This window comes from Homo sapiens, chromosome 22 (genome assembly GCF_000001405.40).
Source record: "Homo sapiens chromosome 22, GRCh38.p14 Primary Assembly".
Classification (NCBI taxonomy): domain Eukaryota; kingdom Metazoa; phylum Chordata; class Mammalia; order Primates; family Hominidae; genus Homo; species Homo sapiens.
Genome location: NC_000022.11, coordinates 24,800,065 through 25,275,117, shown reverse-complemented (window position 1 = coordinate 25,275,117; position 475,053 = coordinate 24,800,065). Strand labels below are relative to the sequence as shown.

The window sequence follows — 475,053 nt, the reverse complement described above, 5'->3', positions numbered from 1 at the left end:
CCTACATGGAATGCCCTACATGCTTATCCATTCCGACATCTTCACCTAATCAACTTTTACTCATTCTATGGCACCCAGTGGGTTTCAATCACCTCTCCTGTGAATCTATTTCATCTCCCCAACTCCAAACACAACTAAGCCTTCCCTTCTGCAGGCTTCTGTTACACTGTTGTCAGGCTTTATTTTAGTATTTATCTTCTACAACAGAGATAGGTTTGTATACCCACTTCTTACTAAGAATTGTACACCAATAAATTCATCTATATGAAATGGACAAATTCCTGGAAACACACAAACTACCAAACTGACTCAAAAAGAAATAGAAAATCTGAATAGGCTTATAACAAGGTAAGAGATTAAAGCATAATAAAAAAGCTCTCAAAAAGGAAATCACAGGACTAGATGACTGGTAAATTCTACCAAATATTTAAAGAAGAATTAACACCAATCCTTTGCAAATTCTTATTTAAAAAAAATAGAAGAGGAAGGAATACTTTACTCTGATACAAATGTCAGACAAAGTATTACTCTGATACAAATGTCAGATAAAGACATCACAAGAAAAGAAAACTACATACCCACTTCTTACTACAGGATGTGAGTGCCTGTGTCTCACTCAGCTTTGGGCTCTGAGCACCCAGCACAATTCCTGGCACACAGTGAGAAACCATAGAGCCTTCTTTATTCCTGAATAATTTAATGGCTAACCATGGGTGATGTTTGAACTGAAGGAGGTTGTCTGACTTGAAAGGATTTGAATCCCAAGATAGTTTTAGATGGTTATAGAAAGATGTGTTATTCTTAACATCACTCAGAAAGTAAGTCTATCACATTCAATCAGCTTTGTGATTTCTCTCTTCCAAATTCCCCAAGGGAGGGAGTTGGAGCTGGGTAAAGTTCAAGTTTCACTTAATGAGGTAATGATTTGTCCTCTTTCTTGTGGGAGTGGCTGCAAAGATGAGAGGATCGCACAAGAGCCCAAGAGCATTCCTTGTGTATTTCTAGAACACAGTAGATAATCATATGGAACTATTACTCAGCAGCTGAACTACTCTCTGGGAAGATCCTTGGGTTGGGATTGGGAACAGGCTAGAGGGACAGAGGCCCTCCTTTTTTTTTTTTTTTTTAATCGTTGCTATTGTTTTATTTTTTTTTGGGTGTTGCAACACGCAGAACATTAATGGAGGATGAGAGTGCAGTTACTAAGGAGACGTTAGAAGCTTCAAGGAAAAAAGGAAAAGGAAAAGGAAAGGCAAAAGAGGTGTCATCACAGAAGTCCTATGGGGATGGGCGATGAGGAATCTCATTAAGTTTTGCTTTTTCATGTGTCATGTAAATTCTCTCCCCAGTGTTTCCATAACACTTTGAGTAAAACACCCATTTCTCATTAACATAGTGTGTAGTTAGACTTTGTTTTTAAAGATTGATCCCAAGTACTGAGTCCATTTTAAGGTGCTCTCACAATGAGAGCAGATCTCCCCATTAGAACCCACTGTATTTAAACGGCAAGCCAATGTTTGATGTACCAACTGGAATGCTTTTAGTTGAAAGAAACAGAACCCCAGCTTAAAATAATGTGAACAGTGAAAGGAATTTATTGATTTATGTAAATAAAAATGGGTAAACACTAGTTTCAGGAATGGCTTGATCAGGGTGCTAACTCCATTGCTCTGCAGTTCTCTTGATTTTGCCTTCCTGAACATGATGGTTTACTTTTCAGACTCACTTTTATCATGGTGACAAAATGTCTGGAACAGTTCCATACACCACATCTTCCTGAAGAAAAGTGTCTTTACCTCGACTATCAGACAAAATCCTAGGTTTCACTCTAACTGAGCAAACCAGTCACATGCCCATCTCTGAATCAATCGCCATGGCCGAGGGAAGTGCCGTGCTCTGATTGGCTTAGGATGAGATTTGTGCCCATCTCTGAAACAGTCCTATGCAAGAGTAGGATTTTCTGATTGGTTTCGTCAATTGGAGGGGTGTTTACCTCTGGAACTGTGAATGGAGTCACTGTCCCCTAAATTATTATACATGACTGCCATGCATTGGGAGTAGAGTCGGTACTCTCAAAATCACATGTCCCCATGCCTTTGCAGAGCAGATGAATGGATGCCGCTAAAAAAGCCATCAATGTCTTTCTGAATGGGAATTTTCCTTTGGGATGTAAAAACTGCCTTTCATTCTGGCCTTTGATTCTCCAACACAAAATTAAACCACTCTGCTACTTCTCCAGTGTGCATGAATGTGTCCACACTTTTCTTTGCTTGATGTATTTTATCAGTTGCTCCAAACATTAGCAAAAAGCTGTTCATGGACTTAAACATTATTTAGAAACAAGCAACCTTGGTGTTGAACAAGCCTTTGACAATATACAGTTGTCTACCTTGAATCTTTCGCTCCTTTCATTAGGCTGAACAGCACAATGGTTAGGAATTGGGACTGCGGAATTGGACTGCCTGATTCCAGAATCTGGTTCTGCCACACACTGGCTGTGGACCTTGAATAATTTACTTAACCTTTCTGGGGCTTGGCTTTTTTATCTGCAAAATGGGGATAATGTGGGCACAAACCTCATAGAGCTGCTATGAGAACCAAATGCTATGATGAATATACAATGTTGGCTCAGTGCCTGGTAAATAGTGAATGCTCCAGAAATATGACGATGACGATGATGATGATGATGATGACGACGATGACAAGTAATTGGCCTTAGCTCTTGCTTTGTCCTTACCAGCTAAATAGAGTCTGACACCACAAATGTAACATTTTCTATAGCTCCAATAACAAAATCTAAGCATTACAGATTCTACACATTTGCTTCTTGATAAGAATTTATAGATTCACAGCTTCGCGCGGTGGCTAAGCCTGTAATCCCAGCACTTTGGGAGGCTGAGGCGGGCGCATCACGAGGTCAGGAGATCGAGACCATCCTGGCTAACATGATGAAATCCCGTCTCTACTAAAAAATACAAAAAAATTAGCCGGGCGTGGTGGTGGGCGCCTGTAGTCCCAGCAACTCGGTAGGCTGAGGCAGGAGAATGGCGTGAACCCAGGAGGCGGAGCTTGCAGTGAGCCAAGATCGCGCCACTGCACTCCAGCCTGGGCGACAGAGCGAGACTCCGTCTCAAAAAAAAAAAAAGGAATTTATAGATTCATAATTACCTAAGTCGAAAGCAGACTAAAATCTGAAGTTGGTGTTCAAATAACACTGCTATTGGAAAAATAAATTTAAAAAAGGGAAACTGGGGTAAATAGCTGAATAGTTAATTGTAGTACTTAAGTTATTAAAATATAAATAACGAATTACTAATAACAATGATTAACAGTTTTGATATTTAGATATGAAAGAGTTCCTTCCAGAAGAGTTGTATCAGTCCTGTTTCACAAACAGGCAGCATCATCTGTAGCAGGGTACAGAAAGCAGTCACCAAGCACCAAGACACTAGAGTCATTTATATGATCAAGAAAGGGCTTTGGCCGAGCGGGGTGACTCATGCCTGTAATCCCAGCACTTTGGGAGACCGAGGTGGGCGGATCACAAGGTTGGGAGTTCAAGACCAGCCTGACCAACATGGTGAAACCCGACTCTACTAAAAATACAAAAATTAGCCGGGTGTGGTGGTGGGCACCTGTAATCCCAGCTACTCAGGAGGCTGAAGCAGGAGATTCTCTTGAACCTGGGAGGTGGAGGTTGCAGGGAGCGGAGATCATGCAACTGCACTCCAGCCTGGGCAAGAGAACAAGACTCCATTAAAAAAAAGAGAGGGAGGGGCTTCAGTTTTTAGGGAAGCAATGCCCTTTTCTCCCTATCCTTTCAAACAGAAATTCAATTTTAAAAATCCTGACACACTGGGGTTTTATTCCCCCTTTCTCTACTCACCAAAGTAGTAGCTCATTAAATCCACATTCCAAAGCCTGCTGTAGTCAGAAGGCCCTTTCTGCATCCAGCTCAGCCTTTGTTATATCACATGGCTTCATGTGTCATAGTTTTTATAATTAAAAACAACTGATTTAAGAACATACATGAGTTTTGGAAAATCTCCAGAGGATGCAGAGGTAAGGAGCAGTGGTTCTCAAGCTTTGGGAGCTGCTAGAATCTTCTGGGCAGGCAAGTGGAGGAAAGAAGGACTGGTTCAAAATGCAGATTCCTGGTCCCAGCCCCAGAGACCCTAACTTGAAATGTCCAGGGTGGGGCCTGAGAGTCTGTACTTTTGTGCCAGCTTCTTGGACAACACTGAAGCAGATGTGGTGTGGATCATTCAAGAACCCTATCTGGAAGTTCAGAGGATCAGACCCTTCCACCTGAAGACAAACCCAACAGCCACTCAGTGTATTTATTTTATGGGGGTATATCACAGGGCATGTATTATGGACCGAATGTTTCTGTCTCCCTAAAATTCATGTTAAAGCTGTAACCCCCAGTGTGACGTTTTTGGAAATGGGAACATTTGGGAAGTAATTAGGTTTAGATGAAGTCATGGGGGCCAGGTTCCCATGATGGGATCCGTGTTCTTCTAAGAAGATGAAGAGACCAGGGCAATGTGCACTCTCTCTCTCACTCTCTCTCTTTCTCTCTCTCTCTCTCTTCCTATCCCCCTCTCTCTCTCAGTCTCTCTCTCTCTGCCATAGGACATGGTAAGAAGGTGGACACCTGCAAGACAGGAAAAGAGCCCTCACTGGGGAACTGAGTCTGCTGGCACCTTGACCTTGGACTTCCCAGCCTCCAGATCTGTGAGAAATAAGTTTCTGTTATTTGAGCCTCCCAGTCTATGGTATTTTGTGATGGCAGCCCGAGCTGACTAAGACAGTGTGTGAGCATGTGAGTGTGGGGGTGTGATAGAAGATGAACCAAAGCCAGCTAAAACCTGTCACAGGCTGAGACAACCCATCAGCCAAAACTCCAGGTTCAGGCTACGTAACATTGTCAGAGATCATCAAGTGCTGGTTTTAAGTAAAATATTTTCTCTAAAACTCATGACTTTAAAAACTCATGAATATGTTACTGTGTTGGAATTGTTTACATGCTTTGCATTTTATAAAGGAAGGCTTCACTCAATCAATATAGTCAGGCTCTGACTCTGGTAATAAAGGTTGTAATTTCTCATGTGTTTGAAGCCTCCCCTATGAACTGTATTAAATTAATCAGGAAAAAAGGGAGGAGGAGAAATGAAAATGAAACAAGCTTGTAGCACATTCAGCACTAATCATTAAGTCAACCCGCTCTCTGACCTCCTTCCTCATATTTGTGTGGTACCTATTGTCCTACAATCACGTAGACTCTGTTACAAGATTATAGCTCCCCTTAACTGCTCTATAGATAACAAACTGAACACTACAAAACAGTAAGTTTTCCTTTTGAGACAGTCCTTCAAGTCCTGCATACTAATAAGACTATAACACTAGCCAATCTGAAGGACCCAATGAGAATCTGACTGCCGAAGAATGCAGTTTTCACATCCTGATGATTTCATCTCCCTTTCCCTGATCAATCAACAGCCCCAATTCTCTAGTCCCTCACCCTCCATGATCCCCGTAAAAAACCCAGCCCAGGGCTGGGCACGGTGGCTCATGCCTGTAATCCCAGCACTTCGGGAGGCTGAGGCAGGCAGATCACCTGAGGTCAGGGGTTCAAGACCAGCCTGGTCAATATGGTGAAACCCCGTCTGTACTAAATATATATATATATATATATACATATATATATATACATATATATGTAACTAGCTGAGCGTGGTGGTGAATGCCAGCTACTCGGGAGGCTGAGGCAGGAGAATTGCTTGAACCCAGGAGACAGAGGTTGCCGTGAGCCGACACAGTGCCACTGCACTCCAGCCTTGGTGACAGAGTGAGACTCTGTCTCAAAAAACAAAACAAAACAAAACAAAAACAAAAACAAAACCCAGCCCAGAACTCCTTGGGGAGATAGATTTGAGGGTCTCCTCCCATCTCCTCACTCAGTGCCCTATGATCATGGATCTCTTTCTCTGTTGCAAACCTTGCTGTCTCAGTGTAATTGGTCTGTTACTGCACAGTGGACAAACAAACCTCTTGGTCCTATAACATGATTGTCCTTCTAGGGATAATCAGCAGAACTGTATTTGCCTGAAAGTGTTCTTAGCTGTAGATGCTGGAGGCATCTGAGTTTTAATTATAATATGTACCTAGACGTGGGTAGGTACAGGCACATGCATTACATACATTGTATCTGACACTTCTTGGGCACTGCTGTGGACTTCTGGCCTCTGCTATATTTGGGACCCTTGGCTACTAGTTCTATTCCGTTGCCATGGGGGTGATCAACTGTGCATGGGCTCTGACCACCTCTACACAGGGAAAGCTCTGCAGCCCTTGCTCACTGTCATGTTGATGCTGAGACTTAAGAGCAGCAGAACTGACTCAGCAACCATTCATAAGCAACTTGGGTTTTTAATGATTGCCCTTTGCAGCAAACCTTTGACAAATCTAGACTGGAAGTTGATGCATCTGTTCCTTCCCCTTCCTGCTCCCAGTTGAATGATCTTTAAACACAGTAATTCATGTAGCCCCACCAAAGATGGTCCCATAAGAGGGGCAACCAGTAGCTCTTGATACCAAGAGACGACCAGACAGGATCGCATGCTTGCGTTGTCTCTCCTTTCTTTCCCTGTCTCATTCCTCTTTTCCTTCACTCGTATTTCCCTGGGACTGCACCCCCACTTGTAAAAGAGCAACACATAAGGTTTTGCCTCATGTTCTGCTTTCTCGGAAATGCAGGCTAATGCACATGGACATATAGACTCCACAGGGGCAGAGACTTTTGTCCATTTTGTTCACTGTTGCATCTTCAGCATTTACTGGCACATAGTAGGAGCTTAATAAATATTTGCTAAATGAAAAGTAAATATGCCAGGCTCTGTGCTAAGCATTCTTCATGGATCATGTCATTTCATTTTCACAACAACCCTGTGACATAGGTACTATTATTATCTGTATTTTACAGGTGAGGAAAGAGTATCAGAGAGGTCAAGCAACTTGCTCAAGGTCACTCAGCAAGAAAGTGGTAAAGCTGGGATAGGAACACAGGAGATCTGAGCCACGTTCAAAACGGAAGTGGTACATTCATGCCACTAATCAGTTATTCAAACTGGTAACACTTAATCAAACTGTTACCTTCTAATTTTAGAGCTCTCCCACCTTCCTTTTTCCTTTTTAATTGTAAAAAAACACATAATGTAAAATGCACCACCTCAACCATTTTTAAGTGTACAATTCAGTGGCATTCGTTTACTCGTGTTATTGTATAACCATAACCACCATCCATCTCCAGAAGTCTTCGTCTTGCAAAACTGAAACTCTGTACCAAGTAAACAATAAGTCCCATCTCCCCTTTCTCTGTAGCCCTTGGCAACTACCATTCTATTTCCTGTCTATGAATTTGCCTATTCTGGGCACTTCATTGAAATAGAATCACACAGTATTTGTCTTTTTGTGACTGGCTGATTTCATTTAGCATAATATCTTCAAGGTTCATCCATGTTGTAGCATGTGTCATAATTTCCTTCCGTTTTAAGGCTGAAAAGTATTCCACTGTATGGATAGATGACATTTTGTTTATCCATGCATTGCTGGATGGACCCTTGCGTTGTTTCCCCATTTAGCTATTGTGAATAATGCTGCTCTCAATATGGGTGTATGAATACCTCTTTGAGACCCTGCTTTCAATTTTTGGGGGTTTATATGCAGAAGTGAATTCCACTTTCTTTTCTATACCACTCACTGCATAATGGTCAAAGAGTCTTGTGCCTCTGATTCTCCACCCTCCTCCTCCCCCAAGCTTCATCACTCCTAGCCAAGGACCTTTAATTATTCTCTGTGGTGTGGTGGGAAAGAAACAAGGGAAATGACAGGAAGGCACCAGGGATGCAGATCTAGTAGGGATGGATGAAATATTAAGGGGCCAGAAGTGAAGACTAACGGAAACGGGATGGGAAGGTGAGGATTGGAGAGCAGGATCCTTCCACCCCAGTGAAACCACCACAAGGACCTTCTTAGGGCCCGTCATGGTCTGTGAATATTCAAGGACTCCAGTGGCAGCAGGTCACTGCCTCCCAGGAGGTCTTACCACCTCTCTGGGCCTCAGTTTTCATGAGCGTAAAACTTGTGGATTGGATGAGTTTAGGGACCTGAACCAGTAATTTTAAACTCTTATGATACGTCACAACCTGTGCTAAGCACGTTTCATGTATTATCTCATTTAATTCTCTCAGTGCTCCCATGAGGTAAGGGTGGTCCCCATTTTACAGATGAGGAAACAGAAGTACAGGGTGAATGAATAACTTGCCTGATGTTTTGATGCCAGGAAATGCTAGAATTTGTATCACAGAGTTTGCATCTAAGCTCTCTGGACATAATCACTAACCTGTGCTGCCAACTGGCCACAGGCCAGCCTTGGGGATCCCTGAGCCAGGCAGTTCCAGTCCTTTGGCTACCTGTTGTCATCCCTCTTCCTGCAGCCCTACTATTGAAGACTATTAGGATTCCCAGAAACGGGAGCATGGTGAGACGGGGAGGGAGAGATGCTACTGACAGCATTGCTCTCTCCCTACTCCTGCTTAAATATGGGAACAAGGAGAAATTATTAACTTAGCCAAATCATACAGAGTAGGGTGAAACTAGGCTCAAAAAATGAAATGAAGTTACATATAAATGAATGAACAAATAAAAAGATATGCAAGGCCAGGCGTGGTGGCTCACACCTGTAATCCTAGCATTTTGGGAGGCCAAGGTGGGTGGATCATGCAGTCAGGATATAGAGACCATCCTGGCCAACATGGTGAAACCCCGTCTCTACTAAAAATACAAAAATTAGCTGGGCGTGGTGGCATGTGCCTGTAGTCCCAGCTACTCTGGAGGCTGAGACAGGAGAATCGCTTGAACCAGAGAGGCAGAAGTTGCAGTAAGCCGAGATCATGCCACTGCACTCCTGCCTGGCGACAGTGCGAGACTCCGTCTCAAAAAAAAAAAAAAAAAATTATGCAGAAAGAGAGGTAACCAGCCTGTGAAACCATATTCTGCTTTATTGACTTTTAGATTCAAATTTCAGTTGAATTTGCCAAAGATACAAACCCGATGTGTCTGAATTTAGCAATTTTGGAACTTGTAAAAATAGAAATTTGTCCTTGCATTTACCTACATAAGTTTTTAAACTTTCCAGGACCCTTCCAGACTTCTATAGTGGAAAGCACGAGAAGGTCTGATTTCTGGTTTTAGCTGTGTGACCTTGTGCCAGTCACTTACCCTCTCTGGGCCTCAGTTTCCCTGTGTATCAAATAGTGATTGGCCTGGATAGCCATTAAAGTCCATTCAAGCCACGGCCTGATTTCATGTTCTGGTGCCCATTTGAGCCTCATGACTTATGACTAATGTAGGCAAACCAGGCACAAGTCTTTGTAAATGACAAGAAGAGGAAATAGAGGCCAAGGGAGGTGAAGTTATAGTTAACAGTCACTGGCAAGGCTGGGAAAGGGACTCCAGCCAGAGTTCTGGGCCATTACTTGTAGACCTCATAGTCATGTGAATAAGATAGAAGATAAAACCATTAATGTTTTCCTGAGCCTAAGCAAGATACTAGCTCATTCCCAGGACTCAGCCCAGAGCCTGGCATAGAGTAGGTGCTCAATAAATACTTGCAGATCAATAAAGGAATAGACGTGAAAGCATAAACACATTGAAACCAAAACATTTTTAGCTGCTTTTTAAAGGTAATTTAAAATAACCTTTTTGATTTAGAATAGTCTTAGATTTACTGAAAAATTGCAAAGGTAGTGCAGAGTGCTCCAACAAACCACACACCCAGTTTCCCCTGTTGTTAACATCTTACATTCAGATGATACACTATTCACAATTAATGAACTAATATTCATGCATCATTATTGCTATGGTTTGGATGTCCTCTCCAAAACTAATGTTGAAATTTCATTGCCATTGTGATGGTATTAAGAGGTGGGACCATTAAGAGGTGATTTAATCATGAGGGCTTTGTCTTCATGAATGGATTAATGCTGTCATGGGGGAGGTAGGTTAGCTATTGCAGGAGTGGGCTCCTGATAAAAGGATGAGTTCAGCCTGATTTCCTTTTTCTCACATGCTCCCTTACTCTTCCACCTTTCGCCATGGAATGACACAACATAAAGGTCCTTGCCAGATACTGGTGCCATGCTCTTGGACTTTCCAGCCTGCAGAACCATAAGCCAAATAAATTTCTTTTCTTTATAAATTACCCAGTCTGTGGTATTGTGTTATAGCAACACAAAATGGACTAAGGCAGTTATTAACCACAGCCTGTACTTTATTCAGATTTCTCTAGTTGTTACCTAATGTTCTTTTTCTGTCCCATGGTTTCATTCAGGATACCATATTACACTCATTACTTGGGCAATTGTTAAACTTCCCCTAAGCCCCATATTGCCCCTCTTGTTCACTATTGCCCTACTTCAATCCAGCTTCCACGTTGGAGCCAGCAAGATATTTAAAATATAAGAACCTGATCATTTACCCCACCCTTTGCTTCAAGAAGTCCCCCATGACTTTGAAGAAAGAGTTGCAATTTGTTAAATGAGTACTCAAGGCATTTTATAGCCTTTAAGGACCTGAATCTTCCACTCTGTCTTTACTGTGTTGTAAGATGCTGTCAATTGCAAGTTGTGACAAACCCACTTCGAATGGCCTTAAACAATAAAGAGTATTGGCTTATGTGATAGTTAATTGTATGTGTCAGTTTTACTGGGCTAAGGGATACACAGATAGCTGGTAAAACATTATTTCTGGTGTGTCTGTGAGGATGTTGCTGGAAGAGATCAGCATTTGAATCAGTCGACTGAGTAAAGAAGATCCACCTTCAATTATGCAGGTGGACACCATCCAATCCATTGAGGGCCTGAATAGACCAAAAAGGCAGAGAAAGGGAGAATTTTCTCTCTGGTTGAGCTGGGACATCTGTCTTCTTCTGCCCTTGAACATCAGTGATTCTGGCTCTCAAGCCTTTGTACTCAAAGTGGGACTTACACCATTGGCACCCCTTGTTTTGGTGCCTTCAATTTCGGATAGGAAATACACCACCAGCTTTCCTGGGCCTCCAGCTTGCAGACAGCAGAGCATGGGACATCTCAGTCTCCACAGTCACATGAGCCAATCGCTCATAATAAATCTCTTTCTATATATCTCTCTATAGAGAAATATATGTATTTCTGCTTGTTTCTGTTTCTTTGGAGAACCCTGAGTAATACAGCTTATATAAATGAAAAGTCAAACAGGGATGTGTGCTTCAGGCATAGTTTAATCCAGAGGTTTACTCTATCAGCAGGGCTCAGCTCCCTTTCCCTTCTCCTCCAGTCTGCCTTTCTATGTCCATTGATTTTGTCGTTCCTAGAACAGCTTCTTACCTGGCAGCAATATAGCCCCAGAGTTCCATGACTCATATCCACACTCCAACACCTAGAAGAAAAAAGAACAAGCTTTTTAAACAGTAAAGAGCTCTGAGATTCACTCTGACTGGACTAGCTGAGATCTCATGCCTATGATTGGCCATACCAGTTGGTTCAGGGATTATCACAAGTATTACCAGCATAGCCTTTATTGCGTTGAACTACAATTCTGGTTTTCTCATTGATGTCTCCAATAGATGGTGTTATGTTATTCTCCTTTATATCCCCACTGCCTAGGACATAGTCATACTCAAGAAATGTGAATTGGATTTTCAAAGCACAGGGTTAGTTTTCCTCTTCTCTTGTCAAACTCCTGTGCTAGCTTAATCTGGGCCTCAGCAGTCTGTGGGCATAAAAGCTGCCCCATTAATAGTTGTAAATGCATAAATAAATACCAACTTGACTGCCTCTTTTCTCCATAGGACCTCGGCTCTTATAATTCCTCCACAGCCGGGTATTCAAACCCATCTCAGGGGCTCTCTCAGACAGGTTTACAAACACGATTAGTATGTTCCCTGTGGAACAAGCGGGTACCACTGTCCTTACCAAGTACCACGTCTTTGCTGGGTGCTGCAGTGTATATCTTTGGGTGTCCATGGAGATCATGGGAGAGTTGCAGGGAGGGGGGTCATACACCTTCTCCCTCCTTCTTGTTGTTGATGGGTCCTGCAGCAGTGGGCTCAGGCTCCAGTGTGTTGCAGAGGTCTGCGTGGAGCCCATTGTCTGTTCTTTGCTGCCCTCACTCCTCTGGGGCCCCAGACATAAGCCCATGTACTGGGCCTAAGTAAGAGACCAGAGATGGTCATCTCACTCCACTCAGAATCTCTTCTGCTCTCTGGCCCTGAGATGTGGGCTTAGAGCCAAGCCTGTTCTGCTAGATTTCTATTCCTCTGTCCTTTGCACTCGGAGATTCCTGGCTGCACACAGAGACTGCCTCACTGACAATCAGACCTTCCTGGAAGTATCTGGACCTCTGTAGTGGCCACAGCTTAGGCCTAGCAAGGATGCCTCAGGGTGTCTAGTACCTTCCAGGTGCAGCAGAGAACGCTGGCCACGGTGCCTTGATTTTTCTGGGCCTTCTGTTGAAATGGAGCAATATTTCCCAACCTCTCGGAGTTCTCTAGGGGGTTAAATGGGACAAAGGACTTGAAAATCCACAGACGATACCTCTTATTTTTCAGGCTGATTTAGGCCCAGCACACTAGACACCCACAGTGCTTATAAATACCTCCCTGGGTATTATCAAACACTTCTAATTACCAAACACACCTGCTTTTCCCAGAAGACATAGGCTCCTAAAAACAAGGGCTATATATGTATGATTTGTATTTGTATATTTAGTCCCCAAACTAAGTTTAGTACAGTACAGACAAAATCAATCAACCAAGCAAGCAAGCAAAGCTGAGATTTATTGTACACATACTATGCACCAGATTTTACATCAAGTACTTTTTTTTTTTTTTTTGAGATGGAGTTTCACTCTTGTTCCCTAGGCTGGAGTGCAGTGGTGCAATCTCAGCTCACTGCAACATCCACCTCCTGGGTTCAAGCAATTCTCCTGCCTCAGCCTCCTGAGTAGCTGGGATTACAGGGGCCTGCCACCATGCCCAGCCAATTTTTTGTATTTTTAGTAGAGATAGGGTTTCACCATGTTGGCCAAGCTGGTCTCAAACTCCTGACCTCAGGTGATTCACCCACCTGGGCCTCCCAAAGTGCTGGGATTACAGGCATGAGCCACCATGCCAGGCCTACATCAAGTACTTTCTATTCACCATGTCATTGAACCTTTACAGCAGTCTCACAAAGTAAGGACTAACTTTCTTTCTATATAAGCAAACAGAGGCCTGGTGGGTGGTGTAGGGCAGCAATTTATCCAAGGTCACTCAGCAAGTAGGTAGCAGAGCTGGGATTTGAATCTGGGTCTCTCTGACTATTAAGCATACATTTATATCCCATGTAAACATGTTTCCTAAAGACTATCTTTCTTCGAATCCATAGGTTGTGGATTCAAAAATAGACCATCTATCATTGAATCCACAACCTGTGAACACAGTTCTTCTCAGTACGTAGAACATGCCAAATGAATGCTTGATGGATTAAATGAAGCAATATAAAGGAATGAGATAGCTAGCTAGCAAGATAAAGATAGAGACAGATAGATACATAGAGACAGATAGATGGGTAGAAAGATGATAGATATAGATAGATAGGACGGATAGGTAGGTAGGTAGGTAGGTAGGTAGATAGATAGATAGATAGATAGATAGATAGATAGATAGATCGATCGATCTACTGATATGCTAGGTGAGAAAGCAAAGGATTCTTTACGGATGGTCTTTCTTCTAAGACCTAGCATCTGATCTTCAAAGCGTCTCCCATAACATCATCTGAATGCCCCTGGAACAGAAAGGTCATGTAGGATCAACATCAAGGTGAGGCCTCCACGGTTTGTTTGCCAACAACACCGGATGTAGCTTTTCCATCTTTCCCAGGACAGTTTGTATTACAGAACAAGGGAAGCTTATCCAACCTCGGGGTCTACAGCCTGAAGGACATTAGAAAGTAGAAGCTTCATTCCATGATGACAAGTAATCCGGGCGGGGAGGGGTATGCACAAGGCTAGAAAATGAGACAATCTCGGCCAGGCGCGGTGGCTCACCCTTGTAATCCCAGCACTTTGGGAGGCCGAGGCGGGTGGATCACGAGTTCAGGAGATCGAGACCATGCTGGATAACATGGTGAAATCCCATCTCTATTAAAAATACAAAAAATTAGCCAGGCGTGGCGGCGGGCACCTGTAGTCCCAGCCTCCCAGCCACTCGGGAGGCTGAGGCGGGAGAATGGCGTGAACCCGGGAGGCAGAGCTTGCCATGAGCCGAGATCGCGCCACTGCACTCCAGCCTGGGTGACAGAGCGAGACTCCGTCTCAAAAAAAAAAAGAAAAGAAAAAAAAGAAAATGAGACAATCTGATTGTCAACATTGCACAGGCATGTAGGAGTTCTTCCATGTGACCCATTTCTATGTACTGTTGACCTCAGAACAACACAGGTTTGAAATGTGCAGGTCCACGTATGGGTGGATTTTCTTCTGTCTCTGCCACCCTGAGACAGCAAGACCAGCCCCTCCTAATCTTCCTCTCCCTCAGCCTACTCAGCGTGAAGACAATGAGGATGAAGACCTTTATGATGATCCACTTCCACTTAATAAGTAGTAAATCTATTTTATTTTCCTTATGATTTCCTTAACGTTTTCTTTTCTCTAGCTTACATTATCATAAGAATATAATATAAAATATGAATAGCATCCAAAATATATGCTAATTGACTGTCTATGTTATTGGTAAGGCTTCTGGTCAACAGCAGGCTATCAGTCATTAAGATTTTGGCGAGTCAGGCCGGGCGTAGTGGCTCATGCCTGCAATCTTAGCACTTTGAGAGGCTGAGGCTGGAAGATTGCCTGAGCCCAGGAGTTCGAGACCAGCCTGGTTAACAAATCAAGACCCCCCATCTCTACAAAAGATACAAAAATTAGCCAGGCACAGAGGCATGTGCCTGTAGTCCCAGCTAATCAGGAGGCTGAGGGAGGAGAATTGCTTGAGCGCAGGAGATTGAGGCTGCAGTGAGCTATAATCACTCTGTTGCACTCCAGCCTGGGCAATAGAGCAAGACTCTGTCTCTAAAAAATACAGATAAAATAAATAATTTTTAAAAAAAGATTTTGGGGATTAAAAATGTATACCTAGATTTTCAAATGCATAGAGTCAACTTAGATTTTCAACCCGTGTATTGGTCAAGGATCAATTGTATAATCGAAAGCAAGGCTGACCTATTAGATCCTGGCTAGAAGGATTTAATTTCAGCAATCGCCCAAAATTCTCTCTATGTGGCCATTTTGCCAGGAAGGACAGCACCCTGGCAAGTTCCAAGAGCATCAAAATGTGAAAAGTGATCTGGACTGGGAGTGAGGAGGCACACAACATAGTCCCAGCTCTGCCACTAATCGGCTGTGTGACTCTGAACCCAGGGACTCAGTTTCACCCCCATCTACTTATTATCCCAACTCCAAATGCTATGACATCATGTCAATAGCTTGAAATTGGCCATGATGGTAGTATTTACACCACAGAAATTGGCCAATGCTAAATCAGAGCCTTTTTTTTTGAAAGTCAGTTATTCAACATTTGCTAGCACACCACTGGAAGGGGCCAAAATTTATTGAACACCTAGTAAATGTCAGGTACCTAAGGTATACCATCTCTTCTTTTTTCTTTTCTTTTCTTTCTTTCTTTCTTTATTTTGAGATGGAGTTTCACACTGTTGCCTGGGCTGGAGTGCAATGGCATGATCTCGGCTCATTGCAACCTCTGCTTCCCAGGTTCAAGCGATTCTCCTTCCTCAGCCTCCCAAGTAGCTGAGATTACAGGCACCCACCACCACGCCCAGCTAATTTTTTGTAATTTTAGTAGAGGCGGGGTTTCATTATGATGGCCAGGCTGGTCTCGAACTCCTGACCTCGTGATTCGCCAGCCTCGGCCTCCCAAAGTGCTAGGATTACAGGCATGAGCCACCGTGCCCGGCCAGCAATGTACACCATTTCTTCTAACCCTCAAAACCTCATGACAAATTCTGTGAGGCTCAAAGAGATTCACTAATGTGCCCATTGTCACCCAGCAACTAGGAGATGAGGCTGATATCAAACACAGGACTTAACCCAAAACCCATGATATCTTTCCATCTCCATACTTGCCTCTCTGAATTTGGAAAGGCAAATATGACAAGAAGTCACAAATATAGCTGGGTCAAACCCTTGAAAGGTACCCTGAGGCTAGAGGGGTATCAGCAATAGAAGTGCCAGTTCTTGTTTCTCTATCGAACAAAAATTCTCTGATATTCTCAATTGTTCTTAAGATTTTCCAGTTCATGCTGTCAATGCAGAATTGACCCAGAATCTACTTTTTCCATTCCACTCCCCCGGTGGCTTTTGTATTACATGAAATTCGAGTGGAGCCTTTGGCAAATGTCAATTTAAAAGGCTTACTTTGGGTATTGAAGGTCAATATCATTGTAAATTTACCACCTGTGACCTTGTGATGAATTTAAGGCACCTGGAACTGTTTGTTTTCCTGTAACCATTTGTCTTTTTAATTTCTTTGCCTGTTTTACTTCTGTGAGATTGCTTCAGCTCAATTCCCCCTCCCCTTTCTAAACCAAAGTATAAAAGAAAATCTAGCCCCTTCTTCGGGGCCGAGAGAATTTTCAGCGCTAGCCGTCTCTTGGTCACCGGCTAATAAAGGACTCCTGAATTAGTCTCAAAGTGTGGCGTTTCTCTATAACTTGCTTGGTTACAACAGTTGTATGGATGGAGGATAGATAGATTGGTAGACGAGAGGATGTATGTATGTATATATATGTATATGGATGGGTGGATGGATGGATGGATAATATCAGGGAGTCAGAATGAAAAGCTGGATGTAAGGATATATCAGGACTCAAGGACAATGGCCAGAAATACAGGAAACCAAGACAAAAAAAAGAGAATATTTTGCAATATCTACAGACAGCAATTCAGAGACTCCAATGAGCTGAGCTCATCCCAGCACCATAGGTGAGGATTTAGCATATAACCTTGATGACAGGTGATGAGTATGTGATCTAAAGTTTGCATATATGGGCTATGAAATGAAATCAGGATGTGTTAGGCAGATCATTTGGTTGCCAGTTTCCAGCAGTGAGATGATGGCAGGAGGGGACAGAGCCACAGAAAATCTGGCTTTCTCTTCCCAGATGCCTCACCCCACCCCTTGGCCTTCACTTTTTGAGCCCAGTTCAGAGTCTCTTTCTTAGAGAAGTCTTCCCTGATCACCACCTCTCCTACCCAAGCCAGCCCCTGTTCTCTTATCCTCTTTCACACCTTTGTCACTGCCTTCATCTCAAGAGTAAACAATGCATTTTGACATCAACTGCTTTCCATATTACCCCTTGCCACAAAGCCAGATCCATGAGCTCAGGGGTCCTGACTGCCGGCCCTCCTGCTGCATCCCTGGTGCTTAGAACAGTGTCTGTAATCCAACAGACATTCAGTATACACAGTTGCAAATACCTGAATAAATATTCAGACAAATCAATGTGGTTTAGAATGGGGAGAAGATAATTGGGAGTCTACGTGAGTTTTGATGTTTTTTTTTCCATATGACTTCTCAAAAAAATGCCCGTCCTGTCCCACAAAGCTAAGAAGACACTCTGTGAGCATCCCATCCACCCACTTGTTTGCAGGCAGTGGTTCTTTGATTTTACTGTACATATGAAACTCCCAAAGAGCCTGACCACACTGGTACCCGGCCCCAACCAGAGCATCTGACCTCACGAGCTGGGTGCAGAGCTGGCATTGGGATTGTTCAGAGCTCCCCAGGTGATCCTAATGTGCAGCCAGGGCTGAGATCCCTGTGTTTGAAACACAATCTCTACTCCTCCTCTAGTTGCTCAATTCCCATTTTAGAGAAGCCGGGGGGATGGGTGTCTAATGTGACTTATTCATGTCTTTGGGTACTAAAATCATGGAATGAAGGTTGCAAAATGGGCAGTTATATGGCCTTTTGGGTCTGGATGACTGATAGGGCTTCAGGATTTTTCTGGGGACAAATATTCTCCTTTAATAATAATAATAAATAAATAAACTCTAGGCCAGACGCGGTGGCTCACACCTGTAATTCCAGCACTTTGGGAGGCCAAGGCACGTGGATCACTTGAGGTCATGAGTTCAAGACCAAACTGGCCAACTTGGTGAAACCTCGTTTCTACTAAAAATACAAAAAATTAGCCAGGCGTGGTGGTGGCGGGCACCTGTAATCCCAGCTACTCGGGAGGCTGAGGCAGAATTGCTTGAACCGGGAGGTGGAGGTTGTAGTGAGCTGAGGTCACGCCATCACACTCCAGCCTGAGAGAGAGAGTGAGACTCCATCAAAAAAAAAAAAAAAAAAAAATCTAGGCCCAAATGTAGTGGCCGATGCCTGTAATTGCAGCACTTTGAGAGGCAGAGGCAGGAAGATTGTTTGAGTCCAGGAGTTCAAGACCAGCCTGGGCAACTTAGTGACACTCTGTCTCTACCAAAAATTTAAAAATCAGCTGGGCATCATGGCATGCACCTGTAGTCCTAGCTACGTGGGAGGCAGAGGCAAGAGCATTGCTTGAGCCCAGGAGTTCAAGACCAGCCTGGGCAACATACTGAGACTCTGTCTCTGCCAAAAGTTTAAAAATTAGCTGGGTGTGGTGGTACACACCTGTAGTCCTAGCTACTTGGGAGGCTGAGTCAGGAGCATTGCTTGAGCCCAGGAGTTTGAGGTGGCAGTGAGTTATGATCATGCCATTATACTCCAGCCTGGGCAACAGAGCAAGACCCTGTCTCTAAAAAAAAAATCAACCTCACTTCAAGCCCACCTATAAAAAGACACTGATGAGGCCACTCTATGAACAACTATAATCATGCTACATCCATTTGCACATGAAATTGCTGAAATCTATCCAGCATCTTTTATCACAGGTGGCAGAGTGGGATAAGGGGCAGCTAGAGAAATGTAGTGGCCACTGTGTCCTTGGACTGCCAGAGTCAAGCCAGGGTGGAGCCAAGTGGCTGGTGGTCAAGGATCATTTCATTTCTTCCCCAGGGTCTAGAATCTTTTCTCCCCCAGGGTCTCTCATGGACTAATTCATAACTGCACCTTAGTGTCTGACAGTAACAACCTGAGGACATTTGCAAACAAAATATCAGGAAACACCATCCACTTAGAGATCAGAATTTCATCCCCATTGCAATGCCCAGGAACGTGTTTGGGGAGAAGGGGTGCAGTTTGAGTGTTTTTTTAAAACTATGATTTTGATTTTAGGACAATTATATATTCCTGGGGCTCAGTGAGAAGTAACATCTCCAAGGCTATTTACTGAACCACAGTTGAGTAAAATTTCCCACTGGGAAGGAAGAGGGAGGAAATGAACTTTTGTTTATGGCCGGTTAAACACAAGCAGATGCTAAGCGATTGACACTATTCCCACTGAATCCTCACACCCACTCCATGGCAGAGCTACTAATTGCCCCATTTGCAGACTGATGAAGAAACTGAGGCTCAAAAAGGCTAAATTATTTGCCCATCTTCCTCATTACTATGCTGTACTCAGCACTGTTTGCAAACAGGGAGAACAATAGCTACCTATCATGGGCTGTACAGTCAGACAGACTTGGGGTCAAGCTGCAGTACAGTGGTGTGATCATAGCTCAATATACCCTTGAACTCCTGGGCTCAAGCGATCCTCCTACCCCAGCTGGGGTTGATCTTGACTTTGCTCCTTGCCTGGTACAACCTTGGACAAGTGTTTTCTCAGAACTTCTTTCCCATGTCTGCAATACCAGATAATAATACCTATATAGCAAAGAGTTGTTTGAAGTGTTCAGGGAGATCATATCTGCAAAGTGCCTAGCAGTGTCCCTGGCACAGGTGGGTGCACAACAGATACTAAGAATGAATGTGACCCAGACCTTGAACACATAAGAGATGATCAATAAATTTAAATCCTCAAAACACACACTCTTCTGGTTACAATATGGGGAAAGCCATGACCTGGACGAGATGGAATTTTTGCTCTAAAAGAGCTCACAGCCTTGACTGTGAAAGAAGAAAGCCCATGGAAACAGAAAGCAAACAGTAATTGTATAATTGTAATATAATAATCTATAATAATATAATAATCTATAATTGTATGATTCAGGATGTGCCCAGTTGAAAAAGAAATACCAACTCTAATTAGCTTTTTAAAATGCACTTACTGACCTGTAAAATGAAAGAGTTTATTTAATTTTAATTTCACACTGTTAGCCTAACAGGCTTAGGCCAACGTAGTGGTTTAGAGCTTGGGATAGATACATCACCAGGTCTGTTTTAATCGGGGGTGTCAACACTACTAGGCCTAACATCTTTCTGTAACAATCTATCAGGTCATGAATTCTGAAATGAAATTCACAGATAATATAATCTACCTACCCTACAGTTTAATAGAAAACCAATATAGTGCCCTCTCTGTGATACAAAGAAGAAAGAAAATAGATTTATAATAAAAATATATTTTTGATATATAAATATTCACACCCAACTCCACTAGAAGATGTAACGAAGTTATCAAAAGCTTGCACTTTTAACAGACATGATGCAATATTTAGCTGAATATTGTCAACAGTTTTACTTTATATTTAACAAATTACAATAATGGCCACATAGGTATTTTCATACATGTATGCATATCCCTCAGAAAGTTCCTAATTAGCATTTCCTGGTAGAATGCCCCTTGGATTTTCATACCCAAACATCATGAAACAAATGTATCTCTCAATGTATGTTGATGTTAACATAGGAGAAATTATATTTGCATCTCCAAAATTCAGTGCAACATTGTAAACAAAATGCTGTATGGAATAAGTTTGATGCTACACTCTAAACACAATTGGTGGAACATCAGGATCCCAGTTTGAAAAGTCCACCCAATGTCAACAAAAGGTACATGAATCTCCTACGTTACTGCTGCAAAGACAAGCCATGTCAATATCAACAAAACTACCATTTATTTTCTTTTCTATCACCTTTACTGAAATATAATTTACATGCAATAACCTGCATCCATTTAAAGTATGCAAATCAGGCCAGGTGCGGTGGCCCATGCCTGTATCCCAGCATTTTGAGAAGCTGAGGTGGGCGGATTGCTTGAGCTCAAGAGTTTGAGACCAGCCTGGGCAACATGGTGAGACGCTTTCTCTACAAAAAATACAAAACTTAGCCTTGAGTGGTGGCGCATGCCTGTGCTCCCAGCTACTCCAGAGGCTGAGGTGGGAGGATGGCTTGAGCCTGGAAGGCTGAGGTTGTGGTGACCCAAGATTGCACCACTGCACACCAGCCTGGGTAACAGAGCGAGACTCTGTCTCAAAAAATAAAAATAAAAATATACAAAGTATGCAATTCAATGAGTTGTTTGTTTTTGTTGTTGTTGTTGTTTTAAGATGGAGTCTTGCTCTGTCTCCCAGGCTGGAGTGCAGTGGTGTGATCTTGGCTCACTGCAAGCTCCGCCTCCCAGGTTCATGCCATTCTCCTGCCTCAAGCCTCCCAAGCAGCTGGGACTACAGGCGCCCACCACCACGTCCGGCTAATTTTTTGTATTTTTAGTAGAGACGGGGTTTCACGGTGTTAGCCAGGATGGTCTCGATCTCCTGACCTCATGATCCGCTTGCCTTGGCCTCCCAAAGTGCTGGGATTACAGGCGTGAGCCACAGCGCCCGGCCATCTCTAGTGCCACTTCTTACTCCAGCCACAGAATCGATCAGAGTATACCTCTTGCCTCCCACCCTGGGGCTTTTCTGATACTGCCGCTTGCAACATGCAGAGTTCCGCCTCCAGTATTCCTAATAGAATTAAAGTTGGAGGAATCAGTAAAAATTCATGGCTTTTAATATATAGAAATAGATATATGTATGTGTGTATGTATGTATTATCTAGCTCTGTCTGCTAAGAGGTCCTAGAAGCAATTATATCAAAGTAGTTATGAGTACACTTAGCACCTGGATCTTGATTTCTTTTTTTTTTTTTTTTTTTTGAGACGGAGTCTTGCTGTCTCCCAGGCTGGAGTGCAGTGGCGCGATCTCGGCTCACTGCAAGCTCCGCCTCCTGGGTTGTCGCCATTCTCCTGCCTCAGCCTCCCAAGTAGCTGGGACTACAGGTGCCCGCCTCCGCGCCCAGCTAATTTTTTGTATTTTTAATGGAGACGGGGTTTCACCGTGTTAGCCAGGATGGTCTCGATCTCCTGACCTCGTGATCTGCCCACCTCTGCCTCCCAAAGTGCTGGGATTACAGGCGTGAGCCACCGCGCTCGGCCTGATCTTGATTTCTTAATATTCCTTTCCAACAAAAGGAACCAATTACATGATATTATATATAGAAAATCCTAAATAATAAAAAACTATTAGAGCTAATAAATGAAATAAGCAAAGATGCAAGATACTAGATCAACACATAAAAATTAGTTGCATTTCAACATATTAGAAATGAACAATTGAAAAGGAAACTTTAGAAGTTCCATTTACAATAATATCAAAAAGAATAAAATACTTAGGCATAAATTTAACCAAGAAGGTGCAGGATTTATACATTGAAAACCACGAACTACTACTGAAAAAAAATTTAAGAAAATCTAAATAAATGAAAAAACATGGCTGGGCATGGTGGCTCACACCTGTAATCCCAGCACTTTGGGAGGCTGAGGAAGGTGGATCACCTGAGGTCAGGAGTTTGAGACCAGCCTGGCCAACTTGGTGAAACCCCATCTCTACTAAAAATATAAAAATTAGCTGGGTGTGGCGGTAGGAGCCTGTAATCCCAGCAATTCAGGAGGCTGAGGCAGGAGAATTGCTTGAACCTGGGAGTCGGAGGTTGCAGTGAGCTGAGATCACGCCACTGCACTCCAGCCTGGGCGATGAGTGAAACTCCTTCTCATATTAAAAAAAAAAAAAAAGGAAAGAAAAGAAAAGACATTTAATGTTCATGGATTCAAACACATAATATTGTGAAGATGGCTATATTCCCCCAGATAAAGCTACAGATTCAACAACATTTTTGAAGAAATGGAAAAGCATATGCTAAAATGCATATGAAATTGCAAAGGACCCAAAAATTTAAAAAGCTCATGCTTCCTGATTTCAAAACTTACCAGAAAGGTACAATAATAAAAAAATAAAATAAAATAACTGTGGTATTGATACAAAGACATACAGATAAGTGGAATAGACTTGAGAGTCTAGAAATCAAATTATGCATCTATAGTCAAGATCATTCAATGGAGAAAGAAGTTTCCTCAGCAAATGGTACTGGGAGAACTGGATATCTACATGCAAAAGAATGAAACTGAGGCCTGGTGCGGTAGCTCATGCCTGTAATTTCAACACTTTGGGAGGCCATCGTGGGTAGATCACTTGAGCTCAGGAATTCTGGACCCAACTGGGTAACGTGGTGAAACACTGTCTCTACTAAAAATAGAAAAATTAGCCAGACATCGTGGCTTGCACCTGTAGTCCCAACTACTTGGGAAGCTGAGGTGGGAGGATCACTTGAGCCCAAGAGGTGGAAGGTGCAGTGAGCCAAGATCCCACCACTACACCCCAGCTTTGGCAACAGAGCAAGACCCTGTCTCAAAAAAAAAAAAAAAAAAAGAAAAAGAAAAAGAAAAAGAAATTGGACTCTTACCAATACATACACAAAAATTACATGATATACAAAAATTAACTGAAAATGAATCAAAGAGCTGAATATAAGAACTAAAACTCTAAAACTTTTAGAGGAAAACATAGGCATAAATCTTTATGACCCTGGATTTGGCAATGATATTTTTTAGATGTGACACCAAAAACACAAGCAACAGAAGAAAAAAGTAGATTAATTAGACTTCACCAAATGTTTTGTAGATGGTGCATAAAAGCTCATTATCAACAGAGTGAAAACACAACCTACAGAATGAGAGGAAATATTTGCAAATCATATATATCTGATAAAATTATAGTATCAGAATATATAAAGAGCTGTAAGTACTCAACAACAAAAAGACATAACCCAATTAAAAAGTGGGCATATGAATACAATTGAATATACATTTCTCCATAGAAGACATAAAAATGGCCAACATCAAATGAAGAGATGTTTAATGTCATTAGTCAATAAGAAAATGTGGGCGGGGCGCAGTGGCTCACGCCTGTAATCCCAACACTCTGGGAGGCCGAGGCAGGTGGATCACGAAGTCAGGAGATCGAGACCATCCTGGCTAACACGGTGAAACCCCGTCTCTACTAAAAAATACAAAAAATTAGCCAGGCATGGTGGCGGGTGCCTGTAGTCCCAGCAACTCGGGAGGCTGAGGCAGGAGAATGGCGTGAACCCAGGAGGCAGAGCTTGCAGTGAGCTGAGATTGTGCCACTGCACTCCAGCCTGGGCGACAGAGCGTAACTCTGTCTCAAAAAAAAAAAGAAAGAAAGAAAAAGAAAATGTGAATCAAAACTACAAATTGCTGCCACTTCACACTCACTAGGTTGGAAAGAAAGAGCAAGAGAAAGGGAAAGAAGGAAGGAGAAGGGAAGGGAGGGAGGAAAGAAAGGGGTGATTTGGCAAGGACATGGAGAAGCTGGGAATGTAAAATAATGCAGTCACTTTGGAAAACAGTTTGGTGAGTCTTCAAAAAATTAAACAGATGACCTAGCAAGCCTATTCTAGAACTATGCCTCAAAGAACTGAAAACAGGCATCCAAACAAATATTTAATACTTGTACATAAGTGTTCATAGACCATTATTTACAATAGCCCAGAATTGGAGACAAATGGCCATCAAGGAATGAATAAACAAAATGTGGCACATCCACATAATGGGATTTTATTCAGCCATAAAGAGGAATAAAGTATTGATACATGTTACAACATGGATGAACTTCAAAAACATTACACTAAGTGAAAGAAGCCAAACACAAAAGATCACATATTGTATAATTCCACTTATATGAAACATCCAGAGCAGGTCAATCCACAGAGAAAGAAAGCCAACCAGTGGTTTCCAGATGCTGGGGAGAGGGAGAAATGAGGTGTTGACTGCTTATTGCACACAAGGTTTCCTTCTGGGGTGATGAAAATGTCTTGGAACTAGATAGAAGTGGTATTTGCACAACATCGTGAATGTACAAAACATCACAGAATTGTACGCTTTAAAATGGCTGAGATTAATTTTTTTTGATGCAGATTTTGCTTCAATATTTTTTTAAAAAAGAACATATATATATATTTGGGACAGAGTTTTGCTCTTTCACCCAGGCCAGAGTGGGTGAAATATATACAGTGGGTGAAATATATATAGAGTAGGTGAAATATATAGAGTGGGACCTATATATATATATATATATATATATATATATTTGGGACAGAGTTTCGCTCTTTCACCCAGGCTAGAGTGCAGTGGTGTGATCTCAGCTCACTGCAACCTCCATCTTCCGGTTTCAAGCGACTCTCCTACCTCAGCCTCCCAGGTAGCTGGTACTACAGGTGCCCGCCACCAAGCCTGGCTGATTTTTGTATTTTTAGTAGAGACAGGGTTTTACCGTGTTGGCCAGGCTGGTCTTGAACTCCTGACCTCGTGATCTGCCTGCCTTGGCCTCCCAAAGTGCTGGGATTACAGACGTGAGCCACCGTGCCCGGCCCCAGTACTTCTTGATTCAAAACTTGGCCTGCGGCCCAACACGGTGGCTCAAACCTGTAGGCCCAGCACTTTGGGAGGCCAAGGTGGGCAGTCAGGAGTTCCAGATCAGTCTAGCCAACATGGAAAACCCATCTCTACTAAAAATACAAAAATTAGCCAGGCGTGGTGACACACGCCTGTGGTCCCAGCTACTTGGGAGGCTGAGGCATGAGCATCACTTGAACCTGGGAGGCGGAGGTTGCAGTGAGCCAAGATGCCTAGATCCTGCCACTGCACTCCAGCTTGGGCAATAGAGCGAGACTCCATCTCAAAAACAAAGAAGAAAAGAAAAACAAAACTTGGTCTGGGAAGGAGAAAGATGAGCCAGAAAGTAAAAGAGTGCTCAGAAAATGACAGTGGCATGCAAAGGACACAGGATGCATCCTGAGGGAGGACTATTCCTCAGTTAAAGGCTTATTTATTTTCAATGAGATTATAATTTTGCTTTTAAGCTACATTAGCAAAATTCATTTTTCAAAAACACCCACTGTGAATGTCAAAGTGTATTATTAAGCATTTTATATCTAATTGTAAACTTTTTTTTTCAAAAGTCTTGCTTTACATTTGTTCAACTGAACACAACTTTTGGATAATTGGATAAAATTGGGTAATTTTAAACATTACTTTCTATACTTGAAACATTTATTTAAAAAGAAAAAAAAAAGGACACAGGAACCAGCTTGAAGGGGTTCCCACTAGCCAGATCTGGGACAATTTGAACATCAAAATTAATAGTGTTCGTCAGGGCTGGCTTTGTGGGCCTGCAACCAATAGAGTCACACAGGACTTGGCGCTCAGAATTTTAATAATGTACAGTCCCTGCCTTAAAACCCTTTATCATTTTACCTTTGAATTTGTGGTTTCTAGGTGAAGTCTGATGGCACAATGGAGCATGCTGAGAGCCTGGAGCCTCTGATGACACATGGATCTGAGGCCTGTTGATGCCCACTCCCTACCCCCGGTCCCGTGGTCCCTGCCTGGCTTTGCATTCCCTTCCTTGCTTCAGAGCAGTGACTGGGTCACCTTGGCTGGGGGAGGCCCACGTTTTGTCATCACCTTCCACCCTGGCAGAAGCCTAGGCATGGATAGGTGCAGGAGGGTTCAGGGCTGGGCCCATATGCCAGGGCACTGTCAACCTAAAAATAAGCCATCAAAAAAAAAATCTCATAACTATTTTATCTGTGAGTAAGTAAAAAGGATAATAACCTGGGATGCACAGTTATAGCAAGCCACAGATGCATCCAAAGAGGGGAGGGTAAAGGGAAGCCTTTATCGGTAAAAGTGAGAAGTTCATGTAAGCTGCTTAGAAACAGTTTATTGGTACCAGAGGCTCAAAGCCAGAGTTAGTAGTAGATCACTGGTACAGAAGCCATTATCAGGCAAGTCTTCTTTTGAGATCATCTTATCTGAATTTCTGCAGTCCTAAAAAATGTCTAGTATGAAATCGTGGCTCCGCGCAGTGGCTCACGCCTGTAATCCCAGCACTTTGGGAGGCCAAGGCGGGCGGACACGAGGTCAGGAGATCGAGACCATCCTGGCTAACACCGTGAAACCCCGTCTCTACTAAAAATACAAAAAATCAGCCAGGCGTGCTGGTGTGGCTACTCAGGAGGCTGAGGCAGGAGAATGGCGTGAACCCAGAAGGCAGAGCTTGAAGTGAGCCAAGATCGTGCCACCGCACTCCAGCCTGGGCGACCAAGCAAGACTCCGTCTCAAAAAAACAAAAAAAAGAAATCGTTTCACAGAAATATGTGCATGTGTGTGAAACATGCAAGCCGTGCAAAGCATAAGATGCATGAAGGAGATGAGAGAATTTCTTGTGGGTTATTGCCTGGAAACAGCTTTTAGCTTTAGACATGCAAGGATGAGCTCCTCTCCTTTGTGCTCTCCTGGCTCCAATTTGTCTGGGTCTGAGTAGAGTGGACTTTATCCTGTATCTGCAACTTTCATAGCACCATGGGGTGATCAAGAAGGCAGTTTCCCTCCACTAATCTGACAGTAGCACAGCACATTCTGCAGGCCATTCAGCTAGGGCCTCTTACCAGTGCCATCCAACAATCCAGAACAAACCAGCATGGAGGGTACAGTTCCCTGGGCATTGTCCCTTTGCATCAAATGGAAAATCCAGTTTATGAGAAGAGGAAATTAGCTTCCTTGTCCCCACCCCGGGCCCTGCATTTTCATTTGTGCTGGGCCCCACAAATTATGCAGCTAGCCCTGATAGTAGTAATGGATTGTAACACACAAAATAGGAATACTGCGGGTAGTAAATACACCCCAAATTCCCCCCACTTTCTCCTCCCTGAACTAACAAAAGGAAGCAAGGAGGTTAGGATTCACCTGTATCTGTGTGTGCATGCGTGTATGCGAGTGTATGGGTGCTCACACATGGGTACACAGAAAAAAGAAATCTAAAAAAATTTCTCTCCTATTTGTGACCCCATATCTTTTTTTTTTTTTTTTTTTTGAGACAGGATCTTGCTGTGTCACCCAGGCTGGAGTGCAGAGGTGCAATCTCGGCTCACTGCAACCTCCACCTCCCAGGTTCAAGAGGTTCTTGTGCCTCAGCCTCCCGTGTAGCTGGGACTACAGGTGCACACCACCATGCCCAGCTAATTTTTGTATTTTTTGTAGAGCCAGGGTTTTACCACATTGGCCTGGCTGGTCTCGAAGTCTTGGCCTCAAGAGTTCTACGTTTCTAACAGAGTTCCATTTCTAATAGAGTTGCTACATATAATACATGTCAAATATTTATCTAATACATATGCACATACTACATGCATATGCATTTGTACGGGTGTGTTTTAGGCACCCAGGTCTCACTGCTTGCCAGATAACAAAGCCCTTCCCTGTGGACCTCTACTTCCCCATCTATAAAATGGGAGACTTCATCCCCTTCATCCCTAACCGTTTATCTGAGTCTGTCTCATGTAGAAGGTGGAGGCAAACACCTACTTTGCATGATTTGTCCTAAATTTTCACCTCCCTGTCTGCAATCCTGCTGGAAATCCCATTAGTGACCCCATCCACTATCCTCTTTGGAAATGTCCTTATCCCTAGTATGAATATCCCTAATTCCCTACAGTTTTCAACCTGGGGTGATTTTGCTCCCAGGCGATACTTGCCAATGTTTGGGCACATTTTTGGTCATCACGTGTTGGGGGTTGCTACTGGCCAACTGGCTGGTAGAGGCCAGGGGTGCATTTAATATCCTGCAGTGCACAGGGCAGCCCCCACCACACATCAAGAGGAGTGAAGTTGATTGCGAGGCCGAGGAGGGCAGATCGCTTGAGCTCAGGAATTCAAGATGAGCCTGGCCAACATGGAGAAACACCATCTCTACAAAAAATAAAAAAGTTAGCAAGGCGTGGTGGTCCATCTGTGGTCTCAGAGACTCAGGAGGTTGAGGCAGGAGGATCACCTGAGCCCAGGGAGGTTGAGGCTGCAGTGAACCCTGATGGTGCCACTGTACCCCAGCCTAGGTGATGTGAGACCCTGTCTCAAAAAAAAAAATGGTGAAGTTGAGAATGAGTAGCCCTGCCTAGAATGAAAGCATTTATTGGATACTTTTCTTTACACTCTCTAGACTGAGATGCTTGGAGCGTTCTGGTGGTACCCAAAGTAGGAGGAAGCATTACAAGTTTAAAAATGGAGAAATTATGTTTTTATGCAGCAGCTGGGCACCAGGCTATGGATTCATCACTTTGTAGGCCACATCTCCTGCCAAGCAAGCCACATGCACCCTGTTTCCAGATGAGAATGTTGAGACAAGGTTGGTTAAAACACGCAGTTCTGAAGAGTTATTGTAACAGATTCTGGAGTCTGTGCTCTGGAAGGGAGGAATGGGGGTGGTCACTAACTCGAGGAGAGGGAAGCATTTGTGCCTGAACAATGAGAGTTGTTTTCAGATGAAGAAATCGGCACATGTTGAGAGAACAAGACAAGCTTTTTATCCGAGTGCTTGATTTTCATTACAATGACAGGTGTCTCCATGGCTTCGTGCTTGGAAGTGACTAATTCTAAGGAGTCTTTCCTGTTGGTCAAGTCCTAGTCTCTGGGTTTGACTACTCATTCATTCGTTTGATCTTTCATTCATTCAATAAATACCTATCAAGCCTCAACTATATACTGTGCTCTGTGGATATATTGAATGCAAAATCAGGCCTGGCCCTTGCCCTCATAGAGCCTAGGAAAAGAGATGGAAATGAAATCAAAGAACTAAACAAATACATATAGAGCAACATGTGTGATTAGGGCTTCCAAAGAGAGGTGAGCAAAGCAGAAAATTGCACATCAGAGGACTGGCCTGGCCATGGAAGCCACGGAGGATGCTGGGCTGAGATCTGAAGACTGCATAAGAGGGATACTTACGTCAGGTGTAGTAGGCTCACACCTGTAATCCTAGCACTTTAGGAGGCTGAGGCAGGCAGATTGCTTGATCTGTCAGGAGTTTGAGACCAGCCTAGCCAACATTGTGAAACCCTGCCTCTACTAAAAAATACAAAAATTAGCTGGGCATGGTGGTGTGCACCTATAATCCCAGCTACTCAGGAGGCTGAGGCAGGATAACTGATTGAGCCCAGGAGGCGGAGGTTGCAGTGAGCCAAGATCATGCCACTGCACTCCAGCCTGGATGACAGAGCGAGATTCTGTCTCTAATAATAATAATAATAATAATAATAATAATAATAATAGGGATAATTAGGCAAACTGGGGGAAAATATGTTTCAGGAAGAGAAAACAGCATGTGCCAGAGTCCTGTGGCTGGAGGACTCATCAAGGGTACACAGGACAGAAAAAAAAGTTTATATACATGGTAGGAAGCTAAAGAGACAAAGCAAGGGCTGGTCCACACAGGTCTTGTGAGTTAGTAATTAGGATTTGTATCCAGAGGGTGAAGGGGAGCCATGGCAGGTTTAAGCAGGAGGGTCTCATGATCAGATTTGCATTTTGTGATCCCTCTGACTTCTGCGTGGGATTTTTAGGGGGACAGAGGGGGTGCAGACAGACCTGTGAGAAGTGCTGCTGGGGTTGTGTGAACAAGAGAGGATGCGGGCCTGGATCAGGGGATTGGTGAGAAGTGTGTGAATTTAACAGAAATTCATTAGCTTAGATGGGTGATGGAAGTTCAGGAGAGCTGCATGAAGAACTCATACACCCTTCTTTTGGGATCTCCTTCAGGGCTGCCCTGCCAAGGCTCCCAGATGCCTGTGACTATCACCAATCAACTCCCCTGCTCGAGACGGGGAGCAAAGATTTGGTTTTAGGAAGCCACTATTGTGGTGGACTGTGGCTCCCACCTGGGCCTGGCTTCCAGCCCGGATTCCCTGCAGAGCCTGTCCAGGGCAGCCACAGGACGCCTGGACTCTCAGCCCTGCACACTCAGGGGGCTTCAAAGGCCACAGCAAAGGGGAGGCCCAGAAAGAACTATTTCAGGCTTAGTTTTTTCTTTTTCTTTTTTTTGTTTGAAACGGAGTCTCACTCTGTTGCCCAGGCTGGAGTGCAGTGGCGCAATCTCCGCTCATTGCAAGCTCCGCCTCCCGGGTTCACACCATTCTCCAGCCTCAGCCTCCTGAGTAGCTGGGACTACAGGTGCCCGCCACCACACCTGGCTAATTTTTTGTGTTTTTAGTAGAGACGGGGTTTCACGGTGTTAGCCAGGATGGTCTCGATCTCCTGACCCGGTGATCCACCCGCCTTGGCCTCCCAAAGTGCTGGGATTACAGGCATGAGCCACCGCGCCAGGCCAGGCTTCCTATTTTTAAAGCCGGGGTCAGGGTGCCCTGCCCACCACCAACATTTCCAGTACTGGAAGCTTCAAAAACTTCACCTCCCGCCAGCCCAGCACCAGAGACAGGCTCTGTGCACAGGGCTGTGCAGTGACCATGGGCAGCCAGGAGAGAGGCCTCCAGCATGGTTGGAGGAGGTTTTGGAATGCTGTGGTGCAAGGAAAGCCAGAGAGACTGACCACCCTGTGTGGGATAGAGCCCTGGGTTCAAACCCAGCTTTTTCATTTTCCACCAGCATGGCCTTGAGCAAATCATCTCCCCCTTCTGAGCCTCAGGGGCTCCCCTAGAAAATGGGAATAAGCCACAGGTGGTCATAGGTGGAAGCGTGAGGACATCAGCCAGCAATCACTTAATAAATGCCTCCTGTGAGCCTGTCATGGTACGCGGTGGTGGTAATGCAATTGTGAACAAGATGTGCTTCACTGAGCTTTCATTCTAACAGGGAAACCAACATTAAAGAAAAATTGAAGGCTGGGGGCCGTGGCTCATACCCATAATCCCAGTGCTTTGGGAGACCAAGACGGGAAGATTGCTTGAGCTGAGCCCAGGAGTTTGAGACCAGCCTGGGCAACATAGCAAGACCCCACCTCTATAAAAAATAAAAATAAAAAATTATCCGGGCATGATGGTGCACACCTGTAGTCCCAGCTACATGGGAGGCTGAGCCAGGAGGATCACCTGAGCTCAGGAGATCAGGGCTCAGTGAGCTGTGATGGCACCACTGCTCTCCAACCTGGGCAAGAGTGAGACCCTATCTCTAAAAAGAAGAATATAGTTTGCCTCCTGAATATATAATAATGATGAATATAAAGTATGCCTGGAAGAAAAGGAGGATTTGGCCAATATGTGGACCAATCTTTTGGACAGAAACTGCTATCTCGGGAAATGGCAGCGTGAGCCACCTGGTTGATGTTTCCTAATTCCTGGATTAATGGAGAGAAAGAAAATTTATGCCCAATCCACTCAATGTTGCCTTCTTTAGTGAAAAAATAATAATAACTTTATGAAGAAACAGCATTAACTATAAACTGGTCTTGGAAAATGAACATATCACCCACCTATTTTCATGAAAGAAAGATGCAGAAAGGCGAACAATTTAAAGAAATACAAAACCCAAAGGCAATGGTAGCCAGATGCAATGGCTCACACCTATAATCCCAGCACTTTGGGAGGCTGAGGCAGGAGGATCACTTGAGGCCAGGAGTTCAAGATCAGCCTGGACAACATAGCAAGACCCTATCTCGGCAAAGCAATGGTTCTCAAACTTGGGTTTACAGTTGGGACACCCCTCCCTCCCAAATTGTGATTCAGTAGATCTAGGGTAGGACTGAGAACTTGCATTTCTTTTTATTTATTGAGACCCGTTCTCACTCTTTTGCCCAGGCTGGAGTACCATGGTGTAATCATAGCTCACTGCAGCCTTGAACTCCTAGGCTCAAGTGATCCTCCCACCTCAGCCTCCTGAGTAGCTAGGACTACAGTTGTGCACCACCACGCCCAGCTAATTTTTTTTTATTTTTTATAGAGATGGGGTCTTACCATGTTGTCCAGGCTGGTCTCGAATTCCCGGCCTCAAGCGATCCTCCCACCTCAGTTTCCCAAAGTGTTGGGATTATAGGCCTCAGCCACGGCTCCTGATCAGAACTTGCATTTCTAACAAGACCCCAGGTGATGCCAGTGATGCTGGTTTGTGGCTCACACACTGAGAACCGCGGCTTCAGGGCAGCTGGGAATGCCTTTGGGGATTCACTAATATGAGCCCTGCTTCACTGAGTCTCTTTCCTCACAAGGGGAGCCAGGAAGCCCTCGACAGCCTCTTAGGGGCAGAAGGGTCTGTTTTTCAGCTTCGTGCTGGGAGGAACTTGGGGCAGCCTCTGAGCTCCTTCCCATCCACATCCCCAGCCAGCTGCTTCATCACTTGGGAGGTGATGGTCAACCTGCCCAGCACCTCAGTCTCACCTTGATAGAAACCAATTCCATTGCTGTAGCAGAAGATGGGTGGAGTGGAAATCCATATTCCAGGGGATTCTGAGGCAGGCATCCCATCCTGAGCACGCATGGTTCTCCCCACTGGATGAGATCTTATCTGAGAGAGAGAACGTGCTCCTCTCCATCTGTGTTTTTTTTAAACCCTCCCCACCACTCCGCTCACCTGGGTTGACTCTGCTTTGAAGACTCACTCCTGGTGGTTTTCTTATTTCAGCCCAGGGTGCACCAAAAAAGCAAGAAAAGTTTTGTTCCTCCCATGTCAAGGTCCTGAGACTCACTCCACACACAGAATGATCCTGTTTTCCAGAAAAACTTGAAACACCCCAGAGGCCAGCGATGGCCAAGGAAGTGCAGAAAATCCCTCTCCTAGGGCAGGTGACTGTGTTTTCAGCTTCTCCCGAGAGCAGTGACTGCATCTCCACTTCTACTTTCCAAGGCCTCCTCACAGATGGGGCATTTTTTAGAGTCAGTGCCAGTCAGGAGTGAGAGGGACCGAACACAGCACCCTTCGAGGACTCATGATGATGAAAAGAGAAACTTCCTGGAAATTAAAAAAACAAACAAACAAACAAACAGAAAAGCACAAAGCAAACAGTAACAATTGCCTAAATGGCCCAGACCACAAACTCACCATTTTTAATAATCTGGCATGTTTTCCAGTCTTTTTTCTATGTGCATACTTTGAAAAAATTATGTAACTCATATATCAAAATCATTAGCGTTTTGTTTAGAAAATTGGATAGCAGCTATGTTAAATCTTTCTGAAAAAACAAACAAACATTATGTTTATTTGTGTCTATTGCCAGATAAGCTAAAGGAAATGTCAGCAAACCATGGCTTGCAGGACAAATCTGGCCGAATACTTCATTTTATACAACCCACAAGCTAAAAATAGTTTTTACGTTTTTCAACGGTTGGGGAAAAAATCACAGGAAGAAACTCGCGTGTTCTCACTCATATGTGGGAGTTTAAAAAGTGGATCTCACGGAGATAGAGAGTAGACTGGTGATTACAAGAGGCTGGGAAGGGAAGGTGGGGAGGGAAGGATGAAAGAGAAGTTGGATAATGGTACAGAAATACAGTTAGGTAGAAGAAATAAGTTCTTGTATTCAGGCCGGGCACTGTGGCTCATGCCTGTAATCTCAGCACTTTGGGAGGCAGGGGCAGGTGGATCGCTTGAGCTCAGGAGTTTGAGACCAGCCTGGGCAACATGGTGAAACCCTGTCTCTACAAAAAATACAAAAATTAGCCAGGCGTGGTGGCACGTGCCTGTAATCCCAGCTACTCAGGAGGCTGAGGTGGGAGGCTTGCTTGGGCCCAGGAGGTGGAGGTTGCAGTGAGCCAAGATTACGCTACTGCACTCCAGCCTGGACGACGCAGCGAGACCCTGCCTCAAAAAAAAAAAAAAAAAAAAAAAGTTCTTGTATTCAATAGTACAGCAGGGAAATTATAGTTAACAATAACATCTTATAGATTTCAAAATACCCAGAAGAGGAAAATTGTGTTGGGTAATGTCCCCAACACAAAGAAAAGATAAAAGATAAATGTTTGAGGGGATGGGTATCCTGATTACCCTGACTTGATCATTATATATTGTATACGTGTATCAAAATATCACATCTACCCCAAAATATCAATATATTTTAAAATGTAAAAAGTAATAAAAAATCTGTGTAATACATGACAATGAAATTCAAATTTCAGCGTTCATGAAGTTTTACAGAGGTACAGCCACACCCATTCATTTACCTACTGCTGCTTCTACGTGATGCCAGCAGGGTTGAGTAGTTGCCAGAGACCATATTGCCCCCCAAAATGTGAAATATTTACTACCCAGTTCTTTACAGAAAAAGTTTGCCAACACCTACTCAAAGTCTGGTCGGTGGTAATTGTTTGTTACCAATCTGCGATGAGATAAACACAGAAATTGAGAGTAAGACTTTAGAAACTTTTGGCTGGGCATGGTGGACTCACCCCTGTAATCCCAGCATTTTGGGAGGCTGAGGCAGGAAGATCTCTTGAGGCCAGGGGTTCAAGCCCAGCCTGGGCAACATAGTGAGACACCCCCATCTCTTAAAAAAAATAAGACTTTGAATAATTTGACAGTCTGTTTTGTTAATTAAAAAATTTAAAATTGGGGATGATTGCTGTATTTTCATTTTGCATTTCTGATAATTGATTTTTGTTGTATTCTACTAACTTTTCAGTCCATAAGGTATCAAAAAAGGTGAAACACAAAAACTGATCCCTCACTACAGATAATGTGCATTTTAAAAACATTCTTCTAAAAACCAAATATTGTTCTGTAACTTGCCTGGTTTTCTTTTGAGATGGAGTCTCACTCTGTCACCCAGACTGGAGTGCAGTGGCACAATCTCAGCTGGCTGCAAGCTCCACCTTCTGGGTTCACACCATTCTCCTGCCTCAGCCTCCCGAGTAGCTGGGACTACAGGTGCCCACCACCACGCACGGCTAATTTTTTGTATTTTTAGTAGAGACGGGGTTTCACCGTGTTAGGCAGGAAGGTATCGATCTCCTGACCTCGTGATCCGCCCGCCTCAGCCTCCCAAAATGCTGGGATTACAGGCATGAGCCACCGCGCCTGGCCTTTTTTTTTTTTCTTTTTTTACCTCCGGGAATGTTTCTGAGTTATGCCCGTGTTGAATATGTAAGGTCTTGTGTATCCGTTTTCTCTGTTGCATGATGATATTATTGCATGCTGATTATTTACTCATTCCCCTTCTCATGGACATGTAGGTTATTTCTAGTTTTTTGCTAGCGCAGACAATGCTGTTCTGAGCATCCTGAACCTATCTCCTGGTACAGATGTGGGAGAGATTTTCCAGGGTAAACACCCAGTGAAGAAATAGCTGGGTCTCCAGATTTCTGCATCTTCAATATTACTAGAATCTGTCAAATTCTAATTTTTGCAAAGTGATGGCACCAATTTACATCACTGCAGAAGCGCTTCAGAGTTTTTGTTCCCCAATCCTTGCAAACATTTAGTATTGGCTGATGTCTGAGTTTGGGTTTAAAATTATTAGCTTTGAGCAAGCTTCAGACCTTTGTAAGCATTGAGGGGGAGGCGAGAGGTTTTACCTTTTCCCCCTCCCTCCCGCTGTATCTCCAATTTCCTCCAGTTTCACCTGCCTGCCCACCCCCCGCCCCGCCCCCGCCACCCCCTCTGAGCTGACCTGGCCTGGGGCTGCGCCTGGACCTGATTTTCATAAAACCTCCCTCCCAGTTCTCATGCACACCCCACGGCTCAGCATCTTGGGTTCTCTCAGCTCCACTAACCAGGGGCTGCCCTAGGAGGGAGCAGGACTCCCTGGCAACAGGTGACAAGGTAGGCTTGACAGGCAGGCTCCTTTGCTTTGTGTCTCTGGTACATGGAGCAGTGGCAGCGTGGAAGAGATTCCCCAATCACTATTCAATGAATGAATGAAGAGCGAAAAGGCAACTAGGCTGTCATTTATTGAGCAACTACTTCGTGTCAGCTCGGTGACCAGGTGTCTGAGAATTACCAATGGAATAAAAACCCCCGTATGGCCCTTGGTCAGATGAGGAAAGAGAGTCTCAGAGAGGTAAGGTCATTTGCCTGCCGTCACAGGGTCAATGAGTAGGAGATCTGGGACTTGACTCCAGTCCTGCCTGACTCCAGGGGCCTCTGGCTCCACTGCCTGACTTGGGGCTGTTTTCACTGCCTCTCTTAGGGCTGCCCTGTGGCTTCCTACCTGTTTCTGCCAGACTCCAGCCCACTTCCCAGGGACTAGTCTGGCTGCTGAGTCCGGCTCTCCAACACCAAGAACTAGTTGCCCTGAAACCCAAGGCTCATACAGATGGTCAGGAGGGCCCTCCGCAGGCTGCTTAGAGACAGCGTCTGTCCACCTTCATAAGCCCACCTGCTCCAGCTGCCCGTCCCTCCACCACATCAGGCTAGGGGATGAGGTTGGGGCCTGGCTGAGTGGCTGCATCTGGGATTGAGCTGACCCTGGGGACATGACAGTGAGGAGGAGAGGAAGGAGAGAAGGTGGAGGTTGGAGAAAAGTGGGGCTGCAGAGCAGGAGAAACCATAGGACCAGGAGGAAGAGCAGGGAAAGGGCAAAGAAGAAGAGGGAAGCAGAGGAAGGGCGGCAGGAGGAAGATGGGAGTGCTCAAGAAGTTTATAGGAGCCATTGGTTTGGACTGAGCTCCTGCCCTAGGCCCCACAGACCAAACCAAAATGGAGTTGCTCGTGCTTACGTGCCACACCAGCAAGCCCAAACCAAGGTGTTTGCCCTGCCTTCCAGTTTCAGCCGATAGGAGAACGAAGTTCCCTAGGATTTAACCTTTACAACGAAAGTAACTTTGAAAGGACCATTCTGCTTTATTGTTCTCTGTGTCTTCTTCCTTCTGCCCATTGCCATCTGTAAAGAAATCTCTTCTGTTCAACTCATCTGGACACACATTCTACTTTACAGAATGAGGTGTTGCCCAATTCTAGAATGGCAAATAGAAGTCATTTAAGGGCTGGGCGCGGTGGCTCACGCCTGTAATCCCAGCACTTTGGGAGGCCGAGTCGGGTGGATCATCTGAGGTCAGGAGTTCAAAACCAGCCTGACCAATATGGTGAAACCCCCTTTCTACTAAAAATACAAAAATAAAAATAGCCGGGGGTGGTGGCATGTACCTGTAGTCCCAGCTACTCCGAAGGCTGAGACAGGAGAATTGCTTAAACCCGGGAGGTGGAGGTTGCAGTGAGCTGAGATCGTGCCACCGCACTCCAGCCTGGGTGACTGAGCGAGATTCCATCTCAAAAACAAAAACAAAAAGAAACAAACAAACAAAAGTCAATTAAGGCCTTTAAACTAAATTTGTTGTAATTTTGTGACAGGAATGAATGAGTTGGTGAATGAACATGTGGAAGGGGTTTCCATCCAGGCCATCTGGCAAACTCCTACTCCTCTTACAAAACCCAAGCCTCCTCCTCCCGGGAGCCTTCCCTGCTCCCACCCCGACCCCCACAGCCACCTCTGAGCACTTCTCACACTGCGCTCCTTTACCCAGGGCCTTGCTGTGTGCCTGGCTCTGCCCTAAACTTCACAAGCGTCATGTCCTGGACTCTTCACTGCAATCCTCTGAGCGGCACTATTATTGCTCCCATTTTAGAGGAAACTGAAGCACGGAGCGGTTGCTCTGTCACCTACCTGAGTGGCGGGCTTTGCTCCGCGGCTTCCAGTGACATCGTGAGTGAGAAAGCGCTTCGGAATCTTGGAATAACCTTCCTAAGGCAAAGAATGGTTGGTGGATTTGATTTTTTTTTCTCCCCCTCCCAACAAGTTTTGGAAAGCAAGGCTGCAGAAAGACACGGGATTCTAGAGGCCTGCCCAGGCACTGTCAGCGGCCCAGGGGCAAGACTGTCTGAGCTCCAGGCCCTCTGAGCCTCAGTTTCCCTACTGAGGGAGGCGAGGCGCGGAGGCCCCGCCCAGCGTGGGCTGCCCGCCTGTGACTGACGGCGCTTGCCTCCAATCAGGGCCTGCGCAGCTCGGGCCGCCCGGCCAGGAGCCCCGAGGATGACGTTTTGCTGACACCTGGTGGCTGCAGGGGAAGTGTCGCCTTGAGGACGGGAAGAAAGGGCCAGCGAGGACGGACAGGGCACTCTCTAGGAAAGTCACCAGGAAGGCTGGAAATCCGAGGTCAAGGCTTTGGCAGGGTCGGGTCCCTCTGGGGGCTGCGAGTGATAATCTTCTCCGTGTTTCTCTCCTAGCCTCTGGTGGGTGGCCGGCAATCTGCGGCACTCTTTGCCTTGCAGAAACATCACCCCATCATCTTCACATGACATTCTCCCTGTGTGCGTGGCTGTCTCCAAGTTTCCCATTTTCATAGACACCAGTCACATTCCATTAGGGGCCCACACTACTCCAGTGTGATCTACTCTTAAAATAACTAATTACATTTGGCCGGGCATGGTAGCTCACACCTGCAGTCACAGCACTTTGGGAGGTGGAGACGGGAGGATTGCTTGAGGCCAAGAGTTCGAGACCAGCCTGGGCAACACAGTAAGACACCCCCCCACCCCCCAAATCTCTACATAAAATAAAAAATAAAAAAGTTAGCAGGTGTGGTCACACACGCCTGCGGTCTCAGCTTCTCCAGAGGTTGAGGCAACAGGATCACTTGAAAGCCCAGGAGTTGGAGGCTGCAGTGAGATATGATTGTGCCACCACACTCCAGCCTGGACAACGGAGTGAGACCCTATCGCATAAAAAAAACTGCACTTGCAATGACCCAGTTTCCAAATAAGGTCACATTCTCTAAGGTATTGAGGATTAGGATTTCAGCATATGAATTTGGGGGGTTCTCATTCAACCCATAATAATCACCATTGCTCTACTCTCCAACTATTACAATCCCCCCAGAGTGAGAGCTTCTAGGGGCAGGGAATCTGTTTTACTTTGTATCCCTACTCTGCCCAGTTCCAGGAGTGAAATAGGCACTCAATAGATATTGATTGAAGAATCAATGAAGAAATGGATGAGAGTAACATTTATTTAGCACTTACTAATTTCCACCTTTATGATAATCATTTTAACCACTTTAACAGGGTTTTCCATGTGCCACCCCCCCCCCCATCTCTGCATTCCAGCCACCACCGTGCCTTTGTGGAGTTTCTCAGAGCTACCAGGCTCCTCCCACCACAGGGCCTTTGCACGTGCCACTGTCATCAGGACACTCTTCTTTGGCCTCTTTACCCTTGCAACTTCTACTCCTCCTTGAGATCTCAGCTCGAGTCTTTTCCTCAAGGAAGTAGCTTAGACTTGTGCAGATTCTGTTTTTTAACTTTTATTTTAGGTTCGGGGATACATGTGCAGGTTTGTTATAAACTAGTGCCATGGGGGTTTGCTGTAGATTATTTCATCACTCAGGTACTAAGCCAAGTATCCAAATAGGCACTCAATGGGTATTGATTGAAGAATGAATGAAGAAATAGATGATAGTAACATTTATTGAGCACTTACTGGTTTTTTTTAACATTATTTATTTATGTATTTATTCATTTATTTTTGAGATGGAGTCTCACTCTGTCGCCCAGGCTGGAGTGCAGCGGCTCGATCTCGACTCACTGCAACCTCTGCCTCCTGGGTTCAAGCAATTCTTCTGCCTCGGCCGCCCGAGTAGCTGGGATTACAGGTGCCCGCCACCACACCCGGCTAATTTTTTGTATTTTTAGTAGAGATGAGGTTTCACCGTGTTAGCCAGGATGGCCTCGATCTCCTGACCTCATGATCTGCCCACCTCCGCCTCTCAAAGTGCTGGGGTTACAGGCATGAGCCACCTTGCCCTGCCTTTTTTTTTTTTTAATATTTTAAGTTCTGGGATACATGTGCAGAGCGTGCAGGTTTGTTACACAGGTATACATGTGCCATGGTGGTTTGCTGCACTCATCAACTCGTCATCTAGGTTTTAAGCCCTGCATGCATTTGGTATTTGTCCTAATGCTCTCTCTCCCCTTGTCCCCCACCCCATGACAGGCCTCTGTGTGTGATGTTCCCCTCCCTATGTCCATGTGTTCTCATTGTTCAACTCCTACTTATGAGTGAGAACATGTGGTGTTTGGTTTTCTGCTTCTGTGTTAGTTTGCTGAGAATGATGGTTTCCAGCTGCATCCATGTCCCTGCAAAGGACATGTACTCATTCTTTTTTATGGCTGCATAGTATTCCATGGTGTATATGGAGCACTTATTGGTTTCTACCTTTATGATAATCATTTTAATCACTTTAGCTCATTCAACAAGGTTTTCCACTTTTCCAAATGTGAGGGGATGCTTCTAAGTGGAGTCCTGAAAGGTCAAGAATACCTAAAACATTCCTGAAGAATCATATTATAGGGCAGTGGTCCCCAAATGTTTTGGCACCAGGGATCGATTTTGTGGAAGACAGTTTTTCATGGGCTGTGGGCAGGGGACACATTAGATTCTCATTGGAGCATGCAACCTAGATCCTTTCCATGTGCAGTTCACAATAGGGTTTGCACCCCTATGAGAATCTAATGCTGCCGCTGGTCTGACGGGAGGCGGAGCTCAGGCTGTAATCCCCACCTCCTGCTGTGCAGCCCCCATTCCAGGCCACCGGAGGCCCGGGGGTGGAGGGCCTATAAAATCACCCCACCTGTGGGGAAGGGGATAGATCAGCAAGGTGACACTGCACCACAGTGCAGGAAATGGACCCCTTCATGAATGATTTTAGGACACTGGACGTCCAAAGTGGAAAAAAAAGAAAAAGAAACTGAATCTCTACCATACACTACATACAAGAATCAGCTCCAGAGGGATTAAGAACGCAAATGTGAAGAGCAAAAGTTTTAAAAGTTTAGGGGAAGAAAATATATTGGAGAATTTCTTTGTAACCAGGGATTAGAAAGAATTTCTTCAAGGTTGGCCAGGGGCAGTGGCTCATGCCTGTAATCCCAGCACTTTGGGAGGCTGAAGCAGGCGGATCACAATTTCAGGGGTTCAAGACCAGCCTGGCCAACGTGGTGAAACTGCGTCTCTACTAAAAATACAAAAATTAGCCAGGCATGGTGGTGCATGCCTGTAATCCCAGCTACTAAGGAGGCTGAGGCAGGAAAACTGCTTCAACCCAGGAGGCAGAGGTTGCAGTGAGCCAAGATTATACCACTGCACTCCAGCCTGGGCAACAGAGCAAGACTCTGTCTTGGGGGGAAAAAAAAAAAAGAAAGAAAGAATTTCTTCAAGGAGATTTGAAAGGCATAAACCCTAAAGGAAAATATTGCTGTTTGACCACATTAAAATTTAAAATGTCATCAAGAGATACCAAAAACAAAGTGACAAGAGGCTGTACCCAGGAAGCGGATATTTGCACTACAAATTAACCAACAAAAGCTGAGTCTAAAGACAGAAGGCCTGCAGCATCTTGTTTCAGCCCCATCGCAACCGCGTTAGGAAGGTACTATTTCTCTCCCATCTTCCTGAGTAGAAACATCAAAGCTCTGAAGGCAAAAGGACTTGCCTGAGCCTCTATCCCTGGCCAGTGCCCCAGAACAGCAGTGTAAACCCAGCCTTCATTCCCAGATCATTGCATCACCTTGAGCCTGGCTACAGCCAAGATCCTCACAGCTCAATAGTCTCTTCCTCATTGAAGTAGCTTAGAGGTTGCGTAGATTCTTCAATTACTAACAGTTGCCCTCAGCCATATGATGAATGAATGATCACACTCACAAACATGGCATTCTGACCTCTCCGGGCTGGAGTGGGGGTTTCAGGGTTCTTGGCTTCTCTTGCAGATCCAAAAAGACCCCCAGACTCAAGGGGACAATGTGATAATGTGAGATTGACGGGCAGTGGATATGTTTTTAAGGGCTGGGGCACCCATCACATGCCCCTGAGAGTGACTGTGCTCAGCAACCAGCATGTAACAGGGAGCTCAGGAGCTCAACCAAGCCAGCCACTCAGAGGCAAGGGAATTGCAAGTCAGGTGAAGAAACAAAGGCTCAGAGAGGTTGGGCACTGTGTCCAAGGTCACACAGCTAAGCAGCTGCAGAACCGTAAGACTCAGTAAGGGTTCTGTTGCCCTACTCCTAGCACAGGTACTTGCTGATTCTCATTTCTCTCTCGCTGTCACTCTCTCTCTCTCTCTCTCTCTCTCACACACACACACACACACACACACACACCAGCTGCCAGGGGAGATCAAAGACCCACAGCAGACAAGTTGCAAGTCACACTTTATTCACTCTCTGGGAGGTCTGGAGGGTTCCTGGGCAGCAGACCTGGGTCCTGGGAAGGAGGCATGGTGGGGAGGGCACTAGTTGGAGGGGTGGAAGGCACCACGTTGGTGCCACTGCATGTCGCGGATACGGCGCACGGACTGCACCTGGGGGTGAGGGGCCCCAAAGTCGCTGCTGTCCTTGTAGTCTCCCTTCTCCAGCAGGTACTGCAGCCCACGGTAGCCGGGGTACTGGTAGCCAACCCACCTGCAGGGCCAGAGGTGATGGGAGGGTGAACGAGGGGGACAGGAAGAGAAGCAGACAGAGAGAGAGGCGAGGGGAGAGAGATAGAGCATCCATAAGCCACTAGGAAGGGTGAAGCCTCCCAACCATTGCCACTTCCCAAGGGTAAGCAGGACACCCTTTCCACCCCACCCTTCCAGCACTGAGCCTCTGCTTTCTTCCTTCTCTTGATGGGGAGCTCACTGCCTCCTGAAGCAAATTTTGACTGAAGGCCTGTACTGTACTGTACTGTACTGTACTGTACTGGGGTCAGAGCAAGGGGGTGATATCTTAAGCTCACTGAAGCTTAGAATAAGCCAGGCCTTTGAACCGTCTCCCTCCAGTCCTATCCCACCTCCAAGCCCAGCTACAAGGTCAAAGAAGAGTTGGGGGAGGTTCCAGGGGCCTTCTGATGAAAGAGTTTCCAGGGGCTACTTAATGAAAGTGCTGGTCTTCTCTCCAGAAAATGTCACACAGGCCTGGCCTGCAAGGACCTGCCTGGCCAGTTTCTGTGGACACCTCCAGCTCTACTTCGCATTCTTATGCTCCCACATCTCTGCATTCCAGCCACCATGGCCTTTGTAGAGTTTCTCAGACCTACCAGGCTCCCCCACACACACCACAGGGCCTTTGCACATGCTGCTCTCGTTGTCTGGGATGCTCTTCCTTGGCCTCTTTACCCCTGCAATTCCTACTGTTCCTTGAGATCTCAGCTCAAGAATCTTTTCTCCAAGGAAGTAGCTTAGATTCATGTGAATTCTTAAAGTATTTACAGTTGCCCCTTCTAGACTGTTGGCTACACAGGGCAGAAGCCAGATCTCTTTAATCTCCTTCACCCTGGGCACCTAACACAATGCCTGGCATATGGCAGCACTGACAGATTGAATGAATGAATGAATGAATGAGGGAATGAAGGGGAATAGGAGCACAGAACTTTGCACACTATTTTAGGAGTTTCACAAACCCCAAGAAGCCAGTATGTTTGGCTAAATTGGTTCTGTTGTGGGGAAAGAGCCTTAATTAGCAGCACTTGCTGATTTCTATGCTGTAAATGCACCCTGTGGCTGGTTTCAAGCTACCAATGATTAGTCAACCAGTTCACACAGATTCTGAAAATTTAAGAGTCCGTTCCAGGCCAGGCACAGTGGCTCACGCCTGTAATCCCTGCACTTTGGGAGGCCGAGGCAGGCAGGTCATGAGGTCAGGAGTTTAAAACTAACCTGGCCAACACAGTGAAACCCTGTCTCTACTAAAAATGCAAAAAATCAGCTGAGCTTGGTGGTGGGCGCCTGTAATCCCAGCTACTTGGGAGGATAAGGCAGGAGAATCGCTTGAACCTGGGAGGCGGAGGTTGCAGTGAGCCAAGATCATTCCACTGCACTCCAGCCAGGGCGAAAGTGCGCGCCTCCGTCTCAATTAAAAAAAAAAAAAAAAGTTCTTACAAGCTGGTATAAGCTGTTTCCAGCACACCGCTGCCCAAAGCTCATCTGTGGACCCCCATGGAATCCAAATTTATTACCATGAGAAATCCCTCACTGCTGATGGCCAGGGTCGATGTGCCCAGGAACTTTGATTCAGTGGAAAATGACACCTCCTGTTCCCAAACTTAGGGACACACGCGGTCAAAGGCAGCATGGGCTGGTCCTCCTGCTTCTCATAGCTTTCAGACTACTCAACTCATTCCTTCCCTCCTGCCTCAACCTAATCCTCCCTCTGCCTCAACTTGCCCCTCTGACATACATGTCTTGCTCACTGGGGCTGAGGTTAAGGCCAAGGTTTCTCCACTCCAAAGGCATACCATTTCCCCAAAGGCAGCTCTAGAAAGAAATTCAGCGGCTGTAAGCCACCTATGGGCAGAGAATTCCCATTTACTTTCCAGTGGGAAGCCAGAGGTCAGCAGAGCACACTGATGTGTGCAAGATCACCAGCGTGTACAGGGCAGAGCAGGACTTAGGACCCCAGAGTCTCAGTTCCTGGGGCAGGGTGAGCCAGGGCTGGCAACGCACTTACGTGCCACTCTGCACCCGCACAGATGACACCTTCTCCTGGTAGCCATGGGCGTGGAAGCTGGGTACATCGTCATCTATGATTTCCATCTTCTTCCCGGTGAAGTTGGGGTTTTCATAGAGGATGATCTTGTGCTCTTGGCTGTCCTATTGGCAGAGGATGGGGGGAAGTGAGTATGGGTGAGGGGGCCCAGGGTTGGCCTTCCCACCCCATGCTCATGCCCCAGAGTTGGGATCAGCATGTCCCACACATCACTCTCTTCCCAGTGCACCCACTACGTGTCTATGACCACTGCTGTTGGATCACAGCCGTTTGTTAAGTTTCTACTGGGCCATTTTCATGTAACAGACACTCTGCAACACTTTGGGGAATGTTTGATTCTGAAATGTCATTTTTTCCTCCTCAAGTTTCTCTTTTATAAATGGTGGCTACGATATACCTACCCACCCACATGTGAACACCCACACATGCACACACACACACATGCACACCCACACATGTGTGCACACGCACACATGCACACACGCACACCACACTTGCACACACGCACGCACACACGTGCACACCCACACTTGCACACACACGCACACCCACACATGCGTGCACACACACATGGACACACGCACACACTTGCGCGCACACACGTGCACACCCACACATGTACACACACACGCACAGGCTAACTGTGCCTCTAATAGGCACCTGAGATATTTTGATTTTTCTTCATTTCTACATCTCTTCCCATCCTCCTGTCCCTATGACATTTTCCTTAGTTATCTCATCTCATCCTTTACACATAAAACCCTTATCCCTCAGACATAAAATCCTCTTATGCCATTTAGCAGATGAGGAAAGCGCGGCACAGAGAGGTCAAATGACGTGCTCAAGGCCACACAGCTGGGAGCAGCACAGCCAACTTGGGAACCCAGGTCTGTGGGGTGCCAAGTCCCGTGTTCCCCAACCTTCCAGTAGGTCCTGGGAGGAGCTAGACTGGGCTTGGAGGGTTTGAGAGTATAACTGAGCAGTGATGGGCCCTGTCCCCTTCCTGAGAGTTGACACTCTCACACACTAGTAAGAATCAGGATCTCAGAAGCACTGAAAACTCACACTGGCACGAGTCTTGAAGAAGAGCTAAACCACCTTCTCCTCCAGCCCCAAACTCATAATTTCTTGTAGTATTTCTGATGGCTATTGGTTATTGAGCAATGACGGGAGTTGCCCAACCCTTGGGCGCGGGGGGCGGGCACCAACCACCTAAAATAGAATGTGAATAGTGCCCTCTGGAGCATTTCATAGTCTTGTGATTGGAGCCTTCTGGAGTTGCAGTGTGACAACCCTCAAGCTAATAAGCACATTGGAACCTCAGGACAGTAGATACCAATATGCCCATTTTACAGATGAAGAAACTGAGGCTCAGGGAAGTAAAATGACTTTTGCAAGGTCACCCAGTGAGGAGGTTCCTCACCAATCAGAAGGGGCACAGTGCTAGAGGGGCGGGCCCCTTCCTGGTCCCCAGACCTCCAGCTCCAAGGTGGCAGAGAGAGAAAGTAGGATGATGGGCAGAGAGAGGGAGTAGGGTGATGGCAGGGGGCTCACCACTTTGATGGGCCTCAGGGAGCTGAGGGAGTCCGTCCTTCGGCTGCTGGTCCATGAGTCCCAGCGGGGGTACTCACCCTTCTCAAACACAAACTGCTCGCCCTTGCAGTTGGCCTGTTCATAGCCCACCCAGCTGCCATGGAGACAGAGAGAAAGGGGGCAGGTCAGTTCCACTCCAAGCTTCCTATGGCAGAATCCTGGCTACTGATGTTGACCCCTAGGGTTCACTCTTGCCCAGCCCGGCAAGATGTAATAGCCCCACCCAAACCTTAGCACAGCAAATCCAAGTGCAAAATCCCCTCAGTTATCTAGAACTCAGTGCTATGCTGCCTTTACCCACCTGGAACACAGTTAAGAAATAAGAAGGCAGTCTAAATAACGGCCCAGCAACAAATACCAATATATAGACGCCATGCACTAAAGCCAATAGTATGCTGGTAAGTTAATAGCCAACTCTCAAAAAACAAAACGAAAATTAACACTCTTGATTTGTAGCGTTTGCCAATTTCCATGGTGTAAATGCTCCCACTGTGGCAGATTTCAAGCTATCAATATGACACGGCTGCAAGTGAAGTTAGGAAGAGAGATGCACAGTCAGCCTTCACCACTGAGAACTGACTCCAGAACATCGCTGTGCCCAAAGCCCCTCTCTTTGGATCTGTTTCTTCTCTTGTTCCTGTTGTTAGACTCTGCCCAAACTCTGTTTTTGTAGATCCACATTAGAAGAAAAATAGTACATTAAAGAGGAAGGGATGGCTTTCAGGTCGGGCATGGCTAATAGAGGAAAGCAGAAAATAGAAGGAAGAAGGCACAAATCTCAAAATGATTAGCATTCTGGGACCAACCAGTGCAGAGGCGAACATTTCAGCAATGTGCAATAATGGCTGTTCAGAGGAATGATCTAAGTCATTAACAAAAGAGGAGGTCGTGTTTATTGTCCTCTTTTGGAAGAGTAGTCTTGATCCAGCAATTCTACTTTAGGCAATTGGTCCTTAAAAAACAGTTGTCAAGGGGCTGGGCGCTGTGGCTCACGCCTGTAATCCCAGCACTTTGGGAGGCCGAGGTGAGCGGATCACCTGAGGTCAGTAGCTCGAGATCATCCTGGCCAACATGGTGAAACTCCGTCTCTACTAAAAACACAAAAAGTTAGGCAGCACAGTGGTGCATGCTTGTAATCCCAGCTACTCAGTAGTCTGAGGGAGGAGAATTGCCTGAACCCGGGAGGCGGAGGTTGCAGTGACTTGAGATCGCACCATTGAACTCCAGCCTGGGTGACAAGAGCTACAACTCTGTCTCAACAAAACAAAACAAACAAACAAACAAAAACAGTTGTCAAGGGGTCACAGATATCTGAATAAGTCTGTTCACTGTGGCATTGTTTATAATATCCAGTAACTGAAAAACTTAAACATCCTACAATCAGGACCTGGATATGGCATATTCAATCATGGACTGTTACAAAGCCATGGTAAGTAATGACATAGGATGTGGGTTCTCAAATGTAATTGGCGTAACTATCACCAGGTAAGCTTGTTAAATGCAGATTCCAGGCTCCAGAGCTCAGTTTGATTTAGTGGGGCTTAAGTGGGGCCCAAGAACCTCCATTTTAAAGCATCTCCCTTCTGTGAATCTGATGCTAATTTTCCTCAAACTACTTTGAAAAACACCAACATAAAATGCTATTTAATGACATGGAGAGAGTCCATGCTACCTTGTAAAGTTTCCAAAGTGAGTAATAAAACATTATGTTTAGTATGATCCAAGTTTGATTTGATTATACACACACACACACACACACACACACACACACACACACAGAGAAATCCAAATTCATACCAAAATCTTAATAATGGTTACTTCTGAGTAGTGAATACAAGTCATACGGTTTTTTGCCTTAAACCATATCTTCTTAGTTTTAAAATAAACGATAATTAATAAAAATACTAAATGTTATATTTTTTAAAAAAGAAAGAAGAAGAGTGTAAAATCTCTTTGGGAAATTTTTTTTCATCAAAATGTTTGAAAAGGCAGCTGAAAGTCAGATGTGGTGCTTAAACGGTCAAATCTCAGCTATCCAGAAAGGGATTCTCTTGGACACAACAGATTCCCTGAGCATGTCAGATGACCAAGGCTTGGCAGGGCCACTGCTTTAGCTGTGTTCTGCACATCTTCAGGTTCTGACCTATGTAGGACCATGGAACTCTGCAAAATTCCCTGAGAACCTTGAGGTGTGGTATAGGTCACCTTAGGATTTCCAGCCATATCTGACTTACTGGCCACCAGCGGACATTCCTACATCCTGAGGCTTTTACAGAGAAGGAGTGACGAGAGAAACTGTGGTTTTGTGTCCCAGACTCTGCAGGCTCACATAGGACTATGCTCAGCTACATCACATAAGGTGAGCCAACCATTCAGCTCCCCTTCTCTCTTGGATAGAGACCTGGCCCCCAAGTGTGCCAAAAAATCTGTAAAGACCCAGCATTGTCAGGATTCGGGAAGGGAGGAGTGGATGCAGGGCTGGAACATCCAGCCTTAAACCTCCCAGGAGTGAGGACACTCCTGGAGCCAGAGATTGGCAGTTCTAAAAGCTTCATCAGTCACTATGTCCATCTTCCTGCCTTGAGGAAGTGGCTGACCTCTGTATCAGGCTTTCCACATGACCCTCTCCCTTCATCCCCAGAGTACATGGTTAGCCTCATCCTACAGAGGAGGAAACTGAGGCTCAGAGGGGGAAGGTCCTGGTCCAACACCACACAACCCAGAAGGGGTGGAACCTGGATTTGAACCCAGCTCTATCTGACTGCAAAGCATGAATTATCTCCATAGGCTGCCAGACCCCAAAACTTGGTTCCCAGATTTGCAGACAGGAGCAAGGGTAGATTCCCCCACTCCACAACTTGATCACCTCACCCAAAGTCCCTGACCAGGAGAGGCCACCCAGGTACTTACGGTCCAGCCTGCACTAGGACAGAACCTGCCTTCTCCACGCCAGTTTCCTTCAGGTTGGGGCAGGGCCCATTGAGCTCATGCGAGTGGCCTTGAAAGTTTTCCTGCTCAAAGATGATGATCTGCAAGAGGAAGCGAGACTCAGACCCTCATCACGATGAAGAGGAGTGAGAACTGGGTGGTAGACGTGGGGAGGGAGCTCAGAGAACCCAAAGGATGCTGAAGGGTTCACCTCCAGAGTGACAAATCAAACATAAAATCAAACAGCCCTGGCTCTGGCTATAAGCAGCCGTGGGACCTTGAGCCTGCATTTCTCCTCTCTGAGCGTCAGTCTCCCCGTCTGTAAAATGGGAAATAAAGACAGAACCTAGGCCAGGTGTGGTGGGCTCACCCCTGTAATCTCAGCATTTTGGGAGGCTGAGGTGGGAGGATTGCTTGAGCCCAGGAGTTCCAGACCAGCCTGGGCAAGATGGGAAGACCCCACTTCTAATTTTTTTAAAAAGAAAAAGAAACAAAGAGAGAAACTGCCTTGTGATATTGTTTGTTAGAAGGATTCAGGGGAGCATAATGGTTAGCACACAGTATTTGCTCTGCTTGTGGGAGAACTAATTATGACATAATTAAGACATAATTATGTTAATTAAGAAATATGGTACAGATTCCAGTAAGTGGCAGAGCTGAAACTGGAGCCCAGGCTTGTCTGATGCAGCTGAAATGGAAGCAGCATGTTGCAAATTCTAACACTCAAACCTAATGTTCTCATCAGCCCAAGGGAGGGGGCTCATGGGATCCCCATCAGGGAAACTGAAGCTCTGCAAAGTGAAGGGACCCACCCAACATCCCACATCCAAGCATTAACCATGATGCTAGCTGCCACCTTTCATGGTTCCAGTGAGGTTTTTTGTTTTTTTTTTTTGAGACGGAGTCTCACTCTGTCGCCCAGGCTGGAGTGCAGTGGCGCGATCTCGGCTCACTGCAAGCTCCGCCTCCTGGGTTCACGCCATTCTCCTGCCTCAGCCTCCTGAGTAGCTGGGACTACAGGCGCCTGCCACCACGCCCAGCTAATTTTTTTTGTATTTTTTTAGTAGAGATGGGGTTTCACCAAGTTAGCCAGGATGGTCTCGATCTCCTGACCTCGTGATCTGCCTGCCTCGGCCTCCCAAAGTGTTGAGATTACAGGCGTGAGCCACCGCGCCCGGCCTCCAGTGAGAATTTTGGAGGCAGAGGTTTTCCAGCCACACTTCCCCAGCAAACTGCCCCTGGATGAAAAGATGGGCTCAGGTCAGCACACTCTCAGTCGGGGCAGCTACAGAATCGACACGGTCAGCACAGGCTGGGTAAACATAGCCCTCTCTCCCAGGCCTGGGATTAGCCACACAAAGAAAGGGAAAGGCACAGGGCTTAGAGGCAAATTCCACGGGCTCAATCCAGCCTTTACAGTCAGTGACCCAGCCCTTTACGGTCACTGACTCGGCCAGAGATAGGGTCAGGAGACAAGGGCTCCAATGTGTCCTCTGTTACATCCAGTTGCACAAACCTAAAAAGCAATTCAATACTCTGGGCCTCAGGTCCCTCATCTGTCAAATGGGGACTCAAGAATGTGGAAGTTCGGGGCTAGAGTTTATTATTACCCTGGCCTGGGAGACCAGGGCTTGTGGGTGGTTAGCACATAGTATTTGCGCTGCTTGTGGGAGACATAATTATGTTAATTAAAAGACATGCTACAGATCCCACGTGAATAAGTGGAAGAGCTGAAATTGAAGCCCAGACTTGTCTGATGCAGATGAAATTGAAGCAGCACTTTGCAGACTCTAACCTGTGCACACAACACTGGGATCTTGATCAAATGCAGTTTCTGAGGTAGCAGGCCTGGGGTGCCCACCTGAATAGGGGTAGGCAGGTGAGGAAGAGCAGTTTCTCCATGCATTTGAAAGCCCAGAAGCTCAGAGGACCCAGGAGCTCAATAGCGTTGTTATTAATCAATAGAGTAGAGGGCAAAATTTTACAAATTATCCAATCCTTTAAGCCTGCACTGTCCCACACAGCAGCCATTAGTAACATATGGCTACTGAGCACATGTAATTAGTCCATATTATTACTTATACTGTGCTATAAGCGTAACATACACATCATATTTTGAAAATTCAGAATGGAAAAAATAATGTAAAATATCTGCCTAATAATTCTTATATTGATTATACATTAACATGCTCATCTTTTGGATATATTGGGTTTCATAAAATGTAATATGAAAATTAATTTCACCTATTTCTTTTTACTTTTTATGATGTGGCTACTAGAACATTTTGCATTACCTATGTGGCTCACATTATAGGTCTAGTGGACAGAGCTTCTTGCTTTTTTCCAAACTCACCCAGTTCATTCCCACCTCGGAGTCTTTGCGCCTGCTGTTCCTTTTGTCTGGATGCTCTCATCAACCCTGACCCCCATTTTTCATTTTTCTGTGGAGATGGGATCTCACTATGTTGCCCAGGCTGGGCTCAAACTTTTGGGTTCAAACAGTCCTCCCACCTCGGCCTGGCAAAGGCACCCCCAATTTTCATATAGCCGCTTCCTCACTTGACCCAGGTGTCTGCTCAAAGTCAGCTCCTCAGAGAGACCCTCCTGGACCACCTGAGCTAACACAACCACTGTGACTCTCAGGAGCCCCTTCCCCTAGTTTACAATTGTTTGTAGCACTTCTCACTACTGGAAATCATATATTCATTTATTTATTGTCTGTCCTTCTTCTGGAAAGTAAGCCCTAAAAGGGACAGATTGGGGTGAGCAGGTGAGGGGCTGTATCTGCTCAGGCTTCCCTGGCCCAGGAGGCACTGAGTCAGACAAAGGGGCCATTCCTGAAGGAACCTGTGCCCGGGGCTACCAAAGCAGGGAGGCACAGGAGGGCAGTCAGGTGGCCGTGCCTAGATAGAGGTTTGAGGGCAGACTGGGTGTGACAAGCCTCTGACGTTGGGATAAGATCCTGCCGCCCTTGGGTGGACAGGTGGATGAGAAATCAAAGGCGGCATTATTTGCTGGTGTTAGGTGGATGCGCACCCCAGGCCGGGTGTTAGGCTGAGCCTGGTTTCTTTGGCTCTCACAACTTCCCTGTGCAATAAATCTGACTCCTCCTTTTATAGAGATGGAACTGAGGCTCAGAGGGATCAAATAATTGGCCCGGATCACACAGCAGGTGCAGAGCCAGGACTCACACCCACCTTCCATCTACTAATCCCATCTCTGACTGAGAATGAGGGTCTGCTCCAGTTTCAGGGAGCCCTGTAGACAATAGGGTGTGGCAAAACAGGTAAGGGAGAGAGAAACTGAAGTCTCCAAAGCCAGAGGCTGGTACTGGGAATCCCAGCATGCCAGCTATGGGCTGGGGAGGGACTTTCAGTATCAGCTCCAACTGTGTGGGTAGAGGAGACTGAGTCCCAGAGAGGGGCAGGGGTCGAGAGGGGGTACCCATGAAGAAAGATGCCAAGCCCATTTTACAGAAGGGCAACTAAGTCTGGGGGAGGAGCATTGCATGCCCCCTCCTCTGAGAGGTACCCACCTTGGGGTTGAGGGACTGTGGCTTGCCCGCCTGGGTCTGGTGATCTGAGGCCATGGTGGACTGTCCTGTGCAGGAATGACCTGGAAGACATGGGAAGCAGCAGTGAGGACCTGGAGGGGCCACTGGCTTTTTCACTCTGTGGGGCCTTGAGACCACTCCCCTCTGGCCCCAAACATTCTCTTTTTCTCCTGGTTTCAGACTGTCCCAGAGCTGTGGGGTCCGTAAGCAGCTACTTCAACTTCTGTCCTTAGCTTCATTTATTTCTATCCAGGCCAGCTGCAGGAGGAGGGAAAAACGAGGTCTACTCAAAGAAAGAGAGCAGTAATAAACTAGAGCTTAAATGAGGTCCAAAGTGGGTTCCCAACACTCAACCCCAGACAATGGATACCACACAGAATATAGAATGGTCAATCCCAGAACTTCTGCCTTTATGCAGTAATTTCTTAAATAAAATTGTGTGGAACAAACAAAACCTATGCATTGGCTGTATTTGGTGGTGTGGTGGTGCCCAGTTTAGGAACTCACAAAGTTCCCTGTTCCCCTGCTCCTTCTCCCACCCTCTCCCTGGGACTCCTCTCCCCATCCTGGTACCTAGATTTCTCTTCTCTGCCACTGGTTTTACTCCCCCATTAGTGAAATCATCTGATACAGAACCCACATTACAAGAAAGAGAAGAAATGGGTGCGACGGTAGAAATCCAGGCACTGTGGCAGGCAGCAGGGTAGACCTGCCTTAGCTAGTGAGAACATCAGAAAAGCCTGGAAAATTGTCAGCCTCTTCCCCCTTCCTGCAGAAGGGGTGGTCAAACCAGGCTGTGTTTCCCCAGGGGTAAGAGAGGAAGCCTGGCCTCCCTCTTCAGAGATAACGCCAGCTTCCAGAAGCCCCTTCCACATGAAAGGCCAATACTGGATGTTTCCCAGGAGGAAGAAATGCAGTTAAGCACCTTGGCAGCCAAATCTACTGCTCTCCCGCAAGAAACCAGCCCTCTGGGCTTGTCAGAGTGCCTGAGGTCCTGCCATATCACTTCCCAGTCCTGAGTGTTCACAGACTGAAGAAGCTCAGTTGGTCCAGTTCAGGAGCAGTCTCTGCTGCCTGCCAGAATTGAGACTCTGGGCAGGTCTCATCCTCTCCCTATGCCTCAACTTCCTGTTCTATAAAATGGGGACAGTAATGATGTCTAATAATACCTGTGAACAGGTTGTGAGGATTCAATTATGTAATGTATAAAACCGGAAGCACTTGGCCGTGGTCCCAGAACACACTCAGCATGCAGCAAATGGCAGCAATTGTGGCATTATTAGAGTCATTTCTACCATGCTTTAGTGGCATTGAAATCACCTGTTGCTGGGACCTGTCACATACCTGTGGCTGCATCCTATCCCCTAGCACTCCCAGAGGCTAGGCACAGAGTGGGTGCCCCCTAATTGCAGATGTGGAGGAAAACTGACTCACCCACCTAGAAACAATGCTGAACTGTCACTGGTTTGATTCTTGCAAAACCCTCAGTTACATTCTCCTCCTCAGCGACTGGCGAAACAAGGATGCTGATAGTCTGTTTAATATTAATAATAAAGAACATTGCCCCAATGCCCACTGTGTGCCAGGCACTGTGCTGGATGATCCCCTAACTTCTCTTGAATCCTTACAATAAAGAAGGCTTTTTAACCCCCTTCCCAGTTACCAGAAAAGAAAACTGAGGCTAACAGCATTGAAGTCTCTGCCCAAAGTCACTTGTCAGAATCTGGGTGCTCCCATGCTTGCGGACAGGGGTGAGGATGAGAGAAAGAAGGGAAGACAAGCAAGAGAGGCAATCTTACCAGTGACACCAGCCCCTGCGAGTGCCGTGAAGCTCGGCCAGCGGGAGGTGGCATTTATACCTTCCCCAGAAGTGCCGGTGCCAAGATGAGTGACCGCTGTGCTCCTGCGAAAAGCAGGGTGAGAATGCTGGATTAAGCTCTCACCAAAGCTCGGGTCAGCAAATGCCCACAGACATTGTGTCTCTGCACAATAATGTCATTAGCTTTCAGATTCGGCCGCGCCAGGGCGGTCAGGCGGCTGGGCAAGGAGATGCCCGCTTTGCATGCATCAGCCGTCCGGCTGCCAGGGCCAGGGGTACGCTGGGTTCACTGGTACGGTCAGTCAGGCCGTGAGGCATGGCAGACAGAGGAACATCTCAGTGGGCCTGGGGAAGAACAAGTAAAGAAGGGTGGTTTGGCAGAGTCTGGGCTTCATTCATCTACCCATTTATTCATTCAACAAATATTTGTTGGGCATCCACTTGGTGACAATCTCTGTTCCAGGGGAGTGTCAGGAAGAGGACCTACGCCAGCCCAGGCCATTCAGAAAAGCTCCTGGGAGGTAGCGCATCCCTCAGGGATGGAGAAGAGGAAGCCTGGGAACAGGGTGGGGGGACAGTTCCAAGCAGAAAGGGTCCATATACAAGGAACCAGCATGGTGTATTTCAAGAAGACCTGAAAACAGGTTAACAAAGCTAAAGCATGACATGTGACAAATAGGGCCTGTGCCAGGTGGCCAAGGTGGGCAGGGCCTGATGTTGCAGGGCCAGGGAGGCCAATTATGGAGAGTGCATTTTATTCTCAAGGCCCCTGGCTGTTTCTCTTTCTTTTCTTTCTTTCTTTCTTTCTCTTTCTTTCTTTCTTTCTTTCTTTCTTTCTTTCTTTCTTTCTTTCTTTCTTTCTTTCTTCTCTCTCTCTCTCTCTCTCTCTCTCTCTCTCTCTCTCTCTCTCCCCTCTCTCTCTCTCTCTCTCTCTCTCTCCCCCTCTCTCTCTCTCTTTCTTTCTTTCTCTTTCTTTCTTTTGAGATGGAATCTCACTCTGTCACCCAGGCTGGAGTGCAGTGGTGTGATCTCGGCTCACTGCAACCTCTGCCTCCCAGGTTCAAGCGATTCTCCTGCCTCAGCCTCACCAGTAGCTGGGACTACAGGTGTGCGCCACCAGGTCCAGCTAAATTCTTTTTTTTGCTGTATCTTGTTAGAGACAGGGTTTTGACATGTTGCCCAGGGTGGTCTCAAACTCCTGAGCTCAGGCAATCCATCCACCTTGGCCTCCTAAAGTGCTGGGATTCCAGGCATGAGCCACTGCACCCGGCCTGTTTCTTAACCACTGTCCTAGAGTGAGTTGCTCTTAGATCCCTACCACTGGCCCCATCGCTGCCACATGGGTGCCCAGCCTTTACTCACATTTCTTTTCTATTTTTTTTTTTTTTGAGATGGAGTCTCGCTCTGTCGCCCAGGCTGGAGTGCAGTGGCACGATCTCAGCTCACTGCAAGCTCTGCCTCCCGTGTTCACACCATTCTCCTCCTTCAGCCTCCCTAGTAGCTGGGACTACAGGCGCCCGCCAACACGCCCGGCTAATTTTTTGTATTTTTAGTAGAGACGGTGTTTCACTGTGTTAGCCAGGATGGTCTCGATCTCCTGACCTCATTATCCGCCCGTCTCGGCCTCCCAAAGTGCTGGGATTACAGGCGTGAGCCACCGCGCCCGGCCTTTACTCATGTTTCTTTAGTGCACACACCTTCCTTGCAGCCCAGGCTGTGTCTTGATCCAATCTGAGGCTTGGAGACTGGGTCAAGTATACCTGCTTTCCCCTGTCTCTCATTTTCTTAATGCACATATGCATGCACACGCATGCACACACACTACACACACATGCCCCAGCCCCCTAGCTGGGCTTTTCCTTTTGCAGCACTCATCACTACCCAACATTCTGTTACTCATTTATTTTCTGTCTTTCCAATGAGAAGATAAGCACCACAAAAGCAAAGAAGTTGTCCCCCTGGTTTACCATGGTATCTCCAGAGCCCAGTGCCTGACGCATAGTAGGTACTTGTTTTAAAATCCCAGGGCTGGCCGGGCACAGCGGCTCACGCCTGTAATCCCAGCACTTTGGGAAGCCAAGCCAGGCGGATCACCTGAGGTTGGGAGCTCGAGACCTGCCTGAGCAACATGGAGAAACCCCGTCTCTACTAAAAATACAAAATTAGCCGGGCATGGTGGCACATGCCTGTAATCCCAGCTACTCGGGAGGCTGAGGCAGGAGAATCACTTGAACCCACGAGGCAGAGGATGCAGTGAGCCAAGATCATGGCATTGCACTCCAACCTAGGCAACAAGAGCAAAACTCTGTCTCAAAGAAAATAAATAAATAAATAACATAAAATAAATCCCAGGGCTGCTGTAATAAAGTGTCACAAACTAAGTGGCTTAAAAACAACAGAAATTGGGAATGTAAAATGGTGTTGCCACTACGGAAAACAGTGTGGCTGTCTCAAAAAAAAAAAAAAAATCCAACATAGAATTACCATATGAGCCAGCCATTCCACTTCTGTGCACGTGCCCCAAAGAATTGAAAGCAGGGAATTGAAGAGATATTTACACACCCATGTTCATAGCAGCATTATTCACAATAGCCGAAAGATGGAAACCACCCAAATGTCCATCAACGGATGAATGGATAAACACTATGTGGTCTATCCATACAATGGAATATTATTCAGCCTTAAAAAGAAAGGAAATTCTGACTCCAACATGATGAGGTTTGAAAATGTTATGCAAAGTGAAATAAACCAGACACAAAAGGACAAATATTGTATGATTCCACTTACATAAGTTACCTAGGGTAGGCAAATTCATGGAGACTGGAAGTAGAATAGAGGTTACTGGGGGCTGGGAGGAGCGGGGAATGGGGAGTTATTGTTTAATGGGTACAGAGTTTCTGTTTGGGATGATGGAAAAGCTGGGGATGGATAGTGGTGATGGTCCCATAACAATGCCACTGAACTGTACTCTTAAAAATGGTTAAAATGGTTAATTTTATGCTATGCAGTATTTTACCACAAAAATGTCCCCCAAAAAACCCCAGAAGTTTATTGTTGTGTAATTCTGGAGGCTGGAAGCCTGACATCAAGCTGTCAGCAGGGCCATGCCTGCTCCAGGGGTTCTAGGTGAGGGTCCTTCCTTGTCTCTCCCAGCCCTTTGTGTTTGCCGGTAATTGTTCATGTTCCTTGGATGGGAGGTGCATCACTTTAATCACGTGACTGTCTTCTCCCTGTATCTTCACATCATCTTCCCTTAGTGCATGGCTGATTCTATGTCTAAATTTCTGTGCCTATAAGGATACCAGTCATGTTGGCTTAGGTGACTTCACTAGGCAACTTCACCCTGATGACTTTGTTTCAAATTGGTTCCTTCTGTAAAGACCCTATTTCCAAATAGAAGGTCACATTCTGAGGTACTGGGGGTTAGGACTTTGGAATATCTTTTATGGACACAGGTCAGCCCATAATAGACCTCAGTTAATATTTGTTGAGTAAATGAATGGATTCAAGACCTGGCTGTGTCCTTATAAATAAGAAAGAATTCCTAACATTTCGATTGTATCAGAGCTTGACATGAGTCAGGCACTGTCCATACTCATCTTTTTTTAATCCTCCCAACAAACTCAAGATGTAAGTATTGTATTTATTGATCATTCCATTTTATAAAAGAGAAAATTGAGGCTCAGAGAGACTAAGCCACTTGCCCAAATTTGCACAGCTAGTGAGTAGTAGGACTAGGCTTTATGGATTAAGCCCTGAAACTGTCTGGTTCCATTAATTCAATCCTCACAACTATCTTTGAAGTAGGTATTATTAATGTCCCCTAATACAGATAAGGAAGCTAAGGCTCATAGAGCTTAAGTAACTTGTTCGAGGTCACACAGCCAGGAAGTGGTAGGACCAGTGCTTGAACTTACATCAGTCTGACTTCAAGATAAACGTTCTTAACTTTTAAACTATAAAGCTTCCTACTGAGCTCTGGGAATTTAGTGAAGTTTTTCTTCTCCAGGCCTCAATTTCCCCATAAGAAATGAGGTCCTTGGTGCCAAGACCAGCTCGGTCAGGGAGACCCTAACCAGTGGCGCTAGAGGAATTAAAGACACACACACAGAAATATGGAGATGTGGAATGGGAAATCAGGGGTCTCATAGCCTTCAGAGCTGAGAGCCTCGAACAGAGATTTACCCATGTATTTATTAACAGCAAGCCAGTGATAAGCATTGTTTCTATAGATTATAGATTAACTAAAAGTATTCCTTATGGGAAACAAAGGGATGGGCTGAAATAAAGGGATGGGTCTGGCTAGTTATCTGCAGCAGGAGCATATCCTTAAGGCACAGATTGCTCATGTTATTGTTTGTGGTTTAAGAACGCCTTTAAGTGATTTTCCACCATGGGCGGGCCAGGTGTTCCTTGCCCTCATTCTGGTAAACCCACAAACTTCCAGCGTGGGTATCATGGCCATCACAAACATGTCACAGTGCTGCAGAGATTTTGCTTATGGCCAGTTTTGGGGCCAGTTTATGGCCAGATTTTGGGGGCCTGTTCCCAACACTTGGTCCCTGCACCATGTATTAGGTTGGTGCAAAAGTAATCATGGGTTTTGGCGTTACTTTTGATGGGAAAAACCACATTTACTTTTGCACCAACCTATTATTCTCATTGAGGAAGCAGTCAGGGTTTTCACTGGCTGATAGGAGTGGTAAAACATGCTAGGGAGATGTTTATTATTCCTATTTTTACAGATAAGCAAAGTGAGGCTCAGAGAGGAGACTTTCTTGCCCAAAGGCTCACAGCCACGAAGTGGTAGAGCTGGGATTTGAACTCAGAGATCAGGATTTGTAGACTCCAAAACCTTCAGCCTAGCCTACTTCTCTTCTCTTACCTCAGTTTCCCACACTTGCGAAGAATTAAATATTTTGGCCCATGGACATTATAGTATTTGTAATTATACCCTTTGTAAATGAGCCAATCATGTGAAGCCCTCAGTAGCGGCTCTTACAAATATTATAGAAAGCGCTCAGTAACTATAGCTTTTATGCTATTCATTATTATTACATCTGTGTGGATGGCAATGTTTTAAAAGACTTTTTATTTCTTTTCACTCCCACACTCAAAGTAGGTGCCAAGACAGAGACCGTCAGCAACCTGCCTGTTTCTTTCTACTAATTCATTATTCATTTCTACTTCAAGCAAATGTGTCAACTATGAACTCAGTGGGGAGCAATACAGATAGGGTCCCCACCTTGGTGCAACTTACAGCCCATAGGTTCCTATGATCTCAAAATGTTTTGCCTTTTTAAAAATTTGAGATAGGGTCTTGCTCTGCTGCCCAGGCTGGAGCATGGTGGTGCTATCACAGCTCAATGCAGGCTCCAACTGCTGGGCTCAAGTGATCCTCCTGTCTCAGCCTCCTGAGTAGCTCAGACTACAGGTTTTCACATCTGTGCACAGCTAATTAAAAAAATTTTTTAGGGATAGGGTCTTACTGTGTTGTCCAGGTAGGTCGCGAACTCCAAGCCTCAAGCAATTTTTCTGCCTTGGCCTTCCAAAGTACTTGAGTTTCAGTCATGGGCCACTGCACCTGGCCCAAAAGCAAAGGCTTTTGATGTGACCTGGGTAGTTTGCTCATCTAGCCAATGAGCTAGGTCGTGGAGAGCTGAGCCATGGCTCAGTCATCTTCGTGCCCCCAGTGCCTACATAGGATCTAGCACATAGTAGGTGCTCAGAAAATACGTATTGACAGACTGAATTAATTAATGATAAAGAGCAGGGGTGTCTTCATTTGGGCTCTACCAGAAGCAGACGCTAAGACAACAAGTTCAGGTGCATATAATTTATTTGGAAAGTGATCCCAGAGGGCATCAGGAAGTAGGGAGTGGGGAAGCGAGCCAGAGAAAGGAAGGCAGGCAATTCAGGGTATATTAGTGAGCGGGTTATCACTGGGTCTTCTTAAAATTAGGGGGTGTCATGTGACTCATTCTGGTCAGTGGATTCTGAACAAACATGACTGGTGTAATTTCCAGGTGAAATCATCTTATTACAGGAGCCACACTTTCTAGTGCTCTCTTCTCTTCTGCTGTCCTGAGATGGCAACATTGCAAAATGGCAGAGCCCACACCAGCCTGGGTCCCTGAGTGACTCTGTAGAGAAAAGCCCCCCGCTGACCAGCACTAGACATCTTTCATGAGTGAGAAATAAGTTTCGTTGTTTTCAACCACCAAGAATTGGGGGCTGTTTGTTACTGCAGCATAGCCTGACAGATACATAGAGAGAAAGGACTCAAACCTTCCTCTCCACTTCATCTTCTTGCTCCCACGAGGAGAATAGGTCTTGGTGTTCCCCTTGGACAAACAATATTTAACTTTTAGATACAAAAGAGTCAGAGCTGGAAGGAGGCTCTGAGATCATCAAAAGGTGTTCTCATAGCTATCAGAAACAACACTCCCTTCTTACGACAATTTTTTGTAACAGCCCTTTTACTCTCTTGAAATAAAATTGATAATGTAACCCATCTACGTGCATGCTTTCAAAATAAATTAATAATAAAATGTCCTAACTCTAACTGTATTATAAAAGGATAATAAGGATAGAATGTATAAAAATATGTATTTTGGTATGTAAAAGCTTCAAACAGATGATGTAAGAAAGCAGTTAGGCAATTATTCCTATTTACAATGCATACACTTAGACAGGAAGCTAATATTAAACTTAATATGCGTTAGACATTTTCATTCACTCATGTAGCATTGCCATGGGTGACATTAACTTCCAAAATGGTAAAGAATGCTTGGTAAAGTTCTCACCTGAGCACTGGGAGCTGGGGAATTGATACCCCAGCTCCTGTTAGTCATTGGATGAAGGTTGCTCCTAGTAGGTATTCATTCCGCCAAGATTATAGCTGCCTCCCACCTCTCCAGGCACAGGAGAGAGTTTCCAGGCACATAGGCATGTGGATGCTGGCTGGTGGAAGTGGCCCTCACACAGCAACATTGTAACGTCTACAGAGTAGGAAAAGCACAGCCAGCATCTTTTACAATCCAGACAGCAGATCAAAGATGTCCGACGGAAAGGCAAGGGAAAGAGGAAGCTAGCAACAGGAAATGGCCAGAAGGTCCTCCCAAGAGAGCCAAGACTTGGGGATGCATTTGCTGAGGCCCCCTAATGGTGGATTCCTGGGGGCAGTGACCACAGAGCCAGCTCTCCAGCTCCCAGGAGCTCTCAGGCTCCAGTTTCTCTCTCCATGATGCCTGTTCACTGTCTGGGTCCTGGCCCCCTGCCCCTGCCATGAACCTCTTTGTAGGGCTTTCACTTGGACTCTCTGAGTGTGGCCATGTAGCCTAGTTTTCTAATTTCCCTGTTTCTACAGATGTCTTTAGAATAAACCCCCATTATTGAGGAACTGCAAAGTCTCTCTGCTCCATACAACTACGGAGCATGTCTTCAGCATCCTGTGTCTGGAACGGAGCTCTGGAAGCCTGTCTGTTGCCCTCCTTCTTGTCAAAAAATGATCAAGAGAAGAGGATGATGAACACTCATATTGCACGTCCTTGGTTTTACTCATTGTTCTAAGCCCTTTCTGCAAAGTAAACTCCGGTTACTACCGGCAACAACCTTATGAGATAGGTAGCATTATTATCTCCATGTTACAGATGAGGCAACAGAAGCACAGAGAGGTTAAGTGACTTGCCCAAAGGCAAACAGTGAGTGGTAGAGCTAGGAGAGGAAACCAGGTGGTGTAAATCAAGAGCCTAACTCAGCCACTCTGCCTCCTATCACTTGACTCTACTGCCTGCAATCACTGAGCAATACTGCCTCTCAATTAAGCTGGTAAAATGATCTCTTGGCGCTAAACCTCATTCGCTTATAACTGAGGGATATTCTTGCTTCACTGTCACTCTCAGGTTCTGCCCCATAGAAGACAAAATTTGAGGGCTGGGCGCAGTGGCTCATGCCTGTAATCCTAGCAATTTGGGAGGCTGAGGTGGGTGGATCATGAGATCAGGAGTTCCAGACCAACTTGGCCAACATAGTGAAACCCCATCTCTACTAAAAAATTAGCAGGGTGTGGTGGAGCACACCTGTAGTCCCATCTACTCAGGAGGCTGAGGCAGGAGAATCGCTTGAACCATGGAGGCAGAGGTTGCAGTGAGCCGAGATTGCACCACTGTGCTCCAGCCTGGGTGACAGAGCAAGACTCCATCTCAAAAAAAAAAAAATATTTGAGTCTAGGTTGGGGCTAAGAGCAGCCTTTTGGAGTTAGGCCTGCGGTCAAATCCCAGTTCTGCCCCTCGCTGGCTGTGTGACCTCAGCAGTTGGCTTCCCCGCTCTGAGCCTCTTGGAGCTGAGGACTGAACAAGACAATGTATGGGAGTACTTGCAAATAACAAGAGCTTCCTGGCACAAATGGTTATTATGGGTGTGAGGCTTCAGAAAGAGTCACTTGGACATCAGTGACTGCCTGGGGCTGCCATGAATCTGGCAGTGCAGCTGAACCCCACCTCTGGAATCAACCCAACTCCAGATCCTGGGGCTGCGTTTGGCCTGGGAGTGGGCATGGTGAGTGGGCACACTGACTCACACTTGAGCCAGCCTCCCTGTAATCCTTCCTGTTACCCAGGAGCCAGTCAAGGGGCCTGTTGGTGTTAACTGAGATCAGGCATGGACAGCTTGTGGCCTGGTGCCTAGACTATAGTACATGCTCAATAAATGAAGTCACTGCCCACACCAGCAGTGGCATTAGGTTGGCCGAGCACAGCATCAACAGCTGATGAATATAGAGAAACGGGCTTTGGAGACAGACCTGAATATGAGTCCTGGTCCCATCACTTAAGAGCTGTGGCACTTGGGGCAATTTGCTTCAGCTCTCTGGGCCTCAGTTTCTCTCCCTGCATATGAGGATCACTATTGCCTGTCTGTAGAGTCGAGATGAAACTCTAGAGCACTCAATAATGTGCTTGGGGTTTAGCCGCAGCTCTACAGTGGCAGCTATTATTACCGTTGTTTCTGCTGCAACTGCTTATGTTATTTTCATCTATATCTCCCTGGTGACTTACGGTCCTTGATGGATACATCAGAGTGTATGGCACTCAGGAATGGATTCAGGTCTCAGTTCTACCACTTCTTATCTGTGTGGCTCTAGGAAGGTGATGTTGCCTCCCTGAGCCTGTTTCTTCATCTGTTAAATAGAATTAATAACCACACCTACCTCCCAATGACATTCTTAGGGTTCAGTGAGATGATGTAAGCACTGATTTATAAAGCATGACAGGCCGGGCGCGGTGGCTCACGCCTGTAATCCCAGCACTTTGGGAGGCTGAGATGGGTGGATCACGAGGTCAGCAGTTGAGACCAGCCTGGCCAACATGGTAAAACCCTGTCTCTACTAAAAATACAAAGATTATCCTGGTGTGGTGGCACATGCCTGTAATTCCAGCTACTCAGGAGACTGAGGCAGGAGAATTGCTTTAACCTGGGAGGCGGAGGTTGCCATGAGCCGAGATCGAGCCATTGCACTCCAGCCTGGGTGACAGAGTGAGACTCTGCTTCAAAAAAAAAAAAAGCACAACAGACTGGATGGCATCTCGTTCATGCCTATAATCCCAACACTTTGGGAGACTGAGGCGGGAAGATCACTTGAGGCCAGGAGTTTGAGACAAGCCTGGGCAATACAGCAAGACCCTCATCTCTACAAAAAGTACATTTTAAAAATTAGCTGGGCATGGTGGTGTGCGCCTGCAATCCCAGTGCTTTGGGAGGCTGAGGCAAGAGGATTGCTTGAGACCAGGAGTTCGAGGCTGCAGTGAGCTATGATCACGCCACTGCACTCCAGCCTGGACGACAAAGCAAGACCCCATCTCAAAAGATAAAAAGAATAAAGCATGACAAGGCCTCTCCTTGTGAAAGGGAGGAAGGGGTGGGTCCAGCGGGGAGAAAGGGGTGAGCAATAGGGGTGCTGTATCTCCGCACTGGGGATGTCAAGCCCCTGCCTTCCATCTGTCTCATGGCTGGGCCACCCCTGCCCCCTCTGATCCTGATGCCCAGCCCAGGTCTCCCATACACTCGGAAAAGTCAAGGTGATTTCTCACCTCATTTGTAAAATATGCAGGTTAAATTAATTGAAAATTACTGTATCCTTTTCAACCCCTTCCTGAGGCCCCCATAGGCCTCCCACACACCAGCTACATCACCCAATGGGAGGCTGCAGGTGGCTGAGACAGGCTCTGGGCACAAAAGGGGAACAAAGTCAGGGAAATGATGCAGAGTTGGCTCATGGAGGTGGGACGGGTGAGGGGTGGTGCCGGGGCCTGCCTGCAGGAAGTCCGTTGTCAGCTGGCTATCAGAGAGGAGGCCCCTCCTCTTCCCACCTGGGGGCAGAAGAGACTCAATTATGGCCGAGCATGGTGGCTCATGCCTGTAATCCCAGCAACTTTGTGGGGCCGAAGTGGGTGGGCCACCTGAGGTCAGGAGTTCGAGACCAGCCTGACCAATATGGTGAAACCCCATCTCTTCTAAAAACACAAAAATTAGCCGGGCGTGGTGCTGCGCACCTGTAGTCCTAGCTACTTGGGACGCCGAAGCAGGAGAATTGCTTGAGCCCAGGAGGTGGAGGTTGCAGTGAGCCGAGATTGCGCCACTGCCTGGGCAACAGAGCGAGACTCTGTCTCTAAATAAACAAACAAACAAAGGCCTCATTTATGCCTGGCACTGCCCCAGTGTCTCTGTTCAGCTCTTCAGCAACTCCCACTGCCCAGATGAAGCCACGGGGGCCCAGAGCAGTGGTCAGTGGGGGGAGGTGGGATGGGCACTCAGTACCCCAGGCGAGGCTGCAGAAGGCCTCTGGGCAAGGGGACAGAGATACTGAGGCATGAGAGAGAGAGGCTCAGGTGGACCGCACAAACACAGCTCACGAGACTCTCTGCAGTAGCCTCCCAACTGGTCTCTCTGCATCCCTCCTTGGCCACTAAGTGTATGATTTGCACCCTAGCCAGAGTGATCCTATTAAACCCCACTGCAGACCACGGCTCACTTTGCTCAAATGCTCCATGGCTCCCACCTCCCTCAGAGAACAAGCAAAGTCCACTAGGTTCTGCAAAGCCCTAAATGACCTGACCCTGTTCCCTCTGAACCCTATCCCCAGTCTTTTACTCCATTCCAGACCTGCTGGGCCCCTGGCTGTTTCCCATTAGGCCAGCATACTCCTGCCTAGGGCCTTTGCACCTGTTATTTCTCTGCCTGGAATGTTCTGGTGGTTCACTGAGGACTCGGCTCCTTTGCACAGAGTTTCCTGGCCACCACCCCCATCACTTCCATATTTTTATCCAGCTTTATTGTTCTTGGTATTTACCGCCTCCCAACATTATAGCCCTCATCGACCTGTTTATTTACTTTCTGTCTCTCCCACAGAAGGTGAGAACCTGGAGGGCAGGACATTGTGCCCTGTCCTTAGGCCTTGAACAGGGCATGGCATTTGCTGAATACACTGAACAGGGCATGGCATTTGCTGAATACATTAATGACAACAGAGACTGACCCACAGAGAGGTGGAAGGGGAAATAATGGATAGATGAATGGAAGGAAGGAGGGAAGAAAGGAAGGAAGGAAGGAAGATCAGATGGACACATTGATGGACAAGTAGATTGAAAGAAAAATTGATGGATAAGTGGATAAAAGGATAGATAGAAAGATGCGTGAGTGGAAGGAAAAATGGATGAATTAATGGAAAGAACAAATATAGGAAGATGGAAGGAAGAATGAATGGATGGATGGGTAAGTGGGTGGATGAATGGATGGATGGATGGATGCATGGATGGATGAATGGGTGGTAGGTAGTTGGATGGATGAATGAATGGGTAGATGGGTGGGTGGGTGGATGGATGGATGGGTGAGTAGATGAATGGATGGGCACATGGGTGGGTGAATGGGTGGATGAATGGGTGGGTGGATGGATGGATGGATGGGTGAGTAGACGAATGGATGGGCACATGAGTGGGTGAATGGGTGGATGAATGGGTGGGTGGGTGGGTGGAAGGATGATGGATGGATGGGTGAGTGGATGGGCAGACTGACAGACATTCAGATGGAAACATGCAGCAGCAGACAAACACAAGATCAGGGCAGTAGGGGCACATGGCTCTGCCTGAAAGGATTAGAGCCTAGGATATGGGCAAATTTCCCAGCCCCTTCCTGGGAGTCTCAGAACACTCAAGCCCCAGCCTCCTTCAGCACGCCTCTCCCACAGGTCCCGCCCCAGGCCTGGCTCCCTCAGGAAGTGATGCCGAGGAACGTGGCGGGTGGGGGACCAACCCCAGGCTTTATTGAGCAGATTCCAGGGAAGGGTGGACAGGTCGGCCCTCGCCCCAACCCTGGAGCCTCCTCTTCTTGCCCTTGCAGCCCCCCAGGGTGGGTCTGGGTCCTTGAAGTCTGGGTGCCTTTCAGCTGCTGGGGAAGCGGCCCCGCTTGTGCCACTTCTGGTCACGGATGCGGCGCACAGACTGCAGCTGCGGCTGGCTGGCGTCCCACTCATTCCAGTGGCGGTACTCGCCCCGCTCAAACACGTACTGGCGCCCACGGTAGCCGGGGAACTCATAGCCAACCCACCTGCCGGGAGACCAAGGTTGAGATGTGGACGGTCTGCTTCCAGTCACCCTGCCTCCAGCCAGCATCTGACCATGCACTCTGCCTGCCTACATTCCTCTTTAGCTCCCCAGAGCCCTTGGGATGAATCCAAACTCTTTACCCTGCTCACAGGACCCTTAACAAAGCATCTCTAGCCTTATCTCTCAACATCCCATTCACACTCAACACCGTGGCCTCTCTTATTCTACTTTCCCGGAACCTGCTGTGTTGGGGGGCCTTTGTATGCATGATTCCTTCTGCCTGGAACACTCTTGCTCACCTCATCCCTCTCCTTCCCCCTTTTTTCCACTTGCATCCATTACAGCTCAATTTAGATGTCTCCAGACTCCTGCAGGCTGAATCGAGTACCTCACTGGGACTCCCAGAGCCCCTTGTGCATCCCAGTCCCAATCCTGATCACAATACGTTGTGAATACCTGTTACTTTGTCTGTCTCTCCATCAAACTATGTAATTTTTCTTTTTTTAGATGGAGTTTCGCTCTTGTTGCTCAGGCTGGAGTGCAGTGGCGTGATCTCGGCTCACTACAACCTCCACCTCCCAGGTTCAAGTGATTCTCCTGCCTCAGCCTCTTGAGTAGCTGGGATTACAGGCATGCGCCACCATGCCCGGCTAATTTTGTATTTTTAGTAGAGACGGGGTTTCTCCGTGGTGGTCAGGCTGGTCATGAACTCCTGACCTCAGGTGATCCGCCCACTTCGGCCTCCCAAAGTGCTGGGATTACAGGCGTGAGCCCCAGACTACGCAAATTTTTTGAGGGCCAGAGGATGTGCCATTCTTGTTGTTCTCTGTATCAGCACACCAGCATATAGTAGATGTTCAGTAAAAAATTGTTGAATAAATTATTATCAGGGATAGGTGGCACCTCTCAAGGCCCAACCCCAGATTACAAGCCCACAAGTGAGATGTAACCACCTACAAAAAGCAGGTGATCCTAAGACTGCATCAACGGTGATATTAAGCCTAGAAAGAGGGAGGTGATAAGCCTGCTCTCCTCTGTACAACTTGTGTCACATCTCAATAACTGCATACATCCTGGGCCCCTTGTTAAGAAGAACAAGAGTTGTGAGGGGGAAGAACATTTCAAGAATCAGTTCAAGGGTGTGGGGATGTTTAAAAAAGCAGGAAGGACTCAGATGGGAACAGGTGGAGAGAACAGATTTTACTTGTTTTAAGTCAAGGCTGCCTAGAAATCTCAACAGTACAGGAGTGCAGGGAACATGAATCATGCAAGAAACTATAGGCACCGATGGCCGGGCGCCGTGGCTCACACCTGTAATCCCAGCACTTTGGGAGGCCGAGGCGGGCAGATCATGAGGTCAGGAGATTGAGACCATCCTGGCTAACACGGTGAAACCCCGTCTCTACTAAAAATACAAAAACTTAGCCGGGCGTGGTCGTGGGCGCCTGTAGTCCCAGCTACTCGGGAGGCTGAGGCAGGAGAATGGCATGAACCCGGGAGGCGGAGCTTGCAGTGAGCTGAGATCGCGCCACTGCACTCCAGCCTGGGCGACAGAGCAAGACTCCGTCTCAAAAATAAATAAATAAATAAATAAAATAATAAGAAACTATGGGCACTGATTCTGTTTGGAGCCAGAGGCATGGCTGACCAGAAGATGGGGCAAGGGTGAGGGTTGGGTCCCTTACGTCCCGTTGATGGCACGGACACTCGCCACACGGTCCTGGAAGCCATGAGCCCACAGGCTGGGCACGTCATCATCCACTATCTCCATCTTGCGGCCACTGAAAGCTGGGTTCTCAAACAGATGCAGCTTGTGATGTGGACTATCCTGAGGGCAATATCGTGGGGTGAGCGGCTGCTCCCATATCCAGAACAGAGGTCAAGGAGGCTCCAGATGCCGGAAAGAATCAACAGGTCACCACAAAATAACACCCACCCCCAAACCTGCTGCAGGAGGGAAGGGCCTCAGGAGATGCCTCCACCCCCAAATTCACTGTAGGAGGGACGGGGAGATTCCTCCAAAGCTGGTTGATTTAGGAACCTAGAGCCGTAGATTATAAAACTGAAAAGGAATTTCCAGATCTTGTTCAATCCCATCATTTAAATGATAGAGAAACTGAGGCCAGGAGAGGGTGGACAGAGATCAAAAGTATCAACATATGAGCTTTCCCTCTTTCCTAACCAGATGCCGGTTTAATCTTCCCAGTTTCCCCTCTTCCACTGCCCTCTAAGGAGGACTCAGTTATGTGACAAAGAGAAAGGGCTGGAGCAGCTGCGGGGTGTGAGTGAAGCAGGGGAGGGAGAAGGGTGGTGTTTAAAGTGTCACTGTGGGCCGGGCGTGGTGGCTCAGGCCTGTAATCCCAGTACTTTGGGAGGCCGAGGCAGGCAGATCACTTGAGGCCAGAAGTTCAAGACCAGCTTTGCCAACATGGCAAAACGCCACCTCTACTAAAAATACAAAAATTAGCCCAGCGTGGTGGCATGTGCCTTCAGTCCCAGCTACTCAGGAGGCTGAGGCAGGAGAATCACTTGAACCCAGGAGGCAGAGGTTGCAGTGAGCAGAGATCATGCCACTGCACTCCAGCCTGGGTGACAGAGCGAGACTGCAACTCAAAATGAAATAAAAATACATAAATAAAAATGTTTAAAAAGAGAGAGAGAGAAAGACTGCACTCCAGCATGGGTGACAGAGCAGGAGTCTGTCTCGAAAAATAAATAAATAAACAAATAAATAAAAAGTGTCACTGTGGACTGTGTCCCTTTCAGGTGCTAGAAAAACACAAGTGGAGAACTTAAAGTATTTTGGCTACTTTCTGAAGTTATTTCCTGGACTGCATTTCTTTGATAACAATACTGATTTGAGACTGGGCCATGTGGCTCATCGTTTTAGTACGGTTACAAAGAAAAGTCCCAGTGCTATGCTGGTTTAATTCAAGATGTGAGTCCTGGTGTCTCAATCCCCAACCGAATGTCCCTTCAATATCCCACTTCTTGTCCCACACAATTGTTCAAATCAGAAACATGAGGGCCCTTCCCAGGCCAGGTCCATATGGGCCAAACCCTCAGCCCAGCTTGTGCAATGAGCTGCCTGACCAGCTCTCAGTGCACCCTGCTTCCAGGAACACCCAGAAGTGAGCAGGAACCACACTCACAATATTCAGAGGCCGGAGGGACAGAAGGCTGTCACTATCACGGCTGTTGGACCAGGCATCCCAGCGAGGATAATCCCCCTTCTCCAGAACAAACTGCTCCCCGCGGAAGGCCCTGGACTCAAATGCCAGCCACCTGAGGGAGGAAGAGGCTTGGCTGGGTCACCTTTGCTGCAGCTGAGGAAGGATTCAAGTTTAGTGAGAGAAGTGTCCAAGAGCTGCTGACCTTGAACCTTGTACCCTCCCTCCAACCCTACTGCTAATTCCTGGACCTGTAATTAAAGGAGCTGCTAGGACATACCGGGAACTGTCTGAGACTCTGGGCCAGAAAACCATCCTAGGGTATGTTATTGAGAATCTAGCCTCTGTGCAAGGTACCCAGAAAAGTCTTTAGCACAATGCCCGGTACACAGTAAGTATTCCATAGGTGACAGTGACTTCTTCCTCTTCCTTTTCCTCTTCTTTGTATTGTATTGTTATTAATATGTATTTATTTGCATCATTCCATTCATTTTCATAAAAACTCTCTCTGAAGTACGTACCATTGTTATCCCCATTCAACAGATGAGAAAACAGAGGCCTGGTGTGTGAAGCAACTTGCCGAAGATCACCCAGATGGTTAGTGCCAGAGCCTGGACTTGCAATCCAAAGGCGGGAATTCAGGGCCCAGCTGGGAGACCTGCCTGCCTTGTGGACATGGATGGGACACTTACCAACTTTGGCCTCAGTTTCCCCATCTATAAAGTGGGAATAAGAATGATACCTCTGTCACAGGGTCATGACGATTCAATGACATAATGCATGTTAAATTTTAGGTGTTACAATTATTATTAAAATTATAAATATTAAATCCCATGTTCCAGTCACTGAGTTAGGTGCTAGGTTGACCTTGCTGTTCTTCCAACCTCAGGTATCCTGGGATTTTCTGCAGACATCTAGGATTCTAGAGAATTCTTCAACTCTCATTTTACAGATGCGGAAAACGAGGCCAGAGAAGGCAGGGGAGCTGTCAAAAGCCCCACAACAGATCTAGAGCTCAGACTGGGGCCTCCACACTCCCAGAAGGCTCAGGGCTGTGGCGAGGGACTGGGGGTCTAGGTACTCACGGCCCGGACTCCACTTGGATGGAGCCCACCTTCTCCAGCAGGCTGTCGGTCAGGCTGGGGCACTCGGCCGAGAGCTCGCAGCGTTTGCCTTGGAAGTTCTCTAGTTCGTACAAGATCACCTAGAAGAGCAGAGTCCTAAACATCCCACCTCTGCTAGGCTCCCAGCTCCAGCCTCTGCCCCTCCTTTGGGCATTAGAGGGAGGTACCCTCTGCTTTCTGCATCTCTCCAGCCTGGAGCTGGCACTGAGGTGGGCCTGCACTGCCCTCTAATGGTCATGGAGGGAAACGCCTTCAGGAACTTCAATGAGACCAATTAAACTAGTGATTGCAACTCTGATGTCCAGCAGGAGCCAGGTGGGGAGTCCAGCGGACTGAAATAACCCGAGAGGTCGGTGGGGAAATGAAGCTGCTTCTGGCGATGAGGGAATGAGGTCCCAGTTCCAATTTTTTCAAGAGAGGTCAGAAATCTGTATTTTCCTTAATAGGAAATTTCCCCCTTAAAAAAATGAAAACACCTGTTTGCAGTCTCGGGGAAGACCTCTGCCTGCCCCAAGCCTAGGAAGAGAAGGGCTGCAAAGGCAGACCAAGGTTTTGCCTCTCTCACCCACCTGGAAACACAAACTGACTTTGTAGAAGATCCCCAGGGAACATCTGTTCTAGTCATTTTACAGAAGGGATCAAAGAAGCTCAGAAAGGGTAAGATACTTGCCTCGGGCTGCACAGCAAGTTAAGAGGAGGCACTGGGATTCGACCCATCCTTAGACTCTGTCTGGAATAGTTTCCCAAAAAGACCCCGGAGATGGTTTGGAAAGGGCAGAGCCAACACATTCAAACCTTCTCTCAGATTTCTAGTGTGCCTCCCTCTGCTAGCTGGCTTCACTCATGTCTTTCAGCCTTTACACCAACTCTGGGCACAATATCTGGGCACCATCCTCATTTCAAACATGGGGCTGTTGAGGCCCAGAGAGCCTCCAAACCCTGTGCCCTTTTCCCCAGAGTGGGCAAGACACCAGGCTGAGGTCAGACAGGAGAGTCAGAGCTCAGAGCCGTTTCCAGAAACCCCCGGGCCTCTCTGATCCATTGGTGCAGGCAGGATGTGGGTGACCATTTCTGTTTTGCAGACGAGGGAAGATGCAGCAAAGTCATGAAGCAAGTTTCTAACGGGAGGGTGGCAGTGAGAGGACCCACCCGGAGCGTTTTGTCCTGGCCTGGGTGGTTGGAAGGATGGCTCTTCCTTCCTGCAGAGGTGCTGCTTGGCTGGGAAGATGACCCTGAGGCCCAGGAGTAGCCTGGGCCCTCTGACCCCCTCCCTGCCCAGTACCTTGTAGCTGCCCCCAAGGTCTCCATGGCTCTTGCCAGCTGCAGCCTGTTCGGGTGCTCCGTGCTGTTCCGCCATCTCCCCAGGAACACCTCTGGCTTCAAACCAAAAGAAAATGGTTCACTGGATCCACCCGGGAGAAGCCAGGTGTTGATGTGACTGGAGTCCAGGATGAGCTACAGAGCCTTGCTGCCCATGGGGCGTGGCTGTAACTTATGATCGACATTCAGTCATTCAGCAAACATCCATTGAGCACCTGCCATGGGCCACGTGGACTGAGACAGTGGGATCAGGAGCCCCATTGTACAGAGGGGAACTCTGAGGCTCAGCAAAGTGAGGCCACTTCCTCAAGCACACAGTGAGGAAGTGGCCTGGGTCGGGCCTGGCTCCAAAGCCCGTGCCCTTTTCCCCTGATCCAGATGCTCCCCGAAACCCAGGTTTCTCAGAGCTCTCTGCAGATGTCCCACCCCCAGAACCTGGCTAAAGGGTGGGCTTCAGGGAGTTTCCTCTACAGGGGTCTCTCCCACCTCCGTACTCCAGGAACTCTTTTGTTCACTGGTTACTTTATTCAACAAATATTCCATGAGCACCTACACAGTGCCAGGCTCTGGGCTGGGTGACCAGGAGGGACAGGAGACCCCATATGTCGGGAGGTGGACAGACAGACCTCTAGAGAAAAGGCTTGTAAGACCAGGTCGTTGGACACCTGCTCCAGGTCAGTTTCCCTGCGTTCGGTTACTCATTCCTTAAGCATTTATTGAACACGACTGTGTACCAGCCACTTCAAGACCCAGACACCGACAGTTCTTCATTGCTACAGGGACAGTGACACGCAATACAGGCCCCTGCCGCAGTCACATGGAAGGATTCTCATCATTGTTGCACCCATGGACACACACAGGACTGTTCTGTTTGTCAGCACACACACATAGGTGCACACACTCGCAAAAGTTTCTATGGTCACTATCAGTTATATTTCACCCATGGGCTCACAGGACAGCTTCTTTCTCTCTCTCTCTCTCTCTCCTCACACACACACATCCCTGCCCATTTCAGACATCCACAGTGGTAAACAAGGCACCTACATCTACACCCCACATCCAACTGTTACCCACCCACGGCTCCCAGCACGGCCACCCCAGCATGCACAGCTGCACAGCCCACATACTCTGGATGTGGGCCTAACCATGCACAGCCTGCGGGCTGTCGGTTCTGTCTCTCCTAGCCTCAGCAGGAAACAGGGCTTGGTCCAGCTCACAGGGGACTCTCGGGGGACTTGGCAGGTACCATGTGTGCCCACTCCCCTCCCTCAGAGGAGCTGTTTTGGAAGGTCCCCTGCCCTAAGCACATGTCCAGGGGCTTGGACCCTGGCCACTGCAGACAAGGGTCCCTCGTTCCACCCCCAGCTGGGCTGTCAGGGTCCTCTCACTGGGACCTGACCCTTAAGGGAGGCGCTGTTTTTCTTTGCAGGCGGTCAGCCATGCGCGTCCCACAGAAACTACAAAAGGTCCGGGCCTGCCAGGGTGGCTTTTGCCTCCCCACCCCCAACCCATCCCAGAATGAACCTGTTGCTGTAGCCTCGGGAAGAACAGAGGAGCCACGGCCGTCTGCAGACTCGCCTGTCTTCGCAAGGGGCATGCTATTTATGAGCACTTTCTGACAGCCCAGCACATCCCAGCCTGCTGAGGCAGCACCCTGTCCACCCAATTCCATCCAGGCCACTTCACTCCAATAGCGGGTCCACGGAGGCCCCCAGTGCCTGTCTCCTCAGCCACCGTCTCTGATGACTTCCTGGGGACAGATGAACCTCACTGGCTTTGTGGGAAGCCCAGCAGCGCCAGGCAAGGGGCACGGTGTGCAGCTCTCCCGTGTCTCCCCACAACCACCAACTCCCTTTCTTTGGTTTCTTGGGGTCACCATTTCCTATTGAGTCACACGCAACCTTTGGAAAAATTCTAGTTCTTAAAGTGAGGGACCCCAGACACTCTCCAGTTTCCATGTGCCATGTGGCCTAAGTTTTAAGTCAGATCACGCTAACCATACTCTCCAACTTGGGCGCAAATCCACCCAACCGTTTCCATAGGATGCCGTCACAGAACTCACAGACTGACTTTCTTCATGTAGAAGACACGCACGAATAATAGCTACCATTTCTTGAACACCTACTACACGCAAGGCATTGTGCCAGCTTCACAAGCATTGTATGGAATTCTCATCCAGCCATCCTTAGGGGAGGAATTCTGATTCCACTTTATACATGGAGAAACTGAGTTCAGAGAGGTGAACCCATTTACTCAGAATCACACAGCAGAGAGAAGGGGCTGGCCTGCTCCAGGACCTGGGATCTTAGCCTCAATAGAAATAAAAGTGACCATCACAGTCAACTTATTTATGACCAAAGAAAAAAGGTAGATCCAGGTATTTTTATTTTATTTTTTAGAGATAGGTTGTTGCTACATTGCCCAGGCTGGACTCAAACTCCTGGGCTCAAGCAATCCTTTCTCCTCAGTGTCCTGAATAACCGGAACTACAGGCACGTGCCACTGCACCCAGCTTCCAGGAATTTTTTAAGTGTCTAACAAAGTATAATTTTGCCTGTAATCAATATCTAATAAGTGATTATTTTATGAATAAAATTATATTGGAGCAAAGGAGTGAGTTAACAAGGTTTTCTTTTGTTGTTGTTGGTATTTGTTTTTGGCTAAAATCCTCAAGTCAGCATAAAACCCAGTTACAGGCCGGGCGCGGTGGCTCACGCCTGTAATCCCAACACTCTGGGAGGCCGAGGCAGGCGGATCACGAAGTCAGGAGCTCGAGACCATCCTGGCTAACACGGTGAAACCCTGTCTCTACTAAAAACACAAAAAATTAGCCAGGTGTGGTGGCGGGTGCCTGTAGTCCCAGCTACATGGGAGGCTGAGGCAGGAGAATGGTGTGAACCCAGGAGGCAGAGCTTGCAGTGAGCTGAGATCGCACCACTGCACTCCAGCCTGGGCAACAGAGCAAGACTCCGTCTCAAAAAACAAACAAACAAACAAAAACACAGTTACCCTGTACCCCCTAGAGGGAGATGGTGGTGAGATGCTGTGGATGACAGCTGGACTCTGAGTCAGGCAGATGTGTGTGACCTTGGACGAGTTCCTGAAGGTCTCAGAGCTACTGTCTCCTCACCATAAATGGAGAACCTTCTCTCCACTTGGGCCATTTTGGGAGGTCATGCAAGCAAAGCACTGCGCACAGTATCTGTTATTTTTGACTTTTATTCCCAGCATCCTGCCTACTCTGGACAGTTCAAGCCAAGGGGCTACTTCCTGCTGAAGGTCACAGAAAGCAGTCGGTTTGGACCCCCTGAGTTGGGATGTAGTTGCCACCAGCTGGGACAGAAGGAGGAAGGCAGAGGTGGGGATGGCGTGGCTCCCCCTCCCATCACATCTTTGAGGACCTTGCAGACCTACTGCACGCTCAGCACTTTGATGTACCACATCTCCCCAATCTAGACTTTTCAACCTTGACACTACTGCCATTTGGGGTCGGGTCATTCTTTGTGGTGGGGTCGGGGTGGGAGCTGTCCTGTGCACTGCAGGATGCTGAGCAGCATCCCTGGCCTCTACTCACTTCCTGGAGCATCTTCTCTCCTTCTTGTGATAACCAATAATGCCTCCTTTCATTACCAGACATGCTCTGGAGGGCACAATCCACCCAGCTGAGAACCACCACCTTAAACTGTTACCTGCAAAAATGTCCTGATCACCACTCCCATTGTATAGCTAAGGAGAACCAATGTTTAAAAGAAATCCCACAGCCAGAGGGTGGCAGGAGGAGGACTCAACCCCTTGTCAGTCTGAATGGAAATCCTGCCTTGTTTCCATGGCCTCCCATTCTGCATGGACACCCTCTCCCAGGACCCCAGCTCTGCCCTCTCGCTGGCTGGCCCACAGCTCAGCACAGGACAGACTGACTCAGCCAGCCCCAGTCAGGGCCTGCATGCATGGGAGACTCTATTCATTCACACATGGACGCACCGACTTCTCCAATGCAACTTGCACCAAAGCTTTATTTGCTATTTTCATAGTCTGAATGCAACATCTTTGTACATGCAAAGGTCATCTTGTTTTATTGCAGTCGACCAGATTTCCAACTGCTCTTCTGTGCATATGAAACTTCTTTACAGTTACAAAATATAAAAGCACTTGTAGACGTCCAATACTCTGTGAGGTCTGGTAAGCCCCATTTGTTTTTACATTAAAAATATAAGTTTTTCTAGATGACTTCTCAGTCACACGGTTAGAGATTCTTTCTGGGACTGGATAAAGTGCCTCTCGTCTGCCTTCCGTTCAGAACTCCTAGAGCTTGTGAATTCCTAAGGCAATTGCAAGAACACCGCAGGCAGGAAGCTTAACTTTCCTACACAAAGAACTCGAGCTCCTTTTCTATCGTGACTCAAAGATCTGAGGAAGGACCCAGAAGAAAGGTTAGGAAAATATATACTATACTTGTGTGTGTGTGTGTCTCTGTGTGTGTGTGTATATATATATATTTCCACGCCCTGCCCCATCTTACAAAGCATTTGGAGGATCACGATCATCTGGGAAGTGCATGACTTTAGGATATTGGTATGATTTAGGAAACAGCACAGTACAAAATTATCTTCCATAACACAATATATTACTTTTGTGACCCCCCCTATTTACAGGATCTATAAGGCTATGTGGAATGAGATTATTAAAAAGCTCAAATTCAGCTGGGCATGGTGGCTCAGGCCTGTAATCCCAGCACTTTGGGAGGCTGAGGCAGTAGAATCACTTGAGACCAAGTTTAAGACCAGCTTGGGCAATATAGTGAGATCCTGTTTCTACAAAACAGATTTAAAAGATCAGCTGGGCGTGGTGATGTGCGCCTGTCATCTAGGCTACTCTGGAGGTGGAGATGAGAGGATTGCTTGAGCCCAGGAGTTGGAGGCTGGAGTGAGCTATGATTGTGCCACTGCATTCCAGCCTGGCCAACAGAGCAAGACCGTGTCTCAAGAAAAGAAAAAAAAAAAAGTTCAAATTCTTTAGAAAACAGCATAATTTGTAGCCCGTGTGATGCCAATAGGAATTGTCAAGGAAGTGCCCGTCCAAGTCATGGAAGATGATGTTATGGCACAGGTGTGAGAGCAACCACTGAAGGAGATTCTGGGAAGGCCAAAGGGGAGGGCGGGCTGAGGGGTGTCCATTTTAAGGGTTAACTTGCCGGAAACCTCAGGCCGACTTTCCAGAGCAGAGGGCCTAGCTTTCTGCCCTTCCCCCTGCAGGAGCCAATTTAGTCAAAAGAAAGCAAACTCTGGATTGGGGGGTGCAAAAGGAGACGCAGGCTGGCAAAGACCTGGCACACTCATGCCTACCAGCTTTTTACGTGGCTCTAAACTTCCTGAGCCCACCCAGAATTCCAACTGGGTGAGTCCTAGCAGCCTCTTAGCACACAGCAAGAGTCCCCCACTCGCTAATGGGACCGAGCCCAAAGCAGATCCCCTTTAGATGTGGAGTGGGTCCTATCCCTCCAGCCCCTCGGAATCATGATGCCATGGAACTTCGGCTTTTGTGTTTTAACACACGGTGAGGGGGAAGGCACATTCAGAGACCACAGAATGTCTCCCCATCACTTACTCTGGTTTAAATATCTACACTGGGGAGGAGGGATTTTTACAGTTTGCAATTACGACTAGTTCCAGGAGCCATCTGGGGGCATTATAAAGAAAAATTTTAAAGCATAGATCAACAAAGCAGCTATCAGCACCAGGTTGGAGCAGCTAAGGTCTCTTTTAGGAAAATCATGCTAAGGGTCTTTCTAAATCCTTTGCCCAGCCTGTAAAGTTTAAAACCACAGGCTCATGCCTATTTCTCTTTTGGCTTCTTGGTGATACCCTTAGTTGGCCTCCCTTCCAGGGAGGCACAAAGGCAAACACAATTGTCTGAAACCACATGATTTGGCGCGTCCCCCTGGAAAACACCGCCATCTGATTGTCCTTTCCCTGAATCCTGAGGCTATCAGGTCAGGTTCACTCAAAATCCCAACATCCTAAAGACCACGAGGTTTCTCTTTCACCAGAGTTTCTCCGGTGGCATGGAGTAATCCTCCACAACACTGATTTCTGAGGCCTTGTCATGGATTTTCAAAGGCCAAAAGCCTCTGTTTGATTAGGCAAAGGACCATGAAGAAGGGTATCTACTGAAGAGGAAAAAGATACAGGCTTCTCAAAAGATCAGCTGTTAAAATGCTGATGTGCAAAGGGGTGGTGGAGGTGAGGAGGAAGAGAAATGAGGGGGAGAGAGATTGTACATATAGAGGATTTTCCATTCTGCATGAAACTCTCATTGAGGACAGCCAAAGCCCCAGGGGAGGAGGGTTAGATTGAGGAGCGGATGACTCCATTACACACAGATGATTAAGGCATATTAAGTGAGTTTAAAAAGAAGACAGATTTCCAAAGGGGTCTCCAGGCAAAGTCTAGAAACTAGCATACAACGCCTCCTTGCTTAGCCTCAAAGAGAGCTCACTCCATTTAGAATGGGGATAAGTAAATCACCCATTTGCCCAGCTATCTGCAAAGGCTCCCAATCATCAGTTACTTCTAACTTCATTGCACTGATCATAAGCAGGTCTCAGAGGTCATGGCAGAGCCCACGTGAAAGAGGGTCGCTCTTGACCCACTGTGATTGTCTTCCCTGTGGTGCTGGAGGAGACAAGGTTATAGAAAAATAAAAGGAGGTGAGGAAGATCTTCAGGGCTTGCCCTAGTCACTTTCAAGGAGGGTGAACTTTGTATATCCTAATTAACATAGAATTAATTGATTATTTTTCCAATTAAGGTATGAGAGATTAGGGAAAAAAAATCTCCAGGTCAATCTCATTTTCAAGTGTGTTTCATTCCTGTCTGATATCCTTGAGCTGAGACATGACTAATTAAGAATTGAGAGTTTTGCATGAGGACCATCAATATATGTAAGAGCAGGTCCTTTCCTACTGCTTGAGATGGTACCAAGGGGTCCTTTCCACCTGAAGGAAAGAGAGACAGCAGCCCAGATAAGAAGTCAGGATCAAAAGACTAGGAATGTGTTTCAGGCCAGGTGCAGTGGCTCATGTCTGTAATCCGAGCACTTTGGGAGGCTGAGGAGGGACAATTGCTTGAGCCCAGAAGTTCGAGACCAGCCTGGGCAACATGGTAAGACCCTTGTCTCTACAAAAATATTTAAAAATTAGCTGGTCATGGTAGCATACACCTGTAGTCCCAGCTACTTGGGAGGCTGAGGTGGGAGAATCACTTGAGCCCAGGTGTTAGTGAGCTATGATCGTGCCACTCCACTCCAGCTTGAGCAACAGAGTAAGACCTTGTCTCAGAAAAACAAAACAAAACAAAACACTAGCAGGGTATTTTTAAAGGGGATCCTATTGACGTTGAAAGCCATAAGATCAAAATTATTATAAAACATAAACTGGATCTTTAAAAAAGAATTCGACTGAAGCAGTTGCAGGCATGAATCCCCAAATGGCCACGGAGAACTGATGACTAATTCAGGGAATGAAGAGAAAACAAACTATCATCAGCAGGGCCAAACTCCCAAACCCAGATGCATGAGGCTCCCAGGTGTAAAAGGCTGGGTGGGTGACATGATCTGGCAATTGCTCATCAGTAACCAAAGCTCATCGAACAGGACACAAGGTGGGCTCCGGCCTCACAGCCCTGCAGTTGCTGTCCCTGGTGCTGAACAGCAACTGCCTCACCAGGGCCCAGGTGTTTATCCTAACCTAAAGAAACAGAGGATTTCTATCCATGCCCATCCACCCACTAAGACAGAGAAGAGGGGTAAAGGAAGATGAGGGAGGAAGCTGAGACAGAGAGACAAATGAACTCCTGAGAGGTAGCCAGGGAGAAGGAAAGCATGTTTTGACAGCATTTGCAAATAATGGATTCATCAAGAAAGATGAAGGAAAATGAGGTGAGCAAAAGCAAAAAGTACCCTTCATTCATGCATCTGTTCTGAGGCCAGTTTGGAACAACTCCTCCATGCCAGCAGCCCACGTCATGTTCAAAGAAGACTCTGGAGAAAAAGATTACTAGGGCAGGTCTGATGATTCATAAGCAAAGGCACCACCACTTGGGCTGCAGTTTATGAACCCTTAAGGCCAAGGGGCAAAGGTCACCCTACCGAAACCAGAGCTCAAATGAAAAGAAGCCATGGAAATAAATACAAGAGTGACAATTATAACTTCTAAACAGCTTGGATAGGGATAAGATAACCTGAGGTGACTGGATACTTCAGAACAAATTATTCGCACATCTTTCCTCCTGTCCTTTAACGTAAACACATATATACCTATCAAGTTTCAAAGAAAATTAGCTGAATTATTGCTTTATCGCCTTCTAAAGCAAACAAAAATGACATACAATAACATAGGCCAACGATGCACACAGCCCCACTAGAAAGAGAAATACACATAATCAGGGAGAGTATGTTTAAAAATTGGAACTGCTGATTCCTCAAGGGGAAGAAGGAACTCACCAAAAAAAAAGAATAGAAAACCTCAACCCAGCGGTAATACCCTGCACCGAGACTACAGCAGAAAATGAACAGTTTGATCTTCCTTGGAAATGTCCTTCCAAAAAAAGACCTGCCCCGGGGTCGGGTGAGGAGGTGCTTTCACAAATGCAGGTGTTTTTCAGAACCTGGGGAGACAATTCCAGCCTCACACTGATGTTCTTGGAGCTGATGAAGGTGTCTAAAATAGGTAGAAATGCAAATTTTTACATAAAAAGCAAAACCACCCACATGGACGTTTCTGGGCAGCCTGGCTCCTTTCCCAGCCTGAAGTGCTGTCTGGGGAGATGAGCGAGTGCTCCTGGAGGTTGGGTCTTCCCGTCTGGATCCAGGGAGAGCCTGGCGAGGACAGGGGCACTGGATAGCGTTCTCAATCCAATGGGAAGGGCCCAGGCACGTAAGCGTTGTGCAGGAAGAAACGGCAGCAGCTCGGCCTCGTCTGCGGGTTCTGATGGTTAAGGCTTCTGTTACGTAGATGTGGCAGTGTTCCCTGCCTGGAGAGGAAGGGACAGTACTGGTGTCAGCAGTGGGAACATTTGGCTCCATTGCTCTCTACCCTCAGTCCTTAAAATCTCACCTGATATTCTCCAATGAAGTCACCCCTAGAAGCCTAAGGTCACAAAAGAGATTTTTTGTGTTGGGTGGAAAGGGGAGGTGAGGAGGGTGGCAGGCATGGAATACAGTGAAACCAACATGAAATTTAGGGTCAGGTCAGGGTTCCAGTCTCAATTCTGAGCCTCAGTTTCCTCAAAGGGGTTGCTGGAGGCTTAAATGAGATATTACATGTACTGCACCAAACACAAAATAAACACAGGTCCCGATCCCTTATCCAAATCCCTTGAGCATAGTTTTATTTGGGAATTTATAATTTTTAGTATTTATTATACATACACACATGCATCATACATAATCATGTAATATATACACATATGTATATATATACATATGTAACACCACCATAATCAAGCAGATAATATTCCTGCAGTGTATTATGAACATTCATATAAAGTGGGGAAAATAGAGTCAAAGTAGAATTATATTCACTCAGGTCAGGTTTTACCACTGACTTAGGAAAAAGCTTTGTTTTGCAGGGCTTTCTGGAATTTGGCTTTGTGGATAAGGGATGGTGAGTCTCTTGTGCTCATCACATCAACGCTGACTTTGATGGTGCACGTACCATGAGCTCCTATACTGAGGAGAAACAGGCAGCACTCAGTCAAGCACCACAGGTGCATTCTCAGTGAGCCCTGAGGACAACTCGGTGGTGTGGACACTGCTAACCCATTTTACAGATGAGGAAACTTAAGTTCATGATGTTCAGTCATTTGCAACTTACACCAGGGCCTATCTAATCGTAATTTTTAATGTATATTTTTTCAAATTCATTTTTAACTACATAGGTTGTATATGAAACACTCCCCCTATAAAAACTGTAACCATTTCTGGCCGGGCACAGTGGCTCACGCCTATAATCCCAGCACTTTGGGAGCCAGAGGTGAATGGATCACCTGAGGTCAGGAGTTCGAGACCAGCCTGTCCAACATGGTGAAACTCCATCTCTACAAAAAATATAAAAATCAGCTGGGCATGGTGGCAGGCACCTGTAATTCCAGCTACTTAGGAGGCTGAGGCAGGAGAATCGTTTGAACCCGGGAGGCAGAGGCCGCAATGAGCCAAGATCCGAGATTGCATCATTGCACTCCAGCCTTGGTGACAAGGGCGAAACTCTGTCTCAAAAAAAAAAAAAAAAAAAAGTAACCATTTCTAATTAAGCTAACCTCTGATGTCCCCGCCCTTTTGTTTTATCAGAGGGGACTGTGATGCAGCTAGAAGGGTCAGCCAAGTGCATGAGACCAGAGCCCCAGTCACCTGCCTCCTGGCCTGGTACCTTTCACCCACTCCAGGCAGCCCAGCTTTGTTTTCTCCCTAAATGGAAACAGACATAACCATCCTCTTTACAGGAACTCAGAACACCCCCCACCCCTCATTCTTCCCCTTACACAGCCTCTTTCCTTGGGTACAACAGCCCCAGTCTCTGAAGCGTGGCCCCCCTGAGTTCCCCATTCCTGTGACTGCAGGGCTCTTCCCAGGTTCCCCAACAGAGCCCCTTCATACCTGGTCAAACTTGGTTCTCATAAAGACTTTGCCTCTTCTTGGATTTCAATTCCTTTAGCCACTGGGGAGAGGGTTCATCCGACCTGAAACCACAAAGCCAGTAAGAGACTAGTTGAAACCAGACTGTGGGCTCCTTGCGGGCAGGACTGAGTGGTATCCGACTGTCTATCCCTGGGCCCAGGCGGGGTTGGGGCAAGCACTCAGAGGTGGTAAAGATGCCCATATTAACGGGACTGATAAGCAAGAAGTAGAAATTAACCACAGTGTCCAACAATGGGGAATATTAAATAAATCAGGGGTCCCCAACCCCCTGGGCCACAGACCGATACTGGTCCATGGCCTGTTAGGAACAAGGCCACACAGCAGGTGGTGAGTGGTGGGCGAGTGAGCGAAGCTTCATCTGTATTCACAGCTGCTCCATCACTCACATTCCACCTGATCTCTGCGTCCTGTCAGAGCAGCGGCAGCATTAGATTCTCATAGGAGTGTGAACCCTATTGTGAACTGTGCATGCAAGGGATCTAGGTTGCGAGCTTCTCATGAGAATCTAATGCCTGATGATCTGTCACTGTCTCCCGTCACCCCCAGATGGAACCATCTAGTTGCAGAAAAACAAGCTCAGGGTTCTCACTGAGTCTACTGTGAGTTGTAGAATTATTTCATTCTAATTACAATGTAATAATAATAGAAATAAAGTACACAATGAATGTAATGTGTTTGAATCATCACAAAACCACCCCCCTATACCCCTGGTCTGTGGAAAAATTGTCTTTCACAAAACTGGTCCATGGTGCCAAAAAGGTTGGGGACCGCTGAAATAAATCACGATATATCTGTTCTATGAGATAAACTGCAGTTATAAAAATTTATCTTGGTTGGACACAGTGGCTCATGCCTGTAACTCCAACACTTAGGGAGGCAGAGGCAGGAGGATAGCTTGAGCCCAGGAGTTTGAGACCAGCCTACGCAACACAGTGAGACCCCATTCTCCACAAAAAGCAAACAAACAAACAAAAAATTCGTCCTATATAAAATTATTTCCATCCATCCATTTGTCATGCAAATAGCTATTCATCCTTCCATCTCTCTATCCAGGTAAGTGTCTGTGATGGTTAGTTTTATGCATCAACTTAAACCTAATGTGTACCCAGATATTTGGTCAGACACTATTCTAGATGTTTATGCAAAGATATTTTTTCTTAGATGAGGTTAACATTTAAATCAGTAGGCGCTGAGTAGCACAGACTACCCTCCGTGATATAAAAGGGCCTCATCTACTCAGTTGAAGGCCTGAATAGAAAAAGACTGGCCTCGCCAGGCACGGTGGCTCACGCCCGTAATCCCTGCACTTTGGGAGGCCGAGCTGGGCGGATCACGAGGTCAGGAGATCAAGACCATCCCGGCTAACACGGTGAAACCCTGTCTCTATTAAAAATAAAAAAAAATTAGCCGGGTGTGGTGGTGGGTGCCTGTAGTCCCAGCTACTCAGGAGGCTGAGGCAGGAGAATGGTGTGGAGGCAGGAGAATGGTGTGAACCCAGGAGGCGGAGGTTGCAGTGAGTGGAGATGGCTCTGCTGCACTCCAGCCTGGGCGACAGAGCAAGAATCCGTCTCAAAACAAAAAAACAAAAAAACAAAACAAAAAAAAAAAAAAAAAAAGAAAAAGACTGGCCTCCCAGGAAGAAGAGGGAAGCCTTTTGGACTTCGACACTTCCTCACATCCCCAGCCTGCTGGTCTACTCTGCAGATTTGGGACTTGCCTGCCTCCACAATCACATGAGCCAATTCCTTAAAATCAATCTCTATACATACATACGTGTGTCTACATGTGCATACATATCTATATACGTACATGTATATACAGCTGACCCTTGAACAACACAGTTTGAACTGTGTGGGTCCACTTGGATTTTCTTCTGCCTCTGCCGCCCCTGAGGCAGCAAGACCAATCCCTCCTCTTCCACCTCCCCCTCAGCCTACTCAATGGGAAAACAATAAGGATGAAGGATGAAGACCTTTATGATGATCCACTTCCACTTAATGAACAGGAAATATATTTTCTCTTCCTTATGATTTTCTTAATAACATCTTTCCTCTAGCTTACTTTATTGTAAGAATATATAAAATATAACATACAAAATATACGTATGTGGTTATGAGTGAGGCTTCTGGTCAACACTAGGCTATTAGTAGTTAAATTTTAGAAAGTCAAAAGCTACATGCAGATTTTTGACTAAGTAGGAAGTCAGTACCCCTAATCTCTGCCTTGTTCAGGGATCAACTGTATTATTTACACACACACACACACACACACACACACACACACACACACACACACCCGATTGGCTCTGTTTCTCTGGAGAACTCTGAACAATACAATGCCCATAAGACATACAGCATACAGAGCTGCCTTTTGTTTATCAAAGGTCAACAATAATTGTTTTGGGGAGGTGAGATTTGTTTAAACTGTTTGTTTGTTTGTTTTGAGACGGAGTCTCTCTCTGTCGCCCAGGCTGCAGTGCAGTGGCGCCATCTCGGCTTACTGCAAGCTCTGCCTCCTGGGTTCACGCCATTCTCCTGCCTCAGCCTCCCGAGTAGCTGGGACTACAGGCGCCCGCCACCACATCCGGCTAATTTTTTTGTATTTTTAGTAGAGATGGGGTTTCACTGCGTTAGCCAGGATGGTCTTGATCTCCTGATCTTGTGATCCGCCCACCTCAGCCTCCCAAAGTGCTGGGAGTACAGGTGTGAGCCACCATGCCCAGCCTGTTCAAACGTTTTTAAATGGAAGAACACATACAGAAAGGTACTCAAATCAAAATGTGCACAGCTCAATGAATTTTCTCAAAGTGAATACATCTGAGTAGCCACCATCTACATGGTACTACTTTTGACTTTTATTTTTTAACCTTCTTCTTAGCAGTTTTCTGTGTTCTCAGAATTTCTTATAATGAGAACACAACATTTTAATAAAAAACAATAAAGTCAGGCCAGGCACGGTAGCTCATGCCTGTAATCCTAGCACTTTGGGAGGCAGAGGATCATCCAGGAATTCGAGACCGGCCTGGGCAACATGGCGAAATCTTGTCTCTACAAAAAAATACAAAAATTTGCCAGTCATGGTGGCACACAACTATGGTTCCAGCCACTCATGGAGGCTGAGGTGGGAGGATTCACCTGAGACTGGGGAGGTCGAGGCTATAATCATGCCATTGCATTCCAGCCTGGGTGACAGAGTGAGACCCTGTCTCAAAAACAACAAAAAACAATAAAGTCACCATTGTTTAAAACTTTATTCAAGAAAAAAAAAATCACGTTTATGAAGATTGTTAAATGGGCACGGGAAAACATTCATATGGAACATGGAGCAGGGGAATCAAACTACGCAAACGTCGTGATCTCAGCTACATTACAAAGAAAAAGAAAATGGAAGGAGAGATGCCCAGATATCAACAGTCATGGTCTTTGCACAGTAGGATCGTGGATGATTTTCTTTTCCCCTTTGTATTCTTTTTGTATTTTCTACAGTCACTGCTTTTATAATCAAACACACATGCACACAGGACGTGACTGATTCTGTTCTCAGAGAAAGCTCCTGAGACCCGTGGCCCTGGAGGGGTCGGAAAAGATGCTGGCCTGTTGGTGGTACAGTGGGGGTCTGCACCTGAGGGGGTGAGAGATTAGGTGACTCTGGAGTCTAGGGGCAGGCCTTCAACTGCTATGCCTGCCAGCCTAGGAATGAGGAAGAAGAGGGCCCCCTGGGCAGATGGGGGTCTAGGGTACTCCAGACTTCAGCCAAGCTTTGCCTAATAGTGGTGACACAAGCCCAGGCCTCCAGAGGTGCCTCTGAGGCCCTAGTCTGGGGGTTTCTCCAGCCACAGAGAAATGCTGGAGCCCTCCACTGACTCTGGAGCCAGAATTCTGGCATTACCAGAGCAGGGAGGCACTGTCTCAACTATGGCCCTGTCTTTCTCTAATGTCTCACCTTCTGGTTCCCACAGCCCACTCTGCGCTATGTATTTTACACTGCCTGAGGCTCCCAGGTACATCTGGCCTCCAGGCCTTTGCATGTGCAGTGGCTTTAGCCTGGGATCCCCTCTCACTGCCCGTGGTCCAGCTAAGACCCAATTGTCCACCATGATTCAGTTCAAGTATCTCCTTCTCTTGGAAGCTTCTTTTTTTTAATTAGAGAGGCAGGGACTTACTGCATTGCCCAGACTGGAGTGCGGTGGCACGATCATGGCCTCCATCTCCTGGGCTCAAGGGATCCTCCCACTTCCACCTCTGGAGTAGCTGGGACCACAGGCATGTACCACCACAGCCAGCTAATTTTTTTTCTTTATTTCTTTTTTTATTTTTCGTGACAAGGTCTCATTCTTTAGTCCAGGCTGGAGTGCAATGGTGCAATCATAGCTCACTGCACTCCAACCCCTGGCCTCAAGTGATCCTCTCACCTCTGCCTTCCAAAGTCCTGGGACTATAGACGTGAGCCACTGCACCCAGCTGGAAGTCTTTTCTGCCGCCCATCCTCAAGTGTGCATTATGAGCCCTTCACCTGCCTCCCTCCATCACAGGGGTCAGAGAAAGGGCCAGAGAGTAAAATATTCCTGATTCTGTGGGCTGTGGGACATCTGTGCTACTTCTTAACTCTGCAGTGGTAGCACTAAAGCAGTTATGGACAATACATAAATGAATGCATGTGGCTGTGTTCCAATAAAGCTTACTTACAAAAACTGATGTGGGCTGGATTTAGCCTGTGGGCCATAGCTTACCCACTCTTGCTCTGATCCAACCAGCACTTACTATCATTACAACTCTAGCATCAGGAACAATCCCTAACTTTCATGGATTAACAGTGCTCATGATAAGATTTCCACTCTGCTTCACTGAGTACTTCTACATCCCAGGGCTCAGGCACAGGGCTTTAGACACACTCTTGTTTCATCCTCATGACCACCTCGGAAGGTTAGGAGGTTAGAAAACCCACTTTACAGTTGAGGAAACTGAGGTTCAGGAGGTCAAGTACCTTTTCCCACATCATGCAGCTCTTAAGCAGCAATGGTGGAATTAAACCCTGGCTGTGTGACCTTAGATCCCCTGTTCTTAACCTCCACCTCCAGCTGCTGAAACACCCCTCTGAGAGCCTGAGAGCCTCTTGGGGGGCAGAAGCTGCTTTGTGCTCGTCTCTACACAGAACAGCCCAGGATCGGGATAGCTGTTCCACGAAGGGAGTGAAACCGATCTCATTCAACCTGGCCGTGCCCTTTGATCCACCTTCCCAGGTCCTCCAGATCTCTGATAATAAAGATACTTCCCCAAAGGGGAAGAGGAGGGAGAATGCCTCAGTTTCCCCATCGGTCTGGAGAGGGCTAAACTAGATCAGTAGTTCTCCAGCAATGGTGCCCTGGCGTTCCATGTAGCAGGTGGCAGTGGGCGGGGAAGAGGAGAGGCCAGCTGGCCTGATTCCTGGCCTCCTTCCCCGGCCTCTGTTGTACTTTTTAGGTATCTGAGTATTGAGAATTCTCATGAACAAAGCTTCTGCTGCTAGAGAAAATTAAAAAGTTGTAACTCTCTTCTATTCAGCTCTAAAACCTATGCGAGCACCTCTCTAGAAGTATAGCCTGAGTTTGGAAGGAGAGGGACCCCCATTCCCCAAGACCCCTCACCTCTCATCCTTGTCCATGCTGGAAGGCAGCACGCGACTGCCCAGCACCCCAGGCTGGAAGGGGGACTTGGGGCTCTTGGGTTGGGGTGCCCAGCTGGGGGTCTCGCCAGGACTGTCCACCTCTGGCCTCTTGTGCAGCTGAGCCTGGGGAGAAAAGAGAGCTGAGTCTATAAGCTGCCCTTTGTCTGGGGAAGGGCCCCCTCCCATGCAAATGTCAGGTACAATGAGCCTTCTGCAAACACTCGGGGCCCCCTGAATCGGAATAAACCCAGACAGGAAACATGGGGGCTGAGAAAAGTCAGATGTCAGTCTGGCATTCCAAGCAGCCACCCTCGACCCCCAAGATCGAATCACCACCCAAACCCCACATAATCACATTCTCTTTTGCTGAAAAGCCACCATTTGTAGTGTGCTCAGCACACGGCATGCCACCCTGAGAACTCTACATGGAGAGAGCAGCTCCCTCCATCCAACAGCTGCAGCTTAGCTCCGTTCAGTTCCTTACTCCTGGAGCCATGTAAATAAAATGAAGTTTTCGACAGTCTATTAGAGTCCCATAAGAAAACCGGAGGGCAAATATCCACCCATTTTTGGAGGGCATGTTGGGAATGGAATACAATGGTGTGCATAAAGTTCCCTTGCGGGACCTGAGGTGTGAGTGGTGGCAAGTGGCTTCTCTCTCCCAGGCCGTGTTGGGTCAGCCCCCAGCAACAGCAGTCATTACCATTGTCCACTGATAGCTTCTGTGCACTGATCACCCATCACTTTTGCTCTACCAGGCTCAAGAAATATGACAAATGTGAGTTCGTTCCATGTGTGTATGATTCTTTTAGGGCAGATCCTGGCTTTCCCCATTTTACAGGGCGAGAGAGCCCAAAGCTCAAAGGTCTAGCCCGAAGTCACACAGCTTTTATGAACTGGGATTCACACCGGGTCTGCCCGCAGCCCAACTCCAGGGTTCTTTCCAGGACAAGCCCTGCAACCTCCCCTGGTTGTTAATAATCGCCTAGCACTGCTGTGGTAGAGATTGAAGTTTAAGCTAACACTGATGAATGAATGGCCAGAGCCCCGTTTTCACAGAGCACAGTGGACTGGAGCTGTGTTCTGGAATCCCAAGATCTGCCTCAGCAGTTACTCGGTGCATCCACATGGGAGCCCCAGGGCCTCCATCTCACCTACACCCAGGGCCTGTGGCTGTCTGCCTCCTGCGTTAGGCTACCTTATAAGATCATTTGCTTTGTGGCAAGAAAGAAAATGAGGGAAGGAAGGAAGGAAGGATGGGAGGGAGGGAGGGAGGAAGGCCAGATGCGGTGGCTCACGCCTGTAATCCCAGCACTTTGGGAGGCCGAGGCAGGCGGATCAGGAGGTCAGGAGATTGAGACCATCCTTACTAACATGGTGAAACCCCGTTTCTACTAAAAATACAAAAAATTAGCCAGGCATGGTGGCCGGCGCCTGTAGTCCCAGCTACTCGGGAGGCTGAGGCAGGAGAATCGCTTGAACCCGGGAGGCGGAGCTTGCAGTGGATCACACCACTGCACTCTAGCCTGGGTGACAGAGAGACTGTCTCAAAAAACAAAAAAAGAAGAAGGAAGGAAGGAAGGAGAGAACAAGGAAGGAAGGAAGGAAGGAGAAAGAGAAAGGAAGGAAGGAAGAGAGGGAGGGAGGGAGGGAGGGAGGGAGGGAGGGAGGGAAAGAAAGTCAGAAAACCTCTAACCTAGTTCTAGTGACTGAAAGATGTTCACACTGTAAGGGCCTGTAAAATCAATTACAGACACAAGCACGCATCCACTACTGACTGATTTTCTATTCGTGGAAGAAATGACAGAAAAGCAAAACTTCCGTCTACTAAAGGAGCAACAGAGTCACGGCGCTCCCACATGGGGATTGTGTGGCCTGCATGGCATACACAGAGTTGAGAAATTCCACCAACAATTCAGGCTTGTCTGCCTTCATTTCTTCTTCAATAAAAGGGGAACGAAGAGCTACCTTTTGCAAGGTTGCTGGAGCATAAAGTGAGTTTGCAAGCACATGATGTCTGAAACAGGGGGGCAAAAGGGCCTCTTTCCTCACCCAAATTAAGTGCCATTTGGTTCCAGGACTATGAGAGACACTTGTGAGAGCTGGACGTGGGGAGGAGGGAGGCAGCTCAGCCTTTCCCTCAGCATTGCATAATACAGTTGGCATTCTGGTGCAATTTGGGAGACTGGGACTTGGTTCCAGCACTGGCTTCCTGTGTCATCTGGTACTGAAATGATCATTTTCTGTGCCTGCCTTCCACAGCAGACCGGATTCCTCAAGGGCTTCAGGAGCCTGGGTTTGTTCACTCCTGCTTCCCTGATGTTCAGCACTGGTGAGCGTCACCAGTTGGATTCTCAGCCCACTTTACAGATAAGCAAACCAAGGCTTAGCTATGACACCAGAGCAGCAGGTTTGGGGGCGGAGGAGAGTCAGAAAGTGGAGATTAAGCAACACAGGGCCACTGGTGAAAGCCAAGTAAGTTGGTAGTATTGTTAATGGTAGAAGCCAATTTCCTAATTTTGCCAATGTGCTATGGTCATGTGAAATACTATCATGTGGGTGAAGCTGAGTGAAGGGTATGGAGAAACTCCCTGAGTTATTTTTGCAACTCCGTTTGAAACTTAAACTATTTCAAAAATGGAAGGAATGAAGGAAGGAGAAGGAAGGAAAAAAAGAAGGATAAAAAAGGATGGACAAAAAAGGAAGGAAGGAAGAAAAGAGAAAGGGAGGGAGGAAAGAAAGAAGAGAAAGGGAGGGAGGAAAGAAAGAAGAGAAAAGGAAGGAGAAAGGGAGGGAGGAAAGAGAAAGAGGTAGGAAGGGAGGGAGGAAGAAGGGACAAAAGGAAGGAGGAAGACAGGGAGGGAGGAAGAAAGGAAGGAAGGACGGAAGGAAGGAATATGTTTGTTTTTTGTTTTTTTTTTGAGATGGAGTCCCGCTCTGTCGCCCAGGCTGGAGTGCCGTGGCGCAATCTCGGCTTACTGCAAGCTCCGCCTCCCAGGTTCAAGCCATTCTCCTGCCTCAGCCTCCCAGGTAGCTGGGACTACAGGCGCCCGCCACCACGCCCGGCTAATTTTTTTCTATTTTTTAGTAGAGACGGGGTTTCACCATGTTATCCAGGATGGTCTCGATCTCCTGATCTCGTGATCCGCCCAACTCGGCCTCCCAAAGTGCTGGGATTACAGGCGTGAGCCACTGCACCCAGCCGGAATCTATTCTTTACACTGCTAAGGTTGAGGATCATGCCCACCAGGTGACTCTTGGTGAGAGGTCTGGTACCTTTAGCACTGCCGGATCCATGCCTGGAAACGCAGGCATCCTCTGAGGATGGCTGACAGGGGTCCTCTCAGCTTTGGATGCCGTCTCCTCCTCATCCGACTCCTCCTTCCTGGGTGATTTCTCCTCTGTTGCAAAGAAAAGGGCACTGAATTCATCAGCAGCTGCCATGTATTGAGGTCCTACATGCCAGATAATTTGCACACAGTATCTCATGCAATGCTCACATCAGACCTGCACAGAAGACGCTATGGCCCATTTTACAGATGAGGACCACCAAGGTGCCTGCTTTCATGCTCTCTCTTCTCACAACTCTGCTTCTTGCCAGAAGATACTGACAACAGGCAGAGTAGGTTTTCTTTTGCGGGAGGACAGAGGCAAACCCATCTCCTGGGCCCTTGGCTCATTCCAAGTCAGGGAATAGAAGGAAATCTTTGGCAGAGGCAGGAAAGTAGATAGGAATGCTTTCAGCCAACAATGCACCGAGGTTATGCTCTCAGAGGAGAATGTGGAGAGCTTCATGTGTCTTGTGGAAAGGCGGCCCAAAGGTGGACCAGGAAGCCATTTTCCTTGACCCCAACTCCCCTATCCAGGACTTAACCCCAGACCCGTGCTTGAGGCTGAGCTGATCACTCAAGCTTTTGGGTGATGGGCTGCCTATCCCACTCTTCCAGGAGTGATATGGGAGGAGTTTCTACTTCTCTGAGACCAGGATGCTGGCATGGGCACAGTGAGGATTGGAGGAGGGGGCGGGGATGAAAGAGGCAAGACCTGGTGCTCTGGAGCCCTTGGGCTACCCGAGGAACTGAGGTACGCTAAGAAAACACAGACCCAGCCTTCCCCATCCAGCCCCTGGCCGGCTCCTCCAGGCTGATGGGAGCCAGAGGTGCTGCTGCCACGTTCCAGCTGGGGGTATTTGTGTGCTTTTGTCCCTATTATGGTCTTCATTTGCTCCAGGTGGCTTAATAGAACTTGGCTCAGAAAACCAAGAAAGTGCAGAGAGGTCTCACCTGAGGCACTTAAACATTTCCTTTAATAACAGAAATGGGATAGGAGTGGGAGAGAGAACTCTCCAAGCATTTCTTTAAGGTATCTGGTCAGAAGCAATGCCCCTCACTCAGCTCAGAGCCTGGTCTGACATCCTAATGTTTGCTATGGGCAAATCCCAAATGAACAAAGGCACCTACAAGATGTTTTTGAGGACTAAAAAGGCTGTGTCTACATAGAGTGGGCAGGTCAGCTGCTCTAGTTTCCATTGCAAGAAGAAATTTTTTCTTCTTTTTTTTTTTTGAGACAGAGTCTAGCTTTGTTGCTAGGCTGGAGTGCAGTGGCACGATCTCGGCTCCCTGCAACCTCCGCCTCCTGGGTTCAATCGATTCTCCTGCCTCAGCCTCCTAAGTAGCTGGGATTACAGGCACGTGCCATCATGCCCAGCTATTTTTGTATTTTTAGTAGAGACGGGGTTTCACCATGTTGGCCAGAATGGTCTCAATCTTCTGACCTCGTGATCCACCCACCTCGGCCTCCCAAAGTGTTGGGATTACAGGCGTGAGCCACCACGCCCTGCCTGTTTCTTCTTAAAAGTCTTTCATGGCTCTCCATCTACAGACGAAATCTAACTCCTTAGCAAAGCATCAGGGATCTCCATGATCTGGCCCCTGCCTACCTTTCCAGCATATCCTGCTATTCCCAGCTTGAGCAACACGTAACTGTTTAGGGATGCTCCTGCCACACACACAGTTCCTCGGGTAGCCCAAGGGCTCCAGAGCACCAGGTCTTGCCTCTTTCAGAATGTTCTTTCCACATCTCTGTCCCTTTGATCTTGTTGATACTTCTGCCTGGAATAACTTTCCCTAACTCATTATTATCCATTCTTCAAGATTCAGCTCAGGTTTTGATACGGTAAGCAGCCAAAATAGTCCTTAGAGGAAAATGTATAGCCTTAAATGATGCATTAGAAAACAGAAAAGATTGATAATATATGGACTGATCTTTCAACTCAGGAATACAGAAAAAAGACCAGCGAGCAAACCTAAAGAGAATACAGGGGTGGATTTAATCAAAATAAAAGCAGAAATAGTAAAACCTTATTAAGCTATGTCTCTGTCTCTTGTAACTCAAAGAGCCTCAATTAATATACTAACCTTCAAAACACTGTTTTACCTAGTTTCTGATAAGTTCTGCATAACAAGAAATCAGTTTCCACTTTTGGGAGTGCCACCCTGGAGGCCAACGCATTGGGCAGGGGAAGCGGCTCCGTTCCCTTCCCAACGCAGGAGGCGCAGGTGCTGAAGCAGCTGGTGGAGCCGCGCGAGCACGAGCGGGAGGTGCTGCACAAGGCGCTGGAGGAGAATAACAACTTCAGCCGCCAGGCGGAGGAGAAGCTCAACTACAAATGGAGCTCAGCAAGGAGATCCGCGAGGCGCACCTGGCCGCACTGCGCGAGCGGCTGCGCGAGGAGCTGCACGCGGCCGAGGTGCGCAGGAACAAGGAGCAGCGAGAGGAGATGTCGGGCTAAGGGCCCGGGACGGGCGGCGCCCATCCTGCGAGAGAACACGTTCGGGTTTTGGTTTTGTTTCGTTCACCTCTGTCTAGATGCAACTTTTGTTCCTCCTCCCCCACCCCCGCCCCCAGCTTCATGCTTCTCTTCCGCACTCAGCCGCCCTGCCCTGTCCTCGTGGTGAGTCGCTGACCACGGCTTCCCCTGCAGGAGCCGCCGGGCGTGAGACGCGGTCCCTCGGTGCAGACACCAGGCCGGGCGCGGCTGGGTCCCCCGGGGGCCCTGTGAGAGAGGTGGCGGTGACCGTGGTAAACCCAGGGCGGTGGCGTGGGATCGCGGGTCCTTACGCTGGGCTGTCTGGTCAGCACGTGCAGGTCAGGGCAGGTCCTCTGAGCCGGCGCCCCTGGCCAGCAGGCGAGGCTACAGTACCTGCTGTCTTTCCAGGAGGAAGGGGCTCCCCATGAGGGAGGGGCAACGGGGGAGGCGGGTGATGGTGTCTGGGAGCCTGCGTGTGCAGCCGGAGCTTGTTGAACTGGCAGGGGGTGGGTGGGGGCTGCAGCTTTCCTTAATGTGGTTGCACAGGGGTCCTCTGAGACCACCCGGCCTGAGGTGGACACCCTGGGCCTTCCTGGAAGCCTGCAGTTGGGGACCTGCCCTGAGTCTGCTGGGGAGTGGGCATTCTCTGCCAGGGACCCATGAGCAGGCTGCATGGTCTAGAGGTTGTGGGCAGCATGGACAGTCCCCCACTCAGAAGTGCAAGAGTTCCAAAGAGCCTCTGGCCCAGGCGCCTCCGTGGGACAGCCCCGCCGCCCCTCCCCACCAGGGCTTTGCAGATGTCCTTGAAAGACCCACCCTAGAGCCCTTTGGAGTGCTGGCCCCTCCTGTGTCCTCTGCCCTGGTGGAAGTGGCAGCCACAAGTCCTCCTCAGGGAGCCCCAAGGGGGATTTTGTGGGACCGCTGCCCACAGATCCAGGTGTTGGAAGGGCAGTGGGTAAGGTTCCCAAGCCAGCCCCCACACCCTTCCCACTTGGCACCCAGAGGGGGCTGTGGGTCGAGGCCTGACTCTAGGCCTCTCCTGCCCACACCCTCTGGGCTGAGTTCCTTCTTTCCCTTGAATGCCCAGTGCTGGCCTTGGAGGATGGTCAGCTGGAGGACGGCGGTGGGGGAGGCTGTCTTTGTACCACTGCAGCATCCCCCACTTCTCCACAGAAGCCCCATCCCAAAGCTGCTGCCCGACCCCTTGCTGTAAAATGTGAAGGGGGTGGCTGAGTTCTCTTAGGACCCAGAGCCAGGGCCCTCAGCTTCCATCCTGCGGGAGGCCTTGGCCGGGCACTGCCAGCGTCTTCCAGAGCCACACCAGGGACCACGGGAGGATCCTGACCCCTGCAGGGCTCAGGGGTCAGCACGGACCCACTGCCCCATCTCCCTCTCCCCACCAAGACAGCCCCAGAAGGAGCAGCCAGCTGGGATGGGAACCCAAGGCTGCCCACATGTGGCTTTTGTGGGACTCAGAAAGGGAAGCAGAACCGAGGGCTGGGATATTACTCATGGTGGCAGCTCTCATAGTGCAAGCCTACTGTAATATGCACCCATCTCATCCATGTAGTAAAGTGAACTTAAAAATTAAATGAACAATTAAATAAACACCTGTGTGTTTAAGACATGAAAAAAAAAATCAGTTTCCTATGTAATTGTGTTCTAATGATCTACAGCCTTCCAAGTCAGGAATTTTTTCATAGGGCTTAGTCTAAATCCTTCCTGCTGTTCAATGTGCTATCTGAGGAGGAGAGAAGTCATGGCATACCCGTTGAGTCTTTGAACATCCACGTGTTGTCAGTCTCATCCTCCAAAGGTGATCTGCTCTCGGACTCACTAAATCGGCTGCGCCGGAGGGAGTGGGAGATGGGGGCCCGGCGGCGGCTTCTCTTGCTGAGCTGCACCCGGGTCTTGAGGGCACTTGAGTCGAGGACTGAGGTTTGCTTTGGGAGCAGCAGGGAGGAAGAGGAAAAAAATCAAGGGAACCATCAATGGAGGGTACCACAACACAGTTGGCGGTACACAGCTTCGTTGACAGATGAGAGGCTATTTAGGTGGTACCTAGGCCAGGGCTTCCACATTTTAATAGTAACCTAACACCCAAAGCCTAAATTTCCCCATAAAACATACCCCATAGGCTGATGACAAAAGTCAGGTGGAACAATGAACCTTGAGTGCCCTAGTACAGTGCCTGGCTTCCTGGCACCCAGTAGGCACATAATACAAATGCCTTTTCCCTCCCAGTGACATCCACCACACAAGCATGTAATCTACAGCAATGATCAGTACACAGCAGGAGCTCAATTAATGTTTGTTTGTTGAATGAATAATGGATTCAACATCTAACTAAATCCTTCTGTCAACTGTATTCACACAGAGTCCCCGGGTTGAGACGTTCTCCGTGGAATTCCTCCATTACTCACATAATCTAGGGTGCAGGTGGGAAGGGAGGGGGCAGCTTACTAAACATCAGGAGTCCATTTTCAGGCATCCCTGAAGACTCACACTCGGAGCTGCGACAGGTGGGGGGTTGGTGAGGGCCCCCCCAGTGAAAGGGTGGGGAGCACAGACCATCTGGGTGGGCCCCAGTAAGGAGATGGGAAGTGCCTGGCTCAGAATTCTCCCGGGAGACAGCAGTGAAGTGCTCAGAGCTGGGGTTCAAACCCTGCTGGGTTCGAATCCTGGTTATGTGACCTTGGGCAATGAGCTTCACTTCTCTGAGCTTGGGTGTCCCTATTTATAAAAAGGAGATAAACAGAGTGCCTCCTTCCTACAGTGGCTGAGAGAACTCCCTGTGCTCAGGTGTGGAAAGCCCTTGTTTCAGACAGAGCCTGACCACGGCTCACAGCCAAGAGCTCTTTCCGGCAAGCTCACGTTCTTACATGAAATGTTGGTTTCTTCCGCCTAGGTCCACTTTGGAGAAATTCCATCACCCAAGGCCTTCTAAGTCAGTGATGACAGGCTAATTTCAATGAATCATTTCCCAACAATGGTAAGTAACAAAAGTCCCAATGGGGTGGTGGAAGGAGCTGATCATAGCTACTTCCCAAACCAGCCACAGTGGTATCTTGTGAGGAGACTTGCACGGGACCAGTGAAAGAGGGGGAAAGACGGAAATCAGAAAGTGCCTGCTGCACCTAGAGGCAGGCTTGCTTCTCCGGCCACTTAACAGAGCCAGGTTTTCAGACTCCAAGAGAGCAGGACAGAATCACACTGACAGAGGGGCTGGCTTGGAGGGGAAGATGGTGCCACCCTTGCATCCTCAGCCTGGTACAGAGACTGGATTCCTTAGTGCTCCGCCTCCGCCTCCCCATTTGGCCTCCAAACCGTCCCCACAGGAGACCTAAATCATGGTTGGCACCATACATAAACCTCAGTATCCCCACAGGAGACCCAAATCGTGGTGGGCATCACACATAAACCGCAGTATAATTTCAGTAAGCGTTAGACCTATGCTTCGGGACACCAGCATTTAGAGTCACTCCATGGCCACTCTGATTTGCTAATTTGCAAAAAGCGCAGGCAGTTTTGCCTCTGGGGTTATTAACATGTGCCTGGGCCAGTGGTCAACACTCACTGATTGTTGTTTATAATGGACATCAAGAAGGAACCACTTAGCGTTCTAGCAGGAAAGTTCATGATGCAGTGACATGATGCTGGCATGTAAGGCACACAGCAAGATCTCAATACATGTCTGTTGAGTGAATAACTGAATATATCACCTAACTAAATCCTGATGACACCCAGGGAGGTGGGCATGGCCATGGTTATATAATGGGGTTCCCCAATCAAGACTCAACTTGTGTCTTTCTTTGTCTCCGCCCTGATCTAGAGGTGCCAGCGAGAGACCTTGGCCATATACTGAAGGAGAATCCTCTTTGAAGCCCTAAAGGAAGCCCTTTTTCTAAAGCAGCGGTGTTCCTCCTCTGGGGAAATGTGGGTAGCCATGCCCAAGTGTGTAGGTGGGAGGCTTTACTGCCAGGAGAGAGGGTCCCTTTCACATTTTGCAGATGTTCCATCCCCCAGAAAGTGGGCAGGTAGCCCTATTGTTACGCGAGGAGAATAATGACATCACCCCTGGGTTTCAAGGGTTGAAAAGGAAGACCTGCCTGACCCCTGGAGGTGGGGCTCCCAGGGGAAAGGAGGATAAGTTCTGGTCTGGAAGATGCTAGAGCAGGAGACCGTTTGACCTGCTATGCTGGGGCAGCTGACATCCTGGCTGTGCTTGGGACCTGAAAGAGCTGAGTGCTAGGGACTGTCCCCTGGGACCTCCATGAAAGGTGCCCATGCCTGAGGGGACTTTCTGTCCTGGAAGAGCCACTACAGAGACAGTCGGATCCCCTGATACCAGGGACACTGTTGTACCAAGCAAGACCTTAGTGAGAACGTTCAGCAGAATCATTCTGAGCAAACTCCAGCCTCTTCATGCTTGCAACTATAAACCTCAGGGTGACTTCCCAGGGGTAAGTGGTCAGACTCCCTGCTTACCTAGCAGGTAAGGGCTTAGATCAGTTTTAATTTGAATGCATGCAATTGTATTTGAGGCTGTGGAGCTGATGATGCTGGTTACAAGTGGATAAGGAAGCTGAGGCTCAGAGAGGTGAAGACATTTGCCCCAAGACACACAGCAGGTGTATGGCAGGTCCAAGATACATGCATAAGTGAGTCCCATTTCAAAGACAGTGCCCTCCGTACCCACTCCAAGGGTCCCTGGCACACAGATCCTACACCTGAAGTGGCAATTCACAGAGAGAGGCTGGAATTTCCATTTAAGAAGAAATGCTCCTGGCCACTGACTTACATCAATGAAGGAGAAGTCATCTACTCTCTTTTCAGGGCAGGCGTCCGGTGGAGGCGGCCCCTCCATCCCATCGGTGGATTCCAGGTCAGTGCTGGAGTGGTCCACGCTGGTGCTCCGCTGGTCCCTGGAGCAGTCATACTGGTCCCCTGCCGAGGTGGGCTCCGTTTGGGAGGACAGAGAAGACAAACGGCTGCTGGGGGGCTGTTTCCTTGTCGATGTGGCACTGCTATCTGGGGACTCAGTGGCCAAGCTGCCAAAAAAGGGAATGAAGGGAGACATGGTTATGGAGAACGTTTCAGAGAACGGGATTTCAAGTGAAGGATGCTGCAGGCAGCATAGCTTGGGTTATGTTTTATAAGCCAAGTAACAACAGACAGAACATCCCAGCAGAAGACCCTCTTTGGAAACAGCACAAGATGTGCCAGCGAGGTGCTGTCTAAGGCACTGCCTGGAACACCTGGCCAGGTGCAGAATGGGAGGAGTCAGTCCTGTGCCACTCAAGATCCTTTGGCCCTGCGCTGTCCTGGACGGAAGCTGCTTATCACAGGTGGTTGTTGGGTCCTTGCAATGGAGCAAGTGACAGAGCTGAGATATGCCGTGAGCATCTTACACACTGGATTTCCTATACCTTACACACTGGATTTCCAATACTTTGAATAGAAAAAAAGAATGTAAACTGCCTCGCTAATAACTTTTCATGTTAATTACATGTGGAAATGATAGTATTTTGGATCCCTTGGTTCTGATAAAATACATCCCTAAATTGAATTTCACTTGTTTCTTTTTATTCTTTTGGTGTAGCTACCAGGACATTTTAAATTACATATATGTCTTGCATTTGCAGCTTACATTATAATTCTTTTTTATTTATAATCGATACATAGTAATTACACGTTTCCGGGGTACAGAGTGGTGTTTCAATACATGTATATATTGCATAAGGATCAAATCATCATGTTGTATTTCTGCTGGGCAGTGCTGATGTAGATCAAATTGTTATCAGCAGTTACCTATGGAAGAGCAGGTGGTGGGACCTGCATTATTTCATTCACTTATTCATTCAGTCATTTAATAAAAATCTACTGAGCACTTACTATGTGCCAAGCATTGTGCTAAAAAATGTGTCATTCAGTCCTCTCCAATAATCCTATGAGGATTAGCCTATAACTGCCACAATCCTACAAGTTAGGGTTGGTGACATGGTTTGGATTTGTGTCCCCAACTAAATCTCATGTCGAATTGGAGGAAGGGCCTGGTGGGGGGAAGTGATTGGATAATGGGGGCAGATGTCCTCCTTGCTGTTCTCATGATAGTGAGTGAGCTCTCACAAGATCTGATGGTTTAAAAGTGTGTGGCACCTTCCCGTTCTCTCTCTCCTGCTGCCAGGTAGGACGTGCCTTGCTTCCCCTTCACCTTCCGCCATGATTGTAAGTTTCCTGAGGCTTCCCCAGCCCTGCAGAACTGTGAGTCAATTAAACCTCTTTCCTTTACAAATTACCCAGTCTCAGGTAGTTCTGTATAGCAGTGTGAAAACAGACTAATATAATTGGCCTCATGAACTTAAGTATTCTTATTCACCTTGTTAAAGGTGAGGAAACTGAGGCATAGAGATGTAAATTAGCTTGTCCCCAGCAACAGGACTGGGATTGAGCCCAGGCAGTCTGACTCCAGCGTCCATGTCCTTGGCTCTCTCCTACTTCTGAAATCTCTTCCTATGATAATATAATCAGGTATCACTTGGGTCATTGGAATAATGTAAGATAGAAAATTTACAGATAATTCAAGTCATTAAAAACCTCCTGCCCTGCCTCCATCCACATATTAAAAAGAACACCTAAGCCAATAGCCTAGCAAAGCCTCCAGGTCATGGGAAACCCTCGCCTTGAGAAAGGACAGGTGGGCACACCTGACAAGTGGGCCTACTCTCAAGACCACCAGTCTGCTCCCTTGAGCAGAACTTTCCACAGGTGTGCTGGCATTTCATCGTGCTTTCTGTCAGCTCTGGGGTGATTTTATTACTTGTCATATGGAGGATGTTAGGGTTGTAAGGTGGATTGAGGCAAATCCACACGGGATGAAGGTAACAGCACTGAGAGACAGCAGGTGGCACCACTGTCCAAGGCTGGGTGTGCCATGCTCCTGGGGTGGCCCGAGGAGGGGAAGTTGCATTGTCTCTGCAGGACAGCAGGGAGCACCCCCTCAGGGGTGCACCTAAGTCCACACTCCAGGTCCCACAGGTCCTGAGTCAGAACTGGGGAATGGAGACCCCGAGAGAGGAACGGGCTCCTAGGGTCACACAGTGACATGTGCAAAACCAAGACCTGGGTTTCCAGACTCTCAGTCCAGTGCTCTTGCAGGGGTATTCTAGATAAATTTAAGTAAGCTCATAACTAAACACATATTTCATGGGTCAGTGGGAAAAACAGCTTTCTCGGGCACTGTAAAAAACCTTTGCTTTCCTTTTACTTTTTCTTATCCATTTTCAATTCTATCACCCTCCTGCCAACTTTAATATTGGTGACTTTATCATTTTTATCACTGTGGTAAAATACAATTTGCCATTGGTCACATGCAGGACAGTCACAGTGTTGTGGAGCCATCATCACTGTCATCCTAGAAATTTCCATCACCCCAAAAGGAAACCAGATACCCACGAAGCAGCCACTCCCCATTCCCTCTCCACCCCAGCGCCTCATCTGTTTTCTGTCTCTATGGTATTTGCCTATCTTGGATATTTCATATATCATTATTATTATTATTATTTTTTTTTAGACAAGGTGTCTCTCTCTGTCGCCCAGGCTGGATTGAGTGCATTGGCGCAATCTTGGCTTACTGCAGCCTCCACCTCCCGGGTTCAAGTGATTCTTGTGCTTCAGCCTCCTGAGCAGTTGGCATCACAGGTGCCCACCACCACACCCAGCTAATTTTTTTTGCGTTTTTAGTAGAGATGGGGTTTCGCCATGTTGGCCAGGCTGGTCTCAAACTCCAGGCCTCAAGTGATCTGCCCGCCTGGGCTTCCCAAAGTGCTGGGATTACAGGTGTGAGCCACTGTGGCTGACCCATAATCTTTTTTTGTTTGTTTTTTTGAGACGGAGTCTTGCTCTGTCCCCCAGGCTGGAGTGCAGTGGCACAATCCCGGCTCACTGCAACCTCCGCCTCCCAGGTTCAAGTGATTGATTCTCCTGCCTCAGCCTCCCAAGTAGCTGGGATTACAGGGGTACGCTGCCACACCCAGCTAATTTTTTGTATTTTAGTAGAGACGGGGTTCCACCATGTTTCCCAGTCTGGTCTCGAACTCCTGAGCTCAGGCAATCCGCCCGCCTCAGCCTCCCAAAGTGCTGGGATTACAGACGTGAGCCACCGCACCCGGCCCATAATCTTTATTATTATTTTTTTGTACTTCCTAATTTCCTTTTTAAAAGAAGAATGGGTTCCTTTTATAATTACAGACTGGAGGTTTTAGCAATATAGAAATCAGGAGGTGGGTGGGCTGCAGCAACTCCAGCCCAGCTGCCCCCTTTGCAGCCAGAATCCCGTCGCACGCGTCCTACCTCTCCCCACTCTGGCACTGCTCTGTCCACGTCCCATACTGGCTGCCGGCTTCGTGCACGAGGGTGTCAGTGTCCTTGGGTTCAGTGGGCTGCCGGGAGAAACACTGCTTCAGCTGGTCCTGCAAAGACAAGCCAGATGTGAGATTTCTACCAGGAAATGTACTCAGAACCCCCGTCCCGGCTGACACACAAATCAGATCGCATGGCCCCCAGCTCAAACCCATCCCAGCAACCCGCTGCCTTCCTAAGTGGGGCCAGACATCTTGGCTGGGCACTAGCGTGACCAATCGTCCTGGTTTACCAAGATATCACAGGATACAGGACTTTCAGTGCTAAAAGTGGGCCAACTGGGATGAAGTGGTCACCCTACCTGGCATGTGGAGCCCTGCAGGGCATCGCCTGGCCCCCACCTCAATGGCCCTCTCTCCTCCTCACAGTACAGCCTGGGCACACTTCTCTCATCTTCAGTGTTACTCAGACTCATGGATCTGGCTGGGGGAAGCTCCATGCACCCGCTTGCCCAGGTTCCTACCACCACCGTGTTTCCCAACCGCATCACCAGACAGAACATCCATGGAGCACCGAACTTGGGACAGGCATTGGGCTGAGCTCTTGACATGAGATCACCTGGTTGAACTACAGTCCCTCGACAATCCCATGGGGTGGATCTTATTACGATCCCCATTTTACAGATGATAAAATTGAGGCTTAAAAACATGAAATTACGGCCGGGCATGGTGGCTCACTCTTGTAATCCCAGTACTTTGGGAGGCCGAGGTGGGCGGATCACGAGGTCAGGAGATCGAGACCATCCTGGCTAACATGGTGAAACCTCATCTCTACTAAAAATATAAAAAATTAGCTGGGTGTGGTGGCAGGCGCCTATAGTTCCAGCTACTTGGGAGGCTGAGGCAGGAGAACGGCGTGAACTCGGGAGGCGGAGCTTGCAATGAGCCAAGATTGCACCACTCCAGCCTGGGCGACAGAGAGACACTCCATCTCAAACAAAAAACATGAAATTACACGCCCCAAATCAAATAGCCAGTAAACAGCCAGCGAAGTGGAATTCAACCCCCAGGTCCAAACCACTGCGCTTCAGGCAACATCAATCCCTTGGGCTGTTGCAACCCGGTCTGTTGCTGGTCTCGGCCCTCGGCCTGGGCACTCAGAGAGGGCACGCAGGGAGCAAGGGTGCTGATTAGCACAGAACTGACCACAGGGCCAAGCCTGGCACACGGTGGAAAGGCCATAAATCCCCATTAAATGACTGAACTGCTGTCTTCCCTCATTTGTCTGCTTCGCAAATTAAAAGCCCATTCCCTGTGATGTGGCCACTGAAGTGGCTGCCACTTAGGCTTGTGCTTTGTTGAGTGGGGAGAAGCTGGTGCCCTCAAGACAAAACCAAAAGTCCAATCCTTGGATGGGCCGTTGGCACACTGATGACTCAGACGGCCTTGGCTGCCTGAGCTTTGAAGCTTTGAATGACGCTCTCAGTCACCTTTTTTTTTTTTTTTTTTTTTGAGACAAGGTCTTACTCTGTCACCTAGGCTGGAGTACAGTGGTGCAATCACAGCTCACTCCAGCCTTGGCCTCTGGGGCTCAAGTAATCCTCCTGCCTGAGACTCCCAAGTAGCTGGGAGTATAGGTATACACTACCACACCCAGCTATTTAAAAAAATTTTTTTGTAGAGATGGGGTCTCGTCATGTTGCCCAGGCTGGTCTTAATCTCCTGGGCTCAAGAAATCCTCCTGCCTCAGCCTCTCAAAGCATTGCAATTACATTGCATGGTGAGGCACCACGCCCAGCCCCAGTCACTGTCTTTTGATGAGGAATTTGGAGATGGGGGTTAGGGCATAAGACTGGCCCAGAAAGACAAACGGGGCTCATCTTTACTCCTTACGTTCTGTTCCATTTGAGATCAGGAGGCACATTCTGCTGGAATATGCTTCATATCATCTCCTGCTCAAAAACCTTCCGGGGTTCCCTATTGTCCTCACGTAGAAATCCAAGGCCCCTTGAAAGTGAGCCCCCACATTTCCTGTCTGATCCCATCCCCTACCCTTGCTCCAAACAAACTCTCTATCCCACACTCTTTGGCTTACTACATACCATACCCACACAAGCCTCACACACTCCTGGCCTCTGCAGCCTTGTTTGTATCATTCCACCTCCCTATCCATCCTTCTTAAACAAAGCTATTGCAACCCATGGTGATATCTCCTCCCTAAACTTTTTTTTTTTTCCCTAGATGGAGTCCCACCCTGTCTCCCAGGCTGGAGTGCAGTGGTGCAATCTTGGCTCACCGCAACCTCCGCCTCCCAGGTTCAAGTGATTTTCTTGCCTCAGCCTCCTTAGTAGCTGGGATTACAGGCACACACCACCATGCCTGGCTAATTTGTTTGTATTTTTAGTGGAGACAGGGTTTCACCACATTGCCCAGGCTGGTCACGAACTCCTGGCCTCAGGTGATCCGCCCACCTCGGCCTCCCGCAGTGCTGGGATTCCAGGCGTGAGCCACCACTGTATACCCTGGATGACTTATCAATTGTACCAGGCAGAACGTGACACATAATTTATATTACACAACAGATATTTACTGAGCTCCTACTACATGCTAGGCACCGGGGAACTGGGCGTGGGAGGTCACGGCACAGACGCAGGCTCTAGGATTCTGCAACTCATCAGATGTGCCCTTTAAGACTGGGATGCTCCAATGTTTCTGTTCCCCTCTTGGAGCCTGCCTGGCACGCAGTAGGTGCTTAGTTAACGGAGGTGGGCTGATTGTTCCTCAGCAGTTTATCTTCTTCCCAGGCAGGGGAGCCAGCCTCTTCTCAGGTTCTCTGGAACCACACTGAGCCGAGACAGCACTTGTGGTCCATGTGGTCCTGCAGAATGAGTGGGCACCTGGGGAAAAGCCTGCTGTGTGGCCTCAGGGCTCTGGCTTCCCTCTCTGAATTGCAGAGAAGTTACAAGAATTCAGTGAGAAAATAATGGTCACCCCCAGGGCACAGGCGCAAACTTGACAGCTCCTAGAACAGGGCCCAGCACTCAGGAAACATCCCATAAATGGTCACCTCCTTTCCATTCTCTTTCTCTTGCCTTTTAGAGATACTCATGTACCCCATGATGTTCGTGGGAATACTGTGAATGAGGTGTATACAAGGACGGGAATTCAGAATAAATCCCTCAGTCACCCCTGCTAAATGGCTACACTCATAGACCCAAATAAGAGCTGCTGTCCACTCTTAATTCTACTGTCTGTAGAAGCTTTTCTGTCTCTAGTTACAACATAACACCTTACTCACTGTAAAACATTTAGGAGTAACGGAAAATCACAAAGAATACATTTTAAAAGAACTTATCACCCAAAGACAGTATTCTCTCATAGTCCTGCCCGGAATTTTCTCAGGATCAATTCACCTACATCACCATTTTACTGGCTGAAGAATATTTCACTTTTCGGATGCAGCATCTTCCAATTAACCAGTCCCCAAGTGCTGGGACTTTTGGTTGCTGAGGATTTTCTTCACCACTATAATCAATAATATGACGAACACCCCTGAGGCTAAATCAACACATCTCTGCAATTATTCCCGTAAGAGAAATTACTAGGTATAGAGTCACCAGGTCAAAGGGCTTTGGGATCCAGATGAGCAAGCCAGCTTTGGAAGAGGCTGCCTAACTTCCAAGCCTACGGGCAGCACATAGGGATAGCTGTTAGCACGCTGTAGGGATGCACTCAGGCCCTGCTGGGGAGTGTTATGTTTTTGCCTTGCAAGGCAAGGTCACCTGATATACTCAGAGGCACAGCACCATCGACAGAATTCTCCCTGGGACGCAGGGCTAGAAGTGGTCATCTGAGCCCGCTCCCAGCTCCTTACTGTTTTCAAAGATGTGATGGAACTGGCCATTCCCTAACTTAATGCCCTTCAGAGGTCAGATTCAGAGGCCAGATGCTGGGGACTTAGGGGTTGTTTCTGGTGGAGGACAAGACATCGTTGTCCCAAGCAGCTTGTTGTCCCGAGGCTGCAAGGTGGATGCTGGGCTTGTGCCTGTGTATGCTAAGCTCAGCGGGAGGCAGAGGAGTGACAGCTTATAGCGAGGGTGGGGACGCAGGGCAGGGCTTGCTGTCTCTGCTCTGCCCAGCTGTGTGGCCTGGCTAAGTGACCCCACCCATCCAAGCCTCAGTTTTCACACTGGAAAAACAAGGACTGTTTTGAGGTATCAACAGATAATCTTCAGAAAGTGTTAAGCTCACTGCCTGGCACATAAATGGGTACCCAGGAGATGGGAACCGTCATGATGACAGCAATTTTCAGGCCCTCTTTGGAGTCAGGCAGGGGAATGGAGCCTTGGCAAAAGGTTCTTAAAATCCCTGAGAGAGGGGGATCCCCCTCAGGGCTGAGTGATGGAAGAAGGAATTTGCAGGGGCCCCCTAGAAACCAAAAGGTCAAGTCCATTGCTGAGGGTGAAACCAGGGCAGGCGGCAGGGGGGCAGTTTCCAGACCTCTTGCGGATGGCCCTGGGGATAAATGGTGTCCAACCAAAACATGGTGGCTTCCCTTTATACAACCATCTGTGTGCCCTCCCCCACAGAGGTTTGGGATTCAGGTTCAGGGATCTGAACTCTCCAAGAGTCAGGGATGGATGGGTTTTCTCCCTCCACCGCCTAATGCCAGACTGAGGGTCCTGAGGCCAGCGCTGCTCCCTCCTCTCTCTCCTTCACTGCCATACTGCATCGATCCTCAGTCCTTCAAAGTCTCTTTCTCGAACAACATTCCTTCCAGCTATGACCAGCTATCTGTTCACCCACGGCGGCAGCTTCCGAGGGACCTCCCCTGGCATCCTTCGCCCTGTATGTGCTTCTCATTCTACTTTCCAAAACTGAATAGGTCCCTGCTCAAAGCCCTTCCACAGCCCCCCACGTCCCTCCGGGTAAGGGCTGGGGTTAGGGAAAGGGTTACGGCCTGCGGGACCTGCATGGGTGCGGGGCCTGGTGGGCTCAGCAGCTCCTTCAGTGTTGCTTCCCTCCTCCCATACCCCTCCTCTCACCCCCCAGTCCCTCCCACTGGCTCCTCCAGCCCCATTTCCCTCCCCTCACATTCCTCCCTCTCACCTCCAGGCCTGGTGGAGCAGCCACCACCTCCAAGTTACCATTCAGATTTCAACTTTGATGGCCAGGAAGCCTTCCCAGAACTTTCCCACCGTCCTACCCTGAGGGCTGGCTCAGGAGGCCCCAGGCTCCCATTGTCCCCTAGACCTCAGGTCTCTACATCTGTGCCATCTGATACAGTAGCCACTAGCCACTTATGACTATTTGAATTTAATTTAAATTGACATTAACTAATACTAAGAATTCAGTTCCCCTGTGGCACTAGCCATATTTCAAGAGCTCCACAGCCACCCACCATGCTGAACAGCATGGAGAATACATTTCTATCACTGTAGAAAGCTGTAGTGTACAGCACTGCTGTAGAACTTTCCACAGTATAATAATTATCATTTACCAGTTTCTCAGCAGTCTTCCCTGAACAAACACTGCTTCCAGAGCCAGAACACCTGGACTTGAATCCAGAGACCACCACATAGTAGCTATGTGACCTTGGACGAGCTACTTCTCTGTGTCTCAATGTTCAATCAAAGCAGGTTATGGTGAATATAACTGCATTCTCTGCTCTTTAACACAGACTGTCAAATTTGGAGTCATGCAGGGGCTAGGGTTACCTAAGGGAATTCATCTTGTAAATGCAGTTTAAGAAAGCAAGCTGTTAATCAGCACTTTCTCTAGTTAGTATCCTGGTAACCTTGTGCATTACAAGTTATTCATGCCTCATCATTCTACCAGAACTTGGCGGGACTTCAAATCAACACTTGAGCTTAGCCCCAGAGCTACGAGGCCTCAAAATCAACCACAGACACACACACACACACACACACACACACACACACACACACACACGCCTGCAACTCTCTCTCTTTTTTTTTTTTTCCCGAGACAGTCTCACTCTGTTGCCCAGGCTGGAGTGTAATAGGACAATCTCGGCTCACTGCAAGCTCCACCTCCTGGATTCAAGTGATTCTCCTGCCTCAGCCTCCCGAATAGCTGGGACTACAGGTGCGTGCCACCAGGCCCAGCTAATTTTTGTATTTTTAGTAGAGAGGGGGTTTCACCATGTTGCCCAGGCTGGTCTTGAACTCCTGACCTCATGATCCGCCTGCCTTGGCCTCCCAAAGTGCTGGGATTACAGGCATGAGCCACCATACCGGGCCCCTGCAACTCACTTTCTACAAGTCAGGTTGTTTTATTAGCTTTAAGGCAGGATATTCTTCCAACTCTTTTGCTTCACAGGCTGCTGTAAAAAACACCTTAGTGACTGCAGGCAGGTGGATAATATACAAGATACTCTGAAAATACACATGATGAATTAAAAGGCAGGCAGAGAGCTCTGCCTGAATTGGTCTCCATTTATCCAAGTCTCCAATCTCTACCTTGGTTTGGTCGTATGTCAAATGAGGTTGACTGAATACTGTAATGTACACCTGGACGGACCCCCTGAGTCCATTCAGTCGGCCCTTCCTTTTCAGATGAGAAAATGGAAGCCCAGAAGCAGGAACAGCTATGGGGCTCTTAGTTCTCCTGGTGAGTGGGAAGCGGAGCTGGGGAGACTGGAACCCAGGCTCTGGGCTCCTTTCCCAGTGCTCCTTCCTGCCACCAACATTCTACCTGCCCCACCTTTTCTATGATGCATCAGGAGGCTCTCAGAAAGAGATGTAGGTTACAATGCTCTGAAAAACCTCAAGACTTGGCAGGTTTAAAAACCACTTGCCTGGACTGGCTTGCCAAGCCCCAAAGCCACTGGAAGGTGAGAACTCTGGGCCCTTGTCTTGCAGGCAAAGACAAGTGCCTCAGTGGACAGCTTTGGGGAGACAGGGTAACATGTACCCCCTAAAGGCTATATTAAAACAACCCATAATATATGTCCCCAAATTTAAAATCTGCATAGCCTTAATTCAGTAACTTTTGCTCCAGAAATTTATCTCAAGGAAACCATCAGAGATACCTGCCAAGATCTATGAACATGGACACCGCCCTGCAGGATTAGTTATTATTGCAAAATACGAGAGACAACCTAAATGTTCAATAAGGCAGGAGACGGTGAAATACAATATCCATGCAATGGATAAATACAGCCAAGGAATGGCCGGGCGTGGTGGCTCATGCCTGTAATCCCAGCACTTTGGGAGGCCGAGGTGGGCATCACAAGGTCAAGAGATCGAGACCATCCCAGCCAACATTGTGAAACCCCATCTCTACTAAAAATATAAAAATTAGCTGGGCGTGGTGGCGTGCACCTGTAGTCCCAGCTACTTTGGAGGCTGAGGTAAGAGAATCACTTGAACCCGGGTAGCGGAGGTTGCAATGAGCAGAGATCGCACCACTGCACTCCAGCCTGGGTGACAGTGTGAGACTCCATCTCAAAAAAAAAAAAAAAAAAAATACAGCCAAGGAAAATAATGTCCAGAAGTAATATTTACTGTCACAGAAAGATGTCTGCCATAAACTAGAAAATGTAAAAAAAAAAAAAAAAAAAAAAAAAAAAAAAAATTTGAGGCAATGTCTCACTCTATCACCCAGGCTGGAGTGCAGTGACACTGTCAACGGCTCACTGCAGCCTCGACTCCTCAGGCTTAAGTGATCCTCCCATCTTAGCCTCCTGAGTAGCTGGGACTACAGGCATGTGCCACCATGCCTGGCTAATTTTTGTATTTTTTGTAGAGACAAGGTTTCACCGTGTTGCCCAGGCTGGTCTTGAATTCCTGGGCTCAAGCGATCTACCTGCCTCTGCCTCCCAAAGTGCTGGGATTATAGGCCTGAGCCACCATGCCAGGCCAAAAAAAATTTTTTTAAGGTAACAAAACAATGTGTGTTGTGACACCAGTTTTGTGAAAACAAACACATAAATGGGAGTATATGTACACATCATAAGTTAAGTACCAATCAGAAACAGGCTCTTAGTCAATCTACACCAGAGTTTAGCAAACTTTTTCTATAAAGGGCTAGATAGTAAATATTTTGGGCTTTGTGGGTCATGATGGTCTCTGTTCCAGTTACTCAATTCTGCTGTTGTTAATGCAAAGGCAGCACAAGACTCATAGCTAAATGAGTGTGCATGGCTGTGTCCCAATAAAACTTTATTTACAAAAGAAGTAGCCGGCTAGATTTTGCTTTCAGGCAGTAGTTTGCTGATCTCTGATCTATAGAGGCTCTTTCATTCATCACAGTACCCCAGCACTTAGAACAACACCTCACCTCTAGTAGTTGTGGAATAAACATTTGTTGGAGAAATATGTTTCTGAGAATAATATTTTTGCAGTGAGTAACCATGAGTTTCTTAAATAGAAAAGGTGACATAGTTACACAGGGGATGGGAAAAAGAGAAAATATTACACCTGCATGTATTTTGGGGTGTTTGACACATCCGCCTAAGAAAGAACCCTGAGTCAGGGCAGTGCTCGGTGGCACACAGCTGACAGAGCAGTTCTGAGAGATTCCAGAAGTGTGTCCCAATCCCCTCTGCAATTCTATACCCCCAGCTGTGCAGGGAGCACTGTGGTCATGGGGCCCAGGCCAGCGTGGGGGACACACGCTCTGTCCCAGTGCCCCTGTGGGCCCAGGCAGCTTCTCATCCTGTGTCCAGGCCAGACCAGTACCATGGCCAAGCAATAAGAGTAACAATAATGGCAGGGGCTGACACTCCTGAGCGCTGACAATGTGCCAATCATTATGCCATGGAAAGCTCCCAAGAAGCCTATAAAGTAGGAACCATGAGGAACCCATTTCACAGAGGAGGAGACTGAGGCCCAGGGAGTCGATCTGGCATGCCCAAGGTCACATGGTTTGGAAGGGGTGGAGCTGGGATTTGAACCTGAGTTTGCCTGGCACCCAAAGACATCCAAAGACAGCACATTCTCCTGGCTCTGGCTTGACACTGAGAGCTTTCCTGGGTCCTCAATAACCATTTTATAGAGGGGAAAACTAAGGACCAAGCAGTGGGAGGCATGCCCAGCCAGGCCTGAAACCCAGTGTCCTGACTCCCTGGCCAGTGCTCTGGTCACCACAGGCCATCCCGAAGTGCATCCACAGGTGTGGTCTCAGTTGGGCCCAGGAAAAGGAGAAGGGGAGGGGCTGGAGACCAAGGATTGGCCAAGTCCCCCAGTCTGTCCCACATCCACCCTGCACGCCCAGCTGTCAGGACCGTCTTTTCAGAAGGTCCAGCAAGGCCTCGGCACACGTGCTCCCATCCCTCCAGCAGCTCCCTTCCAGCACTCTGAAGATAAAGCCGGGGTCCTCACTGGGCCCTGTGGGTCCCACTTGACCGGCACTCACTCCTGGTGCCCTTATCTCACCCTCTTTCCTCATCTGTTCTGATTTGGCCACGCGATCCTCACACACACAAGGCACCATCGTGCCACAGGCCCCTGTCTGAGCTGTTGGCTCTGCCTAGGATGCTGCCTCCACGGGCCCAGGCCCACTCATCCTTCAGATGGCACACTGATGTCAGCTCCTCTTAGGGGCTTTCCTGATCCCCAGTGGTCTACGTGGGCATCCTCCCCATCAGAGCCCTGGCCTCAGTTGGTGGTACTGAAACTATTTGTATGACTCGTTGAATGTGTGTCCCTCCCAGCACATGCAGTCTCCAAGGGGGTCGCTGTTTTTTGTCACAATTCTCAGTGCTTAGTTACAGTACCTGGCACATAGTAAGTGCTCAGTAAATAGGAAGGAGGGAAGGAGGGAAGAAAGAAGGAGAAGGAAAGTTAGGAAGGGAGAAACAGAAGAAAGGGATGGGAGAAGAAGGGAGAGGTGAGGAGGGAAGGGAAGGGGAAGGAAGGGGGTCAGACTAGAAGGAACTAGATGGGATATGAGGCTGGGCAGACCCCTCAGGACCCTCTCTCAAAGCTGCCAGCAAAAACCTGCACAACATCCCCTCCCATGGACTTGGGTCCCAGCTGAGAGAGAAGTCAGGATGTATGATGGGCTTCCGGGCAGACCACTGTGTCACCTCTGGTTACAGCACAAGCCAAGTCTTGCCCCATCCCCAGCTCTATGTCAGGGGAGGAATGGCACTTCTTAGGGAAAGTTGTGGGACAGCAGCCACTGACTCCCCCTCAGTGGGCTCCAAGGACAACAATGTAGGTGTGGCCTGGCTGGGCCAGGTGTGGCCAGGTGTAGTCAGGTGTGGCTGGATGTGGTGGCTGAGGCAGGGGGATGGTCCAGGGTCTGGGCTGATCTCCTGGCTGCAGGCTACTCAGGACATGCTGTGGACACTACTCAGTGGGGCAGGAAGGCCTTGCGGTCATCTCTGGGGTTGGTGCAAGCCTGGTGTGGAGGAGGGAGAGCAGAAGAGGAGAGGGAGACAGAGACAGGCAGTCAGAGGCAGATAGAGAAGCAGCAAGGACAGAGATGGGAGCAAGACCGAACCGAAAGAGCAAGCCCAAGACTGAGAAGCACGGAGACGGGCGCAGAGAGACACAGGGCAAGAGTAACAGGGAGGTGGAGGGGTGCCCAAGCCTCTGAATGAGGGGGCTGGATGGGCCCACCTGGGCTGCGGCTCTGTGGCTCCACCCACAGGGGCACACCCGTGTGCACCTGTGTGCATGTGGCTGAGCTGTACCTCCTGACCCGTTGTCATGAGCACAGGTGCCATCCTCAGCTCCGGCTCCACTCCCTAGATGACCTCAAGCAAGGCCCTGCCCTTCTCTGTGCCTCAGTTTACTCTGTTGGTGATCAATGGTCTGGGACTGGAGGTCTCAGCAGCTCTCTGCAGCTTGATGGCTAACCTCTGACTGCTGGCTAATGTCCAGTGTTTACAAAACGTTCTGCGTGAACTGTCAGTGTAAAGGGTTTGGCTCATTCCCCTTTAAATGAGCATGTATTCAGATTGTTCACAGTGTTGGCGGTGCACCCACCTAATTAATGATGAAATAATGGGGTTCACTCCTTGGGGCTTCAATAAAACCAGTTTTTATAAACATTCCACAGATATGCTAACAGCCCTTACTGATTAGCAATCTAAACCACAAACTTTTAGATTGCAGATATAAAATTAACCTATCCTGATGCTCTGATGTATTGCAGGTGGGACAGGTTAGCAGTTCTGAGCTAGGGCTCTATGACCGAGCAGACCAGAGCAAATCCAGCTCTACCACTTGCTAGCTACAACAACTCAACCTTTCTAGCCTCAACTTCCCTATCTGTAAAATGGGAAGCTTGGAGGTGTTGGCAGGATTCTGTCAATGTCTGGGGAGAACTAGCACATGCCTGGCATGTGGTCGGTGCCAAACAGATGCCAGTCCACATGATGATGTTGGTGTCCACTGTTCAGTTCCCAAACACATCGTTTTAACAAACATCATGACAAGGTGCTAACAGGTTCTGATGAGGCCTGACAGTTCTGTCTTTCAGCTAAGAACCAGAGTGGCTACCTAAATCAGATCCCCCAGTATCTCCCTGGACCTGACGTCCAGGGAGACTAGGACTCCCTCCAAGGGCACCCCGGGGAAGGTCCTACATCGCATAATGATCCGCAGCCCCAGCTCTGCAGGGCAGATGAGTCATCCACCGTGGTGTGCAGGCTGCAAAATGATGCCTGTGGTAGAGACATGCTGTCTCCATGGGACAAGCGTTACCCAAAGTGACAGGAACACAAGTTTGCAGCTGGTCTGCAGGAGGCGTATTTGGTTTCCCGGCTGGGAGTGCCTGACAAAGCTCTGAGTGGGGGCTTCCTTGGAGGCTATAAACACAAACAACAGCTGGGCTGGGAGGCCCAGGCTCCTGTCGGCCTCAGAGGCAGGGTTCCCCTAGACCCAAGAAGCCCAGTGGGCACCCTAGAGCCTGCGCTGTGGGTGTCAGAGGTAGGCAGGGAGGCAATAAGAATAGTAACAGCCACAAACACCTAAGAAGCGCCAACTGCATGCCTGGCACCATGTCAAATTCCTTATGTAGACCATCAAGTTTAATTCCCATAATAGATACTGTTAATATCCCCATTTCACAGATAAGTGAGCTGAAGTTCTGACACATTAAATAGTAACAATAGCAGACACTTGGATGGTGCTTACTGCATGCTGGGCCGTGACATTTAGTCCTCCCAACAATCCGAGAAATCAGGTACTGTTACTATCCCCACTTTCTGCATGAGAAGACCGAGGCACAGAGAGGAAGGAGCTCCATTCAAACCCAGGTGGCTGGGCTTCAAGTTAGTGGCCTGCGATTCCCCACTCTACCAACGCCCACTGCAGTTTTACCCAGGAAGTACTCCTTGGTCCAGTGTGTCGGCTGCTGGCAGTATGGCCCGGGGTCTGTTTGGAATGTGTCCCTAAAATGCGGCCCAGGCATCCACTCCCCCAGGAAGCCTCTCCTGGCTGGCCCCATCCCCAGGTGGGTTCTTAGGACCCCCATAGAACCCCCTGTGCTCACCCCATCATAGAAATTATTGGGCTGGGCTGTGATTATCGTTTGACTGTGTTCTCTAAACTGTAAGCTCCCTGAGGTCAGGAACTGGGGTCTGTTCGCCCTCAAATGCCAGTGACAAGTTCAGAGACAGCCACAGTGGACAGGAAGCAAGTGAAGATGGATGGATGGATGGAGTGAATGAACCCATAAATGACTCCCTGTCCCCTCTCTAATGTCAGAATGACACTGCTATTTACCCAGACCCTCTTGATATATCACAGGACCATCTGCTTTTATATATGTCCTTAAAATTTAATTCTTGTTGCTTTTTAAAACAAATTGTTTTTTATAAAACACTATGTGGGCTGGGCATGGTGGCTCACGCCTGTAATCCCAGGACTTTGGGAGGCCGAGGCAGGCGGATCACAAGGTCAGGAGATCAAGACCATCCTGCCTGACACAGTGAAACCCCATCTCTAGTAAAAATACAAAAAATTAGCCGGGCGTGGTGGTGGGTACCTGTAGTCCCAGCTACTCGGGAGGCTGAGGCAGGAGAAAGGCATGAACCTGGGAGGTGGAGGTTGCAGTAAGCTGAGATCGTGCCACTGCACTCCAGCCTGGGCAACAGAGGGAGACTCCATCTGAATAAAAAAAAAAATAAAAAGAACAGGAAAAAAAAAAAACTATGTGCAGTGTGCTGACAGTGAAACTGGGGTGGCCTGTGTGATACATTTAGGTGCAAAATAGGAGAGACTGATCCTGAGGGAGAAGAAAAATGCCCAAAATAATCAGGGGAGAGGGGAGGGGCACAGAACATTCTAGAAGTACTGTGGCACTCTTGCATGGAGATAGACAAATTTGATGTTCTTTTTAACTCAGAATTTCTGTTAATATAAGCTCTACAGTTCTAAGGTTACGATGAGTCAAGGGAAAAGAGAATCTGGAGTTTTAAAAAATGTATTTAACCTAAAGTATAGAACAATTATAATGTAGAACTCTATTTAATTGTTAGAAAGAATAGTTAAAAAGAATGAGGCAGACATAAGTTTACTGACATGGAACGACCTCCAAGATTCACTGTCTAGTGAGTAAAGCAAGGTGCAAAGTAACAGGTGGCAGACCCTGCCATTCGTGAGGGGGAAAAAAGTAAAGACCAAAACGCACAGAATACCTAAGGACACAAGAAAACTGCAATCATACTTGTCTCTAGGAGAGGAATTGCGTGACTAGAGGACGAGGAGAGATGACTTTTTTTTATTCTACCTCTTTTTGTATTTTGTAACATTTGTGGCTAGTGATATAAAAAGTACATTTTGAAAATGTATAATTATATGTAAGTATATAATTCTTTTACGTTTCCCAGCATCTCCTTTTAATGGAATCTGCTCCCACTGATCCCAACTTGGCTCCTCTTGGAGGGATTCTTAAAACAGACTAAGCCCAATTTGACTTCTTTTTTTGAAACATCACATGTCAAAACATCTCTCTCACAGTTTATTTCAGGCTAGGGCTCAACTTGTCAGGTGACAGAACTGCAGCCTTGCAGCGTACGTGTAAACCTGTTGAGGAGGCAGGGCGCTGGGTGTGTCTCCCTATTGACTGAGGACCCCAAATCCTCCAGCCCAAGGCCTGGTCTCTCTCTCCCTGCCAGAACACTGCCACCAACTCAGCTGTGTTCTATGGGAATGATGACATTCCAATGTCACAAAGTGGCTTGACCATCCCTGCTACTGGAAGTCCATCCAGCAGACAGATGCACGCACACACAGATCCACACATACATGTATATACACACAAATGTATATACACAAAACACATACACATAGATGCAGACATACATGAGTATATACACAAACACATATACACAAAACACATACACAAACACATGCAGATGCACACATATATGTATATATACACACATGCAAAGACACAAAAACACATACGGATGTACACATACACATATATACACACAAATACATATAAACACAACACATGCACACACACACAAATGCACACAAACATGTACACAAAACACAAACACATATGCACACATATACACACAAACACATATACACATGAAAATATAAACACACACAAATGCATACACACAAATACACACATATATGCACACAATTACATATACATAAAAAGCACATACAGGCCAGGCACGGTGGCTCATGCCTGTAATCCCAGCACTTTGGGAAGCCGAGGAGGGCGGATCACGAGGTCAGGAGATCAAGACTATCCTGGCTAACACGGTGAAACCCCATCTCTACTAAAAAAATACAAAAATATTAGCCAGGCATGGTGGCGGGTGCCTGTAGTCCCAGCTACTCGGGAGGCTGAGGCAGGAGAATGGCATGAACCTAGGAGGTGAGAGCTTGCAGTGAGCCGAGATCACGCCACTGCACTCCAGCCTGGGTGCCACAGCAAGACTCCATCTCAAAAAAAAAAAAAAAAAAAAAAAAAAAGCACATACACACATACATGCACAAAAAAGATACACACAAATACACACATACATATATATGTGTGTATTTATATATATTTATATAAATATATATACACAAAAAAACTATATACATACACATACACAAATACAAGTACAGGTGCATACATACAAATACACACATATACAGGCAAATGCATAGACACAGAAAAAATATACATAAACACACATATATACAAATACACACAAGCACAGGTACATAAATACAAATACACACATAGGTATATACACATGCAAATGCACATACACAAAAATATACACATAACCACATGTATAAACACACAGATATGCATACACACATACACAATACTTACATATGCACACACAAATGCATATACACAAAAAACACTTTCACACAAACACAAATATACACAAGCACATACACATGCACAAATGTACACACACAAACATCTACACCAATGCACACACATACACAAAAAATAGACAACACAAAAACACATATAAATACATGCACCCAATACACACACACACACAGCTGCATACACACAAATATACACAAATGCATACCTACAAAAACCCCCCCACACACACATACACAAATACATAGAAACAGACACAAATACACATACACACAAAACATATATAATACACACACAAATGCACACACAAATGAATGGTCCCAGCAGCACTGTTTTTGGTAACAGCAAACACACAACCCAACTGCCCTTCCACAAGAGCACCTGATACCTAAACTATAGCTTATCAGTGCAAGGGAATTAACATGGTGTCTCCATTCAAAACAATGACTGCCTCTTCAGAAGGTAGAAATTGAAGGGCTGATGTGGAAAGATGCTAAAATTATTATGAATAGGTTTAAAAAGAGCAAGGGGCAGAAAATGCCATCTCAAATTGAGGTCCGCTGATTAATCAAAGTTTCCTATCCCAAGTATCCAAGGTCCCCTGGGCCTCAGACAGAGTGGGGGAGAGGGCGCAGAAGGCCTGAGTGGCAGGTGACAGAGGGCTCTGAGGAGGGTGTGACAAGACAGGTGGGGATATCAGGGAAGGCAAAGCAGCCAGAAGGAACAGCCTGGGGAAGTTAAGCATCGTATCTATTAAGAGCCTACTATTTTGTGTGCCTGGACAGCCCCCTCTCATCTGCCCTGCAGAGCAGCCTTGCATGGCTGGCCTGGCAGAGCTGGGGCCTATAGGAAGCTCAGCATGAATGGAGTCTCTCTTCCTCTGGAGTTGGGGACCTCGCAGTGGGGCTGAGGGGGTGCCTGGAACCTCAGGCTGTCAACCAGCAAGGAGAGTCCTTTGTTGATGAACACCCCACCCCAGGGAAAGGGGGAAAACCAGTCGGGCTGACATTCCATTGCCTGAGACAGAGCCAAGGGCTCTGTTTCCTTCTGGTGCTCAGCCCAGCCTGTGGCTTTGTTCAAAGACTCTGCCCAGGCCTAGAGTGCTGTCTGTTCTAACTCACAGCTAGCTCCACCCACCCCATTTCCCAATCCACCCCATGGTAAGCCAGAGGCCCTGGAAAACACCCAAGTGGATGGTATATCTTTGGCCAACCCTTAACAATGCCCAAGTCAGGACAGAACGAGCTCCTGCAGTGGTTCCTGTCTGTCCTGAGGAGGAATGAGCAAGTGATTATCTGCGCATCATATGGGTGTTAGGTCCTAAGTTGATCAGAGCAATCTGGTGAGCTCTCTGGAAGCCACAACTGTGAGCCCTGAGACACAGACAGGGACTAGGGCCGTTGAAGGCAGCTTATCAGCTGGCTGCAAAGCTGGTGCATGTGGAGAACCCAGAGGCCAGTTCAGGCAGACACAGTGCCTGGATCAAAGCCCCCAAATAAAACAACAAACCCACTGCATAGGCAGGCTTTCGGGCACGTAGGGAAACCCTGGACATCCTTGGAGCCGGACCTTACTTGGCTGACTGAGAAGTCACACCTAGACTGTCCTCCTCCCTGATACCTCTCTGTACCTCCCAAGAATGCCTGAAGCAGCGAAGAAAAGAAGTAGTCTCTTGGCCCTGAGGTGCTAGGATGTCAGCTGCAGACCTTGAAGGTCACAGGATTCATGGAAGAGACACCAGGTTAGCAGGCGCCTTGGGGTGAGGCAGACCCGGGCTCCAATCCTGGCTCCCCAGCACTTAGAAGCTTGTGCAGCCTTGGGCAGGGACTGCACTTCTCTGATTCGTCAAGGCTCCCAAAGGCCTCTGGGATGCTGCAGCCAGGATGCTCTGTGGCAGAAGGGCCCATTTCTCAATGTAGGGCAACATCCGAGTGCCCAGGACTCTAGGCGTTTGGGTTCTTCCTGGGCGAGCACACACTGTGGGGCAGGTGCCCAGCAATGCATTTGACTATGCCAGCCCCCAAAGGGGCCTCTCACCAACACCGTGAGGCGGGTTCTACTGTCACAGCTCCACCAGCCCCAATCTCAAACCCAGGGGCCAGGTATGTTTCCAACTCAGGACTTTTCAGGTTTTAGAAAGGCAATGCATGGGTATATTGCATATTGTGAGATTCCCCCAGTGAGGTCTAGGATGGGGTTTCCCAACCATGGCACTACGGACATGTGGTGGGGGCCGTCCTGTGCAATGTGGGATCCCTGGACTCCAGCCACCAATGTCAGTAGCACCCCATTCCATCACAACAACCAAAAATGTCTCCAGACAAGGCCAAATGTTCTGGGGGCAAAGTCACACCAGGTTGAGAACTACTGGTCTAGTTGGTGCAGTCTCAACAGGAGTGGTATTATCCCCAAGCGGGGAAAATTGTTTCTTGGGGGATGTGTGGGAAAAATATCTTTCAATGTATAATGCACAGATATGCATATGGTACATATACAGATATACAATTTATCTGTGGCAGTACAGATATACTATTGATATACTATACTATGTGGTAGTACAGTTACTGGGAAGGCAACTAGGGAAAAAATGTTTAGAAAGGCCCCTTAGGGGATGATAAATGAAAACAAGGTTCATGAACATGTGAGTAGGACAACACTCCACAAGCAAACATGTTAATATTTCATGACACATAGGAAGAGCCTTACCATGTGGCATTAAAAAAAAATCAGGAATAAAAATACAAAAATTAGGCGAGGCATGGTGGCTCACACCTATAATCCCAGCACTTTGGGAGGCCGAGGCGAGTGGATCACCTGAGGTCAGGAGTTCGAGACCAGCCTGGCCAACATGGTGAAACCCCCCATCTCCACTAAAAATACAAACATTGGCTGGGCGTGGTGGCATGCACCTGTAATCCCAGCTACTCAGGAGGCTGAGGCAGGAGAATCGCTTGAACTCAGGAGGTAGAGGTTGCAGTTAGCCAAGATCGCGCCACTGCATTCCAGCCTGGGTGACAGACCAACTCACCCAGGTGCATTGGTACAGGGGCAAGTTTTGCTCAAATGAGAGCTTTTTGAATTTCAGAAGGGTGGATTGGGGACTGCAAACCTGGTGTGGCATTTATACAGGAGAAAACTGAAGCTCAGAGAAATTAGGCAACTAGTCAGTGTATGTTCCTCTGTACATGCATGTGTCTGTGTGCCTGCATGCATTGTGTTTGTGTGTACACATGTGCTCACAGCAAGGTTTAGCTGACATGGGAGTGATTTAATCACCTCACACACACATGTAAATGGCCATGAAAATGGACTTTTAAACCCACTCAGCAATGTGCAGCACAGCCTTAAAACTGCATATGGGCTTGGCCTGGGTCCCAGTCACTCTACTGCTAAAAGTTGTTCTGATTATGCAGGTGTGTGAGAATGAATACTCAGTAATGTTCACTGCAGCATTATTTATAAGACAGAAAAACTGGAAGCAATCTAAGTATCCAAAAATCATTCAGGGCCTGACGAAATAAAGTGGGCGTAACCTGAAAAATAGAATATAGCGCAGCTACTGAAAATGAGGCTGCTGGTCTATATTCACTGACACAGGAAGTCAGTCAAAGCAGGGAAAATGAACGGACACTAGCTACAAAAGAATCCATGTCATTGGGAGGCTTAGGCGGGCGGATCACTTAAGGCCAGGAGTTCAGGAGCGGCCTGGCCAACATAACAAAACCCAGTCTCTAATAAAAATACAAAAACTAGCCGGGCGTGGTGGCTCACACCTGTAGTCCCAGCTTCTCGGGAGGCTGAAGCACCAGAACTGCTTGAACCTGAAAGGCAGAGGCTGTAGTGAGTCAAGATAGCACCACCACACTCCTGCCCGGGCAACAGAGCAAGACCTGTCTCAAAAAGAAAAAAAGAGTTGGCCATGTGCGGTGGCTCACACCTGTAATCCCAGCACTTTGGGAGGCCGGGGAGGCCAAGGCGGGAAGATCCCTTGAAACCAGGAGTTGGAGAGTAGCCTGGCCAACATGGTGAAACCTATTTCTACTAAAAATACAAAAATTAGCCAGGTGTGGTGGACTACACCTGTAGTCCCAGCTACTGGAGAGGCTGCGGCATGAGAATCGCTTGAACCCAGGCAGAAGTTGCAGTGACCTTAGATTGCACCACTGCACTCCACCAGCCTGGGTGACAGAGTGAGATTCCGTCTCAAAAAAAAAAAAAAAAAAAAGAGTTCATGTTGATGTTGTATAACTGGACTTTGTTGATCTGTCTATATATACATATGTGTATATAAACAAAAATATATGTATACATATATATTTATTTATATATTTATTATATATGCATATATGTATATATGTTGCATATATAAATGCAAAAAATTCTTAAAGGATACAGATATGTCATAAGGATCATTTCCAGGGGATGGGATGCTAAATAACCTTGTTCTTGTTTCTCTCTATAAACTTATTTTTCTACAATGGGCATGGTTTGCTTGAGTAATTCTTTTAAAATAAGCAAAGGGGCCGGGCGCAGTGGCTCACGCCTGTAATCCCAGCACTTTGGGAGGCCGAGGCAGGCGGATCATGAGGTCAGAAGATAGAGACCATCCTGGCTAACACGGTGAAACCCCGTCTCTACTAAAAATACAAAAAAAATTAGCCGGGCGTGGAGGCGGGTGCCTGTAGTCCCAGCTACTTGGGAGGCTGAGGCAGGAGAATGGTGTGAACCCGGGAGGCGGAGCTTGCAGTAAGCCGAGATTGCGCCACGGCACTCCAGCCTGGGCGATGGAGTGAGACTCCATCTCAAAAAAAAAAAAAAGCAAAGGACCCAGAACACAGTCATAAACCAACACAGTTACGCACACATTATGATTTTCCCACCCACGGACTTGAGGAGCGGGGTGCTGTTCAGCCCCCAATTTGCATATTCTCCCCACCGCCATGAGAGCTGGCATTGTGTTGGTTACAGACCGGCTCACTCTGCCTGGCATCCAGCTACGCCCGAGTTCTATTTCCCGAGTCTTGGTATTTTATGAGACCATGCCAGGGAAGAGCGAGAGGTAGAGTCCAGGTGAGGAGCAGGCAGATTAGGCCTTAGAGAAGGGTGTTGGGGTGTCGGGGGAGGCAGGGGCAGCCCGAAAGAGTGCAGGCAGCACCTTCCTGAAAATTCCACTGCCCTGGACTGCCACCCACTGCCATGGCTTAGCACAGGGAAAGGGCTCAGAGGGCCGACAGAGCCTGCGTCCCTGGCTGTATGGCCTCAGGTAAGTCACTTTCTCAGGACCTCAGTTTCCCCCTCTGTAAAATGGGGGTCCATCCCTAGAATCCAGGGGTTCTGCTGCCAGGCAGAAAGCAGCCACCCTCTTAGGCCAACTGTGGCTGCTCCCATCAGGTGGCCTCCTCTGCAACATCATCATGCAGTGATGAGAACAGCAGAGGAAAACAATGCCCGTCTGCCTCACAAACCACGGGATCGAGGACTCAGGATAGAGAGGGAGCTCAGAGGTTGTCTGGTGCTCGCTCAGGACACTGAGCACTTCATCAGCACCTACTGTATGACAGAACTATGCTAAGGATCTGACATGCCTCAGACAGCTGCCCTGGAGAAGCTTAAAATCAAGTTGGGGAGATGGATATTAAAGCCGACCATTTCAACCAGGCACGGGAAGCGCAAAGGCCGAGGCTGGAGTGGATGGAATGGATGCAACACAGACGAAGGGCATGGGGAGGGGGTCAGGGAAGGCTTCCTGGAGGTGGTGACTTTTGTGTTGAGTCTTTAATGAAGACTAAGAATTAGCCAGGGAAGGGAAAGAGCAGTTAGGGCAAAGGTACAGGGACCATGTGCGACTTATATAACAGAATTACCACTCCAAGGGACAAGATTAACACTCTACCTGCTGTACGTAGGATGGGCTGGAGAGGGCAAGAGAGGAGTCCGGGGACTAGTGGAGAGACCACCACCACTGTCCAGGTGAGAGGCCACAGAGGCCTGACCCAAGGCAGGGCAAAGCGATAAAGAGAAGCAAATGCATTTAAGGCAAATAAAAGTGGGGGGTCTTCCAGGGTCCAATCTTGGGGAGGGGCAAGGAGGAAGGGCTCAGAGAAGGGAGGAGGCAAGATGCTTGGGGCACCAGGGACAGGGCAGGAAGGAGAGCTCTAGGGAAGGGGAGGGAAAAGGATTCAAGCCAGGGATGGTGATCAGCACCCCAGAAAATCAAATCTTCCACTCTCCTCCTCCCTGAAATTTCTCTCTATCTCCAATGAATTCCTGAAGGAGTGAAGAAGAAAAGAGGTGGTCTCAGTCCCCTGAGGGGCCAGGACGTCAGATGCAGACCATGAAGGTCACGAGGATTCAGGGAAGAGGAACCCCAGGTCAGCAGGCGCCTTGGAGCTAGGCAGACCCAGGCTCCAATCCTGGTTCCCAGGCACCTAGAAGCTGTGCAGCCTTGGGCAAGTCACCACACCTCTCTGAGCCTCAGCTCCAATGTCCAGAGTCGAGGTGAGCACTGGATGAGCTCATGATCTATGAGAAGTGCTAAGGGCTGTGCCTGGCAATAGTAGGTGCTCAGGAAATGATTGTGATTGTTACGGTGCTCGTAAGAGTCAGAATCATAGTTCTGTGTCTCTTTGAAACCAGCAGGAGACACCAAGCCCAAGAGGCAGGATGATACAAGGAGCTTTTCGGAATTCGCTCTTTTCAGAACTCTTGGTATAGATCAGCCCAGTCAGAGGAGCTGGTGAAATTTATAGGAACTGTAAGAATCATTGCAGCAGTGACTACCCTCCGCTTCTGGAAAATAAAGCCCTTGCAGTAAACACTGTTCATTCTCTGAAGGGTAGACCAGAGCACTTACGGGAGCGAGATGCAAATAAGACTCAAGGTCAGGGCAGGAGAATCCTGGGTGAGAAACCTCAGCTGAGCCCTTCTAACATCCCAAGCCTTTGCAAGGCTCTGAAGGGCAAAAATTCCAGGTGAGCTGGAAGCTCCCAGGCTGACGTCCCTCGTGGTGCCAGTTGGATAAAGTTCAAGCTCCTTGGCTCTGCACCAGGCCCATCACAAGATGCTCCTCCCTACTCATGTCCTGCTTCAGCGAGAAAGGACAGAGTGCTGTTCCCTGATAAGCCCTACAGTTGCCCACTGCTGTGAACTTCCTGCATGGACTGCCCTTCCTTGCCTCCAACTGCTGGGGGCTCCTACTCTCTACAGCCCAGGGAGCACACTCTCCTTACTCATAACTCTCTGAGACCACTTAGCACCCTGGACAGCAGGGGCTTGTGCCAGCTTTGCCCATCCCCACTCTAAGACTGAGGGAGCGCTGGGACTGTGGGAGGGCTGGGACTGAGGAAGGGTTGGGACTGAGGGAGGGCTGGGACTGAGGGAGGGCTGGGACTGTGGGAGGGCTGGGACTGAGGGGGGTGCCAGGACTGAGAAAGGGCTGGGACTGAGGGGGGTGCTGGGACTGAGAAAGGGCTGGGACTGAGGCAGGGCTGGCCTCTGAGGGAGTGCCGGGACCACACTAGGCTTACCTCCTTCTTCCCAGGGCCAAAGCTGGCACAATGTGTTTAATGAATTTATAAAGAAAGAGAGGAGAAAAAAAAAGAGAGAAGAGAGAGGGAGGGAGAGAGGTAGCAAGGGAAAGAAAGGGAGAGAGTGAGGTAGGGAGGGAGGGAGGGAGGGGAAGGGAGGAAAGGAAAGGAGGAAGGACAGATCCTAGAATCCAGATAATATAAAGGTACCAAGATGCCAAGTGTCAATGTCTTCATCTACAAAAATGGAAAAACAGAGCTCGCCTCTTCGAGTTGTTACAGACTAAATGCAATAGTGAATGAGAGCTCCTAGCACACAGGAAGCCCACCTGCCAGCCCTCCCTTCTTCTTCCCCTCTTTCACAGAACAGAGCAGATCACAAATGACACTGCAAGGTGATACCTGCTGTGGAGAAAAATGAGGCAGGGAAAGAGGGGCTGAAGAGTGGGAGAGGAGGGAATGTTATGATTTTAAATAGGGCTGGCTGTCAGGGGAAGTCCCTGTGAAAAGGTAACATTTGAGCAAAGAGATGAGGGCCTCAGCCAAGAGGACCTCCAGGAGGAAGGCATCCCAGGGGGAGGGCATGGCCAGGGCAAAGGACTGGAGGTGGGGGTATTGTTATAAAATGCTGCATGGGGCCAGGTGCGGTGGCTCACACCTACAATCCCAACACTGTGGGAGGCCGAGGCAGGTGGATCACCTGAGGTTGAGAGTTTGATACCAGCCTGGCCAACATGGTGAAACCCTATCTCTACCAAAAGTACAAAAATGAGCCAGGCATGGTGGCACACGTCTGTCATCCCAGCTACTCAGGAGGCTGAGGCAGGAGAATCACTTGAACCTGGGAGGTGGAAGTTGCAGTGAGCCAAGACTGCACCACTGCACTCCAGCCAGGGTGACAGAATAAGACTCTGTCTAAAATAAAATAAAATAAAATAAAATAAAATAAAATAAAATAAAATAAAATAAAATAGTAAAAAATAAAATAAAATGCTGCATGGCACAGACAGCATGTTTGACGTTTGGATCAAGGAGCAAGGAAGGGGGTGGAGCATCCCTCACCCTCCCTCCCTCTCTCATTTCCCTAAATCATATTGCCCTCATCTGCTCTTAAACCTGGAGCTTCCCAAACACACACATGGATTAGGCACACAAAGTGTTAGGTTTGCTCCAACCCTGCAGGATGGAAGATAAGTCAAAGCTCCAGGGGAGATGAAAGGGGCAGGAGACCAGGGCTGAGGTCTGCCCAGCTCAACTAGCTCCTGGGTTCCCAAACAGTCCCCACTGTACTCTGCTCTCCTCTATTTTGTTTTTAAACACTGATTGGGCACTGACTGTCTACATGCAAGATCCTTTGGTGAGTGCATTAATAAATATGATCTCCAAATGTGAACACCAAGGGCTTCAAATATTTTGCTCCCATTGGAGGAGTGGGGGGAACATTATCCATTGCCAGTATCCCATTTTTCAGATGGGGAAACTGAAGTTCAAAGGGAAGTCACCTGCCCTGGGGAACAAAGCCACAGTGCTGGGAGTCAAAGCCAGGCAGCCCAGACTCAATGTCACTTCCTAAGTTTCTTTCCTTGCCCCCACATATTCTACATATCTCCCATGGTAACAACTTGGCAGCAAGGTTGGCTCTGGGAACTGCTATTGTTCAGATGTTTTCATGATAAATAACATGTCAGTACTCTGTTGGTGAGGCCTGGGGGCAAGGCTAGGAAAAGCAGGGTGCTGCCTTTCAAAACAAAAAACAAAAGAAGTGCAGGTAAGGGATTTGTTTGAGCGACTTATCCTACAAAGCCTACTTGATATGGAAGTCCAGGTGTTAAAACTGGTCTGAGGTCAGACAGACCTGGGTTGGGTCTTGGTTCTGCTGCCCACCAGCCGTGTGACTTTGGGCAACTCGATAAACCTCTCTGAGGCCATACATGGTAGCCATGACTAGAACTTATATTATTATTATTGTATAGTGTTACTATGAGATTCTATAAACTCTGCCCTCAAAGGGCCTTCTAACTAGTAATAAGTTGACTCTCTGCACAGGTAATTTCCTGAGCGTGTCACTGAGTTTTAAAGAGAACTGCATTCATACAGACACATGTGCACACTCATGCACACTGCCACTGACAAAAGATGGTATTCAGCATTAATCCAGCTTGTTGTTGTTTTTTTTTTTTTTTCTTTTAGAGATAGGGCTGTGTTCTGTCGCCCAGGCTGGAGTACAGTGGCGTGATCATAGCTCACTGCAGCCTTGAACTTCTGGGCTCAAGCCATCCTCCCACCTCAGCCTCCTGAGTAGCTGAGACTGCAGGTGCCTGCCACCATATGCAGCTAGTTTTTAATTTTTTTTGTAGAGATGGGGTCTCATTATGTTGCCCAGGCTGGTCTCAAACTTCTGACCTCAAGTGATCCACCCGCCTCGGCTTCCCAAAATGCTGGGATTACAGGCGTGAGCCATTGTGCCCGGCCTCTAGCTTGGGTTTTCCATTGAGTGACTTGGAGCTGGCAAGGACCTTGTTTTAGGGACACAGAATCTGAGGCCCAGGGAAGGGGAAGTAACCTGCACAGGTGACAAAGCCAGAGATGGCCATGTTCAAAGGAAACCTGGAGGAAGCACAGGTTGGGGATCACCAGGCCCAGTCTTCCCCAATCCCAAATGTTCCTACACCATGTCCCTGGGGGAATAGGAATCAGACAGGGCCATGCTGTGTGGCCTTGGGGAAACCACCATCATCCTCATGGCCCACAGGCAGGTCCTCTGAGGGATGAAAACAGTCCCAGGTGACCTCTCAGCTCTCCCAACTCCCTCCAGCTTTCCTACGCCATTGATGCTGCTATTTCAGAGGCTTTTTAACTCAACCCACCCCCACTGGGGAAAAGAGCCGGTGGTATTTTTTATTCTTCCTCCAGGTCCCTATTTATAGAATGTTGACAGGCGAGAGATGGTTTTCAGCAATAATTAGGGAACCCACGCTGGGCCCCAGGCCTCAGGTAGGCTGGCCCTGTGGCTGTCAGGTAGCTCTGGGGACCTCAGGGATCCACCATCCCTAAAGGGAAAGGACTCCTAACAGCACCTGGACAAAGATGTGCATGGTCCAGGGGAATTAAAAGCAGGTTAGTCAAGGACTCTGAGAGCAAAAGGGCATTTTCCCCTGAATTTGGAAGTCACAGACCTCCGATGGCAGACATACCCCTTACTTCTTTGTTCTTGCATGGAAACATCAGATAATATCCAGTCACACCAGAGCCCTGAAAAGGTATGGGTTAACTAACAGTGATGGGGCTTGTCTGGGGATTCCCAGGAGAAGGAGGTTCAGGGTGGGAACCCCTGGTGTAGACAGGCTTGAATCCTAAGTCCCTCCCTTTCTATGCCTGGGAGTGGGGCCCTGGGCAAGTCCCTTTGTCTCATTGGGCCTCAGTTTCTTCACCTACACAATGGGGACAAGAAAGAAACACTTCACTCAGTTGCTGTAAAGCCTGCACAAATATTTGTTTAGGGTTTGTTAAATCTGATTCGCCTCCCATGTGAGGCCATGAGACTCCGAAGGGTATTCCAGCCCAAGTCCACACTCTTGTTTTGTTAAACCATAGAGCTACTTTATGAGTTTGTCCTGTGGCCTCAATAAGAAAATGTCACTTACTGAACTGGGCCCTATGGAAAGGGAGTGAGGCCCTGAACCCCCAGAGAGCTGGGAGCCAGGAGGTCACATTCCCCATCACAGGAGCATCAGGGGAGCCAGGTGTATCTGCAGACCACTGGAGTCTGTTACCCGGAGTGAGTGGGGATTAGTCTAGTGGGTGGGTGAAGCACAGTGGGCTACTTGGAGGAGGAGGCATGTGAACTGGACCTCAGAAGATAGAGGCAGTGCCAAGAGGTAAAGATAGGAACAAAGACCATTCAGCACATGGTAAAGGTAGAAAAACTTGAAGCATTTTAAAAACTAGAAAATACCAGTTAAAAAAGGGAAGGGGCAGGAGAAAGAGAGAGAAAGAGACTGTGAGAACACATGTGTTTCTTACATACCAATCAAACACTTTTACAACAAAGCCCCTGAACAATTCTATGACATTGGTACTGTTATTATCATTCTCATTTTTTTTAGTTCATTTTTTTTTTTATACAGATGGGATCTTGCTATGTTGCCCAGGCTGGTCTCGAACTCCTGGACTCAAGGGATCCTCCCACCTCAGCTTCCCAAAGTGCTGGGATTACATACATGAGCCACCACACCCGGCCTATCATTCTCATTTTACAGACAAGGCAACAAAGGTTCAGAGAGGTTAATTCACTTGCTCAAGGTCACACAGCACATAAATGGCGGAAACAGGATCAACTTGGTCCAGTCTAATCTTAGGCCCAGGTTTCTAGACTCCTAGGCTATCCAGGGCCCTCAGGGCTTGTGGTGAGGGTTGGGGAGCCTGGTGCATGTCATCTGCAGGGAAAATGGGGCAGAGGACAGTTAGGGGCATGTGATGGTGGCTAAGGTCTGGCTGGCCACTGGGCTCAGGAACCACATCTGTCAGATGAGAAGCTGGAACCAGATGAGTGGAGACCAGCATCTCACATTTCACAGCCCATGACAATTTATAGAAAGGAAGGAAGGGAGGAGAGAAGGAAGGAAAGACAGACCCTGGACTGTGAGCTTTTCACAGCAATGTTTTTATTTTATACGAATTCATTTCAAAATGGACATTTGGACATGTTAACATCCTCAAATAATGACAAACACCATTTCAGAACAAAAGGCAGTTGCTTTCTGACACATCTGCCATGTGCTCAGCCTGCCCAACCCTGTGCTGGCGTAGACTCCTCCTCAGACCCCTGAGAGTGGAGGCCCACACATTCCATCTGTTTCCTTCCTAACCCTTTGGGAGTTCTTGTGTGTCTGCTGGTTTTCTTGTTTCAAGGCCTTCTTCCCCTGGCTGACTGGCAACTCCCTGAAGGGAAGGTGAATGTCACTCACCACTGTCTCCTTGGCACCTTGGCCGGTGCCCAGGACGGGGAGAGCCTGAAAAATACCTGAGTAAATAGACGTGGGAAAAGGGTGAAGGCTTGTGAAAAGATCACAGCCCCTCATCAGCCTTTGTTTAGAAGCCCAGGTGTCCCTACCAAGGAGTCCTCACACTGGAGAGCTCTGAGTTTGAGAACGGAAGCGCAGCTGGGGCCTGCCTCTGAAGGGCCAGTCCCCACTTACTTCCCAGGTAAGGCACAGGAGCACCTTGGATTCATTCACCTGGTTTATTTTATTATTTATTTATTTTTTTGAGATGGAGTCTTGCTCTGTTGCCCAGGCAGTGGCATGAGATTGGCTCACTGCAACCTCTACCTCCCGGGTTCAAGTAATTCTCCTGTCTCAGCCTCCCAAGTAGCGACTACAGAAGTCTGCCACCACACCTGGCTAATTTTTCTATTTTTATTAGAGACGGGGTTTCACCATATCAGTCAGGCTGGTCTCGAACTCCTGACCTCAGGTGACCCACCCGCCTCGGCCTCCCAAAGTGCTGGGTTTCCAGGCGTGAGCCACCATGCCCGGTCCATCCATCTGGTTTAAAAGAAGCACACATGGACAACATCCCACTCACCTCAGCCCCTGTGGACCCAAAAAAGCATTTCAAACCAGACCCTCTGGCGAAGATGGCAGCTGGAACCAGTGCAGGGGGATGGTGCCAAGAAATCCTGGTGACCATGGAATTGTTGGGGAAGAGCCAGAGCTGTGACTCTACTGTGGCCTCCAGCATCTTATTTATGGCTGAGAGGACTCTGAGAAGGGATCGGATTCGGCAACTTGTGGGCAAGTTGTGCAGACTGCTGATTTTCCCCTTCTCGTGTAACTGAGTATCAGCGCCATCTCAGTGGGCAGAACATTCCCACGAATTAAGAGTATCAACCAGGATGGATTTCCTGTTGCTAGGCAACCAGAGGCTGCCGCTAAAGTACACAGTGCCCCCAACCCCTAGGATGCTAGTGTGGAATTGCAGGGATTGCAGAGGTTAAGGGCCTGCTGCAGAAGTGCCTGATGGGGAAACTGGCAGCTCATGAATTCTTAATCTTGAACAAGCAACCATTTTGGTGGTGTCTCATGGCTTATAAGGTGCTTCCCAGGGATTCACCCCATCCCATCTCTCCTCATTTTCCCTGTAAGGTAAAGGTTATATAGCATTATCATTAAAGACTGGGAAACTTGAGACATGGACAGACATAGGAGCTTGACCAAGGTCACGGAGCTAACACATCACCGAGCCAGGGTTCCAAATCACATCTACTGAATGCCACACTTTGGAAGATGCCAGACAGGCTCGTGAACTTGTGGTCTAAGTCAGAACCTCTGGACCTCGGCTTCAGCAGGCTGGGAAAGGAAAATCCCGTGATGCATCACCTCTTTAAATAAAAGGTGGGGACATGCGTAGGCCTGGATTGGCTGTTCCCAGAAGGTAGGGGAGGGTAGTTAGAAAAGAGATATGTCACTCCCAAACCCTGGTGATTAGGGTTTTTTCCCCTGATTACAGAAGTTATACATTTTTCACTATAAAATATAAATATAGATCTAGATATAAAGATACATATATTAATAAAAATTTACAAAGAAAAAAATGGGCAGGGTGTGGTGGCTCACACCTGTAATCCCAGCACTTTGGGAGGCCGAGGCAGGCGGATCACGAGGTCAGGAGATTGAGACCATCCTGGCTAACACGGTGAAACCCCGTCTCTACTAAAAATACAAAAAATTAGCCAGGTGTGGTGGCAGGCGCCTGTAGTCCCAGCTACTCAGGAGGCTGAGGCAGGAGAATGGCGTGAACCCAGGAGGCAGAGCTTTCAGTGAGCCGAGATTATGCCACTGCACTCCAGCCTGGGCGACAGAGTGAGACTCTGTCTCAAAAAAAAACAAAAAACAAAAACAAAAACATGCAATCTCACCACTGAAGAGAATCACTGTTAAAATGTGGGTGAATTTACTTCCTGCCCATTCTTTGATCCTTGTTTTATAAAGCTAGGATAAAAATATAGGGGTAATTTGGCAGGGTGATTACATGTTTAACGTCTGGTTCTCCCAGTAGGCTGAGGAGCTCCTCTGAGCCCAGTCTTATCTGTTTTACAGTCTTATGAGGGCCAGAGGTTCTGAGACGTGAGGGCCTTGTAGGAAGTTCCACAGCAAGTCCCAGGAAGAGCCTGAAAAATAACTCTACTCTTCCAACTCCCCCTCACTTCTCCTTCCCATATATTTTTGACCAATGACCTGTCCAGGAGCTGGAATAACCATTCATGATGACAGTGACCACATATGAAATGCACTCTTTGAGGTACGGACAATTTCTCATACCACGCCTCTGCTCAAGAACCTCCTACGGATGCCTGTCATACACAGAATAAGTCCCAATGCCCTCACTGCATCCTATGGGGCCCTTGCCCACTGCTCCCTGTTCCCCACTTCTCTGGCATCGACCCTCACGGCTCACTGCATGTGGCTGACAGACCCCGAGGTGCCCCTCCCAGGATCCCTGCCTCCTGGTGTTCACGCCCTGTGTGAGCCCCTCCCCTTGGGTGCAGGCAGAACCCATGACTTACTTTCATCCAACAGAATGTGGCAAAGGGGATGGGATGTTATTCCCCTGCGGCATCACATTATAGAAGACCCTGCCTTGAGAATGGCATGAACCTGGGAGGCGGAGCTTGCAGGGAGCCAAGATAGTGCCACCGCAGTCCGGCCTGGGCGAAAGAGCGAGACTCCGTCTCAAAAAAAAAAAAGGAAAAAAAAAGAGAAAACCCTACCTTGCTAGCAGGCTCACTCTAGAGATACTCCTTGCTGGCTTAATGAAGCAAATGGCCATGAGAAAGCCCATGTGGCAAGGAACTGCGGACAGCCTCTAGGCTGGACTCCAGCTGACAGCCAGCAAGTGGCCAGGGCCGTCAGTCCTCTACCCCAAGGAAATGAATTCTGCCAATAACCCAAGTGAGGTTGGAAGCAGATTCTCCCGTCGAGCCTCCAGCTGAGAATGCAGCCCAGCCAACACCCGGATTGCAGCCTTGTGAGACTCTATGCAGAGGACCCCTCAACTGGGCCTGGATTCCTGACTGACAAAAACTGTGAGATATTTATATTATTTTAAGTCACTAAGTTTGTGATCATTTGTTACGCAGCAGTACTAATCAATTGCACTGCCACCACACCACTTCTCAGCTTCACTCACTGCCACCTGGCCACAAAGACCTCCATGTGCTTTCTAAAGTAAGCCAAGAACAGCACACTCCGTCCTTAGGCCTTCACACTTGCTGTTCCCACTTCTGGCATGTTCTTCCTTTTCCTAGATATCTGCAGAGCTCTGGGCTTCATTTCTTTCATTTCTTCTATGTTCCCTCCTCAAAGAGGGCTTCCCTAAGCTCTTGTGTAAAGTACATATGTCCCCCAAAACCCATGCCTATCTCCCCAACTTTGCTTTACTTTTCTTCACAGCACTCACCACCCATGATATTAGACTGCTTTTGCTGTTGTTTATAGCCTCTCTTCCCAACTCCAACTAGAAAGTAAATGGTCTGTTCTCTGATAAATCCCCAGCACATAGTAGGCATGCAACAAGCATCTGCTGAGGAGATAGATGGTGTCATTAAAGCCTTACCACATCTTTGACAACTGGATGGAAGGGGAAACTAAAGCTCAGAGAGGCCACGTGATTTACTCAAGGTCACACAGCAAGTAGGTGGCAAAATCCAGATTCAAGGCCAAGTCTGCTGGACCCCACCTTTGTACCATACAGCCTCCCTCCACTTCCTGAGGCCTCCTCTGTAACCAGGGAGGCCTGCTTCTGATTCAGGGCTCCTCGCCAAGATAAGGCAGCCTGCCAAGCCTGCATCTTCCTGCAGCCTTCCCAGGGTGAGCCCCATCAGGGGGGCCTCGGCTCCCCCTTCTTACTATGTAATTGCCTCTCTGAGAACCCCAGGCAATGAGCATTTCTTCTATAAATATCTTCCAAGCAGCATCCCCAGAATTCCCAACTGAGAAAAGATGAGCACAGATGCCCAGGAGACCCATTACAACATTGCCTAAAAGCCATAGTAATTGTTCCTCCACTACTTCTCAGTTGGGGTCTGGGGGTGGTGTGCAGTGGCTGGTGCTTCTCTCTGCTCAAGCACTGAAGTTGTTTTTTCCTTTCCCTCAGAGGGAAGACCAGGAAGGGGGTGGGATTCCCAAGCACCCAAAGACAAAACATCTTCCTGAGATCTCTGGAAGTTTCCTGGGTCATGGAAGCACCTGGCACATGGCAGACACTCGATAAATGTTGCCCACCTAGAGAAATGCAGGCACCAAGAGCTACTCAGCAACACTTTGGTGGGTTGAAGAGATATGGGCCTGAATATCTTGAAAGAACTCTGAATTTCTTTGAAGAACTCTAGTATTTGAAGGTTGATGTTTTGTTTTTGTTTTTGTTTTTCACATCACAGGTTCCAGTCCATCTCTAGGATGAACCAACAGATGAATAAATGAATGAATATATCAAAATCAGAGATGGGGCTGTACATGAGAATAGGTGAATGTTCAACTCAGGGATCGTTAATCAATCTAAGCAACAAGAGCAGAGTTAATCCAAAAGGGTGGCTCATGCTTCAGAGAAGGAGAAAATGGACTTGGGCAGACTTATTTCTACAAATGAATTGATAAAGATCATGTTGAGACTGTGTCAGGCAGACCATACTGCAAGGCACATACATCCAATGTCACTCCCTACCGAAGGATTATATACCCCTCTTGGTCTCAGGTGCAGTCATGTGACTTGCCCTAGCCAATGAAATGCAAGCAAAAAGTGCTGTCACTCATTTCCAGGCAGAAACTTTAAGAGCCAATGACTGGTTGGCCATGATCTCCTTCCATCAGCCATGCAGCCGGCTGTTCCCACAGGCAACCTATTCCATCAACCTAGGCCACCAGAGTAAAGATGACATGGAACACAGACACAGCCAATGACAGCGGGCATTTAGAATGCTCAAAAAATAAAAACAAAACCTATTTTTCTGTTTTAAGCCACTGAAGTTTTGAGGGCCATTTGTCACTGCAGCACAACCTAGCTGATCCTGACAGATACAGAGGCAAACAATTTTTAGACAAGCACAAGAAAAATGAGTCATTGTACACTGAGAATCTACTGCAGGACAGCCATTCACTTGGCATATTTAAGTGGAGGAACTTTTGAGATAAACAGGCCTCGGTTCTAATTCCAGCTCTGCCACTCTTTGACTGTGTGACATGTTAGGCCTAAGTCACTTAACCTCTCTGGGCCTCAATCTCCTCCACTGTAAACTGTTTACTTACTGGAAACTTTCCCAGCTGCAGGCAGGTACTGGCAGGAGGACAAACTCTCCCAGAAAGGGTTGGGCAACTTTTATTTTGGTTTGAAAGAAAATCACTTGATGAGGACACAATGGTAAATAACAGTGATTGAGCAGAAAGTGAAAAACACACTTATAGAAGTTGGTAAACTGTGCCCCATTCGATTCCTCAGCACATGTCCAGTTTACCTAACAATCGGGGACAGCTTTGAAAATCAGGCAGGTATACAAAAGTGCCTCTTTAAGAAACAAGAGATTAATCTCAAATGTTCTTGTTTATCACCTGTTTTTTAACATCAATTATTGGCCATTATGTAATTCTCCCGAACTGAGGGAAACAAAGGACAGTCATCATGAATAATAACCATTCCATGATTCCATGACACTTTCCTAAATTTAGCCTCTGACCTTTACAGAGAGGTGTTACCACAGGCCTGGTAACATAGGAAGAGAATTCGGGCTGTGGGATTTGGTGACTGCTATTCCTATTCTTGCTGACATCCATGTCCTCCTGTTCCCTGATTGAAAAAAAAAGTAACAATTTCGTGTTGGAAACACAAAGGGGTACCCTTTTGAAAACAGCAAAGATGAAATCAGAAAGTCAGTAACACTCCCTTGCCCATGGCAGACATCAATAATCAATTACAGAAGTGAGCTTAGATAATCTCAGAGAATCCCTAACACTGCACCCCAGGCAGCGACTCCCAGTCATTTAGAGTTAGCAAATATAGGGAAAGCCACTTGGTACCCTGCTATAGGCTCACCACCTGGTTATCTTTGAACAGAATAATAGGATTGCGGAGCTGAAAGGTATTTGCATCTAGAGTGCCCAGCCTCTACTTGCTAAACCTCACTATTTCACATTTCCTAATGCCTGAAGTATCCGTATCATTCTGAATGCCTCAAAAATGTACCCTTTTAATGGGAAACTCACTACTTGTCTATCCCCCAACTAGGGAAAAGTTTCTCTTTGGTTTTTAAAGAAAAAAACCATTATTGGTCTAAGTTCTGCCTTGAGAGGCATGATGTGCTACATTCACCTACTCCAGGGATCCTCTCAAAGGTCTATAGCTCTGCCCCAAGCTCCATCTCCTCCAGGATACACAGACAAGCATCTTTGGCTATAATCAGAATATACACGAAATGCTGACATGCAGAAGAGGCTCAGAAACCTGGGAGACCACGTCCCTGTGGTACAAATGGGACAAATGGAGGCAAAAACGGGCAGGATTTTCTGGGTACTGCCACAGAAATCCCAGCAGGGTACTGCCCAGAAATCCCAGGCTTCCTGACTCACGGTTTAGGGCTGTTTGCGTGATGCCAAGCTCTGAATTCACATTATCCCTTCTCCCCTTTGAGAACATAATCAGAAATGCCACAGTCTGGTTCAGTGTAGAAAAAAGCAAGAGCTCAGAATCAGCCACACCTGGGTTCAAAATCTGATGCTTACTGGCTGTGTGATCTGGGTGAAGCCCCTTGTTGTCTCTGAGCCTTGATTTCTTCATCTGAAAAGCAAGGATCATAATGCTGATTGTGTTTGTGTCTGTATGAGAGAGAGAGAGGAGGGGGTGTTTAAAACCAAGAATGAAATGAAAGATATATAAAAGGCACATGAAGCAGGGTAGATACCTAAGGAACATGAGCTCCCTCCCTGTCTTTCTCCTCTAAATAGGGCCAAGGAAGTTTCCTACTCAGAGCTCAAGTTAGCTGCAGAGTACACAACTCTGGGATAGGCTGTGCTCCTGGTCTCAAGTGCAAGCCCTAGTTCAAATGCTGATTCTGTAGCCTGCCAGCTGTGTGACCTTGGGCAAGCCACTTCACCTTCCTGAGCCTCAGTTCCCACAATTGTAAAGCAGGATGATAATACCTACCTCGCAGGGTGGCTGCAAGGATGCAAAGCATCAAAGGACTTGAAGCATTTAGCACAGTGCCCTGGGCACATGGTAAGCGCTCAATGCACGTCAGCCATCAGTACTGTGGTGATGCTGTCGTGACGTGGCTGCTGTCTGACTTTGCAGTGAACTGGAAACGCAGAACCAAAGAGGACAGCCCAAGAGGATGTGCTCTCCCTGTCCTTTTCTGGAGCTGACACCCACCAGACAGCCACGTGAGGGGCAGAATCACCTTCTTTTTGTAGCTGCCATTTTATTATAATAACATCTAAAAGGTCATATTTCCCCAATTAAGAGGTGTTAATTAGTCACATGTCTGACTTCAATTCTTTAGACTTCGAGAGTGGGAAGGAAATTTCAAAACTGTGAACACAGAGGGAAGAACAAACAGCCAATACTACACAAAGAAACACACAAAAATCCCAAAATCAGCTGGGCACAGTGGCTCATGCCTGTAATCCCAGCACTTTGGGAGACCGAGGCAGGTGGATCACAAGGTCAGGAGATCGAGACCATCCTGGCTAACACAGTGAAACCCCGTCTCTACTAAAAAATACAAAAAATTAGCCAGGCTTGGTGGCGGGCGCCTGTAGTCCCAGCTACTCGGGAGGCTGAGGCAGGAGAATGGTGTGAACCCAGGAGGCGGAGCTTGCAGTGAGCTGAGATTGCGCCACTGCACTCCAGCCTGGGTGACAGAGCGAGACTCATCTCAAACAAAACAAAACTAAAATCGCAAAATCCATGCAGGGAAAGCCACTGGCACTAACAGCCCAAAGTGCAGACTAGCCCTCAAATTCTTGTGAATATAAACTAAATGAGATGGGGCAGGGATAGGGACTGTCACAAACAAATGCCTTACTGTCATGTTACATCAATCCTTTGGCAACTCAATGAATCTACCCAGAACTCAGTGGTCACCCCTAGAAAATGGAATGTACGTATGATGATTAGGATAACTGCTAACATGTATAGAGTGTCTGCTACGTGACATGGTGCTAAGTGCTTTACCTGTATTATTTAATCTTTACATCAGGTCTGCCTGTATATTATTATCCTCAATTTACCTGAGAAGAAACTGAGGTTCAGAGAAGTTAAGGAGTTTACCCCAGGTTACAGAGCTGGCAAGTGGTGGGTCTGGGATTTAAATTCTGGTCTGTCTCAATCCAAGCCTTGAAACCACTAGGCCTCCCAGCTTTGCAAAGCTGCAGAGCGGCAGCATGGCTAGGCTGCTGCTCTCCTGAGCTGCCTCCAACTCTCTGGGCTGGAGGCTGCAAGGTGATCTGAGCTTTATTGCTCATTTCACAACCCCAACTGGGACGACAGAAGAGACAACACAACTCCTACTTAGGTCTGTGTAAGTCAGAGACATTTAACTACTATTTCCAAGGTCATTGTGGAGATGATTTTGTTTTGACAAATTGATAAATGCAAAAAATAAAATGCCAGTACTTTTAAAAACAATAATGAAAAAACCGTATGCATCACATGCCTATAAAAGTGTTGGGAGAATCAGATTTCGGGTACACACACACACACACATACCAATACCAGGAGAGCAAGCAGGGCTAGGGAGATGGACCCCACCCTCCTTAAAGTTCTTCCTGAATTGCCTGCCAGCCAAACCCATGGTAAACACAAGAATCCAGCTGCCAAGCCCTCTGGCACATTCATTAATTAAACTCTATGGATTTGCTGTGTTCCCGGAAACATCCACTCATTTCAATAATAACTGGAGGCCAACCAGGCTCAGGCTGAAAAAACAGCATGCAAGGTACTCAGTCACAGGGGAGGGCAGCAAAAGGAAACCCAACTCTGCGGCAAAGCTCTGCCTTCAGGCTTGCTCCAAAGAGGCGGTGTCACCTTGGCCAAGTTGTTTCTTTGTCTGGGCTGAGGCTCTCTTCTCTAAATAAAGGGGGTCCTGTACCAGATGGAAAGTTCCCCTTGTGGAATCTCAAGGCCCTCTCAGGCCAGTATCTTTGCATCTGGAAGGGACACCAATGTCTAGACTGAGGGTGATGTATACATCTATGCATGTACCTTCCTCTCCGCCCAATAAAAATCAAGGAGGGGCAGGATGCGGTGGCTCGCACCTGTAATCCCAGCACTTTGGGAGGCCATGGTGGGAGGATCGCAAGAACCCAGGAGTTCAAGATCAGCTTGGGCAACATAGCAAGACCCCATCTCTACAAGAAAAAAAATTTTTTAATTAGCCAGGCACCATGGTGGGTGCCTGTAGTCCCAGCTACTCGGGAAGCTGAGGCAGGAGGGTCGCCCAAGCCCAGGAGTTCGAGGCTGCAGTGAACTATGATTGCACCACTGCACTCCAGCCTCCACAACACAGCGAGACTGTCTCTAAAAACAAACAAAAAAATAAAAATACAGGAAGAAGGAACTAACATTGACTATATAAAGACAATTCGAAGAACAGAGTCTTTTGATGGAAGCTAATCTATCTACTTCTAAAAGGAAAACAAAATGACCAGGCCCATTTGAAGTGTGTTATGCAAGATACAACCTAGTGAAATGCTTTGTGAATTCTGTGGTCAACACATGCTACTGAAACCTTCCAGTTAGAGGCACATTTCTCCCCCAGACTTAGCATTTCTGAAAGTGGAAATCTTACCATTGGTGTGTACGTTCAGTGTAGTGAGATTTCCCCAATCAAGTCAGTGAGCAAATCTGCAACAATTCTCTCATCTGAGATCTCAGAAATACAGCAGGGTGCCAAGGACCACGTCTGGAGGTTCCTAATGTATATTTGCATAATAAAAGGCTCTGAAAAGTCCTGCATTAAAAACATTGTTTAACCAAGTGATTCTTAAATATATTGTCTCTGGTATTTTTTTTTTTTTTTTTTTTTTTGAGATGGAGTCTCACTCTGTCACCCAGGTGGAATGCAATGGTGTAATCTCGGCTCACTGCAACCTCTGCCTCCTGGGTTCAAGCAATTCTCCTGCCTCAGCCTCCCAAGTTGCTGGGATTACAGGTGCCTGCCACCACGCCCCGCTAATTTTCGTGTTTTTAGTAGAGATGGGATTTCGCCATGTTGGCCAGGCTGGTCTCGAACTCCTAACCTCAGGTGATCTGCCTGCCTTGGCCTCCTAAAGTGCTGGGATTACAGGCGTTGGTATTCTTTATCCATGGAACACTCATTAAGGTGCTTCCATGAAGAACTCTGGGAAATGTCCAGGCTGTGAAAGTGAGGAGAACCTGTAACAGGGATCTTCAGTAGAGAGACAAGGTGGGAACAGCTGGCAGGGTCTAAGGTCACTTCCAAGCCCTGATATTCTGGAGATGTATCTATGAAATGTCCACTTGGACTCACCAGCCCCATAAGAGGTACCATTCACATGAATCTCACGTACTTCCCAACAGACTCCTGAAACACATTACAGATAAAGAAACCGAGGCTCCGAGAGGGGCAGAAACTTGCCCCCGGGTCGCTCAGGAGGTAACTGGCAGATCTGGGATTTGATCTGGGGTTTTTCTTACTGCACAGCCTGTGTTCTTTCTGCTATGCCCCCTGACCCCAGTGGGTCTCAGCCCTGGCTGCACCTTAGAATCACCTAGGAGCTTTTAAAACTCCAACCGCCTGGACTGCATCTCAGACCAATTATGTCAGATGTCTAGGAGGTGGGGCCTGGGTACTTGCATTGTTTGAGAACCTCCGTTCTCTAACAATAGTTTGCAAACTGGAAGGGTGAGTGAGAGCTTTAGTAAAGGTTTTGGAAACAATGCAAGCCCCTGCTTACAGATTATATGTGTCTTGTTAAGTTGCATTGATTTAAAACAAGTGGGGATCCAAGAAGGGACAAATGTGTCTGTTTTCTTTGAAAAGTGTGACTTCAATCAATTCTGGGAATAATATAACAGCACTCATAAACATCTCCCAGACAATTACCACAGCCATCACCACCACCATAATCACAACAACAATGGCTAACAGGTGTTCCTAATGGCCAATGCTGCGCTAAAGAGTTTCACACCCATCAACTCGTGTCAATCTTACAACTCTATGCGGTTATGCCCCGGCCATCCCCTTCAGAGGGGAAGACAGTGAGGCACCAAGGGGCAAAGTAACCTGCCCACAGCCACCCAGCCGGCAGATGGCAGAGCTGGGATCTGAACAGGGAACCAGCCTGCTCCCAACCTGAGATGCTTCAGTGAGAAGAAGGATGGCATCACCCTGTTCTCAGACAGCACAGAAAACTGTCTCCACCACAGGGCTCCTCCCTGACCCTGCCCCACACGACAAACAAAACAGGACACATGCAACAGGCAGGCGGGCAGCCAGGGCTGAAGGTGGCCCCCAGTGTTGAATGGCTTCCCAGGGTGACATCAGCCTGAGCCCATGCAAATGGCCTGTGCGCCTGACCAGGCCAGGGACCTGAAGGGTGACTTCATCCCTAACTTTCCCTCAGGGATGAGCAGCCCCGTGCCACCTGCCAGGCCCCAGAGGGAGAAAACCTGAGCCAAAGACCCTAGTCCCCTTAGAAGCAGCAGGGACCTTGCTAGGCCCATGGGTGTGGGCACTACCTGTGAGCTGAAGAGGTACCAGGCACGTGCCGGGCACTTTGTGCATCCTAAGCCCCAAACCTGTGCAAAACTCCAGTTCTGCAGAGGGTACCATGGGGGCAGGGAGGGAAAAGGGACCTTCGCAGGCTGTAGGTGTGTTCCCTGAGCATGGCCTCAGCTCTCCAGGGCTGGAAAACACCCAGATGGCACCCTCCTCATCACTGCATGGAAATCACCATACGAAATGCTAAGAACTCTGAGTTGGAAGCCCAGTCTCTTCCAGAGCAATCCCTGTGTGTCACTGGGCAAGGCCCCCACCCTGTTTGAAAGTCTCCTCATTTCTGACTGGGGGTGGTGACCAGCACCACATCACTGGTTTTCTACTTTCTTTTCCATTTTTGAGCTTTAGAAAAAAAATCTCTTTAAGCAAAATCATATTAGTCCAATATATTAAAAACCTCAAGGAGCAACCTTGGTTTGGGGTGTGGTGGGTAAGTTATGGGAGGTGGGGCCCTGGAATCTTACCTCTGTCTTCCTGGTCACCCATGCCTTGCCCCTGACATTCAGGCATGGGACTCTAAGCCTCTAAGCTGTGCTATTTCCCCAGGAGGGACAGGCTTCGAGGGCAGTGGGGAGAGGAGCTCTCCACCCAGAGGCTGGGTCACCTGTGCTGCAGGTGCCGGGAAAGGCACAGCTCCGAGTGGAGGCCCAGACACCAAGGAAGCAGGGAGTGTAGAACTCATCTAGATGTTTACGATTCCTCACCCTTGTCTTTGACAGTGTCCCCCGCCCCTCACAGGATGGGACTTCTTTTTTTAGCAATTTGCCTGTATGGAATCTTTTCAAAGTGTTTAATTAAGTTTTCAGAGTATGACAAATCTCTTTCTCTTTGCAGTTGTATCTCATACATTTATATAACAGCTAATCGGGTTATGTAATGACGATTACAAGTAGTACAATTGGCATGAAGAGGTTTGGGATCAAATACGATGGATTCTCAGTACACATTCTTTAACCTACTCATTCATTCAAGAAATGTCTATTGAGAGCCAGAAAAGCAGGGACTAAGTGGAAAGGGGCTAAGGGAACTTTCTCTGGGAGATGAGAATGTCCTAGATCTTAACAGGGTGTGACTTACACGGGTATGTGCATTTGTCAAAACTCAAGCTATACCTTTATGATATATACCTTTTGCTGTATGTAAATCATACCTCCAAAATATTTATGTATAACAGTTTATGTATTTATTTATAATATTCTTATAAGATAGCAGTAAATATAATCATATTGATAATAATTGCTTATTTATTTAAAAAAATTTTTATAGAGCTGACATCTCACTCCGTTGCCCAGGCTGGTCTCAAACTCCTGGGCTCAAGCGAACGTCCTGCCTCAGCCTCCCAAAGTGCTGGGATGACAGGCATGGGCCACTGCACCCTGTCTGTTAATAAGCACTTTTAGAGCCAACTATGTGCCAGGCACTGTTCTATGAGCATTGTATACGTCAACAGATGTATTCTTCACAACATGTCCATAACATATTGTTATTTTCTCCATTTTAGAGCTAGGGAAATTGTTGGGCATGGTAACCTGCACCTATAATCATAGCTACTTGGGAGGCTGAGGCAGGAAGAGTCCTTGAACCCAGGAGTTCTAGCCTGAAGTAAGTGAGCTAAGATCATGCCACTGCACTCCAGCCTGGGGAACAGGGCAAGACCCTGTCTCAAAAAAAAAAAAAAAAGGAAAAGAGAAAAGAAAGGAGGAGGAAACTGAAGCACAAATGCCATCAAGCAAGCTGCTTAAGTCACATGCTGGTAGATTGCAAAGCTGGGAAAAGCTGTGATTCAAACCCAGGCCTTCTGGCTCCAGAATCTGTGGGTTTTTTTTTTTTTTCAGATGGAGTCTTGCTCTTGTTGCCCAGGCTGGTGTGCAATGGTACGATCTCGGCTCACTGAAACCTCTGCCTCCCGGGTTCAAGTGATTCGCCTGCCTCAGCCTTCCGAGTAGCTGGTATTACAGGTGCATGACACCATGCCCAGCTAATTTTTGTATTTTTAGTAGAGATGGGGTTTCACCATGTTGGCCAGGCTGGTCTCGAACTCTTGACCTCATGATCCGCCTCCCAAAGTGCTGGGATTACAGGCGTGAGCCAACATACCCAGCCCAGAATCTGTGCTTTTAGCACTAACTAGTCTTTTTTTAACTCTGCAAAATAGGGAGCCCCCCCACCGCCCCGCCCACCATGCCGCCACCATCCTCATGGCACTCCATGCTTGGGAGAGAAACATAACAAAGGACCACTGACTTGGCTCAAAGGACTGACAGAGCACAGACAGCAGGGAGAACCCCAGCCTCTGCACCCAGGGCCCTGGCACTAAGTGCGGCTGCCTCCCTTGGTCTCCATCCTCAGGAGGATTATGAGGGTTAAGTAACGTCCAACATCAGGTATGCAAATGCACCCGGTACTGCAGCTGGCACACAGCAGGTGCTTGACAGGGGTAGGTTAGCTGCATAAATGAGCCAAGGACGGAATCCAAACCAGCTAATCAGAAGCCTTGTATTATATTAATTCAGAAAGGATTCCAGATTCACTCTGGGGAATACTGCCTGATTCCAGTCCCACACAGCTACATAAATGGAGATCTGTGAGTCTAGCATTGCTGTGAGAATCTCTGGGTCTAAAGCAATGGCTTATGGGGGTGCAAAGAGATGGGGCTGGGGCTGGGGCACCCACAGAAAAGCCCAAATAGCCTGGAGGGTACCAATTAGGGGAGTGAGAACAAAACCAGACTTTCTCGGTTGGTCAGGACAAGGACTGACCATTGAGTTCTTGAGACTGGACCACAACAGACCCACAGTCTTCTGTAGTCCTCAGAGAAGGGAGACTTGCCCTCATGGACACAAGTTGCTGTTGAACAGGAAATTCAGAATTATAATCTTGAGCCTCTCCAAATCATGTTCCTGGCAAGATAGCACAGCTCTGCTGGGCCCTCATCATCCACCCAACACCTGGTGTGAAGCCAGCTAGGAGCTTGGCATCCGTTCATGCACTGGTCCATGCATTCATGTATTCATCCATCAGATATGTATTTATTTACTTATTTTTATGAACATGAAGAAACATTAAGGGATTGGTCCTTAAAGGGCGGTGTCCACGTAACCATCTCTACCTGGGGCTCACCTAGAGCTCTTGCCACACAAAGCAGATTCTGGGTCCTTCCTCAGACCCCCAAGGCACCTGCCTGGTACTCTCCTCGTGGCACCAGGACCCAAGATATATCTGATGCCCACCCAAGTTTGAGTTCAATCTTCATATCTTTAGCCCTCTGTAAATGCAAGGATATCACAACTCAAAGAGGTTGAGGCCCTTGGCCAAGGTCCTAGATGTCAGAAGTGTGGTGCCAGGATTTGAACTCAGGCCCATCTGTACCCCTGTTGTCTCCTCCTCCACCCCCATCCCAGCAATCAGACACCACTGAACCACAGCAGCCGCTTCACCACAATTCAGCTCAGAAACCATTTTTCAACCAATGGCACTAAGTTGTTGAAAATCCACGGGGCTCCGCATCCCATGAAAAGATTAGGAAACTCACTAAGCAGATCTCTAATGACCTCCATTCTTTTTTCATCTCCCCCACAAAAGGACTTGTATTTATGCATGAGAAGAGGAAAAGAAAATCCAACATAGCATATGAAAAATCTCTAACTGTTCAGCTCCCAGGCGTGTATAGGAATGCCTCCTACTTAACCCTTCCTTCCTAATTAGCCGTGGCTGTTAATGACACACAAATATGCTTTGATCATCAAGTAGCAACTTAGGGGTGGGGTGGGGCAGGATGGGATGGGAAGAATCTTGCAAGGGGGGCAGGGAAGCCAAGTGGATGCAAAAGAGGCCGGGAAGAAGAGGATGGGGCTGCTGGCTCTATGCCAGGCCCATGTGTCCACCTCACTCCCTTCTAACAACTAAAACACTCGAGGCTGGGGGTCACTCTGGAGAGAAAATGGCACCATTTGAAGAAGAGGCTTAACCCTCTTAAAACACCAGTGGAGCCTGTGCCACGGTTCCGTCATTCCAGGCAGAGGGAACAGCTTGTGCAAAAGCTGGGAGGAAGGAATGTTGTTGCCAAGCTGTGAGCAGCCCTGGTGGTCCAAAAGGGAGGCCAGGCAGAGTGAAGCTACTGAGCACCTACCAGTGTGCCCAGCACACTCGTTACTGTATGGAATTCTCACCACCATGAAGAGTATTATGATTCCCTTTTAACAGATGGGGAAACTGAGGCTTGCTCAAAGTCTTGCTCAAAGTCACATGGCTAGTAGACAGGGGAGCAGGGATTTGAATCTGAGCTGATTTTACTGCAAAGATCTTAAGAGGTCACACCACAACCTCTAAAAAACATATGGGGAAACTGAGGCCCATAGCCAGTGTAATGGAGAGGACATTGGTTCAAAGCTGCACAACTGGGATACACATATGCTCACTTTTCTAAAAACCCAAATGCAGGGACGGAGTCTCATTATTTTTAACATATTACACAGCTGACTACAGGGCTTTTTGCAAATGATAGGAGCTCAGTAATTGTCTGTGGCTCAACTCCAAAGGATGTCAAAGTTGAGAATCACCTGGCCTCCAATGCCTCAACAATGAATTTAGAAACCCAAGCTCCAGTCCTGTGTCTGTCATCAATTTGCTGTGTGACCTTGCACAGGTCTCTCTCCCTCTCTGGGCCTTGGCTTCCTCAGCTGTAACAAAAAAAGAAGTGAACTGGAAGGATCTAGATGTTCTGACAACCAAGGCTCAGGAACTCCTCCATGAAGAACAATTCCACACCAACCTCATGCCCCTCAGCTACCTGTTTACATGGGCACCTAGGGCTCATTTAAAAACATTTATGGATAATGAAACTCAACACGTCATCTGCCAGCATGGCTACCTTTGTACGCTCTTCAAATGCAGCACCAGAGGCTCCAGAACATCCCAGGTTTTTCCTGCCAAGATGTCTGCAACGTGGCTGCCACATCCAACCCTCATCCTTCCCAAAGCAGAAGGCAATTACCAAGAAGAAAAGAACAGGCTCCTAGCTACGAATTAAGGAATTACCGGTGTTAAATCATAGGTGTGCCCAGGGAAGGGCTGTTTCTAGAAATCAGGCTGGTGATGGTGGGAACGTGAGGTGCTGGATAACTTCTGGCTTTGGCAGAAAGCAAATATTTGGACATGGAGCCAGGAGATGAGGGACTGGGAATTAATAGACCGTGAAGAGTACTTCCAAACACCAGAAAATCTGCCCCCATCTGAACCTCCCCTTTGACAGGTGATAACTAGAATGACAATAAAAGCCACTGTTTATAAAGAACTATGTGCCCTCCACCAGCATCTCCTGTCACTCTCGTAACAACTCCGTGAACTGATATTGTTTGCGCCACTTTGTAGCAAAAGAAAAACGCTTTATCAGAGCAGACAGACTTGCCCAAAATTACACCAGGAATCAAAGGTTCTATTACCTAAAAGGGTATTCCAAAGGCCTACTACTAATACTTTGGCCTTGTCCAGAATCTGTTGGGTAAGGCCACATGGTTACTTAAGGACTGGCAGGGGTGTGAACTCACATCCCAGGATGAGCTCTTACGATCTACATCAGTGGTTCTCAACCAGGGTGACTTTGCCCCTTACATTTGGCAATGGCTGGAAACATTTTTGGGCATCACAACTGGGGATGGGAAGGATGGTGCAGGCATCTAGTGGGCAGAGGCCGGGGATGCTGCTCAGCATCCTACAGTGCCCAGGACAGCTCCCTATGACAGAGAATTATCCAGCCCCGAACGTCAATGTCACCATGGTGTGAAACCCAGTTCTACACCATGGTACCTCTCAGGAAACGAACCCCAAATCTCTCAATCCACTTCCTCAAATGGGAGGCACAAGAAATGAGACGTCAGCAGACCTGGGCTGGAGTCCATGCTTGGTCGACTATGAACTAGGTGACTCTGGGCAACTCACCTCTCCCCAAGTCTCAACTTTATCATTTGTAAAACAGACCCGACATAGATAATACCTCTTGGATGGGGTTTCTATAGGGATTTAAGACAATCTGCTTAGCTCAGTGGCTGGCACATGGTCAATGCTTAAAATATGTTACTCTTTAAGCCTTAATTTCCCCATCTGTAAAATGGGACAATAGCCTCTGCCTTGAATGTGGCCCTCCAGTTTTTTCCTCTGAAATTTTTACAAAGAAGTCACATCTTCCCAGATGGCCTAGATGCCAGATGCGAACAACCTGGAGAGGCGCCTGCTATAGATGGCCCCTGGACCAGCAGCTAACTTTGCATGAATACGAAACCAACAGTCAGGAACAGTGGCTCATGCCTGTAATCCCAGCACTTTGGGAGGCTGAAGCAGGAGGACTGCTGGAGCCCAGGAGTTCGAGACCAGCCTGGGTAACATAGTGAGACCCCCATCTCTACAAAAACTACAAAAAATTAGCCAGACATGGTGACACATGCCTGTAGTCCCAGCTAGTGGGGAGGCTGAGATGGGAGGATCGTATGAGCCTGGGAGGTCGAGGCTGCAGTGAGCTATGATCACAATGCTGCACTCCAGCCTGGGTAACAGAGTGAGACCCTCTCTCAAAACAAACACACACTTGGTGTTAAGTGTCTGAGAGCTGGCAGTTTGTTACTGCAGCATAGCATACTCTAATCTGACTAATGTATCAAGGTTGTAAGGATAGCAACTGTGCCTGGCATTTATTATGCACTTCCGAGGTTCCAGGCATCATGCTGGGTACTTCACAAGGCATCTGAGGCTTGCAGAATTAAAGTCACCTGTCTGAGGTCCCAAAGCTGACTAGTGGCAAAGCTGGCATTCAAACTAAGGACTGTCTGAAGGGAGAGCCAAGCTCTGAACTGTACTCAGCTAATTCTACCTGCACCCCTCTTTTCTTGCCATCAAGAAAGAACAGCAGAAGATACCAAATCTATGCTTAGAAAACAAAAGTCAAAGGTGTTCACAAACTCTGCAATTTTTAATTCTTAGTAATAAGGTATGCTTCAGACCCTCCTTCCAAGGGAGCAGGGCAATCTGACAGAACTTCTCTGGACTAGAAACTGATGCTGGAGAAAAGCCACCATGCTCTCATATCTCTGCATAGCGGTCGCTGCTGTTTATGGCCCAGCTCTTACAATGAATGTTTGATGAGTTAAGTGGGGTAATGGGCACTTAGAATCCAAGAAACAAATTCCATCCCATGCTGGGAGATTCATGCCAACTCCTAAAAGGGTGAGCTGCTCAAAAGCCCCTGGGAGCCTGACCCCAGGCTGGCTGAGCAGCCAGCCTCCTTTATGGGCAAGAACACATGAGACAAGAAAGGTATCCACTGGGAATACCAACACCTACACATTACAGACCATGGGCAGGTCTTCCCACCTCAATTTACTCATCTGCAAGACAAGGCATTAAATAATACTCCCTGGCCATCCTTGGACTATTTCCACAAGCGTAAGTGAGAAGAAATGTGTACTAGTTATCTCTGGCTGCGTAACAAATAGCCCCACAACTCAGTGGGTGGAAACAACAAACATTTATTATCTCACACCGTTTCTGGAAGCCAGGGATCTAGGAAGGATTTCAGTGAATGGTCCTGGCTCAGGGTATCTCATGAGTTTGGAGTCAAGCTGTTGGCCAGAGGTGCAGTTTCACCTGCAGGCTGGAAGATCTGCTTCCAAGCTCACCTGTGTGCCAGATTTCAGTTCCTTGCTGGTGGTGGACTGGAGGCTTCAGTTCCTCACCATATGGGCCTCTCTACAGGGCTGCTTGAGGGTCCTCAAGACACAGCAGCTTTCCCCAGAGTGAAAGCTCCAAGAAAGGGAGTGATCAAGAGGGAAGCTGCAGTGTCTTTTGAAACCTCATCTCAGCCGGGCACGGTAGCTCACGCCTGTAATCCCAGCACTTTGGGAGGCCAAGGCGGGTGGATCACAAGGTCAGGAAATCGAGACCATCCTGGTTAACACGATGAAACCCCATTTCTACTGAAAAAACAAAAAATTAGCCAGGTGTGTTGGCACGTACCTGTAATCCCAGCTACTGTCCCCAGGCAGGAAAATCACTTGAACCCAGGAAGGGGTGGTTGCAGTGAGCCGAGATTGCGTCATTGCACTCCAGCCTGGGCGACAGAGCAAGACTCCATCTCAAAAAAAAAAAAAAAAAAAAAAAACCTCATCTCAGAAGTGATGCCATGTATTCTGTTGGTCACACTGACCAACCCAGTACAGCATAGAAGGGGACTTCACAACAGTGTGAATAACTGAAGGCAAGAATCACTGAGAGGACCACCTTAGAGGCTATCATGTTTGACTGTGCCTTGCCAACTATTAAGCTCTGATCAGATAACAATGGTGATGATGATAATGACTGTTTTTGTTTTTTTTGTGAGATGGAGTCTTGCTCTGTCGCCCCGGCTGGTGTGCAGTGGCGCGATCTCAGCTCACTGCAAGCTCTGTCTCCCGGGTTCACACCATTCTCCTGCCTCAGCCTCCTGAGTAGCTGGGACTACAGGCGCCCACCATCACGCCTGGCTAATGTTTTTGTGTTTTTAGTAGAGACGGGGTTTCACCATGTTAGCCAGGATGGTCTCGATCTCCTGACCTCGTGATCGGCCCGCCTCGGCCTCCCAAAGTGCTGGGATTATGGGCGTGAGCCACTGCAACCGGCCAATAATGACTGTTCACTGAGATCCTACTGATACAGGACAGGCAAAGTGGGGCTTAGTCCATGAGGGTTCTTGGCTTTGTCCAAGAAAGAATTCAAGGGCAAGCTGAGATGGAAGAAAACAGCTTTATTGAAGTGGCAGTGTTCCAGCTCCGTGACAGCCCCAGCAGAGCAGGGCTATCCCACAGGCAGAGAGTGGCAGCTCAGGGCAGTTTTGTAGTCACATTTATACCCACTTTTAATAACATGTAGACTAAGGGGCAGTTTATGCAGAAATCTCTAGGGAAAGGGTAGTAACTTTTGGGTCATTGGGTCATTGCCATGGAAAGGGACAGTAACTCCCAGGTGTTACCATGGCAATCAATGGGAAAGGGACAGTAACTCCCAGGTGTTACCATGGCAATCAATGGTAAACCGACATGTCACACTGGTAAGCGTGTCTGATTGGAAAGCTGCTTCTGCCCTGGTTCTGTTTTAGCTAGTCCTCAATGTGGTCCGGTGCCCGAGCCCCGCCTCTGGAGTCGAGTCCCACTTCCTACCTCACTATTATGCACCAAGCGTTGTGCTGCAGTTCCACATACTGCAATTGTGGGGGAATAATATTATTGGCCTCATTTTACAGAAGAGGAAACTGAGGCTTTAAAAAAGTAGGAAAACTACCCAAAGCCACATAGCAAGGGAGACGCAGAACCAGGATTCAAACTCACAACTCCCAGATCCCACAATTCACTCTCTTAACCAGCTGCGTATACTGGAGCTGGCTTGTCCTGGCCCCTGAGGGACAACTGCAATTTTCAGGAGCCAGGTATTAAACACAGCCATTACTGAAGATTAAACGATCTAAACTTACAATTAAAGAAATCACATTAAAAGCAAAAGTAATAAATATTCCCATCTCATCACTTCCTAATTACTTTGCTACATTTTATTATTTTCCACGGGCTTGCCGTCACTTATGTCTATTATATCTGTGTGGTAAAAATACTAAAGAACAGTAATCTACTGCCCATCTTTCCCCAACTTTGTGTTTAGTGAAAACTAGTTAGAAGCTTACAATTGGCTATGGTGGGAGTATTTATACCACCAAATTGCGCAAATGCTACCAATCAAAGCTTTTTCCCCAAGAAGACGGGGTTGTTAAACATTTTACCAGCACACCATTACAACTAATCTGTTATTTCTCTTGTAAGGACTTCTCTTGCTAAAGACTCCATTCTCTTTTTTTTTTTTTTTTTGAGATGGAGTCTCACTCTGTCGCCCAGGCTGGAGTGCAGTGGCGTGATCTTGGCTCACTGCAGGCTCCGCCCCCCAGGTTCATGCCCTTCTCCTGCCTCAGCCTCCCGAGCAGCTGGGACTACAGGCGCCCACCACCTTGCCCAGCTAATTTTTTGTATTTTTAGTAGAGATAGGTTTTCACCGTGTTAGCCAGGATGGTCTCAATCTCCTGACCTTGTGATCCGCCCGCCTCGGCCTCCCAAAGTGCTGGGACTACAGGCGTGAGCCACCGCGCCCGGCCAACTAAAGACTCCATTCTTCATGAAATCCGAAAACGTAACACTCCCTGTGATGCGTATCAATCCAGATTTCCTTCCTGAAATTTCTGACTTCCTGATGAGGAAGCAAGAAGCATTTGTCTGAACAAAACATCTGAGATTAGAAAACGCAGGGAGAGGGAGAGAAAAGTGAGAGTAACAAAGGGGCCTTCTGATCACAGAAAGCAACGTGAGCTTACTTAAACCTCGGGGACCTCTCAGAAATCCAGATGAAGAAGTACACATGCAGGCCCCGCCCCTGCAGGGTCACTCCTGGTAGCCCAGAACGGGAAATTACCCAAATGTCCAGCCAGACAGGTTAATAAATTATGGAGCACACAAATGTTGCAAGGGCATTAAAAGTGTCATAAAGACATACAAAACTTTCACATTTTTTAAAGGATATAAAGAGAAAGAGGGTTGGCAATTTTGTTTGGAAGAGGGGGGAAAAAGACAAGAAGGAAATGCATTCCAATGCTAGGAGTGGTTTTCATCAATGTGATGTTAGGAGAATGGGTGGGCTTTGTTTTCTTTACATTTTTCTATATGTTCCAAGAATACATTGAGCACACCGTATTTTGTTGGTTGGGGAGACAGGAAAGGAGATTAACATTACTTAACAAAAGCAGATCCCTGTGGAGCACCCAAGCCCTCTGTTCTGCCCCTCCATTCACTCCAGGTCTCTCCCAGAGGCTCCTACTCTGAGACCCAGACTTTGGCCCAGGCTAGATCTATAAAGGAACCATTGTTCTCTGGGTGACATCATTCTGCTGCCAGGAGGGTGAAAGGAGACCTGAAATTGGGTGAGGCCAGCCAAAAAGAAAGCAGCCTGTCCTGCCTGCCTGGCGACACTGTAGCAGAGAATGAAGTGACATCATGCTGGCCTTTGGGGCTGGCTTTAAGTCTAACCCCTTGAATCCAAACCCCAAGGTGCAGCCCGAGACCAGGGCACCTGGCAGGGCTCTAGACATGACGTAGCAGGTGGCAGTTGGCAGTTGGCACAGGCAGTGGGAGATGGGGGAAGGGCACACAGCAGCTGGACCCCAGTTCTTTGAAGCCCAGATCTCCAGGAGAAATGTATTAGTAACAACCTGTGCCTGGCACACAGCAGGCACTCAAGAAGTGGTAGCTAGAGTTGTTATTCTGTTCTTCTCTTCCAACACTCCACACAGAGGCACAGATATAGCTCTCCCTTGCTCAGTACCCTCCAATGCTAAAATCTGACATCCTATCAGAATCCCCCTCCCTGGCCCTATCCGGCCTGGCCCCTGGCCCACCTCTCTGAGCTCACCTCTCCCACTGACTTGTGCTGCTCCAGTCACTCTGGGCTCCTTGCTGCTCCTCAAACACACCAGGCACGAACCTGCCTCAGGGCCTTTGCACTGCCTTTCCTGCTGTCCCAATGTCCCTCCAAACTTTCTGGGGCTCATCCCCTCACTCATGCAGGTCTCTGCTCCAATGTCACCTCCTGAGAAGACTTTCCTGACCACTGTTCCTAAAATACACTCCCATGGGTCCCCATGCCCTGTTACATTTTCTTCAGAGCCCTCACCATTATCTGAGAGTACTTTCTTTGTTCATTCATTGGTTTACTTAATTGTTTAATGTGTCTCCCTGCTCCTATGAGTCCCATGAGGGCAAAGACCCTGCCTGTTTTCTCCTCTACTGAGCACAGTATCTGGTACAAAACAGGTACTCAATTAAAAATTCCTAATGAATGAATGAGTGGTTTTTATTACCATTATACTTCAGATTTTCCATCCTGCCCTCTACAGGGAAAGAACTCCAGGCCTCCCTGGACTAGAATCCTGGCGTCAACTCTGAGATCAGATGAGACTGGGAGCATTCAGGGTGATGTGGCCGTACACTTCTTGTCATCTCTTAAGAGGTGTACACCAGGGCTGTGTCACTTATCCTCTCCAGGCCTCAGTTTACCCATCTATAATATGGAGGTGGTGTCACAGGGTGGACACAAGAATGAAGGACAGTGGATTTCAGGAAGGCAGATACTCTGTGAGCTCCTAGCCACTGTTCTGGGTACTGGCAATATCAAGGTGAACCAGGACGGCCAAAGCCCTGGCCCTCATGGACCTTACATCCTAGTAGAGGAGTCAGAGAATAAACCAGGGAACAAGTGACATGAAATAAGTATAGAATGAGATAGGTCCCAGGAAGAAATGTAGGATGGGTGCAGGGAAACGCAGGGAGTTCACCACAGCCTGGAACGTCGGGAAGCCTCTCTGCAGAGGTGAAGAGAGGGCAAGGGCATTTCAGCAGAGGGAATGGTGATGGCAAAGTCCTGGCGTCTGGAAGGAGCAGGGGGTGACTGACGAAGAGCAGGAGGTCAGAGGGGCAAGGTCAGAGTGAGCATAAAGGACAGAGGTAGGAGCTGATGTTAGCAGGGAGGCAGGGCCAGGTCGCACAGGAAAACTGGGCATCTAAGTCTGGGGTGAGGCAGGGGAATGACCTGATCTCTTGGGTTGTTGGGAGGAGAATGGACTGGATGGGAGGGGCCAGAGTGTAAGCTGTGGGGAGTGTGTGGGGGGCTGACAGTGGCCCCTAAAAAGATACGTTGGCTGGATGCAGTGTCTCACGTCTGTAATCCCAGCACTTTGGGAGGCTGAAGTAGGTGGATCCCTTGAGCCCAGAAGTTTGAGACTACCTTGGGCAACAAGGTAAAACTCTGTCTCTATTAAAAATACAAAAAAATTAGGTAGGTGTGGTGGTGTACACCTGTAGTCCCAGCTACTTGGGAGGTTGAGGTGATCATCCTAGGTGAGATCATCCTAGGTAATCCAGGAGGCTCCCATGTTCAGGGACAAGTGTCCTTACCAGAGACAGGAAAGGAGATGACAGAGAAGAGGAGATAGTGACATGAAGATAGAGGCAGAGATTGGGGTGATGTGGCCACAAGCCAAAGAATGCCTGGAACCACCAGAAGCTGGAAGAGGTGAGAAAGGATGCTCCCCTAGAGCCTCTGGAGGGAGGCGTTGACTGCTGACATTTTTTTTTTTTTTTTTTTTTTTGAGACAGAGTTGCATTCTTGTTGCCCAGGCTGGAGTGCAATGGTGTGATCTCGACTCACTGCAACCTCCACCTCCCGGGTTCAAGCAATTCTCCTGCCTCAGCCTCCTGAGTAGCTGGGATTACAGGCATGCGTCACCACACTGGGCTAATTTTGTATTTTTAGTAGAGATGGGGTTTCTCCATGTTGGTCAAGCTGGTCTTGAACTCCCGATCTCAGGTGATCCGCCCGCCTCGGCCTCCCAAAGTGCTGGGATTACAGGTGAGTCACCACACCCGGCCGACTGCTGACATTTTGATTTTGGACTTCTGGACTCCGGAACTGTGAGAGATGAAGTTATATTAATTTAAGCCACCAAGTTTGTGGTAATTTGTTACAGAGCCGGAGGACCCCAGTAGGGAGAGAGTACTGATGGAGATGGGGCTGAAATGCAGCTTCTGAAGGCAGGAGTTCTATACATCCTTTCCTTGCAATTCTCCCCCACTTGCTGAAGCAGTGTGTCTGTGTGTGTGTGTGTGTGTGTGTGTGTGTGTGTGTGTGTGTGTGTGTGTGTGGTTGGGGGAGATGCTGAGCCCTGCTGAATATTTTAAGCCTCCATTACAGTCCATAATTAACACAGAAGCAAATACTCCCACTCGGCCTTGGGCTGGAGGACTGAACGCTCAGCTCTGGGGCCGATGTTTAATAGTGAATCCCCAGTGCAGGGTGTGGTCATGCTCCCAGCAAGGCCGACACATGCTGGATGGAGTCCCCACTTCATGGATCCCCAGTCCTGTGACTTCCCCTCTCTGTGCTTCAGATTTCTCCATTCACAAAGTATGGGGCTATACCCCACAGGGGCAGCTGTGTGGTTCCTGGCAAGCAGGAGAGGCTCATGGATGTGGGATCCCTGCCCTTCTCCCCATATTTAAGTCACTGGGAGAATATACCCCAGCTACAATTATTGTGCCCCACACCACATTATATACGACAGTGTTCTCAAACCTGGATGGGGGCTGGGAGGGGGCATTGTGATTCTGCCCCCAAGAGACTTGGCAATGTCTGGATATTTTTGGTTGTCACAACTGTGGGATGCTACTGGCTTCTAGTGGGTAGGAACCAGGGATAAGCTTACAATGCACAGACTCTACCCCTTACCCCCCACAGCCATAAACAATTATGTAGCCCAATATATCATTAGAGCTGAGGCTGAGAAACTCTAATATACAGCAATAGTTTGAGGTTAAAGACAGACCCTTGATATTTTAAGATAGTTCTCTCATTTTCAGCACATATATGACATATTTACATTCTGATGTGTTTTATTATCAGCCTCACTAGAAGGCAGCTCTGTGAAGGCAGGAGTTTTGTCTCTTTCGTTCACAGCCATTTCTCCTGCACCAGAGTTGTGGTAGATACTCAGTAAATACTGACTGAGGGGGCCAGGTGTGGTGGCTCACACCTGTAATCTCAGCACTTTGGGAGGCTGAGGTGGGTGGATCACCTGAGGCCAGAGTTCGAGACCAGCCTGGCCAACATGGTGAAACCCTGTCTCTACTAAAAATACAAAAATTAGCCGGGTGTGGTGGAACACGCCTGCAGTCCCAGCTACTCAGGAGGCTGAGGCAGGAGAATTGCTTGAACCCAGGAGGCGGAGGTTGCAGTGAGCCAAGACTGCACCATTGCACTCCAGCCTAGGGGACAGAGCAAGACTCCATCTCAATACGTACATACATACATACATACATACATACATACATACATACATACATACATACTGGTGGAGGGGGTGGGGTACAGTGGCTCATGCTTGCAATCCCCACACTTTGGGAGGCTGAGGTGGGAGGATCACTTGAGGCCAGGAGCTCAAGACCAGCCTGGGCAACATAGCAGGACCCTGTCTCTACACAAAAGAAAAAAAATGGCTGGGTGTGGTGGCACATGCCTGTAGTCCCAGCTATTCCAGAGGTGAGAGGATGGCTTGAACGCAGGGTATCGAGGCTGTGGTGAGCTATGATCGTGCCACTCCACTCCAGCTCCAGTGACAGGGCAAGACCTTGTCTTCAAAATAAGTAAATGAAAATAGGCTGGGCACAGTGGCTCATGCCTGTAATCCCAGCACTTTAGGAGGTTGAAGCGGGTGGATCACTTGAGGTCAGGAGTTCGAGACCAGCCTGGTCATCATGGTGAAACCCTGTCTCTACTAAAAATACAAAAATTAGCCAGTGTTGTGGAGGGCACCTGTAATCCCAGCTACTGGGGAGGCTGAGGCAGGAGAATCACTTGAACCTGGGAGGTGGAGGTTGCAGTGAGCCGAGACTGTGCCACTGCACTCCAGCCTGGGTGACAAAGTGAGGCTCTGTCTCTAAATAAATAAATAAAAATAAATACTGGTTGAATGAAAATATGAGTGAATTAATGAAGACATGCAAGTTATATGCACCTGATGCTTAGCATGGAGCCCTGCACACAGTAAATACAAACACAGGTTGATCAGGCTCTTACTCTGCTTCCCTGAGGCACCAGTCTAGCCTTCTAGGAAGGTAGGACTCACATTACAGTCTGAGCCCCCCAAAAAGCAACGTGGAACGAACATTTATTCAGCACCTCCTGCATGCCAGGGCTATGCTTGCTCTTAGTCCACTCTGTCCCATTGAACCACCCACCAGACAAGTCCCAGCTGAATCTCCATGTTTCAGATGAGGGCACTGAGGCTGCAAGAGGTGATTTAAGCTGCCCAAGGTCACTCAGTTTGCACGTGGTGAGTTGAGACTCAGGCCTAAGTCTGTCTGACTCCAAAGCCCTCCTTGGTGCGGCACCCCATGGCCTCAGAGACCCCCCACTTCCCGCTTTTATTCCAGTCTTGGCCCCTGTGCCACTGCCATTGTTCCTGGGTTCTGGAATTTTCTGTCTGGCCTCTAACTGGAGTCCACCTTGTCTCCTCGGCTAAACCTGGAGTACCAGGCGTGTTTCTCAGGCTCACATGGGAGTGCAGCATAAACGTGCCTCTTCCTGCCTTTGTGGCTCAGAGACAAAGCATTTGTTTTCCCTCTTTCCCCCTTTTATCCCTTGGACACAGAAGCAGGCAGGCCATTAGCAAATTACTTCAAGGCTGGCTTTAGAAAACATTTCAGGGCACGCCTTTGAGGGTTATTTTGTGCCCGCAATAGATTCTTCTACACTGCTCTGAGTAAATACAAGCCGGAGGCAGGAACCAGGATGAAATGAATGGATTATTTAGATAAATCATGTACAAGGTCAGAAAGACTAAAATCCTGCCCCCTCCCAGCCCCAGCCACGGATACTGCTGTTGTCCCAAACTCTTAAGTAATTGTCTGTGGCTTTAAAAAGTTTCTTCCCATAAAACGAATATTTAAGTGAAGTCCCTGAGTAAAAAGGGCGTGTGTGGGTTTTCCAGCTCATTGAAAATCTTTGAAGTGATGGTTTGAGAGGAAAGGTTTGGTTGCCACAAGAACTAATTTTTAAGCACCACAAGCTAAGAACGGCCACGCTCACCACACATTTACCAGCACATCAATGCACGATCATCCCCATTTCACAGAGGAGGAAATCAAGGCACAGAGAGGGAAGGAGTCTGTCCAAGATCACACAGCTGGGAAGCGGCAGAGCCAGGACTCAACCCCTAGGCAGGGGGTCCCTGGCCTTGCGTTTCGTTGACTTATCTGCAACACTGCACATGTTCCTATCCTAACTCTGCCTTTATCCTGCTCAGGCAGAGTATCTAGGCAAGCAACAGAGAGAGAGCATTCACAAGTGTGCAGATTCTGTGTGCCTGGCACTGTGCTGGGGGCTTGCTTCAATCTCATACCAAGGCCTTGGTTCTCCTCATTGGACACAGGAAGAAACTGAGGCTTAAGAATGGGTCAGGGCTCCTCAGCCAGGAGTCTGATTCAAGCTGTCAAGGCCAAGGCCAGCTGGTGCCTACCACCCAGTAGGGTGGCTACATGGGAAGGAGCCTGAAGCTTGAATGTATTTAGCATGTATTTACACTCTTGGTGGCATCTCGACGCAACACGGAATGGTTCTCTGCACCACCCAACTTCATTTATTCAACCAGCTGGAGAGGCCACTCCTGCCAGTGGCACCAACCTGTAACACAGGGTAAGACGCCTAGGGGATTCATGCCAATGCCCATGGTCACACCACTCCCCAGGGTGGGGAAAGAGGGATGCCAACAGAGCCTGCCTGTCACCAACCCCATACCCTGAGAGAGAACAGGAGTGACAGAGAAACAAACAGAGACAGAGCAAGGCAGAAAGACACATCACAGAGACAGAGATACACACAGAGGGAGACAGAATGAATGAGGGGCCTTCTTTCCCTGTGGCAAGTCACACCTTCCAGAGGTTGGGGAATCTGTCTCATAAATCCAAGCCCCACTAATTTGTTCTGGGCCACAAAGAAGCACAGACCCACTGTGAAGGAGACGTCCTGTGAACGAGACACGTGTCATGCCCAAGTGCTCGGCTCCTGCCTTGCATTTGCAACTGCCTGCTCTGGCTGCTGCGTGACCTGGGGTGAGTCACACCTCTGGGTCAGCAGAGGGGATACTGAGCCCCTGCACCTGGCAGGGCAGCTGTGAGCCCTGCCACCTCGAGTGTAGGGAGGGCCAGCTCAGGGCTCCTCCCTAAATGCTGGGTCCCTTAATGACTATAGCACTCCTGGCTAGGAGGAACCCAGAAAAAGGGGCTGGCTTAGCCCTTCGCCTGTCCTCAAGTGCTCCCATAAACTGGGCCAACACAGTCAGGTGGCAGAAGTCTCCTATGTGAAAATGGCAGGCCCTCTCTTTAGGCTCAGGTCTGGTCAGTGACCTGGGCAGCCCTGAATTAATTGGGAGGGTCTGGGGAGAACATCTGCTGGGAGCTGGACTGCAAAGAGCCGTGAATGGGGAGGTCAGAGCCTGGGGTTCGGGACCTGGCTCTGCCACTCACTCACTGTGCTTCCCCCACAGTAGGCACTTTCGCTTTCTGGGCCCAGTCCCACCTCTCCAAATCATCAGAAGGACCTTACGATTGTTTCTGCACTGTCGCCTAGCAGGACACAGGCCAAGGTTTTAATCATTAGCTGTCATTCCACCCTGCTGTCCCAATCCAAGCCCTCCCGAGCCTGCCTGAGTAAGAAATCAAGGCCTCCCTCCCTGGCCCACTCACACCAAACCCAAGGTTCACGGCCAGCGGGCAAACTCGCCCACCACACCTCGGTCTCCTAAGACCCTTTCCTTGGCAATCCAATGAAAGCTCGGTGGAACGACAAAAGCTACAACTCAGCGTGCACATGACACCGCCACTTGTGCTTCCTAGGAGGGTGAGAGGAGATGAGGCAGGTGCCACTAATCCACCCTAAAAATAGGGAGAAGGATGAGCTTTCGTGTCGGGGGTTGGGGTGTTCACACTTAAACATAAATCAACTGGCAAATTCAGCCCAACTCACGTGCTGGCCCTGTCCACACAGACGTCGACTCCAGCAAAAATGTCCTGACTGACTTCAGGAGAGAGGAATTATTGCTACGTGCCTCTTTCCCAGGTACAGGGGACAGGAAGTGCCTGGGCTTTGACTGACAACTATTCTGGAAGAAGTAACTTCCCCGGTTTGATGTCTGGGACCCCCTCCCTGGGAGGACTGGAGGGGAGGAGCTTTCAGTGTTGTTTTAATATTTTTTAAAACATAATAAGCTTACAATATCTGGCGGTTCCGAATCTGTATGCCTTTTCCTCAGTGAAGAAAATCTCTGTTGGCTGCGAGCAGAGAAGCGGCGGAAGGATTCCCGACTCCGGGAAGCCAGGTGTCGGAAGGAGGAAGTACGCTTGAAGGGGGTCCGGCTGGCCGACTCTGCACTCGTCCGTTCGTGGCCCACCGTGGTGGTCACCAAATTGAGGGCTTCCTGGAAGGACCTCCTCACGGTGCCCATCCACTGGGTCATGTGGGTCTGGGCCACTGTGAGTTTATCTCCCAGGTAATCCATGGGGCCAGCCAGGAGGAGAGGGAAGAAGGAAGTTAGGGAGGGAGAGAGCAATTAAAACGCCAGTGTCCTCTTGCCTCTTTGGACTCTTTTGCTCATGGAAGTTTTGGGCTTGCTTGGAGGAAAAAAAATTAAAAACAGCAGCTTTCTTCAGGCAAACCAAGGGTAAGTAAACATCCCTGAGCCAGGAGCCGGCTGCATCCACGGGTGCCGCTCAGAATTAAGAGGCAGCTAAGTGCCAGGCTGGGAGTCCACCCCAGCGGAGTTATAAAGTCAACACACTGGGCAGTCCAGGTTCCAGTTCCAGGGCTCACCCAGCTGATCGGCCGAGACAAGGAGCTTTGAGGAACAAGCCGGCTGCACTCACTCCAGGGCGTGACGGTCCCGAAAGGCGGGGGATGGGGATGGGGGTGGGGGTGGAGGGGGCGGCCTTTGGGCACCCTCGTCCTCACTTCCCTTCAGGTAGGCAGCCCCCCTGAGGTGCACCCTGGGAGGTTCCGGTGGGCAAGCTGCCGCACCCTGCTGCCCCCTGCCCGGCTGCCCTCGGCCAGACCCCGCTCACCTGACCCATGCAGGTTTTCTGTCCTCTGGCTGGAGATTCCAAACCTGTCGGCCGGCAGGCGGCTAGCTCACTTCCGGAGGCAGCCACCAGGGCCCCCGGGTCCCCTGGCTGAGCAGCCCGGGATGACATCAGCCCCCGTCTTAGCGAGGGGCTTCGCTGCCCAGGAATGCAGGAGGGGCCTCGGGGAGGCGGAGGCGGTGGCGGCGGCCGCCCAGGGAGCTGACGTCCGCCCCCATTTTTTTCTCCCCCAAGTCCCAACTCGCTCACGGTCCCTCGGGGCTGATGGCAACTTCACGTGCCTGCCAGCCTACCCACCCCTGTGCCCTCACAGCAAGCGCACCAGGAAATGCGGCTGCACGTGTGTGCATGTGTGTGCACTCTGTGTGTGTGTGCGTGTATGTCGGCGATCTGGCAGCCCCGGGAAGGTTAGCACTGCTGGGAAACGGCTTCTGCCTCTAAGGTTACAGGCAGCGTCTTGGGACCTCTGGTCGGCTGTCAGTCTGTCTCCCTCTCGTGGTCTGTTTCTCTGTTGATTTCTCAGCCTCGCTCTCCTCCCTCTCCCTGTGTCTCAACTTCCACTTGCTTGTCTCTAAGCGTCTCTCCTCTCTCTCTCCTTTTCAGCTGTCTCTCCCTCCCTCTCTGGAAGGCAACACTGATCCAGGTGAGACAGCCTCTGAGGTCCCCCAGGAAGGACTGGGGAGGGCTGTATTTCAGTACAGGCGGAGTTGCCATGGCAACCCGGGGCACAGCATCTGCCCTGTCCTGGGCAGCAGGCTCAGCACTGGGAGCAATGGGAATGATTCATGGTTTACACTAGGTCACGTGAGCTCCCTGGGTTTTAACCCTTACAGGGCTGGAGTACTAGGGGTTGGGGGTACGACTAGACCCTAACACCCACTGTCCTCGGCCAGGCCCCGCTCATCTGACCCATGCAGGTTTTCTGTCCTCTGCCTGGAGATCCCAAACATGTCAGGGGTTGTTAGAAGGGGGTGGGCAGCAGCTGGATCCTGGAGGTCAGGCACACCTGTTAAAGGAGGTTTCTCCTTCTAGCAGGGATCCATGTCCCCCCAACCCCACTACTTTTACAGACAAGGAAATGCAGATTCAGAGACATAGATTCACTTGCCCAAGGTCACACAGCAAGGATGTCACCAGGCATGCACCAGAGCTGCTCCCACCCCAGGTTTTCCCAGGTCTGACATGGTACCTGGCCCAGAGTCAGGGCTCTGTAAATATTTATTGTTCGGACACCAAGTACACAATTGAAACCCAGGTCGCTCAGAATGCATCCTATGTCCTTTCCACCACCACCTCACTTCAGTTTTGAACAAATATTTGTTTTCTAGACACTGGTCAAAGGGCCTCACTTGAGAAAGTTTATCACAAAGGACTCTCTGGCAATATGGCCAACAGATCTCTTTCTTTTCTATGTATTCCCAGTCCTTACAGCTATTCATTCTCTTTCTCTCCCTGTCTCTCTTCTTCTTTTTTTGGATACAGGATCTCACTCTGTTGCCCAGGCTGGACTGCAGTGGCATGATCACAGCTCACTGCAGCCTTGGCCTCCCAGGCTCAAGCGATCCTCCCACCTCAGCCTCCTCGGTAGCTAGGACTACAGGTATGTGCCACCATGCCCAGCTAATTTTTTTTTGTGTGTAATTTTTGTAGAGACAGGGTTTCACCATGTTGTCTAGGCTGGTCTCGAACTCCTAGACTCAAGCGATCCACCTGCCTCAGCCTCCCAAAGTACTGGGATTACAAGCATGAGCCACCACATCCAGCCTCATTCATTCTTTCATTCATTCATTTAATAAAGATTCAGAGGGTGCCTACTCTGAGCCAGGCACTGCATAGAGATTAAGAGCAGAGGGCTCACAGCCCAGCAGGGGATGACAGTGGTGGCTAATATTTATCAAGAGGTAACTAAATGTCCAACACCATTTCTAAGCATTCACAGGAATCAACTAATGAATTTTTTTGCATGAACCCATTTGACAGAGGAGACTGAGATCCACAGAGGTGAAATCATGTACCAAGGTTATGGCTGATAGATGTCCTCCAAGATGACCATCAGTAATCCTTGCCCCCTTTTATTCATAACCTGGTGTGGTCCCCTCCCACAACGAATCAAGGTTGGTCCGTGTGGTTAGCAGAATAAAGAAGTGATGGGCCGGGCGCGGTGGCTCACGTCTGAGTAAAGAAGAAGTGATGGGCCAGGTGCGGCGGCTCATGTCTGTAATCCCAGCACTTTGGGAGGCCGAGGCGGGTGGATCACAAGGTCAAGAGTTCAAGACCAGCCTGGCCAACATGGTGAAACCCCGTCTCTACTAAAACTACAAAAATTAGCCGGGCACAGTGGCAGGCACCTGTAATACCAGCTACTTGGGAGGCTGAGGCAGGAGAATCGCTTGAACCCGAGAGGCAGAGGTTGCAGTGAGCTGAGATCACACCACTGCGCTCCAGCCTGGGTGACAGAGTGAGACTCCGTCTAAAAAAAAAAAAAAGAAGTGATAGTGTAGGACTTCTAAAGCTTGGTCATAAAAGGCATCATGGTTTCTACCTTCTTCTCTGAGGTCATACTGGGGAAAGCCAGCCGCCATGTTGTGAGGATGCTCAAGCAGTCACACACAGAAACCCACATGGAGAGAATCTGAGGCCCCCAGCAAACAGCTAGCACCAGTTGCTGGCCATGTGAGTGAGCCACTATGGAAGCAGATGCTCCATCTCTAGTCAAACCCTTAGCTGACCGTAGACCTGGCCAGTATCTTGAGTACAACGTCATAAGAAATTCCAAGTCACAGTCACTCAGCCACACTGCTCCCAAATTCCTGGCCCATAGACATCACAGAGATACAAGTGCCCAGAGGCAAGTAGGTAACTGGTCCATGAGAAAACTGAAGATTGAAGGCAAAGATGGGGTGGGGGGCTCTTGCAGCAGCCTATATACCTTACATTGATATATCCAGAAGTATTACTCCACCATGCAGGTGAGGAAACATACACAGGAAACATACACAGGGCTAGGTCGCACTTCCATGAGTGCCTGGCTCCACCCTCCACCACATGCAGCCTCCTAGGTCCCAGGACTTCTGGCATCCAAAGTGGGCCTCCAAAGTTTGTCCATTTTCCCCACACAGATTGCCCATAGTGAGCTCCTACACCATGAAGTCCTCTTCATGGTCTGCTCCCTCATTACGCAGGCCCAGGACGTCCAGAGTGGAAACAGGAACAGACCTGAGAAAGAGCTGAGTCCTCCCCGCTGGCCCCAGAAAAGTCACACCAGAAATACCTAGAAAGCTGGAATGGCACACAGCTTTTTAACAGACCATCTGGACATCGGGGTGGGAAATCCACTGGGGTCCTCAGGAGGAAAAATGTTAAATCAAAATAGAAAGTAAAACACCTTTAAAATGATCATACCCAGTGTTGTCAAGGTTGTGGTGAAACAAGACACATATGTCCACAGCAGATGGACATGAAAACTGATATATATTTCCTGGAAGAAATTTAACACCCTAAATCAAAAGTCTTAAAAAATAATGGCTTGCCAGTTAATGACATACATATTGAAATGTACAGCTGAAATGTACTGATATCTATAATTTTTTTTTGAGACAAAGTCTTGCTCTGTCACCTAGGCTGGAGTGCAATGGCGTGATATCAGCTCACTGCAACCTCTTCCCACTGGGTTCAAGCGATTCTCCTGCTTCAGCCTCCCGAGTATCTGGGATTACAGGTGTGCACCACCACGCCTGGCTAATTTTTGTATTTTTAGTAGAGACGGGGTTTCACCATGTTGCCCAGGCTGGTCTTGAACTCCTGACCAGTGATCCGCCCACCTCGGCCTCCCAAAGTGCTGGGATTACAGGCATGAGCCACCATGCCCGGCCAATAATTTATTTTGAAATGCACACACACACAAAAAATGGAGTGCTGGGTGCTGTGGCTCACACCTGTAATCCCAGCTCTTTGGGAACCCAAGGTGGGAGGATTGTTTGAACCCTGTAGTCCCAGTACTCTGGAGGCTAAGGTAGAAGGATTGCTTCAGCCTGGGAAGTTAAGGCTGCAGTGAGCTGTGATCACACCACTGCACTCCAGCCCGGGCAACAGAGTGAGAACCTGTCTCAAAAAAAAAAAAAAAAAAAAAAAGTGCCATGGATGGATGGCTACATTTTTATAAAGCACACATAGCACTTTTTTTTGAGACGAAGTCTCACTCTGTTGCCCAGGCTGGAGTGCAGTGGTGTGATCTCAGCTTGCTGCAAACTCCGCCTCCTGGGTTCACGCCATTCTCCTGCCTCAGTCTCCCGAATAGCTGGGACTACAGGTGCCTGCCACCACGCCCGGCTAATTTTTTTGTATTTTTAAGTTTCCTGTGAGACACCTGGTCATGGGGGGGTTTCACCATTTTAGCCAGGATGGTCTTGATCTCCTGATCTCGTGATCTGCCCCCCTCCGCCTCCCAAAGTGCTGGAATCACAGGTGTGAGCCACCGCACCCCAGCCACATAGCAAATTTTATAGAATCTAGCTGATGGGTGTTTTCCTATATAATTTTTCTATATGTTTGAACATTTTCATAACAAAAGGTTGGGGTGGGGGGGCACTGTGTCCAACTTTTGACCCTATAGTTAGTGATCCAGTTCCACACACAGGAATTCCTTTGGAAATAACAATAATAATATACAAACATTTTGCTATAAGAATGTTCATCACAGTCACATAGATAATGATGAAAAGGTGTAAGAACCTAATTATTCAAAAAGGGACTTGCTCAGTGCAGTGCAAGCCATGCTGGCGCCAGAGGCAAAAGGAAAAAAATAAGTAATACTCATCCTGTTTTTATTTATAGTTCTGATTCCTTTCTCATCACAAATTTTTGCATTAATTTTAATTTTTTAAAAACAATTGAAATATTATTCAGTGATCAGTGACTTTTCTTGATGTCCCCCAATTTTGTGCCCTATGTGAGCACCTCACTTGCCTTATTCTAGACCCACCCCGTCCTTGCTAAATAAGTATAGCATCATGATTAAGGGTTTGGAGACCCAGCTATAGCTCTTATTAGCTGTGTGACGGTGAACAAGTTACTTGACTTCTCTGGTTTTCAGAGATGAAGTCATCAAACTCATCATTTCCATCGATGCAGCTAGTACCTCCCCTGACTAAGATCCCCTTTTCTAGAAGGTGCACACACACACGTCAGCTGCTGTGAATGCTGGTTACGAAAGGCTCAGAGCTCTACCCTCCTCTGGAGAACTGCCCTTACTGAAGGCTATGTCCAGATGCCCACAGCCAATGACTGACCAATACAGAACACAACACTCAGGTCTCCTTGCCTCAAGGCACCACCAACTCAGTGATGCAATTCACACTCTAGGGGTCCCCATGGGACTGGGCTGAGGCTGGGGCTCAGCTGAAACCACATCTGTAGTTAGCTTTGTCCCCTGCCCCAGTTGTTGCCCTTTCTTCCTTATGGGTTTCGCTTGAGAGCTTTCCCTCAATGAATCACTGCACCAGAATCCTCATGTCAGTCTCTGCTTCTAGGGAACCTGACCAAAGACCACCACCACCATCACCACCATCACTACTGCTAACTGAGCACTTACTATGTGCCAGGCATTACATTGCATCACTGTATTACACCATCAGCTCCTCCCAACAATGAAAGGAGGCTGATACTATTAATATGGTTATCACTCACATTTTACTGATGGAAAAACCACGGCAGAAAGAAGTGAAATGACCAACACAAGGTCACACAGCTATTAAGTGGTGGAGTTTGGCACCCCCCCCCCCCAACTTCATACCTGTGACAAGCTATATATCCTGGCCCTCACCAAATCAGTCTGGATGGCGACAAGCGCCCAGAAAAGCAGAGACCAAATGGCAGGTGGGATCATCCAGTTCTGCCTCCTTCCAGAAAGGGGAGAGGGGTGCAGAAGTGAGCTACAAAGCCAGATTCCTGCTTGTTCCCTCCTGGCTTCCTTTAGGTACAGAGCGGTCTGCAAGTGTGACTATAAAAAGCTTCGCTTCCTGAAAACTGGGGCAGCACAAGCATTTTCCCCCCCAGAGGACTTTTTCTGCAAAGTCTTCTGTTCTCTCCAGGAAACTCTTGGGATGTTTTGGGCATCAAAAAAGAAAGAAAACCATCTTTTTCTTACATAATTAATCCAAAAAATGCTGGAGAAGCTGCTGAGATCCAGGAAGTAAATGGGAATTTCTTTTACAATGTGAGGCGAGACACAGAGATCGCCATTTCTAGACAATCACGTGTGATTTCAGAAATCAGAAAATGGGCCAGGCGTGGTGGCTTATGCCCGTAATCCCAACACTTTGGGAGGCTCAGGTGGGTAGATTCTCTGAGGTCAGGAGTTTGAGACCAGCATGGCCAACATGGCGAAACCCCATATCTACTAAAAATGTAAAAATTAGCTGGGAGTGGTGGTGGGCACCTGGAATCCTAGCTATTTGGGAGGCTGAGGCAGGAGAATTGCTTGAACCCGGGAGGTATGTTGCAATGAGCTGAGAACACACCATTGCATTCCAGCCTGGGCAACAGAGCGAGACTCAGTCTCAAAAAAAAAAGAAAAGGAAGGAAAGAAAGAAAGAGAAAGAAGAAATCAGAATATGTCGGTCATTCATTCATTCAACAAACATTCCCTGGACAGTTACTTTCTGCAAGTTCAGTGTTGGGCTTGAGGGGACCTATGGTCTCTGAAGAGCTCAGTGTATCTATCTGATTCTTAGCCATTAAGGGTGGAAGGCCAACTCAAATCTGAGGCTATCCCATTTTCTCCCCAAAATCAAATACAAAAATGTATAATTTTAAGAATCCCTGGTCTGGTGGAAGAAAGAAATAGGAAAAAAAAAATGAACAATTGCCAAGGGTTCTGATGAACAAGTGAATAACATGCTATGGGAACATAATAGGGAGGGTGAACCCCAACCAAGAAATTCAAAGGTTGAGGAAAGAAGGTCACAGGGAAATGATCACTTATTAAAGACTTACAATCAAAAGAAGGGTATCTGGGTGGGGTTTTGAAGGATAAATAGGAGTATTCCAAGAGGGCTGAAATTGAGAACACCACGTGCAAAGGCCAGGAAGTCGGGGCACGTTCAGTCTTGCCCTCGGAGTTCTGGACATGTGGCATCCCTGCCTACAGCTGCCTTCCCCTCCTCTCCCACCTCCAAGACAACCTTCGGCTTTTTCCAGATCTCCCGCAGGAGGTCCCACTCATATGACCCTCTTCACATCCTGCTTCCTAAAAGATTGGACATTCCAGGACTGTGCATCCTAGACTAAGAGGTACACTAATATTATGTTAATAAAGAAGGTGGGGCCAGGAGCAGTGGCTCATGCCTGTAATCCCAGCACTTTGGGAGTCTGAGGCGGGTGGATCACCTGAGGTCAGGAGTTCGAGACCAGCCTGGCCAACATGACAAAACCCCATCTCTACTAAAAATACAAAAATTAGCTGGGTGTGGTGGCAGTTTCCTATAATCTCAGCTACTCAGGAGGCTGAGGCAGGAGAATCGCTTGAACCCAGGAGGCCGAGGTTGCAGTGAGCCAAGATTGCGCCACTGCACTCCAGCCTGGGCAACAGAGCAAGATTCCATCTCAAAACAAAACAAACAAACAAAAAAGAAGGTGGTACAGTGGAAATAATAACCACTAATGGAGGATTTACTGTGTACCCAGGAAACGTTTACTTGCACATCTCACCTCATTAACCCTCAAAACAACACTTGAGCGTGAGTCGTATTAGTGATGTTCCCCATTTTGCAGAGGCCAGTGAGGTTTAAAAAGCCAAAAGGACTTGCCCTGGGCTGGTTGTGGTGGCTCACGCCCGTAATCCCAGCACTTTGGGAGACCGCGATGGGCGGATCACAAGGTCAGGCATTTGAGACCATCCTGGCTAACACGGTGAAACCCCATCTCTACTAAAAATACAAAAAAAAGGCCAGGTGCAGTGGCTCACACCTGTAATCCCAGCACTTTGGGAGGCTGAGGCAGGCAGATCACGAGGTCAGGAGATAGAGACTATCCTGGCTAACACGGTGAAACCTCGTCTGTACTAAAAATACAAAAAATTAGCTGGGCGTGGTGGCAGGCGCCTGTAGTCCCAGCTACTTGGGAGGCTGAGGCAGGAGAATAGCGTGAACCTAGGAGGCGGAGCTTGCAGTGAGCTGAGATCACACGACTGCCCTCCAGCCTGGGCAACAGAGCAAGACTCCGTCTTTAGCCGGGTGCGGTGGTGCGTGCCTGTAATCCCAGCTACCCGGGAGGCTGAGGCAGGAGAATCGCTTGAACCTGGGAGGCAGAGGTTGCAGTGAGCTGAGATTGCACCACTGCACTCCAGCCTGGGTGACAGAGCGAGACGCCGTTCTCAAAAAAAAAAAAAAAGGCGGTTGGGGGGGGACTTGCCCAAGGTCACTGAGCTGGCAAGAGGGCTCTGGGACTTGAACCCAGACCTGTCTGATCCCAAAGCCTTTCACCACCTCATTTCTCTGCACTTACCTGGGTTGTTCCCCAGGCCTCTTGTGAGGGTCAGGAAAAGCCTTCAGAAGGGCTTGCCCAGTTGCCAATTGCATTAGTTTCCCTTTCTTGTCGACTGGCCTGGAGACAAATTCCCAGGACTACGTGTGGGAAGGGCTGGCTCATGAACTCAGCTTCAACCTACTTTTTTCTCTCTTTCAGGTGGAGCAACACCGTCAGTCAGAAGGCAGCGGATGGCACAGGGCTTCCGCGTAAGGCCTGCATCGCCTGAGTCATGGTTTTCTCATCTTGTATGAGGCCCACCCCCTTCAAAAGGTTGTGACAAAAAAAACAACTGAGATAATTTGTGCCGCTGGCACATAGTTAACACTCAATAAGGCCGGGCGCAGTGGCTTACACCTCTAATCCCAGCACTTTGGGAGGCTGAGGCAGGTGGATCACTTGAGGCCAGGAGTTCGATACCAGCCTGACCAACATGGTGAAACCCCATCTCAACTAAAAATACAAAAATTAGCCAGGCATGGTGGTGTGCACCTGTAGTCCCAGCTACTTGGGAGCCTGAGGCAGGAGCATCTCTTGAACCCGGGAGGTGGAGGTTGCAGTGAGCGGAGATGGCACCACTGCACTCCAGCCTGGGCGACAGAACAAGACTCTGTCTCAAAACAACAACAACAACAAAATAATAAATGGTGACCACAAGGGATGATCGTTTTTCTATTATAATTCCTATCATCTCACTGTTCAAATGAATCACAGGACCCTAGACAGTCAGAATCAAGACACCAGCAGGGACCAACCTAGGCCAACCTTCCCACTAAACTGAAGAAACAGGCCCAGACCGAGGGCTGCCCTAAGGCCTCACAGTCCATCTGCAGCAGGCGCCCTCTCTGATATCTCCTAGGAAATGTGCATGATCTGAACTTTGACAGCGTCTGCAACCTCACATATTACCTGTTTCCCAGCTTCTTTCTACCCTGAACAAACTGGACAGATGTTAATCCTGGAATGTGCCATGACATCTCTGGTTCAGCCTTTTGCATATGCTGTTCCCTCTGGCTAAGACACCTTTCCACCCCTTCCTCACCTGGCCAGCATCTAGTCCACCACAGCTCAGCTTAGATACTCCCGCCTCTGAGACACCTCCCGTTTCCTTATATCCATGGGGGCAGGGGGCACCTCTGGGGTCCCACTCTGCCTATGTAACCCCTACCGAATCACACAGTTTACCTGGCCATAATTTGGTTTACCCATCAGTCTTCCCCTCCAGGTCCCGAGCCTGTGGGCGGCAGGGACGTGTCCTGTCCACCCTTGACACTCAACATCCTGAAGAGGCTCTCATCGTACCCACTGTGTGAGATGAAGGAATCACTGAGGCTTGAACCCAAGTCACAGGACTCCAAACATCCTTCTTGGGAGACTTGTTTCCAAGGCAACAGGGAAAGGAATTCAGATAAAAGAAAAAAAAATAGAAATGACTTGATTTTACAAGTCAATCCCAGATTATTTATAAACCAAGCCCAAGATTATTTCCTTGTGTTAATTTATCACATTCTTCTTCAAATAGTCATTTTAGTGACCTAAGATGTCTTTAACCTTGGGATGAGCAATCAATCAATCAATCAATCAATAAAAATCATCTAGCAAGGAAATCTTTCTAGAAACAGACAGAAACTCATCACCTTTCTTTATCAGGCCCCACCCTCAGCTCAAGTAGAAAGCAGCGTTTTCCATGCTGTGGAGAGTCTGCCATGTGGCCCTGCCTGGCATGGCAAAGCCAATCTGTAATTACAGCCCCTCTTCCAAGAGCCAGGCCTCTTACAAGGCTGCAAACCCTGGCCTTCTCTAAAATGGAAAAAGGCAGGCGGCAGGCCCCCACCTAATTCCCCTGCCTGACTTATCTCCCTGGGCCACCCGGTGGTTCTGGGGGCAATCAGACCCTGGGAAAGAGGAGGGGAGCTCTGCTGGTATCTTTGGCCACACTGCCTGGGGCTGGACAACACGTTTCTTTCCACCACAGCGACTGAAGTTCCATACTGTTGGCTCGGTTAGCAAAACAAAGCAAGATGTTCTTGGGAAACAACAAATGAGAAATGGGATAAGGAACACATGACCTCCCCTAAGCAATGTATTTCTGACCAGTGAGTTTGCTTTACTTGGCTGAACTGCCCTCTAAGCAACACTCCGAGATTATAAAGGTCTCCATGAGTATCATAAAAGATTGAAAAAATGAGAAGGCCTTTCTGGCCTTCTTTCCTTGCTTCCTCCCTCCCATCCTTCTGACTTCAACAGGCACTTTCTTGAGTGTCTACTATGAACCAGGTACTATAGCAGGGAAGCCAAAGACCCAATCCCTAGCCTGTGCAACTATTTTACTTGGGGTTTGTAGTAAGCATAGTCTCAACTCACAGTAGCTGTCATTCACCAAGGGCCTACTGTGCGCCCTACTGCCTCGTTGACAGGTATAACCCAGGAAGGCTGTAATCTCCATTGTACAGATGGGACAACAGAGGCTCTGGACAATGACATCACTAGTCCAAGTCATGCATCTGCTATGTGCAGAGCTGTGACACAACCCACGGCTGGGTGGAACTCAAAGCCTGGGCCCTTAACCACCGGGCTACCCTGCCCCTGTGAATACCCCCATTTGTGTCAGCTGGATTATGGGGTACAGAAGATGTGGTCATAGGAGGGAAGACCTTGCCCTGTGTTCCTCCTCCCTTCCACTCCATTTGGCTTTCTCCCACTCACACTTAGATTGGTTGTGAACCCCAACTGAAGCCTGATGGTGAAAAACACAAGGTTCACCAACATGGCTTTGGGGACCCCCTCCCATACTCAGTTCTGACGAAAACTCAACCACATCGACAGCTCCAGTGACCAGCAGGTCTGGGTGGCCTCAGAGGGCATCTTCCATGCCCTCCTGCCCAGGCTGAATGGAGAGGAAGAGCCAGGCTCTGCCCCACACCACTGTGGGGCCCCAGGCAATGCTCCCCTCCTCTCTGGGACGTGATTCCCCAAGGGGGTTACCCAGGAAGACCACAGGAAAGACCAACTCAAAATCCTCCACCTTCCTCTGCAAGGCCACCAGACCCAGTTACAAATACTGTATGGCCTGGGGCCCTTGCACCACCTTCTCCTGCCTCAGCTGCCTCCTTTTGCAGATGGAAATCATGACACCTACCTCCCAGGTATCAGTGCAAGCCAAGAGCACACAGGAGGCCCCCAGCAACAGGCATGGATATTCCAATGGGGACTGCCCCATTGGAATCCCACCATTGGAACGAGTGTGGCTTAAGTACCCATATTTGGCCAGGTGCGGTGGCTCACACCTGTAATACCAGTACCTCGGGAGGCCGAGGCGGGTGGATCATGAGGTCAGGAGTTCGAGACCAGCCTGACCAACATGGTGAAACCCCATCTCTACTAAAAATACAAAAATTAGCCAGGTATGGTGGCGCACACCTGTGAACCCGGGAGGCAGAGGTTGCAGTGAGCCAAGGTTGCACCACTGCACTCCAACCTAGGTGACTGAGCGAGACTCTATCTAAAAAAAAAAAAAAAAAAAAAAAAAAAACAAAAAAACCCACATTTTGAAAGACAAACTTATAAAGAGAAATGCCCCCCTTCCCCAGGCTAAATCAACACTCATCCAAAGGCTGCTCCGATAGGGTACATGTTTCCTAAGAGCTGACAGGACATATTGTGTGTGCCAGGCCCCACATCATCTCATGTCATCCTCACAAGCACGGTTTAGGGCAGGGCTCCAAAGTCTGACTGCCTGGCCCTCCAGCTCCTTGCTATGTGATCCTGGGCAAGTAGCTTACCTTCTCTGAGCCTCACCTTCTCTGCCTTTAAAAGGGGAGAAAAACGGTACCCTTCTTACCAGTGGTGGTAACATATGCTCTGACCAACTCATGGGAACAAAACAAGCATCCCCACTGTGCAGAGAAGAAAACTGAGGCAGAGAGTGAAGGCTGGAGATTGTGCAGCGGCTTAGTGGCAAAGTCTGACTTGGAGGCCTGTGCTCAACAGCTTCCACTCTCTGGGCAAGGCAACAGTGGTACCACGCCCCACCCCCGTCATTTCCATCACTCAGCTGTGCAGCCCCCACCTCTCTCTCATCTCATAGCTGCTGTGAGGAATGGTCTCCACTTGCAGAGCACGCCTCCACACAGGAGTGCTTTCTCCTGACCCAGCTGGAGGTCTGTTCTCACATACCTTGCTTCTCTGCACATGGGGAGCCTCTCTTTTGCGCCACCCACGCTGTTCCAGGAGCCATGCTGGGGTGGGCGGAGAGGGCAGGGAATGGGGCAGCCAGGCAGCCCTGGCATCTTGACAAAGGGGTGTCACTCCACAGGTCCCCATGGCAGCCCATCTTTTGGGTACAATGCACATTCCACAGCCTCAGAGTCCTAGACCTTGGGCTAGCCTAGATTTAGTCTCTTCCAGAGCCCCTGGCATCAGGGCAATCAGAGCAAACCCCCCCCCGCCCCCTCCACCCAGTTGTTTCCAACCCAGAGCTGCCTGCAGATCCTACGCAGCCTTGATGCTTCTTGCTTCTGAGTCACAGCTCTAAGGTTACTCTCCAGACCCTATCACAGCACCCTTCCGCTTACACTTTAATAATTACAATTACTTGGTATTTCCCTAATTGTTTATTTATTACTGTCCCTCTAAGGAAGGCTTATAAGAACAGAAATCTTCTATGTCTTAGTCTCTGCTATTGCCCCCTGTCCCTGGCACACTGGAGGCATTCGGTAAGTCTTTGTTGAATGGATAAATGAATGAAGTAAAGAAGGGAACGAAAGGGGAGAGAGAGGAGGGGAGGGGAGGGGATGGAAGAACTACTATTTGCCTTCTCTTCCCTGCCCCTTTCTCTGGCCAATTTCTACTTTGTGCTGATGTCACCACCTCCAGGAAGCCTTCTCTGCTGCTCTCTCCTCCAAGTAAAGTGCCTTCTCTGTGCTCAACTCCTGGGCTTCTCCCATCACAGTGTTCTCTTTGCCATTTTGTAAGTGTCAATTTTCACAACCCTCTGCCTACCAAATCCTGGCCAAGGGGACCTGGGGGCAAGTCTGCTGGGTGGACTACAGGGAGAAGTCTTCCTCGTGATGCACCCTCCTCCTTGGTGGGATGTTGTCCGGGCTCCTGAGGATGGCTGGAACTGTGGCAGCCATTTGGGGACCATGAGGGAATAAGATGCCAAGAAAAGTGTAGGAAGATGGGAAGAACCTGGGTGGATCTATGCATCCAGGACTTGGAAAACTTCCTGTAAAGGGCCATATGGTAAATATTTCAGGTGTTGCAAGTCATATGCAGTCTCTGTCATACCTTCTTTGTGTTTTGAGTGGTTTTTGGTTTATTTTACGATTTTTTTTTTTTTATGGAGTCTCGCACTGTTGCCCAGGCTGGAGTGCAATGGCGCGATCTCGGCTCACTGCAAGCTCCGCCTCCCAGGTTCACGCCATTCTCCTGCCTCAGCCTCCCGAGTAGCTGGGACTACAGGCACCCGCCATCACACCCAGCTAATTTTTTGTATTTTTAGTAGAGACGGGGTTTCACCATGTTAGCCAGGATGGTCTCCATCTCCTGACCTCGTGATCCATCTGCCTCAGCCTCCCAAAGTGCTGGGATTACAGGCGTGAGCCACTGCACCCAGCCTACAACCTTTTGAAGGTGCAAAACTCCTTCTTGGTTCACAGGCCATAGTTTGCCGAACCCCATACTAATACCAGCTGGTGAACTGTGCGAGGTAATACACGTCCTTATTGTCAGACCCATTTTTATGGGGGTCTTTGTTACTTTCAGCATCTCTACTGATGAAACAACACCATTGTACCAAATGACAATGGTGAGGATGTGGAGCAACTGGGCCTCTCATACCCTGAGGGTGGGAGTGCAAAATGCTACAAATACTTTGACAGGGTTTGGCAGTTTCTTAACAAGTTTATCATACACTTACCATATGATAAGGCCGTCTCACTTGTAGGTATTTACCCAAGAGAAACGAGAGCATTTGTCCATACAAAGACTTGTATAGGAATGTTCATAGCAGCTTCATTCATAATAGCTCTAAACTGGAATCAACTCAAATGCCGGTCAACAAGAGAAGGGATGAATACACTGGCACATCCATGCAATGGAAAAGTGCTCTGATAAAGGGAACGAGTTATTGATATGTGCCTCAACGTGAACACATCTCAAAATAATTATGCTAAGTGAGAGACACTGATGAAGAAGACTGCAGAGTGCACGGCTCCGTTCACGTGCATGTCTACAACACACAGACTAATCCACAGTGGCAGAAAGCAGATCATGGTTGCTTGAGGACAGGATGGAAGGAGGGGTGGATTCCAAAGAGGCAGGAGCAGGCCTCAGGGAGTGTGGAACGTGCTTATTATTTTCACTGCCGTGACGGTTCCACGGGAATACACATACGTCAAAACTCATCAGATTGTACACTTGAAACGTTGTTTATTGTATGTCAATTAGGGTTTTTCAGAACTGTTAAAAAATAATAATGGTGTTGGCTCTTGTAATAGGCAGAACTTTGAGGGCAAAGGACATGGGATGGGAATGTCTTAGACAAATGGGAAACACCCAAAGACCAGCGGACGGGCAACAGGGAGGGAAGATGGAAGCCTGAGAAGCCAGGGGCCCCACAAGATCTTGTGTGTCTTGAGTGACTGCTAAGACCACCTCTGTCCACTCCTACGTAGCTGAGGACGAGTGAGACCAGGCTCCTCAGCTACTTTGGTGAACAGGCACAGAGAGGCAGCCCTCGGAGACAGCCCGTGGACAAGCGGCTGTAACTGCCACTGCCACCCTGACCCCAGTGGGGCGAAGGAGCCTCAAGGCCCTGTGTGGGCTGTGCCAAACAGCCACAAGCACTTTTTGGAGTTCTGAGATGCTAGAGTTGGTGTGTCGAGTGTCAGGTTCGCCGTGTACCCTGCAGATGGTCTCTCCTCATCTGACAAGGCCGGGGACACACAACAGAATTCCTCAGGAGCTCTAGGCTTTTTCTCCCCGACTCATCACAGAGAGGACAGGAAGAACTCCCAGCTTAGCTCCCCAACTACCATCTGCGGCAGGCAGGGAACACATCTGGCTCTGCAGCTCCAAATCCTCCCTCTCCGTCTGATCCCAGGGACAGTGCTATTGCTGTCAGGCCCAGCAGAAAACCTAGGCTTCCTCCATTGGGTGCTGCACCTTCAAAGAAATTTTTTATCTTGGCTACAGAAGAACAGGAGCAGAAACAAGGGAGGAGAAAGCCGAAGGCTAACCAGAACGGTGAGGTCATGCTAAGTCAAAAAGGATCAGGAAACAGAACCATGAAAAGGAGCAAAGATGAGGTTGTGCGAGATTGGGCATAAGGGGATGAATCTAGGGGGGCTTAGCAGTCATCAGTATTCCTACAGCTTATCATCATTTACATGTTTCTTGATTTTTGTTTTGTTTTTGTTTTTTTTGAGATGTGGCCTCACACTGTTGCCCAGGCTGGAGTGCAGTGGCGCGACCTCAGCTCACTGCAAGCTCCACCTCCTGGGTTCACGTCATTCTCCTGCCTCAGCCTCCCGAGTAGCTGGCACTACAGGTGCCCGCCACCATGCCTGGCTAATTTTTTATATTTTTAGTAGACATGGGGTTTCACCATGTTAGCCAGGATGGTCTTGATCTCCTGACCTTGTGATCCACCCTCTTCAGCCTCCCAAAGTGCTGGGATTACAGGCGTGAGCCACAGTGCCCGGCCTCTTGATGTTCTTTTAGAGATGCATAGCATTTGTAATTTTTATTGTTTTTTGCTCCCAGATGCTGGAATGTGAGTCTGTGCAGAGACTGGACCGCACGGCACCCTGCCTTTCATAAGAACCACACCTACCTTTCCCCACAGAATCTCCAGAATCACAGAGTGAACTGGATGGTACCTCTGCCATTTTACAGAGGGGGAAACTGAGGTTCAGAGATGTTCGGTGTTGTGCTCAAGGTCACTCAGCTAGGAAATGACTGCATGAGGCCTGGACCTGGGCTTGTCTGGTCTGAAGGCTGGTGAACTTTTGTATATACACTCTGGAGGGGGCCTTCCTCATGTCTCAAGAAACACCACCTGAGACAGACTCAGCGCACTCATATCTGTCTGTTTTGTCTACTACAGTATCCCCACTCCTTAAAACACTCAATAAAGAGCTGGGGAACAAACAAGTGGACATAGCAAATAATGATGCTCAGCGAGAATCAGAGGGAGGGAGGAGGGAGAGAGAGGAAGGAAGGGCTGGCTTCCTGATGCTCCCAGATCCACCCAGGACACAGGCTGTGCTCATGAAAACACAAAGTCGTGAGAATGCGGATGTGTACCTCCTGGGGCCAGGCTCAGACGGTAATGGTGACACCTCTTCCTAAGTGTTCATTTTCACAATCACCTTTCTCAAGGCACATGACATATTTTCTTACAACGCTGTCTGGAGCTTTAATCCTACCTCCCTAAGACCTTTCAGAAAGAAAAGGAGGCCTGGAGAGGCTGCTGGAGGAAGGCCCGGGGGTTATGCTGCATCAGCCTTCACTAAAATGAACTCACTGGTCCCATTCTGCTCCTTCTTCAAGTTCTCTTGAGGGGTGTTCTCACTCTCACCTTTTACTTCCCACCCCAGGGCCTGCTTGCCTCCCACCTGCTGAGGGGCCTTGGACAGACCTGGGCCTGTGTCCTCTCAGCCAACAAGGAGGGGTTGCCATGATGATCTATAAGGGCCCTTCAGGTCTCCATCCCGGATTCATTCACTCCACAAAGCCACCCTGGGGGTCTGCATGTACCACCCGCAGCACAACACGCCAGTCCCTCTGGAGGGAGCTCTGGAGGGCTCCAAGCTCTGGGCAAATGACCCACACCTGCATTTAAACTGGGCCTCCCTGCTCCCGTTTAACCACCATTCATCCCAAGTCTCAAGAAGGCAACAGAAAATGCCCTGTTTGGAGCTTTGACAGAAAAACTCCTCTCTCAAGAAGGTCTGAGTTGATGGTTCGCTTTCTTCGAAAACAAGAACGATGCTTTAAGTTGGGAGCAGCCTTCGTGTTTGGATGTGGACACCTATACAGTCCTCAGGGTGGCCCCATATATCTCTCTGTCCTCCCTCCCTTCTTTAACCCAAAGTGAGAAGTCCTGGGAGGCAAGGCGGGGGCTGGCAAAGTGCCTGCAAACCAGCATCACTGTCAGGAGCAGAAGCAGAAGCAGAAGCAGAAGGGAGAGAGAGAGAGAGAGAGAGAGAGAGAGAGAGAGAGAGAGAGAGAGACAGACAGAGAGAGAAAGAGAGAGAGACAGAGAGAGAGAGAGAGAGAGAGAGAGAGAGAGAGAGAGAGAGACAGAGAGAGAGAGAGAGAGAGAGAGAGAGAGTGTGTGTGTGTGTGTGTGTGTGTGTGTGTGTGTGTGTGTGTGTGTGTGTGTGTGTCGGGGGGCAGGGAAGATCCCGGTACCTCTCCATTCTTACTCAAACAACTGATTTTCAGGGTATAATAATAACTGCCTCCCCGCTCCCCACCAAGTGTTCTCATTTCAAAATGGACTTAATGAGATCCCTTGGAGGAAGGACTTCTCCAAGCAATTGAACACACTGTGCAGTAATGAACTGCCAGCAGTGAGTGTCACTTAATGGAAACCAAGTGGACAGAAACAGGTCAGGGGAGGGAGTGGCTGTCCCTTAGGCACCTATTGTGCCTGAGCACAGTGCTAGGCACTCTATAGGGGTTGCCATCCATTATTTTATGGCATTCCACTAACAGCCCTGCAAGGTCTTGTCTCTCCTCTTGAAAGATGAGAAATCTGAGCCTCTGATCTGGTTCCTAGGCTGTGAAGCATAGCTAGGCTGCCTGCTCAAAACTGGCCCCTCCACCAATGCGCTGTGGACTTCAGACAAGTTACTGCACCTCTGAGTTTCAGTCTCCTCATCTGTAAATGGGGATAACAATAGCGATTGCTTTGTAGGGTTTGTGTGAGGGTTGTGTGAGACACTGCCTAGAGATTACCTAGCACACAGTAAGTGCTCAATGAACATAGTCACTTGCCGGCTGGACTTAAACCCAGGAACCTGTCTGCTTCCAAAACTCAGTAAATTCTCTTTCCACTAATCTGCAACTCCCCCATCCATACTCAGCTGGTGACCTTGAGCTCACCCTCCCTGTTCCCTGCATCTGGGAGGCCACCCTGACTCCCTCCAGTGCAGGGGGCCGAGGGGCCACACTCACAGCCCAGGCCAGCCTCTCCTCTTGTGCTCTGATGCCATCTCTTCCCACCAACTCGCAACAGCTCCCCTGCATCTAAAGCTGCTCCCTCCACACTCTTTTCCCTGTTGCAGTAAAATTTGGCACCACTCGCCTGTTATTCGGGCCAGACACTGGGGACCCTCCGTAGTTCCTCTTCTCCCCAGATCTTCCAATCCATTCCCATGGCTTGAATTTGAAACTACAGCCTGAACCCGATCACTTCTCCTTGCTTCCCATCCCACCCCAGCACTGGACCCAAGTCCCCACTGCCACTGGCCTCCCTGCTTTACCTCCTGCCCCTCCAGTCCACTCCCCACACATCAGCCTGGCTGGGCTTGACAGTTCTCCATCCTACGAGGTTAGCCTCCACCAAAAATGCTCCCTCATCTCTCCACTACAGCCAGAATAAACTCTACATATTCTGCCCTGGCCCACAAGGCTCCCACTTGCTTCCCCTACTTGCTCAATGGAAGGCTGGCAATATTGGCCTTACTATGCCTCAACCTGTCTCAGCTTGTTCCCAATGCAGGGCCTTTGCACGTGCTGTTCCCTCTGCCTGCAGCCTCCTTCCCCACATCCCTGCGTGGCTGGCTCCTTCCCTCAGGGCTCCACCCAAATTTTATTCCAGTCACGCTTCCTCCCAGTCTCATCACCTGTTTTATTGTCACATCATTCTGTTTCCTTGTCTTCATGCATTTATCTGTATTTGGAATTATTTATCTTTCATATATATTAGCTGTCTCTCCCACTAGAACACACACTCAGCCAGGGCAGGAATTGTTTTTCGTATTCCCCTCTGATGCTTGGTGACTATAACAGCGTCGGGCACAGAGAAAAGACTCAATACGTATTTGTTGAGTGGATAAACAAAGGAGTAAATGAATGACCAAATAAACTAAAGGATGAATAAATGAACACACACACAAGCCAAACTCTATGGGGCTGTACTTGTCCATCTCTACAACAGAGGTGGTAACCCCAACACCCACAAGACGGTGATGAAGATGAACCCTGATGAACCAGAGCCTAGGAGATGCTCAATAAATCCTTGCTGGTTGAAGCATTTCAGTCAGCGGGGGCTCAGCAGCGGGCATCTCCTCTCAACCCCTTACTGAATAAAATGCATTTAATAGTCAAAATCCTGTAACGGAGATACAGCAATTGAAGGCCCAAGGAAGAACGCATGTGAGAACATGATTCACTGTATTACCCGTAGCCATGGCAACTGAAATCTTCAAGCGCAGTTCCGCCTCGCTTTAGTTTTCTATGCAGAAATTTCTAAAGGAAATGTTCAGATTTCTATCTCTGCTGATATAGAATAGGCATTCTCATTTGGCTTGGAGAGGAAAAATGCAAAATACCAGATTCCCATAAGGTAAACTGGTTTACGAAGAAAGAAGAGTTTTGTTTTTGGCAGCGTGAGTTCAATTCTGAGAGGTAGAACAAAATCATCTTCATCATCATCACCATCATCAACAAACAAACAACACCTTTGCTTGAAATAGAATGGACCAGGCCAGGTACGGTGGCTCATGCCTGTAATCCCAGCATTTTGGGAGGCCAAGGTGGGTGGATCACCTGAGGTTAGGAGTTCGAGACCAGCCTGGCCAACATGGTGAAACCCCATCTCTACTAAAAATACAAAAATTAGCCAGACATGGTGGTGGGCGCCTGTAATTCCAGCTACTCGGGAGGCTGAGGCAGGAGAATCGCTTGAACATGGGAGGCAAAGGTTGCAGTGAGCCAAAATCACGCCACTGTACTCCAGCCTGGGTGACAGAGCAAGACTCCATCTCAAAAAAAAATGGACTAGTACTTTATCTAACCTTCACTCATTCACGCAGTCATTTAAGAAGAGTTCACTGATTGCCTACTGTGTTCCAGGCCCTGTGCTAGACTCCAGGGATACAGCAGTGAACCAAGACAGATGAGGATCCCTGCCCTTGTGGAGCCTGCAGTCCAATAGGACAGATGTCCAATGGAAGAACATTCACAGCATGGAATTCCCAATAAGGAATAGTGGAGAGAAACACAGTAGAACAGAAAGACAGCCCTGTGGGATAACAGAGCCACCATCCATTGGTTTTGTGACCTTGGGCAAGTCACTACACATGTCTGAGCCTGTGATAAAATGATGATAACAATATTGCTTGATGAAGGTGCTACGTGTACCCAATGAGATGACAGAAAAAGTGCCTTGTGTGGTGTCTGATATGCAGCAAGCACCCAGTAACTAGTCATTCTTCTTGCCTTACAGAGGCAGAAGGGGCCAGCCCCTGGCTGTTTCTCTCGACAAGGCCTCAGAAAAGTTCTCCGAGTGTGGGGTTTTCCCAAAGGACTGCCTATGTTCTAAAGGACTGAGGGAGTCTGGGAGACATTTGAGATTTCAACTTTCAAAATAAATGTGCAGGAAAGGCCAGGGAAGAGGAAACAGATTAACCTAACAGCTACCCAGATAACAAATGAGGCCAGAGTCCTGAACATGTTTAGGGTGGGGTCCCAGCTAAATTCTCCAAAATATGAGGATGGAGGATGCTGAGAACAGCCTGCCATTGTGGGCTTCTCACCACACCGGCCACGTGCAGGGTGAGACTGGAACTTCAGGGACTGACGAAAGAAATTACGGTCTCTCGACCGGCATAGCAGTAGAGCTAAGGGCTCCAGAGCTCAGCACACTCCAGTGCAAACCCTGAGGCCTGACAGCAAGAAAAGCCTGGTGGGCCAGAGACTTCTTCTAAGGAGCTGCCCGCACTCCCTGGATCCTCACAGATGGAGTGAAACCCTGGCAGAGGTGGGGGCATTTGAGCATCAGGCTGGAGCCCAGGAGCCAGGAGGCAGACAGCAGACCTGGTTTATGTCTGACAGCGCACCACCCTCTTCTCAGCTTCTAGCCTCTGTACCTACACACGCCGTTCTTTATGCCTGAGCATAGCTCCATCACCCCTGCCAGTCCCAGCCCACCTAGAAAACCCCTGTTCAATCTTTAGATGACCCAGAAAGGCCACGGCCAGGCATTTCTCCTGCAGCAAAACACACAAGGGCGCAAAGGTGTCTGCACAACAATGTTCACTGCAGAATTGTTTATAGTGCACGCAACTGGAAATGACCGACATGTCTGTCTAGAGGCAACTGGTTCAAAAAATTACAGTGCAAGGAAGAATATAAAGCCATTAACAAAGAATGGCATAGACCTATTATGCTGATATAGAAAAATCTCATCATTATGAGAAAAAGAAAAGTCAGGACATTGATAACTATGCATAGCAAGATCTGATTGTGTTAAAAATTAAACACACATGGCCGGGTGCGGTGGCTTATTCCTGTAATCCCAGCACTTTGAGAGGCTGAGGCGGGTGGATCACCTGAGGTTGGGAGTTCGAAACCAACCTGACCAACATGGATAAAACCCGTCTCTACTAAAAATACAAAATTAGCTGGGCATGGAGGTGAGTGCCTATAATCCCAGCTACTCGGGAGGCTGAGGCAGCAGAATTGCTTGAACCCGGGAGGCAGATGTTGCAGTGAGCCGAGATCGCGCCACTGCACTCCAGCCTGGGCAACAAGAGCAAAACTCTGTCTCCAAAAAAAAAAAAAAAAAAAAAAAATTAAACACACACACACAGGCACCCCTTGGTATCTGTGGGGGATTGGTTCCAGGACCCCCACAGATACATAAATCCACAGATGCTTAAGTCTCTTACATAAAATTGGGTAGTATTTGCATGGGACCTACACACATCCTCCTACACACATTAAATCATCTCTAGGTTTCTTATACCTAACACAATGTAAACACTAAGTAAATAGCTGTTATGCTGTATTGTTTAGGGAATAATGCCAAGAAAAGAAAAGTCAGTACATGTTCAGTACAGATACAACCATACATTTTTCTTCGAATGTTTTTGATCTATGGTTGGTTGAATCCACGGATACGGAAACCATGGATACAAAGGGCAAATTGTGCATGTGTGCGTGCACGTGTGTGTGTGTGTGTACATATGTACATATGGGAGGGTACAGACGCAGATATAGGCACAGACATTGTCTTATGTACGCAGAGAATATTTTCAAAAGGAGACACATGAACCTGTCACCAGTTTCCGGAGGAGGGGACTGCAGATTGGAGGTGATGGCAGGGAGACCAATTTCTCTTTAGAACACTGTTTTGCACTGTTGGAAATGTTAAACATGTCTGTGTATTACTTTTCCAATTAAAAAAAAGTTATTTATTTTTAATGTTTATTCATCACTTGTATTAAATGTTCTGTCCCTAAAAAGGTGACTTAAATTCCCTCCAGTGTGTGAAGACAGTCCAGTTACTGCATCATCACACGTGTATCCATTTATGTGTCTGTCACCCCTTCCTTAGTGGTGGGGAATGTGGTGGCCGCACCTCTGTACCCTTCTGCAGAGCCTGGCACCTGGTGGGTACTCAGTAAGTGTTTGAGGAATGAAAGACAACATTGGCCAGGCGTGGTGGCTCATGCCTGTAATCCCAGCACTTTGGGAGGCCAAGGCCAGTGGATTACCTAAGGTCAGGAGTTCAAGACCAGCCTGGCCAACATGGTGAAACCTGTCTCTACTAAGAATACAAAAATTAGCTGGGTGTGGTGGTGCACGCCTGTAATCCCAGTTACTCAGGAGGCTGAGGCACGAGGATCGCTTGAACCTCAGAGGCAGAGGTTGCAGTGAGCCGAGACTGCACCACTGCACTCCAGCCTGGGCGACGGGGTGAGACTCTGTCTCAAAAAAAAAAAAAAGAAAGAAAGAAAGAAAAGAAAGACATCATTAACACCAGTGAAACCACTTCCATCTTCTTAAGAGCTTTCATTTTACCAAATGACCACTCACAGAGCACCAACTACTCCATGCTAGCCAATTTATACCCAGCATCTCATTTAATTGAGTCAATACCCTGAAGCCTCGCTAAAGGTGGTAGATGCTGTTGGTTCCCTGCCAGATCTCCTTTATTGGCTGGGGCGCCCATTCCCCAGGTGCTGGGGGCTCTGGCTGCTATGGCTCACAGCCCCCTCTCCTCCAGACCGTGGGCAGTGGAGAAAAAGCTGCCCCAGTGCTCTGAAGTAGGACTTATTTTGTGATGCTGTTCACCCGCCAAAGCTCCTGAATGGACCACGTTGACTCAAGCTGTTGTCACTAAATCACATCCACACAAATCCCCACCTCAGAGTCTGCTTCTGGGAACCCGACCTGAGACACTGCTCTGCAAAATCAACAAGGTGACGCAGTTGTTTTTGTTGTTGTTGTTTGGTTGGTTGGTTGGTTTTTGAGATGGAGGAGTCTCGCTCTGTCTACCAGGCAGGAGTGCAGTGGCGTGATCTCGTCTCACTGCAACCTCCGCCTCCTAGGTTCAAGTGACTCTCCTGTCTCAGCCTCCTGAGTAGCTGGGTTATAGGCGCCCGCCACCATGCCTGCCTAATTTTTGTATTTTCAGTAGAGACAGGGTTTCATCACATTGGCCAGACTGGTCTCGAACTCCTGAGATCAGGTAATCCACCACCTCGGCCTCCCGAAGTATTGGGATTACAGGCATGAGCCACTGTGCCCAGCAGGAACACAGTTTTTTAAACTGTTTCTGGGTATCCACTGATTCCAAACTAAATCTCTAAGAGTGGGCAGATTCAGCATGAGAAGTTTGGAAAAGCAAGACATGTAGCTGAGGTTGGTAAATAAGATCCCGGAGGCAGCGGCGGGGTGGGGGGTGGGAGGGGCAGAATAAAGGTTTATTATGCCCATTTTACAGATGAGAAAAACTGAGGCTCACATAAGTGATTTTTGTTGTCATGGATTCTAAATTTGAAGTCAAAGAGGTAGATTTGAACCCTGTTCCGTTGCACCCCAAAGCCTTAACTCTTCTCTCCATGCCTACTGCTCAGCTGTTTGGGGGTTAACAGGCCTGGCCAGTGCTGAACATGGTAACTTTAGGCTGGCTGTGAGTAGAACATTCCCCGGCTTTACTTGCCTGGTGCAAGCTGCTCAGCCGGCTCTAAATTTAGAACTGCTAACATGGTCAGGAAGAGGGGTCCCTGGGGGTTACTGTTCCACAGCCAGACGGCGCTGGGATTCGGACTGGCGCCTTGGTCACACTCAGAGCCAGCCTGGTGTGGAGAAAATATGGAAACAGCTCTCTGGCCGGCCTTTGGGGGATTTCCTGTCCACCTGTGCAGACCGAACAACAGGAAAAGTCTGCAGTGGGGTTGGGTGGATGGGACGGGGCAGATGGAGATGGGCGAGGTCCACCCAGCTGGGCTTCCCTTCTCAATTCATTCACAGATGGATGCTCCTACAAAGGTCAGGGCAGTGCAGGAAGCATTTGCTAAGCACCTGCTCTATGCCTGGCCCTGCATTAGGATCTGAGGGAAAAGATGAACGAGATACATTCCTCTCCTCAAGAAGTTCATTTATGCACTCACTCACTCCTGCGTTCAGCTCAACACATATTTATTTATTCAGCACCTATTGTGTGCCAAGCCCTGTTCTAGGAAGTGGGGAAACTAATGAGCAAGACATGTCCCTACCCACAAGAACCACTTTTTCACTCACCCACTCATTCGCTCATTCAGATTAACATTTAATGAGCACCTGCTGTGTGCAAGACCTTAAGCTAGGAAGTGGAGAGACAGAGATGAACAAGACATGCTCTCTGAGGATGAAAAGTTTCATTTTCGCATTCATTGTTTTCTTTCACTCTTTCATTCAGTTCTGTAAATGATTAATGAGCACTTGCTGTGTACTCAGCCCTCTGCTAAGCACTGTGCATATAGATATGAAACAAGACACAGCCACTACTGATAGAGTTCACTTCAGTGGTTCATTCATTCATTCAGCATAACATTCATTGATGGAAACTCCTGGATGTCAGGCACTGTGTCACGTGACAGGGATACAAAGATAGGGGCTGTTTCTGCTTGCAAAGAGTCTCACTCATCCATTCATTCTTTCATTCCTCCAGTGCAGTGAGTATTTATTGAGTGCCTACTATGTGTCAGGGACACAGATGTGCATACGAGAGAATCTCTGCTCTTGAACAGCCTTCCTCCCTTCCTCCCTCCCTCCCTCCCTCCCTCCCTTCCTCCCTTCCTTCCTTCACCACTTATCAGTTTGCTTCACTCAACATATATTGGACACTTACTGTCTATCAGGCTGTGCGGAGGCAGAGGAATGAATCCCAGGCCTGGATCTGAAGGAAGTCATAGACACACCAGCTCACACACACAGGGTGAGCATCATTTGGTTCCTGTCAGGGCCATGAGGACCCACCCAATGGTTCCTCAAAAGCTCCCAGCAGCAGGCAACACGTCCCTCCTACAGAGCCGCAGGACGGACAGGGGGTTATGGGGGGGGAGGTGGGGGCCCCTCAGCACACTGGGAGAGAGAAACTGCTGGAAATATACACCAGAGGGAGGGTTTGGTGAGTGAGGTGATTCAGACATCTCAGTGAGGATTTTCAAGAACTCAAGGAATATTCTAAGTTCAGAGGAGGAAGAGAAAAAGATCGGCCCACGTCTTCTGACTGTGGCATACTCAACACCAAACTGCCAGCAGCAGTGTTGGTTCCCCTTGGCTCCTCTGCCCTCCCAGGCCAAATGCCTGCCAGGAAAACAATGGCTTTGAATCGGCTGCTGAGAGGACTGAGAAAAGCGTCCACATGAAGTCCCTGGCACAGTGCCCAGCACAGAGTAGGTGCTCAGTGAATGTCACCTGGGCACATCTGATCTACTGCAAGATGCAGTGATTTTGAATGTGGCTACACATTCTCTGCCACTCCTGCCACTGAGAAGGGGGTCCATGTCCCCTCCCCTTGTCACTGCATGGCCCAGCAGAGAACAGAAGTGACGCTATGTAAGTCCTGTGGCTGCAGCCATCATAAAGGGAAGTGTGGCGTTTGCCTTCTTTGCCACAACACTCACTTCCAGAGCCCTAAGCTGCCATGTTGTGAGGAAGCCCACGCCACCAGGAGTGGCCGTGTTTCAGTGCTCTGGTTGACAGTCCCAGGGAAGCCTGGTTTTTGAACCATCACGTGTGCCAAACACATGGGTGAAGAAGACTCTAGATGGTTTTTGAACCATCACATGCACCAAACACATGGGTGAAGAAGACTCTAGATGGTTCTATCACTCAACTGTTCGAGGCTCCCAGCTGACACTCCAGACAGGCAGCAGACACTCTCACTGAGCCCTGCCTAATTTCTGACCCACAGGATCCATGGACATAATGAACAGTGGTTGGTTTGCACTGCTGTTTTGGAGTCGTTTGTTATGGCAACTGATAACTGGCCTGGAGGCATTTCTTCAACAGGTCCCTGCCCTGCACACCCTGCAGAATCTGGGAGGATCAGATAAACCAGAAACCATAAAATACCTTTTATACATTGTCAATTTTTTTTTTTTTTTTTTGAGATAGAGTCTTGCTCTGTCGCTGAGGCTGGAGTGCTTTGGCGCAATCTCCACCTCCCGATTCAAGCGATTCTCCTGCCTCAGCCTCCTGAGTAGCTGGGATTACAGGCGTGCGCCACCATGCCTGGCTAATTTTTGTATTTTTAGTAGAGATGAAGTGTCACCATGTTGGCCAGGTGGTTTCGAACTCCTAACCTCGGTGATCCGCCCGCCTCGGCCTCCCAAAGTGCTGGGATTACAGACGTAAGCCACTGTCAAGTTCTATACACACAGGAGCCACTGGCATTATCTCTCAGGACACAGAGGGGGCTCTGCAGCCTTCCTGACCACACTAAACTTGGCAAACCATAACTAAGGCTGCCACTCCCATCAGTTAGGCTGGGAGACTCTGCAGACTACTGGGACTGACCTGCACTCACGTGGCAGGCCGCCGCTTTGTCCTCAAGACAAGACTTAGGTCATCCCTCCAGGAGGAATGAACTGGAGGACAAAGGCGGCTTTCACTGGGCCCAGGCTGCTCTCGGCAAATAGGGGCGGTCAGGGCAGAGCTGGAAGGGGGTGGCCCCAGGCACTCCCCCCTGGGCAGGTAGCCAAACAGGCCAGGTGGGGCCCAGGCAAGCTGGGGCAGCAGGGGGTCTGGCAAAGGGCTTTCTTCCCTGCTATCTGGGTCTTTTCCAATCTAGGCCTTAACAGGGAGAGGGCAGAGTAAAATGAGGCATGAGGACAGCTTGGTAAATTCAATAGAATGTGGAAAAGGTATCCCTAGGATTAAGGTCAAATTAAAGACATAAACTAACACAGTGCAGGCTCCAGAGTAAGACAGCCTGGGATCAAATCTTGGCTCCACTGTTGACCAGCTGTGTGATCTTCTGCAAGTGAGTTAACCTCTCTGAGCCTTGTTTTCCTTATCTGTAAAATGCACATAATAACAGTGCCTCCCTTCTAAGACTGTTGTGAGGATAAAAAGAAACATTCTAAAGTGCTTTTCCTAGTACCTGGCTGCTATGGACTGAAATATATTCCCCCCAAATTCACATATTGAAGCCCTAACCCCCTAGTACATCAAAGGTGACTATTATTTGAAAATAGGGCCTGTAAAGTTGTGATTAGGTTTAAAATAAGGGTGTTAGGTTGGGCTCTAATCCAATCTGACTGTTAACGTCATTAGAGGAAATCTGGAAACACAGACAGGAGCCCACACACGCAGAGGGAAGATGGTGTAAGGACACAGAGAGAAAGTGGTTATCTGCAAGCCAAGGAGAGAGACCTCAGGAGAAACCACACTTGCCAACACCTTGATCTTGGACTTGTAAACTCCAGAACTGTGAGAAAATACATTTCTTCTGTTTAAGCCATTCAGAAGTCTCTGGTTTTTTAATATGGCAGCCCTGGAAAACTAATACACCAGCACATAGGAGGAGCAAAATAAAAATCTCTGATTACGATATTATTACATTTATATTATAGCAACAAAATATTAGGTCAACATGAACATGCCTATATTTTATTAATATAAATGTTTGATATGAAATATTAAAACAATATGAAACACCTGCAGTTGTATGTCCCTGCCTCAGAATTTCTATATAAAATATCAGGTGTTTTTTGTTTTTTTGTTCTTTAGAGAGACAGAGTCTTGCTCTGTCACCCAGGCTGGAGTGCAGTGGCACAACCATAGCTCACTACAGCCTCCAACTCCTGGGTTCAAGTGATCCTCCTGCCTAGCCTCTTGAGTAGCTGAGACTTGAAAGCATGCACCTCCACGCCCAGCTAATTTTTAAATTTTCTGTAGAGACAGGGTCTTGCTATGTTACCCAGGCTGGTCTCTAACTCCTGGGTTCAAGTGATCCTCCCACCTGGGCCTCCCAAGGTTCTGAGATTACAGGCATGAGCCACCAGGCCTGGCCAACATCAGGTTTTCTTAAACTGTAATAATTCAGACCAAATTCCTTGAAAACCTTGTCATCCATGCATTACTGAACCACTGAAATGGTTACATTGTGTCCTCTGGGCTCCAATCACAGTGATAAAATCAATGACACCCTCAAATCTCCCACTTCCTCCAGAGGTGCCTGGCCTCTGCGCATTGTGGTTCAGCCTCTTGGATGCCCATCTTCTCTTGTCCTACTCAGGTGTTAAGACCCAGCTCAGGCCTAGTTCAGGGTAGGCACTCAATACACGTGCACGGCAAGCCAACTATGAGATAAGTTAATGCATTTCAACAAAGAAGATGCTGGGCCCAGAGGGGGTGGTGGCTGGCACAAGGTCACAGTATCCTGGCTCCACACTCATCAACTCTGTCTCAAACACAGAAACCACATGTCCACTCAGCTTGAAACCCCCAAATCTGAGTCCTTTTTCAGCTCTGGAAAATCCATTTGCCTACCAGCAGCAAACAGTGCGGGTAGAGGGCACGGAGAGGGCATCAACCTGCATCAAGCCTTCCATAGCTCACTGTAGCTTCCAACTCCTGGGCTTAGGTGATCCTCCTGCCTCAGCCTCCCCAGTAGCTGGAAATATAGACATGCACTACCCAGCGGGGTAATTTTTACATTTTTTGTAGAGATGGAGTCTTGCTATGTTGCCCAGGCTGGTCTGGAACTCCAAGGCCTCAAATGATCCTCCCTTCTCCTTCCTTCTTTTTACACTCCACACTATTCTCTCCTGATGTTGGACTTTCCAGAGGCTCTGTGCAACCTTTGGACAAGTCAGGTTTTGCTCGGTGTCCTCATTTGCAAAATTTGGACAGTCAGAACCCCTGCCTCACTGGCTGTTGAGACAGCCACACACACTCAGGTGTGAAAGTGTGTAGCTCTGCACATGCTTAAAAAAAAAAAAGCAGCTGCCCATCTAACCCCTGTTGTTAGAACAGGGGTGCCCTCTAGTGCCTCAATCGAGAAGTCATTCCACCCTCGAGGCAGCCAGCAACTTCTACACTGTGGGTTCAATTCCTCCCTTGGATATGTGGAAAGACAGCACCTACTGTGTGCTAGGTGCTCTCCCCACTGGTCTCCACAATGAAATGCTTACACAATCCTCATTTGAGACAGGGAGTTTCTCATCGTCAGGTGAGACACAAGATCAGAGACACGAAGTCACCTGTTCAATGTCACAGAGCAGCGAGGGCTGGATTAGAACCCACATCTGTCTGACTCTGAAGCTCCACTCCTTACTGGACTCTTAGAATTGGGAGATTGTGCACAGGAAGAAACTTTAAGAGACTCCAGTCCAATCTTTCATTATACCTACAGAGAAACTGAGTCCCAGAGAGGGCAAATAGTTGCTCAGGGTCACATGGCATTTGCATCCTGGAATCCTGGCTCCTAGAAGTATTTTGCCCACATGTCCAGCCCTCCCAAGCTTCTGCCTTGCATTTACGGTTCCTTTCAGCAGTCACGAGATTGGCATGCCCCTTCTAACTGCTCTAAGCCCTGGAATGTCTGACACCCAGCAATGACTGCTTTGGAACAGTTAGGGCTGGGGCCTCAAAGACCTCCATCTGAGAGTGGGGTCCACTTCAGCCTCTCAGGACAAAGCTCCCAACAGCACGGGAAGGTGACTGAGGCCCACCAAGAACCAAAAAGTGGAAGTCTAGGCTTGGGGAGCCATTGTTACCACATGGCTCTCTTTTTATTACTGTAAAAAGCAATCTATTTTACATATGGCAAAGACCCTGTGGACTAACAGGCAGGGCAGTGGTCCTGCTTGGAGGGGCCATAACAGGCAGACAAAGAGTCTGAAATTGGCCAGGTGTGATGGTTCATGCCTGTAATCCCAGTGCTTTGGGAAGCCAAGGTGGGAGGATCACTTGAGCCCAGATGTTCGAGGCTTTAGTGAGCTATGATTGCACCATGGCACTCCAACCTGGGTGACAGAGCCAGGCCCTGTCTCTAAAAAAATAAAAATAAATAAAAAACAAAGAGTCTGAAATTGTCACAGTGAGGAAGGTGCTGAGAGGAGCTGGCCTGGGCTCAGCTGAATTCTCAAACCCTCTAGTGGATGTGAGCAGGGCCTTCTGCTCCAAAGGCTCTGGGTACCTCTTCCTGTAGCTCAGAAATGGTGAGGATTTTCCAAGGGGCTGAGGAATCTCACAACAGGGATTGGTGTTTTAATCCCTGTGTTTTAATCCTTTACAATTCCCCTCCCACCTGAGTATCCCAACAACTCTTAGGCATGGGCAGGGCATGAAAGACCCTTCCCATTGTACAGCTGGGGAAGGGGAGCTACGGGAAGAGGTGGAGAACGTATGCTGACACCGGTATCTAACTGACTTTTCAAACTCAACCAACAAGTGCAAACCTGGGTCCCGATCTGCCCCCAAGACCCTCTACCCTGCAGTTTTCCTAATGAAAGCTGATGACAGCTCCATCTTTTAGCAGATGGCAAACTCTCAGGGTCATCCATGACTCAAGTCTTTCCTATCCCATGTCCAATCCATGAGCACATCCTGGGGCTCAACCTTCCAACTAGATCCAGAATCTGCCCACTTCTCCTTTTCTCCTGCCCCAGTCTGAGCGGCCATCATCTCCCACCTGGACCACTGCAGTGGTTCCTTACTGGTCCCCTTACTTGAGTCTGTTCCCCACATGACAGCCAGAGGGACCTACTCAAAGGCCAAGCTGGGTTGTGTCAGTCCTATTCAAAGGGTCACTCCCCCATGGCTCTGGTGTCCCCAAGCACGAGGCACAGTCCTTAGAGTGACTGCAAGGCCCGGCATGGTCACCTCCCTGCTCTCACTGCCCACTCTCTCCTCTCACCCAGTCTGCTGCAGCCACCGTGGCATCCCTCCTGTTCTGCAAATGTGCCTGTGCATGCTTGGGCCTTAAAGCCTTTGCACTGACTATTCCTGTTTCCCCCCAAGCTCCCCTGGCCTATGCTCTCCCTGCTTCTAAAGTCTCTGTTCAAATGTCACCTTTTTAGAGAGGCAGAGGCCCCACACACCCAAGCCCTCCAGAACCTTCTTACCTGGTTCCTTCTGTCTTTCCCCAGCACAGCCCACCTCCTGACATACTATACAACGTTCTTACACATACCCATTGTTGATTGCCTGAACACCCCACTAGAATGTTAATTCTGGCCGGGCCCCTATAATCACAGGTCCTCAGGAGGCGGAGGCAGGGGAATCATTTGAACCCAGGAGGCGGAGGTTGCAGTGAGCCGAGATGGTGCCATTGCACTCCAGCCTGGGCGACAGAGCGAGACTCCATCTCAAAAAAAAAAAAAAGTTAGTCCCTGGGGCAGGAAACATGGCTGTCTTGTGCACTGATGTATCCCAAACCTTTAGAACAGGGCCTGGTGCATGCAACTGAACTGAACTGAGGACACATCAGGTGCCTAGCACCAGCATCGGCTGCCACCACTTATTCAGCACCTACTGTATGCCTGGCTTTGTTTGCATCGCCTCACTGAGTCCTCAGGCCAACCCACGAGGAAGTTGCTATCAATATTTCTACTCTATAGATGGCAAAACTGAGTTTCTGGGAGGGCTAAGAGATTTGCTCGAGGCCCCATGCTCTATTAATAAGTGGCCCAGTAGGGAATAGAAGCCAGGAGAGACTGACTCCAAGCCCGTTTTTGCCTCCATGACTGGGTCTAAAAAGGCGCCCACAGCTCAAGTCAGATGAAAATCTCTCATGATGCAAACTGTTCCATGGCCCAAACCTCAGGCCCAACTCAAACAGCACAAAAATAGTCAGTTCTTCTATTTCAGCCACAGACATTGCTGAGACAAAGCCAAACCAGACCCTTGGCACAAACTGAAGCCACTATGATCTGAGATTCAGAAGCTGGTAACAGTAATTGCTTACGGTGTGCGTATGGAGTGCCAGGCACTACGATAAGGCCATTTGTCCCCACAATAGCTTTCAACATGTCAGGTCAACAGGGTGGTCCATCAGCCCACATCTATTTTTATTTTTTACTTCTTTTTGAGACAGGGTCTTGCTCTGTCTCCCAGGCTGGGAAGCAGTGGTACAATCCTAGCTTACTGCAGCCTCGAACTCTTGGGCTCAGGTGATCCTTCTGCCTCAGCCTGCTGAGTATTTGAGATTATAGGCGTACACCATTATACTTGGCTATTCAAAAAAAAATTCTTTTGTAGAGACTGAGTATTGCTGTGTTACCCAAGCTGGTCTCAAATTCCTGGGCTCAAGCAATCCTCCCGCTTTGATCTCACAGAGTCTTGGGATTACAGGCGTGAACCACTGCACCTGGCCAGCCCACATCTATTAAGCACCTATTATGTGCCAGGCACTGGGCCAAGGGCTGAGAGTTCAGTGGTAAACACACAAGCAACCTCCCTGCCTGACAGAGACTGCATGTAGTCATCAAATTAGCTTTGGAGTCAGATTTCCAAGTTCAAATCCCAGCTCTGCCCCTGGCCAGCTGTTGCATATCTGGTGGTTACTCAGCCTCTCAGAATCTCAGTTTTCTCTTCGGTAAAATAATAATAAAATCCACCCCTCAGGGCTATTTGTGAGGATTAATCAAGATCCCACACACTGAGGCACTTAGCGTCAAAGAGGATAATATCTTTTGCTGTTTCATGACTATTATTATTACTACTGTCACCTAGAGGTGATTACACGCTGAGTGAGGGCCACAGCCAAATGAACAAGTAGCAAGAGGGTCTGGGGAGAAAACAGTGGAACTAACCACATTTAGATTTTTTCCATTCAAAAATCTGGTCACAGAGTCAAACGTGGGGACATGAAGCTTAGAAACACAATGAAAACCACAGTGATTTCCCATCTCCAGGGAGACCAAGGCATGGAACACGGACCCTGCAGGAGGATCTTAAAAGGGCAGGTGAGGGATCTGCACCTTCCCCAAGAAGCTATCAGAAGCCCCAGCTGGGGTGTCACGCCCCACGGGCCACTCAGCAGTTCCTCACTACACTGAAAGCAGCCACCTCTGCCATGGGAGGCTGGAGTAGAGGAAGCCTGCGAGAGTCAGCCTCACAGACCCTGGGCGGGGCTGGAGAGGCAGCTGGGAAGAGCATGGGACAGGAGGTGGGGGTCCCTGCCATTATATCAGAGCCCTCCCCAGCTCCCAACAAACACCATCTCCATATTAAATGCCCACTCTAAGTCCAGCCCTGTGCCAAGGACACTAATGCCCCTTATTCTTAGCTAATCCTCAGCACAGTTCCTCCAAGGTGGGGCTGACCACTGCCACTTATAGAGAGGGAAACTGATGCCCACAGCCATGATGTGATTTACCAAAAGCCACACACCCAGTAGAGACAGGGCCAGGATTCTAGGCCAGGGTTCTCCCTCCAGAGCCCCGCCTCGCCTAGTGCCACATTCTTCTGTCATCCTCCTCGTTGCAAAGCTTGATATGCATAGAAAGCTTTCCTGTAGGCTGGGAAGTTGCTTCAACACCATGGGCCTCAGTTTCCCCATCTGAGAAACCAGAAGATCAGACTCCACGAAGTAGTAAAAATAATAGAGGGAGAGCTGGGTTCAAATACAGGCTCTAGCACTTCCTAGCCGGGGACCTTGGAGGAGATACCTAGCCTTTCAAGGCCTCAGTTTCCCTAATTGCAAAATGCAGGTAATAATGAGATCAACCCATTGGGGTTCTTATAAGGATATAATGAGACCCCTCTGAAAGGCGTTTAGTACAGGCTCAGGATTTTGTGAGCACTCAGTAGGAGTGGTGGTGGTGATGGTGACTTTTATCATCATATGACTATTGCTTATATCACTAATTACTACTGCTGTAATTGATAACCCCAAGAGAGCAGCTTGATGCCCCTAGCAAGGCCACAGGCCTTGGGACCGTCTGGCGAGGTTATCTCAGCAACAAAGGAGATTAAATAACTCACAACAGCCACACCAGAGGCTGTAGCCCTCAGCTATTCTTACTAATAGTTTGAAAGAGAAACTTAATCTCTCTCCCCATGCCCCAACTGTTGCTGGACCAGCACCAAGCTTGATGGTGATAGTGGTTTCTCCCCCCAGAAGAGAAGTGCAGCTATGAGAAGGACTCAGGCTGCCAACAGGAAGCTAAAAACATCCCACCACCAAGTGACAACTTTGCAGAAAACCTGTTGCAGCCCACGCTTGGCCCCACTTCTAAGAAGCTGACACAGGAGACAGCTCGAAATGTGAATCAAGATTTAAGGCGGGGAACAATTATGCATACAATAAACACCTGGGAATAACCTAAGTTTCCAACCACAAAGAATTGGCTACTAGATTCACCAATCCCTCTTCTGGGTATATATCCAAAGTAAATGAAACCAGTACCCCATAAACCAAGGCTGACAACAGGTAGGAATATTAAGCAGCTATTAAATATCATGGTTACAAACTTTTTAAATAACATGGCAGATTTTTTTATGCTGCCAGTGGACACACAAAAAGATAAGGACTGACAGGCTGGGTGCAGTGGCTCACGCCTGTAATCCCAGCATTTTGGGAGGCCAAGGCGGGTGGATCACCTGAGGTCAGGAGTTCGAGACGAGCCTGGCTAACACAGTGAAACCCCATCTCTACTAAAAATACAAAAATTAGCCGGGCATGGTGGCAGGCGCCTGTAATCCCAGCTACTCGGGAGGCTGAGGCAGGAGAATCGCTTGAACCCGGGAGGAGGAGGTTGCAGTGAGTCGAGATCGCGCCACTGCACTCCAGCCTGGGAACAAGAGTGAGACTTTGTCTCAAAAAAAAAAAAAAAGATGCGCACTGATGACTGGGTGCAGTGCTCACGCCTGTAATCCTGGCACTTTGGGAGATAGAGACCATCCTGGCTAACACGGTGAAACCCCATCTCTACTAAAAATAAAAATACAAAAAATTAGCTGGGTGTGGTAGCACGTGCCTGTAGTCCCAGCTACTTGGGAGGCTGAGGCAGGAGAATCGCTTGAACCCAGGAGGCAGAGGTTGCAGTGAGCCGAGATCACGCCACTGCACTCCAGCCTGGGTGACAGAGACTCCATCTCAAAAAAAAAAAGATGCGCACTGATTCACTCATTCAGCTGGCAGTGATGAGGCCCTACTAGGGATGAAACTAAAAGCGAAAAAATACAATGTGGGACCCTGAACTAGATCCTGGAACCAAAAAAGAACATTCGTGACAAAACTGGTGAAAGTAGAATAAGACAAGGTTTCTCAGCCTTGTCACAATTGACACTTTGGCCAGGATCATTCTTGGTGCTGTCGAGGGGAGGGGAGGGAAGGACCTGTCCTGTGCGTTATAGGATGTAAAGCAGCATCCTTGGTGTCTACCCACCATATGCCAGTAGCACCCCTGTCCTCAGCTGTGACAATCAAACATGTCTCCAGACATTGCCAAATGTCCCTTGCAGGGGAAAATCACCCCCACTGGAATTTAGTCTGGAGTTTAGTTCACAGTAATGCACCAATGTTAACTTCTTTCTTTTGATAACTGAACCATGGTTATAGTAACATGCTAACATTAGGGGAACCGGGCGAAGGGTATACAGGAACTCCCGCTACTATCTTTGTAACTTTTCTCAAGTATTCTAAAATAAGTTGTTACGTAAAATAGTATGATAGTTCCTCAAAAAACTGAGAATAGATCCACCAATCCCTCTTCTGGGCATATACCCAAAGGAAATGAAACCAGTATCCCATAAAGATATCTGCACTCCCATGCTCCAATGTAGCATCTTCACAATAGCCAAGAGGTGGACACACCCGAAGTGTCCAGTTGCAGATGAATGGATAAAGAAACTGTGGCATGTATAGTTGTATAGTTGGACAGACAGACAGACAGATAGATGATAAATATACTTGTGAACCACAGAATTCAAAAATACAGATTATCAGAGACTTTTCTTCTTTGTACTCATCTGAATTTTCCATGTTTCATGGACACATGTTTCCATATATATATATACACGCACACACACACATATGCATATATACATATATATACACATATACATATATATATGCCTCAATTTCTTTCTTTCTTTTTTTTTTTTTTTTTTTTTGAGACACAGCCTTGCTCAGGCTGGAGTGCAGAGGTGTGATCTTGGCTCACTGCAACCTCCGGCTCCCAAGTTCAAGCAATTCTCCTGCCTCAGCCTCCCGAGTAGCTGGGACTACAGGCACACACCACCATGCCCAACTAATTTTTGTATTTTTAGTGTAGATGTGGTTTCACCATGTTGACCAGGCTGGTCTCAAACTTCTGACTTCAAGTGATCCACCCTCCTTGGCCTCCCAAAGCGCTGGTATTACAGGCATGAGCCACCCCTCAATTTCTTTATGTATATATATTCAATAATATATATATATCCTCTCTATATATATCTACACATACACACAACAGATTATACAGCCTTTAAAAAGTAGAAGATCGTGTTATTTGCAACATGATTGAACCTGGAAGACCTAAGTGAAATAAGCCGGGCACAGAAAGACAAAATACTACATGCTCTCACTTATATGTGGAATCTAAAATAGTCAAATACATAAAAACAAAATGGGGCAGGACTGGGCGCAGTGGCTCATGCCTGTAATCCCAGCACTTTGGGAGGCCCAGGCGGGCAGATCACCTGAGGTCAGGAGTTTGAGACCAGCCTGACCAATATGGTGAAACCCCGTCCCTATTAAAAATACAAAAATTAGCCAGGCATGGTGGCACGCACCTGTAGTCTCAGCGACTCGGGAGGCTGAGACAGAATTGCTTGAACCTGGGAGGCAGAGGTTGCAGTGAGCCAAGATCATGCCACTGCACTCCTGCGTGGGCAACAGAGCAAGACTACCTAAAAAACAAACAAACCCAGAATGGGGCAGAGGGGTGTAGGGGGAGGAATGGAAAGATGTTAAAGGGTACAAAGTTGCAGTTCTAAAGGATGAGTATGTCTAGAGACCTGAAGCATAGTGACTATAGTTAATGGTATTGTATTATATACTGGAAATTTGTTGAGAGAGTAGATCTCAGGTGCTCTTACCAGTCTATAAATAAAAGGTGACTATGAGAGGAGATAGGTATGTTAATTTGCTTGACTGCAGTACTAATTTCACTATGTATATGTATATATACCAAAACATCTGGTTGCACACTTTAAATGTATACAACATTTTAAAATTTATTTAAAACTTTAAAAATTTGCAGGCTGGGTATGGTGGCTCACGCCTGTAGTCCCAGCACTTTGGGAGGCTGAGGTGGGAGGATCGCTTGAGCTCCAGAGTTTAAGACAAGCCTGGGCAACATAGTGAGGCCACATCTCTATAAAAAGTTAAAAAATTAGCTGGGCATGATGGCACGCACCTGTAGTCCCAGCTACTCTGGAGGCTGAGGTGGGAGGATCACTTGAGCTCAGGAGGACAAGGCTGCAGTGAGCTATGATCATTCACTGCACTGCAGCCTGGGTGACAGAGTGAGACCCTATCTCTAAAAACAGACAAACAAAAAGGTAGAATAACAGGACAAAGAATGCAGAAGGGAAGGGGGTCATTCACCAGGGAAGACCCTAGTGAATGGGCAACATTACCAGGGCCCAGGGGCAGTGAGGAGGGGCCCATGCTGAAGAAATGATGGATGAACGCATGTTCAAGCTATGCGAAGCTACAGGAGTGGCAGGGGAGCGAGCACCTCCACCTGGCTCTCTGCAATTATTCCTGGTTAGCTGGTCACCAAATCTGACGGTGGCCTCCTGGGAAGCAGGAGGAACTGACATTCTGGGAGCAGCTTCTAGGTTTCAGAAATGAGCTAGAGAATTCAAAGGAATTGCCCCAAGAAGCAAATCAGGAAGGCAGCGGGGCCTCGCTTTGCAGATGAGGAAGCTGAAGTTTGGGAAGCTGAAATGGACTTCCCAAGGCCACGGGGCTTCCTCAGAATCCAGGTCCACATTCCCAAGCTTCCTTGAGAGGTCAAGCAAGAGTTTCCAGTTTAGAAGTGCAGACACCTGGGCTAATCTAAGATCCCGGTCTTGTTAACACGTGTGCCAGGCTGTCTTCAGTGACTCAGAGAGACAGAGAAATTGTGGGTAATTTGCAAAACCAGCGGTGGGCCTATGTGGCTCCTCACTCCCCCAGGACCTGGTCACCCACAGAAAGCAGCGGACAAATGAAAATCTCTCTCATTATCACATCTAGGAAAGACTTTCTAAACTGCCTCATCCTACCTCTTCATGGTCCAGATGGGGAAACCAAGGCCCAGAGAGGAAAAGACTTGCCCAAGGTCACTAGAGAGGTGGGACACAGCCAGGTGAGGAGCTGTGACTCTGTCACTCCACAAAGCTGCCCCTAGGAGGCTGAGGGCATTACTGCCCAGCCTCTACTGGCCAGGATGAGCTTAGGCCAGTACCTGGAATGTACCATGGGCATGCCATGGGCTCTTGCTCTTTCTGACATCCACCCCAGCCCTTTGCACATGCTGTTCCCTCTGCCTGGCACACACTTCCCTGGACCCCTACCCTAGCATCAACTGCCAGCTCCTAGGCATCCTCCAGCACTCAGCTTCCTTGGGGAGGCTCTCCTGGCCCCTGCACCCCAACGAGACCATATCCCTTGAGGCACTGTGCACCACCCCCATCCTAACACATACATGGTCCTTGTTTCAGTTCCTTGAGCAAAGTCCAAATTCTCACCAGACTAAGTTCCATGCGGTCAGGGGACCATGCCGTCTTGCTCCTATATTCCAAGTATCTGGCGCTAGCTCCAAACTACTGCTGGTAAGTGTGTGCTGAATGAACATGAGATCGTAGCCATTTGTCAATGAGTTCAACACCTATGCCAAGCTCTAAGTTCTGGGGACCGTGGACTGTATCTTAGTCATCTCTGCATCTCCAGCATGGAGCCCAGAGCCCAACACGCAGCCAGGCACATCAAGGTTATCCAGACCTTGCAAACCACACAATTCAAAAATACGATTATTGGAGACTTCTTTTCTTCTTTGTGCCTGTCTGAATTTTCCATATCTTTTTACCATGCACATGCATTATTTTTGTAATTAAAACATCAATCAATCAATCAATCAATGTTGCCTTACATTTATTATATAAGAATGTTCATAGGCCAATGATTGAACAATATGGACTGGGGGGATCTCCTGTTTCCCCACTGCTCTGGGGGGCTCAGGAGGGAGGTGAGACACTCTGGGACTGGCGGCTAAAAGGCAATGTTTCCTAAAGTTGTATTTTTAGGAGCGCTGGAAAATTCTCTGGGCAAGAAGGCATCTGAAGTATTTGCAAACACTCAGCAATGGGAAAGATAATATTTCCTAAGACTTTCCCTTTTGGGTGTGCTGAAACCAGTGGCAAATATTCTGGAAAACTCTGAGACCAGCCCATGACAATTCTTCGGTAAGTCCCTCTATTCCCAGAGCCCTGATGGATGTCACACAACCCAGAATCACCTACACCCACTCCTTATTTCACAGAGGAGGAAACAGAAACCCAGAGAGGAGAAGTAACTTGCCCAGGCACAGAAAACAGACCAGTTGCGAAGTCAAAGTGAGACCTGAAAGCATTTTATACCTCACAAAGCACTTCTGCACAGCTTCCCTGACTTTGGCATTTCATCAGAAAATGTTCTGGTTTTTTTCCTCTGTTATCCAGAGGAGACAGCACAGTGTGAGTGTTAGTGGGGAAGGGGTCCCAACTTCTTCTATCACTGTGTAGGTTCAGGAAAAGGAAAGCAAAATCTATTATTTTCATCCCATAGAAGACAGACATTCTTACACACACAGAGGCAAGAGGGATGTAATTTCAGAATAAAGAATAGTCCTTTAAATCAAATAAATGTTGCTTTCTGAAAAACTCACTGAAGTGGTTCTCGTTCTTCCTGTTTTCTTGAGGACTGGAGGAAAGCCCACATCGGATCCAGGATCTTCATTCCTGTTCAGGAGTCTCAGCTCTTCCTACAAACCTGTGCTACCTCCCAAACCAAGCCCGTTTCCTTTTTCCCCAACATTCTCTCTTCCTTGTAACCTCCACCATTTCTTAAAGAAAACAGAGACATTGCTAACCAGACACAGCCAAAAAGCAAAGTTGACAGGAAGCAGGAGGAGAGGGAAAGGACGTGACCCCGTCCTGGAGCCTGCACTGCCCCCCGCCACTCACCCAGAGGTAGCGCAAGAGCTTCAGCAGGCTGGGGCAGTAGTAATACTCCATTTCCAGCACCCAGAGGTTATGTGGTGAGCACAGTACGGTTTCCAGCTTTCCTCTAGCGGGAGCGGCTCTTCTCACTCCTGTCACGCTGGAGTCAAGTTCAAGGCGGCATAAATCATTCAGAAGCCGGCTCACGGCCAGGGGACCAGCCAGTCGGCTCCACTAATGGCCACGGCTGCCTGGGGAACTGAGAAGCCACCACTCGGTCCTATGAGCCCCGCCCGGGGCATCTCTGGCTTCTCGTCCAGTGGGGCGGGTCCAGGGGTGGATCCTTCTGAACCCAGCTGCCTGGACCCTCACCCTCCCGGGAGCCGTAGGCACGGAGGGTTTTAGGGTTTTCAGTTGTACGGCAAGAAGGCAAGAAGAGAGAAGGTGATGCCCGGGAACTGAATGTGTGCACGCGTGTGTGTGTGTGTTTATGCATGAAGGAGTGTGTGTGTACATGCTTTTACGTGGAGTCAAGTATGTGTGCATGTGTGCATACGAGTGTGTTTTGTGCATGTGTGGACTGACTGTGTGCTGTGCGTGTGAGCCCAAATGTATGTGGTTCCTCCTCCCCAAACCACATGAGGAGAAGGAGGCCCTGCCACTCGTTACAGGGAAGGAAATCAACTCAGGATCCCATTGGTTTACCGGGCTCCTTTGATGTCAGTCATGTTCCTTTTAAACTCAGCTAAGCTTCTGATCCCCCCAGAAGGAGGGTGTGGCCATCCCCATTTTACAGAGAGGAAAACCGAGGCCCAGAGAAGTCAAGGGACTTGGCCAAGGTCACGCGGTGAGTTGGTAGCTAAAGCAAGGCTGGAACCCAGGCCTCCCAGCCATGATTCCTGGGCCCGTCCACTCCTGTGGACACCCAGCCCAGCATGGGGAGTGGGGTGCTGGCAAAGGGAGGGATCAGCTCCCTGAGGCACCAGCTGCCAGCTGCACCAGGTGGGGAGTGAGGAGAATGTCAATTTTCAGAGATTAAAATGCAATAAAAGCACACCTCGGGCAAATCCAAGGCAAACTTTCCCAGATGTTTCCTTCAAAAGAGCATGATTTTAGCAAGTCACCTCATCCTCCTGAGCCTCAGTTACCCCTTCTGTAAAATGCGACAAATTATCCCTGTGTTCAGGGCTTTGAGGATTCAACAAGGTAGAATCCTGCCAAACCATCTAGTTTAGTTTTCATGGTCATATCATGAGGGCAGTATCATCACTTCTACTGTCCAGATGAGGAAACCAAAACTCACAGGGTCAAAAGAGGTTCCTGAGGTGAGCAGCAGCTAAACAGTGAGACAGGGATTCAAATACAAGCCAGACGCTCCTGGATCCCCTACTCAACACCTGCTCCTCATAAGCCGAGGCCATAACCCAGAGACTCCGGCAAGTGAGCGCCGGATGCAAGACAGCTGTGCTTCTGAGGCAAGGTCCTTCTCACTGCTGAGAGGGGAAAACTGAGGCGGGGGAGGTGTTCACAGAGGCACCAGGCAGAGGCCCTGGGTTCTGCACCAGGCTCCCGCCCCCAGGCTGGAGCTTGGCACACTGACTGCCCCAGCAACATCCTGGGCCCATCTGTGCTGCATCCTTCAGCCTCACCACTGGACACCAGGCAGAGCATCTAACAGGAAACTCACTTAAATAAGGAGAGGGTGGGCTGGGCACGGTGGCTCACGCCTGTAATCCCAGAACTTTGGGAGGCCAAGGTGGGCAGATCATGAGGTCAGGAGATCGAGACCATCCTGGCTAACACGGTGAAACCCCGTCTCTACTAAAAATATAAAAAATTAGCCGGCCGCGGAGGCGGGCGCCTGTAGTCCCAGCTACTCGGGAGGCTGAGGCAGGAGAATGGCGTGAACCCGGTAGGCGGAGCTTGCAGTGAGCCGAGATCGTGCCACTGCACTCCAGCCTGGGTGACAGAGTGAGGCTCTGTCTCAAAAAAAAAAACAACAAAAAAACAAAAAACAAGGAGAGGGTGCTGGGTGCAGCAGCTGAGAAAACCACGGGGTAGCTTCAAAGCTCTTCAGAGGCAGGCCTGTGGTTTCATTGATTCTCAGCGCCCCACTCCCAGCAGGCACTGGGTCTCAGCTGCTCGCTGCCTGACAAGTCAGGGGTTGGCCCCAGCGATGGCAGAGCCAGGGACTGGCAGCACAGTCAGAAGGCCGGCCCTGCTCCCTGATGGCACAGTCGGAAGGCTGGCCCTGCTCCCTGACGGCACAGTCGGAAGGCCGGCCCTGCTCCCTAACTGCCAGACAGTACAGCTGAAAAGCCAGCCCTGCTCACCAGCTGACAGTACCAGTCAGAGGACAGCCCCAGCTGACAGCATAGCCAGAGCACTGGGTCCTGCTGACCGACAAAAGTGCAGCAAAAGGGCTGGTTCCTCTGCACTGGCGGCACCGCTGGAGGGATGATGCCAGCTGCCTGGCTGTACCCCTGGCGCTGCGTGTCCTGGCTGACTGGCTGATGAGTGTCAAGTCTGGGGTTAGGCCCCGCTAACTGAGGGATTAATAGAAGTGGGGCATGCAGCGCTCGCGGCTGCCCTACTGAATGACTGTTGCCATAAACACAGGGGCCCGCCAGGGCCTTTCTGACACCCCTTGGCTGACAGGGGCCACAGTCAGCATGGAGGCTGCTAAGGGTTGACTGTCTGGTCTCCTATCAGCCCAGGACAGAGAAATGCCCGGAGAGAAAGGGGCTGGAAGGAGGCAGACAGGATGCCAGAGACAGGCGGGATGGAGAGAGGAAGAGAGGATGGCAGGCCAGGCGCAGGGCAGAGGGAGGAAGGTGGGAGGAAGGAGAAGGAAGTTACAGGCAGGAAAGGCATGAGACAGGGAGGGAAGGGCAAGACAGGGAACACAGAGGGTGAAAGGAGAAAAAGAGAAAGACGAGAGACATGGAGGGAGAGGAGAGGGAGATGGGTGGGGTAGGGGTTCTGATGGGAGAGCGACAGGCAGGGCAAGGGATGAACCCCAAAGGAAGTCAGAGAAAGTAAGCCAGACTGATGGCCCGGGAGGCGGGCAGGGACAAAGAGCACCAGGAACAGCCGGGGAGAAAGCTGGAGGTGGCAGTGACAATGGTGACAGGGCAGGGGGCTAAGAATAAAAAGAGACGTTCAAAGGTCCAAGACCCGGCGAGTCCAAGGTGGAGACAGAGCCAATCTAGGACCAGGTGGGGGGTGTGGGGAGGGGAGCACCGCTGGGCAGGTGCCAACAATGGAGACCCCCAAGTCCCCATCTCCCAACCAGAGGTGGTCAGACGCACCAGGGCACACCCCCAGGAGAAGCTGCCCCCAGTGCCCAGTCCTGGTTATCCTGCTCTGGCCGCCCTGACCACCACCCTGACCCGTGGGCCGAGGCAGCCCGGGGAGTGTGGCTGCATCAGAAGTCAGAGGCTGACGAAGTGGAACAGTGTCCTCTCTTCCCGCCCCCAGGGGCCCTTCTCCATGGCAGGGGGCCACCTGCAAGCACAGATGTGACCGAGGCACTCCACACACACATCTTAGATGCTTTCCTTGCTTCCTCATCACTCTTGGGAGAAAATCCAACCTGTTCCCTCCCACCCCAGGCCCCTGTGCACCTCCCACCACTTGACCCCACCCTGTGAGCCAGGCACCCATAAAGACTTTGCCCATGCTGTCGAAAGTAGGCTTCCTCCCCTAAGTGGGTTGAATGGAGACCCCTAAAAACATATGTCCACCTAGAACCTGCAAATGCGACCATATTTGGAAATGGTCTTTGCAGATGTCGAGGTTAAGGGTCATGAGGTGAGATCAGCCTGGATTCTCCAGGGCTATGGTTTGAATGTATGTGTTTCTCCAAAATTCATCAGCTGGAACTTAATTCCCAAGATGAGGGTGTTAAGAAATGGAACACTTGAGAGGTGATTAGGCCATGACAGCTCCACCCTCATGAGTGGAACTGATGCCCATATAAAAGGGCTTGAGGTCAGGCATGGTGGCTCACCCCTGTAATTCCAACATTTTGGAAGGCTGAGGTGGGAGGATCGTTTGAGGTGAGAAGTTCAAGACCAGCTTGGGCAACATCATAAGACCCTGTGTCTATAAAAAATGGAAAACTTAGCCTGGTGTGGTGGTGTGTGCCTGTAGTCTCAGCTACTCAGGAGGCTGAGGTAGGAGGATTGCTCAAGCCCAAGAGTTTGAGGCTGCAGTGAACTATGATTGCAATACTGCACTCCAGCCTGGATGACAGAGCCAGACCCTGTCTTTAAAAACAGTAATAAAAATAATTTTAAAACAAAAATAAAAGGGCTTGAAGGGGTGAGCTCACCCCTTCCATCCCCTCCCTCATTTCCACATGAGAAAACCTAGACAACACCATCTACAAGCAAGCAGGTCCTTGCCAGAAACCAAACCTGCTGGCACCTTGATCCTGGACTTCCCAGCCTCCAGAACTGTGAGAAATACATCTCTGTTTCTTTAAAGTACCCAGTCTCGATCAGGCGCAGTGGCTCACACTTGTAATACCAGCATTTTGTGAGGCCAAGGCAGGAGGATCACAAGGTCAGGAGTTCAAGACCAACCTGGACAATATGTTGAAACCCCGTCTCTACTAAAAAGTACAAAAATTAGCCGGGCGTGGTGGCAGGCACCTATAATCCCACCTACTCGGGAGGCTGAGGCAGGAGAATCGCTTGAATCCGGGAGGTGGAGGTTGCAGTAAGCCGAGATCGCACCACTGCACTCCAGCCTGGGCGACGAGCGAGACTGTCTCAAAAAAAAAAAAATAATAATAATAATAATAATTCTTTAAAAAAAGTTGAAAAATGGTAGTCCCCTTAGACATAATTTTGTTTGAGTGTTGTTTTTCTTTTTTGGGGGGAAAGAGGAAGGTGGTGCACCATTTTGTTTGAATTAGTTACTAACCAACATTTAAACATCAGAAGACTCGCATGTAGCAAGGCCATCTTCCAGCCTGTGAGAAGTGGCCCGCATTCCTATGTGGGGACGGGGCAGGAATGGCATGTGCCACCTGAGGAATGGCTCAGTGACATTCCTCCCACATCCCACAGCCCAGACATCCGAAATACTACTCTCCAGGACCCCAGGCGGCCACCCATTCCTCATGCTCTCCCTGTGGGCCTACTGTATGCCAGGCCCTGCTTTGGGAACTGACACCCTTTTTTTTCAGGTGCTCAGCCCCACCAGCACGTCATCCATCATCAATGCGTCTGTGGCCAGCAGCCTTGATTCCTGGCTCAGCCTTCAACACCCTTCACCATACAGCCGCCGCTTGCTGCCTCGCCAAACCAGCGCTCAAGCACACGTGGCTGCTCAGCCTCCCTGCCTATGCTCAGGCAGTGCCCTCTGCCAGGAATTCCTTTTCCTTCTGTGGACGTTCAACCATCTTTTAAACCTAATGCCAACGGCAAAAAATGAGTCACTGCGCCCTCTCTTCGGGTACAGTAGGATGTGCTGGGTGAGGATGGCCTGTCTTCCTCACAGGGCTGGGAGCTCCCCATGGGCAGAGCCTGGGTCCCAGGTTATCTCTGTGGTCTCGGGGCCTGGCACCAGCCAAGGGTTTAGTAGGTCCTCTGTAACTGTTCCCCAAAAGGCAGAGAATTCCCAGTTGTCCCAGCACCAGTCTTGCTCACAATGAAATCATCTTTAGATCTAGGCATGAAGATGGCAGACCCACTGTGTGCACTGCATTGTCGGCCACCAAAGGGGACCCAGGGAAGCCAGACATGTGCCCATCTTCAAGCAGTTTGTGATTCCCTGAAAGGTCAGGGCGCAGACAGAACAGGTTCCCAAAGAGGGAAACTGAGGACTAGGGAGAGGATGAGGTGTCTTATTACAGAGGCATCCCTGGGCCCAGGGGAAGGGTGTGGATGGAGTTAGATTGCCTCATTCCCACACTTGCTAGCTGGTTAATCTCTCTGGGCCCCCACTCCTTCACGTAAAATAAGGATGATGACAGTGCCTGCCCCCGCAGGGTCGCTGGGAGGCATGAATGAGGTACTACGTACAAAGTGTTCAGAATCCAGTACACAGTAAGGGCTCAACACATCTTATGCGGGGTGCAGTGGCTCACGCCTGTAATCCCAGCACTTTGGGAGGCCAATGTGGGTGGATCACTTGAGGTCAGAATTTTGAGACCAGCCTGGCCAACAGAGCGAAACCCCGTCTCTACTATAACAAAAATTATCCAGGCATAGTGGCACATGCCTGTAATCCCAGCTATTCGGGAGGCTGAGGCTGGAGAATTGCTTGAACCCAGGAGGCAGAGGCTGCAGTGAGCCGAGATTGCGCCTCTGCACTCCAGCCTGGGTGACAGAGCGAGACTCCATCTCAAAAAACAAACAAACAAACACAAAAAACAAACAAACAAAACAAACAAAAAAAATCTTAGCTGTGAGTGCCTGGTCGTGTTAGGGAAGCAGGCGCCTGGTAGAGCCAGAGTAAGGCCATGTTCAATTCGACTCCATCTTAAGACTAAAAAGCCACATTCCTTGCTGGTCACAAGATAGTCATGGGATGTTTACAGTTGAGGAAACAGCCTAAAGATACCTACAAGGACGTACTCCTACATCAGCACAGAGTCCAGGTGTCCCAATACCCATAACAGTATGTGCTTGCAAGATAATTATAGTTACGCTTCGGTATACTCACACACTAAAATGTCAAGGATGGTTTTTGTTTTGCTTTTCAAGATTGTTTTATATTTCAATAATTTTGGGAAGTACAGGTCGTTTTTGGTTACATGGGTGAATTCTATAGTGATGATTTCTGAGATTTTCGTGCACCCGTCACCCGAGCAGTGTGCACTGTACCCAATATGTAGTCTTTCAACCCTCACCCACCTCCCAACCTTCCCCCCAAGTCCCCAAATTCCATGATATCATTCTTATGCCTTTTCATGCTCATAGCTTAGCGCCCACTTGTAAGTGAGAACATATAATATTTGGTTTTCCATTCCTGAGTTACTTCGCTCAGAATAATGGTCTCCAGCTCCGTCTAAGTTGCTGCAGAAGACATTATTCCCTTCCTTTTTTGTGGCTGAGTAGTATTCCATGGTGTATACATACGTGCCACGTTTCTTTAAATCAATAAAGTAATCAATTTTGTCATGCCGTGCGCTCACCTGCAAGTAGACACAGTTTAGCTTAGCTTTTACATGGACAACACTCCTCTATAAGAAAAACTTAAAAACAAACCCGGGCGGTGGGTCCTCCTCTCACTTTCTGAGGATGCTCTACTCTGTAACAGGGTAGCTTTCAATCAACCATCCCTTCTTACTGCACTCCGGAACTTGCTTTGAATTCCTTCCTGTACGAAATCCGAGAACCCTCTCTTGGGGTCCGTTTCAAGACCCTCTTCTCTGGTAACAATGGCATATCCACTTCAGCCCCCTTGGCTAGCAGAGCAATAAGAGGGAGCCCAAACTGGGGCCAGCCCATCAGAAAAGGGGGTTATCTGCCCCAAAAAAAGGCATCTCTGAGCCAATCCCAGGGCAGAGCCAACCCACAGAGCCCTTAAGAGTGTTGTCAGCTGCAGCACATTTGAAATCACTGAAAACACACAACTAGGGAGTGGCGGGTGGCGGGGGGCGGGGGTGGGTGCCGGTTGGGAGGGGGGGAACAGCAAACACATTTTCCATCCTCTCAGTTCCCAGCCTGACCCAACAACTGCCCTCCTGGCCCCAATCGGTTCTCTCCACCATGCGGAGGGGCAGATGGGGTAGATGGGGTCAGCGAAGACAGGACCCAGCAAGAAGCAGCAGCCCAGTCGAAAAGCCTGAAGTCCTGATACAACCAACGCAGATGCGTAAAAAAAATGCCGTGCTGCGTGAAAGGAGCCAGACACAACAAAGCCATGCTGCATGAGCCCACTGACAGGAAATGTGCAGAAAAGGCAAGACTGCAGAGACAGGCCGCAGACGAGTGGCTGCCAGGGGCTTCCGCTGGATGGGGTGGGGGCTGGGGGGAGTGCCTGCTAATAGGTACAGTGCTTCCTTCTGGGGTGAGGACAATGTTCTGGGCTAGAGAGTGATCCCTGGGCAACTTGGTACATTTACTAAAAATTGCTGTACACTTCAATCGAGTGAATTTTATACTCTGTAAATTATACTTCAATAAGCTATTGGAGGAGGAGGAGGAAGAAGAAAAAAGAGGAGGAGGAGAAAAGAGAGGAAGGGGTAAAGGTGGAAGAGGAAAAGGAGGGGGAAGAGGAGGAGGAAGAGGAGATGGGCCCAGTGCAGTGACTCAGGCCTGTAATCCCAGCACTTCACGAGGCTGAGGTGGGAGGATCACTTGAGCCCAGGAGTTCAATACCAGCCTTGGCAACATGGCCAGACCCTGTCTTGATTTTTAAAAAGAAAAAAAAAAGTGCAGAAGGAGGAGAAAAGGGAGGAAGAGATAAAAATGGAAGAGGAAGAAGAGGAAAAGGAGGAGAAAAAACAGGAGGAAGAGAAGAGGGAGGAAGAGAAAAGGGAGGAGGAAAAGAAGGAAGTGGAGAAGGAGCAAACCGTGCCAAGGGATGAGAAAAGAGGGAGAAGCAAGCTAGAAGGTCTTGCCTGGGCATGCGCAGGGCCAGCAGCGCCTACAACCTGGCTGGAGCGCTCCCTCCCCACTCAGTCAGTGAACATGATTAAGCCCTACCAGGAGCTGGGAGCGAAGCTGCTGGGAGCAGGGATCTGCACTCAGGTAGGCCTGGGGTTCAAATCCCAACTACAGCCCTGCCTCACACTGTCATCCAGGACAACCTGCTTCTCTTCTCTGTGCCTCGGTTTCTTCAGACATAAAATGAGGCTGAGAATAACAACAACAATCATGATAATTTCCTCCCTCACAGGATGGCAGTGAGGCAGAGGTCAGATGATATGAGAAAAGCACTCAGCAGGCTGACTGCAACTGCTCAATCAATGAAGGCCCTGAGGATAAAGTGTGAAGCATTAGGGACATGAGTGAGGCAGGATTCTTGCCCTCAGCGGGGCTCACGGTCTGTAAGAGAAGCACTTGGGAATAAATTACAGCACTAGAGGCTAGAGGGCCTGGAATGGAGGAGTTCACAGGATAGGGTGCAACCCAGGAGGGCTTCTTGGAGAAGGTGGCACAGAACCCAGGCTTGAAATATGACAAAATGTCCCTATTCTCAAGAGACCTCGAGTTCAAGTAGAAGATTCAGCATCTCTGGAAATACATCTCCTTAAGAGAAAAATGCTGTTTCTATAACCATAAGTTTCTCACTATAGGCTCGGCTATCCATACCCCACGCTCTTTTTTACAAATAAAACAAAAACAAAATTTTTTTTTCCCAAAAAATACTTTCTCCGGAAGAGAAAATATCATCCATGAAAATAAATGGGGCAGCCAGGGCTGTGAAGGCTGCAGAGGAACATCCTAAGCTCAGCTGGGCAGCTCTGATGTCAGGTTCACAAAATAGAAACTGACATGGGGCCCAATGGGGACAGAGCACAGTGACACATCTACCGAAATTAGTGGGCTGCATGAAAAGATGAAAATCTAAGTGGTCATGGAAAATTTGGATGTTTCAGGTTTAGAATGGAGGCCCGAATGTAAAACGGCTTAAAAGCAAATTAACGAAATGTGGAAAATAGACCGTCTCCATCCTACCCTCTTGTGGTCATTTCTGAATGATGCACAAGAAAACCAGTGCCTTGTTTCACCTGGGAGGAGAATGAGGCAGGTAAAACAGAAACTGGCGGCCCTGGATTGAGCCCCCACCTGTGCTACCTGCCCAGTGTCGAAGCCTGGGCCAAGTCAGTTCGTTTTGCCAACCCTCAGTTTCCCGTGGGTCTCCCAGAGTTGTGGCAAGGATCCAGTGAGATAACAAGTGTGAATAACAAGACCTCTGATACCCAGAGTGTGAACCGAAGGCAGCTAGAATGTGGCCTGAGCACATGGTGAGATGTCACATTGAAATCAGGATTGGGCCAGGCGCGGTGGCTCACACCTGTAATCCCAGCACTTTGGGAGGCCGAGGTGGACCATCACATGAGGTCAGGAGTTTGAGACCAGCCTGGCCAACATGGCGAAACCCTGTCTCTACTAAAAATACAAAAATTAGCCAGGCGTGATGGTGCACGCCTGTAATCCCAGCTACTCAGGAGGCTGAGTCAGGAGAATCACTTGAACTCAGGCAGCAGAGGTTGCGGTGAGCCAAGACCATGCCACTGCACTCTAGCCTTGGCAACAGAGCAAGAGTCCATCTCAAAATAAATAAATAAATAAAATAAAATCAGGATCATCAGTTCTGCTTGAAAAACTGGACGATCCAACCAACATTCTGGGCAAGGAAGAGCTGGGATGCAAGGGAAGCTCCTTCCTCCCCACCATTTGTCACGAAATCCCCATCCCTGCCTGGCCTGGCTTCCGGGCACAGCTCCCGATGCAGAATCCCCGGGAAAGGGCCTGCAAATCCGGGTTCCAAGCCCCAAGGTGCCCCGGGTGCCTTGCAGGAGGCCTGGCATTTAGGAATCCCCAGATCAGGGATTTCTGAGGCAGTTTGGAAGGGACTTTGCCCTCAGAATTCTGCCCCCAACTAAATTCTCCATTTTCCCTCTGAACCCTTCTCTCTGCTCAGTGATGAGTGGGCACCCTGAGAGTGCAGGGGTCCCCTCCCAGGAACTACATGGGAGGGGCAGCAAGGTACTGTTGCCACACAAGCTGTCCAGCCTCCCGGCCTTGTGCAGACTGGTACCTGGGTTACCCTTCCTGCCCCTCCCTCCGCCTGGCCAAACTACTCCCCTGTCAGGATCCAGGGCAAGATGAGTCTTTCTAGTTCCCCTGCCACCAGGCCAAGGAAGAGCCAATTACTCCCTCCTCTGTCGGGTTAGTTTGTTGTGCATCTGTCTGTTGTGTGTCTGTTTCCCTTCCTCGGCTGTGAACTCACTCACTCCTTCATTCAACAATTTTTTTTTTTTTTTTTTTTGAGATGGAGTCTCACTCTGTCGCCAGGGCTGGAGTGCAGTGGTGTGATCTTGGCTCACTGCAACCCCTGCCTCCTGGGTTCAAGTGATTCTCCTGCCTCAGCCTCCCAGGTAGCTGAGATTACAGTAGCTGGGATTACAGGCACCCACCACTACACCCAGCTAATTTTTGTATTTTTAGTAGAAACGGGGTTTCACCATGTTGGCCAGGCTGATCTTGAACTCCTGACCTCAGGCGATCCTCCCACCTTGGCCTCCCAAAGTGCTGGGATTACAGGCATGAGCCACCATGCCTGGCCCCTCACTTAAAAAATATTCACCTAGCTTCAACTCTGCACTGAAAACACAAAAGTGAACAAGAGCTTCAAGAGCCCTACAGTCCTGCAATTCTTGTTTGGTGGGGGAGGGATAAGAAGTCAGCAAACAGCCTCCACCCTGATGAGGGAGGCAGATATCAGAAGGACACTGCACATGATAATGGGGGTGCTGTGAGGGAATAATGGGGGCCCGGGCCTTATGCAGAGGTGGTGTCAGGGAAGGCCTTGCCCAGGGGTGACATCTGAGTTTAGAGAGGTCCTGAGAAGAGGCCTCACTCAGGTGCTCTGGTCATCAGTCCCAGGAGCCCAGCCTTCGAGTCATCCCAGCCCGGGCACCAGACGTAAGTGATGAGGCTTCCAGATGATTCCTGCCCCAGCTGTTCAGGGCTCCCAGCAGAGAAGAGCTGTACCCACAGAGCCCTGCTTGGCTTCTTGACCTGCGGAATCCATGACCCTGTTACACCCCTAAGTTCTGTGATGGTTCATTATAACAACAGATCACCGGACCATGGAAATTACTTCTCCTCTTCTACTCTTTAGGCTAACTCGTTTTTATATAAACAACTCATCCCCACCCAGACACACACACAAGGCCCTAGAGCAGCAGTTTCCGAACAGTGCCGTATCCCCCGGGGATCTCTAAAAAATACTGACACCCAGACAATAGGGGGGAATCCTAAAAATACCTGACCAAGACTATTCAAGATTGCCAGGCTCATGAAAAACAAAGAAAAGTCTGATACTACATCCTGGATGGGACGTAACATTAAAACTGAGAAAATCGGAATAAACTATGAACTTTATTTAATAGGAATGTATCAGTATTGGCTCATTGATGGTAATGAACATACCATGCTAAGGCAAGGTGGTGATGACAGTTGGAAACTGGGTGTGGGTGTATGGGGACTCTCTGTACCATCATTCCAATTTTCCTGTAAATCTAAAACTGTTCTAAAAAGTCAAGTCTATTTAAAAAACACTGATGCCCAGGCCCTGCCCCCATGCATTTAGATTTAATTTCTGGGATGTGACCTGGGTATCTAAGTTTTGAAAATCTCCCTGAGTGAGTTATTTCCATTTCCAGAAGAAGAAATCTAGGTTCCAACTGGTGGGGCTGCATCTGGAATCTGGATCCTTCATCACACCCTGAAGTCTTAAACTTGCTTTTTCCATAACTCATGTCTGCCACAGGGTGCTAGGATGGATTCTATTCAAAGGAGGGATGAGGCTGGGTGCGGTACCTCATGCCTGTAATACCAGCACTTTGGGAGACCCAGGAGGGTGAATAGCTCAAGCCCAGGAGTTTAAGACCAGCCTGGGCAACATGGCGAAACCCTGTCTCTACAAAAAATACAAAAATTAGCCAGCATGCTGGCGCATGCCTGTGGTCCTAGGTACTTGGGAGGCCGAGGCAGAAGGATCGCTTGAGCCCAGGTCCAAGCTGCTGTGAGCCATGATTGTGCCACTGCACTTCTGCCTGGGCAACAGAGTGAGACCTTGTCTAAAAAAAAAAAAAAAAAAAATGCCCAGCAGAGCGCACTGGACATGTGACGTTACCCTTTTGGGCCTCCGTTTTCCTGATCTGTGAGATGGCGGCAGTGCGTTGTGAGCTAATGGGCTAACAGGTGGAAAAGGTTCACTCTCCTGGGTCTCCTTCCAACAGTGAGGGGAGCCTCTAGAGCCCGCAATCCCACGCTGTTCCACCAGGGGACGCGCGCACGCCAGGATGCTGGCCTACTCCACAAGGGAGGCTTTGCAAGGAACAGGTGTCCCTGTCATTCACTCATCTCTCTCCTGCGGGCCGGTCGGCATCCAGCTGGGGGCCCTGCGTGGCCTTGGTCCCTGGGAGCCCACAGAGCCCCGGAGCTCCAGGTGGCACTGCTGAAACCGAAGCCAGCCATCCTTCTTCCACCTGGGGATCCTGCCCCACTAGAGACACCCTTTCTCCTCCCAAGTTGCAAGGGCTAAGTCCACAGGTCTGGATTCAATCCAGCCATCATTGTTTCTTCACTGCATGTTGCGGGGCCAGTCACCTCCCCTCTCTGAGCCTCAGGTTCAGAATCTCTTAAATGGGCATCCTCTTGGCACTTCAGAATATAGTGAAGTCACTTAGGGGAAAAGTGCCAGGAAATGGAACTTCATGTAGAACGTGGGGAGTATGAAGACGGATAATGGGATGGTGTTTGCACAGTGCTTAGCACAGCGTCTGCCACATAGAAACTCAGTGTCTAACATAGTCACAGCAACAATAGCCAACACTTACAAAGCACCTACCAGGTGTCAGGCACTGTTCATCGCACCTTGTGCATAGGAGCTCATCTCACTTCACTGCCTTTTTTTTTTTTTTTTTTTTTTGAGACAGAGTCTCACTCTGTCACCAGGCTGGAGTGCAGTGGCCCGATCTTGGGTCACTGCAACTCCACCTCCCGGGTTCAAGCGATTCTGCTGACTCAGCCTCCCGAGTAGCTGGGATTACAGGCATCTGCCACCATGCCCAGCTAATTTTTGTATTTTTAGTACAGATGGCATTTCACCATGTTGACCAGGTCTTGATCTCCTGACCTCATGATCCACCCCGCCTCGGTCTCCCAAAGTGCTGGGATTACAGGAGTGAGCCACTGCGCCCGGCCACTTCACCGCATTTCTAACAAGTAGGCTCTGTTATAATCCCAGTCTCAGAGATGGGGAAACTGAGGCACGGAGATGTCAATCCACTCAAAGTCACATAGCTGGTAAGTAGCAGAGTTGGGATTTAAACCCAGGCCATCTGGCTTAGGATATGAGCTCTTTTCTGTATTCATCTCACACTTCAATTTTAAAAATCCTTTTCCAGGCAACAAAAGAAAAAGTTGGGCGTCATCAAACTTCATCAAAGTTATAAATTTTGTGCATCAAAGAACATTATCAAGAGAATGAAAAGACAGCCCACAGAATGGGAAAAAAATATTTGCAAATATCTGATATGGGATTAATATCCAGAATATATATATAAAATATTCCACTGGGCGTGGTGGCTCATGCCTGTAATCCTGGCACTTTGGGAGGCCAAGGTGGGAGGAACACTTGAGTTCAGGAGTTCGAGACCAACCTGGGCAATATGGCAAAACCCCGTCTCTACCAAAAATACAAAAAAAAAAAAAAAAATTAGCTGGGCATGGTGGCACATGCCTGTAGTCCCAGGTACTTGGGAAGCTGAGGTGGGAGGATGGTTTGAACTCACGAGGTGTTGCAGTGAGCCGAGATCATGCCACCGGCACTATAGCCTGGGCAACAGAGCCAGATCCTGTCTGTCTGTTTGCCTGTCTCTCTCTCTATATCTGTATCTGTATCTATATCTATCTATATCTATATCTATATCTATATCTATCTATATCTATCTATATATATGTTTGTGTGTATGTATTCCTACAACTCAACAACAAAGAAAAAACAATCTGATTCAAAAATGGGCAAAGGACTTGAACGGACATTTCTGCCAAAAAGATATACAACTGGTCATTTGGCATATGAACAGATACTCAAAATCATTAGTCATTAGGGAAATGAAAATAAATATCTCAATGAGCTACCATGGCTAATTTTTAAATTTTTATTTATTCATTGTTTTAGAGACAGGGGTCTCACTATGTTCAGCCCAGGCTGGTCTGGAACTCCTGGCCTCAAGCAATCCTCCTATCTTGGCTTCCTGAGTCACTGGATGACAGGCATGAGCCACGGCGCCCAGCCCACAACTTGTTTTTTCAGTCACAACCTTTGATGAGTTACTTTCAGCAGTCCTTGTGTGGTCTTTCATTTTGATTGTTTCCTTCTCATTTGGACTCGCTGTCAACCAACTGAAATCTAGAGGGAATCTCTAACTAGCAGCCAGGATATGTTCTTGGGCGGGGGCCACCTCACAAGTTCCCACTTATTTCAAGTTGATTACACTCACAAGGACTACCACTGCTGTCAGCAGAATCCAAATGTTCCTCCCCTCCTTTTTCCAGTCTTAATAACAAAGTCATCAGGTCCAAATGCTCTCAAACCTCTCAACCTTTGCCCTGGCAGATCCTGCGTACAAAGATGCTGGCATGACGATGACACAGCACCAGCCTCAGAAGCAAAGGGCCACAGTTTCACCAGTTAGAGATGTGGGAAAGTCTGAGCTCAGTGTAAAACCAAACACTGCGGGTGTCCAGGAGGGTCACGTGGAAGTCAAGTTTAAAGGACCCCAGATGACATCCGTTGTATAGAGCACAATTTCACGCCTCTAAACCTCTGCCCATGCTGTTCCCTCGATCAGGGGCAAACCACTGTTCCCCAGACCATAGTTACCTGGCAAACACCTGCTCAGCCTTCAAGACTTAGAACTCAGACTCTTTGGTCTCGAACTCCTGCTTCTCAGCTAGCCCTCCCCAAGTGGAGACACCCCCTCCCTCCTCCAGGGAGACTTTACACAAATTCAAATTAAATTAAAGCACATGACATGATGCCTGGCATATAGTAAATGTTCAATAAACAGTAGCTATTAGGGAGCTTCCGGATACCTGAACACAGGGAGGTTCCTGGAGGGTGGCGTGCCCAGGGAGGGCATGGAAGCTCTGCACTCCCTCCCCCATACCTCACCCTACGCATCTCTGCTTCTACAGCTTATCTTTTGTAATAAACTGGCAAACGAAGAGGAAGAGAGACCAGAGACATCTACCTATCACCCACCTCCCACCCTGCATACACAGAAGAGGCTACGCAAAGACAAATGAAGGACACAGCTGTCAGCCACGGAGAGGAGCCTCATTAGAAGCCAGCCTTGCTAGCTCCTTCATCTTGGACTTCTAGCCTGTGTATCTGTGAGAAAGCAAATTTCTGTTGTTTAAGAAAAAAAAAGAAAATTAGCTATTAGAACCCACTGCAATTATTTACCTACCTTCTTTTTTTTTGAGATGGAGTCTCACTCTGTTACCCACGCTGGAGTGCAGTGGCGAAAACTCAGCTCACTAAAACCTCCGCCTCCCGAGTTCAAGCGATTTTCCTGCCTCAGCCTCCTGAGTAGCTGGGATCAAGTGATTCTCCTGCCCCTCAGCTTCCTGAGTAGCTGAGATTACAGGCACGCAACACCACGCCAGTCTAATTCTTCTTTTTTTTTTTTTTTTTTTTGTATTTTAGTAGAAACAGGGTTTCACCATGTTGCCCAGGCTGGTCTCGAACTCCTGAGCTCAGGCGAATCGCCTGCCTAGGCCTCCCCAACTGCTGGAATTATAGGCGTGAGCCACTGTGCCTGGCCTATTTACCTACCTTCTTAATTGTCTATGCCTTAGTCATAACTGTAGCCCACTGCCCAGCATAGCACTTACCACATGCAGATAAATATTTGTCAAAAAAAGGAGCAAAATCCCTAAACACTCTACCTCAGCCCAACTGGTCCTCCAAGCACCCCCCTTTGTCTGTGTGAGTTCTCAGTCCCAAATGTCTCCCCTCCTACTTCCTGCACCTAACTGGACCCTCCCAGGTCATTTTCAGACCCCTGGGCTGTGAACTCCAGGAGGCTGACGGAGAAAATCTCCAGGCCCCATCATGCAGGGCCTGGCGCATAGTAGGCCCAAAAAGAAATAAACTCAAGAACCAAATGAGCCAGCATATGCTAACCAATAGGTTTCAGGGATTGGGAGAAAATTCTAGAGACTACCAGAGGCCCTCCCGCTGGCCCATTGCAAGGAAGCCTCCCAGCTGATGAATCTCTGACTTCATCGTCACAAGATGGGCCTCCAGGGTAAACTGTGACTCGAGGTCACAGTCCACAACTGAGTCACTGTGTTTTATGGTCCCTGTGAAAATGCAGACCAAAGCTCACTTCCTGGGGAAAAGAGGAGAGGGAGGAAGCCTGATACAGGACTTGGATTCGCCATGTGGACTCGAGGTCCTGAGGGGAACCCTGAAAGTAACAAGGGAGATGGGGAGAAACAGAGAGCACTGGCCAAGGAGTCACAAAGAAGAACTCCAGCCCCAGCTCTGCCTCTAGAGGCCACAGGACCATACACAAGACACTTCCCTACACTGGGCCTGTCTCCTCAACTGCAGAAAAACTTCTAAGGCTATGGATGTTTGTCTTTCCCATCAGCTCTTTGGGAGAGCATAGAAAAAAAACCTGGCCGCAAATAATAATAAAATAATAATAAGCCGGGTGCAGTGGCTCACACCTGTCATCTCAGCACTTTGGGAAACCAAGGCTGGCGGAAAACTTGAGGTCAGGTGTTTGAGACCAGCCTGGCCAACATGGCAAAACCTATCTCTACTGAAAATACAAAAATCAGCCTGGTGTGGTGGTGCACGCCTGTAGTCCCAGCTACTCAGCAGGCTGAGGCACGAGAATCACTTGAACCCGGGAGGCAGAGGCTGCAGTGAATCGAGATTATGCCACTGCACTCCAGCCTGGGCGGCAGAGTGAGACTCCATCTCAAATAATAATAATAATAATAGCTGCTATGATTTGTGAAGCCATTTCTCGGTGTCAGGCACTGTGCTAAGAGCTTTGTAAGCATCATCTCATTTGGGCTCTGTCCTCCCACCGGGCTACCACGTAAGACGAGTGGAAAGTTCAGCAGACACTTAAGAGCATGGACTGCAGACCCAGAACTTGGAAGAGACACTTAATGGCTCTGAGCCTCAGTTTGCCCATCTGTGAAGTGGAAATAATAGCAGTATCTACATGACATGTAACGATAGTAAGTGTTAGGCTTTGTTATTGCTATCACTATCCACTTTATAGAGGAGGAAAAGTGAGGCCCTGAGTGGTAAACTCACTTGCTCAAGGCCTCTAGCAAGTGGCAGGGTCTGTAGTTCAGCAACCATGGGCAGGGCTATGCAAATCAGCAGGGCATTGGCCTGGCAGGTCCCAGGCACCCTCTGCAAGACAGCAGCAGCACAGCAGCTGATGGCCAACCCCGGGCTGAGCAAATATCACATTCTCAGCTCCAGGAGGAGTCCCAGGGCTCAGGGTGTCTTGTTTCCTCATGTAGCTAATGCACGGAGTGCTGCAGGCCCAGGAGAGAGAGGAGCTGGCAGGGGCTGGCAGGGGTTGGCCATAGGCCAAAAGCACAGGCCCATGGCGGGAAGGGCCTGGGGCCAAGGCTGGAGTGAGATAGGCCCCGTTTCCATTCCAGCTCCCCCAGCAGCTGTGTGGCCTTGGGCAAGGGGCTGAAGCATTCTGAGCCTCACTTTCCTGCTCTGCAAAATAGGATTCATGGTCACTAACATGAGGCTGAAGTAGGAATTGGCAAGGCCTGAGAGGCTCAAAAAATGAAGATGAACATGAACTTAAATGGGAAAATAACAGCACAAAGTCATTCATCAAAGCAGTGATGGGAATCATAGCAGACACAGTGAATCCCTTCAAACACCTCATGAGACACAAAATGCATGTATGACCAATTTCCAGAGGAGCAGGGACAGCCACCAGGGGCTCAGGACCCCAGCCCTCCTCTGCTGGGTCACCCTGGTTAAGTCAGGTCCTCTCTCCTGGCTTCACTTTCCCCTTTTATAAAAAGAGAATTGGACAGGTGAGAAAAAAAGCAGAGGAGAGGAAGGGGAGGAGGAGGATGAGAAAGGGAAGGGAAAGTAGAAGAGATGGAAAGGATCAGGAAAGGAGGAAGGGAAGAGGGAGAAAGAAGCAAAAGCTACCACTGCAGTTGAGACATTGAGAATTTACTATGTGCTGGGTGATCTCATTTACTACTCACAAAAATACTCTTGAGGTCATAGAGAACTATCCTTATCTTACAGAAGAAAAAACTGATATTTAGTGACGTCCATGAAGTCACTTGCCCAAGGTCACACAGTGGCAGAGTTGGAACTTAAAGCCACTTCTTTCAGCCTCCAGAGCCCAATACTAAAAGGTCCCTCTAGGATGGGCTGTTGGAGGCACCAGGATAGGAGCTGAACACCACCTCCTCCTTGTGGCCACTCCCCAGAATTGCAGGTATGAGTCCCAAAAGCAGGGAAATGAGGTCTGAGGCCCCAGCACTCTCCGGTTCATGCTAAGTCCCTCCACCCACCTACCTCTGAGGAGAGGAAATCAAGCAGGCAAGAGTGGGGCAGGGGCCTCAGAGGCCAGAAGGAAAGAGCCAAGGCAAGCTGCCCGAGGACTCCAAGGACAAAAGCTCTTCAATGACAGAGAGTGAAAGAGGAGGAGCAGGACGGCCAAGGAGGATGCCAGCAAGCAGACTCTAAAAAGACAGGTTTAAAATGCTTCTCTCCCATCACCTTTGTCTTCACACACACACTCATAAAAGTTCAAGTACAATCAGATAAGCTAAGTCAGAGCTATCTGAGAGGGACTGGAGAAATAGCTGAGAAAGAAGTCAATGGAAGGGAATGTTTATCAAAAAATCCAGGCAGGTTTCAAATGTGTGTGAATCTTTGGCTAGGATCTGGATCCTCGAGGAAAATTCCTGGGCTGCTCAGTAAACACCTAGCTGGGATCTGAGTTCCTCCCCGGCCCGTCTCCCTCAGCCCCACAGTCGGGCTCACGTTGTGGCTGTTCTGCATCACTCCTAGCACAAACCATGCCAGGGTATCTTCTTTACCCCCATTTTACAGAAGTGGAAACTGAGGTTCAGGAAAGCAAAGTTTCTTGCCTGTGGCCATAAAACTGGAAGGGATGGACTCTCAATGGAGCTTCAGCACAAAATCATATGTCTCCAAAACGTGAGACCAGGCCCAGGTATCCCTGAAGCTTGTGGAGCTGAGCAACCAAAGAGGCCTTTGTGGGCAGAAGTGTCGCTGCCTTAGGAGCCCTGTCTTCGATGCCCCTGTATAGGACCTGGGCCGGAAAGGGGCTTCATGAGCAAGTGCAAAACTCCAAACAGCATGGAACTAAAGTCCGAAAAGAAACTCACTGGAGGTGGCGAAGCCCTGGAACCCATGTGGGCACACTGAAGCTCTGAATGGGACAGCTGTCCCTGGGGCCTGCTCAGTGTGTACTCACCTCCTTTCACAAGTAAGGAAACAGGATGAGGGGGAAGAGGGCACAAGGACACAGAGATAAGCAAGAGCCAGAGGGAGACTTGAAAACAAGGACAGTCGTACCAGTAACAGCAAGAGTAATAATTATGTGACGATGACACTTATTGTTTGCTATGTACCCAGAAGCATGCTAAGCACTTCATGAATTCTCTCATCTGAGCCCCACATCAGCCCTGTAAAGTAGATACTATTATTATCCCCATTCTACAGATGAGGAAACTGAAGCCAGAGGCCAGCCCAAGGTCACACGTGAATGTATGCAGATCCGGGACTTGAACCCAGGCAATCTGGCTCTGGAACCAGCTTTCTGCTGCCTCCTGTTATCACCATAACTGTCAGTTCCTAAATGTGTTATGACGTGCTGGGCCCCACACACACTTTTATTCCATCCTCGCAACACAGCTAGATAGGAATCAAGATCCTGTTTTCCAGGTGAAGAAACTGAAGTGCAGCGAAATTAAGTAAATTGCTCAAAATCTCAAAGAGGTTGACAGGAGACCGTGCTGGGATTGGAACCCAGGACTTTCCAACACCAGTCTATGTTCCCTTAACCACTCCATGCCAGGCAGTGCTGGGCTGGAAACTCAAGAGGAAGAAGGTTTCCCCAGCAGAGCCACCAAACACCCTCCACATCAAGAACCACAACACAGCTAGTCAGGTGACACCAGATTCCTGGACAGTTGCCTGCTGCCCTCAACCCCGTCAGGGCCCTGGGCTGTCCAGATGCTCCACCAACCACATTCACAGCAGTGTCCAGCAACCAGCACCCCTGTGCAATCCTCTCCAGCCATGTTGCATCACTCACCACAAAGGGCCCACTCCTCCTGTCTTTGCAGAAGCTGTGGCTTCTCCAGGGAACCGAGGCCACAGGGGACACCTGCTGGAGCGGTCGCTCCTTCTCCTGGGGGGCATCCTCCTTCTCCAGGTCCCGTGGCAGCACCTGAAACACAGAGCACAAGAAAAGGACTTTACTGGGAGCCTTCTCATTTACAGGAAAAAATATATTATGCCAAGAGTCCATTCTGTACCAAAAAGGGCAAAGAAGAAAATTAAACCCCCAGAAATCCCCCACTTTAATGATCAGAGGTAACATGTAGGGCGGTAGCTCTGGGTTCCAGTGGCCCAGCCTCAGCCATTTAATAACTGTGTGACCTCAGGTGGGTGCCTCAACCTCTCTGAGCCTCAACTATCTGGGAAAGGAACCCCATGATGACAGCACCCAGCTTCTAGGCGCTAAGAAACAGCACATGGAATGTACATGATGCAGTATAGCCACCAGGGGGCAGACGTGCACAAGTCCTGGGCACCTGGCTTGGCTTACCCTAGCCTCCTCCATCCCTGGCACCTGGGGAGCCCTCCATAAATGCTGGCTGGCCTCATTACTGCCAGTGGTCATTCTTGGTGACCTTATTTTAATCATCTCTTTATGCACCCAAACACACATGCATAGACACAGAGAAACGGTGCATGAACAGCACAGCACCTCCAGTACATCTACTTGGAATCCTGCTGTTTTTTTCCACTTAGTTATATATAGGGGAAACATTCACAGGCCAGGACTCCAGGATGCATATTTTATATGCTTCACACTCTCCCTGCGTGGACAAGGAAACAAAGGCCCAGAGATGGGAGGGAGCTGCTTAAGAACACACAGCACCAGGAAGAGGAAGACTGGATTTCTAATCCCTTCCCTCACAGCCTCTTTTCTGGATGCCTTCAGAGACCCTCTGGTTTTCCTCCTAACCCCCTGGCTCTTTTTGATCAGTGTCCCCACATGTCCCAGGCCAGCCGCAGAGCCATTTCTCCTTTTGCTACATCATTCCCTCTGGGATCTCTCTTCACGCCCCCCATGGCTTTAAATAAATCCCATCTACACCCAGATGCCTGCCAATTCTGTTTCTCAGTGTTGGAACTCCAGACTCGGAGATCCCACTGCTCACTCAACATCTCTTGGAAGCTCACACTCATCTCAGATCCACGTGCTCAAAACATGCGTCTTGATTCCATCTCTCCACAGTTGCTCCTCCCACACCTTGCCCATCCATCCCCCAGCTGGGGAGGCCAAGACCTTCGGGTTGCCCTCCATTCTCCTCCCCATTCTCTCCCACTTTTCTCCACTGCATCAGCAAAGCTGAGACTCTACCTGCAAAACATGCTGCAAATCTGACATACTATATACCAAAATCAACTTGAAATAGATCAAAGACCTAAATGTAAGAGCTAAAGCTAGAAAACTCTTAGAAGAAAATAGAGGTGTAAATCTTCAAGAGCTAGGCTTAGGCAGTGATTTCTTAAATATGATACCAAAGGCATAAACAACAAAAGAACAATAAATAAAATAGACTTCTTCAAAATTAAAAACTTTTGTGCTTTAAAGGGTACCATTAAGAAAGGGAAGGCCAGGCGCAGTAGCTCATGCCTGTAATCCCACCACTTCGGGAGGCCGACGCAGGTGGATCACCTGAGGTCAGGAGTTTGAGACCAGCCTCGCCAACATGGTGAAACCCCGTCTCTACTACAAATACGAAAATTAGCCAGGCATGGTGGCGAGCGCCTGTAATCCCAGCTACTTGGAAGGCTGAGGCAGGAGAATTGCTTGAACCCAGGAGGTGGAGATTGCAGTGAGCCGACATCACACCACTGCACTTCAGCCTGGGCAATAGAGTGAGACTCCATCCATCTCAAAAAAAAAAAAAAAAAAAGGAAAAGAGGCCAGGCATGGTGGTGGTGGCGGCTCACGCCTGTAATCCTAGCACTTTGGGAGGCCAAGGCAGGTTGATCACTTGAGGTCAGGAGTTCAAGACCAGCCTGGGCAACACGGTGAAACCCCATTTCTACTAAAAATATAAAAATCAGCTGGGCAAGGTGGCACATGCCTGTAATCCTTGCAACTCGGGAGGCTGAGGCAGGCGAATTGCTTGAATCCAGGAGGTGGAGGTTGCAGTGAGCCGAGATCATGCCACTGCACTCCAGCCTGGGCAACAGAGCAAGACTCTGTCTCAAAAAAAAAAAAAAAAAGAAAAGAAAAAAAATTAGCCAGGTGTGGTGGCATGTGCTTGTAGTCCCAGCTGCTTGGGAGGCTGAGGTGGGAGGACTGCTCGAGCCCAGGAGGTTGAGGCCGCAGTGAGCCATGATCTCACTACTACACTCCAGCCTGAGTGACAGAGTGAGACGCTGGCTCAAAAAAAAAAAAAAAAACTCTCAAGACACATTATATGAAAAACAGAAAGGTGGAAAATCTGTGGGTTCAACAGAGATCCTCAACCCAAGATTCCCCTGGGGAGCCTTCATAACTAACAAAGGCAGGTCCTACCCCAGAGATTCTGACCTAACTGGCCTGGAGAGAGGCCCAGTCATTGATATCTTTTAGGATTCCCTGTGTTACTCCCATAGGCAACCAAAGTTTCAACCACTTAGAGAAAGTGCTCTTTATTATGGAAAAGTGAAGCAAAAATAAAAATATGTATTTCTATGTGCTTGTATTTTCATAAAGAAGCCTCAAAAGAAAAAAAGGAATTTAAAAAAAAGGAATAAAAGTGATTACCGGGTGGAAGAAATGTAAGCATGGCAGGTATCAGGGGAATGTTTTTTAAGTATTTTTGGAGTGGAGCCATGTGAAATCGTCTCTCTCTTAAAACTAAAATAAATAATTTAAATAAATGAAATACTGTTGGGTCTGGGAAACAGTTTCTATAAATGTCTGTTAAGTGAAGAACAGAGAAAAAGAGAGGAAGGGATGGAGAGAGGAAGGGATGGAGAGAGGAAGGAATCACTTTAATGACCATCACACCCTTTTGGGCTGTAAATCAAGAAACCCTCACCCAAGGAACCAACCTTGTTTCTTTTTCTTCTTCTTTTTTTTTCTCTTGAGACAGAGTCTCGCTCTGTTGCCCAAGCTGGAGTGCAGTGGCACGATCTCCGCTCACTACAATCTCCGCTTCCTGGGTTCAAGCAATTCTCCTGCCTCAGCCTCCTAAGTAGCTGGGTCTACAGGCACCCGCCACCAAGCCCGGCTAATTTTTGTATTTTTAGTAGAGATGGAGTTTCACCATGTTGGCCAGGCTGGTCTCAAACTCCTGACCTCAAGTGATCTGCCAGCCTCGGCCTCCCAAAGTGTTGGGATTACAGATGTGAGCCACTGCACCCGGCACAACCCTGTTTCTAACACACACAAAAATTCAAATCCACCCAAATACCCATCAATGAGAGTCTAGGTTAAAATAGATTGGGCTCAGTCACATAATACAATACTTCGCAACCATTAAAAAGAGGAAGGGGAGGCCGGGTGCAGTGGCTCACGCCTGTAATTCTAGCAGTTTGGGAGGCCAAGACAGGTAGACTGCTTGAGGCCAGGAGTTCAAAACCAGCCTGGTTAACATGGTGAAACCCCATCTCTACTAAAAATACAAAAAATTAGCCAGGAATGGTGGTGTGCACCTGTAGTCCCAGCTACTCAGGAGGCTGAGGCAGGAGAATCACTTGAACCCGGGAGGCGGGGGTTGCAGTGAGCCAAGATCCTGCCACTGCACTCCAGCCTGGGCCACAAGAGCAAAACTCCATCTCAAAAAACAAAAGTAAGCCACAAGATTTTCTATAGACTGTTGTAGTTTTCCATAGAAAGCTTATGTATTTACCTATATCTAAGTCTATGCATTTACCTTTATCTATGTCTGTGTCTAGACCAGGGTTCCTCAACCTACAAACTGCAAACACTTGGGGCTGGAGCATTCTTTGCAGTGGGGGCTGTCTTGTGCCTTGTAGGATGTTGGGCAGCATGCTTGGCTTCTACCCATGAGACGCTAATAGCAACCTCTTCCCAGGGTGTGACAACAACAAAATATGTCTCCAGACACTGCCAAATGTGCCCCAGGGGCAAAATTGCCCATAGTTAAAAACCACTAATGGGCCTAGAGGGGTGTTCCCCAGTTTATGCACCACGCTCAATATTTAAAGGAGATTTTCTCTCTACACCATTTTTCTATAGTATTTCAAAATTTTTTTTTTTCTTTGAGACGGAGTCTCTCTCTGTCGCCCAGGCTGGAGTGCAGTGGCGTGATCTTGGCTCACTGAAAGCTCCGCCTCCCGGGTTCACGCCATTCTCCTGCCTCAGCCTCCGGAGTAGCTGGGACTACAGGCGCCCGCCACTGTGCCCGGCTAATTTTTTTGTAGTTTTAGTAGAGACAGGGTTTCACCGTGTTAGCCAGGATGGTCTCAATCTCCTGACCTCGTGATCCACCCGCCTCGGCCTCCCAAAGTGCTGGGATTACAGGCATGAGCCACCGTGCCCAGCCAGTATTTCACATTTTACGCAAGCATTCGCTACTGTTGCAATATGAAAAGCATGACAATTATGCATATATATATGATTGATAAGTGACTGTCAATATAGGAAAGTCCGAAAGGACATAAACAATGTAATGGTGGCTGCCTCTGGGGGAACACTCACCTTTTATTTTCTATACCCCTGTAAGGTTCAAAATTTTAACAACCAACATTTTTTCCTTCTGTATTGGTGTGTTTTTATTTTTTTTTTTAAGATCAAAGAACCAAAGATCTTTTGGCAGGAGACAAGAGAGAAACGGGAAGCTGGTCCAAGGCTTCCCAATCCCGTGGTGAGAAAACAGATCCCCTGACAACCAGCACTGCTGGGGCCTGCGTGCTCCAGGCAGGCATCCAAGGCTGGGCTGCGGGACAGAGCTGAGCCCAGGATCCCCCCTCCACAACATCCCGACTCCCCCACCACCAGCGGGCCCTGAGCAAGGTGCTGGCAAACATAAGTGTCGCATTTCCTTGGCCTCTTCCTTCTTCCACTGTTACCACAACATCAGCCTGCAGGTAGGGACAGATGAAACCCTTCTCAGGAAGCACACGGGGATGGCCCAAGTTCGGTGCTTTATTTCAATTCAGTCTAATAACAGTGCTTTGGGGCAGGAATCCCTGTTAACTCTGGCATGGCAACTGAGGCCAGGAGAGGCCAAGAGGCTGCTTTACACACAGCAGGCAAGTAGCAGCGTGGAGATTCAGATGCCAAGTCTGCGTGATCCTGCACATGGTGGTTGGAGAGCTTGGCCTCTTGGGAACAGACATGGGTTCAAAGCCTGACTCCATCACTTACCCACTCTTAACTGAAGGCAAATCCTCACCGCATGATCATTACTGACTGTATCCTAGAGTTTCCTTTCTGCAGCATCCACTTCCAGACTGGCCACCTAGTCCCTTTTACAGACAAGAAAACTCGGGTGCAGGGAGGTGAAAGGTTTTGCCCTGTATCACTCAGCTGCAAGTGGCAAAGGAAGAATCTGTGGCCTGATTTGCTGATGCCACATCACACAGGGCGGTGCTAAGTCCATTTCCACATGTCCCCCACAACATTCTACGCTCTTCCCACCTCCAAACCTTTGTCCATGCTGTGCCCTGCTGAGAATGCCCTCACCTCCCCTCATCAGCCCACCCAAAAGCATGGCCAACCCTCAAGCTTGGGCTGAGACCACCGACTCCTCCAGGACACCTTGGGCCACCTCTCCAGTGCCTCCCTCTGCACCCCATCACTCCCCAGTCTTGGATCACAATGGCCCATCTCCCCACAGAGATCAGAAGCTTCAAAGGGTGGTCCTTATGCCTCAGATTTCTTCCCCACCTTCGTGGTTCTTCACCAGAATGGTCTCCTAGAATATGGCCCAGTTGGGTAATTAAGGCCAGATTTGGGTTCAAATACCAGTTTTGTTACTTACTGCTGTGTGACCTGGGACAAGTTATTTCACCTCTCTGAGCCTCTGTTTTTTTCCCCCCATCTGTACAGGAAGATGATCACACAGCAGTAGGTAGTGTCAGCACTCTGCCCAACACTCAGGTATATGCCAAAGATCAAGAGAAGGGGCCCTCTGCCAACACCCTAGAGCCTCACTGATAGATATTTGGGTAGATTTGAATTTGTGTGTGTGTGTTAAAAACAAAGTGGCTTATTTGGGTGAGGGTTTCTTCACAGCTATTCTGCTTATGTACCCCCAAAAGGGTGTGCTTGTAATTAAAGTGATCCCTTCCTCCTTTCCTCCCCACCCCCCACCCTGCCATCCATTCTTCTCTTTCTCTCTGTTCTTCACTGAACAAAGGAAGCCAGATTTTCTTTCTTCTGCTGTGCATGGTGCCAGCCAGGATGGAAAAGTCTGAATGTTCATGACCCCACAAACAGCCTCAGGCAAGGACAGAGGGATTGGAAAATACATACTCCAGGTCCCTTGACCCCTGGACATGACAACTTCAGAGGTGTTCCATGCTGCCTCCCGGGGTCCCCAGTGAGATGTGCCTCTGTGGCCAACCATGGCCCCTGTAGCACCTGCCTCACTTCTTCTCTCCCCTACTGGTTCTTCCTGGGATCACCCCCTTAAAAAGTGCTTACAGGCCGGGCGCAGTGGCTCGCGCCTGTAATCCCAGCACTTTGGGAGGTCAAGGTGGGCGGATCACGAGGTCAGGAGTTCAAGACCGGCCTGGCCAAAATAGTGAAACCCCGTCTCTACTAAAAAAAAAAAATACAAAAAATTAGCCGGGTATGATGGCGGGCTCCTGTAATCCCAGCTACTTGGGAGGCTGAGGCAGGAGAATCGCTTAAACCCAGGAGGCGAAGGTTGCAGTGAGCCAAGATCACACCATTGTATTCCAGCCCAGGTGACAGTGTGAGACTCCGTCTCAAAAAAAAAAAAAAAAAAAAACAAGGGACTGCTGGAACCCAAAACCATGGTGATCCCTCTTTTGAGGCTCACGTAAGATCACTTGTTCACTCATTCAACAAATACTTCTTGAACATTCACAGTATGTCAAGCATGATGCTGGATTCTGGGGACATAATAATGAACAGGATACAACAGGCTATTATACAGCAGGAGCACAATAAAGCTACCATTGATATCTATCATTATCGTCATTGTAGGACAGAAGTGTAAAACAGGTGGCCGGCGCGCTGCATGGGGCTAGCAGACAAGTCTTGTTTGGGCTGAACAGCATTTTTAAAAATAAGTCCTCCTCATTTCCTAATGGGAGGATTACACATAAAAATCTAGATTTTCAGATTCTCTTGATAAATGAGGTTTGCCATCTCAAGGCCAGCATTCCTGCCTGTGAAGAACCAGCTGGGCCAGGCATGGTGGCACACGCCTGTCATCCCAGCACTTTGGGAGGCCGAGGCAGGAGGATCACTTGAGCCCAGGAGTTTGAGACCAGCCTGGGCAACATGGCAAAACCCTGTCTCTACAAAAAATAAAAAATTAGCCAAGCATGGTGGCGCATGCCTGTCATCCCAGCTATTTGGGAGGCTGAGGCGGGAGGATGGCTTGAGCCCAGGAGATTATGGCTGCAGTGAGCCATGATCATGCCACTGCACTCCAGCCTGGGCAACTAAGCAAGACTCTTTGTTTCAAACAAACAAATAAACAAACAAAGAACCAGGTGGGACCAAGCAGCAGTTGTCCAGTTCAGATAGGGCATGAGCTCTCCATTTGCCACAATCCATACCCCTCCCTGGAGCCTCATACCCAGCCTGACTCCACTCATTTATGTACCCAAAGTGGGCCACACAAAATCTGAGTTTCGGCCCCCTAGACTAGATGTTTAAACCATGTTTGACAAAATTAAAAAGTGTCTCGGTACTTACCTTGTGACTGTCTCCAGTCCCTGACTCCCACCAACAGGGTCCCATTTTGGCCTCCAAATTCTCTCCAGTAAGGCTGGGCCTCCCTTTGGGCTGCTCTCGCCTCCTCTCTCTGGCTTCATGCATGATGGACAGGCCCTCTCGGATGTTGGCAGGGGGCCCCTTCTCTGAGTAGGCCCTCTTGATATCCAGCGGCACCCGTCCACAGTCACGTGGGTGGTCACCCCACTGGGCCACACTGTCCTCCTCTCCCCGCCCGGTGGATTTCCTTGGGGTCCCTTTCTTCTGGTCAGTGGGGGGCGATTTGGGTGACACCCTGACCCCACTGCCTGGATCCTCCCGACCAGAGGGCTTTGACTCAGCCAGGTAATTCTGACACTTTGCAACATGATGTTTACTGGCAAAGGCCTTTCTGTCATCCTCAGCAAACCCCGTTTTTTTCCTGGGATCCGCAGGTATAGGAGAGCCCCCTGGATACCTTTCAGAAGGAGCCGAGGGTGGCAGAGCCCAGAAGGGAGGGCTAGATTTGGTGCCCATGGCTGTCTCCAAGGTCTCTGCCAGCTGCTTGCCTAAGCCAGGAGTGAAACTGTGATTTATTTCGGCAGAACTGGCCGGTTTCCAGAGACCCCCGGTATCGGGCATCTCCTTCAGGCTCCTCCTTCTCTGCTCCACCCCGCCCAGCTGAACAGGCCTCTCCCGAGGCAACGTACTGGGCTCCACGGTGGGACTCCTCCTCTCCTGAGCCTCCCCAGGGACTTTCAGCGACAGCTCCTGGTACTCTGCCATCAGGGCGTCAATGTCAAGAACGCTGGATCTGTAGCCATCTCTGATTTTACCTGGGAACGTGTCACTGATCACATCAGTCTTCCTTCTCACAGGAAGATCTTTTGGACGACTCCTCAGAGTCGGGGTGGTTTGGGGAGCTCCGCCGCTGGGGGACATCTTGTTCGCACTTTCCTTCCAATTGCTTTGAGGACGAGGGCCATCTTCTGATCCCCGATGACTCCATAAGGCATCCACATCAATGATTCTTCCATTGAAAGGGTCCAGACTCCAGGCCCCAAGAGATGATGGACGGTCTGTTGGCTTCAGAGTTTTTAAAATGCTTGCATTTTCATGCTCTCGTCCCTTCATCCAGTTTTTACTGCCTGCCATCTCCAATGCCTCTTCATGACCAAGAGAAACCAAAGTGGATGTTAAAGAATGAGGAGACGAGGGTGGAGTGATTTTTCTAGAATGTTCCAGCAAGCTTTCAGCTCCTGACAGAACCACACCCTTTGCCTTTTGAGTATTGGGAATCTGATAGGTGACTGCAAAAAATGTCGCCTTGGGTTCCACAGGTGACCCTTGCTTCACTGCTGGGGAAGTCTGGTCCCGTGAAGCACCTGGGTTCACCTCCTGGGTCTCCACCCTGTAGTGGGATAGTTGAGGTTTTCTTAAGGCACTGGCTGTGGGGCTCACATAATCTGTTCGTCTGTGCCCCACATGTGGAGAGTCCTCTGGGACAAGAGAACTGAATGTATCAAATTTCACGTTGGGGGGTAAAGTCCGCCGCCGCCATCTGTCCATTCTCTGGTCCATGGCGCCGGCTTTCCGCATTCTGACTGCAGGCTGTGGCACCTGGGCCGGCCCTGGATCACCCTCCCTGGCGGCTACAATGAAGGGCCCTTTCTGCACAGCAAATGCATCTGGATGTGTTCGTGCTTGGGAGTCAGAAGGCCCATTCGTAGCCCTGGAAAGAGGATCGAGGGGGCATCCCTGGGGTGGGCCCCTTGCTCCCACTCCTGGCTTGCTTCTGGCCCCCTCTGGCCCCTCATGCTGGCTTTCCCAGATGGCAGCCTTGATAGCCCTGACGGAGGTGGCCCCGGGAGCACAGTGCTCTTCGCTGACTGCCACGGTGGCTTTGTGCGAGCTCACCACTGCCCCGCCTGTCCATTTGGGAAACGGGCAATTGCCCCCAAACTTCGGTCCACTAGCCTCAGGCATGCCTCGAGCTTCCCAAATCAAACTGGCCCTTTGGACGGACCCCGCCTGACCTTCCAAACCACACTCCAGGTCAGCAGGGGTGACCTCCTGGGACAGCTGCCTGTCCTTCAGTGAGAGCCAAGACCTGAGGCTGCGGAGCGTGACCGCTTTCTCCTCCGGTGCCGGTGAGATGGCCTCGCTGTGCACACGCTCTCCCACTGCATGCACAATGTCATATCTGGGCTCAATTCTCTGCGATGTGGGAGGATTTTCCAAGTGTTTGAGGAAGGTGTTATTATTGTGGTTTTCAGACAAAGGGTATTTGTCCCGGAGAGGCGTGTGATACGGTCTCAGTTCACCATTCAAAAGGGTGGTTGGTCCCAATTTCTCCGTCTCGGGATTGTCAAACCCTCTGGAGTTCTCTTTCTTCAGTTTTGTCATGTCTGGTGGGTCCCTGCCCAGCCAAGAGCCCATCTCAGGCCTCGGCCTGGGTTCTGAGACACGGGCATGGGCCATGTCACCAGGGGGTGTGGTGGAGAGACAACGTCCCGACTGGTCAGCCACTGTGTGTCTCTCCACGTGGTGCTCAAATACTGTGGCCCACACAGTCTGGAAGCTCCGGTCATCCTCTGGAGTGACGTCAGAAGGGCACGGGGCCTCCACTGAGCTTCCACCGCGACAGCTGTCGGGGTCTTGGTTAGAGCTAACCTTCTGCTCCGTCTGCCTGGACTTATCCCGGAGTGTCCCAGGCTTCCAGGGGCTTCTCGGGATGCATGCTCCATCCAAACTGTGCCCCTCCTTTTGCTGGAAAGAAACAAAAAGAAAAAGAAACACCTCAGTGTTTAAGGATTTGAGATGGAAAGGAAAAAGTGGAGTAATTGAAAGGGCTGCTTGTATAATTAAAACAATGAAATACCATAAAATTGAAAAGAATGAACACACCCAGTGTGGGTGAGGATGTGGGGAAATGGACACTCAGATACTGTTGGAGAGAACATAAATGAACCCGACTTTGGGCAAAGCAATGTATCTATCCTGATGTTAAAATACTCATTTCCTTTTATCCGGCCAAGTTCCTCCCAGGACTTTGTCCACATGCACAAGCCTACACAAACAAGAAAGTTGAGACAGCACCGTTGGTGCAAGCAAAAGAACACAGAAACAACCTGAATGCTCACTGGAAAAGCATTGGCTAAATTTCAATTATCTCCAAACGATGGACTACTGCACAGGCATTTGTTACCACAGAAAGAGGCAGATCCAGCCAGGCGCGGTGGCTCACGCCTGTAATCTCAGCACTTTGGGAGGCTGAGATGGGAGAATCGCTTAAGTCCAGGAGTCCAAGACCAGCCTGGGCAAAATAGTGAGACCTTGTCTACACCAAAAAAATAAAATAAAATAATAATAATCTTTTAAAAGGAATTAAAGGCCAGGTGCGGTGGCTCAAACCTGTAATCCTAGCACTTTGGGAGGCCAAAGCAAGTGGATCACCTAAGCTCAGGAATTCAAGACTCCAGCCTGGTCAACATGGTGAAACCCCGTTCTCTACTAAAAATACTAGCTGGGTGTCGTGGCACACGGCTGTAATCCCAGCAACTCAGGAGGCTGAGGCAAGAGAATTGCTTGAACCTGGAGGGCGGAGATTGCAGTGAGCCGAGGTCGTGCCACTGCACTCCAGCCTGGGTGACAGAGTGAGTCTCTGTCTAAAAAAATAAATAAATAAAAGGAATTAAATACTGATTCATCCTACACCGTGGATGAATTTTGAAAATACTATGCTAAGCAAAAGAAGCCAGTCAAAAAGCTATATAAGACTCCATTTATATACAGCATATATATAAATATAAATATATATACACATCATAGGTAAATCCATAGACAGAAAGTGGATTACTGGATGCCTGGGAATGGGAGACGAGGACACAAGGTTTCCATTTGAGGTGATAGAAGATTCTGGAACTAGATAGTGGTGATGCTTACATAATACTGAAAACGTCCTTAATGCCACTCAGTTGTGCACTTTAAAATGGTTATAATAAGGCCAGGGGCACAGTTTGCTAACCCCTACTGTAGATGATGGAATGCCATTGAAGTGCTCTAAAAACACTGACTGTAAACCTTTGTTGAAATATATACACACACATATATATACACACATATATACATATATACATATATACACATATATACATATATACACATATATATTTTTTTGCAATATACACATATATACATATTTTTGTGATGGAGTCTTGCTCTTTTGCCCAGGCTGGAGTGCAATGGCACGATCTCGGCTCACTGCAACCTCCGCCTTCCGGATTCAAGCGATTTTTCTGCCTCAGCCTCCCGAGTAGCTGAAAGTGCAGGCATGCATCACTACACCCAGCCAATTTTTGTGTTTTTAGTAGTGACGGCATTTCACCACGTTGGCCAGGCTGGTCTTGAACTGCTGACTTCAAGTGATCCACCTGCCTCAGCCTCCCAAAGTGTTGAGATTACAAACACAAGCCACCGCACCTGGACTGTTTATATTTTAATACGTAAATTTTACATAAACAATACATGAATCCATTTTGATTGTAAAGGAATCCAAACAATACAAAGTTCAAAGCTTTTTTTATTTTTTATTTTTATTTTTTGAGATGGAGTTTCGCTCTTGTCACCCAGGCTGGAGTACAATGGCGCGATCTCGGCTCACCGCAATCTCTGCCTCCCAGATTCAAGTGATTCTCCTGCCTCAGCCTCCCGAGTGGCTGGGATTACAGGCATGCACCACCACGCCTGGCTAATTTTTTTTTTGTATTTTTAGTACAGATGGGGTTTCTCCATGTTGGTCAGGCTGGTGTTGAACTCCCAACCTCAGGTGAACCACCCACCTTGGCTTCCCGAAGTGCTGGGATTACAGGTGTGAGCCACCACGCCCGGCCAAAGTTCAAATCATTTTTGTTCCCTTGTTCAAATACCAGTCCCTTTTCTTGGATAACAGCTATTACCAATGGGTTATGATCCTTGAAGAGCCTTTCAGAACTCTCTTTGTATTATTTATATATATATTAGAAAGACCGAATTTTTGAAACTTTGTAAATTTTGTAAATTTCACAAATTCATTATTTTTCTTTAAAAATAGTTAAAATGATATATTTTATGTTATGTGTACTTTTTTTCTTTTTAAAGGCAGGATTTCAGCCAGGTACGGTAGCTCATGCCTGCAATCTCAGCACTTTGGGAGGCCGAGGCGGGTGGATCACCTGAGGTCGGGAGTTCGAGACCAGCCTGACCAACATGGAGAAACCCTGTCTCTACTAAAAACACAAAATTAGCCAGGTGTGGTGGCGCATGCCTGTAATCCCAGCTACTCAGGAGGCTGAGGCAGGAGAATCGCTTGAACCCAGGAGGCAGAGGTTGCAGTGAGCTGAGATTGTGCCATTGCACTCCAGCCTGGGCAACAAGAGCGAAATTCCATCTCTAAAAAAATAAATAAATAAATAAAATAAAGACAGCATCTCGCTCTGTTGCCCAGGTTGGAGTGCAGTGGTATAATCAGAGCTCACTGCAGCCTCAAACTCCTGGCCTCAAGCAATCTTCCCACCTTGGCCTCCTAAAGTTCTGGGATTATAGGCATGAGCCACCACATCCAGCCTGTTATGTGTATTTTACTACAATAAACACACCCACATACACACACACATAAAGTCTACTTATAGAGATAAAATCTCATCACATGTAAAGCAAGGGTTTATTTCTTAACTATTCCTTTCTTTAAAGTTTTAAACATACACAAAATTACAGAGAAAATAATGAACTTGCCCAACCCATCCCCCCAATTTAATGACAATCAACATTTTGCCACTCTCGCCACACACAGCCTTTTTGCCCTTGCTGCTGCTGTCACTACAGCATTTTAATACAAATATAAGGAGCTTTAATTACTTAAATGGTATCACTCCTAACCATTTTCAAAGAAATGATTCAGAAAATGCAACAATAAAACTTGCAGGGCAAACCGCTGCCTCCAAGAGTGGTGGTGGGTATTGCCATTCAAAGCCAGCCCACTTTTGTTGGTGATGTACTGAGATGGGTACAAGCTTGAAACCAAGCACTGGTGTTATTTTTAAAACTCCACGGAAGTTTCTTAAAACATAAAACATGCATCTACCATATGATCCAGCCATTCTACTCCTAGATGTTTACCCAAGAGAAAAGAAAATAGAAGTCCTGGCCGGACGCGGTGGCTCACACCTATAATCCCAGCATTTTGGGAGGCCAAGGCAGGCAGATCACCTGAGGTCAGGAGTTCAAGACTGGCCTGGCCAACATGGTGAAACCCCATCTCTACTAAAAATACAAAAAATTAAGTGGGCATAGAGGCACGTGCCTGTAGTCCCCAGCTACTCAGGAGGCTGAGGCAGGAGAATTACTTGAACCCAGGAGGCAGAGGTTGCAGTGGGCTGAGATCACGTGACTGTACTATCCCAGGCAACAGAGTAAGACTCTGTCTCAAAAATTAGAAAAAAAAAAAAAAAAAAAGGCCAGGCGCAGTGGCTTATGCCTGTAGTCCCAGCACTTTGGGAGGCCGAGGCAGGTGGCTCACAAGGTCAGGAGATGGAGACCATCCTGGCTAACACGGTGAAACCCCATCTCTACTAAAAATACAAAAAATTAGCCAGGCGTGGTGGCGGGCCTCTGTAGTCCCAGCTACTCAGGAGGCTGAGGCAGGAGAATGGTGTGAACCCAGGAGGCGGAGCTTGCAGTGAGCCGAGATCGCGCCATTGCACTCCAGCCTGGGCAACAGAGCGAGACTCCATCTCAAAAATGAAAAATAATAATAAATTAAAAAATTAAAAAAGAAAAAGAAAAGAAAAGAAATAGAAGCTCTTACAAAGCCTTGTCCACAAATGTTCACAGCAGCTTCACTGGTAATTGCCCCAAACAGATAACAACCCAATTGTCCATCAAAAGGTGAATGGATAAACGAATTGTGGTCTACTCACACAAATAGAATACTAGTCAGCAACAGAAAGGAATGAACTACTGATACATGCTACACCATGAATGATCTCAACATAATTACTCTGAGTGAACAAGCAAGGGCAAAAAAAAAAAGAGGACTGATTCCATTTATACTAAAGTCTAGAAAATGCAAACTAATCTACACGGACAGAAAGCAGACCTGTGATGGGCTGGGAAGAGCAGGGGAAGGGAGAGATTACAACGTCGTGGCCGGGTGTGGTGGCTCACACTTGTAACCCCAGCACTTTTGGAGGCCGAGGTGGGTGGATCACTTGAGGTCAGGAGTGCAAGACCAGCCTGGCCAACACAGCGAAACCCCGTCTCTACTAAAAATGCAAAAATTAGCCAGGCGTGGTAGTGGGTGCCTGTAATCCAAGCTACTCGGGAGGCTGAGGCAGGAGAATCACTTGAACCTGGGAGGTGGATGTTGCTGTGAGCCAAGATCGCACCACTGCACTCTAGCCTGGGCAACAAGCAAAACTCCGTTTCCAAAAAAAAAAAAAAACAAAGTGGCATGAGGAACCTTTTGCCTGGGATGGAGATGTTCGCTATTCTGACTGTGATGGTGGTTTCACAGGTTGTACACACATAGGAAACTCACCAAGTTGAATGTGTTAAATCTGTGCTCTTTCCTGTATGTCAATTGTATCTCAAAGCTGTTTTTAAAAAAACTGGGCCAGGCACGGTGGCTCACACCTGTAATCTCAGCACTTTGGGAGGCCGAAGCGGGCAGATCACGAGGTCAGGAGATCGAGACCATCCTGGCTAACATGGTGAAACCCCAACTCTACTAAAAATACAAAAGAAATAAGCCGGGCATGGTGGCGGGCACCTGTAGTCCCAGCTACTTGGGAGGCTGAGGCAGGAGAATTGCTTGAACCCGGGAGGCGGAGCTTGCAGCGAGCCGAGATCACATCACTGCACTCCAGCCTGAGCGACAGAGGGAGACTCCATCAAAAAAAAAAAAAAAAAAAAAAAACGAAAACAAACCAACCAAAAAAACAACTAAGACTCTGCAGAAAGCATCAACCACAAACCGGTTTTCGCTAGGAGACAATTTTATGAGTTTTCTCTTATTAAAAAGATGAAATAAAAATACTTTTCAAGCAATTTAATTGCTGGTAACCTACTTCTTTTTGTTTTAATTTACATTTTTATTCTTTTAGAGACAAGTCTCACTCTGTCGCCCAGGCTAGAGTGCAGTGGCATGATCATGGCTCACTGCAGCCTCAAAGTCCTGAGCTCAAGCAATCCTCCTGCCTCAGCCTTAACTAGAACTATAGGCATGCACAACCACATCTGGCTAATTAAAAAAAATTTTTTTTTTCTTTTAGAGATAAGAGTCTCACTATGTTGCCCAGGCTGGTCTCAAACTCTTGGGCTCAAGCAATCCTCCCTCCACCTCAGCCTCCCAAAGTGCTGGGATTACAAATGTGAGCCACTGTGCCCAGCCACCTACTTCTTCCTTCTATGGCTAGGTGGTAAGTAAGGGGAAGGCAATAAGAACCACTATGAAGGACCTTGAAGGAGTTTCTATTAACATCTTAAACCTAAATTTTAGTATTTTAACAAAGCAGGCACTCCTATATAAGAAAGCCATGCCCCTCTGCCTCTTTGCGAAGAAAAAAAATGCCTGATAACATTTGTAAACAGCATTTAACACCTGGGAGTAGGGAATCACAACTCTTCATGCCAAAAGGGACTTCAAAGTCCCAACATTAGAAGAAAAAATGTTTTATCGTGTGCATGACATGTTTCTGAGTCTTCCTGGGGCCTAGAAGATCATGGAGGCTCTTTCTCCAGCAGCCATAACTGCCCGCTGGTTAATGAGAGACGTGCTACACAGCCACTCCTTACCTTTTCTCTCGGTTCCTTAGGAAACTCGCCGCTCAGCTCAGCACTCTTCTCATATTTGACTTCGTTGCTGGAAGCTGAACTTGAAAACCTGGTACAGAGATCTGAGTTACCTTCATGGAGCTGGAAGCTGTTATTCCCCCCAGCCCACACACCAGCTCAGGAGGCCAGGCCAAGTAACCTTCAGAAAGGACATTTCCTTTCCACTTACCAAAAGGAGAACTGCCCAGTGGGGAGAGCCTACCTCAAACACAGCATTACTGGGGTGGAGGAGCCCCAGCTGGGGGAAGACACCCAGGTGCTAGTCCCAGCTCTACTGCCTCTTCACTGGGGGAGCTTGGTTTAGGCTTGTGACCTCACCTGAGCCTCTGTTTCTTCATCTATAAAACAGGGATAATTAACACCTCCCCATCCCTTTTATGGGGCAGATAAGAGGCTACTCAAGGCCCTAATAGCTACGTGAGGGCGTTTAGGGAAGAGTGAAGATGCCCCAGGAGGGATAATGAATGGCTGTTGTTAGCAGTGCCAGGTAAAACAGCAGCCCCACCTCAGAGCAGCCCCCAGACTGAAGGGTAGTGGGCTGTCAGGGAATGTGTGGGGGCCCAGGTCTGTCTCTGCCTCTCTGGATCACCAGGGCCCTCTTTGGGCCTCGTTTTCCCCACCTCAAAAAGGGAAGAGGGTGTGGAGCTAGAATCTTTCCATCTCTGGAGAGCATTCTGGTGTAAATACCTGAAGATGTAGCACGTGTTTAGTTCAAAGCTGGGGACTGAAGAAAAGGAAAGGGAGAGAAATCAAACCACTTAAACTTAACCCATACTCAGCAACCCAGGGTCTGTCTCCTGGGATATGTGAGGCTGAGAGGAGTTCTGTCTAAACTCAGAGCCTCAGTTTCCCCACCTGTCAGATGGGGATAATCACACGGCCTCTCCAAGGCTCTTCCATGACATAGTGAGAGGAAGCATATTAGGACCGTGGCATAGGTGTCCTTCTCTGATATCTTAATTCAGGGGTTGTCAGCCCCGGCTACACATAAGATCGACTTGGAAGCTTTTAAAAACTACCAAAATACAGGCCGGGTGCCGTGGCTCATGCCTGTAATCCCAGCACTTTGGGAGGCTGAGGCGGGCAGATCATGAGGTCAGAAGTTCGAGAACAGCCTGACTAACATGGTGAAACCCCGTCTCTACTAAAAATACAAAAATTAGGCCGGGCGTGGTGGCTCACGCCTGTAATCCCAGCACTTTGGAAGGCTGAGGCGGGCGGATCACGAGGTCAGGAGATCGAGACCATCCTGACTAACACGGTGAAACCTCATCTCTACTAAAAATGCAAAAAATTAGCTGGGCGTGGTGGCTGACGCCTGTAGTCCCAGCTACTTGGGAGGCTGAGGCAGGAGAATGGCGTGAACCTGGGAGGCGGAGCTTGCAGCGAGCCAAGATCGTGCCACTGCTCTGGCCTCAGCGGCAGAGCGAGACTCCGTCTCAAAAAAAAAAAAAAAAAAAAAAATTAGCTGGGTGTGGTGGCGCGTGCCTGTAATCCCAGCTACTGCGGAGGCTGAGGCAGGAGAATCACTTGAACCCGGGAGGTGGAGGTTGCAGTGGGCCGAGATTGCAACACTGCACTCCAGCCTGGGTCACAAAAATAAATAAATAAATAAAAATAAAAAATAAAATAAAAACTACCAAAATAGAACACCCTCCCCAGACCAAGTGAATCGGAATCTCTAGGGGTGGGGCCCAGGCACTGGTATTTTTTCCGGTTATTCTAAAGTACTGAGGGCCAGTGGTCTAGCTTTGGCTTGGCTGGCTGTCCTGGTTCCCAGGGCCGGGAGGGCAGTCTGCCCAGAGATCCTGCCTTTGCAAGCTCCACCCTGGACAAAGTATGTCAGTGGCATGCATGCCATTAAGAGCCAGTCGATCATGCCGAGTGGCATCTCTCTGTTGTGGCCACTTGTGGGAAAACAAAGAAGAGATGTCGGAAGTGGGCCAAGTTTAGAATATCATTATTAACCAACCGACTTAGAATATCATTATTAGCCATCTGACTTAGAATATCATTATTAACTAACTTAGAACATCAGTATTAACCAACTGACTTAGAACATCAGTATTAACCAAATGACTAAGAATATCTTTTTTGTTTTTGTTTTTTGGTGTTTTTTTTTTGAGACGGAGTCTTGCTCTGTTGTCCAGGCTGGAGTGGAGTGGTGTGATCTCGGCTCACTGCAACCTCTGCCTCCCGAGTTCAAGCGATTCTCCTGCCTCAGCCTCCTGAGTAGCTGGGACTACAGGCGCCTGCCACCACGCCTGGCTAATTTTTGTATTTTTAGTAGAGACAGAGTTTTACCATGTTGGCCAGGCTGGTCTCAAACTCCTGACCTTGTGATCCACCCGCCTCGGCCTCCCGAAGTGCTGGGATTACAGGCATGAGCCACCGCGCCCGGCCTAGAACATCATTATTAACCAACTGACTTAGAACATCATTATTAACCAAATGACTTAGAACATCGGTATTAACCAGCTGACTTAGAACATCGGTATTAACCAACTGATTGACAACATCGGTATTAACCAACTGACTTAGAGTATCATTATTAACCAACTGACTTAAGAGTATCAGTATTAACGAACTGACTTAGAATATCATTATTAACCAAATGACGTAGAATATCAGTATTAACCAACTGACTAGCCCAAGTTACCTTGACTCCTCTGAGTTTATTTTTTGGGCCACTCATAAAGGCTTAGGCCCAATCTTAAGCGTTCTCTCTCTGACTTCAGGGAAGAAAGGCTTAGCTATGGAGACAGGCTGAGCTGGAATGCCATCCAGCTCCCACCTCCCCACAGTATTTCACCCTTCTGCCCTGCCTCCATGAAATGGGCACATACCGCCCACTTCACTCACACACTACATCTGAAGCTGAGAAAAGCCATGAAAATTGGGCTCCGGGCCCCCCGGCTGGCCATACCCAGAGGAGAGCTGCACTGCCTCTCCGCACCTCACCTTTCTCATCTGAGAAATGGACACTGCCACTACCTCCTCTTGGGCTATGGGTAAACTGAGGGGGGGTGACAAGTGCCCAGCATGGAGCCTGGTTCCGTCTTCCTCAGGGTGTGTGGGTGGGCGGCTGAGAGAGGGGTGTGGGATGTGCCTACTTACAATTTGGTCAAATCCGCCGACAGCGGCCGAGCCTGGAACGTCCTCCTCCTGACCTCGGGCTTAGCCTCTGAGCTCTCGGCAGTCCAGCCTCTGATCCGTTCCTGAACGCTCACAACCCCTTTCTCCGGCTCTGGTGCCGCCGATGGGGACGCAGGGGTGGCCAGGGGAGATTCAGACCCCACTGCCAAGGCCAAGGTGCTGTCCTCCCGAAACAGGCTGATGCACTTCCTGACACTCCTCCTGGAGGCCCACTCTCCCCCTGCCGCGGCCTCCCCATCCGCCACTCTGCTCTTAACCTCAGCAAGTTCTAGGCCCCTTCCCAGCCTGGGTGAGGGGGACTCAGCAGCCTTCTCTGGCTCTGGGTCCAGCTTGGCCTTTTCTTCCCAGGGACTCTGGTCATTGCTGGGGGTGACCCCAGATGAGCCCCCCACCAGGGCTCTGGGGCTGCCCATCTCCGGCTTCGAAAGCATCTTCTCCTTCCGTTCACGGATTTTCTTGGCCACCTCCAGGAAGTCCAAATCAGGATCATGAAGAGGAGCCTCCGCCTTGACCAAACAGTCCCTGTCCAGCTTGGACGCTGCTCTGGGCCTCTCTAGCCCAGCCATATCCCCTGCTGTGGGTCCACTTCCTTCATCGGCCACCTTCCTCAGCAAGGCCTCTTTGTTCTCAAACCGGGCCGTGAGGTCCATGGACAAGGGCCTGGGCTTCCTCACCCACGTCTTCTCGGGAGGGGTGGGTGGCACTTTGCCCACTGTGGCCGCTGCGCCGGGGCCTGGCTTCTGAGGCTGAATGGACTCCGTGAAAATGGCAGACACGGGCCTTCTCTTCAGGCGAGGCCTGGGCTCCACAAGGGGGCGTGCCGTGTCCTCCACACTGCTGGCCTTTGAGGGAGGATGGTCTTGGCCTGCCTCCTCTTGGGGTACAGGTGGTTTTGTGTCCTGAGACAGGGGAGCTGACCGGGGAAGGGTCCCCGCAGGCTTCTGGGTGGGCAGGGCGGGCTTGGCAGCCACCTCAGGCCGGGAGCCGGACACACCTAGCTTGGCCTCCTCCGCCCCCTCACTAACCGCCTTCCCCAGAGCGGGGCCGCTTTTGGTGGTTTCGAAGAGAATCATGGTGCTGGAGCTGGGCCGCAGGAACACAGCCTTGTTGAAGAGGGGCGAGCTCGTCCTCGGGCCCTCCCCACTGCCCACCTCCTGCCCCACCAAGCCGGGCATCCTGTTGTCCAGATCCTTTGCTGCTGGCTCCTCAGAGAGCCCCCCAGAGGGGGAAGGTCCAGTCGAACTGGGCCGCAGAGACGGGACAGGAGATTTCACGTCCTGCTCCTTCGAGAAGGGTTTGGGGGCGAGCCTTGGCAGAGGGAGTAACCGGGCCGGGCTCCGCAGGGGGCTCTTCGCTTCCAAGATCCGGGCTGGGGGAGCCCCAGAGGCTTCGCCGGCCTGGAGGAAGTAGGTCCTCGTCAGGGTCTCCTCCTTGCCCATCTCACCCAGGCCTGGCACGGCCGTCAAGGGCGTTATGGAGCCCACCTCGACCCGCGTGGCCATGGTTATGGTTGTGGATTCATGGGGGTTAGGAACTTCAAGAATGGAGAAGCAATTGCTAAACAAACAAAACAAACAAACAAGTAAATTTGGAAAACAGTCAGTGTCTGGGTTGAAGCAGAATGGTTTAGAGAAATGGGACAGAGTCCTGAGCCCCAGATTCCATACGACAGCCCTCTGCTGACCTCACCCGGCAGGCTTGGGCCTGCCTCTCCCCGTCTCTGAGCTCTGGACGAGGGGAGTGGACTAAACGCCCATCCCTGAAGTTCGTTCCAGCTCCAAGGGTGTAGAAAAGGCATCAACACTCTGGAGGACTTTCCCCTGACAGCTAATCTAGAGGCCAGCACTTAATGGCAAAAAGCAGTGATCTCTGCTACACAGATAAGGAAACCAGCTCAGAGAGGCCAAGTAACTGGAGTCACCCAGGAAGCAAGAGGCGAAGTCAGGACTTAAAACCAGGTTTGACACCAAATTCACACCACACATGCTCCTCCCTGAATAGGCCTCAGTGGGAGCGTCCTCACATTCCCTCACTCCTGTTACCCTGTTTTCCCACTGCAGAGCCTGCCCACATCCCAGGTGATCCTAATCACAAGTGTGTGCTAAGCATCTAGCACAGAGAAGGCAAGTAACCTGCTGCAGGTCACACAGCAATGCAGCTCAGGAGTGCCTGGGAGCACAAAGCTGGTTAGTGACCTTGGAACCCATGCCCTAGGCACCAACCCCACCCAATCATCCCTTTGTCCCTTTTCTTTCCCCTCCCCCACCCTTCCAGATGCCATAAAAAGAAGCCATTCTCATTTTTCTCACTCAACCTGCTTTCATTATTTGTTTGCTTTGTGGTTCTTTTCTGTTGAACACGCATATTATGCTGACTGCCTTCATACTCTTAATAGAAAGAGAAACGCCCAACAGTGAGGTCTTCCCATGAGTGAGATCTCGAGCTATGCCACATGCTTCTTGTGTTTTATACATCTCATCCTCCTCACAACCCTATTTAGTGGGTACAATTAGGAGACCCCATTTTGTAGTAGCTTGGGGCATAAGCCTCTTGTTCACCCTGCTATGAGATCTGTTTTCGCAAAGCAGGGGACCTCCTCTCTCATTAACCCTCCAGCAACTCCAAAAGTCAAGAATGAAGGAATGATCGTTATCTCCCTCATGGAGATGAAGGGAAAGGGCCCAGAGAGGTCGCCAGACTTGCCTACGATCACCCAGCTGAAACCTAACCTCAAGTCCACCACCCACTTAGCTCTGTCTTTTTTTTTTTTTGAGACCAAGTTTCACTCTTGCTGCCCAGGCTGGAGTGCAATGGCGCGACCTTGGCTCACAGCAACTTCTGCCTCCCAGGTTCAAGCCATTCTCCTGCCTCAGCTTCCGGAGTAGCTGGGATTACAGGCATGTGCCACCACGCCCAGGTAATTTTGTGGTTTTAGTAGAGGTGGGGTTTCTCCATGTTGGCCAGGCTGGTCTCGAACTCCTGACCTCAGGGGATCCGCCCACCTCAGCCTCCCAAAGTGCTGAGATTACAGGCTTGAGCCACCACACCCAGCCTCAGCTCTGTCTTTTTAAAAATTATTTTTTATTCCTTTCTGGTCTTAAAAAGTGCCAGGTAAGTTGCTGTTCTCGATCCCCCAGGCTCTCTTCATGCCAGTGTTTTCTTCCCTGTGAAACTGCCCCCAGCCAGCCCCCACCTAGATGGACTAAAAAAGTAGAAGGTATTTTAGTTAAACACAAGCCTCTCCACTTCCCTTCCTTGGGGCCCCACACTGCTCCCCCGGCTCTGACTCACTCAGCAGCCTCCAGGAAAGAAAGGCAGACAGATTTTGATATTTTCTCTTCCTTACACGCTCGATGGTGCTAACAGATTCCATCTCCCCAAACTGGAGAACACTGTCTAGACACGGTTAGAGGTAGAATGGAGGGACAGATATGAAGAATCTGAGAATTGGAGAATTTCCATACACAAAGATCCCAACCAGAGTTCTAAGGCTCCAGAATCCCACCCAGAATCAGGGCCATTGGCCTTTTGGGAGAGCAGCTGTGACCTCTGGAAACCCTGATTGAGGATACATATGTAATAGCCAGGACATGAGACACAGAACAATGACAGGATTCAAAGGACAGAGAGAAAATTCTCTGGCAGAACTCACAGGCACTCTCCATGCCCTTGGACACTCCAGCCCTCAAGCTTGGGTCAAGCATGGGCCCCACTTACCCAAGCTGGCAGGCCCTGGGTCAGGGGGTGTGACTGCCGGGAAAAGCCAGTAGTGTCACATGTCATCATGAATGGGGCTGTCCACACACTTCCATGGCAGAAACAAGAAGGGGGAAAGAAGACTCGTCCCAGCAGGCTGAGTTTCAGCAGGTCTAAGGAGACACAGGATGACAGCCTCAGTTCCGGAGTTCTGGCAGTATGGGAACAGACGGCACAAAAGCTTTCAAGCTCCAAATGCATCCGCTGGCATCTACTCCAGCTTGTAAAACGTATGCTCCTTTTGGCTTTTCGATTTTGTAGCCTTATATGTACGTGTGCATAAATAGTGCTGAGCCCACAGTACGTGCTCAATAAAAATCTTCCCTGTTCTCTGATACATTTATTAAGCACCTACGGTGTGTACAAAGATGAGCATGAAACATCCCCTGCAACCATGCAACTCACAGTCTTCTGTAAGAAACACACATACACACACAAGCAATTACAACTGGGTAACAAATGTCACTTTTTAAATGCAGGATGTGGGGGCAAATAGGACTGATTGCCTAGAATTGGAACTGGTGGTCCTGCATAACTCACTTGACTTAGAGGAGGTAGCTACTGAGCATTCGAGGTGCTGACTCACTTGGTAGCTGCTACCAAGTGATGTGCTTCACTTGGTAGCTGCTACCAAGTGATGTGCTTCACTTGGTAGCTACATTAGCGGTATTTGGACATTGTACCTCTTTGAAGCCCTCCAAATGCCTCCTCAGGGCCTTTGCACATGCTATGCCTGTTCTCTGGGACAACCATCTTGCTCACACACAGACACAGACCACAGTTCACACATCTCTGTCTCCCTTCAACCCGGTACAACCCCCTCCTACCTGTTCACAGAGCACCACATACACTCGGAGGCTTGGCAGGACTTAGCATAGCTACACTGTTACATTTAATACGACATCATCCTTCACATCAGCCTCTCCCATTCAATGGTAAGCCCCGCCAGAGGACACCCCAAATCCCTAGTGGCTAGCACAGCAGCCTGGCACATAAAAGCACCAGATACATGATTACTGAATAGAGAAATAAATCATTGCTGAGTTAATAAGTAAATGAATGAAGAAATATTCTTCTGCCCCTGCTGCCCACTCTCTAAGATGCTAAATAAGTCCAGATACCATGAGTCTCATGCCAAATGACTCTAAGCAATCTGGGACATAAGATGAGTTACTCTAGCTGTGGCTGTGGCTACTGAATGACAGAATCAAAAAGCTGTGAAGTGCTCAGCCAGAGGCTCAATCCACCAATCCTCACCCAGGGACCCCTATCAGTTTCACAAGCCAGAGGCTCAATCTACCAACCCTCACCCAAAGACCTCTATCAGTTTCACTGGGCCACACAGAGGAGCTCCACCCCGAGGGCAGGCACCTGCTACATCCACATTAACCTCACACTGTCACACCAGCTCACCTGCCCAAATGTGGAATGAATGCTTCTCTGCATGGATTTTCCTGGGAAAAGAGTCACCAAGAGCAACTGTTTGCTGAATTAGGATCAATGGTACACAAATGTCACCCCACTTTGGGAACCTTGAACCCACCTCAGGGACTATACTGCATGGAAGTAAAAGGAGAAGGACAAGATAAATTAAGTCCCTTGGTCCACGCTCCTCTACACCAAACAGTGCCTCTGTGACCCGTCATCTGCTTTGTATCTTGAACTGCCTCTCAAGTTACCATTGCAAATGCCTAGCAGATGTCTGATATGTAAACACAGTTGCACAAATGAGTCAATGAATGAATTAATAAATCAATGAACAAAGAAAAGTAAAAGGAGTTTTTTGGGATTTTTTTTTTTTGAAACAGAGTTTCACTCTGTCACCCAGGCTGGAGTGCAATGGCGTGATCTCAGCTCACTGCAACCTCTGCCTCCCAGGTTCGAGCAATTCTCCCGCCTCAGCCTCCTGAGTAGCTGGGACTACAGGTGCATGCCACCACACCTGCCTGATTTTTATATTTTTGGTAGAGACGGGGTTTCACTATGTTGGCCAGGCTGGTCTTGAAATCCTGACTTTGTGATCCGCCCGCCTCGGCCTTCCAAAGTGCTGGGATTGAGCCACCGCACCCGGCCTAGTAAAAGGAGTTTTTAAACCACCATAGTAGATGGCTCCGTAATATTTTAAAGTCCTAGCCAAACCTAGAAACCTATGATTCTCAGGTTTTCATTTAACCTGCTGTAAAATACAGGGAAACCAATTTAACTGTATGCTTTGAAGTCTTCTTTTAAATGTTATCACATATGTTACACTTGATTTAAGAGATGTTAGCCTCTTTGAAAACCTTTCTGAAGCCCACTCACGGAGAGGCTAGATGCTGTTTATTCTTGGGGTGGACATGTCCACTATTTTTTATTTATTTTATTTTTTATTTTTATATTTTTAGACAGTCTCACTTTGTAGCCCAGGCTGGAGTCCAGTGGCACAATCTCGGCTCACTGCAAACTCCACCTTCCAGGTTCAAGTGATTCTCGTGCCTTAACCTCCGTGAAGCTGGGATTACAGGCACCTACCACCACATCTGGCTGTTTATTTATTTAGAGACAGAGTCTCGGTGTGTCACGCAGGCTAGAGTGCAATGGCACTATCTCAGCTCATTGCAACCTCCGCCTCCCAGGTTCAAGTGATTCTCCTGCCACAGCCTCCCAAGTAGCTGGGACTACAGGCACCCAGCACCACACCCAGCTAATTTTTTTTTGTATTTTTAGTAGAGACGGGGTTTCACCGTGTTAGCCAGGATGGTCTGGATCTCCTGACTTCGTAATCCGTCCGCCTCGGCCTCCCAAAGTGCTGGGATTACAGGCGTGAGCCACCGCGCCCGGCCTCGGCCTCTTTTTTAAACAGTGTATTAGCTGACCATTATGACCAAAGCCAAGTCAACAAGACCTCCCCAGAGAAAGAAGGGAAACCAAGTCTGAGCCACCTCTAGTTTCATATGTATGTAAATTATCATGGAGGGCAGCACGGTGAACAGATGGAGAACAAAGGCATCCATCTGGGAAGGTCAGGAGGCTGTGGCAGGACCGTGAGAGAGGGGACATCAGGCTGACCCCAGGCAGTGGGCTAGCAATGAGTGTTTCTCTACTGTTGCTGAACTTGCCAAGTCCACAAGCTTGATCTCCCCAAGCTTAATTTGCAAAGTGCAAGATTCCCATTTTCTGCTATTTCATGCAGGAAAAAAAATCATTTGTCTGAGAAGGGGGTCACCCAAGAGCAACAGGTGCTGAAATTCAACAGGAGTCATTCGAAAGCATTCATTTGTCCACTCTTGTGACCCTACTTCTGCCAATGCTCACTGCCTCCCTCCCAAGCACCAGGTTCTGTACTTGGTGCTGGGGACACAGCCACTGAGCTTGAAGCCTCACAAGAGAGAAGGGAAGAAAAGCACTTCCATTCAAAACCAAACAGTTTGGCAGCTTTTCTCCCAGATTCAGAGGTGTTGATTCATTCTAACAGCTGTTTAAGATCTTTCATAATTACACCCTTAAATTCGATCTGAGAGCTTATCAGTCATTTATTCAGTCGTCTCTGGCTGCCACCTCCTGGGAATGCCACCATCTGGTGAGGGGCGTGGGCTGGTCCTGACACCTTCCAGCATCTTCCGGAATGTGACCTTAGTCCCCAAATCTGCAAATCCATCCTGTGCAGTGAGCCATGCAAAGAGCCAGGAACGGGGCCAGGCACGGTGGCTCAGGCCTGTAATCCCAGCACTTTGGGAGGCTGAGGCGAGCAGATCACGAGGTCAGGAGATCGAGACCACGGTGAAACCCCATCTCTACTAAAAATACAAAAAATTAGCTGGGCGTGGTGGCGGGTGCCTGTAGTCTCAGCTACTCGGGAGGCTGAGGCAGGAGAATGGCGTGAACCCGGGAGGTGGAGCTTGCAGGGAGCTGAGATCGCACCACTGCACTCCAGCCTGGGCAACAGAGCGAGACTCCATCCCAAAAAAAAAATGAAAAAGAGCCAGGAACGGATTGGCAAAGTGCACGCTGGTGTCCTCCCAGAGAAGGGCTGCTGTGCACAGGAGGTCTGTCCTCCAGAAAGGGCCCCAATCAAAATGTCAAGTATCACTGGAGTATGTGCATCCTCTCATCTGTATCCTCATGACTGTGGCCCTAGCTCCTTCCTTCCTTCCTTCCAATACACAATTATCAAGCATCTATGTACCAGGCTCTGGGCCAGGCGCTAGGGACACAGCAGTGAACAAAACAAATAGAAAACCCTGTTCCCATGGAATGGACATTCACAAAGATGAAAAAAAGGACAAAAAAAAAAAAAAAAGGTAAGGACAAGCTCCAGAATGTTACATAAGTGACAGAAAAAGAGAGAATGTGAGAAAGGTTAGCTAGGGAAGATTTCACTGAGAAGGGACATTTAAAATCAGCCTCTGGCCAGGCGCAATGTCTCATGCCTATAATCCCAGCACTTTGGGAGGCGGAGGTGGGAGGATCACTTGAGCCCAGGAGTTCAAGACCAGCCTGGGCAACATGGCAAAAACCCATCTCTACTAAAAAATACAAAAATTAGCCAGGTGTAGTGGTGCATGCCTATAGTCCCAGCTACTCAGGAGGCTGAGGATTGTCTGAGCCGGGGAGGCTGAGGTTGCAGTGAGCCAAGATCACATCACAGCCCTCCCGCCTGTATGACAAAGCCAGACCCTGTCTTAAAAATAAAATAAAATCAGCCTCCTCACTGACGATTCTGCCTCAGCTGTGGCCTCCTCCAATCCATTCACCTAGCAGTAGCCAGGGGTGTCTCCAACGTGCAAGCGCCAGGATGTCATTCCCCTGCTTAACGCCCCCGTGTCTCCCTGATGCTTTCTGAATAAAGGCCACACTTCTTCCCCGAGGCCCTACAGGATCCAGATCCTCTTCGTCTCCCCAGCTTCATTATAATGACTGACACCACCCCATCTGTCTGTCACAGACACTCACGTACTTCAGCACAATGAACCCCAGACAGGCCACAAAACACAGTGTACGCTTTCTCGCCTTCATGCCTCTGCACTGCCCTTAGCTCACTGCCTAGCTAATCTCAATGCCACCTCCTCCAGGAGGCCTTCTCTAATGCTCCATGAGTGGGGCTTGTTCAGGTGCTCCTCTGTGCTGCAATATCTCACTTCCTGCTTCCCCTTCACCCAGCACTGAGGAATACCTGGTGACTACCTCTGTTTCCTCCACTAGACTGTGAGCTCCTAGCAAGAAGGGTCCTGGGTCCTGTTCATGGCTATATCTGGAGTCTGAACCATAAGGGGCATAAAGTCGGTGTGCAAAAAACACCTGAAGAGAAGAAAATAATATTCAATGTAGACGTGAGTGTGGGAAAATGGATTTCCTTACCTGGTCCTAGCGACAATGTAAATTGTAAAAGCAATTCGGCAATATTCACTTTCAACAACATTTTTGAGACCCACATCAAGAGTTAGGCACCATGCTAAATGACTGTGCATCTTGTGCCTTCTCTCATTCATCTTCTCAACAACTTGTGCTGTTCAAATGATTAATTACCACCATTCTAACAGATGAGAAAAAAAATATGGTCCAGAAACAGCCAGTTCAAGTTCCCACTGCTAGTGAGGGGTAGAGGTGGGGTTGGAATCCAGGTCTTCTGACTCCAAATCAAATATTTTCCCCTCACCCCGGGCAAAACACTTACTTCTTTTCAACTCAGTAATCCCACTTTTAAAAATGTATCCTCTGGAAGTAATCCAAAAGAAAAGTTATATGCACAAAGATGTCCTTTGCAGTGTTATCTAACCAAACACAGCAAGAACATACCACAGGCAATAACACCTAGTTGAAACAACCCAGGACTTACAAGCATGGGAAATGTCACAAAAGCTGCAACCTGTCAGTAGGAAGAGCAGACCTCCAATTCCCAGCCTGCACAAAAATCCCATCACATCACAAGTCTTTAGTTTGGAATCAGAAAAAATGGTTGCCTTAACTATAATAGGGAAACTCTTAAAGAACATATCTCAGCCAAAGGTAAGGGGGTATGCACAGGAAAGTGGAAGCACTTAGGATAATTGGTAGGGGAAGCAGAAGGGATTTTTTTTTTTTTGTATTCAAGGTCATGACAATAGCAAAGGTTGTTTATACAAATGACAGAGGTCTGGAAGAGAACAGGGACAATGGAAAAAAAAAAACATGTTGGAGACCTGGGTTGGACTTGTTGATAAATTTTTAAATTCCTTTTATGTCCATGAATGTTGTTTGTGCAATTTTTTTTTTACATCTCAATACCAGAGGTTTTCCTCTGAGCTGTCTTTCCATCATCAATTTGAAAGGTAGAGGTGCTAAGACTGTCTCCTGCCTGCTTTCAGAAGCAAAGCATAAAAATAACTATCGTTTATTAAGCTCACACCATGTGCCAGACACTACACTAAATGCTTTACAAGGATTATTTCATTTCATCCCTTTACCATCCCAAAGAGGCAGGTCCTATTACAACTTCCATTCTACAGATGAGTAAACTGAGGCTGGAGGAGTGCTGTGACTTGCCCATGGGTGGCTGGAATTGTGGATCCCACCCCTGCCTTCCTGTCAGATTTCTACCAAAATCCACATGGGCTTAACTAAAACAACTGCTTGTTACAGTGTTCAAATGTAAAAGGCACTTCCCACCCATGAGAGTGGCTATTACTTAATTAAAACACACACACACACACACACACACACACACACACACACACACAAAACAACTATTGGAGAGGATGTGAAGACACTGGAACCTTATACCTTGCTGGTGTTGTGAATATAAAATGGCACATCCACTGTGGAAATCAGTATGGCAGTTCCTCAAAAAATTAAACACAGAATCTTGAAATTCTACTCCTAAGAGTATACCCCCCTAAAATTGAAAGCAGATATTTGTACACCAATGTTTGAAGCAGTATTATTCATCATAACCAAAACGTGTAAACAATTAAATGTCCATCAATGGATGGATAAACAAAATATAATCTATCCTTATACAATGGAATGTTATTCAGCCTTCAAAAGGAAGGAAATTCTACAATATGCTACAATACGGATGACCCTTGAAGACATTTTGCTAAGTGAAATAAGCAGACATGTAAGGACAAATACTGTATGCATAATTTCATTTACATGAGGTGTTTAGAATAGGCAAATTCATAAAGACAGAAAGTACAATGGTGGTTGCCAGCGCTGGGGAATGGGGAGTTATTGTTTAATGGATACGGAGTTTCAAAATGAGAAGATGAAAAAGTTCTAGAGATGGATGGTGATGATGGTCACACAACAATGTGAATGTACTTAATACCACCAAACTGTATACTTAAAGATGGTTAAAATGGTAAATTTCAGGTGATGGACATTTTACTGCAATTAAAAAAAAAAAGCAAAAACCTACAAACAACTAAAAAACAAACATAACGGGAACCAAATGCTTAAGCTCTAATTACCACGTCGGGGGGCCCATGCCCTTCAGGCGAATCTCTATTAAAAGCCCTCATGGTCTACGCTGGGCTATGCCTGGACAGGGAATGCGGTGGGAACGTTCCTAATCACAGTGGTGACACACTCTAGTAGGGGAGGAGGAAAGGAAACACTGAAATTTGGGAGGTGCCCTGATGGGGGCAGACAGGGGGGTTATAGAAGCCCAAAGAAAGAGTGGTCAGGGGAGCTTTCCTAGAAGAGAAGGTATCGCAACTGAGACTGAGAGAAGCCAGCCAAGCAGAGGAGGAGGAGGAGGAGGAGGAGGTTGGTGTCAGCAGAGGAAACACATATGCAAAGGCCCAAAGGCATGAGATAAACATGGTTATTAGAGCGCAAGCACTATTCATTTACCCTCTGTGGGGGAAAGCAGGACTGTGGAGAAGTTCAACTTTCTAAAAATGGGAGGTGCCCTGATGGGGCACATGTAACACTTGTTACACCGAAGACACTTTTGTAAACTTGAGTCCAGGTTGCATGGGGGAGTAAGAAGCCCTGGCTTAGGAGCCAGAACAAGATGGTTTTAGTCAGGGTGATCCCACCTTCTGGTTTACCTGGGATAAGCCCATTTTACTCTCTAAGATGTCTAGGTTTGGGCAATAAATTATTCAATCATCCTACTTTTTAAAAAATTGGGGTAAAAATCACATAACATAAAATTTACTATTTCAACCATTTCAAGTTCACAATGCAGTGGCATTTAGTACATTTATATCATGCAACTGACGTAGGAGGTGGGATTAAACTCTGGAAGCAAGGCTCAGACACTAGACCAAATTGAGGACTAGCTAAAACAGGTCAGGGCAGAAGTAACTCCCTGTAAGACCTGCCCACCAGTGTGCCATGTCAGTCTACCATTGCCATGGCAACATCCAGAAGTTACCACCCCCTTTTTTTGTTTGTTTGAGATGGAGTCTTGCTCTGTCGCCCAGGCTGGAGTGCAGTGGCGCAATCTCGGCTCACTGCAGCCTCTGCCTTCTGGGTTTCAGCAATTCTCCTGCCTCAGCCTCCTGGGTAGCTGGGACTACAGGCGCCTGCCACCAGGCCCAGCTAACTTTTGTATTTTTAGTAGAGACGGGGTTTTGCCATGTTGGCCAGGCTGGTCTTGAACTCCTGACCTCAGGTGATCCACCCACCTCAGCCTCCCAAACTGCTGGGATTACAGGCATGAGCCACCGCGCCCAGCCATTACCACCCCTTTCTAGGGCAACAACCTGACAACCCAGAAGTTACCACCCTTTTCTATGAAGTTTTGCATAAACCACCCCCTTAATTTGCATATAATTAAAAGTGGGTATCAATATGACTGCAGAAGTGCCTCTGAGCTGCTACTCTGGGCACACCGCCTATAGGCCAATCCTGCTCTGCGAGGGGCAGCACCTCTGCTGCTGTATGCTGCTGCTTCAATAACAGTTGCTGTTTAACACCGCTGGCTCACTTGAATTCCTTCCTGGGTGAATCTAAGAACCCTCCCAGGTGAAGCCCCAATTCTGGGGCTGGCCTAAAGTGCATCACAACCATCACCCCTATGTAGTTGCAAAGCATTTTCATCACCCCCAAGGAAATCCCATACTCACTTAGCAGTCACTCCCCATTCCCCTCTTCCCCAGCCCGTGGCAACCACTAATCTTTCTGTCTGGATTTGTCATTTCTGGATATTTTGTAAAAATGGAATCCATGTCCTCCACCCTAGTTTTTGTCCCACCTCCTCTACGAACCTGCAGTGACGGCTTTGGGCCAGCCCCTCCCTGCCTTAGTCTGGGCCTCAGACACAAGAGGTTGAGCAGGTTTGCTAAATTTCCTGTCATTTTTAAGATTCCGTGATTCTGATTCGGCTCAACCCCAAGACTCATCGGTTCTGTGTTTTCCACTTCTCTCTGCAACTGACACATTCCCCGGAGGGAGAACAACTTTCTGGATTGTGAGATGTGTGTTCTTAGTCTCTTTTAAGGGAGCCCCTGTGATTCTTGGCTGGGCACGGTGGCTCACGCCTGTAATCCCAGCACTTTGGGAGGCCGAGGCGGGCGGATCACGAGGTCAGGAGATCGAGACCATCCTGGCCAATATGATGAAACCCCATCTGTACTAAAAATGCAAAAATTAGCCAGGCTTGGTGGCGCATGCCTGTAATCCCAGCTACTTGGGAGGCTGAGGCAGGAGAATCGCTTGAGCCCGGGAGGTGGTGGTTGCAGTGAGCCGAGATCACACCATTGCACTCCAGCCTGGGCAACAGAGCGAGACTCCGTCTGGGAAAAAAAAAAAGAAAAAAAAGAAGCCCCTGTGATTCCTTAAAAAGTCAGTGCTCAATAAAAAATAGTTGAGGGAGTTAAATCAAATTCTTACTTCGCAATGACAGCAGCAGCAGAGCTCATTTTCGTACGGAGTGTGTACTGTTTCTGTAAGAATTGACATAATTAGCAAAGTCTTGACTCCTGTGTAAATTCCATCAGAGTGCGGTACATCTGGTGTTTCTGACTCTGGGATCCAGGGGAACAGCTTGAGATGGCCTTCCCCAAACTTCCCCTGGACCATGGGATGTAGGGTAGGACACACCCATTACCCACAGAAGCATTCTGTGGTATATTAAAAGACTGTGAGAAATGCTGGGTTCAACAATGGGAATAAACAGGTGTCTTTCCAGCAGGACTTTTCAGAACCTTTAATATGCTGATTTGCCTTTTAGGCCCTCTAAAGCATAATCCAAACTGCCTCACCCCAGGCCGCTTGTCCAAGTGCAGCTGCTGATCTGGAGAAACAATGTTACAACTTATCTTTACCCCTCTGCTTAACCTCCGCCTTTTCAACTTTCATTGGCTTGTTCCTTCCTACAATTTATGCTATTTTTGGACTGGCTGACCACTCACTGAAACCATTAATTAAGCTGCTGTTTCCCCCCGTGTTTTTCTCTGGATCCAAAATTGGCAAACTAGAGTCCACAGGCCAAACTAGCCCACTGCCTGGTTTTGCAAATAAAGTTTTATTGGAACACACCCACAGCCATTTATTTACATATTATCTATGGTTGCTGCTGCTGCTGCCTTTTTTTTTTTTTTTTTTTTTAAGGGACAAGGTCTTGCTGTGTGTCCCAGGCATGATCTCAGCTCACTGCAGTCTCAATCTCCTGGGCTCAAGCAGTCTTCCCACCTCAGCCTCCTAACTAGTTGGGACTACAGGCATGCACCACCATGACCTGCTAATTTTTTAAATTTTTTGTAGAAAAGGGCTTTCGCCATGTTGCCCAGACTATCTATGGCTTCCTTCAAGAGCCTTTATCCATGACTCTGCCTTAGTGACAGAGTTGAGTAGTTGTTACAGAGGCCATATCGCCCAGAAAACCTAAAATACATACTATAGCTCTTTACAGACAAAATTTGCTGACCCCTGCTTTAGATTGAGGAGATCTTAGCCTCCTGAGAGACTGGACTTCCCCCAAGGGTGTGATGTCCTCTTTCAAATACCCAAAGCTCTTACAGTATTCTGGCTGAGCCTCACCCCTCCACTAGACTTCTTTAGGCGTTCCACATGATAACGACAGAAAAATTCAATACACACAAACAAAAGTGTTTTTAATAATCGTAAATCCAGCCAGGTGTGGTGGCTCACACCTGTGATCCCAATGCTTTGGGAGGCTAAGGCAGGAGGATAGCTTGAGGCCAGGAGTTAGAAACCAGCCTGGTCAACATAGCAAGATTCGTTATGAAAGAAAGATAAAATAACTTACTGGGTATGGTGGTGTATGCTTGTAGTTCCAGCACTTTGGGAGGCTGAGGTGAATTGCTTGAGCCCATGAATTTGAGGCTGCAGTGAGCTATGACTGCACCATGGCACGCCAGCCTGGGTGACAGAGTAAGACCCTGTCTCAAAAAAAAACAAAAAAAAATTCCTAAATCCCACTATTCTGATGTACAACAACGTTGACATTTCCAACAAAAACAGGAACTCATGGTCAAAATTAAAATGGAATCAGATCATGCATCCTATTTAGAAATTTGTTTTTTGTTGTTATTGTTTCATTTCAAACTATGTCATGACCATCTTTCAGGACAATAGCTATACACCCTATACAGCAGTTTCTACAGCTTTCATCGTATTCCATTATATAAATATTAGATAACCCATCCCCCACTACTGGATCTTTAATGGTCAACCTGTCAATTAGTGAACCTTAAAACCAACATTGCAATGAACATCCACATACAATTATTTTCCCAAGTGAAATTTTGCCTAGAAGTGGGCTATTTGGTTCCAAGGGTGCACGTTTCTTCTGGAGCTTTGGATATATGCAGAATCACACGTAAGGAAAACACCTCCCATGGTGACTCAATTCAAAGCTTTGGAGGTCAGGGTTCTTACTCCCTCCCCTGGGGCAGACCCAGTAAAGATGTCTAATGAGCAATAAACCAGGCCTTGCCCTCACTTGGAGTTTTACTGGCCCTGCTTTATGGCAGGATCATCATAAGCTTGACTAGAAGGTTTCCAAGGGCAACTGGAACAGTTGACAGAGACAAGTGAGTCTGGAACCAGCCCAGAGGCTGTGTGTGTCCAGCCTGGTGTAGGAAGAGGGGGCAGGAAGGAAGACCCAGCCCTGGAACTGGTGTTCACTGCAGAGGAAACTCAACCCCAAAGCTCAATTCAACATAAAACACAGCAGCACAATGCTTGACTCAGAAAAATCTAAGCATAACACGCTCTCTCCTTAGGGAGACTGAGATGTGCATATTGCATTGCAGGAAATATAAAGAAATAATTCCCTCCAAGTACAAATAGATTTCTGAAAGAATAAGCTTACACTGGCTGGCAAAGCTCCAAATCCTGGGAAGGTCTGTCTGATCACTCCCCAGCACTAAAATCATCAATAGCTCCCACTGTCCCTTGCCTTGGGCAAGGTATTCAAGCCTTCCCAAACACCCCCCAAAAAACAATCAACCTAGTCAATACAGCAGACCCTGACCACAGTCTCACAATCTCAAATAAATACAATGACTTGAGTGTCTTTTTCATGCTATTCCTTCTTCATAGACAGCCCTTTACCCCCAGCACAATGTCCATTTGCCTGATTCCCACCCATCCTTTTAGAGCCGTTTAAATAAGGCCTCTTCCAGGAAGCCTATGCTGATTTCCTGGGCCAAAATGACTTCCAACCCTCCAGGGCAATTGACTTGATTCAATGCCTTGCATAGGAGAAAAGCCTGAGACTCTCCCCCTAACACAATTTACATCACTCATCCAACCCCATCCCACTCTACCCAGAGGATACACCCCTCCACTCTCAGTTCCCCTTCCTAGAACCTAGTCAGTGCCTGGCACAGGATAGACTGAGTGGGGCAGGGCTGAGATCCTGAGAGGTGGGAGGTAGCCACCTGGGACACAAGACGACTTTAGGAGGCTCTGGTATCCAGGCACAGCACTAAAGCGCATGGTTTCCTTTCTAATCCTCATGGGAGCTTTCAGAAGTTGCTAGACAGTCTCTGCTGGGTGCCACTATGACTTTAACACCTACATCTCCATCATCTGCTCATCTCCCAATTTAACAGAGGAATACAGCCTCATGCTCAGACTATTAGCTGTTGTAGTAGCAGCTGATTGTTTTTATTGTATTTAATTTTTACTGTTATTTTTCTACTTAAAGCAAGCAACACTGGTTTTGTTTACAAAAGAGTTTTTGCAAGGTTCCTTTCAAAACAAACATATTTAACTTTTGAGAAGGGGAAAAGTGGCCGGGCATGGTGGCTTACACCTGTAATCTCAACACTTTGGGAGGCTCAGGCAGGTGGATTACCTGAGGTCAGGGGTTCGAGACCAGCCTGGCCAACATGGTAAAACCCTTTCTCTACTAAAAATACAAAAATTAGCTGGGCGTGGTGACGCATGCCTGTAGTCTCAGCTACTCGGGAGGGTGAAGCAGGAGAATCACTTGAACTGGGGAGGCAGAGGTTGCAGTGAGCCAAGATCATGCCATAGCACTCCAGCCTGGGTGACAGAGAGACTCCGTCTCCAGAAAAAAAAAAAAGAAGAAGAAAAGAAAAGGGAAAATTTAAAAATAAAACAACAGTACAAGGGTTACGTGGATACAGTAATAACTCTTGGGGTTTTTATGTGTTTAATCTGAACAGGGAAAATCACCAGTAAAGTGGAAAGAACATGATATTGGCGTCAACAGTGCAGATGCAAGCTCTCTGGCAGCTTCCCTCCTTAAAACTAGTAAGCCAGAGACTTGCTTTCTCAGCTTCCTTTGCAGCTAAAAGTGGCCATGTGACCCAATTCTGATTTAAAAAATATTTAAGAACTTAAGGGGAAATGGGAAAGACTTCTAGGGAGGCTTTTACTTTGCTAATAAAACAGTTAGACGTGAGCCAGGTGCAGTGGCCCACGCCTGTAATCCCAGCACTTTGGGAGGCCAAGGTGGTCAGATCACTTGAAGTCAGCAGTTCAAGAACAGCCTGGCCAACATGGTGAAACCCTGTCTCTACTAAAAATACAAAATTAGCCAGGCATGGTGGCAGACACCTGTAATCCCAGCTACTCAGGAGGCTGAGGCAGGAGAATTGCTTGAACCCAGGAGGCGGAGGTCGCAGTGATCCAAGATCGCACCACTGCACTCCAGCCTGGGCGACAGAGCAAAACTCCAACTCCAAAAAAAAAAAAAAAAAAAAGAAAAGAAAAGAAAGAAAGAAAAAGAAATAACAACAACAAACCAGGCAGGCCAGGCTCAGTGGCTCATGCCTATAATCCCAGCAATTTGGGAGGCTGAGGTGGGCGGATCACCTGAAGTCAGGGTTTCCAGACCAACCTGGTCAACGTGGTGAAACCCCATCTCTGCTAAAAATACAAAGATTAGGCCAGGCACGGTGGCTCACATGCCTGTAATCCCAGCACTTTGGGAGGCCAAGGTGGATGGATCACCTGTGGTCAGGAGTTCGAAACCAGCCTGGCCAACATAGTGAAACCCCATCTCTACAAAAAAACACAAAAATCAGGTGGGCGTGGTGGTGCTTGCCTGTAATCCCAGCTACTTGGGAGGTTGAGGCAGAAGAATCACTTGAACTCAGGAAGGAGGCGGACGTCTCAGTGAGCCGAGATCGTGCCACTGCACTCCCAGTCTAGGCGACAGAGTGAGACTTCGTCTCAAAAAAAAAAAAAAAGATTAGCAAGGCATGGTGGCAGGTGCCTATAATCCTAACTACTCAGGAGGCTGAGGCATGAGAATCACTTGAACCCAGGAGGTGAAGGCTGCAGTGGGCCAAGATCACGCCACTGCACTCCAGTCTGGGCAACAGAGTGAAACACTGTCTCAAAAAAAATCCAGGCAGATGCAGCTTGTGGTGCTGCCTCTCCTTCCTACCTGGATCAAGAATATGATGTCTGCAGTCATGGCAACCGTATTGGGACCAAGAAACCACAAGCCAATTTAAGGATAGTGACATGGAAAATAACTTGATATATAGTTAAGCCACTGCCCTAACTCTGAACTACTCTCCTCTTGATTTTTTATGTGAAAAATAATAAAATATACCCATTTAAGCCATTGTTGGTTTGGGTTTCTATTCCATGCAGGCAAAAATATTCTTAATGAACACGGAGCTTGGCACAAATGGATTCAGTGGACAAATGTCTTCTAAGTGCACACAGTGGCTGTGGTTCCTTTAACGGAGCCACTTCACCTCTCAAAGATCAGTTTCTTTACGAGTAAGGTCAATGATACTTACTTCAAATCTGAGGATTAAAAGAGATAGTGCATGTAAAACACCTACCAGCAGACTCCGCACATAGTAGGTCTCTACAAATGCACAATAAATGTGCAAATAGAGGCCAGGCGCGGTGGGTGATGCCTGTAATCCCAGCACTTTGGGAGGCTGAGGCGGGCAGATCACAAGGTCAGGAGTTCGAGACCAGCCTGGCCAACATAGCGAAACCCCCATCTCTACTAAAAATACAAAAAATTAGCTGGGCGTGGTGGCGGGCACCTGTAATCTCAGCTACTCGGGAGTCTGAGGCAGGAGAATCGCTTGAACCCAGGAGGCAGAAGTTGCAGTGAGCCGAGATCGCGCCATTGCACTCCAGCCTAAGCGACAGTGCAAGACTCTGTCTCAAAAAAAGAAAAAAAAAGTGCAAATATAATATAAAGACTCACAGATGTATTTGTGAGTTGATGGGATTGCAGGCGGGCAGGGAGAGGGGAACTGCCTAAATGTTTAAGATCCAAAGCAATAGCTCTCTAACAGAACAATCTGGGGAGGCAGTAATTCAAGGGAGTCTACCTTTATCCACTGTCGAATCATGTCCTGTTTCACAGGTGGAGAGAGTGGGATGAGGGACAAATGGGTAAGCAGATACTGTTCACAAGTCTGGCCTGTGTTCCACACCAGTCTGTCACTTGTCAGTTCTTGATTAAAAGTAGGGAAGGGGCCAGGCATGGTGGCTCACGCCTGTAATCCCAGCACTTTGGGAGGCCCCGAGGAGGGCGGATCACAAGGTCAGGAGATCGAGACCATCCTGGCTAACACAGTGAAACCTCGTCTCTACTAAAAATACAAAAAATTTAGCTGGGCGTGGTGGCATGCGCCTGTAGTCCCAGCTACCCAGGAGGCTGAGGCAGGAAAATCACTTGAATCCGGGAGGCAGAGGTTGCAGTAAGCCAAGATCGCACCACTGCACTCCAGCCTGGGCGACAATGTGAGACTCTGTCTCAAGAAAAAAAAAAAGAAAAAAAAAGTGGGGAAGGGGGCTGGGTGCAGTGGCTTATGCCTGTAATCCTAGCACTTTGGGAGGATGAGGCAGGAAGATCACCTGAGGTCAGGAGTTCGAGACCAGCCTGGCCAACATAGCGAAACCCCATCTCTTCTAAAAATACAAAAATTAGCTGGGTGTGGTGACAGGCACCTGTAATCCCAGCTACTTGGGAGGCTGAGGCGGGAGAATCACTTGAACCTGGGAGGCAGAGGTTGCAGTGAGCCAAGATTGCTCCACTGCACTCCAGCCTGGGTGACAGAGCAAGACTCTGTCTTAAAAAAAAAAAAAAAAAAAAAAAAAAAAAGTGGGGAAGGGAGAGTGCCAAGAAATATAAACACCAAACAACATCCCCTTAAGCCAGGAGGCAAGAAAAGCCTAAAAGGGTGGTTGAGACTGAACCCATGTCTTGGTATTGTGAAGTCTCGGGTCCATCTCTGTCCACAGCACTGCACTCTCCCCTCCACTCCACATTCCCGTTTCCATGCCATCTATACCAATAAACCCAAAGTGACAAAATGACAGCTGACAGGTCCTCTCCTGGTTTTCCCAGGAGTATCTCTGTGCCTCCCATGCCCTTCAGGCAACCACTGGCTCCTCCTCCTCCCACACCTAAGTCGAAGGCTCCATGAATGCATCAGGGCCTGGCACTGCCAGCCTCAGGGCATGACAACAGACCTATTTCTGGGCCTCTGTGTAGCTGAAGAGACACACTTGGCCTAACCACAAAAAGGGAATTCAGTGAACCATTGCAAGTTTATTGGGCTCCACTGTCCTTAGATCTGTAAGTGCTGGGCCCTGGGAAAGTCTGGTTATTAGTCATTATCATCCTCAAATCATTAACAATGATTTTGTGCCAGACAGCACGTTAAATGAATCTCCCCATTCAACCCACCCTCTGAGGTTGGGTTTCATGATGAGGCCCATTTCATGGATGAGGACAACAAGGGAGGTTTGGCAACTGGCCCATGTGGTGGAGCCAGGATTTGAAATCAGGTGGCCTCAATCTAAATCCCACTTTATATATCCTCGAAGCATCAATAGTGGCTGTGTTATTAAGTGCTACCCAAGTGCTGGGTGACATGCCAAAGGCTCTACATGCATGTCTGTTAATACCCTCAACGACCCTCCTGGGGTTGATATTATTATTAACCCCATTTTACAGGGTGGTGAATTGAGGTTTGGAAAGGCAAAGTGATTTACAGAGGTCAACCACATAGTGAGCTGAGGCAGGGCAGACAAGCACCAAAACTGGGGCTTGGCCTGGCCTGGGAGGGTTCTTGGCTTTGCCCAGGAAGAATTGGTGAGCCAATGGTGTTAGACAGCAACTTTTCTTTTTCCTTTTTTTTTTTTTTTTTTTTTTGCGACGGAGTCTCACTCTGTCTCTCAGGCTGGAGTGCAGTGGCGCGATCCCAGTTCACTGCAACCTCCACCTCCCAGGTTCAAGAGATTCTCCTGCCTCAGTCTCCTGAGTAGCTGGGATTACAGGCACCTGCCACCACGCCCGGCTAATTTTTGTATTTTTAATAGAGACAGGGTTTCATCATGTTGGCCAGGCTGGTCTCGAGAGCTCTTGACCTCAGATGATCCACCCGCCTCAGCCTCCCCAAGTGCTGGGATTACAGACGTGAGCCACCGTGCCTGGCCGACAGCAACTTTTCTTGAAGTGGCAGTGTACAGCAGCAGCAGAGGTACAGCTCCTTGCAGAGCAGGGCTACCCCATAGGCAGGGCACCCAGAGTAGCAGCTCAGAGGCAATCCTGCAGTCATATTTATACCCACTTTTAATTACATGCAAGTCAAGGGGAAGATTATGCAGAAATTTCTAGAAAAGGGGTGGTAACTTCCAGGTCATCAGGTGGTTGCCATGGAAAGGGAACATAACATTTGTATGTTGCCATGGCAACGATAAACTGACATGGCACTGGTGGACATGTCTTATGGAGAGGGTCTGTCACCTCTTCCCTGTTTCAGCTAGTCTTCAGTGTGGTCCAGAGTCTGAGCCCCACCTCCAGAGTCAAGTCCCGCCTCCTACCTCAACACTAGCAGACTTTTTTTTTTTTTTCCCTTGCTTTTTGAGACCGAGTCTCACTCTGTCACCAGGCTGGAGTGCCATGGCGTGATCTCGGCTCACTGCAACCTCCACCTCCCAGGTTCAAGTGATGCTCCTGCCTCAGCTTCCCCAGTAGCTGAGACTACAGGCACACACCACCATGCCCATCTAATTTTTATATTTTTAGTAGAGAGGGGGTTTCACCATGTTGGCCAGGATGGTCTCGATCTCTTGACCTCGTGATCCGCCCGCCTCGGCCTCCCAAAGTGCTGGGATTACAGACGTGAGCCACCGCACCTGGCTAACACTAGCAGACCTTGTAACTCCAGGGTAGCACAGGTCCCACCCAGCTTACAGCAGGTGTTCTGGCAAGTTTTGGGGGCAGAACATCCTTGTCCTTGAGGCATGGTCTGGTGCTGGAGGCAGGCATGGCCACAGATGGTGACCACAGCAGTGTGAGGCTCAGAGGCATAACTGAAACCCACAAGAAGAAGAGCTTTCAGTAGACAGAATAATGCTTCCCAAAAATGTCCAGGTCCTAATCCCGAAAACCTGCAGATATATTGCCTTACATAGCAAAAGGGACTTTGCAGATGTGATTAAGTTAAGGCTCTTGAGACAGGAAGATTATCCTGGATTCTCTGAGCCCAATGTCATCACAAGGGTCCTTATAAGAGAAAGGCAGGAAAGTCAGAGTCAAAGAGAGAGAACGTGAGGACAGAAACAGAGTGATGTGGGGCCGAAACCCAAGGAATGAAGCAGCCTCTAGAAAACAGAAAAGGCAAGGAAATGGATTCTCCCCAAGAGCCTCAGAAGGGACACACTCTTGCTGACCATCAGAACTGTGAAGTAAGAAATTTGCTTAAATCACTGAATTGTGAGAATCTGTTACAGCACAATAGGAAACGCATACAGAGCTTAACTTGCCTGGGGAGAGAAGGGGAGGGCTTCCTGAAAGAGGCAGCATTGAGCTGAATGGCTGCCTGAAAAACCCCAAAGCCCACATCTCTATGAAGTTCTTTGTCTCGGTCGCCCCCCAGGCGACCAGACACCTTAATTCCCCCATTCCCAATTGTTAAGCATTTCACAGCATCAAATCCTGGGAGGTAGGTCCTGGTACTGTACTTCCCATGTATTTACTAAAATTTAAATATCAGCTCATTTAAAATGTCATTAAGGCCAGGTACAGTGGCTCACATCTGTAATCCCAACACCTTGGGAGCCGAGGTGGGTGGATCACCTGAGGTCAGGAGTTCGAGACCAGCCTGGCCAACATGGTGAAACCCCGTCTCTACTAAAAATACAAAAAACTAGCCAGGCATGGTGGCGGGCGCATGTAGTCCCAGCTACTCGGGAGGCTGAGGCAGGAGAATCTCTTGAACCTAGGAGATGGAGGTTGCAATGAGCCAAGATCACGCCATTGCACTCCAGCCTGGGCAACAGAGTGAGACTGCATCTCAAAAAGGAAAAATAAATAAATAAATAAAATTGGCTATTCAATGCTCTAGCTGCACAGGTGTCATTTCAAGCACTCCACAGGCACACGATGCTAGGTATGCTGTTGGAGAGCATGCAAAGTTCTCCTGGACAGCACTGTAGAATCCCATTATACAGATGTGAAACTGAGGCTCAGAGAGAGGAAGTCACCTGGGTAGGAAAAGGCAGAGCTAGCACACAAAACTTAGATCTTCTAGCTTCATTCTCTGCCTTCTCAACAGAGAAGACACAGGGCTGATGGTCTGACCCCAGGCCCAACCTTATTTAATTTAACCACAAATTACTCCCCCACGGGAAGGAACTATGTATGACCTTTGGCATCACTGACAAGAGTTTATTTTGGCGTCTTTGTCCCTCTGCCTTAAATGCAGGGGACACTACCACGAGGCAGGTAAAGTAGAGGTCTTGGGTTAATGAAGGGTTCTGCTTAGCGGAGGATCCAACGAATGAAGTGAGTTATTATTACAGGCACAGAGCACTTGTGGTTTAGACTGCCGAGTGCAACAAGTTTGCATGATCCACCACTGCCCCTCAACCCCCAAATCCATCATCCGTATTAACTAGCATACAAGCACTAGGAAAATCTCTATCTCCAGGGCGGAATGATACCAAAACACCTTGGAGTAACCTTTCAATTTCTTTTTTTCTTTTTTTTTTTTTTTTTTAGATGGAGTCTCGCTCTGTCACCCAGGCTGGAGTGCAGTGGCACCATCTTGGCTCACTGCAACCTCCGCCTCCCGGGTTCAAGCGATTCTGCTGCCTCAGCCTCCTGAGTAGCTGGGACTACACGTGCGCGCCACCACGCCCAGCTAATTTTTGTAGTTTTAGTAGAGACAGGGTTTCACCATGTTGGCCAGGATGGTCTCGATCGCTTGACTTTGTAACCCGCTCACGTCAGCCTCCCAAAGTGCTGGGATTACAGGCGTGAGCCACTGCACCCAGCCAACCTTTCCATTTCTAATATAACCTTTGCCACCTACAAGGAATTCATTCAGGATTCACTGATTGACAGTTAGTGAGTTTTAATGAGTACAATCAAATCTTCTACACTTTTTTTTTTCTTTTTGAGACAGAATCTCACTCTGTTGCCCAGGCTGGAGTGCAGAGGTGCCATCTCAGCTCACTGCAAGCTCCGCCTCCTGGGTTTACGCCATTCTCCTGCCTCAGCCTCCCGAGTAGCTGGGACTACAGGTGCCCGCCACCACGCCCGGCTAATTTTTTGTATTTTTAGTAGAGATGGGATTTCACCATGTTAGCCAGGATGGTCTCGAACTCCTGACCTCATGATCTGCCCGCCTCGGCCTCCCAAAGTGCTGGGATTACAGGCGTGAGTCACCGCGCCCAGCCTCTTCTACACTTTTAGCTAAAAGCAGTTACAAAGAGTTTCAGGGGAAAAATAAAATACAATTAAAAGTGAGTTTTAAATTTGTTTCCTGGAGGGCAGGGAAATGGGCAGATGGAGGGACAAGGATGGGAGAGAGACTTTTCACTGTCTATACTTTGGTAACTTTTCACTTTGAATCTTGTCAATGTATTAGCCAAATCAATAAAAGTTAAATTTTAAAACATTTAGGTACAATATGGACATGAAGATCCCATTTCAGTTGGGTATGGTGGCTCACTCCTGTAATCCCAGCGCTTCAGGAGGCCAAGGCCTCACTTGAGGCCAGGAGTTCAGGATCAGCTTGGGCAACATAATGAGATCCCATCTCTACAAAAAATACAAAAATTAGCCAGGCGTGGTGGTGTGTACCTGTAGACCCAGCTACTCAGGAGGCTCAGGTCGGAGGCTCACTGGAGCCCAGGAGTTCAAGGCTGCAGTGAGCTACGATAAAACCACTGCACAACACCTTGAACAACAGAGTAAAACCCTGTCTCAAAAAAAAAAAAAAAATGGCCGGGCACAGTGGCTCACGCCTGTATTCCCAGCACTTTGGGAGGCTGAGGCAGGCGGATCACAAGGTCAGAAGTCCGAGACCAGCCTGGCCAACATGGTGAAACCCCATCTCTACTAAAGATACAAAAAATTAGCTGCGTGTGGTGGCGCGCGCCTGTAATCCCAGCTACTCAGGAGGCTGAGGCAGGAAAACTGCTTGAACCCAGGAGGCAGAGGCTGCAGTGAGCCAAGATCTCACCACTATACTCCAGCCCAGGTGACAGGGCTCAAAAAAAAAAAAAAATCCTATTTTCTATTTGATATAGATGCACATGGATGGGTATATAAATTTGAATGTATGGATACTGAGAGAAAGTATTAGAGAAACACATGTGAAAATGTTTACAAAAATTATCTCCAAGTGGGCCGGGCGCAGTGGTTCACGCCTGTAATCCCAGCACTTTGGGAGGCCGAGGTGGGTGGATCATGAGGTTAGGAGATCAAGACCATCCTGGCTAACACAGTGAAACCCCGTCTCTACTAAAAATACAAAAAAATTAGCCAGGCGTAGTGGCAGGTGCCTGTAGTCCCAGCTGCTCAGGAGGCCAAGGCAGGAGAATGGCGTGAACCCCGGAGGTGGAGCTTGCAGTGAACTGAGATTGTTCCACTGCACTCCAGCCTGGGCGACAGAGCAAGACTCCGTCTCAAAAAAAAAAAAAAAAAAAAAAAAAAAAATCTCTCCAAGTGAAAGGAGATAAGGCTATGGCTAATTTTAATCTTTTTTGTGTAGTTGTAAGTTTTATGTAATAATAACAAGATAAGTATTTGTGTTTGGATGTATAGCCAGTTTCTATATGAAATGCTTCACAAACAAAAAATGGTTTTTCCCAGCAACCTCGGAGGCAGGTAGTATTTTACTCCCATTTTACAGATGAGGAAATTGAGGCTCAGAGACACTAAGACCATGAAGCCCACTCTCTTGATTCCTTTACTGTGTTGCCTTCTGATAAATGAATGTGTTTGTAATAAGAGGGAAAAAAAAGTTTAAAACAAATGCCAAAGAGGCCAGGGGCATTGGCTCATGCCTGTAATCCCAGCACTTTGGGAGGCCGAGGCGGATGGATCACTTTGAGCTCAGGAGTTCGAGACCAGCCTGGGCAACATGGCAAAATCCCATCTCTACAAAAATTAGCTGGGCACTGGGGGCTTGTGCCTGTAGTCCCAACTACTTGGGAGGCTGAGGCTGGAGAATTGTTTGATCCCAGGAAGAGGCAGTTGCACCTAGCTGAGATTGCATCACTGCACTCCAGCCTGGGTAACAGAGTGAGATCCTGTCTTTAAAAAAAAAAAAGCCACGAAGTTAAAACACAAAGTTCAATGGACTGAATTTCCAAATATACAAATGTCACAGCATCCAAGTGTTTCTCAGGGAGGGTTCAGCAGCCACCACTGGTGCCCAGCCCTGTGCCCTCAGCATTCACCTCTAGATGCAGAAAGTGGTCTAAGAACATCTGCAGTTTTCACCTCTAGATGCAGAAGGTGGCCTGAGGACATCTGCAGTTTTTCTGGCTAAAGGCTTGGTTTTTGGCTGTGGGAGCAACTCAGGTCAGAAATGCAGCCCATTAATGCCCCAGAGCAGCCCTCCACCAAAGACTAAAGGAAGTTGATGTATCAACACCCCAGCTCCCTCCTTCCTCTGGGGAGGAAGCCTGAGGTGTGTGGTTTTGTTAACATTGTATATAGCTTCCTGCCTTCCCTGTCTCACTTTCCACTCTGATCAAACAGTGCTGCCAGAGTCAGCTCCCCAAAAAGCCATTCATGTTCCCATCCTTGTCTCTGGGCCTGCTTCTGGGGGAGCCTAACCTGAAACAGCTGAACATGCTCAGCTTCCCCTACCCACTGGTTACCAATGGTTACCAGGAGCAAAAACTCCAAAGTGGTTTTTTTCCTGGATCATTAAACCACAGCACCTCCATGACAAATGCTAAGTCCAAAAATAAGGCAAGCCTGCTCGTTTTTTAGGGCAGGACAATGGGAAAGGGTTTCGAGAAGTGTTTTTCCTAACCAGAGGTGGGACACTTGCCAGTCAGAATTACCACTAGAACTTGGAGTTCCTGATTCCTGATGCAATATGTGTATGTATATATATGTATGTCTGTATATGTATATAAATGTGTGGACTCATACATGATTATATATTTTATATCATATATTTATATAACATAAAAATATATACTTATTTACATAATGTAGAAATTGCTTTAGCCCAAGGATGCTATAAATGCAGGTTCTCCCAGCTACAGGAATCCTGTGTTATGGGCCAACAGGACCACACAGCAGGTATCATCTGAAAACCAACAGGCACTCAGGCCTGCCCAGTGTGGGAGAAAGGCTGGACAAGCCTGGCAAGATGGTCTGGTCCAGGGACTCGTGAGTTAGCATTTTTTAAAATAGAAAGTGCCCTAAAGGATTCTGAGAGATCATGTCCCACTCTAATCCTATTCAATCTGCCTCTGAATCTATCTCCACATCCCCCACTTCCCTGCATCTACCCCTGGGGCCAATCTCCCCCACCCCAGTCCAGACCACCACCTTCTCCTGCCTGGAGGACTCTATCAGCCTCCCCCTTGGCCTGGTCCACATTGGGGCAGGCATCAACTTTCCAAAATGCCACTGTAAACATTTCATCCCCTACATAAAAAGCTTTCAGTGAAAATTTTTCACAAAGTTTCTAGAGGAAAACATGGAATAGATTGATCTTAAAGAAAATTTCTGTTCATTAGAAGACACCATTAAGAATGATATAAGCAAATCATAGACTGGAATTAAAAATATGTATATACACATGCACACACATACACATGCATATATATACACACACATACACACACACACACATATACACACACATACATATATACACATACATACACATACACACATATATACACACGTATATATACACATACATACACATACACACATTTTACAAAGCACTCTATTCAGAATATATAAAGAACTATAAATCAATAAGAAAAAAGACAACTCAGTTTTGTATTTCTTTTTTTTTTAAGCACAAAAGACTCGAATGGTTACTTTACACACATACACAGAAAAAAATCTCCACGTGACCAATAAGCACATGAAAAAAAAGTTCAACTTCACTGGTCATCGGGAAAACACAAAAATACAATGAGGGTCTGGCTCATGCCTATAATCCCAGCACTTTGGTATGCCGAGGCAGGAGAATTGCTTGAGGCCAGTTCATGACCAGCCTGGAAAACATGGCAAGAACCTGTCTCTGTTCAAAAAAAAAAAAGCCAGGTGCAGTGGCTCATTCCTGTAATCCTTGCACTTCCGGAGGCCGAGGCAGGCGGATTCACTTGAGGCCAGGAGTTCAAGACCAGCCCGGCCAACATGATGAAACCCCAACTCTACTAAATATACAAAAATTATCCAGGCATGGTGGCATGCACCTGTAATCTCAGCTACTTGGGAGGCTGAGGCATGAGAATAGTTTGAACCCAGGAGGCAGAGGTTGCAGTGAGCCAAGACTGCGCCACTGAACTCCAGCCTGGGCCAGACGTGTCTCAAAACAACAACAACAACATCGAAAGCTACATTTAAAAAAAAAAAAAAAAAAGGCCGGGCGCGGTGGCTCACGCCTGTAATCCCAGCACTTTGGGAGGCCGAGGCGGGCGGATCACGAGGTCAGGAGATCGAGACCATCCCGGCTAAAACGGTGAAACCCCGTCTCTACTAAAAATACAAAAAATTAGCCGGGCGTAGTGGCGCGCGCCTGTAGTCCCAGCTACTTGGGAGGCTGAGGCAGGAGAATGGCGTGAACCCGGGAGGCGGAGCTTGCAGTGAGCCGAGATCCCGCCACTGCACTCCAGCCTGGGCGACAGAGCGAGACTCCGTCTCAAAAAAAAAAAAAAAAAAAAAAAAAAACAGGCGAGGAGCAGTGGCTCACACCTGTAATCCCAGCATTTTGGGAGGCCGAGGCAGGTGGATCACGAGGTCAGGAGATCGACATCATCCTGGCTAACACGGTGAAACCCCATCTCTACTAAAATACAAAAAATTAGCTGGGCGTGGTGGCAGGCACCTATAGACCCAGCTACTTGGGAGGCTAAGGCAGGAGAATAGCTTGAACCTGGGAGGCAGAGGTTACACTGAACTGAGATCACACCACTGCACTCCAGCCTAGGCAACAGAGAATCCGTCTCAAAAAACAAACAAACAAAGCACATAAATGAAATACCATACTACTCAAGGCCAGGCTTAATGGCTCACGCCTATAATCCCAGCACTTTGGGAGGCTGAGAGAGGATCGCTTGAGCCCAGAAGTTTGAGACCAGTCTGAACAATATGATGAGACCCTGTCTTTGCAAAAAACTGAACAGTTAGCCAGGCATAGTGGTGCATGCCTGTAGTCCCAGCTACTTGGGAGGCTGAAGCCGGAGAATAGCTTGAACCTGGGAAGTGGAGGTTACGGTGAACTGAGATCGCACCACTGCACTCCAGCCTAGGCAACAGAGTGAGACTCCGTCTCAGAAAACAAACAAACAAAACCAAAGCACATAAATGAGATACCATACTACTCCAGGCCAGGCATAATGGCTCACGCCTATAATCCCAGCACTTTAGGAGGCTGAGAGAGGATCACTTGAGCCGAGAAGTTTGAGACCAGTCTGAACCATATGATGAGACCCTGTCTTTGCAAAAAATTGAAAAGTTAGCCAGGCATAGTGGTGCATACCTGTAGTCCCAGCTACCCAGGAGGCTGAGGTGGGTGAATTGAGCCCAGGAGGTTGAGGCTGCAGTGAACCATGATTGCGCCAGTGCACTCCAGCCTAGGTGACAGAGCAAGACCCTATTGTGCTCTCTCTCTCTCTCTGTATACTATACACTATATTGATTATAAAATACTGTACTACTACGCATCTACCACAATGGCTAAAATTACAGAGACTGGCATTACCAAGTGGTGATAAGGATGTGGAACTAAAGCTGCTTTTAAATTGGCACGAACATTTTGGAAGACTGGCAGGACCTATAAAAGCTGAATCTCGACACCTAACCTGTGAGCCGGCAATTCCACTCCTAGGTATCTACTCAGTGGAAATGAATGCTTGGGTCCATGAAAAATTTATATATGAATGCTCATAACAGTTTCCTCCATAATAGTCAAAACCTGGAAACCACTCAAATGTCCATCAGCACTACATTTGATACATAAATTGTGGCATATTCACATAATGGCATATAATACAACAATAAAAAAAAAAAACCTGCAGATAGTCCCCAACATAGGATGGTTTCATTTGTGATGGTTCCACTTACAGTTTTTAAACTTTACAATAGGTGATCATTTATGAGAGTATTAAATGCAATTTCTTTTTTTTTTTTTTTTTTGAGACAGAGTCTCGCTCTGTCGCCCAGGCTGGAGTCCAGTGGCGCGATCTTGGCTCACTGCAAGCTCCGCCTCCTGGGTTCATGCCATTCTCCTGCCTCAGCCTCCCTAGTAGCTGGGACTACAGGCCCCGCCACTACGCCCAGCTAATTTTTTTGTATTTTTAGTAGAGACGGGTTTCACTGTGCTAGCCAGGATGGTCTCGATCTCCTGACCTCGTGATCCGCCCGCCTCAGCCTCCCGAAGTGCTGGGATTACAGGTGTGAGCCACCGTGCCCGGCCCAAATGCAATTTCTTTTATTTTTTTGAGACAGGGTCTTAATTTGTCACCCAGGCTGGAGTGCAGTGGTGCTGTCATGGCTCACTGTACCCCTGTTCTCCTGGCTCAAGTGATCCTCCCACCTCAGCCTCCCAAGTAGCCGGATCTACAGGCCTCCGCTGCCATGCCCGTCTAATTTTTTGTTGTTGTGTTTTATTTTTTTGTAGAGATGGGGTTTCACCATGTTGCTCAGGCTAGTCTCAAACTCCTGGGCTCAAGCGATCCTTCAGCCTCAGCCCCACAAAGCGCTGAGATTACAAGTGTATATTGCCACACCTGGCCTAAATGCAACTTTGACAATACTTTTGACTTATGATGGGTTTATCAGGACGTATCCCCATTATAAGTCAAGAATATTTGTACTGCAACAAGAAGAAAACATGGATAAATACGACAGGCATTAAGGTTTGCAAAACAAGCAGCATTCTAAACTGTTCTGTAAAACGGCATGTGTATGAAATTCAGGCAAAATTTATATGAAGTGAGCTCTAGGGTAACGGAAGGTAGAACAGCAATTACTTTTGGGGACTGTGACTAGGAAGGGGTATAAAGATGCTCTCTGGGACCTGAGAATGTTCTATATCTTGATATGCGTGATTACATCTTGTATACATACGTAAACGTGTGTCTAGTTGACACCTAAGATGTGTGTACTTTCCTGTATGTATGTTATGCTTAAGGAGGCAAACCCCAAACTTCGAGTGGCCTCCAGGTGCTCACAAAATGAAGTCCACACCCCTCACCACCACAGCCTTGCATTATTTGTTCTTGTCTACCACTAAGACCTCATCTCCTGCCCCTCACCCAGGGCACCAGCCCCACCAGCCTCCCACAAGCCATGCGTTCTCAACACCAACAACCCCTATACCAGCACCCTTTCCCTCCCAGCTCCTAACTCACTTATCCCGGACATCGACATGTCAGCTTTGTCATGATTGTTTTTCATACCGGCAATTTCCCCTCTCAAGCAAGACATGGGAGAAGTCAAAATCTGGAAGAATTCCATCCTGGGATGGGAAAGAGACCCGCAGAAAGCTGCCAGTCGCCTTCTCTTTTTCCTGAGTGACATCAGTACTCGTGAGAGCTAATGCGCATGGGTCCCTAATTAGATACCACTTCTTCCAGGAAGCCTTCCAGACCCCTGCAGCCAGCCCAGGTAGGCTTTGGTTCCCAGAACTCTCTGTTTCTTTGTGACACCAACCCCACTGTTTTATGCCTGGTTACTCGTCTGCCTTGCTTCCTGAAGGCAGAGATCCTTTTTGTCGTAGAGATCCTTGCCTGGCATGTGATGGGTACACAATAAACATTTGCTGAAGCAAATCAATGTTTACATGAGAAAATAAGTCACTGCATGGAGGGTAAGAATGGGATGGAGCCCACAGTGACTCTATGCAGGCCCCTGGCATACAGAAGGTAAAATTCGGCCCCGAGAGGCTTGCCTAAGGTCACACAGCCAATTAAGGATGAATCTAGCACTGCAACCTATGGGAGATGCTGTTGGATCTGCCCCTCCCCCAAATCCCCTTTCCTGCTGCGGCACCCATCCCCCAGCTGCTATGACAGTTGTCTGCTCAGTTTACAGTTACACCCTTTTCCAGGAGGGCTGTCCTCCAACATGCTGCCCTACAGTCTCCACCCCTCCTGGTAAATCCCTCACTCCCACAGCCAATGACTGGCTTCCAAGGGACACGAGGGGCTACTTACCCTTGCCCCAAGGCAGGACTTACTCTGTGGCTTCAGAGTGCCCCAGGGGATCAGACTGAGGCCAAATGTCCCCTCCCCTGCCCTATTATCCTGTCTCCCTCTCTCGGGGATGCATGAGTCACAACTCAAATCAATCACTTTCACAGAATTCCTATCTCAAGCTCTCCTTCTAGGGAACCCAACATAAGACAGAACTTAAGGCTTTCAAGTACTCGCCCGCACTCCAGGCTGACACACTGCCTCCCAAAGCTAAGTCTGAAAAGGAATGGCAATTCCAGTGGCCAACCCAGGGGCCATGCTGTAAGGAAACGTGTAATCCATAAGGCTCGTGTGAGTGCACATGTGGGGAGGGTCTCCTCGCTGGTTCCCGATGCCCTTTACTTTCATCTCTATAAGATACACAGAAGGACCTAAGCTGTGCTTTTCAGCCACCAGCAATGAAGCTCTAAAATGTGCCTCTGAGTCCGAGAGGGAGCCCTCCACCGAGACACCCTGCTCTATCACCAGCTCTTAGCATAGCCACCTGCATACACAGGGGTCGCTTCCCCAATGAGTCCTTGTAAGCCCCTCCCCTGAAGATGACTTACCTAGCCTTGTTAGAGAAAACACTCTACACTCTCCTGCATTCAGATGAACACCACCTGCCCTCACTTCTCCCAGATGCCAATTTTATCCAGCATAATCACCAGTTAGTTCAGAGGACACTGTGGTCAGGGGATGACATGCAGGAGTAGCAGCTGGGTGCCCCCAGTCTCCTCCCCTTGTCTGTATCCCTCTGTACAACTGTTCAGAACAGGGACTTCCAGAGCCAGTCATCTCCATCTGTACTAGCTGTGTGACCTTGGGCAACTCACTCTACCTCTCTGAGCCTCATCTTCCTCATCTATAAAATGGAAGCAAGGGTAGGTACTTCACATGCTTTTGTGAGGATTAAATGAGATCACATACATGAAGTGCTTAGCATAATGCCAATGGTCAACACCTACATCAGTAATTGTCCTCATAACCGTATTATTATTAATCATTGAAAGAGACTGGGGGTGGGCATGGTGGCTCATGCCTATAATCCCAGCACTTTGGGAGGCCAAGGCAGTGGACTGCTTGAGCTCAGGAGTTGGAGACCATCCTGGGCAACGTGGCGAAACCCAGTCTCTACAGAGAATACAAAAACGATTAGCCAGACATGGTAGCTCCTGCCTGTAGTCCCAACTACTAGGGAGGCTGAGGTAGGAGGATCGCTTGAGCCAGGGAGGTTGAGGCTGCAGTGAGTCATGACTGCACCACTGCACTCCAGCCTGGGCGAGAGTGAGACCCTGCCCCTGCCAAGAAAAAAAAAAAAAACCTTGGCCGGGCGCAGTGGCTCACGCCTATAATCCCAGCACTTTGGGAGGCCAAGGTGGGCAGATCACGAGGTCAGGAGATCGAGACCATCCTGGCTAACATGGCGAAACCCTGTCTCTACTAAAAAAATACAAAAAATTAGCCAGGCATGGTGGCGGGCACTTGTAGTCCCAGCTACTCAGGAGGCTGAGGCAGGAGAATGGCGTGAACCCGGGAGGCGGAGCTTGCAGTGAGCTGAGATCGCGCCACTGCACTCCAGCCTGGGTGAGAGAGCGAGATTCTGTCTCAAATTAAAAAAAAAAAAAAAAACCTAACATACAAACAGAGACGGGATGAGGCAGGAGCCTGGAGTTAGGCTGCACAGCTTCTGCACAAATGCAGGAACGTGGCTGGAAAGCAGGAGGAGGAACAGGCCTTGTCTCCCATCCCAAGGGGATAGAGTGGACCCCTCGCCCCAACTCCATCCCAAAAGATGCAAGGAAGCAAAGAGGCCTGGAAAGTGTATACAGCAGGTGCTCAGGATACAACAGCTCTGACGATGATACAGTTCATTCTTAAAAGGGGACCCCAAGAAAATGACCTCTCTGGGCTCAGAGATCCTTACATGCCTAAAGAGTCGCCTTTCTGCAAACAGCCCTGGATCTCAGGCAGAAGCAGGAACAGGGAAGCCACTCCTTTGTCAGAGCCTCTGACCTCATGCGCTGGTTCACCTGAGCCACGGTCGCCCTCTGCCTGCTGGAGCCAGCCAGGTCCTCACAAGAGGTGTGCCACCCCAGGCACCACAGGGTGCCTGGGAAGAGCCTACTCTGTCATACCAAACACTGTTGGACTCCACCCAAATCCTCTCAGCACTAGTGGATAACTTTCTGTTGCTGGGGGATAAATACCCCAGCTACCTAGCACTCAAGTCGGATAATTTAATGGCATGTTCTATAGGCTCCCAGAGGTCCCCAGCACAGCTGAGCCCCAGCTGTTCCCCAAGGTAACCTGCTCCTTATCTCACCCTAATGGTACACTGCCACCCAAATAAACTGCTTGCCTTTGCACCCTTGACTTAGGCTCTGCTTCTGGGGGAACCCAACCTATGACACCACTCTTTCCTAGAATCACTGACTCACAATAGAAGGACTGGCTTGGAAAACAAGTTCCCTCCTAAGGTGTCGTGACACAGTGGGGAGACACACCCCATTTTGAAATGTGTCAGCAAACCACTGACTACCAAGATGATGAGGTTGTAACACTTGCACTTGCTGAATTTTTTTTTTTCTCTTCTGAGACGGGAGTTTTGTTCTTGTTGCCTAGGTTGGAGTGCAATGGCGTGATCTTGGCTCACTGCAACCTCCACCTGCTGGGTTCAAGCGATTCTCCTGCCTCAGTCTCCTGAGTAGCTGGGATTACAGGCGCCCTCTACCATGCCCGGCTAATTTTTTTGTATTTGTAGCAGAGACAGGGTTTCACCATGTTGGCCAGGCTGGTCTCGAACTCCTGACCTCAAGTGATCCAACTGCCTTGGCTCCCAAAGTGCTGGGATTACAAGCGAGAGCCACCATACCCGGCTGCACTTGCTGAATTTTTAAAAGTTGCTCTTTTTCCAATTTTTCCAAAAGATGATATTGACCTATTATGTGCCATACTCCATGTTTGGTGATAGAGCAATGTGGATAAACTCACAATTTCCTGTTTACGTGGAGTTTAGAGCAGGTGGAAGGTGGAAAAGACAGGCAATGGATAAGCCATGCACCAAGACAAAGACAGTAGCATGTGACAAGGGAGGTGATGGGAACAGGGTTTGTGATGTGAATAGCAGCTGGGCTGCACAAATTGGGTGATCAGGAAGGATTCCTGGAGGAGGTGACCTATCAGCTGAATGACCTACAGTCAGAGGGAGCCGGCCAAGGGAAAGCCATGAGGTCTAGAGTCAGAAAAGAGCTTGGGGCATGGAAGGAACAGAAATTTCTGCTTGCACAGCTGGAGTAGAGTGAAGGGAAGTATCATGGGCTGACTTTGGAGAGAAGACAACGGACAGGGTCTTGCAGGACTCTGAGGCCATCTATGAGAGTGTGTCTGGGGCTCTCCCAGAATCACCTTCCTCACCCTGCCTCCCTAGCACTCCAACCTGCTTTCCTGAGTGGGAGAGGGTGGAGTTACCGCCTGCCTGCCAGGAGCCTCACTGAGTCTCCCACTCCCGGTGGGGGGACAGCATCTCACATGTCAGCATCCTCCGTCTGGTGCATCCAGGTGATAACTGCTGGCTTCAAGGCAGATTAGAGGGAAAGGCAGAGAGGGCGGCTTCGAGATCAGCACCTGGCAACTGGGAGTCTGAGTCAGGAGACAGCTTTGGTTGGTAGTCCACAGTGCGCAGACTCAAATTCAAATCCTACCTCTATGAGCATGGGTAAGTTTCTTAACTTCCCAAACCTCAGTTTCCCCACCTCTCAGATGGGTTAAACCTATCTGCTTTGAATAGTAGCTGAGAGATTTGCTAAGAATATACATCAAAAAGCACTTGGCATTGTCTTTTTTTTTTTTTTTTTTTTTTTTGAGACGGAGTCTCGCTCTGTCACCTAGGCTGGAGTGCAATGGCGTGATCTTGGCTCACTGCAACCTCCGCCTCCCGGGTTCAAGCAATTCTCCTGCCTCAGTCTCCTGAGTAGCTGGGACTATAGGCATGCACCACCACACCCGCCTAATTTTTGTATTTTTAGTAGAGAGGGGGTTTCACCATGTTGGCCAAGCTGGTCTCGAACTCCTGACCTCAAGTGATCCGCCCACCTCAGCCTCCCAAAGTGCTGGGATTACAGGAGTGAGCCACCACGCCTGGCCATTGTTCATTTATTGATCAAACTTTTACCAGTCTCCTACTATGTGCCAGGCACTGTACTAGGAGCCAGAGATACAGGTGTGAACAAGACAGGGCCAGTGTTCAGTCAGGCAGGGGAAGAAATCCAATGTTTACAGAAGTCAGGAATGGCAAAGAGAGACAAAATTTTACAGGCACACGGTAAGTACATTCCCTCCATCTGAGACCCTGTCCCCCAGTAAAAGCCCGGAGCCTACCAGTCACCATGTGAACCCTGAAAGTTAAGACTCCTGTCTCCTGCCAGAGCCCTAGGCATGGACATCCTAAAGGAATCCAGCTCTTTAGGGTAACTCTGCTCCTACAGGGTCCAAACTCCATCCTCCGTCCCAATTACCCGAAGGAAAATCCCTAAGCCCCAGAGACAATCTCTTAGGACATTAGCTTCAGGCGCAGCCAGTTATGCCAAGGGCGGTGTCTGCCAGTGTAGGCATGAGTCATGTCCTGCCCGCTCTGTAAATGGGAGGAGGGGTGTCCCAGGCCCAAAATGCTGATGTGGCTGTGCCAAGGAGGGGATGGGAAGAGACCGGAGGGGACAGAGCAAAGCCCAGTCCCCAACCTCCCCACACCAGAGGAAATAACAACTCAAACAAGAAAACAAGCACACACGCCACGCTTATTTACACTCATCCCCGGCTCTAAAATAAACTCTGAATGGAGATTATGGCCATGATCCCTCGCAATTACTCAGTGACTATGGGGATTATTATTCTCCCCACGTCAGAAAGGAGGAAACTGGGCCAGGCACAGTGGCTCACACCTGCAATCCCAGCACTTTGGGAGGCTGAGGCAGGCGGATCACGAGGTCAGGAGATCGTGACCATCCTGGCTAACACGGTAAAACCCTGTCTCTACTAAAAAAAAAAAAAAAAAAATTAGCCGGGCGTGGTGGCACGTGCCTGTAGTCCCAGCTACTCGGGAGGCTGAGGCAGGAGAATCGCTTGAACCCCAGAGGTACAGCTTGCAGTGAGCCGAGATCCTGCCACTCCAGCCTGGGGACAAAGCAAGACTCTGTCTCAAAAAAACAAACAAACAAGAAAGGAGGAAACTGAGGCTTAAAGAGATGAACTGTCTGTCCAAGGTGACTCATCTTGTCAATTCCAGAGCCACAAAGCTGATCTGCCCTGCTGGACTGGGAGAAAAAGAGGGGACATTCCTAAAAATAAGGAAGAAAGGGGCTGGGCATGGTGGCTCATGCCTGTAATCCCAGCACTTTGGGAGGCCGAAGTGGGTGGATCACTTGAAGTCAGGAGTTCGTGACCAGCCTGACCAGCATGGTGAAACCCCGTCTCTACTAAAAATACAAAAAAAATTAGCTGGGCATGGTGGTGTGTGCCTGTAGTCCCAGCTACTCAGGAGGCTGAGGCAGGATAATCGCTTGAACCCGGAAGGCGGAGGTTGCAGTGACTTGAGATCAAGCTACTGCACTCCAGCCTGGACAACGGAGTGAGACTCCTCAAAAAAATAAAAATAAAATTAAAGAAGAAAGGGTCCCTTCCTCAGAGAAGGCCTGGGTGACTGGAGCTGCTTGGCCAGCCCTGGGCCAGGGGTGGGACAGTGTGGTCAAGCAGAAGCCTTTGGTCCTGGCTTGTGACCTCCGCTGTGGCACCCGAGCCTCGGTTTCCCCAGCTGGGCAAGAAGGACCTAGCTCAGTGTCTGGCTTACCCACCGAGCCCTGAGCCCTTCCTACAAATGAGGAGGGAAGACCAGGCCTCCAGCCTCTGGCAGGAATCCAAGACCAGCATGAAGCTGCCCACCCGCAAGGTAGGGTCACCAGAGGACCATGGTTGCTCCACCCTTCAAGGAAGGGCAAGGCCAGGACGTGAGCAGGTGCCTGCTGTGTCCCACATGGTGACGCTCCAGAGGTGGCCTGTCCATGTCAGCGCTGGGTTGGAGGTGGTGGTTCTGCAGCCCAAACCTCATACCACCACCCAGGGCTGCTGCTGGCGTGGGCGCACATTGGGCAGGCACATGTGTGTGAGCATGGTGTGTGCATGGTGTGTGTGGGGCCAGGGAACATGTTTCCAGGAGGTAGGGTGGGTGTGAGATATATGTGTATGTTTGGAGGTACTGAGTCATGTAGGGAGGAACACACATGACAGTAAACAGGCCAGGCAAGGTGGCTCACACCTTTAATCCTACCACTTCTGGAGGCCGAGGCAGGCGGATTACCTGAGGTCATGAGTTCGAGACCAGCATGGCCAACAGAGTGAAACCCTGTCTCTACTAAAAATAAAAAAATTAGCCAGGGATGATGGCGGGTGCCTGTAATCCCAGCTACTTGGGAGGCTGAGGCAGGAGAATCACTTGAACTCGGGAGGCAGAGGTTGCAGCGAGCTGAGATCACACCAACTCACTCCAGCCTGGGTGACAAGAGCAAGACTCTGTCTAAAAAAATAAAAAAATAAAAAATAAATCACCTTGCCAAAATTTCATTGTGCTTCCCCAATGATGATGGGCTTCTGAATATTCCTTTTCCTGCCGTCTGGTGCTCATAATGTTCTATCAAAAGAATATGTTTTTAATGTTTAACAAAGAGCTAGAAAAAGCTCTCTACCATCTTCTGCCTTGATCCCAAAACCCAACAAGGTTTCTGGGGCTGTGGTTTTAAGAGGACAGCCTTTTTTTGTTCAAATCTCAAATAAACAAGAGTCCCTTTGGCAGAAGTCCCTTTGCCGGGCGGACATTCACCCCGCACACCCTCCCGGCACCAAAATTGCAGCTAAGACAATAGTGCGTGTTTTCTTGGGGAGTGGTGGGGAAAGGGGCTCTTGAGCTCTTGCTAAGCTTTGGGAACTCATCCCAAATAGTTTCTTCCCCACCCAGGGACTCTCCCTTTCCTGTGGCTCAGGGTCAGCCCTCCTCCCACACTCTTGCCTTGGGCCAGTGCATCCCCCCTGAGCCCTGACCAGCCCTAAATTCCCAGGGCTTAGGAGTTCAGAATTTTCATCTTAGAGACCATGCAGCCCTAGCTCCCTTGTTACAGCAGTGAAGAGACTGAGCTCAGAGTTGACCAGGGCTATGAAGGCGATAGAGCAAGGGTTATAAGAAGTCAGGGTGGAGGGGCAGCAACTCTAGATGAGGGGATGGGGAGGGCTCTCTGAGGAGGTGCCATGTGAGCTGAGACCTCAATGAAGAGGAGGCTGTCAGCAGGGCTGTGACCCCCCTGCAAGCACACCAGGCACCCAGTGGGGAATAAACTAAATGGCAAAGGTGGAAGCCTGGAGCTGGGGCAGGATACTCCTGCCATCCTCCAGGTGGGAGACGGGGTGGCCAAGATGAATTCAGTGACAGTGGGGACCAAGAGAAGGGACAATGTGGCTTTGAACACAAGGGTGAGAGGAAGACAATGAACACCCCTTCCTACTCACCCTCGACATGAAACCAGGGGAAACCAGAACCAAAGGGACCTTGAAAAAAGATTGATTCAAAACTCCCTCCACGAAGAAGTGGTGAGTGTACTGGGCCTGGGAGTTCAACACCAGCACAAAGTACAGGGAGTCAGAGACCTGGATTCCAATCCCAGCTCCATAATCACTAGTTGCATGACCTTGGACAAGTCAGTGCTCCTCTTTGAGCCTCAGTTTTTCCAACTGTGAGATGGGGAAGATACCAAACCCAGATGGACACTGAAAACTCCAGCACAGTACCTGGTGTTCAGTAGCTCCCTGCCCCATTCCCTCCCCATCTTTGGGTCTGACACCGGACCACAATTCTCAGATGAGATAAACCACCCAAACCCATTTTTTTTTTTTTTTTTTTTGAGATGGAGTCTCGCTCTTTCACCCAGGCTGGAGTGCAGTGGTGTCATCTTGTCTCATAGCAATCTTCACTTCCCAGGTTCAAGAGATTCTCTTGCCTCAGCCTCCCAAGTAGCTGGGATTACAGGCACTAGCCACCATGCCTGGCTAATTTTTGTATTTTTTAGTAGAGATGGGGTTTCACCATGTGGCTGGTCTTGAACTCCTGACCTCAAGTGATCCATCCACCTCAGTCTCCCAAAGTGTTAGGATTACAGGCATGACCACCACACCCAGCCCCAAACCCATTTTTGAAGAACTAACATAAATAGTGATTTTCTACCCAAAGGATCATATGAAGCAAAAATGGGAATCCTTCCCACTGAGCGGGGGTCAGAATAGAGATACCCTAAAAATAACAAGTGCTCCCAGTTTGGGGGGCTGAGATCCAGGCAGGAGTCTTTTTTTTTTTTTTTTTGAGATGGAGTTTCACTCTTGTTGCCCAAGCTGGAGTGCAATGGCGCGATCTCGGCTCACTGCAACCTCCAACTCCCAGATTCAAGTGATTCTCCTGCCTCAGCCTCCCAAGTAGCTGGGATTACAGATGCACGCCATAACACACAGCTATTTTTAAAATATATTTTTAGTAGAAACGGGGTTTCACCATGTTAGCCAAGCTGGTCTCGAACTCTTGACCTCAGGTGATCCACCCGCCTCGGCCTCCCAAAGTGCTGGGATTACAGGCGTGAACCACCGTGCCCCGCCCAGGCAGGAGTCTTGACAGTCCTGTGATGCTGCAGATGGACCCCCTGCAGGGCAGAGAGCTCTGGAGATGTGTGGAGAGAAGGCAGACATGACAGGGGTCAGAGACTACAAGGCTGGGCTCAAATCCAGGTTCTACTTCAGAAAGTCATTCTCCTTCCCCATGTCTCAGTATCCTCAATTGCAAAGCAGACATAATATGCCCAATCTAGCAGGAGTCTATCAGACTAGCTGTCATTTAGCCAGGATTGGTGGTGCACACCTGTAATCCCTGCTACTCTGGAGGTTGAGGTGGGAGCATTGCTTAGGGCCAGGCTGGGCAATACAGCAAGACCCCACCTCTACAAAAAATAAAATAATTAGCCAGGTGTGGTGGCATGTGCCTGTAGTCTCAGTTACTCAGGAGGCTGAGGCAGGAAAGAAGGTCACTTGAGCCCAGGAGTTTGAGGCTGCAGTGAGCTATGATCACACCATGGCACTCCAGACTGGGCAACAGAGTGAGACTCCATCTCAAAAAATAATAATAGGCCAGGCGCAGTGGCTCACACCTGTAATCCCAGCACTTTGAGAGGCCGAGGCGGGTGGATCACGAGGTCAGGAGATCGAGAACATCCTGGCTAACACGGTGAAACCCCGTCTCTACTGAAAAATACAAAAAATTAGCCGGGCATGGTGGCAGGCGCCTGTAGTCCCAGCTACTCCAGAGGCTGAGACAGGAGAATGACGTGAACCTGGGAGGCAGAGCTTGCAGTGAGCCGAGTTTGCACCACTACACTCTAGCCTGGGCAACAGGGCGAGACTCTGTCTCAGAAAAAAAAAAAAAAATAATAATAATAATAAATAAATCATTGGAAAAAAATCAAAAGAACAGTATTTCATGACACATGAAAAATCATATAAAAATCAAATGTGTGTGTCTATACATAAGTTGTGATTGCAGTCAAACCACAGCCACACCCACTTGTTTACATCCTGTCTGGGCTGCTTGTGCAGTAAACGGCGGAGGTCAGCAGGTGTGACAGAGGTCTTATGGCCTGCAAAGCTGAAAATATTTACTATCTGGTCCTCTACAGGAGAAGCTGGCCGACCCCTGCTTTAGGCTGTGACCTCCAGAGGGCAAGGGGCTTTGTCCTTCATTTCTATGGATGCTCCCTAGTGCCTGAAAGGGGTCAGGGCCTTGACAGATGATCAGATAACAAATGGTGGATAATTACCATGAGGCCCTGCCCCCAGCATAGAGCTGTGCATCAAGCTTGTGATGGATGGATGGATGGATGGGTGGGTGGGTGGATGGATGGATGGATGGGTGGGTGGATGGGTGGATGGGTGGGTGGATGGGTGGGTGGGTGGATGGGTGGGTGGGTGGTTGGGTGGGTGAATGAAATGAATAGGCAGTTCTCTGTATCCATGGGTTCTACATCTATGGATTCAATTAATCACTGATTGAAAATATTCAGGAAAAAAATAAGGATGGTTGCATCAGTATTGAACAGGTACAGAGTTTTTTTTTCTTGTCATATTCCATAAACAATGTAGATAGTAACTACTTACATGGTATCTACATTGTATTAACTATCATAATTAATCTTGAGCTGATTTAAAGCATCTGGGAGGATATGTATAGGTTACATGCAAATACTACACCATTTTATATCAGGGATTTGAGCTTCTGGGGATTTTGGTATCCCGTAACCCAGTCTCCCACAGATACCGAGGGAAGACTGACTACATAGGGAAGATGCTCTGGTTGAAGCCACAAGCGTCATCCCTTAGGGTGGCCAAACGCCCCTCCAGAGTCACAAACCAGAATCTGACATCCCTTGGGCAGGCACCTCTCCAAGAGCGCCAGACTGGCCTTGACATTCCATGAGCCCAGAACTCTAAAGAGAGGACGTGATTCATCTGAGATAAGTCCTTTCACTAGGAGAGGAAGGAAACCCATGTTCAGATCCGGGACCAAATTTAACTCCTGTCTTTCACACGTCCCCATCCCCCATAACACACACACGCACACAAGTCCCAACCCAGCAGTCAGGAGACAGCATCGGCACTTACTGACTCAGCTTCCTCCCGAAGGGTTACCCCACAACCCTCGCAAAACACAGTTGGAGAAAAATCCTCAATGGGAAGGGGCTATTCCAGAGGGAGAGGTTTCTCCTGGTGTTGGAGAACAGAGTAGTTCCTCCCTCTCATTCTGTTTCTCTCTCTCTCTCTCTCCCCTCACCATACACACACACACACACACACATACACACACACACTCACACACTCTCTCTCTCTCTCCCCCTCTCCCTCCCTCTCTTCCTCCCTCAAAAGGCGCTGAGACAAAGAGGGAACTAAAGAAACAAGAGACAGAAAGGCTAGGCGCGCTGGCTCACGCCTGTAATCCCAGCACTTTGGGAGGCCGAGGTGGGCGGATAATGAGCTCAGGAGATCGAGACCATCCTGGCTAACCCGGTGAAACCCCATCTTTACTAAAAATACAAAAAATTAGCCGGGCGCGGTGGCGGGCGCCTGTAGTCCCAGCTACTCGGGAGGCTGAGGCAGGAGAATGGCGTGAACCCGGGAGGCGGAGCTTGCAGTGAGCCGAGATCGCACCACTGCACTCCAGCCTGGGTGACAGAGCGAGACTCTGTCTCGAAAAAAAAAAAAGAAAGAAACAAAACACAGCAGGAAATAACGGCCTTTCACTCCACAGGGAATTTCAGATCCAGCCAACAAGCCCATCTCTTAGGAGGATATTAGCATCCTCAATACCTCGGAGACAGCACCTAATTTACGTTTTAAATCCCAGTGTGGGAAAATTGATATGTTCCCAGTTTGGAATGTGAATAGAGATGTTTTATCTGAATAGAGATATATTTTTACTTCCCAATAAGAAGAAAGCTCTTTTCCACATGAATATATATCCAAAAAATCAGAGAGACAGCAGCTCCGTGCTTCTGGAACAGTTGGAATTATCCTGCCATTTCATCTGGGCCCGGGGCCTAGGATACTATAACAACCCTCCAACATGCTCCTTGGTGGACACAGGTCAGCGTTTATTGCTGTTTGCCTGCTTTTTTTTTTTTTTTTTTTTTTTTTGAGACGTAGTCTAGCTCTGTCGCCAGGCTGGAGTGCAATGACACGATCTCGGCTCACCGCAACCTCCGCCTCCAGGGTTCACGCAATTCTCCTGCCTCAGCTTCCCGAGTAGCTGGGGTTGCAGGCACATGCCGCCAAGCCCATCTAATTTTTTTGCATTTTTAGTAGAGATGGGGTTTCACCATGTTGACCAGGATGGTCTCAATCTCCCGACCTCATGATCCGCCCACCTCGGCCTCCCAAAGTTTTACCTGCTTTTTCTCCTCTGCTCCTGAGCTTTGTCCTGAATGGGAAGACTCACAGCAGCTCACACATATAAGGGAATTAATTCCACGCTTATTAAGTTGCTGAAGCTGCCTCATCCCTTGCCCAGTAGCTAAACCGTCTCTTGACTGGGCAGATGATGCATTACCTTCACCAACAGGTGTAAAATCAGTGCTCCCTGTCCTGGGCTATTTCCCGTGCCCTGGACACCCAGCTATATTTGAGGATGGTCCTTTGCCTCCAGGTGTGTTGAGAACTTACAAGACTGAAGATGTTAGCTGAGGCCTTGAGCTTTCTTTCCCCTAGCTGTGTGACCCTAAGAAAACTGCTTAACCTCTCTGGGCCTGCATTTCCTCAAGAGATAAAAGTACTGCCCTACCTATCTGCAAAGGATTTGAGGCTTAGAACACTGGAGGGATGTCAGTGTGCTTGGGGGTAACCCTTAAGGCATGTACCCTCAGTCACTGTCATGCCCCTTCCTAATTAAGTGACTTTCTTCCAAAAGGGAATGCAACCACATAATGTCCCTGCTTAAGCCCCTGAGAGGCATTTAGAGTTAAATCCAAACACCGGCCAGGCGCGGTTGCTCACACCTGTAATCCTAGCACTTTGGGAGGCCGAGGCGGGCAGATCACCTGAGGTCGGGAGTTCGAGACCAGCCTGACCAACATGGAGACACCCCATCTCTACTAAAAACACAAAGTTAGCTGGGCGTGGTGGTGCATGCCTGTAATCCCAGCTACTTGGGAGGCTGAGGCAGGAGAATTGCTTGAATCCAGGAGGCGGAGGTTGTGGTGAGCCGAGATCGCACCATTGCACTCCAGCCTGGGCAACAAGAGTGAAACTCTGTCTCAAAAAAAAAAAAAAAAAAAAATTCCAAACACCTTTCCATGGCCCCATACCCCAGGCCCCCAGACCCCCAGCTTCAGCCCCCACCGCACAGTCACACAGGCCTCTGTGCCGCACTCCTGCCAGAAAGCCCTAGCGCAAGCTGTTCCCTCTGCTTCAAACAACCGCACCTTGAACCACCCCCGCCCCCCCACCATACACACATCCTTTAAGTCTGAGCTTTAATGGCCCTTCTTCAGTGTAATGGGAGAAAAACTGTCTCCCCAAAATTCAGGTCCACCTGTAATCTCAGAATGCGACCTTCTTTGGAAATAGGGTCCTTGTAGATGTAATTAGTTAGGTCTGAATGAGGTCACTCTGCATTAGGGTGGACCCTAATCCAATGACTAGTGTCCTTATAAAAAAAGAACACACAGACATACAGCTAGAAGCCAAAAAACGCCAACAATTGCCGGAAGCCACTGGAAGCTGAAGAAGAAAGGAGGGATTCTCTTTTACAGCCTTTGAAGCAGTGTGGCTCTGAGGACACTATTAGCCTCAAGAAAGTCGGAAAACACAGTGCTGTTGTTTTGAAACCACCCAGATTGTGATAATTTGTTAAGGTGCACTCAGAAAAGCACAAGCCGAAGCTCAGCTAAAGTTCATCCCCCATTTTCTTCAAAGCATCCTGGTCTTCTTTCTCCCTCCTGCCAGGTCTGCCTCTCCCTCCAGCCCACAGACCCCAAGAGAGAAGGGATCTCAGCTGCAGGGTTCCCTGTAGCCCCCAGCACAGAGCCTGGCCCACAGCAGGTGTCAGAGGAGTACTTTCCAAATGAATTCAACAGATGCCTGGAAGGAAGCTCAGAAAGGCCAAGGGACTCATCCAAGGTCACACAGCAGGTTGAAGCAGGCCAGGGAAACCAGCACCCAGGCCACTGGCCTCCCTATGAGTGATTCAAGGAGCCAAGACGCTGGCACTCATCCTGCAAGGACTTGGGTCCGGCAGGAGAAGCTCCCTCTCCCTCCCAATTCCCAACTTCCAGGCCTGTGCCCTCTGGGATCTGTGCCCAGCCAACACCACGACCTTGGCAGGGACCATCCCAGCTCAGTGACCCTGGAGATAAAAGCCTCTTGGGTCCTCCTGAGGTTCTGGGGCTGCTGTGGGGCAAGGGATGCCCTAGACTCAAGTTACCCCAGCACCCACAGGGCAAATGCCAGTGACCAGCAAAGGCCGCTCAAGAAACAGGCCCTCACCCATGCAGACCCACAACCCTGCACCCACCTGGCTCCTGCCTCACACACCCTCATTCCCTAGCTCTGCATTGATGAGTGTGGGAGGCACACAGTCCAGAGAATGGACATTAAATAGCACTGACTCACGGAAGAAAAGTGATTCCAGCCAGGAGAAGGTCTCCATGAGGTGCCAGCCTGTCTTTAACACTTCCGCGACACTTGCTAATCACGCTTTTTAGCAAAGAGAGAGTAAGGCCACTTCTAGCCCAAAAACCTGCAGTGAAAGCGGCATTTATTTAGTGGGAACTTGATGACACTGTTTGATTTCCTTTGCCTGTATTTCTTAAGTAATCTACTTATAACCAGCATCGCTGGTGTTATCAATTGACAGTAATAATACATAGAATTATTTGAGTACAATGAGGTGGGGGTGGTTTTAGATAATTAGAGGAATAATAACATAAGAAGTAAAAAGATGTGGAAACATCACTCAAGTGGTGCGTGGATGACAGAGCTTGGGGGACTCTACACTCATTTGTTCATTCATTCACTTACTTTATCCATGATGTACACATATACACATGTCTCTCCTCAGGTAATTCAGGCAGCATCCAGTAATATATGGTTATGCCTCCCAGGCCAGGTGCCATAAGAATCACCTGGGGAGTTTTCCTTTTATGTTAGACAGAGTTTTGCTGTGTCACCCACGCTGGAGTGCAGTGGTGCAATCACAGCTCGCTGCAGCTTCAACCTCCCAGGCTCAAGCAGTCCTCCACCTTGGTCTCCCAAGTAGCTGGAACTAGAGGAGCATGCCATCACACCCAGCTAATTTTTCTATTTTTTGTAGAGATGGGGTCTCGTCACGTTGCCCAGGCTGATCTTGAACTCCTGGCTCAAGCAATCTTCCCGCCTTGGCCTCCCAAAGCGCTGGGATTACAGGCATGAGCCAGGCACCTGGCCGAGTTTTCCTTTTGAATACAGATCCCCAAGGGTCCTGCTTCAGACCAGCTGAGCCTGAGTCTCTAGATGGTGGCCCCAGCATCTGTATTTTTCTGAAGCTCCCCAGGGAGTTTCTCCTGAGCATCCAGGGCTAAGAGTCATGTCTCAGGCACTCAGGGGCTTCTTCTTCCCTAGGAAGTATAGAGCACCCTGGAAGAATGCGATGCGGGGCTCCAGCCTTTCTCCCACCAAAGACACACACCAGGGTGTGCCCCGGGTCAGTGAGAAGTGGGTTCTTAAGTATTTCTTCAGCATCTCACCCAGGCCAGCTCTCCTTGGGGGCACCAGGGTACATCCTCAGAAAGTTCACAGTCCAGTGAGGGAGAACAAAGTATTTCCAGAAAACACAGCAGGATGTGACCGACATTCTAACAGGAACCAGCCCCTGCCCGGCACCTCAGCTCACATAGACACAGAGGCCCAACAAATACAGAGCCTACAAATCCCCCACAAATTAAATAATGTGCCAGCCACACCCATAAGAATAGATACAGTAAAAACACACACACACACACACACACACACAGAAAATAACAAGTGTTGGCCGGGCATGGTGGCTCATGCCTGTAATCTCAGCACTTTGGGAGGCCAAGGCAGGCAGATCACCTGAGGTCAGGAGTTTGAGACCAGCCTGGCCAACATGGTGAAAGCCCGTCTCTACTAAAAATACAAAAATCATCCAGGCATGATGGCGCATGCCTGTAATCCCAGCTACTCAGGAGGCTGAGGCAGGAGAATCACTTGAACTCCGGAGGTGGAGGTTGCAGTGAGCTGAGATCATGCCACTGCACTTCAGCCTGGGTGACAAGAGCAAGACTCCATCTCAAAAAAAAAAAAATAATAATAACAACAAGTGTTGGCAAGGATGTGAATAAATTGGAACACTTGTGCACTGTTGGTATGAATATAAAATAGTGTAGCCACTGTGGAAGATGATATGGTTGTTTCTTAAAACGTTAAAAACAGGATTAGCATGTCATCCAGCAATTCCACTTCTGGGTATAAAATCAAAGAAACTGGGCTGGGTGCGGTGGCTCATGCCTGTAATCCTAGCACTATGGGAGGCCAAGGCGGGTGGATCAGGAGGTTAGGAGTTCGAGATCAGCCTGGCCAAGATGGAGAAACCCCGTCTCTACTAAAAATACAAAAATTTGCCTGGTGTGGTGGCGGGTGCCTGTAATCCCAGCTACCCAGGAGGCTAAGGCAGGAGAATTGCTTGAATCCGGGAGGTGGAGGTTGCAGTAAGCCAAGATTGTGCCACTGTACCCTAGCCTGGGCGACAGAGCAAGACGCCGTCTCAAAAAAAAAAAAAAAAAAATCAAAGAAACTGAACGTAGGGACTTGAACTGATATTTTTACAGCATTTTATTCATACTAGCTAAAACGTGGAAACAAGTCAAGCATCCACTGATGAATGAATGAATAAACAATGTGGTCTAGCCATACAATGGAATATTATCCATCCAGCCTTTAAAAAGAAGGGAATTCTTCAGCTATTCAGGAGGCTGAGGCAGGAGAATTGCTTGAACCTGGGAAGTGGAGGTTGCAGTGAGCTAAGATCGCACCACTGCACTCCAGCCTGGCAACAGAGCAAGACACAGTCTCAAGAAAAAAAAAAAAAAGAGAAGGGAATTCTTACATGCTACAACACAGGTGAACTTGAAGACATTTTGCTAAGCAAAATATGCAATCACAAAAGGCCAAATACTGTATGGTTCACTTGTATCAGATGCCTAAAGTAGTCAAATTCATAGAGAAAGAAAATAAAACAGTGGTTGCCAGGGGTTGTGGGGAGGCGGCATGGGATGGGGCGTTGTTCATGAGTAGAAGAGTTTCAGTCTGGGAGGACGGAGAGAGTTCTGGAGATAGATGGTGGTAACAGTTGCACAACAATGTGAATGTACTTATGCCACCAAACGGGAGTAAACTTAAAAATTATTGGCCGGGCGCGGTGGCTCACGCCTGTAATCCCAGCACTTTGGGAGGCCGAGGCGGGCGGATCACAAGGTCAGGAGATCGAGACCATCTTGGCTAACACAGTGAAACCCTGTCTCTACTAAAAATACAAAAAATTAGCCGGGCGCGGTGGCAGGTGTCTGTAGTCCCAGCTACTTGGGAGGCTGAGGCAGGAGAATGGCATGAACCTGGGAGGTGGAGCTTGCAGTGAGCTGAGATAGCCGCACTGCAGTCCGGCCTGGGCAAAACAGCGAGACTCCGTCTCAAAAAAAAATAAATAAATAAATAAATAAATAAAATAAATTATTAAGATGGTTGCCCGGGCATGGTGGCTCACACCTCTAATCCCAGCACATTGGGAGGCCGAGGCAGGCAGATCACCTGAGGTCAGGAGTTCAAGACCAGCCTGGCCAAACATGGCGAAATCCCATCTCTACTAAAAAAAAAAAAAAAAAAAAAAAATACAAAAATTAGCCAGGCATGGTGATGTGCGCCTGTAATCCCAGCTACTCAGGAGGCTGGGGCAGGAGAATCGCTTGAACCTTGGAGGCAGAGGTTGCAGTGAGGCAAGATCGCACCACTGCACTCCAGCCTGGGCAACAGAGCAAGACTCTGTCTCAAAAAAAAAAAAAAATGATTAAGATGATTGGCTGGGTGTGGTGGCTCATGCCTATAATCCCAGCACTGTGGGAGGCCAAGGCAGGAGCATCACCTGAGGTCAGGAGTTTGAGACCAGCCTGGCCGACATGGTGAAAACCCCGTCTCTACTAAAAATACAAAAATTAGCTGGGCATGGTGGTGCATGCCTGTAGTCCCAGCTATTCAGGAGGCTGAAGCAGGAGAATCTCTTGAACCCAGGAGGCGGAGGCTGTAGTGAGCCAAGATTGCACCACTGCATTCCAGCCTGGGTGACAGAGTGAGACTCTCAAAACAAAACAAAACAAAACAAAACAAAAGATTAAGATGGTAAACTGTATCCATATTTCACAATTTTTAAAAGTGGGGTTTTTAAAACAAGTCAGGCACCAGGGCACAGGCATGGGATCCAGCTGCCTGAGTTCAAAACCTAGTTCTATGACATGCTAGCTAGGTAGCCTTGAAGTTACTTTGCTTCTGTGCCTCAGTTTCCTCATCTGCAAAATGGGTATAAAAGTAATAATGCCTGGTGTACGAGTCCATTTTCATGCTGCTGATAAAGACATACCTAAGACTGGGAAGAAAAAGAGGTTTAATTGGATTTACAGTTCCATATGGCTAGGGAGGCCTCAGAGTCATGGCAGGAGGCAAAAGGCACTTCTTACATGGCAGCAGCAAGAGAAAAATGAGGAAGAGGCAAAAGCAGAAACACCTGATAAAACCATCAGATCTCGTGAGACTTAATCACTACCAAAAGAACAGCATGGGGAAAACCGCCCCCGTGATTCAAATTATCTCCCACCAGGTCCCTCTCACAACACATGGGAATTATAGGAGTACAATTCAAGATGAGATCTGGGTGGGGACACAGAGCCAAACCCTATCACCTGCCTCCTGGGGCTGTTGCGGGGATGAAAGGAGTTAACCAGTATAAAGTGACTAGCAGAGTGCCCAGTTCACAGCATGTGTTCAATACGTTAACTGCTATGATTACGGTGGTGGTGGCCATGATCATTTCCTGCTCCACACCCTGCTGGAGCCCTGAGGTTCTGAAAGACACTCACAAGAAGCTATGCAGGTCCAGGGACATTTTTAGCGTTTTGGTTTGGTTTGTTTAAGACAAGAAGCCACTTATGAGTATGGAATAAGGACTACGGTGCCGAATGTGGGGAAGCTGAGAAATTAAACTGTGAGGACAGAGGCCAACTCAGCAATAAATAAAATGTCCCTGCCCAGAGCCCAGAGCCAAAAAACCTCTGTCTCCACTTGCAGGGTGACGTAGGCCAAGGCCCTGCCCTCTCTAGGCTTCAGCAGGCCCTGCCCCTCAACCCCCAACCCTGGGAATCTAAGGGCGAGAAGCCAGTCCAAGATCCTGGCGTGTCAGCACATCAGACCCGTGGGGCCCTTTGGAGCCCCAGGGTGGGCTGGGGGAGGTGGATTCCTGAGCTAATCAGAGTTAGAGGGTCTCAGACACATTCAGGCCTTTCTGTTTGGACTCACAGGCTCTATGAGGCCAGACCTGGCAGCTGCTACCAGGAGGCAGCTGTGGGGTAAGAAGCCTCCTACCATCCCTGCTGAGCCTCACCCAGGCCTCCAGCCCGGTTTATCAAGGCTCTGGGGGAGCAGACAACAGCGCATGGTAACAGGCATGGGCCAAACATTTTATCCAAAAGTCCTGGACACAAAGGGCCTTTAAAGGGTCACATTATCCATCTCCTGCCTCCATTGCGCTGTCAGTTTCCCTTTTTTCAAAGAAACACAATTCCGAGGTTGCAAGGTCACCAGTAAACACACAGGGATATGTTTGATGCTGATCGTGGAAACGTGAGTATAATTAGCACATTGACAGTAATCATAATAACAGCTGCCGACAACATGCCCGGCACTGGGCTCAGAACTTCACAGGCAGCCTCTCGGTCAATCCTCATGACAGCTCTCTGAGATGGTTCTACTATTAATATCGTTCCCATTGCACAGACAGGGAAACTGAGGATTGAACTTCCCCTGCGTTTCACAGGCAGCAAGTGGTGAAGCAGAGGACTCAAACCCAGGCTTACAGGACAGGGGAGCCTACCTGCTTTGCTCTATCCTCCCCGACCCAATAACATGGTCCGAATCCTGACTGGCAGGTCCCACTCATGACTGGCAGGTCCCCGGGAAGCCAGAGTTTCCACCCTTGCATTTCCCAGCCCAAGCACCCCAACCTGGCAGTGCGTCTCTTGCACGAGACTCCTGCAGTCTCAGGCCCAGCCAGAGGTAGGTCCCCCATGGGCTCAGCTAGGGGTGGGCCCCAGCATGTGGGGAGCAGGCAGGGAAAGGGCCCAAACCTGTTCCTCCACCCACAGGGGTGCTGGGTGCTGAAAGCATCTTCATGTCGCGACCAGCCCGGTGGGCTCTCTGCGTCACAGGTGGGAGTGTCCAAGTCTGGCAGGTGGCCAGTGGGTGTTCGAGCCTCACCCAGACAGCTCCTGGGCTTCCGCACCCCAACATGGACAGACCCCCATGCTGCCCCCAACACAACAACAGGGGGTCCCAGGAAGGGTGGGGGTAGGCAGAGAGGGATCTCAGATGGAAAGAAACAGGAACTGGGAAGCAAAATCCTAGCATTTGTGTCCCTGCTCAGCTCCTGGCTGGCTGAATGACCTTGAGCAAAATATTCATCCTCTCTAAGCCTTTTGTTCCCTCTCTAAAAAGGAAAGCTTCCAAAAGAAAGGCAGGAACATCCAGACAGCCTTGTTAGGGCTGGGATCCAATGCCCACCCCTGGGGGTTCTGCTGTCTTGCTCCATAAACAGGGAACTGCCGAATGTGGAGCAATCCTTCCCAGGGGGATGTGCCCGGCTCAGTGTTCCCAGCTGCAGCAGGGCCAAGCGCCTGCAGTCGCTGGCTACGGGTGGGGAGTGGGAAGACCAGGCTGTCTGAGGCCCTAGAGACCAGAAATCCACAAACTCACTCGGTTCCCAGTCCCACCCCAATGCCCGCCTCTTCCCACAAGGCATACAGTAGCCACACGGGAAGCCCACGCTGAATAGTGGCGGGGAGTGTGGATGGTGCGGGGAAACCCATCTCTGCTGCTGGACAAATTAACCAAAGCTCTCATCTCCTGCTGGTGAGTCAGCAGCATCCCCAAGTGCAAAGGGAGGCCAGGGGAATAGAATGAAATTGGCAGGGAATTTGGATCCCCCGCTCTGCACCATCCTTGGCTATATTTCCTTGGTGGAGTCAATTCCCTCTCTGAGCCTCAGTTTTCTCATCTGGAAAAAGAGATCAATACTGCCTGTCTGATGGGATCCTCCTGAGGTTGAACCCTATGAAATTCTGGTATCTGCCATTCTTGACCTACGAAAATGGCAATTTCATATATTTCAATATGTGCATGGGTACAGCACATAGGTGACAGCAATAAGCACTGGTCACAGCCAGGCGCAGTGGCTCACAGCTGTAATTTCAGCACTTGAACTCAGAAGCCTGAGCAACAGAGCGAAACTCCATCTCTACTGAAAATCAAAAAAATTAGCCAGGCATGGTGGCACACACCTGCACCCCAGCTACTTAGGAGGCTGAAGCAGGAGGCTTGCTTGAGCCCAGGAGGTCGAAGGTGCAGTGAGCTAGGATTGCACCACTGCACTCAAGCCTGGGTGACACAGTGGGATGCTGTCTTGAAAAAAAAACTGAAAAAAAAAAAAAGAATCACTGATACTTGTTATGACATGAATGACCTCAAAAACATTCTGCTAAGTTAAATATGCCAGTCACAAAAGGTCACATATTGTATGATCTAATTTACATGAAATGTCCAGAACGGGCAAATCCATAGAGAAAGTAGATTAGTGGCTGTGTAAGGCCGAGGAGGAAACTGGTGAAGGGGCACCACTAATGGGTATGGGGTTTCCTTTTGGAGGTGATGAAAATGTTCCAAAATCAGTCATGGTTGAGAGTTGCACATATCTATGAATATACTAAAAACCACTGAACTGTGCACTTTAAAGAGGTGAGCTGGGCTGGGCTGGATGTGGTGGCTCACGCCTGTAATCCCAGCACTTTGGGAGGCCGAGGCGGATGGATCACCTGAAGTCAGGAGTTTGAGACCAGCCTGACCAGTGTGGTGAAACTCCACCTCTACTAAAAATACAAAAATTAGCCAGGCGAGGATGGCGTGCACTTGTAGTCCCAGCTACTCGGGAGGCTGAGACAGGAGAATTGCTTGAAGCCGGAAAGTTGAGGTTGCAGTGAGCCGAGATCACGCCATTACACTCCAGCCTGGGCAACAGAGCAAGACACCCGTCTCAAAAAAAAAAAAAAAAAAAAAAAAGAGGTGAGCTGGATGATAAGTGAATTATATCTCAATAAGGCTGTACTGGAAAAGACAGAAGAGTTCAAGAAAAATGTTTGAAAAACAGCCCAGGTGGTATACACATATCAAGAAAATCCCGAAGTGATACAAGAATGACTGGAGTTTGGAGTTTAAACACGGAGCTCATGCATTAGCTTTACCTAGGTTCAAATCCCAGCTCCACCACCTCCTAGCCGACTGACCATGGGCTAATGACTTAAGCTCTCTCCACCTCACTTTCCTCATCTGGAAATAAGAATAGTTCCTGCCTCATGGTGTCACCATGAGAACTAAAGGACCTAACACAGTACCTGGCATGTCCTAATGGGTTAACAAACGGTAGCATTGGTACCTGTCACCATCATCACATCACACACTAAAGCTCATGGAGGGGGTGAGACCTGCCCAATGTCACAAGGCTGGGAAAAGTCAGGCTGGAAACCTGAACTTCAGTCCTCAGCTTACCCAGAAGTTCTATCTCCCACGCAGCTGAGAGGCCTCACCCAAACCTGCCCCACCCAGACCCAAGTCCGGCTGATAAATCCTTTCCTGAAAGGGAGCAGAGCCTGCAAATCAGCCAATCATTTGCTGAGGGCCTGCCAGGTGACAGGGCCTCCCAGAGCTGGTGAAAGTCCCGTTGTGCAAACCACCAAAGGAGGTGCAGCTGGGCAGAGGGTGGGCAGAGCCAGGCCCGGGTCTACACGGCACATTCAGCACCGGCTTGCTACTATTATTATTAATATACAGTCATCACTATTATTCAGCATCATTATTATTTTCACCCAGATTTTTGGGAGGACCTTATTAGTCATTCATTTGACAAATATTTATTAAGTGTCCCTACTATGTGCCAGAAACTGTACTTGGGACATGGCAGGGAGCAAAGTCCCTGCCCTCCTGGAGCTTCATATTTCCATAGTAGAGACAGATATTATTAGATAAACAAATATATAAATAATTATATGCAATAACCAGGCATGGTGGCTCATGCCTGTAATCCTAGCACTTTGGGAGGCCGAGGCAGGCAGGTCACTTGAGGTCAGGACTTAGAGACCAGCTTGGCCTAGTAGAGACAATCCTGTCTCTATTAAAAATACAAAAAAATTAGCCGGGCATGGTGGCACATGCCTGTATCCCAGCTACTTGGGAGGCTGAGGCAGAATTGCTTGAACCGGGAGGTGGAGGTTGCAGTGAGCCGAGATCACGCCATTGCACTCCAGCCTGGGCAACACAGCGAGACTCCGTCTCAAAAAAAAAAAAAAAAAAAAAAAAAAACCATCATATGCAGTTTGGGGTCTGTACTGAGAGGAGCGAGAGCAGGGAATGGGCGGGTCATGGGGAGGACTGTCCTTTCCTGTGTGCCACCACCCTCCCCACCTGCACAGATGTAGCTTCCTCACTGGCCTCCGGGCCTCCACTTCTGCCCCTGAGCACAAGTCCATTCCCTTTTCAGCAGTCAGGGTTTTTTAAAAGCCCAAACCGAGTCCTGCCATGAAGGGCAACTGCAGTTAAAATGAACCCCACATTGCCCTGCACTAGCCTGGCCCCCTGAACCTCTCCCCCTTGCTCCCTGTGCCTTCAGGTCTTCCAGCACAATGCCCAGCTTGCTCCTGCCTGGGGGCCTTTGCACTTGCCGGTCCTGCTACCTACAACACTCTCCCCGTGGGCTCTTCAGATGGCCCCTTTGTCTCCTTCAGGTCTCAGCACATAGGTCACTTCCTCCCAGAGCCCTCCCCTAGCCACCCCATCGAAAGCAGACACCGTCTTCCACATTACCTTCTTTTATTTTCACCATCGCTCTTAATCATTATCTGAAGTTCTGGTTTATGAACGGACTTTTGTGCCTGCTTCTCCCCACTAGAATGTCAGGACTACGAAGGCACTGAACCCTGCTGCATCCTTGGTGCCCAGAACAGTGCCTGGCACAGAGTAGGTACTTAACAAATATTGTTAGATGAGATGGATGGATGGATGAAAGAAAGAGCTGGAAGGAAGGAAGGAAGGGAGGGAGGGAAGGAGGGAGGGAAAGAAAGAAATAAAGAATAAGTGGATGGAATGGAAGGTAGTAGATGGAAAGAAGGAAGAAAGTACAGGTATGTGGATGGAAGGAAAGATGAATGAAATGATAGATGAATACACACATGGATGCATGGATGCATATATGGATGGATGCATATATGGATGGATGGATGGATGCATGCATGCGTGCATGCATGAGTGGATGAATGGGTAGGTGGATGGATGAATACAAAATGGAGGAATGGATGGAAGAATGGATGGAAAGCAGCTATACGGTAGACAGAAGACTGAATGGGTAGTTCTGACCATATGCTTATGAGCACAGGGTCCTGAATGCAGATCTCTCATGAGCACTGTTTTCTGAGCAGTGAAATAAGGTAAACCATATAAAACATGTAGCAAGTGCTCAATAACCATTAACCATGTTTATGATCAATATTTTAGTTGTTGTTAACCACTGTAATATATCTGTCTGGGTGATAACATTTTGCATAATGTTGGTCTGCCTGCCTACCTACCCATTTTTCCTTCATGTTCTGCAATGATCCTATATGGTTTTAGGAATAAACACCACAGAAAGTTATGTTTAAAGATTCCCATCTCTCTCTAGCATGATCTTGGACTTCAAAGCCCTGACCAGGTAGAAGGGAAACTGAGTCACCAGCTGGGACCCTAGCCTGTTCCAGGCACCTACCCTCCCTCAGTCCCCTCCCACTAGACACACCCTGGAACATGAAACCCCCAAGTTCATGCTCCCTTTGGAAGCACTGCTAAAGAAACCTCTCTGGAAACTGTGGCACGTTAAGAATTCCAGCCTGTTTGAGGAAGCACTCAGGCCACAGCCCAGGGGAAGCCCAGGTAACCCCCCAACCCTCTACCTACAAGCCAAACTCTTTCCTTCATGATCCACGACCCCCCCAAAAAAATACCAATTTCTGGGTGCAAATTCAGTACCACATCCCACAGCAGCCAGATGGATCACCCCCAAATTTGAGAGACACTGGGAATGTACCATGTTGTGGGTACAACATTCACACTGGGGGACCCCAGGGGATAACCCCAAGATTTAGCAGCCATCCTTCAGGGAAACTAAAACAGAGAAACAGGGCTCAGAGCATCATAAACTAAAGGCAACCTGGCATGGCATTGAGGTGTCATGAACAAGAAAAACAAGGAGCTTTTCTCAAGAACAGCCCCAGGAGAAGACTCACTTCTACACAAGGGGTAGATGCCCAAATTTGTGGATATTCGGTTGGCAAGGGAGCTATGTCTCACATGGACAGCTCTGGGTAGTACCAGCAAAAATAGGAATAACCACTATGGCTGTCCTTCATTGATCACTTCCCATGTGGAATCAGACAGCTAGATAGTAGTATCAATGACAGCAGCTGGCTAGGCGTGGTGGCTCACACCTGTAATCCCAGCACTTTGGGAGGCCAAGGCAGGTGGATCACCTGAGGTCAGGAGTTCAAGACCAGCCTGACCAACATGGTGAAACCCCGTCTCTACTAAAAATACAAAATTAGCTGGGCATGGTGGCACGTGCCTGTAATCCCATTACTCGGGAGGCTGAAGCAGGAGAATCACTTGAATCCGGGAGGCAGAGGATACAGTGAGCCAATATCACACCATTGCACTCCAGCCTGGGCAACAAGAGTGAGACTCTGTCTCAAAATAAGTAAATAATAAATAAATTACAGCAGCTACAGTTGATTACGATGATTGAGTGAGATAGTGCATAGCAAGTGCTTAGCACAGGGTCTGGCTCAGTCTGCATTGTTGGTGCTGTTATAAATATACTAGATCAAGCTTGTCTAAACCATGGCCCTCGGGCTGCAGGACAGCTTTAAATGAGCCCAACACAAATTCATAAACTTTCTTAAAATGTTATGAGTTTTGTTTTGTTTTTTTTTTTAGCTCATCAACTATTGATAGTGTTAGTGTACTTTATGTGTGGCCCAAGACAATTTTTCTTCTTCCAGTGTGGCCCAGGGAAGCCGAAAGATTGGACCCCTGTACTAGATGATGATGATGATGAGAAGGAGGAAGAGGCACTGACGATGTGCCTGGCTGTGCTAGGAGCCTTTACATGATAAAGGCACATCTACCCTATTAGGTAAGCCCTACCATTAGCCTCATTTTATAGAGACGGAAACCAAGGATGGCCCAGGTTGTATAATGTATTGGTTCAAGGTCACAGAACTAGTACAGCACAGCTTCACTTCCCTACAGATGTCTCCAACCCCAAACTCCCCTCTGAAAACCAGGCTCCATGACCTGCCCTGCCCTATGGCTCCCCCAGCCCTTTCCTCTCTCTGGCCTTCTGGGATCCTGCAGTGTCCAGGTGACATCATGGCTTTCAGACCTTCTTGGAGGTAGTGGGCCGACCTTGTCCTTCTCCCCTGGTGTCTCGAGCCTGTCCTCCAGAAGCCACTGCTGAAGTCAGCGGGGGAGGTGGAAGGGTTCTTGGTGAGCTCATTTTACAGGGGCCACCTCCCAGCCTGCTGGGACTGTCCGGTGGCTTTAACTTGGACAATGCCCAGGCCTCAGCAGGGACAGGAAGCATCCCGGAGTGATAAAGATCAGGACTGGTTTGAGAGTTTGCCCAGAGTGCTTTGTGTGAGTCAAACTCCCTGGCCCAAGCCCCGTTCTGAGCAGTTCCCACCTCGGCTGTGCCTGGCGGAGGGGGTCTTCTCTGAAGCCTGTTGTCTAAATCCACTACTTATCAATTACAGCATCCATAGAAGGGGCCCCTCTCTAAACAGTGCACAGACCTTCACTCATTTAATCCTCATAGCAACCCAGTTTTACAGAGCAGAAGCTGAAGTTCATACTGGGTAGTGATCTCCCTACGGTCACAAAGCCAAGCGGTTACAGAGCCAGGGTGGAATATAAGCCGCCTCAGTATAAAGCCCACATTCTACATGTGCCCCAAGACACGGAGCTGAAATCTCAATCAATATGTATGTATGCAGAGTGTGATGAAAAGTCTAAATCACAGCCCAGAATATTAGCACCAGTTATCTTTAGAATGTGGGATTATGGATTTTATCTCCTTTTTATTTATCTGTACAGGCAGCCCTCAGTATCTGTCGGTTTCACATCCAAGGATTCAACCAAGCTCGGATGAAAAATATTGTTTTTAAAAAATGGATGGTTGTGTCTGTAATGAACATGTACAGAGGTTTTTTTTTGTCATTATTCCATAAACAATACAGTGTAACATCTCCTTACCTAACACTTACATTGGATTAGGTATCATAAGTAATCTAGAGATGATTTAAAGTATTTGAGAAGATATGCGTAGGTTATATGCAAATACTACACCATTTTATATACAGGACTTGAGCTTGCTCAGATTTCGGTATCTGAGGGAGATCTGGAACCAATCCCCTGAGTATACCAAGGGACAACTACATTTTGAAATGTTCAACAACAAAAACGAGGCCGGGCACGGTGGCTCACACCTGTAGTGCCAGCACTTTGGGAGGCTGAGGTGGGCAGATCACTTGAGTCCAGGAGTTCAAGACCAACCTAGGCAACAATGGGAGATTCTGTCTCTGCAAAAAAATTTTAAAAATTAGCCGGCATGGTGGCACACACCTGTAGTCCCAGCTACTCAGGAGGTTGACGTGGGAGAATCGCCTGAGCCTGGGAGGTCAAGGCTGCAGTGAGCCATGACTGCACCACTGCACTCCTACCTGGGTGACAGGGCAAGGCCCTGTCTCAACAAAACAAAACAACACAACACAAAACAAAACAATAAAACAATAAAAATGTATTGCTGCATAATAAGGACAAAAAGAGCATAAAAATTATCAATTTGGAAAATAAAAAGAGAGTCATCTCATGCCCAACACATGCATGGTGTGGAGGGGAAGCCAAGTAAGCAGGCGGGTCCCCCAAAGGATAAGATTATGTAATCAATAAAAGTCTGGGAATGTCTCAGTACTCCAGACAGCTCCATGCACACAGTGGGGGCTTTACTTAACATCACCACCCACCCAGATAGAATCGCACGGACACTCCATTTGTCCCAGTGTCCACCGTGTGACCCTGCTAAGAGCTCCCAGCCAGGCTGAAAGACAGAGATCAGCACCCCCATTCCATGGGTGTGGATGCTGGGGTGGATACAGGAAACCATTCCCATGGCTGGGGAGAAAACAGAGCCAGGACATGACTGCGGGCTGCATGGCTCCGGACCCAGGTGGCGTCTTCTACTATAGGCTGCAGCTGGATTCACAGCACAGCCACCTTCCCGGGGTGACTCAGGCCTCAGGGACAAGAACTGGATGGCACCCAGAGAGCCTCCAGGCATGCCCAACAGACTCCAACCAAAGCCAGGGAAGATGGCTCACACCTGCTCTGCTAGGTCAGCCAGCATTCTGGGCATTCCAAAAATTCCTCCATGCTTTTTGCTGCCTTCTCCCCTGCCCCGCCGCCCCCCTTCCCTACCTTTTAATGAATTAAAGGACAGGAAGGCAGAGGGGCTGTGATTAAGACATCTGCATCAAGGCAGGACTTGGAAGCATTACCACTGCCTTTCTCGAGTTAAATCTGACAGTAACCAGGCACCTCGCCTCTCCAAGAAGAAGGTGGTCTACTGGTTGCCAAAGCGTCCTGTCTCATCCAAGTCTTTTTTTCTTTTCTTTTGAGACAGAGTCTCACTCTGTCGCCCAGGCTGGAGTGCAGTGGCATGATCTCGGTTCACTGCAAGCTCCGCCTCCTGGGTTCACGCCATTCTCCTGCCTCAGCCTCCCGAGTAGCTGGGACTACAGGCACCCGCCACCACGCCCGGCTAAATTTTTGTATTTTTTAGTAGAGACAGGGTTTCACCGTGTTAGCCAGGATGGTCTCGATCTCCTGACCTCATGATCCGCCCACCTTGGCCTCCCAGAGTGCTGGGATTACAGGTGTGAGCCACCGCGCCCGGCCCTCATCCAAGTCTTAAGTGTGTCAAGGGAAACGGTTTTGCTTCAAGGCTGGGGGACAATGGGGCCGAGGCTGGGATCAGAGCCCTAGGCCTGCTGCTCTCTGCCTCCTCTTCTCTGTCCTCCTTGAGGGCGGAGGCCAGGCCCCAGGCAGCTCTGAGGCCCAAGGCCCAGTGCAGGCCTTGGTAAACAGTAGATGCTCAACAAATAACAAAGATGAAAATGATCAACTATCCCAAGAGAAGAAAGGACACACAGCACTGGAACTTCCGATGGGAGAGAAGGTATTTCTGATGGAGTCAGAGCTTTGCAGGAGGAAGACCTGAGTTCAAATACAGGCTCTGCAGCCTCTTACCCCAAGCTTATGACATTGAGGAGGGCTTTATCTTTCTGAGCCTCCGTTTCCTCAACTGTAAAGGGGGTTGGTAATACCAACTGCCTGAGTCATTCCGAGGATTTGACAAGAAGGCACCTAACAGTACCTCCCTAACAAGGGACTTGGCACACAGTAGGCCCTGTCAGCAAATTGTGATTTTTCTAGGCCCTGTCTTTTAAAAGGCTGGTTTTAATTCTTCCCAGAATGTATGGCAGAAATAAGAGGCTCTAGAATCTACCTATCCAGTTCCTTGTCCTCCTGTAAAAAAAAGGTCCAGAGAGGGGAGGGGGTATACTCAAGAACACACAGCACAGAAGCTGGACTAAAACTCAGGAGGCCTGACTTCAGGCCTAGAACCCATTCATTCATTCGTTCATTCATTTGTGACAGGCTCTTGCTCTGTCACCCAGGCTGGAGTGCAGTGGCACAATCACAGCTCACTGCAGCCTCAACCTCCCTGGCTCAAGCTATCCTCATGCCTCAGCCTCCCGAGCAGTTGAGACTACAGGTGTGTGCACCATCACGCCTGGTTAATTTTTTAAATTTTTTGTAGAGACAGGGTCTCACTCTGTTGCCCAGGCTGGTCTCAAACTCCTGGGCTCAAGCAATCCTTCCACCTCGGCCTCCCAAAGCACTAAGATTACAGGCATGAGCCACCATGCCCAGCCCAGGACTCATTTTAATACATTCTATATTCTCTCTCATTGCCTAGAACCTCTTCACTTGATAAGCACAGTCCCAGGTATGCAGGTGAGCAAGCATTCTAGAAACAAAGACAAGCACTTTCCAGTGCTGGGGCCTAAAATGAAAGGGAAAGACAAACTTGGGCAGCTTCCCAGGCCAAAGGGCACTGGGAGTTCCCTAACCAAGCCACTCCCCAGCCCTGCCCAGGGCACTGGGCAAGGCTGAGCGGGCAGTGCCTGCCAAAACCCAGGCTTCAAGTCCAGACAGGCCAGGTGGTGTGAGTGTACAGTGACCTCGGTGCACCCAATGCACCCGCTGGGCTCCCCTTCTGCAGGGAGGCCCTACAGACCCAAAATTTCCTTCCCTCGGCAGTGCTCGCTAAGCCATCGGTAAACAGGACTCCCCAGAAGAGGCTTTCCTCCCTGAGGAAGCAAAACAAAAAGGAAAGAACTATCAACACAAAGTCAGCTGGGAGCCTCAGCCCTGACCTGGGGCCTGTGAAAATACAGCTGTTTCTCCAACAGGCAGGGGTATTACACTGGAATGAGATTCTCGTGTATTAATAACAAAGCTCTAGTCCTCCCTGCCTGCCACTAGCTGCGAAGCAAGGCGTTTCACCTCTTGGAGCCCCAGTTTCCTCATCTATAAAATGGGAATAACACTACCATTTTTCTTCATAGGTTGTTATGAGGATCCTATAAACACACAAAATCTATGTCAGAGGAACTGGCCTATAAGAAGCAGTGAATCAGTGTTAGTTTTTACTTTTTATTACTGCCATTGTTGCTATTTCTGCTACTACAACAAGCAAGGAAGATTTACATTATGATTTATAAAATAATTCTTTGGGACAACTTACACACATTTTTTAAAACCTTAAGCTCATCCTTTTCTTTTTTTTTTTTTTTTTTTTTGAGATGGAGTTTCACTCTTGTTGCCCAAGCTGGAGTGCAATGGCACAATCTTGGCTCACTGCAACCTCCACCTCGCGGGTTCAAGCGATTCTCCCGCCTCAGCCTCCCGAGTAGCTGGGATTACAGGTGTCGCCACCATGCCCGGCTAATTTTTTTGTATTTTTAGCAAAGACAGGGTTTCACCATGTTGGCCAGGCTGGTCTTGAACTCCTGACCTCGTGATCTGTCTGCCTTGGCCTCCCAAAGTGCTGGGATTACAGGTGTGAGCTACTGCGCCTGGTCTAAGCTCATCTTTTTATGGGGGAGGTCTCCCGTTTTTTTTTTTTAAACGGAGTTTCATTCTTGTCACCCAGGCTGGCGTGCACTGGCGTGATCTCAGTTCACTGCAACCTCAGCCTCCCGGGTTCAAGCGATTTTCTCGCTTCAACCTCCCGAGTAGCTGGTATTACAAGTGTACGCCACCATGCCTGGCTAATTTTTGTATTTTTAGTAGAGACAGGGTTTCACCACATTGGCCAGGCTGGTCTCGAATTCCTGACCTCAGGTGATCTGTCTGTCTCAGCCTTGCAATGTGCTCACACACATTACAGGTGTGAGCCACCGTCCCCAGCCGAGGTCTCCCTTTTTTTTTTTTTTTTTAAGAGCCTACTATGTGCCAGAGACTTTATAAATGGTTGCTGTATCTAATCTTACAATGACCTCATGGAAGAAATTTTGTCATCTTCTTTCTGCAGAAGAACTGAGGCTCAGGGAGGTGAAATCACTCGTGCAAAGCCACACAGCATCAACATGTGGGAACAGGATCTAACACTAGGATTTTTCGGCTCTGCCCATCCTGCTTCACCACCAGAAGGGCACCAACAGGAGTGATTCAGAGCATGGTGGCTGGAGTCAGGCTACATGGATCCACATTCCCCATTCCCAGTAGTATGGTCCTGGGCAAGTGACTCCTTCTCCAAAACTCAGTTTCCTCACCTGTAAAATGGAGTCACAAGAATCAAATACAACAATGTATAGGGGTAGGGCATGGTGGCTCAGACCTTTAATCCCAGCACTTTGGGAGGCTGAGGCGGAAGAATCACTTGAGACTAGGAGTTCAAGACTAGCCAGGGCAACATACCAAGATCCTGTCTCTACAAAAAAATTTTTTAATTAGCTGGACATGGTGGCGCATTCCTTTGGTCCCAGCTACTCAGAAGGCTGAGGAGAGAGAATCACTTGAGCCTGGGAAATGGAAGTTGCAGTGAGCTGTGATAGCGCCACTGGACCCCAGCCTGGGTGACAGAACAATACCAAAAATAACAAATAAAAAAAAAAGTACATAGGAAAATGATGAGCACAGAGCCTAGGACAGAGTTAATACTCACTTGTTATTTTTGTTTTTTGTGGGGTTTGTTTTTTGTTTTTTTGTTGAGACAGAGTCTCCCTCTGTCTCCCAGGCTGTAGTACAATAGCACAATCTTGGCTCACTGCAACCTCTGCCTCCCAGGTTCAAGCAATTCTCCTGCCTCAGCCTCCCAAGTAGCTAGGACTATAGGCATGCACCACCATGCCTAGCTAATTTTTCTATTTTTAGTAGAGATAGGGTTTTGCCACGTTGGCCAGGCTGGTCTCAAAATCCTGACCTCAAGTGATCCGCCTGCCTTGGCCTCCCAAAGTGCTGGGATTACAGATGTGAGCCACCGTGTCCAGCCCTATTTTTGTTTTACTACAGATAACATTATTATTCTCAAAAGTGGGGTCTGCATAAAGATGAGTGGCAGCCTCAGTTATCTCCTGCAAACTTTTTTTTTTTTTTTTTGAGATGGAATCTCGCTCTGTCACCCAGGCTGGAGTGCAGTGGCGTGATCTTGGCTCACTGCAAGCTCCGCCTCCCAGGTTCACACCATTCTCCTGCCTCAGCCTCCTGAGTAGCTGGGAATACAGGCACCTGCCACCACGCCCGGCTAATTTTTTGTATTTTTAGTAGAGACGGGGTTTCACCATGTTAGCCAGGATGGTCTTGATCTCCTGACCTCGTGATCTGCCCGCCTCATCCTCCCAAAGTGCTGGGATTACAGGTGTGAGCCACCGCACCCGGCCTATCTCCTGCAAAACTTCTAAAGGCAAAGAGTCTAGGCAGAAGCCAGCGCACAGGTCAAGGGCTGCCGTTTCTCACCACCAATGACACAGTGGCCCATCTGAACAATGTGCAGACAGGAAATGCTAAGAGAAGTGGAGCCAGCTGCCCAGGGTCACACAGGAAGCAACCCCAGATGCTCCCTCCCCACCCAGCTTACTTTGGAAACCCACCCGTGACACCCAGCAGATTCTCATTCTCCCCAGACTTGGCATGAGATCAATACAGGATACTTTTTTTTTTTTTTTTTTTTTTTTGAGATGGAGTTTCACTCTTGTTGCCCAGGCTGGAGTGCAGTGGCGTGATCTTGGCTCACTGCAAGAGCCGCCTCCCAGGTTCAAGTGATTCTCCTGCCTCAGCCTCCCAAGTAGCTGGAATTACAGGTGTCCGCCACAAAGCCCGGCTAATTTTTGTATGTTTAGTAGAGATGGGGTTTCACCATGTTGGGCAGGCTGGTCTCGAACTCCTGACCTCAGGTGATCCGCCCGCCTCGGCCTCCCAATGCATGACACATTTTTATGGAGAGATGCCCAACTGAAGGAGAGAGTGAGTGGCCTCTAACCGTGCAGCTAGCTCAGTGACCCCTGCGGATACTCATAAACCTGGGCTCCCAGAAGCCTGCTGAGTGCATTCATAGTGGCGCCATGTGAATACTTCTTAGATCAGAGCTCCCCGTGACTCTTTTCTGGCTGGGTCAGGGCTGCTTCAGGACTCAGGAGGGCTGTGTGGCTGGTAAAGGCACTTTGGCCATCCTCAAAGGCCTGCTCTGGACTGACCCGTATCAGCTACAGCAGAAGGGGGAAAGCGCACCGGCTCAGATGCAGGGCCCCAAAAAGCATCTGCTTCTCATCATTCTTTTCCCCAAGGCCCTGGTGGCTCCCAGGAAGGGAAGCAACCTCTCTGGGCCTCCGTAGACTAATAATAATACTAGTAATCCTAACGATACTAGCTAAGGCTCATGTAAATTCATTAGCAAGTGCCATATGTGTTAACACATTTAATGCTTGTCAACCTCATGAGGCCAGCTCTCTTATTACTCCCAGCTTACAGATGAGAAAACTGAGGCCCAGAGTGGTTAACTGCCTTGCATAAGGCCACACAGCTGGTAAGCGGTGGAGCTGGGATTTGAATCCAAGCAGTCCGGCTCCAGGTTCCCTGCAATATTCCCAAGGGAATGGGTGGCGGAATTCCTCATTCTGCCCCTATCAGGACCCCCTCAGCTCCATGCCAATCCTCACAGCCACCATCTGGTTATCATCTACCTCATGCCAAGCATTTCACAGTCCTCGTTAATGGGCACAAGCACACTGTGACCCTTTTACAGACAGGCAAACTGAGGCTGAGGGATGTGATGAGGCTGATCAAAAGTCACGTGGCCCACAACGAGCACAGCTGGGATTCAAACCCAGGCCTATCCCTCCCAGTCTCACCTTGGCGTCGCTGCGTTCTCTCACTCTACTGGCTACAGGTGTCACTGCTCAGGGGATTGTAAGCCAGCTCCAGCACAAAAATCATCATCAAGACAATCATCCCTCATTTCCCATCTCGCCTCACAGGTATAAAGCACCTTCTTATGCAGTAATATCTCTGAGCTTCCCAGCAGCTCGCCAGAGAAGACAAATTATTCCCATTTTCCAGATAAGGAAACTGAGACTCAGTTGGTGAACTGCCTGTCTCTGGTTATAAACTCAAACCAGGTCTCCTTACCCAGAGCCTCTGCTCTGCGACCACTTGTCCCACACAAATCATGAGCCATGATTCTTACCCATGCCCTCCAGGCAGACCCTCTACTCCTGCAAGGACCCGTCCTACCCCATCAGAAACATAATTGTGGCAGGTTCTATTATTGCTCAGCAAATGTTTCTTCAGCCTCCATGAGAGGAGTAGACTTCAACTCATTGATGTCAGGCTTGCCACGTGACTTGCTTCAGCCTATAGCATGAGAGCAGAAGTGACAGCTTCTCAGTTCAGAACGGAGGCTTCTGTTGTCCACCACAGAAGAACACGCCCTGGCTGGCTGCCACCCTTCAGCCTGTGAATCTGGATGAAGATTCACGAGCCAGACCTGAACCCAATCCAAAGCCTAGGGCCAGCCTTGCTGGTGAAGCCTAGCTAAGGTCAGCCAAGCTACCTGCTGACTCGTGAGCATGAAACAAATGTTTGCTGTTAAAGGCCACTGCGATGTAGGAGATGTTTGTTACACAGTATGATCACAGAAAAGCTTGACTAATACAGGGACCACGTATGTCCAGAAAGACTCGTGTGTACATGGGCAAATATCTTCCGAGACAGAGTCTCCAGCAGTTTGTATTAAAACCCAAGGGCCAGGCTGGGTGTGGTGGCTCACATCTGCAATCCTACCACTTTGGGAGGCTGAGGCAGCAGGATCGCTTGAGGAGTTTGAAACTAGCCTGGGTAATGTGGCAAAATCTCGTCTCTACAAAAATTAGCCAGGCGTGGTGGTGCATGCCTGTAATCCCAGCTACTTGGGAGGCTGAGGTGGGAGGACCACCTGAGCCCAGGAGGTTGAGACTGCAGTGAACTGAGATCGCACCACTGCATTCCAGCCTGGATGAAAGAGCAAGACCCTGTCTCAAAACAAAAACAACAACAACAAAAAGAACCCCAAGGGCAACAAAATGTTGTCACTTATAAGAACTCTCACCTTCCCTCAGGCCAGAGGCCATGTCCTATGGCCAAAGACAAGAGACAGCCAAACACTGTTCCTTCTCTCTGAAATATACAAAGAGGCTGTCTCTCGCACAGCTGTGGTAAGAGTGTGAAAGGTATAGCCACTCTGCTGGGAAATTGGGCAGGTCATTTCAACGTTCTAAACACCCTTCCTCCCTAAAGTTCCACATCCTGGAAATCTGTCCTCCAGCCTACTACAACAAATGTGCAAAGACATGTCAACAGGGATGTTAACTGCGGCACTCGGTCATAGCAAAAAAAAAAAAAAAAAAAAAAGAACCTGAAAAACAACTCAATGTCCATCAACAGGGGATCGGTTAAATAAGCTCATAGCACCTCATGCACTGGAAATTATTCAGTTTTTTCTTTTTTTTTTTTTTTTTTGAGACGGAGTCTTGCCCTGTCACCCAGGCTAAAGTGCAGTGGCGCGATCTCAGCTCACTGCAACACTCGCCTCCCTGGGTTCAAGCAATTCTCCTGCCTCAGCCTCCCGAGTAGCTGGGATTACAGGCGCGTGCCACCATGCCTGGCTAATTTTTGTATTTTTAGTAGAGATGGGGTTTCACCATGTTGACCAGGCTGGTCTTGAACCCCTGACCTCAAGTGATCCGCCCGGCCGCCTAAAGTGCTGGGATTACAGGCCCGAGCCACCACAGCTGGCCTTATTCAGCTTTTAAAAATAATGAGGTAAATCAACACATTCTGAAATGGGAAAGTACCTAAATCTATTTTTAATTCACGTGTGAAATTATTTGTTTTATTTTATTTATTTATTTATTTATTTATTTATTTATTTATTTGAGACGGAGTCTCACTCTGTCGCCAGGCTGCAGTGCAGTGGTATGATCTCGATTCACTGCAATCTCCCTCCCAGGTACAAGTGATCCTCCCGCCTCAGCCCCACGAGTAGCTGGGACCACAGGCGCCACCACACCTGGCTAATTTTTGTATTTTTAGTAGAGACGGGGTTTCACCATGTTGGCCAGGCTGGTTTCGAACTCCTGACCTCAAATGATCCACCTCCCTCGGGGTCCCAAAGTGCTGGGATTACAGGCGTGAGCCACCGCGCCCGGCCGTATTTCATATTCTTAATGGAGACATGGCTATAGAACATTTCAAAGGTCACTTAACTGAGCAATTAACAAATGTAGCTGTGATAGCTTCTGCCCAGAAGTCAAGTCCATAATTATTTGCTTACTTGTCTCACCTTGCCCCCTTCCTTCTTCTCGTACAGTTGACCAGAGGATTCCTAAGGGCAGGTGATCTTTTGAATTTTTCACAAATAGAGTGCCTTGCCCACATAAGATGCTCAATAAAATATTCATTGCATTGAAGGAAAAAATATATATATGTGTGTGTGTGTGTATGTGCCTCGATTGTTTGTTAGCTTCCTTTTATTTTTACTTTTTGAGACAGAGTCTCACTCTGTTGCCCAGGCTGGAGTGCAGTGGCACCATCTAGCTCACTGCAAACTCCACCTCCCAGGTTCAAGTGATTCTCATGCCTCAGCCTCCTGAATAGCTGGGATTACAGGCAACTGCCATCACGCCTAGCTAATTTTTTTTAATTTTATTTTTATTTTTTTTTAGTAGAGATGGGGTTTCACCATGTTGGCCATGCTGGTCTCAAACTCCTGCCCTCAAGTGATCCGCCCACCTCTGACTCCCAAAGTGCTGAGATTACAGGTTTGAGTCACTGTGCTTGACCAGCTTCCTTTTATTTTTAATTTTAATTTTTTAAATTTTTATGTATTTATGTATTTATTTATTTGAGACAAGGACTCACTCTGTCTCAGGCTAAAGTGCAGTGGTGCAATCAAAGCTCACTGCAGCATCGAACTCCTGAGCTCAAGCAATGCTCCTGTCTCAGCCTCTGAATTAGATGGGACACAGCCTGACACACTGCCAGGCTAATTTTTTTTCTTTTCTTTTCTTTTTTTTTTTTTTTTTTGATACGAAGTTTTGTTCTATCGTTCAGGCTGGAGTGCAGTGGCACAATCTCGGCTCAGGGCAACCTCCACCTCCCAGGTTCAAGCAGTCTGCTGCCTCAGCCTCCCAAGTAGCTGGGATTACAGGCATGTGCCACCATACCTGGCTATTTTTTTGTTTTGTTTTGTATTTTCAGTAGAGAGAGGGTTTTTCCATGTTGGCTAGGCTAATCTTGAACTCCTGACCTCAGGTGATTCACCTGCCTCTGCCTCCGAAAGTGCTGGAATTACAGGTGTGAGCCACTGTGCCTGACCGCCAGACTAATTTTTAACCTTTTTTTTTTTTTTTTTAAGAGACAGAGTCTTGCTCTGTCACCCAGGCTGGATTGCAATGGCATGATCTCAGGTCACCACACCCTCCACCTCCGGGGTTCAAGGGATTCTCCTGCCTCAGCCTCCCGAGTAGCTGGGATTACAGGTGCCCCACCACCACGCCTGGCTGATTTTTGTATTTTTAGTAGAGACGGGGTTTCACCATGTTGGCCAGGCTGCTCTCGAACTCCTGACCTCAGGTGATCCGCCCACCTCAGCCTCCCAAAGTGCTGAGATTACAGGCGTGAGCCACCTCACCCGGTCTTAAATTGTTTTTTCAGAGACAGTCTCGCTATGTTGCCCAGGCTGGTCTCAAACTCCTGGGCTCAAGCAATACTCCCATCTCAGCCTCCCAAAGCGCTGGGATTACAGACAGGAGCCACTGTGCTTGGCCTTAGCTTCTTCTTAAATGGCAGCAGTTTGAGTAGTGAGACTAGGCAGAAGCACCCCTCCTTGTGTTGGGAGCCATGCAAGTGGGAAGGGCATGGCTTTGAGGCAGACAGCTTTGGGTTCAAATCCCAGCTCTTCCACTTTCCCGCTGCGTGACCTCGCAGCACATCAATAACCTCTTGAAGCCTCAGTTTCATGAACTGTAAAGTCGAGGGTCTCAAAAACAGGCACCACCTGGGTTTGTTGTAAAATATTAAAAAAAAAAAAAAAAAAAAAGGCCGGGTGCCTGTAATCCCAGCACTTTGGGAGGCCGAGGTGGGTGGATCACATGAGGTCGAGAGTTCGAGACCAGCCTGACCAACATGGAGAAACCCTGTCTCTAATAAAAATAACAAAATTAGCCAGGCGTGGTGGCACATGCCTGTAATCCCAGCTACTCGGGAGGCTGAGATAGGAGAATCACTTGAACCCAGGAGGTGGAGGCTGCAGTAAGCCGAGATCCTGCCATTGCACTCCAGCATGGGCAATAAGAGCAAAACTCCGTCTCAAAAAAAAAAAAAAAAAAAAAAAGGAACAAAAGAGCTTAGCCCAGATTCTGGCATAACAGCGCAGCTCTGATGCACTATGTGCTTTACCTACATTCTCCCCAGTCCTCCCATTTTACAGAGGAAGAAACTGAGGTCCCGGGGGGACATGGCTTATCTAGGTTCACACTCCTATAATCTGGATGGGTGAGTGGAAGAAGGAGAGTGAACTCCTGGACAGGGATGCTCCTGCCCTCCTCTCTGTCCCAAACCTGCCAAAGCCTTCAGGTTTAGAAATTCAGGGAGTGTCTGGGGTATAAAAGGAATTTTTGCTGCCCATGGTCTAACTTTTATTCATTCAGCACATCCTGAATTCTGGGTATATCAGTTGGCATGCAGTTCTCCAGGCGATCTATGCCTTTGCCAGTGCTGTTGCTTCTGCCTGGAATGTCCCAGCCCTCCCTCCTACTCATCCTTTAAGACTCAAGTATCACCTGTGGGTCACTCCCTCTCTCCCCCCAACACACACAGGCACACACCAGGTTGAGCAAAGCACCACCCACCTGGAACTTATCCTGATGACAGGCTATAGTGATAATAATCATACCACCCCTTACAGAGCATAGACACGGGGCCTAGCACTGTCCATACACTGCTTCAGTAAACTCACATAAGAACCTTTTGAGAATGGGAGTATCCTATCATGAGCCCTTTTTACAGATAGGGAAGTCGAGTCTCAAAACCATAACCATGCCCAAGGCCACAGCCAGGAGCAGGCAGGGCCAGGGTTTGCCCTGGACTATCTCTGGCTGATTCCCTCCCTCCCTTCTTTTTTTTTTTTTTTTTGAGACAGAGTCTCGCTCTCTCGCCCAGGCTGGAGTGCAGTGGCACTATCTCGGCTCACTGTAAGCTCCGCCTCGCCAGTTCACGCCATTCTCCTGCCTCAGCCTCCCAGGTAGCTGGGACTACAGGCACCCGCCACCACGCCCGGCTAATTTTTTGTTTTCGTATTTTTAGTAGACACGGGGTTTCACCGTGTTAGCCAGGATGGTCTCGATCTCCTGATCTCGTGATCCATCCGCCTCGGCCTCTCAAAGTGCTGGGATTACAGGCGTGAGCCACCACGCCCGGCTGGCTGGCTCCCTCCCTTCTATCTGCCTCCTCCGGGAAGGCTCCTTCAATTTATCCCTTCCACACCCAACTGAAACCCACCTTCCTCTGTTGCTTCTCTACGGCTTAACCTGAACCCAAATATTCACTAGTTGCAAGTTGGAAGGGAGTTCAAATTCCTGCTTTGCCACTGCTGCCTGGCAAACGCCTCACAATGCCACAGAGGCCTGCATCAGTGAAATGGGAATAATGTGCCCCATGTCTCCCCACAGGAAGTCCTTGAGGACTGGCATGTTTTATACCTACCCCTGAACAGGCACAGGGTTCTAAAGCAGGTTTGCTAAACTGAATTCAGTACTGATACCACTCCCTCTGAGGGGTTTCCTTACCCCAGGTAGACTGTTACACCCACCTTGAGGAAGGGATCTTCAAAGTGAGTGGCTCTCTAAATGTAACACTGATCAATGTCAAAGTTGTCAGTGAACACCCCTCCAACACCATTGGTCTCTACGTCCAGTCCACCGCGCACCGCGGTCTCTCACCAGGATTTTTCTTTTTTCTTTTCTTTTTTTTTTTTTTTTTTGAGACGGAGTCTCACTCTGTCGCCCAGGCTGGAGTGCAGTGGCATGATCTTGCTTCACTGCAAGCTCCGCCTCCCCGGTTCATGCCATTCTCCTGCCTCAGCCTCCCAAGTAGCCAGGAGAACAGGCACCTGCCCCATGCCTGGCTAATTTTTTTGTATTTTTAGTAGAGATGGGGTTTCACCATGTTAGCCAGGATGGTCTCGATCTCCTGACCTCGTGATCGTCCTGCCTTGGCCTCCCAAAGTGCTGGGATTACAGGCGTGAGCCACCGCGCCTGGCCTCTCACCTGGATTTTTCTAGCAGCCTGCTTACTGGCCCCCAGCCTCCTGGCATGACCCTCCGATCATCCAGCCTCCCCACACCAGCCAGGGCAAGCTTCCCAAAACACACATCTGACCCTGCCCCTCACCTGCAGAGACCCTTCCACTGTGATCCACAGCGCCCCACGCTCCAGGAATAAAGTCCAAACCACTAAGCATGGCTGGCCTGGCCCCAGTCAACACCCTAGGCACTCACCTACCTCCAGGCTTCTGCACAAGCTATTCCATTTCTGCAGCCCATAACACCAACCTCTTCCCACTGGCTGTCGAGAAAACTAAACTCTCTGACCCGCATCCCTCCTTATAGCCAAAGGCATCAGCCCCTCCTCCTATGATCATAGTTCTCCCCTTCCAGACAAATGCATATGTTCACAAAGACTTTCAGGGCATAAAGTATCCCCTTAAGGATGTGGCTGCTAGCCTCATCTTTGACACAGTGTCTTGAAATATTTGTTGAAGGAACAAATGATAAATAAATGAATGAATGCACATATAAAATATCCCTGTGAGGCTCTGTTTCTGAGTTGGTCAGAGATGTAGCCTGGTGAGGAGAAATGCTCAGAGCCAGACAACTGGCTCCTTCATTCTCCTGCCAAGGTCAGCCTTCAATAAAAAACAGCCCCGGCCAGGCGCAGTGGCTCATGCCTGTAATCCTAGCACTTTGGGAGGCGGAGGCAGGAGGATCACCTAAGGTTAGGAGTTTGGGATCAGCCTGGCCAACATGGTGAAACCCTATCTCTACTAAAAATACAAAAATTAGCCGGGCAGAGTGGCGGGCATCTGTAATCCCAGCCACTCTGGAGGCTGAGGCCGGAGAATTGCTTGAACCCGGGAGGCAGAGGTCGCAGTGAGCCGAGATCGCGCCATTGCACTCTAGCCTGGGCTGCAGAGCGAGACTCCATCTCAAAAAACAAAATAAAACAAAACAAAACAAAACAAACGAAAAAAAGCAGCCCCTAGGACCTCCAGTGGGGGTAGGGGCAGCTTCCAGCCTCTGAACCTAGGGTGAGAACTGTATCCCCAACATCAAGAATCAGTACTAGACTGCAGGGCAAGCCGACTGCTCCATAGCTGGAAAGTAACTCCAAGAGGACAAATCCTGAGTTGCCCTAGGCCACACCATTTCTACAGTGCTCCTGACATAGGTGCTCAATACACGCTGGTTGATGGAGCCAGCCAGTTCATGTGCCCAGCTGAAATGTATGTCCAGACACTGCATTGAAACTCTGCACTTCTCTTGGGTAATTGCACCCTTGTCAAGCATGCAAATCCTTTAAAAAGGATCCCCCTGCCAGAACCACCAAGATCTGGGCTTGTGTCTGTACAAATTCCTCGGGAACTGTCCCTGGCTGCAACAGGAAGGAAGGAGGCGCCAGAGTCTGGGGGTGCACACGTTTGTCCAGGAACCTTGATGGATTAGCAGAGGGAAAGCCAGACCAAGGGAGAAGCTTTGTCCAAATGTCTTGGTTACTCATTAGCCAAACCTCAGAGCTTCTCTCTGCAAGGGGGGATCAGAGGGGCAATTAACCCATTTGGAAGAAAGGTTAAGCTAAATAGCTCTCTAATCCTGCGGTTTCAAAAGATAGCAAGTAGGGTTTCTGGAATCTTTAGATACTGTAAGGCAAGCACAGGGGATGGGGCACGGGAAAGGAGAGGCCATAGACTGAGGGAGGCACTGATACTTATAGAGCCCCTACCTGTTTCATACCCTTCATTCCGATCCATCCTAGGCCAAGCCCATTTTGCCCAGAGGGTCCCCATCTGGATTCAGATAGGTTAAGTGTTTTGCCCAAGGTCACAAAAAAGGTGCAAAGAAAGTGTTTTTCTTTGTGCAACAGGTACAGTCCTTTCCCTTCCAAAAGATAATGGCTGCTCCTGGCTAGAGAAAGTTCAGTCCCGGCAGGCAGGAAGCCCTAGCCACCTAGGCGTCGCGCGGTGGAGGTCACACGCCTGCTCCGGGACTGGACAAACAGCAGGGTTTTAAGGCGCGGCGTCCCCACTCCCAGGCGAGTTTGTGCCAGCAGGGTGTGAAAAGGTCAGGCTCGGGTGGGGGTCAACGAGCCGCTTCCCATCCCGAGGGCCCCACCCGTGAGCCCGGGTGGGCCGCGCCGCCATCGGGGCGGGGACCACGCGGGCCTGCCTGGTAACAGGGGGACTGAGGCTTAATCCCATCAGGGCGCCTCCGCCCTGGGAAGACGAGCGGAGGGGGGGCGCAGGCCAGGCCGAGAGGACGTGTCCGGAGCCTCCGCGTCCGAGGGGCCCCGCGCGCCGCCCCTCTCACGCCCCCCGAACCACCGCGCTGTCCTCCGGGCTCCCCTCGACCAGGGTTCCGTCTCGCTCGCCGCCCTTGCTTCCCACTTCCACCTCCGGGGCCTCCAACCCGCACAAATGTCCAGACCCTAGCAGCTCCAGGCTGAGTAACCCAGATCTCCAGCGATCCCTCAGCTCCTAGCCACGGGATCTCTCTGAATCCATTCCCAAGGCTCAGGCTGGCATGGGAGGAGATTGATCCTCTCGCTCCCAGTCTCGAATCACCCTTCGCCGTCACCCCTGACTGGGGATCCAGTGGGACCCCAGGCCTCCAGCGCCCGATCCCCTCCAGGGATCGACTCCCAAGTCGCCAACCAGGTGGCACGTGATCCATTGGTTGCCCTGTGCGGGATCTTCCCGCGGGATCCACTCTCAAGTCTCGGGAGACGGATTCCCCGGCTCCCAAACCGGGATCCTCCCTCCCTGCAGACCCGGAGTCTGGGGAAATCCTCCGGCTCCCCGCCTCTTCCCCGGCCAACTTTGCCAACTTTTCTCCCGGGGCCTCGGCCGGGCAGAAACTTGGCGGCCCTCGCCAGCCGCCGTCACCCCCAGCTACCTCGTCGGCCGGGGACAGGAGGCGGCCAGCCGGCCCCCACTGCCCGCAGCCGCTGCGCAACCTACCGTGGAGCCACCGCCAGCCCGCGCCGCGCCGCCACCTGCCCGCAGCCCGCGGCACCTGCCCTGGGAGCCCGCAGCCCCGCGCAGCCTAGCCTGCTGGGGGCGGGGCCTCGAGCGGGGACGCGCCCCCGTCACCATGGGAACTGCCGCCGGCCGCGCCTGCGCGGAGGGGAGCAGAGCAGGCAGGACCCGAGTCCGCAGTGGCGCCTGGGCCTGGGACCTCTCCGGCGGGTCAGAGGTCACGACTCGCTTGGACACCCCTGCCGGAAGCGCTCCCGCCCCTCGAGGCCCGACCCCGCTCTGTCCAATTGGGAACTTTGCTCCGGGTACCCTCCCGCGTTCCCTGGATGTTCCCCAGTCACCAGCCAGGATCCCCCGCCACCGGCACCGACCCGCTGCCCAGCCGGCGACCCCGAGAGCCTAATGCAACCCAGGATTTCAGGAGGCGCTCCATAAATGTGGGCCCACTGACTTGCCTGGGCTGCTGGTGCCGGCCCGGGGGCGGGCAAGGTCTGTGCGCGGTGCTGGCGCCTCCTCGCGCCAAGCAAGGGCACTGCACCTGAGAGTTCGCTGGAGCGCCTACTGTGTGCGCATCCTCCTGCCATTATGTTGTGGGTGTGAGTTGTGGGGTAATGGGTACAGGAACTTGTGGACAAGTTGAGAGAATCGTAGGAAGTCGCCTCTGAAAGAGAAAATACCTGTTCTGTTATCCGTTACTCATTTCATTCAGCAGATCTTTATTAAGCACCTATTGCATGCTGGGTGCTGGAGAACCCAGTGGTGGGCAGCTGGCAAAATCCAGGCTGTTGTGCAGCTTACAGATATTCAAACAAATAATTTCACGAGTATATCAAATTGAATCTGTGACATGTGCTCCTATGGGAAATGTACAGAGCATGAATAACTGGAGGACCTAAAATCAATGTGCCTTTATTATAAGCAAGATAGACCTCAATAAAAAAAGAGAAAGAAAAGGACATCACAGGCTGCGCACGGTGGCTTGTAATCCCAGCATTTTGGGAGGCCGAGGCGGGTGGATCACCTGAGGTCATGAGTTTGAGACCAGCCTGGCCAACGTGGTGAAACCTCGTCACTACTAAAAATTACAAAAATTAGCTGGGCGTGGTGGCGGATGCCTGTGATCCCAGCTACTCGGGAGGCTAAGGCAGGAGAATGGCTTGAACCCGGGAGGTGGAGATTGCAGTGAGCCAAGAGCGCGCCACTGCACTCCAGCCTGGACGACAGAGCAAGACTCCATCTCAAAAAAAAAAAAAAGAAAAAGACATCACATTGTGTGGCTTCAGGAGGATTGGTGGGGAGACTTCTTGCCTCATTTTGCTCTTAAATTGTTGGGTGTGTGTAAGAAACAAGGGTAGCTCCTGTTCTCCACACCGTTTGCACTGCAACCCTTTTGAAGGTCTGATCATCACCATCAGACCCAGGCAGGGTAAACCCTGTTTACCAAACAGCAGCCCGAGAACCCCCAACTGACTTGTGTACAGTGCTGGAACCCAGGAATTGGGGGGCAGAGGTCCCATGAGGTCTCATGTCTCAAGACATTCTCCTTATCATCTGGGTATCTTGAGTACAGTCATCAAAAGGATCAAACCCAGTTGCTTTTACAGACAACTACCACTTCCAGAGAGAAGTCTGTGAGTAGGAGACCAGGAACGGCTGGGTTGAAACTTAAAATCCTTCAAAATCCACGTAAGTCAGGCCTTTACATGACGTGTATGTTATACCAGCAAAGGAAAATCGTTGATTGTCTGCTCTTCTCTCTAGACCTCCTGGAGGAAGGGACTTCTGTCTGTCTTTCACCTCCGATTCCCAGTGCCTAGAACAGGGCTTGGCACACAATAGGTGCTCAAAGAATGTATGCTGAGTGCATGAATGACCAACAGCTGATGACATGCCATCTGCTGCCCCTCCTCCCTAACCTTATGGGAACTTCCTGTCTCTCCTGGGCAAATCTCCATGAACCAGAATGCGTAGGCTGGGGGTTCTGTTCAATGGAATGTTCCATGTTTCTCAGCTCCCCAGCCAATGCAGGCTTCCACCTTGGCATCGCCTCTCCATTCCAGAACATAAGGATGGGAGGGGACAAGATAGTCCTCCTCCTGCCACCCCCCATGGAGACTCAAACCCAGACACGTCCCCAGCCCTGACCATCAACCCTACTCTCTGCCCCAAGAGATGCCCAGCCCAGACCGGGTGTCAGCTCTTCTATCCCTGTCAAGCTTTAAGGGGATTCCAGAGGTGCTGAACTACAACTCCCAGAGTCCTCCTGAACCTGGACCCAGAAGGGGCAGGACTTCCTGGTCAGCCCCCACCTTAGCTGGTTCCCCCTGCATTCCTGTGTCTTCCCGCCTAGGTGAGAGATGCCAGCTCGCACATACCCAGAGGTAGACCCTGACCAAAGAGGTGTCAGGTAGTACAGTTTCCGGAGGCAACACCCCTCCCTCCCCCAACCTCACCACTCCCAGCCCTGGCTTTTCTTTTTCTAAGAATAGAGCACAGTGCTTCCCAGGGATTTTCCCAGAACCCTTTCTTCGCAGTCTTTTGTCCCCTCCTCCAGAAGGTCCTGATTAGCCTGTGTCAGCTCTGTCCAATAGAACTTTCTGCAACGATGGAGATGTTCTATATCTGCACTGTCCAACATTAGCCACAGATGACTATTGAGCACTTAAAATGAGGTCAGGGAGACTGAGGAACTAAGTTTTACATTTTATTTAATTTTAATTAGTATAAATTTTAAAATCCACACGTGGCCCTGGCTACCATATTGGACAGTATAGCTCTACACCCCACACACCCCTTGCAAAGACCATGTTCATGCATTTTCGTTGGTGCATATTTATCCATTTTGTTTTTCCTAAAATTTATCTGCATGTTGAGTGTGAGAGCCGGTATGTTCTTTGAAATGTTTTCCCTCAACACTAGTCCTATGCCCATGCCATTACCCCCACCAGGAAGTCTTTGCCCTCTGCCTCCCCATCATCTAGTTAACAACTAAATGTCCCTCAGATCTTAGCTTCTACATCAGTTCCTCTAAGAAGCCATCCCCAACCACCAAAACTGATTAGATGTTGCAGAATCTGGGGCTGGTGCCCGCACTCATTAAAGTTCTGATCACACTGTAGTGTAATTGCCCAATTACTTTTCACTCACTTTCTAGGCTGTGAGGTCCTTGTGGGAAGAGACTAGCATAGTACCTGAAACAGAGTTGTCACCCAATAAATATTCATGAAGTTCAATGTTGCATAAATGTTTTCACATGCTGGAATCCAGCGTTTGGTTCACGGTAATGATACTAATGAAGGCTATCATTTATTCAGCCAAATATTTTGCCTGTGCTATCTCATTAAACTCCACAACAACCTATAAGACGTGCTCTATTATTATTATTACTTAATTTTTTTCGAGACAGTCCCGCTCTGTCGTCCAGGCTGGAGTGCAGTAGCACAATCTTGGCTCACTACACAGCCTCGCCCTCCTGGGCTCAAGCCATCCTCCCGCCTCAGGCTCCCGAGCAGCTGGGACTACAGGCATGCGCTACCATGCTTGGCTAATTTTTGTGTTTTTGTAGAGATGGGATTTTGCCATGTTGCCCAGGCTGGTTTTGAACTCCTTGTTCAAGCGATTCACCCACATCAATCTCCCAAAGTGCTAGGGTTACAAGTATGAGCCACTGTGCCCCGCTGAGATGCTCTATTATTATCTACCTTTTACAGATGAAGGATCTGAAGCTCAGAGAGGTTAAGTAAGTTGCCCAAGGTCACACAGCTAGTATTTCAGCCTGGCTCCCTGGAAAACAGAGCCCAAGGAAAATTTTATGTACTAATGCTTTATTAGGGATAAAATTCCAGCTCAGTAAGGGTGAAGGGAAGGGGACTTCAAGGCAAGGGAGGAGGGAGAGCAAATATAAGACATGCCTTACTAGGCTGGCTACAGAAGCCACGTGAAACAGACCATGGAAGGAATGAAGGAAGCGCGAGGACTTCATCGGCTGGCGCCTCCCATCCTCTGTCCACGATTAGTCACTGTTGGGCCCAACTGTGTTATCTGTGCCTCCAGACAGCCCCAAGGGAAGCCAATTCCATACACAGGGCTTCACCTGAGCCTAGAAGAGGAGGGTCCAGGGCTCCCTCCCTTGAAGCAGGTCAGGTCTGCTTGAATGACAGCGGGAGATGCAGGCCTAGGTGGCTAAGTAGATGCAGCAACTGACCCAAGCCGCCTGCAGGCGGAAGCAAGAGGAGGCTTGATCTTGTCCAGAGCTGCTGGCTGGCTGGGAAGGACGCAGCTGAGCACACCTGAGAAGGTGCATCAGTCAAGCCTGATACAGCGAGTAAACATCACAACTGAAATCCAAATCCAGTTTAGGCTAACTCCAGTGCCCTTCAACACATATTGATTGAAAGGGGAAAAATGAATATATGAATGATTGAATGAGTGACTGGGGAAAAAACCCAGGCAGCCACCACTCCAGACGCCCTCATTTTACAGGTAGAGAAACTGAGGCCAAGGAGGCAGTGATGCCCCAACTCAGGTCACACTGACTGAGGCGGCAGAGCTGGGACTTGAATGAAGCCTGAGACACGGCTTCACTGAGATTTTCTGCCTCTAACTGGCTGGGAACCTCCTGCTTCTGGCAATACCAACTGCCAGGTGCTCATTCGTTAATCTACAGGGAAAAGCTCGCATTTCCTGTGCACCGAGACGATGTCTTTTGTTCTCACCTTCCTAGCAGCCATCTCCCCTCTGCCAACAGCATCTCCGTTTTCCTCCAGGGAAGAATCCCACCCGCTACACTCAGTCCATGTCGTTTCAAGGGCGGTAAGCCTCGCGACACCCTTACTTGATCCTCACTTTCCAAACCTTAACCCCCAACCCTAGGACACAGGATGTAGGTCTGGCCAATCAGAGCATCCCATTTGCCTGGCCACAGTGATTGATTCGTGGTAGGCATGGGACCCAAGTTTGTCCATTGAGTGTTAATCACAGCACTTGCTGCAATAGTGTGCAAAGAGAAGCTTTCTTTTCTCTGGGGTTGCTGAGTCTCGGAATGTCAGCCTGGAGCCACCAAAGGGCAATATTGTTAGAGGGAATCCACCTAGAGAGTGAAGCCAACTGAGCAGAAAACAGAACTGAGAGCTGGAGAGAGAGAGGGGTTCTGAAGACATTGCTTATTTACCTGGATCCCACTATGCCTGAAGCCCATCCCAGAGAATTTTCAGTTACGTGAACCAATACATTTCTCATGTCTATTTGAGTGGTGCTTCCATCACTTATAGCAAAAGAATACCAGGCCAGGCGCGGTGGCTCACGCTTGTAATCCCACCACTTTGGGAGGCCGAGGTGGGCAGATCACAAGGTCAGGAGATCGAGATCATCTTGGCCAACAAGGTGAAACCCTGTCTCTACTAAAAAAAAAAAAAAAAAAAAAAATACAAAAAATTAGCTGGGCATGGTGGCAGGAGCCTGTAGTCACAGCTACTCAGGAGGCTGAGGCAGGAGAATGGCGTGAACCCAGGAGACAGAGCTTGCAGTGAGCCGAGATCGCACCACTGCACTCCAGCCTGGGCGACACAGTGAGACTCTGTCTCAAAAAAAAAAAAAAAAGAATACCAGCACCTACTCTGTGCCAAGTTTTGTGGTAAGGATAAAGATATTTAAGACACAGTGCCTGACTTTGAGACGTCCACAGCTCACAGGGAAGATCCTATGAGAAATACACAGAAATATGCATATCAGTTGCCTGGGCTGGAATTATGAGGGCAGAAAGGTAGAGAACACAGTGGCAGCCACTTCTAAACTCCCAATCCCATTTCTCCTCCTGAGATTCTATCTGTGGTTTCCTACACCTGGCGTTTAATCATAGATCAGTTAATCCCTATTGGTGCCTTGCCCTACCCAGAAAACACTATACTCTCCCCTTGTCCCCACCTGGAGATGGCTTTCCCCTCTTTGCTCAGCCCACCCAGCAGCCTGGAGTGAAAGCTTTTATTTAAGGAAGTGGGAAGGAAAAACCACACACACACACACAGACACACCCTCAGACCAGTTCATCAAGCATGCCCTTGCATTGTTCTACAAGCTAAATTATTCCTTCAAAGGAGAGGAGAATTGTATAAGGTCACAGACGTGGATCCAAAGCCGGAGCCTGAGCAGAGGTGGCCACGCTGGAGGGTCTTGACCTAAAGTGTGGTGAGTCTGGAGGGACAAGTGACCTGAGGTGAGGAGTGAGGAGGGAAGGAAACTGGGATAGCACAAAGCACGTTCAGGGGCTGTTACAGGCTTCAGGGGGCCCATGAGCCTCTGAAATGACATACAATTGTGTGTGTGTGTGTGTGTGGGTGGGTGGGTGGGTGCATGTGCGCTCATGTGTGCATGCTTGCTTATGTGAGAGTGCACGTGGAAACATCCATAGTTTTGTTTTCTGGGGTTTTGTTTTTTTGTTTTTCTTTTTTTGAGACAGTCTTGCTCTGTCGCCCAGGCTGGAGTGCAGTGGTGTGATCTCGGCTCACTGCAACCTCCGCCTTCCGGGTTCAAGTGATTCTCTTGCCTCAGCCTCCCGAATAGCTGGGATTACAGGCACCCGCCACCATGCCCAGCTAAGTTTTGTATTTTTAGTAGAGACAGGGTTTTGCCATATTGGCCAGGCTGGTCTCGAACTCCTGACCTCACGTGATCCTCCCGCCTTGGCCTTGCAAAGTGCTGGGATTATAGGTGTGAGCCACCACACCTGGCCAACATCCATAGTTTTAAATCATATCTTCAAAGGAATGCATCAAAGGGTTAAGTCCCACAGACCTTCCTTTTGTAGATGGGGAACCTGAGGCTCAGAGCCGTTACATAATTTGTCCTAGGTGGCACAGCCAATCTGTGACAGATGCTGGAATAGATCCAGAAATTGGACTTACCTGGCTGCATAGCCGGGAGAATGTGATAAGAGATAAAAGTCCTTCCCAGACCCAGTTTGCCCATCTGTGCATCTCAGCCTGGACATGGCCTGCACCCCCCAGGCTGGACTGGGTGCCCTTCCTCTGTGCTTGTCCCCAGTGTCACCCCAGGCTTTTTCATGGTGTGGAGCTGTGTCTGTACTCAAGCCTGTATATATCGATTGATGGGTTGGGGAAGATACACATCTCAAGCTTTGCTTACGCAACCTCACACTCAGACACCTCCGGCTGCCCTAGTAAACATGTTCCTTCTGCAGGTTCTTCGTCCCAGGTCAAAAGCCCTAGAGGCATCCTTGCCTGTTCACCTTCCCTCACACCCCAGGCCTATTCTATTAGCAAATCTGATCAGCTTGACCTTTGCCCTTCAAAATCAATCCAGAATCTGACCACTCTTTGTCCTCCTCCCCTAACCCCACCTCCACGTCCATCCACATCCACCTTTGTCTCTTGTCTGACTGACGAGTCATCTTCTGAAGACTTCTCCCTCTGCTTCCCTTCTGCCTGTTCTCCACCCAGGAGCCAGAGTGGTCTTTTGAAAACCTAGGATGGTTCATGTCATACCCCTGCTAAAGACCAGCCATAGACTCCCTACCACACTCACAAGTGAAAAGCCAGGCTAGGCACGGTGGCTCATGCCTATAATCCCCAAACTTTGGGAGACTAAAGCAGGAGGATCTCTTGAAGCCAGGAGTTCAAGACCAGCCTAGGCGGCCAGGCGCGGTGGCTCACACCTGTAATCCCAGCACTTTGGGAGGCCAAGGCGGGCAGATCACAAGGTCAAGAGATCGACACCAGCCTAGCCAACGTGGTGAAATCCCGTCTCTACTAAAAATACAAAAATTAGCTGGGCGTGGTGGTGCGCATCTGTAGTCCCAGCTACTCAGGAGGCTGAGGCAGGAGAATTGCTTGAACCCGAGAGGCAGAGGTTGGGGTGAGCCGAGATCGCGCCATTGTACTCCAGCCTGGCGACACAGCAAGACTCGGTCTCAAAAACAAAAACAAAACAAAACAAAAAAAGACCAGTCTGGGCAACATAGAGAGACCTCACCTCATCTCTACCAAAATAAATAAATAAATAAATAAATAAATAAATAAATAGCCAGGCATGTTGGTGCATGCCTGTAGCCCCAGCTACTTGGGAGGCTGAGGTGGGAGGATTGCTTGAGCCCCAGGAGGTTGAGACTGCAGTGAGCTGTGATTGTGCCACTGCACTCCAGCCTGGGCAACAGAGCAAGACCTTATCTCTGCTACAAGGCGCACCGCTCTTTCCTACCCTCATTACTTCTAGTCACATGGGCCTCTTTGCATCTTCAAATGTGCCAAGGGCACACTCCCCTCAGGGCCTTTGCACCTGCTCCCCACTCTGCTTGGAATATTCCTCTGACACCTCTCCACGTGGCTCCCTCCATCACCTTCTTCAGGCTCAGCTCAAAGGTCACCTTCTCATGGGGCTTTCCATGACTATCCCCCAATTACCCAATCACTTGCTATCTCCCTCCAACGCTTCATTTTTCTCTAGGGCACTTATTGACATCTAACATATTACATATTGACTTGCTTATTTCCTCCCTGTCTCTCTCTCTCCCTCCAGAGTCTAAGTTCCATAAGGAGGGGCTTTTTCTATTTTCCTCACTGCTGAATCCTCCAGGACCTAGAACAGTTCCTGGAACATTGTAGACACCCAATAAATATTTGTTGAATGAGTGAGCACATGGACATATTGCTATATTTTGTTGGTCTGTCTTGCCTGCAAAACTCTAAGCTCTTTGAAGGTGGGGACTACGTTCTGTTCACCACTGTATCCTGGGGGTAGGGGGTTAAGAGATCACATTGAGCTGGGCACATTAAAGTTGAATGAATGATTGATCAACCCCTCCAATTTACAGAGAAAGACATAGAAGCCAGAAGAAGAAAGAGACTTGGCTTGACATATCAAGTCCCTAGCAGCTACCTCTAAACTCCCAGTCCCATTTCTCCTCCTGAGATTCTGCCTTTGTATGGCTTCTCTGGAATCATCCCTGTCCCCTGGGCAGGGCAGGCATGAGAGCTGACCATGCCCTAACCTTGGGCAGCTCTAGTAAGCCGTTGGGTTCGTTGGCCTTTAAATTAAATCCTTAATATCACTTTGGGCTTAGGGCCCAGAACCCGAGCCTGATTCCCAAAGTATGAGTCTCAGTTCTATGGCTTGCTTCCTGAGCCTCAGTTTTGTCATCTGTAAAATGGGAACAGTGATAATATTATCTATAATAGTATCTATCGCATCAGGTGGCCATAAGGCTTATAGGTAACAAGTGCTTACCTATGCAAGTGCTTAGACCGAAGCCTGGTGAGTGCCCAGAAATTGTTGACTGCTATTAAAAGTTAAGCACTGAGCCAGAGGAGAAAATATTCAGTCCCTTTCAAGCTCTCCTTAGGTGGATTCCAGCCAATTGCAGCCTGGCCGGATGTGGTTTCGGGTTATAATGCCTCATTTAGGTTTCTGGGCACCTGGACGGTTGACGTGATTTTCCCAGGTGACATTGAGCATTATCTGGAGAACAAAACTCCTTTCAAGGTGAGAAACGCCTGGACAGCCACTGGCGCAGCCAGAGAGAGGCACAATCATAGGCCTAGGTGGATTCAGCTCTCCCAGGCTTCCTGGCTGGAATTACACCCCTCACTATCTTGCCAACCCAAAGGAGAGGCTGATTTTGGTGTAGGGAAAACACCACCACCACCACCAAAAAAACCCCATAAAAATACTGTCCCCTCTCACTCAAGGGAGGATATTCCACTTGCTGGCGAGCAGCCACGAGGTTTTTCTCATCTCGGGGTAAAAAGCCCGTGCAACTTGACCCAGATATACCTGCCCAGGTTTATCTCTGCCCCTCCCCCAGCAACACACACACACACACACACACACACACACACACACACACACACACTTTATCCCCTTGAAGCTTCACAACAACCCTCACTCCCATTTTCCAGAGAGGTGAGGCCATCTCCCCAAACTCCTATAGATGGGAAGGGGAGGATCTGGGCTTCTCTGCCTTTTTCCATCATATCACCCTGCCCATTGACTGATCCCAACACTGTCTGCCCCTAGTCCAGACTAAGGGATTCATAATCTTCTTGTACAGATGGAGAAACTGAGGCCTAGAGCAATGGGCCTAGAGCCACTTGCCCCAGGTCCCGCACCAGGGATATGGTGGAGTGGTTGGTTGGCCTCTAACCCCAGAATTCCTGCCATGTTTAGTGGGTGGCTGGGCTTAGATGGCCAAAGTGAAACCCAAGGTTGTGCCGCAGGTGCCTGGCAAAGCTGGCTAAGTGCCCTTGGCCTGGTTGGCAGCTCAGCTGCTTTTGACCTTGAGTGCCCTTGGGCAGGCTCACCCTTCTGGGCTTCCTTTCTGGCCATCAATGGCAGGATTGGCTATTTGTTAGCAAATCACCTTCCAGTCTCAGCCATGCCGTGAAACCATGACTATTATTAAAGTAAGACTTGACTCTACATTGACTTACTTTTATATTAAAATACATTTGAGGCCGGGCGCGGTGGCTCACACCTGTAATCCCAGCACTTTGGGAGGCCGAGGCGGGTGGATCACAAGGTCAGGAGATCGAGACCATCCTGGCTAACGGGGTGAAACCCCGTCTCTACTAAAAATACAAAAAATTAGCCGGGCATGGTGGCGGGCGCCTATGTCCCAGCTACTCGGGAGGCTGAGGCAGGAGAACGGCATGAACCCGGGAAGCAGAGCTTGCAGTGAATGGAGATCGTGCCACTGCACTCCAGCCTGGGTGACAGAGTGAGACTCCATCTCAATAAATAAATAAATAAATAAATAAATAAATAAAATACATTTGAATTTCGGCCAGGTGCAGTGGCTCACGCGTGTAATCCCAGCACTTTAGGAGTCCGAGGCGTGCGGATCACGAGGTCAGGAGATGGAGACCATCCTGGCCAACATGGTGAAACCCCATCTCTACTGAAAATACAAAAATTAGCTGGGCGTGATGGCTTGTGCCTGTAATCCCAGCTACTCAGGCTGAGGCAGGAGAATCGCTTGAACCAGGGAGTCGGAGGTTACGTGAGCTGAGATCGCGCCACTGTACTCCAGCCTGGAGACAGAGCAAGACTCCGTCTCAAAACAAAACAAATGAACAAACAAACAAACAAAAAAATTTGAATTTCCATTGGAAAAGCAGTATCATGCCAAAAAAAAAAAAAAAAACAAATATACGCAAAATCAAACCACATTCACAGATTCTCACTAGAGTCTTGCTATGGACTGAATATTTGTGTCCACCCAAAATTTATATGTTGAAACCCTAACCCCCAAGGTGATGATATTAGGAGATGAGGCCCTTGGGATCTGCTTCAAGGGAACCCAAACCAAGACATCCATGGTGTTTCAGTCCAAAAGTAAGACGCAGAATGCAATACGTAATGCTAGCCTGGCCAACATGGTGAAACCCCATCTCTACTAAAAATACAAAAATTAGCCAGGTGTGGTGGCATGTGCCTGTAGTCCCAGCTACTCGGGAGGCTGAGGCAGGGGAACTGTTTGAATCTGGGAGGCAGAGGTTGCAATGAGCCGACATGGCACCACTGCATTCCAGCCTGGCCGACACACAGCAAGACTCTGTTTCAAAAAAAAAAAAAGATAATACCATCTGCAGCAATGAGAAATGCACGCATACAGCACCACACCAATTTTGCAAACCTAACTCCACACAAAATGACATACATTAAATAATTAAAATAAAAAAAAAACAAAGTGGCTGCTATAAACAGCATCTGTGTTCCTTGAGGCCAGCCTGGCCAATATAGGGAGACCTTGTTTCCACAGAAAAGAAAAAAGGTTTCTAATTAGCCACATGTGATGGAACGTCTCTGCAAAAAAATAAAAATAAATAAAAATTAGCTGCCCCAGTAGTCCCAGCTACTCAGCAGGTGGGAGGATCGCTTGAACCCAGGAGTTTGAGGTGGCAGTGAGCTATGATCATGCACTGCACTCCAACCTTTTTTCTCTGAAAGAAAGAAAGAGAGAGAGAGGGAAGGAAGGAAGGAGGGAGGGAGGGAGGGAAGGAAGGAAGGAAGCAAGGAAGGAAGGAAAGAAAGGGAAGGAGGGAAGGAGGGAGGGAGAGAGAAGGAAGGAGGGAAGGAAGGAAGGAAGGAAGGAAGGAAGGAAGGAAGGGCGGGCATATGTGTGTGAATTATTATTATTTTTTTTTTTTTGAGACGGAGTCTCGCTCTGTCGCCCAGGCTGGAGTGCAGTGGTGCGATCTCGGCTCACTGCAAGCTCCGCCTCCCGGGTTCACGCCATTCTCCTGCCTCAGCCTCCCAAGTAGCTGGGACTACAGGCGCCCGCTCCCACGCCCGGCTAATTTTTTTTTGTATTTTTAGTAGAGACGGAGTTTCACCGTGTTAGCCAGGATGTTCTCGATCTCCTGACCTCGTGATCCACCCGCCTCGGCCTCCCAAAGTGCTGGGATTACAGGCGTGAGCCACCGCGCCCGGCTATGTGTGTGAATTTTTAAAAGGTGCCCCGACTGGGTAGAAGCAGCCCTTTAGAACAGAGGAGGCTCCATGGAAGAATGGATAAATAGGCCGTGCGCGGTGGCTCACGCCTGTAATCCCAGCACTTTGGGAGGCCGAGGCAGGCGGATCACAAGGTCAGGAGATCGAGATCATCCTGGCTAACACGGTGGAACCCGTCTCTACTAAAAATACAAAAAATTAGCCGGGCGCGGTGGCGGGCGCCTGTAGTCCCAGCTACTCCGGAGGCTGAGGCAGGAGAATGGCGTGACCCCGGGAGGCGGAGCTTGCAGTGAGCCGAGATCGCACCACTGCACTCCAGCCTGGGCGACAGAGCAATAATCTGTCTCAAAAAAAAAAAAAAAAAAAAAGCGATAAATGAATGAACGAACGAACAAATGAACAAATGAAAGTATGCACGGAATATGAGAAGAGCCCTGCATGGACCAGTGAGGATGATGTGCCATGAAGAAGGTGGAGGGGCAAATGTTCAAAGGTCTTTCAGGGCTAACATTTATTCTAGGACTTGGGGGTTGTACTTCTAGAATTTGCTAGGGCAAAGTAACCCCCACTACCAGACCACAGTTATTAGTACCTCCCATTTGCATCTCCAGGCTCAAGGGGGGCTGATGATCTGGGGTCTGATCATAACACCAGATCCCTGGCTAGGGAGCACCTCGGCCAGCCCCTTTCTCTCCTTGTCCCTGCAGTCTCCATTAGTAATCTTCCCTGTTGACCCCTAGGTCAGCGATACTGCCTAATGTTGAGCAGTGTGTGGGTAGCTCTGGGGCTCTCTCTGACCTGCACCTCAGCCTTCAGCCTCATCTCCCCTGCCTGGTTCCAGACCCCGACCTTCTCCTTTGGCATCCTCACCTACTGCTCCTGGCCTCAGGGCAACAGTTGGAACCAGAGCTGCGTGACCTTCAGTTCCCTGGAGGATATTCCTGACTTTGCCTGGAAGGTGAGAGCTGGCTCACCAAGTCACTGGGTCTTCAGGGGCTCGTTTAAACTCATTAAGGCAGGAAAGCTGGCTGAGCGGAATTCGAGGAGGCTTTCCTCACTGCCTGAGTGTCCCAGTGGCTTCGAATTTGCCATTACTCTCCTTAGAACTGAGCATAGAAGTTCTTCAACCTGACAGCCCTTCAGAAACACCTGTGCAACTTTGCAAAGATGCCAAGTTCTGTGCTCCACCCGGAGCCCCTGTCTCTGTAGGCGTGGAGTGGGGTCCGGCTACTGATAATTTAACAAACATGCAGGATGATTCCAAAGGCAGCTGCCGGCCAATGTAGCACCTTCGTGCAAATTAGGAAAAGGTGCCCCTTCTTTAGGATGCTCTACTGCCATCTGCTGGAAAGTCACTGTAATCAGTTTGCAAATCTATGATGGCCCCCAACGTGTCTCTGAGAGTTGTGCAGTATACAACCTGCACGCTCTTACCTGGCCACCCTCTAAACACTGCTAGGTTTAAAAATGAAAGCTAAGGTGTTAAAGTCCCAGCTATGATGCACATTGCCAAAATCAACAATGGGGAGAATGGGAAAGGACTCCTAGTCCAGCACCTCTAAGGAAGAATATACAGCCTTCAAAATTGATTGTTATAAGGGTGATGTAACAGCAGCTACCAGGTGCCTCTCCTGATGATCCTGGCATGTAGCAAGTGCTTAATAAAGGTACTATATGCTGGTCAGTCAATGTGGATCTTCATTCTGGCTCTACCACTTAATTACCCATGTGTTCTGAGGCAAATGACTTCAGTTTCTTGGACTTTTATTGGAAAATTTATTTTCTTGGACAGTTTCTTTTTATGTAAAATGGAGATCATAATAGCACAAACCACATGCTGCGAGGACTCAGAAGCTGGTCAATGAGCAGGGGAGCATCCACCTGCCCCTGTCCCAGCCAACACCCTTCCTTCTGTCTCTTCCTTGCAGGTCTCAGCTGTGATGCTCCTCGGAGGCTGGCTCCTGTTGGCCTTCAATGCAATTTTCCTCCTGTCTCTTCCCTGCAGGTCTCAGCTGTGATGCTCCTCGGAGGCTGGCTCCTGTTGGCCTTCAATGCAATTTTCCTCCTGTCTTGGGCTGTGGCCCCCAAAGGGCTGTGCCCAAGGAGAAGCAGTGTTCCAATGCCAGGGGTGCAGGCAGTGGCAGGTAAATCCAATGCACAGGCACATAGTCAGTGCTCTAGACATATTTATGGAATGAATGAATGAATGAATGAATGAATGAGTCTGTGAGCAGAGCCTGGCCTCTCGGGTCAGACCTCAGAGATAAACCCTAGGATTGTTGACTATTCCTGGTCCTTTGGCAAGCCAGAAATCAGGGGGAGGGAGAGATGGCATCCTTAGTGTCACCCATTACTGCTCTTAGCTGACCCAGTCCTAATAATCTGTCCCCCTTTGTTTCTCGCTCATCCATCCACTTCATGTCATCCTTACCAGGGCCACCATACACAGTTGGGGATGTTGTGCACTGTGCAAGCATGCCCAGCTGAGAACTGAGAAGATGCTGAAATCTAGTCCATACTTCACTTGCTAAACTGTGAACCTGCAAGACTGCATCTCTTGAGAAGGGTCACTTTTCTGTAATTTATACATAGCTTTTGAATATACTAGCCAGGTCTTCATTGCAATCCTCATTCAATTAATGCTCCACCATCTCTTGCCTGGATTACAGCAATAAGCACCTCACAGGTCTCACTGCTGTCACTGCTCCCCCTTAGTGTCTATTTGGCCACATACTGGACAAACGAGTCCTGTTAACCTGACATCAGATCATGCCACTCAGACTGGCTTATCCACCCTCCAATCACTTCCCATCATACTCAGAGTAAAATCTGAACTTCTTACCGTAGCCTATGAGGCTCCACCTAACCCAGTCCCCAGTCCCTCACCAACCTCATCTCTTCCTTCCTCTGCCAGGCTCAGTGTGCTCTGGCTATTCTGATTTGCAATCTGTTGCTCATATACACCATGCTTGCTCCCTCTGCTGGACTCCTCTTTCCCCAGATTTTCACAGGTCTTGCTACTCACTTCATTACGGGCTCTGCTCAGATATCACTGCCTCCATGAGGTCTTCCATGACTTCTAGCTAAGGGATCTTCCCTCTCCTTAGATTCTCCATCTTCTTACTTTGCTTTATATTTTTCATAGCACATACTTACCTGAAATATCTAATCTGCCTACTTGATTATTGTCCCTCTTTCTCCAAAGAACATCAGCTCCATGAGGAGAAGGACATGTCTGTCTGCCTGGTTATCACCAGCCCCTAGCACAGTGCTTCATACATAATAGGTGCCCAATAAACATTTGCTGAGTCAATTGATGGAGACATGATCCTTGTCCTAGGCTTGCTTGCAGTGTCTAGTTTGTTGGGCGGCGGGGGGGGCGGGGGTTGGAGGGCATCAGTCAGTGGATATTTCACATGGTGGGGATGAGCAAAGGATGCTAGAAAAAACTCCAGGAAACACCTGACCCAGTGCATGGATGGGCCCAGTGTATGCATGGGTTAAGGCAAGCTTCTTGGAGGAGGTCCCACCTGAGCCAAGTCTGGAAGGATGAGTAGAAGTTAGCCAAGAGTACAAGGGCATTTCTGGTAATGGGAACCTGAAGAATAAAGGCATGGAAAAAAGGGAGCAAGGCATGTGCAGGGAACTGAAAGTAGACAAGGGTGGCTGGAGAGCAGCAAGGGAGGCCAGGGGATCTTCTGATTTCTTTTATGAGTGCCTTGGAAGCAAGAAGGTGTCCAGTCATTTCATTAGTATCATTAATGCCCACTGCAGCACCTCTAACAGTTTTGATGAATGAACACGTGACTGCATGGGTGAGCTAGTGAATGGATGAATGAGTGTGTTGATAAGTGGATGAATGAACTGTTGGATGAATAGATGGATACATTGGTAGATGGATGAATGGATAGATGGATGGATGGACTGGTGGATGGATGAATGGATGGATGCAAGGATAGGAAAAATTGATAGAATGGAATATAGTTGGATGGATGTAGGATGAGAGATGGGTGGATGGATGGATTGGTGGGAGGCAAGTGGCTAAGTAGGCAGATGGACAGATGAATGGATGAGTGAATAAATAGGTGGACAGAGGGATGGAGAGAATAAGTGGAGATGAACATGGCTGAGTGGATGGATGAGCAGATGGACAGAAGGGTGGAAGTGTAGTTGAGTGAGTGAGTAGGTGGATAAAAGGAGACATGAGCCAATAAATAAGTGAATGGATGGATGGGTGGGTTAGGGAATTGCAAAAATGAGTGGGTTGTTAAGTGGATGGATGAACAATGAATGAATGGGTGGATATTTTAGTGGATGGATGAGGAAAATGGGTATACTGGATGGATGAATGGAAGATGAGGGTGGATGATGGGTGAGCAGATGGATGGGTGGCAGGCAGGTGGTTAAGTAGGAAGATGGACAGAAGGATGGATGTGTGAATGGATATGTAGATAGGATAGAGAAAATAAGTGGGTAAGAGTATGTTTGAATGGATGGGTTAGTGAAGGGACAGATAGTTGGAAGCGTAGTTGAATGAGTGGGTAGACAAAAGGAGAGATGAGCCAATAAATAAGCAAATGAATGAATGAGTGGGTGGATAGATGGATGGGTGGATAAAGGGTGGATGAGTCGTGGGATGGAAAGTTAGTGAGGTACCCCTTGGCCAACACATTGTCTTTCCTTCCTGCTATCTCCAGCTACTGCCATGATTGTGGGTCTGCTGATTTTCCCAATCGGCCTTGCCTCCCCATTCATCAAGGAAGTGTGCGAAGCCTCCTCCATGTATTATGGTGGGAAGTGCCGGCTGGGTTGGGGTTACATGACTGCTATCCTCAATGCAGTCCTGGCCAGCCTCCTGCCCATCATCAGCTGGCCCCACACAACCAAGGTCCAAGGGAGGACCATCATCTTCTCCAGTGCCACCGAGAGAATCATCTTTGTGCCAGAAATGAACAAATAAAAATCTCCTGGGAGTAGCACAAAGGGCACACTCCAGAGTTTTATGAAATCATCATGTAGCCAACTTCAAATCCCATCTCTGCTCCTTCTTGCTGTGTGACTTCAGGCAAGCCACTTTACCTCTCTGGAACAGTTTTTTCTTCTGGAAAATGAAAGTTGAAATCATACCTACCTCATAAGGTTGTTCTGAGAATTCACTGGAGATGCTCTGTGTAAATAAAGCACTTTGCACCATGTCTGGCACATAGCGTTCAATAAATATTGGCTACTATTATTACAATCCTTACCTCAAGGACTGTGCTGAGAAGTCAACATCTTTAAGAAAACTGCCCAGGCTAATTCTGAGTTCATGGTTGTCACTCAAAAACTAAATTGTTTAATTGGCATGCGCATATTCTCTCTCCCTTCTCTTTTTATAATTCTTCCTTGTTTTAGATAATTTGAAAATTATTTATTTTCTCATCAAATATTTAGTGACTGCCTATTATGTATAAGATTTTGAGCCAATAGGCTGGGAGCGGTGGCTCACACTTGTAATCCCAGCACTTTGGGAGGCTGAGACGGGTGGATCATAAGGTCGGGAGTTCGAGACCACTCTGGCCAATATGGTGAAACCCCATCTCTACTAAAAATACAAAAATTAGCTGGGCGTGGTGGTGCATGCCTGTAGTCCCAGCTACTCAGGAGGCTGAGGCAGGAGAATTGCTTGAACACGGGAGGCGGAGGTTGCAGTGAGCTGAGATCACACCGCTGCACTCCCACCTGGGAGACACAGGGAGACTCTGTCTCAAAAAAGACAAAAAAAAAAAAAAAGAGCCAATTTTGGGGTGGGGAGAAGGAGTTAAGGACCTTTCTCACCCCTTATGAAAATAATCCCGTTGATGTGGAAACTACACTGTTACCTGGGACCCTTTAGAATCCATTTCCAACCTCTCTCTTCAGGCTCTTGTCACCCACCCAACCCCTGTGCCTCTCCTTCTAGCCACAGTAAACTTCTAAGCCCACAGCAGTCCTATTCCTGTGGCACGCCAGGACTCACCAAATGCAGGCCTCCATGACAACTGTTTCAGCACTGACCGAGTGCTTAAGTTTAATGTTAAAAGCCAGTGACCTTATACAAAGGCTGGAATGTAACAAAAGCCCACCAAGAGTTTTGCCTAGGCCTTTCCTGGGCCTCAAAGCATGACAAAATAACGAAGGAATTCTTAACACTACCCATTTTAGGATTAAACAAGTTTTACTGGGGTTCTGAAGAAACTCCCCAGGCCTCCACAAACAACTTTATTAGAGGTCTGAAGGAACCCCCCAAATCCCCGTGATTTAGCAGGAGACAAGATAAGGGTAATCATCTCATTACTTGGACCCATTTAGATTAGTAAATTTACTGAGGCTCCAGAGGAAGGTCTTCAAGACTCAGACCTTAGTTATAGATTAAAAGAAGTTAATTAATTAATTAATTAATTTTGAGATGGAGTTTTGCTCTTGTTGCCCAGGCTGGAGTCCAATGGCGTGATCTCAGCTGACTGCAACCTCCGCCTCCCGGGTTCAAGCGATTCTCCTGCCTCAACCTCCCGATTAGCTGAGATTACAGGCATGTGCCACCACACCCAGCTAATTTTTTTGTATTTTTAGTAGGGGTGGGGTTTCACCGTGTTGGCCAGGCTGGTCTCGAGCCCCTGACCTCAGGCGATCCACTCATCACAGGCTCCCAAAGTGCTGGGATTACAGGCATGAGCCACCGCGCCCGGTCCACTTACATCTTCAGATGAGTGCACACTTACATGTAGACATATAACTTAGAATATATAAGCTCTGGAAAACTTTGTAATTTTGAATTGGTCTGGCAATAATTTCCAGACCTTCTCCCTCTAACTGGTTACGGAAATAGGAAACTTTCTTTCTCCCCAGTTCATCTGCATCTCACTATTGGGTCATGAGAAATAGCAGCCTGACCCTCAGTTTGGTCCCGGAACATTCCCACCTCTACAGCTTGGCACATGCTGCTTGCTCGGCCAGGAGTCAATCTGTTGATTTCTCCTGTGTTGATACATTGCTCTTCTTCGGGAGCAGTACCCTAATCTTCCTATAAAAAATGACCCACAGTTGGCCAGGCGCCGTGGCTCACGCCTGTAATCCCAGCACTTTGGGAGGCCGAGGTGGGTGGGTCATGAGGTCAAGAGATCAAGACCAACCTGACCGACATGGTGAAACTCCATCTCTACTAAAAATACAAAAATTAGCTGGGGGAGGTGGTGCACACCTGTAGTCCCAGCTACTTGGGAGGCTGAGGCAGGAGAATTGCTTGAACCTTGGAGGCAGAGGTTGCAGTGAGCCGAGATTGTGCCACTGTACTCCATCCAGCCTGGTGACACAGTGAGACTCCGTCTCAAAAAAAAAAAAAAAAAAAAATGACCCACAGCCACTCTGTGGCCACCTTGGGCTTTAAGATGGATAAATGAGCCCTTCTGGCGAATCACACCTGGTCAGAATGATTGATTCAGAGTTGGGCATGGGCTCTGTGGAAGCCAGCATGGAGGAGAATAGAAGCACGAGATGGAGAGAGGTGGAGCTCTAAGAACTTCATCTGAACATCTGGACCCAGCCATACTTGACTCCTATCTGCAGAAGACATGGTCATAGGCAGCTCTAGGCTGGCATCTCCTAGCATAGCTGCCCCAGAGGAAAGAGTGAACTTCTCTTTCCTCTCTTGGTATATATAAATCCCAGGGAAGGGGTCTGATCGGCCTGCAATGAGTCATGTGCTCACCCCTGGGCAGGGAGGGCCATGTCAGGAGTCTCACTAGAAGGCCACCGTTATAGTTCCCCAAAGTTGAGGGGGTGCTGGTACCAGAAGGAGGGAAGGATGCTGAGCAGGCAGAAACTCAATGGCCAGTTCTCTCTTTAAGGGAGTCTTTCTTATCCCAATTTCACAGAAGTGAAAATCAAGGCTCAGAGAGGTAAAATTACTTGCCCAAGGCCACACAGCCGATCAGTGACAGAGCTGGGATTTGAACCCAGGTCTGTCAGACTCTGTGATAGATTCAAAATAACACCTGGATTTGTTTCCTCTGTCCCCATCCATCCAGCTCCTCATAATCAAACTCTTTTGGCTTCAAACACCCACCCAAGAATATACATGAACACCCCCCAGGAGTGATTCCACTGTTCTGAAGACACATAGTTCACAGAGAACACAGATTGTTATTTATCTTTCAGTATGAACAATAAGAACAACTTGACAGCTTTTTAAAACAGAACAATAGAAAAAAAGTAATAGCAAATCTAGGAAGATACCCCAAGGGGTTCAAATGGACTGAAGACCAGTGGTTCATTTCAAGTGTTATCAGAAGCACTTCAGTGCAAACCTGTCTCATATGGGTAGATGCCTTAAGCCTCGGGCAGATCCCAGTACAAGGAGGGGCAAGTGGAAGCCAGCAAGTAGAAGCTCAAACTCAGTCTGCACAGCACCTACTGGTGCTTGAAACATGCTGCCTCTTCTCTGTAATAACCTCACTATGGCCCCTGAGTTTCTTAATTTTCTCTTTGAACTGTTTCAGCAAAGCCAAAGGGAATGATTCTCCAGCCGGTAAAGCAGAATCAGTTACAGAGAGACTCTGTCTTTATTTGGCAATAGAGGGAGTGCTGCAATTTTCTCTTCATCAAAACAAGAGGCATCCATTGTTTGCAAGGAGTCCTGCACCTACAAAGCCTGGAAATTACTGTGCCCACAAATTTGAAAAAAGAAAGCCAGGAAGACATTGGAGCGTCCCTGTACCACATCCTTATGTAATGGAAAGTCTCCACAATCCCGTTGGTCATTTGAATTCTGCTGGAGTTGACTTAGAAATGGACTGGCAAGCTGGCACTTCAAAAAGTGTCAAATTGTGCTCCTCTAGAGTTTATACCTGTCCTGGGCTCAAGCTCTCAATATGCACAGTGGCTTGGAAGCCAAAAAGATGGGGAGCTGGGAGCCCTTTCCTGACAGCAGAATCAGATGCAGACTGCAGTGTCAGTGTAGATGATGCTCCTGCCAAGAACTGATGGCCTTATCATACCGAATTTCAGAGTTTCTCTAAGACATAGCCCAGGAGGGTCCAAGGCTCACCCTTTCTGGAGTTCTCCTCCTACAGCTGCATTCTCTTAAGTATCAAAGTCTCACCTGAGAACCTAAGAAAGGTAGACGATGGGAACTCAGGACAAATGGGTTCCCACCCCCATCCTCAGTGATGCTGAGGGGCAGAGAGTTCCAGTGAATGAGGGTGGAGGGGCCAAGACTGAGTCCAGAACCAAAGGAGGCATTATTATCTCCATTTTGCAGAAGTGGAAACTGAGGCTAAGAGGTGTGAAAGGTAACTACCCCAAATCACTAAGGAAAACTCCAGCTGGAAACTGCTTAGGGCAAACATGCCACTCATTCCATTCAAAGTTAGCCCTCTGCTCACTGAGCTAGATGCATATCTGATCGCCACCTTTGGAAAGGCTAATCAGAAACTGAAAAGAATGCAACCGTTTGTGTCTCACTCATCTGTGACCTGTAAGCTCCTTCCCCACTTCAAGTCTTCCTGTCTTTGCTTCAAGTTGTTTTGCCTTTCCAGACCGAACCAATGTATTTCTTACATATATTGATTGATGTCTCATTTCTCCCTAAGATGTATAAAACCAAGCTGTGCCCTGACCACCTTGGGCACATGTCGTCAGGACTTCCTGAGTCTGTGTCACAGGCATGTCCTCAACCTTGGCAAAATAAACTTTCTAAATTAACTGAGACCTGCCTCAGATTTTCTGGGTTCACAGAGGTAAAGGAATTTGCCCAAGGCCACACAGCCATAGTACCAGATCTGGGATCCTACATTATTGTTCCCCGAATATGTGGACAGAGCTATATGACATGATTTTAGTTGGTATGGTGAGAAAGTCATTCTTTTTTTTTTTTTTTTTTTGAGACAGAGTCTCGCTCTGTCGCCAGGCTGGAGTGCAGTGGCATGATCTCAGTTCACTGCAACCTCTGCCCAAGCAATTCTCTTGCTTCAACCTCCTGAGTAGCTGGGATTACAGGCGCCCCCCACCCACCACATCTGACTAATTTTTGTATTTTTAGTAGAGACAGGGTTTCACCATGTTGACCAGGATGGTCTCGATCTCCTGACCTGGTGATCTGCCTGCCTCAGCCTCCCAAAGTGTTGGGATTTACAGGCGTGAGCCACCGCACTCAGCAGAGAAAGTCATTCTTGTTTCAACTCCCCTTTGAATCCTCCAAGAAGAAAGGCTCATGGGGTACTAGCATGTCTTCAATGCCTCTCAAACTCTTGCTACATCTCTCTGTGAGAGAGAAAGAACAGGCTTCAGACTCAAAGCCCTTGGTAAGAAATAGTATTTTTGTAAAATAATCATTATTTCCTTTGACAGCTACAGTCTATTCTTTTTTTTTTTTTTTTTTTGAGATGGAGTTTCACTCGTCGCTCAGGCTGGAGTGCAGTGGCGTGATCTTGGCTCACTGCAACCTCCACCTCCCGGGTTCAAGTGATTCTCCTGCTTCAGTTTCCCAAGTAGCTGGGATTACAGGCGCTCGCTACCATGCCTGGCTAATTTTTGTATTTTTAGTAGAGACAGGGTTTCACCATGTTGGCCAAGATAGTCTCGAACTCCTGACCTCAAGTGATCCACTTGCCTTGGCCTCCCAAAGTGGTGGGATTACAGGTGTGAGCCACCATGGCCAGCCAAGACAGCGAACTTCTATTCTAAGAGCATCTGATGAAAAGAAAAAAAAAAAGATGAGAGAGAAGAGAAATCCCATCACAGTCCCTGATTACACCCTTACTTCCCTTCCCCCTGGGCTACTGAGATCTCAGGCCTTGGAGAGGACAGAGGGGAAGAAGGAAGATAAAATAAAATGGCAGAACATGGCTGCCAGCTGTTCTGAAATGGGAAGGCAAGGGCCTCCCAAATTCTTGGCATGAAAAGTGCTTCTCAGCTGCCCCAAGTTCTCTCCTATAAGCCAAAAGGAAAATTCTAGGAGAAAAGGAAATGGCAGATGGTTTAAAAAAAAAAATTGGAACATCCAGAAAGGGCTTCACACTGCAGTCTTGCTCTGTGTAAGACCAGCATAATTCAGGTAGAAAATGTGAGCACAGACGCTATCCAAGTGCTCTTTGATATAAGGAGAGGAGGCAAAAGAAGGGGAGAGAGAAGGGGGAGGAGGAAAGGAATATGATGAAGGGGAAGGAAAAGAGAAAGAGGTGCAGGAAAGGGGGATGAAGAGAAGAGCAGGGGCCACGATGCCAACTGCAGGTGCCCATGGAAACCAAGACCACTTCTTCAGCCCCACTGAGTCGTGAAAATGTGCCTCATGATCCAAGACCCATCTTTTCGCATCTATGCAAAGTTCAAGTGCATTTATTTATTTATTTATTTATTTATTTATTTATTTATTGAGACGGAGTTTCGCTCTTGTCGCCCAGGCTGGAGTGCAGTGGCGCGATCTGAGCAGCTGGGATTATAGGCGCCCGACACCACACCCAGCTAATTTTTTTGTATTTTTAATAGAGACGGGGTTTCACCATGTTAGCCAGGATGGTCTTGAACTCCTGACCTCGGGTGATCCACCCACTTCGGCCTCCCAAACTGCTGGGATTACAGGAGTGAACCACCGTGCCCAGCCCGAGTGCATGTATTTAGAAAAGCCTTTACAAAAGCAAAAATGTTCTCTTAGGATTTTTTTTCCCTGTAAAATATATTGCCAATGATCAAAGGCCAATAGCACATGTGACCAGGCATCTGTGCACACGCAACAGGTGCCCAGCACTCCCCAGGTCTGGCCGTGCCAGGCAGCTGCAAACAATAGTGGCGCCCTCCAGGAGTATAGCCCACGGACAGAGTTCAGGTTGAAGTCAGAGAAATGAGACTGGAGGCTTCAAGGGACAGTGGCAACATCAGGACCAGTATTTGCTCTGAGATGCTTCCCCCAGGAGGAAGCATATGTTCCAACTAAAAGAGCCCCCACCTGCCGGCTGCTGTGGGTTTCATTCTTGCCTCTGCTGGGAGTCTTCCAAGAAAGTGGTGATGTGGCACACCCAGGCAGCCAATGCCACCTGCAAACTTCTCCTCTACTTTGCTGGCTCAGTTGGAAATCTTTTTCTATTTAAAATCTGAAGTTTTGATGGTGCTCATTATATTAAATCAGGCTGCACTTCCGTAGCTGAAAACTAGTTTTCCTGAGTCCATGTTTAGAGACTGATGGAGATGGAGATCTGCGCAAGGTGCTCACTGCCTGATGACTATAGTTCTGAATGGCAGCCATGAGTGAGAACCAGCGATGTTGGGGGAAATGAACTCGTTGTCTTTGGGAGCATCAGAGGTGAGAAATGAGCTAGCTCAGCAGGTGGGATTCAGAGAAGTGTTAATTTAGAGCTATGCTCTCATGTCAAATGGCTGACTGGGAACCCCTCTTGTGCACTGGACCTTTGGGAATGTGGTAGACTCTTTGCAAAAATGGCCTCAATTATCTCCCAGCCTGGGTCCATGCTCCTTTTCTTTTTTTGAGACAGGATTTTGCATTGTCACCCAGGCTGAGGCACAGTGGCATGACCATGTCTCACTGCAGCCTCTATCTCCTGGGCTCAAGCAATCCTCCCACTTCAGCCTCCTGAGTAGCTGGGACCACAGACACACGCTACCACATCCAGCTAATTTTAATTTTTTTTTTGTTTGTTTGTTTGTTTTTGTTGGAGAGACGGAGTCTCATTATGTTGCCCAGGCTGATCTTGAACTCTTGGCCTCAAGTGATCCTCCTGCTTTGGCCTCCCAAAGTGCTGGGATTACAGGGGTAAGCCACTGTGCCTGGCCCATGCTCCTTTTCAGTGTCACTTTCCAAAGATTCTCATCAGGAAGTACAGTCTATTTCCCTACCCTATGAAGCTGGGCTGAGTCATGTGACTTACTCTGACCAACAGAATGTGGCAGAAATGACTTTATGCCAGAGAAGCTGAGACCAAGAGACAGTGTGTGTTTCTGCTTACCTTCTGGGATCTGCTATCATAGCCATGTAAACAAGCCTAAGCTAGCCTGCTGGAGGATGCAAGATACGGAATCCAGTTTCCCCCACTGCCCTAGTCAACAGCCAGACAACCATCAGAAGCAGAGTTGCCTATCTGGACATCAGCTGACCACAGACACATGAAGAAGTCTGAGAACAGAAGAACCTCCTAGCTGAACCTAGCCTGGGATGCTGACCCACAGAATTATGAGGTAAATACATGGCTGTTTTAAACCACTACTTTTTGGGTCATTTGTAATGCAGCATTACTTGTGGTAAGAGCCAGCTAATACAAGAAGTCAGAAGTGATTCACCTTTTCTGGGAAAAGGCCAGGCAGCTATTACAAAAATCTGACCCCATATAGGGTCACTGGGGTGTGAGTGGGAGGACACAGTCCTCAGAAGCAAGCATTTTTTTCTTTCAAATTAAAAAAAAAAAGACAAAAAAAAACAGATTCACATATTTCTCTGTTTATATATATTTTCTCTATATATAGACACAACTCTTCAGCAAACATTTACAAGATATGTGGGCCACACTGAAAAAAAGAGTGCACTCCGCGGACAGAACGAGTCCCACGCATCCAATTCCAGGACACAGAAACACACACAACATACAGAGATCTGAATAGGCACAGTAAACCAAATAAATATGACTTATTCCAAATCACAACCACAGATGCTCTCTGGAACATCACAAGAGAAGGCAGAGAAGAGATTTTGTGCTGTACTTTGAGACTAGTCTGTTAAAAAAATAAATAGGAATCAGAAGGTCTAGGACCTGGGTCTCACTAAAATAACATCCTCTGTAAAGAACAGCTGAACGGCAAAATAGTTTTCTCCGGAGGGGCCTTTTGCACATTTCTTCCTGTCTTGGGAAGCTAGGGGACGTAGGGGAGGGAGACGTAAGTCTAATGGCAGCCAGAACGTTGCCGTCTCCCGTTTCTGCTTTGGTGGGGGTAGGGTAGGAGCTGGGAGCCGGGAAGCTACTGTAGCCTCGAGTTTCCCACAGAGCTCTCTTCAGGAAGTAAGGGCTGGCTAGACCTCTATCCACCCTGCACCAGAGGCTGGGCAGAGGTTGGAGGTTCAGGTGCAGTTGAAGTTGCTATACCAAGGGAAAGAAGCCTTTACAAGCACACAAGGCAAGGATGCATCCCCGTCCTGGTGTGCTCAGGGTGGGAGGACTAATACACCCCTCCGCAAATGCTTCAATACGCTGCTTTACCTATCCTCTCCCTCTCCAAAATCCCAGCTGCTATTCTCTGACCACCCTAGAGGCGGCAGGTCTCCCGGGAAGAGCCTTTCTCTCTGCTGCTTGCTGGGTTTCCCCCATTCCGGGTGCATTCTCAGAACAGAAGAGCGGGAAAGACTGCTCTATTGAAAGGACAGGTAGGCAGAGTAAACTAGTTCACTTCGGGTCTGTTTGTGGATTGGTGATACTCTGTGTGAAGACCTGGAGAGGATTGTTCCCAGACCTAGCACGGCCCTGGACCCAGTTCATCAGCAGATGTTTCCCAAGGAAAACAGACATCACCCTCTACCCTGGCTGACCTCTGCCTTCCTTTTCCTCCTTTGTCCTGAGTGAGTAACTGCACTTAGAGAAAAGCTGCACCCCACCACCATTAAGTGGCTTTCACCAAACACACACCTTTCCAAGACCCAATACTTGGAAGGAGAGGCGGTTTTCCCTTGCAAGATGGCAGCAGGATACAGACTCTGCCCTGCCTGGGGGACTCTGAGCAGGACCCCAAAGAGCTCTGACCGTCTCATGCCTACACTTTTTGGGTCCACCGCCTATGTGGGGAGATACTTTTCTTGAAAAGAAGAAAACAAGTATCTTCTGGCATCAGACAGAGGAGAAAAAAGGAGAAAATACAACAGATGGAATCCCAGACTCCAAGAGAGATGTGTGAGGGACTCTTGTGTGCCTTTTCTTTTTTTTTTTGAGATGGAGTCTTGAACTGTCGCCCGGGCTGGAGTGCAGTGGCGTGATCTCAACTCACTGCAACCTCCACCTCCCAGGTTCAAGTGATTCTCCTGCCTCAGCCTCCCAAGTAGCTGGGATTACAGGCACCCGCCACCACACCCAGCTAATTTTTGTATTTTTAGTAGAGATGGGGTTTCACCATGTTGGCCAGGCTGGTCTCAAAACTCCTGACCTTGTGATCCGCCCACCTTAGCCTCCCAAAGTGCTGGGATTACAGGTGTGAGCCACCATGCCCGGCCTCCTGTATGCCTTTTCTAAGTGAGGGGAGGCGTCAGGACCAGGGTGGCTTAGCGTCAAAAGAATGGGGGAGGAAGTACATTTGTAGTCCCTTCTCCAAGCCAGTGGTTCTCAAATGGGGGCAATTTTGCCCTGCAGGGAACATTTCGCAATGTCTAGAGACATTTTTGGGGGCTGTCACAACCAGGGGTATGGTTGGGGGATGGCACTACTGGCATCTGGTGAGGCCCGGGATGCTGCTCAGCATCCTACAATGCAGGGGACAGTCCCCTCAAAAAGAATCACCTGGCCCCAAATGTCAGTAATGTCGAGGTGGAGGGTCAATCTCTAAGTCAATCTTCAGCCATGTCCAGAACATCGCCAAAGGCCCCTTGCAGAGGAGCATAGAGGTAGCCCCACACACCTCTTCTACACCAATTTCCAAAAAGAAGTTTCCTCCCCAGGTCTCATCTTACAAGACAGTTTGGAGGGATAGGGAAAGAAGAAGAGGAGACCATTCCGGGCACCAGCAAACAAAGATGGCTCCTCCTCCACCAACAACCTCCACCTCCTGCAAGGGAGGAACGCCAGACTTGGGCAATCTTTGGTCAAACAGGAAAATGTAAGGCTGAATTGAAGGGGTACTCCCTCCACCCCATCTGCCCAGAAGTAAAAGTCAGGGTAGTTTCTTTGCGCACTGAACTCCACGCTTGTGAACAGACACCAGGACCCCGCTCCCGGGGTGCCCATCCAGCCAGGAGGAAAAGTAAGCAGAGGAGCGGGGCAGGGGCAGCTTGGCTGAGGCTGCCGGGGTGAGGTGCCCCTCACTTGTTCTCAATCAGAGTCTGCACCTTGTACACGAGGTCCCGCGCCAGCTTCAGGACTTGCTTGGTGTTGTGTCGCTCAGCCATTTCTGAAAGAGCAGAAAGAAAAATCTCATGAGCCTCCTTCTGTGTCCAGTCTTAGGGTACAATTCCAGCCCCTGGAGGCTTCTCTGGGGGCATCTCCATCACAGATTGACTCAGGAAGCAGAGGCCCTGGAGAAGGCCTCTACCTCTGGACCTTAGTTTCCTCATCTGTAAAATGGGGATTGGAACAGCAGCCACCTCACCAAGTTACTGTGCGGATTGAATGGGATAATGCTGGTTCACAGGATGTGCCATAAAAAGGTGAGGTCGGCCGGGCATGGTGGCTCATGGCTGTAATCCCAGCACCTTGGGAGGCCGAGGCAGGTGGATCACCTGAGGTCGGGAGTTTGAGACCAGCCTGACTAACATGGAGAAACCCTGTCTCTACTAAAAATACAAAACTAGTCGGGTGTGGTGGCGCATGCCTGTAATCCCAGCTACTCAGGAGGCTGAGGCAGAAGAATCGCTTGAACCCAGGAGGCGGAGCTTGTGGTGAGCCGAGATTGCACCACTGCACTCCAGCCTGGGCAACAAGAGCGAAACTCCGTCTCAAAAAAAAATAAAAATAAAAATGAAAAGGTGAAGTCCTTCCACCCCTCTCCTATAAACAGAATGACTGAGAGCAGTGCTGGGCACACAGTAGACGCTGAAAGATATGAAAAGGAGGAAGCAACAGAGGGAGGAAAGATGGAGAAGGAAGAGGAGAAAGGGACAAAAAAACCAAAGAAAAAAATAATTTTATCAAGAGCCACACAATGTGGTCAGACTTCTAAGCCAAATAATCCTAAACGTAGACATTTATCATAAATAAACCATTTAGTAGAAAGAAAAAAAAGAAAAACACTAAAACTAAGACATGGTTCCCAAACTGGGTACCAAGGTACCCCAGCGTGTCATAGTGATTTGCAGGGGCACTGTGGAGTATTTGGGTATTTCGAGGGAAGCGTGGGAATACTCCATCTAAGTTGAGCACCATGTCAACTGTTAGCTGGAGTGAGTTCACAAATTTCACTACACTCCCATCAATAACTTTCTTCTTTTTTTTTCTTTTGAGACAAGGTCTCACTCTGTTGCCCAGGGTGGAGTGTGGTGTGGTGTGATCTCGACTCACTATAACCTCCACCTCCCAAGCTCAAGTGATTCTCATGCCTCCTCTAATCCCAACCTCCTGAGTAGCTGGGATTACAGGTATGCACCATCACGCTGGGCTAATTTTTGTATTTTTAGTAGAGACAAAGTTTTGCCATGTTGGCCAGAATGGTCTGGAACTCCTGACCTCAAGCAATCCACCCACCTTGGCCTGCCCAAGTGCTGAGATTATAGGCGTAAGCCACTGTACCCAGGGTCCCATCAATGACTTTGTCTTTGCAAAGCTAGGTTTTCAGCAGCTGCTGCAACAGAAAGTAAGTGCCATGGGCCAGGCCCGGTGGCTCACGCCTGTAATCCCAGAACTTTGGGAGGCCGAGGCGGGTGGATCATGAGGTCAGGAGATCGAGACCATCCTGGCTAACATGGTGAAACCCCATCTCTACTAAAAATACAAAAAAATTAGCTGGGTGTGGTGGTGGATGCCTGTAGTCCCAGCTACTTGGGAGGCTAAGGCAGGAGAATGGCATGAACCTGGGAGGCAGAGCTTGCAGTGAGTCGAGATCGCGCCACTGCACTCCAGCCTGGGTGACAGAGCAAGACTCCGTCTCAAAAAAAAAAAAAAGGCCGGGCACAGTGGCTCATGCCTGTAATCCCAGATCTTTGGGAGGCCGAGGTGGGCGGATCACGAGGTCAAGAGATCGAGACCATCCTGGCTAACACGGTGAAACCCCATCTCTACTAAAAATACAAAAAATTAGCCAGGTGTGGTGGCGGGCGCCTGCAGTTGCAGCTATTCAGGAAGCTGAGGCAGGAGAATGGCGTGAATCCCACAGGTGGAGCTTGCAGTGAGCTGGATTGGCTACTGCACTCCAACCTGGGTGACAGAGCGAGACGCCATCACAAAAAAAAAAAAAAAAAAAAAGAAAGTAAGTGCCATGTGAAAATCAATATGGAATAGAAAACAAAAGAGGTGGTGTCCAATCTGATTCCAAGGCTTGAGAAGGTATGCAAAGCCCAATGGGTGCATACACCCCATTAGCAATTGTGCTTATTCGGGAATGATGTAAAAATGTTATTTTCTTTAGATATATATGTATTATTGGCTAGGCACGGTGGTTCACACCTGTAATCCCAGTACTTTGGGAAGCTGAGGTGGGCAGATCACCTGAGGTTGGGAGTCTGAGACCAGCCTGACCAACATGGAGAAACCCTGTCTCTACTAAAAAAATACAAAATTAGTATTTTGTGGTTGTGCATGCCTGTAATCCCAGCTACTCAGGAGGCTGAGGCAGGAGAATCACTTGAACCCAGGAGGCGGAGGTTGTAGTGAGCTGAGATCATGCCATTGTACTCCAGCCTGGGCAACAAGAGTGAAATTCCATCTCAAAAAAAAAAAAAGATACATATGTATTATTTTTTCAATGGCTTCTAAATTGTTAGGATATAAATACTTATTAAGCGGTTTGGACTTAACTACTTACTAAATGAAACTTTTGGCCTGGGGTGCTGTTATAATTTTACAGAGACACTAGGGGTGCATGAATTGAGAAAATTTGGGAATCTTTATGCTAACAGATGAATTGCTTTGGACTCTCGATCACACCTTCAAACTGAAAATAACCTACATGCTAATGATAAGAAATGGTTCAGTAAGTTATAGAATAGTCACTTGAGATATATTTTGTAGTTTTAAAAAATGACTGGCTGGGCACAGTGGCTCACACCTATAATCCCAGCACTTTGGGAGGCCAAGGCAGACGGATCGCCTGAGGTCAGGAGTTCTAGACTAGCCTGGCCAACATGGCAAAACTCTGTCTCTACTAAAAATATAAAAATTAGCCGGGCGTGGTGGTGCGTGTCTGTAATCCCAGCTACTCAGGAGGCTGAGGCGGGAGAATCACTTGAACCTGGGAGGCGGAGGTTGCAGTGAGCTGAGATCGTGCCACTTCACTCCAGCGCGGGTAACAGAGTGAGACTCCGTCTCAAAAAAAAAAAAAGATTATATGAAAGACAATAGTTGAAATATTAAGTGAAAAAAGGCATATACAAGTGGATTCTGATTATGTAAAAACATAAAAATAAACATGACTGTGGTTTCCTGGATTAGACCCTAGAACAGAAAAAGGATACTAGTGAAAAACCAGGTGAAATCCAAATAAAGCCTGTAGTTTAATAGATGGTAACGTGCCAATGATAATTTCTTAGTTTTGGCAAATGTACCAGGGTTATGTAAATGCTAACAGTAGGCAAAGCGAGGCCAAGGTATCGTGCATTCTCTGTACATCTAAATCTAAAACAGTTCTCAATCTACAATTTTAGTAGACAATTAAAATGCAAAATTATTCCCCCAAAAAGTTTACTTAAATTAAGAACCCTAATAATGTTTCAAAAGTGAGGTCACAGTTGGCTTTTTTCTTTTGTTTTTTTCCAGAACTTTCTTTCATTAAAAACATTTTTAAATAGTGATAACAGTGGCAATAGCTTTTGTTTATTGGGTCCCTCCTATGAGCCAGGTACCACGTGCTGGGATTTAACCATGTTGTCTCCTGTAATCCTCTGGACCTCCCTGTGAGGGAGGGAGTGTTAGTACCATTTTATCCCTGAAGAATCCGAGGCCTAGAGACGTGAAGTCACTTGGACAAAGTCACACAGCTCCCAGGAGCCTGGATCAGAATTCGCATCTGTCTGATTTCAAAGGCTGTGTCTTTTTCGTGTTACTCAAATTGCTGCCCTGGGCCTGCTTTTCCTATGCATGTCAACCCTCCAAAGCAGACACTGCTAGCCCATTTCACAGATGAGGAAGTGGATGTTTAGAGAGAGGGGAAGTGACTTGACCATGGGCACAGCTGGTCAGCGATAGAACCAGACTTTGCCCCTGAGCTGATTTCAACATCTGTGGTCCCCCTGCCAGATCCCTGAGAAAAATGCACCCTCAGCATTACAAGATGTGAACTCGTCCTTTTGGAAATAGCCATAAGAAGTGTGCAGAGCCCTCTTTATCCCCTTCACCATGCATCCATCTCAGCCCATCTTCATTCCTCCTGAGATGCCCAAAAGGGGCCTCCAGAAGCCTGCACCCCTCTCATGAGGCCCCAGTCATGTGGGTACCATTAAAGAATTTGATGATGTCTGTGAAATCCATGTTGTTCTCCAAAATGATGTCACGGTAGACTTCCACCAGAGCCAGCGCAATGAACAGGACGTAGTGCGCAGAGGAGACGTGTTTGGCTGCCCAGATGGTCTCCCAGACCAAGAAGACGTCATCATAGACGAGTTCTGCCAAGACACCAACACACATGGGGAGAGAATTGGTGACGGGGCTCACAGTGTTGCCCTGCCTTGGGAAGCCCCCCAAGGTGGGAAAATCCCGGGCAAGTTTTGCCTTATGCCTGTGCCCTGGTGCAGTGGATAGAACTCAGGTCAGAAGGCAGGAGACCTGGGCTCTGTCATTTGACCACCAGAAACCTCAGTTTTCCCCATCTGTAGGATGGGCTGTGTAAGCCAGGTGAGTTCTAAGTTCCTTCCAGCTCTGACATTCTGTAAGTGGCAGAACCAGGCACGTGCAGGTATGAATTACATGGATCTGTCCTTGCCCTGCCCTTTGACAAGCAACACCTGCTATCCCTGCACCTCCATCTCCATTAGCACCCATAGAGCCCTTTCTTCTTTCCCCCCACACACTGGCAGAGCCGGCTGTGGCCTCTGAGTCTAGTGAAGAGAAAGAATAGAGCAACGGTTCAAAGCAAGCCTTTGGCTGGGCATGGTGGCTCATGACTGTAATCCCAGCACTTTGGGAGGCCGAGGCGGGTGGATCACGAGGTCAGGAGTTCAAGATCAGCCTGGCCAAAATGGTGAAACCCCCATCTCGACTAAAAATACAAAAAAAATTAGTCAGGCATGGTGGCAGGTGCCTGTAATCCCAGCTACTCAAGAGGCTGAGGCAGAGAATTGCTTGAACCCAGGAAGTGGAGGCTGCAGTAAGCCGAGATTGCACCACTGCACTCCAGCCTGGGTGACAGAGCCAGACTTCATCTCGAAAAAAAAAAAAAAAAAAAAAAAAAGGCCGGGTGTGGTGGCTCACACCTGTAATCCCAACACTTTGGGAGGCTGAGGTGGGTGGATCACCTGAGGTCAGGAGTTTGAGACCAGCCTGGCCAAATATGGTGAAACCTGCCTCTACTAAAAATACAAAATAATTAGCCAGGTATGGAGGCGGGTGCCTGTAATCCCAGCTCCCAGCTACTCGGGAGGCTGAGGCAGGAGAATCATTTGAACCTGGGAGGCGGAGGTTGCAGTGAGCCAAGATCGCGCCATTGCTCTCCAGCTTGGGCAACAAGAGTAAGACTCCGTCTCCAAAAAAGAAAAAAAAAAAGAAAAGCAAGCCTTCCTATGTCCGATAAACTTGGTGTGAATCCTTCCTTCCTCCATCACTTGCTGGCAAGGGGAGCCTGGGGTAGTTACTTCTTCATGAGCCTGTCTCTTTCCTCATCTGTAAGTGGGCTGAAGCTGATAACAGAAAAAGACTAAAGAGATAATACATACAAATGACTCAGCACAGTGCGTGGCACTAAAACACTCCATACATGTCAGATTTTTTTTTTTTTTTGAGATGGAGTCTTGCTCTGTCACCCAGGCTAGAGTGCAATGGTGTTATCTCGGCTCACTGCAACCTCCGCCTCCCAGGATCAAGCGATTCTCCTGCCTCAGCCTCCTGAGTAGCTGAAACTATAGGCATGTGCCACCATGCCCGGCCAATTTTTTGTATTTTTAGTAGAGACAGGTTTTCACCATGTTAGGTCTCAATCTCCTGACCTCATGATCTGACCGCCTTGGCCTCCTAAAGTACTAGGATTACGGGCATGAGCCACTGCACCCGGCCCATGTCAGATACTATAATTATTAACATCACCCCAAATCTGAACAATAGCAACAAGGTACTGTGTTATACATCACTTTTATGTCATGTTGGAAACGTGCATGAAATAGTCCCTGCTTCATGGGCTTTAGAGTTCTTGGGCTCTGAAAAGCAGCACAGCAGAATGAAAGAGATGGGTTCAAGTCCTGGCTGTACTCACCCTAGCCCTGAAGTTAACTCTCCCTAGCTCTGAACTTAACCCTTCTCAGCCTCGGTTTCCTCACTGGTAAGATGAAGATCTTAACAGCACCTACTACAGAGTGTCAGTGCAAGATAAGGCAGGTGAAACGGTAGTCTGGACTCCATAAACATGTGCTTCTCTCCTCTGCTGCCTCTGTTGCCAACCCCTCAACCTCACCTCCACGGGATCTTTTCCCCTGAAAGTTCTGCTACAAAGAGTCTGGACACAGGTCCCCAATTTAAAGTCTGTACCTCGCTTGAAATCCAGCAGGAACCAGCGGTAGCAGAAGTAGAAGTGAGTATAGTCCCCGTTCTGATGCATCAGCTCAAACAGCTCTGAGTCCAGGATCTGTCAAGGAAGGAAAGGCAGCATCAGCCTCCTGGGAAAAGGTTGGAGCAGAGGAGACAGCTGAATAAATGGTGGTACATCCACACACCAGACACCATACGGTCCTTAACAGCCAGTTACAGTTTAAAAAATGGGAAAAGATCTGAATAGACATTTGTCCAAAGAAGATTCACAAATGGCCAAGCGGCATATGAAAGATGCTCAGCATCCTTAATCCTTAGGAAAATGCAATTCAAAACCACAACAAGATACCAATTCACACGCACTAGGATAGTTAAAATTAAAAATGACAGACAATAAAAAGTGTTGGCGAGGATGCAGAGAAACTGGAACCCCCATACACTGCTCCTGAGAATGTAAAATGGTGTGTGCTGTGGAAAACAGTGTGGTAGTTCCTCAAAAACTTAAATACATCATTTCCATATGATGCAGCAATTCCACTCTTAGGTATATACCCAAGAAGAATGAAAACATCTGTTGGTCAGGTGTGGTGGCTCAGCACTTTGCGAGGCCAAGGCAAGAGGATCACTTGAAGCCAGGAGTTTGAGACCAGCCTGGGCAACATAGCAAGACCCTGTCTCTAAAAAAAAAAAAAAAAAAAAGAATTTTTTATTAGCCTGGCATGGTGGCCTGGGCATGTAGTCCCAGCTACTCAGGAGGCTAAAGTGGGAGGATCACTTGAGCCCAGGAGTTCAAGGCTGCAATGAACTATGATTACACCACTGAACTCCAGCCTGGGTGACAGAGTGAGACCCTATCTAAAAAAACAAAATGAAAACAAAAACATATCCACATAAAAATCTGTACATGAATGACTGTGTGTAATGTGTTATTCATAATAGCCAACAACTGGGAAACAACTCAAATGTCCATCAAGACATGAATGGATAAATAAAAAGTGGCCTATCCATACAATCTAATTTAATATTATCTCGTAATAAAAACAAATTTTTTTTTTTTGAGACTGAGTCTCACTCTATTGCCCAGGCTGAAGTGCAGTGGTGCGATTTCAGCTCACTGCAACCTCTGCCTCCCAGGTTCAAGCGATTCTCGTGCCTCAGCCTCCCAAGTAGCTGGGATTACAGGCGCCCGCCACCAGGCCTGGCTAATTTTTGTTATTTTTAATAGAGACGGACGGGGTTTCACCATGTTGGCCAGGCTGGTCTTGAACTCCTGGCTTCAGATGATCCACCCGCCTTGGCCTCCCAAAGTGCTGGGATTACAGGAGTGAGCCACCGTGCCTGGCCTCGAACTAAGTTTTGATACATGCTACAATGCATCATACATACAGGATAAACCTTGACATCATTATACTAGGTAAAAGAAGCCAGTCACAAAAGGCCACATATTGTATGATTCCATTTACATGAAATGTTTAGAAAAGGCAAATCCACGGAAACAGAAAGTAGCTCCTTGGTTTTCAGGGGCTGGGGAGATGGAGGGGATGGGGAGTGGTTGTTAGTGAAGAATTTCTTTCTGGGGTAATGAAAATGTTCTGAAATTGGTGTTGTTGCATAACTCTGTGAATAAACGAAAAGCCACTGAATCGTACACTTCAAAAGGGTAAATTTTATGTATCTAAATTATATTTTAACAAAACTCTTATAAAAAAAAACAGATGGTGGACGAATACCTCCAGCTATTGGATATGCTATTCAGTGGGAAAAAAACATGTTTGAAAAATAATGTACAGAAAGAAAAGTATGTACAAATGACTCTAATTATGGAAAACATGTACATAGAAAATGGGCAAAGCATATGAATAGGCACTTCACAATCCAAATGAACCAAAAACTAGAAGATACTCAATTTCACTGTCAATCAAGACAATGCAAACAAAATCACAATGAAAAAAACTGAATGAAGAGGACATACTATTTGATCGCACAGCAGGGTAACTATGGTCAATAATAATTTCACTGTACATTTTAAAATAACTAAAAGTGTATAATTGGATTGTTTGGAGCACAAAGGATAAATGCTTGAGGGATTGGAAACTCTATTTTCCACAAACTCTATTTTCTTATTTCACATTGCATGCCTGTCTCAAAACAACTCATGTACTCCACATATATATACACCTATTATGTACCCACAAAAATTAAAAATAAAAAAAATTATAAATCACAATGGGATGCTCGATCATATCCAAGAGATTGGCAAAAATATATAAGTGTGACAATATCAAGTGAGGATGGTGTGTGTTGAAATCCTTACCATACTGCCCTGGAGCATTAAGAAACTAGTACAATCACTTTAAGAGTGATTCGGTTGTGCCTGATAAAACTGAGGATGTGCATTCCCTCTGCTCCAGCAATTGGACTCTGAGTAGATGCCCAAGCAAAGTTGTTGCGTGCATGCAGCAGGGATGCACACAAGAATTTCAGTGCAGCGCTGTTTGTTTATTTATTTATTTATTTATTTATTTTGAGACGGAGTCTCGCTCTGTCGCCCAGGCTGGAGTCCAGTGGCGCGATCTCGGCTCACTGCAAGCTCCGCCTCCCGGGTTCACACCATTCTCCTATCTCAGCCTCCGGAGTAGCTAGGACTACAGGCGCCCGCCACCGCGCCCAGCTAATTTCTTCGTATTTTTAGTAGAGACGGGGTTTCACCGTGTTAGCCATGATGGTCTCAATCTCCTGACCTCGTGATCCGCCCGCCTCAGCCTCCCAAAGTGCTGGGATTACAAGCGTGAGAAACCGTGCCCGGCCGCAGCACTGTTTATAAAGGCCAAAAACAAAACCCCAAATTCCCCAAAGCAAAAGCAAAACCAAACCAAATAAAAACAGCCTAAATGACCACCAACAGGAAAATGGATCCAAATCAAATGTGATAGAATGCGTTGTACTCCTAACACAAAAGACTGTACTTCCGGGAAAGAGGAATCAACTGCCCCGTGGTTGACGAGCCTCTCAAACTCCTTACTGAGTATAAAGACGAGCTGCACAAGAGTTCATACCATTTAAAATATTTATGTAAAGTGGGGAGTAAAGAAACAGAGTTGTATGCTGTTTAGGAATATATGCATATATTGTAAAAGAATTTTTAAAAATGCATTATAATGGTGAACATAGGAATCTGCAAAGTGCTTACCACTGGGAGGACAGGAGTGATGGGGAAAAGCCATCAAGAAGGGGTACACGAATAATGAAAAATCTATGGTTAATTTTTTTTTGGGGGGGGGGACAGAGTCTCGCTCTGTCACCCAGGTTGGTGTGCAATGGGGCTATCTCGGCTCATTGCAATCTCCACCTACCGGGTTCAAGCAATTCTCCTACCTCAGCCTCCTGAGTAGCTGTAGCTGGGATTATAGGCGTGTGCCACCACACCTGGCTAATTTTTGTATCTTTTTTTTTTTTTTTTTTGAGATGGAGTCTTGCTCTGTCGCCCAGGCTGGAGTGCAGTGGCGCCATCTCAGCTCACTGCAAGCTCTGCCTGCTGGGTTCACACCATTCTCCTGCCTCAGCCTCCTGAGTAGCTGGGACTTTAGGCACCCGCCACCAGGCCTGGCTAATTTTTTTGTATTTTTTTAGTAGAGACAGGGTTTCACCGTGTTAGCCAGGATGGTCGCGATCTCCTGACCTCGTGATCCGCCCGCCTCAACCTCCCAAAGTGCTGGGATTACAGGCTTGAGTCACTGCACCCGGCCAATTTTTTGTATTTTTAGTAGAGACAGTGTTTCACCGTGTTAGCCAGGATGATCTCGATCTCCTGACCTCGTGATCCACCCACCTCAGCCTCCCAAAGTGTTGGGATTACAGGCATGAGCCACCGCACCCCGGCCAATGTTTGTATTTTTAGTTAGAGATGGGGTTTCACCATGTTGGCCGGGCTGGTCTCAAACTCCTGACCTCAAGTGATCCGCCCGCCTCTGCCTCCCAAAGTGCTGGGATTACTGGCATGAACCACCACCCCAGGCCTATGGTTAATGTGTTATTTCTTGGGGAGGTGGGGGTGGAAACATGGGTGTTCATTATATTACTCTTTTACCTTTCTTATGTCCAAAATACTTTGTAGTATTTTAAAGTTCCACTAAAGAAGAAGTCAGAGCTAACTGTAGCCCCACTGCTAGTGTGTAGATAATAAAGCATCCATAATATTTACTCAAGTTAACACATTTGCATTCCTTCTAATCAAAGGGTTGAGTGTCTTAATTCCTCTGGGGAGTAGATATACCAATCGCTATGAATGCCAAAGAGCTAGCATTTATTACAATACTTCTCAAAATCGAGCTTGCACCAGAATTACCTGGAGAGCTTCATATGGCACAGACTCCTGGGCCCAACTCAGAGATTTTTATTCGGTGGAGGAAAGGTGCCCAGTAATTTGCACTTCTTTTTTTCTTTCTTTTTTTTTTTTTTTTTTGAGATGGAGTCTTGCTCTGTCGCCCAGGCTGGAGTGCAGTGGCTCGATCTCGGCTCACTGCAAGCTCTGCCTCCCAGGTTCACGCCATTCTCCTGCCTCAGCCTCCAGAGTAGCTGGGACTACAGGCACCTGCCTCCATGCCCTGCTAATTTTTTTTGTATTTTTAGTAGAGATGGGGTTTCACCGTGTTAGTAATTTGCACTTCTAACAAGTTGCCAGGTGAGGCTGATGTTGCCAGCCCGTGGACTATGCTCTGAGAGGCACTGACATGCACTGTGCTAAGCACTATAAAATCATTAGTTTACTTCATTTCCATGATAATTCTAATAATTTATTGGGACTCATATAAGTGAGAAAACCTATTTCCCAGATAAGAAAACTGAGGCCCACAGAGATAAGAGTATATGCTGAGTTTGTATGGCAGAAATACAAACCTGGATTCCAATCCAGGTGGGCTCTAAATAGCTCAGTCTGGAGCCACTAAGCTTTACTAACTGTTTCCCAAAAAAGTCCAAAGCAAGAATGGATGCTGGGTCATACCTGGATCAACGATCTCATGTTTGCAAAGTGCGTGTCCATGGCGCCTCCGTGGGGGAAGTTCTGGTTCATCCTCTTCATGAGCTCCGTGAAGCAGCTGAAGGCAAGGGCCTCTGAGAAAGCATCACAGAACAGTCAGATGCCCCGCTGCCCAAGTGATATGGTTCAGATGTTTGTCCTCTCCAAATCTCATGTTGAAATATGACCTCCAATGTTGGGGGTGGACCTTTTTTGTATTTTTAGTAGAGACGGGGTTTCACCGTGTTAGCCAGGATGGTCTTGATCTCCTGACCTCGTGATCTGCCTGCCTTGGCCTCCCAAAGTACTGGGATTACAGGCCTGAGCCACTGCACCTGGCCAAAAGGCTTTATTTTTCAGAAAAGTTTTGATTTACAGAAAAACTGAGAAGACAGGAAAGACTTCTCATGCACCCCACACGTGGTTTCCTCTATTAATATCTGGACATTAGCATGGTACATTTGTTGAACCAATACGGACACATTATGAACTAAAGTCCATATTGTATTCAGATTTCCTTAGCGTGTACTGAATGTCATTTTTCTGTTCCAAGCTCTCATCCAGAACAGCACATTACATCAATTGGTTATGTTCCCTTAAGCTCCTCTTGGCTGTCGCAGTTTCTCAGGCTTTTCTTGTTTTTGATGACCTTGATAGTTTTTTTTTTTTTTTCCTTTTTTTTTAAGACAGAATCTCGCTCTGTCGCCCAGGCTGGAGTGCAGTGGCGCAATCTTGGCTCACTGCAAGCTCCGCCTCCCAGGTTCACGCCATTCTCCTGCCTCAGCCTCCCAAGTAGCTGGGACTACAGGCGCCCGCCACCAAGCCCAACTAATTTTTTTGTCTTTTTAGTAGAGACGGGGTTTCACCGTGTTAGCCAGAATGGTCTCGATCTCCTGACCTTGTGACCTGCCTGCCTCAGCCTCTCAAAGTGCTGGGATTAAAGGCGTGAGCCACCGCGCCTAGAGACCTTGATAGTTTTGAGGCGTACTGGTCAGGTATTTTTGCAGGATGCTGCACTATTAGTAATGGAATTTATCTGATGCCTTTCTCATGGTAAGACTGGGCTATGGGTTATCGAGAGGAAAACCACAGAGGTAATGGGCCAGTTTAATCACATCATAAGGGTATATACTGTCACCATGATTTATGACTGCTGATGTTGGCCATGGTCACCTGGCTGAGGTCGTGTTTGTCAGGTTTCTCATCCCATCACTGCCTTCCATACTGCACTTTTTGGAAACAAGTCACTATGTGCAGTCCGTGTCTAAAGTGTAGGTAGTTGGCCAGGCATGGTAGTTCATGCCTGTAATCCCAGCTACTCGGGAGGCTGAGGGAGAAGAATTGCTTGAACCTGGGAGGCGGAGATTGCAGTGAGCTGAGATGGCACCATTGCACTCCAGCCTGGGCAACAAGAGTGAAACTCCATCTCAAAAAAAAAAAAAAAAAAAGTGGGGAATTATGCTCCCCATTTATTATGTATTTATTTATTTAATTAATTTTTGAGACAGGGTCTCATTCTGCCACCCAGGCTGGAGTGCAGTGGCACAATCACGGCTCACTGCAGCCTCGACCTTGGCAGCCTCAAGTGATCCTCCTGCCTCAGCCTCCTGAGTAGCTGGGACCACAGGTGTCTGCCAACACACCTGGCTAATTTTTCTATTTTTTGTAGAGGTGACGTTTCACCATGTTGCCCAGGCTAGTCACAATCTGCCCACCTCCACCTCCCAAAGTGCTGAGGTTACAGGCTGAGCCACCACGCCTTGCCTATTTATTTTATTTTATTTATTTATTTTGAGACAGAGTCTTGCTGTGTCACCAAGGCTGGAGTGCAGTGGCACGATCTTGGCTCACTGCAACCTCTGTCTCCTGGGTTCAAGTGTTTCTCCTGCCGCAGCCTCCCGTGTAGCTGGAATTACAAGTCCCCACCACAATGCCTGGCTAACTTTTGTATTTTTAGTAGAAATGGGGTTTCACCATGTTGGCCAGGCTGGTTTCCAACTCCTGACCTCAAGTGATCCACCTGCCTCGGCCTTCCAAAGTGCTGGGATTACAGGTGTGAGCTACTGGGCCTGGACTTATTTATTACATTTTAGAGACAGAGTCTTGCTGTCCCCCAGGCTTGGAATGCAGTGGCATGATCATAGCTCACTGCAACCTCCAACTCCTGGGCTCAAGCAATCCTCTTGTCTTAGCCTCCTGAGTAGCTGGGACTGCAGGTGTGCACCACCATGCCCAGCTAATTTTTAAATTTTTATAGAGATGGAGTCTCACTATGTTGCTCAGGCTGGTCTCAAACTCCTGATCTCAAGCAATCCTCCTGCCTCCCAAAGTGCTAGGATTATAGGTGTGAGCCATTGCACCCAGCCCCCATTTTTTTAACAGGTTTATTGAGATTCTCATATAAAATTCACCCTTTAAATGTACCACTTAGTGGTTTTAGTACATTCACAATGTTGTGCAATCACCACTATTAGTTCCAGAACATTTCTTTACCCCCCCAACCCCAAAATCCCTATATCAATGAAGCAGCAACTTCACATCTCTTTCTCCCCCAAGTCCCTGTCAACGACTAGTCTTTCTGTCTCCATGGATTTGTCTATTCTGGACATTTCATATAAATGGAATCACACCATTTGTGAACTTTTGTGTCTGGCTTCTTTCACTTAGCATTATGTTTTCAAGGTTCACCCACATTGTAGTTTGCATCAGAACATCATCCTTTTTTTGCCAAATAATATTCCATTGTATGGATATACCACATTTTGTTTATGCATTCATAATTTGATGGACATTTGGACTGTTTCCACTTTTTTGGGTATTATGAATAATGCTATTATGAACATATATGTACAGGTATTTGTATGCACATATATTTTCAATTCTCTTAGGCATATATCTACGGATGAAATTGCTGGGTCGTATGATAACTCTATGTTTATTACTATGAGAAACTGCCAGACTGTTTTTTAAAGTGGCCAAACCAGCCAGGCATGGTCGCTCACGCCTGTAATCCCAGCACTTTGGGAGGCCAAGGTGGGTGGATCACCTGAGGTCAGGAGTTCGAGACCAGCATGGCCAGCATGGTGAAATCCCGTCTCTACTAAAAATACAAAAATTAGCCAGATGTGGTGGTGGGCGCCTGTAATCCCAGCTACTTGGGAGGCTGAGGCAGGAGAATTGCTTGAACCCAGGAGGTGGAGGTTGCAGTGAGCTGAGATGGTGCCATTGCACTCCAGCCTGGGTGACAGGATGAGACTCCATCTGAAAATAATAATAATAATAATAAATAAATAAATAATAAAGTGGCCAAACCATTTTACAATTCCACCAGCAATGTCCAAAGCTTCCAATTTCTCCATATTCTTATCAACCCGTGATTTTCTATTGTTTTGATTCTAGCCATCCCAGTGTATATGAAGTGGTATCTCACTGTGGTTTTGATTTCCATTTTCCTAATGAGTAACGATGTAGAACAGCAGTCCTCAACTTTTTTGTTACCAGACACCAGTTTCCTGGAAGACAATTTTTCCATGGACAGGGAGTGGAGTCGGGGGGATGGTTTCTGGATGAAACTGTTCCACCTCAGATCATCAGGCATTAGATATTCAGAAGGAGTGCACAACCTAGACCCCTCACATGCACAATTCACAATAGGGTTCACGCTCCTATGAGAATTTAATGCCACCGCTGATATGACAGGAGGAGGGAGGTGGAGCTCAGGCTGTAATGCTCACTAGCCTACTGCTCACCTCCTGCCGTGCGGCAAGGTTCCTGTCTGTGGCACAGGGCTTGGGGCCCCGATGTAGAGCATCCCTTAATGTGCTTATTGGCCATTTGCATATTAGCCATTTGCATATCTTCAATTCTATTGAGAAATGTCTATTCAAATCCCTCACCCACTTTAATCAGGTTGTCTTTCTTTCTTTTTTTTTTTTTGAGATGGAGTCTCGCTCTGTCGCCCAGGCTGGAGTGCAGTGGCGCGATCTCGGCTCACTGCAAGCTCTGCCTCCTGGGTTCATGCCATTCTCCTGCCTCAGCCTCCCGAGTAGCTGGGACTACAGGCGCCCGCCACCACGCCCAGCTAATTTTTTGTATTTTTAGTAGAGACAGGGTTTCACCATGTTAGCCAGGATGGTCTCGATCTTCTGACCTCGTGATCTGCCCGCCTCGGCCTCCCAAAGTGCTGGGATTACAGGCGTGAGCCACCGCGCCTGGCCAGGTTGTCTTTTTACCGTTGAATTGTAAGAGTTGTTTATATATTTTGGTTACAAGTCCTTTATCACGCATATGACTTGCAAATATTTTCTTCTAGTCTTTGGGTTCTTTCCACTTTCTTGATGGTGTTCTTTGAAGTACAAAAGTTTTTAATTTTGATGAAGTCTAATTTGCCTATTTTTTCTTTCTTTATGTTTTTGGTGTCATATCTAAAAAAAATTCCCTAGCCCAAGGTGACAAAGATTTACTCCTGTTTTAAATTTTACAGTTTTAGTTCTTACATTTAGGTCTATGATCCATTTTGAGTTAGTTTGTTGTATGTGGTGTGAGGTAAGGGTTCAACTTCAATCTTTTGCATATGTCTGTCCAGTAGTTCTTGCACCATAAGTTGAGAAGACTGTTTTTCCTCACTGAGTTGAATTGTCTTAGTATCTCTGTCAAAATCAATTGACCATCAATGTAAGGGCTTACTTATGGGCTCTCAATTCTATTCCATTGATCTACATGTTGATCCTTACAGAAATATCACTATTTTAAGTATCTTTGTAGTAGGTTTTGAAATCAGGTACTGTGAGTCCTGCAACATCTTTTTTTTTTTTTTTTTTTTTTTTGAGATGGCGTCTTGCTCTGTCACCTAGGCTGGAGTGCAGTGGCGCGATCTCAGTTCATTGCAAGCTCCGCCTCCCGGGTTCATGCCATTCTCCTGCCTCAGCCTCCTGAGTAGCTGGAACTACAGGTTCCTGCCACTGTGCCCAGCTAATTTTTTGCATTTTTAGTAGAGATGGGGTTTCACCATGGTCTCGATCTCCTGACCTCGTGATCTGCCCACCTCAGCCTCCCAAAGTGCTGGGATTACAGGCGTGAGACACTGCGCCCGGCCAACATATCCTTTTAAAAATTGTTTTGGCTATTCTAAATCCCTTGAATTTCCATATCAACTTTAGGGTCAGCTTGTTAATTTTTGCAAAAAAACCAAAAAACCAAAAAAAACAACAACAAAAAACAAAGGCAGCTGGGATTTTTGACAGAGATTGCACTGACTTTACAGATCATTGGAGAGCATTGCTACCTTAACAACACTAAGTCTTCCAATCCATGAATATGAGATATCTTTCCATTTATTTGGGTTTTTAAAATTTATTTCAACAATGCCTTGTAGTTTTCAATGTACAAATCTTGCATTTCTGTTAAGTTTACTCATAAGTATTGTATTCTTTTATTTATTTATTTATTTATTTATTTATTTATTTATTTATTTATTTGAGATGGAGTTTTGCTCTTGTCACCCAGGCTGGAGTGTAATGGCGCAATCTCAGCTCACTGCAACCTCCACCTCCCAGGTTCAAGCAATTCTCCTGCCCCAGCCTCCCAAGTAGCTGGGATTACAGGCACCCGCCACGATGCTGGGCTAATTTTTGTATTTTTAGTAGAGACAGGGTTTCACCATGTTGGCCAGGCTGGTCTCGGACTCCTGACCTCAGGTGATCCACCCACCGAGGCTCCCAAAGTGATGGGATTACAGGCGTGATCCACCATGCCCGGCCTATTTATTTATTTTTTATTTTACTTTTTGAGATGGAGTCTCACTCTGTTGCCCAGGCTGGAGTGCAGTGGTGCAATCTCAGCTCACTCCAACCTCTGCCTCCCAGGTTCAAGCAATTCTCCTGCCTCAGCCTCCCAAGTAACTGGAATTAGAGGCATGCGCCACCACGCCTGGCTATTTTTGTTTACTTTTTTTTATGTTTTATTTTTAGTAGAGACTGGGTTTCACCTTGTTGGTCAGGCTGGTCTCAAACTCCTGACCTCAGGTGATCCACCCGCCTTGGCCTCCCGAAACGCTGGGATTACAGGCATGAGTCACTGCACCCAGCCAGTACTGTATTCTTCTAGATGCTATTGCAAATAAAATTGTTTTCCTAATTTCATTTTGGGATTGTTCATTTCAAGTGTATGGAAATACAAGAGACTCTTGTTTATTGATCTTATATCCTGCAACCTTGATACACTTATCAGTTTTAATTATTTTATTCCTTAAGATCTTCTATACGCAAAATCACATCATCTGTGAACAAAGATAGTTTTACTTTCTTTCCAATCTGAATTACTTTTATTTCTTTTTCTTTCTTAATTGCCCTGGCTAGAACCTTTGGCGGCAAAAATAGACATACTTGTCCTGTTCCTGCTCTCAGGGAGGAAGTGTTCAGTTTTTCACCATTGAGTATGATGATATTTGTGAGGTTTCCATAAATGCCCTCTATCGTGTTTAGTTTCCTTCTATTCCTAGTTTGTTGAATGTTTTTATTATGAAAGGGTGTTGGATTTTGTTGTGTTTTTCTGTGTCAATTGATATGATTGTGTGGGTTTTTCCCTTTATTTTAGTAATGTAGTGAATTAAATTGATTGATTTTTGCATGTCAAACCATCCTTGCATTCTGGAGATAAGCCCTACTTGGTCATGGTGTATAAGCTTTTTTATATCTTGGTGAATTAAGTTTATTGGTATTTTGTTGAGGATTTCTGCATTTGTATTATTGAAGGATATTGGTGTGTAGTTTTCTTGTTATGTCTTTGTCTGTTATTGGTATCTGGGTGCCAATGAGACACCCAGTCCTCATATGAGGTCTGGCTTTATTGAATGAGTTAAGAAGCATTCCTTCCTTTTCTACGTTTTTGAAGAGTTCACGAAGAATTGGCATTAATCCTTCTTTTCTTCTTTTCTTTTTTTTTTTTTTTTGAGACAGAGTCTTGCTGTGTCTCCCAGGCTGGAGTACAGTGGTGTGATCTCGGTTCACTGCAAGCTCCACCTCCCGGGTTCACGCCATTCTCCTGCCTCAGCCTCCTGAGTAGCTGGGACTACAGGTGCCTGCCACCACGCCTGGCTAATTTTTTTTTAATTTTTAGTAGAGACAGGGTTTCACCGTGTTCACCAGGATGGTCTCGATCTCCTGACCTTGTGATCCGCCCGCCTCAGCCTCCCAAAGTGCTGGGATTACAGGCGTGAGCCACTGTGCCCGGCTGGCATTAATTCTTCTTTAAATGTTTCATAGAACTCACCAGTGAAGCCGTCTGGGTTTGTTTTTTGTTTTGTTTGTTTGTTCTCATTCATATTCATATAATCAGTGGTTAGCAAAGGCCTGTCTGGGTGTTGAGTATGGGGCACCATGGAATATAAGGACTTTTTTATTTCACTAGGATCTTGATGTGTTCACCAGACAGGCCTTCAGAGCACCTGGCTGGAGCCACATTCTACAGAGTCACAAAGTGAGATTAAGCCTTCTGCCATGCAGTGGAAAGGAAATGCACCCTCAGCCCTAGGGCAGTAAAGACACACTCACCATCATCCAGAATGACCAGCAGTGGAGCCAGAAGATCACACATGCCCTGGACATAGCCGATCTCAATGTGCTGCCAGATGTAGCTAGAAGAGACACAAGGGGCCAATGATGGCAGCCGTGGCCTGCCTCTCCAACCCACTCCACCTTCTGTTCCTCCTGCTTCGGTCCCCAATCCCTCACCTGGACCCCTCCCTCAGCCTCCTGCCTGCATCTCCATCCCCGATCTCTCTCTTCAAACATCCTATGTGCAGCCACCAGGATGACCTCCCTAAAGGCCAACTCAGGAGGCCTCTTCAGGCTCAAAACTTGCACAAGCACCCTGCTGTCTGATGGGATGTTATCCAAACTCCTTTACTGGGGGTACAAGGAGTAATGGCCTCCTCTCAACTCATCTTCACAGCCTCAAACATCGCTTCCCACTGTCTTCCTCTCCAGCAACATTGACGTATTCACTTTGCACAAAAAAATCACAAATTTATGTTTCTGTATCTTTGCCTTACAGCTCCCTTTGTCAGGAATTGCAATCTGTCCCTTACTAATAACAGCTTATATTTATCGAGCTCTTACTGTATACTCAACCCACTATTTTCTTTTTCTTTTTTTTTTTTTTGAGACGGAGTCTCACTGTTGCTCAGGCTGGAGTGCAGTGGCGTGATCTCTGCTCACTGCAGGCTCCGCCCCCTGGGTTCACGACATTCTCCTGCCTCAGCCTCCCGAGTAGCTGGGACTACAGGCGCCCGCCACCTCGCCCAGCTAATTTTTTGTATTTTTAGTAGAGATGGGATTTCACCATGTTAGCCAGGATGGTCTCGATCTCCTGACCTCATGACCCGCCCGTCTCGGCCTCCCAAAGTGCTGGGATTACAGGCGTGAGACACTGCGCCCGGCCTCTCAACCCACTATTTTCAAAATAGTCATGTGAAACATGGACTATCCCATTTCACAGGCATGAGCCATTGCACCCAGCCTGAATGTACACATTTTTTAAATGTACATTTAAAAAATGTCCATGGATTATCCCATTTCACAGATGAGGGGACTGAAGCATAGACAGGTAAATGACATGTCCCAAATCATACACTTAATAATAAGTGGCAGAGGCAGTACTTGAACCTAGGAGGCCTTACTCAAGGATATATGATCTTAGCCTCTATGCTAAATGGTTTCTTTAGTTTTCTTTTTCTTTTTCCTTTTTTTTTTTTTTTTCTTTTTGTTGAGACAGAGTTTTGTTCTTGTTGCCCATGCTGGAGTGCAATGGTGCAATCTTGGCTCACTGCAACCTCCACTTCCCCGGTTCAAGCAATTCCCCTGTCTCAGCCTCCTGAGTAGCTGGGATTACAGGTGTGTGCCACCACACCTGGCTAATTTTTGTATTTTTAGTAGAGACAGGGTTTCGCCATGTTGGCCAGGCTGGTCTCGAACTCCTGACCTCAGGTGATCTGGCCGCCTCGACCTCCCATGAGCCGCCGTGCCCAGCCTATGGTTTCTTTAGTTTTCTTAACGTTGTCAAAATCCATCTCAAAGGTCACCACCACTGTGAAGTCTTCCATGATTTCTCCCTATGCCTTAACCAGGGAGGAGTCAGTTTATTTTTACTTCTTCCCAGCATTTTTTTCATTTTAATGTAACACTTATGAGACTATATCATAGTTTAAAACATTTAAAAAATATGTACATTCAGGCTGGGTGCGATGGCTCATGACTGTAATCCTAGCACTTGGGAGGTCAAGGCAGGTGGATTGCCTGAGCTCAGGAGTTCAAGACCAGCCTGGGCAACATGGTGAAACCCCATCTCTACTACAATACAAAAAATTAGCCGGGCCTGGCAGCGTGCACCTATAGTCCCAGCTACTCGGGAGGCTGAGGTAGGAGAATTGCTTGAACCCAGGAGGCGGAGATTGCAGTGAGCCGAGATCGCACCACTGTACTCCAGCCTGGGCAACAGAGCGAGACTCCATCTCCATTAAAAAAAAAAAAAAGTACATTCATATTATGTTATACAATATACAATCAATTAGATATTACTAAATTGTTAGTAGTCATTAATTCTGGGTGAGTGGCACTGCCGGGCAGAGATGAAGGGAGAAGTTTCTCTTTCTATCTTATGAACTTCTAATTTCTTTGATTTAGATTTTTGTTTTGTTTTGAGACAGGGTCTCATTCTGTTGCCCGGGCTGGAGTGCAGTTGTGTGATCACAGTTCATTGTTGCCTCAACCTCCCAGGTTCAAGCCATCCTGCTGCCTCAGCCTCCCAAAGTAGCTACGACTATAGGCGTATACAATCATGCCTGGCTAATTTATTAAAACTTTTGTAGAGATGGGGTCTTGTTATGTTGCCCAGACTGGGTCTTAAACTCTTGGCCTCAAGCAATCCTCCTGCCTTGGCCTCCCAAAGTGCTGGGATTAGAGTTGTCAGTGATTTAGATTTTTAACAAGCATGGGTTACTTTCATATTTTAAGAAATATCAATAATTATTTTTATTATTTTTATTACTTTTTAAGAGATGGGGTCTTACTCTGTCACCCAGGCTGGAGTACAATGGTGTAATCATAGCTCACTACAACCCTCTAACCTCTAGGCTCAAGCTATCCTCCTGCCTCCACCTCCCAAGTATGCAGGACTACAAGTGCATGCCACTATGTCCAGCTAAATGTTGAGTTAAAAAAAATTATTTTGTAGTGATAGGGTCTCACTATGTTGCCAGGCCAGTCTCTACTTTTTTGAAGTCTGTGAAGAACTCAAGTGGCCTCAAGTGATCCTCCCACGTCAGCTTCCCAAAGTGCTGGGATTACAGGAATAATATCTTTTTAGTGAACAGTAATAACCAGTCGTAGATCTTGGCTTAAAGAAAAATAGAAAAAGGACAGATTCTACAGCCAGAGACATGGCTATGAGTTCCCGCTCAGCCACTGCCCGATGCCCACTCAGCAATGAGGCTCTTCCTGGAGCCTCCACATCGTCACCTATAAAAGGGGTTAATACCTCGTCGGGTTGAGGAATAAGTGAGCGATGATAGTACAGGCCTCAGGACAGTGGCTGGTATACAGTAAGTGCTTAATAAATGTTCTATATTATTGTTGTTAAATTTTCACTGTGGGCTAAGTAAGATTCCAGGTGAGTATGATGCCAGCTTCAGAAGCTGAAATAACTTCTAGGCGGGCCCCCTACATCCCCCATCCCACCCACCCACCATCCCCATCCCCTAGATCCCCTCGCTGTCCCCAGCCACCTGCACATGATGTTACGCAGCTTCTCCAAGTTGGCGGGCGTGAAGTACCAGTAGTTGCGGTCGCACCTCTGCACATCCTTCTCGATGCGGTGCAGGTTCACCGTGTACAGATCCAGCAGCTCTGGCTATAGGCCATCGGGGCAGGGGGTAGGGGGAAGAAATGAAAAATCACATCTAAGTCCCCACTGGAAAGCAGCAATCCTATCTCCTCTTCCTAACCCTCTCCTGTTGTCACTGAAAATACATCTCCCACCTGGACCAGCCAGGTGTTTGATTTTGTTTGTTTGTTTTCTGGGAGGGTGTGTTTAATTTGCAGGATGAAAATTCTCCCTCAGAGAGTTACAACTATAGCTGGAAGTGAACCTCTCTCTGCTGAAAACTGGACAAGGAGAATGAAGAACTGCACAGAGGGCAAATTCTGGTAACGTACTGGCCTGGCTGCTTGAACAAGTACCTTAATTTCAAAATGGCTCAATGATGTGGCAAGAAAATAAGAAATATTTAAGGACCAAAAACTAACTCAGAAAGGTGAGAAAACACCAAAGCTGGCCTTTGCCTTAAGGAAAGCTGCCAAAGTGGGAAAATTTAAGCTTAGATTTGATTGGTTTTTGCTCCCCTACTCAAGTTGAAGATCTAATAAGAGACCTTCCTACAGGAAGGTAGGGCCCTAAGGAGTCACACCCTCAGAAAGGGAAAACTAGAAAAACCCACTAATATCTTGGGATCTCAAAACAATTGCCTGCCCGCAGTGACAGCAATATTTTTCATCCACAGTTCACCTCATGAATGTTGTCACTTTGGGTCTGAGTGAAACAGTTACAATACCTGACTGATTATACCTTGAACATAGTTATTAAATTAAATGTAAATGTTATCTCCCTGCATAATTAAGAGCCACAAGTCAGGTTTGTAACTCATGCGGTTTATAACCCAAACTCCCATTACCTGGGTGGTCTGAAAGATCAGAGAATGTAGTTGTCATCTCATATTTGTTATTTCCCTGGCACTAGAAAGAAGCAGAAGAAAACCCCTCTCTTGAGGAATCTACCTTCCACCTGGGTCTTAAATAGTACAGCAGATAATATCCCAAGAAATATGAGCTCATGTTCAAAAATCATGAAACACTCAGAGAAAGAAGGTGCCAGGAGTGATGGTTGGCATAAATACAAGAAAACAGAATCAGAGCCATCAGGGCCTCAGTTGTTAGAAGTATCAGAAACAGATCATAAAATAAGTATGTTTACTGTATTTAAAGAAATAAGGCGGGGCGCCGTGGCTCATGCCTGTAATCCCAGCACTTTGGGAGGCCGAGGCGGGCGGATCACTTGAGGTCGAGAGTTTGAGACCAGCCTGACCAACATGGAGAAAACCCATCTCTACTAAAAATACAAAATCAGCCGGGCGTGGGTGCGTGCTTGTAATCCCAGCTACTCGGGAGGCTGAGGCAGGAGAATCGCTTGAACCCGGGAGGCGGAGGTTGCGGTGAGTCGAGATCACGCCATTGCACTCCAGCCTGGGCAACAAGAGCGAAACTCTGTCTCAAAAATACAGAAAGAAAGAAAGAAAGAAAGAAAGAAAGAAAGAAAGAAAGAAAGAAAGAAAGAAAGAAAGAAAGAAGAGGTTAACAATAAGAACAAAAGCTGGGGTGCACTGGTTCATGCCTGTCATTCCAACACTCTGGGAGGTCACAGCGGGTAGATCACTTGAGGCCAGTTCAAGACCAGCCTGAGCAACATGGCAAAACCCCATCTCTATAAAAAATACAAAAAATTAGCCAGGCATGGTGGTACAGCCCTGTAGTCCCAGCTACTTGTGGGGCTGAGGTGGGAGGAAGGATTGCTTGAGCCCAGGAGGTGAAGGCTGCAGTGATTGCGCCACTGCCCTCCAAATCACGCACAGAAGGAGACTATTTCAAAAAAAAAAAAAAAGCAAGAGACTATAAAATAATCAAGTAAGTCATTTTATAGCATATTTGAAGAAAGGCCAAATAAAATGTTAAAAAATATATTAAACACTAGAGATAGGTGACAGAAAATAAAACATTCTGGAAGAGAGAATTACTGAATTGAAAGGAGATCTGAACAAACAATCCAGAATTCAGCACAGAAGGACAAAGAAATGATAAAAAAGAGAAGCAAGCTAGGCATGGAGGCTCACGCCTGTAATCCCAGCACTTTGGGAGGCCAAGGCAGGCAGATCACGAGGTCAGCAGATCGAGACCATCCTGGCCAACCCGGTGAAACCCTATCTCTACTAAAAACACAAAAAATTAGCCGGGCGTGGTGGCGGGCGCCTGTAGTCCTTCTACTTGGGAGGCTGAGGCAAGAGAATGGCATGAATTCGGGACGCAGAGGTTGCAGTGAGCCGAGATCACGCCACTGCACTCCAGCCTAGGTGACAGAGCGAGACCCTGTCTCAATTAAAAAAAAAAAAAAAAAAGAAAAGAAAAGCAAAAAATGTGGAAGCCACTGAGGTATGTGCTTCATCTAAATAAGAGAGTAGACTAAGAAAGAGGAAAACATGACTGACACAAAAGGAAGCTCAAGATCAGGACGAGGAAGATTGTGAATGATAATGACACATCAGGTGCAGTGGAGTGGAGGGCATCAGTAGGCTTTTGGGGAGAAGTCCTTGGACACACAGAACAAATGAAAAACATGATATGTCTAAATGTTTGAAAAGAGATTTAGGAAAGTGGCAAAGACTTCTGGGGGTGAACTGACTTTAAATATGCAGCAAACTAAGAAAAAGAAAACAGGAAAAGGAAAACACATCTAGGAAAAACAAATTTTTTTACAGGAAAGACAAAAATTAGGACAGTTTACTACATGGCTTACCTATTACTCTGTTAAAATAATGCAAGCACTGACATTTACAGTAGTTGCATAAAATATTATAACACTGTACACGTTTTTTTTTTTTTTTTTTTTTTTTTTGAGATCTTGCTCTGTTGTCCAGGCTGGAATGCAGTGGTGCGATCTCGGCTCACTGCAAGCTCCGCCTCCCGGGTTCACGCCATTCTCTTGCCTCAGCCTCCCAAGTAGCTGGTACTACAGGTGCCTGCCACCACGCCCGGCTAATTTTTTGTACTTTTAGTAGAGACAGGTTTTCACCATGTTAGCCAGGATGGTCTCGATCTTCTGACTTCGTGATCCACCCCCCTCAGCCTCCCAAAGTGCTGGGATTACAGGTGTGAGCCACAGTGCCCAGCCCCCCTTTTTAAATGCTACGTTATCTTCTCTCCCAAATGGGTTTCTACAGTGAATCCTCCATGACGGAAAAAATGCAACGAACCAGAGGTCTGACTCCGGGGTCATTCTGGATAACAGGCTTGTAGTACATCCCACCCTCCTGCAGCTGGAAAGAAGGAAATGGAACGGAGGGTCCTGGTGACTTACAGAGTAGGTGACGCCGCTGGAAGACACAGGGGACACCTCGTTGGCAGAAGTAGTCACAGCCAGAGAAGCCAGGGCAGGGAAGAGACTTTCCATCTCAGGCTCCTCCGAGAGGTTGTCCTCACTGTCCGCCTGGCCATGTTTCTCTGTCTCGCTGCTCCTCCAGCCCTCCATCACAACATCGTCCTTTTCAGGCAGGGCCATGTCCAGGCTGCCCGTGATGGACATGAACTCGTCCATGCTCTCGTTGGCCAGGAGGTCACTCTCCAGGCTGTCCTGCACGGCCAGCTCCTCCCGGGGAGCCTCATCCTGAGATGTGGTGGCCTCGCTGCTCTGCCTGTCATCCACGCTGCCATCCCTAGGTCGCAGCACCGTGGGGGTGTTCCGCTGGGCGTCCAAGACACTGTCTTCTGTGCTCAGACTGGGCTCTGAGTGCTCTGAGAGGCCCGAGGAGAAGTTATGGGAGGAAGGATGACCCGAGTCTGGGGAACAAGTGCCGTTCACTAGGTTCCCATTGGGGATCTTGGGCTGTTTCTCCTCCAATCTGCCTTCAGCCTCCACCTGCTCCACCTCATCCACAGACTCAAACACCTGAGGACAAGGTGCACAAAAACAGATGGACCGGCATGTCGACTGCAGCATTACTTACATCAGCAACCTAAACATCCAACAACAGGTGATCGGCTTAAATATGGATCAAGCATGCAGTGGAATACCATACAGTCAGTGAAAAGAACGAGGCAAAACAAGGTGTAATATACGCTCCCATTTGTGACAAATAAGAAAGTGATCTAGGCTGGGCATGGTGGCTCACGCCTGCAATCCCAGAACTTTGGGAGGCCAAGGCAGGTGGACTGCTTGAACCCAAGAGTTTGACACCAGCCTGGGCAACACGGTGAAACCTGGTCTCTGCAAAAAATACAAAAAATTAGCCTGGTATGGTGGCACACACATGTGGTCTCAGCTACTTGAGGGGCTGAGGTGGGAGAATCACCCAAGCCTGGGGAGTCAAGACTTCAGTGAGCTGTGACCATCATGCCACTGCACTCCAGCCTGGGTGATGGGAGTGAGACTCTGTCTCAAACAGCAATAAAAAAGTGATCTATGTGCTTGTGTATGCATAAAATAATCCACAAAGAGACAAAAAAGTACTGCAGTTGACTCTGTTTTGTCTTGTTTTCTGAGATGGAGTTTCTCTCTTGTTGCCCAGGCTGGAGTGCAGTGGCACAATCTTGGCTCACTGCAACCTCCACCTCCCGGGATCAAGTGATTCTCCTGCCTCAGCCTCCCGAGTAGCTGGGATTACAGGCACTCGCCACCATGCCTGGCTGATTTTTGCATTTTTATTAGAGATGGGGTTTCACCATGTTGGCCAGGCTGGTCTCGAACTCCTGACCTCAGGTGATCTGCCCACCTCGGCCTCCCAGAGTGCTGTGATTACAGGCGTGAGCCACCACGCCCCGCGTGCAGTTGACTCTGAGAAGGGGGTACTAGGGAATCAAAATAAGGGGAGACAATAACTTTTCATCATATAGACTTTTACCATGTGTACCTAATTTTATTTTTATGTATGTATTTATTTATTTAAGATGGAGTCTCGCTCTGTTGCCCAGGCTGGAGTGAAGTGGCACGATCTTGGCTCACCACAACCTCCGCCTCCCGGGTTCAAGCAATTTTCCTGCCCCAGCCTCCCAAGTAGCTTGGATTACAGGCATGTGCCACCATGCCCAGCTAGTTTTTGTATTTTTAGTAGAGTCAGGGTTTCACCATGCTGGCCAGGCTGGTCTTGAACTGCTGATCTCAGGTCATTGACCTGCCTCGGCCTCCCAGAGTGCTGGGATTACAGGCATGAGCCACCGTGCCCAGCCTCATGTATACATAATTTTTCTCATTCAAAAAATTAGTTAACACACGGAAAAGGCAAAAAAAAAAAAACCAAAAAACAAAAAATAAAAAAACCCTATTACTTTTACACCCAGGTGGTTGACTATTATGAATCAATTTTTCAAGTTAGATATACATGAAATACTATGAAAAAAATCTCCAGAATACATTTTAGAGATTTTTTTGTGACTCTTTGTGTTCTTGGATCATATCAAGGGTACACAGTTAAAGATCATGTTCCAAAGTCACCTGAAATATTTCTTCCCTGTGTGGTTATGTCACCAACTTGATTTATGGTTAGTTTCATGTGTTTCTGTGTTTTCAAAAACTTCTTTTTGATTCAATTGATTTTAATTATGTAAAAAGTTTACCTAGCTTCAGAGTCAAAACCAGAGTTTTTTTTTTACTCCAAAATCAAAATTAGGAAGCAAGGCATATTCAAGGAAATGTAGCTTCTGTCTCTGCCCCCTCCTCTCTCGGTAATCATTCTGATTCGTTTCTGGTTGCTCCTCATACCATTCTCAAAAATGGAGGCAAATATATACAGATATTAATATTGCCTCTTCTTACACAAAAGGTGACAACACACTATGCATGTTTTTGCACTTGGCTTTGTGTGTGCGTGTGTGTGAGACAGGGTTTCACTCTGTCACCCAGGCTGGAGTGCAGTGGCGTGATCATGGCTCACTGCAGCCTCAACCTCCTGGGCCCTGGTGATTCTCCCACCTTAGCCTCCGGAGCAGCTGGGACTACAGGCACGCACCACCATGCCCAACTGATTTTTTTCGTATTTTTTGTAGAGACAGGGTTTTGCCATGTTGCCCAGACTGGGTTTAAGCTCCTGGGCTTAAGCTATCTGCCTACCTTGGCCTCCCAAAGTGCTGGGATTACAAGTGTGAACTACCATGCCCAGCCAGCTTTTTTCTTTAAAAACGGAGTGAGATTGAGTTATCTCTTTTCACCAATTGAAACGGAAAGTTGTTGAACAACATATATGATGGCATTTATGTACACATTTAAAAAACAACTACCAAACATTGCTATAGATTATATATTTCTGTGTATGTATATGCATACAGAAGGTTTTGAAAGGAACACAGCAAACTCATGATAGTGGTGTTATTTCAAGAGAGGGCAGGCAGAGATTAAGGACGATCAAAGCAGACTTTGACTTTCTCTACAATGTTTTAGTTTTTTGCAGGGGTGATAGATCCATATATTTCTTGCATTACTAAACAAAAAACAAAAAACAATGTTTAATGCTAATATAAAAAGCTAAAACAAATAAAGCAAAAAGTGACCTACAGATGACGGACACCCAACCCCCATGACCCCAGGCAGAAGGGAGAGGAGTGGGTGGGAGGGGGCGAGGCCTCCACAAGGTCACCTGTGTGCTGCTGCTGGAGTCGCTGTGCAGGCGGATGTTCTGGCGGCCCGAACTGCAGCTCTGGGAGGACTGAGAAAAGAAAGAGCAGGAGGGAGGGAGGGTGAGGCTGCACCCTGGCCCAGAGCAGGAAGGACTGCTGGGCTGGGAGCCAGAAAGTCTAGTTGCATCTCTATTCCTAACTTGCACAAGTCCTCTCTCAGAGCATCAGTTTCCTAGCTGTAAAATGAAAGGGGGGCACCACTCCCTGCTTCCTGGAGCCTCTTCAGAGACCGCTTTGACCTCTGGGTTCCCACCTCTCACCTCTGCAACTAGAGCACCCCACCTTTAACTGCTCTGTAATTGAGACTTCTGGCCAATATTTCAGTTCAACTCACAGAGTAACTGGTTCTATTAATGGCTCCACTTTTTTTTTTCCCATGATCCCTGTATACATGCTTCTGCCCTATAACCTCATAGTCCTTGCCTACTCTGACACTAGACTTGGCCATGTGGCTTGCTTTTGTCAATGGGATGTTAACAAACTTGACTCAGCAGAGGCTTAGAACACCCTTGTGCATTTCCGCTTTCTCTCTGTGGCATCTGCTTTCACCGTGAGAGCACGTCCAGGTTAACTTGCTGGGCAGTGAGCCACGTGGAGCACAGCTGAGTCACCCCAGGCAAATACGAGAGCCCAACCAAGATAAACAAATGTTTTAGTTGACCAGTTACGGACAGCTGGTGCCAGAATAAGCCTCGCCTAGCCCAGTTAAGAACAGAACTTGCCAGCTGACCCAGAGTTGTGAGCAAAAATAAACGCTGACTGTTGGAAGTCATTGATTTTTGGTGGTTGTTTGTTACACACTGTTATTGTGGCAATTGATGACTGATATCATCACTGCTGAAGAAAATTAACTTTTTTTTGAGAGGGAGTTTCGCTCGTTGCCCGTGCTGGAGTGCAGTGATGCAATCTCGGCTTGCTGCAACTTCCGCCTCCCGGGTTTAAGTGATTCTCCTGCCTCGGCCTCTCAAGTAGCTGGGATTACAGGCGCTCAGCTAATTTTTGTATTTTTAGCAGAGATGGGGTTTCACCATGTTGGCCAAGGCTGGTCTTGAACTCCTGACCTCAGGTGATCCACCCGCCTTGGCCTCCCAAAGTACTGGGATTACAGGCGTGAGCCACCACCCTCAGTCAAGGGTGGTGAGATCCTACTTTTTACTGAGATCCTACTTTGGGCTATTAAACTGGAAGTTCTGGGAGGACAGACCAGTCTGTCTGGGTCACTGGAACATTCCTGATATCCCAGGATATTCCTGATAGTACCTGCACATAGTAGATACTCAATAAGCATTTGTTGAATCAATGAAAGTCAGGCAGTGCGCCAGGCACTTTATATACATTGTCTTGTTTGGACTGTACACGAACCTCCTCTACACCTGATTATTCCCATTTTACAGATGCAGAAAACTGAGGCCCAGAAGAAAAGGTACTGGTAGGGAACCCCAGAACTACTAAATGGTGGGACTAGAGTTTGAATTCAGGTCTGATTCCAAAGTCACCGCACACTCTTAAAGAAAAAGCCAGGGGTGAGACTGTCACCAGGCCCCAGACACCCAGTCTTCACCACTCTTAGAACAGCCCAATGAAGCAGACCCTGACCTTCCCCAGCCCCCGCGCTCCCCGAGGCCAGCCGCCCATCACCTCATTGCTGATGGTTGAGTCCCTGTGCAACATCCGGTGCAGGTGGCTGTCCAAGCTGGCCCCGGATGAGCATTTGGCCAGGGCGGCCGCATGGGACTCCCGCTCCCTCTGCCGCACGATCGCCTCGCAGCCCAGCCACTCAGCCATGGTCTGTGCATAGCAGGCATGAATCTGCTCGTCCACCTGCCAGGGCAGATGCAATGTCACCCGAGGTGTCAACAAAGGGGCGCCTGGGGAGGGCCAGACCAACGTGGAAGAGAGTGGCTCTGATCCATCCAACATTCACGCAGTTAACATCCAGCAGATATTAACTGAGCACCTACTATGCTATGCCTAGCACTGGTTAGGCTCTGAAGACACAAAGGGAGCAAGGCTACTTCTTTCCTTATTTCCCTCCTTCCTTTATTCATTCATGCATACATATATAAATTTCAACTATTCATTGAGTCCTTACTATGTGCTAGATAGTACATAGGCCCTGGGGATACAAAAGTGAGAAGACTGTTTCTATTTTTCTTTCCCTCCCCCCCCTCCGCTTCCTTCCTTCCTTCCTTTCTTTCTTGACAGAGTATGGCTCTGTCACCAGGCTGGAGTGCTGTAGCACAATCTTGACTCACTGCAGCCTCCCGGGTTCAAATGATTCTCCTGCCTCAGCCTCCTGAGTAGCTGGGACTACAGGCATGCGCCACCACGCCCAGCTAATTTTTGTATTTTTTTTTTTTTTTTTTTAGTAGAGACGGGGTTTCACCTTGTTGGCCAGGATGGTCTTGATCTCTTGACCTCGTGATCCGCCCGCCTCAGCCTCCCAAAGTGCTGGGATTACAGGTGTGAGCCACTGCGCCCGGCCAAAAGTGAGAAGACTGTTTCTTTCTTTTTTACTACCTTCCCTCTCTCTTTACTCATTCATTCATCCATTCATTCACTCACTCAATTTGATAAGTACCTATTACATACCAGGCACCAAACTAGCCATATGGAATACAAGATGAGCAAGATGCTGACCTTCCCCCACCTATCCACTCAATCAACGCATGACCTGAGGGCCTCCCATGTACCCCACATGGGCTACAGGTGCTGAGGATACAATACAAATAAAACCAACCCGCTTCCTTTCCTTACAGCAATGGCCTTACAGAAGGGCCACAGATTTCCAGCTTTTTCCTTGTGGGATTCAGCAAAGAGGTGGGGAGCTTCCATTGTCCCTGAGTAACACAGCCCAGGTAACAGGCTCTGCGTCTGCCAGACCTCTGGGCACCACGGGGACGGATTGGCTGATCTAGGTAAGGAGAGCCAGGATGGGAAAAGAGAGGGTGGGGAGCCCGACCCTCTCCTATGGCTACTCAGGACTTCGGGAGGGGGACTGAGGGTCCATCCTGCCCAAGGGCCTCGCCTGAGCCACTCCCTCCTGCCCACCTCCCTGAGACTCCTCCAAGCCCTGCCCACCTCCCAATTCCCAGTGCCATCCTGGGCCAGGGTTACACCACTTTCACCTAGATGCATGGCCCCAGCAGCCTCCATCCAGGTCTCTGTTGCAGCCTGACCACCCCGCCCCCTGAACCGTGCACCACTTAGCAGTCGTGATCCTTGTTTCCTCTCCAGCCTCCCCTCTCACTGCTGCCTCCACCATCCTACTCCTTCATGTCTCAGCAACTCACACCCACCATGCCCTTCCTGCCCCTCCCTAAACCCATTCGGACACACACACCACACCACGCTGGTCTCCCCTCCAGACCTCTGCCTGTGCTGTCTTCTCTTCCCTTCTTCACCCTCTTGGCCCGAAAAGTAATTCCTTCTGAGAATTTACGAACAACCAGCTCCTCCAGGAGTCTTCTCTGACTGCCTTCACCCCTGCCCGTCTTAGGTGCTTCCCATATGCTCCTGCAGCCCTCGGGGTTGCCTCAATCCCACCAGTGACCACCACAACCCCCATGAAACTGGGAAGGACCTCACCTAATGTGCTTCTGCATCCCCAGCTCTGAATACGGGGCTCTGTACATCAGAGTTGTCAGTTACTGACTCCCCAGGAAGCCACCAGGCATGGGTGAAGTGTGGAGGGGCCTCACACTAGTACTGAGATGAACTTCAGACATTTCACTAGCATGGGTCCTTATAATACAGAACTACAGAAACTTTCTGCTTTCTCCTCTCCTTCAACTTTTCTGATTACCCCAGGGAGAAAGGGCCAGTCTGGTGCTCCTATGCTTCCCACACTTCTCGATACTTTGTCATCTCCCCTCCATCCTTTATATTTTTTTAGACAGGGTCTTACTTTGTCACCCAGGCTGAAATGCAGTGGCACAATCATAGCTCGCTGCAGCCTCCAACTCTTGGGCTCAAGCAATCCTCCCGTCTCAGCCTCCTGAGTAGCTAGGACTATAAGCACACGCTACCATGCCCAGCTAGTTTTTAAATTTTTTGTAGAGATGGGGGTCACGCTATGTTGCTCAGGCTGGTCTTGAACTCCTGGCCTCAAGCAATCCTCTTGCCTTGGCCTCCCAAACATAATCTCCCTTTTTAACAAAGAGACGGCAGGCCTTAGGCAGGCTATAACATCTAGTTAGAACAGAATTACACCATTTAATCTCACTCTATTTTTATAGTTTCCTTCTATTCACGACAAGTTATACTGGCTTCTCGTTTATGGCAGGGATATAAAATATCTTTTAAAATAAGTTGTATAAATCTTAAGCGAGTCAATTTAAATCAAATGTTAAATAAATAATAGTACAAGTGATACACGAATATAGAGTGTAAAATACCACCAGATTTTAGGCTGGGGGTAGTTGGCTCACGCCTGTAATCCCAGGACTTTGGGAGTCCGAGGCGGGCAGATCACAAAGTCAGAAGTTCAAGACCAGCCTGGCCAACCTAGTGAAACCCCGCCTCTACTAAAAATACAAAAAACATTAGCCGGACGTGGTGGCAGGTGCCTGTAGTCCCAGCTACTTGGGAGGCTGAGGCAGGAGAATCGCTTGAACCCAGGAGGTGGAGGTTGCAGTGAGCTGAGATCGCACCACTGCACTCCAGCCTGGGCAACAGAGCGAGACTCCACCTCAAAAAAATAATAATAATAAAAAAACATATACAAGCAGATGCAAAATCTGGTGAAATCCTAGTAAGACCTGTAGTCTAGCTAGTTGTATTGTGTCAGTGTTAACACTCTGGTTTTGACAGTGTACTTACTTTAGTTACATAAACTGTTACCACTGGGGAAAGCTGGGTGATGGGTACCTGGGACCTCTTACTTTTGCAGCTTCTTGTGAACTTATAATTACAAATGCTTCTCGACTTACGATGGAGTTATGTCCCAATAAATGCATCATAAGTTGAAAATATCTTAAGTCAAAAATCCGTTTAAGTCCGGGCGTGGTGGCTCATGCCTGTAATCCCAGGACTTTGGGAGGCCAAGGCGGGCGGATCACAAGGTCAGGAGATCGAGACCATCCTATCTAACACGGTAAAACCCTGTCTCTGCTAAAAATACAAAAAATTAGCCAGGCGTGGTGGCAGGCGCCTGCAGTCCCAGCTACTTGGGAGGCTGAGGCAGAAGAATGGCGTGAACCCAGCAGGCAGAGCTTGCAGTGAGCCGAGATCGCGCCACTGCACTCCAGCCTGGGCGACAGAGCAAGACTCCGTCTCAAAAAAAAAAAAAAATCCATTTAAGGCCAGGCCCGGTGGCTCACGCCTATAATCCCAGCACTTTGGGAGGCCAAAGTGGGTGGATCACTTGAGGTCAGGAGTTCAAGACCAGCCCGGCCAACACGGTGAAACCTCGTCTCTACTAAAAATACAAAAAATTAGCCAGGCATGGTGGCGGGCGCCTGTAGTCCCAGCTATTTGGGAGGCTGAGGCAGGAGAATGGTGTGAACTCAGCAGGCAGAGCTTGCAGTGAGCCGAGATCGCGCCACTGCATTCCAGCCTGGGCGACACAGCAAGACTCTATCTCAAAAAAAAAAAAATCAATTTAAGGCCAGGCCCGGTGGCTCACGCCTATAATCCAACATGGTGAAACCTCGTCTCTACTAAAAATACGAAAATTAGGCAGGTGTGGTGGCGCATGCCTATAATCCCAGCTACTTGGGAGGCCCAGGCAGGGTAATTGCTTGAGCCTGGGAGACGGAGGTTGCAGTAAGCCAAGATCACACCACTGCACTGCAGCCTGGGCAACAGAGTGAGACTCTGCCTCAAAAAAAAAAAAAAAAGAAATACATTTAATAACGTGATAAAGCCATCATGAAGTCAAAAAATTGTAAGACCAACCGTTGGAAGTTGGGGACCATTTATATTTCAAAATAAGAAGCTCAAAAATATGAATTGCATCTGTTTCTTTTTACTTTTAAAATGTGACTATGAGGGCCGGGCACGGTGGCTCACGCCTGTAATCCCAGCACTTTGGGAGGCCAAGGCAGGCGGATCACGAGGTCAGCAGTTTAGGACCAGCCTGGCCAACATGGTGAAACCCCGTCTCTACTAAAAATACAAAAAGTAGCTTGGCGTGGTGTCGGGCGCCTGTAGTCCCAGCTACTGGGGAGGCTGAGGCAGGAGAATCACTTGAACCTGGGAGGTGGAGGTTGTAGTAAGCCGAGATTGCACCACTGCACTCTAGCCTGGGCGACAGAGCAAGACTCTGACAGACAGACACTCTGTCTCAAAAAAAAAAAAAAAAAAAAAAAAAGGTGACTATGAAAACATTTAAAATTACACATGTGTTACAATAATCAAGACAGAGTGGTACTGGCAGAAGGACAGATTCATAGATCACCGGAACAGAAGAACCCAGAAACAGACCTACAAGTATGTTCCCAACTGTCTTTTTGTTGTTGTTTTGTTTTTTTGAGATGGAGTCTTGCTCTATTGCCCATGCTGGACTGCAGTGGCATGACTTCGGCTCACTGCAACCTCCACCTCCCAGGTTCAAGCGATTCTTCTGCCTCAGCCTCCTGAGTAGCTGGGACTACAGGCGCCCGCCACCATGCCCAGCTGATTTTTGTTTTTGTTTTGTATTTTTAGTAGAGATGGGGTTTTGCTATGTTGGTCAGGCTGGTCTTGAACTCCTGACCTCAGGTGATCCACCTGCCTCGGCCTCCCAAAGTGCTGGGATTATAGACGTGAGCCACCGTGCCCGGCCCCAGCTGTTTTTTAACAGTGCAAGAGCAATTCAATGGAGGAAGGACATCTTTTCAACAAATGATGCTGGAGCAATTGAACACCAAAAAACGAAAAATGAACTTTGACCTAAATGACACACTGTATATAAGAAAAAAAAACTCAAAAGATTTTACCTCAAATGTAAACTAGAAAATTTTTAGGATAAATCGTAGGAGAAGATCTTCAGGACCTAGGGCTAGGCAAAATTTTCTTAGACTTGACACCAAAAGCACAATTCATAAAAGGAAAAATTGATAAACTGAGTTTCATTAAAAATTTAAAAATTTGTTTTGCAGAAAACCCTGCTTACAAGATGAAAAGTTACAGACTCGGAGGAAATATTTGCCAATCACGTATCTGAACAAAGGACTGTTATCAGAGTATATAAAGGACTCTCCAACTCCACAGGAAAAAAAACCAAACAATCCAATTAGAAGGTGGACAAAAGACGTTAGCAGACATTTCACCAGAGAAGATACACAATGGCAAATAAACACATGAAAAGACCTTCAACTTCATTAGCCGTTTAGGAAATGCAAATTAAAACAAGGAAATATCAATTATCCATGTCAGGTGGCTGAAATAAAAAATAGTGACAAGACAAAACTCTGGTGAAGATGCAAATGTGGATCACTCATATTTTGCTGGTGGACACAGAAAATGATACAGTCACTGCAGAAGTGTGGTAGTTTATTTTCTCTCCTTAGAGACAGGGTCTCCCGATGTTGCCCAGGCTGCACCTGAACTCATGAGCTCAAGCGAACCTCTTGCTGAGTGAGACTAAAGGCATGTGCTACTGTGAAAGTTTGCCAGTTTCATATAAAACTGAACATGCGACTACTATATGACCCAGCAATTACATTCTTACTCATTTATCCCAGATAAATGACAAGTTATGCTCATACAAAAACTGTACACGAATGTTCATTACAGCTTGATTTGTAACAGCCAAAAAACCAGAAACAACTCAGCTGTCTAGCAACAGGTGCTACAGCCACATCATGGAATACTACTCAGCCATCAAAAGGAATCAACTCTTGATACTCTCAACAACTTGGATGAGGTTTTATGCTGAGTGAAAAAAAGTCAATCCCAAAACATTACACACTGTATCATTCCATTTATATAACATTCTTGAGATGACAAAATTATAGAAATGAAGAACATATGATTAGTGGTTGCCAGGAATTAGGGCCAGGGTGTGGGTATGGGGGAGGTGAGTCTGGCTATAAAAGGACAACGTGGGGGTCCTTATAGCATTAAAAATGTACTGTATGTTGGCCGTGGTGATGGACACAGATCTACACGTGAGAAAACTGCAGAGAAAACACACACACACACACACACACACACACACAAATAAGTACAAGTAAAACTGGGAAAGTCTGATTAAGATGAGTATATTATACCATGTCAATCTTCTGGTTCCGATATTTTACTACCTTACAGTTTTACAAGATATTACCATCAGAAAAAAATTGGGTAAAAGATGCACATAGTTCTCCACATTAATTTCTTACAACTGCATAATCTACACTTAGTCCAAAATTTAAAAACGTAAAAATTGCCTATGTGGCTTGTGTTATGTTTCTATTGGACAGCGCCGCCTTCAGGTTCCCATCTTCCCCGTATCTCCCTCCCCTTCCTTGGTCCAGCGTGGAACCAGCACTCCCCAGCCCCACAGTATCTGGCTCCTTTTGTTGCCAAAGATCCCAGTGCCCATGGCAGGTAACCGACCTCTTTCCTTTCTGTTTCCGTCATCCCGAACTGGTAGTGGCCCAGGAGGAAGGGCCACACGGCCTTGCGGATCTCAGGCTGGATGCCCCCGTAGTAGATGAGGCGCAGCAGCTCCTGCTCCTCGTAACTCTGTGGTGGGTGGAGAGGAGCAAAGAGTTTGGTCAACAGAAAACCAGGGGGTGGTTTTAGTAGGGATGGGGTTTCACCATGTTGGCCAGATTGGTCTTGAACTCCTGACCTTCAGTGATCTGCCCGCCTTGGCCTCCCAAAGTGCTGGGATTACAGGCGTGAGCCACTGCACCCAGCCACCCTGAGCTATCTTCTTCTCTTTGAGACAGAGCGCTCTGTCACCCAGGCTGTAGTGCAGTGGTGTGATCTTGGCTCACTGCAACCTCCGCCTCCCAGTTTCAAGTGATTCTCCTGCCTCAGCCTCCCGAGTAGCTGGGATTACCAGTGCTTGCCACCACATCCAGCTAATTTTTGTATTTTTAGTAGAGACGGGGTTTCACCATGTTGGCCAGGCTGGTCTCGAACTCCTGACCCCAGGGTGGTCTCGGACTCTGATCTCAGGTGATTCGCCCTCCTTGGCCTCCCAAAGTGCTGGGATTACAGGTGTGAGCCACTGCGCCTGGCCACCCTGAGCTAACTTCTCACCAATATTCCTCAACTTCTGTGCACCTGTCCTTCTAGAATACTAATTGGCAACACCCTAACTGTATCATTATGATCTACTTCCATGATCTACTTGGAGGCATGATCTACTTCTATGATCTACTTCCGTGGTCCAGCAGTCCTGCTTCTTGGACCTAGCCCTCAGATATCCTGGCGTGAATAAGGAAAGTCACAGGTACTTGGATATCTGTCGTGGCATCATATGAAAAAGCCAAACTCAGGTAACTCTCCAACTGCGCATCAATGGGTGAACATGCGTCCCTACACGGGTACGCAACACAGAGATGTAAAAGAGCGAGGGATACATCTATGGGGACCCACATAAAAAGGTGTTCAGCTGGGCGTAGTGGCTCACGCCTGTAATCCCAGCACTTTGGGAGACCGAGGCAGGCGGATCACGAGGTCAGGAGTTCCAGACCAGCCTGGCCAACATGGTGAAACCTCGTCTCTAAAAATACAAAAATTAGCTGGGCACAGTGGTGCCCAACTACTTGGGAGGCTGAAGCAGAAGAATCGCTTGAACCCGGGAAGCGGAGCTTGCAGTGAGCCGAGATTGTGCCACTGCACTCCAGCCCGGGTGACAGAGCGAGACTCCATCTCAAAAAAAAAAAAAAAAAAAAAGGTGCTCAATGTGTGTCGCTAATCGAAAAAAAAAAATAAGTTGTAAAACTATGTGGTATGAGTCCGTTTATGTAAAAAGAGAAAGGGGAGGCTATAATGAATTAATATTTTAATTAATTTTAAGCCCATTTTTGCCTTATGCTTATTTGAAAATATTATCTTGCAATTATTAATCTTGACTCAGCTCTAGGAAAATTTCTTGGCTGGGCGCAGCGGCTCACGCCTGTAATCCCAGCACTTTGGGAGGCTGAGGCGGGCAGACCACCTGAGGTCGGGAGTTTGAGACCAGCCTGACCAACATGGAGAAACCCCGTCTCTACTTAAAATACAAAATTGGCCAGGCACTGTAATCCCAGCTACTTGGAGGCTGAGGCAGGAGAATTGCTTGAACCCAGGAGGCGGAGGTTGCAGTGAGCCTAGATCATGCCATTGCACTCCAGCCTGGGCAACAAGAGCAAAACTCCATCTCAAAAAAAAAAAAATTATCTAAAGCAAATTAATCCAAAGTGTACAATTCTCGCTGCTACCTCATACACTAATATCTTTTGTGCACACTAGGATGACTTTAACAGGTATGTGGTGTATGGTGGGGTTGAGTTTGTCTGTTTTCTTTTTAAAATTTCATTTTCAGGCAAAGGTTTTGCAGTTACAATTAGTCAAGCTGTGGGGCCAGCAGGTCCTAACTGTACATGCGCTGTGGGAAGTGATGGTGTTGGAAGGCTGCCCTGAAGGGCCCTGGGGCCTCTTCCCCCTCATCTATTCACATTCCGATATTAAAAGCCTATTTCACTTTAGTCTTAGGTGTACTCAACCACAATGGCAAGCTAATTTTTCTATTTTTAGTAGAGATGGGGTTTCACCGTGTTTGACAGGCTGGTCTTGAACTCCTGACCTCAAGTGATCCACCCTCCTCAGCCTCCCAAAGTGCTGGGATTACAGGCGTGAGCCACCGTGCCCATCCCAGCTGATGCTTAATAATAAATGCTACAGACTGATTTGTTCTTTACTCCTTCCAGGTGAGCATATGTTTTACCTCCCATTCAATCTCCACACTGATGGGCAGAAGTGAGCTGTAGGTCTTGGAACTCTCAAGGAGAAGGGGAACTCCAATTTGCATATGCAGAATCCAAGCACGTCAGCTCAAGTCCCCACAAGCATGTGGGCTTATTTCTCAGATAATAAGATGACCCCCCTGCAGCCTCTGCATCACTGCAGACCAAGCCCAGCTAAGCCTTACTGTGCTGTCGTGAAGGTACTGCTCCCAGATCCTGGCTGTCAGTCCCTGTCCAGCATCGCAGGGCAAGTCTGGAGACACGATCATGTGATTGACCAGGGCTGATAGGTGGGTTCTCACGGTGGACAGGTGTCTGCAGTAGGCCAGCCCTGTTGAGGGAGGGAGGGAAAGTGTCATCATCCACCACCTGAAGCCCCTCACCTTGTCTCATGGGACTTCCCAAGTTCTGTCCCACCTCAAATTTTTTAAAATTTTTGTTTTGAGACAGAGTCTTGCTCTATTATTTATTATTATCATGGCTCACTGCAGCCTCAACCTCCCAGGCTGATGCGATCCTCTCACCACAGCCTCTCGAGTACCTGGGACCAGAGGCACGCGCCAGCACGTCTGGCTAATTTTTTATTTTTTGTAGAGACGAGGTTTCACCATCTTGCCCAGGCTGGCCTCGAACTCCTGGACTCAAGTGATCCTCCTGCTTCAGCCTCCCAAAGTGCTGGGATTACAAGCACAAACCACTGCACCTGGCCCACTCCTGATCTTACTAAACGCCATGACTCAGTGAATTCTTGTCAACTTCCCCTTTTCCAGACAAGGAAGACAGAGCTTTATGCACTTGCTGGCTGGACTGCTAAATAGCTCTATAACCCTAGGGAAGTCTTATCACCTTTCTCAGCCTCAGTCAGGGTGATGGCACCCTTCTCTGCTCTAAGCCAAAGCATTTAATTCATAGGCTAGAGGCAGAGAAGGGGGTAGAAAGGAAGGTGGCCAGTGACTCTGTGGGCTTGCTGTGCCTCTGTCTGTCTCTAATCCATACAGCAAGAAAGAGAATGTGAAACGTGGACAACTCCTGTTCAAATTGCAGCTGAATATTTATCCAAAAGAAAGGAAACAAAGATATATCTGCACCCCCATGTTTACTGCAACACCATTCATGATAGCCAACATACAAAATCAACCTAAATGTCCATCAGTGAATGAATGGATAAAGAAACCGTGGTGGCCGTGCGCGGTGGCTCATGCCTGTAATCCCAACACTTTGGGAGACTGAGGCGGGCGGATCACGAGGTCAGGAGATTGAGAACATCCTGACTAACACGGTGAGACCCCGTCTCTACTAAAAAAAAAAAAAATACAAAAAAATTAGCTCATGGTGGCCGGCACCTGTAGTCCCAGCTACTCCGGAGGCTGAGGCAGGAGAATGGCGTGAACCCAGGAGGCGGAGCTTGCAGTGAGCTGAGATCGCGCCACTGCACTCCAGCCTGGGCGACAGAGCGAGACTCTGTCTCAAAAAAAAAGAAAGAAAAAAAAAAAGAAACCGTGGTATACAAATGTGATGGAATATTATTCAGCCATGAAAAGAATGAAATCCTGTCATGCGCAGCAGCATGGATGGAGCTGGAGGTTATGTTAAGCAAAAAAACGCGAGGCACAGAAAGACAAATATCACATGTTCTTACTTATAATGGGATCTAAAAAAGTAGTTTTCATGGAGGTGGAGAGTGGACTAGTGGTTACCAGAGGGTAGGAAGGGAAGGAGGTCAGAAGGATGCAGAGACGTTGGTTAATGGTACAAAAATACAGTTAGATGGAATACGTTCTTGTATTGGATGGTATAGTGGGGAAATTATAGTTAATAATTTATTGTATATTTCAAAATAGCTATTATAGAAGAACCGTAACGTTCTCCAAATGAAGATAAATGTTTGAAGTGATGAATTTCACAATTACCTGGACTTGATCAATACACAATGGATACATCTATCAAAATATCCTATGTACCCCTAAAATATGTACAACCACAATATATCTATCAAAAAATAAATAAAAAACAGGGCGGGGCACAGTGCCTCAAGCCTGTAGTCCCTGCACTTTGGGAAGCCTAGGTGGGCAGATCTGTTGAGCCCAGGAGTTCAAGACCAGCCTAGGCAACATAGTGAGACCACATCTCTACAAAAAAAATACAAAAAACTAGCCAGGCATACTGGCACCGGCCTGTAGTTCCAGCTACTCAGGAGGCTGAGGTGGGAGGATCGCTTCAGCCAGGGAGGTAGAGGGTGCAGTGAACCATAATTGCGTCTAGCCGGGGTGACAAGGCGAGACCCTGTCTCAAAAAACTAAAATAAAAGTAGAAATTTTAAATTTAAATAAAAAAAAATACAAAAATTGAAGCTGGATTAAAAAGGCCCCCCCCCAAGTCAGTAACCAGGGAGATGCTGACAGGGCATCAAGTTTGCTTTCAAAGATGGCCCTGCCTTCTTAAAGCATATCCACCAACGTGCCACCCCTTATCTGGCCCACACTGGCACCTGGAGGGTGTTAGGTAAAGTGCCTCAGCAAATGGCAGCCTGTGCTGTTTGCTCTGGCTGTGCCCCTTCCTTCTGGCTCTCCAAGACTATTTCATCCTCAGTTCTCAGAGAGAACCCTGGACCTTCTGGAGACTGCAGACTAAACTTTAACAAAAGAGACAGTCATAGTGATGATGATGAGGAGGAGGAGGATGATGATGATGACGATGATATAATAGCTAACACTTACACAACACACGCTGCATGGCAAGGAACTGTTCCCAGAGTTGCATAACTATTTTTGTTGTTGTTGCTGGTTTTTTTTGTTTTGTTTTGTTTTGTTTTGTTTTTGAGACGGAGTCTCGCTCTGTCACCCAGGCTGGAGTGCAGTGGCGCGATCTCAACTCACTGCAAGCTCCGCATCCCAGGTTTATGCCATTCTCCTGCCTCAGCCTCCTGAGTAGCTGGGACTACAGGCGCCCACCACCACACCCGACTAATTTTTTGTATTTTTAGTAGAGACGGGGTTTCACCATGTTAGCCAGGATGGTTTCAATCTCCTGACCTCGTGATCCGCCCACCTAGGCCTCCCAAAGTGCTGGGATTACAGGCGTGAGCCACCACGCCCGGCCCAGAGTTGCATAACTTAACTCATCCCATTCTCCCCACAACCCTAGGAATTAGTTACTATTATTATCTCCATCTTTTTTTTTTTTTTTTTTTTGAGACGGAGTCTTGCTTTGTCACCCAGGCTGGAGTGCAGTGGCGCAATCTTGGCTCACTGCAACCTCTGCCTCCTGGGTTCAAGCGATTCTCCTGCCTCAGCCTCCCAAGTAGCTGAGACTACAGGCGTGTGCCACCATGCCCGGCCAATTTTTTTGTATTTTTAGTAGAGACGGGGTTTCACCATGTTGACCAGGCTGGTCTCGAACTCCTGACCTCAGACAATCCACCCACCTTGGCCTCCCAAAGTGCTGGGATTATAGGCGCAAGCCACCGCGCCTGCCCATTATTTCCATCTTATAGATGGGGTAAACTGAGGTACAAACCGGTTATGTCACTTGCCCAAGTCGCATCGCTGGGATCTGAAACCAGGTCACCTCGCTCCAGAACTCAGGTTCTCAGTCACCATTAGGGATGAGCCACATTGTCCAAAGACATTGCTCCAGACCCATCTCGACTCCCCCACCCCTTCCTGCTTCCATTTGGGTCCAATAAATACTTGCCCAATGCCTACTTCATGCCAGGTCCTGCATTAGGCACTGTGGATGGGTGGCAACAGAACAGATAAAACCCCTGTCCTAGTGAAGTCACACTCTCCCTGCCTCTCCAGGCACTCAGGGTGTGAGCTCCACTGCTGTTTCACAGACCCATGCAGGTTGTATTAAGATGTTTCTAGAATTCCTGAAAATACACACACGTTTTATCTTCCCCATCTAGGCTGTCAGGCTGGGGAAATAAAACTGAAAAATCAAGGTGGCAGAGACAGATGTGGTGGCTCATGCCTGTAATCCCAGCACTTTGGGAGCCTGAGGTGGGTGGATCACCTGAGGTCAGGAGTTCGAGACCAGCCTGGCCAACATGGTGAAACCCGTCTCTATTAAAAACAGAAAAATTAGCTGGGTGTGGTGGCGGGTGCCTGTAATCCCAGCTACTCAAGAGGCTAAGGCAGGAGAATGGCGTGAACCCAGGAGGTGGAGCTTGCAGTGAGCCGAGATCAAGCCATTGCACTCCAGCCTGGGTGACAGAGCGAGACTCTGTCTCAAAAAAAAAAAGACAGCAGAGAGGAAAACACAAAGCTTTTGGAGTCAGACATGCCAAGGTTTGAGTCTCAGCTCTACTGCTTGTTAGCTGTGTGACCTTAGGCAAGTCATCTTGCCTCTCTGTGCCTTAGTGTCTTCATCTGTTAAACAGGAATAATCATAATACAAGTATTATGAATTTAATATTTAAGTTTTGGGGGAGGGATAAGGTCACCTTACTCTTTCTGCTCTTTCTGCCCACGAGAGAAGGAAACTGACATTTATTGAGCACCTACAGCATGCAATACTAGGTGCTGGGGCTTTCTACGTGGTCCTCATTCAATCCTGAAAACAAATCCTCCACTGTAGCACCTGGGGATGCAGTGGTGATTAAACCAAATCTCTGTCCCCAGGGGACCCCACTGTCCACTGTCCTCTCTCAGGACCCAGGGGTAAAATTTATCCCGTCAGTAGACAAGAAAACTGAGGCTCAGAGAAGTTCATGTAACGTCACTGAAACCAGACATCTAGGGAATAGAGGAGGAGAGGTTCAAACTCCAGAGCCAGTATCTTTTGATATTGCTGGCATACAGCAGGCACCAATAGCTGCTCCACGGAGACACACTGGCAATGGAGCCCTATACGTACATCCATAGAAGGCTCTGGAGAGGATCTGGTACTTCATATTGTCACAGAGAAGTTTCAGGGGAGCCCTGCAGGTGGAGAAAGAGGGAGATGCTTAGAATAGATCCAAACACAGCCCAGATTTTCTGGAGAGGATAACCACGTGCTATCTCTAGAGGGCAGATTAATATCAGCCAGTCAGGGAGACTGTAGGGAGGGCTGCTATTACCTCTACCTGTACAGCATCATTGCCTCTTCTGGTACCGGCCCCCTGATTTTCCCTTGAGAAATCACGCTCTCCACAACTGTCTGTGTGGTTTGTATGTGGATGACTCTGCCCACTACAGGACTCAGGTTGGAGTCACAGTGATTGGGGCAGAGATGGTCATGTGACCCAACCTGAGCCAATGAGAATTAGCCCTGGGACTTTTGTTGGAATTACTAGGTAACAGACACTTTTCTGAATGGGTTTCTAAGCCAGTGGGATATAGGGCAGTGGCTGCTGGGAGCCATCTTTGCCACTGCATAGGAAGCACCTGTCTGAGGATGGAACCATCATAGAAGCAAGCAGAGCCAAGAGCTGAAGAAACAGAGATTCCTATTTCGATCATCTGTATCCAGCCATGCCTGAAGCCACTGTGCCTCTAAGCTTCTCAGTTACACCAACAAATTTCCTTTTGTACTTGAACCAGTTTGAAGTGGGTTTCTATCACTTGCAGAAAGAGTTCTGATTTGTAAAGTGATCCAGCTGAACCAAGCTGAGCCAAAGTGGGATTCAGAGTCTGGCTGATTGCTAAGTAGGTGATGCCTCAAAGCTTCTCCTTGCATGGGAATTTTTGGGAACTTTTTCGGCTGAAAGAGGTGAGAGGAGTCAGATTCTAGCATTGTTGGAGAAATCCAGGACTGCTGAAGGGAGTGTTGTACACTCTCATAGAGGATAGAATGGAAGAATATCTGCATATTTGTTCTCAGGACATCCCAGGAGACATCCAGAAAAACAGGTAGACTGGGGCAGGGCAGAAGGAGCATAGCTGAAGTCCTCCACTTAGGCACATTGAGACAGTTAGGAACATTAAACAGTAAAGAGTTCCCCTTTGTGCCCTCAGGTTGATGAGGCTCAGACTTGCTCAGATTACATCAGAATAGGATCACATCAACAGCTTTCCCGCTGTAGACTTCGCTTTCTGCAAAGTAGTGAGCTCTCCATCACTCCAAGTGTGTAAGCAGATGCTACAACAGGAGAGGGGGCAATGGGTTATAGCAGCCTTTCTCACTGGTCCACGGACCATCAGCCCAAGAGTTACTTGGAATTTCTCCAACATGTGGATTCCTGGGTCCTGCACATACCTACTCAGTCAGGACCTCTAGGAAATAGTCCAGGAACTGATATGTTTTGCCACCTAGCCCAGGTGATTCTAATGCATGATAAGAGAATCTCCAGGCGGGGCGCGGTGGCTCATGCCTGTAATCCCAGCACTTTGGGAGGCCAAGGTGGGCGGATCACTTGAGGTCAGGGGTTCGAGAGCAGACTGGCCAACATAGTGAAACCCCATCTCTACTAAAAACACAAAAACTAGCCAGGAATGGTGGCACATGCCTGTAGTCCCAGCTACTCGGGAGGCTGAGGCAGGAGAATTGCTTAAACCCGGGAGGCGGAGGTTGAAGTGAGCCAAGATCATGCCATTGCACTCCAGCCTGGGCGACAGAAAGAGACTCAGTCTCAAAAAAAAAAAAAAAAAAAAAAAAAAGAAAGAAAGAATCTCCAGTAATATTAGCACTTCTCAAACTTTAAAGTATACACATGGTCTTGAAACCACGTTAAATACAGGTTCTGATTCAGGAAGTTTGGGATGAGAGACTCAGAATTTGCCCAGGTGCTGATGCTGGTTCACGGACCACACCCTGAGGAACCAGGGGATTGGATGACTCCAAAAATTTGATGCCAGCCCCCACCCCTTATATCCTATGGCTGATGACTGGACCACCCACTAGGACAGAAGCCCCGCAAGGACAAAAGGGTTCTATTTTCTCAGGCCAGGCCAGGTTGGACCAGGGGAAAACAAGATCAGTCTCATGAATTGGCTGAAGAGTTTCAAAGAGACAAAGGATCTATGGGCAAACAGAAGATGAGCTTGAGATTTAACTTTATATAATAAAACATTAAGTGTCATTTACTGAACAGTACCATGTGCAGGTGCCACATTCTGGCCACTTTAAACCATTACCTGAGCTGGTCCTTACCACAGCCATATAAAGTTAAGAACTGGAATTTCCACTGTGTGGGGGTGCAAACTGAGATGTGGTTGTTGTTAAATAATATTTCTGGGATTATTTTGCCTTCTAGGTGTATGGTAGGGCTGCACTTACTGTCCCCTTGTGGATGGGGCCAATGGGCTGTGAGTGGATATGACATGTGCTGCTTTTGGGCAGAGCCTTTTTATCGTAGGTTCCAACCTCTGCAGAGCTACCTTTCCCTGTCATTGTAACTGGCAACATTCAAGATGGTAGCTGCTCCATCACCCAGGCCCTTTAGTGTGGAAAAAACAGCCACCAGCTGACCCATGATAGAAACACAGCATGCATGATAAATAAACTTTTGTTGTAAAAAAGCCACTGAGGTTTTAGGACTGTTTGTTACTGCAGCATAACCTTGTTTATCCTGACTATTACATGTAACCTCTAACAGCTAGGATTTCATGGCCAGGATTTAACCTATATCTGCCTGAGTCCGCAGGTTATGCTCACTCTGAATTCAGTGCAGGGTAAGACATGGGCATCTACAGATCTCTGGTACATCCTTCAGCTCTCTCCATCTGCAGCTCAAGCCCCTCATACCTCTCATGGTTGCAGCCATTGGTCGAGCTACCATCAGCCGAGCCACTCTGTGAACAGGATGAACAGGAGGACTTCCGGGGACTGGGCTGCCACAGGGATGGGAGGTTGCTTACAGAGACGTCCATCAGATCCTGGGGCACTGTGGTGGATAGAAGGAGGGGCAGAAGAATCACCCTGGTTAAACCTATGTGGGTCACAGAAATCTCACCCTAGAGCAAGCAGCTCACCCGCCCCAGCCAGCACAGAGATAGGAAAAGACCCTGAAGATGACAGTAGGAAACAGCAGCCCTAATCATCCTTGAGTTTGCCTGATCCAATGAAAGCCACCACCAAAATCTGGGGCAGAGCTGATGACAGCCAAAGAGAGAAGAAGAGGACACAGAGAGCCAAGAGCCAAGAAACCAGGCCCAATCCCAGAGCAGGAGGCCAAGCCTTGCCATGTTGTCACTTAGTCATGCTCACAGGATGCTGCAGGAGGGAAGGGGAGCCTGCTGGATGATTCTGGAGAAGAGACAGGCCTCATGGCTGAGATGGAAGGGAGCCTGACTCAATAGATGAGGCAGGGCACCCAAGTGCCAGAGACCCAGTGAAGCCCCTGCTGAGGAAGAGGGCACCTGCGCTGTCCATGGTCCTGAGGCTAAAGCTGCTCCAGCAAGTGGGTCTCAAACATATTAGCAACTCCCTAAAATCACGTGGGAAGCTTGTTAAAAAGCAATATGGCTGCCCCACACTCCTGGCCTACTCAACTAAATCCTAGAGACAGAGCTCTCAAATCTGTATTTCTAAAGCAATTTTGATACAGCAGGTATATTCGATGGACTCTGATTTCCTAACTTTTGGACACTGGTGATTCCTGACCAGCCACTCTCAGGATACAGCACTCATAGCTTCCTTTATTTATTTTTCTTTCTCAGCTTCATAAGAACTGCAGAGTCTACAAAACCACGTAACAAACATACTGGGGACATATGCATTACCATTTCTATAGTCAACTTCCTGGCCTCTTGGTAGTCCTAGACAGGTGCAAAAGCTTTATTTTCTTTTTCTTTTTTCTTTCTTTCTTTTTTTTTTTTTCTGAGATGGAGTCTCGCTTTATTGCCCAGGCTGGAGTGCAGTGGCGTGGTCTTGGCTCACTGCAAGCTCCGCCTCCTGGGTTCACGCCATTCTTTTATCTTCTTTAAAACAGGGATCCATAAAAACTTTTTCTGTAAAGGGACAGCTAGTAAATATTTTAGTGTTTGTAAGCCATTTGGTCTCTGTCATAAGCACCTGACTCTGTTGTTCTAGTGCAAAAGTAACCATAAACAAAATGTAAAAAAGGAAGCATGCACATGTTCTAATAAAATAAACTTTATTTATAAATACTGAAATGTGAATGTCATATCATTTTCATGTCACAAAATATTACTCTCCTTTTGGCTTTTTTGGATCATTTAAAAATTGAAAAAACATTCTTAGCTCATAGGCTGGTACAGAATGGGGCTGAATTCAGCCCATGAATCTTAGTTTTCTAATCCCTGCTGTAGGAAGTGAAGAGAGTTGCACACTTTTTTTCCCATATGTCATGGTCCCCACAGGACAACTGGTAATACCCTGACTCTTCCTTGGGCCCCAAGGTAAGGGAGAGTTGTGGAACTGCTCCTCTTGCCATCAGAGCTCCGTAGCTGACAAGGTCAGCCCCTACCCACAGACAGAAGAGGAAGCTGCCTGTACGATGTAATTCTTGCAGCCACCAAATGTGGCTTGTTACACTATTCTTCCCCATGTAGACTCACCCATGAGCTAGCCAAGATCAGTAAGCCCCTGTAAAATGTTCTAGAAGAAAAGCCCCAGTTCTTAGCCAATCTCAGGGATGCACTGACCAGTTTAGCCCAAGCATGGCAACCATGCCTTCCTCCATCTCAGCCTCTCACACCCACATCCATGCAGACATCACCAATTGATCCCTTCGCTACTGAACCTACAACACTGCAAGCTGCCTTCCATAGAGTGGAGGCTGGACAGCAGGAGGGCATCAATCCCTCTGCCTCCATCTCCCTTCCTGCCTCCATCTCCCTTGGGACCAGAACTCAAATGACAACATGGCAGAGGTGGCTGGCACCCAGCCCCTGGGGACGGGGAGATCCCAGACATTACTGGGGGGCTGCTCCTTCGGGCTTGGCGTGGGGAGAGTAGTGTCCCATCTGGCTGGCTCCCACTGACTCCCTCTGGCCACCACCAGCATGGACCGGCCTGCAGGAACCATCATCCAGGCAGGGCCCACAGAGACGGAGGAAGTGCTGCCCAAGAAGTCGGGGGCAACTTGAGACACAAAACAGAAAGAACCAGTGAGGTGGGGGTTCTGCGGTGGGCAGGACACTGAGACAGCTGGAAGAGCCAGTTTCTGGGGGCTCCAACCCTCCCCCTTCCCGGCTCCACACAGCTCCCACATTCACTGTGTTCAATTAGAAGAAAGAATGCTGATTTTTATAAAGTGCCAACTATGCGCTGAGTGTCAGGCTAGGAAGTTTACGACCTGAGCAAACCTAAGGAAACCAGTTATTGTTCTTCACGACCCTGTGAGGGATGCATCCTCCCTCTTCTATTTTGCAGAAGAAGAAACTGAGGCTCAGAATGATGGCATGACTTAATCACCCAAAGCCCTGCCAGGCAGTAACAGACGTATCTAGTCTTTTTGACTGAAGTCCCTCTCCTCTTTCCACTAACAACTGCTGTCCCTACTGAGTACAGTACTATCATTAACCCCTTTTACAGATTAGAAAACTGAGGCATGGAGAGTTTAAGCAACATGCCCAAAACCACCCAGCTAATGAGGAGAGGAGCCAAGATCCTAACCCAGGGGATTTGACTTTTTTTTTTTTCTGAGGCAGGGTCTTGTTTTGTCATCCAGGCTGATGTACAGTGGCACAAACGTGGCTCACTGCAGCCCTGATCTCCCAGACTCAAGTGATCCTCCATCCTCAGTCTCCTGAGTAGCTGGGACTACACGCACGTGCCAGCATGGCCAGCTAATGTTTTAAAATTTTTTGTAGAGATAGGGTTTTGCCATGTTGCCCAGGCTGATCTCGAATTCCTGGGCTCAAGCCATCCTCCCGCCTCAGCCTCCCAAAGTGCTGGGATTATAGGCATGAGCCACTGTGCCTGGCCTGAGGACTTGACTCTGAGCCTACTCTTTCTCCCTCAGCTGTTTCTCATAGGCACTTGTCTCTCCACACCATCTGTTCTCAAAACAGGGCAATCCTGTTGATGTTTGGAGACACTTTGGGTTTTCACGCCTTGGGGATTAATTAGGTGCTACTGTCATCTAGTAGCTGGAGGCCAGGGATGCTGCTCAACATCGTAGAAAACACAAGGCAACCCCCACACAAGGAATTATTCAGCCCTAAATGTCAACAGTGCTGAGGCTGAGAAACCCCACGCTAGACCAGCATTACCCAATAGAAACACAATCAAGAGGCTGGGAGGTGGCTCACGCCTGCAATCCCAGGACTTTGGGAGCCTGAGGCGGATGAATTGCTTGAGCCCAGGAGTTCCAAGTCCAGCCTAGGCAACATGGCAAAACCCCATCTCTACAAAAAATCCAAAAAAAAGTAGCCAGGTATGGTGGCTTGTGCCTGTGATTCCAGCTACCCAGGAGGCTGAGGTGGAAGGATCGACTGAGCCCAGGAGGTTGAGGCTGCAGTGAGCCATGATCGCACCACTGCACTCCAGCCTGGGCAACAGAGCGAGACCCTGCCAAAAAAAAAAATTACAATTGAGCCACATATGTAATTTAAAAAAATTTCTTTTTTTTTTTTGAGATGGAGTCTCGCTCTGTTGCCCAGGCTGGAGCGCAATGGCACAATCTCGGCTCACCAAAACCTCCGCTTCCCGGGTTCAAGCAATTCTCCTGACTCAGCCTCCCGAGTAACTGGGACTACAGACATGTGCCACCACGCCCGGCTAGTTTTTTGTATTTTTAGTAGAGATGGGGTTTCACCGTGTTAGCCAGGATGGTCTCGAATCTCCTGACCTCGTGATCTGCCTGCCTCGGCCCCGCAAAGTGCTGGGATTACAGGCGTGGGCCACTGGGCCTGGCATAATTTAAAAATTTTTGTAGCCACATTAAAAGGTTAAAAGAACAGGTGAAATCAATTCCAGCAATATATTTTGTCTAACCTAGTCTATCCAAAATGTTACTATTTTAACATCTAATCAATATAAAATTATTGAGACTTTTTTTTTTAACAAAGTCTCAAAATCCAGTGTGTGTCTTACACTTCCAGCACATCCCCATCTGCCCTGGAGATGTTTCAGGAGCCCAAGAGCCACATGTAGCCCATGGCTACCCTGCTAGACAGTACAGAGACAATCTCAGAAGCAGAGGGGTCTGAAAATGCCCTTATCTGATGTGAACCTGTCCACATATTTTGGAACTTGTCCTTGCCTCCCCAGAGCACAAGGGGCAGGCAAAGAACCCAGCGGAGACAGGTCTGATGAGACACTGAGAGGCAGCTTAGAAACATCTGTGGTCATATCTCCCCTCCCACAGGGTGAAATCCTTTATATTTAAGGCATATATCTGCAAATTTCTTCTGTTAAAAGCCTGACAGTAAATACTTTCAACTTTGTGGGCCATATGACCTCTGTCACAACGATTCACCTCCGCTGCTGTGGCATGAAAACAGCCATAAATGATATATAAATGAATGGATGTGGCTGTGTTCCAATAAAACTTTATTTACAAAAACAGGTGAGTGGGCTGAAATTGGCCCATGAAAAGGGGTTTGTTGACTTCTGATTTAGGCACTCTTTCAGAAAGAACTTCTTATCTCTTACAGATGGAAACCTCTCACAAATGGAAACCGCAGGATGACTGTTTTTCTTAAGCCTGTGCGGCTCAAGCCCCAGAAAATCAACCAAGGATGCGGTTGCCATTTCCATGTGGGTTGAAGTTGACCTTGAGACTGAAGGGAGTGAAACCACAATGCCCTCTCCCTGCCAGTCAAAACGATGTGCATGGAGTGGTGGTTAGAGGCACAGGCTCTGGAGCCAGACCCCCAGCGTTCAAATCCCAGCCATGACAAGAATTAGTTGTGTGATCCTGGACTAGTTGCTTAACCCTTCTGTGCATCAGTTTCCTCCTTGCAAAATGGGGGATGGTGATGACAACCTGGGAGGGCTAATGGTGAGGATGGAATGAGTTAAGATAGGGACAGTGGGACAGCAGACAGAAGTGGGCCTGGCACACAGTGGCACTCAAGACACGATACCTACTATTGCTTACTGAGCATCTGCCAAGCGTCAGGCCCCATGTCAGGTCACCAGGTGTTTTAGGAATGATCTTGCTGATTCCTCAGAATATGCTGCTGGTGGGGACTGCTGTTACCCCATTCTACAGAGAAGGAAGTGAGGCCTGCGGAGGACAGGTCACTTAACCACACCGCAGTGGCAGAGCTGAATACAGTGATGCCTTCTTTTCTCTAAACCAACGGTTCTCAAGCAGAGGCAATTTTGCCACCCTCCAGAGGACACCTGGCAATGTCTAGAGACATATCTGGTTGTCACAACTTAGAGCAAAGTAAGTTCGCTACTTGGCATCTAGTGGGTGCTCAACATCCCACAATGCACAGGACCACCTCCTACAACAAAGAATTATTCCATCCCAAATGACAGTAACGCTAAGGTTCAGATGTCCAATTCTAGATAAACTGAATTAGTTGGGAGTTTCCTCAAGGGCAGACAAGGATCCAAGTACAAGTTCCAAAGGCACATCAGTAAGGGAGAGGCAAATTGAGACAAAGGAAGAAAAGGGGAGGGAGTAAAGGGTTAGTTGCCAAGCAAGTTACCAATAGAGGTAACTGTGCTTAATCTCCCATGGAAGCTCTGGGAGACTGTGCCGAACATGTATGTCAGAGTTTGCCTCACAAAGGGACAGTGAGCTGGGATATTGATACACTAACTCCTATCAGCCATAAGCTGAGGGCTGCTCCAGGGAGGCACTGGTTCCCCGATGCTTCCAATATGCCCCATCCCTGGCCAGAAGGGACTCTTGTGGCCAGAGAAAACCCTCAGGCAAAGAGATACTGAGGCAGGGAGCTGCAGCTGGTAGCTGAATAGCATGCACAGAATGGGAAATGCTGAGGATGTGGGTGAGCACAGCCAGTGTCCTCACTGTTCCACTGGCCTTCATCAAGCCACAGGAGGATGACATAGAGAATCTCCAAATAAATTAAACACCCAGCACTCTGCCTAGCTCCCAGCGGGAGTGTACACATTGCCTGTTGGATGAGAAGCTGTGGAGTTTCCTGGGAAGGCAACTATAGAGGATCTGGCCCTCTCTGATAACTGGCTCTCGAGTAGAACTCTTAATGAATGTTGGTCTTCACAGGGGTGGGAAGCCCAAGTTCATGGGCAACAGAACAGACGCTGGCTCAACATCCCAGGGGATTTCACCCTCATACATGGAGCCCCTTCAGCCTTGGGGCCCATAACAGCCTTGGTGTCCAGCCAGGATAGTGGGCGCCTGGTTCCATGGAGTGGCTGGGAGGCCCTGATCCAGGGCAGGAACAGACATGGTCATGAACACTTCAGGACACTGTAGCGCTTAAGGGGTTCCAGCCTTGTCCAGGAGGACATCTGCTCTCAAAAGAGCCTCTCACTGCCCAGCACGTGGCTGCTTCAGCAAAGGGAGGCTCAGAGCCATTATCCTCGGATGGGAACATGAGGGCCGCTCCATGTTAAATAAAATGAAGTGAACAGAAAGAACCTACCACTCAATACTGATTTGTTTAACAGACACCCATACAATGCTTCATAAATGCCAGGCCCTCTTCTAAGTACTTTTCAAATCTTAATTCACTGAATCCTCACCATAGCCCTGCAATGGTGATGCGCTTACTAGTAAGAACTTCCATTTGCTGCGCATCTGTGTCACGGCAGGCACCGTGCAACCTGCTTGAATTCACCCCCATCTCATGTGCCAGTGCCTGGTGCTCTGCTTCGCCTCTACCGGTGTAAAGTTTGACTACAACTTACTGAGGGCCTGCTGTGTGCAAGGCCTTACTCTATGGGCTCTACAATGAATATCTCATCATCTCATTGAATCTTTATAAAAGGGGAAGTAGAATATTAACAACAGCAGCAACATTTGAGTGTTCTGTATGTGTGAAATGCTTTATCTCATTTAAAAAGTATTTTAATTTGCATTTATTTTGAGACAGGCCTTCACTTTGTTGCCCAGGCTGTAGTGCAATGACATAATCACGGCTTACTGCAGCCTCGACCTCCCCAGGCTCAGGTGATCCTCCCACCTCAGCCTCCCAAATAGCTGGGACCACAGATGCATGCCACCACACCTGGCTAATTTTTGTATTTTTTGTAGAGACAGGGTTTCGCCATGTTGCCCAGGCTGGTCTTAAACTCCTGGGCTCAGGCAATCCAAAGTGCTCCCTCCCAAATTTCGGCCTCTCAAAGTGCCAGGATTACGGGTATGAGCCACCATGCCCGGCCGCCTTACCTCGTTTAATCCCCAGAATGACTATGAAACTGGTGCTATGAACATGCCCATTTTACAGATGAGGAAACTGAGGCACAGAGGGCTGAGATGACTTGCCCAAGTTCAGCCAGGATTCCAGAGCCTATGCCATTGCCACTACCCCAGGCCACCTCTCCTAGTGGCAACTTTATTAGACAAGTAGAGGGTGGTTATTGTTCTTATTTGGGGGGAAACTGAGGCTGCCAAGAAACCGACTTTCTGTTTCCAGATCCTCCTGTTAGCCCCAGAATCCAGACCTGTCATCTTCTAGTTTCAAACACCTGGAGTCATTTTCAGGATCAGTTAGCAGGTGACTCCCCGGGGCCCGGGACAGGGCAGCTCACCGAATTCCGACTGCATGCCAGGGTAGATGATCCTGAACACATAATCCGTGGCCTCATCATCATCTTTGTCTGAAGATGTGGACTCGGCAGAACCCTGAGGGCTTCGCTTGCGCAGTTTAGGAAACACTTTGCCCTGCAAAAACATGTCCCAAAACAAGGTCCTTGGGACACATCTGTCCCCACAACTTGCTTAGTCTGAGGGTATCAGTGGAGAGCGCATGAGGCCACATAGCCACATAAGGGCACACAGGCAAAAACAACCACCCTCTGTGACCAGCCTCCACCCCAGCCTCCCTGGGTCCCGATGATCACTCACCTTACCCCTCTGGGACCACAGTGGCGGGTCCAACTGCCCATGTGGGAGCAGCCCATTCTCCAGGCACGAGAGGAACTGCAGGAGGTGCCCGCCCTTGGGGAAGCGGAAGGGCGGCCTCTGGATCCCGTCCTGGCTGACCAATACCACTGTCCCGCCGCTGTCAACTGCCGCCACCACCAGCCAGAGAAGACCCAGTGGAAGTCACTATGAGGCACGGTGACAGCCCCTTCCTGCAAGCACATCCCCCAGGGGTGCCAAGCCAGACCCAGGGATCCTGCTCTGAGGCTCTGGGAAAGTCCTGGGCAAAGGTCAGGAGCAGTTTTTACCTCCCCTGAGTCTCTCTCATCTCATCCACCATCCACCTCTGACGGGACTACAGGACAAAGTCAAGAAGAACCGAGTTGACCTCCCTGACATTAACCACCAGAGGAAAAAGACGCCCCCTAGAACCCTACGCTCCTCAGGAATCCTTTACAAGTCTACCTGACCTATTTTTGTATGGAGGCCTTCAGACTTCCCCTGTCTCGGGGCAGTAGCTGACTCTGGCTAGCGTGTATTGAGCACTTACTGAATACAAGCGCAGCATGTTAGAGGCACTGTCTTATTGAAATACTCACAATATCCCTAAGAGTCCTATCTATTATTGCCTATTTTACAAATAGTAAAACCAAAGCTCAGAGAGGTTAAGTAACTTCTCCAAGGTCACACAGCTGATCAATGGCAGAGTCTGGGTCTGAATCCAGGTCTGTCTCATGTAAAAGGCTTAAATCACCGTGTTTTGTTCCTTGGTGAGGCACGGACCATTTGCTTTCTAAAGCAGGATGGCCCTCTGCTTACTCTGACTGTACTTTCTTCTGGCTTTAAAGAAGTACTGCAGTTATTGATCCCAATCTTCAGAGCACTGACTTTAGAGTCACAAAAAGCTGGGTCCAGTCCCGGCTCTGGAGCTTCCAGACTGTGTGCCCTTATACTAAGCTGCTTCCTCTCCTCCAAAATGGAAATGATGTCACCCTGTCAGTGGGTGGCTGTGATGACTGAATAACGGGCATGTGAGTGCTCAGAACTGTGCTTAGCACATTATCACTGCTTAGTAAGTGTCAGCAGCTAACGCCATAGCCATAGGTGGATTTCATGCTGAGCCCTTAACATACATCACTTCATCTTCACAACTACCCCATGAGAGGGTCCTGTTATAATTCCCATGTTACAGATGGGGAAACTGAGGCACAGAGCGGTGAGGTCGCTTGCCTAAGGTTGCACAGGTAACATGGGGTGTCCACCATATCATTCGCTCATGATGCTAATGAATAGGCAGGGATGGAGACAGGCAGGGGATCCAAGAGGAATACGCAGACCCCTCCTGTCCCCACAGTCCCTACCTTGCTGGTGGCAGTGCAGGTAGACAATCTCCTCCAAGCGGATGGTCATGGCATAGTCCCAGTAGACGCTGGAAGCGGACGGAGGGTCAGGCTTGCAGGACTTCTGCCTACCCCACTGTGCGGAGGGGCTCAGAGGCCAGCAGACCACAACCAGGAGCTCCTCCACCCTTCCCATTAGGTCCCCAGCATCTGTGTCCCAGCCTGCCCAGACTCTATCTCCCCTTTTTCTGGTCTCAGAACCCCAATTTTCCGAGGTTACCATCCTTCCCACCCCCAGTTCATATGGGAGGTGAGGTCGACCCCACCCACTCTCCACCCTCGGACTCCAGGAATGGCCACCTGACCCAGGCCTGGCCAATCAACCTGTCCCACTGTTCCGGCCACAGTGTTCAGTGCAGGACTGACTCCTGACTCTGGCAGAACCAATGAGACTCAATTATTAGATTTCCATTTGAATGACTGGGAAAGAGATGCCCCATCCTGTCTGGAGAGTAGTGGTAAGGGCAGAAGTCTGAAGATGGAAGCGACTATGCCTGAGAATGGTGTCAAAAGACAGGAAGACAGAGCAAAGAGATGGAAAGAGTGCAGGTCCCTGTCATTCAAGTCCCTGGATCCATCCATGCCTGAAGCTACTACCCCTGGAGTTTTCAATTCATGTGGGCCAGTGCTTAAGTCAGCTTGAATTTCGTTTTCTCTAACTGGCATCTAGGAGTCTTGACTAACTCACATCCTAACTCCAGGCCACTATGTGTCCACGCGCAGGAGTCAGGATAGCCTCTCAATAGCTTCACAGGTTCCCAGCAGTGTGACTCGAGGGTTTCTCTGAGCCTCAGTTTCCTCATCTATAAAATGGGGGCTAGAATAACACCCACCCCATTGTGTTGCTGTGAGAATTAAATAGAATCAAGTATTTGAAGGGCTCAACACAGAGCTGATACATTAAGAAGTGCGTACCTGGGAAGTGGTCCCTATGATTATTTAAGTGTTTCCATTTCCAGCTCAAAACCTTGCTGCTGTCCTGAAACAAATAGCTTTTCTCATCAGAACACACTGGGAGGTGGAGGCCACAGGAACTTGGGCTTTGTGGTGGCCATGGAAATGCACCACTCACATCTCCTTCAGAAGACCTTGCTGAGGGGAGCAGAGCGGATTAACTTCAGAGGCCACTCCCTGGATCTATCACCACATTTGCACCAAAGCCAGGCTTCCGTTAGGCTGCTCCCAGCCAGGACCTAGCAGGCCGGGGTACTAGTGCCGCCCATTCCTGCAAGACAAGGAACTCCTCTAACAGTCAATGGTCCACCGGAGACTTCCAACTGACCTGGCCAAATGTTCTTAGAGCCATGCTGTGTCTCAGACTCCTTCTGCCCAACCTTCCTTCCTTCCTTCTCTCCCTCCCCGCATGGCAGTCTGAAGGCTCTCCCTGTCTGCTCCTGCCCCTCCCTTAACCTGCACAGGTGTGTCCCCAATAAATCTCTGCTGGTTCAATCCTGTCTTGGTGTCTGCTTCTTGGAGGACTCAAACTAACATAGGCTTCAAGGTCAGGCAGCGTTCAAATCCCACTTCCACCAGAGACCTTAGCCAGTTCCTACCTCAGTTTCTGGCCCTCAGTTTCCCTAGCTGTGAAATGAGAAAAGTGGGATAGGCTCAGAGAAACCCTCAAGTCACACTGCTGGGGACCTTTTCTCTTTGAAAGCCCTTCCTGCCCTGGCCTGTACCAGAATCAGCCTCACCAGACTTCACGGAAGTAAATGTCCTTCGAGGACAGTCAAGAACACAAGGGCAGCAGCCTCTGTTGAGCCCCTCCCATACCCAGTCTAGCCAGGGTGTCTTCTCTGGGCTCCCACAGCCCTGTGTGCCCATCACGCTGGGTTGCAACCACCTGTCCTCTCCTCTGGTTCCTCAAAGGTGCTGAACACCTGCAGAATGGTTCTGCTTTGTTCACTTCTCTGTGATGCTCAGACAATGTTCACAGTGCATAGTGAATGCTGAGCACTGGAATGCCCGGTGAACAAAGCTACCACCAGCCATCAGCAAGGAGGAGCTCTGTGGCCACAGTCTCTTTGGATCCATGAAAATGACACCAACAGCCCTCATGACTGAGAGCCCTGTCCAGGTGCCAGGCTCCCAGCTAAGGGTTTTCCATGCACTTCCGTTACATAAATTCTCCCTATATGCTTATTCAGTGGTTCCCTGACTACATTCCCATCTTACAGATAAATAATCTGAGGCTCAAGGAAGTGTAGTTGATTGTCTCAGGCCACAGAGCTAGGAAGGAGCAAGGGCTGTTTCTCATTTTCATTTGCGTGTTTTAGCAGCTTTACTGAGGTATAATTTACACACCATAGAATTTACTCTCTGTAAGTGTACAGTTTGATGAGTAAATGTACAGATTTGGGCAACCATCATCACAAGCCAGTGTTAGAACATTTTTACCACCCCCAAAAGATTCCTCTTGCCTGTTTGCGATCAGTCTTCCTTCCCACCCACAGCCCTAGGCAACCAACAATAATCTGCTTTCTGACTCCACAGATGTGCCTTTTTCTGGACATTTCATCTAAATGGAATCCTACAACATGCACCCTTCGTGGCTGGCTTCTTTTGTGTGGTATAAGGCTTTTGAGGTTCATCCATGTTGTAATATCCACTGGTGATTTATCTCTTTTTATAGACAAGTAATATTCTGTTGCATGGATGGACCACAAATGTCTACATCCGTTCTTCAGTTGATGGGCATCTGGGTTGCTTCCGGTCTTGGAGTCTTGGGCTATTATGAATAATGCTGTTATAAGCATTTGTGTATAAGTTTTTGTGTGGGCTAAGTTTTCACTTCTCTTGGGTAGATCCCTATGAGCAGAATTGCTGGGTCACAAGGTAAGGGGATGTTACAAGAAACTGCCAAGTTGGTCTGTAAATTGGTTGTCCACCAGCAGGGTAGGAGGGTTCCACTGCTGCTCCACACAGTAGGGCTGAGATCGGAGGCAAGTCCAGCCTGACTTCAGAACCCCAATATCTAGCTTTTTCGTGACATTTTCTCTTTAACATTGGAATACCCAGCTAGTGAGTGAGGATCGTGGCTGTGCAAGAGTGAGGCTGGCTGTGAAAAGAAAAAAGAGCTCTGGCCAGGCACAGTGGCTCATGCCTGTAATCCCAACACTTTGAGAGGCTGAGGTGGATGGATCCCCTGAGGTCAGGAGTTTGAGACCAGCTTGACCAACATGGAAAAACCCCGTCTCTACTAAAAATACAAAATTAGTCAGGCGTGGTGGCACATGCCTGTAATCCCAGCTACTCGGGAGGCTGAGGCAGGAAAATCGCTTGAACCTGGGAGGCGGAGGTTGCAGTGAGCCGAGATCATGCCATTTCACTCCAGCCTGGACCACAAGAGCGAAACTCCATCTCAAAAAAAAAAAAAAGAAAAGAAGAAAAAAAGAGCTCCTGCACAAGCTCAGACAAAAACCACCCCATTTCATTGCTTCTTGGTCCCCCAAGGGATGCTGGAGCTCCTGGGGCAAACCCCTTCCCGACACACCAACCCCCACATTTCTGACTCCTGCCATTTATCTTCCATTGAGCCTCAGGTTCTGGTGAGAATAACAACGATAGACAGGAGTTCATGGCCCAGGGCTAGAGATGCCCCAGCTCCTGGGCAGTGACCTTAGAAGTTCTGATTCAACCGAACTCAGTATCAAAGCGCCTACGATGGCCGGGCGCGGTGGCTCACGCCTGTAATCCCAGCACTTTGGGAGGCGGAGGCGGGTGGATCACGAGGTCAAGAGATCGAGACCATCCTGGCCAACATGGTGAAACCCCGTCTCTACTAAAAATAGAAAAGAATTAGCCAGGCATAGTGGTGGGCGCCTGTAGTCCCAGCTACCCGGGAGGCTGAGGTAGGAGAATCACTTGAACCCAGGAGGCGGAGGTTGCAGTGAGCCGAGATTGTGCCACTGTACTCTAGTTTGGCGACAGAGCAAGACTCCATCTCAAGAAAACAAACAAACAAACAAAAACAGTGCCTATGAGGTGCCTGTTCACCAACAGCGAAAGATGATGCAGAAACACGGGTCCCCGATTATCTGCGCTGGGGCGGGGCTTGGCAATCCTCGGATCCAATGCTTTTCCCAAAACATTAGCATCAGGTTTCTGGCCCACACAACCCTGGGCTCAAGTCCAAGCAACAAACAGGGTCCTCGCGCTGTGAAAGCTTTGACGTTGGGTGCAAGACGCTTCAGTGTTTGAGAAGCCCCTGCAGACCCCTGGGAATGCCTTGAGTTCTAAGGAGACCATATCTCGTCCTACTCCCCCACTTGATAAAAAGGGAACCCTGAGGCTCATTGAGGTGGAGTGACATACCCCAGGTCACCCAGCAAGGTGACAGTGGAGCAAAGGCTTGGTTCCATAGCGTATGTCCATCCATCTCCTTGCTCATTCATTGTCTTCCAGTAGAATGTAAGCTCTGAGAAGGTAAAGATTTTCCCCTCCTTTCCTTGCATCTGTCTCCCTTGCATCTAGCACAGTGGCTGGCACAGAGTAGGGGCTCAGTAAACATCCAGTGAATGAATCCAGGTCCTGACTTCCCTGCTTCATTTCACAAAGATGATCTGAGCACCTACTATGTACTACAACCTGTGGCAGGTGCTGGGGATAAGAAGCGAACAAGACGGGACCCTTGCCTTTAAGGCACTGAGCTCTCGAGGGCAAGATGGTAGGTACACAGGCACAGATGGACTGTGTGACTACAATCTTCTAAATGCTACAATGGAGATTCAGGGCTTGTGTGATCTGGACTCAGCAGGGAGGTCAAAGAAGGCTTTAGACCAAGGTTTAAGATAAAGAGACCCAGAGCACCCCTGGGACCCCTCCCCTATTCTTCCATGATGGTCGCCTGATTAGAAACTCTAGACTCTGGGTGGCCGGGTGCGGTGGCTCACGCCTGTAATCCCAGCACTTTGGGAGGCCGAGACGGGTGGATCAGCTGAAGTTGGGAGTTCGAGACCAGCCTGACCAACACGGAGAAACCCTGTCTCTACTAAAAATACAAAAACTAGCATGGTGGTGCATGCCTGTAATCCCAGCTACTCAGGAGACTGAGGCAAGAGAATTGCTTGAACCTGGGAGGCGGAGGTTGTGGTGAGCCGAGATTGTGCCATTGCACTCCAGCCTGGGCAACAAGAGCAAAACTCTGTCTCAAAAAAAAAAAAAAAGAAAGAAAGAAAGAAACTCTAGACTCTGGGAAGCCGAGGTGGGAGACTCACTTGAAGCCAGAAGTTCAAGACCAGCCTGGGTGACAAAACGAGAAACCATCTCCATATAAAATAAAATAGAAATTAAAAAAAAATAAAAATAACCTTGAGAGGCGGCCGAGATGGGCAGATCATTTGAGGTCAGGAGTCGAGACCAGCCTGGCCAACACGATGAAACCCCGTATCTAACGAAAATACAAAAATTAGCTGGGTGTGGTGGCAAGTCCCTGTAATCCCAGCTACTCAGGAGGCTGAGGTGGGAGGATCGCTTGAACCCAGGAAGCAGAGGTTGCAGTGAGCCGAGTTCGCGCCACTGCATTCCAGCCTGGGTGACAGAGCGAGGCAGTGTCTCAAAAAAATGAATAAATAAATAAAATAAAATATAAATAAATAAAATTAAAATGTTTAAAAAGAGAGAGAGAGAGACTACAGGGTCTAGTTGGAGCTGAATTATTGTGCCCAGCACAGGACCAATTGTCCTGCCCACTGACCAGCTCTGAGGACAGATGGTGACTCCTGCACAGGAAGTAATCAGCTTAGAGAACACTTTTTTTTTTTTTTTTTTTGAGACAGAGTCTCGCCCTGTCATCCAGGCTGGAGTGCAGTGGCGCGATCTCGGCTCACTGCAACCTCTGCTTCCCAGGTTCAGGCAATTCTCTGCCTCAGCCTCCTGAGTAGCTGGGATTACAGGTGCCCGCCACCATGCCCAGCTAAGTTTTGTATTTTTAGTAGAGACAGGGTTTCACCATGTTGGCCAGGCTGGTCTTGAACTCCTGACCTCATGATCTACCTGCCTCAGCCTCCCAAAATGCTGGGATTACAGGCATGAGCCACCGCGCCCAGCCTAGAGAACACTTTTCATCACTCCAAGGCCTGATGTTTCTTGAAAAGAGTCTTTATTTTTTTAGAGATACACATTAAAATATTTACAGATGAAATCATATCATGTCTGCATGTTGCTTCAAAATTATATATATATATATATATATATATATTTTTTTTTTTTTTTTTTTTTTTTTTAAGACAGTCTCGCTCTGTCACCCAGGCTGGAGTGCAGCAGTATGATCTCAGCTCACTGCAACCTCTGCCTCCTGGGTACAAGCAATTCTCCTGCCTCACCCTCCCGAGTAGCTGGGACTACAGGTGTGTGCCACCATGCCTGGCAATTTTTGTATTTTTAGTAGAGATGGGGTTTCACCATGTTGGCCAGGCTGGTCTTGAACTCCTGACCTCATGATCCACCCGCCTCAGCCTCCCAAAGCACTGGGATTACAGGTGTGAGCCACCACACCCGGCCCAGAATAATATTATTGGGGAGAAGGGGATGGGTTCATGGCCACGAGGGCAGGGCGATGGGTACCTGAGTTCTGTCTATCTTTAGGTTAAAAATTCTTCATTGTAGAAAGTTTTTTTAGGAAAGCAATAAAATGTAAAATAAGATTCGATGTGGACTTGGAGCAGGAAAAACCACTGCTTCTCCTCCCCACCAGCAGCCAAGCCTCCTCAAGCTAAAATATTTGAACCAGCCACACCTCTGCACCATGGCTTTCTTTGTTCCTCCTAAAGTCTTCCCTAATTGGGCTGGAACCCAGGCATTGCAGCAGGAAATCCCCTGTCCCAGCATTTCTTTCAAGTGTGACTCGAAAGCCTTTGCTGGGTCTTATAAATCACAAGATTTCATGGCAGATGCAGCCCTGGACCAGATGCTCGCTAACACCTCCTGCCTTCCCTTTTTATTGAATGATGGGAGAGGGAAGACAGAGACTGAAGAATATTTGCCATTTGCAGGCTTAGGAGATCTCTATAAAGATGTCTCCCTCTGGATGGTTTTGTCCAGGGCATTGCCAACTTCCATGCCCTAAGACTCTTCCAGTTGGTTTCCAGGTCCTCTCAAGCCTTTGAGTTTCCTGGGAGGCCACAGCTGCGGGGAGGCTGAGCCAAGTGGTCCTAACAACCAGGCAGAGGAGGGGGCAGAAGCAGGGGCGGGATACAAACCTCCCCTCCCCCGGGGAGGAACTTCCTTGTGCCAAGGCGAGTGGAGGGACCCAAGGGATACGTATCAGACCCAGTGCCCTACCTCTTCTCATAGTCCAGGTCCCCCACAGACCCGTTCATCAGCTGGTTGGGTGTCCACTTCAAGGTCATGACGTCAGCCGTCTGGTGCAGGGACAGGTACCCTGGCACAGCCTCCATGTCGTCCCTCTGCAGAGAGAGGAGGACTCAGGTCTGGCCATGGTGCTGGAGTTGCTGTGGACATAGGTCCTGGCCCGTTTGATTTAAGAACACATAATCAGAACTAAGAGGTTGGGTTAATCCCTTCAAGGCCCTGGCCATGTGGAAGACTCTAAAGCCTCCTTCCAGATGGCCATGCTAAGCAAAGCCATTTGCAGCCAGCCTCCCAAATGGGTTCTACATCGTCCAGCTGTGAAAGCCTCCCACCCCCATCACTTTCACACTCTGACTTCCTCCTGAGCTCCAGGGTCCCTGACCCCAGGTTCCTTCAGAGCCAGGAAGGAGGCTCTGCCCCACTGAAAATCACGCTTTTCAAAACAGAAGGCATTTATCTTGGCTAGGCTTAAGGGAGAAAGAGATGGCAGTTGAGCTCTAGGGCCCTTCCTAGAGACAATACTCAGAGACCTCCTCCCAAAAACCCCCCCTACACTCCCCGCCCAGTAGCCGGTCCCTTTTCTCCCCTAGATTTACCTACAGGAATTCTCACCGGCTTTGTTTTATTCCAGGTGGGTGTGTGGGGAGGGTGATGTCACCACCCCTCCATCAAATTCACCCTAACATTTACTGAGCACCAAGTGTGTCCCAATCACGGCTCAGCCTTCACACGCACTGTCTTGATTTAACCACACGCACCTATAACCCCAAGGGAGGAGCAGTGCAGTATTTCATTGATCCAAAGACACACATCTTGATTGTTCACGTTTTCATGTACCTGAAATGGGTGCAGGTCTTCTAATCACAACTGTGACGTGGCTGCCCTGCCTGGTCTCGCACAGACTCAGCCACAGCTGTTCAAAGCGTCATCACTTCAATTAAGTTTTGGGCATGGTTGTTATTTCACATGTGAAATGTAGGTGCTATTTTACATGTCTTCAAAAAGATTTGACTGCGATTCAACTTTGAATTGGAAACCTGCTGTGCCCATAGGAAGGCTGGGAACAGAGCGGTAGAGTGCCTGTGAGATGCTGGCAAGGCAGGCACGTAATTCATCCCTGCAGGGAAGCCCACAAGTCCAGATTGTCTTTCTTCTTTTTTTTTTTTTTTTTTTTTGAGATGGAGTCTCGCTCTGTTGCCAAGGCTGGAGGACAGCGGCGCGATCTCGGCTCACTGCAACGTCTGCTTCCCGGATTTAGGTGATTCTTCTGCCTCAACTTCCCGAGTAGTGGGGATTACAGGCACCTGCCACCATGCCTAGCTAATTTTTGTATTTTTTTTTAGTAAAGATAAGGTTTTAGTAGAGATAGGGTTTCGCCATGTTGGCCAGGCTAGTCTCAAACTCCTGATCTCAGGTAATCCACCCGCCTTGGCCTCCCAAAGTTCTAGGATTACAGGCATGAGCCACCGTGCCTGGCCAAGATTTTCTTGCAAAGCAACCAAATACTTTACAGGACTTAAGAACCATCACAGGCTGGGCGCAGTGGCTCACGCCTACAATCCCAGAGGTTTGGGAGGCTGAGGTGGAAGAATTACCTGAGCCCAGGAGTTTTAGATCAGCCTGGGCAACATAGCGAGACCCCATGTCAACAAAAAATAATTTAAAAATTAGCCAGGCATGGTGGTACACACCTGTAGTCCTAGCTACTCAGGAAGCTGAGGTGGGAGGATTGCTTGAGCCCAGGAGTTTGAGGCTGCAGTGAGCCATGATCACACCACTGCACTCCAGCCTGGTGACAGTGAGACCTTGTCTCCAAAAAAACAAAAAACAAAAAACATCCCCGAGATGAGAGTGGACATTCTTGCAAGAAATGCTGCACTTCCTGTGCTCCTGGATCAGGGACCACCAAACATTTTGTGTAAAGGGACAAATAGGAAATATTGTTTGGTTCTGTAAGCTATACAAGCTCAGCTGCAACCACTCAACTCTGCCAGCAAGGCCTGAAAGCAGTCATAGGCTGTAGCTGTGTCCCAATAAAACTTTATTTGCAAAAACAAGTAGAGGCACAGATGATTGTTAACTCCTTCTCTTGATGGAACAGAAAACAATGTGTGGAAAAATGAGGGCACTGATGACTCTAAGTCAAAAAGTGATACGGAAGATGGAACTCTGAACTGGAAGAAGTTTGAAGAATATCTTAATTAATGTATTTCAATGATATTTTCCCTGTGTGTTACTTATAAAAGTGATATAGATTAAAAAACAAAACAAAACTACATCCACGTAAGTTTCAAAGACCTCTTTCAAAAAGCATAAGCTAAAATTTCTAAGTAGCAAATAAAACAAAACAAAACAAAACAAAAACACTGTATATAATCTAAATAGCTTTTTTTTTTTTTTTTTGAGACAGAGTCTCGCTCTGTTGCCTAGGCTGGAGTGCAGTGGTGCGAGCTTGGCTTACTGCAGCCTCCACCTCCTGGGTTCAAGCAGTTCTGCCTCAGCCTCCCGAGTAGTTGGGACTACAGGCACATGCCACCATGCCTGGCTATTTTTTTTTTTTTTTGTATTTTTAGTAGAGATAGGGTTTCACCATATTGGCCAGGCTGGTCTTGGACTCTTGACTTTGTGATCCTCCTGCCTCAGCTTCCCAAAGTGCTGGGATTACAGGCATGAGCCACCACACTTGGTCCTCTAAATAACATTTTTAAATTTGTTTAGATTACGTTAAGAAATGGTGTATCTTAGCTGGGTGCAGTGGCTCACGCCTGTAATCCCAGCACTTTGGGAGGCCAAAGCGGGCAGATCACAAGGTCAGGAGATTGATACCATCCTGGCTAACATGGTGAAATCCCATCTCTACTAAAAATACAAAAAATTAGCTGGGCGTGGTGGCGGGCATCTGTAGTCCCAGTTACTTGGGAGGCTGAGGCAGGAGAATGGTGTGAACCTGGGAGGTGGAGCTTGCAGTGAGCTGAAATCGCACCCCTGCATGCCAGCCTGGGCAATAGAGCGAGACTCTGTCTCAGAAAAAAAAAAAAAAAAGAAAAGAAACTGTATATCTTAAATTAATGGCTTCTTAGATTTGCGGCAATAGGGTTTTGTACCCATTGTGATGCAGATACGGAGGCTCAGAGGGAAAAGTGACTGGCTCAAAGTCAGTCAGTGATTAAAACTGTGATTGCAGAGATGGAGTGGCTGATGGTTTTCCCTTTGCTTCCTCCCGCTGAGGCCAAACACCACAATGACCATGCAACCAAATGGCCCTGGTGAGGGGACAGCGAAAGGAGACACTGCATGAAGGCAGGAACTGCATATGCCTCACCTACCACCCATCCCTGCAGCCTAGCCATGTGATGGGGCAGAGAAGGTGACTGAGTGATGGCACTGACTATGGCACCAGCTGGCCTGAATTCAAATCATAACTGTCTTGGCGCCTTCACCTGTACAGCCCTCAGTATTACCATCTGATAATACTGAGGCCCGCAATAACAGTACCTGCCTCAAAGGGTCGTTGGGAGGTTTAAGAGTTAATACAGTTGAAAACATTTTGCACAGTGCCTGACACATAGGAAGCATCAAGAAATATTGGCCATGAGAATGAAGATCTTGCTACCATATGCACCTAGCACATAGCAGGTCCATGGAAATGTTTGCTGAATCAATGAAGTGAGAACAAGAGCGAACAGATGGATAGAAGCCTGGGTATGCAGGTGAGTGAAGAGATGGACAGGAAAATAAATGGACAAATGGATGGATGGATAGATGGAGGGATGGATGGATGGATGGATGGATGGATAGATGTAAAGATGGGTGGATGGGTGAATGTAAAGATGGGTGGATGGGTGAATGTAAAGATGGTTGGATAGATGGATGTAAAGATGGGTGGATGGATGGATGGTTGTGACAATGGGTGGATGGATGGATATAACAATGGGTGGATGGATGGATGTAAGGATGGGTGCGTGTAAATATAGATGGATGGATGAATGAGTGTTGGGCGGGTGGATGTGTGCATGGGTGAGTGCATAAATGGATGAATGGATTGGCAATCTGGAGCCAGAGAGACCTTTTCCTCTATAACCTGGAGTGAGACCCTCAGTGCAAGATCTAGGCCCAAGATAACCTCTCACCGGCTGAACAAGAACGTTGTTTTTGCCATAGAGAAGGGTGGCACGGGAGTTCTGATGCAGGGACTCCACGTAGTCGCGGGCAGAGAGGGATGGCCGGTCATCCATGCTGCCACTGGAATGCCTCTTCTGGATCTGGTAGAGAGTGACGGGAGACAGAGGGATGAGGCCTGGGGTGATTTTCAGGGCTCCTACCCTGCTTCCTGCCCTCATGTAAGGTCCCTCCCACTGCCCCACTGTCCACCCCACTCACACAGAGGGCAGGACGCTTGGTGGGCGAGTCCTGCCGCACGTGGGAGCTGTGGATGCGGTGCCTCTGGACAAGTTCGTCAGCCGAGGGATCGGTCCAGAAGTGATCTGCAGTCTTCATCTTGGTGTACTCTAGGGCACAGGGCCCCACTGAGGGGCATGTGGGGGCTGGAAACCCACTGCCCCGGAAAGTCCTCCCGCATGTCTACCAGCAGATGGCCGCCCATCTCACTACCCTCCCCTCCAGCCAGCTAGAACAGTGCTGCATTTCCATGGGCAAGGCTGGACAGGGGTGAGAGAGTCCTGGAGAAGGTGCCCCTCAGACTCAAGACCACGGGTCTAGATGAAGCTCAGCACACAGGACAACTTACCCAACAAAGATGCAAGGATGGGGCCGTCCACAGGGTCCATCAGGAGAGCTTCCTTCTCATAGTATTTACTAGCAAGAGGAGAGAATATGCAGGTTTGGATGGAGACCAGCAGAGGACGCACAATCCACAGATGAGAGTTCAATCCCCAGTGTCACTCGGTTACCACCCAGAGCCTCAGCTGCCCCATCTGTAAAATGGGGATAATAATAATATAGCTCATAGGGCTGAAAAAAGGATTTCTTTTTTTTAAGATAAGGTCTTTCTCTGTCACACAGGCTGGAGTGCAGTGGTACAATCAAAGCGCACTGTAACCTCGAACTCCTGGGCTCAAGTGATCCTTCCACTTCAGCCTCCTAATTAGCTGGGGCTAGAGGCATGCGCCACCACTGGCTAATTTTCAAATTTTAAATTTTTGGTAGATATAGGGTCTCATTATGTTGCCCAGGCTGGTCTTGAATTCCTGGCCTCAAGTGATCCCACCACCTTGGCCTCCAAAGCACTGGGATTACAGGCATAAGCCACCTGTAAGCCCAGCCTGCTGGAAGGACTTTTGAGAGAACCAAAAATTAAAGGTATTTAGCGGGGTGCTCAGCATGTACCTCCTTAACACATGGTCATGATAGAGCCTTTATAATAGTAACAAGAATAATAATTAGCAGGTTGTGGAGGCCTGGCTGACTCTATCTGCCTCTACCACATCTCCCATTTGAGACAGGAAGTGACTTAGAGGCTCAGATGATGTCTGCCCTTCTATTACTGGGGCAACCAAATGCTGTTTAGCAGCAGTGCGTACTGAAAGGCTGTGTAACAGGCTTTCCTGCCTTGATAACTAATATTGAGAGCACTGGCCTCAAATATGCTCAAAAATGCCCCCTGGGATCTGGCTCTGAAAAATAGCAAGTGATGCCATCTGACATGGTTTGGCTGTGTCCTCACCCAAATCCCAACTTGAATTGTATCTCCCAGAATTCCCACATATTGTGGGAGGGACCCAGGGGGAGGTAATTGAATCATGGGGGCTGGTATTTCCCATGCTATTCTTGTGATAGTGACTAAGTCTCACGAGATATGATGGGTTTATCAGGGGTTTCTGCTTTTGCATCTTCCTCATTTTTCTCTTGCCGCCGCCATGTAAGAAGTGCCTTTTGGCCAGGCGCAGTGGCTCACACCTGTAATCCTAGCACTTTGGGAGGCCAAGGTGGGCGGATCATGAGGTCAGGAGATCGAGACCATCCTGGCTAACACGGTGAAACCCCATACCTACTAAAAATACAAAAAAAAAAAAAAAAAAAAATTCACCAGGCGTGGTGGTGCCTGTAGTCCCAGCTACTCGGGAGGCTGAGGCAGGAGAATGGCGTGAACCTGGGAGGCGGAGCTTGCAGTGAGCCAAGATGGCGCCACTGCACTACAGCCCAGGCAACAGAGCAAGACTCCATCTCAAAAAAAAAAAGAAGTGCCTTTTGCCTCCTGCCATGATTCTGAGGCCTTCCCAGCCATGTGGAACTGTAAGTCCAATTAAACGTCTTTTTGTTCCCAGTTTTGGGTATATCTTTATCAGCAGCATGAAAACGAACTAATACACCATCAACACAATGTTTGTGCTGAATGTTTTTGGATTTGTTTGTTTGAGTTATTGTGTAGTGGTTTCTAATTTCTTGAAAACTCATACAGTCTAGAAACAATTTCAGGATTGAAAAGAACCTTGTTCTGACCTCCCAAGGGATCTCAGGCCCACAGAGGGTAAGCGATTTATTTGCTGGAGGCCACAGAGCAGGCAGATACAGGCTTGGGCTGAGCCCACATGGCTCAGCTCTTGCCAACATACAGAAGGAAGTAAAGGACACAGGATCTGGAGTGAGACAGAGTGGGTGGGAGCCCAGCTCTGCCTCTCCCTGCCTTGCTGTGTGTCACTGGGCAAGTGACACCCCTCTCTGAGCTTTGGTCCTCAGCTGTAAAATGGGAGGAAGTATAGAACTCAAATGCCTGGATTGTTGGAAGGATTAAATGACAACTTGCTTACATAGCACAGCACAGAGCCCAACATCAGGAAATTCTCACAAAATGGTGGCAACATCATCGTAATCTTACCCCCCAAGAGTCTTCCATCAACTGGAATATCGTATGAGCCAGAATTGACATGCTCTGGACTTATTCAATATCAAGGCTGTACATTTTGGTGTCAAATCTGAAGATAATACATCAAAACACTTTTCACTTTGCCATCACCCAGTTTCTAAAAATCAGCAGAATTATACGATCAAAAACTTTGAACATGCTGCCTTAAAAATCAGCAAGTAGGGGTCTCAAAATAAATAAAAAACGACCAGGCACAGTGGCTCATGCTTGTAATCCCAGCACTTTGGGAGGCCAAGGTGGGAGCATCACCTGAGGCCAGGAGTTCGAGACCAGTCTGCCCAATATGGTGAAACCCTGTTTCTACTAAAAATACTAAATTAGCCAGGAGTGGTGGTGCATGCCTGTAAAACCAGCTACTTGGGAGGCTGAGGCATGAGAATCGCTTGAACACGGGACGCAGAGGTTGCAGTGAGTCAAGATTACACCATTCTACTCCAACCTGGGCAACAGAGTGAGACTCCATCTCAAAAATAAAAATAAATTTAAAAATTAGCAGGTAGAGTTGGAACCGAGGTGTGACTGTAAGAAGTAGCTGAAGGGAGTTTCTTTGGGGTGATGAGGTTTATTTCGGAATAATTCTGTATCCTGATGGTGATGTGGGTTATATGAAACTACACATGCGTTAAAAGTTTCATAGAACTGTATAAAAAAATTCAGTAAATATAAAAATTGATGAAATCCAAAAAAGTTTTGCAGTTAGTTAATAGTATTGTACCAATGTCAATTTCCTGGTTTTGATCACTGCACTATGGGTATGTAAAATGTTATCATTGGGGTTAGGCAATTAGTAATCTCTGTACTAATTTTGCAACTTCTATGTAAATGTAAATTAAAAATAAAAAGTTGAAATGGAAAAAAAGCAGGTTGACATTGCTTCTCAAATAAATTACTAATTCCCTTTGACCAACTTAATCAGCAGGTCATATGCTCAAGGTCATATGCCAAAGGCAATAATTAAAGAGGCCCAGAAACCTTCATGGGGCAGGAGGCAGAGACATGTTATTACTAGAAGGTAAATAGGGAACTGGAGATCCAGAGCTTGGATTTCTTGCAGTTTCTTTCCTGTCTCTAGGCCTCTGCACCTGCTATTCCCTCCACCAGAAACACTTTGTTCCCCATCCCATCACCTGGCTAATGCCTCCATGCTCTTCAAATGGAAGCTTAACCGTTGCGCCATCCAGGACACTTTCCCTGACCACTGGGAGAAAATTATCAACGCCACCACGCCCCCTTGGAACATCCATCAGGTATTATCAGCATGACTGTTGGCTGGTTTTCCTTACAAGCACGTGAACTTCATGAGAAGGGGGACTTTTCTCTCCACTTTCATGCATATTTTCCTTGCAAAGGGGCAAAGAATGATAATAAAAACATCCACTGTGTGAAGATGTGGTTAAGCCAGCACTTTCATATTCTGAAAGATGGAGAGATTCTGAGATATTTCTCTCTCTCTCTCTCTCTCTCTCTCTCTCTCTCTCCCCCCACCCCCCCCTCCCTTCCTGCCACCTCTTGGGGGCTGGAGAGGCATGCTGGCCACAAGGAGTGTCAGATGATAAATTCTTCCATGGCTCCTCACTGCTCTTGCGATGATATACAAGCTCTGTGACATGAAAGGTATCACCACTATATCCCTGACGTCTAGGTTAATGCCAGTACACAGCAGGTCCTCATTTAAATATTTGCTGGATGAATGAATGCATGGATGAATGGTTACCCAAGAGGGCTCACACTATAAAACTTTCACATCAGATTAATCTAAACTAGTGGAGAAAACGTTAAAAAGGCTCACCATGCATTTTCTTTTTTTCTTTTTTTTTTTTTTTTTTTGAGATGGAGTCTTGCTCTGTTGCCCAGACTGGAGTGCAGTGGCGCAATCTCAGCTCACTGCAAGCTCTACCTCCCGGGTTCACACCATTCTCCTGCCTCAGCCTCCTGAGTAGCTGGAGCTACAGACACCTGCCACCACGCCCGGCTAATTTTGTTTTTGTATTTTTAGTAGAGACGGGGTTTCACCGCATTAGTCAGGATGGTCTTGATCTCCTGACCTCGTGATCCACCTGCCTCGGCCTCCCAAAGTGCTGGGATTACAGGCGTGAGCCATTGCGCCCAGCCTCACCATGCATTTGCAAAATGCTGCATATTCACCAAATTCCCTTCTCACTTCTCTGGAGTATCGGGAATCCCCATGCCATTTACCAAAAGAGATAACGGGCACAGAGAGGCTAAGCGATTCTCTAGGGCCACACAGTTATTGAATGGAGTAATCCACAGGAGAAGGAAGAAACCCAGGATCCCTATACTCCACCCTAAATCCGAAGACCTTGCACTGCCATTAAGCTCTTGAATCTACCCAAGTTTCCAAGCATTTAATCACTTTCAAATTTAGTGGCTGTCAAGGGGAAAAAGAAAGCAGCTTTGTGCCAGGGGGTGCAATTTCCACAACGGCCGGCAGGTGGGGGCAGAGCATGGCCAGGTGTCAGGTCTTTCCCTCTCACCTGCTGTTTTCCACAAGGTAATGCACAATTTTGTCCAGGACCTTCTCAAACAAGGCTGTGCGAATCCACAGATGCTTGATGGCAAGTGGGGACAAGTTGGGCAGCTTCGGCAGCTTCCGCACATTCTCCTGGAGGCCTTGAATCTGGTTTCTCCTTCAAGACCAATAAAAGACGGGAATAGATACTCACAAGAGCAAATCTACACAGGACTAATTGGCAAATGGGAGAATGTTCAATCTCTCAGGAAAATGAAGGAATGGCAGCTAAACAAGAAGAGCCCATATTGCCGCTAGCAAGCTGGTCAGGAGTTGAAAAAATAGTAATACCCAGTGAGTGTGCAGATGTGGTTAAACAAGACACTTTCCTAGGGCAAGCCAGATTCTCATACTGATACCCCCCACCTCTCTCTCCTGGAAAGGAGGGTGGGCCAAGAAGAGTCTTGGAGTATAGATCCTTCATTGGGTCCCCAGTGCCCTTGGGAAGCAAGCTCTTCAACAAGACCAGCAGAGAGCTCCAAGACCTTGTCCCACTCACCTCTCCAGCAATCTCCTTACCACTAACGCTTATGACTCCATGATCCAGCCAGACAGAGATACGTGCAGATGCCTGAGGCCACCAGAGTCTCATCTGAAGCCTTTCCCTGGGCTGCCGCTTCTTCCGGGTTCCCTCCCCACCCATTCCCAGGCTGATCCCTCTCACTCTGTAAGTCTCAGCGAGGGCATTGCCTCCTGCCTACAGGAAGCCCTCCTGGACCAACCAAAGCTGGTCTGTACTCTGTCAGCCTCTGGAGCTGAGCTCCCTGCTCACTTTTCTGTCGTCCCCTCCATGCTTTGATCTTGAGGATATGAAATCGGCAACTCATTTTTTTTGTTGTTGTTTTGAGACGGAGTTTCACTCTTGTTGCCCAGGCTGGAGTGCAATGGCACAATTCGGCTCACCACAACCTCTGCCTCCTGGGTTCAAGCGATTCTCCTGCCTCAGCCTCCCAAGTAGCTGGGATTACAGGCATGCACCACCACGCCCAGCTAATTTTGTATTTTTAGTAGAGACAGGGTTTCTCCATGTTGGTCAGGCTGGTCTTGAACTCCTGACCTCAGGTGATCTGCCCACCTTGGCCTCCCAAAGTGCTGGGACTACAGGCATGAGCCACCGCACCTGGCCGCAACTCATTTTTTTTTTTTTTTTAATAAAATACTTACTGAGAGTCTACCATGTGGCAAGCATTGGCCCTCTTCATTTCTGTATCTCCAGGGCCCAGCACACTGGCTGACGTATAGAGGAAGCTTAGTAAATGTTTATGAATGAGTGATTGCATATATGAATAAATGCTTCTCCCTTACCACTTGCACAGGCATCTCTAACTCCTCCACTAGGAGGTCACTCCCAGTGTTGTGGAAGGCCCATGACAAATCTAATCCTTTAAGAAGTTATCTGCAAACACCTGGGAACTTAGCAGATGGACTGGAAGGTATTCAAAGAACAGTTGGCTGAGAAGTCATTCCAAATGGGAGTTGACAGAGTCAAATCCTGAGCTCTGACCACCATACCGTTCTGGCCAGCAGCCCTGGGCAGGCAGGGCCTGAAATGCAAGGAAAGGGCCATTCTCATCCAGTGAAGTGGAGTGACCATCCACAGCAGAGACTGCAAACATAGGACATGCTTGTGTCTTCCCTGCCTTTGCCCTTGACAGACATGACCAATCAATCCATGTGCTTTTCCCCAGAACGCCCAATCACAGCTTCAGAATCACAGCACATTCCTCTGGGAAGCCACCAGCACCGAATTTGTTGCCAGGAGTTGAAACCAAATTGTCATTCCCTGACCAGGCTGTAGACTGGGGGTTTGGCTGTGCAGACAGGACCTCCCAGGGAGTGGCTCTGGCTGAAGGTGCTCACATGCACACATTCTGTCCATGAGCCTCCCCCAACACATACCACCAGTCACCAAGATGAGGGAGGGAAGCCACCTCCCCCATTCAAAGGTTACTTCAGTATGAGAGTTTTTTTTTTAACTTCTAGTCAGTGTATTTGAATGTGTTATAATATGCCTATTGATATGAGGCCCTCGTGTCTGGTCCATGCAGACAGAGGCCATATTGGTTCTATCAAACTTTGGTTGCCTTGCATTTAGAACAGGCCGTGGGTCCTAGCAGGCACTCACTCAACAATTGTTTCTTGGGCATCTACCAGGTGCTAGACACTGGCCCGGATGCTTGAGACATAATGGGAGAAAACAGATCTAGTTGCCTGCTCTCATGAAGTTCTGCATCAAGTGAGATAGACAGACAACAAACAAACAAACCTGACATGAATAACTATAGATGGCCAACCAACAACAACGGGGAGGGAAATAAACAGGGTGATATGGAAGAGAAGATGGAGTGAGAGTTGGAATTTTCTGAGATAACGATAGGTCTGAATGATGACAAGAAAGCAGCTATGGACGATCAGATGGGTGAGTCTGGTGGAGGGTGAGGCACGTGCAAAGACCCTGGGGTGGGAAAGAGTCTGGTGGGTTTGAGAAGCAGGATGGAGACTGAAAAGAGTGCTAGGGGTTGCAGGCTCTCTCAGGACCCAGGGAGGACTGTGGACTATTGGGGGAGCTGCTCCCACCTGTGCCCCATGCTTTGCACTCACGCGCTCTCGATCAGCTGCTCCAGGTCTTGCACCTTGCGGCTCAGATCCTCAGCCGGCGGGAAGTTCTTGCCCACTTTCATAAAGAGGGCTGCAATCTTATTGCTGCGTAGGAAGCCAGCCGCCCGCCGCCGAAGCCCGTGCAGAACGCAGGCCTCCACAGCCGCTGCAGGGACATGGCAGTCAGCAGACCCTGCCCTGCCCATGCACTCCAGCACCCAGCATGTCCCAGAGCTTCTGTCAGACACTGGAACCTTGGAGAGCCCTCTCAATCTTCTTACCTTCTGTCTTACCCCAGAGACAGGGAGCTCACACTTGTATAGGTGCATAATCAATGTTTATTGAAAAAGTGACTATATAAGAAGTACTCCTTATTAGGCATCTGCTGGGTGTCGGATAATTGTTAAGACTTACCTTTCCTAATTCTTGTGACAAAACTCATGAAGTAAGAGCTCTAAAGAGCAAACCAGTGCTCTCAGGGGGCATAGCTTGACCAAGGTTATGCTACGTGCAAGGAGAAATATTGAGAAGTTTTGGTCTCATCACCATGGTTTTTTGTTTGTTTTTGTTTTGTTTTGTTTTTTTGAGTTAGAAAACACTTTGTTTTGAATGAATGATCAAATATTGCCTAATCTCGGGCCAGGCGCAGTGGCTCACGTCTGTAATCCCAGCACTTTGGGAGGCCAAGGCGGGCAGATCTGGGACATGCTGGGTGCTGGAGAGCGAGGTCAGGAGATCGAGACCATCCTGGCTAACACAGTGAAACCCCGCCTCTACTAAAAATATAAGAAATTAGCCAGGTGTGGGGGCGGCCGCCTGTAGTCCCAGCTACTCAGGAGGCTGAGGCAGGAGAATGGCATGAACCTGGGAGGTGGAGCTTGCAGTGAGCTGAGATCGCGCCACTGCACTCCAGCCTGGGCGACAGAGCGAGACTCCGTCTCAAAAAAAAAAAACCCCAAAAAACAAACAAACAAAAAAACAAATATTGCCTAATCTGCCCATAGATTTAAAATATTTGAGGAGATGATCTCTTAGATATCTTAATTTTAACTTACATATGCAGTACTTTTCATTTGCTTATGGCGATGTAAGTGAACTGACTATTCAGGCTTTGTAGACATAGTTTAATCCTTCCTGACAACAGCTTATAAGAAACAATGGACAAAAGAAACCTTGAGGAGATTCTTTAGGCTTCATTTAGTGCCATCAAATTTCTCCCACCCAAATACTTTTGAGTAGAGCTACTGAATTATTATACTATTTTTATTACTTTTATTCCTCTAAGTTAATTGGTAGGTAGGCTAGCAAGTCTTAAGATGGACATGCATATAATTTTATTTGGAAATAAAAATATTCAGGAACACATAAAAAACTGGGAATACATATATATGTATATATACACATACATATATGTATGTAATTATGTGCATGTGTGTATGTGTGTAGAGCTATATGTTTAAATAAACACATCCCACTTAAAAAAAAATAAGATCTTCATTTTGGGAAGCCAAGGAGAGAGGAATGCTTGAACCTAGGAATTCAAGACCAGCCCTGACAACATGGCAAGACTCCATCTTTACAGAAAAATTTAAAATTAGCCAGGTATGGTGGCACATACTTGTGGTCCCAGCTACTCGGGAAGCTAAGGTGGGAGGTACGCTTGAGCCCAGGAGGTTGAGGCTGCAGTGAGCTGTGATTGTGCCACTGCACTCCAGCCTGGGTGACAGAGTGAGATCCTGTCTCAAAAAAAAAAAAAAAGAAAGAAAGAGAGAAAGAGAGAAAGAAATGAAGAAAGAAAGAAAGAAAGAAAGAAAGAAAGAAAGAAAGAAAGAAAGAAAGAAAGAAAGAAAGAAAGAAAAGAAAAGAAAAGAAAGATCTTGCCCAAAGTCAATTACAAGAAAGCAGCAGAGGTGGATCCAGGTCTGCCTGCCTGAAGAGAGGGTGAACTGAGGTCCTTGCCTCCCAAGAAAGCGGCAGAGGTGGATCCAGGTCTGCCTGGCTGAAGAGAGGGTGAACTGAGGTCCTTGCCTCCCGGGTCACAGCGTGTGCTCAGCATGTTGTGGGCCCCGTGGGGTGGTGCCCCCAGCCATTTGGACGGCAGCTGATGGGCTGGCCAGCTCTCCCAGCTCAGGCCTCTCCACAGGACCAAGATCACGGGAGGGGAATTAGAACATGTCCTGCATTATGAGACACTCCAATTATTAAATTAAGACATTTTCAGGGAGACAGAAAGACTCCCACTTCTATGTACACACTGATTATCCTGACCTCAGAGACACTCAGACCCCATCTCTAGCCATTCTCAAAGTACAGCAAAAGCCTGGCCATGGGGTTATTTCCAGAAGCTTGTGAGCAGAGCTGGTTCAAGGAGACATGTCTGAGTCACGCTCTGAGCCCTCGGCCTGCCTTCTTTGCTGAGCCAGATGGACGCGATCCTTCAGGATGTGTCACGGGCTCTTAGTTCCCTTTTTTAAAAGTCCCCATCTACCCTCTCCCTTTACCTAGCAATAGCCACAGGCAGAGTGAGGGACAGGGAGCCCATTCCTCAGATGCAAGACTGTGTGTCACTTGGGGTGTGGTCGGTGTGAATGGTGCCTACAGGAAGACAACCCCTCTGGTGTTAACCACACTGACCTCTTCATGGGGTACAGAAGTCATTTTTAATTGTTTCTCTACACTGTTCTGTATTTTCAAATTCTCCAATCGAGTCCCCCTCTGGAATCCAAAACTAACTTCAGAGTCATAAAGCAAAACAGTGGCTCCAAGACACCACTTCCCCGAGGCAGCCCACAGAGAAAGAAGCCACTTTCCCAGGTCACAGACTCACCACAGAAGGAGATGATGTGGCTGCTGTCTTCGTGGACAAACTTGCGTGTCACAGCCTCCTCCATGATCTGCTTCACCTGGAAGGCAAAGGTGACCGGAGGGGAAGAGGTCCAAGGTGACCAAGGTGACCTGGGTATAGGTGCCCCAAAAGGGCTGCATTGCTCCCCACAAGGCCTTTCAGGCTGTTTGGGATGTTTTGACACCTGCTTTCCTTCCCCCTCCTCGCCTTGTCTTTTGGAGGTCTGAGGCCTGTCACAGCTCCATGCTTCTCATTTTATCAATTATTCGTTCAGGTTCTTCACACAGCAGGCTGCTGCTTCTCTTAGGCATCTCACAAAACGTCATCTCCTTTCCTGACCACACTGTCTAAGGCAGACCCCTCCCCACTCCCATCCCCTGTTTTAGTTCCTGTAGGGCACTCACCACTATTCTCATTCTTTTTTTTTTTAGACGGAGTTTCGCTCTTGTTGCCCCGGCTGGAGTGCAATGGCACAATCTTGGCTCATCGCAACCTCCGCCTCCCGGGTTCAAGCCATTCTCCTGCCTCTGCCTTCCGAGTAGCTGGGATTACAAGTGCCCACCACCACGTCTAGCTAACTTTTCTATTTTTAGTACAGACGGGGTTTCACTATGTTGTCTTGAACTCCTGACCTCAAGTGATCTGCCCGCCTCGGCCTCCAAAAGTGCTTGGATTACATGCGTGAGCCGCCGCGCCCAGTCTACCACTATTCCCATTCTATTTGTTGATTTGTTGACCGTCTATCTCTCTCTTCTAGAATTTAAGTTCCACAAGGGCAGAAACTTCATTTGCCTCATTCACTGCTGAATTTGCACAGCCTAGAACAGTGCCTGGCACAGGGCAGATGCTCAATCAACATTTTCTAAATGACTGGATGAATGAATGAATCAGTGTATGAATGAATAAGATATATAAAGGAATCAAGAAAGTGCAGGGTAAAAAAACCTGCCCTGGAATCAGGTAGACCTGAGTTCAAATCCCTGCTTGGAGACCTCCCAAGTGGGTTTCTGATCTTATTTTGGGAAATGGATGCTCAGCAAGATGAAAGCACTTACCCAGGGAGGCAGAGCTGGCTATCAGAGACAGGTTCCAGCTCGAGACAGACACCCAGGCTGTGTGCTCTTCCCTGCGCACTCCCTTGCTCAAGAATTCTCACCTGAGTGCCTCTAATGTGCCAGGCACAGGGACACAGTGCAAAAGGGCAGCTGTGCCTCTCTGCTCTTGGTGTTGATCCTCTGGCAGCCTGAATACCTTCTGCTCCACTAGATTCTGGGCCTGATTCTGCCCAGAGTCATTGTAGGATTTAAGCAAAGTCCGTCTCCTCTCTGGACCTCAGTTACCCCACTTTGAGGTTGAGGAGGTTGGAAAACAATCCAAAAGGCCTGTTCCAGCTCTATGTCACCCTGAGGATTCTGATGTTTGGGGTAAATAAAGCAAAGTTCTGAGTTACCCCCACCCAGTGGAACCCACAGCGTTTCCCACTGTCCTGTGGCCCATCCAGACTCCACCAGGCCAGCACATCCATGCATCCATCTGAGAGCTGTCCCAGGCCCTCCCTGCCTGCTCTCCCTGCCTTCTGGTTACCTCCTGGAGATGAACACAGTTTGGTGCATCCCTGTCCACCTTCTCTGCAGAAACACATGGCAGTGTCCCCCTAGAGCTGGCTCACCACCCCCACCCCACACAACCAAGTCAGCACCAGCGCTGTGAACAGCTCCTGATTTCAGTGCTCCACCAACTCCAAGCTGGGCATTGCCTGCAGCATTTCTAACCCTGAAAACTATCTAGGGAGGCCCATGAGAAGTTGGCTTCATTTTGCAGATGTGGAAATGGAGTCTCGTGGAGGCAAACCGGACCACTCAAGGTCACAGGGTAGGAAGGAGCAGAGTAGAAATTGAAACTTATCACTTTCTTTTTTTTTTCTCCCATCATGGCTCCTGCTGCTGTACCTTGGCTCCTCCCACTATTAGCTGTGTTTCCTCAGGCAAATCATGTCACTTCTCTGAACCTTAGTTTTCTCCTTGGCTAAAAAGTTTATAGAAATAGCACCAGCTTCAAGGCACTTGGGAAGGCTGAACAAGATAATGATCATCATGTGCTGAGCACAGAACCTGGCACGCAATAAATGTCTGCAAAATGTGCTGCAAATAAATGTCGGCTGCATGCAGGTCATCAGCTCTGCCTGAAACCTTCCCTGGCCTCCCATCACCGTTATTTTGGCCCTGGCTGGAATGTCGCTGGTTCAGGACATCAAATTCCCCTGCTTGGGTTCCTAGAGAAGCTGCTCTTGAAACACCCATCAGACGTGTAACATTTGGTCAGTACTTGTTTTCCCTGCCAGGCTCTGATCCCCATGAGGGCAACCATTCTGTGTTTCCTTGCTTTATGGCTATGGTGCCAACAACTACCTTGAGTTCCAGCACATGGTATGTGCTCAATAAAGTTCTCTTTGGAAAATGAATGGCTCAAAGAATCATGATTGACCTCAGGCTTTGGTAGAGTATTTTATTTGAAAAAAAATATATATTTTCTTATAACCATAATTGTGGATAATAGAGCAGTAACATTATTATCCCTATTTGTCAGGGGAGGAAACAGAGGCCCAGAGAGGTGGAGTAATCTGTCTGGGGTCACACAGCTATGAGGACTGGATTTGGTGTTTGGACCCAGGTTTGTCTGACTCCAGGGGCTGAGCTCCTTCTGCAACATGTCATGAAGCCCAGGTGGTCTCAGAGCGTTTGCACACCTCTCTCCCCTCTGCAGGAATCTACCTCTTTCTTTCCTTTGCTCCTCTAAGGCAGGACACGGTGATGCTGAGAAACTGCTGGAAGGCAGTTGCCAAGCACCCAGACCCTGATGACATTTGGGAATGTAGCAACAGAGGGAGTGAGTCCAGGCTTAGTCGTAGATGGTAGAGGACTGTCAGGGAGACATTGGGGGTGGGGGAGTCCAGGCAGCTGGGTCAGGAGCACTTTCATGAATGTACATGGTTAATTAAGAACTGAGAATTTGGGGACAGACAGACCTGGGTTCAAATCCTGGATGAGACACTTATCACAACTTGGGCAAATTCCTTTACCCCCTTAGGACAACAGTACTTGGGAGGCAGAGGTTGCAGTAAGCCGAGATCGTGCCACTGCACTCCAGCCTGGCGATAGAGCGAGATTCCATCTCAAAAACAAAAAACAAACAAAAAACAGCACCAACTTCTAAAGATTCAGTCAAATATGTTGGTTGTACCTTCAAAATGTTCTCAGATTCCAACCGTTTCTCAGCCCCTCCACCACCACCTCCCAGTCCAAGTCACCATCACCTCTCCCCTGAATCAATGCTGTAGACTCTTACTGGTCTCCCTGCATCCACTTCTAAGAAGCTCATTTTAATACAGCCAGAAGGATCTCGTTAAAAGGTAAGTCAATAGAACAACCAGACAGAATATCAATAAGGAAACAGAGGCCTTGAGCTACACTATAAACCAACAACTGGACTTAACAGATATGTACAGAACACTCCACCTAATGATGGCAGGATGCCCACTTTTCTCAAGTGCACATGGAACATTCTCCAGGAGAGAGAATATCTTAGGATACAAAACTAGTCATCATACATTTTTTTTAAAAATGAGATCATACAAAGCATCTTTGTCATTCACAATGGAATGAAACAAGAAATCAACAGCAGAAGGAAAACTAGAAAACCCACAAATAAGAGTCATAAACAGTGTACTCTTAAATAATAAATGTGTCAAAGAAGAAATCTCAAGGGAAATTAGAAAATATATTGAGATAAATAAAAACAAAAACACAGCAGGGCACGGTGGCTCACGCCTGTAATCCCAGCACTTTGGGAGGCCAAGGCGGGCGGATCACAAGGTCAGGAGATCGAGACCATCTTGGCTAACACGGTGAAACCCCGTCTCTACTAAAAATACAAAAAATTAGCCGGGCGTGGTGGTGGGCGCCTGTAGTCCCAGCTACTCGAGAGGCTGAGGCAAGAGAATGGTGTGAACCCGGGTGGCGGAGCTTGCAGTGAGCCGAGATAGCGCCACTGCAGTCCGGCCTGGGTGAAAGAGCGAGACTCCGTCTTAAAAAACAAAACAAAACAAAACAAAAACACAACATGGCCAATAAAAACAAAAACACAATATGGGCTGCTATAAAAGCAGTGCTAAGAAGGAACTTACAGCTGGAAATGCTTACATTAAAATAAGAAAGATCTCAAAGAAACAAGTTACCTGCACACCTTAAGGAACAAGAAAAAGAAGAACAAACTAAATCCACAGCTAGCAGAAAGAAGGAAATAATAAAGATTAGGCTGGGCATGGTGGCTCACACCTGTAATCCCAGCACTTTGGGAGGCTGAGGCGGGCGGATTACCTGAGGTCAGGAGTTCAAGACCAGCCTGGCCAACATGGTGAAACCCTGTCTCTACTAAAATACAAAAATTAGCCGGACATGATGGTGGATGCCTGTAATCCCAGCTATTTGGGAGACTGAGGTGGGAGAATTGCTTGAACCCGGGAGGTGGAGGCTGCAGTGAGCCGAGAACGCACTATTGCACTTCAGCTTGGGTGACAGAGTGAGACTGCCTCTCAAAATAAATACATAAAAATTAAAAATTCAAAAATTAAAAAATAAAGATTAGAGCAGCCATAAATGAAAGATAATTTAAAAACAGAGAAAACTAACAAAATCAAGACATGTTTTGCCCAGGCCGGGCGTGGTGGCTCACACCTGTAATCCCAGCAATCTGGAAGGCTGATGCAGGCAGATCACGAGGTCAGGAGATCGAGACCATCCTGGCTAACACAGTGAAACCCCGTCTCTACTAAAAAAATACAAAAAATTAGCTGGGCATAGTGGCGGGCACCTGTAGTCCCAGCTACTCGGGAGGCTGAGGCAGGAGAATGACGTGAACCTGGGAGGCGGAGCTTGCAGTGAGCTGAGATCGCGCCACTGCACTCCAGCACTCCAGCCTGGGTGACAGAGCAAGATATCATCTCAAAAAAAAAAAAAAAAAAAAGAGAGATGGTTTGTCCAAAAGATCGACAAAACTGACAAACCATTAGCAAGATTGACTAAGAAAAAAAAGAATTCTCAAAATTAAAATCAGAAATGAAAATGAGGACATTACAACTGATGCCACAGAAAAAACCATTATAAGAGAATACTATAAACAAATAAATGTATGCCAACAAATTGGATAACCTAGATAAGATGAATAAATTCTTAGAAACACACAATATACAAACTAAATCATGAAGAAATAGAAAATTTTAACAGATGTATCATAGCAGGGAGATGCTATCAGTAAGTTAAAACCCTCCAATAATGAGAAGCCCAGGACCACATGGCTTCACTGCTGAATTCTACCAAACATGAAAATAATTAAACTAATTCTTCTCAAATTCTTCCAAAAATATTAAAGAGGCAGGAGCACTTCCAAACTCATTTTATAAGGTCAGGGCTACCTTGAAACCAAAGCCAGTCACAAAAAAACTACAGACCAATATCTATGATAAATATGCATGCAAGAATCCTCAACAAAATGCTAAAAACAGAATTCAACAGCATATTAAAAGAACATGGTCGGTCACTGTCCAGTTGCTCATGCCTATAATCCCAGCACTTTGGGAGGCTGAGGCAAAAGGATCACTTGGGCCTAGGAGTTTGAAACCAGTCTGGGCAACACAGTGAAACCCAACTTCTACAAAAAAATACAAAAATACAAAAACTAGCCAGGCATGGTGGCATGTGCCTGCAATCCAGCTACTTGAGAGGCTGAGGTGGGAGGATAGCTTGAGCCCAGGAGGTTGAGGCTGCAGTGAGCCATGATCACACTACTGCACTCCAGCTTGGACAAATGAGCAAGACTCTATCTCAAAATAAAAACAAGACAAATAAATGGAAAGGCATCCTCTGTTTATGGTTTCCAAGACTTCATACTCCTAAAATGTTGATATTACCAAAGTAATCGACAGATTTAATGAAATTTCTATCAAAATCCCAATGGTGCTTTTTTTTTTGCAGAAACATAAATATCTATCCTAAAATTAATATCAAGGAACATCTCATGGAACCCTGACTATCAAACAGTCTTGAAAAATATTCTTGAAAAATCTTCAACAAGAAGAATGAAGTTCGAGGTCTCATACTTCCTGATTTAAAAACTTATAACAAAACTACAGAAATCAAAACAATGTGGTACTGTCATTAAAAAAAAACACACATTTAGACAAATGGAATAGAGAGCCCAGAACTAAAACCTCACATATATAATCAAATGATTTTTGTCAAGGGTGTCATGCCCATTCAAAGAAGAAAGTGAAACTGACCCAACTACCCCATAAACTGTCCTTTTTGATAAACATAGAAATTGACCCTTGTGGTCTTAAAAAGCTTGAAACTTGTATTTATCTGAGTTCCTTCCTCAGAGAAGGTCCTTCAGGCCTGTCAAAAAAAGTATCAAAGAACTGAAACTCACCAGATCACAGATGGAAGGGAACCCACTCATTCACCATGTTTGCTTCCTTGTGCTCCCTAGTTCTTGTTTTCTTACACATTGTTGCATTTCTTCCTGGCTATATAAACACCTAGTTTTAGTCAGTCAGGGAGATGGATTTGAGACTGAGCTCCCTTCTCTTCAGCTGCAGCACCCAATTAAACCCTTCTTCCTTGGCAATACTTGTCATCTCAGTGATCGGCTTTCTGTGCAGTGATCAGCAGGACCTAGACCAAATCCCTGGTGTTTTGGTAACAAAAGGATAGTCTTTAAAACAAATGGTGTTGGGAAAACTGGATAGCTACATACAAAAGAATAAAATTGGACCCTTACCTTATACCACATACAGAAATTAAAGTAAAATGGACCAAAGACTTCAACACAAGCTAAAACTATAAAAATCATACAAGAAAACGGAGAAAGCTTCATGACATTGTGTGGGTGGCAAGCCACCCAGGCACCGAGGCAAGAGACAGAGGACACGAGCTGTTCCAGTATAATAAAATATAAAACAAGAATAGTTATACCAGATATAGATCTTAGATATGATTATATATGAATATCATTAATCATTAGTTTGTAGCAGTTACTTTTTATTCCAATATTATGATAATCCTCACTCTATAATCATAGCCTAGGAAAAACCAGGCCATACAGAGATAGGAGCTGAGGGGACATAGTGAGGTGTGACCATTAGACAAGAGTGCAAGCCTTCAGTTATGCCCGGACAGGGCCACCAGAGGGCTCCTTGGTCTAGCAGTGATGCCAGCATCTGGGAAGACGCCCGTTACCAGGCGGATCGTGGTCCAGCGGTAGCAAAAGGTGTCAAGGAACAACACCCGCTACTTAGCAGACTGGGAAAGGGGGGGGGGGGGTCTCCCTTTCCCCGGGGGAGTTTAGAGAAGACTCTGCTCCTCCACCTCTTGTGGAGGGCCTGACATCAGTCAGGCTCGCCCGCAGTTATCTGGAGGCCTAACCGTCTCCCTGTGATGCTGTGCTTCAGTGGTCACACTCCTAGTCTGCCTTCATGTTTCATCCTGTACACCTGGCTCTGCCTTCTAGATAGCAGTAGTAAATTAGTGAAAATACTAATAGTCCCTGATATGCAGAAATAATGGCATAAGCTGTCTTTCTCTCTGTCTCCTCTCTCTCTCTGCCTCAGCTGCCAGGCAGGGAAGGGCCCCCTGTCCAGTGGACATGTGACCCACGTGACCTTACCTATCATTGGAGGTGACTCACATTCTTTACCCTGCCCCTTCTGCCTTGTATCCAATAAATAACAGTGCAGCCAGACATTTGGGGCCACTACCGGTCTCCGTGCATTGGTGGTAGTGGTCCCCCGGGCCCAGCTGCCTTTTCTCTTGTCTCTTTGTCTTGTGTCTTTATTTCTACACTCTCTTGTTGCCGCACACAGGGAGAGACCCACCGACCCTGTGGGGCTGGTCCCTACAACATTGGATTTGACAATGATTTCTTGGATATGACACCAAATGCATGAGCAACAAAATTAAAAATAGGTAAACTGGACAGCAAAGTTAAAACTTTTTGTGGATCAAAGAACAAAATAAACAGTGAAAACGGCAACCCGTGAAATAGAAGAAAATATCTGCAAATCATCTATGTGATAAAGGGTTAATGTCCAGAATATATGGAGAACTGCAACTCAACAACAAACAACTGAATTCAAAAATGGACAAAGGACTTGAATAGGCATTTCTCTGAAGAAGATGTGCAAATGACGAACAAGCACATGGAAAGATGTTCAATGGGAAATGCAAATCAAAACCACAATGAGATACCACTCACACCTATTAGGATGGCTGCTATGAAAAAACAGAAAGTAAGTGTTGGTGGGGATGTGGAGAAACTGGAACCCTTGTGCAATGATCAGAAGGTGAAATGGTGCAGCTGCTATGGTAGACAGTATGGTGGTTCTTCAAAAGATTAACCATACAATTAGCATATCATCCAGTCATTCCACTTCTGGGCATACACCCAAAAGAACTGAAGGCAGAGTCTCAAAGTCATATTTGTATACCCATGTTCACAGCACTATTATTCACAGTAGCCAAAAGGTGGAAACAACCCAAGTGTCCTTCGATGGCTGAATGGATAGACAAAATGTGGTCTACACACACAATGGAATACTATCCAGCCTTAAAAAGGAAGGAAATTCTGACACATGCCAAAATACGAATGAACCTTGAGGACGCTGTGCTAAGTGAAATAATCTAGACGCAAAATAACAAATGCTGCATGATTCCACTTATAAGAGGTACTTAGAGTAGTCAAATTTAAAGAGAAAGAAAGGAGAATGGTGGTTGCCAGGGGCTGGGGAGAGGAGAAATGGGGAGGCATTATTTAATGGGTATAGAGTTTATCTTTCGAAAAGAGATCTGGAGGTTGGCACACAAGAATGTAAATGTACTCAAGACTGAATTGTACACTTAAAAATGGTTAAGAAGGCACATTTTATATTATGTATATTTTACCATTTTAAAATGTGCATATGGTATATGTTCACATAGTATAAATAAATGAATATTTTTCAGTTAAAGAAAAGTTCTATCAAACCACGTCCCTCCTCTGCCCAGAACTCTTCCATGGCTCCCGTCTCACCCAGAGTGACAACCCAAGTCCTCACCACCTCACACAAGGAGGCCCCTCTGCTGACCTCCCAAGCCCCTCTCCCCCATCCCAACACCTGCTCTACACACACAGGCCTCCTTGCTGCTTGCCCAGCTCCGTGGGCAGAGCCCATCTCATGTCCTCTGCAATTCCTGTTCCCTTTGCCTGGAATGCTCTTTTCCCAGCAATCTCAACTCTTTCTTCAAATGTCACCTTCCCTGACGATCCTATTTAAAATTGCAACTCCCCAACCTGCACCCCACTTGGTACCCAACATACCCCTTTTTCTGCCTTTTTTCTCTCCATAGTCCTTCACATGTCCACCACGCTACATGATTTTGCTTATTTACCTTATTCCCTAACTCTCTGACGTAATGGCCTCTACGCTCTATGAGGTCAGGAATTCATCCTGCCATCTGGTGGTGCTCTACTCCCAAGACCCAGCAGAGGGCCTGGCACAGAGCATGCACTCAATATCTATCTGTTGAATGAATGGGGAGGTTTAGATGAGGCGACGCAGGTAAAGCATTTAGCATAGGGCTTGGTACACGGTGTGTGCTCAACAATCAGTAGCATTTGAATAATGATGACAGAGACACCCCCGCTGCCCTGGAACAAGTTACATCTGGTCTGTGCATCCCACCTCCCTGCATCAGGCATGTTTATGCAGGTAAAAATCAAGTTAAGAAGAAACAGCAAAATTAACTTTGCAGGGGGAAACATCACCACCAAGGGCAGTATGGAGCAGGTATGAAAAGAGTTTTGCCTAGGAGGAAAGGAGGGGGAGGAGGCAATAGGCAGGTTGAACGCAGAGAATAACGTATGTCTTGAGTGAGTCGCAGTTTGCAAAGCTCTCTCCAGCCTACCTTGCCTCACAACATCACGCGAATACAATCCCCGCTGGCAGAGGAGGCAATTGAGACTCAGAGGGCAGGGGACATTCCTCTAAATCAGCATAACCAGGAAGATCCAGGGCCAGGCCTGACATCTAAGACTTCAGACTCCAAAACAGAGGACCAGCCTGGGCAACAAGAATGAAACTCCGTCACAATAAAAAAAAAAAAAAAGGAAATTTAGACGTATATACAAAGTGAAGATCATGTGAAGATCAGGGAGAAGATGGCCACCTATAAGCCAAGGAGGGAGACTTGGATCAGATCCTTCCCTCACAGAGTTCAGAAGGAAGTGGTCCTGTAGACACCTTGATCTTTGATTCCTATCTCCAGAGCTGTGAGAAAATCAGTTTATGTCGTTCAAGCTGCCCATTCCATGTACCCGGCAAACTTTTTCTGTAAAGGTCTACAGAGTAAATAATGTCTGCTTTGTGGGTAATATGATCTCCATGTCAACTATTAAACTCTGCCCTTGTAGCATGAAAGCAGCCATAGATAATACATAAATGAATGGGCATGGCTGTGTCCCAATAAAACTTTATTCACAAAAACCAGTGGAAGGCTGGATTTGGCCCGAGGGCCAACCCTGCACAAGAATGTTTGGCTCCAGCAGGCTGGTCTACTTCGCAGCTCCAGCCAAGGAAACTGCTCCTGTATCCTGAGTCATGGCCCAGACGGCCTACTTAGGTGGTCTGCAGTCGGGGACAGCTCTCAGGGTCAGTGCTGACGTGACTGACAACTCCCATACACAGTGGCTGGCCCTCTCTTAAGGTTGTAGCCATCCTGCCAACATCCTGTTCCTTGGAGGCAACCATCTGCTGTCACCTCCAGAGAGGCTCTGATGCAGGAGCGCGGCCACCTGCCTGTGTCCTCCCTCATAGTGAGCAGAGGCTACTGGGCCCCATCTGTTCTCTCCACAAAAGGAAGCCATGAGCTTGCTCAGGACATGTGGCAAACCCCTAGCTTTCTCCAGAGCACATGGTGAGAGGGTGGGAAGAGGAGCTGCCAACCTTGGAAAGTTCTAGCTCTGTCACCAACTAGCAGACGCCCTCAAGTGAGCACCACCCTTCAGGGTGTCCCCACTTATTCCTCTGGCCTCAAAGATGTGCCTACCTCCCACTGTCTAGCATGCCTTCATTCTCCATTCCTTTCCTTTGTCGTGCCTCTTCCACCCTCGGGAATCTCATCATGCAAAATGTCACCTCCCCCATCGCTATGGGCTTAACTGTGTTCCCTTCACCTCCATTTCATATGTGGAAATCTTTTTTTTTTTTTTGAGACGGAGTCTCGCTCTGTCGCCAGGCTGGAGTGCAGTGGCACAATCTCAACTCACTGCAAGCTCCACCTCCCGGGTTCAACTGATTCTCCTGCCTCAGCCTCCCAAGTAGCTGGGACTACAGGCACTGGCCACCACGCCCAGCTGATTTTTGTATTTTTAGTAGAGATGGGGTTTCACCATGTTGGCCAGGATGGTCTCGATCTCTTGACCTCGTGATCCACCTGCCTCAGCCTCCCAAAGTGCTGGGATTACAGGTGTGAGCCACCGCGCCTGGCCCACATGTGGAAATCTTAACACTACTATCTCAGAATGTGCTGTCTTTGGAGATTAGATCTTGACAGAGGTGACTAAGTTAAAATGAGGTCATTAGGGTGGGTCCTAATCCAATATGATTATAAGTGTCCTTATAAGAGGAAATTGGCCAGGCATGGTGGCTTACTCCTGTAATCCCAGCACTTTGGGAGGCCGAGGAGGGTAGATCACTTGAGGTCAGGAGTTCCAGACCAGCCTGGCCAACATGGTGAAACCCCATCTCTACTAAAAATACAAAAATTAGCCGGGCGTGGTGGTGGATGCCTGTAATCCCAGCTACTCGGGAGGCTGAGGCAGGAGAATCGCTTGAACCCAGGAGGCAGAGGTTGCAGTGAGCCAAGATCGCGCCACTGTCTCCAGCCTGGGCAACAAGAATGAAACGCCGTCTGAAAAAAAAAAAAGAGGAAATTTAGACACAGCTACAAAGGGAAGATCATGTGAAGATCAGGGAGAAGATGGCCACCTATGAGCCAAGGAGGGAGGCTTGGATCTGATCCTTCCCTCATGGAGCTCAGAGGGAACTAGTCCTGCAGCTACCTTGATCTTGGATTTCCATCTCCAGAGCTGTGAGAAAATCAGTTTATGTCATTCAAGCTGCCCATTCTGTGTACCGTAAGGGCAGCCCTAGTGAAGTAACAGATCCACTGATGGCACCACCATGACCATCATATTCATCATCCTCATCATCTTCATCATCTCTCCCTCTGACCAAGCCCTTCTCGTGTGCCAGACTCAGCTAACAGATGGCATCTAGGTTTGTTTGATCTGTATTATTCGCTCATTATGCCCTCTCCACAGTGCTGTGAGGACAGTTTCTATTTCATACCTAGTTCTCAGATGATGAGACCGAGGGGCAGAAAGATTAAGGAAAGATTAAGTAACATGCCCAAGGTCATATAGTAAATAGTGGGCAGAAATGGAAGCTAAACCCACACTCTTAACTGCACCTCTAGAAGCTTCAGCCAATGACTATCTCTGAAAATAACACTAACCCTCTTATCTATATGTGCCCGGCACTTGCCACACAGACATGGCGAGCAAACAGAATCCTCATAACATATGCCCCCAGGGAGTTACTATCACTAAAGATCAGGGATGTTGGTTACTAGGTGCCCAAGATCATCAACAAATCTGAGGTTTAAACCCTGGTCAATCTGATTCTAAGGGAAGCCTCTTCCCACCACACACTGACCCAGATCTAGGGATCAGATGAACTAACTCATCAAATCTCCAAACCCCAGGACTGTGTTGGACAGCTGAGGGAGTGCCTGCCCCAAGACAGCCACGGGCTGAGCCAGGGAGCCAGGATTCCGGGGGGCCTCCCTGCAGACGTCTGCTGCCCCGACTCTCTGGGTGGGATGAATGATGCACCCAGCCAACCTAGGCCTCCTCTCTAGGACTCAGTGATACAACACAGAACAAACAGTCTCTTCCCCTTCCTCTTTCTAACCACTGCACCTGGAGGGTAACAACACTGATGTGTTGATTCTTCATTTCAGTGCACGCTAGGTTGGGGCGTTGGGGACTTTTACTTCTCTGTATTACAGGACGGCCTGGTTGAGAAAAATTAAGACGCACAGGCCGGCTGTTGGCAAAGCCATAGGCAGGTGTCTCCGCTGGGGGCCTGTGTGTTCAAAGGATATCAAGAGGGCTTTTTGTTTTGGAGTTGAGGAAGGAGTTGAGTTTGGGGTACAGGGGCCATGGGAACCAAGGATGGGAAGAAAGGGCAGAGGAGGGAGCGTGAGAAGGCCCTGACTGCCTCCAGGCTCCTCGGCCAAATTTGGCTGATGAGGTAGTTGCTGCCTTGCACCACCCAGATCCCATCAGAACTGTCAAAGACCCTCAGCTGTCAGCCCCATGGGGGACATGACATTGCCTTAGGTATCCAGAGAGCCTCCTCCAAGGTCTTGCTCCTTCCCGGGAGGTGCACATCCAATGACTGCTGCATGTGAGGTATAAACCTCCAGCCACTTTGCCCCAACTCAGGATAACTCAGACAGGCCATCCCAGCTCCCCTTGGAACTCCCCGCAGGGCTGGCCGAGGCTTCCCCTGAGGCTGCATCATGGCCCGACTTCTCCCTCTGCCTCTCCTGCTTGCTTCGCTCCACCTCCTGGTGTTGATCCTAAGAGCACCTCCTCCTAACCCACCTGCGCTCCACCTCCTGGTGTTGATCCTAAGAGCACCTCCTCCTAACCCTCCTGCACGCTGACCTCCGTCTCCATCAAGGACCACTAACCTGCAGCGTGAACCCGTCTGGGCCAAGTCAATAGAGACAAGCTGCAAATGGTGCAATGCCTGCAAATTCAGCCACACAGGATGCAGAAGCCTAGCCCCTCTAATCAGGGCTGTGATACTGGGTGCAAGGTGTGGAGAGCCTCAGGGAAGGAATCACAGCCCTGTCCAGGAGGGGCTTTTAGTGCAGTGAGCCAGAGGGTCAGATGAGATAAGAGGTTCAGAGAAAGTGCTATGCAGTAGGAGAGCTGCTCACTCATGGGCCAGCAGCATCAGCATCACCTAGGAACTGGCTGGAAATGCAAATGCTAATCCTAACCCCCTTCCCCAACTACTGGAGGCATTTACCAAGCCCTCCCGGTGATTCTCATGCACGCTCAAAGTTCATTAGAGTTCAAGCGAAAGGAAAAGCTTCCTTCTGGTAACCTCTCCCTCCCGCCTTTCAGACCCAGGGGTGGTGATGGTTCCTGGTTCCCAATGTTAACAGCCACAGGGCACTACATCCTTCCTTGTGGACTCCCAGCATCCTTCCTCCCACCCACCTTAGTCAATAGCCCCTTTATTAAATTTGCCTTAACGTACTGGGTTTGGGGGAGCCATCTATTTCCTGTTGCCCCCATGACAGTATTCACACACTGTCTCAAGTCCAAACGCTGCAGAGTGGAGAAGGTTGTCCACTTACAGCTGTGGATCTCAAAACTCAGAGAGGTTAAGCTCCTCTCCTAAGGTCACACAGCCAGGAAGCTGGCTGCAACCTTCTTACCCTGGGAATGGATCTGCACCTGGGTAAGGGTGCAGGTAGTTCTCAGCCTGAGGGTCGGGATCCAAGTGAAGACCTCTTCCACCTTTGCTACCCAGCTACTGGCTATATCTCCCAGGATAGTTTGATATCCCAGCTACAGGCTAGAGTATCTTCCCGAGCTGACAGCCCGAGGCCAGGAGATGAAATTGAAAAGGCTGGTTAATTAGCAAGGAGGGTAACAGGTTATTACCCTTGAACACTGCAGAAGAGGGCATTGTCTCCATGCAGGAAGAAAGAGGAGGCCACACACTCCTCCGAACCCATCCCGGGGCACAGACCAGACTGTGGACAGGGGAAGAGGGCCAGGCAGCCCTGGAAGGAAGAGCTGGAATTCAGCTCACCCTCTCCCCATTCCAGGCTCTCAGATGTGGGCTTGGGCTTGATCCACTTTGAAAGCTGACAGATCCCAGGGAGTGTGGGGTGGTCCAGGGGCAGTGGTGGTCTGGGATCACTGTGGCCTGTGTGTAGGAACTTTATGGTGGTGAAGCTCATTATTCACTTTTTCTGGACACTCACTACGTTCCAGGAACTGTGTATAACCACAACAACCCAGATGATGTGAGTCCCCAAATCATTCCATTTTATAGATGGGGAAACTGAGGCACAGATTTTTTTTTCCCCACGTAATCTGTCCTAGGTTACTCAAAGGTGGCAGGAGTCAGATCCAGGGCCCTTGTTCTAATGAATACCTTGCCTCACAGCAGAAGCTGGAGGCTGTTTTGAACCGAATGATTAAGTAAGAGAATATTTACTTGAACATGTGCTTTTAAAGAAAAACAAACGTTTTAAGTTCAAGGGTACACGTACAGATCTCTTATATAGGTAAACTCATGTCACGTGAGTTTGTTGTACAGATTATTTCATCATCCAGGTACTCAGTCTATTAGCCAAGTTATTTTTTTCTGCTCCTCCCACCTTCCACCCTTCCATAGGCCTTGGTGTCTGCTGCTCCCCTCTTTGTGTCCATACGTTCTCATCATTTAGCTCTCATTTATAAGTGAAAACATGTGGTATTTGTTTTTCTGCTTTGCATTAGTCTGCTAAGGATAATGGCCTCCATCTCCACTCCTGCTCCTGCGAAGGATATGATCTCACTTTTTTTTTTTCTTTTGAGATGGAGCCTCACTCTCTCGCCCAGGCTGGAGTGCAGTGGCACGATCTCGGCTCCCTGCAAGCTCCACCTCCCGGGTTCACGCCATTCTCCTGCCTCAGCCTCCCGAGTAGCTAGGACTACAGGCGCCCGCCACCATGCCCGGCTAATTTTTTTTTGTATTTTTAATAGAGATGGGGTTTCACTGTGTTAGCCAGGATTGTCTCGATCTCCTAGCCTCATGTTCCGCCTGCCTCAGCCTCCCAAAGTGCTGGGATCATAGACGTGAGCCACTGCGCCCAGCCAATCTCATTCTTTTGTGTGGCTGCATAATATTCTATGGTGCATACGTACCACATTTTCTTTATCCAGTCTACCACTGATGGGCATTTAAGTTGATTCCATGCCTTCGCTATTGTGAATAGTACTGCAGTGAACACTGGCGTGCATATGTCTTTATAACAGAATGATTTACACTCCTTTGGTTATATACCCAGTAATGGGATTGCTGGATCGAATGGTATTTCTGTCTTTAGGTCTTTGAGGAATTATTGCTGTCTTCCACAATGACTGAACTAATTTACACTCCCACCAAAAGTGTGTAAGCATTCCATTTTCTCTGCAACCCTGGCCATTCTGACTGATGTGAGATGGTATCTCACTGTGGTCTGATTTGCATTTCTCTAACGACCAGTGATGTTGAGCTTTTTTTCATGTGCTTGTTGGCTGCATGCATGTCTTTTTTAGCGAAGTGTCTGTTCATGTCATTTGCCCCCTTTTTAATGAGGTTTTCTTTTCTCTTGCAAAGTTCCTTACTTGAACATCCTCTACGTGCCAGGTGCTTTTATAGAATACTTATTTAATCCTCAAAAGAGCATTATTATCCCCATTTTAAAGGTGTATAAACTGAGCCTCAGAAAGTTTATGCAATTTCTCCCCAGGGTCACACAGCCAGGAAAGGGCACTGCTGGAACTCGAACCTAGGCCTCTCTGTATGGCCTGCCTTAATGCCCTGCCTCCAGCCCCACCCAGTACTGGGTCATCTGAAAATCAAGGTGCTAGGAAACCCATGAGAAGGGATTCCTCAGCTTCTCCCAACTTGAGGACCAAAGGAAATACCACACTGGGAGTTAGGAGACCTGGGTTGCCTGCCAAGACTGCACCAATCACACCCAAAGGGGGCCTTTCAGGAGATAGGGGTCCACAAAGGTCCAGGTGGTCAGGAGGCTTTTATCCCTCCCCAGCATCCACTCTAAGGGGTCCGCCAACATCTGCTTGCATTCCTCCAATGATGGGGAGCTCATTCCTTTTGGAACCAGCAAATTAGCATAAAGGACAGGGTGTCAGGAGGCAGCTGAGAGAGTGAGAGCCCAGAATGTGGAGTCACTGACTTGGAGTCGAATCCTCAGCTATTCACTGTATGTGTGATGTTGGGCAAGTTTCCAACGTCATGTGGGTATCTGTTAAGTGAGGTGGGTGGTAATCAGCACCCCTCCCTCTTAGGGGTAAGGTGAGGAGGCCTGAATGAGATCCTGGAGATGGTGCCTGACACACAGCAGGGATTCTTCAAATGACAGAGGTGCTTGAGATGACACGGACTACCCAGGAGGTGCTCATGGGCATCAGGTGAACGGCCGGCTGCTGAGGCGTCCTTCAGCTCAGTGCCGCCTTCCCTGGGCTTCCCACCTGCTGGCTAGTCAGGACCTAGCTGGCCTCCAAGGCTGCAGCCCAGCCCCGTCCCTCCACGTCAGGCCTCTGAGCACCTGCCCCACCACGTCCAGCCACACCCTGCAACCATTCAGAAACCAGCCCCGCCCTCCCTCCCTCTCCCCACCTGCAAATATTTAAACAGCATAAAAAGAGAATTAATCTCAGGAGGGACTCAGGGCAAGTGAGTGCTAATTCCAGGCAGGGAAACCCAGGGCAATCCGTGAGGCAGGAAGGGGGATTCTGGGTCTCCTGGGCCTGCCCTGTCTTCTCCAGTCCTCTCACCTGCCACCTGCCCACACCCAGGTACCCTCCGCTGCCCACCTTGAGTCCTGCCAGGTTCCACATTAACTTGCTTCTCATCCCTGCCTCCCCACACTGGGCTGGGTTTACTCCTCTGAACCCCAGATGAGACTTACATGCCCCAGGGTGCGGAGCTGTCATAAAGATTGCAGAAAATAGAGGCAGAGAGCCTCAAACAGGACCCAGCACACAGCCGGTGCCAGATCAAGGGAGGCACTCTAGGGGGGTAAAAACATAAACAGGTCAGTCTCCAGCTCTGCCATTTGCTGGGTGACCTTGGGCCTCAGTTTCCTCATCTGTGTAACGGGGATGGTACCTGCATCACCTCATAGGGCTGCTGTGCGAGGATACCATGAGCAAAACATACACAGCACTTGAACAGGGCCGGGCACACCATGAGGGCTGGAAAAGAGGTAGCCCCCAGAAAGCCACGTCCTCACTCCATTCTGTGGTCAGCTCCAATATCTCCCCCTCAGAGAGCCTCCCTGATCACCTTGTCTAAAACAGGGCCTCACACCTGCCATCGCTACCCTTTTCCTCTGCTGCTTACTCTTCCTTAGGACTCATGCACTTGACCTCTCTTTATACATCTCTGGGCTCATCTATTTAGCATCCATCTCTCCCATGAAGAGCTTGAGCCCCCAGGACAGTGCCTGGCCACACAGCAGGTGCTCGGTAAATGCTGACGATAATCGGACTACATTAGTAACACTAACACCAGCAGCTAATGCTTACTGAGCTTGGTTCCAGGCAGTGTCCTAAGCCCCCTTGGCTCTAGATCCCATTGATACGTATTTAAAGCTGGGATCAGAAAACTTTTTCTCTAAAGGGCTGGGTAGCAAATGTTTTAGGGTTTGGGGTAGGACTGCCTGATCAATTACAGGGTGCCCAGTTAAATGTCAATTTCAGATAAACAAAGAATAATCTTTTGAGTATAGGTATGCTCCAAATATTACATGGATTATTGATTGATTCTCTGAAATTCAAATTTAAACAAGGCATTCTGAATTTTTATTTGCCAAATCTGGCAAATTATTTTTATTTGTTAAATTTCTATTTGCTAAAACTGGCAAACCTATTTTCAGGCACATACAATCTATCTCATAGTATCTTTTGCTTTTACAACCCTTAAAAAGTACAAATAGGTTGCATTTGGCCCACAGACACCCCTGGTTTAAAGCACCCAGCACAGTGCTTGTGGCACACAGTAGGTCTAAATAAAAATCACCCGGGCCAGCTGTCCCCTGCTCCTCTGAGGCCTGCTGAATCAGAGCGCCCCACCTCTACTCCCCACCTGGGGTCTCTGGTGGTTGAGATGGAGTAAGTACCATGCAGGTGGGGTGAGGACCACTGAGCTAGCACCCAGTTATGACATGGGCTCCCTGACGCTTACCTCCGGAAGAAACTGGCAGTGGAGGGGATGGTTAAATTGGGATGCCTGGAGGGCCCTGCAGGGTGGCTTTAAAAATAACTCTCAGGCCCGCCACAGTGCCTCACGCCTGTAATCCCAGCACTTTGGGAGGCTGAGGCGGGTGGATCACCTGAGGTCAGGAGTTCGAGACCAGCCTGGCCAATACGGTAACACCCCGTCTCTACTAAAAATACAAAAATTAGCCAGGTGTGGAGGCACATGCCTGTAATCCCAGCTACTAGGGAGACTGAGACAGGAGAATCGTGTGAACCCAGGAGGCAGGGGTTGCAGTGAGCCGAGATCATGCCACTGCACTTCAGCCTGGGTGACAGAGTGAGACTCTGTCTCAAAAAATATAAAACATAAATAATAAAAATAACTTAGTAAGTGAGCACAGCGGGGAGAAGAGGGGGTGACTCAAGGGTCCCTCAACAACCACTGGAGCAATGGGAAGGAGCAGAAGGCAGGCTGTGTCACTCTGCTGCTCTGACAGGCACCTGGGACTCTCAGGATAAGTTGCATGGACCAACATCTCCAGCCCTACCTGGACCACTGACCCTCAGCCCTGGTCCCCAAAGGTGGCACTATGTGCTCACTTCCATACCATTGCTCACATGGTGCCTTCTGCCAGGTGCCCCTCTCCGAATGCTCCAGCTGGCTAGCTGCAACTCAGGCTTCAGCCAAGGTGTCACCTCCTCCTAGAAGCCTTCCTGGACTCCCCATCCCCTAAGCTGGGATAAGTGTGCCTCTTCCATGTCCCATTAACACCTCCTTCCCTGCACATATCACAGGAACCAAAACTGTCATTCATGCACTCAATATTTCTCGAGTGCTCCTGCGAGACAGGCACCGAGGAGCAAGCAGACATGGTCCCTGTCCTCGCAAGCCTTACAGTCCAGGGAGATGGAAAGATATAAACAGAATCACAAAATGGGTAAATCGTTACAAAGTGAGACCAGTTCTTTGCACCTTGGTTCTAGGTGAATAACAAAGAAACCAGACCTGACAGCGTAGTGGGGAAGGTCAGGGAGGGCTTCCTGAAGGTGGTGATGGCTCAAGATCTGAAGAACAAATATATGTTAACTCTCTGGGTCTCAGTTTCTCCCACTGTAAAGGAGAGAAAAAAATCGCCCGTGACTGCCCCCACATAGCCACCGTGGAGCTCAAAGGAAGGAACAGATTAAGGACATTGTATCAGGGAGAAACAGCCTATGGAAAGAGCTGGTGGCTTTTAATTTTTAAATCTATTAGGGTGAGGCACACAGGAGGTGACAGTTGGGAGGGGTTGGAATGGGGCTGGTGATGGTGATGGGGTGGGGACAGGAGTATTTTGGCACGCTCCAAAGCACAGACACCAACAGACTTGGGGTGTGGGGAAGGGGAGAGACGGTGCCACAGCCCTACAAGCTGTGCCTGGTTCTATGCTGTGGCCAATCCTTCCTTCCCTGCTAAATCCTGTCTCTTTCCCTTCCCACACCCTAGGCTCTGGTCACATGTGCCATTCCTTCTGTGTGACCCAGGTGACTCCCACCTCCTGGTCCTTGCCCATGCAGTCCCCTCCACTTGATATCCTCACCCATTCCTAGCTCTGTCTCCAGCTCTGGAAAAATCCCCCAGTCCTGCAGGGCCAAGTCACGTGCCCCTCTCCGCATTCCCTCCTGAACCCAGCACTCCATGCAGGTTGCCCATCTTCTGAGCTCCTAGAGTAACACCTGCTGCATCAGGCTCTGGAATCAGACTCCCAGAATCCCAATCCCAGCTTATCCATGCATGATCTTGGGTAAATCCTGTCCCTTCTCTGAACCTCAGCTTTCCCATCTGTGAAATGGGTGATATCAGCATCTGCCTCACTGGCGTAAGATAATACATTTATTTATTTAAATATATTTTTAGGGACAGAGTGTGTTGCCCAGGCTGGAGTACAGTGACGCGATCATGGCTCACGGCAGCCTCGAACTCCTGGGCTCAAACAATCCTCCCGCCTCAGCCTCCCGAGTAGCTGGGACTATAGGTACGCACCACCTTGCCTGGTTAATTTTTTTTTAATGTTGCCCAGGCTGGTCTTCAACTCCTGGCCTCAAGTGATCCACCCGCCTTGGCCTCCCAAAGTGCTGGGATTACAGGCATGAGCCACTGCGTCCAGCCAAGACAATATTTTTTTTTAAATTCATTTTATTTTATTTTATTTTATTTTTGAGATGGAGTCTCGCTCTGTTGCCCAGGCTGGAGTGCAGTGGCGCAATTTCGGCTCACTGCAAGCTCCGCCTCCCAGGTTCCCGTCATTCTCCTGCCTCAGCCTCCTGAGTAGCTGGGACTACAGGCACCTGCCAACACGCCCAGCTAATTTTTTGTATTTTTATTAGAGACAGGGTTTCACCATGTTAGCCAGGATATCTCAACCTCCTGACCTCGTGATCTGCCTGCCTCAGCCTCCCAAAGTGCTGGGATTACAGGTGCGAGCCACCGCGCCTGGCAAAACAATACATTTAAAACATTTGCTGCATGCTCAGTGCTTTATACATTTGTCTTAAGTCGTCATAGCCAGCATTTATTTATAAAATGTTGTTTACTGAGTGCCTGGCACCATGCCTGGGGGTATGATCTCATCTAATCTCCATAGTATTTCTGTGAAATGAGTACAATTACCCTCTTTACTTTACAGATGAGGAAACTGAGTTCCGGTCAGGTGAAATGACTTGCCCGAGAGCACAAGGCTTAGAAATGGCAGGGCAAGATTCAAATCCAGGACTGTCTTTCCTGCACTGAGCCTGGCACACAGTAGGTTTGTTCATTCATTCAAGAGACACCTATGGGTGTTTCTCACAACTGGGTGCTTTACACACTTGAGCCCAAAGACTCACAACTACCATGCATTGTAGGTGTCATTGTTATTATTCCCATTTTCCCAATGAGGCAGCTGTCCTGGGAGAGGCAAACACCATCAGACCATCAGACCTGTGAGGAGGCTGGGACTTAAATCAAAGTCTCTTGCTCTGGAGCCCCATGTTGCAGTGGAGACCCCAGTGGCAGAGCAACCAATGCACCTGCTCCCTTAGCCCTCTGAAACCAAACATCACAGTCACAGCCAACTTGCTGCTCCCAGAGCCAGGGGACGGTGGCACCTGCCAGCTCCACCTCTGCCCTTGGCTATCATTTTTCACAGTACACCTCTCCCTGCATGCCCAGCACCACCTGGCTCCCTCTCTGCTCCACATCAGCTCCCCAAGAGGAATCGTGGTGATAAAAAGAAATGTCCTATCTTAAATGCCTTTTACTAAGTGAAAGAAGCCAATCTGAAAAGACTATGTACTATGCAATTCCAATATGACATTCTGGAAGAGGCAAAACTATGGAGATGTGAAAAGATCAGGGGCTGCCAGGGGTTGGAAAGAAAAGAGAGATGAGACCAGGCGCGGTGGCTCACGCCTGTAATCCCAGAACTTTGGGAGGCCGAGGCGGGCAGATCAGGAGGTCAGGAGATCGAGACCATCCTGGCTAACTCAGTGAAACCCTGTCTCTACTAAAAATACAAAAAAAATTGGCCGGGCGTGGTGGCGGGCACCTGTGGTCCCAGCTACTCGGGAGGCTGAGGCAGAAGAATGGCGTGAACCTGGGAGGCGGAGGTTGCAGTGAGCCGAGATCGTGCCACTGCACTCCAGCCTGGGCAACAGAGCAAGACTCTGTCTCAAAAAAAAAAAAAAAAAAAAGAGAGAGATGAACAGGTAGAGCATGGGAGGTTTGCAGGGCAGTGGAAACACTCTCCTCATGATACTGTGATGGCGGATGCATGCCCTCAGACATTTGTCTAAGCCTACACAACGCACAGCACCAAGAGTGAACCCCGATGTCAACTGCAGACTCTGAGGGATAATCGTCCATGTGGGTTCATTAATCCTAACAAAGGTACCACTCTGGCCGAGGATGTTGACAGTGGGGTAGGCTGCACATGTGGCAGGGTCGAGGATATGAGGGAAATCTCTGCACCTTCTGCTCAGCTTTTCTGAGAACCTATAACTGCTCCAATAAGACTTTAATAAGTCTTAAATACAGACTTTGGGGGGGAAAATAAGAAAGCAATGTCCTTTCCTCACACTGTCAGTCATGGAAGATGTTAGCAGGGATCCCGACTTTCAGCAGACAGGCCAAGCGCCTCCTTTGCAATGGGATCCCCTGTGCCCGCAGCCCACCATGACTTGCAATGGACTTTGGAGCTTTTGTAGAGAAGGTGTCTGGTGGTGTCAGCTCAGAAACCTTCCCTGCCACCTCCCCAGGGGGACATTCAGGGGAACACTCTGTCCCTGGCCTGTCTCGCATCTCTCTCCTCCTCACTTCCTGCTCCCTTGCCTTCCTCCAATGCTGCACGTTCCTCCCTGCCTCAGTGCTTTTGCTCCTGCCATTCCCTCTGCCATTCCTAGTTCTCTACACAGCCTCTTGTTTTCATCATCAAGATATCGGCTCAGGCTGGGCGCGATGGCTCACGCCTGTAATCCCAGCACTTTGGGAGGCCGAGGAGGGTGGATGACCTGAGGTCAGGATTTCGAGACCAGCCTGGCTAACATGGTCAAACCCCATCTCTACTAAAAATACAAAAATTAGCTGGGCATGATGGCGGGCGCCTGTCATCCTGGCTATTCGGGAGGCTGAGGCAGGAGAATCGCTTGAACCCAGGAGGTGGAGGTTGCAGTGAGTCGAGATCACGCCATTGCGCTCCAGCCTGGGTGACAAGAGTGAAACTCCATCAAGAAAGGAAAAAGGAGAAAGCAAAAGAAAGGAAGAAAAAAAGATATGAGATCAAATGCCACCATCTCAGAGAGGCCTGCCATGACTGCCCAGGTAAGCTGCCACCTACCCAACTCATCCCAACCTCTCTCTCCCCACTGCATTGCTGTTTTCTCATCCATTTCTGAATTCATCGCATTTCTTCATCTGTTTGCACGGTCATTATCCGCCTCTGCCCTCTAGGCTGAAGGCAGGGATCTCACCTGTTGTGCTCACTGTTGTCTCCGCCATGCCCAGCACAGAGTCTGGTACACAGTAGGCGCTCAGCAAATGCTGGTGAATGGATCAAAGTTTCCTGTCCTGGACTTCCTCTCACATGCAGTTTTAGGACAGACGTGCCCCCGCCACTCCTGCCACACCCTTCCATCTTTCCTGTCACTTCCACACAGCATAGGTAACAAAAACAAAGCCACACAGGCCATGGGATAGGTGGCAGTGGGGAGGGGGGAATGAAAAATGATAAGAGCCTGTGGACCTTTAGAGTATTAGAAAAATTCTTCCTCCAATTCCTCCCCGCATAACCTGCCCTAAACATGGTTATTGGGGCTTATGGGAGAAGCAAACACCGCTAACTTGGCTGCTGCCAACCTGGCCCGAGTTAATCGTTCACTGGCTTGCTATAAATAGGCACCAGCATTGTCCTGTGACAGTGTGAGGGCCAGCCAACCTGCCATGACCTGGAAGGGGTGTTCTGGGGCTGGGGTTCCTACAAATGAGCCTCCCCTTATCACCCTGCCCAGGTTCCTCAGACACCCCTTGACCAGAAGGCTCCCCCGGGGCCTGATTCCAAGGCATTCTCTCGGGGACATTCTTGTATAAAGGTCCTTCAGGCTGCCACGCCCATGCACAGGAGAGGATGGAGCTGTGAAGACACTCCCCAGCCTCCTTCTATCCCCAGAGAAGCCAGCCTGCACGTTTTCCATTCCCAGCCCACACCCTGGAGACTGGCCAGCCTCCTCCTGGGTGCCTGCCCACTGCTTGCGTCTGGCTTCCCTGGCAGCACCCCCATCTCCACAGACCCAGGGGCCTCATGGATGAGGAAGATACACGAAGACTTGGAGCCCACCCAAGATCCCTGGAAGACAGCCAAACTTGGGGGCGTGGAGGGGAAGGTGGTTTGGGCAGCTGCAGAAAACGGAAAAGGAAATTCCCAAATTATTGCTTAAAACACACACAGGTACATCAGAAAGCACTTATCACCTTTCTAGATAAGGACTAACCACCTCCATCTGACCTTAGAAGAAGCAATCCAATAGTGTGTCTAACACTGGTTTCAAATCCTGTCTCCATCTCTTACCAGCTGTGTGACCTTGGGCAAGTCACTTCACTTCTCTGTGCTTCAATTTATAGTACTTATCTGTAAAATGGGATAATAAATAGAGGCAGAGGGCCTCAAACAGGACCCAGCACATAGCTGGTGCCAGATCAAGGGAGGCACTCTGGGTAAGTAAAAACATCAACAGGTCAATCTCCAGCTCTGCTATTTGCTGGGTGACCTCGGGCCTCAGTTTCCTCATCTGTTCCCTCTGATGCTTCTTGGGTTTGCTCTCTTTTGACATTACATACACTAATGCATATAAAGTGCATAGCATACTGTCTGGAACAGGATAGGCTTTTTGAGAAATGCTCTATACCCGTGCTGTCCCACGTTATCATCAGCCAAACGTGGCTACTGGGCGCTTGAAATATGGCTAGTGTGACTGAGGAACTGCATTTTCAATTTAATTTAAATTTAACTTGATTGAAATGCAGATATGCACTTGTGACTCGCGGCTAACATACTGGGACAAGGCAGGCCTGGACAAAGTAGGTGCCCAATAAATACTAATTATAATTATTACTGGGGTTGTGATTATTGTTTTTTTTTTTTTTTGACAGAGTCTTGCTCTGTCGCCCAGGCTGGAGTGCAGTGGTGCAATCTCTGCTCACTGCAAGCTCCGCCTCCCAGGTTCATGCCATTCTCCTGCCTCAGCCTCCCGAGTAGCTGGGACTACAGGCACACACCGCCACACCGAGCTAATTTTTTGTATTTTTAGTAGAGATGGGGTTTCATCATGTTAGCCAGGATTGTCTCGATCTCCTGACCTCATGATCCGCCCGCCTCGGTCTCCCAAAGTGCTGGGATTACAGGCGTGAGCCACTGCTCCCGGCCAATTATTGTTATTTTTATCAGAAAGCTATTATTATTGGAACTGGTTTAGAAACTAAGAGGTACCAGTTCATTTCTGGGCACACTGAGGACAGGAAACCGTATTGCAATCATCTCTGTATCACACCGTTCTGCAGGGAGTTACAGACCCAGTGTTTTGGCATATCCCTCTAAAATTCATATTTTAACGTCCTAATCCACGCCTGGGCACGGTGGCTCACACCTGTAATCCCAGCACTCTGGGAGGCCGAGGCAGGTGGATCATCTGAGGTCAGAAGTTCAAGACCAGCCTGACCAACAAGGTGAAACCCCATCTCTACAAAAATACAAAAATTAGCCGGATGTGGTGGCAGGCACCTGTAGTCCCAGCTACTCAGGAGGCTGAGGCAGGAGAATCGCTTGAACCTGGGAGGCAGAGGCTTCATTGAGCCGAGATCGCACCACTGCACTCCAGCCTGGGCAATGGAGCAAGACTCTGTCTCTAAATAAATAAGTAAATAAATAGAATCCTAATCCCAAAGTGGTGGTATTAGGAGGAAGAGCTTCTGGGAGGTAATTTAAGCCATGAGGATGACTCTTGGATGGGATTAGTACTGTTTTTTGTTTGTTTTATTTTATTTTATTTTTTTTTTTTTTGAGACAGAGTCTTGCTCTGTTGCCCAGGCTGGAGTGCAGTGGCATGGTCTCAACTCACTGCTACCTCTGCCTCCTGGGTTGAAGCGATTCTCCTGCCTCAGCCTCCTGAGTAGCTGGGATTACAGGCGCCCACCACCACGCCCGGCTAATTTTTGTATTTTCAGTAGAGACAGGGTTTCATCATGTTGGCCAGGCTGGTATCGAACTCCTGACCTCAGGTGATCCACCCGCCTCGGCCTCCCAAAGTGCTGGGATTATAGGCGTGAGCCACTGCACCCCGTCGGGATTTGTGCTCTTATAAAAGAGACCCCAAAGACCTCTCACCCCCTTTCTGCCATGTGAGGACATGATTAAAAGTCTGCAGTGTGCAAAAAGGAAGAAGGCCCTCACCAGATACCAACCATGCTGCCGCCCTGATCTCAGACTTCTAGTCACTAGAGAATTCCTGTTGTTTTGAAGCTACCCAGTCACGGTACTTTGTTACACCAGCCCCAAACAAGACACAGGGTGATGCTAAACCGTACTTGGGTATTTGGGTTGTGGATTGCTTAGAGGTCCTGACGAAAGCTGAGGATACTCATGGCCGGGAGCGGTGGCTCACGCCTGTAATCCCAGCACTTGGGGAGGCTGAGGTGGGAAGATCGCGAGGTCAGTAGTTCGAGACAAGCCTGACCAACATGGTGAAACCCAGTCTCTACTAAAAATACAAAAATTAGCCAGGCGTGGTTGCAGGCACCTGTAATCCCAGCTACTTAGGAGGCTGAGGCAGGAGAATCGCTTGAACCCAGGAGGCGGAGGTTGCAGGGAGCCGAGATGGCGCCACTGCACTCCAGCCTGGCGACAGAGTGAGACTCCATCTCAAAAAAAAAAGAAAAAAAAAGCTGAGGATCTGAGGATACTCTCTCCATACAGCAAGTACAAGATGTTTCTACAACTTCAGGGATTTGCACACCCGTAGAATAGAAATCCTTGATCCAGTATAATCACCTGGCACATAGTACATCCCCAGGCAGCACTCGGGACTGTAGGAAGGCACAGAGCACAGGAGTGTATACCTCCCGCATCACAGGCTGAGCTCCAAATGCAGGCGCCCTCAGCCCTTTGATGTGGACATCTGTGGTTTGTCTGCCTGCCTTCCATCTCCCTGTCTGGTGATTTCACCGTAACTCTCCTCTGGTGTCCGTTTCCTTACTCTCACAGGGCTAACTCCACCCCTCACCCCCCCATGACCAAGTGGAGCAATCCATCCCACTGTGACTGGCACAAAAGAAGCAAGTGACCCACAGTGGTCCAGTGAGACCAAATCCCAAGACTTTGGCTAGAACCCTTAGGAAGAGAAGGTTTTCTTTTCTGCAGAAATGCCAAGCTGGCAGAATGTGCCCCTAGAGCTGCTGGGCAACACTCTACCTCCCCACAGAGAGGCTGAGCATAATGCCAAAACAGAAGAAGGCAATGCAGAGAGATGGCAAGAGACAGTGTCCTGATGACATCATTGGCGCCCCTGGATATAGGTGCACCTGAACTTCCCAAACACTTAAACCAAGAAATCAATTTTTCCCAGCGCTTTGGGAGGCCAAGGCAGGCGGATCACAAGGTCAGGAGTTCGAGACCAGCCTGGCCAATATGGTGAAACCCTGTCAATACAAAAATTAGCCAGGCATGATGGTGCATGCCTGTATTCCCAGCTACTCAGGAGGCTGAGGCAGAAGAATCGCTTGAACCCAGGAGGCAGAGGTTGCAGTGAGCTGAGATCGTGCCACTGCACTCCAGCCTAGGCAACAGAGCGAGACACCATCTCAAAAAAAAAAAAAAAAGAAAGAAAAAAAAGAAATCAATTTTTTAGCTTCACTTTCTCATTTTGTTTATGTTTATTATCATTCTACCTAGTTTTATCAGGGTTTATCCGACTTGAAAAGGATGGAGGATGGAGCTGGCTAACAAACCCTGCTCTGCTGTTTCTCAGCTCTGTAGTCCTGGTTCAGTTTCTTAGCCTCTCTGAGCATGAATTTCCTTGTCAGTAAAAAGCAGTTGCTACTCGTACCTACTGTGTAGGAAGGTTGTTTTGTGGATTAAATGAGACAGCAAAGCACTTACAGCAATATTTGGTAAATGGTAGTTGCTACAATTCTAATTTACCAAGTAAGCATAATTTACCAAATAATAATAATTAAAAAGGAATTCATTCAATGCCCCAAGTATCACTGAAACTGGCCCAACTATCCCATAGAACTAATGTTTATGGTTTCTTTTGAATATACATAGAAACTGACCCTCCCAGTTTTAAAACTCCAGAAAGTTACATTTGTCTTATCTGAGTTCCTTTCTCAGGAAACCAAACATCAGGCCTCCCCCAAGGAACTGAAACTTACCAGATCATTGCATCTGGACAGAGATGCAACACCCCTTACCCAGCATGACTGCATAACCCACCACCTGCTTCCTGCTGACCAACTCCTTTTCCTTACCCCTCTCTAATTCCAGTTTGTTTGTTTTTTGAGACACAGTCTCACTCTTTCGCCCTCCAGTGGCGCCATCTCGTCTCACTGCCAAGCTCTGCTTCCCAGGTTCACGCCATTCTCCTACCTCAGCCTCCTGAGTAGCTGGGACTACAGGCGCCCGCCACCACGCCCGGCTAATTTTTTTGTATTTTTTTAGTAGAGACAGGGTTTCACCATGTTATCCAGGATGGTCCTGATCTCCTGAACTCGTGATCCGCCTGCCTCGGCCTCCCAAAGTGCTGGAATCACAGGCGTGAGCCACTGCACCCAGCCCCTCTAATTCCAGTTTTCTTCCATGCACTTAAATTTTCTTCCTGCTATATAAACCTCTGAGTTTAGTTGGTCAGGAAGATAGATGTGAGCCTGATCTCCCATCTCTTCGGCTGCGGGACTCAACTAAAGACTTCTTCCCGGGCAATACTTATCTCAGTGATTGGCCTTCTGTGTGGCCAGCAGCAGGACCCACACCAACACCCCAGCATTTTGGTAACATCACCAAGTCTCTTGAACTCTCAGGACCTCAGCTATCCATTTTCTCAATGAGGCCTTACTGCAAAAGGAACTGTTACTGTTCTTTGCAAATACCCACAATCTGAGTTCCTGCAAAATTGTGCAAAGAAAAAACATAGAAATCTATTCATCTCATCTTCTATATCACTAAGTGAAAGAAAAATACACTGCCCCACATCTGAGTTTAGCATTCTTAGCCCCCTTGTCCAGGGGTGCACAGCAACCAAGTGCAGGGCCAGGAAAGTCACCAGGGACTCTGAGCTCCTTAGGCTGAGGGACTGTCTCCAGGAGCTGATGGGCAGCCAGCCTCAGAGGGAAGACCCAGCTGCCCTCCCCATGATGGCGATGCAGCCAGCCAAGACTCAGCCCATTAGAGGGCTTGTCCCTTTGGACCTCAAGAAATATCTCTTCTGACTAAATTCCACAGCACTGCCCTGGGGGCTGTAGCACCTCCAGGTCAGGGCTTACCTAGAGACAGCAAGATCCTGTGCTGAGGGCATCTTTTAAGTTCAGATGTGACCAGAAAGGGCGGCAAAGTGTCCTTTTGGGACTGAGTCCATCTTACTCCCAAAAGGGTGAGCCACGCGGTGTGCCTGACCCCTCCATAAATACTGCCAACTGCCTGACAGTGATAGCATAGTGGTAATTGAGGCCCTTGCTGTTGTGGCCTTCTCCCTGACCCCACACTCTCGGTGGAGCTTGGAACCCTGTGTGGATTGCTGGCTTTAGCTCAAGAGTGATACAGAGGAGGATTGTGCAGCCAGACCCCTTGCTGTACCAACAACAATCTCTGAGACCTTAGGGCGAACTCCTTGCCATCTCTGTGCCTCGATTTCCTTATCCATAAAAGAGGGGATTTTATCTACTTCATGGGGGATCAATAATTAAATGAGGTCATCAATATAAAATGCCAGTATATGCTAGTTTTTGTTTTGTTTTGTTTTGTTTTGTTTTTTTAATCTTTATCCCATTAGAATGACATTAGTTAAGCCCTGGTTTTCCTTGAGTGAACTGAAGGCACTCCAAAAGTCTTACCAGCTACTTAGTTTTAATTAGTCTTGAATAAATACTTGGCAAATTCAGAGTGGAAAAAACAAAGACTTGGCTCTCAGAGAGTGACACTGGCCAAATTAGATGAGTTGAGGTTCTTGGAATCCTGGAGCTGTCCAACCTCGTCCACTTAGAAAGCAGGAAAGTGAGACCTTGAGAAGGGACCTGTTAGGAGCCACAAGCATTGTTGGGGTCAGAACTGGAACAAGGACACAGGTCTCCTCACCTCCCATCCTGGGCTCTGCAGACAGCAACTGCGGGCCCTTAGGGGTGACCAAAATGCCCTTTCCTACCGGCCAGCCAGCAACAAATGCTACCACCAGCTCCTGGAGCACCTCATGAGGTGGCTGGGGGAGACCCAGCCATATGGTACAAGAGACACAGCCAGGCAAGCCAGGGGCCCTCCTGCCATCCTCACCACATCGAACCAGGGTGCCTAAGCTGCCACAGATGCTCATCACTAGCAAAAGCTCCCAGAAGCCAGGTTGCCAGAGACCTGAAAAAGCATCAAAACGCATCGGGTGGATATGGCTGCATTATTCATGAGGAGCGTTTCTGCCCTCTTAAGCCAGCAAACACGACACACGCAAGCTGATTTGAGTCAATCCTGCCAGCATCGGAGAGCCCCAAAATAGCCCACCTGGCATTCCTGCATTCATTCAAGCACATGCATTTTTGGAGTCTCTCCTTGGCACAGTGGGGCGAGTAGTGGGTGGGGGGCTGTGATTCCAGCCCAAGAATGGAAAAGCTTAGCAAAGGCAGACGTTTCCTGTCTTATCTGATGATCTGGTGTCTTTGCTTCCTCTCAACTTGTCCCCAAAACTTGCCTGTTCCTCCCCTGCTCAGAATACTCCCATGGCTCCTATCTCACCAGAGTCAAAGCCAAAGCCTTCGATGCCTTCGATGGACAAGGTCTTGAACAATCAGCCTCCCACTCTCTCAAACCTCATCTCTACTCTTGTTTACTTCACTCCAGCCTCACTGGCCTCCCAGCTGGTCTGTTCCCAACTCACAGCCTCTGCATACGCTATTCCCTCTGCCAGGCACACACTTCCTGTAGATGTTGACACTGCTCCCTTCCTTCCTTCAGGTCTCTGCTCAAACACCATCCCATCAGTGAGGCCATCCCTGACCACCTCCTCTGGCAAGCCTTTCCCATCTCTTCCAGCCGTTATTTTCCTTGGAGCTCTTGTTACCTTTAATACATATTTCTTGTTTTCTCTATATGCCCTCCTGCCACTATACTGTACACTGAATGAGGGCATATGAGCAAAGACATTGCTTTACTCACTTCTCAGTTTGCAGCTTGTAGAACAGGGCCTGGCACATAGTAGATGCTTGATAAATATTTGTGGGAGGAAGGAAGGAAGAACGGAAGTGGGGGAGAAAGAAAATAACAGAGGGAGGGAGAAAGTTTTCTTCTAAGAGTTGGCAGAAACTGTCTATCCTGGTCCCTGCTATTAGCTGAAACTTCCTGAAGTACAGCCCTAAGCAAAACCCTCCCTTGCTCATAAATCTTCTATAGCTCCCCATTATCCACTATGGGAAGTTCAAATGGCACAGCCTGGCACATACAGCCCTGCACAAGCTGGGACTAATGGACCTTTCCTGCCCCATTTCCTTCCCCTGCACATGCCTGAAGCCAAGCTGTGTTTCCAGGGACTTTTCTGAAGCTCATAGCTGCCCACCACTGCCCACTGTAAGCCAAGGTCATGAGGCCATCCCCCTAGATCTTGGCAACATGAGGTTTGAATCCTGACTTCTCCACGGACTGACAGTGGGACCTTAAAGCGAGCTGCATAACATCTCTCTGCCTCCAGTTCCTCATCTATCATGGAAAGAGATGATGGTTCTCTCCCTTAGGGCTTTTATGAGGAGTGAAGGGGATAATGCTCAGAAAGTTCATGGCACAATGCCCAGCACAGAGGAAGCCAGAAGCCCCCAGCAAACACGTAGGAAATTAGGAATGCCTAATTTTTCTTTTCTTTTTTTTTTTCTTTTTTTGAGACGGAGTCTTGCTTTGTCACCCAGGCTGAAGTGCAGTGACGCCATCTCAGTTCCCTGCCACCTCCACCTCCCGGGTTCAAGCGATTCTCCTGCCTCAGCATCCCGAGTAGCTGAGATTACAGGCGCATGCTACCACACCCGGCTAATTTTTGTATTTTTTGTAGAGATGAGGTTTCACCATGTTGGGCCAGGCTGGTCTTCAACTCCTGACCTCAAGTGATCCACTCAGCTTGGCCTCCCAAAGTGCTGTTACAGGCATGAGCCACCATGCCTGGTCATAATTTTTTTTTTTTTTTTTGAGACAGGGTCTCGCTCTGTTGCCTTGGCTGAAGTGCAGTGATGCGATCACAGCTCACTGCAGCCTCAACTTCCTGGGCTCAAGGGATCCTCCTGCCTCAGCCTCTCAAATAGCTGTGACTACAGGCATGCACCACAATGCCTGGCTATTTTTATTTTGTTTTCTGTAGAGATGGGGGTCTTGCTATGTTGCCCAGGCTGGTCCCAAACTCCAAGCCTGAAGTGATCATCCCACCTTGGCCTCCCAAAGGGCTGGGATTACAGGCATGAGCCACAGTGCCCGGCCAGGAATTGCTAATGTTATTACATAGTCCAATCTCTCTTCTATGGCCTAAGTCCATTTTACAGGTGAGAAACTGAGGCATTCTGGGGAAGTTTCCCCTAAATGACATGGCTAGGGAGCCAAGACTTCGTTCCCTGCCCCTGCCCACCCCCACCCCGGCTTTAGACTCCAAATATGCATTCAAGACAATCTAAAAGCAGTAAGAATGAGTTGTTCAAGAACAGTACATTCGTATCAAATTAGCCTAGAGAAGTGAAGGGCGCAGCAGGTGCAGGATGGGTAGGGTGAGCGGGGAGCAGATTTTCCTGCCTTAACAAGAGTTATTCTGGGCTGGCCACTTCTTTGTGCTCCTAGTGGTGGTGGGCTGAGGGGGTGTCTTGTGTATTGCAGGAATGTGAGCAGCATCCCTGGCCTCTTCCCACTAGATGCTGATAGCACCCCCAACTGTGACAACCAAAAATGTTTCCAGACATTGCCAAATGTCCCCTGGAGTAGGGTTGCCAGATTTAGCAACACATACTCATACTAAAAACTTACTCACTGTTTATCTGAAAGTCAAATTTAACTGGGCGACCTGGATGTTATCTGGCAACCAAACCTAGGGACGGGAGACAAAACTGCTCCCCTTCATTAAGAACCACTGGGTCACAGTAAAACTGCAGGGTCCCCATGGTAACGTCAATTGCTTCTCTCGTTTTTCTCCAACCTTCTTAGCAAGTCCTGCCTGCCTCTCCCATCTCATCACCCCTAACCCAGAGGCTGGGAGGCTCAGTTCTCCAAACAGGCTCTGTTCAGCAGCTATGATGATGGCTCCCCAATTACAGCCCTTCCACCAGCTCCGGTCGCAGAGCTAAATGTAGCTTCCACTCCAGGACCTGCCTCATCTCCCTGTCTCCTTCCTGGGGTCTCATCTGCCTCCCACCAGCCCCTGCATTCTCCCCTCCAATTAAGAGGCTTTCTAGGCCCAGCCCAGAGGCAGGAAAACAAGGCAGTTAGTCACTTTGCTTCCATTATCAACTGGCATCACATGGCTGGCTCCTTTAATGGCAGTTGTTATGGCAACGGGAAGCCAGTCCCTGCTCGCTCTGGGAACCAAAACAAAATTAAGGGTTGGCAGGGAGGGTAAAGGAAGCCAGGAAGGAGCCAAGATAGAGCTGGTCAGATTTAACTGGAGGAAATCACGCTGAGGCCACCTTGTTTCCAGCTTTCTCTTGGTGGTACCGAGGACAGAGGGAAAAAAAAAAAGGATGCTTGCCCTGGAGGAGCTCAGGCTAACGTGGTGGGTGTTCTCGCAGGGTTTATCTTGCCAGCTGAATCATTTTCATCCCCATTATGAATAAACGGAAACCCACACACTGATAAAGGTAAAGACAGATCTTGTCTAAGATTGTGCAGTGAACAGGCCAGCAATTTCAGCTCCATCACCTTCTTTCCCTGTTCTCGATGTCCTCCCCATTCCTTTCCCTTGCTTTTGGGATAAGACCACATGTTCCGCCTTCTCCGCATCTGCACCTTTCTCCTTTGTCTCTGCTCCGGTCACTTCGGTTCCTTCAAATTCACAGTGTTCCCTCCAGCCACAAAGCTTCTGCATGTACAAAACCTTCTGCCAGGAATGGTTTTTCTTAGTGTCTCTCAACCCTCTTATCTTCACCTTAAAGTCCTACTCATCTTGCACCTGTCTTCTGAAACGTCATATCCTGGGCCCCTGCACATGGTCAGTTGTCCCTGTTTTGGGTTCTTGCAGCCCCGGGTGCCTCTCCTTCACATCTCTGTTCACAGCCTGTAATTATCCTTGTAATTTTGATAAGGTAACTGTTGGGAGTGTGTTTCCTCCGCTGCAAGGTCAGCCCCAGGAGGACAGGGACAGGGCCCATCTACAAGGGGCCTGTCCCTGCTATATCCACAGAACCTAGCCCAGGGTCTGACACACAGCCCTCAGTAAATAAACACATCTGGGGTTGGAATCCAGCTCTAGTTGAGCCCAAAGTTCTTCTTGACCTGCCTCATGGGTGCTGTGTCCAGCTGGCTCCCCAGGCCAGCACTGGACAGTTTCCAGCTCCCAGCCTCTGTTGGCCCCTTCGTGGCTGCAGTGGCTCTGGCAAACCTTGCAGAGCTGCCCAGCCTATCTAGAGATGTCGATTGTTAAGGCACTCCTTCTAGAAAGAAGGCTGGGGAAACAGATGTACACACAGAAGACAGATATACACACAGACACATGTAGATATGTGTACATACAATGCAGTCTCTGGGTGAGGCTGTGACAGGCAGAGATGTGGCTCCTTTGAACCCAGAGAGTGGGGAGGAGGGAGATCTGATTTGACTCTCAGATTTCTAGGCAAAGAGCTTTCCCTTCTGTTCCACTAGAGACTGGCTCTCTGACACTGAGAGAGATGCTCCCCAAAGAGGTAAGCAAAGGAAGGAAAGGACAGGGGAGACGTGCTTTGGGGGGCACCGAGTTGTTGCCATGTTCTTAGGGTACCTATGTTGAATAGGAACTCAAAAGACAGAAGAACGGAACCTGTTCCCTCACACTGGTTCTGTGCCCTTGAAATGTCACTTATTGTCTCTGGGCCACAGTGTTCTCATCTGTACAGTAGAAACTGTACTGCCCACACATTCTGTCCAAGGTGTGGCACCGTGTAGATTTGGATGAGCATGTTTGTGGGATGGGAGGGTCAGAGTGTGGCTCTGACATCAAAAAGACCTGGGGGGTAAGTCCCAACTCTGTCCCATCTTGGCTGTGTGCTCTTGGGCAAGTTATTCCCCCTCTTTGAGCCCAAGACCCAAACTAGACTGACACGGGTCAGACCTTAGAGGACACTGATACTAATGCATCCTTCTGCAGATGGAGAAACTGACTCCTAGAGAGAAGAAGGAACCTGCGCAGGAAACTGAGGAAGATGGTAGCTGAGCTGGGACCTGGGCCTCAGCCAGAGCCTTCCCCAGATGTCTTACTGGTGTTCTCTTCTGCCTGCAGCCCCCTCCCCATTCAACCAACCATTGCCTTAAAAACAAAGCTACCCCAGGCAAAAACATCTCAGGGACACATATTACACGTAGGTCTGGTTAAACCACGAACAAAAAGACAGCAGGTGCTTTGTAAGGTACATGCCCCTCCACTGAAAGTGACAAGGATGTTGTTGGTCTGTGAGTTCTATTGAAAAGAGGTTCTAGGCTGGGAGCAGTGGCTCACGCCTGTAATTCCAGCACTTTGGGAGGCCGAGGCAGGCGATCACGAGGTCAGGAGATCGAGACCATCCTGGCTAACGTGGTGAAACCCCGTCTCTACTAAAAATAAAAAAATAAAAAATTAGCCGGACATGGTGGCTCCTGTAGTCTCAGCTACTTGGGAGGCTGAGGCAGGAGAATGGCGTGAACCCAGGAGGTGGAGTTTTTAGTGAGTGGAGACTGTGCCACTGTACTCTATCCTGGGCAACAGAGCGAGACTCCGTCTCAAAAAAAAAAAAAAAACACCAAGAAAAAAAAAAGATAAGAGGTTCTAGATGGATCTCCCTTGGAATACCCACAGGAGTCTATACAAGGGCTGAGCTGAAAACTTCTGGGCCTTTCTGAGGGATCCAATGTATTTTGCATGTCTCATTCGAAAATGCTAGAATGTGCAAGCAGCCCTGGAGCTCATTCTTTAAACAAAATAGGACATGCCACACACAGAGACACACACACACACACACACACACGCAGGCACATACTCATGCTCCCGGAGGACGGAGGAGCAGCAACAGGTCCAAGCCTCGAGGCTGCCCTTGGTGGCTGTCTGCCACTGTGCAGGGAAGGAGGGGTCATCAGTGATGCTTGATGCTGCCACCTCAGCCAACACCCCCAACACATACACACACATGCACGCATGTACACACACACACACTGAAAGCCAGGCCCAGAAACCAGGCCAGCCCACGATGTCTGCTGCCATGCAAGGCCTTGGGCTAAGCGCTGATAAGGTTCAAAAGTGATGAAGACACAGCAGCAATGGGGTCTGAGACTGAAGAATGGGGAGGGCAACACACAAGACACACGCACACAGACGGAGTCACAGCCCTAGTTATTCATGCAGACTCATGCATCACATGCCACACACCTACTCAAGATACACACACACACTCACAGCATCACTCATTCACAGACTCATGCACCACACAATATACACACACAGACCCACCCTCACAAAAACAGATACAAAGACACACATAGATACGTGTACACACAGTGCAAAGAGATACACTTAGGTATCTCCAGACAGATGCACAGACATTCTCATACGCACACACTCACAGCCACAGGTCCTCACCCATGCAGGTATACACACCAGAGCACGCAGTCCAGGCATCGAGATGCTACCCCAAGGACTATAAATTCTGTCTATGGGGTTCTGGGAGGTCATTGGCCATGAGCCCTAAAGACTAGACTGCCCCCCTCTCCACGCGCTGACCCCAAGGAGAGTGGAGGGGCAGAGGAATGGCAGAACCTCTCTGATTCTCACCCTCTGAATGTGGGGTGGGAGTGGGGCGGGGGGAGTGAAGGGACCCCTACTGCCAGGGGAGCAGCTCACTGACCCGTGACTCTCAGGGAGGGAGTCCCCTGGCTCTTGGAGGTGGCTCCAAGGACTGAGAATTCGGGGGCTGGGAAGGGAGGTTTTATTTTCCTTCTGCCTTTTCCTGAAGCGTGCCCCACCTTCGGCAGCCCCATTCAGAGCCCCTCCTCCAGCACACCCTGTGGGGGGCGTCCCCCTAGCAGCTTCTCTCTCTTGGAAGGTCCCCTTCCTGAGCCGCGCCCACCTGCTCCTCCACAAGAGGAGGTCCTATCGGGATACATCCAGGTGTGCCCCACACCTGGAGGGCCCTCACGCTACATCCGCCCCCGCAAAAAGCCTCAAATGGGCCAAAGCCTCCCCACACCTACGCCCACCCCCAAACTCCCTCGCTGCGCCTCCTGCCCTGCGGGAGGTCAATGCCCACCCAGGTGAGCCCCACACCTGTTCTGGCCGCCCCCCCGCCGCCAGAGGCCACCCTTCCACGAAGACTCTTTTCCCGTTTGGCCGCTGCTGCCGGGGGAGTCCTGCCCAGTGCCCCCACCCCGGCACCCACCTCCTTCTTGACGGTGCGTAGCAGCCTCTGTCGGGTCTCCGCCTCTGTGGGACAAGAAACGAGAGCCGCGGGTCAGCCGAGAGAGGGTGCGGGGGCCGGGCGCTGCCCTCCCGCCGCCCTCGTGTCCAGCGGCCTCTTACCCGCGGGGGCCGAGGCCATGGCTCCGAGCGCTGCGTTCCGAGTCCCAGGAGGCGGTGGCGGCGGTGGCGGCGGTAGCTCCTCCGGCCGCGGCGCTGCTGCTGCAGCCGCGGCGGGGCGGGGCCGAGCGCTGAGTGACGGCCGGAGGGCGCCCGACGTCAGGACCCGAGGCGGCCGCCCCACCCCTCCGGAAAGCCACCGCTCGGCGGGGCAGCCGGGTCGCCTGCGCCAGGAGCCTTCGCGCCAAGCACGCACGCTCCCTCCCGCGCACCCAGCGCCCGAGCCTCTCAGGCTCCCCCAACCTCCACGCCAGCGCCCGCGTCCCTCCCTCTTCCCTAGGGCGGGGAAGGAAAGCGTCCGTCCTGAACCCTCCTCTGTGGGCCAGGCTCCAGGAAGTCACAGGAAATGGTGGGGCTACTACCGATATTCTCCAAGCCTCAGTTTTCTCATCTTTAAAATGGGTATAATGTGGTATAAAATGGGCATAATGGGTCTCAGAACGATCTGAGCCTTAAGTGAGATATTGGATGTGAAGCCCTTAATACAGACCCAGGGGGAAAGGCCAGCGAGCATAAATGCTTGCCACTGTTACTGTTATTATTATTAATTATTATTATTGAGGGTCTTCCAGCCGGTCGCGGTGGCTCACGCCTGTAATCCCAACACTTTGGGAGGCCGAGGCGGGCAGATCACTTGAGGTCAGGAGTTCGAGACCAGCCTGGCCAACATAGTGAAACCCCGTCTCTACGAAAATACAAAAATTAGCCGGACATGATGGCGAGCTGCCTGTAATCCCAGCTACTGGGGAGGCTAAGGCAGGAGAATCTCTTGAACCCGGGAAGCAGAGGTTACAGTGATCCAACATGGCGCCATTGCACTCCAGCCTGAGCGACAGAGTGAGACTCCGTCTCAAAAAATAAAAAAAATACAAATACAAAAATTAGCCAGGCATGGTGGCGTGCTCCTGTAATCCCAGCTACTCAGGAGGCTGAGGCATGAGAATTGCTTGAACCCTGGAGGCAGAGGTGTCAGTGAGCCAAGATTGTGCCACCACACTCCAGCCTGGGCAACAAAAGTGAAACTCCATCTCAAAAAAAAAAAAAAAAAAAAGAGTCTTCCAAGATACACTGGTTATCCATTCAGGAGAGGCCGGGACTTAAGTGGCTCCCTCCCCGACATGCAGGTCACTGGAGGAGTGGGGTTTTCCCAGGAGTCTGGCCCCAAAAGGAGGCACTTGTCAGCCAGGATCTCTGGGGCTGAGCAAGCAGTGGGCTCTGTGGGAAAAGCCTTGTTCCATCAAGAGCCCCTGGTCACCCCAAGTCCCTAACTGTATCCACCCAGAATGCAACTCAGGTCAATATTTATTGAGCACCTACTCTGTGCCAAGTGACTGTGCTAGAGATTTCTAAGTGAGCAAGACAGACAATGAACTCTGCCCTCATGGAGTTTAGGAGGCGGACAACAAAATATGTAAGAAAAGGACAGACCATGCTGGAAAGTTCTGGAGAAAAATTAAGTAGGCAAGGGGGACAGGGAGGGCCCAGACCCCTGGGGATCGTATTCTGAAGTAGGGTGGTTGAGGGAGGCCCCACTGAGCAGGTGACATTTAAGCAAAGAGGAAAAGGAGTAGGCCATGGGGATTTCTGGAGGAAGAGCAGTTGAGTCAAGGGAACAGCAAATGCAAAGTCCCTGAGGAGGGAGTGTGTCCAGTCAAACAGTGACAAATAGCACAGATGCCTGTGGGGCTGGAGTGGTGTGAACAATGGGGACGGTGGTGGGATGTTGGCCAGAGAGGTGCAGGGCCAAAACCCTGTATGACTTTGATGGTGATGTTAAGGATTTGCAATGCCTTTTAGGGTCCCCCAGTATTCAGGCCTTCCTTCAGAAGGACTAGAGGGCAGCTTAGAGTGCCTCTCCGTGCAGCAGTGGATCCAGAGCCCCCTTTTTTCCATTGGTCAGTGTCAGGGGTCTCTGGCCGTAAGCCACAGAAGCTGACTTTGGCTTCCTCAGGCAAAAGGAAATAAACTGGGAAGATAATATGTGATCCCAGAGCCCATGGGAGCCTGGAGAACTGGGAAATGGGATGAAATCAAGGTGGCTCTGGAAGGCCAGAAAGGGGAATCTTGGGAATATTTGCCTGGCAAGGACAGTGTGGTTAGGGCACTGCTGCTCTGGTAAAGAGAATGCCATTCGTTTAAGGTTTTCATCCTATGGAGGGAGTGCCTGATTGTCCTGACCTGGGACACAAGCCTGCCCATTGGCTTGGGGAGAGGTGTCTCAATCACAAACCCCTGCTCCACAATCTCCAGCAAGTCCCCCAGGAGAATGGGAAATGGTTGCTTGGCAGCAAAAATAATCATATATTGCGCACCTACTATGTGGCAGGCACTGCGCTAAGGGCTTTGGGTTTTGCTCACATGATCTTATTGACCCTCCTTCCACCCCACGCTAACCCTATGAGCCTTATGTCATTGACAAAGCCAAGCCTGGAGGGGGTTTCATCCCTGTTTGTTTAACAAGTGTGTGGCCGCCAGGATTCTGACCTGAGGACCAAAGTGATTGATCCATTAGTTCCTCTCCTTGGCTTCACCCCTAAGTTAACTGGGGTACTTTAGGAAGGTGGTAGGGTGCCTAAGCCTCACTCTAGGGAATCATTTTTCAAAACCCACATTTTTCCTTTTCCTGCCAAGCACAAAGTCTGGGAAGTTGACCTGTGCTGGTCCTTGAAAACCTGGAGCTTTTCCTCCAAGATAAAGGACTCCATGGTGTTTGGTGCAGTTGCAACTGGCAGGAGGGCATGGTTGACCTGCATGCAACTCAGGTCAACAGATATTTATGAACACCTACTGTGTGCCAGGTGACTGTGCTAGATACTTCTAAGTGAACGAGACAGGCAAAAAGCTCTGCCCTCGTGGAGCTTAGGAAGCAGACAATAAAATAAGCAAATAATAGAGTATGTTGGAAAGTTCTGGAGGAAAACAAAGTAGGCAGGGGAGACAGGGAGGGCCCAGACAGATGGGGATTTTATTATGAAACAGAGTGGTTGAGGGAGGCCCCACTGAGCAGGTGACATTGGAACCCTGAATTCCATGGGACCAGGGATTGCACCCTGCTGCAGTTGGAACACTCACCACTAGGGGCACCATCACCTAAGATCAGCTTGGGAAGAGTTGCACTCTCCCTGTGGCCAGAATAGGAAAATTTACCTGGGTCCCAAAGCCTCCCCCAGTGTCTGAGAATCCCATTACCTGGCCTATGACACCTCACACCCTTAGCGCTGACCAGTGGTGCAGCAGCTGGAACCAGTTAAGAGAAGCCTCTTTCTCCAGCAATGTTTCTTCAGCGCCCTCAGCTGGGAAAGGTCAGCTCTGTGATCAGCGTAAATGAAAAATGCTAAGAAAGTCCAGGCTAGGCCGGACGCGGTGGCTCACACCTGTAATCCCAGCACTTTGGGAGGCCGAGGCGGGTGGATCGCCTGAGGTCAGGAGTTCGAGACCAGCCTGGCCAACACAGGCGTGGTGGTTCACACCTGTAATCCCAGCACTTTGGGAGGCCGAGGCAGGCGGATCATGAGGTCAGGAGTTCGAGACCAGTCTGGCCAACATAGTGAAACCCTGTCTCTACTAAAAATACAAAAAAAAATTAGCCGGGCCTGGTGGTGTGTGCCTGTAATCCCAGCTACTCGAGAGGCTGAGGCAGGAGAATTGTGTGAACCCGGGAGGCAGAGGTTGCAGTGAGCCAAGCTTGCACCACTGCACTCCAGTCTGGGCAAAAGAACTAGACTCCGTCTCAAAAAAAAAAAAAGAGAGAAAAAAAAAACAGCTTAACCAAGACATGCAGCTGGAAAGTAAGAGAGGCTAGATTCAGGCCGAGGCACTCTTGAGCCTCTTACTATACAGAGAAATCTTGATTAATGTTGTGTTGCATGCCCTATGCAGCAGATACTCCTTGTTGCTGCGATGGTGAATTTTATCTGTCAACTTGCTTGGACCAGGGGTGCTCAAACATTTGCTCAAAGGTTATTCTGGGCGTGACTGTGAGGGTGTTTGTAGATAAGATTAATGTTTGAATCCATCGACTGAGTAAAGCAGATTGCTGTCTCTGATGTAGGTAAGCCTCATTCAATCAATTGAAGATCTGAATGGAACAAAAAAAGGCAGAACAAGAGGAAACTCCTCCTGCCTGACTGTTTGAGCTGCGACATCTTTTCCCACCTTCTGACTCAAATTGAAACCTCTGCTCTTCCTGGGCCTCGGGCCTTCGGACTCAGACTAAAACTGCACTATCAGCCCTCCTGGGCCTCCAGTTTGCTGACTGCAAATCCTGGGACTTCTCAGCTTGCATAATTGTATAAGCCAAGTTCTTGTAATAAATCTCCTTATATATGTATAGATGCATACATATATAAGTGTGCATATATTTATATGTGTGTATATATGTACATCTTGTTGGTTCTGTTTCTCTGGAGAACACTGACTAATACAGTTGTCACCTCAATATTCGTTTGCCTCCCCCTCTTTTTAATGAAACTGAATTTGCCCAGGTATCCAACTCTACACATTGGCCACTGCCTTGGAAGACCCTGTTCTTCTTCCCATCTAGGTAGGTCCTGACTGGACTAAGTCAATCATGGTGCTCCTGCAATTCGCAGTTGCAAAAATATGGAACCAGCCCAAATGTCCATCAATCAATGAGTGGATAAAGAAAATATAATATATATACCACAGAATACTACTCAGCCATAAAAAGGAATGAAATAATGGCATTGCAGCAACCTGGATGGAGTTGGAGACCATTATTCTAAGAGAAGTAACTCAGGAATGGGAAAGTAAACATTTTTTTTTTTTTTTTGAGATGGAGTCGCACTCTGTCACCCAGACTGGAGTGCAGTGGCGCAATCTCAGCTCACCGCAACCTCCGCCTCCCGGGTTCAAGTGATTCTCCTGTCTCAGCCTCCGGAGTACCTATATATTTTTTGGATTTTTAGTAGAGACGGGGTTTCACCATGTTGGCCAGGCTGGTCTGGAATTTCTGACCTCAGGTGATCCACCTGCCTTGGCCTCCCAAAATGCTGGGATTACAGACGTGAGCCACCACACCCAGTCTTTTTTTCTTTTCTTTTTCTTTTCTTTTCTTTTTTTTTTTTTTTTTTTGAGATGGAGTCTCACTCTGTCACCAGGCTGGAGTGCAGTGGCACAATCTTGGCTCACTGCAACCTCCACCTCCCGGGTTCAAGTGATTCCCCTGCCTCAGCCTCCCTAGTAGCTGTGACTGCAGGTGCGCACCACCACACCCAGTTAATTTTTGTAATTTTAGTAGAGACAGGGTTTCACCATTTTGGCCAGGATGGTCTCGATCTCTTGACCTCATGATCCGCCCGCCTCGGCCTCCTAAAGTGCTGGGATTACAGGCGTAAGCCACCGCACCCAGTCGGGAAACTAAACATTCTGTGTTCTCACTTGTAAGTGGGAGCTAAGCTATAAGGACACAAAAGTATAAAAACGATGCAATGGGCCGGTGCGATGGCTCATGTCTGTAATCCCAGCAGTTTGAGAGGCCGAGGTGGGTGGATCACCTGAGGTTGGCAGTTTGAGACCAGCCTGACCAACATGGAGAAACCTCGTCTCTACTAAAAATACAAAATCAGCTGGGCGTGGTGGTGCATGCCTGTAATCCCAGCTACTCGGGAGGCTGAGGCAGGAGAATTGCTTGAATCTGCAAGGCAGAGGTTGCAGTGAGCCGAGATCCCGCCATTACACTCCAGCCTGGGCAACAAGAGCAAAACTCTGTCTCACACGCACACACACACACAAAAAGATACAATGGACTTTGGGGACTCTGGGGGAAGCATGGAGTGGGGAGGGATAAAAGACTACACATTGGGTACAGTGTACACTGCTCGGGTGGTGAGTGCACCTAAATCTCAGAAATCACCACTAAAGAACTTATTCATGTAACCAAACACCACCTGTTCCCCCAAAAACTATTGAAATAAAAAAATTAAAAATAAGTAAATAAATAAAAATCATGATGCTCCTGTTTCCTTTGTCAGTGGTCGGTTTAGATGTGAGCAAGTGACACAGTTCTGGCCAATGAGACACAGGAGAAGTCAGCTAGGTGCCTTCTGGGAATGATTTCTCCACTCTTGAAAGCTCCACATCTGGGCACTAGCACTTTATGTGCTGCCATTGCCTGATAGCCTGAGGGCACAGCCAATACAGGGAGGTGGGCAGAGCCAAGAGAAGTGGGGCCAGAGCACCCCCAACGATTCGGAATTTCTTG

The 475,053-nt window shown here is 48.2% G+C and overlaps 5 protein-coding genes, 1 long non-coding RNA gene, 1 other non-coding gene and 1 pseudogene across 22 annotated transcripts, besides 24 other annotated features; 4 read left to right on the top strand and 4 right to left on the bottom strand.

Moving 5' to 3' along the window:
* Positions 43,249 to 63,457, bottom strand: CRYBB2 (crystallin beta B2). Of its 2 annotated transcripts, none has more exons than XM_006724141.4 (6): positions 62,278 to 63,457; positions 53,635 to 53,714; positions 50,082 to 50,200; positions 47,133 to 47,265; positions 45,540 to 45,682; positions 43,249 to 43,514 (listed from the first exon to the last, which is right to left on the bottom strand). In XM_006724141.4, the coding sequence occupies exons 2-6, from the start codon at positions 53,686 to 53,688 to the stop codon at positions 43,346 to 43,348; spliced, it is 618 nt and encodes a 205-aa protein (XP_006724204.1). In that variant the 5' UTR covers positions 53,689 to 53,714; positions 62,278 to 63,457; the 3' UTR covers positions 43,249 to 43,345. The 2 variants fall into 2 exon arrangements, with proteins under 2 accessions (XP_006724204.1, NP_000487.1); NM_000496.3 differs by lacking the exon at positions 62,278 to 63,457 and adding an exon at positions 55,452 to 55,479.
* Positions 67,759 to 75,260, bottom strand: CRYBB3 (crystallin beta B3). Of its 2 annotated transcripts, NM_004076.5 has the most exons (6): positions 75,209 to 75,260; positions 73,647 to 73,741; positions 72,326 to 72,444; positions 71,223 to 71,355; positions 69,756 to 69,898; positions 67,759 to 68,071 (listed from the first exon to the last, which is right to left on the bottom strand). In NM_004076.5, the coding sequence occupies exons 2-6, from the start codon at positions 73,719 to 73,721 to the stop codon at positions 67,906 to 67,908; spliced, it is 636 nt and encodes a 211-aa protein (NP_004067.1). In that variant the 5' UTR covers positions 73,722 to 73,741; positions 75,209 to 75,260; the 3' UTR covers positions 67,759 to 67,905. The 2 variants fall into 2 exon arrangements, with proteins under 2 accessions (NP_004067.1, XP_047297103.1); XM_047441147.1 differs by having other exon boundaries at positions 73,647 to 75,260.
* Positions 77,670 to 322,402, bottom strand: KIAA1671. 9 transcript variants are annotated; one of them, NM_001386933.1, is made up of 14 exons: positions 322,346 to 322,402; positions 260,552 to 260,688; positions 249,334 to 249,485; positions 245,578 to 247,173; positions 242,422 to 242,509; positions 233,593 to 236,358; positions 225,754 to 225,888; positions 104,180 to 104,298; positions 100,629 to 100,878; positions 97,596 to 97,770; positions 93,295 to 93,419; positions 89,999 to 90,141; positions 84,334 to 84,416; positions 77,670 to 82,712 (listed from the first exon to the last, which is right to left on the bottom strand). In NM_001386933.1, the coding sequence occupies exons 4-13, from the start codon at positions 247,116 to 247,118 to the stop codon at positions 84,338 to 84,340; spliced, it is 5,421 nt and encodes a 1,806-aa protein (NP_001373862.1). In that variant the 5' UTR covers positions 247,119 to 247,173; positions 249,334 to 249,485; positions 260,552 to 260,688; positions 322,346 to 322,402; the 3' UTR covers positions 77,670 to 82,712; positions 84,334 to 84,337. The 9 variants fall into 9 exon arrangements, with proteins under 9 accessions (NP_001373862.1, XP_047297512.1, XP_006724409.1 ...); XM_047441556.1 differs by lacking the exon at positions 260,552 to 260,688 and adding an exon at positions 259,174 to 259,226; XM_006724346.3 differs by lacking the exon at positions 322,346 to 322,402 and adding an exon at positions 259,174 to 259,226.
* Positions 87,318 to 87,487: an enhancer, noted in NCBI's record as "experimental_63172 CRE fragment used in MPRA reporter constructs". NCBI's record gives its function as "activates a minimal promoter by MPRAs in K562 erythroleukemia cells, with activity observed for the non-introgressed 22:25583683 variant allele {active_cell/tissue: K562}" and the evidence as "EXISTENCE:reporter gene assay evidence [ECO:0000049][PMID:34662402]".
* Positions 95,562 to 97,452, top strand: STMN3P1 (STMN3 pseudogene 1; annotated as a pseudogene).
* Positions 102,622 to 102,916: a silencer, noted in NCBI's record as "tiled region #1539; HepG2 Repressive non-DNase unmatched - State 12:CtcfO, and K562 Repressive non-DNase unmatched - State 13:Ctcf". NCBI's record gives its function as "represses a minimal TATA promoter and a strong SV40 promoter by Sharpr-MPRA in HepG2 and K562 cells {active_cell/tissue: HepG2 | K562}" and the evidence as "EXISTENCE:reporter gene assay evidence [ECO:0000049][PMID:27701403]".
* Positions 105,682 to 105,976: a silencer, noted in NCBI's record as "tiled region #2564; K562 Repressive non-DNase unmatched - State 24:Quies". NCBI's record gives its function as "represses a minimal TATA promoter and a strong SV40 promoter by Sharpr-MPRA in K562 cells {active_cell/tissue: K562}" and the evidence as "EXISTENCE:reporter gene assay evidence [ECO:0000049][PMID:27701403]".
* Positions 151,116 to 151,285: an enhancer, noted in NCBI's record as "experimental_63138 CRE fragment used in MPRA reporter constructs". NCBI's record gives its function as "activates a minimal promoter by MPRAs in K562 erythroleukemia cells, with activity observed for both the introgressed and non-introgressed 22:25519885 variant alleles {active_cell/tissue: K562}" and the evidence as "EXISTENCE:reporter gene assay evidence [ECO:0000049][PMID:34662402]".
* Positions 162,426 to 172,701, top strand: KIAA1671-AS1 (KIAA1671 antisense RNA 1). The gene is made up of 5 exons (NR_038941.1): positions 162,426 to 162,501; positions 162,695 to 162,931; positions 164,121 to 164,160; positions 165,000 to 165,117; positions 172,200 to 172,701. It is a non-coding gene; the product is annotated as a KIAA1671 antisense RNA 1 (long non-coding RNA).
* Positions 162,747 to 163,608: an enhancer, noted in NCBI's record as "H3K27ac-H3K4me1 hESC enhancer chr22:25507477-25508338 (GRCh37/hg19 assembly coordinates)". NCBI's record gives its function as "activates a minimal SCP1, AML or CMV promoter by ChIP-STARR-seq in naive and primed H9 embryonic stem cells {active_cell/tissue: H9 hESC(naive and primed)}" and the evidence as "EXISTENCE:reporter gene assay evidence [ECO:0000049][PMID:30033119]".
* Positions 163,609 to 164,471: an enhancer, noted in NCBI's record as "H3K27ac hESC enhancer chr22:25506614-25507476 (GRCh37/hg19 assembly coordinates)". NCBI's record gives its function as "activates a minimal SCP1, AML or CMV promoter by ChIP-STARR-seq in primed H9 embryonic stem cells {active_cell/tissue: H9 hESC(primed)}" and the evidence as "EXISTENCE:reporter gene assay evidence [ECO:0000049][PMID:30033119]".
* Positions 175,703 to 176,222: an enhancer, noted in NCBI's record as "H3K4me1 hESC enhancer chr22:25494863-25495382 (GRCh37/hg19 assembly coordinates)". NCBI's record gives its function as "activates a minimal SCP1, AML or CMV promoter by ChIP-STARR-seq in primed H9 embryonic stem cells {active_cell/tissue: H9 hESC(primed)}" and the evidence as "EXISTENCE:reporter gene assay evidence [ECO:0000049][PMID:30033119]".
* Positions 188,822 to 189,116: an enhancer, noted in NCBI's record as "tiled region #10625; HepG2 Activating DNase matched - State 5:Enh". NCBI's record gives its function as "activates a minimal TATA promoter and a strong SV40 promoter by Sharpr-MPRA in HepG2 cells {active_cell/tissue: HepG2}" and the evidence as "EXISTENCE:reporter gene assay evidence [ECO:0000049][PMID:27701403]".
* Positions 204,945 to 205,495: an enhancer, noted in NCBI's record as "H3K4me1 hESC enhancer chr22:25465590-25466140 (GRCh37/hg19 assembly coordinates)". NCBI's record gives its function as "activates a minimal SCP1, AML or CMV promoter by ChIP-STARR-seq in primed H9 embryonic stem cells {active_cell/tissue: H9 hESC(primed)}" and the evidence as "EXISTENCE:reporter gene assay evidence [ECO:0000049][PMID:30033119]".
* Positions 208,040 to 208,599: an enhancer, noted in NCBI's record as "H3K4me1 hESC enhancer chr22:25462486-25463045 (GRCh37/hg19 assembly coordinates)". NCBI's record gives its function as "activates a minimal SCP1, AML or CMV promoter by ChIP-STARR-seq in naive H9 embryonic stem cells {active_cell/tissue: H9 hESC(naive)}" and the evidence as "EXISTENCE:reporter gene assay evidence [ECO:0000049][PMID:30033119]".
* Positions 212,955 to 213,869: an enhancer, noted in NCBI's record as "H3K27ac-H3K4me1 hESC enhancer chr22:25457216-25458130 (GRCh37/hg19 assembly coordinates)". NCBI's record gives its function as "activates a minimal SCP1, AML or CMV promoter by ChIP-STARR-seq in naive H9 embryonic stem cells {active_cell/tissue: H9 hESC(naive)}" and the evidence as "EXISTENCE:reporter gene assay evidence [ECO:0000049][PMID:30033119]".
* Positions 247,971 to 249,170: an enhancer, noted in NCBI's record as "CDK7 strongly-dependent group 2 enhancer chr22:25421915-25423114 (GRCh37/hg19 assembly coordinates)". NCBI's record gives its function as "activates an origin of replication core promoter dependent on BRD2, BRD4, P300/CBP, MED14 and CDK7 cofactors, with strong dependence on CDK7, by STARR-seq in HCT116 cells {active_cell/tissue: HCT116}" and the evidence as "EXISTENCE:reporter gene assay evidence [ECO:0000049][PMID:35650434]".
* Positions 272,175 to 272,674: an enhancer, noted in NCBI's record as "H3K27ac hESC enhancer chr22:25398411-25398910 (GRCh37/hg19 assembly coordinates)". NCBI's record gives its function as "activates a minimal SCP1, AML or CMV promoter by ChIP-STARR-seq in naive H9 embryonic stem cells {active_cell/tissue: H9 hESC(naive)}" and the evidence as "EXISTENCE:reporter gene assay evidence [ECO:0000049][PMID:30033119]".
* Positions 279,737 to 280,334: an enhancer, noted in NCBI's record as "H3K27ac-H3K4me1 hESC enhancer chr22:25390751-25391348 (GRCh37/hg19 assembly coordinates)". NCBI's record gives its function as "activates a minimal SCP1, AML or CMV promoter by ChIP-STARR-seq in naive H9 embryonic stem cells {active_cell/tissue: H9 hESC(naive)}" and the evidence as "EXISTENCE:reporter gene assay evidence [ECO:0000049][PMID:30033119]".
* Positions 304,957 to 305,540: an enhancer, noted in NCBI's record as "H3K27ac-H3K4me1 hESC enhancer chr22:25365545-25366128 (GRCh37/hg19 assembly coordinates)". NCBI's record gives its function as "activates a minimal SCP1, AML or CMV promoter by ChIP-STARR-seq in naive H9 embryonic stem cells {active_cell/tissue: H9 hESC(naive)}" and the evidence as "EXISTENCE:reporter gene assay evidence [ECO:0000049][PMID:30033119]".
* Positions 316,231 to 316,730: an enhancer, noted in NCBI's record as "H3K27ac hESC enhancer chr22:25354355-25354854 (GRCh37/hg19 assembly coordinates)". NCBI's record gives its function as "activates a minimal SCP1, AML or CMV promoter by ChIP-STARR-seq in primed H9 embryonic stem cells {active_cell/tissue: H9 hESC(primed)}" and the evidence as "EXISTENCE:reporter gene assay evidence [ECO:0000049][PMID:30033119]".
* Positions 322,336 to 322,585: a silencer, noted in NCBI's record as "silent region_13557". NCBI's record gives its function as "represses an Ori minimal core promoter by ATAC-STARR-seq in GM12878 lymphoblastoid cells {active_cell/tissue: GM12878}" and the evidence as "EXISTENCE:reporter gene assay evidence [ECO:0000049][PMID:35858748]".
* On the top strand, positions 328,424 to 340,020 carry LHFPL7 (LHFPL tetraspan subfamily member 7). Of its 3 annotated transcripts, none has more exons than NM_001001663.4 (4): positions 328,424 to 328,546; positions 335,667 to 335,783; positions 336,831 to 336,969; positions 339,523 to 340,020. In NM_001001663.4, the coding sequence occupies exons 3-4, from the start codon at positions 336,843 to 336,845 to the stop codon at positions 339,783 to 339,785; spliced, it is 390 nt and encodes a 129-aa protein (NP_001001663.1). In that variant the 5' UTR covers positions 328,424 to 328,546; positions 335,667 to 335,783; positions 336,831 to 336,842; the 3' UTR covers positions 339,786 to 340,020. The 3 variants fall into 3 exon arrangements, with proteins under 3 accessions (NP_001001663.1, NP_001375128.1, XP_047297261.1); NM_001388199.1 differs by having other exon boundaries at positions 335,566 to 335,783; XM_047441305.1 differs by having other exon boundaries at positions 328,446 to 328,574; positions 335,566 to 335,783; positions 339,523 to 340,010.
* Positions 337,622 to 337,916: a silencer, noted in NCBI's record as "tiled region #9438; HepG2 Repressive non-DNase unmatched - State 13:Ctcf, and K562 Repressive non-DNase unmatched - State 13:Ctcf". NCBI's record gives its function as "represses a minimal TATA promoter and a strong SV40 promoter by Sharpr-MPRA in HepG2 and K562 cells {active_cell/tissue: HepG2 | K562}" and the evidence as "EXISTENCE:reporter gene assay evidence [ECO:0000049][PMID:27701403]".
* A 7,519-nt stretch (positions 340,021 to 347,539) lies between the features above and the next one.
* On the bottom strand, positions 347,540 to 468,907 carry SGSM1 (small G protein signaling modulator 1). 4 transcript variants are annotated; one of them, NM_001039948.4, is made up of 26 exons: positions 468,774 to 468,907; positions 468,634 to 468,677; positions 430,146 to 430,221; positions 427,322 to 427,484; positions 424,686 to 424,838; positions 420,055 to 420,122; positions 419,688 to 419,833; positions 419,438 to 419,569; positions 415,278 to 415,402; positions 407,958 to 408,025; positions 406,579 to 406,742; positions 406,263 to 406,395; positions 400,539 to 400,703; positions 398,403 to 398,541; positions 395,592 to 395,656; positions 390,920 to 391,065; positions 388,390 to 388,518; positions 381,505 to 381,687; positions 379,827 to 379,895; positions 376,559 to 377,146; positions 373,161 to 373,285; positions 369,931 to 370,013; positions 362,366 to 362,475; positions 357,364 to 357,460; positions 355,125 to 355,292; positions 347,540 to 350,932 (listed from the first exon to the last, which is right to left on the bottom strand). In NM_001039948.4, exons 1-26 carry the CDS (start codon positions 468,790 to 468,792, stop codon positions 350,844 to 350,846), a joined length of 3,447 nt encoding a protein of 1,148 aa, NP_001035037.1. In that variant the 5' UTR covers positions 468,793 to 468,907; the 3' UTR covers positions 347,540 to 350,843. The 4 variants fall into 4 exon arrangements, with proteins under 4 accessions (NP_001035037.1, NP_597711.1, NP_001091967.1 ...); NM_133454.4 differs by lacking the exon at positions 381,505 to 381,687; NM_001098497.3 differs by lacking the exon at positions 400,539 to 400,703.
* Positions 363,056 to 363,215: a silencer, noted in NCBI's record as "fragment chr22:25307870-25308029 (GRCh37/hg19 assembly coordinates)". NCBI's record gives its function as "represses an EF-1alpha promoter that drives an FKBP-Casp9 reporter gene in an ReSE screen in K562 erythroleukemia cells {active_cell/tissue: K562}" and the evidence as "EXISTENCE:reporter gene assay evidence [ECO:0000049][PMID:32094911]".
* LOC124900481 (small nucleolar RNA SNORD56) lies at positions 373,904 to 373,971 on the top strand. The gene has a single exon (XR_007068171.1). It is a non-coding gene; the product is annotated as a small nucleolar RNA SNORD56 (small nucleolar RNA).
* Positions 376,350 to 376,850: an enhancer, noted in NCBI's record as "H3K4me1 hESC enhancer chr22:25294235-25294735 (GRCh37/hg19 assembly coordinates)". NCBI's record gives its function as "activates a minimal SCP1, AML or CMV promoter by ChIP-STARR-seq in primed H9 embryonic stem cells {active_cell/tissue: H9 hESC(primed)}" and the evidence as "EXISTENCE:reporter gene assay evidence [ECO:0000049][PMID:30033119]".
* Positions 376,851 to 377,351: an enhancer, noted in NCBI's record as "H3K4me1 hESC enhancer chr22:25293734-25294234 (GRCh37/hg19 assembly coordinates)". NCBI's record gives its function as "activates a minimal SCP1, AML or CMV promoter by ChIP-STARR-seq in naive and primed H9 embryonic stem cells {active_cell/tissue: H9 hESC(naive and primed)}" and the evidence as "EXISTENCE:reporter gene assay evidence [ECO:0000049][PMID:30033119]".
* Positions 382,975 to 383,476: an enhancer, noted in NCBI's record as "H3K4me1 hESC enhancer chr22:25287609-25288110 (GRCh37/hg19 assembly coordinates)". NCBI's record gives its function as "activates a minimal SCP1, AML or CMV promoter by ChIP-STARR-seq in primed H9 embryonic stem cells {active_cell/tissue: H9 hESC(primed)}" and the evidence as "EXISTENCE:reporter gene assay evidence [ECO:0000049][PMID:30033119]".
* Positions 398,909 to 399,109: a silencer, noted in NCBI's record as "peak4474 fragment used in MPRA reporter construct". NCBI's record gives its function as "represses an SCP1 promoter by STARR-seq MPRAs in K562 erythroleukemia cells {active_cell/tissue: K562}" and the evidence as "EXISTENCE:reporter gene assay evidence [ECO:0000049][PMID:32103011]".
* Positions 468,860 to 469,069: a silencer, noted in NCBI's record as "silent region_13556". NCBI's record gives its function as "represses an Ori minimal core promoter by ATAC-STARR-seq in GM12878 lymphoblastoid cells {active_cell/tissue: GM12878}" and the evidence as "EXISTENCE:reporter gene assay evidence [ECO:0000049][PMID:35858748]".

What these genes read in the sequence shown, in the direction of transcription:
- CRYBB2 (XM_006724141.4), bottom strand. Translation starts at nt 53,688, where the DNA reads ATGGCCTCAGATCACCAGACCCAGGCGGGCAAGCCACAGTCCCTCAAC. An exon ending in CACAGTCCCTCAACCCCAAG is followed by an intron (nt 50,201 to 53,634) that starts GTGGGTACCTCT and finishes TTCCTCTTGCAG; the next exon opens with ATCATCATCTTTGAGCAGGA. An exon ending in CCCTGAGGCCCATCAAAGTG is followed by an intron (nt 45,683 to 47,132) that starts GTGAGCCCCCTG and finishes CTCTGCCAATAG; the next exon opens with GACAGCCAAGAGCACAAGAT.
- CRYBB3 (XM_047441147.1), bottom strand. Translation starts at nt 73,721, where the DNA reads ATGGCGGAACAGCACGGAGCACCCGAACAGGCTGCAGCTGGCAAGAGC. An exon ending in ACCTTGGGGGCAGCTACAAG is followed by an intron (nt 72,445 to 73,646) that starts GTACTGGGCAGG and finishes CTGCTCTTCTAG; the next exon opens with GTGATCTTGTACGAACTAGA. An exon ending in ATCCAAGTGGAGTCCGGGCC is followed by an intron (nt 71,356 to 72,325) that starts GTGAGTACCTAG and finishes TTCCTCCCTCAG; the next exon opens with GTGGCTGGCATTTGAGTCCA.
- LHFPL7 (NM_001388199.1), top strand. Translation starts at nt 335,583, where the DNA reads ATGTTGAGCAGTGTGTGGGTAGCTCTGGGGCTCTCTCTGACCTGCACC. An exon ending in TTCCTGACTTTGCCTGGAAG is followed by an intron (nt 335,784 to 336,830) that starts GTGAGAGCTGGC and finishes TCTTCCCTGCAG; the next exon opens with GTCTCAGCTGTGATGCTCCT. An exon ending in AGGGGTGCAGGCAGTGGCAG is followed by an intron (nt 336,970 to 339,522) that starts GTAAATCCAATG and finishes TGCTATCTCCAG; the next exon opens with CTACTGCCATGATTGTGGGT.
- KIAA1671 (NM_001386930.1), bottom strand. Translation starts at nt 247,118, where the DNA reads ATGGCCACGCGGGTCGAGGTGGGCTCCATAACGCCCTTGACGGCCGTG. An exon ending in GATGTTCAAAGACTCAACGG is followed by an intron (nt 93,420 to 97,595) that starts GTATGCCATGAC and finishes TCTTTGCAACAG; the next exon opens with AGGAGAAATCACCCAGGAAG. An exon ending in TGGATCCGGCAGTGCTAAAG is followed by an intron (nt 90,142 to 93,294) that starts GTACCAGACCTC and finishes TTTTCTCCCCAG; the next exon opens with GCTCAGCTGCACAAGAGGCC.
- SGSM1 (NM_001039948.4), bottom strand. An exon ending in ACTCAACCATCAGCAATGAG is followed by an intron (nt 379,896 to 381,504) that starts GTGATGGGCGGC and finishes TTCTTTTCTCAG; the next exon opens with TCCTCCCAGAGCTGCAGTTC. An exon ending in ACATGAGATCGTTGATCCAG is followed by an intron (nt 357,461 to 362,365) that starts GTATGACCCAGC and finishes CTTCCTTGACAG; the next exon opens with ATCCTGGACTCAGAGCTGTT.